Source organism: Chrysemys picta, chromosome 2, assembly GCF_011386835.1.
Source record: "Chrysemys picta bellii isolate R12L10 chromosome 2, ASM1138683v2, whole genome shotgun sequence".
NCBI classification, from domain to species: Eukaryota; Metazoa; Chordata; order Testudines; family Emydidae; genus Chrysemys; species Chrysemys picta.
The window spans coordinates 74,839,943-75,416,658 of NC_088792.1; the positions used below are offsets into that span (position 1 = coordinate 74,839,943).

At 42.5% G+C, this 576,716-nt stretch overlaps 3 protein-coding genes across 27 annotated transcripts; all 3 read right to left on the bottom strand.

Annotated features, from left to right (window-relative positions):
* Positions 1-47,800: 47,800 nt before the first annotated feature.
* On the bottom strand, positions 47,801-218,946 carry NEK10 (NIMA related kinase 10). Of its 3 annotated transcripts, XM_024107392.3 has the most exons (37): positions 218,237-218,946; positions 206,736-206,847; positions 206,300-206,360; positions 201,101-201,234; positions 198,012-198,110; positions 191,645-191,729; positions 190,395-190,436; positions 187,018-187,096; positions 186,327-186,394; positions 184,919-184,998; positions 181,440-181,526; positions 176,299-176,523; positions 175,267-175,406; positions 174,083-174,144; positions 170,025-170,102; positions 166,858-166,922; positions 165,587-165,689; positions 165,347-165,475; positions 164,712-164,849; positions 163,686-163,731; positions 162,878-162,999; positions 162,582-162,684; positions 142,482-142,557; positions 112,603-112,732; positions 111,956-112,026; positions 107,613-107,826; positions 95,098-95,281; positions 94,920-95,006; positions 82,713-82,761; positions 80,792-80,829; positions 80,536-80,676; positions 71,443-71,543; positions 66,921-67,031; positions 64,430-64,538; positions 62,438-62,490; positions 62,288-62,343; positions 47,801-51,903 (listed from the first exon to the last, which is right to left on the bottom strand). In XM_024107392.3, exons 2-37 carry the CDS (start codon positions 206,807-206,809, stop codon positions 51,855-51,857), a joined length of 3,489 nt encoding a protein of 1,162 aa, XP_023963160.1. In that variant the 5' UTR covers positions 206,810-206,847; positions 218,237-218,946; the 3' UTR covers positions 47,801-51,854. The 3 variants fall into 3 exon arrangements, with proteins under 3 accessions (XP_023963160.1, XP_042696253.1, XP_065439579.1); XM_042840319.2 differs by lacking the exons at positions 80,536-80,676; positions 206,300-206,360 and having other exon boundaries at positions 218,237-218,944; XM_065583507.1 differs by lacking the exons at positions 47,801-51,903; positions 62,288-62,343; positions 62,438-62,490; ... (1 more) ...; positions 66,921-67,031; positions 71,443-71,543 and having other exon boundaries at positions 79,139-80,676.
* A 796-nt stretch (positions 218,947-219,742) lies between these two features.
* SLC4A7 (solute carrier family 4 member 7) lies at positions 219,743-417,723 on the bottom strand. Of its 22 annotated transcripts, none has more exons than XR_006172224.2 (28): positions 382,531-382,755; positions 317,258-317,339; positions 289,417-289,560; positions 286,836-286,974; positions 284,245-284,405; positions 280,285-280,473; positions 275,522-275,878; positions 264,945-265,060; positions 264,108-264,167; positions 263,300-263,457; positions 261,525-261,612; positions 258,468-258,614; positions 257,000-257,103; positions 255,203-255,377; positions 252,280-252,413; positions 250,526-250,771; positions 248,529-248,634; positions 244,650-244,811; positions 243,020-243,133; positions 241,368-241,529; positions 240,777-241,028; positions 238,068-238,136; positions 237,330-237,503; positions 236,795-236,926; positions 234,946-235,046; positions 234,614-234,665; positions 232,425-232,532; positions 219,743-224,386 (listed from the first exon to the last, which is right to left on the bottom strand). XR_006172224.2 is itself a non-coding variant. In XM_042840343.2 (28 exons), the coding sequence occupies exons 2-28, from the start codon at positions 386,347-386,349 to the stop codon at positions 224,305-224,307; spliced, it is 3,777 nt and encodes a 1,258-aa protein (XP_042696277.2). In that variant the 5' UTR covers positions 386,350-386,392; positions 417,649-417,717; the 3' UTR covers positions 219,743-224,304. The 22 variants fall into 22 exon arrangements, 21 of the variants coding, with proteins under 21 accessions (XP_042696277.2, XP_065439582.1, XP_005297155.2 ...); XM_042840343.2 differs by lacking the exons at positions 234,614-234,665; positions 382,531-382,755 and adding exons at positions 386,335-386,392; positions 417,649-417,717; XM_065583510.1 differs by lacking the exons at positions 234,614-234,665; positions 264,108-264,167; positions 382,531-382,755 and adding exons at positions 386,335-386,392; positions 417,649-417,723 and having other exon boundaries at positions 280,324-280,473.
* Positions 417,724-479,625: 61,902 nt separating this feature from the next.
* On the bottom strand, positions 479,626-485,916 carry EOMES (eomesodermin). Of its 2 annotated transcripts, none has more exons than XM_065583515.1 (6): positions 485,036-485,916; positions 483,650-483,804; positions 482,950-483,071; positions 482,329-482,487; positions 482,159-482,220; positions 479,626-481,377 (listed from the first exon to the last, which is right to left on the bottom strand). In XM_065583515.1, exons 1-6 carry the CDS (start codon positions 485,755-485,757, stop codon positions 480,699-480,701), a joined length of 1,899 nt encoding a protein of 632 aa, XP_065439587.1. In that variant the 5' UTR covers positions 485,758-485,916; the 3' UTR covers positions 479,626-480,698. The 2 variants fall into 2 exon arrangements, with proteins under 2 accessions (XP_065439587.1, XP_005297165.2); XM_005297108.4 differs by having other exon boundaries at positions 479,626-481,434; positions 485,036-485,905.
* Positions 485,917-576,716: the final 90,800 nt, after the last annotated feature.

The window sequence follows — 576,716 nt, forward strand, 5'->3', positions numbered from 1 at the left end:
TCCTTTTTCCCAGTACTTCAAAACTTTCTAGCTCTTCACTGATTCTGTTGTAAGCCCCTTTCTCTTCCAGGACCATGGAATAACCCTCTTGTTCTCTCTTTATCTACAACCTGTCAGTCACGCACTGCAATACTATCCAGTCTGTTAGCTACTTCTTCCTTTGGAGCCTCTTACATCTTTCTTTCCTGATCCACAACCTCTGCCAACCTTGGGAAATTAAGCTCAGTAGAACAGGCAGTTTTTCCTCTCGCTTACATATGCTGCTGAATTCATGTGTTGCAAGTTCAGGAGCTATGAATTATGGAATATATGAAATTTTAATTTAATTAGGATGATGGTTAGAAAGGATAGTGCTGGCGTCTAGTGGGAGATCATGGGAAAGGAGCCATGAACAGGCATGAATTGGACAGATAAAACCTATTGAAGGATTTGAAAGGAGGGCGGGGTCAAAGGCCTATTGGAGGTTTGTGAAGAGGGAGCGCCTCAACCATTTTGGGAACCAAAGAAAGACAGGAGGCAGGGGGAGATCCTCACCTAAATTGATCTGAACATGAAAAGGTTTGGTGTTCATTTTAGGTGAACTGTGTAAAGGCCCAGAATGCTCCTTTTCCCTTCTGACCAGGTTCATCTTACACTCACCAAGCCACCACTTAACATTATAGCTAGAACACAATCTGATCTGAAAGAGGGCCTCAAAGATGTTGAAAAGCAGCATGTGCTTCTGATCACTGCTAATTTGAACACAGAATATTCCATTTGAATTCATTTATGCTGTGTATTCAAATGGAAAAAACATTTGAATGCCTGCATTGGTCATGACCCAGTAAACACCTTTGCTCACTGACTAGACAAATTACTTTCAGGCAGTTTGGCATCCCTCCAAATATGACTTTTTCTTGATTTATTGATGGCTCCCAAGTAGGAAACATTAATCTGGAAACTAGACAATCAAGTGGCTCCTGAGAGATATGAGAAAAACAACAAAACAAACTTATTGTGATTTCAAAGTCACTCTTTATTTAAGGTGCCAATGGCAATTGAAATATAACAAGGATTTTCTTTAAAAAACATCTCCTCCCACTATCCCCTGGGATCAGCCTCTACCCACCCTGGAACAACATGACCACAGGCTAATAGCAGAGACCTCAGTGTGGGACAGTCCCAGATAAACAACAGTGCAAGAAAATTTATACCAGGCAGACTCAGTAATGTTTGGCACAAATCACATTTGCTGTTACTTCAGCATTTCCAATTAAAATAATTGACAACAATAAATGTTAGAACACCAAGTGCATATGAGACAGAGGTAAAATGAAGAAGTAGCTTAGAGATGTAGAATATGCCTTATATACAGTAGAACCTCAAAGATACGAACACCAGCGTTCCGGACTTACCAGTCAACCAGACACCCTCTGGAACTGGAAGTAACCAGGCAGCAGCAGACACACACACACAAGCAAATACTTTACTGCCCTGGTGCTCAGTGCTTCGGGGGGTGGGGGGAGAGCTGCAGCCACAGGGTGACGAGGATCAGGGCTCCAGGCAGGGGGAGGGGGATCAGGGCTTCTGATCCTCCAGAGCACCAGGGCTCAGGGGGCTTTAGATCTGGGGGGAGTACCGGGGCTCAGGACTTCAGCCCCGTGGTTCCTTTCCCAGCTTCTGCCCCGCAGGGGGTGCTGGGGCTCGGGTCTTTAGCTACAAGGGGAGTGCTAGTTTCAGTCCCAGCATTCCCCGTGTAGCTAAAGCCCCGAGCCCTGGTGACCTCCCCCACCCCCCTGAAACCGGGAACAGAGCTGTGGAGCTGAAGCCCCAGTGCCCCCCCATCCCTGGGGCAGAAGCTGGGAACAGGGTCATGGGGCTGAAGCCCTGAGCCCCAGTGCTCCCCCCAGATCTAAAGCCCTGAGCCCTGGTTCTCCAGAGGGTCAGAAGCCCTGACACCCCCCACATCCAGAGTCCTGACACCCCTGCCCTGCGGCTGCAGCCCCAAATCCCCCGACCCCGTTCCCCCCAAGTGGCTGAAGTCTGTAACGTCTTGTTCAGCGGTACGGACATTTCAGATTTACGAATAACCTCCATTCCCGAGGTGTGTGTAACTTTGAGATTCTGCTGTAGTTTCATCACCAAATTGAGAGAGACCAGAGTAAGATCAGAATTTTAAAAATTGATTGTGAGCGTTTAGGACCTAGGAGTCCTAGCAGCCCAGGACCAGATAGTGACACCTCCGTGAAATGCTGGGTACAATCCAGGCTAATGCGTAGCTGTGTCTCTTTGGCCCTCTAACCTGGGGTCCCCTTTACACTGCTTTGCTACTGTAGCCTCCAGTCTGGACTGCTCACAAACAGACTCCAGCATGCAAGTCACGCTATGTCTGTGTGCTGCAGCCACACCTTGGCTCCCAGCCTTAAAGATTACCACAGAGTGACCCCTAACCAGTAGCGGATTTACCATGGAGCCGGGCCCACACTCCAGGGGGGCCCCGACCAGGCCCACTCTTCTCTGCCCCCCGCTCTCTCCTGCGGGGGGCAGAAGCTTGGTGCTCCTGGCAGTGAGGCTCCTGCTGCAGTAGGGCAGCCAAGCTCCCCCTCTCCTGCCTCCTCTCACAGCTTGCTCCCTTCCCGCCCTCCCCCTCCCTGCCGCCGATCAGCTGTTTGCCGGCAGGAGGGTGGGGGAGGAGCACAGCTGCAGCATGCTCACCTGGGGAGAGGAGGCAGAGAAGAGGTGGGAGTGGGGCTTTGGGGAGGGGGGTGGAACGAGCAGACCTACTCTGACTGCAGAGCTGCACAGCCAGGCTGAAAAAAGAAGGGGCTGCTCAGCTCCGCGGACTTTGCAGATGGACACCCACTTTGGGTCCTAGTGCTGGTTGAGCTCCCTTCTGTGTGCTGGGAGCCATCCTTCATCTTGTACAACAGTGAGTGCCTGTGGTGGAGCAGGCAGGGTAGGGGGACAGAGGCAGTGGGGAAGGAAGGGGGTGGGATGAGGAGGAGATGGAGTGGTGGGGAAGGGGCATGGGATGGGGAAGAGAAGGGGATAGGGCAGGGATCGTCAACCTTCAGCACGTGGCATGCCAGAGTAAGTCCTCTGGGGGGCTGGGCCAGTTTGTTTACCTGCCACGTCCGCAGGTTCAGCCAATCGCGGCTCCAGGCAAATGGGGGGCTGCAGGACGAGGAATGTGCTGGCCGCGGCTTCTCGCAGCCCCTATTGGCCTGGAGCAGCAAACCATGGCCAGTGGGAGCTGCAATCAGCCGAACCTGTGGACGCGGAAAGAAAACAAACCAGCCTAGCCCGCCAGGGGGCTTACCCTGGTGGGCCACGTGCCAAAGATTGCCGATCCCTGGGATAGGGGAAATGGGGGCCCAGCATGCGGATACCCTTGGCAGCAGCTGGGCTCCCCTGTTAAGCAGGCCCATCAAATCCTCACCCTGACAAGCCTCACCTTCCCTGCATCTGTACCACCCCGATGAGCCCCCACAGACCCCTCCCCACTGAGCCCCAACCACCTACACCTAGACCCCCACCCAAATGAACCCTGTAGATAAATCTCTGTATTAAGCATCTTCACATAACTTTCATATGACTTTGTATTATGCCTATCTATATAACCTTGTATTAAGCCTATCCATATATAACCTCTAACTTTCATATGACTTTCTATTATGCCTCTTCATATAACCCTGTATTAAGCTATTTTCATACAACTTTGTATCAAGTCCTTTGATATAAGAACTTTGTATCAGATCCCTATGTAGAAAAACTTATAGAAAACTTTGTGTTAAGCCTTGGTATAATGTTATAGACCCTAAGGATAGTTAAAGTAGAAGAAAAATGTCTTTTTGCTAGGAGTAGAATAAGATTCCCTCTCCCCACACTCCCTTAATCAATTGGCATGTTGAATGAATGAGGTGTGAATGAGCAAGGCGTGGAAGGCAAGCACCTCCAGACAGCTAGTTGGAGAGGGGATGGAAGCCAGACCCAAGGACAATCAAATTTGTCAAGTGGACTCACTAAAGAAGAGCAGACATATTGACAGCCTTAGTTTAGAATCAAGCACCTTCTTTTGGAAACACCCTCTTTGAACAGCACCTTCTTTTGGAAACAACCTCTTTGAACAGTATTGGGACAACACCCAGAAGGAAGCAGCACAAAGGACCAACGGACACAGATTTTGAATCTAGTATAGATTTGCATGAGAGGGAAGCTGCTATAAATGTGAGGTGTCTTGCAGAGGACCCTGGGTCTTGTCAACATCGGAGCATTGATCCAGATCGGCAGAAGCCCAGATCCACCCCTCCCCTAGCTATCTCACCTGGCCAGTGAAGTTAAGGGGAGCAACTAGTTGGTAACAACAACAAGACGGAGTGTGTTTGTGTGTGTGTGTATGTGAGTGCATGAGTGTAATATAGATCATATGCATATGATACAGTGTTGATTGATGCATGTATTTCCAATGAATGTAGCGTTTGCCTTATTCCCCCTAAAAAGATCCTGTGCAGTACTTTAAGTACAACAACCCCACCTCCCCTGCACCCAGACTCCCCCCGGCCGCTGAGCTCCAACCACTTTCACTTCGTCCCCCCTGCAGACTCCCATTGCCCCTGCACTTGGCACCTCTCTGTGCATCCAGATCCCCCACTGAGCTGCCTGAACCCAGACTTTCCCCCACAGAACCCTCTTACCCCCCCCCAGAACCCTCTTACCCCCATCTGGATACCCCCACACTAAGTCCCTTTGCACTTGGATCCTGCTGCTGGGCTGAGCCTCCCTGCCCACATCAGGTGTGCCTGGCACAAAAGGGGCAGGGCCCTAGGGTGTTTCTGTGGCAGGCCTGGCCCTTGTGCTGTGTCAGGGTCAGGTTCAGTCTCACTGCCAATTCCCTGTCCCAGGGGGGTGGGGGAGGCTGCAGGGTATTCTCCCACCTCCAGTGTGGAAGGGGCATGCTGGCAGCACAGGGCTGGGCGGGCCAGTGTGTGTCTAGCAGTTTGGGGTTTGTAAACAGTGCCCTTGTGCTGGGCTGAGTGGGGCCACTCCTGCTGCGCTGTGTCTCATTGCCCCCAACCGTCCCCTCGCTCTGCGGATGGCCCCCCATCACATTCCCTATTTCCCCAATGGGGGCCCACAAATATGTTTGGCGCCGGGCCCACAAAAAGTTAATCCGGCCCTGCCCCTAACTCACACCAAGTCTTCAGCCATGTCTACACTACAGAGTTAAGTCAACTTAAGTTACGTTGACAGTAATAAACTGCTGTAATTACATCACTTGTGCATGTTCGCACAACGCTTCTTGTGTCGGCAGAGTGCTCTAGCATTGACAGAGAGAGAGCAGTGCACCATGGGTAGCTATCCCCACTGTACAAATCTCCACCTTCTCTCGCTAGGAGTTGCAGGAATGGATCACAGTGCATCATTGGAGTGGGATCACCACCCCCCAAGATGCAGTTTTATCCATCCCATAATTCCAAAGGCTTCCGATTGCATTTTGCGCCATTTTTTTCAATTACCCCTATAACTTTGCACCCATCATCTTTGCCTGAAAGCTATTGCACTGCTCACCAGTCTTGTGAAAAGCATTATAAACACAACACAGCTGATCCTCCAGAAGTTCATGAGCTGCAAGTCCATGCTGCTTGCCCTGCTGTGTGCCATGGAAAGAAAAGACTCAAGATTGATGTTGGCATTCCCAGAGCAGCTGCACACAGTGGACCATCACTAGTGGGCTTGGGAAACAAGTGGGATCGGATTGTGATGCAGGTTAGGGATGATGAGTAGTAGCTGCAGAACTTTTGTATGCACAAAGCCATCTTCCTTGAACTGTGTGCAGAACTCGTCCGTGCCCTGCAGTGCAAGGACACCAAAATGAGAGCTGCCCTAATAGTGGAAAAGGAGTGGTGGTTGCTGTGTGGAAGCTGGCAACATCAGACTGAAACTGGTCAGTTGCGAATCAGTTTGGAATTGGAAAGTCCACCCTAGGGGTTGCGGTGATGCAAGTGTGCAGGGCCATTAAGTGCATCCTGCTATACAGGACTGTGACTCTGGGCCATGTGTGAGAAATAGTGGATGGCTTTGCGGCAATGGGATTCCCTAACTGCAGTGGGGTGATAGATGGCACACATATTCCAATTTTGGCACCAGACCGTCTTGTGATGGAGTACATCAACAGAAATGGCTACTTCTCTATGGTATTGTAGGTGCTGGTGGATCACCAGGGTTGTTTCACTGACATCAATGTGCTATGGTCAGGAGAGGTGCATGACGCATGCATCTTCAGGGACCCTAGCCTGTACAGAAAGTGGCACACTGGGACTTTCTTTCTAGACCAGAAGATTTCAATGGAAATGTGGAAATGCCCATAGTGATCCTGGGAGACCCAGCCTACCCTTTAATCTCATGGCTCATGAAACCATACACCAGAAATCTTGACAGCAGTAAGAAGTGCTTCAACAACAGGCTCAGTAGGTGCAGAATGACTGTAGAATGTGTGTCTGGCAGCTTAAAGGGTCACTGGCGCTGCCTTTTCCATGAGGAAAATATTCCCATGGTCATAGCAGCCTGCTGTGCGTTGCATAATATTTGTGAAGCCAAGGGGGAAACATTTCCCCGGGGTAGAGCATAGAGATGGCTCACCTGGTGGCTGATTTTGAGCAGCCAGACACCAGTGATATGAGAGGGGCTCAACAGGGGGGTTATTTGAATCAGGGAGGCTTTGAAGCAGCATTTTGACAATGAGCCCCAGTAATGTGTCTTTCTGTAAAGCAGTCAGCCAAGCATTGTTTACTTGCTACCTTGAATGACCCCGGTAATGATTCCTGCCTGAGTGTTAATTGTAGACTGAAAATGTGGTGATTGCCATTGTGTATGAATTTCTGTTGCAACCATCCTGTGTAGGTCACAAAGAATCACTGTATTTTTAAGTCTCAATTGTTATTAAACAACAACACAGAGATTAACATTTCTAACAAGGGACCCAACAGTGAGCAGTACTCTCTGAAGTGAGGATCTCACATCTGTATGTTAGTCTAGCTGTTGTTATGGAAAATGTCCTTAGGGATGGAGTGCAAGATGGGCCATGAACATGAGAGGAATGTGTGTGTGTGTGGGGGGGGGGAATTTGGGGAGGGCAAGGAAGGAAGTTCTATATGGGCTGCAGGGGGTGTTGAGCACATGTGTTCTGCCTGCAGCAAAATCAAGAACCTCAGCATCTCTGTTTGGTTCTTGTAACGGCGTGAACTCAAACCATGGCACCCCTTGCTGGTTGCTCCGGGAATTAGCTCGGCTCAGCTGTGGGTGGTGTCTTGCCCACTGTCTGCTCTACTCCGCTGTTTCGGACCCATGTTGCTCCCCTGCCCTCCACCAGTGCCCACTACTCCATTCTCACCCCCCTTCCAGGGGTCACGGCAGTCTTTTGGCTTGCACCTGCCACAGGGACCAACCACAACCCAAAGTCTAGCCCCTCAGTTCAGGGGCAAGTGGCAGTCTGTATTGGCCATGCTCCTCCATGACCAGGTGGAGTGCAAAGGGGAAGGGGGGACCCAGGCCCACCCACTACTCTGGGTCCCGACCCAAGGACCCTCTAGCAGCAGCCTCTCTGCCCTCCTTCTCTCCCCTTGTCTGCCTATCATCCCTGGGCCACTTCCCCTTAGCCCTTGCACCTTCTTGGTCCTTTATGGCAGAGGCCAGCAGCCTGGCAGGTAACAGGCCAGAGCTCACCCTCCGCTCCCCTGAGCCTGCCCAGCACTGCTCTATCTCAGGTGCTATCCCTAGGAGCCAGTCCTCCTCCCTTGCTTGTCAGGGAGAGACTCCCCTCTGCTCTGCTGGGCAGCCCCTTATATCTGGGCTGCCACAGCAGCTGCCTCCTGTCTGACTCCTAACAAGCCTCTCCCTAATTAGCTGCAGGTTTCCACAGCCTCCCTGGCTGCTTCTGCCCCACCCGCTACTGGAGTGGGCCACCTGAACCACTACAGTTCTCCATCAGCTTTATTATCTGCTCCTGGCCCTGTCTCCTCTCCTGGCTATTCATTTGTAGTTTCTCATTTATTGTTTCTCTCCATGCTCTGTGCTTACTATTGGCCTGATCTGACAATGCAGAAATTCCCAAAACATGTTCTCCTTATTCCACCGGTATGTAGGAGCTAGCCCTCAAGGGCACATCTGCAGAAGCAAAAGAAACAATACACAGAATCAGTACTGTGTGTGCATTCACATTCTTGAATCATAAAAGTTACATATACCTCTTTCTCAGGCCTGCCACAACCATTCACCCTTGTCATTGTCTGTTCCTGTTGCTGCCAGCACTTCCTTTAGCTACCAGGTCCTGGCAAGAGGCTTTCTACAATCCTTATACAATCATGATTGTATTAAGAGGGATAAACATATCCTTTTAGGGCCAAAACCTGACCATATTGAAGTCAATGGGAGTTTTGCCCATGTTGCCAAAAAATAAATGTAATTATGAACAAGACACAGCTACATAACTGACCTCACCCTGAGTTCTGCTAAGCATCTTCATATCTAAAGTCACTGACCATTCTTCAGATGTCCCAGTAGAAATTAGGCCACATGGTCATCCACAGAAGTTGAGGGTGCTCAAGACCTGGTCGGATATACTCAGCACTTTACAGGATTAGGTCTTTAGTTCCAACCCCAAAGGTTCAAGAATCCAAAATCATATCATGCCAAAAATCATAAGACCTTTTTAAAAAAGATGATATTGTCTTTTTTGTTCTGTCTTCTGAGTTTTAAATTCCACCTGACCACCCCCAGAGAGAGAGGATTAGTGTTGCCAATATTCTCAAATTCACTGGATATGGTGATTGTGGCTTCTGCTGAAGAAGCCCTCACCCCAACATCTGCCCATCCCCTGCCCAGTAATTAATTCTGTCCCTACATCTGCCTGGCCCCATCCCCACTCCCAGCTTCACCTCTGCTCCTTCTGCAGCTCCCTGGGGTTGTATCAAACCAAAGATGGTGCCATTAATACCTGGAAGTCCCCTAGATTTCCATGGAAACCTCACAGAAAAAATGTCATTAAAAAAGCAACTGCAATTTGAAATGTCTTACCCCACAACAACTGCAGATCAAGCACCGAGAGTACAGTGTATGCTGTTTGTCCATGCAGCAACCCCAGCAGCACTGCAGGTATCTGATGCTTTTACATGGGAGGAGGAGGCGGAAGAAGATAGAGTATTTGGCACAGCCTTATGGATACATCTGGGAGGTACTGTAAGAAAAATGTTTCCTATAAGAGAAAGTTCTTCTTAATCAGGTCACAATCCGCAATCGGTATCCTCTGCCTCTTATCAAGGAATTGCTAGATTGCATGTGAACTACCAGGAGAGCAAAGAACAAGTTCTGACCCACAATGCTGCCTCAAACCCAGTCATTTTTTCAATGTTGCAGTTCACCAAGATCTGATCTCCCTCATTTGGTCCATCTCAAAGGAGGACTCCCTTGACTGGGAACCATTTCTTGAGTGCTCCAGGACCTGGATTCACCTATACTAACACAATGGAGTAACGTATTTCAACAGATGCATGTATGTTTCTCCAGGATGCCCCCAGCTCAAGGTCTACATTTTTGTCATGACACCACACTGGCAGGACACTTCAGTCATAGTAAGACCTCCCACGCATCCTCCTGCTTCTTCTACATGAGGTCCAAAATTCTAGCCTACGTGGATTCATGAAAGCTGTGTGTCCATAGCAACATACTCTCTTTATTCACAGAAAAGCTACAATAGGGGCAGCGGCACTGGTAGCCTCCTTCTCTCCCCAGCTCCCTAATGCCCTTCAATTCTGACCTAGAAGGCCCTCTTCTAGAAAGGGATGGGAGGGCAATTCTGCCTTTATTTCTATTCAGTCCTTGGCCCACATCTGAGACTGCCCATAAAGTTATTACAAGGTAGGTGAGGTAATATCTTTTATTGGACTTTTGTTGATGGAAGGCACAAGTTTTCAAGCGTCACAAAGCTCTTCTTCAGGTCTGGGGAAGGAAACCAGGGTGTCTGACCTAAATACAAGTTGTGACAAATTGTTAAGCATCAGGGGTTAACACGTTTTGGGAGACCTCTAAAATGAAATGGACAATTGCAGGTTAGATTGTTAAGCATAAAAGATTCCTACATGCTGTAGGAGACTACTTAAAATGAAGTGGGCAATTAAGGGTTAGCATGCACTGGTGTGTGTTACGAATTGTTGTAATAAGTCATAAAATTAGGATCTCTGTTGATTCTGTATCTAGCAGAGTTATGCATTTAAATTCCCAGGCTTGCCTTTTGAAGGTGTTGTGCAGGTTTCCTTTGAGGATGAGTACTGAGAGATCAGATATGGAGTGATAGCTGTTCACCCACAGGTAATATGGTGGTTTTTGTCTTTTATCATTATTGCATGTGAATTTATTCATGAGCATAGTGATCATCTGGTATCACCCACATAGTTGTTGTGGGACATTTGATGCATTGGATGAGGAATACCACATGTTGCGGTAGATATATGTCGGTTGCATGGATCTTGAAAGGTGTATTGTGGGGAGTATTGATCATCATAGCAGTGGAGATATATCTGCAGGTTTTGCATCTGTTGTTCTGGTAGTATCTGGTGTTTCTTTGAGTTGGTGTGTACTGGTCTGAGGGGAGCTTGCTTCTGATGATGAGCTTGGCGAGGTTGGAGGGTTGTTCGAAGGCCATAGAGTCATAAAGCCATAGACTTTAAGGTCAGAAGGGACCATCATGATCGTCTAGTCTGACCTCCTGCACAACGCAGGCCTCAGAATCTCACCCACCCACTCCCGCAATAAACCCCTAACCTATGTCTGAGCCATTGAAGTCCTCAAATCATGGTTTAAAGACTTCAAGGTGCAGAGAATCCTCCAGCAAGTGACCCGTGCCCCACGCTGCAGAGGAAGGCGAAAAACCCCCAGGGCTGCTGCCAAACTGCCCTGGAGGAAAATTCATTCCCGACCCCAAATATGGCAATCAGCTAAACCCTGACCATGTGGGCAAGACTCACCAGCCAGACACCCAGGAAAGAATTGTCTGTAGTAACTCAGATCCCACCCCATCTAGCATCCCATCACAGGCCATTGGGCATATTTACCGCTAATAGTCAAAGATCAATTAATTGCCAAAATTAGGCTATCCCATCATACCATCCCTTCCATAAACTTATCAAGCTTAGTCTTGAAGCCAGATATGTCTTTTGCCCCCACTGTTCCCCTTGGAAGGCTGTTTCAGAACTTCGCTCCTCTGATGGTTAAAAACCTTTGTCTAATTTCAAGTCTAAATCTCCCGATGGCCAGTTTATATCCATTTGTTCTTGTGTCCACATTGGTACTGATCTTAAATAATTCCTCTCCCTCCCTGGTATTTATCTCTCTGATATATTTATAGAGAGCAATCATATCTCCCCTCAGCCTTCTTTTGATTAGGCTAAACAAGCCAAGCTCTTTGAGTCTCCTTTCATAAGACAGGTTTTCCATTCCTCAGATCATCCTAATAGCCCTTCTCTGTACCTGTTCCAGTTTGAATTCATCCTTCTTAAACATGGGAGACCAGAACTGCACACAGTATTCCAGATGAGGTCTCACCAGTGCAGGGCCGGCTCCAGGCACCAGCTGAGCAAGCTGGTGCTTGGGGCGGCAGATTGTTGGAGGTGGCATTCCGCCCAATCCTAGGGCGGCACGGCCACTTTTTTTTTTTTTTTTTTTTGGTTCTTGTTCCGCTCCGGCCGCCCTGCAGGGCAGTCCTCTTCCTTCCCTCCCCGCTGACCGGAGCAGAGCCCTCGCGGCAGGTGGCAGGAGGCGGCGCAATGGGAGGGGCCACGTGGCAGCGCCCCTGCTGTAGCCCTGGCCGCCCCCTTCTCTCTCTCTCCCGCCCGCTTCTCCTCTGTTACTTCTAACTGATGAGTCCCCAGGTTATAACAAAAATTCTTGCTATTAATTCCTAAATGCATGACCTTCCACTTTTCACTATAAAATTTCATCCTATTACTATTACTCCAGTTTACAAGGTCATCCAGATTTTCCTGTATGATATCCCGGTCCTTTTCTATATTGGCAATACCTCCCAGCTTTGTGTCATCCGCAAACTTTATTAGCACACTCCCACTTTTTGTGTCAAGGTCAGTAATAAAAAGCTTAAATAAGATTGGTCCCAAAACTGATACCTGAGGAACTCTACTAGTAACTTCCCTCCTGCCTGACAGTTCACCTTTCACTATGATCTGCTGTAGTCTCCCCTTAAACCAGTTCCTTACCCACCTTTCAATTTTCATATTGATCCCCATCTTTTCCAATTTAACTAATAATTCCCCATGTGGGACCATATCAAATGCCTTACTGAAACTGAGGTAAATTAGATCCACTGTGTTTCCTTTATCTAAAAAATCTGTTACCTTCTCAAAGAAGGAGATCAGGTTGGTTTGGCACGATCTACCTTTTGTAAAACCGTGTTGTATTTTGTTCCAATTACCATTGACCTCAATGTCCTTAACTACTTTCTCCTTCAAATTTTTTTCCAAGACCTTGCATACTACAGATGTCAAACTGACAGGCCTGTAGTTACCCGGATCACTTTTTTTTCCCTTTCTTAAATATAGGAACTATGTTAGCAATTCTCCAGTCATACAGTACAACCCCTGAGTTTACAGATTCATTAAAAATTCTTGCTAATGGGCTTGCAATTTCATATGCCAGTTCCTTTAATATTCTTGGATGAAGATTATCTGGGCCACCCGATTTAGTCCCATTAAGCGGTTCGAGTTTGACTTCTACCTCGGATGAAGTAATATCTACCTCCATATCCTCATTCCCATTTGTCATCCTACCATTATCCCTAAGCTCCTCGTTAGCCTCATTAAAGACTGAGGCAAAGTATTTGTTTATATATTGTGCCATGCCTAGATTATCCTTAACCTCCACTCCATCCTCTGTGTTTAGCGGTCCCACTTCTTCTTTCTTTGTTTTCTTCTTATTTATATGGCTATAGAACATTTTACTATTGGTTTTAATTCCCTTTGCAAGGTCCAACTCTACATGACTTTTGGCCTTTCTCACTTTATCGCTACATGTTCTGACCTCAATAAGGTAGCTTTCCTTGCTGATCCCTCCCATCTTCCATTCCTTGTAGGCTTTCTGCTTTTTTTTAATCACCTCTCTGAGATGTTTGCTCATCCAGCTTGGTCTACAACTCCCGCCTATGAATTTTTTCCCCTTTCTTGGGATGCAGGCTTCTGATAGCTTCTGAAACTTTGACATGAAGTAATTCCAGGCCTCCTCCGCCTTTAGATCCACAAGTTATTCAGTCCAATCCACTTCCCTAACTAATTTCCTTAATTTTTTAAAGTTAGACCTTTTGAAATCAAAAACCCTAGTCACAGATCTATTTTTGTTTATCCTTCCATTTAGTTTGAACTGAATTAGCTCATGATCACTCAAACCAAGGTTGTCCCCTACAACTATTTCTTCTATGAGTTCTTCACTACTCACAAAAACCAAATCTAAAATGGCAATCCCTCTTGTTGGTTCAGCAACTACTTGGTGAAGGAATCCATCAGCTATCGCATCCAGGAAAATCTGAGCCCTATTATTATTACTAGCACTTGTCCTCCAGTCTATATCTGGGAAGTTAAAGTCGCCCATGATCACACAATTCCCATTAGTGTTTATAAAAACATTAAAGAGGTCTCTATCCATATCCAAATCAGATCCCGGTGGTCTATAGCACACCCCAAGCACTATCCCAGGGGACACTCTAGTAGCTTTCTTTCCCAATGTGATTTTTGTCCAGACAGACTCTGTCTTATCCATTCCATCCCTTCTTATTTCTTTACATTCTACCTCATCATTGATATAGAATGCTACTCCACCACCTTTGCCTTTATTTCTGTCTTTCCTAAACAGCACATACCCTTCGATACCTGTACTCCAGTCATGACTACTACTCCACCATGTTTCTGTTATCCCTATAATATCTGGTTTCACTTCCTGCACCAGTAACTCTAGTTCCTCCATTCTGTTACCTAGGCTCCTCGCATCAGTGTACAAACATCTTAATTTTTGCTGTTCGGCTTTGCTCACATTCTTTACCCGATTAGGCACAGACATTCTACCGCCAGTATCACCTATTAGACTGGTATCTACATTACCCTTCCTCCTTATGTCCATTCTCCTACCCACGGCTGTATCCTTTCTTACTTCGTTTTCTTCCCTCTCAATGTTAAAATCCAGTGTGGAGATTACTTGGACAACTCCCAACCATCTCCCCCAAATTCCTAGTTTAAAGCTCTCTTAATCGGTTGTGCCAGCCTCCATTATAGAAGTCTATTTCCCTCCCTACTCAGGTGACGTCCTTCCCAAGAGAACAGTCCTCTCTCCATGAATGTCTCCTAGTGGCCATACATCTCAAAGCCCTCCTTATAGCACCACTGCCTGAGCCATCTGTTGATCATCATAATCTTGTCACACCTTTGTTGCCCTTCTCTAGGAACAGGCAGAATCCCACTGAAGATCACCTGAGCCTCGATTTCCTTGAGCGTCTTCCCCAGCCTGGCATAGTCTCCCTTGATATGTTCCAGGGAGAATCTAGCCTAGGCCAGAAGAGTAGGTTCAGGAAAGGTGTCTTTCAGGATGTGGTCCCCATCAAGTATGTGTTGTGATTGTTTGATGGTACCCCATATGGGTTCCAGTGTGGGGTGTCAGGTAACAAAGGGTATGAGGACCATGGGTTTTTTTTCCCATATTGGAGCAGGTTCTCCTGGGATATTGGAATGTCCCTTTGCATGATGTGATCTATTTCTGTGGTGGAGTATCGTTGTTTGGTGAAAGTGGTTTTGTGTGTGTTTAGGTGTGTATCCTGGACTTTCTGTTCAGAGCAAAGTCTGTGGTATCTGAGTGCCTGACTGTAGAGAACGTATTTCTTGCTATGTTTGGGGTGGTTGCTGGATCTGTGGAGGTAAGTGTGGGGATACATTGGTTTCTTGTATATAGTAATTGTATAAAGTAGTTAGTGCCAATTGTGGGGGTTGTAATGTAGACACCTGTAATGCGGACTCCTGGCCACTAGGAATTGCAATAAGACCATGTGAAAGGGGGTGGACTCACCACTAGTGCACCTCCTCATGGCCGGACATGGCTTAGTGGTTCTCTCCCTGTCTGGAGCCCTCTGTCGGCAGCCATTCTAGCTCTCTGGTGGTCTGCCTCTTCCCATTACTCAGCCCTCTTGACAGGTCTTCCCCTTCTGAGGTAACCTGTGGAGCCTGTGTGGGGTACACACCCCATTACAGACCCCCAAACTCATATCACACCAAGTATCCTGTAGGTAACTACTGCCCTGGATTTGATCTAGTGGCTTGAAGTCTCTGAATCCTGTTAACACTTCCTTGATCCATCCTGTCCCATTCACAGCTAGTTAATAAGATGACGCTACGTTTAGTTGTACTGGTAGTTCCTCATTACTTCTCATGAAAAATAAGGATTACCTATCTATAAGTCACTATCTCTGGGTCTTGACATATAGATGTTATGCAAACGTATCAAAGTTGACCATATTTATTATGTTACTTTATATTAATATTAATAACAACATGGCAGGTCTAGGAATAGAAACTGTTTCTCCTGATTCCCAGTCCAGTTCAAAAAGTATGTCTTTTAGGCAGGTTTTGATTATGCTCCTAAGTGAAAAAAGTCCTTTATGTATTGCAGAGCTGGTCTAGGCTTCCAGTCAGTGCATGGAGCCACAGCCATTAGCAAGATCTAGACTACATAGTTATCACAGCTCATTTAAGTGCTCCAACAGTTCAGGGCCTGTTAGGCCCAACACTTTTCCATTACACAGGAGCCAGACAGTCACCAGTTCCAAGAAAGAGCACACGTACTCAAATATCTTGGCAGGAGCATGTTCAATAAGGAGAAGTTCAATAAGCAGTTCACAGCAAAACAATCTGAAACCAAGTGTCAGAGCCGCTGACAAATGACAGGAACATTCTAAAAGCAGCCGACAGGATCACACTTGGACCCAGGCCTTTGTTTTGAACAAACATAAACCTGCTGTGGTGAAGGACTCTCAAAGGATGTAACTGCCAGGCTAAAGACCTAATATTAGCAGGACCAAAACAAAAATTCTTCTGTTGTTTTTTGCATTAAAATGTGCAAAGAAGAGAGAGGTTCAAGGTGCAAAATTAAGTCCCAGATCTGGATCCGAAGTTTGAATACTCTCCCCTTCTATCCTTAAATTTAGGTTTGTACAGGAGTTTGGGGTCAGGTTTATCTCTAATGCACAGGCTTGAAAGTGCTCATAGGAGGGGGAAAAAAACGCTTCCCTGAAAAATCTCTACATTAGTCACACATAAAAAGCCACATACTGCGTATCTGAGAGATTTCAACTGGCTGCACATTGATGCCTTCTGACCCAAAAAACCTGCTGGTTCAGAGGTTGTCTTCAAGTAAACAACAGTGAGCTGATTACAAACCTTTTTACTGTTCTGGAGCCCTTTGAGGCAGTGGCAGCAGGTGTGAGTCAATATAAACAAAGCACAAATATCCTGAATTACTTTGCTGGTTTTGCGAGAGATGAAAGATTTCTCTTTCCCAGACACACATTCAGAGCCTGACAGTTATGAAGGGAGATTATTTATGCCATTTGGCTAGATTCTCTCTCTCACGCTCTCTGAGTAAAAGCAATTGAAGCAGCAAACATGTAACCAAGGAAGCAAACCAAGTAAATAAAATCAGCAGTAATGTATGACAGCACCATTGCTGCTGGGTGCTACAATGTGCCAGCTGGTAATACGATCCTGCCTATGAGATTTATGTATGGAGTACCCTATATCCCAGGAAGTGTTATTGTGATGTTGATGTGGCACGCACATTGTGCATATCGGTAGGCTTATTTGGTATATGGGGTTAATGATAAGTAGATCTGAAGCATTTTGTAAACTACACTAGCAATGAAAGTTATCCTTGACCAACCTCTGAAATTTGGCCTAGTAACATTAGTCACATAGAATGGATGGAGAGGGCCTAGTGCTGCATACTAAATCATTTGCTGACGTATCATAAATTCAGAGCTGGAAGAGTAGGATAGGATACGGGACAAAGAACGAGGACTGGAAAGATGAAAAATGGAGCAGTATGTTGACCAAGGAGGGGTTACCTACCAGTCAGCATCAGGTGCAGATGATATAGGTGGCCAGCTAAAGTGCTGAATTTTAAGGGGTGACACTATCCCACCCATCTATACCTCTCAGACCAGCGGGGAGAAACAGCCACCATTAGCTACCACATCCATTCTTGGTGGATCTATCCCACCTGGCCACCACTCAGACCAACATAGCACCAGTGTCCCCTAATACCACACTGGGCCATTCCTTTGGTACTGATTCAGAAGGCAGACTGCTGTTTACTGAACTACCACCTACAGCCTTTGCCATCAAATACACACTAATCAAAGACCATTCACTGCTGATTTAATACTGAAGCTTGCTTCAGCCTTACAATACTCAAAATATATGCAGTTACAGGCTCATAACAAAATGATTACTGGCCTGTGGAGGAATTAATTCTATCTTAGCAGGTAAATAACTTAAGATATAATTTTCAGATGAGATTTTAACTCGTGTCCATCTCTTTCCACAACTAATATAATATATGGAGATATACCTATCTCATAGAACTGGAAGGGACCCTGAAAGGTCTTTGAGTCCAGCCCCCTGCCTTCACTAGCAGGACCAAGTACTGATTTTGCCCCAGATCCCCAAGTGGCCCCCTCAAGGGCTGAACTCACAACCCTGGGTTTAGCAGGCCAGTGCTCAAACCACTGAGCTATCCCTCCCCCCCTGCCTAACTGCTGGACAGTCCCATAGCCTGTGCATCAGGGTTCCTTTTTATTTGTTACAGCACCAACAAAAAACAGAAGCTGAGGCCTTTAGCTTGTGGTGTCCACTGTATTAACCTCTGTTGTTTCCACTGTATTAAAATTGCATCATTCCATTGCAGCACCCGTGAAGCATGTGGTATTTGGAAACATACAAGCTACAAGTCATTTCCCTTTCTGTACTTTTCAATGTCTGTTTCCTTATAAAAACTCAATAACAAAATTAATCTCACACACACAATGAATATTGGGCCTGGCATCCATTACATTTCTCTTCTATAAAGTAGTGAACCACTAAACCCAAAGCCTAGCTCGAAGGACCCCAGACTTTTGTTCAAAATCTGGATCTGAATTTTACAGCGGGAGCCTATGTGTGTTCTCATAACAACGTTATGATCATCCTGCAATCACAATGAATGTCATACCTCCTTACGATACAGCAAAACTGGAGTCTGCCGGTGGTGATATTATTCAGCTCTGGTGCAAGAGACAGCGGTCTCCTCTTTCCCAATGGCTCGGCTGAATGTGAAAAATAACTTTACGGTTCCATTCCCCCAAATGGGCTACAGTGCATTACACACATAACAAACCAACCAACCATATATAGGGGTCATTTCACCCACCTCGGAAATGCTGCAGTGAAACACAGCTGCTGTTTAATAACACACAGCAAGACACCACCGCGGTTTAAGACAAGAAGTAATGAAGAGCACTGTTGTGGTTTTGCTTGCTACACAACATTAATATCAGGAAACCACGTGAACACAACTGGGTTCAAAATAACAGTGTTTACTGATCATAGTCATACATACAAGCCCTAGCTACACATATGTGTTGCTGCTCTGTTCATTCTAGTGCCTTTTGCAATAGAATACCAGGAGGCCCACTAGAGGGCTCACAAACTATTTAAAGGTATAGTACCAATAAAAACCATACTCAATTTAAACTGCCTGGGGGAATTTGGGCAGTTCCCTGAAATAGAATTCAAACACCACCTCTAATTTGTACAAACATGCCAGAGGCTCTTCATTGGCTGTCGGGTCTTTGGTTTTATATCTTTCTGTGAAGCCAACATCTCCAACATAGCACCAGTGTCCCCTAATACCACACTGGGCCATTCCTTTGGTACTGATTCAGAGGGCAGATTGCTGTTTACTGAACTACCACCTACAGCCTTTGCCGTCAAATACACACCAGCTAAAATGCACTTCGTTTTTGGGAAGTGGCAAGGACCCACTGTCCTGGGTACCCCAGCTGCAGGAAATCCCAGGGTTTTACTGATGACCTTTGCCAGTTTTATCATGAATGTTGTGCTTTTGGACTCATTTGTACATGTAGCCCCTGCTAACACAAACAGCTGGCTGCTGTTAGGAGTTGCTTGTGTTTGTAAGGCAGGAAATAGATGACTGCTGTTTTCCCACCCGTCAGAGCGGGAAGGGCTTATGCAGGCAGCATGGCAGGAACTGGGAAGCTGGCTAGGCCCACCACACCCCAGGACCTTCTTATTGGGAGTGAGGTGATGCAGCCAGGAATCCAGGGGAATCCAGGAATGCAGCCCTCTCTCCATTTCCTCCTGTCACCACAACTAACAGAATGATGTCAGGGGACCACAGTAGCTTCCCTTGCAGGGTAGTGCTTGGAGGTAGGCTGCTCGAGCACTCTGAGTGCCTGGGGACTGCTGCTAAAGTCTGCCCTAGGAGGCCCAGGAGGTGAAGGAGGGGAAAGTGCTGGAGTTGGCCATGGTGGGAGGGAATTGGGGGAGGGGGGAGAGCAGCTGCTGCTGGACTCTGTCAGGTGTCAGGGAGAGCAGAGTCTGCCATGGGAGGAAGAGCAGGGATAGAGTCTGGCTAGGGGAGGAAGGACAAAAATGAGACTGTGACATGGAGCATACCAGGAGGAAGGGAAGCAGGACATGCAAAGCTGCATGTGAGGGGTGAAGGCTGTCACAGTAGGGGTTAAGGAAAGTCGGTACATATTCTGTTTGACTCAGGGTGACTTCTCATTTGGACACATGCACACACTCAACCGGGTGTTGAGTGAGAGCTCACAAATCACACGCCAAAACCACAGGATTCATGTTTTTAAACCCCATGGTTTGGGGGATGTCACATTGTTTTTGCAGGTCTTGGGGGTTGTTGACCCTGGGTCATACAGAAGCAAAACAGCCCAACCGCTGGCTTTTGCCTGGGGGCTACTCTTTTGTGTTCCAGCCCGTGGCTGAACCTCCTGCTTTAGGTTGGCTGCCAGGATGGGCAGAGCTAGTTGCTGAGATTCCCACTTGTACGTCCCTTGCCAGCCAATCAGACTGCCACCCTGCCCTCAACTCTTCTCCCTCATTCAATGAGCAAGCCAGAGGGAGGGAGGGGAGGAACCCAGAACAAGAGAGGCTACTGCAGCTGCTGAACAAGGAGCGCTGCCCAACCTGTGTGTGAGGAACTGGGAGGGGCAAGAACTAAGACTGGCATACGGGGGGCGGGGGGGGAGGAGAATAACTTGGGACAGCCTGAGAACTGTAGAGGGAGAAGGAGGATTGGATGACTTGACTAATGAATGGAGGTGTGGCGGAAGTATGAAGGGGGTGGATCAGTGAGAATTGATGGGGAGAGAATTTGATGGACTGAAGGGGAACTGATGGACTGGTGGGAAACTGCACAGTAGGGCGTCTACTCTGGGATATTAAAAGCTTCATACAGCTTGGATGTGTCCATTTTATGCTTTTGTTGTACTAATGTAGGTAGGTCTGGACAGAAGACTGAATTCAGAAGATTGAGCTGAAATGGTTACAATACCATATTGGCCATTAGTGAGAATATTGCCCAGAGGGCCAGACTTGGATTTTTTGAAAGCCTTTATGGTAAGGTATATTTAGTCTCTATGTCTCTATGCTACCATGCAATACTAGTATACTTCCTGCTCTATTCTCTTTATAGCAACACTAATTTTGATTTATGGTTTTTAATTTTTTTCTTTCTTGCTCTTTGGCCATAATCTCTTAGGGTATGTCTACACTACGAGAGTACTTCGATGTCACTTAAATCGAATATGTGGAATCGATATTACAAAGTCAAACGTGTGTTTCCACACTAAGGACAGTAATTCGACTGTGTGAGTCCACACTAACGGGGCAAGCGTCGACATTGGAAGCGGTGCACTGTGGGCAGCTATCCCACAGTTCCCGCAGTCCCCGCTGCCCATTGGAATTCTGGGTCGAGCCCCTAATGCCTGCTGGGGGAAAAAATGTGTCGAGGGTGGTTTTGGGTAACTGTCGTCATCCAACCCTCACTCCCGCCCTCCCTCCCTGAAAGCGCCGGCGGGCAATCAGTTCGCGCACTTTTCTGCTGAGTGACAGCGCGGACGCCACAGCACTGCGAGCATGGAGCCCGCTGCGACCATCGCTGCAGTTATGGCCATTGTCAACACCTCGCACCTTATCAGCCACCTTTTCCAGAGGCAGATGGTGAGAAACCGGGCGAGGAGGCTACGGCAGCGCGATGAGGACATGAAGTCTGAGAGTGGCACAGACCTGTCACAAAGCACGGGACCCCGCGCCGTGGACATCATGGTGGCAATGGGTCATGTTGATGCCGTGGAATGGCGATTCTGGGCACGTGAAACAAGCACTGACTGGTGGGACCGCATAGTGCTGCAGGTCTGGGATGAATCCCAGTGGCTGAGAAACTTTCGCATGCGGAAGGGAACTTTCCTTGAACTTTGTGAGTTGCTGTCCCCTGCCCTGAAGCGCAAGGACACCCGGATGCAAGCAGCCCTGACTGTCCAGAAGCGAGTGGCCATAGCCCTCTGGAAACTTGCCACGCCAGACAGCTACCGGTCAGTCGCGAACCACTTTGGCGTGGGCAAATCTACCGTGGGGGTTGTTGTGATGCAAGTAGCCAAGGCAATCGTTGATGTACTGCTGTCAAAGGTAGTGACCCTGGGAAACGTGGAGGTGATCATAGATGGCTTCGCAGCGATGGGATTCCCAAACTGCGGTGGGGCTATAGATGGAACTCACATCCCTATCCTGGGACCGGACCACCAGGCCAGCCAGTACATTAATCGAAAGGGCTACTTTTCCATGGTGCTGCAAGCACTGGTGGACCACAGGGGACGTTTTACCAACATCTACGTCGGATGGCCGGGCAAGGTTCATGACGCTCGTGTTTTCAGGAACTCTGGTCTGTTTAGACGGCTGCAGGAAGGTACTTACTTCCCGGACCAAAAAATAACTGTTGGGGATGTGAAGATGCCTGTAGTGATCCTCGGGGACCCAGCCTACCCGCTAATGCCATGGCTCATGAAGCCCTATACAGGCACCCTGGACAGTGAAAAGGAACTCTTCAACTACCGTCTGAGAAAGTGCAGAATGGTGGTGGAGTGTGCTTTTGGACGTCTCAAGGGGAGATGGAGAAGCTTATTGACTCGCTCCGATCTCAGCGAAACCAATATCCCCATTGTTATTGCAGCTTGCTGTGTGCTCCACAATCTGTGTGAGAGCAAGGGGGAGACCTTTATGGCGGGGTGGGAGGTTGAGGCAAATAGCCTGGCTGCTGATTACGCCCAGCCAGACAGCCGTGCGATTAGAAGAGCCCAGCGGGACGCGCTGTGCATCCGGGAGGCTTTGAAAGCTAGGTTCCTGAGTGAGCAGGGTAACCTGTGACAATTTTGTTGGTTTACAGAGAAGCTGAACCTGCCCCCGTTTCTTTACCCAGTGACTGTTCACTATCCTCTCCAGTTTCATACCCCGTTCACCCCCTTCCAACCCACGTTTAAAAATAAAATCACTGAAAATTTGTTAATGAACAACGTTTTCTTTATTACTGTTTTCGCGGTAAAGTGTTGAAACTGGGACGCAGACTGTGGTGGGGAGCGGGTGTAGTGTACTGATGCAAAGGACGCTTCTAAACTCGAGGAATGCCAGGCTCCTGCTTCTACAGTGGTCCGCACTGGCGGACTGATTGTTTGAACGGAGCCTGCCACCCCTCCTGTTCGGGACTCTGTGTGTGGGGGCTATGTGACTTTGTGGCAGGGGGAGGACGGTTACAGATTTCCTGCTGCGTGGCTCTGTGATCCAGGATAAGGACCGCTGCATAAGATCTGTAACCACCCTCCCCCGCCACAAAGTCACATAGCCGCCCCCCCCCCGCCCCCCGACAATGAAAACCACCTCACAGACTGACCAGGGTGCCTAGTGACTGCACTGTGTGTGTGACCTGCTGCTGAACCTGCCCCCGTGTCTGTACCAACCACCTTTCCCCCCCTTAAAACAGACTGTCCTCTAAAAAAACATGATGGAAACAGCAATTAACAGAAACGTATTTTTTATTAGCAAATGGACAGTTAGGGGATGAAACTGGGATGGGGGCTTGGGTGAGGCGGGAAGGAAAGGACTTATCAAATTTTGGGGAATGACAGCCTTCTGCCACTTGAGCAGTCTGCAGGGGTTGAGTGACAGTTTTCACAGGCTCTGCAGCCTCTCCTTCTTGGTACTTTCGGTGAGGGGGGTATGGGACTTTGTGGCGGGGGACAGTGGTTACAGATAGATTGCAGCGGGGCTCTGTCCTCCTGCCTCCGGTCCTGCAGAACATCTACAAGGCGCCGGAGCGTGTCTGTTTGCTCCCTCATTAGTCCAAGCAGCATTTGAGTCGCCTGCTGGTCTTCCTGCCGCCACCTCTCCTCCCGTTCGCTGTGTGCTCGCTGGTATTGGGACATGTTCTCCCTCCACTGACTCTGCAGGCTTGCCTCGGCTCAGGAGCAGCCCATAAGTTCTGAGAACATGTCGTCCCATGTCCTTTTCTTTCTACGCCTAATCTGCGACAGCCTCTGGGAGTCTGATGACAGGGTAGGTCGGGAGACAGCCAAAGCTGTGGGATGGGAAAAAGGGAGTGAATTCCTCAGAAAGATAAATTTTTGGGTGAACAAAGAAAATAGTCTTTCTCTGTGAAAAAGACCATTCACAGCACCTATCACATGCGCACTCAGGACAAGGTCGAATTTTCGGCCTTTGCATTCAGTCCCTGGGGTCTTGCAGTGCAGATCACAGAATCGGAACAGCACAGCGGAATTTGGGTAGCGGGCTGACATGGTAAGCCGTAGACTTGTGGCAGCTTAAAACTTTAATAATAGCACTGCCCTACTTTCACGTTCAAAGCAATGCTCCTAGCGTTGGCCAGTTCCTGCTGCCAGCAATCCGGCAAGCATGAACTCTGCCCCTGTCCCACCCCCTCGCGGCTGTCCCCGGGAAAGATCCCTCTATGCTGCCCCTCTCCCGCCTCCACCGCATGGCTGTAAACCGGCGGTTACAGTTCTGTAAAGGAACAGGGAAGCAGTCCCAATACTAACATTCCCCTAATTCAAAGCAGGTCACCATGAGCGACATCACTCTGATGCGTATTTCAGACAGCGACAAAGAACGCATGCTTCGGGAAAGCCTGCAAAGACCAGGGCCGTATGCCGCCATGCTGTGCAAGGCAATGATACCAGAGTACTTGATGGTAGCCTGGCGCGGAAACGTTTCATACTACGGAGGACACAACATGGCCGCTCTCCCAAGGAACCTCATGCAAAGGCTTTCCAATTACCTCCAGGAGAGCTTCATGGAGATGTCCCATGAGGATTTCTGCTCTATCCCCGGACATATTGACCGAATTTTACTGTAGCTGCACTGGCAAGGGCTAAACAGTAGAGCGCCTAGGGCAAACCAATCAAGATATACCGGACATTGTTAGATTTTTTTGCAGCAGTTGCACTGCCAAAGACTAGAACTTTAAGTGCCTAGGACAATCTAATCATGAAAAAGCCACAGTTAATATTAATATTCTTTTCAAAATAAATGTTTACATGTTTAAACCACTTACCGGCTGATCCTTCCCCTGATTCTGGGTCCGGGTTAACGCCTGGGGACGGTTGGTACGGGATCTTTGTGAGGGTGATGAAGAGATCCTGGCTGTCTGGGAAATCAGCGTTGTAAGCGCTGTCGACTGCCTCATCCTCCTCATCTCCTTCCTCATCTTCCCCGTCCACTACCATCTCAGAGGAAGCGGGCGTGGACAATATCCCATCCTCAGAGTCCACGGTCAGTGGTGGGGTAGTGGTGGCGGCCGCACCTAGGATGGAATGCAGTGCCTCGTAGAAACGGCATGTCTGCGGCTGGGATCCGGAGCGCCCGTTTGCCTCTTTGGTCTTCTGGTAGCCTTGTCTCAGCTCCTTGATTTTCACGCGGCACTGCGTTGCATCCCGGCTGTATCCTCTCTCTGTCATGGCTTTGGAGATCTTCTCATAGATCTTTGCATTCCGTCTTTTCGATAGCAGCTCCGAAAGCACGGACTCATCGCCCCACACAGCGATCAGATCCAAGACTTCCCGATCAGTCCATGCCGGGGCCCTCTTTCTATTCTGAGATTGCATGGCCATCTCTGCTGGAGAGCTCTACATCGTTGCCAGTGCTGCTGAGCTCGCCACGATGTCCAAACAGGAAATGAGATTCAAACTGCCCAGACAGGAAAAGGAATTCAAATTTTCCCGGGGCTTTTCCTGTGTGTCTGGTCAGAGAATCCGAGCTCGGACTGCTGTCCAGAGCGTCAACAGAGTGGTGCACTGTGGGATAGCTCCAGGAGCTATTAGCGTCGATTTCCATCCACACCTACCCTAATTCGACATGGCCATGTCGAATTTAGCGCTACTCCCCTCGTTGGGGAGGAGTACAGAAGTCGAATTTAGGAGACCTCTATGTCGAACTAAATAGCTTTGTTGTGTGGACGGGTGCAGAGTTAATTCGATTTAGTGCTGCTAAATTCGACATAACCTGCTAGTGTAGACCAGGCCTTAGACTCTTGGAAGTGAAAACTCTGCCCATACCAAGTTTGGCCTCTTTGATTGAGCAAACATTAATTTCTTATTTGAAAAAGACAATGGAAAGAGTGAAGAAAACCTTAAAATGATAAAAGTAGCACTTGACAGCATGTGTCTCTTTGGAGCTGACTAGGCAGTTTTCATAGGACTTGTGTTTATATGGTTTAAACATTGTGGGAAGTGTATGGCAGGACACAATGGAAAATAAAGCAGGCCAAGTGGTATCTATATTTTGCTGTGTTGTATACCTAGAAGCAGCAGTATCATCAATGGGGATAAGATTAAGGCTATTAAACATTTTTCTCTGACACCTCAGGATATAACATCTATCCTTCAAATAGTTTGAAACTATTGTGTGGGAGTGGGTTTTTATTATTATTATTATTATGTGTACTCTTCAAAGGACAGTGATGGTTATGGATCACAGGAAGAAAATGAATAGATGAGACACCAAGCAATCATTCGGGAATACCTAGTGACAAAAAGTGAAAAACTACAGTATTTATGGTTGGCTCCAGTTGAGTTTCAGTCTCACCTCCAAAATTCTGGGTGCAGTTTCCGCTGTGCCTTTTGGCATGCTCAGAAACGTAAACAGTGTCCACAACATTAGAAGCCAGTTCTGAAAACTTGGCACCTTAAGGCCTGTTCTCACCAGCAACAAACAATATCGCATATAAGGCCAATCCTCTCATTGAAGTCCATGAAAAAACTCTGAGGGATTTCAATGGCAGCAATATTGAGCCCCTAAGGTGAAAATACTAGGAAATACCTAGATGGAGCTACTACAAGGTGGGTGTATAACTGTTTGGAAAACCATCCCCAGTGGTTCACAGTCAAGCTGGAAGAGCATATCGAGTCGGGTCCGCCAGGGATCAGTTCTGGGTCCAGTTCTGTTCAGTATCTTCATCAATGATTTAGATAATAGCAACTTATAAAGTTTGCGGACAATACCAAGCCGGGAGGGGTTGCAAGCGTTGGAGGATAGGATTAAAATTCAAAATTATTTGGATAAAGTGGAGAAATGGTCTGAAGTAAATAGGATGAAATTCAATAAGGACTAATGCAAAGTACTCCACTTAGGAAGGAACAATCAGTTGCACACATACAAAATGGGAAATGACTGTCTAGGAAGGAATACTGCGGAAAGGGATCTGAGGGTCATAGTGGATCACAAGTTAACTATGCGTCAATGGTGTAACACTGTTGCAAAAAAAGCAAACATCATTCTGGGATGTATTAGCAGGAGTGTTGTAAGCAAGACAGGAGAAGTAATTATTCCACTCTACTCTGCGCTGATGATGTCTCACCTGGAATATTGTGTCCAGTTCTGGACACCACATTTCAGGAAAGATGTAGACAAATTGGAGAGAGTCCAGAGAAGAGCAACAAAAAATATTAAAGGTCTAGAAAACATGACCTATGAGGGAAGATTGAAAAAATTGGGTATGTTAGTCTGGAGAAGAGAAGACTGAGAGGGGACATGATAACAGTTTTCAAGCACATAAAATGTTGATATAAGAAGGAGGGAGAAATATTAACCTCTGAGAATAGAACAAGAAGCAATGGGCTTAAATTGCAGGCAGGGCGGTTTAGGTTGGACATTAGGAAAAATTTTCTAGCCATCAGGGTAGTTAAGCTCTGGAATAAATTGCCCAGAGAGGTTGTGGAATCTCTAGCGTTGGAGATTTTTAAGAGCAGGTTAGACAAACACATGTCAGATATGGTCTAGAATACTTGAGTGCAAGGTACTGGACTAGATGACCTCTCGAGGTCCCTTCCAGTCCTACAATTCTATGAATAAGCAGTCAAGTCTTAACTCCTCCAATGTGATCAGAAATTGAAGACATGGCCATAGATCATTGGAAAAATAGTTTCCCCTTGATTTGCAATTAGGTCTCAGCTAGTCCCTCTCCATTGCTAGGTATTAATGATCTTTATTCAGGTAACATAAAGGATGAGAAATATACAATTTTTTAATTAATTTGCTAGGATTATACTCATTTTTATTGATAAAATCATTTATGCCCAAAAGCTCATTCATGCCGAAAATAACACTGATTGATTTCAATGGCAGGAGGATGGGCCTCCTACACGCATAGTGCGCCTCAGAGTGAGAGTTCTAACAATAAATAAGAGGGAAAAATTAATTGCCAAATTCCTCTCAGTCATAAGTTTGGGGAGAGAGAAAAAAAAGGAGAAAAAAACATCACACCTCACTCATACCAGCATATGCACTAGAAGATTCTCTTAGACAAATATATATAGCATGAGGGCCCATCGAGCCAGCCTCAAAATAGGTGAGGGGAAAAATGGAATCAGTATTACACATTAACCCATAACCAAAGGAATGGCTGCATGCATTACAGCTGCCTCCATCCCACTTCTCCCATCAGAATTCATGTTTTCTATCCAGTGCTGCTCTTTTCAGCAACAGTCACTAAGAACATGTGGTGGCAAGATATAGAGCAAAAGTTTAGATATCCACAAACTAATGAAGAGTCAGAATGTAAAGCAGAAAATCATTCAGCACACGTCAACCCCTTTTATTATTAACAGAGGTAGAGACCTCCTAAGGCTTCCTGAAACTATAAAGGGGAACGAGGGAGGGAACAGCCAGGGGCTCAGTGCAGTCAGAGAAGGAACAGGAACACCTGCTGGGGAGGCTGTGGGAAGGATGTAAGTTCAAAAGATTTGAGAAACTTCTCAGTGCATCTCAATAGATTTGAAGAATGACCCCATTGCCAGTAACTGTCTTCTTGGGATCTCTCATGTGAACTGTCTTTATAAATGTGAATATCATCAGAATATCAAAGCAAAGATAGCCACCCCCTAAAATGACTTAATTATCTTTCTTGCAGCTCATCTTATCCAATAATTTGACTTTTCACGTCCTGAAATTTTGAAAAGGAATTAAATGGGATGCACTGTTGTTATTATTTAATAGTTCTATTGGTATTTCCAATGTCAAGTTCTTTTTTTCTTTTCAGCTTCTCAAGCGGTTTATCATGCGCAAAGGTTGATCCATTTGTAATCTCTCCTCTCAACGTGCAACAGGAAGTACGTCCCTTTTCTTCTGGATAAAGAAATTTGAGTCAGTGGCCAGAATGATGTTCACTTTCACTGTCATTTGAGACAGCTATTACTATTTGCCTTTCCAGTACTGTAACCTATCTCTCTTTTGGTAAGGAGCTGGAACACAACAACGCAAAGGCAATGTCTTCACTACAAAAAATAGGTGAGCTCTGCACCGCAAGTGGACCTCGACTAGCTACAGCAAGGTAAAAACTACAATGCCGTGTCTCCACTAGGATTGTGAACTGTGTAAGCTATCTCAGTGTGAAAACAACCTCTTTTACCTTCAGAGCATTGGTTGGGTTGATTTCTACGCTTACAGCAGAATAGGGTGACCAGATGTCCTGAGTTTATAGGGACCGTCCCGATTTTTGGGTCTTTTTCTTATATCGGTTCCTATTACCCCCCACCCCCGTCCTGATTTTTCACACTTGCTGTCTGGTCACCCTACAGCAGAATTTAAATCCCTTAAATCAGGGGTTCTCAAACGTCATTGCACTGAGACCTCCTTCTGATAACAAAAATTACTACATGACCCCAGGAGGGGGGGCCGAAGCCTGAGCCCCTCTGCTCCGGGCGGGGGGGCCAAAGCTGAAGCCCAAGGGCTTCAGCAGAAGGCAGGGGGCCTGTAACCTGAGCCCGGCCACCCAGGGCTGAAGCCCTCAGGCTTTGGCTTCAGCCCCAGGCGGTGGGGCTCGGGCTTCAGCCCTGGGCCACAGCAAGCCTAGGCCAGCCCTGGAGGTCCCATTAAAATGGGGTCATGACCCACTATGGGGTCCCGACCCACAGTTTGAGAACTGCTGCCTTAAATCATTAACATTAGCAAATCACTGTCAAACTTGTACTATTTCCAATAAGGGGAACAAACTGGAATTTCCAAGGTCGTTATCATACTAGGTTCAGCTGCAGCTTGAGGAGTCCAAGCAATTTAAAAACAACCCTTTTTCAAATTTTCCTTCGGTGTCTAATGTGTATTTCAGGTAACTATAGCCAACACTGTCTTCTAATTCCCTACTGGAGTTAATCTCACATAAAAAGCAACAGAGGGTCCTGTGGCACCTTTGAGACTAACAGAGGTACTGGGAGCATAAGCTTTCGTGGGTAAGAACCTCACTTCTTCAGATGCAAGTCTCACATAGGACACCAACAGAGGCTAATCTTGAAAAAAGTTATGAAGTCTAAACCAAATAATTGATGTTATTCCCCAGAACTCTTTTCTCCTTTTTTCCCAGGGATGCTGGCAGAGAAAGTACCACCTCTATGGACTTCCTGGTGCAGGAGAAAGGCCTATGAGCTGGTTATAGCTGGAGGGAACAGAAGGGCCAAGTGGGGATGATCAGGAGCAGCTCAAGGTGGTAGAAAGAGGAGGCACTCATGTACTCCATGCATTCTCCTGCTAACAGATCTCTGGTTCTCCAGCAGAGAGTCCTATTTTGCCCATGATAGGAGGTGCACTGCTGTGGGCTTCTCCTCATGCAGCTCCTTGGATTATTTTTAAGGCAGGCACTATTTCTGCACAGTTTTTGTGTGCAAACACTTGCAAATCCCTTTTGTATCACTTTCAAATCAAATATTTAGCTTCAGCGCATCAGTGGAATTTCTGCCCGGGATACAGCACATGCACAGCATAGTGATGTTCTCTTTGTGATTCACAGCCAGTAGTACGTATCCTGGCTGACAGGGCTGCACTCTGATAGGCAGCCATGATTTCTTTAGGTACTGTAAATAGAGGGGCTTTGTGAGATGTCAGGTGTCTTCCTAGAAAGTAGAGAGTGAAGCCAGAAGCAAAGATCAAAGGGAATACAAAGAAGAATGTCTATCAAGAGTAGAACTAATACTCTGATTTTCTGCCCCTGTCCAGTGCTGAAGACTTTCGTGTTATAGTGTCGGTAAAATGAAAGCTGCCTAGGCAGTGTACTGAAATCTAATTACCATCGTTGGCCTCTAGAAGGCTGAGTGTTTCATGTCTCTAGAGCTACGCAAAAGTTTGGATCAAAAAGCTATGGCCAGCTGTCTAGTATAATGTAAACAGTGTGAAACAGGCTCACCCTGTGTCACTGTAAAAGGGCGGGGGGAAGGATAAATGGGGCTGTGGCCAGTCGCACCATGTAAGGCTCTGAGCTCAACTCTGTCCTTCACTCCTGAGGTGGGGAGAGACTCCTCCCATTACAGAGGCTGTGGCCTCAGCCCCCGCTCCCCCCCCCCCCCCCCGGGGGAAGGATACACTCATGCCTTTGTTGAGTGGCCCTACCCCAGAGATGTCTGCAGCCTGCTTGCTTTTTCTGAAGCCGAAGGTCACTGCAACGGTCAGATTTGATGAGCTCCAGTGGGAAATGGGAAGAAAAAATGAGGGGAAACCCAAAAGAATCTCATAGAAAAGAAGGGGCAGTTTGGTGACCAGAGACCACATTCAAAAATAGAAATACTCAAGTACACCTCTACCTCGATATAACGCACCTGATATAACACGAATTCGGATATAATGCGATAAAGCAGTGCTCCGGGGGGGCGGGGCTGTGCACTCCGGTGGATCAAAGCAAGTTCAATATAAGTTTCACCTATAACACAGTAAGATTTTTTGGCTCCCGAGGACAGCGTTATATCAGGGTAGAGGTGTATTAGTGCCTGAATTACCTTGTGAATGAAATTCAGCATTCTAGCCATCTGCTGCTAATACTGGCCTAAAGGCTTGGGGCCTTCAGTGCTAAACAAGAACAGGCTAAACACATATTCCTTTAGCACAGGGGTAGGCAACCTATGGCACGTGTGCCAAAGGCGGCACACAAGCTGATTTTCAGTGGCACTCACACTGCCCAGGTCTTGGCCAGCGGTCCTGGGGGCTCTGCATTTTAATTTAATTTTAAATGAAGCTTCCTAAACATTTTAAAAACCTTATTTACTTTACATACAACAATAGTTTAGTTATATATTATAGACTTATACAAAGAGACCATCTAAAAACGTTAAAATGTATTACTGGCACGTGAAACCTGAAATTAGAGTGATTAAATGAAGACTCGGCACACCACTTCTGAAAGGCTGCCGACCCCTGAGTTAGCAGAATGTTAATGGTTATTTCAAAGCTTCTTAACTAGCCTTTCACCTCTCAATTACTCATATAAAATCAGTCTGTTATCAGTAGTGACTGGCATTTATCACCTGAAAAGTCTTAGGGGGCTTATTGTATGTGAAGTGTGTTTTGTGGTTTCAGTCCTATCCCCAATTCATAGATGTCAGCACCACAACTCACACTTAACCAGCCCCCATACTGGCAATCTCAACAGAGAGCTCGAGGACAGGAGGTACATGGAATTGTACTTGTATGGAAGATTAAATTACTATAGTGTCTCCTGACTGTGAGTAGTTTCTCTTGGACGGGGTTTGGGCCCATTGGCCAGACAAGCAAGGTAACATTTCAGTCTCACTCTCGTTGATCCAGAATCTTTCACCAGCACAACATTTGTTCTTTTGTTAGTGCATGTTTTCTGCTACTATTGGAGTTGGGCTCGTGGCCTGTGCAGGCAATTCTTCACAGGGCTGGGGAAAGGAGGCGAGACTTGCTTAGCAAAAATCATCTCAGGACAGAAGTCTAGAAACAATGGGATTTCTAGACAGTGATAAAGATGGAAAAAGAAGAAACCAATGAGCATCCCCTTCTGATTTGCAGTAAGCCCAGGCCCACGCAGCAAAGGTCACCGCTGGACATCAAACACCACGGAGCTGAAGGACGTTCAGCTCTGGGTACTTGATTTGGACTAGCGTAGTTATAAGTCAGCCTGGAAATAGAACATTTTTCTGTATAAAGAGAAGATAAACAGTGAGACTGAGCTGTCCTCTTGCCTCTACAGTGGCTTCTCTCAACCAGCTTTGACAGGTTTTTTTCATAGGTTCCAAGGCCAGAAGGGACCATTGTGGTCATCCAGTGACTGGGTCGAGAGGTGAACTTCTTGCTACTACCCATGCTGCACTTCTTCTGTGGATAGGAGTCATCTGTATCCAAGCCTGTCAATACAGCACATTTTGCAGCCAGTACCACTTAACAATGGTATTCCTGTAGTAATTGTCCTTTTGGTCATGTTGTAATATCCTTAATTGAATGAGACAGATGATGTCAGTTGCGGTATAAGAGAACTGAGTGAGGGGCCTCTGCATTCTTGGCTCAGCTTTTGGCAGACATATTGTTTGCAGAACACAATTTCTTTAATGTTCAAATGGTGTTCTCTTAATGCGCTTTGCCTTCAGTACATTGGATGTAATTTACAAGCTGTCAAACTGCAAAGCCTGTTTTTGACTCTTACTATAATATTACTGGACTATTAATGCCTGTTAGCCCTTGAAATCTAATAAAACTCATTTTCAATTCATTCTTTGGAATGTCTATGTCTCTGGCTAATGGCTATTTAAAATAGAAAGTCTTATCCCAATAAAGGTATAACTGTGGATGCAGTTACTCTGTCTGGAGGCCAAATGGAGCCACAAAAATCCAAATGGGTAAGACAAAATTAGTTCAGTTGTGCCTGAGATTCTGGGCTAGTAACTGATAGGAATTTTTATAAAGCCCAGACTTTGTAAAAGGCCTCATGCTGTGATTTAAAAGATGCTGCTTCAGTTCTGCTTAGGAAAAAAAATTGCTAGCATTTTGCAAAAAATCAGATTGGGGCTTACTATTTATATCTAGCAGGACTAGCTCAAAACAGCCATATGTGGCTTGTATTCAGCATTAAGTAATGCATATGGCTGCTCATATCTTAACAAGCAAGTTCTGATAGAGGGCTATATACTCATCCCATGTCACAAAGTTAGGAGACTCACATTTTAGCAAGCTGATCATTGGTGAGTGTGTGTGGTGGTGGGGTTCTCTTAAACAGACTGTGCCTGTTTGGAACACTGAGCTGGCTCTCTAGGTTGCCTATGATCAAACATCGGTATTCCCTCAAGTAGCAACATATTTACTGAAGATAAAAAAACAAACCAACCAATCTTTAGAAAGCAGAAAACAAAGGAAGAGTTTGACCGGCTACCTGAGAAAAAGCTGAACAGAAAGGAATGGGGTTACTAACAGATGGAGGGGGCAGCATCTAGCCAAAGTTGGGAGTTCCTGCAGTTCTACAAGGAGAGGTCATCCTGCAGGGATGATGAGCACCATCCTTAGGGTCAAGTAAAACAAGTGGCTTTTGGGGGGCACCAGAATTGAAAAGGACAGTGCTGATGTAAATTCTCCACTCTCTGATGCCAAGTATAGAGATCATAGGTGCCCACCCCATAGGTGCCCTGGACTCAAGCACCCATGGAAAAAAGATAGTGGGTGCTCAGCACCCATCGGCCACAGCTGTTTGGCAACCCCGCTGAACAGCTGATCTGTGGCACCACCAAACAGCTATTTGGCAGCCAGAGGAGGACGGAGAGCAGTGAGCAGCGGGTGGTTGGAGGCTAGGGTGGGAAGATGCAGAGAGGGGGTAGGGCCTCGGGAGAGGGGACAGAGCAGGGCGGGAAGAGGCAAAGCGAGGGCGGGGCCTTGGGGAGGGGGCGGAGCAGGGCAGAAAGAGGCAGAGCGAAGGTGGGGACTCAGGGCAAGAAAGTGGAGTGGAGCGGGCCTTGGGGCGGAGGAGGGGGAAGCACCGGGGAAAAATAAGTCTGCACCTATGATCAAATAATGGAGAATGCAGCAATAAGAGAAACATGCCCAGTAATAGAGCATCTTGTTTTCTGCTCAAGTCATATGATTAAGAAGGAAAAGTGGTATAAAAACCTGCACCCTGTCTACATGACCATGTCCACCCTTGGCAGCACTGCTGGAGCAACACCAGTGCTGAAAAATATTTACAAATGTTCCTAGCACAGGCAAAGCTCTAAAAAGGAAAAATAGGGTTTTTTCAAGAAAAAAGAGGCCATTAGGGCACTCTAGAAAGAAATTACATAAATATAGTGGGCAGATACTCTTACCTTGATACTTGCAATATTTTTTGTACTTCCCTGTACTTACTGCAAATGGATATGGTTGTCTAAGAGAACTGGCAGGCTTTCAAGTATGCTCAGTGTATTAGCAGTTTTTATGCAGGTCACTCATCTGACACACTGAAATAGTATCAATCTCCAGTACATCTATTTCAGGATTATTCTTGAAGAATGGTATACAAATTTAAGGTTAGCCACACTGTAGATATGTTCAACCAGATCTCGTCACTGAGTTCTTTTACTTTAACATGTGTCTTCATTCTTAAAGTCCTCTGTTGATTTGGAATGTCATCGTTTGCTGGCTCTTTTTCTTTCTACCCTATGTATTTATACAAAGAATTTGCTGGAATGCAACAAGCTGAAGAATTGGGCAAACAAGCACAAATGTTAAAAAACAATGCACCCTAGAGCCTAACTCAACATCACAAACATGTATTTATAACATGAACATATATATTACATCCTTGTAAATGTCAAAGTAACATTTTCCCCCACCAGTTTTGGATGATTAATAATGTATGTTATCAGACATCTAGCAATACTATTTAGAAAGATTTTAGATTGTTAAAATAAGCAGTGCACAATAGTTAATGTTTTCACAACTAAAACACACCTTCTAAATAGCCCTAAAGTTATCATGCATGGATTGCTGCTGTTCATTCACTTCTGTTATGCATAGATATATTTTGTGATTAGAACCTGGATACTTGATTGTCCACAGCAGTAATTAGAAAGGAGGCATTACAGACAAAAACTTATGCTGGACATTTCCCTCCCCTCAATCTTTGTACATTTTTGTCTTACTTGGTAGTGCCAGCACTGGAACGCATGTGACTCAACAGTGCCAATCATTGATCTTTGATTATTAGCAGGTAAATATGCCCAATGGTCTGTGATGGGATGTTAGATGGGGTGGGATCTGAGTTACAGCAGAGAATTCTTTCCTGGGTGCTGGCTGGTGAGTCTTGCCCACATGCTCAGGGTTTAACTGATCGCTATATTTGGGGTCGGGAAGGAATTTTCCTCCAGGGCAGATTGGCAGAGGTCCTTGGGGTTTTTCGCCTTCCTCTGCAGTGTGGGGCACGGGTCACTTGCTGGAGGATTCTCTGCACCTTGAAGTCTTTAAACCATGATTTGAGGACTCCAATAGCTTAGACATAGGTTAGGGGTTTGTTACAGGAGTGGGTGGGTGGGTGAGATTCTGTGGCCTGCGCTGTGCAGGAGGTCAGACTAGATGATCATAATGGTCCCTTCTGACCTTAAAGTCTATGAGTCTATGACCAGGAAAGATGATAAACCATAACATTGTTTCATTACATTTCTTCTTTCTGGCTGTGATTTTTAAAAGAAGTGAGTAACTGTGGTGCATGTGATGAGAACTGGAAGGCATAAAGTGAGTGAGTCAAATTCTTGGAAACTATTTCCTACAACATCTCCAGAAACACATTGAAAAGCTCCATTTCTGAAATAATGAAGAGTGCACTTGTGCCTTTTACAAGAGCAGGCAGTGACTGTCCCTTCTTGGGGAGGAGGAACGATGCAGTGGATGAAGCACAGAACTAGGAATTGGGCGACCTGGATTCTATGCCTTTGTCTACAACAAACTTGTGATGTTGAGCAAGTTACTAGAGATTCTGATACCTTTACTTATGGTAGGTATTGCCTTTCGCTACAGATATTGTCCTTGACATCATGAACGTAGGGTATCATGAGTAAGGCTATCAAAATACAGCCCTTAGTCTTTCTGAGTATCTTCAGCATCTGTAAGATCGGCGTATACGATTTACCTTTCAGAGGTGTTGTGAGGTTTAGTTCATTAAAGCTCTTGAGATCATCAGATGTAAGGCCTTCCTGAAGCACAAATTATGATGTTCTCCAGCATGTCACAAGTGAAAGATGGTTGCTTCTCTAACCTAAACCTAACAAAGTATTGTGAAGCCCTCAGATGTCAGAATGAAACATGAATTCACGACATTTAGAATGATCCCTAGCATTTTTCCCTTTCCCTTTCACCTGTCTGAGCCCAATGATACACACAGTAATAATTCTGAGCTCCTGTCACAATTGAAAGAATTTTTTCTTCCAGAAAATTTGTCCAAACTTGCAAGCAGAATATTAAATAGCTTAACAAACCCATGGGCCTGTGAGCAGCACAAGAATAAAGCAAAGACCCAGGGTGTTAGTTTCTCCCACAAGGAATATTTGAGCTTTAATATTTTCCTCAGTAATGAACTCAGCATGTACAGAACAATTATTGCCAAACCATTAACACATTTGAGTCATGACAAAATTTATCATTTGCTTAACAAAAAATCATATCAGATACAGTGATGTTTCGAGAAATGCATTTCAAAACAGCCCATGTTTTTTTTCTTATGGGCAGGCCAGATGATGATAAAATCTATTTCAGGCTGTACATCAAGGATTTATTTTTGTTGGAATGTTTACTTCTATCATTTGCCTGTCTCCCAAGCAGTAAACAGTGGCAGGGCCGGATTAACTTTTTGTGGGCCCGGCGCCACACATATTTGTGGGCCCCCATGGGGCAAGGTGCAGCGGGGCAGGATGGTTAGTCTCCAGAGTGAAGGGTGGGCTGGGGGCAATGAGGCACAGTGCGGCGGGAGCAGCCCTGCTACACACAGCCCAGCAGGAGGGCGCTGTTTACAAACCTGCAGCTGCCAGACGCACACTGGCCTGCCCAGCCCTGTGCTGCCAGCATGCCCCTTCCCCTTGCAGGTGGGCCCACATCACACTGCCCCCCTGCCCAGTGTCCCACCCTCATGCCCAGTGCACCCTCACCAAGAGACCTCCACCACAGATCTTTATGCCCAGCCCTCACCCCTCCCAGAGATCTCCCGCACTGGCCTCTCACCACAACTGCACAGCATCCTGCACACCACACTGCTCGCCCAGCACCCTCCCGCCCATAGACCTCCCCACTGCCCACCACCTTCCTCATAGTCCCACCACCACAGCTGCACAGCACCCCATATTCCTGAGGAGATTCTGAACCAAAAAAAAAAAAAAAAAAAATTATGCGCACAGTATTTAAAAATTCTGCAAATTTTGTCAATAAATAAATGTGGAGGCTCCAACATGGCAGTGGGGAGCATAGGCCACTGGTTGCATGGAGATGGGATATCATCCTGCAGCCTTCCCCAACCCCACCCCAGGACAGGGACTCAGCAGTGAGGCTGCACCCAACACTGACACAGTGCAAGGCCCAGGCCTGCCCCAAGAAACACCCTGGGCCCTGCCCCCCCGTGCCAGGCGCACCAGGTGTGGGTGAGCAGGCTTAGCCCGGCAGCAGGATCCAAGTGCAGAGTGACTTTGTGTGGGGGTAAGAGAGTTCTCTGTGGAGCAATCTGGATGTGGGTGGCTCAGTGGGAGATCTGGATGCACAGAAGCTCATTGTGGGGTTCCAGGTGCAGGGGCAATGGGTCTCTGCAGGGGAATCCAGGTGAAGGTGTTTGGGGCTCAGCGGGGGGGGTCTAGGTGCAGGGGAGGTGGAGTTCATTTGGATGGGGGTCCAGGTGCAGGTGGTTGGGGCTCAGTGGGGAGGGTGGCGGGGGGGGCTTATCAAGGTAATACAGATGCAGGGGAGGTGGAGCTTGTAAGGGTGAGGGTTCGATGGGCCCGCTTAACAGGGGAGCCCCAGCTTCTACCATGGGGATGCCACATGCTGGGCTCCAGCTTTCCCACTGCCCCCACCTCCCCCATCCCCTTCTCTTCCCCATCCCATGCCCCTTCCCAACTGCCCCATCTCCTCCCCACCCCACCCCTTCATCCCCACTGTCTCTTTCCCCTAGCCCCTGCTTCCCCCACCCGCTTCTCTTCCCCATCCCATACCCCTTCCCCACCACTCCATCTCCTCCCCAGGTTTGGTGGACAGGGGGGAAACCACCACCCAGCACCCAGCAGCGGAGCAAAGCAGGTTAGGGCCCGGTCGCTCCACTTCCTGCTGCCCGGTGATTGCAGGGTGGGCCTGACCCCGCACTCACAGGGTGGCGGGAAGTGGACTGACCCAGACCCAGCCCACTTCACTCTGCTTCCCTGGCTCCCGGACTTTGGGGGAAGGGAAACTGCACCCAAGCACTCAGTGGCGGCGCGGAGCGGGCTGGGACCAGGTCATTCCACTTCCTGCCGCCCGGTGAGTGCAGGGCGGGCCTGACCCCTGCTGCAGTCCCCTGGGATGTGTAGCTCAGGGGAGGGTGCTTGGGGGGGGAAGGGGTGGAGTGGGAGCGGGGCTGGGGTGGAGCGGGGGGGGGAAGAGGCAGGACGGGGCAGAGCAGGGGCGGGGGCTTTGGGGAAGAGGCGGGGCAGGGGCAGAGCAGGGGCAGCTTTCCTGGCCGGCTCAGCCAGCCGGAGGATCAGGCTGGCTGGGGCCCCTTCTGATTGTGGGCCTGGTGCCATGGTAAACTCAGTACTGAACAGTGGTGGACATTCATGGTGTGCAACGTTGACAAGTAAGAACTCGACTGGGTACAGTAAATCTCACAGAGATTTCTAAAGATGAGGTACCACTCTTCCTTCAATCAAAGTGCAAGGCTGCTGAGATCTCATTGAGGACCTGGGATGATTCCCAAAGTGGAGGAAGAAACTCACTCTCTCCCCTGGGATGTGCAGAATGATACTGCAACTGTGGAGAACTATTTAATCAAAGAAAGCCAGTGGAAACCAGCTGGAGGACATGCATCATCATAAAATGGCAGAAATAAATGAAATACCAGTGCCAAATGGAAGCTAGCTACCATGGTTAGTGCTTGGATACCACTATATTGGGCACAAGATAGGTCGATGAAGATGGTTACTCTCTCAATAAGGAACTCTCCTGTGAGTGCGCCTCGTAAGCAGAAGCTGCAGAAGCCACCAAAGTGACCTGTAAAAGGATCCACCCCTTCCAAATTCCTTCACGCTCCAGCGAGGAAGCAGCAGTTGCAGCAGAGTGAAGGAAGGAAGTTCAGAGCCTGCAGCTTCCCAAAGTACCCAGTGGGAGTCACCCACATCCCCACATCTCCACAAACAGCAGTCAGCACAGACGTGCTGCGGTGTGGTACCTCGGCTTTTACTGTACTTTTCAACAAACCTGTCATAATTCTGCTTTTCCCTGCTAAAACAGTCTGACCAGTGGTCGAATCCCATATGTAGGGATCAGTGAACTTGCCAAAGAAAGGAGAATGAAAACAAGGATCTTTTCTGCTGATTTCTGTTCTCCAAGACAGGTGTCATAGCCTTTTGAGGGTACGGATATGAGACTCATCTCAAAGTTGGTTCTACGATTCAGGAGCACATTGTGTTCCATGGTTTATTAGTCCTCCAGGCCAGGAAATGCCTGTCCCCATATAGACACACTACTAACCATAGACTCTTGGGAAGAGCTCCTTCTAGAGCAGTGGTTCCCAGACTTTAACAACCTGTGAACCCCTTTCACTAAAATGTCAAGTCTTGCAAACCCCCTCCTAAAAATGAATATTTCCAGGTATTTTCTCCTTTACCTGAGTATAAATTATAAAAGCAGTGATCTTGGAAATATAAAATTTGTTTTTATGACATGCTTATTACACTCTATTTACTATTAATTATTATTTATCATTACAGTATTTTTATTACATTATGAAACCAGCAACACTCTTCCAAGATCTCACTTTCGTAGCTTGTATCACTTTGAATAAGCCTGTTATAAGACAAGGCTCCTATGTTTCATCAAGGAGTATCAGATGTAAAACAGCATGAAGGTATTTAAGAAACCAATTCAAAGAGTTCCTCCTACACAAGCATTCAGGTCTTGAGCAGTCCAGGCATGTGGGGATGTATCATCCCTACACTAACCTAATGGAAAGTTCCATGAGGAGGTAAGGGTCACGATGGGACACTTGCCAGGTAAACAAATCATGGCCTTATGTAAGGCCCCCTGGTGGTCTAGGATTATATAAGATGATCATGGCCTTATGTAAGACCCCCTGGTGGTCTAGGATTATATAAAATGAGGTAAACAAATCATGGCCTTATGTAAGGAACGGTTGAACCAATCGGTGTGGGGCTATACATGTGATAAACACATGATTCTCCTTCTTGTCCAATCCGTAGATGTGTTATTATAGCCTAATTGTGTTATGTAATGTAGAGAAAAAACTATAAAAGAAAGCTTGCAATAAACAGAATTCGGATTCAGCCTGCAACCACAGTGGTCGTGTGCTTTATCCGCTCCGCATGGAACCCCACAAATGGTGACCCCGACGTGATTCGGCTTGGACATCAAGGCAGCCAGGACTTTGCCCAGAGTGAGCTAGCAGAGATCATACTAGACACAGCCGCCAGTGGAGCAGAGATCAATGTTCTCAGACAGTAGACCCAACAGGTGTTGTCTCAGAAGCTGAGCAAAGAAAAAGCAGATCCAACCAAAAAAAAGGATCTGAGTGGTCAGACTCTATGTCATCTCTCATGAAGAAACTGGAACAATTGAATTTAGATATTGAAGAGGCTCTCAGTGCTGGCTCTTCTCCTTCCAGCACTCCTTCTACCAAAAAGCGCAAACAGCCGTGCAAACAGAAGGTGGAAACAGGCCTTCTTCACAAAGATCATCAAAGAAAGGGAATCTGTGGGAATAAGAGGGCAGGCTACCAAGATTTAGATGGTTTGCCAAGCTCAGTGTCAACTGGAGCACGACCAAAAACTGAACATGGTTTGAGAAAAGGCGGAGGTGGCAGCCGCGGCAGGAGGTACCGGAGGATACCGGCTCCTGGTCGTCCGAGAGAGACGTTCGTGAGCTCACAGCCGACTGAAGCGTTCGGTGAGAAAAGGCGGAGGTGGTAGCCGCGGCAGGAGGTACCGGAGGATACCGGCTCCTGGTCGTCCGAGAGAGACATTCGTGAGTTCACAGCCGACTGAAGCGTTCGGTGAGAAAAGGCGGAGGTGGCAGCCGCGGCAGGAGGTACCGGAGGATACCGGCTCCTGGTCGTCCGAGAGAGACGTTCGTGAGCTCACAGGTGAGCGGCTGCATTTAATAAAATGGGCTCTGATTTGTCTGCAGAGGAGGAGATGGTGCATGATTTTTTATTACGCATCGCTAAAAAGCGGGGAGAGAAGCTTCCCTCTGACGCGTTGTCCCGTTTGTTGAAATGGGGGCAGAAACGCGGAAATGTACAAACAGGGCCTTCAGCTACAGGATGTGCTAAATCAGTTGTCCCATTTGGCCGGTGAGAGCGATCCCCCGCAGTCCCACACATTGCGAGCTCTGAACCAGCCCGGCTTTCCTGTCACCAATGATGTTTGTACCCCAAAGTTCCGGGCGGAGTTCCCGGGGCAGGGTGAGCAGTTGCAAAATAGGTTAAAAAGAATGGCGGAGCCAGGCTTATCTAACTTTGAAAGGACATATAGAAAAAAACCACCGGAAAAGATCCCTCCGGCAGTTGATATTGCTACCCGAACACCATGCCGCCACACAGAAGCCAAACAACGGCCCCGCAACACCGGACCTGCACTTGTTGTTTGTCACAGCCTAAACACCTAATAATGCTGTACTTCTATTTGTTCGGACTCCTTATTATAGGAGCAGGGGTCTTTGTATGTCCAAACTCTGTACCTTTTGTTAACCCACAACAAAATGTTTGGGTCACCTGGGCAAACCAGACTGGCCAAGAAGCCCTTTTTGCTTGTCCCTGGCCACCCCATCGGATCCCTTTAAAACATGTCTTATTGGCTATCCTTATTTACACCCCAATGGTTTTCGTGGGCATTTACGTAATATTACGTTTCTTAAAAAGTTCCTTATTTAAGAAAAAGGGGGGAGGTGTGGGGATGTATCATCCCTACACTAACCTAATGGAAAGTTCCATGAGGAGGTAAGGGTCACGATGGGACACTTGCCAGGTAAACAAATCATGGCCTTATGTAAGCCCCCCTGGTGGTCTAGGATTATATAAGATGATCATGGCCTTATGTAAGACCCCCTGGTGGTCTAGGATTATATAAGATGATCATGGCCTTATGTAAGGCCCCCTGGTGGTCTAGGATTATATAAGATGAGGTAAACAAATCATGGCCTTATGTAAGGAACGGTTGAACCAATCAGTGTGGGGCTATACATGTGATAAACACATGATTCTCCTTCTTGTCCAATCCGTAGATGTGTTATTATAGCCTAATTGTGTTATGTAATGTAGAGAAAAAACTATAAAAGAAAGCTTGCAATAAACAGAATTCGGATTCAGCCTGCAACCACAGTGGTCGTGTGCTTTATCTGCTCCGCATGGAACCCCACACAGGCAAACAACTTGTTCTTCATAATAATTTTTAAAACAATACTAGCTGCCTATTTAATTTTAAAAACAGCAAAAAATATCCACCTCCCTTTTCATTTCTTATAAGGAGTCTTGAAGTTTAAATCTCCTCAGTGTGATAGATATGCTTACTTTGATCTGCTTAGCTCTTGGAAGTCCAAGGGCTCTGGGCTTCTGGCCCCATGCTGCCCAGGGTCCCTAGGGACAGCTCTGTCCGCCATTAGGGAATATTTTCCCGAGAACCCCCTGTAACATTTCGTGAACCCCCAGGGTTCATAAACCCCAGTTTGGGAACCACTGTTCTAGAGGAAGTTAGTGGGCAGCACACCAGATACAAGGCTGTCCCCGACTGTCTAGCTTCCTCATTTGAATAATGAGAGGGGATCTAAACTTTGCACAAGGATCAATGGAAATGTCTGTCTCACAGAGGGAAATGGCAGATAGGAAAACATTTATTTAAGCCTGATATCACAAGGTATCTTTAAAAATTGCTGTCTGTGGCTACTCCCGTACCTCATTTATTTAATTCCTATTCTCTGCAATATAAACCTAATTATAGAGATGATCAATTCAGCCAGGTGTAAATTAAAAATAACAGATTGCACTGTGAAGTTTTAGGAATGTCCCCAATGCGTGTCATGGTGCCACTGACATTACCTGTGGATTTCAATTGGTTCAGTTTGTTTTTTTTAAATTATTAGTTTTCTTGTTGTGACCCTCACCATCTCCTATTGAGAACAGTAAAGTACAGAAAGCCTTGAATAATTCAGTTTCAATTAGGGCTGTTGATTAATCGCAGTTAACTCACGTGATTAGCTCAAAAAAATTAATAATAATTAAAAAATTAATTCTCCTTTCATTGGCAGCTTTAATCGCACTGTTAAACAATAGAATACCAATTGAAATTTATTAAATATTTTTGATTTTTTCAAATTTTCAAATATATTGATTTCAATTACAATACAGAAGACAAAGTGTACAGTGCTTATTTTATATTATTATTTTATTACAATTATTTGCACTGTAAAATGATAAAAAAAATAGTATTTTTCAATTCACCTCAGACAAGTACTGTAGTGCAATCTCTTTGTCATGAAAGTGAAGCTTACAAATGTAGATTTTTTTTGTTACATAACTGCACTAAAAACAAAACAATGTAAAACTTCAGAGCCTATACGTCCACTCAGTCCTACTTCTTGTTCAGCCAATCACTCAGACAAACAAATTTGTTTACATTTACAGGAGATAATGTTGCCCACTTCTTATTTACAGTGTCACCTGAAAGTGAGAACAGGCGTTTGCAAGGCAATTTTGTAACCAGCATTGCAAGGTATTTACGTGCCAGATATGCCCCTTCATGCTTCGGTCACCATTCCAGAGGACATGCTTCCATGCTGATGACGCTTGTTAAAAAAACAATGCGTTAATTAAATTTGTGATTGAACTCCTTGGGGAGCATTGTGTTTCTCCTGCTTTGTTTTAGTCGCATTCTGCCATATATTTCATGTTATAGCACTCTCCGATGATGACCCAACTCATGTTCCTTTTAAGAATACCTTCACTTTAGATTTGACAAAATACAAAGAAGGTTTTAATGTGAGATTTCTAAAGAAATCTACAGCACTTGATGCAAGATTTAAGAGTCTGAAGTGCCTTTAAAATCTGAGAAGGACGAGGTGTGTAGCATGCTTTCAGAAGTCTTAAAAGAGCAACACTCTGATGTGGAAACTGCAGAACCTGAACCACCAGTATTATTGTTTAACAGCAAGATTAATTGTGTGACTAATTGTGATTAATATTTTTAATCACTTGACAGTCCTAGTTTTAATTTACTGAAAGCCAATAGTCAAAATGGACTGAAAGATTTTTTTTTTCCTAATTGCTGCTGTCTATTTGGACAAATTGAATGATGGAACCTTCAAGTCAGACTTTGGTATCCAAAATCAACTGCCAGTTCATTCACTTGAAAATAAATAACATTTTAAAGTGATTTCCTATTTTGTCTCTACCTAAATGCATGCTCACTTGAAATTGCCAGTTCTTCCTGGAATCAGGCTAAAATTTCTTACACATCAACAACTTGAATAGGTTTGGGGTTGTAGCGGGGTGGTCACCTGCTCCTGCCCTGAAGGGCTTGAAATCAGCGCTGAAAGAGGGCTGCAGTGGTAAAAGCAGCCCTGGAGAGGGCTGCAGCTCTGAAAGCTGGGCTGATTGGGAAGCAGCCACAGCTGTAGCTGGCTTAATAAGGGCCCAGCTGGCCCTTATAAGAGGGCAGTGGGCCAGGAGCAAACAGTCTCCCTCTAGCTGAGGAGGGAGAGGGACCTAGCTGCCTGAGTGCTAAAGGGTACTGGAGTGGAGCAGGGCTGGGGAAAGGCCAGAGGAGCTGGGGAGCTCCAGGCCAGCAACTCCCCAGGCTGCAGGACCTTGTACAAGGCCCCTGGAGGTACTGGGTTGCAGGGAAAGGCAGCAGGTCAAAACCTCCCTTGCCTATTTGACAGTCGGCAGGGAACCCCTTAACAGCCAGCGGCCTTTATGGCAGCCAGCGGCCATTAGGGAAAACAGACACCTCATGTACACAGCAGCCTGAACTTTTGAACTGTCTTCCCTTCTCTGCCTTGAGGTAGTTGGAACTGGTCCCAAACCGGTTTTCACTGACCAGATAGCAGAAGTGCAGGGTCTGGTAACCACCAATCAAATGTGAACATGACCAAAGCCTGTGCCTGAGTGTGTATAAAAGATCTTTGATTTTTGTATAAGTTAGAGTTTTTGTACTAAGGTGCAAAGCTCTCCTTTCTTCTGCAGAATAAAGCAATCTCTTCCTTATCCCTGTCTGGCTGTTATTGGCTCTCAGCTAGGCGGACCTGATATTTCGATAACACCTATGATGACTGGCTTATACAGACTGCAGTCGGCCCCTGTGAAAGGGGGCTTGATGATGACTGGCAGTAGCCCAGACTGAAACAAGGTGGGGATTAGAGGGTTGGGGGTTTCCCAGAGAAGGGAGAGCCATAGAGACTGGTGGGGGTATTGCCAGGAGGCAGCCCCTGGGTAAAGGGGCACCGGGTCCGGGAGGGACATGGGGGCCACCGGCAGTGGGACACTGGCCTGCAGAGGGCGCTCTGAGGGCTGGAAAGCCAATTCCCTGGGACGACCAGCAGGAGGCGCCGCAGGGGTGAGTCCTCACGCTTACAGGGGTTTTTTGGAGTGCAGTGCTCTAAAAATTGCTCTTGAAATTCAAGAATGATCTTAAATTGGAGGGAAATGCAAGACATATGTTTGTCCAGGTCTCGTTACTTTATTAACAGCATCTTATAACCCCTTGTATTCATTGTCAAATCTCCTAACTGAAAACACAATTGAAATGAGGAGCCAGTGCACTTTTCCAAATTCCTCTTTCAAAAGTTAGTCATAACTGGACTATAAAAGGTAGAAGCACATGCCTTCCATGGGGAAATATAGAAATAAGATCTGTGAGTCCATCTAGTTCAGTATCCTGTCTCCAATAGTGGCCTGTACCAGACTTTTTAGCTTGATCTTTTTCATTATCTAACTGAAGTGGCTGGTCCTGATTTCAGATATATAATGGCAAATTCCTGCATAGTTTACAGGAACAGTTACCACACTCATGTGAACATTATCTTGAAAGATACTGAGTGATGCATATGCTCATATCTGAGATCAAGGTCAAATCCTACATTTGTTTCAGGCTATTGTTTTGCTCAGTTATCACCGTGCAGTCTAATGGGAAAGCTTTTAAAGTAACCATGTATTTTTCACATCCCATGTGTAATTTCTTTCTTTCATTTCTAAACATTTAAGGTTAATTTCTGATCTCTGTTACCCACATGTAAACCCAGAGTAACTCCACTGATTTTGGTGGTGGTCTTCTGGAAATATGCTGGGGTAACTGGAAGCAGATTCCAGCCACTAGTATAAACTGAAAAATATTCTTAAAAATAAACGTGAATTCATTTTCTATTAGTAGTGGACTCAAATAAAAACCAGACCCACGCATGCCTAAAACTTTGTGAAAGTAGTGATCAAAGATCTCAGATTTTCAGCTTCGGTTCATCTCTAACAACAGTTTTGCAATGCAGCATAGGCCAGTGGATAAAACTCTGGACTAGGACTCAGGAGATTTGGATTCTACTTCCAGCTCTGCTGCTGACCTGCTGTGTGATTTTGGGCAACTCACTTCACAGCTGTGTTTTCCTTCCTACCTTTTGTCTTGTCCATTTAGACAGTAAGTTCTCCAGGGCAGGGACTTTTTCTATTTGTTTGTACAATGCCAAGCACAATCGGGCTCTGATCTCAGCTGGGACCACTATGTACTAATATCATACGAATTAATAAAAATAACGGAGATAATGAGAATATTTTTCTTTAAAATGTGCATTGTTGTAGTTAATTGCATCTACATTTACAAATCTAAACACAGAAGCTACAGTATTACAAATGCATGGAAAAACTACAATTTATAATCTTATTGTATGTGTCCATGGTGTACTATTTGCAAGGCCTATAAACCATTTAGACATGGGAAGGATTTGGTTTCAAACATACTTGCAGCTCTCTGAAGGCAATATTGTAGTATACAACCAACTATAGCAATCATACCTACAGAATGTAATTTAACTCTAATGATCGACAGAACTTCTCTATCACAGAATGTTGCCTATGGGACATTTGCAAATTCCAACTCATGAAAAAGACTATAAAAGAATAGATATACTCTGTAACAGCAATTGATTTCAAAGACAAAATATACCTACAGTCAGTAATATGCATATTTACTTTCAACAAATTATTTATTTTTGCTTACAGAGATCTCCCTTTTAAAAAATACATTGCACTAACAATCCAGAAGAAAACAAATTATAACTTGCATGCAATTTTGTAAGAGCAGCCAAGTACAATATAAGATAGCTTTGAAAAAGTGTTTAGTGTTTTTTTTCCTGAAATCTCACAAACAAATGGTTCATGGGAGCAGTGGGACTGCCTTCCTATAGAGTGCACAAGAGGCAAAAAATTCCCACAGAAATTAGGTTAAAAAAAATCACGGACAAATAGTGTACAGCTCAGATCAGTGAACCAGTGATGATCTCTCACCAAAGACACAGACAAGCAATATACCGGCATTTAAAAAATAAAATACAAGGTGTAAGTCAATCAAACAGGATATAGTTGATTCATATTTAACAATGTTGAAAACAAAAAGAATTCTGTGTATGTGTTCAATATTGATGATTCGTGATGACATGGATGGCCCTCGTCATATATAGTCACATAGGGCCAGCATTTGGGAAACGGCGCACAAGCTAGGTGCCCTTGCAAAATGGTTATTTCCCTCACCACAGCATATAACAGGGATTTTATGGTACTGTCTGATCTTAGAATGGGCAACCCTACAGTGGGAAATGTCCAGTTTTTAATGTCGACTGTAAGTAGGACAAGTGCTTAAAGGTTTGGTGAGTGGGGGAAGGGCAGGGAAATTGTATCCTCAACTCTAATCTCCTATATCCAGCATGCTGGAGAGTTCCTGCTGTTTTTGCAGAACACAGGGAGAGTACCAGATCATGCCTGCTGGTTCCCTAGCATGGACTTTTAGCCTAGTGAAGCCATGCTGTACTCATGCATACTGCCAATGCCCCAGCCAGGCTCACTTCCCAACTCTGCATTCCACTGACAACTGTTGCAGAGTCCCCCTACGTCTGCTCTGCACTGCCTGCCACAACCAAGCTCAGTTGAAACACTATCTTCACATGCTTTGGGCCCATTATTGGGCCCACACAATATTTATCCTGTTATTGATAGCGCTACACATTTATTATGGATAAACACAAAGTCACTAACTATAGTCTGCTTTCCAATGAAAACTATGCCATCAACTATCAATAGACACTTAATAATATCACACAAACCCAGCCCAAACACAAATCTCATCGCTTTAATACATGCCTGAAAATAAGGTCCAATCCGTTGTTGATGCAGTGCCCCCTATTTCCATTTACTACAGTCTGACAATTAAATGTTAAAAAACACGTGGGGAGGAAGAACATTGTAAATAGACATTTTTGACTTATACCCACTATATTAGTAAGGATAATTTTATGCTATTTTGAAAAAAAATAATTGTGGAAATGTGTATTCAGTTTGAGTGGGGCCAATATATCAAGAGTTAGTTTAAATGAGGTCTTTTGTGTATGAAACGCACGCAAAAAGTAATTTAAATGTCATACAAATTCTGATTTTCTTGTTACATACAGTACAGGCTTACTTTATAACACCTCGGATATTAACCACACCTTGTTGCCTTCTCCTGTACTAAGAAAGATGTTCACTGTGACTATCAAAGCCACATTAATATTTAACCAGAAGCTGGGCTAACTTTTAGTGATTGCATTGTAAATAATACATCAGCCATTGCTAATTATGATGTATTTGCAAGGCAACTGCTCTAATATTCATATTATTTTGTAAACTGTAACCATTCAGTGGCACTCTTTGGAGGAACAGGTACCTTAGTTGGAGAAGCATTTTGATAGTCTTCTAATTGCAAAACATAACAGGGTTTGGTTTGGTTTTCAAATAATATGTACAGCGGGAGCCATTACCAACTCGACATTCTCCACTTTCCAGTGATTGTGGTATCTGCTATTCTACATATAGGGAGATACCATGCTTACTTCATGTTCCAGAGATGATGTGAATGCTCAGTGTAAACTCGTATTAATTCCAGGTCACCTGTATTTTCAAAAATGTGCATTTACATTTTAAGGAGGTACACATTTCATAGGGCATGACAGATTACACCTTTTAGTTCAGTGGTAACATATAGGGGGACTTATTCTCTGGCTTTAACGTACATGGTATTTGAGGAGTTGTGAGATGAAATTACATCCAGGAAGGTTATAAATCAGGGCAAGGATTGTGTATACAATAAGGTGCAACCAGCAGTGATGGTAACAAGGTTTTAGAGAATTGCACAGCAAGACAGTCAATTTTTAACAGGTGAGAGGGAAACAGATAGGTATGCCTCTCCTTGAAGTAGTAACAGATATATCTAAAAATGGAGTGATATTAGCGATAGCACTTAGGTACTAAGAAAGCAGAAAAACAGTAGACAGTAGATATTAGGGGGATATGCATAGGTGACCATTATGTGCGAAAATATGTTAGAAATCAAAATACAATATCTTTTCTAATCCTATCTTTCTAATGCAGATGTATTATTTTCCATAGGATGACATGTAAGAGCCTTGCTAGCTTTCTAAAGCACCTCCTCAATGGACCTTGGCTGCTATGAGTCTGTCATTATCCAGATGCCAAAATCACGTGTGGTGGCCTTCTGCGCTACATTTCGATTTTCTGGGGGAAATGCTTTATGTTAGATTGGGCTGTCACATGCTTGTTTCCTGGATGGGTCATCACATCATAAGGATAAACCCACGTTCTGCACAACATGCCTCCTTGTGATTTAAACGTGCCCTTTTTGGCTTTGTACTCCTCCCAATCACTCACTCCAATCTCTGAATTTCTATGCATTTTACACCACCTCAAACCTCTCCACTGAAGGTGTGTAGGAAGGGGGTGGATGCCTTCTGTACCCTTAGGTACTGACTTAGGCCCACTGCTGCCAACTTGCACCAGTTTAGAATCTGGGCTAGTGAAATCCCAAATGACAGGGGAAATAATATTCTGTACATTGTTAAGAAATAATATCTAGTTATTTACATATGTTTCAAGCAAACTATAGCAGAAATACTTGGCCAGTGTATACACAGTAAATATGACATACTTATGCATCCAATCAATCACAAGTAATTATATGATAAGCATGAAATAAACAAGTTTCAACAGTCTAAGTATATGTCGCCATACATATTCTGATTTTTACAGTAGTTAGATTAGATACAGTATAATCAGACTGTAGACAATGGCTCTCACACTTAGTCAAAACTCTAAAGATGAAAATAATAGCTTCAGTAATGTTGAATTGCCAGGCTTTGCATCTCTATTTAACATATAATGTACATATAGAGAGAGAGATCCTCAAAGTGCATTAAGTACTACAAATTTGATTAGCAGCAAAGCATTGGTTTCATTTACTTATTTATTTTCTGTTAAACAGTAAATGTGTGTGTATATTACACTGTATACATATGATACATATTTTACATATATGTATCTATACAATATATGCATGTCTATATATATGATATAGATATAGATATATACACACACATAAGCTGTGCAAGTTGTAAATACTGACTATTAATTAGTGCTATACCAGCATTAGAAATTGCTACTATCCAAATGGTTAACTTTAAATATTTTATAGTTGAATTGATTTCTAATTTCTAATTCCGGTGCAGTGAACCTAAAAATATTTTATTTCCTGCCCCATTCCCTTTTTGATTTATTTCTCTTGCTATAAAAGATAGCCTGATTATGAGCCTTAAATATAGTTCCAGCAAACCTGAGTATTCAACAATTCTTTAAAAAAATAAAATAAAAAAATAGAACATATGCATTCATTGTCAGGAATTATGTTTTTCTCCTAATGCACAAACTCTGAAGCATTTTCCCAAATAGTATGTACAGAACTCCCCTGATACAGTGCAAGAAGTTTATGCTGTAAACAGAGCTGCCACAAAAGTATCATACGAAGTTCATCAGTCGTGAGGTCTTTTGAAAGCTGTCTCCCATTTGTTTCAGCATTGGAATCCCTTCCCATCAATATATTTTGAGCAAAGCTTATTATCCCTTTGGTGATAATATTAGCTGAAGTAAGGGCAGTTTGACTTCAGAAAAAAACCCAGTCTGTTCAGATTTGCAGGTTCTCATCTTTTGGTTGGATGGTTCTTTGTTCCCCACGGATAGTAGTGGTACCTACAAAGATAAAGAGGTAGTAAGTGTTTGTTGGCCCTAGGAAATCTTTACAACTCATGTTCACCAACATCAGAATGGCTCTCTGTGCTATCAGCAGGCAAGTTACTATGATAGAAATGTGATATATAAGCAGGGTAAGAAAAGAAAGCTTGGATGCCTTTCTAACTGCTATGTTCTACTCAACCATAAATTACTGGGCTTGATGCAGGAATTAGCGGATGAAATTATATAGTCTGCTATTCAGAGGGCCAGACTAGATGTTTGTAATGAACCCTTCTGGACTTAAAATCTATGGGCTTCACTATACATTGCACAGAAACAGTGTGGTGGTAGGGTCTGAGAGGGAGTCACACCTCTCACACCTCTCTGATTCCCAGCTGCCAAGTCCTGGCATAAGTTAAAGCAGCAAGGGGACAGCGTTAGCTTATGCTGCTGGGATAAAAGGCCCTCAATGATTTCACGGCAGTGGAGAACCAGGCACAGCAAAGTCTTGCTCCTCTACACCCCTCTCTTCTCCCAATAAGCCCCATACATGCCAGGCATAAGAGATAGCATGGGAGATGGTGGAACTGCCTCTGTCAGCTTTATGCTAGTGGAGATTCCCCCATTAAATAATCAAACTAGTCTTGTATTATATTACACTGTCCTGTGGAAACATGCACCAAGGTTTTACTCTCATAAACTGTGCAGTTAGAAAGTAAAACAAGAAATGTTTTTTTTCTTTTTCCTTCACAAACCTCATCACCTTCTGCTTCAAGTGCAAGGAGCGCTTTACCTTGTTTTTTTTAAACACACACACATCAGCATGTACAGTAAAAACACACCTTAAAACAAAGTGCTAACAAAACAAATCACTAAACTGTGCACACAATTTTCCCCCTGTGAAGAGGATGAGTGAGAGAACAAACATGGTGTTAGTCACGCTGCTTAGTGCACTACTGGAAAGTACTCCAATATTACGATAGTGTGGGTGGTATAAGAACCTATCGGGGCGGCCTGTCCATATAGGCGAACTAGGCAGTCGCCTAGGGTGCCAAGTTAAATGTGGCGAGGAAAAAAATCAAATAAAAAAAAATGAAAAAGATGGGAAAAAAATACAAATACAATAACGAAGATGTCATTATTTCAATTCCTGTGCGCATACAGAGGGAATATGAATTATAATTCATTTCTCTACATTTCTGAGAATTTATTAATATGTCAAATATTTTATTTACTGCAAAAATAAATAATATTTTGGCAAAAAAAATTTCAATTTGCGACGTAGGGTCAAGATGACTCACTCCGCAATTTTGATAAGCAATAACTCAGCCACAATGAAACACATCCACCAGTGGCAAGAGCTGCAATGCTAGTGACATCTAACTCAAATATACATCAAGGTCGCACAGCTGGAAATTCAGGCAGAGCAGAGATATCGTGAGTTGATTCATATCAAACGGTCATTTGAACACAGGTCGCAGGTAGATGATTAAGAATCGAGCGTATACTGTGGAAAATTGTGTTTCTTGGTGCCAAAGGATAAAGAATAATGTCTTTCAGCATTATAAATCCAAAATGTGAGTATCTTTAAGCTTTATTAAACCTTAGCGTTATTATCGGGCTGTATAACTATGAACTTTTCTTTGTTATAACTGGTTCACAGGTAATAAATAAGGTCCATAGAAGAAAAGTAACAGCGTTAACGCTTAATAGACTACGAAAGTATGACACACTCCAAGCGGGTAACCGTGAGGAAGGGGATTACTTTCCAAACAACCGGTGTCGGGTTATAATGTCGAAAAAGGTCATTTTGCTTCCATGTAAACGCTGTAACTAACTGTTTTAATAGGTAAGTGAGTGTCTGTTACTAATCATTGAAAGCAGTGAAAAGCAGTGAAAAGACATGTTGGGATGGCTGCAATGTGGTTTAAATCGCCAACCATATGGTGGGTGTGTCAGCCATCCTTAACTCTATAATGCTTGCAGTCGGGAGCACAGTACATAACAATATTCAAATGCCCCATGGCAGAAAGAGGAAAAAGAAAATTCTCTTGCATCTGACTTGCATCTGAAGAAGTGAGGTTCTTACCCACGAAAGCGTATGCTCCCAATATTTCTGTTAATCTTAAAGGTGCCACAGGACCCTCTGTTGCTTTTTAAAGATGATGGAAACTTACTTCAGATGAAGGCAGCTCACAGCATCAGACTGATATGGAAGTGGAGAAAATTTATTCACCTTCAGAGAGACATGCAGAAATGGAAGTAAATGAAGTAGAAGGAAGAAAGGATGAGGAAGTTACAAACAAGTTACAGTATGGGGACCCAGCTTCATGGCCCAGATGTGATGACAGTGCGTGGCAAATTCTCGAGGAACATGGACCCGAACAAGTTCATTAATTTCCCTTCCCTAAGGATGGAAATAAAAGAAAATTCTCTGCTCAGCATTACAAGAGGAAACTCATTAATGGGGAAGAAATTCATCGAAACCGGTTACAATATTCAGTGTCAAAGGACTCTGTGTTTTGCTTTTGTTGCAAGTTGTTTAGAAATCAAGCAATCGGTAAATCACTTACTGAAAATGGTTTGAAGGACTGGAAAAATGTATCTTCAATTCTCTCTTCACATGAAAGAAGTACAGAACATTTGGAATGTTTTCAAAATTGGAAAGAACTTGAATTACGATTGGAAAAAACTATCAATGAAGAAAATTTACGTGTGATCAAGGAAAAAAAATATTGGCAACAAATATTAGAGTGTCTGATTGCTTTAGTGAGTTCTCGGTGGGCAAAGTTTAGCATTCCGCGGCCTCAGTAGAAATGAAAAATTACACACTTCAGGTAATGGAAACTTTTTAAAATTTGTTGAATACCTAGCTTTGTTTGATCCAGATTCTCTCAAGCTTGCTGAAGAAATAGACTTTCCAACAGACTTTGAATCAGAGCCAGTTCGCATTTGGCAAAAGAAAGAGCAGTTTTCGTATGAAGGATGAGCCACACCCATTCAGAACCCAAAACAGAAGTTCAAAGTGAATTTCTACTTTGCAGTCCTTGATACTGGTATTCACTTGGTTGATGAAAGATTTCAACAGATCCAGCAGCTAGAGTCAGTATTTGGCTTTCTATCTGATATCCACAGCTTGCAAAAGAAAACAGCAAAACAGATAAGAGAATTTTGTATAAAACTGGAGTCGGCATTGACTCATGAAAATTCAAGACACTGATGCTATAGATTTGTGTAGTGAGCTTCAGGCTTTTTCAAGACGACTTAAGAAACATTCCACTCCTGAAGAAGTACTGAAGTTTGTTTGTGAAAATAAACTCACAGTCTTCCAAACATTTTTATAGCTCTACGCATTCTTTTAACTTTGCCATAGCTAGTGGGGAATATAGCTTCTCAAAGTTAAAATTGATAAAAACATATCTGCGTTCAACAATGGTGCAAGAGAGACTTGTTGGACTTGCCACAATGTCAATAGAGCATGAAATAGCTGGAAAAGTGGATCTAAAAGAACTAGTGACTGAATTTTCAAAACTTAAAGCAAGAAAAGTCATGTTTTAAAAGCACAGATTGTTTTTTATTTGGAGTGTTTTGTAAATACAGGTTAACGTTCATCGAAGAGTTTTCTTATTTCTTTCTGTATTGGTTGTGGGGGTAATGGCAGTCAAAGAAGGATAGCATAATGGATGATGTTAGATTTGTAATAATAAAAATTATAATTAACATTTTAATGCATTTTTATTTGAAATCGGACTGAAATATTGTCTAGCTGTCGTGTACAAATCTATTCTGAAAATTTCATGTCTCTATTTTATCTGATCTCAGAAACATTGATTGGACAGATGGACGATGGACAAAACAAATAATTAAGCCTCTGTTTAAAAAAAAATCGCTTAAAAAACATTAAAAAACATTAAAAGTAAAAAAGGGGCAAAATGTTTCCCAGTTTACCAAAAACCTCAGCCTAGATCTGCCCTTGGGGCGCCGATTGTATGGTTCAGCTTCCTCCTCCACAGTGCCTGAGACAGCCTTCCTGCTTTCCGTTCCTCTGGTGCCTGAACCCAGACCCAGTACAGCCCAGAGCTGGAGCACAGGGTGGCAGTGCTGCTCAGGTTTGGTCTGACTGCCCCTCTGTCATGATGGGCAAAATTTGAATGAGTGGTGCTCTGACCAATGCGCCAGATTGCAACACCAGGTTGCAATGCCACTCACTGAAATTTGGCCCAGCCGTCCTCCCATCATGACCGATGGGAGGACAGGCCAATGCTGAGTGTCTCTGTGCCCATGCACCAGGTCGCAATGCCAGGAGGAGGGAACCAGTCCCAGTCCCGCAGGACAGGAGCTGCAAGAGCTGCTGTTGTGGGGTGACTACTTTTGTTTTATTTCAATTTATATGTTGTTTTTTTATTTCATATTTGCTAAAAACACAGTAATCTACCTATAACTATTTGACTGGACATTCACTATGTCTAAAATATTTACAGAAATGAAAAAATGCAGTGAATAAAAGCTGTGAAAAAGAATGATTAATGACAATACATATAGCAATGTATACTGTTGATTAGATGAGTGTTCTCTCACTTGATTATACTGGGGCTAGAAATGTTCTCTCAGTTACAGAGTACCACTCTTGAAACAGCATTTCTCTACCATAAGAGGACCTCTGATGGTACGTACAATATAATAATTCATTTGGAGTCTCGGTGAACTACAGCACTCAGCTGAAGACCACTAGAGTGTCTGACCTTCATTTCTGCAGGTCCTGTTCATTTGTAACACACCTATCCACCTTCATATAAACTAAGCTGCTCTTAGATTAAGCCCTTTAATACACTTTATGGAGCTTTACATGAAATAATGAGGTAACAGACGGCAAATATAAAGGAAATATAGTTATTTAAAATCAGATCTTTAAACTTGGATACTGTGTGACCACCTCAATGCACAGAAGCATGCTGAAAGTTTGCAAAAGGTATACATTGTCCTATCTGTAAATGATCTCACAAGTAAAAACAGTCACATACACATCCGACTTAGGTGGGTAAGCCATCACCATACGTGGTGTGACATTAAATCAGGAGAAAAGAAAGAGAGGGGAAGAGTCATTGGGATAAAACACATTTTGAAATATTCAGCTAATTTTTTATAAATTTCTGTACAAACAAGTGACACTAATCGAAGCACTGAGTATTTTATGGGGATTAATGATAGATGGGCAGGAATTGATTATTCAGGACACAGCTGAGGGTCATTATCCCCAGCTGGTCATTAATCCTCATGAAATGGCCTGCACTGAGACTGTAATTACTATTATAATGAAAATGAAAAACAATTACTATAATAAAAAAAAGTGTATGGACATCTTATGGGGTTCAGCTTCTCATTTTATAACAATTTAATACCCTACACATCACCCAGTCAGGTGTTGGAATCATTTCTCAGCACTCCACACAGTTTATAATTTCGCATATCTTTTTTCTGTCATTTCGCTATGTAACACTGAGTGACACCACTATTATTATTACAGATGTGGGAGGGGGGACATATAGTGGGGAGCATAAGAACGGCCACACTGGGTCAGACCAATGGCCCATCTAGCCCAGTATCCTGTCTTCTGACAGTGGCCAGTGGGAGTGAACAGAACAGGGCAATTCACTGAGTGATCCACTCCTTGTCATCAGTCCCAGCTTCTTGCGGACAGAAGGTTAGGGCAGAGGTGCCAAGGGAGCGGCAAATATACATAAAATAGAAAAATGCTGCATATACAAAAGAAAAGAATTTTCCAGAAGAAATGTGTTCCTGGAAGAACTGGGAACCTGTATTACTGTGCTGTATGAAGTCAAACTGTTGGTTTTGCATTTGTTATCGAATACAGGATATGTCCACACAGCAGCTGGAAGCATGCTTCCAAGCAAAGGTAGACAGACATGCACTAGCTCTGCTTGAGCAGTGTGATAAATAAAGGGGACGCCCTTTGATGGACGCCCAGCCAGACAGTTAGCTGCAAAATCCCTCTTGGTAGCTGTTCTTTACCTGTAAAGGGTTAAAAAGTCCCCCAGGTAAAGAACAAAAAGTGGGCACCTGACCAAACGAGCCAATGGGAAGCCTAGAATTTTTTAAAATGGGGAAAGAATTAATAACTTTTGTCAAAGCCTTATTATTTATGAACTATTGCCTAAGAAAAGGAGATAATTGAGGATTGCAAGGAGTCACGTGATATGCTGGATTACTGTTGGAAAGGTTGTAGTTATTCCTGAGACAGTCCACTGTGTATGTAGAAGTAGGAGGAGATCAAGGCTCCCTTACGCAAGGCAAGGCTGAGGGGATGCAGCTGTGAGGTCTTCAATCCCATTTATGGTTAGTGCAATAAGGCCAAATAATGGTGGACACTGACAAGCAGCACGATTTGCAGTTTGAGGGGGTGATTTGTCCTTTCAGTCAGCTTGAACTGTTTGGAGATTTAGAGATAAAACCTAATGATATATGTCTGCTGGCTACGTGAATCATCCTGTATGGGACAGCTATCAAAATTGTACTGTTTGGCTACCTAAACAGTGAGTGTGGAGAAAAAAAGTGCAGGATTTGGAGGGCTCAAATTGAATTGAGCAGAACATATTGTAGAAAACATGGTCATTTGTCAGGAAATGCAGATGGCAGACTTTGAAGTTAAACACATTTTCTGAAAGACAGGGAGACATATGTGGGCTACTTGATAGTAGTGAAGGGTGTAGCCTGATTTAGGATGTACTGATCATATTAATTTGGATAATATGGGAATTTAATTTATTTTTATTTGATTTTAATAGTAATTAAAAACAAAAGCTTTTCCAACCATTATAGATACATATGATAATATAGAATTACATGCAACAAAGCTTTGGTTAACATACTCACACCCTTCCTTGATAACCTGGTGGTAAGAGACACAGGACCAGCCTTGCAGTTCAGGTTTTTCAATTTTTGAGTGAGGGATGCAGGGTTAAAAAATGCTGAGCTATCAAAGCTGACTAGGGTTTACTTGACTAACTTAAACTTAAATCAAAACCTAATAAACAAACTAAGAATAAAACTTAGGGAAACCAAGCTTAGCCTAGTTCCCTTGAAACTTAAAGTTTAAGAAGAACAAACATAGCCTACAAATAGTAGCAGTCATCGTAGATAGAGTGGAGAAAGTAAATGAGAATAGAGTAAAGTGAGAACGGAGATAGTGAGAAATGGAGATGAAATAAAGTAAGAACAGAGAAATGGAGATAAAATGGAGATCCTTTATTGAGGTGGGTTACCTCTTTTATAGGGCAAATGCTGGACCTCCTTCCTCTTATGCCCAAATTTCATTCCTTACCCACAGAAATGTTAGGGTACACTTACCCCATAGGCTAGTATGTATGTGCGTATTGATGACAGGTATGTACGCACATCAGTCTCTTGTGGTGTACTTGTTATGTCTGTGGGAACCCCCCTCCCCATGCCATTTTCCATTGTCCATTGGTCTAGATAAAAGGTCATAGACATAGGCGTGGGTACTCATTTATTTAGGAAACAAGCTATAGGTCAACTTTGCTTTCTGAGTAAAAGGTCTTAATATAGATATGCTAACTTTGCCTTAGCTTAACATACAGGATATGGCCTGTTTCAGAGTAACAGCCGTGTTAGTCTGTATCCGCAAAAAGAAGAACAGGAGTACTTGTGGCACCTTAGAGACTAACAAATTTATTAGAGCATAAGCTTTCGTGGACTACAGCCCACTTCTTCGGATGCATATAGAATGGAACATATATTGAGGAGATATATATACACACATACAGAGAGCATAAACAGGTGGGAGTTGTCTTACCAACTCTGAGAGGCCAATTAATTAAGAGAAAAAAAACTTTTGAAGTGATAATCAAGCTAGGCCAGTACAGACAGTTTGATAATAGGTGTGAGAGTACTTACAAGGGGAGATAGAGTCGATGTTTGTAATGGCTCAGCCATTCCCAGTCCTTATTCAAACCGGAGTTGATTGTGTCTAGTTTGCATATCAATTCTAGCTCTGCAGTCTCAGCTAGAATTGATATGCAAACTAGACACAATCAACTCCGGTTTGAATAAGGACTGGGAATGGCTGAGCCATTACAAACATTGACTCTATCTCCCCTTGTAAGTACTCTCACACCTATTATCAAACTGTCTGTACTGGCCTAGCTTGATTATCACTTCAAAAGTTTTTTTTCTCTTAATTAATTGGCCTCTCAGAGTTGGTAAGACAACTCCCACCTGTTTATGCTCTCTGTATGTGTGTATATATATCTCCTCAATATATGTTCCATTCTATATGCATCCGAAGAAGTGGGCTGTAGTCCACGAAAGCTTATGCTCTAATAAATTTGTTAGTCTCTAAGGTGCCACAAGTACTCCTGTTCTTCTTTTTGAGGATATGGCCTGTAGGTCTTTTGCATTACAGCCAAACTTACTTTAATATAAATTTATAAACATATCACAATACATCAAATACTTAAACTATAAGAAAAGATATATATATACAAGCAAACGGGTTAGACTTACAGGCTACAAGGGGACAGCAGATAATAGGATGTATGTTGAAGAGTAAACCATGGAATAACAGCAAGAGAACGTACTGCAGGCAGTGACATTTTAAAATCTAATCATGTCTAAATACACATTCTCTGAGAGTAAGAAATAGTTAAACTTCAAATTCAAACAATACACTTCAAACAAATGAGTGTGCAGGGGTCCATTCCACACCCTCCCAAAAAAATTATTTAACTATGGGGGTCTGCACATGCTGCCCCAGGAACAGGCCAGGAAGCAGAGTCTGACTCAGACTTCCAGTCCCCCATTGCTCCAGGGGGACTTCCAGTTCCCCATTGCTCCAGGGGGACATACCCTGGGACAGCTGTTCCCCAGTGTGTGGAGGAGAGAGTGGAGCCAAGACTCCATGCATTCCCTGCCCAAATGCATGGTGGGGAGGGAGGAGAGGGAAATGACCCAGCAGTGGTTGCTCTTCCTCTGATGCTCCCACCCACAACATGAGCAGACAGCATAGGGAAGTAAGATAGTGATTTACACCCCATTGTTCCCCTGCATGGCTGTGCAGGAAAAGTCACAATCTCTCCCATAATGTGGGATTTCCAGAAATGTAGAAAAACGTTTTAAAATGTAGATACCAAAGAACAATGATACATTAGGGAATCCACAACACACATGGGACCAGAGCTGAGAAATAGATATTGGAACTAGAAGATTGAGAATATGAACAGTTTTGGAGCTGATCATGTAATGTGTATTAATACCCAATTCCTATGCTATATGCTGACATACACGCATACTTTGCAGCAATGCTAACATCTATTTATAGTTCCACTAAGCAACAGATTCTTTTTTAGACTAATGTGTGTAAAAGACTCCTGCCCACGTGCACCGAACACCTGCCTAGTTATATTTAGTCTTTGTAGATGTTTTGTGCCAGACAGTATGCATGAGGTAAATGTCTATAAAACTGTGGTACATTTATATAATAGCCTTGTTAGACCTATGCAAATACCGCTGAAGCATCAGGAGCTGCAGGTGCTTCTCACCTCTGAAAATGAGGCCACTTTTATTTAAGGACCTAAGTATGCATTTAGGAGCTTAATTTTAGGCTCCCATGTTTGAAAATGTTTGTCATTGGCAACAGGAGCAGACTGCTGGGGAAGATCTAGGAAAGAAGCAAAGATGAACCACTTCTTCAATAGGGGAAACATGAACTATTAAAAGTCTGCCGAAGGTGCTTTAGGACTAGACCGGTAAACAGAACTAGAAATACCAGGCTTGGGTTATTGTGTTATTCTATTTTCCATGTAGGATCTCCACCGATAACCCTCTTTATGTAACAGGTAGTGTGTGTGTGTGTGTGTGTGTGTGTGCGTGTGTGTGTATGTGTGTGTGTGAGAGACTGCTGCCTGCAGTTTCAAACATATCTTTATTTCACTTCCCTCTGCTCTTTTTTTGTTAGCACCTACATTTCTTCCTTTTTGTATTGCATCCAAACGTTATACTGACTCTGCTAGTTTCAGTCTTGTAGCAGTAGGGTTTTATGACAAAATAAACTCCCATTAAAATGAATGGGATAGAGATGCCTTTTGTTTCAACTGAGTTTTTACATGGAATAATGAGAGGAAATTGTTACCAAGCATACACCATTCATTCTGCTCTGTTAGTGAAGAATACAGCAGCTGTGGCTGATCTAGAAGATTGGCTAAAATGTCCTAAATCAGTTCTATCCAGTTCAGGCCTATATGCCATAACATTATGTGTTACAATAAAACTGAAAGAGAGCTACCATTAGGAAATAGAAGAAAATGTGTCATTGGCTTACCACATCACAATTTAACTTTTCCTTTTGAAACTGAATTTTGATACTCACCTGTTAGAAGTGAAATTGTAATAACCACTTTCCTCCAGAACCTCTTCAATCACAGACTACAGATTAAAGGAAATTCAGGTTAGTAAAAAATGTATATCTTGGTTAAAAGTAAGAAAACAAAATTGTTCATGAAGAATGTGAAACGCTGACCTGCATCTGTTCATATGTCATTCCTTCCTCCATGTCAAAACTGCCAGAAAAGCCTATAAAGCAAATATCAGGCAATGTTAAATCACTGAAATTTTGGCATACATGTGCCTCATCAGAGTTTTTTTAGCAATCACAGCATAGCCAGAATGATAACAGAACAGTTTGTTAACAAGAGAAATGGCTAACCTTGATCTTCATCTGTTTTTGCTGCATTGACCACAGTGATCATGTAAACAGGTGGGAGGAGGAAATTCTTACAGTATGATGTGATCTTCTAGATGTTGGTATGTGGTTGTGATCATAGAGTCATAGAAATGTATGGCTGGAAGGGACCTCGACGGTTATCAGGCCAGCGCCCTGCTCTGAGGCAGGACCAAGTAAACCTAGACCATCCCTCAGAGGTGTTTATCCAACCTGTTCTTCAAAACCTCCAGTGATGGGGATTCCACAACCTCCCTTGGAAGCCTATTCCAGAGCTTAACAGGAATGGTCTAGATAATTATTCCTGCCATGAGTACAGGGGACTGGACTAGATGACTTCTCAAGTCCCTTCCAGTTCTATTATTCTATCCTTACAGTAGAAAGTTTTTCCTAATATCTAATCTAAATCTCCCTTGCTGCAGATTAAGATCATTACTTCTTGTTCTATCTTCAGTGGACATGGAGAACAATTGATCCCCATCCTCTTTATAACAGCCCTTAACATATTTGAAGACTGTTATCAGGTTCCCCCTCAATCTTTTGTCCCAAGACTAAATATGCCCAGTTTTTTAACCTTTCCTCATAGGTCAGTTTTTCTAAACCTTTTATCGTTTTTGTTGCTCTCTTCTTGACTCTTTCCAATTTGTCCACATCTTTCCTAAAGTGTGCCATCCAGAATTGGACACAGTACTCCAGCTGAGGCCTCACTAGTGCTGAGTAGAGTAGGACAGTTATCTCCTATGGGTTATACACTACCCTCTTGTTAATACACCCCAGAATATTAGCCTTTTTTGCAACTGCATCACATTGTTGACTCATTCAATTTGTGATCCACTATAACCCCAGGTCCTGTTTAGCAGTACCACTGCCCAGCTAGTTAATCCCCATTTTGTACTTGTGAATTTGATTTTTCCTTCCTACGTGTAGTACTTGGCACTTGTGTTTATTTCATTTCATCTTGCTGATTTCAAACCAATTCTCCAATTTGTCAAGGTCATTTTGAATTCTAATAATGGCCTCCAAAGTGCTTGCAGCCCCTCCCAGCCGTGTAGATGATGTGATCATATTGTAAAAACAGTCATGTCTGATTACAAGAAGAACACTGTATAAACGCAAAAAGAAATGCATAAAAAATGGGGAATCACAAGTGGCTCCTTTGTGGTTCCCCAATTTAGCTGCACCCAGTGCATATTGAGTGTTGCTGAGGATGGAGCACATTGTTTGCAAGAGTGTTCAACTTAGGTGCAAACCATATTTGATGATAACTACGTATGAAAAGTATACATGTTTACAAGCCCTTGTATGGAGAGTGCTGTAGCAGATGAACTATGTTTTACTGTTTCCTCTCCAACTCTCTGAAGCCCCATCCAGATAGGCAATTAAGTCATATTAGTGCAACCGCTATAAAACATGGTATAAGAAGAGCTCTTTCTTGCACAGTGTTTAAATATGGCTTTGCTTAAGGCCCAAGTGGAAGATTTTCAAAGACACGAATAAGAGGCACCAAATTCCCACTGACTTTCAATGGCAGTTAGGCACCTAACTGTAATTTGAAAAAATCCACACATGCCCCAAACTCAAGAACATTCTTTTAAATGGTTATGTCTGGTCCACAATCACAAAATATACTGTCTTTTAAAGCAGTTCCGCAAATATGACCTAATTGTCAGTAAAGACAGTAACTGACAACGAAGAGTTAATTTCTCTTTACTGAAAACTTCTAATCTCAATACCATGTACCCGACTTGAAAAGTCTATTTCAGATCATGAGTGTTTGTTTGCTTTCCTTACCTGTTCTAGCATCTGGGGCCAATATATTTCCCCCAGTGGAGTGAAGTAATAAATGGCAATCTGCTGTAAAAATGTTGGGCTCAATCAGTTCAGGAGAACCCTGGAGCAGCTGGAAAAAAGCAAAAGCCATATTAAAACTAAATTTTTTAAACCAAAAACTTCCATCGCAGAACATAAGTAGTTTTTCACTCTCCTAAAATCCAGAGTTAGAGGAGAAAGGGGCTTTCAATACATTTGAAATGAATAAAGAACTAGTCAAATCAGTCATGAATGCGCTACCTTCTTCCCTTCAGAGGTGTTTATCAAACACTGAAGGCAGCCAAACTGCACTCAGCATAAACATCACAGCTATGTGGTACATGTGAAAGAAATATCAAAGTGCAAATTTGTATGAAAACAAAAAAGAAAAAATGTGTTTTCTCAAAAGTAGGAGAGAAACAGTCAATAGTTTGAGATTTTCAAAGTTTGGTACGTAAAGTTAGGTTCCTAAACTCATATTTAAATTGCCTGATTTTCTATCAGTGGGATCTCATCACTTTTGATTTCAACTGACTGCTGTGAACATATGAAAACTGAGAATCAAATCATTTTTGGGTGTCTATGTCAGGATGTAGGATCCACTATGATTTTGACATTACAATGTTATTTTTGTAGATAAATAAGAAAGAAATGTCTGTTCCCATACTCTACAGTATCTCCAGCATAATCAACACTCTTCTCATTCACCAGCTTTTAATGCTGTAGAATCACACTGGTTAGACACAGACAAGACCAATTATGGGAGGTCCTTTACTCCACCCCCATCTCTGGCAACGCAGGAATCTTTCTAACAGTCTGTTATTCTTATCTAGTCACCTGCTCACTCTAATTTTAAATGTTTCAGGCAATAGGCCTTCCATCATTTCCCACTGAAAATGATTGTACAATATAACAAATATCATTGTCCTGGAGGGTCTTCCAGGGCTCATCCTAAACTTTTCTCTACTTAATTTCATCCCATTAACTCCTTGTTTTACTATGAACTACCCTTCACATTGGTGGTCCTGGGCTGAGATTCTGAAATTTGCCACCCGACTCCCACTGATTTTCAGATATTTAGCTTTTACTTCTTCCTCATCCATCAATCCTCCCAGCCCCCTGAACATTTTTTATTGTTCTATTAACTGCTTCCAACTTGCCTACATTTTTCTGGGAGGGAGATACTCAGAACTGAATTCAGTCTTCCAAATACTGTCACCCCACAGAAAGGGATTATCACCTTCTTGTACCTCAATGCTTCTGTGTACGTGGCTCAGAATCACAAAGGCTGAATCTATATCTGACCAGAAAAAATATCCTTTATTGCTTGCAAGTCTTCAGTAATTTTCAAGTGATGACACTGAATTATTGCTAACAGACTATTCAACAATCAGGAAGGATAATTTGGCTTCAAGAGCATTGGGCAGTTTCAGTGCTTTCTAAGTGTTCATGCTTTGAGTAGAAAGATGTTGTTCCAAAATACCAAAATGTTGGCAGGCTAATGATAATGTAACAGGAGTTGACATAATCCAGCTCGATTAGCCTTTAACACAAAAAGTTAGCCTTTTTTTTTTTTTTAAACACAAACAGTTGCAATTTGATCCTAGGACAAGAAAAGGGAAGGTTAAATGATAAAAAAAAAATGCAACCGTTTGTTCTGTATTGTGAAACATTTCTTGGTAGATAATTAATAAAATATTTATGCTAACAGAGGCCCATTTTTGAGACTATTGAGCGGGGGAAGCATTTGCATTTTAAAAAAATTAAACAAGCATTAATTTTCCTCTAAGCATTATGCCTGGAACTGAAAAAAAATCTATTTCATATTTATAAAAGATATGAGAATCATCATATTATGTTATAAAATAAATTTCAGAAAACTTCTATGTGACTGTTTTGATCTCCTGCTGTTTTATTTTAAATCCCTCCCTGCTACTATCCTGATCTGATCCATGAAAGGAAAAACAAGTTCTCTGATCTCTGAGGAGGTGGATTTTATGTTTGTTTATTAGCAGCTGGCTGGATCTTTCCATTTTCAATGTGTGTGCCTTTGATCAAAGACAAAATCTAAAACTATTCTGTATCGCTACTTATCTAGGAGACCTTCAGACCATAAACTAAAAGGTGGATAAAGCATTTGCCTAAACATTTTCCGTAAAAATTGGAAACAATTTCAAATTAATCAAAGTTTTTGTGATACTAACTAAAAATAATTTACTGGAACCAGAGTGTGGGGATAATGCCAAAGATTTAATTATATGAAAACATTATTAATTTTCTCAAGTTTTTGTTGAATCAGATACTTATTTTTCATGACTAAAATAGAAGATGAATATGAAGAACACATACAATTCAGAGCATCGTAATTAACCTTTATAAAGTTCTTCTCCCCCTCCCCTTGATTAATTCATGTAGCCTAATTCAAATAGAAATAGAAAAGAGATGAACACCACAACAACTCACAATACTGCACCTTTTTAACTTCCAGTTTCAAGTTACAAGGATTGCTCTGTTGGCTGAAGAGAGATTTCTTGAATCTCTCAATAACTCTTCTTTTCAAGTTGCAGTGCAAAGCTGGAGGAAGCTATGGGGGATAGAGAAACGGCTGTTATCACCGCTCAATTTTGACTCCTCTATAGGCCACATTTCCTACAGTGTTAATTTTTAAAACTGGTTGTTACACTGTATATGTAGACACTGATATTAAATAGCCCAAGCAATAAACTACTGTATAGAATCTGAAACAATGCATATTGTAATAATGTTCTTTTGTTCACCCACCCTGTTAGAAGGTGTTGGAACCTGAAGAGATGGTAACTGGGCTCACTGTGACAGGTGTAGCTTGTTATATTGATCATGGATATAGAGGGGATAGGACTGGCCCCTCTGGTCAAAATAATCTAACATCTGGGACTAGGTAGTCTTAAGGGAGGAACCCTAGGAAGAACAGATCCTGAGGAAAAGGCTTGGGCTGAATTTTGTGTTGGTTATCTTGAGTTACCAGGATTGAAATCAGTGGAACTATATATGAGGATAAGGGCTTGATGCAATGCAAAATAAAGTGAATGGGAATCTTCCCCTTGATTTCAAAATGGGCTTTGCTTAAGGCACCAATGTACTACTCAATACAACAAAGTGTGGCTGAATCTGGCCCTTCTATTGTAAGCTTTCCAGGACAGGAACTTTATATTTTACTTGTCTGTAAAGTATACAGAAAGGTTTTGACTTTATACCAATACAGGAAAATTTTCCATCTATGTTCTTGTGCATCAAAATGCATTCCCCTCTTTTTCTCTGTTTAACAAAGAAAAACATGCAGCATATTTCAGGTGTAAACAGGTCTCTTATAGGAGGATCCTCTGAACTCTCTTCTTTATGAAAGATGAAATCTTTTTGTGTTTGAATTTTTAAATTACCTTTCTGCTCTAAAAATAAATGTAAAGTCCCAATGGTAAGTCAGGCCCTATTGTCAGGGCAGCTTTTTACTTATATCTGTAATCATTCCAATGTGGAGGATAGAGTCATCCTATAACACATATTACACTTTGGGCTTAATTCTCCACTGCCTGGTACTTTGCATAATCATTTATCCCTGTGCACAGAGGGTGTAAAACTACCATTCTGATTTGGTAGCACTTGACACAATCACAGGCCCCGGTGCAAATAGCTATACAGGGTATAATTCAGTGATGAATCAGGATCCTTATGTTCAAAGTGTCTGGACCAGGATTATATGTCATAGATGTGATTTAACCCATGTTACATTTCGTAAATGTATACGAACAAATGCCATTTATAACTAAATGGAAACTTTTTGACACATGAAAGGTTTGACCATTATTCAGGCCATCCCCACATATCTAGCTATAAGTCTACTTGGTTTTTTTTTTTGAATTTTTCTGGGAATAACTGTGGTTATTACACTGGTATAAATCCAGAACAATTAAACTGACTTTAATGGAGTTATTCCTGATTTACACACGCAAAATTGAGATCAGGATATGATTCTGAGTATAATGGGCTTCATCAAAACCAGTTACATCCAGACATATGCTGCTTTCTTTTCAGGTAGGCAATGTCTTTCATACGTTGTGTTGTAAACCCTTAAGAACTTTCAGCCAATCAGATGATGAATGTTTCTAATCCTATAAGTAAGCAGAAGCCTGTGATACTGTGTGAATTAATACCAAATACCTGCACATGTTGGGGGCATTGTGAGGTACACGGGCTTAGGGAACAGTCAGCTGCAAGTGAAAATAACCAGAGTTGTCTCAGCTGCTGCTGTCTGATTCCAGATTCTGTTTCCATGAAATCAGATGTTAGATCAGTGAAAATAAGGCCAAGGTTTTACATAATGGTTTTTTAAAAACTTGTTCTTACATTATTTTTCAGAGACCAGAGCAAAACCTGTTTCCATGGAAACTGGATTGGAAAGACTGCTGGCAGCCAAGAACCAGCAATAAGAACTCTCCCTTGTAAACTTCAGCTTCTAGTTGTCAGCTGAGATCTGCAATTGAGCATTTTAAAAGCCAGCTACATATTTAAAGTCTGTTCTTCCTCAGATCTGTAAAAAATAAACAAATAATGAGGAGGATTGGAACTCTCAAGGGATCTGGTTACAAGGCATGGAGCCTTTCATCTATAGGTCACCATTTCAAATCTAGCCCAAATTGAAAGCATTGTTACTGCTGAGAGATACAAGGGACTGCTTGGATTACAAAGCATTTTGAGATTGGGTGTGAATGTACCCTTCACTTCAGATAGCTATAACAAACACTTAGGGGGGCACACCTAAAACAAGACCTGTCTGGCCAGAAACTAGCACTATGTGGGTGGGAGGGTTTCATGGGGTATTGTGACCACAGCGGGTGGGTGTGTCAGGGGGAGGCAGAACAAATAAAAACGGGGAGTGACTGAGGCTTTGTCCACACCAGACTTTTGTCAGTAAAACTTTTGTCGGTCAGGGGTATGAAAAAACACCCCTGACCAACTGAAGTTTCACAGACAAAAGCACCAGTGTGGACAGCGCTATGTCGGGGGGAGACACTCCCACCCCAACATAGCTACCGCTGCTGGTTGGGGGTGGTTCAATTATACCGGCAGGAAAGCTCTCTCCCACCAGCATAGTGTGGCTACACGGGATACCTTACAGCGGCGCAGCGGTGTAGTGTAGACAAAGCTTGAGGCTATGTTTATACTACCATTATGTTAGCAAAACTTATGTCGCTCAGGGCTGTGAATATTCCACCCCCCTGAGCACCATAAATTACGCCGGCATAAGCACTAGTGTGTACAGCGTTATGTCAGTGAGAGAGTTTCTCCCGCCAACATAAGTACTGCCGCTCGTTTGGAGTAAATTAATTATGTCGATGGGAGAGCTGCATTGGTACAGTTGCGCCACTGTAAGCTCTCTAGAGTAGACATAGCCTGAGAAACAGACAGACAGCCAGAAAGAGCATTTGAAAGCATGGTGTCTGATTCTGGCAGAAACCTGGGGAGTGGTTTTTGGGTCAGGGATGCAGATTGAAAAAAGTGTTCTTGGCCCTGTGAGCAAAAGAAGCTGTTTCCTACTCTTTGGTGCCTTCTGTGCTCACAGACACAGGATGTTTATACATTTTCTATAAATAAACAAAACTGCATCAAAGAAATACCTATCACCAAGTTGTACCTCCAACTAGAATATCCCCAGAGCCCCAAACTCTGACTACCACGTGGGTCGAAAAGAGGCAACAGTATCAACATTTTTACTATCTGTTCAGTGGACTGTCTGAAGTGAGCCTGGTGAGTGCTGCCCATTCTTAGTTATCAGGTGTCCATACTATGATAACCACATATGGTTTTAATTAATGTCTCTGAGGGCCCTCTGAGAAGAAAGGCTGGTATTTAATGGGTATGGAGCCTGAAATACTTGCTTATCTCTCCAGGTGGGCCCTCCAACACACAATTAAGGCACATTGACAGGGCAGGATAGAGAAGATTGCACTGCTCCTTATCTCTTCTTTAACAGACAGAGGACTTGCCACACTGTCAAGCTGGCATTAAATTCAATCAGTTCATTTTTTAAAAATTAAAGAGAAGTTTCTTTTCTTTGGCCGAGGGGATTCAGTTTTTCAGGCATTTCTCACCTTTGACAGGAATAATAATTTCAAGGATGTAAAATAGGTTAATGAGTCCTATTATGTGAGATACACATAAATTCAGTTTGGCTGTTCTATTTTAAAAGAAAATGGAACCAACTTTGCTCAGCAATCTGAAAGCTCCAGCGGTGATAAGCACGTCTTGCCAAGTATAAACTGTGAATTTTGGAGGGTAAGTTGGCATTTATTTAAAATTAGTAATTGTGACCTTTACTACTGGGCTGTAGCCATGCTGCTGGAGAGTGAAATCATTTGTTATACTAGCAGTTTGAGAGTACAATCTAAGAGATTTATACTAGTTACAGTTTTGCTTTAGTAGCAGTTTGAAATCAGAGCTTCTACTCTCTTTAGATATTAAACACTGAATTTCTTCAATTAGCATTAAGTCAGAATAGAAACTGTATTTAAATTCAAAATATTTAAGCCAACTAATGCATTCAGCATTTGAAGTACTGTGTTAGAAATAATAGGAAACTCTTAAAAATGACTATAAGAATAAAAGCATTTCATGAAATCTCTGTGCCAGTGTTTTATATTAAGTCATTTGAAATACAACACTCATATTACTGGCATGACAGAATGTTATTAAAATAAGTTTCTGTATAAAATCCATTTTAATGAGGTGAGCCAGTGGCATTTCTTACTATGACTCAATTATTACCATCCTCCACATACTAATAGTCAAGGTTAGTTTTATTTAAATAAAGTATTTTTTTTAAATCATGCCATCTGTAAAAATGTCAAGTTCTGTTGTTTTTAAAGAAGAGCAACTAAAATAGCAACACTGTAGTACAATCATTTTGGCATCAACAAGCAAACAAAGGCACTGGAGTGTTCTGAAGCAGCAGAAACGCATACCTGAGTGATGTAGATTAGTTTGTGCAGCTGAATTAGCATCTGCTGAATAGGGTCACTGATCTGGCGCACCTTCCTTTGTGACACAGCAATTCCTGCAGATGCTGCAGATGATAATGCTACAATCAGGAGGAGAGCCCATTTTGTTGTTTTTCCAGGACATATCACTAGTGTGTATAGATTATTTTTTAAATTATTGTTTCTATATGGAATCTAGACAAAAATAGTCTTTTGCCTTTTAATCTCTGACTTTTTCCCAATAATGTCCAAGTCTGAGATCAGTTCTAACATTACAAAAGGATAAAAGGGTTAAATTAAAACCTTACAAGTTTGACAGCCTTATTCATCATAAATTCAAAAGGTAGAATCACTTTCTCTGCTTAATTCAAACTAAAATAGATTATTTGGGAGTGAAGAGGCGTAAATATATTTTGCTACTCATAAAAGCCTTTTCAGTTTTATGTGTAGGGTTACCTAACAATATAATAAACACAATCCTCTGATTTTAATTGTGGCAAACTATCAGTTATTTTGCACACAGATTAACACATGCTCCTTTGCTTTCAAATATTTTATTACTATTAACAAGCATCTCTTTTACCTTAGAAATTATAATATGTCTTATGTAGATAGTATGGAAGTATTCTTTTCATAAAATAGTTTTATTCCCACTTATTGTGCCATATGTTCCTTGGAACAGTGAACTTTTCTTTCCAATAACTAGCCGCAGCAGCTTTTGAGAACACCTCAATGAGACTGTGAGACAATGGATTTCCTCATGTTTTCTGTTCATTGCCTAACTCAATGAAAACGGTAGTTATTTGTCAGAATTCCCTGTTCCTGCCAGATACCATTTTGGCTGACAGACAAAAAATAATAATTATAATAATTCAGGACAGGTTATGGAGGAACCTGTTAAAGGCCCTCTAGATATCATCATCACAGTAAGTATATTACTAAATAATTGGCATATATCATGCATAATGTAAAAGACCATAGATGCTAACCAAAATGGAATGCTGTAAATGAAGCCCATCATTTCACTCCCCTATCCTCTGCCCAGAGAAGTGTTAATGCAATGTTATAATTGAGATTTCAAATCTATAGTCCCCATGGCAAGTGTATCTCAGCGTGCTAGCACATAAGCAGAATTATGTATTATATGGTGTTAGTGTAGTTGCTCTACATATTCTGTATGTATACATAATACACACATACAATTTATGTCTCTATGTACACAGATGATAGTTATGCATATAAAATATATACACACATGTATGAATGCACACACACAGGGCAGCAGCTGTGTGCCAGAAACCAGAGAGGGGAACTCCTGAAGCCAGCTAAACGGACTCCCTTCCTTGGCACCCTTGTAGAAAAGGAGGTTTTGAAACGGGCTAGACAACGTCACAGGAATCAAGGCCTCGAAAGCACAGCCAAAAAATAAAATAAAAAATCTCAAAAATAATCGCTGTAAAAATTAATTATTGTTGAATTTTACATCTGAGTATTTTAAATTCTGAGCCAGATTTGTGTGTGTTTGCGTGGTGCCAAGGGATCGATATTTCTTGCTTTGCGAAGACTGATGTTGTGTGAAATTCCAGTTGTTGACATAAAATTGGTTCTATTAGTGCCATGGAGTACACATGGCACTGATAATAATGACTTGCACCAGCAGATAACTGAGTCCTTTGTGTGGTGGTGCTAGGGAGATGGAACTTACTTCCCTTGACATCCACCTCAGACAATCCCTGCCCCACTTTTTAAAAAACTACTGAAGACACAGCAGGTGTTTCCACCTGAAATCCCTGTCAGCTCCGGTGTATGACTCCTGCTTAATGACATCATTATATCTTTTTAGTGTTTTATTTGTGGGTTTTTTTGTATTATCTGTTAATTGTTGTTTTGTTATATATTTTAACTGTGCAGCATCTTGAGCACCTTGCCATGGGGCACTTTATCAATAAAATTTACATTTTCTGTAGATTTAGTGGCATGAATTTACTCTGTTTCATAGTCCATCACGCTACATATACATGAGTGGAGATTCATACAAGCAGAGCTACCTTCATCTATGAATATGCAGAGAAAATTGGCTTTAAAACCTCAAACTTTCTGTTGTCAGATTAATTGAATATTGATAAAAAAGTGAGTATGGGTTATAGAAAACACCAAATGCAAATAGAAATTTAATCCCCACGTATACATGTGTGTGATGTACTCATAAAAGTCATTGGGTTTTTTACACACACACACACACACACACACACACCCTTTGCCGTTGGTCACAGAAGTAAGCTTGTTTCGGGATACTGAGTACAGACTTTACAAATTTAGAAATTATTGTTTTATCTGGTTTGTAAAGTATTTCTCTCTTAATAAAATTTCAGAAAATCATGCCCCTATGCATTGTCTCCAGTTTCTCACCTTCACTGAGAACAGAGGCACCAACAATCTTTTTTTTTAAAATTTAGTCAGAGTTATAACATAAGCACACATTATGGGTCAATTTTTCAAATATAGGAGGTAATAGGCATGCATAAAAAAACTACACACATCTGGTGCATGCACCAGTAACTGCTTCCCTGTGTTTGCAAAGGTGGATTTTTACTGATGCACTTGTTGACTCTCTGTTTGATAATCCAGAACTGTGTCTGACAGAAAAATTGGAGGAATTGGGACAAAAAAAAATTCAAAGTAATTTTCTTTAACAAAAGCAATCATTCATAGTTTTAGAATTAAGAACACAACACTTTTTTAAAGGCTTTTACTTATTATGAATAATGTATTCAATTAGTTATTGCTGATTTTATTTAGGCAAGAAAGAAATGTAAAACCGATTGTTTTAAGAGAAAGAGAAGCTGAATTTTCCAATTTTATTGCATGAACATATTAATTGATTTGCATGCTTTCCTTTTAAGCTAGATCATCACTATTCTGTTATTCTACTCAATCTGTAGTATCAATTCATTCATGAAATACAGCTAGAGGAAGTTATGCATTCATAGGTGCTATGTTTTTGCCTGGGCAAAATACAGTAGAACTTCAGGGATAGGAATGCCTTGGGAATGATGGCTGTTTGTAACTCTGAAATGTTTGCAATTATGAACAAAATGTTATGGTTGTTCTTTCAAAAGTTTACAACTGAACATTGACTTACTACAGCTTTGACACTTTACTATGCAGAAGAAAAATGCTGCTTTAACCATCTTAATTTAAATGAAACAACCACAGAAACAGTTTCCTTACCTTGTCAAATATTTTTTTAAACTTTCCCTTTTTTTTTCCAGTAGTTTACATTTAACACAATACTGTAGTGTATTTACTTATTTATTTATTTATTTATTTTTGTCGCTGCTGTTGCTTGATTGTGTACTTCTGGTTCCAAATGAGGTGTGTGGTTAAGCAGCCAGTTTGTAACTCTGAGGTTCTACTGTACATTTATTTATATTACAACTGTATTGTAAATTTTTTTATTTACAGCATTGTGAAACCATCCAATAAGAGGATGTGTATAGATTATACTGAAGTATATGGCTTTCAGCATAAATAGGTTACATACATGAAATTGGAGTTTATAAACATATCTCCTTCCAAAGCTATTGCCTTGGATTTCTGAGCTATGTCACGAATACTCACTAAATCACTTATGGATAGGTATGTACGGTCAGTTTTGCCCCCCTATTCATAGAATCATAGAATATCAGGGTTGGAAGGGACCTCAAGAGGTCATCTAATCCAACCCCCTGCTCAAAGCAGGACCAATTCCCAACTAAATTATCCCAGCCAGGGCTTTGTCAAGCCGGGCCTTAAAACCGTCCAAGGAAGGAGACTCCACCACCTCCCTAGGTAACCCATTCCAGTGCTTCACCACCCTCCTAGTGAAATAGTGTTTCCTAATATCCAACTTGGACCTCCCCCACTGCAACTTGAGACCATTGCTCCTTGTTCTGTCATCTGCCACCACTGAGAACAGCCGAGCTCCATCCTCTTTGGAACCCCCCTTCAGGTAGTTGAAGGCTGCTATCAAATCCCCCCTCATTCTTCTCTTCTGGAGACTAAACAATCCCAGTTCCCTCAGCCTCTCCTCATAAGTCATGTGCTCCAGACCCCTAATCATTTTTGTTGCCCTCCGCTGGACTCTCTCCAATTTTTCCACATCCTTCTTGTAGTGTGGGGCCCAAAACTGGACACAGTATTCCAGATGAGGCCTCACCAATGTCGAATAAAGGGGAACGATCATGTTCCTCGATCTGTTGGCAATGCCCCTACTTATACAGCCCAAAATGCCGTTAGCCTTCTTGGCCACAAGAGCACACTGTTGACTCATATCCAGCTTCTCGTCCACTGTGACCCCTAGGTCCTTTTCTGCAGAGCTGCTACCTAGCCATTCAGTCCCTAGTCTGTAGCAGTGCATGGGATTCTTCCATCCTAAGTGCAGGACTCTGCACTTGTCCTTGTTGAACCTCATCAGGTTTTTTTTGGCCCAATCCTCTAATTTGTCTAGGTCCCTCTGTATCCGATCCCTACCCTCTAGCGTATCTACCACGCCTTCTAGTTTAGTGTCATCTGCAAACTTGCTGAGAGTGCAGTCCACACCATCCTCCAGATCATTAATAAAGATATTAAACAAAACCGGCCCCAGGACCGACCCTTGGGGCACTCCGCTTGAAACCGGCTGCCAACTAGACATGGAGGCATTGATCACTACCCGTTGAGCCCGACGATCTAGCCAGCTTTCTATCCACCTTACAGTCCATTCATCCAGCCCATACTTCTTTAACTTGGCGGCAAGAATACTGTGGGAGACCGTATCAAAAGCTTTGCTAAAGTCAAGGAATAACACATCCACTGCTTTCCCCTCATCCACAGAGCCAGTTATCTCATCATAGAAGGCAATTAGGTTAGTCAGGCACGACTTTCTCTTGGTGAATCCATGCTGACTGTTCCTGATCACTTTCCTCTCCTCTAAGTGTTTCATAATTGATTCCTTGAGGATCTGCTCCATGATTTTTCCAGGGACTGAGGTGAGGCTGACTGGCCTGTAGTTCTCCGGATCCTCCTTCTTCCCTTTTTTAAAGATGGGCACTACATTAGCCTTTTTCCAGTCATCTGGGACCTCCCCTGATCGCCATGAGTTTTCAAAAATAATGGCTAATGGCTCTGCAATCTCATCCGCCAACTCCTTTAGCACCCTCGGATGCAGCGCATCCGGCCCCCTGGACTTGTGCACGTCCAGTTTTTCCAAATAGTCCCGAACCACTTCTTTCTCCACAGAGGGCTGGTCACCTTCTCCCCATATTGTGCTGCCCAGTGCAGCAGTCTGGGAGCTGACCTTGTTCGTGAAGACAGAGGCAAAAAAAGCATTGAGTACATTAGCTTTTTCCACATCCTCGGTCACTAGGTTGCCTCCCTCATTCAGTAAGGGGCCCACACTTTCCTTGACTTTCTTCTTGTTGCTAACATACCTGAAGAAACCCTTCTTATTACTCTTAACATCTCTTGCTAGCTGCAACTCCAAGTGTGATTTGGCCTTCCTGATTTCACTCTTGCATGCCTGAGCAATATTTTTATACTCCTCCCTGGTCATTTGTCCAATCTTCCACTTCTTGTAAGCTTCTTTTTTGCGTTTAAGATCAGCAAGGATTTCACTGTTTAGCCAAGCTGGTCGCCTGCCATATTTACTATTCTTTCTACACATCAGGATGGTTTGTTCCTGCAACCTCAATAAGGATTCTTTAAAATACAGCCAGCTCTCCTGGACCCCTTTGCCCTTCATGTTATTCTCCCAGGGGATCCTGCCCATCTGTTCTCTGAGGGAGTCAAAGTCTGCTTTTCGGAAGTCCAGGGTCCGTATTCTGCTGCTCTCCTTTCTTCCTTGTGTCAGGACCCTGAACTCGACCATCTCATGGTCACTGCCTCCCAGGTTCCCATCCACTTTTGCTTCCCCTACTAATTCTTCCCTGTTTGTGAGCAGCAGGTCAAGAAAAGCTCTGCCCCTAGTTGGTTCTTCCAGCACTTGCACCAGGAAATTGTCCCCTACACTTTCCAAAAACTTCCTGGATTGTCTGTGCACCGCTTTATTGCTCTCCCAGCAGATATCAGGGTGATTAAAGTCTCCCATGAAACCAGGGCCTGCGATTTAGCAACTTCTGCTAGTTGCCAGAAGAAAGCCTCGTCCACCTCATCCCCCTGGTCTGGTGGTCTATAGCAGACTCCAACCACGACATCCCCCTTGTTGCTCACACTTCTCAACTTTATCCAGAGACTCTCATGTACCCAAAGATGACAAGAGGGCATTTCAAGACACTGCTTGGTAAGAACCTGAAGACAAGCTGGGAGGAGGAGAGTTTGGAATTGTGGAAAAGACCAATGGAGAGAAAGAACCCCACTCTTGGAAATCAGGAAATAGCATTCACCCTGAGATAAGACTGCGGAAGAACTGGAATTTGACAGAGGCAGGTGAGATGATAGAGTAAGAATAGCTTAACCAAATTAGAAAAATTAATAATAGTAATGCAAAAAGGCCTAGAGATATCCTAAAACAGACATGATAGCCAAAGGGTAAACAGTGTTATGCCTTCTGCTCAAAAATAATCATTACAGCATAGACACCTCCAACATTGTGATGGTCTATAGGCTGTAATATATTATATATCTATGTCATAGGAATTAGATATAGTAGCCAAAATTGCCTGGTGCAGTGATACGTTTTCTTTCTGTTGGTACCCATATGTAAGTAACTAAATGTTCTTAATATTTTTCCCTTAAGAACAACAGTTAAAAGGCTGTTTACTTGTTTTGAAGCAAAAATGTTCATTTGCTAACCAGCAAGTAATCTCAAACTCCTATGTGATTTGTTCCCTCCCTTCCTCAATGAGATATCAGATATAGATTAGCCACAGGCAGCTTGATAGGAAACAAATTTACTAGCCTTCTTAAATGAACTAGTATTGCTGAGCTATTTACTAAGCAGAGTATACTAAACCCCGATTTATGGACTACACAATGAAAAGGTAACTATGCTTCATTAATTAAAGAGCACTATGCATCTACCTTTTGAACCATAGTGGCATAATAATGATTTATTTGTGTTCCATGGAAAAATATTAATTCAAACTTTAAGGATCATTAGAAAAAATATTGCTGACCAAGCTTTAGACCATTTTAAAGACTAAAGCATATAACTATGTATTATGTCTTCTGCAAACAAAAATTGATTCACAGAAAGTCAGAAGATGCAATTGATTTAACACTGGCACGATTTTTATTTCCACATCGGCCCTCTCTACACTGTTCTGCCTGCCAGAATAACGTAAAGGGGTTTTAATATACATCAGATTTAAAGTGCAATAATTCCGACATGATAAATCAATTGCAACTTATGACTTTCTAATGTTGCACATTTACAAGTCATATACATTATCACTTCTGGATCTTAAATAAAGAGCTTAGTCATCAGCAGATTGTCAGTATGGATCCATACTCTCAGGGGATTAGATAGTAGTACAGGGGTGGGCAAACTTTTTGGCCCAAGAGCCACATCTGAGTGAGGAAATTGCATGCAGGACCATGAATGTAGGGCTGAGGCAGGGGGTTGGGGTGCGGGAGGGAGTGCGGAGTGTGAGAGGGGGCTCAGGGCAGGGGGTTCGGGTGCAGGAGGGGTGCGACGGGGGCTCAGGGCAGGGGTTGGGGTGCAGGAAGGGGTGTGGAGTGCGGGAAGGGGCTCAGGGCAGGGGGTTGGGGTGCAGGAGGGGTCGGCAGCGGGTTGGGGTGCAGGGTACAAGAAAGGTTTAGGGTGCGGACTCCGCCGCTTACCTGGAGCTGCTCCAGGGTGGCAGCGGCACATAGCGGAGCTAAGACAGGCTCCCTGGCCCTGCACCACTCCCGGAAGCAGCCGGCACCACGTCCCCGCGGCCGCTTCCGGGAGCGGGGGCAGAGAGCTCCGTGCGCTGCCCTCACCTGTGAGTACCTCTCTCAAAGCTCCCATTGGGTTCCCCATTCCCGGCCAATGTGAGCTGCGAGGGGTGGTGCCTAAAGGCGAGGACAGCGCGTGGAGCCCTCGCCCCCCCCCCCCCCCCAGGGGCCGCAGGGACATGATGCCGGCCACTTCCAGCAGCAGCGCGGGGCCCACGGCACCATGGGGGTGGCAATCCCACAGGCTGGATCCAAACAGATCCAGCCCACAGGACATAGTTTGCCCACCCCTGTAGTAGTAGCAAAATTCAGAGGAAAACTTATTAAACAAGATTGTACAACTGCTCTCCCAGATTGTGCATCTGATCTGGAAACCAACTCAAGAGCATAAATGCATGAATTGAAATCCAGGGAGCAGACATACATCTCTGCAATGGAGGTATTTCTAAGACATGCTTTAGAGTCTACTTTAGATCTAGGCCCTAAAACCTTCTAATGGGAGATATCAACATTCTCTTTAATTTACCCTAAGGGCAGTTATGTTGTCTCACAGACCATTATGATTTTGAGACATTCTAGCTGGATACCCCAGGGTGCATTCACAGAGTTTGTATATCTCTAATTACAACACTTTTGAGAAAACAATAGCCACTGTTATAATTGGGCAATAATTTGTGTTTTGTATTGTATAATTAAAATTCCCAAAACAGACTTAATAACCAAAAAGCTGTGAAACAACAGTTACTATATGTACATGGAAGAGTCTCTATGAAGAGCAATATTTCAATTGCTCAAAATCTTTTTCTTTCAAATACAACTGAATCCAGGTGACAGTGTAGATTATGAAGTAACAGCATAGAGTTTTTAAATCATATCAGTGAGAATAAAAAGCATCTGAAACTACAAGACTGCTTCACCAATGATGATATATGTGCAAACATATTGTAACTTACAAAGACTCTATACAGCACTACCTACTCAGGAGAAATTCCAACTGCATTAAATGGAAATTTGCGCTGGGTAAGGCATGCTAAAATAGAGCCCCGAAGAATTTTCTTGGAATTCATATTTTTAAAATGTTTCCTTAAGGATCACTCACATACTGTGTTTCTATCTCATACATAATGTTGTGCTCTCCTATCATTTGTTTCACTTCAAAATGTTACTGTTGAGTACTACCATGATCTTTTAGGTTGCGAAGAACCACAGCTGGAAGGCTATAAGACTGCCACCCTGTCACTAACGATGTCTCTATTTTCTTAACGTTGGCCCTGAACATGAGCGTAGGTACTCTCAGAAGCAGATCAAGAGGCAGCAAAGCTGAAGAAATAAAAGAGGGAGATACTGTATATGCAACTAAAACAAAATTTAAAAGAACTTGGAAATGGTAAGATTAATTTCAGTGCAAGTCTGGTTGTCATAAACATGCAATTACCTGGTCTTGGTCTGGATCCTAGGCCTCCAATATAATCTCTATAAAACAGAAGTAGGTTTGATATTGTCTTGTTTCAAATCATATAAATTTGTTTCAAATAAAATAAAATATAAAATCATAGAGGAAATACAAAAAAAAATATCCCTTGCTCCCTTCACATGCCTCCTCTCGATCTCCTACCTCCCATCCCTTTCTCCCCAATATTTGGCACAGTCCAGCAGCTTCAGCTACATGACCAGGAATCAACATTTTAAAATAATTTTGAACACTGCACCGTATACATATGAAAATATCTCTCTGCAAGTGATCCTGGCCATAGTCACAGGTAAAGAAAATTAGGATTGTGAGGGGAACAAGATTAAACAATGTTAAAAGAAACAACATATTGTGCCTGCCTCTGTAAGGAGCATGTACCACTTTGCAGAGCTTTTCTCTGATCTGGTCCAAAACAAAACAAAGAAGACCCACAAACAGAGGTCGACTTGCTTCAGCAGTGTGAAAAAACAATGATCCTTAATTTACGAAGTTTCTGGCAAGCAGTAGACAGGACTGACAACCACAGGTTTCCAAAATTATAAGTCAAGTTCCAAAAATAAATCATGAGACTGGTTTAAAAAGCATGAGTTTTTTTATACAATAATATATTGAAGGTTCTGTTTATTTGCCTTCTGGTTTTTGAGCCTTTAACGTGCAGCAAAAGAGTGTCAGATCCAGATCTTCAGTGTATAAAACCTTCACTAATCCGCTCAGCTATCTAAACCTTTTTCCTCAGTATAGCTCAACACACTTTATATAGGCGGGTAAGTATTATTAGCCCCACTTTACCTATGGTGACTATAAGGAACAGAAAGTTTGCATTGATGGCATTCTTGTCTAGTGGATAAAAGGTATTAGTTGATCAGAGTCTACTCCAGGTTCTAACAAGACTTTGTATGTGATCTTATAATAATAATATAATAATATATGGAGATATACCTATCTCATAAAACTGGAAGGGACCCTGAAAGGTCCTTGAATCCAGCCCCCTGCCTTCACTAGCAGGACCAAGTACTGATTTTGCCCCAGACCCCTAAATTGCCCCCTCAAGGACTGAACTCACAACCCTGGGTTTAGCAGGCCAATGCTCAAACCACTGAGCTATCCCTCCCCGAATTGCATAACTGAGCTATCCCTCCTCAAATTGCATAACTTTTGCATAACCTCAGTTATTCCATTGTAAAAGGGTGGTAACAATGTTGGCCCATCTCAGAGGAGTGGTGTGATGCCTCACTAAAAAGGATTGTGAAGGTCTACATACTATTAAGGTCAGTTAACAAAGATGTGGGAATAGTATTCAAGACCTCTTGGTACCCTTCCTGGTGCTCATTCCTCCGTAGACCAAGAAGGCATTTATATGTTAACAGCAACAGGAGAACCTACTTTATCAGATCATGGATTTCCCAAAACATTCATCTAATTTTGTAAAGAAGCACTAGCTGGTTTAGAGTACTTCAAAGGACAAGACACTTGTGTGCACAGTTAAATACACACACATGCATATTTTTTCCCACCAAAAATATGCTTTGTTCAAAATATGTTGCAGAAATAAAAAATTTTATTTTTCTACCAGCTCTAGTTGGAACTGACATAAAGGTGTCCAGTCATAAAACTGCACTGGTTTAACTAAATGAATTTAATGTCATACCTTTTGTTAAACCAGTGCAACTTCTGTGCATAGACAATCTATAACAGTATGTTGACAGTAGAGTTTTTACCTCAAGTTAATTGATTGCCAGTTAGCTTGAGGTAATTAACACGTTTGCAGACACTCCACAAAAGTTTTATCCAGGACAACTGTAAAAAATTCTTTGTGGAATATCCAAACTGGAATTCAAAATAACGATGATCAAATCTGATTTTTGAAACCTAAAATTGTACATACCTTGTCTGAGGTGGTCTTTCAGAAGCACTGAAACTTCGTTTAATTATACCTGAAACAAATGCACAAAGGTTATATTCTCTGTATTGAAAGAATAGTATAGAAATAAAATATAGTCAATTTCCCAGCAGATATACTGTGCCAAAATCTTAACACCCCCCCCCCCCCCACACACACACACACATACACACAGGACTAAATCTAAACTTCAAAATTCAAATAACACATTTAAGAACTGAGTCCCCTTGTGATGCACCAAGGATCTGCCTGCATCATAACCAATATCTCACTACCACAAAGACTGATGTATATGTTGGATCACTCACTTGCTTAAAAGTTAAGCATGTATGGAAGTCTTTGCAAGGCTGGGGCCTTAAGGTGTATCTTTTTCCCTGCAGAAAGAGTACTATTTTTCAGAGAGAAAATTTTCAGTTTTCATGGCACAATTTAAACTATCATAAACATGTATTTAATGCCGTATGTAATGCTAGAAATGTCTTAGTACACAACAGCAGGAAATAAATACAAAACTTAAAATTGCCACTAATTTTTAGCTTTTTTTACTTTGGGCCAAATTCTGTCACTCTTGTGTACATGAGCAGTACCTTACTTCTCAAATAGTCCCACTGATTTAAAGACACAAAAGCTAACGTGCATTGAGGTTAACTGACTTGCTCACAATTATGCAGTGAATCAGTAGGACAGCTAGAACAGAACCCAGTGTGTCTGTTCTGTTCTCTAACCACTGGACTGAGCAGTCTCCTAATCAATGCTAGGATATTCATTCACATAGTTCCCCAATGCAGCAAGAGGAGGGAAAATCCTCCATAATCTTTACTATTTATTCACTTACAAGCCATGACAGAAAAGATTTCTTCTGTACAACTGTTCCATTGATGATAACTTATCTACTGCTCCACAAACCATTTTAATTCTAACTGTTTAGACCACTGCCTCTTGCCCCCATTTTCTGTGGGAAGGCAGAATGTATCTGTACATTCAGAACAAAGAAATATTTCATCCTATCAAAGGTTATCTTAATAACAGAAACTAGGCAGGTCTTCACCATTTTTCCTTTCCATATTCATAGTATATTCTACCCTTGGCTAAGGTACTTATCTTTCCACTATTGGTAGTAACAATGGAAGTATTATTGTCGACTGGGAACAGCAGTGTTTAATCACTCCGAATCGGACAACATCGTACTAAAAAAATTTGTGCCAGATCTTATACTAGTTTTCCTACCATTGCTAGTGCTGGTGGAGCTGCATCAGTACTACAGCAAAAGTAGGAGATTTCAGAAAAGGCCCAGCCTTCAAAACTGAATAAACTTCCAAGTGACTTGAATCCTTTTCCATGAGGCTCAAGCACATGTCAAGATGTGAGGCCATCGCTACATTGGCAATTTACAGTGCTGAAACTTTCTCACTCAGGGGTGTGAAAAAACACCCCTCTGAGCGATGCAAGTTTCAGCACTGTAAAGTGGCAGTGTAGACAGTGCACCAGCACTGGAAGCCATGCTCCCAGCACTGGTAGCTACTCCCCTCACGGGGGTGGTTTTTTTATAATTTGTCTTAAACTGAGCTCCACATGCGACCACACAGCCACGTTAAAGCGCTGCTGCGGCAGTGCTTTAATGTTGGTAGTGAAGACATACCCTTAAAATGTACTGCATTATAGTCTCTACAGTTTTCTTCCCTTTTCAAGATTCCCTGGCAATAATGAAAAGATCGTGAAGGAGATTGTCGTCTATCATGTGGAGCTCGGTTTAAGACAAATTATAAAAGAAACCATTCATCTTTTATTTAGGTCAGAGCTGACAATAAAAAAGTCATGCCTCTCTCTTGTTTTCCCTGTTACTATTGTACACAGCAGAACAGGTACACCTACTGCATGGCACTTGGCTCAAAGAATAGGTAAATGATGCAACTACGAATGGGCTAGATTCTCTTCGATGAGTCAAGAAATAAAATATGGAATATTTTGGCTGCAAATTGATTTAATAGTGAAATTTAAGACAGAGAAGAGAGTTTCCACAGAACAAATCAACATCCATTGGGCCCTGATTTTGATTTAGGCCTTTGGGCACTACTGATGTACAAATAACATCAACAGGAGAGCCACAAAACTCAGTATCATGTGATGTTAACAGGACATTTTGACAATCATTATATCATTCCCTGATTAGGGAGTTTAGAGTGCTTACTGTCTCAAACACATCCTTGTGAAATGTAAAAACTTTGAATGGGGCTCTTTGGAGTAGCAAATGGCTCCTTTTTTGTTTATGGAAGCAAACACAATAACACCAATACAAGGGTGATAGTGTAGTTTTGATTGACACTGGAGTCACATAGCTTGGGTAGGGATTTTGGATAATAGCCTCAAGGACATGGTTGTAACAGAGTATAATGGATTTGGGGAATATATAAGAACAAATAGGCTCCTAGAGCAGTAACAGACACCATTTGGCTAGAGACCTCGTTTTGAACACAGAGTTGCTTGATGGAGTTCTGAAAAAGCAGTGTTAACTCAGAGAGGAGCGAGCTTCCCCTTCTCAAGAACATACGTACTTCTTAATTATACTAGATATACAGAATCCTGTCCCTGTGTCAAAGACATTGTCTCCCAATCAGGAAATAGCTTCCTTCCATAGTCCAACCAGAAGCTGACTCATCATATTTGACCTGCCAATCTTGTGACTTATGGATATATTGGTGCATGATATTTCACACCAAAGAGCCTGTCTCTATACACTCATAAGTACCTGGCATACATGTAATAGAGACAGTTCCTGAATCACATGCCAAGATTGGGGAAATAATTTTTAGTACCAAAGAAACAGAAGTAGTGATGCAGGTCACTAAACAATAGCTATTGCCCAATGGCCTTGTTGTGGTTAATAATAATAATTTGAATTAGAGTACCACATAAAGTCCTCAGCCGAGACTGGGGTCCCTTTGTGATAGACACTGTACAAACACACAGTAAGTGTTTATACAGTGATTAGCACAAGGTGGCACCTCATATTTAGGCACTACAATAATACAAATAAATAAATACTACCAATAATAATACTAGCAGTAGTAGACTGTAAGTGCTCCAGAGGAGGGACTGTCTAAATAGACAAGACAAAGGATGAGAGAGGAAACAGAAGCATAGACGGGTGAAGGACTTGCTCAAGGTCACATAGCAGGAATGGAACTCAGGTTGCCTGATAAGGCCATACTTTCTCCTTCCCATAGAAGTCTCCTTGGATTTTGTAGCCCATGGGGTTAGCTCGGCTTCATTATATTTACTTCCTTGCCTTCATTATATTCAGCAATAATGCAAGGAATCTACAGGCCTGTATCCTGTAACACATTGGCTTCAGCAGCTAGCATAAGGCTTGAGACCTATAAACTATGACACAGGTAAATGACCTAATGGTCACCCCTAAGTTTTGGGGAACAGAGTGTGAGGGGGAATTTTGTCCATCATGACATCAGCCAACCACAGGAACATGAGCTAACACCAGCTTTTGGATAGAATGCCCGCAGATGTCTGAACACAGGAGTGCCGTAGCAACAAGTTGAAGTACTTGATAATAAATTGACATCATTAATATGCTAATCTATAGGAGAATGACCCCCAACATTAGTAGCATGAGGAATAAGGAAGAGGGCAGAACCCCCTACTGAATATGTATTAGACACAGTGGTATCAGTGTAACATTTTATAAAAGCTGTATCCCAGCTGGTGGGAGTGGGGGGAGAGATGTAGCCCTTGGGAGGTGCCAGAATGATGGCAACTGCTGATGAGGAGAAAGGTGATGAGGAAGATAATGGCTAACAATTCAAGTTCATCTGCAAGGGATGATGTGAGTATATGAATGTTCAGATGTACATTCTGTATTATCTCTGTCCACTTTACTGGGTTCGAGTGTTTGTGACTTTGCTAAATGTATTAATAAATTATTGTAAGTATAAAAGAGTTCCTATAGTGTGAGTGTTGCAACTGTGCATATCGGAGTTCCCAACTATACTGTAATTTTAATAATACTGGGCCTGATCTTGGATGAAGAACCTGTCAAACCTCAAAATGATAACTGGGACTTCTTAAGTAATCAAAATAATTTATACATAATTTATAGATCAGGCTACAATTTGAATGGGGAAAATGGTGTTGTGGGGGGAAATATGGTTTAGTCCAAATGGCTTGTAAATTGAGGGCATGTCTACACAGGGATGCTCAGAGAAGTTAAGGAGAATCAACTAAAAATGAAAAGTCAATGGGCATAAATTAAAGTGTGTTAACCCCACCTCCACCCACGTTGAAGCTCTCAATCACAAGTAAAGTGGTCTTACTTGTTTCCTGTATATTAATCCTTCTTGGAGGAAGATTAAGGCACAGGTAACTAAGGCTACTTTACTCCTGAAACAGAACATCTATCTGGATGGGAGTAATGTACTTTAATGCACATTGACTTCTCACCTTTAGTTGATTTGTCTTAACTTCCCTAGTATCCACAGGTAGACAAGCCGTGAGTGTTGAGACACATTTCTTAGGACCTGTCCACATTTGAAATACTACAGCAGCACAGCTGCAGCTGCTGTAACTCTTCAGTGTAGACCCTATCTATACCAACGGAAGGGGTTATCTTGTCAATGTAGGTAATCCACCTTCCCAAGAGGCAGTAGCTAGAGTAATGGAAGAATTCTTCCATCAACCTACACTGCCTACACCAGGGGTTAGTTCAGTATAGCTACATCTTTCACGGGTACGGATTTGCCGACAGTGTAGACAAGCCCTTAGTTTATGGTAGTCTGAAGGTAAAGGAAATATATATCATCCAGAGTCTAGATTCACAAAATAATGTAGGTACCTAACTACCACTTTAGAGGCCTAAATCCCAGAATCAGGCCCCACTGGGATTCACAAAAGTCCCGTAAGTGTGCCCCTGAACCTGCAGGTGCCTAAACTCATTTGGCATCTAAATTTTTGCAGTAAATGTTCCCTAGGCACCTATGTATCTGCTTCTGGGTATCTGCACTGGGTTTCTGCTGCTGCCTCAACCCAGTCCCAGAGTGATTCATGAACCATGGAAAATAGGAGTTGCTCTGCCAAACTCGCCTGCAGGACCCCATCTAGAAAGTGTACTCAGAGTTCACCTACTGGATTGGGCCCCTATAAATGAACTTGCACAAAATGGTTGGCGCTGGGAAGAGGACACCCTCATAACTTTTAGGGGAAGCGTCTAGGCCAGATCCTTTGATCTTTACCAGTCCCTCTAATATGAAAATTTCGATTAATTCTGTGAGGTCTTTTAAGAAAATCAAGGGGCATCAAGAAAGTTGCTATGATTGCCATCTTTAATTGGAGACTTATTCAAAGGAATATTTAAGAGTTTAGCTTCAGGACTAACATGAACATCAGTAAAAGTCATACAAATATATTCTAGTGCATAGTTTTAAAAATTTTCCCCTAGCAGTAGTCTGACCATCTTCTTGCCTCTGCTTACAACATGTAATATCAAGAGAAGATATTATGACAAGGAGAGAAGACTAAAAAAATAGGAAGAGAGAATATTTTGCTTTGCTTTGCTTTTCTGTCCGGTAGTCTCTTGAAAAAAATGCCTCCAAAAACTAATTGGAATGAAAGAAAAATTAAATCAGCACTCATAAGAATCATTGGTCTGCCTGAGGGAGGGGAAAACAATAATAGTATTTGGTTTTTTAATGATTTTTCTAAGATCTTCTCAGTTTTAAGGTCAAATTAGCCTAATTATATATAATAGTTTTTATAAGCTTTTTAAAAGTTATTTTAGTTGATCCTGGGCGATAGCTGCACATTCAGAAACTGCATCCTGCATAGGCACTGACTCCGTGGGTGCTGAATGTGCCCACTCCCAGCCTCTGGCAAACAGAGCCTAGGGACACCATCCCTGCCCATTGCGGCTAATAGCGATTGATGGACCTATCCTCCATGAATTTATCTAGTTCTTTTTTGAACCCTGTTCTAGTCTTGGCCTATACTGAATCAACTGCATACATATTATTGTACTATGAAAAACAAATTTCTTGTAAGGTATCATACGTAAACTGGTGACATGCTGGTCAGGAACACCAAGATGTGCGTATGGGCTGTGTATAAAGAGTTATGTATATGTGCCAGATATAGATGCTTAAAATGTGTTTTGGAGGCAGTGCATAAATCAAGCCTGACACACAGATAAAGGAATGTGGATTGACCATGAAAGTATATTCACATATAAGGTAAAAAATCAAGCTACAAGTGGTGGAAGAAACAGTGTACTAAGCATATTGGAGGACAGAGTCTGTACCCTAGGGAATCTACCTGGCTCTTGAGGCAAAGACAATGGATTTGGGGAAATATAAGGGGAGTAAAAAGGCATTCTAATTATCCATCACTTTTGGTAACAAAAGGGACAACACCCTCTGATTCTCTGAACATTGGAGCCTCGTACCAGGAAGGGCTAGGGATGCTGTAAGTGAGAAAGCTGTTTAAGAAGACACAATTTGCTAGAATTACATTTTAGGCCTATGAAGCATGTTATTTTGTTTGCCTGTAACCATTTTCTGTTTCTGTTATCTTTGCTTAGTATCACATAAAGCTCTATTCTTTATTAATAAACTTAAGACAATTAAAAGGATTCGTTCCTATATGAACTGTGACCATAAGACACAATTTCCCCACTGCATTAGACACACAGGAAAGATCATAAATAAACAATTACTAAATTTTTGTCTAACCTACAAAATATCTTTCAAGGAAAATATTTTTAAATGATTTTAACAACAATTTCATATAGCACTATTTTGTCTGCAGTGTTGATGACATGATTTGGTAAAAAAAAAAGGGGGGGTTTGAAAAAATATTCCAGACAGTGAGCTACACTGTTGCACAGAGAATCGGGGGTGGGCTGGGGAAGTAGAGACACCTGGACGATGGTTTGTTTTCTCTTCATGCAAATTTTACTAAATTTGCCTAATTTTCCCAGTGGCTGAAATTCTGCTTTTTTTCCCTTCTGCACAGTTCTAATTTTCAGACATAGCCACCTAAGCTGTGCATCATACTTCATCTGGGTGTTCAAATCAGCATTTATCTGTACCCAGTTTTGCCAGATACCTAGGTTAGATGTCTAAATACTGATTTGAAAACTCAGTATAATTATTTTGGTCATGTAATTTGGGGATTCAGTCCTTAAAAAACAGGTCTCTGAACATCTGACAAGAACACACAGACACCAAACAACAACAGCAAAAAAAACAGAAATGTTGATATTTTTGCCCCATGTTCATGTTTTAAATACAAATGCTTGCAAAGACCACCTCTGTGCTTCTACAAAGATCTAGATTTTCATTATCTATAAGAACCATAATTCCCTTCATCATCCTACTTAGACATCTGGTGTTGCCAGTAGGATGCTCTGGCTGAAAACATCTGGTCTGAGAAACGAGTTGTGCTCAAATTATCTCCCATCCATTCAAGTCCCAGAGACAGCAGACAAAGTTGTGCTACCTATCATGTTTTAAAATCTAGCTTAAGGGTGGCAACCTTTTTAAGTGTAAACAGTCAAGAGTTTGTCATTCTCAACCCAAGTAATATTTTATATTCTGTTTCCAAGTATCTGTATAGTATGACTGATGAACCTGAGTAATGTTCTTAATGTTTAAAATCTTGGAATTTTGTTATATAGCTTTCATTGAAACTAAAATCTAATTCCTAAGTGTACTTGACTGTCCTAATGTAGCATTTTTGGGCAGACAAATGATGACTGTCCCCAAGACAGCATGATCTCTAGCCTCTTCAAAAAAGCAGCCAAAGTCAAGTGAAGGAAATACCCATATTTACTGATCAGATTTGGGACCAAGTGTCCAATTTCAGTGGTGACTGATTAGTTATTACTCAAGCTAACCATGGTGCACTGAGTAAAATGTCATAAGATAAAAGGACCAACATCACAGAGAACATAAGAGGAGAGGAATCTGTAAAAACATCAAATACTATTTTATCCTATCAGCATCAAACAGTTGAAGTAAAAGCAGACCTATTTAGGAGTACCCAAATAACAATTAGGTTAGAGATTTTCCCATTTGTCTTGTTTCATTTTTCTATTTGCTCATTTCTTCAGCATTGTCTACAAATTAAGTGCATTTACACTTAAAAATAAGCACCTACAAATGACTAAGTTAAAGGGTAATTGGGGACAGAGTTTATATTATAATGATTAAAAAACTCACAATAAAACTAACAAAATGTGTACCTAGCATCACCCTGGTTTCTTTCTGGCTGTATGTTTCCCTCACCATTTGCATCTCTTTTAGCCGTTCAGACTGTAAACTCTTCAACAATATGTCACTGGCACCCAGCACATTTTGGATGTTGCCATCACACAAATAATAATCATATACAGCCTATTTGATTTTTAGGACTGTTATAGGGTGATCCCTTGAGAGTCTTTTGCAGCCTCAGTAACTGATCACAACAACTCCAGGTGTTGTTTACCTCCACTGTGCTTTATTATATTCCTTCAGCAGGCCACAGCCTGGAGTGTTATTTACACACTGTTTAGTCAGTAACCAGCATCCCCAATCTCCTTCTGGGGACCAGTACACTACAGTACTAGCAGCAGCCAGTCCTGCCTACACCTACTTTCCTTTAGGCTACCTCTTCTCCTCCTTAGCATTTCCTTCCTGTCTGATTATAGCATTCCAGCTGCTGGGGATACTTCCACCCAATTATCCCCTCCACTATATCTCTACTGAGTTAATTGGCACCCTCAATCAATTAATCAGGTCCAAATTAATGTATACTGGTGGGGATTTGAGTGACAGGGTACTAAGTCAACTCCTGACTCAGCCCACCCAGTTATATGGTAAGATCAGATACAAGGCATCGCCAAGAAGCATGAACAATTACTACAGCATATAAGTTTGCATAGGGCAAACTTGAAGTTGTTAAGGGAATCTGTCTTGTAAGGTTAAAATGACTGCACTACAAGCTCAGTCCCCTTTTTCTTATAACTGTTGAATACAGTTCTATCTTTATGGATATATTTTTTAAAGGGCATAAAGTATATAATTAAATATATCACGGTATCTCCAGGCCCATAATTGGGCCAAATACTTTTGTATTATACCTTATCCTGCACATCCGTTTCTGTCCCATAGAACATTGTGGCATGGAATGCCGTTTTGCAAAAGAGCCATAAGTTTCAAGTAGGGAGGAGAGGGGGAATCCTATAGAGAAAGAGACTGAGTGATGTCTAGAATTCCTGGGTATTGTTATTCTCTTGTTAAGTAGGGGTGCATGCTGAAAAACCATATTCATAGGAATGATACACCATATCACAATCATTAGAGCTGGATGGGAAAGAGTTTTACCTGTTGTGTGAAAAATTCCCCTTTCCAAATCAGGACAAAAAGTCAAAATGTTCACAAAAACAAAATTCTGGGGGGAAAAAAATGGTTCAGATCAATTTAAATATTTTGTTTCAATTTTGACCATGTCCTATTTTTAAATAAATAGGATATATATATATATAGAGAGAGAGAGAGAGAGAGAGAGAGAGAGAGAGAGAGAGAGAGAGAGAGAAACACAAAGTTATTTTGATCCAGAGAAAACAAAAAAGAGTTTTTCATTTAAAAAATGTCAGAACAAAATGTTTCAACAATTTCAAAACTGTTTTGAAAACTTTTTCAAGTTGAAAAATTCATCAAAACCAACCCTTTTCCAAGAAAAGTTTCAGTTTAGATGTTACATTTTCTGTTGAAAAATATGTTGTCAAAAATTCCTTACAGCTGTAATAAAGATGCTACAAATATCAGGGAACTTTAAAAGTTAAAAATATATATATATTTTCATAAAGTTGCCTTTTATTTTTTCCTAGAAGAAAAGAAAACTTTTGACAACCTTTTATACCCAACACTGATAATATTCAGCATTAAGTAGAAACCATAGCCAGGTGATCTAAAATGTGTGATTTATGTAATTATTTCTCTTAAACGTAACCCAGCAGTGGTTTTGTACCAGTTACAAACTTTCTTGGTGGGGAAATGTGTGACAAATTCTGGAATTTCTGACTAAAATTAATGGGTGTAAGAGGAACTGATGGATTCTTTCCCCATTAGGTACTTCAGTGGATGAGCTGAAACTTGGCAAAGAGCTATTTAGCCATTAGCAAATGAAGATGTTTTGTTGGTGTGCAAATCACAGCCCAAGAAAAATGAATGACAAGCAATTTATTTATTATACAACATGACATTTTTGGTGTACCAAAATGGGACACCACTTATAGGCCAGAACTGATAATAAATTATGAGTCATTTGAAAGAGCTGCACAAATGACAACTTCAAATGTAGGCTGCTAACTTCTCCAAAAATTATTAAGGGATTTTAAAGAGCATTATCCAGTTATTTTGTGTTTCCCCCTCTACTGGCTAGACAGTTAAATCAACAAGAAGACATATCAGTCAGTACGTGTGAGAGAAGAAGGAAAACAATCTAGTAATTAGCACTGCATTGCAACAACCCTACCAAAACAGCAACATTCTGAATGGTTCTTGAAGCCTGGAATAAAACCCTACAAAAAATCTTCAGTCAACTGCATTTCCTCCACCTTCCAAAGTTCTTAAACAGGTAGTCAGAAATTTTCCATCTGAATGATATTTTGATGGTACATGCAGTTTCCACAAAATTGAAATATTCTGCAGGAAAATTGAGATTTTTACCCAAATATTTTGATTTTCTGTTGGGAAAACCAAAACAAAATATGTCATTTGGGGAAGATTTGACCAAAACTGAAATATTTTGGTTTGCTGAACAAACCTGAAATGTTTAATTCTGAGTCAGTTTAACACAAAACTGCATTTCCCTATGGTGGGAAATTGTCTCATGGGAACGGTAGTTTGGATGACTCATGGCCTCATTCTCTCCTATGGACTGTTGCCTGGCCAGACTGCATCTCCCAGTGTAACACAGTCTCCCCCCTGACTGAGCTGAATGGTATAGGGGAATCATTTGTCTGCAGGTGCATCATGGAAGATGTAGTCCAGCAAGTGAGCCTAGCCCATAGGGGAGAATAGGGTTATCAGCTGTAACTCCTATAAGGCAATGCGCTGCCATAGGGAAACACAGTTTAATGTTGAATTGAACGGAAACGAAATAATTTGAGTCAGTTCAACAAACCAAAATGAAAAAATATTGAAATATTTTGTTTAGATCAGAAATGAGAAAACAAAATAGTTTGACATTTCTGAAGCAAAACTTTTTGAAACTTTTCACTCCATGAAAAAAAAAATTGTTTCAATTTTTCATCCTGATTCAGGATAAAAACAAATATTGAAATATTGGAATTTCCTGTGAGATGGAATTTCTGATTTTGGCACAGTGGTGTTATTAAGCTTTTCAATACCATGACTCCCTTTTCCACACCAGGATGCCTGTAGGATCTCTTCTCATTTAGCCAGGGCAAGGGGGTGGCAACCTCCTGATACCTGCTTCTGACCCAAAGATTAAGAGCCCAATTAGTAATACAATTGCTAAAAATCCAGGAAATCACCAATAAGCCAGCATTTACACGCACACCAAATTAAACTCCACCTGTCTTTCAACCATAATAACCAAGCATGCACATAGACGACTACACTCTGTAGTACACTCCCTTTTGATTCTAACATCTAACTACACTGCATAATCCAATTCCATACAATCACACTCAAAAGCATACCCAGACTGCATCTCTCTCCACTCCCTCTGTTTATCTAACATAGGTCTCCGTTTTATTCTTTCACATAATCTCACCATTGTTGATGCAAGAGCCTCCTCCTCTGCAGCTCCATAAGAAGCAGCCTTCTTCTATCTCTCTATCTCATCAGCACTCTTATTTTTCAAATCTAAAAACTTATCTTTTCTCCTTTGCCTCCTTTGAGCATCTCAATTTCTCTATCCATCAGCTTTTTAAAAGAGTGGTTAGTATATTGGGATATATCTCATAAGAAAGATGCTATACAAAATAAAACAGCATTATATTGCAGTGAAAGAATGGCACCACTAGGGAACGTTTCTCTTAGTCTTCTTTTACTGGGGGCCTTTGCTCTCACAACAGATGGTGAGCTTGCAATTAATCAGAAAATACCCAAATATTTCAGAACAACTCAGATGTCTTACTGTTAGAAATCAGTGTATTGCTTCATGCTTAAAGAAACTCACCAAATGCAGATTCTTTCAAAGGACTTGAACTGGAGCTGCTGGAATTATCTGATATGTCCAGCTCATCATCTAATTCAGAGAAGATATCTGTGCATAAAAATAAAAGCAGAAAGGAAGCTTTTAACCAAGCTCTAAGCAGAATGCTAACATTCCTGGTGTTTCTTCTGCTATTGACTACCTTTCTCAGAGTTTTCTAAAGTGTAGTTGTCATCTGATACGATTTCATCACATGTTCTATCTTCATCTTTTCCACATGTTGGATGAAAGTTTTCGGTTGGAATGTCAGTTGTTTCTGAAAATTCGCTTTTAAAACTGGCTGCTCCACTGCTGCTGCTGCTGAGGCTTGACTTCTCCGAATGCTCCTAACAATGAAGAACAAAGAAGAGAACAAGTGAAGGAAATATTACCAATTTTCCTTTTTACAACGATGTCCAAGGCTCATTATAAAATCTGACAATAAAAAGTCATAATTCATAAAAACGTACTATAGTTCTTGCTCGGCTGCTTGTCCTGCTCTCTGATCCTACCAGTGATTCTGCATTTATGGTAGAGTCCTTTTACTTATCTGAAATGATTTTTACTTTTTATATAAAAGATGTCCTAGAAATTGTATTTCAACTCCAAAAATAGGTTGCAAAGAGTACCAACAAAGCTCTTTTTCACCATATGTGTTCTCTACAAACTAAAAGGGGAACAATATGAAAATATGAACAAATATTTAATTTAAAAATAGAAATATTGAACAAAGACAGACAGGTCCCAGAGACAACCAAGATGAGAGATTTAACCTCTTTCAGCTTGGACAATTAAAAGCAGACAGGTTTCTTGACATAACAAAGTGTGTAAGGCAATCAAGTTTAGTAAAAAAAATAATAATAATAAAGTAAGCTTGATGTATATGCCTCAGAGACCTCATGAAGTGGAACCAACCTGATTCTGATTATTATTGCTGACATAAAGCTAAGAAAATAAAAAACTGGCATACAACTTATACTGCTGTTGTAAGTGTCTCCTGTATGTGCTGAATCTGTCCATAACAAGGAGGTCTTTAATGAATATCAAATGCTCCAACCACCACTCTGATTGTTTATAGCTTTTCAGGACACAGTAGAGCTCTCTGATCCCTCTTATGCCTCTATTTTAATGAGACGTGTTTTGAAGGCAGACCAGTTTATATTATTTATCTCCTATTCCTTTTTATCATGCAACACTCCAACAGGATAATGTAAAACAAAGGATGAATTTACTTACAGACAATAGCTATTACATGTAAAGATAGGAACAATATATAAAAAGAACATAAAACAAATCATTAACTTTATTATTATTAATTATTTGTATTATTGTACTTTAATATTCAGTAATTTCAGGGGACAATAAAGTTTCTCCCAAACATTCTGCATTTACGAAAGGTGCTGTCTTAGGTACTTGCCCTTCTGGATATTAACTGATTCTCAGACCTTCTCCATACACCTTCCCTAAGGTGACTGTCATCTCACCATGGCTGTACAAAATGAATGTGATCCCAACTCCACCGCTCCTTTGAAGGTCACTTAGTGAAACTCCTGAATACTGACTGTAGTGCTAACTGCTCAATAGTTTAAGCCAATTATTCCCTCCATTCTCTCCCACATTCCCAATTCTACAACTCAATCCAGAAGGCTAAATAAATAAATCCTCAGGAATTTCCATTGCAACACCTAACAGGAAGGATAACCTTATGGCTCAGTACTGGACTAGGATTTAGGAAACTCTGCCAAAGGCTTCACAAGGAATCTTATGTACTTCACAATTTTCTGTTCCTCAATTTTTCCGTCTGTAAAATGGCAATAGCAATACTTCCCTGCCTCAACGTGTGTAGAAGATAAATTTATTAATGCAGATGAGGTACTCATATACCAGACTGATGACTACAATAGTAAAACTTATTATTATATAAACAGGTACTATTTAGGACTGTAGATTCCAGCGTTATCACATTACAATAGGGTAGTAACATGGAAAACTTAATTTTCAATGTGCACCTGAAGATAAATTGTAGCAATTTAAAATCTTAAAAGCAACATAATTTTTAAGAATAAAACAAATTTCTCTCAGACAGTATGAGTGAAGTAAGACGCTTTAATGCTTCAGGAACAGGGAAAAAAGGATATCTAAAATTTTAGGGGTGCTGCCTGCATGTGGAATTTCTAGAAGCCTCAATCTAAAGAGCATTCTGATACCACATGTTGTTGATGATGTGACCCAAAAGTGGAGATCTACCCAGTGACTTTTGATGCATTTATCTTCAATTAGGTAAGATGTAGTCCCAGCTGCTGAACTCCTGATGGAAATACAATAAATTTCAATTAGGAATTGGCTGGCATGGGAGGGGAGTTCTCTCACTGTTGCTGTCTTCTCCAGAATTCCGTCTCTTCGTGAGGTTCTTTTCTATCTTTCTTTTCTTGCTTTAACAGATTTCTCCCAAGGTCATCATTGGAATTAGTGAATGGATGGTAGATACATGAAATCTCTTTTGCCCATAATCATTTCAGCCCATAGGAGATTGTCCAATAAAGAGAAAATGGTGATGCACTGAAGTATGGATGGCATGTTCCTCCCAATATAGAATCAAATGTATGTTTTTTTCTTCCTTCTGTTTAGAATTTCAAAGTTTTGTCCTACCTAGCGCTCATGTGCTGATTGGATAAATATGTAACTTAAATGTTTAATCACAAAAAAGTGTACACAGTCTAATGGATGGAAAACTAGACAAAAGGAAGTTTCAAATAAAGACGTTAACATATACCCTGTCCTCTTTTTCTGACATTGGTGGGTAATCATTCGTATATTTATAAATATATTTTTCTAGCATTTCTGTCAAATACATTTTCACTACCAAACTCCAAAAATTATATTATTTTTCCCAGACGTAGAAACAGCCTTTTCAGAAACTTTCCACTTTATCACATAATTACAATATTATGGAGTTTTTTTTAAAAAAAAGCTCCTTGTGACCAATAGACTAAAATGACTCCAACTGAACAAATCAGGTCTATTGGATAATTACCATTCTTCATTTAGGCATTTTTAAATGCATTAGTGGATTTACAGTAACAATCCCAATAACAGTTTTTTGTGATGAATGAAATATACATATCCAGTGCAGAAATAATTAAACTGTTTTATGAAATACCCAAAGCAATATCAAATCATATTGTGGGGCTGTTTGCCAAACTTCAGATTTAATCAAAACAATTTGCTAGTTTTACTAGCATGAGAGATACAGAGGAGAGAACCTGAAAAGGTTATGACTGGTTCCCAGGAGTAAATACTCAAAAAAGAAAATGTACTTGCCAAGTAACTGAGTAAATTATCAGTGTTGTTGGGATAAACATGTGCCTCTGGAAACTAGTGCCTAAGCACTTGGGGCATGAGCATTCTCTTTTGAGGAACTGAACATTTAGCACAAGGTTTACAGGAGTCATATCCCTAGTTCTTTTCCATTTAATCAAAAACTAACAAAAGACTTGAAGAAATGGGAGTGAAGGTTGGGCAGTATAGTATTGTACTGATAATCTATTTGAAGAATTACAAATCGTTTGAGTATTGTTAATATTGAACCCTACCCTGGAGAGATTAACTGGTAATAAACAGCCCTCAAAGGAAGTGGGTCACAGGAAAAGCTAGTTAAATAAAAAGATTGCAAGATTACTCTCCCAAACTGGCATCAGATCTAGACACCAAATCAAGAAAGTAATGCTGCCTAAAATGTGTGAATTGAGTCTTACAGATCTCCGTGTTAGAAACATTCTTCAGACATGCTCTGGAGGCTGCGCTGGAACTGGCTAAATGTGTCCTGCAGCCTTGAAGCAGTGTGACACCTGCAAGATTATAAAAGATCCATAGACAAAGTCTGTTTAGTTAATCTCTGAACAAAAGAGGACTCTCCATCTCCGGCTATCAATCTGCCAGAGCTGAGTATAAATTTAGTCCTAGCTATCTACCAACACCATAGAGCATATGGAAGCAGCAGCAAGTGATAGAGAGGAATAGAATATGTTGGTTTTCACCCCCACCCCCAGAGGCGCAGGAAGGATGTTAAATAAATAAATCTAGTCCCAGCTAGAAAAGAGCTAATAATTTTTAATATTTAGATTATTCTTCCCTCTGTAGGGAGAGATTCTTGGAGGATGCTGGAAAATTTTAGAAGGAAACCAGATAGCTGTAGGGAGGAGCTTGGGGTATAGGTGTTGGAAAACTTTATCCTTATGGAATGTCACATTCAGAGGGCCAGCAATCAGGACCCGGCTCTCACTTACTCTATCTATTGTTGCGGCCACAGAGAATGCCATTTTGAGATCTGGATGGTAAAGATGACACTCCTCCACTAGCATAAAAGGTAGCTCCATCAAGTTTGGCAACCTCAGGTTCAGTTCCCATGAGCTTTGTGGTTCTCATACAGGTAGAAAGACCTATGTCCTTGAAGAAATATGTTAACGGTGGGATACCCAAAGACTTAGAAACCTTTAAACAGGGTGTGGCTGGATGATATTATTATTTATGTTATCTTAGCCTGTAGGAGCCCCAGTCATGGATTGGAACCCCATTGTGCTAGGTGCTATACAAACACAGAACAAAAGACTGTGTGATTAACTTTAACCATGCTTACAGAAATTCTTGATTTCCTGACTACAATATTCTCAAAAAAGAGGAGGATCTAAGAAGTGTATTCTTGGTGGAGCCACCCAGCAGGGAGAGACATGCTACACCATGCCCCAAGGAGGTGCCAGTGGTGAGTCAACCCCTTCACAGCGGTTGGAGAATGCAGGCATCCTTCCCACCCCTGAAGAGCAGGGGGACTGACTGATCCAGACAGACAAATACCCTAAACTTAAAGGTGTGGCTTGATAGGACGGACAACATGAATATAGAGTATCTTCTCAAACGGATGACTGAAAACCAGCAGCAGCAACTCCTGCAGCAAATAGCTGCCCAGCAGCATCAGCTGGTCTGGGTCTTATGGGCAGAACAGCAGGAACAGCATCAAAGGCTGTTCCAATAAGTATTGGCCCTGATGGAGGCTTTGGGTCTCCACACGGTTTCCCCTCCAGCGACTGTAGCTCAGGCCAAGTGGCCCCACCCATGGCAGTAAAACTCACAAAGACGGGCCCTGGGGACAACCCAGAGGCTTTCTTGGTAATGTCTGAGTAAGGTGGAGATGGCAACCCAGTGCCACCTGACCAGTGGGCCACCCTGTTGTCACCTTACCTGACAGGAGCTGGTATGCCATAAGGCCAATACCTGCATACCAGGGATTGGACACAGTCTCTGCCCAAGACTATGTCCGGGTAAAAGTAGCTATACTTGACTACCTTGACATCTGACACAAGTTCTCTGGGTAGAAATACTTCCAGGGAGCCTGGCCCCACATGGTCACTCAGAAATTAAGAGACCACCCCCCCCCCCAGAAAGGCCACAAGGAAGCAATGTTGCCCCTCCTGCCTTACAGGCACCAGTGGTTAGTCAACCCCTTCACACCCCTCATGAGGGTCTAGGTGAATTGTGTCCCTTTTTCTCAGGAGTTCACCCCTCCTTATACTGAGCTCCTGTCTTTGCCCAACTCGTCTCAAAACTTCCTGCCAGGGTTCTAATTCCGGCTTCTTCCTCAAACCCTTTCCCCTTGGAAGGATCAGAGCTCCTACCCCTTCCTGGTCTCCTCCATGCCAGAGAGACTCACAACTGGTCCTACTATTTACATGATTTCTCTGAGAATGAGGAAAGCAGACCTATATATAACCAGCATGCTGTATCAGCAGCCCACTGTTTTCATAGTTGTTGAACTGCAAGTCTCAGAATCCTTCTATTTTCTATTGTAAAGCATAAGTCTTAACTGTGCAGGACAAATGACTTCTGTGCAAGATTTGATGCATTTCTTAAGAGCAGCTGAAGTCTGTATTTTAGCAAAATGCTATAATCCCAGCCACCAAGTGCAGTGATTTCAGATTTGGGTGTAGGATCTGTCTGAGACAGACAATCTGGGAGAATTAGAAGTTGATATGTAGATTTTTTTCATTGTGCTCCGATAGCCCAAGAATCAGATTTTCAATGTCCTGCCTTGCCTCAACTTTCTGATGGCCCTTGATAGGATGAGGGAAGGCATAATGGAAAATCTTGCTCCAATCTTGCCCCATCTTGAACAAAAGCCCTTTCTTATTTTTAAGTATATAAGTTAATAAATTGTCTCTCACCTCTTACTGATCTTTAAAAAACTATTGCTATACATGAACCACACTTCTGCTTCCTTTCCAAGTGCTCTGTGGCGTTAAGCTGTCTAGAGCACTCCCTACTCCTATTCCTCTCTATAATCACCATCTTCCCGACATTGGTGTATCAGTGCAATATCTGACACACACACTCTCTCTCCTCATCCATGTACTTATATGGCCCTCGTCACCAAGGATATGAGCACTATCAGAAGACTGTATCTTCCACTTTCAAAGGGGTGACCTCTGTATATAATCTCTTCCATTTCTAACTTCTAGGAACCTATGATTATGAAAAACAAAAAAACTTATACCATTAAGTTTCTTTCTGACCTGTTTGCAACACAAACATTCAGAAATGATTGAATGTTTTTAAAAATGTAATAAAAAGAAAGTTATTGCTCTTTGGCTTGGGTCTTTTTTGCCACATTTCAGCCCAAAGCATTTTCATACTAGAAATATAAAATCCTAAAATAAAAGGCTGGTGGGGTGGGCGTAGAGGGTTATAATTATCACTCTTAATTGCAGAGCAGTGGTGATACCACGATAATAAATGGCATAAAAACACTTGAACACATTAATGAACTGCAACTAAATGAAATTAATGAATATGCTTGTCCTTGTCTTTCTAATGTCCTTGATATATTGATCACACATTTTCACAGCTGACAATTTAGAAAATAAATCATACAAGAAATGGCTAATTTACCACATTCAGCAACTCTTGGGAAAAAAATACCACCAAAACATTTTTCACAATGGATGTATCTTATTTTCCCAAATACTGTAGAAGTTTACTGATAATACTATACTATACTATGTTTAAGCAAGCAACCTCTTCCAGGTTTCTTTTAACCATACAAAAAATAGCTTCCAGTTCTTAAACTGTAGTTCAAATATGTGCTACTTAAATGCCAAAATGGAGCAGCATCAGGATGAGATCAATAGAGCAAAAGGAGGAAGAAGATAACAGTTCATGGAGGGTTAGATTTTCAAGACAAATAATGGTCCTTGTTGATTTAAAAAAAAAAATTGTGTACATCAGTGCAGATGTAAGCTGCCTCCATGAAACTGTAATCACAACAAGTACAAGGTTTGCATATTTTAAATTAAAGTCAAGATTATATTATGCTCACTGTAACATTAATAACCTGTTGCATTCTGCATGATTTGAAAACAAACATATTATTTGCTTTAACTAATAAGAGACCAGCCTATGCATACATACACAATTGTTTTAAAAGAAAAATACATTTAGGAATGAACTGGTATCTGACTGGCTGAAGTTGTATTTAATTTAACCCTCATCAATGAATAATACTCAAATCCATCAAGTAAAAGATACATCTAGGCACAGATGAAGAGGAAAATAAAAATAAACATTAAACTAATCCAATTCTTATTTATGTTCCGGAGCTGACAAGAGTAAAAACAACAAACTGTTTTGCTAACTACATTTTTACCTTGTAATGCAGATGATACTTGGAAACAAATGCAAGGTTATCAGAAGCAGGGCCACCATCCTTACCTGTGGCTAGGGAGTGCAGAGCTCAGTTTAGAGATGGCAGAGGATTGCAAGGCAAAGTGGAATTAGGTCACTTTGAACTCCCCTGATTGTGAGCTGGTTATGTGACTGTCCAGTTTTATTGTGTAAGTTACAGCTGCTCTTCATGACACTAGCTGCCAATAGCCTGGGGGGGGAGGGCAGTCACAGCAACCAGGGATTACTTGGGCACCAAAAAGCCCAGGCCATGCTTCCCACTGGCCATGCCACTTGCCATTCATTAGGAGGGAAAGTGTAGCAACTGCTTTTATATTACTGCAGGATTCCAGCCACTGCACTGACCGTAGAGCTGCTTTGTGTTGGTGGAACAGTGCAAAGAGATCCCAATGCATTTCAGGAACGGAGGTCTAATATTCAGGTAACGCAGAGATTTTTGAACCTATCCAAAAGGGCATAATATTTGAACTTGTCAAGTTAAAAATAGTTTATTCATGTACAAATAAACTGAAGTTCAGCTCCCAATGGAATAGTGATATAAAAGATAAGCACCAAAATGACCAAATCACAATTGCAGAATGGGACAAAAGTGACAATCCTTCCAAGAAGGCACTGAAAATTGGGAAGGCTGAAAGAATATCTACTTATTCAGGTTATTGGGAAATACAAAAAGCATCCAGTCTGTATTTTTTTCAACTGCCTATGACGACAAAGGGGGCCTCACTAAGATGAAAAGGGCACACCAGACTCCTGGCCCCCAATCAAAGCATGTAAAAGACCTCACTTAGTACTTATCTCTCTACTTAATTTTTTGAGAGCAATTGAAGTAGAACTGGTCAAAAAATTTTGAGAGAAGTTATCCATCAGAAAATGCCTTTGAAATGTTTTCAAGAATGTGTCACTTTTGATGAAATTTTCTATGGGAAAAAGTCATTTTCATTTTTTGCTTAATAAAAACATTTAATTTCAGTGTCAATGTTTCATTTCAATAAGGTAAAAATGTTTCATTTTGACTATTGTTTTATTTCATTTTGATCTTTATAATTTAATTTTAATATTATAGTTTATCTTTATATTTTACTTCTGTGTATAATATGTAATATTTTGTATTATGTTTTGATATTTTCAAAATGAAACAATTTTACCTACTCAAAACAAAATGTTTTGACATTAGCAAAATAAAAGGTTTGGACTGCTTCGAAATCAATTTTTTGGGGAATTTCCACTCAGAGAAATTCTGAAATTTCAACTTTTCATTCTGATTTAGTATGTAAAGAAATTTTGAAATGTTGGAATTTCCTGCAGAATATAAGAACATAAGAACAGCCATACTGGGTCAGACCAAAGGTCCATCTAGCCCAGAATCCTGTCTACCAACAGTGGTCAATGCCAGGTGCCCCAGAAGGAGTGAACCTAACAGGTAATGATCAAGTGATCTCTCTCCTGCCATCCACCTCCACCTCTGACAAACAGAGGCTAGGAACACCATTTCTTACCCATCCTGGCTAATAGCCATTAATGGACTTAACCTCCATGAATTTATCCAGTTCTCTTTTAAACACTATTATAGTCCTAGCCTTCACAACCTCCTCAGGCAAGGAGTTCCACAAGTTGACTGTGTGCTGTGTGAGGAACTTCTTTCTTTTATTTGTTTTAAACTTGCTGCCCATTAATTTCATTTGGTGGCCCCTAGTTCTTGTATTATGGGAATAAGTAAATAACTTTTCCTTATCTACTTTCTCCACATCACTCATAATTTTATATACCTCTATCATATCCCCCCTTAGTCTCCTCTTTTCCAAGCTGAAAAGTCCTAGCCTCTTTAATCTCTCCTCATATGGAACCCGTTCCAAACCCCTAAACTTTTTAGTTGCCCTTCTCTGAACCTTTTCTAGTGCCAATATATCTTTTTTGAGATGAGGAGACCACATCTGTACACAGTATTCAAGATATGGGCGTACCATCGATTTATACAAGGGCAATAATATATTCTCCAAACTTTCAGCCAAATGTCAAATTTAGCCTCAATTGGTTTTTTAATTTTGATATTTTAAGTGGAAAAAGCTGGCAGTTATAGAAGTTACATCCCAGGATACGTGAATATGTTTGCTTCCTCAGAGCTTCTAAACATTACAGCTAAGGTAGCCAACTCCTGAGATCATGTGTAATCATGAAATGATAATGGAAGGTGACTATGTAATCCAACAGGTATTTCTACAGTAATTAAATAAAAGTAACTTACTTTACATTTATTGTACTGATTCTATTAAATGTTAGATGCCTGACATACAAAGGCCAAGTTTTTAAAACATGGGTGTCCAAAGTTAAGCTTCCCAGTACCAAAGGAAATGCACAAGTCTCTTGACACCTACATTCTCATCTTAAATGACTTACAGATGGAGCACCTTTCCATAATGTGCCCTTCTCTTCTAGGTACAATAAACTACGAGTGTGTGTGTGTGGGGGGGGGGGGGCAGTAATAAGGATAGCTACCTTACACAATGGGCAGTGTTTAAAACCTGGCAAGGGCGGCCCACCAGACTAAATCCTACTTATCTACAAACTACCTAAAACTTAAGGGTACTGCTATAGCTAACAATAAATACAATATATACACTATATACAACAAAATCATAGAAACACTGATAGAAAAGTATGAGGTGAGACACAACATAGAATGTTCTGACTCAAGCTGCGGATGGTAAGAAGGAAGTGAGGGAATTGGCATGGCACTGCCTTTAAATAGCCTCAGGCGGGGCTATATGACCAGAGGGCATAAGCATTGTTCCTATGGGTACTTCTAGGCAACATTTTCTGGCTTCAGTGTGCTGGGAATGCACAAACCTGAGTGGAATACATGTCTGCAACCATTCAAAGAGGCGGCTCAGATTCTGAAGCACAATTCTATGGCAATGGGGTGAATTACTCTACACATTATGCATGTTGCTACGGTCACATACTTCACAATGGAACTTTCAGCCCAGGGCAGTATTTAAGGGCCAAAATGTCAAAGAACCCCACATGCCACAAGACAATTGAAGGGCAGTGAGATTACAACCTCTCCCATACAACCGCTACAAAGTATAAATTTTCTAAAATGAAAATGGCAACAAATTCCTCTTTTGAGCTTCTCCCTAGCCGAGACAGGAAATCCATGCAGTAGCTTCTGCATCCTGTGTGTTGAACACAAATAGGATCAGGATCCTCAGGAAGATGGGGAAATCATTTGGAGGAGCTTCTTACTAAGCAGCGTTATAGACCCTGGCCATGGACTGAGGCCTGAAGATCCTCCAGATTGCTCATCTGGGTAAAAGGCAAACATACATGACAGTAAGGCTCCTAGGTGCCCCTTAATATCACAGAACCAGAACCAGGATTTAAAACTAAGAATATTTGTATTTTATATGCTAGTTTTATTAAAGTAAAGCACAGCAAACTCAAGTTATTACAGTTGTTAGGAGAATGTTTAAATATAAATTGCTTGGTTTCATACTGTTGTATAATGTATGTGTATAAAAATAAATACATTTTTAGTTTTTAACCTACAGTAAGATTTTTATTTTTTTAATTGCCTATTTATACACCATTTTCCAAAACCTGGCAAGCACTCTCATGAGCTCTTCCACAGCTGTGCATGATGACAGTTTTGTTATCATTTTAGTGCATGAGACAGGAAATGAAACTGACCATCCAAAGATACTGAAAATGACTATAAACAAAGTGAGCTTTCATATGTGGAAAGTAAGCAAACTGGCAGCAGGGGGGGACACGGGAGAGGAGGGAAAATATTTTCCCCAATACATTTCTTTCATGATTACCTTACCTTCATGATTGACTTGTAACCATAGCACAAAAATTTCACACCAGTGTGATGTGTGTTGGTGTCCCTTTAAATTGAAAAAAAAAATCTGAATTGAAATAATTTAATAAAGATTGTTTTATTGGAGTGGGAGATTTGGAAAATTAAGGCAAAACTATACAATGCAACAATAAGTTACTTGTTCCATGAAATGTTATACTGAGCTAGTGATGAAGACAAGGAAGCATCTTTAAGAAATCCTCTGGTTGGGGACTGGGAGCTACTCTCAATCTTTTTCTAGGAGATTTTCAGTGAGAGCTATAAGGGTGAGCCCAAATAACAGAAGAGTAAAAAAGTGCCCTCCTCAGAGAGATGTGATTACTGAATCTACCAGTATAGCTGCATAAATTATCATACCTTTACTTTTTTCTTGAGTTTATAATAATTTATAATGTGAGTTTTTACTGTGGAAAACTTTTTTCTGTCATTTTTTCAGTAAATTCTCCAAGAATACATATGAGCTGACCTTCATTAAGTAAAACACTGAAACCCTTGACTAAGCTCACAAAACACAAGCTCACAAAACAAAGCCTGAAGCAAAATGAAAGAACTGCAAAAGATGCTTCTAAATAACTACATCAGATAGCAAGACAAGCTTAGCAAATACACTATCAGCTCACTATTCTTTATCTACCAACATGTAATTAAAAATTAAATATGTGAAGGTGCCACTTTCTAGGTGCCATCGTTTGTGAATCATGCACAGAATTATTCCATTGCGGCCAAGTGTACATTTTGCTATTCACTAACCATTTAAAAATGTGCATACATAATTAAATGTTAGCAGATTCTATTTAAAACGCAAGAGCCAGTATATTTCAGTCTGATTGATGCCATTTTCAATATTGGATGAAGGTAGGTTGTAAGATATTGTAACTGTTACTGTATTTGTGTGCACATGGGAAAATTAATAAATATCAAGTTTAAAATAAATTTTAAAATCTGCATGGATTTCAACTTTATTTTTTATAAAACAATAAGCCCTTTAATTGAGAAATGCATATATTTTATTAGTCCCCAAAATGTACAGGCATAGCACAGTATGATAATAATAAAAGAAAAAACAAAACCCTAAGTCATTTACTTACATGAGATAAGATGGCAAGCTGCTGGTGACATGTCACTGCATTCTTATTAGCCTCCATGAAATATCTCTGGGTGCGTCTCCTCTCGCGCTCCAGCTTCTTCTCCAAAGCAAATTGGGAGGTGGACAATCCATCTAAATACTTCATCATCACATCAGATATCAATGAACTGACTTCTACTATGTCTGGACGAGTCTCTGCATCAGGAGTCAAGCACCTATTGAAAGACCCATTACCTAATGAAAAATCTATGCATAACAACATAGTTTTATTTACCTATTTCTGGATATCGGCTTAATATCACTAACACATATTCACTGGTAATTATCAGTGGTCATATTGGGCAGCAGCTGGGATAAAACTGAAATCTAGTAGGTCAGCAGCTTGAAATTCCAAAAATGAATAAAAACCAACCAAACAAATGCATACAGTGTTCAACTGGTACAGAGCACTTCAGTACAAAGTGAGAACATCTGCTAACTAGTTTATAAAAATATTATTGCAAAAGTCTTCATAGTGGTAAATTTTAAGCAGTGTTCTCACATTCAGTACTGTCTCATATACTGCAGTTAACTGTAGGGCAGCATTATATGTTAATAATATATGACAAGGTCTACATCTGATACTGAAAGAAGAGTGGCAGAGCAAAGGACAGTTGACAGCAGCTGAGGATCTACCCCCAAAGTACTTTCAACCAGCTGAGTTCAGGTATGTGTATACATGAATCAAACACACTTCTTGAAGGGAAAATTTCAGAAAATGATTTTGTTTTTCCTAAAAGAGTGCTATTTTAATAAACATATCCTACATTTATAGTAATACCTTATCAGATGTTTTATACAGTATTTGAGAAAACAAGTCCATTTAAATCTCTCTCTGTGTCAATTGTTCAAGATCATTATGGTGCATAATGTTCCTTCCTGGTTTTATTCAAACTTTTGCATTCTTTTCCTTTTAACAGATGCAGGCTTATTTGCTGTTTTAAAAAATGGCAATCAAAGGGAAGTTTATTTTCTTCACTTCAATCCAGTGAAATTTGTGAGAATTTCCAAGAATCACGTGAGCTGGAAAGGACCTCTAGTGGGTCATTAATCCATTTCCCCTGCATCATGGCAGAACTGGTTTATTTACTACTAACATCTAAAAGATGGATATTTAACTATGAATATAATCATGACTGTGATTTCACAACTTCCTCTGGCAACAAGTTCTTATATTTACAAATTTTACCTGAAATACTGAACATAAATTACTAATTGCAACATAAAGCCATTGTTTCTTTGCTCCTCATTGGCTGAAAAACTGATACCTGGCTTATTTATAGCATCCCTATTATGGACAGAGATCACATCTCAATCATCTGGAGTGAACATGTCCAGCCCTCTTAACTTTTACTCATAGATCTTATTTTCCACATCTCTTATTTTTGCTGTTTTCCTTGAACTCTTTTCATTTTGTCTAAATCTCTTTGAAAGTATGAAGCAAAAACTGAACAAAATACTTCAGTTGACCAATATTAAAGAATGCAGAATATTTATCTGGTTTATTTTATGCTTGCCACAACTGTTAATATCACCCAGAGTATTTGTGCTAGTGACACCTTATTCCCAGCTTCTTTCATATAATTATGTTATATGAAATTATATTTCATATAATTATCTATTACAACTTATTAGAATGTGGATAAAGTGATGAAAAGTTCAGTTATATTGATAATTATATGGGATTATCAGTGAACAGGTTACAGTAGTCACTGTGTGTATAGTTATAAAGGGTAACTGAATAGTGGGCCCTCAACCAATCAGATACTTCCTTTTACAAATTTTGAAGTATTATTATGTATTTATGAATAAGAGTGAGGAAGAAAGACATAAAAGGACAGATCCTCAGCACTGTGAAAAGGGATAGTTCCCTTGAAGTCACCATGAGGATCTGATCCAGTCAGAAAGAGACAGAATGAATACATGATTATGGCACGATGAGGCATGAAGGTATTATCAGGATACATTTGGGATGACTGCATAATTGTTAAGTGGTGAGCAGTAAGTGAGTAATGCAAATCATTCCAAATGAGTGCCAGAATGTGCCACATATGCTACAAAACCCCATACCTATTTTAGAAATGTTATTGTTTTTTATCTTCTTTCACTTGTATAGCCAGGCTCCCCCTTAGTTACCATGAAACTAACTGTTCAGGGATCAGGAGGGTGCCATAACACCCTTTGAAAACAACCAAAAATATGTTTTTATGCCTTAAAAATGGCATGACTTGAAAGTAATTTATGTCAGGACCGTTTCAAGCTAGAGTTTGAATCCTACTGGAAAGCTGGGATTCTAACTTTTCCAATACATCAATAGGCTTGGAAAGTTTAGATTTTTACTGGTAAATGTTGGTAAATATCAATTTCACCATACATACAAAAACTGACCAAAAGAAAAATACTTCCATTGATAATAATCTAAATGTACAGACAGGCAAAGTAAGAAAAGTGCTGCTTGAGAACTCAGAGTTTGATTTAAGGCTATTTACTATCTATGTTCTGACATGTGATGTTGACAATTTGTGTTTTAACAGTTCTAAATCTTTAGCTCTTTGAATGTCAACATCTCCTGTCATTATATAATTATTGTCTAACCCCTATTGCTTGACTCCCCTGATAATTTTCCACAACTGTGAAAATGTAAATCAATAAAAATCTAAAAAACCATTTAACAATAATATCTGTCAAAATTATAAAAAAAATAAAAATTGAATTCTGCTAAGCCTAGACATAAAGCTAGAATTTCTCACCGTTCACGGCCATGAGAGAACAGGAACTCTATGTATAGAAATGATACTGATATAGGACCCAAGTCTTCCTTTTGTGGGGTCAGTTTGACTTTTTTTGAGGCAGAATCCCACATTTGAGGGAGAAAGCAGAAGCATTTTTGTTCCTTTGATTTTTTTTTAAAGGGAGGTAAGGTGAGCTGAAGTTGCTCAGAAGTGCACAAACTCAAACTGTGTACTTCTTGCCTTGCCCATTATCACCAGTCATAGTGGGCCACAAGCTAAATACTGTATGAGTCAACAGTGTAATACTGTTGCAAAAAAAGTAAACATAATTCTGAGATGTATTAGCATGAGTGTTGTAAGCAACAAGAACTAATTCTTCTGCTCTATTCTGCAATGATTAGACCTCAACTGGAATATTGTGTCCAGTTCTGGGTGTCACATTTTGGGAAAGATGTGGACGAACTGGAGAGAGTCCAGAGAAGAGCAACAACAATTATTAAATATCTAGAAAACATGGCCTATGAGGGAAGATTGAAAAAAAAATTGGTTTGTTTAGTCTGAAGAAGAGAGACTGAGAGGGGACATGATAACAGTTTTCAAGGTTGTTACAAGGAGGAGGGGAAAAAATTGTTCTATTTAACCTTTGAGACCAGGACAAGAAGCAATGGGCTTAAATTGCAGCAAGGGAGGTTTAGGTTGGACATTAGGAAAAACTTCCTAACTGCCAGGGTGGTTAAGCACTGGAATAAATTGCCTAGGGAGGTTGTGGAATCTTCATCACTGGAGATTTTTTAAGAGCAGGTTAGACAAACACCCGTTACGGATGATCTAAGTACTTAGCCCTGTCTTGAGTGCAGGCGACTGAACTAGAACAGTGGTTCTCAAAGCCGGTCCGCCGCATGTTCAGGGAAAGCCCCTGGCAGGCTGAGCCGGTTTGTTTACCTGCCGCCAACGGGGGCTGCAGGAAGGGTGGCCAGCTCATCCCTCAGCCCGCGCCGCTTCCTGCAGCCCCCATTGGCTGAGAAAAAGAAAAACAAGGGATACAACAGAGGTAACTCTGATCTATAGATATATGTTTAGAAACTGTACATTCATAAATGCTTCTCATTACATGAAGATAAATACAAGAGAAACATCCTGAATTTAAAACATTTCTAAAGAAACTCCTGTATCAGTAGAAACAAATGAACATTCCATTATAATTTGCAGAATGTGGAAATATGCAATATCTTAAAAAGAGGCACTGGGAGACTAATTTTATTACATGGCTCAACCTATCAGGCACTTTTTAATTATAAAAAAGGAAACATGCAACCAATAAACCATTTACAAGAGGAACCAATATTACAGGGCTAGACATGCTGATGATAGTGGCACGTCTTATATGTCTTATTAGCAGTGTGAGCACATCTCTCTTTCTTCCTTTAACCCTGAAGCCCTTTTACATTCAGAGACAAAAACTGAAGATTATTAAAGTCAGTAAGTTGTTACATTGCCATCTGTATTAATGAAAATGTACAACACAAAGCACCTTTCTGGTAAGATTGAGAAATAAAACTACATGAGTAATTACCTTTTAATAGTAACTGACAATTTTTCAGAGTAAACTCCTTCTGGCACTGGTTCATACTTAGCCTCTACTATCTGCAAAATAAATAGGTGAAAGTGAAGAAAATAAAGATATTCCATTATACACATGGAAGTCTGTGTGATTAATGTTTTTCCTTGGAATAACATGACAGACATTACATCACCAGTATAAGTACATAAAGAAACTTTGTAGCATTTCTTCTAATGCAGAACTTGTTATCAGATAAACAGATTAATATAATATTAAGTAACTGTGGGCTAAAGAACAACAGGGTGAGTCAGGGTGAAATTTACACAAAAAATGAAATATCTTTTATCTATGATAATGTTCTAGACTGTTAGTAGTGCACGCCCTATTGTAAATCCAACCCTATAGTACCATCAGAAACCTTTAGAATCTAAAGATCCTACCATCAAATGATAGGGTAAAAATGTATTGGTAATTAAACTGTAAGATGCTACTGTGTACAGAGTGTAACCTCTAGTGGTCCACACCCGGATTTTACTTCTATTCATTCACATTTTTGTACTGTAAAGTAGCTTGTCTTCTACAATCGTATATTTGAATCCTGGGTGACCCAGTAGGTGCATACAAAAATAACTCCAGTTTGATCTAGCAAACCTGCGTACTTTAGTTGCCAAGGAGAGCATATTGGTGCTGTAAAAAGGTGGCTTCAGAGTTGCCATCTGATAAAGAATGCACCCCGCAGCCCAGACATCAGCCTTCTCGCCATATGGTTCACTCTTTACAACTTCAGGACTAAATAAAAATAAATACAATTTAATACTCACTGAAGGGAGGAGAAAAGATCAGGTGTAGAAAATACGGAGTTATTGATATCAATATGTAAACACAGAAAACAAAAGTGATACCAATATGTAAACACAGAAAACAAAAGCAATCAGTTACCATTTCTTAAAAAGCATAATACCATTTTAAGTTTGTGATGCATTACTACTTGTGCATCAAGAAATGTCATCACTTTATCTAATGATACCTGGTTATAATTCCACAATCTTACAGAAATACAACATACTATAGATCACTGAATAATGCAAAATTAATTAAAATAAAATCAAAATCTATTAGTTTGAATTTTAAATACATTTGATTTACTAAGTTCTTACTCCTCTAAGGTGGTCACTTTTCACAATCAATTTTTATTGGCAAACATGTTTCAAAAAGCAAATTTCAGGTTACACGTGGGAGTATTTGTGGAAACAGGATTTATATTTTGCACAAGTATTTATTCATTCCAGGAGTGCTTGCTTTCTCGTCCAGTTGTGAATCAATACCACACAACTCAACTGACTAATTATATTTAAGCAACACAGTTCAAATTTGGAATATTAACAATAATTAAAAAAAATAAAAGATATTTATTAATAAATTTGAATAATGAATGCATTTGGAGAAATCCTTGTTTGTTGCTATTAATCAAGCAAAAATAGGCTACATTTGAATAAATTATTTGTTGCTAGTTATTCACTGTGGTCTACAATGAATTTTGATAGATCAGATAATTGCTTGCAAATGAAAGCATTTACTTTCTCATTGCTTAAATACTGTAGGTACAAGTGTAACTGATAGCTATTTCATTTCTGTAACATTTGTGCTCAAGACACTAGTGGTGTAAAGGTTTGTTTCTCTGCTTCCACAGTTTGTTCAGTTGTCCCTTCATAATATCTGTTGGTTTAATGGATTAAACTAAACTACTGCTCTCAGATTTTGCTTGTGTGATATATGATGTACCAATGTTATTAACACCTGCATTGTCAAATGCTGTGCTGTTCCAATATTTGAATTGCAGGTCTACTGTGACAAAAATACTATAGCAGAACTTCTGAGTTACAAACACAGTTATGAACTGACCAGTCAACCAGACACCTCATTTGGAACCGGAAGTGTGCAATCAGGCAGCAGCAGAAACCAAAAAAAGCAAATAAAGTACAGTATTGTGTTAAACATAAAGTACTAAAAAAAAGGGGGGGGGATTTAATAAAAGATTTGACAAGGTAAGGAAACTGTTTCTGTGCTTGTTTCATTTAAATTAAGATGGTTAATGCAGCATTTTTCTTCTGCATAGTAAAGTTTCAAAGCTGTATTAAGTCAATGTTCAGTTGTAAACTTGTGAAATAATAATATTTTGTTCAGAGTTATGAACATTTCAGAGTTATGAACAACCTCCATTCCTGAGATGTTTGTAACTCTGAGGTTCAACTGTACTACATTAGGAACATTACAGGATGTAATTTTGCTACTCTTGTGATAAAACAATACCTTTTGTTCTCTCTTGTTTAGACTTCAGTAATGCACTATTTCTGATATTGCTGATAAAAAAATAGTTCTGCTACTAGGATCCTATTTAGAGTAGATGGAGGAAGTAAATAATTTCAGTTTTGGCTCATTTAAACTGGTTGCTAATGCGATGCCAGGTGCTGTCTCAGTTAACAAAGCCATTCAGAATTTTGGACTATGCTCTTGCTGTGATGTGGTCACAATTTATGACAATCAAGGTAACCTGATTCTGGGTTTCATATCTCATCATTAAGTAAATGTCAAATTACATGGTAGTTTCTTTCATTTAGCACCTTTTCTCTGCAAACCAGAGATGTCAAGGATGCAGCCATTCTTTCACTCTTAAAATCAGCCTGACCTCACTTGTTTTTGCCTTTGTTTTCAGCTAATAACGTAGAACTTGGAACTACCGACTGTATGATTAAGTTACTGACATCTTTAGTAAAATGCCTTGAGATGTTTTGGCATGAAAAGGCACTGTGTAAATTGAAGTTACTGTTGCAAGTCAAGATGAAGTTAAATGCTAGAAGGCATGCTGGTATGTATAAAATAAAAGAAACAAGATTGGTTTTCAAATGAAGTGAAAAGGGATACCTTAACAACGTAACTACAACAACAGGAAACTGGACTTGTGGGCATGCTGTCGGGAAGTGAGTAGGATTGATTGGTTATTAGTTTTCTGATCAAATTGATTAGCAAAGATACAAATTTGTGGGTGAGGGTTAGCTGGCAACTTTCTTTCAACTGTTGCCATCTCTGCATAATCACGGAGAAAAAAAACAGTGTTAGAACATAACACTCTTTTTATAAATGGTTTTTAGTTATTCCTCACAGTGACTTTCAATTCATTATGAGGCTTTTGGTGAATGGTCATTCTGTACATTAACCTGGATCTGTTCACAGAGACAAACATGAATCTGGCAACATAACTGGACAGTGAGCTTCTTGAGGGGAAAACCTTGCCTTACTCTGCTTGTGCAATGGTAAGCACATTGTTGGTGCCCAATAAAAATAAACAATCTTCCATTCTAGTCATCACTTTAATTGGAAAATACTAGGTTATAAATTATTTTTTTAAATGCCTAACTTATATTAGAAAAAACAGAGTTTCTCACATTTTTATCATAAGTATCACCAGATTTAGTGTTTTATTTTAAAGCCCCAGCTCCTGGAATCACAGGAGTACATGAGAATTTCAGCTTTCATTAAAAAAAAAAACCAAAAACCAAAACAAAAACAAAAAACAGTTTCTAGCTTTTCCTAAAAACACAAATCAGAAGGAAAATAAAAAGAACAGCCAAACTATTTTAGATCTAATGATTTTAAGTCAAACTTATGATTTTTGCAGGCCTGACTCATGATTTTTAAAAAGCTGCTCAAACTGAATTTTAAACATCTGATTTACTTTGCACAGTTTACATTGTTTATATTTTGTATATCACCTTGTTGCTCAGACAACTTCCTGTGCCTCCTTCTGGCTTAAATAACGTGGTTGGATCAATTGGTGGAGCCAGATGCTCCTCGGATCAGGGTGGTGCCTTGGCTGACACTGTAGTCCTACTAGCTCCTCAGCCCACCAGATTTTATCAGACACTGGGTGGAGGCTAGGATGCAGCGGCTGTGTGGGAACTTACAGTGCTGGGTTAGAGACCCGGGACATCACAAATACAATTATTGAAGCAACTGGCTGCAAGCTCCAGTCCTGCAGCCCCATGGGTTGAAGCTGAAAATGTCATGGATGTCCCTGGAAGTCACGGATTCCGTGACATAAATGTAGCCTTACTCATGACTAGTAGACAGATCGTTTGGAAGTCTTGAAGGCTGCTGAAGGTTCTACCAATGTCAACATTGACCAAAGACACACTAGAATTTGAAAAGTGAAACCAAGTGACCTTCTACAACAGCTACGCTCCACTGAACAATGGAACCATCAACATCAAGCATTAACCTCATGTGGAAGATGGAGCTTTCTCAATAACTGCCCTACCAATCCAAAACTCACTCCCAAAAAATATTAGGATGACCAGAACATCAGCATTTTCAGAGTAAACTGCCAAACTCACTTCTTAGACTTAAGTCTTCCCACAAAAAAACAAAAGAAAAACTCCACCCAAACTTTAGGTTCTGCTGATTGGAGGAATGAGAGAGATGTATGTGCAAAATTCACGATTAACTCAAGGTGAAATTCATTCTTGTGCAAATTATCCACATAGGACTATGCATCACTTAAATCCCACTTAATCCCTCAAAATAAGGCATAAAAGGCATAAATTTAAGTGTTGCATAGGCCTTATGCTGTCTGTATACTGTGGTGAATTTCACTGTCAGACACCACAGTGATGCATGTTATATAAGAACCTAGACAGCTATATTAGAAATCTTACTATAGGTTTCTTTCTTGTTTTAGGCAAAATTTCAGATTGGTTCCAGTAATCTGGCAAGCTATGAGTTTAGTAAACCAAAGTCCTGGGCAATGGAAAATAAGGAGCAGCATCTAGTGAACAAAAAAAAGAGAAAAAGGTGGACACGATTTTTCTTAAAATGATTAAATTTTTATTTCTGTTTGAGCTCTGTACTCAGCTATGAACCACTGTCATTGTTCTGTGATCACTTGGACACTGCTCAATCTATTGCTGTGCATATTTGAATTTTTGCCTGTTTTCTAAATCCTGATCCAGCACCATAGGCAGTCCACAGGGACAGTGGGACCAATTTCATTTCTTGTTCTCAGGAGAAGCTGGCTGGAGACAAAGGGGGCAACCCTTTCAGTCTTGAACCATATATACAGAGTTAATTCATCTCCCAGTTGACTCTTTTTCAATGTAGAGATGAGTAGAAGTCATGAAGTTCATTTCTGGACACAAGCATTCTCAAAGCCTGAGGGGATTCTGATGTGCTGTTCCAGTTTGGGCTCCATCTCTAATTTTATATGAGCCAGATGGCCCCTTTTATACTCAAATGATAAATCCCTGAACTTACTAAGCAGTTATGATGTTTATTGAGTGGATGGAGAGCAATATTAAAAGAAACAGCTAGTTTATATTCAGTTTTCTGTTTGAACCTCAGAAGGAAAACACACATGAAACTTAATGAAAATACATCTTTTTGCCATCAGCACCATTCCACAGAAGGAAAAGGAAAAACAGAAAAGCAGTTGCCGCATCATATTTTTCTTGATATAGTATACTGCAAACTACAAATACCCAGATGGAATTACAGCTTCATAATTACTATTAAAAGCAATGAAAGAGAAGGAACAGGACCCACAAAACTGACAGATTAAATAAAGAGGCACGGTGAAGATTGGTGACAGCCCTTTGCATTTCGCACCCCACAAGCTTTTGGGGGATACTCTCTTTACCCCTAAAGTGCTGGAGCTGAAATAGGGTTTTCAATTAAGAATTGGAAACTTTGCTCTTACAGTTTTTTATTTTAAAATTTATCACTAAGAAATTCAATACTTTAATTCATTTCAAACTTCTCATTTGATTGTGGTTTTTTGGTAAATTGTGTGTGTGTGTGTGTGTGTGTTCTTCTTATTGCTTCTTAAAACAGAACACTTACAGACACACTATACCTCAAGAGTCTATAAAAAATTAATCACCTCACTTCCAAGAGATTTTACACACCATATGTGGGACAGGCGGGGGAGAGCACTTCTATTACTTTTAGTTTGCAACTTTACAATGTAATAAATCCTTTGCCACCATGAGGGGAGTGTACTGAGTCCAGGGGCATATATGGGTGTCAGCCTGGAAGTGCTGTTCGACCCAGCCTGCTCAGGCTTACTCTGTTCCGGTGCGGTACCTTTGGCACATAAGGGAGGCAGCTTGAAAGTGCTGCTTGGCCCAGCCTATTGAGCCCAGGGGCATACAAGGGTGACAGCTTGAAAGTGCTGCTTGACCCATCCCACTGAGTCCAGGGACAAATAAGGGGTCAGCTTGAAAGTCATGATTGACCCAATCCACTCAGACTTGCTCTGTTAATGTGTGTGTGTGTGTGTGTGTGTGTGTTCATCTGGCTCTGGGGCTGGAGGAACCCAGCCCTGGGGAACCTAGGTCCTGCAGGATAGCTCCATTGGACAGGGACTTGCAGAAGTGAGAAGTAGAGCTCCATATGAAAACACAAGTGACACAAGCAGTACATTAATAGAATTACAGAACCTCCCCTCCCAAGAAGAATAACCCTAATTAATGAGCATACCCCAAAGTAACAGGCAAATCTGGTAACAGTTGCCTCTTCAAGATTACCAAAGCTTTCCATTAAGAAAGAAATTATTCCTCATCAGCTCTGAAAAACAGGAGAGGTTGGAATTGCAGCTCCAGTGCCAAAGTGGTCCCCTTCTTTTAATTTATATCGAGCTAGGGATTTTGCACTAGCATGGTGTAACCACAGATATTCGTTGAAGGTTTCTGGACATATAACAAGGGTGAACACAGAACAGACATGGGCTTGGATACCTCTATACTTTGAGCTGGGGGTGTAATTTCCAGCTTGAGGAGACATACTTGCACTAGCTCCTATCGAGCTAGTGCACTAAAAATAGAGTGCAGCCATGGCAACACAAATGGGAGGGGCTAGCTGGCTTGAATTTCTACCTAACGTGTCTGCTGGGTACACTTGGGGCAGGTAGCCCCTCCTGCTGTTTGCACTGCTGTGGCTATATGCTATTTTTAGTGCGTTAGCTAGATCGGAACTAGCGCAGATATGTCTCCTCAAGCTGGAATTCATACTCGCAGTTTGAAGTGTGGACATACCCTGAGAGAAATCTGACAGTCAGCCAAGTTTGAAAATGGGGCACATCTGGGCTCAACAAACAAAAGATTAAAGTCTGTATTTGAGGCCTTTTTTAGTATTTTCTTTTTTTTTTAAATGGGAGAGAGGGGGCAAAACTTTTCAATTACTTAAGAAAAATTAAACTCACAGGCCATAAAGGATAACTGTCAATAAAAGTGAATAACGGAAGAAGATACTCTCTTTATAGAATAGGACATTAGATTAGTAAAGATTTCTGAAACTGTAAAAGTTGTTTTTAAAAAGAAAGGCAACAATCACATGCTTGGGAACTAAGAAAATATTGAGATAACGTTGGGACACATTTTAAGACTATGGTTTTCTTTTCCCAAAGAAATCTGCAAAACCATCAAATGATTTATTTGAAGAGACCTATGAAACTATGCCCCATATTCTTCATAGAGATATTGTTATGATATGATTATGGCATAACTATGATGTATTTTATACAAGATAGGTCATGTGAGATATCATTGAAAAGGTCCTATTTGTATGTGTGTATCATTCTTGTATCTGAAGCTAGGAATATTGACTATAAATCTGTATTACAAATATGTTTACACCTGGGGAATGCCCACTAGGCAGAATGCAATCAGGCTAGACGGCTGGCTGGGAAGGGTTTTTAGGGAGAACAATAGGTCTTAGAAGAAGCTAATCGCCCACTGGCGAGCCTTCTTGAGGACACTACAAACAGCCTCTGAGTTATGGCTGCTCTGACCCTACAGGGGCATGTGACCAGATCACCTGGTACTGGACTCCATCTTGGAATACCAGTGTTTTTCCACTGACTGGGCATAGGAACCAAGAGGGGAGACAAAGGGTTCCCGCCATATGCAAAGCTCTTTAAGGCAGGGGAGTGACATCATCGTGGTTCTTCACTGACTCCCCACCCAAGAAGATTGCTGGAAACACCTGAGGAACAAAGACTGGACTAGGGGAGAAGGGCTGGACCCAGGCTAGAAGGATTTCTACCCTGTGAAAGGAATACCTGGGGTTTTTAATAATAATAATATTATTAAAAACCCCAGATATTCCTTTCACAGGGTAGAAATCCTTCTATTATTATATTATTATTAATTATTATTATATTATTATTATTGTCACTTAAAATCTATCTTTTGTAGTTTATAAACTTGTTTTTGTTTTGTCTAAAACCATTGTGTGGAAATCATAATTGGGGGCAGAAAGCTGTTGCATATCTTCCTCCACATTGAGGGATGGGGCAAATTTAATGAGCTTATGCTGTACAGTTCCCTGTGCAGCGCAAGACGGTATAATTTTGGGTTTACCCTCCAAAGGGGGGTGCATGCTTATGGAACTGTGAGGTGCCTTAGCTGAGCCTTACCATGCAGGGCTGATTTCAGCATCTGTGTGCAGCTGCAGCTGGGTATGTCCCTACCTCTATGTGTGCTGAAGGGGGCTTGAGTGCCTGTCACAGCAGTACAGTGTAAAGGGAGCCCAGGCTGGTGTGTCAGGCGGGCTCAGTGGCCCCCTGTGGCCCCCAGTCCCAGATGGCCCACTGTGGGTAGCCTGTCACAATACCCGTTTTAGATGAATGGTAGTGCTAATCATAACTATTAGGATGTCAGCCATTTATGTACAAAGGCAGTTTCCACTGAAGCAAAATGACTTACAATTTTACTCTTACTTCATAATGCCGAATTGTATCTTTTCTTGTCTTTTTGTGAGTGGGCAACTACAACTAGGTCAATCACAGTTTTATTAAATTAAAGAAGGTAACAAAAAGTTTCAGATTAACTTTTGCCAGTGTCTTTTCGTAATACAAAAGTCACATGGGAAATGTTTAGCATTTCAAATGCCACCATTATCTACAGATCTTTTGGAAAAACTGCAGATGATCATTTTACTATGAGAGGAATTTTGCATTTACAGGACTAGGACAATACATGCTGGTGAGAACACTATCATATTTTCACTTCCATATTTGTCCACTGTATTCTTATTCTATTTGTGTATATCTCTGGTAGTTGTTAGAGCAAGGGTGGGCAAACTTTATGGCCCGAGGTCCACATTGGGGTTGCAAAACTGTATGGAGGGCTGAGTAGGAAAGGCTGTGCCTCCCCAAACAGCCTGGCCCCCACCCCCTATCCAACCCCTCCCACTACCCACACTGACTGCTCCCCTCAGAACACCTGACCCATACAACCCATCCTGCTCCTTGTCCCCTAACCGCCTCCTCCTGGGACCCCCTGCCCCTAACTGCCCCTGGGACCTCACCCCCATCCAACCCCCGTGCTCCCAGTCCCTTGACTGCTCTGACCCCTATCCACACCCCCGCCCCTTGACAGCCCCCCCCAGGACTCCATGCCTATCCAGACCCCCCTGTTCCCCATCCCCTGACCCCTATCCATGCCCCCACACCCTGACAGGCCCCCCTGGGACTCCCACGCTTATCCAACACCCCCCCCCCGGTCCCCTGACCACCCCCCAGAACCTCCGCCCCATCCAACCGCCCCCTCCCCTGACTGCCCCCTGGGACCTCCTGCCCCTTATCCAACCCCCCGGCCCCAGCTCCCTTACCATGCCGCTCAGAGCAGCATATCTGGCAGCCACGCCACCCGGCCGGAGCCAGATATGCTGCCACGCTACTCGGGAGAAGTGCGCAACCCCGCCGCCCAGAGTGCTGCCCATGCAGCAGCATGGCTGTGGGGGGGGAACAACTGCGGGGGAGGGCCGGGGTCCAGCCTCGAGTTCACGGGCTGGGCAGGACGGTCCCGCGGGCCGGATGTGGCCTGCGGGCCGTAGTTTGCCCACCTCTGTGTTAGAGAATACGAATGTATTGTACCTTACACATCTACAGCTTTACTGCCGCATATTTATCTAAATTACTTTTACCGCCAGGGAGCTGGAAGTGTTAGGGAAAGCGTCAGTAAAGTGAATCTTATTTATTCTTTATGAAGGCTCATGGAACAGTTGTAAATAAGTGTTTCACTGAATATGTAATTTTTTTAAAGAGCACTTTTTAAAACTAATGGATAAAGTTTTAATTTGTAATCGATGTTCACCAAAAGTGCTATCCAATATAAACCATATCCAAAGGGTCTAATGTCGCTGATAAATGAAAAGGGGAATGTGCTCTAAAAATTTCCAGAAATATCTTAGCAAATGCACCAATGCTATCCCAGAATGCTATATCGACCTTTTCAGAATCCGATGTTCCAAGCACCAACTGTGGAGGGCACTATGGGATAGCTGCCAAGAATTCCCAAAATGCAAAAAGGGTCATATGGAGTTGGAAGCATGGAAGATATGAATAGGCCAACTAATTTCAAGACGGCTATGCCATAAACAGTGTTCCTAGGTGGCAGGAGCACCGCCAGCTTTTCTGCCGCCCTAGGCGGCGGAAGGTCCCGCCCCGAAATGCCGCCCCCCATAGAGGTGGCAGAAGGTCCCACCGCCGAAATAACACCGCGGTCGCCACCTCCCAAATTGTAGTGCCCTAGGCGACCGCCTAGGTCGCATAATGGGTTGCGCCGGCCCTGCTAGGTGGATGTACCAACCTGTGCTTGTTTCCATCATGTTAGAACACAGTTTTAATGTAATTTAATGGATACCTGAGAAATAAGGTGTTGGAAAGAATATGCTTCTGGCACAATTATGTATACTGTATTAAGTTCAAAAGCTGGAGTTTAGATAGATCCTAAATGGACCCTAGAGTCTTAGAGCTTACAGAGCTTTTTATTACATTAATTAAAATGAGTGTAAAATGTCGACTGAAATGAATGTCTGAAAATTATTGGGGGAAAATATGTACAGTATAAAGAGACTTAAAAACTACATAAAATTATCCCCTGAAAAAACATTTATAAAACCAGTCATCATACTGGTTGATTTTTTAACAATTCAGCTAATTCCTTCATCACAGGAATATCACATTCAACAGAAAGTGTATGTTGTGTGATATCTGCCTCTTATTAGGCACCTAAAGTGGACTAGTCTCCCAGGAAATATGTACATAGTGGTTGTTTAAATACATATATCCCAATTCAAAGATCTGTTCAGGGTCTCTTGAATTCTGCAGTCAGAAAAGGACTTTAAGAATCTTTAATTCTAGTAACACAGCTATCTTGTGGCACCTACAGTATAAAAATTTGCAGCAGAACTCACTCATTTTTGCCATAGAAATTGGCACTAACACTCTGCAGAATGCCCCGGGCTTTGGCTATAACTACTCGTTTGTCATTTATAAGTGGACTGCAATTATTAGAGCTTCACAGATTATTAGAAGCCGTAACTCTCAATTGATGGGTTATATAAATTGTAAAAATAAATGTTAGATCATAGTCACAATTTTCTTTCCCCCACTCAGCAGGATACAATTACAAACATTACATTGTGTAATCACATTGAGAGCATTTCATGTAAAGATATAATGCAATTAGGATTTGTTCTTTTTATGCATCTTTTTATGCTGATTAGGAAAAAACTTGCTGTGAGTAAAGCCTATTGTACATTTTGGGGCATACCAAATGCTTTATGAATTGCACTGAATTATTTTTTATTTTTTACTTTTTTCAGTAGATGCGACTTATAGACTCTAATGCAAGAGCTGATTTTTCTAGCAAGCTTCTCCCTGCTTCACTGTCTCATTATTCCTGAAGAATGTCATCAAGTACCACTTTTCACATTATAAAGAAAACGTTACAATTATCTAATTAAGCTCAAGTTCTCATGTGCATAGTTGTTTGAACTGGTTTCCTGCCTCTGGATTTTCAGAATTATCATCTGCAGTTCTGACTAATTATAAGCACAAATGCAAGCATCAACACAAGAGCTCCAATATCACATAAAGAGCCTTTGGGAGACAAGAAACAGAAAATGTGCATTAAAATTCTAATTTACACTTATTATTCCTTCAGACACATCTTAGAATACATCTAAGACAACCACAACAGACAATATACACCAAATTCTAAAATTTGAAGTGGAAAACTTAATTTCAATGTGACTTCTGCTTAAATATTATATAAAACAAGAGTTGCTATTTAGTTCAACAATCGGAAGTATGTTTCTTCTTATGCAACACCAAATCTTGCAAACTGTCAAGCTGTCAGTTTAAAATGAAATATTAAAGATAAATTATATTTGTAATTTGTGGCAAAGTGCTACCCAAGCTTTTAAAAATATTCTAAAGGTGCTCCTAGCATGTATTTGAAAGGCACATTTAAGAATTGATTCGTTTTTACCATAAATGTTTTGCAGTGAATCAACTGCAATTTTTCATAAAATACTTTGTAAACAAGCCTTAGATCTATAATCTTATGAATGGGTCAAAAAAGGAAATAGGCTTTTCTTCTTTTATGGAACAAGATCCCTCTCCCTTCAAAAGTACAGAAAGTTTTCACTTGTTGAGCCGCATATCTTTCAAAATGAATTTCATACAGACTCTCTGTGCAAATAATGCACCTGTTGAGCCAGTCCACTAAATAACAGATGCTTATATAAAATGGAAACAGAAGCTGGGGAAATAGCAATATGGTGGAGGAGGAACATCAACAACAGCAAATCTGGTTATTTATAATTTTATAGTCAATTTGTCTTCTATTTTAGCACACATGATACGTTTAAATAAGTTAAAGATAAGAGGATAAGAGGCCACAAAGTTAACTTTGTTCCCATGATGAATAATTCTTTCCTTAATTGTAAGAAAAATAGGCTGCCTTGCTTTTTCTTTCATGGATTCAAATGATCAAAATCCAAAATGGGGGGGGGGAGGGATAGCGCAGTGGTTTGAGCATTGGCCCGCTAAACCCAGGGTTGTGAGTTCAATCCTTGAGGGGGCCATTTAGGGATCTGAGGCAAAAAAATTGGTCCTGCTAGTGAAGGCAGGGAACTGGACTTGACTTGACTTGATGTCCCTTTCAGTTCTATGAGATATATATATATATATGGAGATATACCTATTAGTACAATACTTACAATATAGACTCACATGTTTCATGCCATGCCTAAATATGGGAAAAGCAGACAAGTATGTATGACAAGTGGGTTTAAGTTGGGACTGAGGGTGGTGTGGATAAGGTTTAGGAGCACAGTATCAGCTTTGTAACCCACAATCTGACCTCTGAACACAGTAAATGTCAAACTTCAGAGTAGGAAGAAATTGTTTTAAACATCCTATCTGGCAAGGGACAAAACTGGATAAATGCCCAAATTGGATTTCATGTGACCTTATGATGAAGATGGCATTTTTTTTATCTCTTAGTAGAATTCTTCCTTCTCCAGGGGAATAAATTAGTGACACCATCAACTTTTCATCAGACATGAAGGGGAGAGACTCTACTCTGCATGCATATTTATATACAGTAATCAGCCAAAGCATATTTTTAATATTTTATATTAAATAATTTTAATATTTCACTTTTGCCATACAATTCTACATCCAACAGTTCAATGACTGGGCACCTAGATTTGTATGAAAATATATTTGTTTCATGCATATGCTTGACTTTAAATTTAGTAAGATCATTTCAACACAAGTTTTAAATTTCTGATTTTTCAAATTCCAGTGGGTATAATTTATATTTTAGATGCAAATATGCATTCTGGTTTTGAGATAGGCTCTGTTGCTCAAACATTATACTCCACATGATAAGTTTATAATCCAACAAAGCTTCACATCAACCAGAATTACTTAGCAACCTACACTACATGTACCCAGGTAAACCAGATCTTTGAAATATTTGCCCTCTAAATAACCAGCAGTTGACTTGAAAATTTTCATGGTAGAGCCTAATAATGCATCCTGTAATGTTAAACATAACTTAAGCATAAAAACTTTGAAAATCCTTATACCACTTCTACTATTAAAATAAAATATGGAGAATATGCCTATCTTATATCTCCTTAGTATGTATCTGGACCCCCTGGGAAAGAAAAAGTTACTTTCCATTCTAACTATGGTTCGTCAAGAGTTGGGATGTGCCCCCTTCCACATCCTCACTACATCCATTGACCTTATTTGGCACCAATTTTTTCCAGTACTGAAGTCATCCTTGGTGCCCATCTTTAGAAATTAAGGTGGCTCTGTATATTCACAGGGTTAGATAGCTAATCTGATGTTGGTCTAGACATATAAGGACTCTTTGGTGATGAAGACAAGAAGCCTCTGCAGCCTATTGGTGCAGGTTCAGGTTGTGAAGGCCCCACACACTGAGCAGCAATCACAGGAAGGAGCTTCCCCCAAGCAGAGCAAATCGTAGATACACACATACATCTGAGAACATGGAGCAAGACTAGACACCACTTGATTCTCCCCTTCTTATCTGAGACTTGGAGGCATGGTTGGCCAGCACCAAAAGGTCTGCTGACTTTAGGTCCAGAAAAAAACAAACCCAACAACACAAATTACCTGCCAGTTACTATCCAACTAACTAACTAACAGTTTAGCTGTAGAAATTAAGGGACTTTTGTATCAAACACCCCAGAAGTAGCTCCAGACATGAACAGATGGTCTCTATATCTCTGGTTGGCTGGTTAGGGTCATATGGCTCTTTTATAACATTGCCAGAGAGGGTACTTGTGTGGCTCCAACAGGCACTGTTTTCCCTGAAGCTCAGTGGGACCAGAGGACAAAACAAACAAACAAAATTTTAAGTACAGGAGAAGCAGGAAGCCTGCCAAACAGTCAGTGGGTCCACTGGATGGTTGAGGTGCTAAAGGAGCACTCAAGAAAGACAAGACAGTTGCAGAGAAGCTACATGAATTCTTTGCATCAGTCCTTCACTGCAGAGGTTGTGAGGGAGATTCCCATGCATGAACCATTCTTTTTAGGTGACAAATCTGAGGAACTGTCCCACACTGAGGTATTGATAGAGGGTGTTTTGGAACAAATTAATAAATTAAACAGTAATAGAAGGTTACTCACCTTGTGCAGTAACTGAGGTTCTTCGAGATGTGGGTCCCTGGAGGTATTCCCCCAAGAAGGAACTCAAATATTAAATTGGAGAACTACTAACTGTATTATGTAACTTATCATGTAAATCAGCCCCTGTACCAGATGACTGGAAGATAGCTGATGTAATGCTGATTTTAAAAAAGGCTCCGGGGTGATCCTGGCAATTGCATGCTGGTAAGCCTAACTTCAGAACCAGGCAAATTGGTTGAAACTATAGTAAAGAACAGAATTATCAGACACATAAATGAGCACATTTTGTTGGGGAAGAGTCAACACTGCTATTGTGAAGAAAAATCATGCCTCACCAATCTATTAGAATTTTTTGAGGAGGTCAACAAACATGGATAAGGGTGATCCAGTACATATAGTGTACTTGGACTTTCAGAAAGTATTTGAAAATGCCCCGCATCAAAGGGTCTTAAGTAAAGTAAGCAGTAATGGGATAAGAGAGAAGATCCTCTCATGGATCAGTAACTGGTTAAAAAACAGGAAACAAAATGTAGGAATAAATGGTCAATTTTCAGAATAGAGGTAAATAGCAGACTCTCCCAAGGATCTGTATTGGGACCAGTGCTGTTCAACGTATTCATAAATGAACTGGAAAAAGGGATAAACAGTGAGGTGACAAAGTTTGCAGATGATACAAAATTACTCAAGATAGTTAAGTCCAAAGATGATTCAGAAGAGTTACATAGGGATCTCACAAAACCGGGTGACTGGGCAACAAAACGGCAGATGAAATTCAATGTTGAGAAATGCAAAGTAATACACAATTCCAACATACATACAAAATGATGGGGTCTAAATTAGCTGTTACCACTCAAGAAAGAGATCTTGGAGTCATTGCGGATAGTCCCTGAAAACATCCACTCAATGTGAAGCGGCAGTAAAAAAAAGCTAACAATGTATCATAATGAACCATTAGGAAAGGGATAGATAATAAGGTACTAAATATCATAATGCTGCTATATAAATCCTTGGTATGCCCACACATTGAATATTGGGTGCAGTTTTGGTCACCCCAACTAAAAAAAAGATATATTAGAATTCAAAAAGATACAGAGAAAGGCAACAAAAATGATTAGGTTTTGGAACAGTTTCCATAGGATAAGAAATTAAAAAGAGTGGGACTGTTTAGCTTGGAAAAGAGATGACTAAAGGGCAAAATGATAGAAGTCTATGAAATCATGAATGGTTTGGAGAAAGTGAACAAGGAAGTGTCATTTACCCCTGCACATAACACAAGAACCAGGGGTCATCCAATGTAATTAATAGGCAGCAGGTTTAAAACAAACAAAAGGAAGCACTTGTGCACACAATGAACAGTCAGCCTGTGGAACTCATTTCCAGGGAAGTTGTGAGGCCAAAACTATAAGTGGGTTGAAAAAGAACTAGATATGTTCATGGAGGATAGGCCCATCAATGGCTATTAGCCAGAGAGGGTCAGGGATGCAACCCCATGCTCTGGATATCCCTAAGCATCTGAATGCCAAAAGCTGGGACTGGATGACGGGGGTGGATCACTCAATAATTGCCCTGATCTATGCATTCCCTCCTGGACGCCCCATCATCTCAAGCATTGGCACCTTAACAGCAGGATTGTTTGTCTATGTGGACTCTCTCCTCAGCCCCTACGCTACCAGCACTCCCAGCTATCTTCGAGACACCACTGACTTCCTGAGGAAACTACAATCCATTGGTGATCTTCCAGAAAACACCATCCTGGCCACTATGGATGTAGAATCCCTCTACACCAACATTCCACACAAAGATGGACTACAAGCCATCAGGAATAGTATCCCCAATAATATCCTGGCTAACCTGGTGGCTGAACTTTGTGACTTTGTCCTCACCCACAACTAGTTCACATTTGGGGACAATATATACCTTCAAGTCAGCGGCACTGCTGTGGGTACCCGCATGGCCCCACAGTATGCCAACATCTTTATGGCTGACTTAGAACAACGCTTCCTTAGCTCTCGTCCCCTAGCACCCCTACTCTACTTGCGCTACATTGATGACATCTTCATCATCTGGACCCATGGAAAAGAAGCCCTCGAGGAATTCCACCATGATTTTAACAATTTCCATCCCACCATCAACCTCAGCCTAGACCAATCCACACAAGTGGTCCATTTCCTGGACACTACTGTACTTATAAGCGATGGTCACATAAACACTACCCTAATACCGGAAACCCACTGACCACTATACTTACCTACATGCCTCCAGCTTCCATCCAGGACACACCACGCGATCCATTGTCTACAGCCAAGCTCTAAGATACAACCAGATTTGCTCCAATCCCTCAGACAGAGATAAACACCTACAAGATCTCTATCAAGCATTCTTAAAACTACAATACCCACCTGCTGAAGTGAAAAAACAGATTGACAGAGCCAGAAGAGTACCCAGAAGCCACCTACTACAGGACAGGCCCAACAAAGAAAATAACAGAACGCCACTAGCCATCACCTTCAGCCCCCAACTAAAACCTATCCAGCGCATCATCAAAGATCTACAACCTATCCTGAAAGATGATCCCTCACTCTCACAGATCGTGGGAGACAGACCAGTCCTCGCTTACAGACAGCCTCCCAACCTGAAGCAAATACTCACCAGCAACCGCATACCATACAACATAAACACTAACCCAGGAACCTATCCTTGCAACAAAGCCCGATGCCAGCTCTGTCCACATATCTATTCAAGTGACACCATCATAGGACCTAACCACATCAGCCACACCATCAGTGGCTCGTTCACCTGCACATCTACCAACGTGATATATGCCATCATGTGCCAGCAATGCCCCTCTGCCATGTACATTGGCCAAACCGGACAGTCTCTACGCAAAAGAATAAATGGACACAAATCTGACATCAGGAATCATAACATTCAAAAACCAGTGGGAGAACACTTCAACCTCTCTAACCACTCAGTGACACACTTGAAGGTGACAATTTTGCAACAAAAAAACTTTAAAAACAGACTCCAAAGAGAGACTGCTGAACTCGAATTAATATGCAAATTAGATACAATTAACTTAGGTTTAAACAGAGACTGGGAATGGTTGGCTCATTACACTAATTGAATCTTTTTCCCCCACGTTAAGCTCTCCTCACACCTTCTATGGGTCATCTCGATTATCACTTCAAAGGTTTTTTTTCTTCTGCTGCTGATAGCTCATCTCAATTGATTGGCCTCTTACAGTTGGTATGCGTACTTCCATCTTTTCATGTTCTCTGTATGTATAAATATCTTCTGTCTGTGTGTGCCATTCTATGCATCCGAAGAAGTGAGCTGTAGCCCACGAAAGCTTATGCTGAAATAATATTTGTTAGTCTCTAAGGTGCCACAAGTACTCCTGTTCTTTTTGCGAATACAGACTAACACGGCTGCTACTCTGAAACCTGTAGGCAGATAGGATACTGGACTAAATGGATCATTGGTCTGACCCAGTATGGCCGTTCTAATGGTTTTATTCCATAGAAGAGAATATACTGAGGCCACCTCAAAGAAGCAACATTCTTCTTATCTTTTTCAATTAACTCTTTTGGAGCTGACAAGTCCAGAATTCTACTGCAAAATGCATTTGCAACCATATTGGAAAATTGAAGAACTAAGACCTATATTTTCTGCAAAGTTCCACAGCAGGGAAAAAATACTTGAAAAATTCCATGTGTTGGAGATAATGAAAAATGAGCTACTCTCTTTTCTCAGATGTGTAGATTTAGTAGTCAAGGAAAAGAGGCAAGGAGGTGTGTGGACTGACACACACAGAATATAATGGGAATATAATGGCCCAATCCCACAGATCTTGGTCATATTGACTTAGTAGCAATCCCTCTGCATGCCTTGCGTCCTTCCCCTGCCAAGAACTGTAAGGCTGCCATTAGCTCCCAGCAGTTTGCCATATAAATTAAGATACATGGCTATGAAAGAGAACCTCTGTCCCATTCTGGCCAACTAGACTCCTTCCATAATGTAGATTTGTAAAACAAATATTGTAGCCATGTAGGAGGTGATGGCGGAAGCATCCCAAGCAGCAGATGGCATCACTCCTAGAAGGGGTGAGGAGAAGGCTGCTAGCAACTCTGCAAGCAGACGATGAACAGGGAATTCGGTGCTCAAAGCTGGTTTAAACACAACTATCTGGCTGAGCTCCTCAGCAGTGCTCCCAACGCTCACCTCCTCCTCCTTCTCCCAACTCTCTGCCCCAGATTGGCCCCTCCGCATTCCCCAGCTGCCCCAGATTCATGCAGGAGAGAGCAAAGGTGCTCTTATCAACCCCTCCCCCACAACTGCCTATGTCATCACTAGCGGGGAAGATTCATGTTTCTCTTTTGATTCTCCCAGGCTGCCTCCTATTTCTCTTGGGGAGCACGGGAGTTCCTTTTCTGGTGGTGATTATCCTCCATCCAAAATTCTTTTGGGGGAGAAGCCACAAACATTGAGGGGGGGGGGGAGAGAGAGAGAGGCTGAAGAGAGAAGAAGAGCAGGGCCACTAAAAATCCAAAATTTATGGTTTTTAATACATGATTGGCCATTTACGACGACTTTTGGCTAGTAGTAGTGAGTGTTTGGAAGGCACTGGTTTACTGGTAAACAGTTACAGATCTTTAAGTACAATTAACACTCAGTGTGCTGGATTCCGCTGAAAAGAGAGACAGAGAGAGAGGAGAAGGGAAGGAAGATCCTATGCCCAAACCAACAACAGACTGTGGCAGGTGAGCACAGCCTGTATTATTCTGTTGCAAAGCTCAGAAATCTGGCCATAGTGAAAAAGGAAGCAATTCATCAAAAGCCACACTCCAAACTGAACTACAATATTTGTGTGAAAGCACAAACTGATCACTAATGACACAGAAAAACACCAAACACAACATTGGGGAGACATCAAAAAAGAAAGCAACATGAGGTTGCTTATTCACGTACACAGGCACTGGAGACTGGGATGGCACAGCATGTGCTGGGCAACAGAGCACAGAGGAAAGGAACAGAATAGAAAAACTGCCAGGATACCAGATGGATGACCTCAATGACAGGAAAGAGGAGAGAGTGAAAGAAAAGGAACTACAGATCAGATGTCACAGTAACATGTAGCTCATCTGAATGTTGATTCTCTGCCATTAGCAGGAGGGAAAAATGAGAATTAATGGCATTAAACAAATATCAGTAAAATCAGCAGTAGGAGAAAGACGACATTTACAAGCTCAGAAAATATTTGGATGAAATTACTTTCTATCTGGTCGAAAGGTGCTCATTCATATCATATTTATTCTCTGTCACAAAAGGATCACAAATTTAAAATCTCACATCAGAGATTAAATTAAATGACAATTCTGTCACCACTAACATTACTGATATGCAATGCACATACAAAGATAAAAGCAATCATGTACTTCTCAGAGACCCAAAACTCTGTTGGATTGGTAGATTAGTAAACTTCCTTTTCAAACTAGTGGATTAAACTCACCATCTGTTCAGCAAAATTATTGTGCTCTACTTGTTTCATATTTTAAATAAGTTAAAGCAAATCTTTAGAATCTGGAGGGATATGGATGAGCAGGATGGGGGTAGGGGTGGGGTGTGAGAGAGAGAGAACTGACCTTAAATGTAACTTCTCTTTCATCAACGAAGCTTAGGGTACGTCTATACTTATCTCCGGGTTCGGCAGTAAGCAATCGATCTTCTGGGATCGATTTATCGAGTCTTGTCTAGACGCAATAAATCGATCCCGGAAGTGCTCGCCGTCGACACCGGTACTCCTGCTCCGCGAGAGGAGTACGTAGAGTCGACGGGGGAGCCTGCCTGCTGCGTGTGGACACGCGGTAAGTACCTTGTAGTTCGAACTAAGATACTTCGACTTCAGCTACGTTATTCACGTAGCTGAAGTTGCGTATCTTAGTTCGAACTGGGGGGGTTAGTGTGGACCAGCCCTAAGACTATGACTTTGTAAAACTCATACATTGAGTTACATTGACTAAAAGAACTCTGCTGGAATCCAGAGTTGGAAGACACCTACTAGGCCATCTAGTCCATTTCCCTAACAGTGCAGGATGGTTCCCTATCAGATGTTTTCCCCTGGGTGGGGAAGCCAAAATCCAAAGGCTTCAGCCCCAGCTGGGGGGCCTGTAACCTGAGCCCTGCCACCCAGGGCTGAAGCCCCATGGCTTTGGCTTTGGCCCCAGGTGGTGGGGCTTGGGCTTCACCTTCAGCCCCAGGCCCCAGCAAGTCTAACGCCAGCCCAGGTGACCCCATTAAAACGGGGTCATGACCCACTTTGGGGGTCCCAACCCACAGTTTGAGAACCCCTGATCTAAATAATACTTTTCTATGTTTGATATTTGCATCCTTCAAATATTGTCAGACTATTATTCTCCCACCTTATTATTATTATTAAGACAAGCTGTATATATTTAACTCATTTAATCTTTTCTCATAAATCAGTCCCTCTGGTTACTTGATTTTAATACTCTTCTCTGAACTTCGTCAATTTGTCAGTATCTTTCTGGTAATGTCATGTCCATAATGAAAGACAAAGTTCCAGGTGTGGTTGCATCAGAGCTGTAAAGAGAAAGACTATTACCTCCCTATTTTGAGATATGCTGGCTTTGTTTATTCTACCTCAAGCTGCATTGGCCTTTTTGCTGCCATATCACACTGCTTACTCATGATGAAGTTACCATTCACTTTCACTATTACATTTCATTTGGTATCACAACTTTGAAGGTTTCTCCCTCCAAGGGAATGGCTGTATTTTCAATTATTTTCCCCCAGTATAAATGTTTCTTAGTTTAAGTTGAATCTTATTTTATTGTACTCTACCCATGTGAAAGGAAGGATACTAGTACAGGACTTATGAGAATTGGGTTCGATTCCCTGCTCCACTACAACATCCTGTGTGATCTTGAGCAAGTCACATTGTATCTCTGTGCCTCTATTCCACACTTGTAAAATGGGAATAAATAGCACTTCCCTACTTTAGAGGGATGTCATCAGGCTAAATACATTCAAGAGTGGAAGGCACTGAGATGCTACACTGCTGGGGGCCAGATAAGTACCTTGGATAGACTTACTTGTATTATTCCTTTACCCTCATTGGTGTTTATGACTCTTGTCAGTTTAGTTTTACTTGAAAGTATTAATGTGCAGTTTACTCTACCATCTGAATCATTACTGAACATATTTAAAAAAAAAAAACAGGATAGGATGTCACACAGGGCCCAGTACCACCCTTTTAAGCACATCCCCAAAACTGAATGTTTGTCATTTACTGTATCATAGTCTGATCTTTCAGACAACAGGTTTCAATCCAGGTGATAGTGTTCATAGCAAAGATTATCTGAATTAATTTTGATTGCACTGTTTCCTTAGATACTGCATCTAAGGCTTCACTAACATCCAATTATGTTTCATTTACCACTTTTCTTCATCCACTTATTTTGCAATTACATTCAAAATAAGAATGAAATCCAATTGGTTTAGTAAGATCTAATATTCATGCTGATTGTTGATGGCTCCCTTTTCTTTCAGCTGTTTAGTGATTTTTTTCTATCTACATTTATTCTGTTGTTTCACTGGGGTTAGAGGTTACATTTAAAAGAGAGTAATTGCCAGGATCACTTTTCTTCTTCTTTCACAAGATTAAATACATGTGTTTTTCCATCAATCTTCCATTAACTTTGTAGTATTATTCTAACAAAAGGATTATCTAAAAACAAAAACAAACAACAACAAACTGCTGCTCATAAGACACAAATGGAAAATTACAGTATAAAGTAAAAGAAGAATTTGCATTTGCAAAGAGCTTCTTCCTCCATAAGTTTCAAAGTGCTTCATAAAGACAGGTAAAACACTATTATATTTATTTTACAGAGGGGGTAACAGCAAAGTTAAATAATGTACCCTAAGTCACAGCAAAACATTTTTAGCTTGATTTTTTTCTTTTGTGTGTGTGTGTGTGTGTGTGTTCAGTTCTGTTTTTCTGACAGCACTCACACAAAACTTCTTCTTTTGTTAATCAACATACAGAAACAATTATTAAATTTTTGGTGCCATTTCAGTCAAACTAGATCAAAAATTAAATCCAAATGGAAATATGATCTACTCCTCTTTATTATTACTCCCTCAGCTAAACAACTGTAGACCTCTGATCAATGGAACAAACTTTCCCTTCCCAGGAGAAAGGTACTTTCTGCGTCATGGTCCAAAATGTGAGGGAGAGCGAGAAAGGCATTTCCTCGAATCATCAGGAATCATAAAAGATGTCTCATCAAAAGCTGATAAGGAAAAAATGTTTGTTGCTGGCTAAAAGGAAGGAGATGACAGAGTGTATCAACTTGCCAACAGACCAGGAATAGACAGTAATGACAAATGGACATAGGGTTAAAACCCCAAAGATGGAGTGTGGCCTTATCAGAGGCAGACCTTATCTACCTTTGACAGGTATCTGAGAGGCCTATCTCTTTGTCAGTTTGGCAACATTTATACAGATTGCCATACCAATAAAGCCTCACTGAAAGGTACAGGATCTCTACATTCAATCATAACATCAGAACCTATTTCAATTTCTGCCCAGATGTCATCTTGTCTTTTCATATGCAGATCTGGTGGTCAAAAGTAGCTATCAAATCCATGATTAAGACATACGTGTTATGTCTTATGTTGAGGCCTACTGGTCTATACTTGATTTGCCGCCATCATAAGATGTGTGTGTGTGTGTGTGTGTGTGTGTGTGTGTGTGTGTGTGTGTGTGTGTGTGTGTGTGAAAAAGAGAGATGGCAAGCATATAGGAAAGGAAAGATCATTTTCCATACCCATTCAGTTTTTATCACCTCTTCTAGGAATGCCTTCAAGAGATACAGATAAAATGGATTCTGTCAGTACTAACTTGGGCCAGATTGTTTCTGGTAACTTAGTCTCGTGAAAAGCTCCATAGCTCATTTTCAGTCCTCAAAGGCATCCAGTTCCTCAATTTTTAATACATTAAATACAAGCACGTTAGTTTAATATATTTTGTATTCAAAACATACATATGGCTGGAGATTTGAATTCAAGCACATAACCAATTTAAAGGAATTTAATTAGCATGATTGTTCAAAGAACCAGAATAGAAAAACATAACAATTACAGAACATAATTATATAAGCCTCACTCTCTACACATAGGGTCACGTATAAAACAATGTCTGCTGTTGTTTCATGATGCTAAAAAAAGTGCTTTTACAATTCCCCGAGCAAACTGATCCAGTACTTCCTCTCGCAGGTCAGACCTGAATACAAACATGCATACATATAGCAGTATGTTTTTCATATCACCTCAGCTGCTACATATAAACCATATTTAACAAATTTGCATCAGATACAACTTATTTTGACATTTATTAATTTGTTTCTGTACTGTATTTGTCCTAGAAGTGCCTTGTATTTTAAACTACCCAAAACTATTTTCCTACCAATTCAGAAGAAAGCAATTTCTGCCACTCAAATGACACTGCTGTATTTCTCTTCCCTCTTTCTCTTTTTCTGTGGGGACTATACTGATGCTGCTGCTGCTATATGCATTGCCAGCATTCTTATTATATTATAGCCTTTCACCTTTCTTATAAGTCATTAAAAACAATCCAGTCCTAGTACTGATAGAGTCTTTAGGATAGGAGTATTGTTTAATGACTTATGTGAAATAACTTGAGGAGTTCATCTAGTTCCTCATGGATAGGTTTCCTTACAAAAAAAACCCACTGTACATTCATACGTAACCCCAGCATTGTAAAGAGTTCAATGCCCTTTTAAACGGGATTTTTATATAACTCCACTACACTGCTTCAGTATGAAGATAGCGGTCACCAGTTCCTGCCTTCTCTTCCTGATTGAAGACACGGCAAAGACCATTGCAGCAATGATTTCTGGTGAAGAGCAGAAGAGGAGCTGACAAGTGGTGTCACAGAAGACCACATGCTGGGACACTGCAATAGGGAAGTATCAGAGGGGTAGCCGTGTTAGTCTGAATCTGTAAAAAGCAACAGAGGGTCCTGTGGCACCTTTGAGACTAACAGAAGTACTGGGAGCATAAGCTTTCGTGGGTAAGAACCTCACTTCTTCAGATGCAAGAAGAAGTGCATCTGAAGAAGTGAGGTTCTTACCCACGAAAGCTTATGCTCCCAGTACTTCTGTTAGTCTCAAAGGTGCCACAGGACCCTCTGTTGCTTTTTGCAATAGGGAAGTGGATGTTCACCCTGCTGCCTCTTTCTAAGATCCAGATGGGAGAGGACCACCAGCGTCTAAACACTGATTTGTGTTTGGGGGTATCAAGGTGAGGAGGGACAGGCATAAAAATATAGGTACAATCAGTATTTTAAAACTAAATGCAATATCTTTAAACCTTCAAATGATTAAACAGAAACTCACAGAGGATGCTCAAATAGGAATTTAAGATGAATTGTTAAAGGCCCAATTGACAGATCTAACTCAGCTATGTTTGGGAGAGGAGAGGAAAGGAAAGGCTGAAGGCAGCTGTACACCATTATACCTCAATGATCCTGGAGACACCCGGGGGTTTGGTCCCAGGTACAAATTAGAGCAGCCTAAGAACTGCTCTAACTTGTGACTGGCTGCAACTGCCCCAAACAGGCTGTTCCAGAAACTGGATTGCTGGAGCCCTGTAGCTCTTCAGCAACACCTCGTTTGTCCAGCCATGACCCTACATGCCTTCTACAAGAGATGGAAAGAACTGGTGTAGAGCCAGCTATACCAGCCCAACATCAATCATAGATTCTTCCATTCTTAGGGAATTTTGGGGTAACCAGCTAAGCAAGTTTTCCAGTTGCTCATCCACGACACACACACACACACACACACACACACACACACACACACACACACACCAGCTGTATTGGAGTTGTATTGGAGTTCAGGATATGGACCTGAATGTTTAATGATGTTTAAAATCAGTCACAGGGACTCACTCCTGGATGCCATTTTAAATTTGGGGGTTTCTGAAGAATGAATCTCAACTACCATTACTGCTGCAAAAAGATTCACAAGTCAAAGTGGTAACAAGGACTGAAGTCAACAGCAGCCAACAAGCCTCCCAGGGCATAGGCGGCGAGTTATATGTGCCCGTGGTGCCCATGCTCCACTAATATTCCTGAAGATGGGCCAAGCTCCACCAATGTTTGGGCCCCTGACCCCGTGCTTTGGGGGTCCTCGCGCCATGGGTCGGCAATGTGGGGCACACACACCTCAGGGGCAGCTCCCCTGTCCCCGGAGCCCCTGCGTGCTGCGGAGAGGCCCCAGCGCTGACCCAGCTCACAGCCCATTGGCCAGGAACCCCAGCCAATGGGAGCTGCAGGGGTGGTGCCAGAGCTGCCTGGCCACGCCTCCACAGCAGGGAGGGGGAGGGAGCCACAGGCAGTGACTCTCAGCCCTGGGCAAAGAGCAAGCAGCAGGAGTCTGTCCCTGTCAGACAGAGACACACAGCCACAGCCGGTGAGCCGGGGGGTTGTGGGGACAGACAGACACACAGACACAGCCGGGGGGTTGTGGGGGCAGACAGACACAAGGACACAGCTGGGGATTGTGGGGGCAGACAGATGGAGCCGTGGGCGGGGGAAAGGAGCAGCGATGGGCACCCCGGGGCTGACATAAAATACACAGGTCAGAGGGGGCTTCCTGAAGGGACTATAGAAGACCCGGGCTGCAGCTGGCTCCATCCATCCCTCCCCCCAGCCCCACAGAGATCCACACAGCCCTCTGCCCCCCTGAGAGACCCCAATGACCCCTGTGCCCCGTCACCCCTCTCCAGAGAGCCTCCCCTTTGTGCCAGACAACTCCCTTCCCCCACTGCCTCCCCTGCTCCAAAGCTCCCTACAATCTCCCCATTTGCCTTCCGCCCAGCCCAGCCCAGCCCATTCCATTGGCCGGGAGGCTCCCAGTCTATTGACCAGCACGGCCAATAGGAGCTGCACCTGAGGCAGGGGGCCTGCTTGCAGATGCAGACCTGCCTGGCCGTGCCTCCACAGCACGGGGAGTGGGAGCCACAGGTGAGCAAGCCCCAGTCATCATCATCACAGGCCCAGCAATTCTCTGGATATTTAATTTCACTGAGGCAAGTAATTCAGTCTACTCTTCCTTTCCAGACAGTTTGTGGCTTTTCCTGTAAGAAAACTTACAATTTCTTTGCCAAGAAGTCCATTTATAGTTTTTTCACTTGAGAAGTACAGTATATTTTCTGGTTGTTCATAAGCTCATTTATTTTGTTAACTCAGTTTCATAGGCAATTTTAAAAGTCACTTGAATTGTACCTATTTTTTTCCATTGGTCCAAAAACACATGGAAGATGTGCAGATTTTTATTTCTGTGGGCCAAACCACCCTGTATAGAAATGTAAATGTTGGAGCCAGAAAAGCTCTGCAAGGGGAAGGGTCCCTTCAGGAAATTGTCCTCAAGTCATTCATTCTTCTGGGCATTCCATTCTATTGTTCCCTCCTATAGTGATAGTGATCAGTGTTTTCACCCACAGGGGAGAGGCAGAAGACTGGATCAACCCTGCAGTGACTCTGCCTCTACCATTGTTCTCTGTCTGCTCCCTCTACCAGCCCCTTTGGTCTCCCTAGGATTACCCCTACCATTACTCCCTCTGCGTCTTCTTTCTCTGGAGCTTCTCATGAAGTAAAGTCCGTCATTAGAGGTTCTTATCTCTGTAATGTATTTAATTCTGAGGTATTTATTAAGTGTTAATTAATGCACTACAGGAGTCCCCTTCAGCCCTCTGTATAAACTGATCCTCTTCTTTCCATATGTATTGCCCATATGGTTTTCTGCAGCCCTAGGGCAGCCAGCAATAACCTCTGTGCCTTTGCAATGGGGTGAGGGAAGGGGACCATGGGTTCCCTATTTATGTGATTTGCAAGAAGTGTTATCATTACTCAAGGTACCAAATGTGTTTAAATGATATAAGTGCCTTGTAAAATTCCAAAGCAAGCTCATTTTCATTTCTCATATAATCTCATATACAGTATACACACATTTTTCATTAATTATATGAGTTGAATTTATGATTATTGTTGTTGTTATTATTATTAGCTAGGTTACTGTTTGTTTGTTTTTCAGTGTGGCAAAATGTGTGCTATTTTATGGGTTGAATGACTGAATGACATAATACCCACCTGCCCCCATTGTCCGTCACTAAGTCCAGTAATTTTGTCAAGTGTTCGTCACACAACATGGTGGTGCCTACCCCTACCTTGTGCTTCAGGGGGTCACAGGGTCCAGGGCAGCCTGGGGAGTTAGCTGGAAGCCTGGCGCTGGCACCAGTGAGTGACCTGGCCCCAGTCCACCTTGCCGGCTCCCGGCATTGCTCAGGGACAGGGGCTTCGGGGAAGAGGTAGGTGGGGGAGGGGTGGGAAGAGGCGGGGTGGAGCAGGGTTGCTCACTGGTGTCAGCGCCAGGCACCCCGCTAATCCCCCAGGCCACCCTGGACCCTACGTCTCCCTGAAGATCAGGGCCCCCCAAAGCACAGGGCCTGGGGCAGTTGCTCCAGTCCGTCCTATGGATGGGACGGATCCACTTGGGCACCACCAAAAATTATACAAACCAGCCGCCCATGTCCCAGGGTGCCAGAGCCCAGGCTCCAGCCCAAGCCCAAATGTTTACACTGCAATTTTAAAGCCCCACAATCCGAGCCCTAGTCAGCTGACACAGGCCAGCTGCGGATGTTTTATTGCAATGTAAACATACCTGAAAAGGTCTGATAGAGGTAGCTAAGAGTATCACAGTGTTAGACTTCAGAACTTACAGTGTGCAGTATTTATATCCTGCTTATTTGTCATTTACCCCCCGTTTTCTTTTGTTTATTTCCTGTGTCAAATAAACTTTGCTTTATTTACACTAGTTGTAATTAGATTTGCTGGAAGTTCCCAAGGGAAGGAAACCAATTTCTGACATTAAGGAAGTTGGCTGCATGAGCCTCGGGTCACAAGTGAGGGAATAGCGGGGTCTACACCAAAAGGGTATTGCAACAAAGCTAAAATAGGTCAGTCTGGGAATACGGAATGTTTGGAAAGTGCAAAGTTTCCACTCCAGTTACTATAAACATATTTCATTAATAAAAAATATAAGGAAATGAGCTAGACAAATCTTAATAGAGTTTTGCTCAGAAGTCAGACTGCAAAACACAATTTATGGAATCTCCAACCCAGAAATGAAATACCAATACTAGGAAGATGAACAATTCTTTAACTAATTCTTGATGCTCGCTTTTCTAGCAATATCAGCAACAATTCCTAACTTAATTGGCAGCCTTGGGAATCAGTCCACAGCACGTCAACTACTACTAGCTGAAAACTGGGTCTGTGCTTTCTGTAATATCTTCTGTAACATAGAATGACACTGAAACCTGCTCACTTTTGTTCAAAATACAACAGCTTTTGAGAATGGGTATATTTGTGATTTGTGATGTAAATCATGAAACAGAAAAATCTTTTAATACTCTGCATTGCAAGCATTTACTTCTGTTAGGAAGTATTTGACATGCATCTAATCATCTCAGTTACATGTACTCTTCACATTTTGAGTTGAACCTTTTGGACAGGATCCACTCACCATTCCATTAGCTGGAGATATTAAAATGCTAGTCAGTAAGGCAACATAATCTTGTTGAAATTTCGGTAATCTGATTGGTGTTATAATGTAACATAAAATGTTTCCTCATTTTGATTTGTCCTCAAATAGAGATGCCAAAAGAAACAGCAGCTCATTTGTCAGAGAGAATGCATTGACTAAGGCAACAAACTTTTAGAGTTGTCATTCACACATTTATAGCAAAACTGTGAAATTACTGATAATCATACAGCTAAGAAAACATGAAGAAAAGAATTTTCAATTGGCTTCTTAATCTCTAAATGTCAAGATATCCTAGTGTGAAATACAATAGAATCCCACTATAGAGACTGACAAGGGTAATCCATGTTTTGATCATAACCAAAGGGGGATCACTACAACCAGTCTATCAAACACTGAAGTTCCCAAATGCACACATGCAGTGAAGCAAAAATTTCCATCCTGCAATGAGAGACCAAGTTCTACTAATTATTTTAATGCCAATCAAGGTAATTAGCTCAAAGTGGTACTCCCACATGCTAGGCCACTATTTACATGCATCTGAGTGGCCAACTAAAAGGTGTGTCATTCTTGCCTATCTTTGAAAGGATCAAAAAACATTTACAACAACTTCCAAGCTGATCTTACAACCAAATGCTGATTTATCAGCACAAATCAAATCCATCAGCACCAACTGGAAATGCCTTTTGGAACATAACTTTTGTATCTGTATAATGTAACTGATCACTACACGTCACAATCACTAAAACCAAATTCCATTGTGCGAGCACACATTGTTCCATTCAAAAACTTCTTTCATATTTCAGTCAAAGAAAAATAACCATGGAGACAGAAGTCATTGTACTTGAAGGTTCTATAAATATTTTATTCTTACCAGGAGTAGAGAATAGTTCCCACAACTGATGTGAGTTTGCTGTTTTCTTGCTTCTGCTTTGCAAGACCAAAGTCAGCTACAATACAGGGAAAAAAAAAAAAAGATTTACAGTAATTAAAATTTTCCTGGGACAGGCATAGCTCCTTAAATTTTGCGTGTTAGGTTGACAATTAATGTACCTTCAAACAGCTGGAAAGTTTTTTCTCTTTTACACTTTGCTGCAATGTACCGTACCATACCATCTGCTGATCTTCCACACCTATCTCTCCACTAATTAATGACACACATTTTAATCAGATATACCGGATTAAAAAAAATCAGAAAAATATTTCTGGTGACTGCTGATGCAAAATGTAATACCGATTCCCATTTTTCAGATTTCCATCAGTGTCCCATTCAGTTGCTATGAACATGAAATATATATTAAAAATAATCTAATAAAGTATGTGAAAAAGCACCAGTAGATAAATGCCTAGAAAAATAAATTAACAATGGAGGCAATTATTTAGCAACTCTTGCTTTATTCTAAACCATAATAAATGATTCAGCAGCAGCTGAAGCACAAAATTTTTCAGAAGCCAATGATGAAGAAACTTTAGTCTTATCACATGACAAAAATTGTTGATTTAATGTTGTCATATAGTTATGCAAATACCCATAGCCACTGTGAAATTATCAAGTGTATGTCGTTCATACAATCAAGACACATACATCATTAAGAATCCCTACTTTCTCACCGAAGTTCCACATCATAAACTTACAATCTCATTAGTCAAAAGCTATAGAACTATTGTGATACAACAGCATTTATAAGACTTAACTGCTCTTCGCTAAACTAAATCACAGAAAGCATCAATACACCTCCATTAACAGTGGTCTACTAACCAAAGTTCAGAATTTTCTATTATTTTAATAATTTGCAAGACTTAAAATGGTAAATAATCTTAATATTGTTTAAACTATTTGTATATATTGAGGCCCGTATCCTACAAAGACTTTTTGCACGTGCTTAGCTTTAAGCAGGTGAGGAGTCCCAAAGAGCATTAAAGTTAAGCATGTGCTTAAATCTAAGCAGGATCAGGGCCAAAGTAAGGTTGGCTTACATTTTAGTTCCTGTTCCAGCATTTTGCCCTTCATTGTTCCCCATTATTTACATATTTAATTTTTGGCTATTCTAATAAAAAATGGTTACTTACCATATCTATTCCAGTTAGGTGTGTGTGCGCGCCGCGTGCATGGATGTCGGAAACTTTTACCCTAGCAGCTACCCGTCGGGCCGGCTGTGGAGCCCCCTGGAGTGGCGCCGAAATGGCGATCTATATGAGCCCCTGCCAGCCCGACTCCCCTTCAGTTCCTTCTTGCTGGCTACTCCGACAGAGGGGAAGGGGGGAGGGTGGAATGGAATAGATATGAGCAACACATCTTGAAGAACAACAGTTACAGAAAGGTAAGTAAACGTTTTTTCTTCTTCGAGTGATTGCTCATATCAATTCCAGTTAGGTGACTCCCAAGCCTTACCTCAGAGGTGAGGTCGGAGTCCAGGAACAGCAGATTGAAGGATCGCTCTGCCAAAGGCTGCATCATCCCGAGAGTGCTGGACGATGGCATAGTGGGACGTGAAGGCATGAACCGAGGCCCACGTGGCAGCCCTGCAGATTTCCTGGAGAGGAATGTGTGCCAGAAAGGCAGCTGATGACACCTGAGCTCTCGTGGAGTGAGCCATAACAGCAGGCGGAGGGACGTTTGCCAGGTTGTAGCAAGCACGAATGCACGACGATATTCGTGATCTGTGGCCTAAAGGGCTTCCTCTGGGTAACCGGGGTATGCATACCCAAGGACTTAATGGTATTTCTGGTGTCCTTTAAAGTATGCAGGCGGGAGTCAGTTTGATCTGCAAACGAGCCCTGGCGATTGAAAGGGAGGTCCTGTATGGTATGCTGGACTTCAGGCGGGAGGCGGAGGACTGAAGCCAGGCATTCCGCTGCATAGCGATTCCTGACACCAGGATACGCGCAGCCGCGTCCGTCGCATCGAGGGAACCCTGGAGGAAAGTCCTAGCAACCAGCTTACCCTCCTCAGCAATGGCCCCCAGTTCCGTACGAGCCTCTGCTGGGAGATCATCTTGGAACTTAAGACCAAGAATTAAAATTGTACCTGCTGAGGATCGCCAGCTGGTTAGCGATACGCAGCGAGAGACCCCCAGTGGAATAAACCTTTCTCCCAAAAAGGTCCAGCCGTTTCACTTCTTTTGATTTAGGAGCACACCCCTGCTGGCCCTGTCTCTCCCTGGCATTTACCGCATCGACCACCAGCAAAACATGGGGCAGGGTGGGTAAACAGGTATTCATAACCCCTTGTGGGACCAAAGTACTTCCATTCCACTCCCTTAGCTATGGAGGTAATGGAGGCCACGGTCTGCCAGAGGGTCTTCGCATTGTTTTGTATAGTTTTGTTCATGGGAAGAGCCACCCTGGAGGGCCCTTCTGGGCCTAGAATGTCCACCATGGGGTCCTCATCCTCCACAACCTCCTCAATTTGGAGGTTCATATTAAGGGCCACTAGCCTCAACAGCTCCTGGAGGACCCTAAAATCCATAGGGGGTGGGTCCAGAGGTGGATGTGCCAGCCATAGCCTCGACAGGGGAGGATGAAGATGACTCCACCGGCAGAATAGGTGTGGATGGAACATCCTGATCAGACATGGGTGGCTCCTCCTGGGGAGCTGGAGTAGCCTCTGTCGGAGGCGCTGGATCTACAATTTGATCCGTGTCAGGAGGAGGGTTGCGTCAGGAGGCCTGTTGCTCGAGCGAGACGGTGGCCGGGCAACTGGGGGAGTGCCCTGGGCTTGATGATATGCCCAGGGTGTCCAAAACTGCCACTGGGGTTGCCAGTGGGTCGCTGGAGGGACTTGACCTAGGCTTCCTGGGCCAGAGTGAGGAATGTCCGAGACACCAGATGCCCTCTCTGACCTGCCCGAAGGAGAACTAGAGCGCGATGGCCAAGGAGGGGCGGTGCGGGAGTGGATCAACACAGGCACCGAGTCTCTTGGCAGATGCGGGTCACGCGGTGATCAGCGCCGTGAGGCTGAGCGTGACCACGAGCGGTGCCACGATGGCGAGCACTGCTGAGCTGGCGAGCGGTGCCGCAACGTTGAACGGTGCCGGCGTGGAGAGCAGTGCCGCGATATGGAGCGGTGCCATGACTGGGAGCGGTGTCAATCCGGAGAGCGGTGCCGCCGTGGCGATTGCTGACCAGGGGATCGGGAACCCGCAGCACGTTGGACCGAGCGGTGCCACGAGGTCACAGATCGAGATCTGGACCTCGAGCGGGACCATGAATGCGCAGTTGAAAATGACCTCGAGCGTGAGCGGCTCCGAGGTTCGAGACCGCGAGACCAGCGCTGCAAGACAGACCGGTGCCGTGAGTCAGACCGAGACCTGTGGCGGTGCCAGGACTCAGAACGGCGCCGGGACTCCGAGCGGTACTGAGATCCTGGTCCAGAGGCTGACAGCCGGAACATCACTGGTTTGCGCTTGGATGGCACCGGGACCCAAATTGGGGCTGCTGTCGGGGCCGGAGGCACCGGAGCCATCATCTCTATGAGGCCTCTCGCCACCTTTAAGGTGTCAGGTGTGGAAGGAAGAATGATCTCTTCCACTTGCACCATCTCGTGTGGAGGGGTGGTCTGAAGAGATCGAGGCATGGTGACTTGATCAGCAGTCTGTCCAGGGTCTTGCACCGTTGGGCCCGTGACAACTGTCTTGATTCTTGACCTCCCACAGCTTGCTTCTTGGCAGCAACCAGGGAATGGGAGCGGTGCCGAGGCAGGCGTTTTTGTAGCCTGGGAGAACGCCGGTCCCAAGACGAGTGTGGGATCTTCTGTGGTGCCGGAGTCGGTACCGCCGGAGGGGCACTCCACACCGAGGCTCTCTGGCCCGCGTCTTGAGAGGGCCGCAGGGCCGCCTCCATGAGGAGTTGCCTAAGACGGAACTCCCTCTTCTTACGTGTTCAAGGTTTGAACGCTTTACAAATCTTGAACTTATCTGCTTGATGGCCCTCCCCCAGATTCTGAGACAGGAATCGTGGAGGTTGCCCATGGGCATGGGCCTGCTGCAAGACTTGCAAGGCTTGAAGCCCTGAGACGGCATGCCCCAGGTTCCTGCAGGGCAGTCTTTCATAGGACCGGCCCTTTAACAGCTAACTACACTTAACACTATAAAGGAAAGATTAACAGCTACTAACTATTTACAATGAAGATAAGAGAGAACGCTAGGGATAAGTGGAACTCTTGACAAGACAAGAGACCACTGTTCCAACAACCGTCACAGGCAGTAAGAAGGAACTGAAGGGGGGTCAGGCCAGCAGAGGCTTATATATAGCACCATATCAGCTCCACTCCAGTGGGCTCCCCAGCCGGTCCGACGGGTAGCTGCTAGGATAAAAGTTTCCGACATCCGTGCACGCAGCGCGCGCGCACACCTAACTGGAATTGATATGAGCAATCACTCGAAGAAGAACAATAAAATGCACAAATAACATAAAATTAAAATCCATGTTACTTAAACTTTTCTCGCCCTAGTTTGGTATTTTGCACTCTGGAAAGATTCCTCCCATCCTCATGAAGGCTTTTGTTTTCCATTTTTCTCCTTCCAACTGTGACAATAAATATCATTTTTTGTTTTGGTTTGTTTTCGAAAAGTTGAATCATGAGTTGTATCATCCTTGATTCATCGGTTCTGGTGGGAAACTTGAAGCAGGATTGGACCCTGCCATGTGTAAAGCTGTTAAACTTTAGTGTTATGCTTTGCTCTTTTTTCCCCTCTTCTGCAAAAGTGGACCCTGTATGGCAATAACAGCTGTTCTTCCTCATCTCTAGGGCCCTACCAAATTCATGTCCATGAAAAACATGGCATGGACCATAAAATCTGGTCTTCCCCTGTGAAATCTGGTCTTTTGGGTGCTTTTACCCTATGGTATACAGATTTCACGGGGGTAGACCAACGTTTCTCAAAGTGGGGGTCCTGACCCAAAAGGTTGTTGCAGGAGGGTCGCAATGTTATTTTAGGGGGATTACGGTATTGCCACCTTTACTTCTGTGCTGCCTTCAGAGCTAGGCGGCCGGAGAGCGACGGCTGTTGGCCGGGCACCCAGCTCTGAAGGCAGCACCCCACCAGCAGTAGTGCAGTAGTAAGGGTGGCAATGGCATCCTTACTTCTGCGCTGCTGCTGGCGGTAGCTCTGCCTTCAGAGCTGGGCACCTGGCCAGCAGCTGCCGCTCTCCAGCCGCCTAGCTCTGAATGCAGTGCCGCCGCCAGCGGCAGCGCAAAAGTATGGGTAGCAGTACCACAACCCCCTCTACAATAACTTTGCAATTCCCCTCACAACTCCTTTTCGGGTCAGGACCCCTACAATTACAACACCATGAACTTTCACATTTAAATAGCTGAAATCATGAAAATTATAAATTTTAAAATCCAATGACCGTGAAATTGACCAAAATGGACCATAAATTTGGGCCCTACTCATCTCCAAGAAGATGGATCATCCCCACTGGCTGGAGTTTTGGAACCAAAACCACAACTCTTAGTGTGAGCATGTAAGTAATTGGGGTTTCTCTGTATTAATCTCTGAATGCTACATATTGTATATGATTATCCAGTTGTTGTAAGGGACAGGTACTGGGTAGCTATATTGGGTTATTGGGAGTTAAATGCATAGCTTGGCTCAATTTACTAGCTGGCTGTTGGTAAAAAAAAACATAAGGCCAGACAATGGGTGCACGTAAGCCACTGCCTGACAAACACAGCAGAAGGCTGAGCAATTAACTACCTAGATCCCACTTGCACCCAAGAGTTACACAGCTGTCATGCCTGGAACCTAAAGACCAAAAGGACACAGGTTCTCCAAAGTGATGTTCTATACAGGGAAGATCAGTTGTCAGGGGCTGCTGCCCTGTAGAAGACAGAAAGAGAAACAGACCCTGCAAGACTGTGTGACTAAGTCAGGTTCAGTCTCCTCAGGGAAACAGTAAGCTAAGACATGCATATGGGCTGTTTAGTAAGCTCAAATTATCTTGCTCTCTTCTGTGCCGCTCTGTTCCTACTGTTAAAATAAGCAATATTTTGTTTTGGAAACAGCTGTCTGGTCACTGTGCACTAACCTCTGGTCACAGCCCTGAACACAGGCAGGCCTGCTGAAAAATCAAGGAATGTAGCCAGGGGACCTAGTCCTAGAGTGGGAGAATCATGAGATTCCACCTCAAGAGGCGAAGACTGGAAAGCTGTCACCTGGGGGAGAGGGTGCACTGGGAACCATGAGAGAGGGGTCTCAGGTACAGCTAGCCTAGTAACCATGTGAGAGCTCACCCACCAACATTCTTGTGTCAACTCTGTTTATGCTACAAGGAGTCCAGTGACACCTTAAAGACTAACCGATTTATTTGGGCATAAGCTTTCATGGGTAAAACACCTTACTTTTTCAGATGCATCTGTTTATGCTATTATGGAAACAAAAATATGTATGATAGTTAGAAATGGTTGGCTTGGATCAGGTGTCCCATAACAGGAGAGGCACTCACATAAATGCATTTATAGGTTAGACAAATTTCTGATGACTTTTACCCAGTCTGATACTCAGGGCTCCGCCTAGCAGTAGCTTTCGCACCCCAGAAGGTCCTTTGATGAGAAATCCAAGGTTTAGGTACTCTTGGATTACTGAGCTGAGAACAGAATGTCCAAAGCAGCAATGACACTGACTCGGTAGTGTGTGAAAAAGATATGTAGCAAATGTGCCAGGTAGCTGTCTGGCAGATCTCTAAGGTAAGTGACAAATCCCTTTTTTGCCTATAAGGTGGATACTCCTCAAGTAGTTAACCCCAAGGCTGATTAATCCCCATGAGGCAGGAGACTTCTGCAGTGTTGACAGCTATTTGAATTAGTTTCAATGAAGTCTAGCAAGATGCCCTTTCCCTCCTCTTGATCCCTTCAAAGAAGATAGATTCCATGGAGAAATAATTTTAAGCCCTTACAACATCCAGTGAATTCAGTGCCCTTTGCTTGAAAGAAGGACAGAAGGAAGTGAGATAGATAGCCTGGTTCTAAAATAATTAATCTATTTTAGCTTTACAGGATGGTACACATTAGGGTTAGGGCAGCTATTTTTCTTGCTTTGTGGATTGAAGTCACAAGAATTTGGGGACAAAAGTCTGCATCACAGACATAATGATCTGTTCCAAATGCTGCTGAGTAACCCCTACACCAGCAAGCTGTAGACAAGTCTCCAATTGTTTCTGCCAAAGCCAAGGAGCCAGAGGCAGGATAGAACAGCTAGGCCAGCAAGTGGGAGGCTCTCTGTAGACCACAGGTGACAAGCTTCTCCCCAAGCTTCATGGCTAAGAGAGGGAGGTCTTGGCAGGAACTGGACTCCACCTCACTCACAAGAGGTCATCCTGCAAGGCATCTTGGAAAGAACAGGCTGTAACATGGTCTGGAAGTTCTGCTTTCTACCTTAGCTTCACACAAGGGCCCTATCAGGGAAGGGAGAAAGGGTGGTCCACAAAGCCTCCCTTCATTTACTTGGGCACTACTCAAGACCAACTGGATGAGAGAGCAGGGCTGCTGGTTAGTCTGGCCACCTGTGTCTCACTCACCACAAAGCCCTGCAGGTCCCATACAGGGAGTGGTGATGCTGGCTCATCTGGATGTATCCACATTCTTGAAGTCCTGTGCATCCTGCTAGTCCTAAAGATAGCAATGGAGAAGCTCACGGATGGAAAGACCTTGTGGTTGGTCAGAACTTCCTCCCATCAGACCTCATGAACTATTTTCCAGTGTCTAATCTCAATTTTCTAAGCGCAGAAATCTAGACTCTAGCAAAAACAGACTTGGAAGCCACCTGTTAGCTGACAGTATCCTGGTTATCTCTCAGTCTGACTTCAGGCCAGAGCATGGTACTGAGAAACCATTTGTTACTGTTGGACAACCTCCTACTGCCTGTAGACAACAAGAAAAGTACATCCATACTGATCCTTCTGGGCCTCTCTGTACACTTGATAATGTTGATAATCAAATACTCCTATTCCACTTCCCAGAAGCTATAACGGCTAAAAATAAACACCCTGAAATGGCACCAATTCTTATTCACATACCAAACCCAGAAGGTTATTATGAGCAACTGTTCCTCCCACCTTGAGAACCCTCACCTGCATAATCTCACAAGCCTTATCCTTTTCTATTAAGAAAGCTAATTAGACCATATGGCCTGAAATGCAAGCAGATAACAACCATCTTACATCAACTAAACACTACTTCAGAGCTTTCTCAAACCAAAATAGGTACCTGGATGAAGAGCAATTGGTGAAAACTGAACCCAGGCAATACTGAAAAACTTCAAGGAACTTGCCTCCCCAGTAATACATACAACTATCAGGGGCATTTGCTCTCTGATTGTTAAATTGGTCTGCAGCCTTTGGATTCCTGAACTGGTATTGAATGCCAAAATAGCTATGGCAACAAAAAATGCCCACTTCTATCTGTAACTGGCTAGAAAATTGTTCCCATCCTATTGGGTACAGATCCAGCCACAAAGGTCAGCAGACCATTGTTAACCGAAGTAGACCTTCAGTCATGATTCTGGTAATTCATATCTAGGAATGACGCTACATTCCTTAAAAAACTCCACACTGCAGCAGCCCCTCTGCTTAGCATAGGACCGGTGTTACATCAGCTCAATAATCCAGTCTCTGCACTGGTTCTCCAATTAATACAGAGTCGACTTCAAAATCTCCTGATATTAAAAGCCCCAAGAAAAAACCTGAGAAATTGCTCTTCCTAAACAACCAGGCCATCCAACAGCTACATTCTGCCAGAACAATGGCATTGTCAACCAATAAAGGGAGGCTCATGAGTGCAGAGACTGAGACAGAACTTTAACAGGAGCTAGACCTAGACTGTACAACTCACTCCTGCAAGAGATGCGAGTGAGCACAAACCGCACCACTTTCCGAATGAAATATACAACTTGTATTTCCAACTTAGCTTTCCGCAATAAATTTTCTATCCACCCACAACACCTGCTGACACAAACACAGAAAAACATTCTATAAACCAACCAAGGTATTGCTCCTTCTGACTGGGAAGAAGTACAGGCAAGTCTCATCTTACGCGGGGGTTCCATTCTGCGGTTAGCGCGTATAGCGAAAACCGCGTATAGTCAAAATTACATTGAGTTGAATGGCGGGCGGAATCACCCGCACTACAGGTACAGTATTAAAATTGTTATTTTTATCTTTTTTTTTGTTTTTGCCGACCGCATAAAGCTGAAATCGCACATGTTAAATGCGCATAAGATGCGACAGACCTGTAAAGAAGTATTCAGATAAAACAACGACAGAGGCCATGTAGATAAGGGAAAATAAAGATGACAAGAGGAGATGGGTAAGGGAAGGCCCCAGAGAATCATACTGTACATCTCTACTTCAAATGGAATTCCTTTGAGGAAGTTCTACGGCCTGTGCAATACAAGAGTCAGGCCAGATGATCAGTGGTCCCTTCTGGCCTTAGAATCTATAAATCTCAGTGAAAGACTCTGTAACCACTAGGCCAGGTGGACCAAAGAAGAGGGGAGGCAAGATTGGAGACTGGAAAGAATCCTTTAAAGGAGGCAGAGGAGAGCAGAAATGCCTGGACACTGTAGCACTCATAATCCTTTTTGTTTTGCTCTGAGTCGGGAGGTCCATGGTCCCGGTAATCTTGCCATCCAGATAGGCCATGCATGATTGGATTCAAATGAAGTCTGGTCCCAGTTCTGATGGTGCAGGCCCATGATCTCAGAGCTGACTTGAAGCACTAGGTAAGAGGAATCTAGGTGGCCCTTCTGGTATACCATGCAGGGAAGGAGATTGATAATACAAGTGGCAAAATAGCTCAGTCTGACTAGGACAGCCCAGTGCCAACATCTCACCATTTTCTTACCTCTCCTCCTTCCTGGGAAAGAGAAATTACCCTTTTTTTGATCAGCAGCAAGAGAAACAATGTTTAGTTTGCTATGAGGTTGAAAGTAAAATAAAGTGCTGGTGAATTGATTATTCCCACAAGAAGGGGCTTGCAAGCCAATCCATAACATCCAAGCAATGTCTACACAGCTATTTTTAGAGCGCTAGCATAAGCACCGCTAGCCCAAGCCTGTAGACCAGGGTTGGGAGGCTCGCTCCCAGATGCAGTGTAGACAGGCCCAAGGGAAGACACGACCCTGCAGCAATCCCCATAGAATCCGTTCTCTTAGAGGCAGCAAATCTGAAGGGCTTTGTAGTGGCTCTGTCACAGGGGCATAAAATAAAAGAAACAGGTCCAGTGTCCCTGTGCCAGAGCAATGCTCCCATTGGCCAATTAAGAGGGTGGGCAACACTTGGAGGCTATAAAGGATCAGGAAGTTCTGGTGAGTGTCAGTCTGAAAACTGAAGGAGGTCTCTGGGGAAAGCTCTACTTAGAAAGAGGGAGGAATTATCAGGAAGCCTGAGTCAATGCCAATGCTGAGAGGTTGAAAAGGAACGAGGGCTAGGAACCACTGGAGGGGCTAGCTGGCTGACCTTTTTGAACTGAAGAGCCAGTGGCAGGAGGCTGAAAGGGGCAGACAGCTAGGAACCAGGAGAGGGACTAGCTTTCTGACCTTCCTGAGTCAAAGCCAGCCAGTGCTGACAGAATGAAAAGGGCTGAGGGCTAGGGAACCCGTGGAGGGGCAAGCTGGTTGTCCTTCCTGAGCCATGGAGAGCCAAAGCCAGAGAAGACTGGAGAGGGGTGAAGTCTGAGAACAGCAGAGGATGGTGCCTGCTGGCTGTGCTGGAGAGCTGGGGCGTGGTGCAGGATGCCCAGGACATGGTGCAGGATGCAAGGGCTGTATTGATGTATTGCATGGATTACAGTGCTGGGACTTGTTATGTGCACAGGGCTTTCTTTTTTAATAAATTAATCCCACAAGTGCCATTTGCACTAAGGACTATTTGGACTATTTCTCAGGACTCTGAAGGAGACTGGTGCATGTGTCATGCTGCAGCCTGCTACTGAAGGGTGCTCCAGGCAAGCTGGCCCTTGCAGGCTGTCTTGACTCTCAAAGGTCTTTGCATCACTGAACCAGGGCAGGTTGGGAAAGAAGTCCACTGAGAACACAACAGATAAATGGATTTTCATATTCCATGTTAAATATATTGTGCTACTGCTGCTGCATGGAATCGTACATTTTATCATGTAAGTCAGGGGTGGGGAACCTTTTTTTCTATCACCGGCCATTGACACACAGAAAAAATAAATCGCAGGACACACACAATTAAAAATCGTGGGACAAATCCAACACTCCCAGCTCCGCCTCTTATGCCTCCCGCACAGCCACCGGCCCCGACCCCCGACCCAGAGTAGCCCCCCCCAGCCCCAGAGGAGTGCCAGGAGGACGGGCCACGCACGGCCCCAGCCCCCCCAGCCTCGGAGTGCTGGGAAGGTGTGTGGTGTGTGGCCGCAGCCTCCCCAGCCCCGGCTGGGGCACAGGGAGGAGCCACATGCTACGCGGCGGTAAACAGGGGGGAGAGCCCTGGGCAGGATGGAGCGTGGGCAGGTCCATACCTGGCTGTTTGGGGAGGCACAGCCTCCCCCAGCCTATGGGACCCACCACCCATGCGCGGGCCGGATCAAATTAAGCAACAGGCTGGATCCAGCCCATGGGCCATAGGTTTCCCACTCCTGATATAAGCAGAACAACCTATGTGGATTTATATAGAAATAAGCACCCCAAGCTACAAAATGTAGCTACAATGAAAAAAGCATACTCATTTTAAATTCAGAAAACCATTAGCTCTCACTATCTATATATCATACAAAAAAACCTAAGCAGATGAAAACTAGCCAGGGACAATAGCGGTCCAAGGTATGGCTAAAACAGCATACCGAATAATTATTATTATTAGAGTGGGGGTGCCATGCTGTGCCTGCAATTTTAATGTAAACTCTGTTTATTAGAAATTTATAACTCAGACACTCTCACTGATCAGGAGTGTATCATTTCAGTGACAGTTTTCCCCCATTTAAAATAAAAAGTTTAACCATTTAAAAATTACTTTTTTGTAACATTTATATCATGGTAGCACCTAGAGGCCAACCGGGCTGGTTCCTATTGTGATGTTTGCTCCTTTGGACATTTGGAGAACTTTCCACAGTTTTGTCTGGACTCTTGGTCCTGTGCTGATTGGCTGCTTGCTCCAACACTCCTGCTCCCCCTCACCGTCTCTTCACCGTGACTTCACTCCACACCTGCTCCTGCCCTTTTCCTCTCACCCCAACTCCCTTCCCTTTCCTTTCTATTTAGCTGATCCCCTATTAAGAAAACCAACCTCCCTTGCGCCCTCAAAAAAATTGTGTAACTAATAGGACATTTGCTGCCATCTCATTATTCACCGTGCTTGTGCGTAACACACTTTCTCACACCCTGTGCCTGTTTTGTCTATTTGGATTGTTAGCTGTTTGGCCCAGGGACTGTCTACTACTTTGTTTGTATACTGCCTAGCTCAGTGGGGCCCTGTGATAAATGAAGGGAGGGGAGGTAGTTCTCTTTTATGGACACCCAGCCAGCCAGTTAGCTATAAAATCCCTCTTAGTAGCTGTTCTCTACTTGCTTTACCTGTAAAGGGTTAAAAAGTCCATAGGTAAAAGGGAGGGAGTAGGCACCTGACCAAAATAGCCAATGGGAAGGCTAGAACTTTTTAAAATTGGGGAAAAACTTCCCCTTTGGCTGTCTGTGTTGTTCTCCCGGAGAGCAGGGACAGGGCTGGAGCCAGGGCCGGCTCCAGGCACCAGCTTACCAAGCAGGTGCTTGGGGCGGCCACTTCGGAGAGGGGCGGCACATCCAGCTGTTCGGCGGCAATTCGGCGGACGGTCCCTCACTCCTGCTGGAGCGAAGGACCTCCCGACGAATTGCCGCCGCAGATTGCGATCACGATCGCCGCTTTTTGTTTGTTTGTTTGTTTGTTTAGCTGCTTAGGGCGGCCAAAACCCTGGAGCCGGCCTGGCTGGAGCTATGCTGTAAAACCTTGGGCCAAGTATGAAAATCATCAGATCATACCTAGAAACTACTCATTTGAAACCCCAGATATGTAAGTAGATCAGGAAATGTTTAGGAAGATGCAATTAGGTTTATCTCTTTTATTTCTTTATGGCTTGTGGACTCCTCTATGCTAATCCCAGGTGCTTTTGTTTTGCTTGTAACCTTTAAGATGGACCTCAATAAAGCTATCTTGATGTTTAATCCTTGTATTTTTTTTTAATCTAGCAAAAAGCCTAAATTCCAGATGTATTTTCTTTCTTTTTCTTTTTAATATAATTTACCTTTTTTAAGAAAAGGACTGGATTTTTGTGTCCTTAAGAGGTTTGTGCATATGTTGTTTAATTAGCTGATGGCAACAGCTGATTTCTTTTGTTTTCTTTCTCAGCTCTTCCCCGGAGGGGGTGGGGTGAAAGAGCTTGAGGGTACCACACAGGAAGGAATTCCCAAGTGCACCTTCCTGGGTTCTCAAAGGGGTTTTTGCACTTGGGTGGTGGCAGCATCTACCCACCCAAGGTCAGAGAAAAGCTGTAACCTTGGAAGTTTAATATAAGCCTGGAGTGTCCAGTATTAATTTTTAGAATCCTTGCGCCCCCTCTCCCCCACCACCACCTTCTGCACTCGAAGTGCCAGAGTGGGGAATCAGCCTTGACAGGCCCCACTCTTGGTTAGCCCTTATACACTTCCATAATAAACATATTAAATAATAAAAAATAACAAACATCTAGTAAATGACAGTTCCTTCCCAAAGAGCTGATAGTCTGAAAGACAATACATGGATGAGACCAACAAGTGGGCCAGGGCAGAAGGTAGAAGAGACAGTGTAACAAAAATAACTGGATATATACACTTAGCCAATCAGGAGTAGTGATCACACCTCACTATCTCCCTAGCCATGATCAGATTGCAGTTTTCAGTATGCATTTCAGAAGAGACAATTTTTGAGGAGCGACTTGTAAGAGGATACGATGGTGCCTTTGCAGTTTTTGATGGGGGGCTGTTTTCTCACATGTAAGGGACAGCATGGGAGAAAGTACAAGAAGGCATTTAAGGAAGAATATTTAAAATGCAGAGGTTCACTGGGTATAGAATGTTTATTTTTATTTCCATCAATTGCAGAAAACTACTGGGCAAGGGGTCAGACAATGATATGGTATAATCATTCTTGGAATTTAAAAAATAATAATAAATTGTGGATATACAGATTGAAAAATTGTACCTATTCATGCCCCAGTATCACCTACTACAGTAAACCACATGGGAGGGACATGAGGGACATTTACAGGAGATCATCACTGCAGGAATCTCCTCACCCTCACAGAGATTCTCCCACCTGCAGCCAGTGTCATCATAGAGAGGTTCTCTATGTCTGCCCTAGTTGTGGCTCTCAGCTGGCCATCTCCTTGGCTCACTGAGAACACATGTCCACTGGAATTGCACTACATGAGACTTCCCCTTGCTGCAGCTGTCCCCAGGACTCCTGGGAGGGTTCTGTGGAAAAGATAATACATCAGGCTGTATGATCTTTTCTGGGTAAATTCTGCACAGTTGGGGTAGCAGGAACAATGAGGTCCCCCTCCCAAAACATGTCCAATATTTGCCTTCTCCTCCAGCACAAAATTCTGGTCTTCACGGGTGGCCTCCATGGGGTCTGGAGGCAGGGAGATGTTACTACTGAGGTAACCAAGCCCCCTTCCATTTGTGTGTCAGATGAATACCAGAACTGTTTAACAGTAGTTTATTGCTGAGGTTGCTGGAAAACTGCACCCCAATGCAGAACTAGGTTTTAAATCTATTGGATCTCATGGCCCCAACGATCCTTCAGCTTCATACTTTTTCATTGCTCAAAACCTAATACAAGATTTAAAAAACAGAAGGACAGAGCAAAGGTCACTGTAGTTCACAATGGCAATATATTGGAGAACACCAGTTACAGGTGAGTAAGCTTTCTCCATTATGCTATTGCCACACAGATTCTCATTGCAGGAAAGCTATTTGGGGAGGTGAGCACTACAAGTAAAAACATGTTATTTTTAAAGTGTAAGGGGACTGCTGTCCCCTTACTAAAACTCAGTGGGGGTGTTTTGGTTGGCTAGTTCCTAGAATCAAAAGAAAGGGGAAGGGTCGATGGGAAATCAGGACCCTGAGTCTGACAGTCCCCGGAACATTGGGGAGAGGCCAATGCTTCAGGTCAGCCTGATTGACAGAGTGGGCAGGCTAATCAGGGAGGCCAGGGGGATCAGACAGAGTGGGGCCGAGCTAAGGAAAAAGCAGGAGCCCAAGCTGAGCTGGGGAGCAGAGTTGTGCCAGCCAGAGGGGCCAGAAAAGCAGCCCAGGAAGCAGGTCAGTGCTGGGAGCAGAGTCACAGCAGCAGCCCACAGAGCAGACCAGTGCTGGGAGCAGAGCTGTAGCAACCAGAGGGGCCACAGAAGCAGCCCAGGGAGCTGGAGGCAGAGCAGCAGCAGCAGTGCTGAGGCAGAGTGGAGCTGGAGCTGGAGCTGGAGCAGTCTGGAGGCGGGTCCGGTGAGCAGCTGGGGAGAGTGAGGGGGACCCTGGGAAGCGGGCCCAGCGCAGGGAGACGCCCCCAGCCAAGACACCTGGCAGGCCAGACTTGGAGGGGGACTGTAACCCCAATGGGGCGGGGGCGATGCTGGGAAGAAAGGTCCTACCACCTAGAGTCTGAGAGCATGTGGCCAACAACCCGCAGCATCCCTGCAGCACAGCCAGGGCCTGAGAAAAGGCCTGGGACTTGTGAGGAACAGACTGAACTGCCCTTACATTCCAGAGACGCTGGTTGTGATCAGGGCCGGCTCTAGGCACCAGCAAAACAAGCTGGTGCTTGGGGCGGCACATTTTTAGGGGGCGGCATTCTGGCGCAGGCCATGCCACCCCTAAAAATGTGCCCCGGCTGTCCTAACTCACCTCCGCTGCTTCACTCGCGCGCCGCTGCTCGCCCTCCCTCCCAGGCTCTCAAACCCAGGAGGGCGGGGGAGGTCCCGAGTGGCCGTGGCGTGCGAAACAGCTGATTCGCGCGCTGCAGCTGCTCGGGATCTCCTCCTCCCTCCCGGGTTTGACAGCCTGGGAGGGAGGGGGAGACCCTGAGTGGCCGCGGCGCATGCGCTGCTTCTCCCTCTCCCTCCATCCCTCCTAGGCTTGAGAGCCTGGGGGGGGGAGGAGGCAGGGCTGGGGATTTGGGAAAGGGGTGGAGTTGAGATGGGGCCGGGGGTGGGGTATGAAAAAAACTGGGGGGGCAGCCAAAATTGTTTTTGCTTGGGGCGGCAAAAATCCTAGAGCCGGCCCTGGTTGTGATGTCCCTGTGCCACAGAGCGGGATTACATGTTTTCCTTTAACCTTTCCCATTTTTCCCTTATTTTTTTAAATCAATTGCTGTTTAAATAAATTGTATTTGCTTTGAACTGTGTATAATGATCAGTGGGTCAGGAAAGCATCCAGTGCAGAGAGAGCACCCCAGAGTGGGGACACCCTAGCCCCGGCCCTAAGTGAGCATGACAAGGTTGGAGGTCGAGCCCCCCAGGAATCCTGGGCCCAGTCTTGTTGGGGTTATGAGGACTCTGCCACACAGGAGAGTGGAAGGGGAGCTCTCGGGGTCAGGCAGGCCTCTGGGTAAAGAAAGTGGGCGTTAGGACTCAGATCCTTTCACTAGGCCATTTCACTGGAGTAGTGTATAAGCTAGGGTTACCATAAGTCCGGTTTTTCCCGGACATGTCCGGCTTTTCGGCAATCAAACCCCCGTCCGGGGGGAATTGCCAAAAAGCCGAACATGTCCGGGAAAAATACTGGCCGGGCACTTCCTCTCCCGCGGCTGCTCTGCTCCTCCCCGGACTCAGACTTTGGCTCTGTTTAAGAGCCAAGCTGCCCGAGCCAGCGCTACCGGCTTCGGGCAACCCCCGTGCCTCCGGACCCTGCGCCGCCGGAGCAGAGCAGCTGGAGCCGGGGAGGAGAAGTGCCCAGCCGGTGGCTCGGGGTCCGGAGGCAAGGGGGGCTGCCCGAAGCCGGTAGCACTGGCTCGGGCAGCTTGGCTCTTAAACAGAGCCGAAGTCTGAGTCCGGGGAGGAGCAGAGCAGCTGGAGCCAGGGAGAAGTGCCCGGCCGGGGGCGCAGGGTCCGGAGGCATAGGGGCTGCCCGAAGCCCGAGTGCTACTGGCTTCATGGTTTGCCGGGCAGCCTCCTGACCCTGCGCTCCCAGCTGGGCGCTTCCCCTCTTGGGCTCCAGCTGTGCTGGGGAAGCGCCGGCCGGGGGCACAGGGTCTGGAGGCTGCCCGGCAAACCGTAAAGCCGGTAGCGCTCGGGCAGCCCTTTTCGCGTGGCTGGGAGGGAGGAGGGGGAGTTAGGGCGGGGACTTTGGGGAAGGGGCGGGGAAAGGGCGGGGCTAGGGCCCGTGGAGTGTCCTCTTTTTTTATTTTTTAAACATGGTAACCCTAGTATAAGCCAGGAAAGTTCCGCACAGTAGCGGGACCATTCCCCTGCTTACAAAAGGGAAAACAATCCTAACAACTAGAGGATGTACCCTTATTACTCATTAATCTAACCATCACCTCCCTGGCAGCCCCATGGAAGAGTTACTCCAGCTTTAGACAGGGATAACTTTCACTTACCTCCGCAGGTTGAAGGTTTGAAAGTCAAAAGAACATGGAACTATTCTCCTCTGGTGTTATTCTGCAACTTGTTGCCATTGAGCTGTGGTTGAGTTTTGGTTAAATTCATGGAGCAGAACCTTTTTGTTTTATTTATGTTTACATTTATAAAATCTAAATATTTCAAACCTGCTGAAGAGCCAGGATTTATGACTTTCCAGGACTTGTGAATGTATTTTCAACATATACTTGGTCAGATAAATAATATACCTCCTCCACAAATACCTATTATGCTGTAGAATATAATTACCAAAACTATAAATAATCCAATCCTTGGTTTGTATGGATTGTATGAGTTACTACAGGATTCTATGTCAATTCACAGATAGAGAATGTTTTAACTATTGCTAGGAGGAAAGGAATGGAACTCTATTACCATTAAGATTATGAGACAACAATTTCAGTGATATTCAAAAATAATAGAGAAAAGGCCATCATGTCCCCTCCCCCCACTGCATATATGTAGTGCAACATATTATTTTATACACTAGGTAAAATAACATGGGGTTCAAATATGCAATAACCAATCACAATAGAGAGGGTTAAGGACAGAGTTTCAGACAATTTTCCTGTCAGAATTCTAATGTTCCTCAGGTACAATTTTGGGCATATGTTTTAAAGTTGCACTGCATTTTTCTATATAAACATGTAGGTAGGCAGAAAGACAATGCAGTAAACTCAAGGCAAGACTGCCTCTCAGTGGTAGTATGCTTTTATACAGTATGACTACATATTTTTTAAATATTCTGAATGTATATTTTCATAATTCAGAGGTAAAGCACCATTAAATCATCTTCATTTAAAATGACACAATTATTAGGAATCAATACTTTTTAGTACATTAGATTTAATACCACTCAAGGAACTCTCCTCTGCATATTATTTGACATAACTGACTCCTGCTAGAAAATTACAGTATTCGAATATTACTACGTTTTTATCTATTACAGTAGAATGGTCAGTCGGGGGGTGTGTGTGTGTGTGTATGTGTTTTAAACAAGGGAGGTTGACTTTTGTAGCCAGGCTTACTGTTGCTATTCTCTGTTACTCAGAATGTATATTTGGTTTTGCATCTTAAGCAATAAAAATAATGTAGCAGTCCATTTGCTATTATGAACCTGTATTTAAAAAAAAAATAAAGAGAGGACTCTGAAGTGCCTGGTAGGCCAGCTGAATGTTCCACGCTGCATTTCCATTCAGTCACAGAGGACACTGCATTAAAACCCTGCAGTTCTTTGGAATATTTTTCATGCTCAGAGGCTGCTTTCAAATCCAATCATAAAACCCTACCTGTGACTGGTTTCCGTCTGACCACTTTGGGGAGACTGGAGAGATGCATGCCAGCCATATACCGCACTACAGGACTAGACACATGAGCATTATTCAAGCATGCACAGCATCCCTAACACTGTAATTGAGTACTGATAGGGGACAAGTGAGCTCCTGGTGCAAGAAGAGCCTAAAACATTTGTTTAAGATGATCATGGAGAGGTTAGTATCTCCCAGTCATAAGAGAGATAGGTGTTTCTGGACTAAGCTGCAGCGGTGTGCTGACCGGAGAATGTATTTGGCCCTCTCCTCATCTGACCCATCTTTTCTGGCAACCAGTCTCTTATTTGTACCTCTTGCACTTTGTCACTGTTTCCTGTTTCACAATGTGCACTGTGAAGCTGGTACTTTTACACAGGCTGGAGCAGCACTTCAAAGGAGGCACTGTAGCATGTAGTGCAAAGGATTTTAGGCTTTGTCATGCTGGAAGACTGTCTGCCACACAGACCTGCAATGGGAGGCCCTCCCCTTGTGTGTACCCACAACAAGTGGAGAGAGAGAGACTATAGTCTGAAGCAGGCTTGTTGTTCACTTACAACCAAATGAAACCCACAGAAGAGATGGCCACTTCAACTTTGTACCTTCACTGGCATAGGGTGACCAGCTAACAACTGTGAAAAAATGGGATGGGGTGGGGGGTAAAAGGTGCCTATATAAGAAAAAGTTCCAAAAAACGGGACTGTCCCTTTAAAAACGGGACATCTGGTCCTCATTAGATGTGGTACCTAAAGTATCTGTATATCTTGCTTTTCCAATTGACTTTAACAGTTGCAGTCTCTCTTACATCATCATAGATCTAATTGTACTTTTTTTAAAAGGTGACATTGTATGCTCTGCAATATTAGGTGCACACGGTATACTTATGATTGGTAAAACCTGATAGTTGTGTTCAGGGAGTTTACATTAGCAACTGTTTTACACAACTGTGTGATTCCAAATTAATTCACTAGAATCCCCCATTCTTGACGTTTGGTGAACAAGGCTGGTGAACAAGGTGAACTGGGCTGAAACCCACTGTGGCCACAGAAATTCCACTTACTAACTGTTACTTTGTCTTTATCCCCCAGCATGATATTGTTTGGAGTGATGTCTCTATGGACAATCCTCTTCTCCTTGTGCAAGTAACGGAGAGCTAGACACAGCTTCAAAACAAAAAGACATATAAAGAATTTTAACTGCAACCCAAATAAAAATCACATAAAATTATGTTAACATTTTATGACATGAGTGCTTCGGCACTACAAGTATTATTTTATAAATTTATTAGTCCAACATATACAAACGGCTCTACACATTTTATAAAGAAAGGTCACAAATTAAAATGCATGTCCTTACTTGTATAAATATATTCCATATTCTATCTTCTGTAAACTGTTGTTGCCTTTCCTTCAAAGAATTAAAGTGTTCTCCCAGCGGTGCCCCTTCTATGAGCTCCATTACTATGTAGAGCCTGTCATCTATGCACAACAAAAGGAAATGGCAATCCCAAAAGAATATTACATTCATATATCCAGCATATCCACAGAAAACATGATCTTGGTCAAAATGTACATATATGATTGTTATTTTATTACTCTGCTTAAATTATTTGTATGTGCAAATATATTTTAATGACTACTCTTGTTCTTGTCATTCAAATTCGTTCTTCAGAGTCACATCTGCTGCAACACCTACAAGAAATTAGATAGCTAATAACAACAGCCAGGGAGGACAGCTGCCTATAGTTCATGCATACAAAAAGGGACTGGGGGGAGAAATGGAATGAATAATTCATGTATCAGTCACCACCCTGTATTATGATCTCTTTCCCATCCTCAGCATCTCAATTTTGTTTTTCAGACTGTAAATTCTTTAGAGCAGGGTGTGTCTTATATGTTTGGACAGAGCCTAGCACATTACGGGTGCTACTGCAACGTAAATCAATGTAAATAATAGCTATTGTTATTTACAGGCTGCTATAGCCAATTTTTAAACCAACACTTAGGTCTAAATCTGTCTGAGCTGTAGTGCTATTCTTAAGAGAAAATTAACTCCTACTGTTCAAGTTGGATAGGATCTTTCCTGGAACTACTAAGTACTTTTATTATGCTATTATTTCTTCAAGACAAACAACATGGTTTTTGGTCACTAAGTTTTTACTCACTTTCCAGGAAGGTTCTGTAATATCGTACAACATTGGGATGATAAAGCTACAATAAGAACAAAAATTAGACAGTTGGAATTAATGTTAGATTGAGGGCACAATTTTGATAACATCAATCTATAAAATGAACGGAATAGCAATAGTTTTAAGACAAATATTATAAAAGTTTCCGAAATTTGTATTCCAAAAAATTTCTGGATTTCAGAGGGTTGTAACTAATTCTATCTGATAAATGTGCTTTGCCTTATGGGGGCATATCAGACAGGATTTCCTCTCCCCATTTGCCCAGATGGCATAAGGACTCCCTAATCACAGTCACTCTAGGAGTTGACATTGTTCACCTTTCTCCCAGTTTCAGACTTGGAGGGAAGGTATATTACAAAAAGGGGTGTTGAAGATTACTCTCCTTCCCCAGCAAAACCAGGAAGTTCGGAGAACAAACAAGATGATTCTGACTTAGCCCCTAACAGTGGAAGGAATGGAGCAAAGAAATACTGGGGCAAAGTCATTAAGCCTGCACAAAGTCCCCTTTGCTTCAACAGACAACCCTAAATCTGATTTGCATTCAATATTGTTTTTAATTTAAAAATCACATTTAGGTTGAAGAGGAGAACTTGTAAGTCACAACAGTGACTTTTTCTGAATAAAATCTGACAATTTCAAAGCCAAGAAAACTTAATATGGAATAGAAACACTGGCCAACTTTTCATTGGGCTGTTGCTAACAGATTATGCTTTATTAAAGGAATTCTTTTAAATTGTTGAATACATCAGTTAACAAGCTCAGAATTTCCAAATAACAATAAGGGTTTGTTTACACTGCAGCTAATACTGAATTGTTTGTAATGTTTGGAGTCATGTAGATGGGCCACTGGCATTTTTTACATGGTGTTGATCAGACCAAAAACACCAGCAGCAGCTGGCAGCCTATATACACTAGGGCTCCCCAAAACACACTTGAGCTGCTGTTAGTGATGGTGAGAAATTTTTAGAAAATGTCCCCTAGTGAAGGGTTTATGACACTTACCTGTTCTTTGATGATTGTTAATTCAGAGACAATGTTCTTTACACTGCTGTCTCTGTCTTTTTTGTCCTTTCCAAATGCTGGATTATGTAAATTGACTTCTTTCATTGCTAGTAGATTTTGGCCACTATGTTTTCTAACCTACAGGGGGGGAAATGTGTAAAAAATTAACAAAAAAGGATTGTGTCAAAAAGGACATTAATCATATATATGTGGTGAGTTAACTGAGTCTAAATCTCTCTCTCAAATTCTAAAGTCATTATTCTTTCTGTAGTTAGTGTGATATCAGCTTAAAAAGTGTTGGAGACCAATGATGCAGTTAGCAGTGTCCTGCAGGGTTTGCTTAGATGTTTTAAATAACTTCATAGATGCTCTGTGTGGGGCTTTGCAGAAACAGTGGTGTGAATCCCTGCAGATTACACAGATTTGTCACACTTTCTAGCAGACAGAACTGCTGTCTGTGAAAAGTAGTACAAAGAAAAAGAGTAATAATAAAGATCACTGTTGTTCTGAGAAACATATTGGCCATTTTTCTACAAATGGTGTCAAACAGATTCACAATAAACCTAAAAAGTGGTGGAAAATACCACAGAAATGTCAACAGAAAATTGTTAGTTAATATCAAAAAGCAAGTTTACCTTATAAACACTTCCAAAAGCTCCACTGCCAAGATGATCTAAAATCGCATAATTGCTTATGTATTTTGATGGTGCTTTATTTTGATTAATGCTTTCAATATTTTCAGCAATTTGCTTCAGTTCATCCTCCTAATTATAAAAAAAATTTAAAAATGTAATTTTGATGATTTATATGTGCAGCAATCTGAAAAGAATAGTTATTTATTAACCTTATGAAAAAATTAGAAATGTTGTGCTTACCAGTAATGAATTTAGCTTTGATACCAGCTCTTCATAAGCACTGATATTACGAACATAATGTCCAATATCAATGAAGATCTCAAACAAATCAGTCGGGAAGAGTCTAAAAATGTTTAACATTTTTATAAATTTAGAGAGTGTTCATAACAGATTACACACCGTGAAGACTTTTTTAACTAATGTATTGCTACTCCTTATTTTATAACCTTCTAAATAATTATTATTTTTGACCAGCCATTCAAATGTTCCTAATCTCAAATAGCCACCATCTGGGACTACAAGGAACTTCCAAAGGTCCCAGCTGAGATTAGGACATCATTTTGCGGGATACTGCATAAACATAGATCCTACTCCAGACAAAGGTGGAGATTCACTGAAGTCAATGGAGCTCCATGTGGATGCAATGGTGTATCTATGCAATTCTGTACAGGTTCTCATATTGCCCCATCGCTGTATTATCTCAGCAACTTCCAGTAGAGCATTAAATGATATGACTAATACCTGTTTATGTGCAGGATTGGGGCTATAATCCTTATCCCAGATTTACAATCAAAAAGACACAAAACAGACAAAGGGTAGGAAATGGATTTTCAACACACAAGCCAATAAAATAGTGAAGAATTGGCAAAGCCTTGTTAGTTACACGTTTGGTTAGTGTTTTTTTGTTTCTTTTTTTCAACAGGAGCTATAGGGAGGGTGAGGAATGGCAGGAATGGAAATCAGGAAGTAAAGGAATTGCAAAGCAAAGGATGAGGAAATGGCTCAGTTATATTTCCCAGCACCCAGCCCACGTAAACAGGCTTGATGTAGGATCAGTTCTCAAAAGGGATGGGTAAAGAAAGAATCCACTCCTCCCCAACTGCTCCATATCTGGTACTGTAGTTCTGAGGTTCCATGTTGCTTCTCATGCAACTACGCTAATCTTCTGGGAAAAGGCTGATGGACCTACACAGTGGCAGATCCAACAGTCCTAATTTCACTCCACCTCCAGCTTGCTCCAAAGCTTGCTATCTGGAAACACAAGAGCAGCCTCTATAGGGCTGGGTTCTGTAGAGTTCCTACGATGCAGGCCCCCTCCACTAACTCTCTAAATCCTGCCTTATACAGCAGTACTGCAATGGTTCAATTGCAGGCACAGCCAGCCATTTGCGGCTGTAGAGAAGAGTGGAGGATATGCACGCTCAGATTTTGTTTGTTTGTTTTTTTCTTGTTCTCTGGAAATCAGTTACTACATTTGAAAACTGAGCATGACATTAATTGAGAAACCATACCTTTTAAAGAGATGTCTATTTCTTTCCATACTGAAGAGAAACCTCAAGGCTCTGAAAGCATAACACTGGGGTGGAAGAAATGTTTAAATTAATAACAAATTATGTACAAATTAAAACGCTGCTCATAAAACAGCAAGGGCCCTAAACATATTTTTTTAACCTTAATTTTTAAGTAACTAAGTAGGCCAGGCTATCAGCATAGTAATCATCCTCAATAAACCAAAAATAAACAGCTCTATACTTTAGTCACAAGCCATCTGGTCAGTGCATGCTGTATTTCCAATGTGGGCAGGCTCTCTTGAAAAAAAACTATGGATCAGCATAGCTACACTAGATTCCGAATAATTTTATTTCTGCACTGCTGAATTTTTGAGCCACATTCTGCTTGATGACTCCGGTGCAGCCCAATGGGGTTACACTTACGTAACAGGGAGCAGAATTTGGCCCTTTTTTCTGGAAACTGAAGTGTAGAGCCCTAAAAATGTCAACAGGAGACAAAAACAAAAACAAACAAACAAAAAGCCCTAAGTCTACAAGAATCTGAAGATCAGCCACAAGAATACACTTGATCTAGTTTACAAAATTGATGCACATAGTTCAGTTTCTATATAATCACTATTAGAGAAAATAAGCATAAAAAAATCATGACAGGCATGGGTGAAATTAGAGTCTCTTAGTTAATATAGAGATTTTTAGGTAACTCTACTTGAGTTCTCCCCATCTAAGCCAATGCAAAAACTAGCTAACTAAACAAAGATGACTGCAATGTGTAAGTCAAAGGAAAATGAGTTACCAAGACTCTGAAATAGTGGAAACAATAATATAGATCTAAATAATATTCAAACTGTTAGATTACATTCGTGACTAAAAACCCTATTATGGGTCCAATCCAGTCATCCTTACTCAGACGGTAGGAGTTTTGCCTGAGTAATGACTGCAAAACAATGAAGGAGATAGAAGCTAACCACTATTTTTGAGGGAAGCAGGGCATGAAGCACCAATACTGCAAGCAAACACTCTTATTTAAAGAGCACTGTTTTTTCTTAATCTAAAATAATTGCCCTTTGAACACAGGAGAAACATCCATCTTGTAGTTCCAATATTCTTCTGAGACTCACACAGTCAGAGGGGTCTGTCAGTGTGGAGTAACTTGCAGGATTGGAGCCATAGTTATTACTTTGAAGGTTCTCCTTTTTAGTGACTGTGCATAGACCCTAATGTAGGAAGGAAGCAGGGTTATATGACTGAAGCACAGGACTGAAAATCAAGAGATCTGTCCTCCATTCACAGCTCTACCACAGACCTTCCTGTGTGACAGTCAGTTACCTCCCTATTCATTTATTTCCTACCTGTAAAATGAGAATACTACTACTTTCCTTCCTCACAGCAGTATTCTGAGCTTAACACTTTAATGTCTGTAAAAAGCTTCAGATTTAAGGCAGCATATTCTTTACATACTGAATGAATGGGTAAAGAATGATTGTGAGATCATAACTACTCCCCAAGTAATGAATTGTGATTCCTAAAGAAGTAGAAAGAATGAAGAGACTGATTAACAAGACAAAGGTCTTGGGTCAAATTGTAAGAAAAAGCCCATGAAATTAATAAAATTCACAAATATCCTGGAAATCAATAATTATGGGAAAGGAACTATAGAAAAGCAGCATGAGATGTTAAACATGGTTTGGATTAAAGATAGATTTCTTATCATTTGCCTGGATGTGGTGGGATTTCTGTTTAGTATATCAGCACTGTCATAATAAAACCCTTGTTACTAAATTAACTGATGTCACTTTATATTTAAACCATACTACATTCACTCATGATCTATTGTAAAATATGATCTCTTGTAACTTTATGCTGAAGTACTAAATTGGAGTTAACAACACACTTGGTAAATTAATCTAATTAAAAATATGTATATATTTGAAGCTATTGTTAAACAGATGCCTAACTGCATTAAATTAGTTTCATAAAAAGATTATATAAATTTACTCCCTCTTTAATTTCCTTCAAAGGATAATGTTACAAAAAGTTTTAAATTAATTTAGGTATTATTAAAAAAAACTTTAGTGCAGATGATAGGCACTAGTTAACGTTTGAGATTGCAGTCTCATCTGTTAATCCATAAAGAGTATATGCAGCATACATCAGCAGTGTAAGATCCCCAAACCACTTCTCCAGTGTGTCTCAAGCCTGATCTGGAAGGACTACTGTGGGAAAAGGCAATAAGAACGGCCATCTTTCCCTCTCTACTAAGATTTGAGTGACATGGACAACTACTCACTAGAAATCAGAAAGACACCAAACTCAGTTCTCAGAGGCCACAGAATAGCAGTCAGATAGTTAAAAACTATTGATCACTACCAACCTGGGTTGACTCTAACCAATGAATTTACATAAAATTACATAACGAACACAGAAGCCATCTGATCTTTAGCAAACAAAGATTGATCATCCTGCATTTTAATTTACATTACTTTATGTTGTGTTTTGCTATACTATATTTAATAATCACAGCAAGGTGCTCCCACTCAAAAGAACTGAAGTCAGTAGCATTGTGTCGAGCGTTTATCGGCTTTCAGTGAAAGACATAGGCTTGACAAAGGGAGAATGTACATTGGGCTGTCTGGAAAGTGGGATTTCATCACATCTAAGGCTATGTCTACACTACGCAGCTTTTAGTGACATGGCTGTGCCGCTACAGCCGTGCCACTAAAAGGCACGCAGTGTAGCCGCTGTTTGTCGGCTCTCCTGCCAACAAAAAACTTCCACCCCCAAGGAGCGGCTGTAGTGTTATCGGCAGGAGAGCGCTCCTGCTGACAAAACACTGTTCACACTGGCATTTATCATCGACAAAACTTTTGTCTTTCAGGGATGGAGGTTTTAACACCTCTGAACGACAAAAGTTTTGTCTTTCACTTGTCAGGGTAGACATAGCCTAAATATCCACTTTCTTCAATGTTACATAGGATACAAGAAGCATAAAGTGTTTTATAGCAGAATAAAAACACATAAGGTCATGATTTAACTTTTACTTTCCTGTGGTATAGCCATCTGCCATTTGTTTCATGGTTAATAAAGTTGCTACTGTATATTAAAATACCAAAAATCATAAGATAAATTTCCAAAATCTGTGTAAAGCTTTCAACGTGAAAGAGAATTACCTGTAATAAATTAGCTTTTACTGCATTCCTTTGTTTGTTTGGTAAAATCAGTTTCGCTATTGTATATACCCCATTTTCCTGGAAAAGAAACATAAAGGAAAGTCATCAATGTTAGTGCTGCTTTAGGACAGAAAGTGCAAACAAAATTAAATGTTACTTCATGTAAACAATTCAGAAGTTAATGTAAATTTGAAAAGTTCTTAGCCATCTATTATACACTAAGTTTTAAGGTAGGATCAGTGAAAAGCTCATAAGAGCAAAACCATCATTACATTCACTGTAAACTGATCCTGCACTTGAACCCTTGCAGATGGACCCTGAAGCCATGTTGAGCTGCAATGAAGTCAAAGGGATTGCACCACTAGAGCTCCCATCATCCACTGTGCATTTTGGAATGTCATGATCAGAGATTTATGCACCAAAAAAGCCCTGAACTGGAATAAAACCCTATGTGATAGTTTTGGAAATATATCTATGTCCCCGGTCTGATTCTGTGAAAATCATGTCGTAGATCAGACAAAAACAACAACAAAAAGAGATGTACTATTTTTAACATTTAATCTGACTTAAATATAAAAACAAAAAAATGGATTCCACTTAAGATAACATGTGTGACTCAGATAAAAATGGTTCCCTAAACCTATATGGTTTCTATAATTCTAGTGTTTACAGTGGCAGATTAATTTACGGGCCCAGAGAGCCTGTACTCAGGGTCCCTGGCCAATTTTGGGGCCCACTGCAGGAGCGCTGGAACCTGGGTAGAAGTGGGTGGGCCACCAATGCCAGAACTGTGACCCCATATCCTGCTCCTATTCTTCCCCTGCGGCCCTGACCCTCACTCCTCCTCTTCCCTGGGGTCCCACCAGAAGCCAGAGCCGGGCCATAGTAAGAGCCACCACGTGAGCCCCAGTTGCTGTGAGGAGCCCCAAACCCTCCAGCTGCCCGGGGCACACCGCCCAGGGCAGGTGGAGAGTCCGGGGCTCATCACAGAGGCCTGGGTTCCGTGGGCAGCCGTGGCTCTTACCACGGCCTGGCTCTGGCTTCTAGCCTGGCCAAGGGCCGGACTTGCGGGGGAGAGGAAGAGCAGGGTGTGGGGCCAATAGCAAGGGGTTGTGGTAAGCCTAAAACCATTTTGTGCCCAGGGCCCCGATAAATCTTCATCTGCCTCTGAGTGCTTAAGCTATACAAGGAGTTAATTTTTTTCAGACTCTTTTCTATTCCTCCTACTGCCCAGTAGGCACCGAAAGTATTCCAACACCCTGTGCCTGCTCTATCTAAGCACTCTCCTTCCCTTAACTCCAGTGGTTCTCAAATTGTGGGTCAGGACCCCAAAGTGGGTTGCAACCCCGTTTTAACGGGCTTGCAATGGTTGGCGTTAGACTGGCTGGGGCCTGGGCCCGAAGCTAAAGCCTGAGCCCCACCACCTGGGCCCAAAGTTGAAGCCCGAGCCCTTCTGCCTGGGCCTGAAGCCCGAGCCGCACCTCCTGGGGCCGAAGCTGAATCCTGAGCCCACCACCCGGGCCCAAAGCCTAAGTCCCACCGCCCGGGGCCCAAAGCCAAAGCCCGACCCCCACTACCTGGGCCCAAAGCCCAAGCCCCACCGCCCAAAGCCCAAGCCCGAGCCCCTCCACCTGGGCCCAAAGCCAAAGCCCAAACCCCATCACCTGGGCCCAAAGCCCAAGCCCCACCACCCAGGCCCAAAGCTGAAGCCTGAGCCCCTTTGCCCGGGCCCACTGCCCGGGCCCAAAGTCAAAGCCCGAGCCCTTCTGCCTGGGCCTGAAGCCCGAGGTACACTGCCAGGGGCCGAAGCTGAAGCCTAAGGCACACCACCCAGGCCCAAAGCCCAAGCTGCACCACCCGGGGCCGAAGCTGAAGCCTGAGGCCCACCGCCCAGGGCTCAGGCTTTGGCTTCAGCGTGGGGCGACAGGGCTCAGGTTACAAGCCCCATGCTTTGGGATGAAGCCCTTAGGCTTTGGCCCCCACATCTGGGGCGGTGAGGCTTGGGCAGGCTCATGCTTTGGTCCCCCATCCTGGGGTTGTGTAATAATTTTTGTTGTCAGAAGGGGATTTCAATTCAATGAAGTTTGAGAACCCCTGATCTACTCCCTTTAGGTACGTCTCTGGGTTTAAAGTGAATGTATTGATGGTTTCACACATGTATCATTCATGGTCTTGACTTAAAATTTAGTATATAATAGATGTCTATGATTTTTTTATTTGGCGTTAATTACTGAGATCTAGCATCTTGGGGTGTGCATGGGATCCATACAAGAGTCCACTAATTAAAACCATTTTTAGAACCATAAATTCTAGTCAATTAAAATGATGTCACTTGTTAAAATACCCAAGTCCAGAGATGAAATGCCAGAGTGTTCATGAGCCTTAGAATTTATGTTTGTCAGTCAATTCTAAGACAATTTTTTTCTACCCTGAATATGTCAAAAAGAAGGAAATAGATTTATGAGTTGACAGTTGTTAACCAAAAGAAACTCTCATCTGAGCAATCCTACTTATACACTAAAATATAGCAATATTGGCCATATTGCCCAGCCAGTTTTTAATGAGTTCTGCCTAAAAATTAATTATAGGATAGTGACTAATAAGAGTTAATAAGCCAAATGTCTACAAATAGGCATTTTGCATCCTTGTTCAATACTGGTAACCACACTAGCAGCAGAGTAGGGTCCTTTCATAAGGTATTATCCTGCTCCTGAGAGTTTTGCACTTGACTTCAGCAGAAGCAGACCCATAGTATTTAAGTGGGTGGCATGCCCATCAGTGTACCCTGTCCAGCACTTTGAGATCTATGGATGAAAAGCACTATATAACATCTAGGCATTATTATCTCCCAAGGAGGTGTAGCCTTCCAGTTATGGACACGTCCACGCTAGTATGTATCCTGCAGTCAGCAACACACACTTGCTGGGGCCATATATTTAGGGTGACCATACGTCCCGTTTTGTCCGGGAAAGTCCCTTTTTTAAGCCCTGTCCAGGCTGTCCTGACTTTTTTTTTCCCAAAAGGAGGGATTTGTCCCGTTTGCCTTTGCTGACTTGATCAGTTGGCAAGAGCAAACAGGACAAATGCCCATTTTTGTCAAAAAAGGGGTTGCAGTATGGAGGGGACCAGTGGAGATGCCAGCCCCCCACAGGGGGACTTGGCAACAACCTCCTGAGGGGACCCCCACAGGTTTCCAGTGACCAGGCAACAGCCTCACGTGGGGAGGGTGTGCCTCAGGTGAGCGGCTGGGGGTGTCCCATTTTCTCTTTGGGAAATATGGTCACCCTACATGTACTGTACTCCCTTCATAAGGGCAATAAGCTGGACATTGTGGCTGCATGCCTTTGGCTGTCTTCCCCAGCAACTGCAGGCCAGGATGACTTCTAAGCTGGATGTACAGCTGGAAATGCTTTATTCCCACCTCCATATAATTCCCCTGGACAAAATCAAGAATTTGCAAAAGGTGTATGTAACAAAGTGGCTTGCCCTGTGGGCTGGAGAGCCTGGGGCTAAGCCAACCCTGGTAATGGAATGAGCCTCACCTGAAGAGACTCAGGCAATTCCCTATACAGTGTAGAAGGTGGCTGCATTAAAAAGGGGAAGCCCAGGGAGCTGTGCTGTGGACACTTCTGGGCCAAAAAGGAAAAGGCTCCTGCAGGACCAGTAAGCTTAGTGAATAAAGCCCAGTGTGACTAGGAGGCTGCTGTAGGGGTGGGAAACCTTGCCTGTGTTTGGGACTGGACGTCAGAGCCCCAGTGAAGGAGAGCTTGGAGGACTGGCTGGGAGATCAGATCAGGATGGAAGAAGAGCCCTAGGGGTGAAAGACAATGCCAGAGGTTATGGGCCTATTACTGTGAGATTCTGGGGCCTGTGATGTACAAGAGGTCAGACTAGATGATCATGATGGTCCAGTCTGGCTTTAATGTCTATGAGTTTATGAGAGTTATAAACAACCAGTAAAAATGCACAAGGAGACACAAGTAAATAAATAAGAGATATGAAAGTGATACCAGTGATACACTTAAACACCTTACCTTAACTGAATAAAGTCTTCCTACCTGTACTACTTGGTGAGCATTAGTGTCATTGAGCACCAGTTCAGTAATTGCAGCACAACAAGCTAGAATGAAAAATCATATATAAATATTCAGGATCTGATTCACAAAGGTACTTAGGTGCCTAAAGATGCAGATAGGTGCTTAACAGGATTTACAAAAGTACCTAAGCAAGTTAGGTGCCTACCTCCCATTGACTTACACTAGGAATATCAAGGAAGCAGTCATAAAAAGTACACCAGCAATATGTCCCAGACAGACTCTGATGTTAGGTGCATGCTATTTCTTTGAGAGGACCGTGATACTGAGACCTACTAAGCAATGTCACCTGAGCGCTACTGGGTCCTGAGAGGCGAAACTGAAAGTCTGAACGAGTTCTAATATATTATCCCCAGGATAAGCACATTATGAGTAGGCTTGGCAGAACTTAATTTGTATTTAATAATTTTGACAGCTATTATTGTTTATTTTAAGCATTTTTAAAATTTTTATCAATTTAAATTGTCACAGTTATGTAAAATTATAGATTTTAAGCATTTTTTCAGTTTTTAGCTATTTACATTTTCATAGCTGCAAGAAATCATGGGGGAAGGGTCACAAATGTGGGGGGGAGTCAGACAATTATTTAATGTCAGTAGACATTGAGATTTTAAAAGTTAAACCTTTATAACAGTTAAAACACAAATTGTCAACATGACATCAAAATATACAACATATATATTCTTAAATCAAATTCTAATAAGTTCTCAAGCAGCATTTTTCTTACTTTGGTTATCTGTAAATTTTGATTATTATTGATGTGTTGTCAGTTTGTGTATGTATGGTGGAATTGTGTTTACCAACATTTACTGATAAAATCTAATTCTTTCAAGGCTATTTATGAGTACACTAAAGTTGGATATGAAGTAAAACTTCAATAATTGAATTTAAATTTTCCTTGAGTTAAAGCAGGAGTTTAAAACAGAAACACCAGTTGAGCTCTTGAATACTACTTCCTTCATTTTGTGATGACAAATACATTGATATTACACATCTCAAAAACCTCACAGCTGACCTGATTCTCCTCCTCTGCAGAGTGAATGTACAATGATACCATTCTGATCTGATAACATTGCACCCCACTTTGCCCAAGTATAAATGACTATAAAAAATGTAAAGCTGTGGAAGATCAGGCCCAATATACATACCTGCTTGAAGGGAGAAAGTATTTTCTTGTATTTCTTGAGGACTTAAATCTTCTGACAAATGAAGCTGTTCGAGTCTCCCTGCTGCATTTGCACTAGATAAACTCCCAATAGAAGAACGATCAGAAACTAGATTTCTATCTCTGGAAAAACAAATCACAGCGTAAAATAAATATTTAATAAATATCTTTGTTAGTCATTTCTGAAATTTGCCTGGATTCCTATTTCTGTCTCTATTCTCTATATCTACATATATTCCACAATGAAAAATGTAAAAAGCACTTATGCATTTCAAATTAACATCAAAAGCATCAGATATAAACCACACAGTGAATGGGTAAACAGTTTAGCCCCCTTTATAGTTTCAAATAAGACATTGTGGGGAAGAGTTTGAACTGTAACCTAAATTTACTAAAGCAAGTACTGATTTAGGGTGCTCAACTACAAATATTTTAATGGGGCCTAATTTTTAGAGGATTTTCTGAAAATTAGGCCCATTGAAAATAGCTTAAGTTGGGCATCCAAAAACTCAGGTATCCAAAATCATTAGTCACTGTTGAAAATTTAGGCCCATGGTCTTATCACTAGATTGAAAATTTAACATACTATAAAAAAATTCATAAATCCAAATAATGAAATAGATGTCCCTTTCTACCTGCCTAATCAACATGGAAATTGTATGCACACTAACTATATATTTTATCTCTATTTAACTGATTTAACACAGCAAAGCCATGTTATACTTTTGAAAAGCATAGTATATTTGAAAAAAATACACTTCATAGTCATTAATGTTTGAATTATCCATCTGATTTCTTTTAATTTCTGCAGTATGCAAGGTCTGCAAATACCATCAGAAGCAGAGGATGAAAGCATTTTTTTATACAATGCCCTGGCTGGGATAATTCAGTTGGTGTTGGTCCTGCTTTGAGCAGGGGGTTGGACTAGATGACCTCCTGAGGTCAAATGGTTGTGTGATGACCTTAAAATATGAGTCATTGACAATTATACTGATCTTGAAGACTGAAGACCTACCCCTGTAATATATGAAGGAGTTGCTTGATACCGCCCCAAATACGGATTTCCACACTAGTCTCACAATCTTCACAAATCTGTACCAGAATCCAAACTACACTCCACAAAAGCTTGAGATGATCTGAATGGAGCAAACTGAGCAGGATAGGAACTCCTTCATACAGTTTCACTTGCTCTTTGACTTGTGACTCAGCACAGAGGAGGCGTAGCAGCTCTGCAGTCAGCCTAGAAAGAAATCAGCAACAAATTATAACCACACCATATAGGTCACCTGTGTTAAATCACCCAGACAGTTAATTATTATTGAAATTCCTATTACATGCTTGTTACTTAGTGCTACTGTATATACAAAGATGCCCAAGTAATCTATAATACATTTTCTGTTAAGTTACATTCAATAAAGTGTCATATTTTATTCACCCGTTAAAAAGGCCCTAAACTTTATTAAATGAAGCCTGTCACATTTTTGGTGTGCAGTAATTTATAACACTAATAAGTTTGTATCACTTTCCTGCACGTTTATTATCTGTGTCTGTTCAGACATGTCTGTAAGCCTCTCTAAATTCACTTCAGATGGGGCTCTGAAATCAGAGATGGTGCCATAGGGCACTTAGTCAGCATGAAGACAGGTTTCAGAGTAGCAGCCATGTTAGTCTGTATCCGCAAAAAGAACAGGAGTACTTGTGGCACCTTAGAGACTAACAAATTTATTTGAGCATAAGCTTTCATGGGCTACAGCCCACTTCTTCGGACGCATAGAATGGAACATATATTGAGGAGATATATATACACATACAGAGAGCATGAAAAGGTGGGAGTTGTCTTACCAACTCTGAGAGGCCAATTAAGTAAGAGGAAAAAAACTTTTCAAGTGATAATCAAGATAGCCCAGTACAGACAGTTTGATAAGAAGTGTGAGAGTACTTACATGGGGAGATAGATTCAATGTTTGTAATGGCTCAGCCATTCCCAGTCTCTATTTAAGCCTAAGCTGATTGTATCTAATTTGCATATCAATTCAAGCTCAGCAGTTTCTCGTTGGAGTCTGTTTTTGAAGCTTTTTTGTTGCAAAATTGCCAGCCACAGGTCTCTTCATTGAATGACCAGACAGGTTAAAGTGTTCTCCTACTGGTTTTTGAATGTTATGATTCCTGATGTCAGATTTGTGTCCATTAATCCTTTTGCAATTCATACTCCAGACCCTGTGACACTGCAGCTAATACAGTATACACAGCCCTTGAACAGGTAGAGACCCATGTCTTGCAGGTTCCTGCAGTTGCAGGGCTGGCAGCACCAGCCCTTTGCATTACTGTGTTAATATTCAGTGAAGCTGGATTCTGGTTCCATCGATAATGCTTTCCAGGTGAACTCGTCAGCCATTGCTGTCGTTTTTCTGAATTCCTTCTTTCTTTTTAATGGATTACAAGTAGTGGTGGATGAACTTCAGAAGGTTCATAGGTTATGGTAGAATAACCTATGGTAGAATATGGATCTTTCTCCACACTTGTGTTCACAGAATAGGCTGGAAATGTCACAAGAAAAAGTTCTCACAAGATTTCTATTACTTCCTTCCTCCACAATATGGCTAGAGAGACCATAAGAAAAGGATATTTCACTGTGTTTTGGCTCTTCTACTTCTATCTGGAATCACAAAGCGCTGAAGTTTACAAAAATTAAAACTCAGATTTTGAACCTTCAAACTTAGCTAATTTTTCAACTTCAATTACTTCTTCCTTGAATTTGAAACATAAGACTACTGTAGTCACAGAGCAATATTCAGCAGAGAATCTTTTCTGTCATGGTCACTCCTCTTTTTTTTTTTTTCTCTCATAATGAAGTAGTATTTTTTTTAAGTTAACCAGAACTTTTTTCAAATATGCCAGAAGATTCAGTTTGTTCCTGTTATGTGGTTTCCCTGTCCCTAATTATAAGTTAAATATGCAATAAAACCTCTGTTTTAAAATGTCTGATATCACTGGTCTACAATTTTTGAGAAGTCGTCTGCTTCAGAGATAAAATGTGCTATTTATTATGTATTTTGATGTGCTGAATTCAAATATGACAATTAAAACAACTGATTGGCTACTGTTTCTAAGATATTTAAGTTTTTACATTTTATGTCTATGTATATTGTGTAGATAGTAGAGTTTTAATCATAAATTGTAAACCTAGGTCTTTTCATGTGTTTATGGTTGCTTTACATGATAATATTTCACCTGTCCTGTTTATGTAACACTTTTTAAAAATCAGCAAAAGGGTTATCTAAATAAAATTTATTATGAAACAAAAGGCAAAAAACAATTATGTACATAGTTTAGTCCTATTCAGTGACTACTCAGCGCTTCTTGGCTTGTCTCTTGTATTCATTAAATGGAGCATCTCTTGTCACTGTTCAGCAATAGTCTGCAAGCATTGATGGGCTCCATTTGCCCTGATAGCATTTCTCCATTGTTGCAATGTCCTGGTGAAATCGCTCGCCGTGCTCGTCGCTCACTGCTCCGCAGTTCGGTGGAAAAAAATCTAGATGAGAGTGCAAAAAATGTATCTTTAGTGACATGTTGCAACCAAAGCATTTGTATGCCTTGAGGAGGTTTTCCACCAACAACCTGTAGTTGTCTGCCTTGTTGTTTCCGAGAAAATTTATTGCCACTAACTGGAAGGCTTTCCATGCCGTCTTTTCCTTGCCACGCAGTGCATGGTCAAATGCATCATCTCGAAGAAGTTCACGAATCTGAGGACCAACAAAGACACCTTCCTTTATCTTAGCTTCACTTAACCTTGGAAATTTTCCACGGAGGTACTTGAAAGATGCTTGTGTTTTGTCAATGGCCTTGACAAAGTTCTTCATCAGACCCAGCTTGATGTGTAAGGGTGGTAACAATATCTTCCTTGAGTCAACAAGTGGTGGATGCTGAACACTTTTCCTCCCAGGCTCCAATGACTGTCGGAGTGGCCAATCTTTCTTGATGTAGTGGGAATCTCTTGCATGACTATCCCATTTGCAGAGAAAACAGCAGTACTTTGTGTATCCAGTCTGCAGACCAAGCAAGAGAGCAACAACCTTCAAATCGCCACAAAGCTGCCACTGATGTTGGTCATAGTTTATGCACCTCAAAAGTTGTTTTGTGTTGTCATAGGTTTCCTTCATATGGACTGCATGACCAACTGGAATTGATGGCAAAACATTGCCATTATGCAGTAAAACAGCTTTAAGACTCGTCTTCGATGAATCAATGAACAGTCTCCACTCATCTGGATCGTGAACGATGTTGAGGGCTGCCATCACACCATCGATGTGTTGCAGGCTACAAGATCACCTTCCATGAAGAAGAATGGGACAAGATCCTTTTGACGGTCACGGAACATGGAAACCCTAACATCACCTGCCAGGAGATTCCACTGCTGTAGTCTGGAGCCCAACAGCTCTGCCTTACTCTTGGGTAGTTCCAAATCCCTGACAAGGTCATTCAGTTCACCTTGTGTTCTGAGGTGTGGTTCAGAGGAGGAGGATAGGAGAAAATGTGGGTCCTGTGACATTGATGGTTCAGGACCAGAAGTTTCATCCTCTTCCTCGTCTGACTCAAGTGAGAATGATTCTGGTGCATCAGGAACCGGCAGTCCTTCTCCGTGGGGTACTGGGCGTATAGCTGATGGAATGTTTGGATAATGCACAGTCCACTTTTTCTTCTTTGACACACCTTTCCCAACTGGAGGCACCATGCAGAAGTAACAGTTGCTGGTATGATCTGTTGGCTCTCTTCAAATCATTGGCACTGCAAAAGGCATAGATTTCCTTTTCCTGTTCAACCACTGGTGAAGATTTGTTGCACAAGTGTTGCAGCATATGTGTGGGGCCCACCTCTTGTACTGATCTCCAATTTTGCAGCCCAAATAAAGGTGATAGGCTTTCTTAACCATAGTGGTTATACTGCGCTTTTGTGATGCAAAAGTCACTTCACCACAAACATAGCAGAAGTTATCTGCACTGTTCACACAAGTACGAGACATCTCTGCTCACTTTGGCTAAACAGAAATGTGTCTCTTTGCAAAATCAAACACTGACAAATAAGAGAGCACGACACTGTATGATTTCTAGAGCTGATATAGGGCAATTTGTTCAACAGAGTGATGTAAGCTTCGTTATGATTGCATCATCCATGACTTCTAGGAATAACATGATGCAATTCATATCATGTATGATGCAATACCAGCTTCAGATTGCATCATTCATTGTTTTGCCTAAAAAGCAAGTACTGTCCAAACCCAGTCATAGATTTATTCATAGATCCAGTCAAAGATGTATTTTAGTCATTTCTGGTTTAAATTGAGATCCCTTCCCTTTATAACTCACTGATCCTCTGCCATTCCCAAGTCAAGGGTCGTATATACTGACCCAATAGCATATCTTGAAAACTAGAGCCAATCAACAATTTTAAGCATCATTTTCGTTCTCAGTGACCCAGAATTAGTAAAGTTTGACTATATTTATTTCAGAAGCATTTTGGCTGTAGAGCAGTGTATTCTTTGGTGACTGGAATGCAATCATGTTTGAGAGAGTGTTTTTGATTTCTTGATGTTTTGTACTTAATAGCCAGTGATCACTTTACCACCAGTTTCTTTCAAATATGGACTTATCAGCTCCAATCATCAAGTCCAACTGAGCTGTGATGACTTTAAAGTAGGTGGAAATATCTTTGTACACCTCTGATCCACAAGAATATTGGGATCTGAACCAGTCCCAGATATAAACTAGAGCAGTCTCAGGGCTGCTCAAACTTATGCCGTGTTATAATGGCCCCCAAGTGAAATACCACAGTCCAACATGCTCTTTGGCCATGCCTCCAGCTCCCACAGGTGGCAGTGGTCTAGTGCCCAGGGAATTCTCAGTTATCCTTTAGGGCAGCTTTACAGTCCATTTATGCTGAATTGTAGGCTAGGATGTAACCCATCAATGGGAAGAAAGATAATAACATGTACTAGATAACTACCAAAGAACGTTTTACTGCATCAATATCTGATTTTAAATGCCACAGCTTTGAAACTTTACCACTCTAATTAAATAAATGCAATATGTCTGTAAATCAAAATAAAATTTAAAACAGAAAAGTATTTAACATAATTAGTCTATAAATAAGTCCTACCTTTTAGATAGCAAGTCATATTCATGTAATATCACCAGCAAGTTTTCTACAATGGTGAGCTCACTGATCTTCTCCCTACATTCTGGGCTACAAATGGAAATTTTTTGGATATTTATATAAAATAAAATTATATGAAAAACAAGTGTTATTTTTACTTAACTTCTGCCCACTTATACTTCATCATCCATTGCTTTGGCTCACTGTATTGCCTTATGGCTCAAGTAATGATGTCACATATGCAGGTTTAAAGATACAAAAATAAGTTGGTTCCACACTGACACTGCATAGGTTTACTCTTATTTTTTTTTATAATACAGATTGTTTTAGTGAAACATCAACATGGTAAATGAGGAAAAAAGGTTAAATATTTAATATGCTTAGAAAACTAACTTTGAAAAAATTAACATCAAAAGCTGAGGTTTAATTTTTTATTATGCCAATATAATGTCTTCATATTTTTATTATATTCTACTACTATTTTGCTTATCCCGTGTAAGTGTAAATAAAAGTAGTTTATGTGAGGAATATTCAATGGAAGCTGCAATTTACAAGTGAATAACTGAATTTACAGGGCATCATAATCACCAAATTCTTTAACTCTAGAAGATTATAATAATCTAGGCCCTGATTCAAGAAAGCATCCAGAATAACACTTAAATATGTGCTTAAGTCCCACTGACTTCATTACTTAAAGTTAAGGACTTACTTCTCTCCTGACTCAGAGTCCTAATTTGAAATAACTGCTTACCCATTATATAGGATGTTCTTTTCAGATAAAATTAAGAATCTTTAAAAATAATTTAAAAGAGTATTAAAGAGTACTCAAGTGAGGGAAAATCAGTTTTAAATTACTACAAGGAAAAGCAAAACATACAAATGTACTAAAAGAAGCAGAGTTAACTGAAAGTGGCCTAATTATTCTGACAAAGGTAACAGCATTTTTGGAAAGCTGCTGAAGACAATAATGGATTTAAGAAAAGCATAGATTACAAATTCAGTCCTTATCTTCACTAGTAGTGATTTGGAATAAGCATTCTTCTGAAGTGCAAGTGGATTTTACATGTAGATGATGTCTACACTAGCACTTATGTTGGCAAAACTTTTGTTGCTCAGGGTTGCGAAAAAACACACCCCTGAGGGACATAAGTTTTGCCAGCATAAGCACTCATATGCACAGCGCTTTGTCAGTGGGAGAAGCTCTCCCACCAACATAACTACTGCCACTCGTTGAGCTGGTTTTATTATGTCGACAGGAGAGCTCTCTTCCTGACAGCCTAACATGGCTACACAAATGCTCTTACAGCAGCACAGTTGTATTGGTACAGCTGTGCCACGGTAAGCTTGTAAGTGTAGACATGGCCTAAGTAAACCGGAGAACTTGTGTGTTCTTTTGGGGGTGACAAATTCTGGTTTTTGCAGGTGTGATTTGTGCAATGGTATTTGAAAATGAACAACCTTTCAACATCAGGTTAAAGATATTCAGGCAAGATAAATGTATTTCACTCCTAGTGTAAAATTAAATGGAAGACCAAAATATCTATATATTATTATTCTGATTATCTCGGGAGGGGAGGGGGGGTTAATAGAGAATACAAACCAAAATATGTTTCAAATGCCTTCTGTTTTGACAGAAGAGAAGAGAGATTCTGGAGAAGTCTCAATGAGGACTTCTCACAGCCGATTGTATCAACTTTCTACTCTTTTCACTTTTCTCTCTCTCTGTGTAAAATCTCTAAAGCATAAAGTTGTTCTCCAAGTTTGGAAGTCAATAGAATAATAATGGACAACATCAACTCCAAGGCCTGCATAGGGACTGCGGGATGGGACTGTATGGCCCCAATCTTGCAAAGTGGTCCAACATGGGTATAGGGTCTGTCTTGAAGGATCAGGGACTATGTGTATTTAAACAACTGGAAAGAGTAAGGCCCTGATCCTGCAAAGGCTTATACATGTACTTTTCAAACTGTGAGCAGTCCCACTGGCTTCAATGTAAAGTTAAACTGTAATGCTGGTAAACCAAGTGCCAGCTCTGATCAATGCTGTAGGCATTAGCTAAGAACTGACAAACTCATAGCAGCAGAGCAGACCAGTTCACTTATATGTTAGTGTTGCTCAAAATAGGTATTAGTCTTATAAGAAAAAAGAAGAACAGGAGGACTTGTGGCACCTTAGAGACTAACAAATTTATTAGAGCATAAGCTTTCGTGGACTACAGCCCACTTCTTCGGATGCATATAGAATGGAACATATATTGAGGAGATATATATACACACATACAGAGAGCATAAACAGGTGGGTCTATATGCATCCGAAGAAGTGGGTTGTAGTCCACGAAAGCTTATGCTCTAATAAATTTGTTAGTCTCTAAGGTGCCACAAGTCCTCCTGTTCTTCTTTTTGCGGATACAGACTAACACGGCTGCTACTCTGAAGTCTTATAAGACTATTTAGTGTTTAGACTCTACGGAATATTTGTAAATTGCTGCATGCATTTATCTTATTTGTAATTTCTGTATTCAGTGCTATAAGGAAATATATAAGTTTTGCTTTAGGACTTTGAAAATGTTTGCTCTAAACATATGAAATCAGATGGGAAGAGTGTTTCTCCCACCCATCCAGAAGAACAATCAAAATGAGATGGGCCATCAAAGAATACACAGGATTGGTAAATGGCCCTATCAAACCTTGGAAATGCTACATGCAAGGAAGCTAATCCTATGGACTTGGAGGCTTATAAAGTAAATAAAACAAAGGTATAGAAAAATTTGTCATCTCTTTGCTGTTTGCACTCTCACAGGGCCAGGAATACTCAAGTGAATCTAGAGATTCCCGGGGGTTACCCCTGGGTCTGTCCTGAAAGACATTTTGAATTGACAGATCACTACAACTCTGTCACTCTTAGAATTTAGATTGTAACTCATTTGTGCAAATACGTTTGCTTACTTTAACCTGTAAATAACTCATTTCTTTTTCCTAGTTAGTAAACCTTTAGATAGTTTATTATGGGATAGGCTACAAGTGTTGTCTTTAGTGTAAACTCTAGACCAATTGATCTGGGGTAAGTGACTGGAAGCAACCTGAATATTTCGTGATTTTTTGGTGTAAGTGACCATTCATCACTAAGTCCACCTTGCTTAGGTGGCAAGATAGACTGGAGAGTCTAAAGGCACTGTCTGTGACTCCATGGTAAGACTTGTTACAATGATCTAGGAGTTCATATTTGTCATTGGCTTGGTGAAATCTAATTATAGAATTTACCACCCATTTTGGGTGTATGCCCTGTTTTTGACAGTCTACCCTGAGGTAGGCACTCACAGTTGTGAGCCACTCCAGACAGACTAACATAAGCATATGCCTATATCTCTTCAGGACAGAGACTTTAGCTTGTACAGTAACACTTATCCCCCAGTAAATGTCAGCTTCAATATTTTGGCAAGAGCTAAGATTAATTGCAAACAACAGCTATTAAAATGAACTTACCTTTCTGCTAAGCTAGTAAGAGCAAGGAGTGCACCCAACAGCACATTACTGTCTCTGGCTCCTAGCAAATTTACTAAAGTCTGGAAAATTAGAGATTTAAAAAGATAAATCTATATACATGATATGTTTTTCAATTAGGACCCTAAACATGCATATTTGTTCAGTAAAATTTAAATGCCATTAAAATAAATAAATGTACATATCTAGCAAAGACACTAAATCATGACTGAATGCATGACTAGCCTTAGAGATTTCAAATAAATATATCAGAAAAGCATTTTGCTCTTTTCCATACTTGCCAAGTCTTAAGGTCAGGAAAGTGTGTTTCTCCTCCAATAGTCAACACAGTATCTGAAACAACTCAAGCAGGGTAAAGCATCTGCCCTACTTAAAGTACTAAGGGTGGCATCTGCTGCTGCAAGACACTGAAAACCCTGAACTTAGGTCCGACCAAGTAAAAAGCTTTTTACTTTATATTTAAAATAATTATGTTTGTAATTTTAAGGCCTCACATGTACTCTGTTAATAACTCAGATCTTAAAGTGATTTATATATTTAACATTTTCATAAATGCAGTTGTGGTTTTCTAAAATAAACCAGTTTTCCATTTTTACTTATTGTAAGCCTGCGCTACTTCATGGTCTGCTTTTTTCTCTCCTGAACCATCTGATGTAAATAAAATTGCCTTCATTTTGCATCAGCAAACTTATACCATGAAACACTAGTTGCACTAGTACTGATCTCAACTGTTTCTAATTTTGGCCCCAAATCTACAAACAAATGGCACTAAGTGAACACCCCTGCCATCATGATGAGCCCCAATGAGGTCAAAAGTGTTCCCCACACGTCTGTGGGAGGGTATGTCTATACTGCAATTAAAAACCCGCAAGTTGCCTGTGCCAGCTGACTCAGGCTTGTGGGGCTTGGGCTAAGGGTCTGCTTAATTGCAGTATAGATGTTTGGGCTCTGTGACACGGGAGGGTCCCAGAGTTTGTGCTGCAACCTGAGACATACCCTTAGAGACCCAATTTTAGGATCAAGGCTTTTGTTTATAGCAGATATTTCAAGACTATTTATACCTTAATAATATATAGTTTAACAAAGTAAATTTGATGTTACCTTTATAGGAACAAGCTTTACCAAAATGTTTAAAGGGTTAAATTAACTCAATGAAATGATCCACAATTTGTGCATAAGGCCAACAGAAACATCTCAGCAGCTGACGTAAAAAGAGACAATTCAGATGATCTTAGCCCAGACTGACAAGTCAAAGAACTGATGTTAGCTTATGTTACAATCATTTGGAAAATGGAGGGAGTTTGATCCCAGCTTGATCAAATATGGGAAGCATAAATCATTCACACAGGTAGTTGATTGGTTATAATTAGCAGTTCTTTAAACCACTTACTTTATGTGCTCCACTGGCTATAACCCATTCTCTTTGATCTTTAACAGCAGAGAGTTTTTGAAAAATATCTGTGAAATGAAGGAAATCACATAAACTGAGTGTCTCAAATTTAAGATTTTCCATTTTATTAATAGAGTAATAAAATAACAGGTCTAAAACATTGACTTACACTCTGAAATTGGGTATATTCTTGACATGATATAATTTATAACAGAGAGTCCTGTGCACCTTTAAGACTAACAGATGTATTGGAGCATAAGCTTTCCTGGGCGAATGCCCACTTTGTTGGATACATCCGACGAAGTGGGTATTCACCCACGAAAGCTTATGCTCCAATACATCTGTTAGTCTTAAAGGTGCCACAGGACTCTCTGTTGCTTTTTACAGATCCAGACTAACACGGCTACCCCTCTGATACTTGATATAATTTATGTTATTCAATATTTTAATGTACAAGAAGTGTCAATTTCTTCAGACGCAATATTACAGATGTACAAGAGTGAAATCTGCTATTGCGCTGTGCTTTCGTCTACTTCGTACTGATCTCGTTTGCATGATTGGAAAAGTGTCTAGCAACACCACAATTGCTAAACCATTTGCAAATATTTTAAGCATCCCTCAGTCTGTCTTATAAACTTTGCTCCTCATCCATATTAAGGTTATAAGTGCATATGTCAGTTACAACACTCACATGTCATGTTGACCAATTTGTCTACATTATGCTGCTCTTCTCCATATCCAAGATATCCATTTGCTACTGTTTCCATATACTGTAAGTGGGACAAAATACAATGTTAACATATATACAGTAGAACCTCTATTTTACAAACTAATTGGGGATTGACGAGTTCATATATGGAAAAGTTTATAAAATTTAACATCTCAAAATTACAGTAGGTAGGGTGCATCTGTCACAGTATGCTGCAATCTATCACTTTTTCTTGTCCTTCAAACTACTGCAAAGTGATTTGCAATGCACTGAAGGCATCTAAACGTGAAAGGATGCCGACTTGTTCTTCTCAATATTACTTTCATTTTGTGATTTTTATTTTTCCATAGAGAAAAATGTTTGTTGTTGTTGTGGTTTTTTTGTTTGTTTTTTGTTTTTTTTTATAACTGGTCAGTTGTAAGATTGGTGTATGTAAAATGGAGGTTTCACTGTATAGATTTGAAAGTGCTATGCACAAGCATTGCCTGTAGGTGGTGGACCAACTTCACAATAGACTATAAATTGCTATGGCTGAAGGACACTAAACCAGTGGTTCTCATCTAGGGGTACATGTATCACTGGTCCTGGGGGTAAACACAGATCTTCCAGGGAAAAACACTAGCAAAGTCAGTACAAACTAAAATTTCATACAGACAATTACTTGTTTATACTGTTCTATATACTTATACACTGAAATATAAGTATAGTATTTATATTCCAATTGGTTTATTTTATAATTATATGGTAAAAGTGAGACAGTACGCAATTTTTCAGTAATAGTGTGCTGTGACACTTTTTTATTTTTATGTCTGATTTTGTAAGCAAGTAGTTTTTAAGTGAGGTGAAACCTGGGGGTACACAAGACAAATCAGACTCCTGAAAGGGGTACAGAAGCCTGGAAAGGTTGAGAGCCACCGCACTACAGCATTAGGAAGAGATATTACACTCTCCACAGTTATGGTAGAAACTAGCTTTTTCCATTACAAATCTGATTATAATAGTCATTGCTAATTAACAACATCTACCTGAGTTAATTGCCCTCTTCCTGTTTACTACTTTATGATGAAAGAGAGAGCTCAGTCAATGCTCTGGAGGTTCTGGACTAGTTTTTAAAATATTCTCGTAAATAAACAGACCCATCAATTACTGAGTTAACTGTTCAAATAACCCAGCAATAACCTAACAGGAATTAATTAACCTCTTCTCCAGAATCCCACACCATCACTACCCAGCCCTACCCATCACCCATCTCCTTAGGTGCAAAGGACAAAAGATGGACTGTATAGCAGGGACATCAGAACAGTCCACTTTTTGCCCCCTGCCTCTCCTCTTCTCCCCAAGGCTGGCAAGGCTAGAAGCTGGATCCTGGCCTGGGTAAGAGAGCCATGTATCAGATGTGGATACAAATTGTGTGTCCATGCAGGGCTTTATAAATGTACTAAAGCCCATTTGGGTCATCTCCAGCAACTGAACTGGGCAACCTCTGGATCTAACAACATGAACCACACCACCTGAGCTAACACACAGGACACCATAGCACAGAAGACACATCAGAATCATAAATTTCTGCATGTGGTCTAGCTAGCCACTGGAGAGTGACACAAAGCCTATAGAATATTGATGAGGCAGCACATAGTAATGATTTCAGAATCCAAAGTTTTAGACAGGTCTCTGCATGACTTTTATGAAAGCTATTGGGAGGAAATATGGGGCTACAAACATAACAGCATATAGTCCAAAACAGCGTATCCTAGGGTGTCAGTCTTTCATAGTCTGTGCTGGAAGTGCACAATCACTTATGATTCCTTCTCTCTAGAAGCAAAATTAACATAGAGTGGACCCTCACTAATATCAGTTTACTAATCTGCACACCCATACTTTATACACAAAACCTATGAGCCTCTACTAACCTCTCAGCAACAACTTAGTAACGGAGTGCGTAGTGAGATATCATACTGCTAAGATTTCATTTCTAAAAATAATTCACCTTCAGGCAGAGACCAAGCCTGAAAAATTCAGCACAGAAGGTGAAAGTTTCAGAAAGCTATGAGCAAGTGAAAACAGGGGCTAGAATGAAAACTATTATGTAATTTTAACTGCTGCACCTATAATACAATACACAGTACATAGCCGCACTATTGCCACAGTTGCCATTAGACTAATGGATTTAATGGTGTAAAAAAATAGCCATAACGGCTAACATTTGGAGATATTTGTATGTGGGCGATTTGATGTGACAGTAAACACTTGAGGAAACTTCACTGTGAACCTTAAGAGCTGAATATTTTTAACTCTGAGCATAAAGGGAGTCTAATAGAGAGGAAGGATTCAATACCAACACCAAGATAGCACAAGTGGGATGCACAAGTGTACTCTCAAGTGAGAGCTTTATTCTTTGAAACTGAATTTGTTTAGATTTGGAGAACCAATGTGAGCACAGTGGGAGCCACAGACATGCACCCATGACCTACTGTCTGGTTATTTAAAAACAATTTTAGCATTTTTACCAGGATTCCATCTTTACAAAATGGAACCTAATGAACATGAAAACTTTTAACATAAGATGCATTCCAAAGGCTTTTTGGCTTCCCTGGATCATCAGAGTAAATTAATCAATGCTGTATTCCAGAATGCTAGCTTCTGTGTTCCAAACAGTTGTATTATCACATAATATGTGCTACCCTTTTTGTCTGCAAGAATTAAACCTGGACAAATAAAAACTATTTTGTGCAGAACAAAAAATAATGTTATGCATTTTGATTTTTTTCAAAATTATATTTCTATTTATTTTGTCCTTTTCACAACTGCCCAGAGACTTTTCTTTTAATTTGCCATTACCAAAGTCACATCCAGCAACGTGGAATGCTATGCACGGGAAGCAACGATATAAAAAAAACCCTAACAGACCTCATTAATTAAAGCACAGCAATCTGTGAAAAACAGTCATTTCAGTCTGCTTTTATTTCAAACTAATAGTGTTTCTGTCACTTTTGTTATTCCTTCAGAGAAGTCAGTCAGGGACTTTACACACCCTTCCCTCAAAATCCTAGAACTTATTCTCATGATTGAGCCAAACGTGTGTTGAACTTTAATAGTTTTTTTCACTTCAGCAAACTAGCTACTGTCTAATCCAATTATCTGGAAGAAAATGTCATTGGCGCATGCTACTAAATTACATGTACAGTTGCTTTGGGCATAATTGGTAACCACACCTACTTATCCATGTGCTAATCGGAGAACAAATTTATTTCTCTCCATGTGCCAACAGAATAACACTTTTACAATACATTTCATTCTTGCCTTTGCAAAAACAAACTATGGTGTAAGATAAGAGACAAAAACAATAAAGAATATTTTACCTGGGCTAGATTTTCAATCCCACCCAGGTTATGGAGCACTTCCTGACAAAAATAAAGAAGAAAACTAATTAAGTCTGTCATAACACAGAAACATTGAGACAAATGGGTACTTTAATATAAATGGCCTGTTTTTGGCAGTGCTGAGCTCTCCCAAAGTACAATGAAGTTAATGGAATTTGTGGGTGCTTGGCACCTTCAAAAATCAAGATACTTACATTTAATTTTGAACATCTGAAAATTGAGACAATAATGTATGATTAAGCTACAGAATGCATGGAACTGCAGTATGCTGAGGCAAATAGTTTAAGTTTCTAAAGAGGATTAGAGATATGGAACCATAAAAATGTAGGACTGGAAGGGACCTCAAGAAGTCATCAAGTCCAGCCACCTGCACTATGGCAGGACCAAGTAAACCTAGACTACCCCTCACCAGTGTTTGTCCAGCCTGTTTTTAAAAACCTCCAGTGATGGGGATTTCCTAACCTCCCTTGGAAGCCTGTTCCAGAGTTTAACAACCCTTAGAGTAAATTTTTCCTAATAGTTAATCTGAATCTCCCTTGCTGCAGATAAGCCCATTACTTCTTGTCCTACCTGCAGTGGACATGAAGAACAATTGATCATAGTCCTCTTTATATCAGTCCTTAACGTATTTGAAGACTGTTATCAGGTCCATCCTCAGTCTTCTTTTTTCAAGACTAAACATGCCCAGTTTTTTTAAACCTTTTTAACCTATATGAATAACAATCTATAATCATAACAGCTAGGATAATATTAATGGCACTCAGTCATTATATTTCAGAATACCAGATGAACACCAGTGGGAACAGTGGGATGGTATTTCCCTCAATTTTATAGTTTTCTACAATTAATGCATTTGCATTGTGAGGGTTTTATATGTCTCTCTACAGAGTTGGCCAGTATCAGGAACAGGATTCTTAGACTCAACTGTTCATCTGTTCTGCTATAGTAATTCCTATGTTCTTATTAAGACTTAATGACTATATATACCATACAGGAAACATCAGAAGTTGAATAAATGTATTCTGCAAAAGGCACATGTATACAGCAAAATGTTTGTATCAACTGCAACGGTTTTGCAGTTTCAGTACTCTTACTTGGTTAAACTTTCACTACTGGAGTTTTGTTTAATGTTTTTAGTTTACTGTTATATTTTCATATTACATATACAATACATATAAGTTTATATGTGTTCTGTCTTTCAATAAGAAACAATATTTTGGCAAACCAACCTGATAGCATGGATCCCTCATTAATAATCGAAGACAGATTAGTACTCTCAGGAAATGGATGGATGGGGCTCGATTAACCCACTCCCTGTAGCAGAAACATCAAAAACATCCAGTTATAAACCCGAGGCAATAACAAATGCATAACAACGAACATACATAACACCATTTTTCAATTTGGGGCATGAGTCATGAGATTAAGCATGAAAACCAACAAAACAGCATATTTTAATACTACTTGTATTCAAGCACTATAAATACAATATCAGCTGACACAATATGAATTCCCTATGAACACATTAGATTTCATTAAACTGCACATTACTAACCAGCACTTGTTACACCTAATAGACACAATATTCACTCAGGCCCTAATCCAGAAAAGCATATGCTGATCTTTAAGCACAAGTAGTCCCCCTGATTTCAATGGTACTGCTCGTGTGCTTAAAGTGAAGCACCTAGATACAACAGTACTACCAAGTTCCAGGAATGAGTATCACTGATCTATAACTTTTCAAGATACGATACAAACAAATAGTTTACCATTGTCTATGAAAGTTATATATTCTATATTATTATAAAAATATAGACACCTATATATGCACACACACACTTTTTATAGATACATACATATAAATAAAAGGGGTGAGTATCTAGCTATAAAGGGGTGTGTATCTGTATTTATCTGGACAAGTTATCCAGAAACAGAAGTCTATGTGCTGTGGCAGTTCTCTTCCCTTGTTATCATTTGCTGTTGGGAATTAAGCCAATGGCTAAAAATATTTTGATAAAAATAAAGGCTGTGCCGTAATAGATGCAAATAGAACTCCAGCATCAACTTATTTGGCAGAGCCTCTTTGCACCCAAGCCCTGTTAAGAGTAGTGACTCTATCCTAGGTTCTCACACTTGCCTCCCCAGAAAAGTAGTGCTTTGCTTTCAAGGAGAATTGATGGCTTGCATAGAATGCTTTTGCAAGGGGGGTGGGGGTTGTGCTTTGTAAATAAAAAATATTATTACATACTGTGAAATGACCTCTATTCTCTGTTTGGAATAGATGGGGAGTGCTCTTCAGCATGCCTTAAGAAGTGATTCCTTAAAATCTCAGGTTTTCAGGAGGCCCAGATCCCTGACAGAATCCATAGGCTTTAACAGGGCAATCTGTCTTTCATGTTCCCCTGCAGGGGTAGTAGTTATCCAATGCAGCCTCTAGAGCACATGTGTCAAACTCAAGGCCCGCGGGCCACATCCGGCCCGCCATACAATTATATCCGGCCCGCGAAATCGTTTTATATATCTGTTTTTAATGGCCCTGTGATATGACGCCCCAATAACACACACTACAAATCCCATGATGCAGTGCAATTGCCGCCAACGGCAAGCCGCGGTTCAAGTTCGCGGTCTGTTGATGTATACAACGCTAATCTCAAATCAAAGCTAGACCCCAACAATGGCCAAGAGAAAATTTGATTCTGAAAACCGAGGCTTTCAAAGCCGGTGGGAGAATGAGTATATGTTTACTGAAATTGCAGGTAAACCAGTGGTCTCCTTTGCGGGAGTAATATCGCTGTAATGAAGGAGTATAACCTAAGACGGCACTACGAGACGAAACATGAGAACAAATTCAAAAACCTGAGCGCAGGACAGAAGCTACAAAAGGTAGAGGAGTTGAAGAAGAATTTGACATCCCAGCAGATGTTTTTCACCAAAGCAAAATCACAAAGTGAAGCTGCTGTGAAAGCAAGTTTCATTGTGGCCGAAGAGATCGCCAAATCAGGACGGCCGTTTACCGAGGGGGAATTCGTAAAGAATTGTATGATGAAAGTGTGCGACGTCCTTTGTCCAGATAAAACGCGAGCGTTTGCAAATGTAAGCCTCAGCAGAAACACTGTTGCTAATCGGGTTTGTGAGATGGCGACTGATTTGAAAACACAGTTGATTGAAAGAGCAAAAGATTTTGTTGCATACTCCCTTGCCGTGGATGAAACTACTGACGCGACTGACACTGCACAGCTGGCGATATTTATCCGTGGTGTGGATTCCAATTTGTGCGTAACAGAGGAAATACTGGACATTAAATCGATGCACGGGACAACGAAAGGAGAAGACATCTTTGGAAATGTATTTCAAAGTGTAACCGACATGAAACTGCCGTGGGAAAAACTCGTTGGACTTACAACAGATGGCGCACCTGCTATGTGTGGTGAAAAAAATGGACTGGTGGGAAGGATGCGCTCAAAGATGCGGGAGGAGAACTGTGCCGGTGAGTTGACAGTGTATCACTGCATCATACACCAGGAATCGCTGAGTGCTAAAGTCCTAAAAATGGATCATGTGATGAACACTGTAACACAAACCGTCAACTTTATCAGAGCCCACGGTTTAAATCACCGCCAATTCCAGTCTTTTCTGCGGGAAATAGATAGCGAGTTTGGCGATATGCCATATCATACGGAGGTCCGGTGGCTAAGTCGGGGAAAAGTTCTCAAAAGACACTTTGAGCTGCGAGAGGAAATCTGCCAGTTCATGGACAGTAAGGGGAAAGACTGCACAGTTCTGCGGGATGAAAAGTGGAAATGTGAGTTGGCGTTCCTGGCTGACATAACGTCGCATCTTAGCGCTTTAAACCTTCAACTCCAGGGACGGGAGCACATAATAACCGATATACATGATGCAGTGAAGGCATTTCAAGTGAAGCTGCGCTTATGGGAGACACAAATGCACCAATGCAACTTGTCTCACTTTCCCTGTTGCCAAGTAATACGGAACCAAGAAAGTGCCACAGTTTTCCCAAATGCCACCTTTGCTGAAAAACTCAGCGCGCTGCGCACTGAGTTCGCACGGCGCTTCAGTGACTTTGAGGCACAGAAAAGTAACTTCGAGCTGCTTCGCAACCCATTTGCAGTCGATGTGGAAACCGCACCTGTAGAAATGCAGATGGAGCTGATAGAACTGCAATGTAACGGGACACTGAAGGCAAAGTACGACACTGCGGGGCCAGCACAGTTCACTCGCTTCATTCCTGAAGCGATGCCGCAGCTCCGCCAACATGCGGCTCGAATCCTGTCCATGTTTGGCAGCACATATCTGTGCGAGCAGCTGTTCTCTGTGATGAAAATTAACAAAACGTCACACAGGAGTCGCCTCACTGATGAACACCTGCAATCGATCCTGAGAATCTTCACAACACAGAACCTAACCCCAAACATAAACGAACTTGTTGCAAAGAAAAGACTCCAAGTATCAGGCTCTGACTAAATAGGACAAGAAAATGGAATGTTATGATTTGTTATGATTATACTTTTGCTTTAAATTCAATTTTTTATTTATATTTTCAGATTTTTTAATATTCCAGCATGTACAGATTTTGAATGTATTGTATTGACAGGATATTTTTTTATGAAGAGCAAAATATTTTAAGTTGAAATGTATTTATTTTGGAATGATATCCTGTATTTTGGTTCATATTAATGGTTAAAAAACATAAATATTTAGTCTGTTAAATAAATGGTTATACTGTTCGGCCCGCGAGTTTTGAGTTTTGGCCCCCTGTGCAATTGAGTTTGACACCCCTGCTCTAGAGGCTTTGACCTTCTGCAATGGCAGTTGTTCTAAAGAGAGGCTAGCAACATACTAGTAGCAATGTGCTTATAAAAGAGCATGTAATCCCCTTGTGACTGCACTTGTGTTACTGGTTTCACAGGGCTATTAATATATGCTAGCATTATTAACCTCATCCAGGTCTTTCATTTTCAATACAAGGTACTAACTTCATTATAGCATCATCAAAGGGATGGAAAACAAAAAAGTCAGAAATAATTAGGTTTGTCACAATCATAAAGTGTTTGGAAAGAGATAACGTACAGTTTCCTTGAATTATCAGCAAATGAAGTTGTCTCATTACAGTTCCTCTACAGGAGTACAATGACACATTGCACTGTACCCAAAAGAGAAGTGGGCTAAAATTTTCAAAAGTGCCTAAGTGAATTAAGAGTCTAAGTCCCATTTTCAAAAGTGACTTAAGCACATAGGAACCTACGCCTATGTCTACACTAGGAGAGCTTTTACCAGTATAGCTATACCTCTGTACTCTACCAGCAAAGTGCTCCTCGCGTGGATGCAGCTATACCAGCAAAGCTGCATTTTACTGCCATAGTTTATTCCACTCACTGCCCTGAGCAAAATAAGATATAGTGGCAAAAGTGTAGTTTTGCCAACATAACTGCCTCAGCACTAGGGGGTTCTGTCAATACAGCTATGTTGGTCAGGAATGATTCCTGGAAGAGCTATGTCAGCCCAGAAGTCTGTGGTGCAGACGTGGCCAAAGTCCCATTGCAAGGAGACTTAGGCTCCTAAGTGCATAAAACACTGTTGAAAATTAAAAGTAGGACCAGACTTACAAAGATATTTACGTGTCTAAAGATGCAGATAGGCATCTAGTGGAATTTACAAAAGGGTCTAAGCAAGTTAGGTGCCTAATTCCCACTGACTTTCATGATTTTTAATGGGAGGTGGGTGACTAACTTGGTTAGGTTCTTTGAAAATCCCCCTAGACATCTAACTGGATCTTTAGGTGCCTAAATACCTTTATAAAGCTGGCCTTAAACTCCTAAATCACTTGAGTGTTTTTTGAAAATTTTACCTGGGATTTAAATAGAAAATTTTATTTAAATATAAAATAAACATTTCTTTCAAAAAATAAATTTCAGTGCCCATATTTTCTTGAATGCCTTTCACTTATTTCTGTAAAGATCTGTGAGACTAGAACCCAGGTCTGCGGAGCCTGGGAGGGCTGACATTCCCATATTGCCACTGGAGAGGATGCAGGGGATACGCAGAGCTACATCCATGTAACACAGTGACAGTTAGGCATTGCAGGAAGCACTGCCCAAAGGGTCTAGAGCAGACGTGGGCAAACTATGGCCCACAGGCCACATCCGGCCTGCAGGACCGTCCTGCCCAGCCCCTGAGCTCCCGGGCGGGGAGCTTAGTCCCCGGCCCCTCCCTCACTGTTCTCCCTCTCCCGCAGCCACGCCGTCACGCAGGCAGCACTCTGGCCCACCGCTCCCGCTGGGCAGCATGTGGAGCGCAACTGGCTCTGGCTGGGTGTCGTGGCTGTGAGCTCCTGCTGCTGGTAAAAGGGCGGGGAGTGGGGGGGTTGGGTAAGGGAGAGGGGGTTCCTGGGGGGCAGTCAGGGAGGAGGGGGCGGTTGGATGGGGCAGAGGTTCTGGGGGGGGGATGTCAGGGGATGGGAAACAGGGGGGGTTGGGAGTGGGAATCCCGGGGGGCCTGTCAGGGGGTGGGGATGTGGATAGGGGTCAAGAGGGCAGTCAGGGAGCAGGGGGGGTTGGATGGGTTGGAGGTTCTGAGGGGGGCAGTCAGCGGGCGGGAAGTGGGAGAGGGCAGTTAGGGGGCGGGGGCCAGGCTGTTTGGGGAAGCACAGCCTTCCCTACCCGGCCCTCCATACAGTTGCGCAACCCCAATATGGCCCTCGGGCCAAAAAGTGTGCCCACCACTGGTCTAGAGTGACAGCACCCTGCAGCCTTCTGATTGGCCAAATGCAATACTTAATCCTGGAGGGCACTCCAGGAAGTTTCCTGGACAAACCACACAGACTTCTGGCCTTTGGCAACTCCAGACTGCATCTTGCTTCTGATCTCAAATCTCTAACTCCAGCCTGACTCTGACCCTGACTCTTGTCTCCTGATTCCAGCCTGGTAATTAACTCTAATCTCCAGTCTCGGACCCCAGCCTGACTCACTCTTGCTTATTGATCACGGCTCTAGCAATTACTCTGATCCCTACCATCTAGTGGACTTCCTTACCTGTGGTCACCAGCCCAGCTGTGACTGTTAGGCCAGTCCTTACAATTTCATGTGAAGTTTCAATCTAATTCTATGAGAAATGGTATGAAAAGGGTTTCCTCTCTATAAGCCTTCAATGGTCAAGTAAATATGAGTAGCAAGCTAGTTTTACAGTGCTGATGCAATTGAGATGAGCGAAATGAGCGAAATGGAGCCTGGTTTTTCTGTAGATGGGCATGCCATCAGCAACAGGGAAATCAAAGAATTGACTTCCAACAAAAAATTTACAGAATTTTAAGACAACAGGTTCGCAGTGTGTAAATGAACTCAGGAAGCAGAGAAATATTGTTACCATCTGCCCAGATTTAGATTGGGAGACCCAATTTTTTCCCAGTTTTTTTATATTAAAGATCTCCCAGCCCCATATTGTGAAACCAGTTTCCATACCACAGGAACTGTTGCTGACATGTACAAGCCACTCCTTACTCATGCTTCTTGGATCCCTGCCTAATCCAAGTAAATGAGTAGTCTCCTCTATTCCAGACATACATGTATCACATGTTCTTACCTGCAAGTAAGTCTGTTCTTAACCAAAGCTGTAAAGATCTCTTGAAACTGTTTGTGTTGAGCATGCTTGCTAAAATTTCTCTCATTCCTGTAGTTCACACTGCGTCGGCGGGGTGGGGAGGGGGAGAAAAAATGCAGTATTGTTAATTACATTGTAGTAAGATAAGTTTAGATTACTGAAAGTTAATGAGGAGAAAAACGTTATTAGCAGACAGTTAATTGTTGAGATTATTATATGATAACAAATTGTTTGACTAACATGACTACTACTTTTATTTAAATTAGCATTTAGCAGATCTCAACAGCCTACGCAGCAGCAAGTGGGAGCAGCCATTCGGTAACTGCCTTCATACACTGTCACTTCTGGTACTGTGGCTCCAGCTCTGCCTCTCTTTTTTTACTCACTGAATGATATCACTTTCGGATGTATTAACAGTATTAAAAAATACTCATAAGGTAAAACCAAATTACTTAAACACCAACCGCAAAATGCATACAGAAAAAGCTAAACCTCTGATTCTGAACTGCTGACTTAATGCATGATCCTAAGGTGCATGGTCCCAACCTTACTCCAGTGCCTACCCTATTGTCTACCATCACTTTTTGTTATGTAATGTTCAATGTATGGTGTAAGCTTTTTGGGGCAGCAACAGTGCCTTCTGTCTGGAAAGCATGATGCATGCTTTAAGTGTTATATAAATAACAATGACAAATGAGAGTGAAGTGGCATGGAACCATTTTGGGCTAGTGCCAGGGACCAGACAGTCATGAAGAAAAGGTCTTGAAGGACAATAATTCATAATAATAAAACGCACCTGCTATTAACCTAAATGTTTGGAAAGATGTAGCACTTTTGAACAGAAACAGAATTAGTCTGACATAACAGGGGTTTCTGAAGGTTAAAAATAACTATATTTAATCTTTCTGCTATTTCCTAATGATGTCAGATTTAGAGAAGATTTAATATGTTATAGGATGTTTTAAAAATTAATTAAAATGAAAACAGTGAGATCTCAATTATCCAACTCTCATTTAGCTAAGCGGTCAGATGTGTCTCCCAAGTTTCGAACAAAGCTTCTAAACTCTGAAAGACTGGTGCTTCTGTCCTCCAAATCTTAGGAGCTGCACACGTCTTCTATCCTTTGAAGAGGAAGCCCAACAGGCTTTGAGGAATGTGCTCATGATCCCCTGATTATCCAACCTCCTGATTCTCCTGATGTGGTGTGTGCTTGTTCTCTCTCACAGCCAAGACACTTGTACACAGTACAACCCTGATGATATAACAAAGCATTTCAACCAATTAAATGTGATATGTTCAACTTTTCAGCTAGAATGGCTGGCAGAACTTTCTTAACCAAATACATTTAAATAATGGGTGCACCTAAGAACACACAACATCAGAAGAACAAAACAGATTCTACCTTAGGCATCTTATGATTCCTTCCTGTGTTTATAACAATGCAAATAAAAAAGTGCTTAATGGAACAGCAATCTGAACTGCCTAACTGCCCTTGGGAAACCTTTAATCTGATAATTTGTTGCATTTTGCAAACCACACATCTCTTCTTTCCTTTAGAAGTGAATATGTATAATTTAATATGTCCTTCAAACATTTACCAGTTAAAAAGTGTGAGATTCTGGGGTTCCAAGTCTTCAACAATTTCCACCCCACCATCAACCTCAGCCTGGACCAGTCCACACAAGAGATCCACTTCCTGGACACTACAGTACAAATAAGTGATGGTCACATAAACACCACCCTATACCGGAAACCTACTGACCGCTATATGTACCTACATGCCTCCAGCTTCCATCCAAGACACATCACACGATCCATTGTCTACAGCCAAGCCCTAAGATACAACCGAATTTGCTCCAACCCCTCAGACAGAGACAAACACCTACAAGATCTTTATCAAGCATTCGTAAAACTACAGTACCCACCTGGGGAAGTGAGGAAACAGATTGACAGAGCAAGACGGGTACCCAGAAATCACCTACTACAGGTCAGGCCCAACAAGGACAATAACAGAACACCACTGGCCATCACATACAGCCCCCAGCTAAAACCTCTCCAGCGCATTATCCACGATCTACAACTTATCCTGGAAAATGATCCCTCACTCTCACAGACCTTGGGAGGCAGGCCAGTCCTCGCTTACAGACAACCCCCCAACCTGAAGCAAATACTCACCAGCAACTACACACCACACCACAGAAACCTATCCCTGTAGCAAAACTAATTGCCTACTCTGTCCCCATATCTACTCTGGCAACAGCATCAGAGGACCCAACCACATCAGCCACACCATCAAGGGCTCATTCACCTGCACATCCACTAATGTTATATATGCCATCATGTGCCAGCAATGCCCCTCTGCCATGTACATTGGCCAAACCGGACAGTCCCTCCGCAAAAGAATAAATGGACACAAATCGGACATCAGGAATGGTAACATACATAAGCCAGTAAGTGAACACTTCAATCTCCCTGGTCATTCTATTACAGATTTAAAAGTCACTATCATTGAACAAAAAACTTCAGAAACCGACTTCAAAGAGAAACAGCAGAACTAAAATTCATTTGCAAATTCAACACCATTAATCTGGGCTTGAATAGGGACTGGGAGTGGCTGGCTCATTACAGAAGCAGCTTTTCCTCTCCTGGAATTGACACCTCCTCATCTATTATTGGGAGTGGACTACATCCACCCTGATTGAATTGGCCCTGTCAACACTGGTTCTCCACTTGCGAAGTAACTCCCTGCTCTCCATGTGTCAGTATATAATGCCTGCATCTGTAACTTTCACTCTATGCATCCGAAGAAGTGAGGTTTTTACTCACGAAAGCTTATGCCTAAATAAATCTGTTAGTCTTTAAGATGCCACCAGACTCCTTGTTACCTTTAGCACTGTTAACCTCTCCTTTGCTATTTTTAAAAAATTCATCATTGATAAGGTAAGAAGAAAAACTGTTGTAAATTTAAAGGTCTGATTTAAACCCACAGAAGCAGAGTTAGGATTAGAAGTCCAAATTCATGCTCCATCCATACTTTGCATATTTGATTAAAAGAAAGGTACAATCTTTACCTAAAGTTTTCAAGTTCAACAGCTTCAGTTGATTCTTTCCATTGACCTCGGCTTCTTTGTCCATTAGTCTTGTTAGTGTATTGTTCTGACTTGGTCATACTATTTTGAGCAGTTTCAAAGTTAATGGCTGGGAGCTGAAAATACAAGGAAGGGTATGCATAAGGCAAACAGTATATAGAAAGTAACCAAGCAGAGAAAAGATTAGCTTTTGTCTTCTCAAATTCTTATTGGGATTTCAGATACTATCTAACTTAAGATCCAACAGTTGCCATTATAAAGGTAAATCTTGCCGCAACTTCTTTGGAATAATTTTCTTCCTACTCTAGAGCCTTCTAGTAGAGGTGGAAAGAATACCCAAGATTGCGGAAGAAGCATCCGATGGAAGACTGACTCATTCTATTCCTTTAGCAGATATTAACCGGGAAGTGGAGAAGAAGTCTAAATTTCTCCTCTTCACTCACACCCTGCACCATCAAGCGCAGATGTGTACTGAAGTAAAAAGAAAAGGTAGCTGCTCCATTAGCTCAGCATAGCAAGTTTTAAAGAAAATTCTATTTGAAGTTGGCATAAATAACAGGGAAAACTTGAAATCTGTTAGACTAATATGAAATTACATCCCACAATGCAAACAAAGCTATATTAATACTCTGATCCAACGCAGTGCTGGATCAAACTGGTAGATGAAGAAATGTGACAAATTTTGAGATCAGTGACCCTCCAGGCCAGCCTGCTACAGGTTGTATTAAACCATTGATATTATACACTGTTTCAGAAATGTTACTGTCAATCCCACTCACACAGCTGCACTTTAGAGGTCTATCTGTATTAGGTGTCTCAGCCATTTCCACTTTAAATGCTAAGTGTTTCTACCACCCTTAGTTACTGTAAGGATGTCCACACCTACTAGCTTGATTTGTGTAAACAGGTGCAGTGCATCCACACACAACACTCCCTCCAACCACTGCTATCCATTGTGATAGCATCCTGGAGGATAATTTTTCACATTTAGCTGCCTCGTAGCTTGCAAACTTCAGCCTCAGTGAAGCAAATACATAGCCCTGTATGTTACAAAGAATCCTCTGGATCAATTCTCCACACCTTTGTACAGCATCAGCAATGGATTTACAAGTAGTAAGGATGCTCCTTCCTATGTCACATATCTAGCTACATTGGGCTTTGGATGGATTTCTCAGGACTGTCTCCAAAATGTCAGGACGTTCAACCATGCCACAGCAGTCAATCCCATGAAAATCATCTTGAATAGCATGTAGAAGAACAAGAGAAATAGGCCATCCAGCTAGACCACCGAGTAACACTCACAATTATGTGGATTCACATGAAATAGGGATGGTAGAGAAAAGTCCCAACAGGGAGTGGGGGGAAAAGAGGACTTTGCTACAAACACTAGAAAAAAGACAGTTACTTTTTCCGTAACTGGTGTTCTTTGAGATGTGTTGCTCATGTCTGTTCCACAATAGGTGTGCGTGCTCTCCACGTGCACCAGTGTCGGAAGATTTTTCCCTAGCAGTACCCATAGGGAGCGCTCCTACCGACCCCTGGAGACCCCGAGACCCGCCTAGCCGACGTAATCGCCACCAGGAAGGCTACCTTCCACTAGAGGTGGGACCAGGAGCACATAGCTAGTGGCTCAAACGGGGGACCCATGAGGCGGGCCAGCACCACGTTCAGGTCCCACTGTGGGACTGGGGGCCTGTCGTACAGGAAGAGACAATCCAATCCCTTAAGGTATCAGCCAGTCATAGCATGGAAGAATATCGTGTGACCCTGCCCCGGCAGGTGGAAGGCCGATATGGCTGCTAAGTGCACCCTGATGGTCGAGGGCGCCAGGGCCTGGGCTCTAAGGTGAAGGAGGTAAACCAAAATGAGCTGGATTGGGGCAGCCACGGGGCAAGCACCCCGCTCATCCGCCCATTGGGAGAACCGAGACCACTTTGCCAAGTAGGCTTGGTGCGTGGAGGATCGCCTGCTTTCCAAGAGGACGCGCTAAACCCCTTCCGAGCACGTCCTCTCCTCTCAGCCTAACCATTGAGCAGCCACGCTGTGAGGTGGAGTGCTGCTAGGTTGGGGTGGAGGAGGCAGTCCTGGTCCTGGGAAAGTAGGTCCGGGCAGGACGGCAATGGCCACAGCGGGTCGACTGCCAGGTCCGTGAGGGTCCCGAACCAATGCAGCATGGGCCACACCAGGGCAATCAGAAGGACCCAGGCCATGTCTGTCTATCTTTTCCAGGACTTTGCCAATCAACAAGAATGGGGGAAAGGCACAGAGAAACTGGCCTGACCAGGAAAGGAGGAAGGCATTGGAGATAGCGTCCCATGCCAGCCCGCCCCCCGGAGCAGAACCAGGGACAGCGACAGTTCTGCCGAGTCGCGAACAGGTCCACCTGGGGAGTTCACCACACTTGGTGCACCACCTCTGGGTGGAGAGATCACTCGTGCTGAGAGGAGAAGTCCCTGCTCAAGTGATCTGCCCGCGCGTTCCAGGCCCCCGGAAGATGGAAGGCCTTTAAGACAGATGTCATGGGCTATACAAAAGTCCCACAGCCTGAGGGCTTCGTGGCAGAGGGCAGAGGATCAGGCACCGCCTTGCCTGTTAATGTAAAATATTGAGGTCGTATTGTCCATAAGAACCCTGACCACCCAGCCCTCCAGTTGCGAGTGGAAGGCATGCACGCCAGTCGTACCGCCCTGAGCTCCTTAACGTTTATGTGGAGGATCAGATCCTGAGCCAACCGCAGACCTTGGGTCTGAACATTCCCCACATGGGCCCCCATCCCAGGTCAACGTGTCTGACACCAGTTCCAGCAACGGGGCCCTGCTACTGATCGGGACCCCTTGGAGCATGTTTCTCGGGGAGGGCCACCACCGTAGGGAGGTGATCACTGGCTCGGGCACCGTGAGGACTTTGTCCATCCTGTCCCTGGCCTGGGAGAACTCTGAGGTCAACCAGAGCTGAAGGGGCCTTATCCTGAGTCTGGCGTGATGGACCACATACGTGCACACCAACATTTGATCCAAGAGCTGGAGGCATGCTCTGGCTGTTGTCACCGGAAACCTTGTGACCATATCAATGAGCCCCTTCAGGGTCTCGAACCTGTCCGGTGGGAGGGAGGCTCTGGCTGACCAGGCGTCCAGGACCGCCCCGAGAGTCCCGGTACAACGCACAGAGTTTAACATGGACTTGGTGTTGTTTACCAACAGGCCCGAAGTGGAGCACGTGGACAGAAGGAGTGCCACGTGATCCCGCACCTATGACCGGGAGCTGCCCTTGACCAACCAGTCATCCAGATAGGGGAAGATCTGGACCCCGCGGCGCCTGAGGTAGGCTGCTACCACTGACATACATTTCATGAATACCCTGGGGGCAGTGGACAGGCCAAATGGGAGGACCGTAAATTGCTAGTGTTCCTGCCCTACCATGAAACAGAGGAAGCATCTGTGCCCCTCGAATATATGAATGTGGAAGTACGCGTCCTGCAGACTGAGGGCGGTGTACCAGTCCCCGGGATCCAGGGAGGGGATGACAGAGGCCAGGGAGACCATGCGGAACTTGAGCTTCACCATGTACTGGTTCAGACCTCGCAGGTCCACAATGGGCCTGAGCCCCAATTTGGCCTTCGGGATAAGGAAATAGCGGGAGTAGCACCCCTTGCCTTTGAACTCCCCCGGCACCGCTTCCCCTGCTCCTAGGCCCAAGAGCCGCCCCACCTCCTGCTCGAGCAGAGCCTCGTGAAAGGGGTCCCCCAGGAGGGACGGGGGCAGAGGGTGGTTGGGTGGGATGGAAATATACTGGAGGTTGTAGCCCCAGGAGATGGTGTTGAGGACCCATCGGTCCAAATTCAGCCGCGACCACTCCGGGAGGAAAGCACACAACCAATTGGAGAAGGGAAGCTTTATTGAGGGTGGATCCCTGAGGAGGATTGGCAGGGTGCTCCCGGGCATCCCGTCAAAACTGCCTTTTCCCCACCTGCTTGCCCTTGGAGGAGGCTGGGGGGGCAGGCCTCTGTGGGTGCCTCTTATTGTCCCACGACTTTTTAATAAGCAGTCTCATATTTTGAATGGGTGGCCTGGGCAGGAGTCTGCTGCGGTTTGAACCTTCTTGTCAACTGTTTGAAAGAGGCCATCCTGATTATCACTACAAATGTTTTTTTCTCCTGCTAATAGCCCATCTTATTTGATTAGTCTCATTAGAGTTGGTATGGCAACACCCATTTTTTCATGTTCTCTGTGTGTGTGTATATCTATCTATCTATCTTCTTACTGTATTTTCCACTGCATGCATCTGATGAAGTAGGCTTTAGCCTACGAAAGCTTATGCTCAAATAAATTTGTTAGTTCCTTTAACTAACTACAGGTACCATACACTGAACGAACAAGCAGTTCTGGGGACGAGCTACAGCAAAGCTGGAGCAGAGCAGTTCTGAAGCACCTTCACTGCCGGCAAGAAGGAACTGAGGGTGTGGGGAGCACACACCGCCCCTTATACCGCACCGTGGTTGCTAGGGGCACTGCTACGGGTACTGCTAGGGGAAAAACTTCCGACACTGGTGCATGTGGCGAGCACGCACACTTATTGTGGAATACACATGAGTAATCACTCGAAGAAGACCTTATAAGCAGATAGATAACTACCAGTGTAATCAATTTTCTTGACATAGTTTTGACCTCAAGTTGTCTTTCTCTAAAGACTATTTATACATGGTGGAATTGTTTACCTGTGGTTCAGCATCCTTCACTTCCTTTCATCATGTTATAATTAACCTGCGTCTTGCTGAAAATGGGGACTACTTCCTCATGACATTATCAAAGGGTGTGGAAAAAGACAAAGTTGTTAAGCTGTTTAGCGATAAATAACTGTGAAAGCATAAACTTTGCTAGATATGTTGACATAGCAAAACAAATGAAGATAATTTTGCTGTTATTTTAAAAATGAAGATGACATATCAGCATAAAAAGCTGATTGATTTCATTCCTTTACACTGTGTAAATGGGATTTTTCCTAGAGAGAAACTCTGCTATTGCCAACAAAATCAAAGTTTCTAGTGAATTGAACTGCACATGAGCTCACTAAAAACTTTGACAATTTCTGACAATGCACAAAATTCACACTGACTACCACAATCATTATTTTGCATGATCATACAACTGTTCAGCATGTTGAATAATGACTACTAAAAAATACCTGCTGTTTGCTTGACTGGACATTTAAAAGAGACCGAAGTCTTTTAAGATCAGAGTAATCCCTAGGATAAAACATAATAATGTATCTATTAATAACTCATTAGACAAAGTTATTTATAACCATGTCAACTAGTAGTCTGCTCAATATAAATAAGGTCAATTTGTGTGATCGACATTGGTGAGAGAAAAAGCAATTCTCTGGCATTGCCTTAGTAGACTATTGTTTTATTTTTGCATACAGAAGTTTCATAACCATTGATTTGTTTCTCCAGAATGCCTGAAATCACCAATGGTCTAAATAAACTCTGTGACCAGAGTAACAATTGCCATATGTATAGAGCATTTCACGTTAAAGCATTTAACTTTGGCAGATGATTCAAATTCCAGAAAGTCACTGTTGAGGTTCAAACAAACTAAACCATTATCAGATACTATACCTTGCAGTGATCTCTTGAGGTTTTTTGTCTGTTCCCTTTTCTGTGCTCTTCACCTTTTTGTCTTGATCAGGCATTGTAAAACATCAACACTGCAGAATTAACATCTCATTCCCTTAAAAATAAAGTGGACGACAGAATACGATTGTGCTATAATGGCAGCAAGTAATAGCACACAGTAGAACCAATTTGAGAAACTTTAGGACTCAAGATGTGAAAAAGAATAGATGTACTGTATGCCCAACCTGAGACACTAGGTATTAAACAGAGGACATCCCTTAAAATACAGGACATAAAGACAAGATAAGTAAGTCCTGGTCCTAAACACCTGTTTTTTGGGAAGAGAATAGAGAGGACAAAGAGGGATCCCAAGTAACTTGCTACCACCATCCATTTTTACTAGCTTGTTCCTCCTCCAGCATATTATTATTTCTTGCTGTGGATTTGGCTATTTACATTATGGTAGTCCCAGGAGGCCCCCACTGAGATCAGGACCCTGTTGTGCTAAGTGATGCTGGGGGAGGTGGATGAAAGCAGTTGGAAACCAAGTTCACCCTGCAGTGGTGGCACCTGTCCTGCAGGATTGGGATTGGCTTTCCAACTCCTGGTATTACGACCGGGCACTAAGGGTTGCAGCACCACTGTGGGTTAGACCAGCTGCTCCTCAGCATGATGATGGGGTGGTTGGGCCAAACCTGAGTGGCACTGTGACCCCATGTGCCAGGTAACAACTCCAGGAAAAGGGAGCTGAGACCAGCCTCACAGGACAGCACTCACTGCTGAAGGATGAGCTCATTCTCCAACCCCCTTTCCACTGGGCCACCCCCCTCCCACTGGGCTGGGATTAGGGTTGCGGTGCTGGGGCAGGAGGAGTATATATGTAATGATGGGTCACAAAAAAAGACAAAATGCAGTTGGTCGTTGGCCTTATTAAAAGTTTGGAAACCACTGTGCTATGCCATAATGACATAGTCAAGACTAGAAAAAATATCAACTTGCCCATGAAAGTAGGAAGCTTTCCAAATCTAGTGCCATCAGTTTCTACAGATTCTAAACTCTCATTAAAAAAAAAAATCTAGGGGTGAAATCCTGGCCCAACTGAAGTCAATGGCAAAACTCTCATTGGGGCCAGGATTTCACCCTCAGTTTTAGCCTTCATGGTTGATAGGAAAACCTTACAAATGAGAGGGAGGCTATGACAGCTACAGAGACAGCAGTGGTAGTGGCCCAAGAATGAAAAAAACAATGAAAATGACTCGATACGGAAGCTGCGCATGTACATTATCTTGGAGTAATCATGAATTAATTCAGTTTAAACTAAATGGAAGGGAACAAAAACATGTCTGCAACAAGGGTCCTTGATTTCAAAAGCACAATCTTTAAAAAATTAAGGGAATTAGCTTAGGTAGTGGATTGGACTGAAGAACTCAAGTGTCTGAATGTGGAGGAGGCTTAGAACTACTTTCAGGCAAAGTTGCAGAAGCTATCTGAAGCCTGGATCCCAAGGGGAAAAGATTCTCAGAGAAGGGTTGCACACCAAAGTGGACAAACAAACATCTCAAACAGGTTATTAAGAGAAGCAGAAAGCCTACAAGAAATTGAAGGTTGGAAGAATCAGCAAGGAAAGCTACCTCCTGGAGGTCAGAAAGCGCAGGGGAAAAGTGAGAACTGCCAAAAGCCAAGCAGAGTTGGACCTTGCAAAGGAAATTAAAAACAACAGTAAAAGATTATATAACCATATAAATAAACAAACACACAAACAAGGAAGAAGTGGGACTGCTAAGCACTGAGAATGGGGTGGAGATTAACGACAATCTAGCCATGGCCCAACACCTAAACGAATACTTTGCCTCAGTTTTTGATAAGGGTAATGAGGAGCTTAGGGGTAGTGGCAGGGTGGCTAATGGACATGAGGATACAGAAGTAGAAATAACCACATTTGAGGTGGAAGTCAAACTCAAACAGTTTAATGGACCAAACGGGGGCGGGGGTGTGTTGGATAATCCCCATCCAAGAATATTAAAGGAACTGGCACATGAAATTGCAAGCTCTATAGCAAGGATTTTTAACGAATCTGTAAACTCAGGGGTTGTACCCTATGACTGGAGAATTGCTAATTAGTACCTATTTTTGAGAAATGGAAAAAAAGTGATCCAAGAAACTACAGGCCCATTAGTTTGACCTCAGTTGTATTCAGGGTCTTTGAATAAATTTTGAAAGAGAACGTTGCTAAGGACATAGGGCTAAACAGTAATTGGGATAAAATACAACATGGCTTTTAAAAAGGTAGATTGTACCAGACAAACCTGATCTCTTTCAGAAGAACTGATTTTTTTAGACAAAAGAAATGCAGTAGATCTAATCTACCTGGATTTCAGTAAGGCACTTAATAATTTCCCATGTGGAAGAGCATCGGTTAAATTGGAGAAGATGCAGATTAATATGAGAATTTAAAGGTGGATAAGGAACTGGTTAAAGGGGAGACTACTACAGGTCATTCTGAAATTTATGAACTGTCAGGTTGGCAGGAGGTTTCTAGTGGAGTTCCTCAAGGATCAGTCATAGGACCAACCTTATTTAACACTAATGACATTGGTGTGACGGTATCTCCCATAAGGCTTTATGGAAATATGCTTAGAATGTGTTTTATGCTACATATGCCACGTAACGTATCTCAAAGGTTACGATCTATTGAATGTATTAATCCTATTTGTATGCATGTATCATTTTTGTATTCGAAGTTATGAATGTTATGAATATTGGCTGTGTACTGGCTTGATTTCTAAATAACCTTAGTAGAGCATTTGGTCAGTTTCTGGAGAAAGGAATGTTGAAATTAAGTACCTAATCAAGAAACACTTAAAGGACAATGGATCTTGGAATGCTCCAATCCACATAAGAAGTCTACTTGAGGACGTTCAAGGTAGCATGTAAACAATGGATGCTACCTGTAAAAACTGTGAGTCATGCATGGACATGTGACTTGCCCAGGTGACTCCTAAACTCCATCTGGAAGCTGGACTTTGCATAGGAGTGAGGAGGGGGTCTCCACCCACAAGAGAAAGTCTATTTAAACCCCTGGGAGGCCCCTCCTTTTTGTCTGCGGCTGGCTAAAGAGAGAGCATCTCCACCCCCCAGGATACTTGAAAGAAACTAGAACAAAGGGCAGTGACTGCAAGGGATGTGAATGATTGCTGGACCCAGGCTAAAAGGAGATTAGTCTGTAAAAGGGAGCATTCTGGAACTGATGATCTTATCTGTATTCAGTTTGATTAGACATAGATTTGCGCATTTTATTTGATTTTGCTTGGTGACTTACTTTGTTCTGTCTGTTACTACTTAAATCCTACTTTCTGTATTTAATAAAATCACTGTTTACTTATTAATTAACTCAGAGTATGTATTAATATCTGGGGGAGCAAACAACTGTGCATCTCTCTCTAATCAGTGTTATAGAGGGCGAACAATTTATGAGTTTACCCTGTATAAGCTTTATACAGGGTAAAATGGATTTATTTGGGTTTAGACCCCATTGGGAGTTGGGCATCTGAGTGTTAAAGACGGGAACACTTCTGTTAGCTGCTTTCAGGTAAACCTGCAGCTTTGGGGCAAGTAATTCAGACCCTGGGTCTTTGTTGGAGCAGACGGGTGTGTCTGGCTCAGCAAGACGGGGTGCTGGAGTCCTGAGCTGGCAGGGAAGGCAGAGGTAAGAAGTAGTCTTGGCACATCAAGTGGCAGCTCCCAGGGAGTTTCTGTGATCCAACCCATCACAATTGGCACAAAAGGTGCGAATGTGCTAATAAAATTTGAAGATGACACAAAGTTGGGAGATATTGCCAATATGGAGGAGGTGCGGAATATCAAACAAAAAGATCTGGAGGACCTTGAAAATTGGAGTAATAGAAATGGGATGAAATTTAATAGTCCCTAAGTGCATCACTTTGTACTAACAACAATAATTTTTGCTATAAGCTGGGGACTTATCAGTTGGAAGTGACAGAAGAAGCAAAGGACCTGGGTGTATTGGCTGATCACAGGATGACTATGAGCAACCAATGAGATGCAGCTGTGAAAAAGGCTAATGCAATCCTAGGATGCATCAGGTGAGGTATTTCCAGTAGAGATAGGGAAGTGTTATTGCCATTATGCAAGCCACCGGTGAAACCTCATCTGGAATAGTGTGTGCAGTTCTGGTCTCCCATGTTTAAGAAAGATGAATTCAAACTGGAACAGATGCAGAGAATGGCTACTAGGATGATCAGGGGAATGGTAAACGTACCTTATAAGAGGAGACACAAGGAGCTTGGCTTGTTTAGCCTAGCCAAACGAAGGCTGAGAGAAGATATGACTGCTCTCTAGACTAGGGTTACCATATTTTGTGCCTCCTAATGGAGGACACTCCCGGGGGCCCCGGCCCCGCCCCAACTCCGCCCCCTCCCAAAGTCTCCGCCCCCTCCCCTGCTTCCCGCGAACATTTAATTCGCGGGAAGCCTGAAGCAGGTAAGGGGTGTGTGTGTGGGGGGGGAGGAGGTACGGCCCCGGCCGACCACCCCCGGCTCCCAGCTCCCAGCCCCGCGGGCCCGGCCCGGCTCCCAGCCCCGCGGGCCCGGCTCCCCGGCCCCGCGGGCCCAGACCGGCCCCGCGCCCCCGGCCCCTCACTGCAACCCTGGCCCGGCCTGGCCCCCGGCCCGGCACCGCACGCCCAGCCCAGCTCCCGGCTCGGCACCATGCCCCCGGCCCCGCGACCCCAGCCCCGCACAAAGAGATCCCGGCCGAGCCTCCCGATTTTCCCGGATTTCTCCCCGGACGGGGATTTGAGCCCCCAAAAGCCGGACATGTCCGGGAAAATCCGGACGTATGGTAACCCTACTCTAGACATACATCAAATGGATAAATACCAGGGTCAGAGAATAATTATTTAAGTTATGCACCAATGTTACCACAAGAATAAATGGATATAAACTGTCCATCAACAAGTGAATGTTGAAATTAAGTGAATGTTTCTTACCATCAGAGGACTGAAGTCCTGGAATAGTCTCCCAAGGGGACCAGTGGGGGCAAAAAACCTAACTGGCTTCAAGACTGAGCCTTGTAAGTTTATGGAGAGGGTGGTATGATGAGATTGCCTATAATGGCATACGGCCCATCTTCGACTACTAGTAGCAAATATCCCCAATGGATGGAGATGGGGCACTAGATAGGGAGGGCTCTGAGTTACTAGAGAGAATTATTTCCCAGCTGTCTGGCTGATGGGCTTTGCATCATGCTCAGGGTCTAACTGATCACCATATTTTGGGTTGGGAAGGAATTTTCCCCCAGGTCAGATTGGGGGAGAGGTTGTTTTCCTCTGCAGCATGGGGCACAGGTCACGTGCTGGTTTAAACTAGAGTAAATGGCAGATTCTCTGTAATTTTAAGTGTTTAAATCATAATATGAGGACTTCAGTAATTCAGTCAGAGGTTATAGGTCTATTACAGGAGGAGGTGGTTGAGGTTCTGGAAAAAGAATCCAAGATGTTTTTAGTAACATACGTATAGAAATGTGTTCATTGCAACATATACATTTTTAAGTTGAGAGTGTCAAAGTCAGGGACTACAAAAAAGGTAGATCTCATTAAGGGAATGCCCAATTCAGCTCTGAATCAAAGTCCAGCTTTCTGCCCAGTTCACAGAGATATGAATCAGGTCCACTCCTACTAGATGAGGTTGGTCAGCGCATCTCAGGAGGTTGTCAGTACTTTATAGGATTGGGCCCAAGGATAGGAAGGAGTGGAAATTAGAAGAGAACCAAACAGCTGATTTGAGAAAGTCCTGAGAGTCGCTTATTTATTTCCCTTAGTTATTTCATTGCTTTTATTTTTCTTTTGTGGTCATGGGTGCCTGTCAGTAAGTCACTATTTCAAAATATACAGGACAGATTATTTTTTATGCCACCTCATATAGCTAATATTTATCATGAAAGGATTTATTTTTCTTCCTTGACAACCTGATACATGTACATATTTTCCTTTTCTATTAACAAATGGCATGCACCACGGGATAGGCGTCACAGAGCTTTGACAATATGAATTATCACAGTGACAAGCTAGTAAACATAAGAACCTTAACTTTGAATTAGTTATTAAATGCAAACAAAAAGACAAAGTGATGGTAGGGTTGGCATTTTAAATGTATAGCAATCAGTATACCTTTTTTTAAAAAGTAACAAACTAGCTATATACAAATATAATGCCCATAGTTAAAAAAAAGGATGAACCCTGACATGGGAAGCATCAAAAATACTGCTCTGCACTCTGAGCTCACTGCCCCTTTGCCAGTTAGAATGAAGAGTGGTTCTATAATACCCAGAGAAAGGAAGTTAAACTTGGGGCCCTGTGGACAATGTTTGCCAAAAGATTCCAAGCTCATGTATCCATTTAGGCATTCTTAAAGAGGAACTCATCTATTTTCAATGACTTTTGCAAACTGTATCAATCTAAAAGTCTTCACATTTATCTATGTTAAGTATTTTTACAGATCTGCAGGTGTAATTTTATTAATATTTAACTTGGATTAATCATTTATTTAGAGGAGTTTTGATACTGTATATTAGAGCAAACCTGATACTAACAAACAACACTTTGCACTTCTTCGGTCCCAAGCCTCCAAAGTGTTTTACAAACATTGCTGAAGTCTCACAACACTCCTGTGAGATATGGAAGTATTAACATAAGAACATAAGAGCAGTCATACTGGGTCAGACCATCTAGCCCGGTATCCTGTCTTCCAACACTGGCCAATGCCAGGTGCCCCAGGGGAAATGAACAGAACAGGTAATCATCAAGTGATCCATCCCCCGTCGCCCATTCCCAGCTTCTGGCAAACAGAGGCTAGGGACACCATCCCTTCCCATGCTGGCTAATAGCCATTGATGGACCTATTCTCCATGAATTTACTAGTTCTTTTTTGAACCCTGTTATAGACTTGGCCTCCACAACATCGTCTGGCAAAGAGCTCCACAGGTTGACTGTACGTTGTGTGAAAAAAGACTTCCTTTTGTTTGTTTTAAACCTGCTGCCCATTAATTTCATTTGGTGACCCCCTAGTTCTTGTGTTATGAGGAGTAAATAACACTTCCTTATTTACTTTCTCTGCACCAGTCATGATTTTATAGACTTCAATCATATCTCCCCTTAGTCGTCTCTTTTCCAAGCTGAAAAGTCTCAGTCTTATTAATCTCTCCTCATAGAGAAGCTATTCCATACCCCTAATAATTTTTGTTGCCATTTTCTGAACCTTTTCCAATTCCAATATATCTTTTTTGAGATGGGGCAACCACATCTGCATGCAGTATTCAAGATGTGGGTGTACCATGGGTTTGTATAGAGGCAATATATTTTCTGTCTTATTATCTATCCCTTTCTTAATGATTCCCAACATTCTGTTCGCTTTTTTGACTGCCGCTGCACATTGAGTGGATGTTTTCAAAGAACTATCCACAATGACTCCAAGATCTCTTTCTTGAGTGGTAACAGCTAATTTAGACCCCATCATTTTATATGTATAGTTGGGATTATGTTTTCCAGTGTACATTACTTTGTATTTATCAACACTGAATTTCACCTGCCATTTTGTTGCCCAGTCACCCAGTTTTGAGAGATCCTTTTGTAGCTCTTCGCAGTCTGCCTGGGACTTAACTATCTTGAGTAGTTTTGTATCATCTGCAAATTTTGCCACCTCATTGTTTACCCCTTTTTCCATTTATGAATATGTTGAATAGGACTGGTCCCAGTACAGACCTCCGGGGGACACCACTATTTACCTCTCTCCATTCTGAAAACTGACCATTTATTCCTACCCTTTGTTTTCTTTTAACCAGTTACCAATCCATGAGAGGACCTTCCCTCTTATCCCATGACAGCTTACTTTGCTTAAGAGCCTTTGGTGAGGGACCTTGTCAAAGTACACTCTATCCACTGGATCCCCCTTGTCCACATTCTTGTTGACCCCTCAAAGAATTCTAGTTGATTGGTGAGGCATGATTTCCCTTTAGAAAAACCATGTTGACTCTTCCCCAACAAATTATGTTCATATATGTGTCTGACAATTCTCTTCTTTACTATAGTTTCAACCAGTTTGCCTGGTACTGAAGTCAGGCTTACCAGTCTGTAATTGCCGGGATCACATCTGGAGCCCTTTTTTTAAAATTGGCGTCAGATTAGCTATCCCCCAGTCATTTGGTACAGAAGCTGATTTAAATGATAGGTTACACACTACAGTTGTACAATTTCACATTTTAATTCCTTCAGAACTCTTGGGTGAATACCGTCTGGTCCTGGTGATTTATTCCTGTTTAGCTTATCAATTTGTTCCAAAACCTCCTCTAATGACACCTCAATCTGGGACAGTTCCTCAGATTTGTCAGCTAAAAAGAATGGCTCAGGTTTGGGAATCTACCTCACATCCTCAGCAGTGAAGACCGATGCAAAGAATTAATTTAGTTTCTCCGCAATGGCCTTATCGTCTTTGAGTGCTCCTTTAGCACCTCGAACGTCCAGTGGCCCCACTGGTTGTTTAGCAGGCTTCCTGCTTCTGATGTACTTAACAATTTTTTTGCTATTACTTCTTGAGTCTTTGGCTAGCTGTTCTTCAAATTCTTTTGTGGCCTTCCAATTTTTACACTTTTTACACTATTTTTACACTTCATTTGCCAGAATTTATGTTCCTTTCTATTTTCCTCTCTAGGATTTAACTTCCACTTTTTAAAGGCTGCCTTTTTGCCTCTCACTGCTTTTTTTACTTTGTTGTTTCGCCACAGTGGCACCTTTTTGGTTCTCTTACTATGTTTTTAAATTTGGGGTATAGATTTAGGTTAAGCCTCTATTATGGTGTCTTTAAGAAGTTTCCATGCAGCTTGCAGGGATCTTACTTTTTGCACTGTACCTTTTAATTTCTGTTTAATTAACTTCCTCATTTTTGTGTAGTCCCCCTTTCTGAAATTAAATGCTACCATGTTGGGCTGCTGTGGTGTTTTCCCCACCACAGGGATGTTAAATTTAATTATATTATGGTCACTATTACCAACCGGTCCAGCTATATTCACCTTTTGGACCAGATCTTGTGCTCCACTTAGGACTAAATCAAGAATTGCCTCTCCTCTGGTGGGTTTCAGGATCAGCTGCTCCAAGAAGCAGTCATTTAAGGTATCAAGAAACTTTATCTCTGCATCCCTTCCTGAGGTGACATGTACCCAGTCAATATGGGGATAGTTGAAATCCCCCATTATTATGGAGTTTTTTATTTTAATAACCTCTCATCTCCCTGAGCATTTCACAGTCACTATCGCCATCCTGGTCAGGTGGTCGGTAATATATCTCTACTGCTATATTTTTATTATTAGAGCATGGAATTACAATCCATAGAGATTCTATGGTACAGTTTGGTTCGTTTAATACTTTTACTTCATTTGATTCTACATTTTCTTTCACATATAGTGACACTCCTGCACCAGAATGACCTGTTTGGTCCTTCCGATATATTTTGTACCTTGGTATCACTGTGTCCCATTGATTATCCTCATTCCACCAAGTTTCTGTGATGCCTATTATATCAATATCTTCATTTAATACAAGGTACTCTAGTTCACACATCTTATTATTTAGACTTTAGCATTTGTATATAAGCACTCTAAAAACTTGTCATTTTTTAGCTGTCTGCCATTATATGATGTAACTGAATGGGACTTTTTTCATTTGACTGTTTCTCGTCAGATCCTACCTGTATTTTATCATCTTCCATCCTCTCCTCACTAGGACATAGAGAATCTCCATTAATAGATACCCTAAGGGATACCTCTGTCTGAACCACGTGCTCCTCCGCACCTGTCGTCTTTCCCTCAGCCCTTAGTTCAAAAACTGCTCTACAACTTTTTAATTTTAAGTCCAGCAAAGGACTAAGCCTAAACAGGCCTAGATTTCCCATAATAAATCAATATGCTCATGGCACTGCTGGCTCTTTGTTCTTCCAAAGCAATCTCCCTAGTTCCTATGGTGGAATCCAACATTCTCCCTCCATACAAATAATTCAATCCGAGCACTGTGGGTTCATGTGCACATTTATCCCGCTCAAGACCCAGATCCTGCCTGAGTCTATCCTGGTAAATCACTGTTTACAGATGTGGCAACAGAGGTTAAGCAGTTGCAGAGAGTTATACAGCAAGTCTGTGACAGAGCAGGGATAACAATCCAACTCTCTTAAATCCATTTTCTGTGCTTTAACCACTAGACAGACCTTTTTGGGAATGCTGTTGGTGACTGGGAGGTTTGGAAATTATTATTATAGATTAAAGCATCAATGATTTGGTCCCTTTTCAATTTCCACAACTGGGATTTCGGGTCAGATGGGGGCAGAACTATGTGACTAGACTGTGTTTAGCAGGTAAAAATATTATAGACTCTCTATTTTAGCAGTGTTCTCTTCTATTAGCTGGTCCGACTCACCTCAGATATCTTCCCTTGAGTTTGCTGATGTTACTTTATTTTTTTTAGACTGTTCAGACTGAGTTTGTACATATTCTCAAGGGATTACATCTCTACCCCGATATAACATGACCTGATATAACACGAATTCGGATATAACGCAGTAAAGCAGCGCTCCGGGCGGGGGGTGGGAGGGTGGAGCTGCGCGCTCCAGCAGATCAAAGCAAGTTCGATATAACGCAGTTTCAAATATAACACGGTAAGATTTTTTGGCTCCCGAGGACAGCATTATATCGGGGTAGAGGTGTACTTGCAAAAAGTTATCAGATTGCTTTTTTTCCTGCTGCTTTTTCAAACCCAGTTTGAAATGCTATGCAGAAACTGTGTGTATTTAACCTTAAACTCTCCAAGTCCCTCTCATTCCGCCAAACTTGTTAACACATCTCCGGTGAGGTAGAGCTCAGAACTAAAGGGAATCCCTCGGGTGGCCCCTCCCCCGATCGGCAGGGACAGGGGCATCCCTTATCCAATCAGACCTCTGAGCAGAGTTCCTCTGGGCAGTGTCCAGACACCTCAGAGACCTGGGAGAAGCAGCTGGTGCTGTCAGGGGTTCTCTGCTGGGTGTCCCCCTCCGGATCCCTGATTTTCAGCCTTTGATCTCACTGCCGTCCCTGTTGTTTCATATGTTGTCCCTGTTGTTCAGTTGTGGCCTGGGTCTGATGGCTCTTCCCCCAGCCCAATTTGAGGGGGCCTCGATCCCCGTCCCAGGACTCGCAAACAGAAGGGATAGGGGCAGCGACCTCCCTGTTTTCGGACCCGCCACCTTCCCTGCTGCGATCCAAGACACACCGGCCTCCTGCTGACCAGCCCCTCGGGTCAGTCCCGCTGGCGGCGGCCGCTTTGTCCAGCGTCCCGCTGGCCAGTTATTTCCCGGCCTCTCTCGGGGGAGGGGCGCGCGCCCCGCGGGGAGGGTCCCGTTACCCGCCTATGGCCGGGCCCCGGCGCCCCTCACCCTACCCAACCCGGCAGCGGGCTCCCTCCTACTCACTGCGCGGCGGCGGGAGGTGGCGAGGGGCTAATCCTCGGAGAAGTCTCTGCTCGCTACGCTCCGGCGCCCCCCGGGCCCCGCTCCTCTTGCCGCAGCCCCCGAGTTTGTTTGTTTTTTTAAATCAACTGACAGCATCGCAGCCAATCAGATCACTCCTTCTTCGGAGAGACCGAGTTCCCCATCCAATCGCTGTCCTCCTTGCTACAAGGTGGCGGGCACCATAGAGACAGCTAAACGCCGCCGCTGTTGCCATGGCCACAGCAACGCTCTGGGGTCAAGCTCGGCCAAGGAACTCGGTGGGATCGGGTCACCGTACTGGGGCTAGGGGTCCCGAGCGGGTGCAGGGCAGCGGCTTCCCACAAGTGGGGCCCAGGAGCGAAGCGGCCCTGGCACTGGGCGAGCTCGGAAAGAGGCGTGAGGCAACCCGGCCTGCTCCGGCCGCCTCAGCGCCCCGGGGGCGGCATGCACGGGGGCGGGAGGGTGCTGGGAGCAGCGCTCTCGCCCCGACGCGCGGTCCCCGCCGCTGGAAGCGCTCCGACCCCGATCCCGCTGAACCAAGGCACAAAAATCCCATTCAGAGCGGGACTACGCCCCAAAGGGGTCCGCTCTAAAACACTCTAATAGCTATGCTTAGTCGCAACTTATTGCCTTTAAATACAGCCAGGCTCCGGGCCCACCAGCAGTTACCGTCTTTAAAATTTCCATAGAGTTAGTTCAAGCGGTTACAGGACCTGCAACTCAACCACTACAAGGTCCCCCCCCCCCCCCCAAAAAAACCCCAATTTGGCGAAATATTATCTACATAGCATCTACACAGCTTTTCAATCCACACCAGTTATCCAACTCATAAAGAGTATGTATTTATTAAATTAAATAAGTATTTATAATGGAAGGTGGAGGTACATGGTGGCATGCTTTTAATTACTGTATTGAAATTTACTGTACACAGTAAATCAGAAGAAACCTGTCTTCCCTGGAAGCCATAGTCTTTTTGGTTATTTGGTTGGAAATTTTGATTATTTCATTTTAACACACCTAATCCAATTTTGATTGAGTACTCATAATTTGGGCAATTTCTAAATCTGGTTAGAAAGTCATAAATTTAACACTTACAGAATCATTCTGTCAGAATGTCATAAAATACAGACTAATTCTGGCACATTTACAGCACAACAGATATAGATTATTTGCTCAGATATTTAGTCTCTGTCTACACATGGAGTTATTCTATAATAGCTATTCAGGAACAGCTATTCCATAATGTGTGCACACATCGAGTTATTCCAGAATAACTTTCATGTGTAGACAAATAGAGCACACACATCACTCCATAAATCAGAAAAGTCTGCAAATGTCAGCAGATGCAACACATTCTTTTTTAAGGCTGTCTGTCCCTTACCAAAGAGAGAGAGAGAGAGAGAGACTGGAACAGCTTTATAATCAGTGCCATTAATCCTGTACTCGACATTTACATATTTGCATGGAAGTAGAAATTATAACATTTAATTCAGTTCAGTAGATTTTTATTGCTTTTGCCAACTTTTTGAAACATTACAAAAAATAACTTTCTTCTAATCACAATTAAATTACAAAGGCTGGATCTTTTACATTAGAGACGTCAGAGAATTTTGTGTACTTCATATAAACTTAAAACATTGTTTCTCCATTTGGAATAATGTTTAACTTGCTTCGGGTTTTATTATAAAAGTAAAAGCATTTTTTTTTATTTAGAAAAGCAGTCATAAAAAGTTGGAACTGTATTGTATGTAATTACATCACAAGTGACCAAATATAATGAATACTAAAATTAAAAATGTTGTTCAGTTAAATGTGCTGAACATTGGAAGACATAAAAAACAATGTGAATCACAAATCAACAACAGAAGGGAAAAAAAGGTTATAAATGCCATGTCGTCTTTTACCAATAAGTCACTATTTAGAAAAACCCTGGATGTCTGACACATTACTCCAAGAACTCCAAATAAATGTCAATATGTACTAAATTCAATATGAAAAAGTCTTTAGGTTAATATCAATTCCAACTAAAAGTTTTTCCTACAGTTGACAATTTTACTAAAAAAAGTTACAAAATAAAATTCATTTTTAATTAAAATCACTAGGCAAATTTGTTTTGCATTTATAACACTACTTTTTCATAGACTCAAAACTGTGTGCCTGTAGTCTTAAATTTATTTTCTATAAAATAAATTACTGTTGATATAAACAAGCCACCCTTCACACACTCACACTATGCTAGATAATGGATGTGACCTAGAGGAGTAATTTTAAAACACTGAATTACTAATCATATGAAACAAAAGCAAATTAGAATCAACATGTGGTGTTAATGCCCTACAAATTCTACATTTGTGAATTTAAAACAGTATGAACCAATTAAGTTACTTTGCATTTACAGAATTTATGTACAATATATAACCCTTTATTATGCTACAGGCTCTGTTACATTACATCTATTTATTACAGTGATATTTGATAGCACTTTGAATCTGCCTTTGCAAAGGGAAAAGTTTAGAAAACTACTGTTTACACAGATAAATGCATTTGAAATGAAAGATACTGGGAGAGGTTTTGTTAAACGTAAGAGAAATAGTTAATACGTTTGGCTGAAAAAAACCCAAAACACTAGTGGCTCTGAGTTTTGTCCTACAAGTTTTGTGATGATAAACTTGGCAACCTGGAACATTTTGCATTTTTTACTTAAAAAACCATATACATTAAAACAAAGAGGAAAGTATAATTAACTTGGGCACATCTAAAACAGAATTAGAAATGTGTTTCTTGTAATACATAAGAAAATACTAAAAATGAGTTTTTCTAAAGTTAATGTTTAAAAATGACTGCTTTGTAAATGAGACCTTTTAGGGGATATTTGAATTGAGTGGTCAAAATTAAGACCTATACTTATGTAAACATACATCTTTATAAATAAATTAAAAAGGATCAAAAGGAATTTCCTGAGGTGGCTCTGCAGCCAGATACACAGTAGCATTAAGCTCCATCCCTGGCAAACAAGGCATCTAAAAAGTGCAGGGCTGTTTATTTTATTCCATTGTTAGAATGGAAAAATATTGGCTTAATTTTAAGTTTTACCCCAAGGTAACTCAGTGTACAGTAATTATCACTGCTCATTTACACCTACTAAGGGAACATTTATATAAATATAAGTACAGGAAACTATGTCCTTCACTATTTTACTTTAACTGTATACATGATTTTTTTTTTTTGAATGCAGAGAAGGAAACAACATTTATACAAAGTAAAAAATAAGCAGTAAATTACTTAAACATAAGTTACCACTGGGTTTTTATGCATGTAATACCATGTCTGATTCTGATGTCCAGTGGTTAAAGAGAAGTGAGAATATAACACATTATTAACCAAGAACATTGGAACAAAATGTAAACAACTTTGCAAGTCATGGTATTTCTGGCACTGATTAATTATTTACATTATTCAACAGAATCAAAGGAATACTGTGATTCTAAGAAAATTTCAAATTTTTACTTTAAATAGAAAAATACCCACTTCCTGTAAAGTAGCCAAAACTTATTAACCCTTTGGCAATGGAAACCAGATGCAAAATGTTCAGTGTCATGAAACCCTGAACTCTGGCATTAAAGGGTTAAAAATCTCAAGACCTGTGATGTCGGTTTGGGTCTTTGGAAACTGTTGTGCAGCTGTGGACATGGAAAAATAAAATGCTAAAGGAAGACCAGTAAGTAAAAAAGCACTGTGGATAATGCTATGTACACTGGCAGAGGAGTTTTTATTCTCCTTCTTGAGTATATCAGAAAGAAGATACTTAACGGTCAAGAGTTGACTTGCAGACATGGACTTCATTCTTTGTGAGGTTTGAGGAGAATTTGGGAGAGCCATAATTCTACTATACATCTTATTTCAACCAGAGGAAAAACATGTTCCTTGAAGGAGCATATGTTCAGGCTAAGAAACAGGCCATATAAACACCCAGGAATGAAGAAACACCTATACTGTTCCTGACTCAATATTAGTCAAATTGATAGTGCAGACCTTATTTGATTTTGCTGAGACTTTAGCCATTATTGTGATGTCAGTTTGCATAGCATTACTCATACTGCTTTGTATTGTTGTTTGTGTCAAAAAACTTATTTTTTTCCCCTGGAATTCAGCCTAAAATCAGCAGCACCATTTTACTATATCATGATTACAATTAAAGGGGATGGTAATCTATGTAAAGTTTAACTTTTTAGTGTAACTTTAATGCCACTAGCAATATTTCCACCATACCCAATTACTGTTTTTAGTTTTATTGTAAAATTATCCTCACCCCAAATTGCCAGCACCCAGCTCCACGTTAAGTAGTATTTTGAAAAACATTGCCTTGGCTTAATTCTGCTCCCTTTGACGTTAATGAGAGCTGAAGCATAAAATCAAAGGTAAAACTCTCATTAACTTCAATAGGAGCAGTAGATTTAAGCCAAAGGTGGGTGCTTTTGAAAATAGTGCCCTCTATTTTTAATATATGTAGTTTGTACTTAAAACTATTATGGGCCTAGCAAATGCTGTTAGCAGCTCAAAATTTAGATAAATCATTTGAGAAAATAAAGTAACACCAAAAAAACCCCAAGAATAAGGCAAAAAACATCAACAGTGAAAACAGGTAAGTGATCAAGATTTTGATCTTTACATAAAATTATAACATTTCCTCAAATACAAATGCTCACACTAAACATTGCAGGGGTTAGAGATACCAATACAATAACTTAGTTCACTGAGAATGCAGTTGATGTGTTCCATCTAAATGTCTGAGGGCCCTAATAAATCAAATTTACTTTAGTATACAAATATTAACTTTTTCAAATTTGGTTTACACAGCATTAAGATTCATACCAATTAAAATAAATAAAACATTTTTTAAAAAATTGAGGTTAATATGCTACCAAATATGCCCTTTAAAATGGAAAGAATCAGAACCGTAAACACAAAACCCAAGGTAATTTGTAATCCATAAAATACTGGTCATAAAGCTATCTCAGAATTATAACCAACTGGTGATAAATTAGTCAAACACTTTATAAATTAAAAAAGAATAAAGCCTAATTCAAGAAAAAGACATTCTGATGAGGACAAGAGATGCTGGAAAGGCTCCAGTCTCCTCTCTGAGAACATGGGTCTTCCATTATTGACAACAGAAGTTATGCATGCACAGGGAGAAGAGAACATATCTCTAAGAGTTCAAGACTATAATATAATGTGCTATAATAAATAGTTATCAACCAAACCAAATACATACTAAATTATTTCTGTTAGAGATCCATTTTACATTACTTAAACATTGAGCTTCCAGAAATATCAAATACTGATTTGAGATTAAAACTACATTTAAAGAGGACCCGTATTGCTATTGAGTAATATAATAGGATTTGAAGAATAGATTTTTTAAAAAAAAGGGGATGGAACAGCATTATATATATTTTAAGGACTACATCACGTATCAGTTTATGGTTGAAAGACCAATGCCAGGAAATATGAATCACAGAATCCAGTGAGATCATCATCATATAGTGGAGAAAAGTCAAATATGCAGTTTATGTAATGGCACATTAACATTTGTTCTATGGAAACTGACATAATCTGTGCTTTCCCTGCAAAAAATCTCAAATGTAATTGCCTGCACTGAAAACAAAATTCTGTAGCAGAAGAAGTTACAACAGAGACATATTACAACATACTAAGTAATGTGGACCAATAATTACCAGCAAAAGCTGATTTGACATTTATGCACATATTGATTACCAAAAAGAATATGCATTCGTTTCAATCTTCCTATTTAAAAAATGAAAATAAAATTTCCAATAAAATAAATATTTGAGGAGTGATCACCACCCATCTTACTTGTATGAACATCTCATTATACACGTATAGTATCTACAGTGCTAATAACTGCAGAGTCAAACATGTGATACTTCTTAAAGAAACATGGAAATCACCATTCAATGGTATGATATCCTACAGTGATATATACATATACAAACACACAGACATACATAATTCCCCTTGATTTCGTTCTATAATGATGTTTCAGCATCCACATACTTCATTATAGGTGAATCTTCCATGCTTATTTTCACACTTTCTGGTTTCTCAGGGCTGTTGAAAGTAAAGACAAAGGTTTATGGTCTCCAAAAAAACTGACAAAAAGATTAAGCCAAGCACTTCCAAACTTTAGCATGCAAGCATCCAAAGTTTGAGAGATTTTTATAGATGGATGCATTTATAATAAAAATCTCATACACACAGTACTAGTTTGAAAAGGCTGCGAACAACCCTAAAAGTAAAATCTTGCATGCCATTCTGCTATTGCATTCCAACCCTGATAGTAAGATTCTTGTGAACTGTGATTTGCCCTATCAGAAAATGATGCATTTTGCCATTTAAATGTATCGACACTAAAATGTGTACCAAACAATAGTATTTACATCCTTTAATTATTTTCAGGGAAATTTAATTTTGTTAATTATATGAAAGTGGGGAAAGTGTTTTGGTTTTTCGGAGGTGTGGGGGTTGAGGGAGAAACATTTGTCATAAATTCAATTTATATCACAGACATTTTTGATGGATTAGAATAGGTCTGAATTTATCCATAACAATCTGCAAACTCCATTTTGTTTTGTGAACACCATCTTGATTGTAAAACTGTACTGTGCCTAATCTTTTGCCTTTTAACCTCCATATTGGATTGGGATTCCAGGAGATGTCTGGAGAAATACTTATGCCTAGTGGAGGGTTAACAAAGGAGAACCATCAGGAGTTGTTCACCTAAACTCTTTTATTCAAATAAAAGACCCCATGAACAATGAGCTGGCTGCCACCCAAAGTAGTCTGGATGACTACTGGATGATTTAGTTGGTGTTGGTCCTGCTCTGAGCAGGGGATTGGACTAGATGACCTCTTGAGGTCTCTTCCAACCCTAATATTCTATGATTCTAGTCCTTTCTCAGGTAGGCCCTAACTAAGCAACAGATTACCTGACAAGAAACTTCAAGCAGCTCAGAGCAGTCATTTAGCAGGGGAAACTGGAACTTTATAAAAGGGTCATTTCAATGGCCTTTTTATAAGCAACAAGAACTAGAAGGCAAACTGTGCAGGAAGAGAAGGAAGGATCTTGGGTTCCCTATGAGACACTGACCAAAGCCCAAAGGGCTCTCAGAGTGATAAGGAAACTGAGGCAGGGATTTGAATGCAGGTATTTTTATTTTTTCTTAAATCAGTATCTGTCTTGTGCTTGGTCTGTGAGTGAAATGTGACTGGTTTGGAAGTTACTTTGCAAAGTCTCTGTTACTTGCTTTCACTGTCACATTGTGCCTGAGGAAGGAAACAGTAAACTGTATGGTCCTCAGCTTCAGTGGAACTCAGAGTATGCAAGCCTACTGAGTAAGCTTGGGAGGGCTAGCACTAGTTTCTGTGCCTATGCAGTTGGATTGTGAAGTCCCATTTCTAAGGAGGGGTGTCAGACAAAGGATCTGTACCCCAATAGTGTGCCCACGGACAAAGGGACAAACAATGCCTAATCTCTAATCAGACCCAGCAAGCCTTGAGCATGTGGGATCCAGCAGTTGGGTCCAAACAACATCTACCGGTGGTGTCGAGGGAGGATGCAATGGGCTCAGATGGTTGTAACATTTATTTACTAAAAACGTATTCTAAACTTTAGAATACCCAATGGGAAAATTATCCCTTTTAAATGGAAAGGAGAAATCTAGGATTTGATGAAACAGGGAAAGAGGGCATGATTACCACCTATACTGCTCCAAATATCAGGTAATTGAAAAGGGAGGGTCACTGAAGAGCAATACAAGGTACATTCTCAACCTCCCTCATCTTATTTCTTTCGGGGGGAACAGTTGACCTTGGGTATGCAAGATCAAAGACCTGAACTCTAATGACAGGTTTCAGAGTAGCAGCCGTGTTAGTCTGTATCCGCAAAAGGAAGAACAGGAGTACTTGTGGCACCTTAGAGACTAACAAATTTATTAGAGCATAAGCTTTCGTGGACTACAGCCCACTTCTTCGGATGCATATAGAATGGAACATATATTGAGGAGATATATATACACACATACAGAGAGCATAAACAGGTGGGAGTTGTCTTACCAACTCTGAGAGGCCAATTAATTAAGAGAAAAAAAAACGTTTGAAGTGATAATCAAGATAGCCCAGTACAGACAGTTTGATAAGAAGTGTGAGCATACTTACAAGGGGAGATTTTGATTCCTGATGTCAGATTTGTGTCCATTAATTCTTTTGCGTAGAGACAGTCTCTACGCAAAAGAATTAATGGACACAAATCTGACATCAGGAATCAAAATACTCAAAAACCAGTGGGAGAACACTTTAACCTGTCTGGTCATTCAGTGACAGACCTGCGGGTGGCTATATTACAACAGAAAAACTTCAAAAACAGACTCCAACGAGAGACTGCTGAGCTAGAATTGATATGCAAACTAGACACAATCAACTCCGGTTTGAATAAGGACTGGGAATGGCTGAGCCATTACAAACATTGATTCTATCTCCCCTTGTAAGTATGCTCACACTTCTTATCAAACTGTCTGTACTAGGCTATCTTGATTATCACTTCAAAAGTTTTTTTTTTTCTCTTAATTAATTGGCCTCTCAGAGTTGGTAAGACAACTCCCAACTGTTTATACTCTCTGTATGTGTGTATATATATCTCCTCAATATATGTTCCATTCTATATGCATCCGAAGAAGTGGGCTGTAGTCCACGAAAGCTTATGCTCTAATAAATTTGTTAGTCTCTAAGGTGCCACAAGTACTCCTGTTCTTCTTTTTGCTGAACTCTAATGTTCGGTCTTTTGACCAGTCCTTCCAAGCTGACTAAAGCAGTTCTTAAAATGTTACTGTGCTATTGTTGTTGCATGCTATTGCAGCCTAATTGTAATAGATATTGGGCTTTTTAGCAATTAGACTAAACTTCTTGGAAATATTTTAACTTGGGTTGGAAAGGGATTGTATTTAGAGATACCTATATGCAGCAGGAAAAGGGAGTTACTGCTGATTTCAGATTAATTCAGGAAGAGCAAGAAGAGTAAACTAAAATTAGCAAAAGCGTTCTCAATTTTATGGGTAAGAATGTGGCCAGAGCATTCTCAGGACACCTAACGCTTCTGCTCCTCTATTGCAGACACAGACTGGCTGGTGCAGAGATTTTTGGATTAAAAATATGAGATGTATGCTTGATAGTCGTCTGAATCAGGAAACCAGGCATGCACAGAGATGATTTTGGAAGGGAACACCTCATTTACACTATTGGACTTCACAGATTTGGCATGAGCACAGTGCAAAGTTGCAATGCACTTGCTGAATTTTAGGCTAGCCTCTTTTCTTATTCTACTATTAATTAATTAATTACGGCTGTTCGTTTGAGCCTGTCCTTATTTGGATTGATATCTGACTCATTTATTGTTATGTATGGTACACAGAATTGGTCTTTAATCTTAGCTTCATATTTGATTTGTTGTGCTACATTTTAAAGGGCTTTTTAAAATACTTTATACGTTTTGCATGTAATAAGATATTAAATCATAAAAACTATTTTATTTTGATTTCCTGGTTATTCAGTATCTTCAGGCACTAACTTTATGTACATGTCTCCCCCAAGAGCAACAGCCACTCTACCTGATCACTAGTTGAGGTAATAAGAAAAACTATAGATGGCGGCCTGTGCCATTCTACAGTGACTGGATTTTCACACTAACACACACAGAACAGAGAGGATACAGCGAGAGGGGTGATATGGTCAAAGCAATGAACTAGGAAAAAGGATATTTGCAGCAGCATTCTGAATGGATGAGAGACTGGGCAAGAATGCATTTGTCAAAGCCAAAGAAAAGGATGTTGCAGTAACATGTACCATAAAAATTAATCTATATATTTTTGAAATTTAAGTGTAACAACATCCCAAGGGATGCATGAAGAATGTAACTATCAAAAGGAGAAACCCATAACATCAAGAACAGAACCATCAAACTCTAAGGTAAACAAGTGATGAGTGACAATTCCATGAGATCTTTGATGCAGAAGATTTTCCTTCTTTAAAGACACCATCTGCACAAGATATTCATTCTTGGACATCAAGTGTTATCTCACAATAGAAAAACATTACAATGGACAGTACCAAAAAAAGGGCCAATGACACTTTTATAATTATTGCTTAATGGAGCCATATAGCTTGGAGAATCAAAGAACAGAAACAAACTAATTTAAATGGAAACTGATTGGAGGGTCAGAGATGAAAGGAAGAAATCACTCATCCAAAAAGTAGAGCTGTTTGTCAAGCAAAAGGGGATAGAGAATAAGACGGAGAATATATTATTGCCCTTTTATAAATCGATGGTATGCCCCCGTCTTGAATACTGCATACAGATGTGATCTCCTCATCTCAAAAAAGATATACTGGCACTAGAAAAGGTTCAGAGAAGGGCAACTAAAATGATTAGGGGTTTGGAGAGGGTCCCATATGAGGAGAGATTAAAGAGACTAGGACTTTTCAGCTTGGAAAAGAGGAGACTAAGGGGGGATATGATAGAAGGATATAAAATTATGAGTGATGTGGAGAAAGTAGATAAGGAAAAGTTATTTACTTATTCCCATAATACAAGAACTAGGGGTCACCAAATGAAATTAATAGGCAGCAGGTTTAAAACAAATAAAAGGAAGTTCTTCACACAGCACACAGTCAACTTGTGGAACTCCTTACCTGAGGAGGTTGTGAAGGCTAGGACTATAACAGTGTTTAAAAGAGAACTAGATAAATTCATGGAGGTTAAGTCCATTAATGGCTATTAGCCACAATGGGAAAGGAATGGTGTCCCTAGACTCTGTCACGGGTGGAGATGGATGACAGGAGAGAGATCACTTGATCATTACCTGTTAGGTTCACTCCGTCTGGGGCATCTGGCATTGACCACTATCGGTAGACAAGATACTGGACTAGATGGACCTTTGGTCTGACCCAGTACGGCCGTTCTTATGTTATGTTCTTATGTCTAAGATGGTGAAAAGGCAAACAGAATTGTTGCTGTGGGGATGAATTAAGTTGGAGAATTAGAGTTGTTTAGTTAAGAAGATGAGATAACTGAAGAAGGAGAGAATGAATGTGTAGTGGAAGAAGTCAGTCTCCTCACGGGATTTCTGCCAGGGACACTCTACAGCATGAAGTTTATCATCTGCTCTCCTCCTCTAATCCCTCCCCTTGCCCAGTGATCTCATCTCTTTCCTGATATCACTCACACTTACTCATCTCCTCCCTTACTCTTCTCCTTAACCTCTCACTCGCCTCTGGCTCTTTCCCCTCCATACAAGCATGCTTCAGTCCTTCCCATCTTTAAAAACCCACCTTTGGGCCCCAACTTGCCTCTCCCACCACTTCCCCATCTCCCTTTCATCTCTAAATTCTGTTTGCAATTACTGTCTGGAGTTTCACTCTTCCAAGTCCATTATAGACCCTCTCCCAATCCAGCTTCCACCTCCTGCGCTCCACTGAAACCATTCTGATCAAAGTCTCTAAAGACCTCCTTCTAGCCAAATGCCAGAACCAGTACTCCATCTTCATCCTCCTTGACCTCGCAGCCACCTTTAAAAGTAGCCCATGCTCTTCTTTAAATCTTGTCCTCACCTGGCTTCTGAGGCTGTCCTCTCCTGGTTCTCCTCCTACCTCTCTAATCACTCCTCCAGAGGATTTCCTCATCCCCCATTTAACTTCCTGTGGGAGTTTCACAGGGCTCTATCCTTGGTCCCTTTTCTTCTCCCTCTACATCATATCTCTGGGTAATCTCATCCACAAACACATATTCAACTACCATCTGTAGGCTGATGACTCAGATCTGTCTCCTTCTACCCAAACTAAAATTGCAGCCTGTATGATGTCTTCTCAAGTATATCTAGCTGTCAGATCAAACTCAACGTGGCTAAAACAGAGCTCAATCTTCTCCCCCAAATCCTTCCCATTATATCCTTCTCAATCACTGTGGACATCATCATCATACTACCAGTCACTCACGCCAGTAACTTGGGCATCATCTTCAACTGACCTCCATCTAGGTCTTCACATCCAGGCTACATCTAAATCTTGCAGATTCTTTTGCATGACTTCTCTAAGATGTGGCATTTCCTATCCATGCACACAGCTAAACTCTCATAATCTCAGTTACTACATCATCATTTTCTCTGGCCTTGAAAAATGCAATCTTAACCCATTCATATCCATTTAAAATGCTGTTAGCCCATCACTTTGACCACATCACCCCTCTCTTTGCAACTCTCCATTGGCTCCCCTGCTTCTCTACTGCATCAAACATAAGCTACTTGTCTTCAGTTTTAAAGCCTTTCGTGGTCAACATGTCAGCCTGTCAATACTGAATGAGAGGACATCAGCAAAAGACAACCTCTATCACCCACTTGTTAAATTTTCAAACAAGCACCTGCGTTCTTTTTCCCCAGATGGCCCCTCACATCTGGGAGGAGCTCTCTACAAACACCTGCAAAGCTACCTCATTACTCTCCTTCAAATCTCTCCTTCAAACTCTCCTTTGAAGCAATGTCTACAATAAACTTGACAGTAGTTAGACTGCTGGTATACTGAGCCTACTGCCTGTCACACTGACCAATATTGGTCTCATTGTTTCCTTATACTCCCCTCTTCTATCAGTCTGTCAGTCCCCATGTTTTGTCTCTTGTCTACTTGGATTGCATCTTTTTATTCTGTGTGTTTGTATAGCACCTAGCACAATGGAGTCCTAGCTGATATGATAATGGTGGTGGTAAACAACAACAAAATATATTTTAGCTGTTTGTCTGGGAACTGCAGAAAAGACTGGAGAGGGAAAAGAGGAGGAGAGTTTTTGTATAAGTAATCTCCTCTCCCCGAAGAGATGGTCAACTATTAATTCTCAGGAGTCATCCTTTTACAGAGCATGAAACTTGAAGACTTCTCCCTAGAGAGGGATAACTCCCTTACAGAGTTCCTGACAAGGGCAGAGGCAGAACAACATAAAAGAATTTAAAAATGCCTCCCACTAGCAATCTAAATGGAGTGTGCTGTGTTATCTCCCATTTTTCCTATAAGCAGTCTCTGGGTTTTTATCTCTCTTTGGCTCAACTGAGATTCAGCCAACCAAGGAAGAACCTGCAATAGGATACTGGGAGGAATCACTCAGAATGTAAGTTTGTATTAGGCACTTGCTTCTAGGGATGAAAACAAACTCCATATGACAAAGAGGCTGTTGGCCATCATGGAGCGTGCAAGTCCAGTCACAGAGAATTCATGGCTGCATAGGGCCCTAACATTCCAGTATATCATTTCAATGGTTTTATCTCCATTGAAATAAACAAACTTTTTTTTCCACTGAAACTTTAAAATTAGACACAAGTTTTGGTTATTGAAGACAGGGAGTAATTAAAAAAACCAGAAAGCAAAAAAAAGGACCAGGTCCTAGGGCAGCACAAAGCAGTCAGAAAGCCAGTGGATTCATCCTCCAGAGGATCTCTCCACCCCTTCCATCTCCACAATGGGCAAATCCATAGGAAGTATACTGATGATGCAACAGCTCACCCATCAATTCCTCATTCTATCCTTTCTGAGTGCAGGAGATAGGGCCAAAGAAAAGGGACACCTATGAAGATAGGACTGCACGAACCATGCAGAGGCTGTTTTTACTTATGCTGGGGACTAGACACCAGCTTTAGGGTCTGATTTTCAGATGTACTGAGCACCTGCAGCTGCCAGGCCCTTCTGATACTCAGATCCTTTATGAACACATGCCAATAAAACTTGTATTAATCTAAATCCTTTTCAGATTAGCATACATATGTCAAGCAAACTGGAAACATCTTCTAATTACGAGACAATACTTTTTACATTTTAATTAAAAGGGTTCATAGCAGGTATGACACTAGTTACTGTATAACCTCTTGGTAAAGATCACCACAAAAAGGTTTTCAGAATCTCAAGTGTCCCTTGAAAGTAAGATGACAATATAAATTCTGCCATATATTTTCAAGGTATAGAAAATACATTTTTAAAACGAACTATTTTCACAGCCAACAGCTGCTAAACACAAACAAAACTGCAGTTAGAAAATGTGTAAGTGGGTAATTATAGCTACCTCAGGTTAGCTCTGGTTACTTTGGCATTCTCAGTACTCATGGCAAGAGCCTTCCATTGTGCAGTTTTGGCCATTTCATCTGATATGTTTACAATTGAGGGATCAATGCTGAAGAACAAACATACTTTTTGGTTAGTACTCAATACCTTGCAAAAGCATTAACTTTGTCACCCATACCGTTCACATCAGTAGTGCCTTCTGTTATCACTTACATAGCCACAAGTGACATTTTAAGTAAAAATCATCCTAACAAAGTTAAACAGAAATTTAGAACACCAAATCCTGGGTGGTTTCCCACGTCGTAGCAGCTTAGAACTGTTTGTATGTAACATAGTAACTTTTGAACATAGCATCCCATCAATTCCAAAATTTCAGGGAATGTTCTAGGCATCAATGGCCAGAACCCTACTGATTTGGGAGAAGAATCAGAAAACCAAAAAGGGGGGGGGAAAGACATGGGACACATGGAGCCCCGGCATCTGATTAACTCACCCATAGCTTCATGCAGCTCTGCAATTATCTATAGATCAAACAACTGCACCATCATTAATGCCCTTCCAGCATAACAATCCCATATCTCATCTCTGCCTAGCCTCCCAATGGAGTTTGACATGATGACACCCTGACACTTATCTCCCAGACTAATGTGGGGGGGGAGAGTTGGGGGGAGAGGAGATATGGGGCACAAGGGTGAGCACACAGCCCCTGGCTTGGGGCAGAATGAGGGACCATGGTATGGGTAGGGAAGCACATAGCCCCTAGCATGGGGGAAGGAGAGGCAGACAGGGCCCCTGGCATTGGGAAAAGGGGTGCAGAACCCCTGGCATGGGGGGTGGGGGACCCTGGTAAGAGAAGAGGGGGGTATGGAGAGCACACAGAACCCCTGGCATGGGGGAGATTGGGAAGAGTTGCAGGGGGTCCTTGCAACAGAGGGGGATGGCAGTGTGGCACACAGAGAGAGGTTGTGGGGTAGAATGCAGAAATGCAAAGAACCCCTGCTATATACAAGGAGTTTGGCCTACAGTAGCTCTGAAGTGTGTGACCTCCCTCCCACTGTAATATGAATTAGATACTTAATTTTCTCAAATATCTTTTCCTTTAATCTTTCAAAAATCCATGGTGGGTTGTTTAGGAATTAAAAGAAGAAGTTTACTTTTTTATTTTTTATTGTTTTTAAATAAAGGCAGACATCTTTCAGAGATCAGAATTGTTCTGACCTGTCCCCAGGAAATAATCAGGGAAGAAAGAATAAGGCACTATTATTCTGAATTTGATAAAAGAACTGAGGTTGATGTGGACCTATATCATGAAGTATGAAGACCTAAACTGTCAACTTTTTCTGCTGATCCAGCATTTGAAATCAGGTGATATTTGCTAGATTGCCGATAAGTTAGATGTTGCAGAAATCTACTTTTTACCTCCCACTCCACCCCATCCTACCCCACCCCCAGACAAGTATTTATACAGACAGCACATAGTGTGTCAGTCAAGTCATTTTTGCCACTTTCCCCCCTATTCAATCCCCCCCACAAATGCAGTCCCTTTACAGGAATGATTAGACACACTGCCTGATTCTCCACTAGCATGCACTTTATGGATCTAGTATAAGAGGGGTAGCCGTGTTAGTCTGAATCTGTAAAAAGCAACAGAGGGTCCTGTGGCACCTTTGAGACTAACAGAAGTATTGGGAGCATAAGCTTTCGTGGGTAAGCTTATGCTCCCAATACTTATGTTAGTCTCAAAGGTGCCACAGGACCCTCTGTTGCTTCTTATGGATCTATTCATACTGATGCAAAGTAGGCTTGAAACACCATCTTATCAGGACAGTAGTATTTCAAACCCATTTTCTTCAGATATGACTCCACAACATGTAAGACTGTGGAGAATAAGGCTCATTCTTAGCAAGGGAAAAACTGAGATAATTTATCCAAATAGTGAGCACGTTATTTTTAATTGCTCTGGTTCCAGTTTAATAATCAGAAAACTATTTGATATATGCACACTTATTAAAAAGGTGTAAAAATTATGATCTGTAAAAGACAGTTTTAGACCTCAACTTTATAAATCAAAGCAGTTGGTAAATATATGGCTCAACTAATGCCATTAATTAACTATATGTAAATGACACCTAACATTTCATATCATTAGCCATGCATAGTAACACACAAATTCTATAGACAAGAACTGACCAAAACAGCTTCTTCACCCTGTGAACAGCTGGTCGAAACTGAGTCATCTGATCTGTTCAAGATGGTTATGTAAATGAATTATTAAAATGCAATTTAAAAAAAAAAGAGAGGAGACATCCCCTATATCATAAAAGGCAAGATTTGCTTCAATTCTTTCCTATTCCCCAACCCTTCCCCAGCTACCTAGCCGAGTCACAAGCTTAAATGTAAATTTGTTCATTCAAATATGTCAATTACGTTTATTTAATTAAAGCAAAAAATATAAATACTGCATGCAATACAAAGCTATTTAAAAAACCCAAATTTCAAAAAAGCAGCAAGTTGGATCATACCTGTATTTTAGGGCTTTTACAGGAATCTGTAAGACATTTCCTCCTTCATATGGAAGATGTACAGTTTCACTGTCCACTGTTTGAAGCATTCGCTCTGCTTCCTGCAGATCACATGCATGACATAAAATTACTCAAGAAGCAGAAATAGCAATTAGCCCAAGCCAAGGAGATTGAGTATTACACATTTTGATCAATTCAGTAGGAAAAATTACCCATTTACCTTTGAATATTGTGGTGGCAGGGGGAACTTCCCTGAGATATTTTTCTCTCCCTCCCCTCGGCTAAATAATGTTTAAGGTAAATAAGAACCTCTAACAATATATTTGAAAGGTTTGTTAGGGAACTGGCGATGAGAGGGTTAGTTTAGCTGAAATTTTAATGGGGAAAATTATACAGGCAAAATTATTGGTAAATAAGTATCTATTGTTCAGTTTTAACTACAGCCAGTGGGTGAAATCCTAGCCCAATGGAGTTCAGTCATTAACTTCATTGGGGCCAGGGTGTCACCTTGTGTGTCTAGAGAATGATGAAAATACCAACACAACCAGTATATCATGGTAGACCAGGGGTCGGCAACCTGCGGCACGCGAGCCGATTTTTACTGGCATGCTACTGCCAGCCGGGGTCCCGGCCCCCGGGCCCGCTCAGCCCCCTGCCTGCCTGGGTGAACGGAATCCTACGCCGACAGCGGGCTGAGTGGGGCCGATGGCCATAACCCTGGCTCGCAGGAGCCCGCAGCCAGAACTCCAGACTGTCAGCTGGCTGAGCCGCTCAGCCCGCCGCTGGTCTGGAGTTCCGGCCGCTTGCCAGCCAGGGTCCAGGCTGCCAGCCCCGCTCAGCCCGCTGCTGGCCTCGGTGAACAGAACCTCAGCCGGCAGCAGGCTGAGTGGGGCCGGGACCCCGGCTGGCAGGAGCCGGCGGGCAGAACCCCAGACCGGTGGCGGTCTGAACCGCTCAGCCCGCTGCCGGTCTGGGGTTCCGGCTGCCGGTCCCGGGTTCTGGCCACTGGCCCATTGCCAGCCGGGGTCTTGGCCCCGTTCAGCCCGCTGCTGGCCTGGATGAACAGAACCCCGGGGCCGGCAGCGAGCTGAGCGGGGCCAGCAGAGGCCGGCAGACAGAACCCCAAACTGGCAGCGGGCTGAGCGGCTCAGCACGCTGACGGTCTGGGGTTCAGTCTGCCACCTGCACTGCCGGTCTGGGGTCCCGGCTGTCGGCCCCGCTCAGCCCCCTGCCTGCCTGGGTGAACAGAATCCAAGGCCGGCAGCAGGCTGAGCGGGGCCGACAGCCAGCACCCCGGCTGGAAGGAGCCCCCGGCCGGAACTCCAGACTGTCAGTTGCCTGAGCCGCTCAGCCCGCTGTTGGTCTGGGGTTCCTGCCGCCGGCCCCTTGCCAGCTGGAGTCCAGGCTGCCGGCCCCGCTCAGCCCGCTGCCAGTCTGGGGTTCTGTTGGGGGCCCCTGTAAAAGTAAAATTTATTACTGGCATGCGAAATTACTGAAGACTTGGCTCGCCACTTCTCAAAGGTTGCCGACCCCTGTGCTTCTGATGCTAAATTTGAAAAATCCACTGAACCACAATTAGGTATCAAATCCCATACCATTAGTATTTTTATAACTATCCTATTCATTCCTTGAATCCTAACAACAGATATTCTGGCAGTAACTCCTAAGGCAGAGAATTCCAAATCTTGATTACTTTATGTGTATTTAATGTAAACTACTTTTTTTTTTTTTTTTTTTAAATCCTTCCAATTAAATTGCTAACTTCTAAATACTAGGGTATTTGCTTAGGTTTTCCGTAGCAGTTTCCTCTAGCAATTTTCAACTCACTTTTGGCCTTCTGTACACTTACCTCTTTTGCCTTTTTCTTTTTATCATCTTCTTTCTTCTTCTTACTTTCGGGCATAAGGTCATCCAGCCAACTAAGCTCTCGTTTGGTGAAACATAAGTCCATGAGCTTACGAATGAACACCAATGCTAGAACCTTTCAGAAAATAAGAATATATTTATATGAATGTTAGAAAAATAAAAATATGTATACACTAATATGTTATCAGCTTCTTAAACCAAGGACAGAATATTTTTTCTACTCATACAAAGGTTATCACATCATAACTTTAAAAAAATAGATCTGATTCACTACTAAAAGAACAGATGGACCATTGAGATAACTACCACAAACCATAATTTTTTACCAAGTCTACAGCTTTTCAATTAAATCTGATGCTTATTTTAAACAAAAGAAAGAAATCGTAATTGGCTTCCAAAAAGGAGGATTTTTACTAGAACCTTTTTTTAGTCAGAAAATAAACCCTGAAGAGATGTATTAATCCACAGACCCTTTTGGAAAATGAATAAATTCCCAAAGATGCTAGGAAAGAACTTACCATCATAGGGAAAACAACAGCAGCTGCAGAGGCTTTAATCACCCACAAAAGAACTAGACAGGTGAGCTGAACAACTGTGAAGACGTGGACCTTCCAGAGTGGCACATAACGCAGGTAGATCAAATCGGGTTGATGTTTTGCAGGCATTCCAAACAATTTTATACGGTCAAAAAACTATATTGAGAAGGAAGTCATCCTCAGTTAATAATTTTATCCACGTAGAAATGGACAGGATAATTAAAGACACTGGGAATATTGAAAACAAGATTCCTTCATTTTACAGCCTATACATGAAATGCATTAATGTAGTGTATATTTGATTTAAGTCACTACTTGTTTAGGATTTTAGAAAATGGGCGTCAATATTTAAGGATTTCATATTGTTCATCAAGTGCCCAGTGAAAGAACACATGCTAGAATTTAAGTGTCCCAGAAATAAGAGCAATTATCCAGACATAATGCTCAGTACGTTTCTACATCCTAATCTGACAACACATTGTACCTTTACTTACACTTCAATAAAATGACATTTTAAAGTTTCCTTTTCATTTGATGCAAAGCAACTGATTTCAGATCATATTTGCAATTTTACTATGAGCACCTGGTATGTTTTCTACTCATAGAGAGGATATTCCAGGCAAAGACAACTTACATTTAGTGGGTTTTTTTAGTAGCCTTATCAAGTAGAAAATGTTTTCTAAAAAAGCGACCAGCTTGTTTAATAAAAATAGAACTTGCCTGGATGCCCCTTAGTGAAGATGCTCCCATGTAAAGAAAGACACCATACAAAACTGGCATAGGAATAAACTAGAGGGGGGAAAACCAAGTTAAAAGTTAGCATTTATAGAATTACATAGTAAAATAGGCAGTCTGGGTTAATGGAAGGTACTTAAGGGAAGGGATCTAATTTTTTCTTTCTCTCTCTTTTTTTTTAAGTGCTAGGTTGACATAAATAGAGTCTAAAGTCCTTTATTTATCCAGAGAATAAATACAGAACATAGCAGCAACAAGGAAGAGGGCAGGTTTGCCACCGTGCTTCAACCACGTTCTAAAGGGACTGCCTCTAGGATTAAGAAAGTTTGCATGTCCAGTCAATCCTTGGCCTCTCTGACACTGTAACCTGAGTGCCAGTTAGTACCAGATAAGTTGGTTTATGTAATACAGACAGCCATCTGCTAAGAAATGGATTGAGGTCACCAGTTTATTTCACATAATATACTATCATATGATATTTACTTTTGAGTCACTAATCCAGCTAACACAAGTGAAATGAAAGGTCTCTAAAAATCTCCGGAACTATCCATTTCCTCAAATTATGCAACGCCAAATTTTGCTCTGATAAAGGATTGCTTTAAAGCTTACAAAAGTCAATGGGAATCTTTCCATTGACTTAACTGGCCTTGGATCAGGCCTTTATATTCCATATATTCCAATGAAGAGTATTTCATAGGATATAGGTCAAGGTTGACTTTGCCTTCCAGTTGACTATACTGAAAACTTCTAAATGCTTTGAAGACTACCAGGATATAGATGTGCACCTTAAAAGGTGAACTGCTGCAACTAATCTTGAACACAGGCCTTTAATGAAACTTTCCAGACAGCACAGAATCATGAATGGTACCCAAGCCATGCTCATTATATATGGTGGGGTGGCTCACAGTGAGGACATTTGCTATTAAACAGACCCACTAAGGCCTGGTCCACACTAACCACCCACTTTGAACTAAGTTAGGCAACTTCAGCTATGTTATTAATGTAGCTGAAGTCGAAGTACCTTAGTTCGAACTTACCGCGGGTCCAGACGCGGCAGGCAGGCTCCCCCGTCGACTCCGCGTACTCCTCTCGCGGAGCAGGAGTACCGGCGTCGACGGCGAGCACTTCCGGGATCGATCCCAGAAGATCGATTGCTTACCGCCGGACCCGGAGGTAAGTATAGACGTACCCTAAGAAATTTCATTGGGGTTGAACTACTACTACATTTAATCAAGTATGAAGAAATAAATACGTGCTTTTCATCAATACATTGAACAACAGCACAATAGCCTACAGCCAAGGGTAAGGGGGAGAGGGGGTAATTGGAAGCAAAAGGGAAAGGCAATAGCCATTTTAAATTAAAAAGAAAATTAGATGGAGTATTGCACAAGGAGTAGATCTGCAATACACCTGCCTTTGGCTCCATGGAAACTGAACAATTGAGTTTCATAAAAATCAGGCATTAATTGTTTAGGATTTGTGAAATGTGAAAGGAACAATATAGGTCAGATACCAATCTTCTGCATCTTTACTTCTCTACAATACTCTGTTAAGAGTATTAGAGGATCAGTTTTTGAATGTTTCCATTGATAGTGCCTTAGTGACCTCTTGGTGGCTTTTCCATTGTTAGATTGCTCAGTTTGGATATTTTCATATAATCTAATCAAAACTTGATCTTTAAGACCATTATTTATTGCAACACACATGGTCAACCTCTAATACTTTAAAGCCATATGAATAGGGTTGGCCAAAAAACAAGAATTCTGTTTCATGAAAAATGTTGAGGTTTTGACATGTTCAAAAAATTTTGTGGAAAAAAAACAGAAAGACACCCCCCCACACACCAGTAGTTAGGGAACTCACCTGGAATGTGGGAGACTCAGGTTCAAGTCGCTGCTCTGCCTGATTCAGGGTCTCCCATATTCCAAGCAAGTTTCCTATACACCAGGCTATTACCTATTCTGTGGGGAAGTCTCTTTCTCGCTGATAGATTTCAGTGAAAAGTTTTGGGTTAACTGAAACATTCCTGGCCATCTCTATCACTGTACGCAGTGAAAGAATAATTTAGAGACAACGCAGATGTAAACTGAGACCCTAATATGACCTGCAGAACTTTTATGATGTATGGAGATGATAGTAGAGAAAGGATTGCGCTTGATGCTCCAATACCAAAGTGAGTTTGCAAGACTGGTAGATAGACAAAACACAATATTGTGTGAATAGTGAGAACACAGACTATGTAAATAACTGAGACAAACATGAAATCCCACAATGCCATTTTTATAGAATCATTTTCCTGAGAAGTGTACTTTCAATCTTTCTCCCATTTTATATTATTGCCACTCAAGCAGGTGAACAGAGCTATCGTATCTTTCCCCTTCCTTCACTCCCTTAGCTGCATTAGGGGCACAGACTAGCCAGAAGTTAACCTAAGTCTGGAAAACTGAAAAATAACTAGTCAGAAAAGAGTCTTAAGTAATCAAGCATTTGAGATAGGGGTCAGATGTCTTTTACTCTCATCTGCTCCATCAGTTCTATTAAACTATTTCAAACATCTGTTTACATAAAGACAACTCTAAAATGAAAGTGGATTTCTTTTAAGTAGTATATCAAACTTGCTTACATTATCAAATAGTAAGTAATGATATTAAAATATAAAGCATGCTATGTTTTGGAACAACCATTATCTCTTACCTTCAAAACAGAGGTCATAAACACAGAAAGGCCCATCAGAACAAATATCATTAACCCCGTCACTCGCTGCTCCCGGATTCCCAAGAACTTAGGTTGCTCCCCTGGGGCAGAGCATTCAGATTCTACTTTTAGGCTATTGACGTGACTTATAGACAGGACAGTTGCAGCCACAAACCAAGGCAAGCCCATTATGGAACATATCCCCAGCATAACACCAACCATGAGCAGATCAAGATGATAGCCACAGCCTTTCTGTAAAGTCAAGTAAAGAAATGAGTTCCCTGCAAAAATGAAGATTTGCAGCACATAAAAGATTTATACACACACAGTTCTGCACTAAATGAGTAAAAACAATTCTCTAGATAGATTTCTAGAGTGCCACCACTCTAGCATCCATGTGTTTTGTTACTAGATATGAATAGGTCATTTAAGTAGCTGCAATTTAGTTTTATGTTTCAAAGCCTACACTATTTACTCTTATGTAGCCTATTTAGAGAACACTGAACAAGTTTATTTTGCAATAAATTGACTTATATGCTCACAAATGAGTTCAGAATATATTTGAAAAAATGGAGAAAAGCTAACTATTACCTTCAACTTATGCTCCTTTCTGTTTATGATTACTGCTGTGATTTGCTGGTCCATGAAAATGAGAATGGTACACAGTAATGCAGGAAAAGCAGCTACCAGTAGTGTCCACCAAGGATTACCTCCAAGAGGATCTATGAGCCATCCCCTGTCTTTTTGAGTGGGCTGGAAAACAAATCCAAATTATAGGAATGAAAGTCAATAACTGTAAATACCTGCTATAATAACTAAGTCTAACTCAGTTTAGATTAAAGAGTTTTCTTTTAAAAGGCATTTAAAAAAATCATATTCAAGTTTTTAAACTAATGAAAATGGCTTGGACTGAAGGTAGGTTATGTTATGTTTGTTCTCATGCTGTCACTTGGACAACAGAGGCCACCAAATGCATTATGTGCCTCCATCATGTTCTGTCTTGAGCCTAGGTGTTACAGGATAGGATGCACGTGAGGGACAGGCGTCTGTTGATGCCAACCAGCCATGTTTTAGGTCTTCTGGGGACCTTTTTGATCCTGCTTTATTGATGGAAAGTCTAAGATTTTTCCCATAGGGAAGCTGGTATGCTTCAGAGCACATGACCATACCACTTTAGAGTGTTGGGCGACACTTTGAGGTAGTGGGACACATTTAGTTAGAAAAAGCGATCTCTTCATTCGACTTGAATTCGTCCATTTGATAGTTTCAATCTTTTGGACATGCTTCATCTGAATGATATCCAACTTATGTTCAATCTTGACACTGAGAGGCCCTGTTTCAATCCCATAGGTCAAAATTCTGGCCACCAAAGCATTATAAATCCTCAGTTTGTCTCTCTACTTATCAGCATATTGAGTTTATGAAGGACATCCTTGACGAGGTGCCCCTTTACTGACTATGCTTTCGCAGTTTGAGCATCAAGTTGTTTCTTGATGCCTCCAATGTTATCAACAACAGAGCAAACCTAGGTGAAATCATCATCAATCTCAATTGGGGTGATCACCCACTAAGATGCTAAAGCCTGCAGGAAGATCAAAACTGCCAATTGTAAGAAGTTTGGTTTTACCCCAATTAATTTTCAGACCAACTTTTGCTGCTGAGCTTTCATGGATTTAGGTGCCACAAGTAGCTCATCCATTGATTTGATAACTAGTGCTACATCCTCAGCAAAACTGGTGTAGGTGAGGATCTTACCCAGGCTTATGCCTAAAATGCATTTAGTTAGTGGACTGAAGGAGTGGTGCAATTAGCTGGTAGGTGTGCATTAGTATAGCATTAAGTCATGAGGGTGTGGCTTATGTGAAAAAAATGTAGCATGACAAAACAAACAATCCTTTCCATTTTCCTTGGCTTCTACACGACTTTCCTGAAAAAGGGTTCATGTTACCCTGTGAGATAGAACACCACACAGTAACAAGGATCTCCAGTAACTTCCTTTATCAGATGAGAATTAGACCCAGAGCAGAAAATGCAAAGAAATTAAAAATGCATATCAATCCAGGAAAAAAAATTAGTATGGAAAAAACCAGACATATTACAGTGTATTTCTTTCCAAACACAAAAAAAAGTTAATTTCTTTCTCCACATTTAACAACAATTTTTTCATTTTTCCACTGTTCAACTATCCATGAAATTGCAGATCATTTAAACCTTTTTAAATGGACAAGATTTTTGTTTCTTACTTCAAATTTCTCAGGAACATGTAGTTTAGCAGAAGGAACGCCAACAAGCCAGTCAATCAGAACCATGATCACTATGGTCAGAAATACAGCAAAGTCACTGATCGTAGAGCGCACCTAGAAGGAAAAAAAATATCTTAAAATACAAGCTATTTTCACTGCTATATTTAATGCCTGTGAAAATGGATAATTTTTGCAACTCTAAATTAGTTCAATTTTTTAAATGATCAAACAGATCAGATTTGGCCCAAAATTCCCATCACTGGCACCCCATCTATCTTCTCTCATAATTTATCTGTAAATTAAAGTGACCTGTGACCATAACCCTATTGTCTTATTGCCCACCCTATTAATGGAGGATAAAATATCATCTTAAATCCTAGCCTCAAAGAAATGATCTGTTGGAAGAAACAAATTCCTTTAAAGGCCTTTGGAAGTGATTGGGTTCCATTAGCCTTAAAAGAAGGACCAGACCATCAAAACAGATCCCTCAGCCCAACAAGATGCATGTGCCTCCACCTCAAAATATAAAATATAATGGCCATTCCATAGCAAGAGTCTAATTTCTTGCTTAATTTCCAATCCCATCCTAAACACTACATACCTAGTATAGCTGCATTCCACATGTGATAAGGTCTGATTTCACTATGAAACAATAGCCATGATGCTTTTCTGCAAGATACCTGCACAAATAGTGATGACTTTTTCAGCTTGCAAAACATTGTAGAGGCTGCCCCACAGGATGCCTCCCCATATAATAGAGCAGTAGTACCAGCCAGCCAACAGTGCTATTGGCTAATCTCACTCGGGAGTTGGCTGGCTGCTCAACCCTTCCTTCTTAGTCTTGTTTCTGCATTGTCACTCTTATTTCCAAGAACACACTTTAGAATTTACAGTTTTACTGAAATCTGCATGTGTATACTTCAGCTAATTTGGGTTATACTATAGGACAGTTTCAAGCTGTGGAAGATGGACTGGTAAAAGTTAATGTGCATGATACATGGGTATGGGTTTAAATTTCACAAGCATCTTCCACACTTTCTTTTGGCTAAATGGAATTACCTTCTGGCACTTGATCGAAGCATCAAGGATTAGATCAGCCCCCTAACAGAGGTTGAGTGAAGGGATGTTGCTCCCAACACTCGTGTGTTTGGGAATGTACTTTTCCCCACAGGTTAGGTATCAACCCATCATTCTGTGCCAATGGATCTGACAAACCATGTGGATGTCTTATCCCTTTGTGAGCTCCGACTATATCCCAATGTGGATTTGGGGGCCTGCTAAGGTCTGTGAATGTTTAGGTTACTCACCGCTATGAATACAGTAAAGAATTTAAGAAAATGGCCGTTCAGTTATCATATTTTCAATAACTTTTAACCATTTCCAGCACCTTCTGTCTCAGTGTCTATATTTTTACTTTTAACTCCTAAATTTACAGCATGATCAGCCAATTATCAATCACTTATTTCTGTTCTCACCTGGAGAATGATCTCAGCAAACTAATATGCTAGGTACGATGTTCTGAAACTTTGGAAACACAGTAAGTAAAAGCAAAACTGTAGTGAATTACATCATTGTATGCAAGAAGGAAAGACTGTCATTTCAAAGCAAAATGGTAGCGAACCCTAATTACCTTAGTAGGGAAATAACGTTTGGTCTTAAACTGCTTGAGAAAAGAGGAGAGGAAAAATGTTGTAAAGAATAATATCACGGACCAAAACAGAACATCTGGAATATATGGACCATCATGACCACAAGCTGATCCAAGAAAAACACCATGAAACTTTTTGCATTCCTACAAACAAAACAAACAAAAAAAACCAAGTTACACTCTTTAAAGTAAAGGTCATTCAAAGGAGCACTGTAACTTGTGGTCTCCCCCTTAAATTCACCAAAACAAAAAATTTGCACTCAAAAAGGCAATCCCAAGTTGAAATTTCAAATAACTCATTTGTGTGTGTGTGTTCCAAAATAGTCTCAGGATCTAAACCTGAACTTTCAACACTCCAAGGGCCTTTTCAGCACAAGGAGGGGAAGGTGCCTCACAATGAAATATTCCACAGTACATAGTCACCTTGTTTCTGGCTTATTTCTCAAAACACCATCTAGATAATGACTGCTGCAAGGGGAGGGTTGAGTGCCCAAGATCAATAAAACATCATGCAATGTCAACTTTCAAGTTGATTATGACAGGAATGAACTCCCTCGTTTTAATGGCACCTCTGTTCTCCCCATCTCTTTATTCCATAGCTTGTGTTTGTCCTGTTTACTAGCCTCTCCTCCACTTAAGTTCTACTTTTAAAACTTTAAGAGGCTGTAATATGAAATATTTTAAAGCTGAACTGTATTTTTATTAGAAGAAAGAATGTTGCTGTTTAATTCCATAAATTAAAGCCATCATCCACTAGTCTAATTGTTGTGAAAATGTGTTTGATTCTTGAGAAGAGATTATTTCCCCAGCTGAGTTGTAAAGGAAAAAAATCAATTTGCAAGAGAAATAGAAACAAGCTGTATAGAGCAGCCAAATAATTAATTTATGAGTGGCAACTTGAAAGTTGAATTGTTATTTTTCAGTAGTAGTATTGCAGTAGTATGTATAGTAGCCCGGGTCATGGAATAGGGTTCAATTGTGCTAGCTGCTATACAAACAAAAAATCAATTACAAAATGAGTATCTGCTCCAAAGAGCTTACACTCTAAGTATCAGAAAAGAGGCAACAGGTGGATACTGACAGGGAAAACACAAGGGAGAAATGAGACAATAGTCACATTGTTGACAGAAATATGTCCACAGTGCAAGACGAGGACCCTGTGAATCAACGTCACAGATGGGAATGCATAACTCATTGCCCCCGACCATGCAATGAGAAAGACATCTTATAGGGAGCCCCTGTCCACCCCCCGGATCGAAAAGAGCACGTGGCTCGTTCTGTTCTGTCTGGATGCCAACAGGTACACCTGGGGAGTCCCCCACTTCTGGGGGATTATGTTGACTGCCTCCGGGTGGAGCGACCAATCGTGGCGAGATGAGAAGGTCCTGCTGAGGTGATCTGCTAAGACGTTCCTGGTTCGGGCAGGTGTGTGGCTACCAGATGAATGGCATGCTGCACACAAAAATCCCAAAGGCGGAGAACTTCCTGACAAAGGGCCAAAGACGTGGCACTGCCCTACCTGTTGATGTAATACATTAAGGCAGTATTGTCCATCAGGATCTGCACCACCTTGCCCTTTAGGTGGGGCAAACCAGGCAAACTGCTCTGAACTCTCTGACATTAATATGGAGGACCACATTGTCCTGCAACCAGCGGCCCTGGATGCTTAGCTCACCCAGGTGGGCTCCCCAGTCCAGGTCTGAGGCATCGGATACCAGAGTCAATGACAGGAACAGGGTTGCAAGGGAACTCCCTCTAACACCGACCTGGGGTTCAATCACCAATCCAGGAACGACCTGGGAATGCAGACCAACACCAGGGGCCGGAGATGGAGCCAAGCATGGCTGACCATGTAAGTACACACAGCCATGTGGCCCAACAACTGCAGGCAGGTGAGAGATGTGGTGAGCGGGTAATTCTTGACATGGGAGATCCGGTCTGACACGGTCAGAAAACGTGCTTCTGGAAGGAAGGCTCTGGCGGAGTTGAGAACCGCCCCAATGAACTCTATTCGCTGGACTGGCATTAAGGTGGATTTTTTCTCATTTATCAACAGGCCCAGGTGGCGGAAGGTGGAACACACCAGATCAAGGCTTCTTTGCACTTGTTCCCAAGATCTGGCCTTGATGAGCCAGTTGTAGAGATACGGGAAGACCTGGACCCCTCGACGTCTCAGGTAAGCAGCCACTGGCGCCATACACTTTGTGAACACCCTTGGGGCTGATGAGAGGCCAAAGGGCAGCGCCATGAATTGAAAATGACGTCAGCCCACTATTAAAAAGGAGGATGCGTCTGTTACATGGAAATATGGAAATAAGCGTCCTTTAAGTCGAGGGTTGAGTACCAGTCTGCTGGATCCAGGGAGGGGATGATGGAGGCCAGGGACACCATGCGAAACTTCAATTTCTTGAGAGACTTGTTGAGGCAACGCAGGTCCAGGATGGGTCTGAGGCCTCCTTTTGTCTTTGGGATTAGGAAGTAGTGGGAATAGAAACCCTTTCCTTTCATGTCCCCAGGGACCTCCTCCACCACTCCCAATCACAGAAGGTTCTCGACCTCTTGAATGAAGAGTTGCTCATGAGAACGGTCCCTGAAGAGGGATGGGGAAGGGGTGGGAGGGAGGGATAGGTGGCCAAAAATTGGAGAGTATAGCCCCGAAATACTATATCCAGCACCCAACAGTCCAAGGTGAACTGCAACCAGGCCAAACGGTAGGGCGAAGACAATAGAGGAAAGAACAAGGTAGAGCCAAGAAATTGACTGGGGCATTGTTCTTGAACGCACCTTCAAAAAGAGGGCGTAGAGCCAGTGGTATACCTGATATACCGACGCATGAGCGCAGCACTCAAGGAGATACCATAGCTGGCCCTACAGATACCACTAAGGCAAAAATCTCTGGTGACCATGCACTTAGGCGTGCGCACACCTAGAATGGAATCGATGTGAGCAAACACTCAAAGAAGAATTTAAGTTTTTATTTTTTAAAGCATGAAGTCTATATTGAAGCTTTCTATATAGACTAGTTACCCCAAGACTTAAGGGAGACAGGGACCACACACCAAATGCTCTCAGCATATGCTCCTAAAGTTGGAGAAGTTTGGAAGCAAATCTTAAATTGTTAATTTTGTCTCTATCCTAGACCAAAGGTGTCTGGGGAGGATCAGGGGGGAAATTTCAGAGTTGGTTGCTTATGTAATAGAAAACCAGACAAACATTCTGATACTACCTTTTAGGACTTTGGATAGTTCCTACATTTTTTTTTAAACTTGTATTGACTTTTGATCGTAGCACAGAGTATTACAATTGAAGACTTATCTTTACATCTCCCTCACTCCTGAACCAAAAAATGATCCTCAAATGTACTGTATACAATTTTCAGGCCCTAATTTAGCAAAGCACTTAAGTACATGCTGAACTTTACACAGGTACTTAAGTCTACTGAAGTCAATGAATCTTAAGCACATACACAAATCTTTTGCTGAATCGAGGCCTCATATCTTATTAAAAATGAATGTTTCTAAGATACTATATTAATACAGCAAAACAATTACCAATACCAAAATAATCACCAAGCCTCTGAAAAAACTTGGCCCTGCCTGCCAAATACAGAGGCATGCATGGATAAATATTTAAGATTTAGATCAAGCCCTTATTGTGAACTTGAAAATTATTGGCATGGCTCATAACACAAAAAGAAGGCATTCACCTACTCAAAGGGAGAAAATATTATTTCATCTTTTCAATTCTCCCCTAGTGTTCTAAAAGTGTTCTGCATATATACAATTGTAAAGAAGCTGATCCAGGTTCAAATGGGGGATGAAACAAGTCACAGTGTTTTGTTTTGTTTTTTGAGTTACTCACAGAAACTGTGAGGTTAGTCCATGTTATAGTATCCACGGATGTATTGGTCTTCAGCCACATCTGTAAAGTTTCATTGCTAGGGTTCTGAGGCTCAGAACACACACATCTGAAAAGTAAAATTAAGTATCATTGAAGAGCTACCCCTCTGATAATTGAAGAGCTTTTCATTCTTGTTTCAGTTTGCTTTTGAACTTTTAAACTCATAACACAATGTTGCAATTTTAAGCTATTTACATTTGCAAAAAGTTAAAAGTGGCTACAATAACTTCTATCCCAAACTATTACATAAAGATGACAGAGTACGAGGCGCCTCATTATGTGCAGTGAAATACATGAGATAAGAAAGTGGCTTTATTAAAAAGAACTATTAGAAATATTTTCTGAAGAGTTCCAGGAAAAAGTGTTCCATATATTTTCCTCTCAAATTCTAACACATTAAATTCCTTCAAAACTGCATAAAACAGAGGTCTCTCCAGAAACAGGTAGCAGGTGTCAGTCAAAAACTTTCCTATAACAGGGACACCATAAACTTGAGAGGAAGAAACCACATTTATTTCTAGAACTTGGTGCCTACTATAATGAATATAACTGAATATAAATGAATATAGTTGACAACAAACAACCGTTTTTCCTAGCTGGTTTACATTGGACAGACTTTAGGTAGAGTCAGTTTCACTTTTTAACCTGTTCAGTCATTACATTTCGCCTTTGTTGTAAAGACCCTTATAAAAATCAAGCAGGGAGCAGAAAAACCCCAAAACAATTTTTAAAGAAGTAGGACATCATAGAGCACTCAATCTGAAAAGAAAATGATCTTAAAACGTTCAGGTTGACAGCATCCCTTTAACAGAATTAAAAAATCTGAGGCCATGAACCTGAATTTTATGCTTGAATTGCACTTTACATTAGCATATTTATTTGCAAGTGAAATGCATTTTGGGATACTGGCACTCCATAAAAGAACCTGTTCATGTAGCTATTGTGGGTTTTAATGGGTTGGGCAGAAACAGGCAATAACCAGAGACGGGCAAGAAAATAGTTGAACTATTTGACAGGCTTAGAGGAATAGTTTTCCAGTGAACCCAAGCCTGAAAATCAAACATAACAAGTAAAAATAAAAAACATATACATCTTGTGACTGCATCTAAAGATAGACAGTGAATAAAAAAATATCAGAAGGTACAAAAGTTCCATCCTTATTGTATACATTTAGTCTATATCATTATTTGCATTATTGAAAACTTTTTACAGTACAAAATATTTCAGTTGACAAAATATAGTTCTCATAAATGTACATATATTATTTTAAGGTTTTAAGATTTACTACACCATATTAGGTGTACAGCAAAACAAATTGATTTTACATAGCAAAACAAATAGATCCTCCGTTAGTGGAGATTTACGTCAGCATAACTATTCAGACTGGTATAACAGAGTAGGACTTGGCCCGACTTGTTCAAACATTTAGTAGAGATTAGAGGGGGGAGGGATAGCTCAGTGGGGGGGGAGGGATAGCTCAGTGGTTTGAGCATTGGCCTGCTAAACCCAGGGTTGTGAGTTCAACCCTTGAGGGGGCCACTTGGGGATCTGGGGCAAAATCAGTACTTGGTCCTGCTAGTGAAGGCAGGGGGCTGGACTCTATGACCTTTCAAGGTCCCTTCCAGTTCTAGGAGATGGGATATCTCCATTAATTAATTTATTTATTTATTTTATTTATATGTAATTTATACCATACCTACCATGCTTTCTCTTATATGTACCCAAGATTGGGCTATCTATATGAAAAGCTGCAGTTTTATGACTGTAAAAACATTCAAGATGCAAAAATTCAAGCATTCAAATTATTAGGCTTTTTTTAAAAAAAATTCTTGAAAGCATATTAAAATATACGTTCGTTTACACTTACATTTATACATTCAGAAATTTTACTAATGGACAGCAAGGTGTTCCATTAGTATTATCCTGGTGTAAGAAAAGTAAAAAAACCGGACACTTACGAATATAAAGTCAATTTATCCAGGTCATTGTGCATATTGAAGGCATACAGTTCTCCCAAATGAAAAAGCTTTTCCAATGCTTCATAGATAAATATGATGCAAATGAGTGCTGCAAAAGCCTCCTCAGTAAATCGAGTGATGTAACACACAAGGCTGCTTGCATCAGTTGCTACTAATACTATGCATAAAAATGAAGTCCATAGACCAATGCTGGTTCGCAGGGAAAGATAAGAAAGCCCATAATCCCTGTTTGAAAAAAAAAAATACAGGTGTTCAGTAAAACTTTAAGGCTACCTGAAATGGTAAACCATTCCATCTTGAAAAAAAAGGTAAGACAAATTTTTGTCCCTGCACTTGTACTCTCTTGATGCTTCCTTATCCTGACCTGAATGCAACCTTTGTTTGAGGCAGACGCAGAACTGGGACTCTACTTCTTTCTTCATCCTGCGGGCTGGATCTGCTACTATGGAGAGGGGGTGCTGGGATCCAACAAGCAGTTATGTAGATTGGGGGCATATGAACCACCTCTCCACCCTGAAGGGTGTGGGGTATACTTTAAGGCTGTCCACCTTTTCAGCCTCAGGGTTCCTGTCAGCGTCAAAGTCACTACTGCAATTTAGGCAGAAAGGTCTGGTAATTCTTTGCTGAGTTAGAATCTGACTTTTTCTGGCACAGGACTAGAATCCGGGTTTCCTTGCTGGAATCAACAGTGCCTCACATCAAAATGGCACAGAGCTTCTTTAAATCCTCCAACTCCTGTTTTCTCCTCTAGCAGCAGCATGCTTGGGCCAGTGGAATCTAACAGCTAAAGGTCAAGACTAAGATCTAAAGTCTTAAGTGTTCTTTTTTAATTTGCTGATTGGGAGGAACCACAATCGACATATCTGAACTGTTCTAGAAGATCGAAGAAAAAACTAATGCTGTGAAACACTATGGTTGAAAGTGAACAATAACTTATACTGATACATATACACCATCAAGGAAATATAAAAACAACGCAACATAAGACTTCCACAAGGAAATGGTGATCCTCCTCTTTTCTTTCATCTAAGTAAGATTGTTGTAATTTTAAAACATACAAGTAGTTTTAAAACACTATATTTACAAGTCTGATATAGACTACGTATCAAATTATTTGTAATTCCAAAAGTAAGGTTTAATCTAAATTTATATTTATACTAGAGATGGGATAGAAACAGTATCTGGACCTAGATAAAATTCAAGGCAAGGTTCAAGGTTTAGATTTTTGGCCAAATCAAGACTAGAGTTCAGATTGACATCTGACATTGATAAGATCTTGCCGGCTATTATTGCAAAATTATGGTCACCAGAACTAAAGGCAGTTCTCTTCTGGCTTTTGATCCAACCCAACGCAAAGTCACAAAACCAGGTTCGCATCTGAGAATTAAAATGCAGCCCAACTAAAATGTAAAGTCTGGTTTCAGTCCATGCCTTCTTGCAGATTTCCACTTTCAACTACACCTCTACCCAGATATAACATGGCCCGATATAACATGAAATCGGATATAACGCGGTAAAGCAGCGCTCCAGGGGGAAGTTGGGGGGAGGGGGCTGCGCGCTCCGGCGGATCAAAGCAAGTTCAATATAAGACGGTTTCACCTATAAAGTGGTAAGATTTTTTGACTCCCGAGGACAGCGTTATATCGGGGTAGAGGTGTACTACAAATCTATCTGGAAGTCTGAGTTACCCTTAAGTTCAGAAAATGTATCAAGTCAATGTAAATATTACTTACTTGCAGAATTTAAATAATATTTTTTCAAATACTAGAACTGGTCCGGTGCTCCCCAGTATTGTAAGAGGTTGCCCAGCAAACAGAGAATAGGCAATCCCAGTTAATGAGGCTCCAAAAAGAGACTCTATTGCACTCTGTTTGGAGGGAAAAAAATTGCTATGACACATTGCATTTATGGTTAACATCTGTCACCATGTTTTCACACTTTTGATTTTATAAATCAACTTCGAAATAAAGTTAGGAATGAAAACAGTATAATCAATATTGATATTGATGCTTTATACACATAAGTAACTTAACACAGCACTGAAATAACAGTATCATGGTCAAAAGATTTGGAATGCTTCACTCTTGAACAACTGTAAAGCTATCCATACCCCTAAGAACAAGTTTTTCATTCTGAAGGCTAAGGAGGAAAGCACACACCAACAATTTTAACAAACACAAGGTCTATCAAAATGTGGGTAAAGAAAAAGAGAAAAACGGTCTCTCTGTAAGAAAAAAAGATATTGCAGCATATCTTTATGAAAACTTGATACAGTGTATCAAACCTGCACCAGTCTACCAAGCATTACAAAAGAAAAACTGTGATTGGGTGTTACTGAACAATAATGGTTTACGTATACATGACAATGAAAAGATGGAGTAGTAAGCCAACATCCCACCTGGTAATGCATTTCTCTTTATTAGGGTAAATTACACCTCTATCCCGATATAATGCGGGTTTCCATATAGCGCGGTAACCCTGGGGCTCCGGCAGTGGGGCTCGGGTGGCGCTTTAAAGGGCCCCGGGCTCCGGCTGCTGCAGGGAGCCCCGGGGCCTATAAATCACCGCTGGAGCCCAGCTGCTGCTACCCCGAAACTGCGGCAGCGGAGCTTGGCCAGCGATTTAAAGGGCCCGGGCTCCCCGCAGTGGCCGGAGCATGGGACTCTTTAAATCATTGCTGGAGCCCTGCTGCCGCTAACCCGCTATAACAGGGTTTCACCTATAATCCAGTAGGGATTTTTGGCTCCCGAGGACCGCATTATATCAGGGTAGAGGTACATTTATTTGTTTTTGTCCTGGAATTACATGCTTTACTAAAATGCTTTTCTCTTAAAATAAATAAAGAACAAGTTATAAAACACTACATGAGAGAAAAAGTGGAGCTTTGGACCTAAAACATTAAGTTTTAAAAAATTACCTAAGCCAGTCAAAAAATAAACTATGAAAAGACTTGAGTTTGACAATAACGTTCTTGACTTGCACTTTTAAAAAAATTGCTATTCTGTAATTATTCATGCCTGAGAAAGCTAAAACTAAGCAAACATGATTTAAGCCCTAATTCAACAAACCACTTAAACCTGGGCTGTGAATTGCTGAATTGGGGCAATAAAAGGAATTTCACATGCTACACATAAAAAGAAGATATCAATTTGGCCTATTGTTCAAGTGTTAGCCTCAAACTAGTATTTTAGTTCAGTCAATGCATTAACTTTGGGCTCTAATCAGGATGGTGGCAGGGACAGGGAGTACTGTGAAGGTGACATTCTCTGGGAATGTGAGGGAGGGGTTTGAACACAAACTTTGTACCTTACAAAGTCAGCTACTGTGCTTCAACATACGTGTGCAGTAACTAATTTATTATATTCATTGATGCACACCAAAGTATCTGAAGGCAGGAACAAGCCCGCAAATAATCCCAGACAGCTAAAAAAAAGAAGGTATTTAAAATCAAATCTTAAAAAGGAGCACATTTTCTAAGTTATGCATACGAGGTACATATACAAACCATGTTAATGTTTTTATGCCAACTGCCTGAAAATGTACTTCCTAAATCTGGAGTAATAAAATTATGGTACAGTACAAGAATATAATTTATTTCTGGAAGCAGATTTTGTACCAGCAAACAGCTTGTTAAAACTCTCATGTTAATAAGGAAATATTCAAGTCACAGGCCTCCTTTGCAAAAAATAAAGTCCAGTTAAATAAGTACTAGTGTAAACAAGTACTACAATTCAAGTTTAAAGGTATGCTCTGAAAAGCAGTTCTTTTGTATTTTCAATACAAGTATAATCAAAATCCTAAGATGTTTTAAGGAAAAATTTGAATACATCCTTGTATTTTTCCTAAAAGAAAGAAGTCATTTTCACAACAAATTTAAAAATAGAAAATACACTTCATAAATGATTTTAATTAACAGTCATTGGCTAATTCACATTGAAACACTGACTTTATACAATAGTGGATGTGACCATTTCCCCCTTTATGAAAATTTCAAAGCCCTAGTAAGTAATTTAGTTAAAATGTCTATAGTCTGCATACTATCCAATATGGTATCACCAAGATTAAAAAGATATTTCTCTATAGCCAAATTTGTTAAGGTGTAAAATGAAGAGTATTTTCTGTTTATAAACCTTGGTTATCTCCTCTTATTAAGAATATAAAGTAGTACACAATTAATGAAAAAACATTTATATTTTGTCCATGGTTTAAATATACAATTCCGCTTCCTCTGCCAATGCATCATCAGCATTATCATCCACACAGGCCTACTACTCAAGGCCATTAAGCTTGGTTAGCTATCCACCTTGAGCCTCTGACTTATCCTAAGTAGGCCTACTGGGATGGTGCAGCTTTAGCGCTTACATTTTTTGTGCCAATTCTATTGTCCCTTTCCAAAAAGGCAATGAAAGCTCTTTTTCAATTCATGAAGCCATTCACCCAGTAAGGCAGGATAAACATTTTTACCTGAACTGTGCATCCTCTCCTGTTCACATTTTCCACAGCAATTACCTTTTGGGGAATGTCTGCTTTGGGGCAGGCTAATCAAGTGCTGCGGATAAACTCTTCAAATAAAAGTATGAATAAATGAGACAAATGCACACAGTCACTTGCCTCTGAAGATCTAAAAGCCTGGCCACTACCATTCTTTGTACTCACTATTCTGCCTTCTGTAGCTTCTCCCAGGAGCCCTCCAAAAGTGATTACAGGAGACATACAGGCACAGTATAGGAAAAGAATCGAGGCCAGGCACTGCAGGCTTAATGCATCCTTGAAGTCACTCAAGAAAAAAGGTGCTTTCCTTTTGATGTCAAGTATCAAACCACCAAAAAGCCTAAATAGGTGAGATGAAACTCGTCAAACTGTACACTAAAGGATTCTAGCTAGTTTAAAACTATGGGCTACACAAGACTGCCAATGCCGATTGCCAGCACAAAGTTAACAATTTCATAATCCAATTTAAAATACAACACAGATTAAAACGTAAACTAATTTAGTCAATTCCAATTCAGTTAATTGTATAAAAAAATTACGTGGTTTATATTTAACCATATATTTTAAAATGCTGGCTAGCTATTTTGCATATAATGGGCTAGACACTGAAAAGATCTCGACAAATCATTCTGCCCAAACAATATTTTGGGAAGCCCACATCTGAATGAAGTGGTCATCAAAACACATAATAAGCATAAAAAGAATATTTAAAATCCAGCTTCTAGGACAGGGGTAGGCAAACTTTTTGGCCCGAGGGCCACATCTGGGAATAGAAATTGTATGGTGGGTCACGAATGCTCACAAAATTGGGGTTGGGGTGTGGGAGGGGGTGAGGGCTCTGGTTGGGGGCCAAAATGAGGAGTGCAGGCTCCCAGCGGCACTTACCTCAAGTGGCTCCCAGAAGCAGCGGCATGTAGCTTCTCCTGCTCCTATGTGGAGGCGCGGCCAGGCGGCTCTGCACCCATTGGAGTCGGAGTGGGGCCATGCCACGGCCCCCGGGAGCCACATGCTGCGGCCCCCGACCCTGCTTCCCAGCAGGAGCGCCGAAGCACGGCAAGCCCCAGACCCCACTTCCCAGCGGGAGCTCGCGGGCTGGCTTAAAACAGCCCGCAGGCCGTAGTTTGCCCATCCCTGGCATAGGGCATAATACTGGAGCTGAAAACATAGTCAGTTCATATGGTGACAGGTTCTCTCTGGAAAAGTATCACTAAATTCATGCTGTTGAATATTTATTTGCCTGTGGGATATTAACTCTTGAACCTCTATAGTTTTTTTGCAGCTGATCCAAACCTGCAATAAAATTTTAGTGAAAATTAAGATTAGTTAAGTCTTGTCAGTTGTTTTTCTAATTTGTAGGCAATCCAAATGTTTAGCCAAGGATTTGAGTTTACTAAAATTTCCAGACAAGAAATGCAACTCATCTACAAGAATTTTCTTTGAATTTTTTGAAGGTCTAAAAATCACTACTTTGCCCATATTCCATTGGTCTTTGGATGCTATGATTCTTGTTATATGATGCTGCATATAAAGATTGACCTCCTCTTTTAAATATTCTTCTGTGGGCTCTAGAAAATAGTTTAGACATTGATTTGTACCTATGCAATATTTTGAATATCCAGCCCAATATAGACAATTTCCAAATTGCTGCTACACTCATGATAAATGCATGCTTTATAATAGTTTAAAAATTAAAAATATATTTTGAAAATTTAGTCAGTTAAAGGAGGCATCCTCATACTATGAAATCCTTCACAAGTGTGTTGAGGAATATTGCCATAGGGTTGATAATGCTTTAAGCAGGACAACAATCATAGGCAAGAACCAATCACTTGAAAAGGAAAAAGGATGTTTTACCATGAATTTAAAAGATTTAAACATATCATTCTACAAAATGGTAATCATATTAATGATTTATTGCTTGTATTTTTTTGTGATGACTAGTATTTAGGTAAGCAAACCCACCTTCCAGTCCTCCGTAGCTCAGGTCCAGCATGATGGCTCTCCTGTTTGAGAATTTCTCCTGTAGAAGTAGATCCATTTGGAAATTTAGGTATCTTTCTTTTCTCCTATGTAAGGAAAGTACATAAAAACATTTTACTTTAGGGTTACCTTTTATTAAAAAGCCTCTGGTCAGGAAAAGTTTGCAAAGGCCCAATACTTCCAAAATAAAATATTTTAATACAAGGCATTTTATAAATATTTACAATACAAATGTACAACATGATATGGATTATACTTGTAAATAAAGCTCCCAAAAGGCAATAGTATCTCTGAATACACTTTCCTGTATCACATGGCCTCTGAGGAGTGAATTCATAGCTCAATTAACAATACATTTTAATGGCAAGATATACACGATTCAGATATAATAGTTATATCTAAAAATTATGTATGTATTATATACTAATTACACATATGCTATATCATGTGTGCATACACATGGTAATGTAAACACAAATGCACACACCCCACCTCATTATGCAGACAGTTTTGCTTTTTATATGGAAATGTAAAAACTTAGCTCCTTATACTCAGCAAGGTCCACCGACAGCACACAAATACCACAGGCTTCCTTTGTCTAACTCATACCGCACAACATCAACTCACCTCCTTTCTTTGGAAACCAAAACCCAGCTGCAAGGAGCCCAAGGTTTTAACTTCACATTTCTTGATAAATAAGCTACATTTCCCCCCTTTTAAATTTCTCCTTCTCTTTAAACCTCTCCAAGATTGTTACCACTTGACAGAGTATACGACGAGCCCTCCAAAAGTGGAGCCTCCGTCCCTCACTGTGCCAGGCCCTGGCTACAGCAATTTCCCTCAACTATGAGAACTAATCAGGTTTTCTTTAGAGCACAATTTCCCACCCTAAGATGCCTGTGTGGTGCAGCATAATAGCAGCATAAAACACTCTTTAGAACAACAAGCAGAAGACCGTGTTTGGGATTGAAATTCTCATTCCAAACACAGCGTAATGCATTAATATCCATTTTTATTTTTCACATATAATTTACAGAGTTTTCATTTTCTAACCCAGATTTCCCCTACCTAAATTTGTATTTAATTTTTGTTTCCATTTCCTTTGGAAAAACTTCAATAGTCTAGTTTATAAACATTAGTTTCACATAACAGAACTTTTTATTGCAAAAATACCAAAATACAATTTCAGAGTAACACTCAAAAGTCACTCTTAAAGTCAAAAGTGCGTATCAAGATTAGAGAAATTAATAAAATTGATTTCAAGCAAAAACAGAGGAGAAGAGATAAACAAGTTAAGGTAATACAGCTAGTGTTATTTTACAGAGGGTCTAATCTTTCTCCCAAATTGAAAGGGGAGGAGGGTACTGCTGCTCTAATAAATATTCATATATTATTATAAGTTTTGGATTGCATTTGGAAATGTATTTTAGAAACAAATCACAGCTCTTACCTGGGAAGGAACACTTTTTGGTGGCTCAATGCGTATAGACGGATCCCACTCTCCTGGAGGCAGGACAGTCACTTGGTCTAAAAATTCATCAATTCCTGATAACAGATCATTACGGTCTTTAGCTTTATAAGCAACATCATGGAAAACCTTTATTGGGGGAAAAATACACACACAAATGAATGCTGGGTAAGAGCAACCTCTTAGAGGGACACTTGAGTAAAAAAGTCATAGGCAAATTTTCCATGGGTCTCAACTAGGCTTTTACTTGTGCACTTGCAATTTTGCATGTAAATAGGTTTGTACAAGCCTTTTTCAAAGATTAACAACTGTGTATGTAGTTGGCGGGTTTTGCACATGCAAATTCTTTCACGTGTGTGCATGAGTGCTTGCATACATAACCTTGTGCATATATATATATAAAAATGTGGTTCCAAATATTTTTGAAGTGTTCTTGGCTATGTTATAACAAGACTGTAGTTTATTTAATCAAAACATCCAAAAATCCATCTTTTCTTTACAATAGTTGTGCTGATTACTTTTTGCATTACTCTCAGCATTTTACTGCAGTCAGATGTCTCAATTCATATTTTACAAAATGATGGCAAACAAATAATAGAGATGCAGAGAGGATTAGAGAAACAAGAACATACTCCTGAGGGAATTCTGTACCAAAAAATTAAATATTCTGCTCCAAAAAATTAAAAATTCTGTGCACAATATTTTAAAATTCTGCAAAGTTCTGTGTATTTTATATGTCAAAATAACACAATATAAACACACCATTTTCAATTATTTACCGACAAGTATTTTGAAATGTTACCAAAATGAAAATGGTGTGATTATTTTGTTGTTGTGTTTCTGTGTTATTTTGACAATTAAAATATACAGAACTTTGCAGAATTTTAATTTTTTTGGTGCAGAACTCCCTCAAGAGTTCTGTGTGGCACAATCTGGATACGAGCAGCTCGGTGGGGGGTTTGGGTGCAGGGGCGAATCTGGATGTACAGGGGCTTGGTGCGGCATTCTGGGTGCAGGGGGAAAGGGACTCTGCAGGGAGTCCAGGGGAAGGTAGTTAGGGCTTAGTGGGGGGGGGGGGGGAGGGACTGGGACTTAGTGGGGGGGGTCAGGGTGTAGCTGGTTGGGGCTCAGTGGGGTGGAGGGCTCTTGATGCAGTGGGGGACGCTCGGCAGGGATGGGAATTTGGGGGACTCAGTGGAGGGGGGAGTTCTGGGTGCAGCAGGCTCCTGATGTGGAGGGGGCTCAGTGCGGGGGGGGGTTCTGGGTGTGCAGGTGTGGGGAGGGGTCACTATACAGGTTGCTACTCCCCCTGTCCGCCCAACCCCCATGCATCCAGATGCCCCTACACCCAAACCCCTCCTCACCCCCGCTGAGACTCACCCCCCTCACCCGCACCTGGGAAGCCTCCCCCCCCCCCCCGCCCCCCCGAGCTTCCCCTTTCAAACACAGTTTCCCTATGTACAAAATAGGGATTATACATTTTAGACGTCACAGGGATAGTGTGAGGATTAATTCAGTAAATGTTTGTAAATATTAAATACCTCATCCTCACAACATTCAATAAATCAAATTAGATTTACAACTACTGAACTCTGATTCAGTAACAGTTCGATGCACCACAGTCAGTTGTGTATGCCACCCCTGAATTAATATGTTCAAGCTATTTAAAACTAATTCAATGTCAAAATATGCATACTGCTTAAATCAGGAACTTCATATTCATCCACTACGTGTCCTTAAATTTCATGTATTCTGGGTGGCGATTTACAAACGTAGAAAATACAGAGCCAAATCACACTCTCTTTAAAGGTAATGGAACTTCTGCTTTTGAAAAGAATCTCAGACAATATTCAGTTTCACAAACCAATGAGTGACCGTCTTAACTTGGGGTTTCTGGTTTCAAGTTAAACAGATAAGGCTTAATTTAAAAAAAAAAAAAACGAATCACACTTTTCCTTTGGTGGAGTTTTACCCATTAAAAGTGATAAGTTTAGTTTGTATTAGAAACTGTTTGCAGAGGCAGACAAAAAGAGCTGCTATATGTACTGGAAGTTAATCTCCAGAAATGCAGGTCTTCAGAAGGAGAAAAAAATTATATAATTCTGGAATTTTTAAATATTCTATATTAAATGTTTTATAAAATTCATTTGCTAAACACTGATCAAGTCCATTTTTATTCCCAGTAAACTATTAAGTTCCTAAAAATACACGCGCGCTTCAGTCACTCCACGTCTTCGGCGGTGGGGGATCCTTCAGTGCTGCCGAAGACACGGAGCGACTGAAGGGCCCCCTGCCACCGAAATGCCACCAAAGACCCGGACCGCCGCCGGGTGAGTACAAGCTCCACAGTTCCCCCGCTTTGCCCCAGGCCCCCTGAATCCTCTGGGCGGCCTGAACATTTCAGTTAACTTACTCTAATAGTAGTGAGAATTCAGTATTGAAACAATATCCAAATATGCTGTGGGAGGTGTCTTCTTTTGAATGAAAAATAAATTAGATCCTGATCCCCAGTTCTCTTTAAAGACCTCACAGCACTTCACAGAAGACTAGAAGTATTAATTCAAGTGTCTGGCAAAATTTCAAATTTGGCCATTACATTCTGCCCATCTAAAAATACCCATTCAGTGTTTGAGTTTTATGCAACATTCTTAATTTTCTGTCCTGAACTGCTGTGTACCATTATGATGTATTGTTTAATAGCTGCCATCATTCACAGAACAAGTGGCCACATTTAAGTGGTAGGTTAAAGATATATATAGCTTGTATATCTTTCTGTAAGTACTTTTGGGATCGTTCTACAAGAAAGGCAAGTAATAAAATTGAATTGCTATTATACATCCATCCTCGTTTCTGTGGTTTGTGTCTTCATTGTTCTTTATATAAAGTTAATTTGATTGTGCCAGGTATCTGTGAATTATAGGTTGTAAAGAGATTTCATTAAGCATAGTCTGTGAGAACATGATTTCAGACTTCTGCGATGCAAATTTTTATTCAGCACACAGGTTTGCTTTCAATGGATTGTAAATATATACTACTTGCATCATCAGTCATAAGCGTTGCTATTGATCTTCCGATTTCATGATACTGTGGTGCCTTGCCAGCTGGACCCAGTAACAGAAACAAGAACCTGTAGGAAAAATTAGATAGGAGAGGAAACCAGGAGAGCGGAGTTATTTCACCTTAAGCCTTTTGTAAAAAGCCAACTGTTCAAATCAAATCTGAGGCGGCTACTTCAAATCAAATATTGGAATTCATAATTTGTAGGCTCATCATTTTGGTATTGATAAAATGGATGATGTTTTAGCTACACAAATAGAACACACAGATTTAAATTGCTGTAATTTTGGAACTATTTCCTGTGAAAAATTAAAGCAGTGTTGCCGTTTTTTAAAAAGAATTTTCAAAACCAGGTAATTCAGTTAGAAGAATATTGTAAAGATTAGTAGTATGTAATATTTATACTGAAAGCCATTAAGTTCAATTTTCCACACTGTCCTTGTAAGAAAATCTCCAGACAAGTTCTTTGACGAAACTGCAATTGCATTTTAGATATAAAACCAAACCAAACATTCACAGGTTTTACCCTTCTCCAACAATAACCCAATGCACATATTTTTTCTCTGATGGCAGCTCTAAATGAATTTGGTGAAAACATGCATCAAATGATTTAGCCCTACTGTGTCTGGAGCAGTGTGCTGTATAAATTAGTTCATAAAAAATTATCTTGAAAATCATTTCACATAATCCCACATCAGATTAGTCACATTTTTGTCTACCAAATGTATTTAATTTTCAATTTATCAAACTGCTTTCAACATTAAGTCCCAGCAGACACATTCAATTACAAACAAAAATATTAACCTGCCCTCCCCTGGGGGGGCCTCAGAATACTAGTGCAGGCAGATCCAACATACACTTCCTGTGCCAGTGAAGGTGAATTTCATCCTCAGTGATAAACACCAAAGTATTGAAAATGTTTCCCTTAAAGCCATACCATTGGTAGGGACTGGAGAAGAGAAGGATTATACCCAACCTTCATTTTGCACTTCCTAGCCATTAGAAAAAGAAAGGTGTAAATGTATTTCACTTTGGTATCAGATTTGCAAACTAACATCTGTATTCACATGTAAATACATATTAGAATGTGCACTCTAGATATCACATGATCAAATAATTTTCCCACACTCTAGGTGTGTTTTCACAATAGAGCACTCTACACAGAGTACACATACACCTCTATCCCGATATAACGCGACCCGATATAACATGAATTTGGATATAACGTGGTAAAGCAGCGCTCCGGGGGGGCGGGGCTGCGCACTCCAGAGGATCAAAGCAAGTTCAATATAACGCGGTTTCACCTATAACACGGTAAGATTTTTTGGCTCCCTAGGACAGCATTATATCGGGGTAGAGGTGTACTTCAAGACTCAATGGACTATGTCCATTGTCATGTTAACAGGGGGGGGAAAGGAGAGGAGAGAACGTAAGTCTTCTTAGTCACACAGTTAAAACGGTGTAAGAAGAGGACCAGCAGCTCTGAGATCCATCCTTCCCCCTCACCCACCTGGATTGTCAGTTTCAAACTTTGTAAATAGTTCTAAAGATATTATTTTTTAAAGTTTTGGGAGGAGGTTTAGATGGCCCTCATTACACAAATTTGCAACAATTGCTTGCCATGCAAGACAGAGATTTAAGACAGTTACTGTCCCAATGAGTTCACAATCTAAACTCTGATATCTGCTCTGCTTGAACACTGAAGTGCTGTTACTTTATTGTGTGAGTAAATGCATATTAGTCAAGGATTTCTTTACCGTGTAGGAACAGGAACCTCTGTGAGACCTGAAAGAAGCACAGCAGGAGACAGTCTCACAAAAGCAATGATTGGTCTTTCCAAAAAATCTACTTCTCCCACCAACACATTTGATGCTTCTGCTCCTGTGGGAATTTTCCTCATGAAGTTCATATCAACCTATTATATAGAGATGAAACAATTGCTTATTTCTTTACAATTCTTATTGATAATTCTACAAAGAATTTTTAAAAACTAAGAAGAGTATTGACTGTTCAACTCTTGTTTTGATTACAACAATATAAATGCAAAAGAATTTTTTCACATGTACAGGAACAGAAAAGACAAGCATATGATGTGTATAAAATATGTCTGTCAGTAGTATTTTATTAGTACATTTCTTTTATTGTTACAAGTTAGAACTACTATTATTTATTATATTCTAAAAAGTTTCAGCTACATAATCACTTTTCCACAGTAACTTCTCAGGACAGAAATATTTTCTCTATGGTAGGTGATATTACTTGACAGCAAATCGACAAAATAACAACTAAGGAGAGTTCCTGTAATTATATGCGGTTTCCAGAATTTAGTTATTTTACATTTTATAAATGGTATTTTAAATATTTTTAAAGGAATGAATAGCTTTAATATAATTTTCATTCACAAAAAATAAACAGCTGAATTAGAATAAAGAAACTTACATTTCTGCATATAATTACAGAGGAACATTACAAAACTGTACAGCACATGAACTCTTTGGTTTACAAACAGTTACACAAAAGGCACAAGAAACTAACACTAGTTACGTTGTTATCTAGAAAACTTACAGCTGGCCTCTTGAGTCCCACACCAAGTGTGCCACAACTACAGTGCCAGGAGGCTGACTCCTGCCCAACAGGAGACAAGGCAGGTGTACAGAAGGACAGGCCAAGCAAAAATATAAAAACTGTGACAGAGTAGGAATAAATGGCACCTGCCATGATCAGATGAGAACTACTATGTAAAATTAGCTTTGCTTCAACACAGTTATAAAATTTAATTAGACAAACTGTTTATTACAATCTTTTACTGTACAGATTACACTGAACAGGTGAATTTCGTAGTAAGAACCATAGTGATTCTTATAACCCAAAACATTTAAGTTACAGAAGATGGGAGAGGTTAACAGTAGTACACAAGGTTTGCTTCCAGAAGTAACACAACTGATGCTCTTTATCTTTAAGATTTCCATGGCTTTTACAGAACAATGCATAAAAGCCCTTTTTCTGAAAAGGGGTCTTAAGTCTCTAAAGTAAAAAAAACACAGAAATTCATAAAACTTAAGCTACTTTATATGCAAAAACACCCCTGTTTTGTAAAAACTTTCGCAGTGTATCTGACCTGAAAATATTATGTATTGCTCAATCAGCAAGTACAGTGGCTTTTTATGTCAAGTTACATGAAATACTGCACATGTGAAGTGGCAAAATTATCTAACAATAGTAAATCCAGATGTACTGCAAAAGTAGCCAAAACATTTAATGGCTAATTAATTTTAATCTCTACTGCATTCTGATAATTTGGGTTAACTACAGCAGTAAGGTCAAAATAGCAACCAGTTTGGCTACCATACTGTTACATAGCCCTACTTACTAATCATTGAGAAAATATGTAATGTCATTTACCTTACTGAAATCAACAGTGCTGTTTTCTCTGCTTCCTCCTGTTCCATTACCTTTAACATCTCCACTTTTTCCAGCATCCAAGTTTCCAGGTGCTGACTGTGGAGATGCTAGAAGCCCTAGATTTAAAGAAAATACACATTTTCAAAATGGAGTTCACAGAAAATGGACCAACCAAGACACACGCTATGCAAAAACTCAATGTGGCAGCTTGCTAAAAGCGAATGTGCAAGTTAATAAACAAAAGTGCCCCATATTAGTACCACAAATTCAACATAAACAAGTTATTTTATTCTGGAAAACAATTAAAGTTTGTTTAAAATAGTTAAAATCAGATGTTGCCTAAATGGTGGCCATTTGCAAAACAGTCAAGAAAAGAAAACTAGAGTGACTTTTGGGGAAGAGGACAAGTGTAAAAATTTTAATCTTCACCACCAATGGTCTGTGTACAGAACCTACCTGATAGAGGTTCCACACTCATAAATTTGAAAGCCCTAGAATTAAAACAAAACAAAAAACAAAACCACACCCACCACACAATTTAATGCATTATCTGAAGTTGATATTTGATTAAAAAAAACTGAGACTCAGGTTTTGACCATATCAGGGTTAAGACACTAGTGGTCAACCAAACTAGTGCAACTCTCTGGGTAAACTTATGTAAATGATCATAAACATCAGTAAAGCTTAACCTGGTTTGAAGCAGTTTACCTTATCTATGCTACGGCCTGGCTAGACTACAATTTAGGCATTCTGTTTGAAATAATCTAGTATAGACACAGCAACAAATATTTTATAGGGCTGTCAATTATTCGCAGTTAACTCAAAAAAATTAATCGCAACTTAAAAAATTAATCACGATCAATTGCACTTTTTTTATTACAAATATATGCACTGTAAAAATGATAAAATAAATAGTATTTTTCAATTCACCTCATACAAGTACTGAAATGCAATCTCTATCTTGAAATTGTAACTTACAAATGCAGATTTTTTTTTTTTTGGTTACCATAACTGCACTCAAAAACAAAACAATGTAAAACTTTAGAGCATACAAGTCCACTCAGTTTTACATCTTATTCTGCCAATCGCTAACACTAGGTCTACACTGGGGGGGTGGGCGGGGGGGTCGATCTAAGATACGCAACTTCAGCTACGCGAATAGCGTAGCTGAAGTCGGCATATCTTAGGTTGATTTACCTAGCCATGAGGACGGCGGCGAGTTGACGGCTGCCACTCCCCCGTCGACTCCGCTTCCGCCTCTTGCCGCAGTGGAGTTCCGGAGTTGACGGCAGAGCGATCGGGGATCGATTTTATCCCGTCTACACTAGACACAATAAATCGATCCCCAATAGATCGATCACTACCCACCGATCCGGCGGGTAGTGTAGACGTACCCTAAGACAAACAAGTTTGTTTACATTGACGGGAGATACTGCTGCCTGCTTCTAATTTACAGTCTTGCCTGAAGGTGAGAACAGGGATTCGCATGGCACTTTTGTAGCCAGCGTTGTAAGGTATTTACATGCCAGATATGCTAAACATTCATATGCCCCTTCATGCTTCAGCCATCATTCCAGATGACATGCTTCCGCACTGATGATACTCATTAAAAAAAAAATAGTGTGGCAATTAAATTTGTGACTGTACTCCTTGGGGGGAGCAGTGTGTCTCTCCTGCTCTGTTTTACCCGCATTCTGCATATATTTCATGTTATAGCAGTCTTGGATGATGACCCAGCACATGTTCGTTTTAAGAACACTTTAACAGCAGATTTAACAAAACGCAAAGAAGGTACCAATGTGAGATTTCTAAAAATAGCTACAGCAATCGACCCAAAGCTTAAGAATCTGAAGTGCCATCCAAAATCTGAGAGGGACGAGGTGTGGAGCATGCTTTTAGAAGTCTTAAAAGAGCAACACTCTGATGCGGAAACTACAGAGCCCAAACCACCAAAAAAGAAAATCAATCTTCTGCTGATGGCATCCAACTCAGATGATGAACATGAACATGCACTGCTTTGGATCATTATCAAGCAGAACCCATCATCAGCATGGAAGCATGTCCTCTGGAACTGTGGTTGAAGCATGAAGTGACATATCAATCTCTAGCGCATCTGGCACGTAAATATCTTGCAACGCCAGCTACAACAGTGCCAGGCAGCTTTATCTCCTGCAAATTGTAACCAACCTTGTTTGTCTGAGTGATTGGCTGACCAAGAAGTAGGACTGAGTGGACTTGTAGGCTCTAAAGTTATACATTGTTTTATTTTTGAATGCCTTTTTTGTACATAATTCTACATTTATAAGTTCAACTTTCATGATAAAGAGATTGCACTACAGTACTTGTAAGAGGTGAATTGAAAAATATTTTTTTTGTTTACAGTGCAAATATTTGTAATCAAAAATAAATATTAAATGAGCACTGTATACTTTGTATTGTTGTAATTGAAATTAATATATTTGAAAATGTAGTAAACATCCAAAACTATTTAAATAAATGGTATTCTATTGTTGTTTAATCGTGCACTTAATCGTGCTTAATTTTTTTAATCGCTTGACAGCCCTAATATTTTAACATACGCTAAACTGAATGAGTTAAAGCTGAGCCTTCCCTCTAGGCTTTAACTCAACCATCTTAAGCCACACATTAAAGTATACATTGCCCTGCCTATACAAGAAACACATTAGAATGCATTAGCTAGTATGTTCTAACATCACACCTTTAAGTCTCAGTCTAGACAAGGCCTAAGACTTTGACTAAACTAGAAAAAGCTTTGGAGTATAAATAGTTCATGTTAGCTAAGCCTGATCTAAACACAACCATTTGCCTATTCAAGACAGGCCTAAACTCCTTATAAGTTTATCATTTGGCATTTTTACCTGTTTCACTTTTTTTCGGACAGCTGAATTCTAACAATCTGATCCTATATAGCTATTCCAAAGAAGAGTCAGAACCAAAAGTTCTATCACCATTTAGAGATAAGACTGCAATTCTCATTCTTCCATTTTATAAGCATTTAACATATTCTAATAAAATAAAAACAATGATATTAAATAGGCTTTAATTTTCTTAAACCTATACTGTGCTAGGAATTAACTACTACTATAAATGCCAATCTCAGCCAACTAAAATGGCAAAATCACATTCCTCCCTTTTGCTCTGCAATATATATTATTCACCAAAAAGGAGATAACCCATAAACCCATCAATCCAATCCATGAATCAGCTACACCACATTTAGTAGAATAAAACTCTCCGTTTTTTAGGGAGGGTTTATAAAACTGAAACAGGGATGCAATATATCTGCTATGTGGAGTAAATAGGAGTCTACATCTTAGTACATAACAGAAAAAAACAAAACATGTTCAGATAAATACAGAAAGGCCAAATTCATGCCCTCTTCACTTTTTACTCCTAGCACAATAATGTAAAATAATGTAAGAAATGTAAGTTGTGAAAGATGTGCTATTATGTGTCATTTTACATCTGTATTGCAACCATTTCAACAATGCCCCAATAAGAGATTATTCATGGCAAGAGATCAATTAATCCCTAAATCTGAGGATGCATAGCAGAGTAGGAAGAAGGTGGGGGAATAATCTCACAGGCCACACTCCCTTGTCCTATCCAGAGTATTTGTAATACGTACATTCTGTGTGTGTTCAGGGTGAGAGCAAGGGACAAAAGTTACTTGGCTGCACCTTTCCCAAGTTCACAGAACTGGTACCCTGAATTTGATCCACTCAGGTCCATACATAAACAGTAACTGTAAATTGCCATTTTGCCCATTTCTCAGTTTTGGCATTAGGATAATATTGATTTTTTTATGACTGAAGCCAGAATTTCTCCAACTGTTTACAGCCCAGGTTCAAAAACTCTTAGTGCTAATACAGAAATCCTTATCCCATTCAAATCCAAAGGATTAGCAGCTTTTGCTTTTTCACAATCTTACTAAAATTACAGGTGCAAACTAAATTTTAAAATACTGTCAGAAAGATTCCAACATTCTAAAGTTGCAACAAAAATGGAAGCATTTCCATAACATTTTTCATAGTTTTTCCTGCTGTTTTTAAATCAACCAGTGCTAGAAAATACATAATAAAAATAAATTGGCTTCTTGTGGCTTAAGCAACATAATGAAATTATGCTGCATTCACAAATGATATCACAAGCTCAACTCTGAAGAGTCCATCAGCACGTCTACAAAGATTTTCCTATATTTAAAAAATATTAGTTTGGGCTCAAATGTCTCAAATTATTTGCCGAGGACCAAGTGTCTCTTAAATTTAATTTATATTTCGTGTACAGTAGAACCTCAGCGTTACTAATACCTCAGGAATGGATTAATATTTGTAAGCGTGACATCTGTTGTATTTCATTGGTTATCTTCCAAGTTCTGGATCCTATTTCTCAGACTTTTGATGAGATGAGATGAATTCAACTACCCTCCCTAATGGATCAGGTTTTCCTTCCAGCAACCCATCTTCATTCTCTTTATTTAAATAGTTTAACTCAAAGCTGAAACTTAATTCCTCACATATGTTTAATTTTGAATTATTTGTTTCATGGTTTAAATTGCTCACTTAGGAGTTAGTCTGCACTCCTTACTCAGGCAAGATTTCTTATAGTGGTTTTGTTTTAATGTCAGATTGTAAAAGTACTTTGTAAAAGTAAATCAAAGGTAAAGTAAATGACAATGAGTCTAAGTTCTTAATGGGTCTGTGAAGAGGTAGAGCTATGATGCAGCTCAACTATACTTTGACACACTGAACACTCTATACGCTCTCTATCTATCTATATACACACACACACACACACTCTTATCCAGCCTACGAGACCATCTGGTATTCTGGGGCACACAGACAATCAAAAAAACTGAACAAAAAGCCCTTTTTATATGGCTTCTCAAAAACTGCATCAGACTGTTGAACCAGGTCACTGTCCTGCCTTAAATTGTTTTCCAGCCCCCCTCCATCACCAGAATGAGGACTTTCTCCCATGCAATCTCCATTTGTGAGGAAACAATTCCTGTCTCTCTTTCCCCCAATCTATTACTCTAGCCCAATAACAGCTCTCCCACATAGAAAACACTTGTCCTTTGTTTTCCAGGCTGTCAGACAGAAAAATTCATTTATCCCCATGCTGGAATATTGAGGGACTTCCAATGGGGAAGAATCCCACAAAATATGGAGCAGCTTCTATAGAGGTTCCACAGGCTCTGTGACAGAGGCAATTTGAGGTTGGATAAAGCCCTAAATAGTCATTCTTCTCTGTCTTCTTACAAAATCCATCTAAAAGAAATATCAAATTATAGTATTTTTTAAAACATTTTCCTTATTCAGACTTCATTCATTATTGGACTTAATTCAGTACTACTCATGGACTGCTGTTGGAAAAAGGAGGTCCCATTTGTTAAAAGAAGAAATCAAGAACCAGATCCGATCTCTGCCTCAGTGAGTGAGAAGAGATCATCTGCCTCAGTGAGTGAGAAGAGATCATCATCAAGTTAAGAAAAGACATACATTGATATCACAGTGTAAACTGGAGCTGCTTTAGGCACTGAGTTGGACTCATCTAAATCTTCCATGCTAACTATCCTACGATAAGTGCATGCACGTATATCAAATCCTACATGGTGACTTATTTATTTTTAAAGAGAGTTTAATTCTAGACTTCCTAAAGAAATTAAACATTCAAGATGTCTATAACATTCAAGATGTGTTTTCCTGGCATTACGTAGCCTGTTAAAGAAGCAAAGAATTGGGATGAGTTTTTCCAGAAGAAATACTTGTAGGTTTGCAATTATTAAAATTATTTTAGTAAATTATCGGATGCTATGGAATAGCAGGGCAAAGCTATTCTAAATTAGCAAAGTGTTACAATTTATGTTTTTATCAATTAATTAAATTTAAAATAAAATGAATATAGAGCAAAAAACCTTCAAAGCCTCAGAAACAAGGAAATACAAATATTTGCCTGTTCACTTATTTTTGTTGTCCACAGCCATTCATAAGAAGTTTGCATTCCTCTCTCATTTAACAGCAGAGCCAAAGATGATGATTTTGGTATTTATTTTGACTATTTCTGCCCCCATTCTGTGGAATTCAGTATTCAGTAGTTCCAAAGCATGAATATTTCTGAAACACTGGTTCTCAATTGCCTTTCCATAGGAGAAACACTGATCGTACAAGAAAACTTGAAAAGCTAAACATCAAACTTAAGAAATTAACTGTAATATTTAATCTGTGAAAGTGAATGCTTTGATGCGTGATTGAGTTGTTAGGAGCTAGTGTCTGGACTCCAAAGAACAAATTGAAATGGAAAAAGTCATATTTCTCCACCTTATACACCAACTCACAATGTTGGGGTTATTTCCAACAATTCCATATATATTAAGCTTCTGAATACCCTAGAACAAGGGACATAAAAACAAAATATCGAATACTAGAAACTACCTCAGGGAACATCTTCTAAAGACTGGCCCACAGAAGGTATATCTAGCTAGTCCATAGAGCTTAGAATGGACATGTAACAGCCAACAAGGTTGTAGCCTTTCATGTCTGTAGAGGGAAAATCTGCACTGCCATGCCCTTTCATAGTGGAATGGGCTCCAATTCCCTTTGGACAATGGAACCCAAAGACAAGAATAGGTTTTCCATTTTTCATTCCATGAACCTCCAATCAAAGTAGTTTTGGAACAAACTGATGAATTAAAAACAGTAACAGTCACCAGGATCAGATGGTATTCATCCAAGAGTTCTGAAGGAATTCAAATATGAAACTGCAGAACTACTAACGGTGGTGTGTAACTTATCACTTGAATCAGCCTCTGTACCAGATGACTTGAGGATAGCTAAATTTTTTTTAAAAGCCTCCAGAGGCAACCCTGGCAATTATAGGCCAGGAAGCATAACATCAGTACAAGGCAATCTGGCTGAAACTATAGTAAAGAACAGAATTCAGACACATAAATGAACACGACTTGTTGGGGAAGTTGGCACAGCTTTTGTAAAGGGAAAACATGTCTCATCTATCTACCAGAATTCTTTAAGGGGGTCAACAAACATTGGACAAGGGTGATCCAGTGCATATAGTGTAGTTGGTCTTTCAGAAAACCTTTGACAAGGTCCCTCACCAAAGGCTCTTAAGCAAAGTGAGCAGTCATGTGATAAGAGGGATGGTCCTCTCATGGATCAGTAACTGGTTAAAAAACAGGAAACAAAGGGTAGGAATAAATGACCGGTTTTCACAATGGACAGAGGTAAATAGTGGGGTCACCCAAGGATCTGTACTGGGAACAATGCTATTCAATATAGCCATGAATGATCTGGAAAAAGGGATAAACAGTGAGGTGGCAAAGTTTGCAGATGATTCAAGTTTATTCAAGATAGTTAAGTCCAAAGCTGACTGCAAAGAGTTACAACAGGATCTTACAAAAACTGGGTGACAAGGCAACAAAATGGCAGATGAAATTCAATGTTGATAAATGCAAAATAATGCACATTGGAAAAAATCCTAACTATACATATGAAGTGATGAGGTCTAAATTAGCTGTCACCACTCAAGGAAGATCTTGGGGTTATTGAGGATAGTTCTCTGAAGACATCCACTCAATGTGAAACAGCAGTTAAAAAAGCTAGCAGAACGTTAGGAACCATTAGGAAAGGGATAGATAAGAAGACAAACAAATAACACACCACTATATAAATCCATGGTATGCCCACACCTTGAATACTACCTAGTTCTAGTTGCCCAACCTAAAAACATTAGAACTGAAAAGAAGTGCAGAGAATGACAAGAAAAATGATTAGGGGCATGGAACAGCTTCCATATGAGGAGAGGTTAAAAACTGGACTGTTCTGCATGGAAAAGAGACGATTGTGGGGGGAGGGGAGATATGATAGGGGTCTATAAAATCATGAATGGTGTGGAGAAAGTGAACAAAGTGTCATAACACACGAACCGGGGTCACCCAATGAAATTAATAGGCAGCAGGTTTAAAACAAACAGAAGGAAGTACACGCACAACGTACAGTCAACCTTTGGAACTCATTGCCAAGGGATGTTGGGAAGGCCAAAACTATAACTGGGTTCAAAAAAGAATCAGATAAATTGATGGAGGATAGGTGCATGGTTATTAGCCAAGATGGTCAGGGACACAACCCCATGCCCTGGGTGTCCCTAAGTCTCTCACTGCCAGATGCTGGGACTGGACAGCAGGAGATGAATCGCTCAATAATTGCCCTGTTCTGTTCATTCCCTCTGAAGCATCTAGCATTGACCATTGTCAGAAGACGGGATACAGGACTAGACTGACCATTGGTCTGACCCAGAACGGCCATTCTCATGTTCTTAAGAAAGGCTCCAAACCAGTGGTAGCCCATGGAACAGAGTTTGAGAGACTCTTCTTGAGGGCATCTCTATGTTAATATTGGATTTTTGGGGGTCCAGAAAACCAAAGATCCACTTCTAAACAATGGCTCAGACAAAAAGAGGTCAGAATATATACAGCCAGAGGAACTGGGAGACCATCCTCTTCAGATTTCTCCTTTATAAATATGGGGCTATATCTCCTTGAAGCTTAGAATCAATTTAAGATTGACTTGGATTCAGCTGGAGAGCTTTATCTTCACTTGTCTCTCTCTCAGGTTCTACAGTACTGTGTATGGTATTTTGTCTCTCTCGTTAGAGAAGAGATACCAACGTGAAGGCTGTGGTCTTTAGTGCAGAGCCATTAACCATATCCAGTTTAATGCGGGCAGTCCTCCTCCTCCATGAAAAATATAAGATCATCCTTGGATTTGAGGGGGAGAATGATCTTTATATGACCATTCTGCTCATTAAGAGTGTTTTTATATATTAAGGAGGCAGGGGACAAGATTTCTTTTCATTTATGAAGGGAGGAAAGGCCTTGTTCAGTGACTCAGAGCACTGGTGTTAGGACAGATTTAGCTCTACTTACTCTCTGAAGCTTAATATAATTACTACCCTTAGGTGGAAAAATAAGAAAAGCAGAAAACCAGGGCACTTGACACTGATTACTCCCTCCACCAAATGCCTCTTAAACTTCCTGCTCCTTGTTACCCTGAACCTGGGCCTGTATTAGAGATGGATGGATAGGGTTGGCTGGGCCAGGATCACTCACCGGAGACAAAGGGCTTGTGCTAGATAGCCAGTCTGGTTGGAGGGTCATATCTGTCTCCCAATTTCTCTTACCGGATAATAAGAACGAACACCAAGGAGATTGTGCCTGGTCAAATATTTTGAGTTACAGCAGTCCAAATCCACACAAATGGAGATCAGTTTCAGAATGGTGAGAATGAGCAGTTTCATATTTTGAACATTTTCTGTTCTTCCTGTTAAGGTGTTCAGTCATTTTCAAAGAAATAAAAATGGAAGGCACTTGGAGGCAAAGAGAAAAGTGACCTCTACAAACAGTTACAAGTTAACTAGAAGAACTGCCAGAATCTTCAGCTTCCAATTGGCTCTAATGCTAAGAAATGACTGAAAAACTCAAATGTTATTAATCGATTTCTGGGATAAAAAAACAAACGTTTACTCAACATATTAATGAGGCATTTTCAGAGGAATATTTTTCTCTTATATCCAGTATTTTTATATGCGTTATGCTTTTTACACGAGCTAAATAGCCTCAAAGTGTTTCACAGACCAACATAACAGGATCTGCAGCTAACTCTTACTAAGTTTCCTTTAGCTAATTTACAATACTCAGCAAATTAAAAAAAAAAAAAAAAAAACACTCTGCCTGTTCCCCCCAACAGTAATTAAGCATCTGACGCTGTGATAATGCACCACTGGAAAATTCACTGGCACCAATTATGGAAATGCTGGATATGCCAGTTTTAAGGTACACTACTTTTGTTCATAACAGTTCTGAGATTTTTATCATATAAACTTAAACTAACACCTAAAAGAAAGTATTTAAAACCCAAATCCATCATGGCACAAAAACACAACTGACTAAATTACTACCCTAACTCTAACTGTAACCCTTGTTCCTTCCTATCCCTACCTTCTCTCATTTCTATCCACATGTTGTAACATGTCTGATTTAGACTATAAATACTTCAGAGCATGTCCCATGTGTTTAAACCACATACCACATTTAAGGACTAAATTAATATCTTCATTTACATGGATTCAAGGTGAGTGAAAGGAAAAGGCCACCATTTTTGACATCTTGCCTATTTAAAAGAATTTTATTTAAAAATTGCTTATTTTTAAAACAAAAACACAAACATTCCTTTTTAATCACACAAATAAAGGTTAAGTATGAAAAATTCTATTTTTCATTGCTTCAAGGAGTTAAAATGCAATTATAAATAGGTGAGCTTCAACAATGTTTGTGTTAATTTTTTTTAAGAGTAAAAATCTTTGGAATAGATCTATTATGCTAAATAAGAAACAATCACACTTCAGAAGAAATAAAACATGCAGACAGAGGTAACAGTTATAAATAATACTCATTTATGCCCAAGCTATGTGGTCAACATTGCAATGCAAGTGATCCAGATTCAGAGAGCATCACACATGGACAGTTAAGTTTGAATAATTGCCTGGTATGTCAATATTATCCTCTGTCTTCTTTTCCTGAACTTCTAAGTCCTCCTCAGGTGGATGGATTATTACTGTGGGAATATCATCACTGGCAGGTGACACCAGCAGTTCCTTGCCCTGAAGCTGACTCGGCTGGGAACTTGTGGTTGCCAGGCGGCCGCTGCTAGGACTGGAGGGTGGTGTGTTTTGAGGGGTAGGTAGTGGGGTTGTACACCTTGAATCTGCCGGGGTTCCAGCTCTTGAAGAAGGAAGAAGGTAATGGAGAAGAAGGGACAAACGTTTTTCTCCTTTCAGGGAAATATTTGAAGCAGAGAGACCTGTTCGCAAAGAGTGGTGGGAGGCTGAAAGGCCTTCCCCTGAGGTAAAACAAATAAATGAAACACAATGAAGTTTACAGCAGGGAAACGGGCTTTTTTAAAAAAGACAAATTATGCATGTACATCACATTCATGCAGGTGAGATAAGAGTTAAGCAAGATGCAAGAGTGAATCAGATTTTTAGATATTAGAAAAGTCAGCAAGTACCTTACTGACAAGTAACCAATTAGCACATAATGGGGATTTAGGAGGAAAGGATATGGTCAGTAACTGCTTAAAAAAGGTCCAATAAGAATTTAGCATATGATCATATTGACATCTAAAATAATTTTTTCCACTAAATGTTAAAAAGGAAAAAAATCAAGTTCGGATATTACTACATATCATTTGTACTGGAAGCTTTTTACTAAGCTAAGACATAATGCTACTGTGACAATGTCAGGTCAGGAGATTTTGAAGCATTTGTACCACAAATTAAATATAATTACTTGGCCCGCTGTGAAAGATTGTGCAAATCATCTTACTTCTCTATGGCTCAGTCTCCTCATCTGTGAAATGTGGATAATAAAACTCTTTGTAAACCACTACATAAAAGCTTGTAAAGGGAAGGAAGGAAGGAAATAGTTAATATTTGATATTTCAGTAAAACTTATTGTTGAGGACAAAGGCAGGCGTCAGGTTTCCAAGTTAAAAATAACCTACTAAATCTAACCTGAAGGAGAATATCTGAAATCATTGGCACTCACTAACATTTGGTCAGGGACCAAATTTCAATCTAGCAGCACTAAAGGGTGTAGTCCAACTGACACCACTCCTGTCAGTTATTTGTTCATAGCATAAGATGCTATCATATTTAGAGCTGGCCAAAACTTAACATTGACATTTTACAATTCATTTTCATTACATATCAGAATGAAAACACATTTTCAGAATTTTCCATGAAATAGAAGTTCCCCAAAGTTTTATTTGGGGGAAAAAATTCAAAATCTTAATTTAAAAACAAAAAAATGTTGCAAAAATATTTTTACTTTTATAATTTTTGCATTATTTCATTACAGTTTTGTAACAGTGGTGGTGCATGATATGACACCATGTCAAGTCATATCACATCATAATATAACAATATAATATCTGAAATACTCAATTAAAAAAAAAAAATTAAGGGCAGCTGCTACTGAATACAGACTGCAGCAGCCTATTTTATGTTACTCCTTGAGGAATTCTGTGCCAAAAAATTGAAAATTCTGCAAAATTCTGCATATTTGATTTGTCAAAATAACACTATATAATCATGCCAGTTTCAATTATTGTGGTAATTTATTTCAAAATACCTGTCAGAAACTGTGTCTGTAACAATATAGAGACACAAAAAATTTGCCCAGGAGTAGAGAATTAAAGAAACCGCTACAACAAGCCAGTTCCTGTTTCTCTGCCGCCTTTCTCTCCCTCCTCCCCCCTCCCCTCCGAGCTCAGCTGCAGGGTGCCCCCTCTCAGCCCAGATACCCACACCCGTTTCCCCACTCCACCCAGAGCCCAGCCATGGGTCACCACCCAGCTCAGACACTCGACCCCCCCGCCCCCCCATTCCAAACACTCGCATCCCCTACCCTCCCAGAGCCCAGGAATCCAGCAGGAGAAACAGCCTGATGCTGGGTCCCAAGTTTGTATGGAGTTTCCTGCAGGACGCCTCCTTCCTTCAGGGTGTGCCATGAACTGCAGCTGCCAGGAAACCTTCAGCTACCTCCCCCTGGCGGTGTCTTCTATTTGCAAGCTAGGGAGCTGGGCTCTGCTGGGTCCAGCAGCCCCTAGTGGCAACCAGCAGCTCTGCAGCCCATTTCAGTAGAGGAGAAAAGGAAATTCTGCACAGAACATTAATTCTGCACAAATTCTGCGTTGCGCAGGTGTACAGAACTCCCCCAGGAGTATTATGTTCTAGATCAAAGTGTCTCCTGCTTGTGCTGTAGTGAAATATACAAGTGTCAAATTATACTCCTCTTCGGTCTCTTATTACAATCTCATTCATCTAGTTAACCTCAGATTTCTCCAAATCTCTCTCAGTCTCTCACCCTTGCCACACAATGCAGTCTCTCTTTATCTTCTTGTTTCCCCACTATTCTAAGATAGAGAATAGAGTCACCATCCTTCCCTCAGAGACAAGTTTCTAATGGGTGCCTGTTCTTCCCTACCAGGGAAAACTATTCTAAACAGTTCTCTATCTTCACCCCACCATTTCCCTCAGGAAAGGGGGGCAAGGGAAGAGCATGTCTAGAGAAGACTGACTGCAACTCCCCAATCGTACATGAGTTCATGCATAATGACTGGTGTTCCATCTCAGACAGAGCAAGAGTATGATGAATTTTGCTAAAGACCTGGAGGTGAACGCATCTCTTCATATATATTATACCATCAGGCAGGTACCAAAAAACAGATGCATTCAGTATTATCACATGCATATACAATGTATAAGGAGGACCAACATACTGAACAATCCTAAAATTCTTTTGGGGGGATGGAGAGGTAGTGTCCACAAGTATACAGGAAAAACTCAAATTTAGAGGATTTACCTGAAGAGTGCATTCTACAGATTGAATTTTATTTAAAATTTCATTTTCAGTATTAAAGATTTGAAATTAGTCTCTAGTGCACTGCTGCTTCGGTAGCAAATTAGACAGATAAAGCCCAATGTTCTATTTCGCATGTTGTAATTAAGAATCCAATGTAGTCCATAATGTGAAAAGCAACTTAATTTGTTTTCAAGACCAGGAAGATATCTTACATGGGTATTAAATTCTCTGAATACTATTTTCTAGGGATGCAGATGTATAGATTGGGCATGTGTTACTTAGACTTGGCAAGTTTCAACACACATACTGAACAAAGCATCAGTTATTCATTGCAACTGAAGTCTGCACAATCAGTTCAAAGTTTAGGACCATTTTCTTCCTTTTAGAAACCAAGACATCTGAAACATCCTGGCAAAAAAACTGTTTTTAGTATGTGCTGACATCAAATACTGTCCAGTTTTTCTAATCCTAGTGTACATTAGGAAACTAGCTAAAAGATCTCTATGGCACAGATCAAACTCAGCACGTACTAGCACTAGAACAACCCAAGTAAGTACATGTTCCAAGGCAGCAGACATATCACATTTTGCACCAGAATGGTCAAGAACCCAAGTACTTTATTTTAAGGAGGAGAGACATTAATTAGGCTCTGTGATGGGCCCAATACTTCAGTCCTTACTAGGCCAAAGTTCTCAAGTCAACCAGCAGATGTCGAGGCTGATGTGACTGGAAATCCAAAACAGAAGATGGAGAACTCTGGGAGGAAGGCAGAGGCCATAAAGGAAGAATAAAAGGTAAGACAGGCTGTCCTGGAGTGGTAATGTTTGAACTTAGGAACTGAGTACCTGGAAGAAATGCATCAGGATGTCAGAGTGGTCAGAAATTAGTTATCAGCAGGAGACATGGTACATCTTGTGGAGATGTTTTTTACCTACGTTCTACTATACTAAACAAACCTTAACCCGAGGTAGTTTATTATTTTTAATTAAAAAAAAAATAAACTCCCTTTTTGGACAACTATATGAAAGCAAAACTCAAGTAAGATGAACACAATTAATACAAAATAAAAATTAAAAGTTTCACTGATCATTAAGACCATGATTAAGTCTCTAAAACAATAAATAAAGGAGACTGAATCAGAAGCTATAATCCGGTAGTCAGACTTCTGGATGCACATGAAGCTTTGCCTGGCTGAGGTAACAGGATGACTTTAAACCTTCCAAAAATATAGAATTAATTGAAGCATAGCCTGTGAAAGTGTTATAACCAACAGAAAATATTGCTGGGGTAGAGAAAATGCTGTTTATATACCTCCTAACTAGGGCTCTATGTCTGTCCTGGAGGTCGCAGAAGTCACAGATTACGTGACTTTCCGTGACCTTCATGACTTCCGTAGTGGCTAGTGTGGCTGGCCCAGGGACAGCTCCTCCTCCTCTCCTCCCCCCCCCCCCCCCCCCCCCCGCAGCAGCAGCCCCTCAGCAGTGATTCCCCCAAGATTTAGTCAAGTGTATTTATAGTATAAGTCATGGACAAGTCATAGGTCATGAATTTTTGTTGATTGCCGTGACCTGTCCATGACTTACTAAAAATACACATGACTAAATCATAACCTTATTCATAACAGACAACTAAACCATACTATAGCATAAATGAAAACAGTAAGTCAAGACATCATAGTGGTTACAAGGAGCAAAACAAGATTTTACGCATGCAAAATATAGGTAAATGTCCAAACACCACAAAAGAACCACCACACAACTTTTACATACCAAGGACTCAGAAAATGTATCCACTATTATCTTCTGACTGCTCCCTCCTCTCCCGTGTTAATATATTATTTGTATCAGGTTAGAATAAATTAGATGCTACAACTTATCTCACCATTTCGTTCAAGCAAGTGAGGGTCAGAATGTTTCTTGCCTATATCTGCAAAGGACCGAACCAGGGGGATCCGACTGCTGAATTTCTTCTCGTTCTGGTGATGGTGTCTCTTGAGGAGAGCTTCTCTGACATGCTCTCTTATGGACTCATCCAGCTGACCAGAAGCAATCATGTTGTCCAACACCATATCTATCATGAGAAAAATATTAAAATCAAATCTAAGTTAAATATATGCATTCCCAATACCACCACGTTAACTCATCTGAAAAATCAGTAAAACTAATTCATGAAGAATCTTCAAGTTTATTTTCTTTGGCAAACTGTGCATCTAGATCCACTGAAAAGAAATAGCCAAGAATATTGCGGGCCAACAGTTCCAATCTATGCACTTTGAACAAACGTTTCTTTGAGTCACTAAACAGTATTCTTTCCAAAATACAAAGCATTTTAAAATACAAGGCCTATAGGAATAAATAGATTGTTAACCACTTAACAAAATATTTATCTTTATTTCAACTTAATACCACCTTCATTACAAAAAGCAGGTGTGTATTCAACGACATGTCAAATGAATACCACTCTTCACTGGAAAGCAGTGCAGTAGCAAAAACTACCACAAGCAAGGGCTTGATGTACGAACTGGATAGAAATCTCTGTATAGCAACATTAATTCTGGAGTTTCCTAATGTCTGAATGCTTGATTTTGAAACTTCAGTGTTCTTCCAACATAGTTTACTATGACTAGCCTAATCCTTCAAATGTCTAACCTTTCTTTTTTTAAGTTGCCCTAAACTTCAAGATTCCTTACTGGGCTTTCCATTTCACATTCTTACAAACAGTGAGGATGACATATAAAGTGTGGCAAAACTGGTCAATTTGCAAAATTTGTGTGGGTTTTTCGATATTTTTAATCACATGAAAATGTATGATCAGCCATGTTTCCAAAATACCTTAGATATAAACTGAGGAATGAAAATCTGCCTATATGGCTGTGTAAAACAGGAACCAGCATTTTCTTTTACTGATTAGTTTAAAGAATCTTGAAAGATTTCTCGGCCAACATCTTAAGTTGCACAAACTCAGTAACACAAGACTTACCTGGAAGAAATTTGTATGCATCTGTTTATATAAAGACCTTTTTGTTACATTTTACCATTTCTAATAATTATATTGAGATCCTAGTAAGGTTAAGAACTTACATTTATATAGTACCTGTTGTATTAAAAGAGGATATAATGCTTTACAAACAAAATAAACTATGCAGGGATCACTTTATCTACCACAGCAATCCAGTCTCCTCTGAAGATAAACACAATTACAGCTTTACAGCACATAACACTACACACAGCAATCTATACTGGTTAAGACAGAAAGTCAAGCATATGTATCTAATTGAAAATGAAAAAGAATTGAGGTAGGCCAAATATAATTACAGAAGACACTTGGGTTAACATTGTAGCTTTTATAAGAAAGTTCCCTGGGATCTTTAAAATGCCCACAATGTCTGAAATTTTAGTAATATTGTGACGCTTTGATACTCAGATGAAATGAGTCCTGTAATGTTGTTAAAAAAAATTGTCTTTAGGATATTCTATATATGCATCTGTTCCTCTTTCAGAGGAAACAAAGATTAACTAATATATTATTCCTACAGGAAAATCCACTGCCATAGAATATTGCCCTGAAGATCCTATTAAATAAGTCTGTTTTAGCAAATCTAGATTAGACAAGTAGTTCATCTTAAATTTTATTTATTTATACATCTAAACTGTGGAACTCATTGCCACAGGATGTCACTAAGGTCAAAAAATAGCAAGGTTCAAAAAGGGATTGGACATTTATATGAACAACAAGAATATCCAGCCAGCATTATAATAGATAATGATGATAAAAAATTGGAAGAGATTAAACCTCATGATTCAAAGTTTAAACCAATCTCTAACTACTAGGGATTAATAGGTTTTTTGAACCTTTCTCCAAAGCATCTGGTGCTGACCACTGTCAGAGACAAGAAACTGGACTAGATGGACCACAGGTCTGATCCAGTATGGCAATTCTTGTGAACCTATTTGTGATCTGATATTTCTTGGTCTTCGTTTTATTCATCTAAATCTGCCCAACCAGAATGCCCCTAACACAGGAAATGTTAGGTTTTGTGTGCACGTGTGGGATAGAGTGAGAGTGGCACGGCCAATTTTAAAGGTACATCAAACTTAGATGAAGGATATGAAAGAATGAGCAATGGTCTGAACTGCATTGCAATTACAGCTCTGTAAACAGGAACAACCCTCACTCTGTTGTACATACAGTACACACACCACATGCACACAAAATACTTTATAAGCCAAAGTTATCCCCCATCCTTTGTCTTTATTCTTAATGTATGTAAAGAAGTCCTGAGACAGGACTGTATTTAGAAACAAACTTTAGTCTGAGGTGGTTGTTGCTAGGGTTTCTCTTGGCAAGATGTCCTGCCCCTCCTTATAGCTCTGCAGCCTCAGAGAGATACTCAGCCTTTTATACTTTTGAATAGGAACCACTGAGACCCATTAAATCTGGCTGCAAGATGAGAAAACAGAACAGCTTTATGCCTCCACAAGAAGTCAAAGACTGATATCCAGTCACTGAGACCCTGCACTGGAATTGGAAAATAGACCTGTGTCTCCAAATATTGATAATATTATGCATATCTTTCAATATCTTCTAGCTTAGCTTCTTTTAGTATTTACCAACTTTTTAAAAACATGACAAATACTTAAGATGACTTGGAAAGTAACTACAGTTCTTTTGCACTAACATCACTGACAAATATAATCAGAGAAGGAAAAATCTGTAGGTTTTATTTACTTCAAAAGTGTGTACTAAATGCTCCCACTAAATAAGCTAAGAAAAGAACTCAATACAAAGAGCTAAAGAGTAAAATTTTCAAAAGTTCCTAAGTCACTTAGGAGATTTTGAGAATTCTTCTGAAAACCCTTTGTCTCTCCCTCTTTTGGTACCCCATGATCCTGCTGGTCAGCAATAAGTCCACTATGAGTCACAAAAATGCATCACTCAGTGAAATCACAGATACCAAGAAAAAGGAATTAAGCTAGCCCAAAGGATCTTAAAATAAAAGCCACTTGCTACTCTAAGAGTGTGTATATATATATATATATATATATATACACACATACATACATACACACACACACACACACACACACACGTTTTCAAAGCTGCTTTTACATACCCAAAATTAATTCGAGACTATGGAGGACATTTTCAACATGCTAAGTTAAATAACATACGTTTTATTTCAGCTCATCCCTTACCATTTATAAAGTGAAAGTTTAAATCAAGCTGTGCAACAATGAACTGTGCTAATAGCAATAGCTAACATCAGCTGAATAGTGCTTAATAGTTTACAGCACAGTACTGTACAAATTATCCCTCAAGTATCCTGATCCATATTTACATTTCACCTGTAGAGACTAGAAGATGCATTTGTTGTCCAATCAAAGATTAGAATAAAGACAACTTAAGGTATGTCTACACAGAAAGAAAAACCCACAGCTGGCCCGTGCCAGCTGACTTGGACTCGTGGGGCTCAGCCTGCAGAGCTGTTTCACTGTTGTGTAGACTTCCAGGCTTGGGCTGGAACCTGGGCTCTAGGACCCTGTGAGGTGACAGAGGGCTTCAGCCTGGAAGTCTACACAGCAATGAAACAGCCCCACAGTCCAAACCCCAGGTGCCCGACTCAGCTGGCATGGGCCAGCCACAGGTGTCTAGTTACTGTGCAGACATAAACAGTATGTCCCAATGGGACTCCTCATGCAAGTGAAGTTTGCAGAATAAAATCTTAAAGACAAAGAAAACTGTAATGAATATACAGACTAAATGTAAACTGCTTTTGTGTTTTTAAGTCACAAACTAGTGTAAACTAGCAAAAATTAAATCTTTCAAAAACTTCAAAACAACCTGCTATCTCATCTAGTGTGTTTGCTCTCATGTCCAACATGACTGTCCCATTTAGAATACAGCTTCTCAGTTCAAAGAGACTGTGTAGAGACAGAGTTGCCACATAAGGTTTGCTCCATCGATCACCGCCATCTTCAACATCTTCTTCAAATTTTAGCCACCTGAAATATAAATATATATTATGGAATATGTACAGATTACTACTGAACACACTTTTTTTCTGTCCTTTCAATAGACTGCAAAACAAAAGCTATATCCACCTGCATATATCATCTTTCATTTCTGCCTATACCCCCCTTTCAGCCCCTGTGCTCCGTACTCAATCCTTCTACCTTAATGCATCCTTGACCCATTCCCATACTTGACTCTGCTTTTTTTCATGACACTCCTTATGTGTGAAACAGCCCAGAGCCACAAAAGGATGTAGTTGTCATAACACTGAATGCCCCAATGCCTAACTTCTAGGCGTGTAGAAAATCACTGGAACAACAATGGGATTCACACAGCCTGAGTTTGGTGCCTAGTTTCCCCAAACAATGCTTGAAGAGAAAAAGGGGCCTAAGATTGCAAGCCACAAAAGCCAACCTGCTAGGCAGGAAACTGCCTAAGCTAGCCAATGGGAAGTAGTTAGAGCACTCACCTGGGACGTGGGAGACCAAGGGAAGAAAGGATTTGACCAGGAGTCTCCCATCTCTCAGTACATTAACCACAGAGCTGTGCAGTATTCTCATGTGGGGCCCCCCTCTATCTCTCCTGCTGAAACTTTTCCATTTTGGATAAGTAGTCATGGAGCAGGTGGACTGGACCCTGGGTCTTCCAGTCACCAGATGGGTGCCCTGATCATCACAATAGTCACTCATTCTCATATCTCTCTCTCTCTCTCTCTCTCTCTCATCTTTTTCTAAAAAGTGCAACTGCTTCAATAGGAGAGACTGGGGGAGACCCACATCGGAATTCCCCATAGCCCTGTGATTAGGGTCTTCCACATCCCAGTGCTCTAACCACTGGGCTAACAGTTATAAAGGAGGCACTACCACCAGCTGAATTCAGAATGGGGCACAATGTGGTAGGCAAACTCAGAGCACACTACTGGATCAGGTCCCATAGTAAAGAGAGATGGGGGAATGAATATTTATGTATTCTGCTTTATTGATCATGCTGGGGTTTAGGTGTGAGACAGTCACCTGGGCACCTAGAGTGAAGCACTAGTATGTATGCCCAGAGGTGGAAACTTAGGTGCCTATGGGCTGGTCTTCACTACCCGTCCGGATCAGCAGTAGAAAATCGATCTCTCAGGAATCGATTTATCGCGTCTCGTCAGGACGCGATAATCGATCCCCGAATCGACGCGCTTACTCCACCAGCCCAGGTAGGAGTAAGCGCTGTCGACGGGGTAGCCGCGGCGGTCGATTTGCTGCCGTCCTCACAGCAGGGTAAGTCGGACCAGATACGTCGAATTCAGCTACGCTATTTGCGTAGCTGAATTTGCGTATCTGAAATCAATTTCCCCCACCCCCGTAGTGTAGATGTAGCCTTAGGAAATTTCACCCTGAAAATTTAAGTGCCAAGTGAGTTTAGATACTTATAGGGTTAAGCCGCAGCAGAGCAGGAGTTTTGTGGATTGCAGAAGCACCTAAATCCAGGTGCCTAAGTACCTCTGTGAATCTGGCCCAACATCCCTCTGCCCAGATACCAAGCATGATCAACCAAGACTAAGCATTCCCACACTCAGTTAATCTTTTAACTATATGATTTGTATCCATCAAACATAGACTGTAGGCTTTTGGAGTCAGAAACATGTCGAAAATATTTAGTTTATAAATCACTATGCATATCTATGGTACTATACTAATAAATGATACATAAACTGTTAAAGTTACTTAAACTGCAAAGTCAAGCACTCAAAAGTTAGGAAATGCCAGATTTACAGATGCCCATGCAATCTTAGTTCTGCCTCTTGGGTGTCCAAACTGTGCATTGTGGAAAAGATAGTATGTGATCATGTAATTAAAGATATCAGATACAGAAGACTATCACAATGCATATGCACAAGGAGGGGACAATTAAGGTTGCACAGGGCAACCATAAATCTGGCATATGCTAACTTTCAAGTACTTGACTTTGCAACCTAATTCACATTCTTTTAATGTAGTTTAGTATGTGTTATTACCTAGTTTGTGGTTGTTTTGTTTCTTGAAGGAAAAATACAATAAATTAGTATCAATGACTTCCCTTCCTTCCATTTTTGTTAACTTTCTGTCACAGCAAAAATAATACTACATAACTAGAACATCTGTACTCACTGTCAGTTACACCTATACTGTTTGCAATGCTACATTTAATCAACTTTAGGAAATAAAGTCAGCACAGCAACAATAAAGACCTTCAAAAAATTTTCTCCAGCAGTCTGAGTATATTTTCAATGACGGGCTCAGAGAATCAGACTTTCAGTTTTCATTAGTGTTAGTGTTAATTGGGAGGTAAATTTCCTCCTCCTTGACTTGAAAATTCTAACCTAAAATTGATTTCTGAGGACAAGTAAACAAGATCAGTGGAAAAGATTACATGAAACAGATCTATGTTTGGTTCACCTGGCAGTTTCTTTCCATTCATATTCTTCCCCATCCTTGAAGTACAGTTCATCCATTTCAGTGAAGAGATCATGAGGAATGTGTTCTTCGTCATCATCCTCAGTACCCAGGATAAACTGCACTCGTTGGGATGGGGTGTCTTGTTGGGGGGAAAAAAAATAGTTTAGAAGGTAATACTGCTATTGAAATGTTAACACCTTGCAATAATTAAAACGTTATCCTCCCTCTCACAGCTGGAAACATGGAGTGTTGAAAATCTCTCATCAGAAGAAGATGGGAATAGTTTAAAAGCCAAATACAGTTTTCCTATAATGGGTTTCTGAAAACAAAAGGAGGAGGAGGAGGAAAATAAAGCTACTTCTATACTCTAGTTAACATACTTGCTTAAATATTTTTAAGCTTTTTGCCATAATTTCACACCTCGAAACAAACCTCAACAACAAAATTGATAACATGAAAAAAGTCAAACACAAACTCAAAGGGAAAGACATCTTAGTCTCATACTTGAAAGCGAAACAGATCATATCTACTCTTTTCTCTTCAAAGCAAAACACAATTAGACAATGGACATTAAAATGGAAAATAAGCCCCAGACAATAAATCATGGAATTATTATAATGGTTGTCCATTTCAACAGACAGAGGTAAGGTTGCACGTGGGAGAATCTGGGTTGCTTACATGAAAATTTTCCCTTCTTTGAAGGGATAGGTCCACAGATACTCAATGTAGGTCATCACCAGTCTGCAGCTCTAGGGGGCAAAATCAAAGCTGACTGGAAAGCTGGGACTAGTCCCCACCTTCTGGAGACGCCCTTAGTTTATAATGTTGATAACATCACACTCATTGATTGATATAACCATTAAAATCTGCTGATTTACAACTAAATAGAGCCATTATAATAGATTTGGTGTATCTTTTTGCTACCTAGGATGATACACTATACCTATATAGATTTATTTAAGCAATTATATAGCTTAATATTTTTATTAATTTTACATTTTAGTACATTAGAAAATGGTGAAAGATATATGGCTTATTTATCAGATAGTTAACTTATTGCTCATGACTTGTGTCAAGCTGCATTAGGATGTTAATGGGAATTTAATTAAATACACTGAAGTTAGATGTTTTTCCCTTGATTCATTCTTTACATAGAAAAGCAGCTTTTAACTCAAAGTTTTTGAGAGAGTCATGGATTCAGCATATTTATTTATTATTTAAATATTTTAAGAAATTATAATAAATTTAATACAAAATATGCTAAGGCCTAAATTCAGAGTTCAATTTTAACAAGTTTATTTTTAAAAAGAAAAAAACAATAAAATAAAAAAATCAAATTTAAATAAAAAATATAGTGTTTTTAAACAAACAAACAAACAAACAAACAATTCCCCCACCGCCACCCCCCAATCTTGGTTTGGTGCCCTCCATCTGCAACCCACAACGAAGCGGAAGAGAAGGAGGTGAGAATTCCACAGTCACAGGAGTGGCTGCTGGTGCGGATTTTAGGGACACAGGCATGATCCTCCATCTGGCGCTCTACCCTTCTGGCTTCACTCCACACATGGAGATGAGGAGGAAACTGCTTGTGCCATACTCAGTTCTTTTCAAGTCCTGCCTGCCTCTTCCTGCTGAAGCAACCCCATCCAGCCTGGGCTGCACCTTGCACAGCAGAGCTGGCCTATTCAATCTTGCTTGGCTCCCTTTCCTGCCCAGATTGGGCTACAACGTTCTACCTACAGAGCTGGCTGAGCTCTCTAACAGGGCATTCAATATGATTGGGGGAAACAAGGAAAAGCTGGAGACACAGGCCTTTCCTTTTGGCTCTGATGTTTCCTCGTCCTAGCTCTCTCTTAGAAGCCTGAAGTGGCAAACTCTTCAGAAGAGGGGTGGAGCAGAAGGGACAATCTCCCCCAAAGACAAATTTGGCCCTGAATTGGGGATTAGAGAAATTGGGCCAAACTGTTAGTCTAACATTTTTAAATTAAGTTTGGAATTTCCCTCAGAAAAACTCTGCAGCAAGAAATTTGGACTGAGCCATTGGCCACTCTGGGGGCAGAAAAAACCCGAGGGAACTTCAGGAGATGGGACATTTGCTTGCTTTTGGTCACTGTCAGGTCTGGTTCTGCCCCCAAGCTGCAGACAAGATGAAGTACTCACTGTAATAGATCTGTGGACCTCAGCACAATGTGGCTGCCAGCACACTACAGGTGGCGTTGATTGATGCAACAAGGAAGAGCAACACAAGATCACAAAACCTAAAGAGGACTCTTGACATGTAAACAATCTATAGATTTTTATGTCAAAAAAGACCATTATAATCATATAGTCTGACTTCCTGTATACCAGAGGAAATAGATCTTCACCCAGAGATACCTGCACAGAGCCAAATAACTTGTCATTTAAATAGAGTACAGCCACAAAACCTCTGCCCGCTATTAACAGTAATCACCCTTAAATTGATTCCAGATATTTTCATAGTAAAGAAAACACAGCCAGGTTTAATAATCTAGATTAGCTATTGTTTGGGGTTTTTTCTTTAAACAACATGAAAAAGCCCCATAAGGCAGAATTTTCTTACCATATGATGGAGATTCTCTCCCATCTTCTCTATCAGTTTCTTTCTCTTTTCTTCTTCTGTGATGCCTATGTCCACGATGCCTATGACGTCGACGGCCCTCTTTTCCAAATGGGACATGTACACCAATGTACACAGCTCTGTGGCCTATCAAGTATAAAAGGAAGCAATAAAAATGTATGAAGAACGATGCTATCCAGACTTACAATACTATGTCAAAAACCCAAGAAACATACAAATACATAGCATCTTTACATCACTAAAACCACTCTTCATTTTCCTTCTGTCTGTTGCAGGGCTCAAAGAATTGGTGACTGAGAATCTTCCCCAGAATGGGTCACCTAGAGCAATCTCTCCTCTTTCTTGCCATAATACAGAAGATCCAGTTACAGAACATATCAGCCTTTCATGTCAGAAAATTAAATCTTGATTCTCAACGTTGGGATGCAGTGCTTTACACAGCTGAGATCACTGTGCAAAATGCCAATGGTGGGGCACAAAAGTCAGAGAACGTCATGGTGCCCTCATTTTCCCAGGTGGGATGCACCACACCAGAATCCTGGCCACAACACTCCTGAGACAGGGCTAGTGCAAGGACTGTTGGCAATGTTCCTAAACAGGCATACTGAGAGCACTTCACCAGGTACCTATTTTCCCCACTCAGGGTACACTGTACAAAAGGTGGTTCCATCCATCACTCAGATTTTGTAGTTAATTTTCTCTGATTATGTCAATTCCCTGGAATGCCAAGCCCCATTTACAGTACAGCATTGGTGGCCTTACTTTCAGAGGACTCATTTAAATTAGTTACCTAAATATGGATTTGGGAGACTAACTTTAGGCAACCAGGTTTGACGACATCCTGTAATATCAAACAGTCAATACAAAAACTATTTTTTCTTATTCCAAAAACGTGTCTAATGAAATTTAAATAAAGTATCCTCAAATCAAAGCATATTTGTCTTAAACGGAATGAGGAAGCAAAGGAGGGAAAAAATAAATGCACTGCTGTAGCATTTATTACCAATAGCAAGTTATTTTCAAACAATTGGAAATTTTTTTTACTCTTTTCGTTTTTTCCTGACTCAAAGCCCTACATATCAAGACAATACAGGCAGCTTTGACGAAAGATGGAACTCTGCAAAATGTTATGAATACACTCTTGATATGAAACTTATAATGGAATATTAACCATATGTAATCATCTTTTCAACTCCTTTTGAAACAATCTAATAAAAAGAGTAAAATGTAGCTAAATGCATTGGTGTTCACACAACGTTTCAGGTCTTACTATAAAAGAAGATTGCCTTTACAACAAACAGGAAGTGATTCTTCTGTTGTTGAAGTATGTAAACTCAGCAGATTAGTAGGAGTCAAAAAAACGCTATAAATATCAAATCCATTGTAAAAAAAAAAAAAACACACTAAAGAAACATTTTTAATCTTTTCTTTTTCCAGTACTGAATCAACATGTTCTTATTTTACAGGAACACACCACCTTTGAGCTACAAAAACTAGGGACTGAGAGCCATTCATAGAGATTTTCACTGTGCTGTAGCAGTGTCCATACAGTGAGTTACCACATGGCAAGGTGATGCACTGTAGATTCACATCTTAGCTTGCCATGCAGTAACTCATTGTGTAGACAAGCTGGAAGTCTAGAAACTATGAAACAGGTGTTTGTCTGCCATTAAACCCTGGAGCATATAGACTATTTAGCAGATTATTGTATGGGTGCACACTATTAAGATCCTCCACTATTTTTCTACATCTAGTAGGATTTATCTTCTATGTTCTATAGCCACTGCAGCCTTCTAAACTGCAGTCACAATCACTGAGCACAGGCATCAAAGTGTGCAAATATCCATTTGTACACACAAATGCAGGGATTTGAACATGCAAACAAGAATCTACAATATATGGAGAAAATGAAATTCTAAATACATGAAGTTTATTCAGAATGACAAGTGGCAACTGGCTCTGATGGAGAAAATAACTAGTGGCAACAATGAAGAAACAAATTTGCTTTCATATGGATACATTAATGCAGCTTGATGCAACATGGCTCATTTGTAATGTCATTACGAAAACTTTTAGTTTACAATTTTAAACAGTATATACTGGTCCTATGATTGTGCTCTGGCCTTCTCCTGTGTCAAAGTTAAAAAGACGACAGAGCTAATAAACTAAAATTTATTATTGCTTTATGCTTTTAGTTCAGTTGTCTTTTTAAAAAAAAATAAAATAAAATAAAAAAACACTCTGGCCAGCACACAATCATAGGATTAGTGTATACTATTTAAAAACGTAAACTACAAGTTTTCATAATGATATTACGTATGAGCCATATTAATGCATTCATGTAAAAGCAAATTTGTTGCCTCAGCTAGTGGCTTTTTATATATACAAAAAAAATCATTTGTTCTGATGCTAGTAATAATGATTGTATTAATTTAAAATATCTTCTTCATTTCATTGAAGAGGTTTGTGTGCATTTGCACTTTCCTTGGAAGAATTAAAAAAAAAAAGGTTTAAAAATATTTAAAGACATATAGTAAAAGGCTTTAAAATGTGTGGCTCCCAAATATTGCCAGTCACAATAAGAAACAAAATATTTAACTATCAACCAGTCCCATTTTTTTAAAGATTTTTTTCCCACCCAAACAAATTCTTTCAGTACTGTGATATCCAATATTTGTAGCAGCATGATAACTTTAATGATAGTATAATGTGTTGCCATAGAACTTATAGGCAGAGCTGGTTGGAAAGTGAGCTTTAGAGAAAATTTAAACTTTTGGATGTAAAGTATTTGGGGGTTGGGGGGGGTTATATGAAAAAATTTGAGGAGAGCGGATACTTTCTACTATCATTTTCATTTAGATGAAAAAAACAATTTTCCATCAAAAAAGTTTCTATGGAAAATTTTCAAACAGCCCTAGTTACAGGGTAGGCTGTGTCATTTAGCCATTGCCTTCTGAAGAGAGCAGTGCTGGGCTACCCATGAGCTCTCTGGTGCTGGAGGAAATGCTCAGGCTATACTACACTACACTTGGAGTAGGGGTGCAATTCCCAGCTCGCATGGACATATTCACCCTAGCTTTCATTTAGCTAGCATGCTAAAAGTAATAGTCTAGCTATGGTAGCATGGGCAGTGGCGGCACAGGTTAGCCACCCCAAGTAATTACTCACAGGGCCAAGGCAGGTCTGTAGTCTGGACAGCTAACCCATCCCACCGCTCACCGCTGTCTGTGCCACTACAGCTGCACTACTATTTTTAAAGTGCTAGCTCAATGAGAGCTTGCAAGAGTATGATTACATAAGATGGAAATGACACCCTAGCTCCAAGTATAGATGCAGCCTTTGTGTGCAAGCTACTAACAGTATGCACTGTCTATTCTGGATGCTGGTACAGAAACGGGGCTGGTCAATGGCCACCTTCTCCCATACCCTTTGGGAAGATGCACACAGAGCAAGCAGTCCTTATGTTCCACTGATAGCAGTTCTCCCTGGCTCTTTTGGGATAGACACAAAGAGGAGAAACCAAAAAGCAGCAGTGTTGGCTAAACACAATGTCCAAAGGGATGCGGTTATGAGGGTTTTACAAGACTGAGTTGTATGGCCAATAACCGTCCTGCACCTTTAAGCAAGGGGGTGTTTGGCTGGCTGGCCGAATGAAGGCAACAGTACTCTATGGCTGGGAGGGGATGGAGGGAAGAGAAAGATGAGTTGCTGACTCATCCCCTTGGAATGCAGGGTTTAAAAGCGGCAGTCCTGGACCTGAAACCTACCTTTTACACAGAGCAGTCTGAAGCAGGACCCAAGCTCCCTCCCCTTCATGTAGTAAACTACCAGGTTTGGTCAAGACCTGCTGTGGGCATTACGCTAGCCGCCCCTTTTTAGGGGATCTGGGAAGGAATTTTTCCCTTACCTCCATATTGGCTTGGGTGCAGTTGGTGTTTTTTCACCTTCCCCACAGTGGGTTCAGGAAGGGCTCTGTTCACGTATGGCATGAAGAACAATAGGCTAGATGTCGCAACTCATTATTTAAGTATAGAGCGTCTGTCCAGGGCAGGTACTCCATAGGGAAGGAATACAGTGACCGGATAAATGGCTTGGAAAGGGACTTAAAAAGAGGTGTTCATTAAAGGAACAAATGGGGGGTGGTTGGGGACTCCTATGATTGGTACGGCAGGGAGCCAACCCCCCATTCCAATAGCCCATCTTAACCCTCCTACGAGAGGGGTGGATGGTAAGGTCCTGGCAATGGATTTGCTGGAGGGACCTGGATGGAAAAAGAGAGGGAGCTGGTAAAAGCCCCCCATGTAATTACGGAAAAAACATGGGATTACCTGCACTGTACAATTTTATCTGTCGGATAGTCCCAGACATCTAATAATAATGTTGCGGCCTGATTAAACCCATGTCAAATGTCTCCTGGCCTCCTTTCGGTATAGCCAGACAAAAGAGCTCCTTCATGTCATAATCATAATTAAATTGATTGTTGCAACCAGCAACCCAAAATCTTTAGAAAGACTGTTTCCCAAAATCTTTAGAAAGACTGTTTCATGAATGAAGTGACTTCTCCTTAGCAAAAAAAAAAAAAGTCAATTACATATACAGAAGGCACTCTTCTATTTTTTACAAAGATTTTCTAGTAAATAAAATAAGCAACATATTTTCTAAAAACCTGTTGCAAGTATGTTCAAACCCAAAAGTGTGTTAAAGCCTCAAAGTAAAGCAAAGTGATGCAGTGAGTTCAATTCTAGGTAGAAAATAGCACTGAGAAAACTGTTTTAAAAATGTAGACAGCTGATTATATCAAGTAGCATCCTACTCCCCGCTTCTTCCCTACCCAAAGATAAATGGAGAATGATTAAAGATGAAAAGGTAAAGTTTCAATGCATGTGATAAACTCAGTTTCCAACAAGAAAAAAAAACTGGTTGCTCAGTATTATCTCCTCCAACCAATTGAATAAGGAGGGACACACTTATTTGTATCTCCTGAAAGAGATGTTGGAAAGTAATTTATTACAATAGCTAAGAAGGGGGAGAAATAGGAGTAACTATGAAGAATTTAAGAGTCTGAAGTTAAATTACTTGCATCAATACATTCACCTATAGGCAATTACAAATTTAAAACCAACAGTTCAGGTAGGAGTACAAAGATATAATTGAATTATTATATGACCTTCAAACCTCTACTCATACATACACCTGTACACAGTATTGCTGATCCCATCCAAGCTTGTTACAGAATTAGCTTAAACCAATAATCAACAGAATTAGTATAGGGCAGGACACTAAATTTAGTATACAAAACTCCAGAGATAATTGTTCATTTTAATCTAACATGACTTTATCCAAGCTTAGTTGCTGAAATCCTCCAAGGGTACTTAGTACTTACAGTCATTATTAGTATGAATCAATTCAAATATATTTTAGAAGTTTGCTAAATGTTATCACATGCTTCTCATTAGGCTAAAAAAATCAGTTTGCATAAAATAAATCTCACAGTTCAATTACTAATACATAACACAAAAGTCATTGCAAAAAAATAAATAAATAAACTAATCTATTTGTGGTGTTGTCCAAAACCACTAGCAGGAAAAAGCTTAAAGTTGTAATAGAAAACGTGCTTTCCTCTAGCAATTAGTTTGGTAACTAAGAGCTTTACACATCGCATATTAGGCCCATATACTCTGATACTAAAATAGCACGGTATGGTTAAAAAAAACAGGTAGCTTTACACTGAAGTTGATATATATACAAAAAGGAATATTACCATTAAAAGCACTTAGCAGTATGAAAGAATAATATTACAAGGCTGATTTTGAACTAATGTAGTATTTTATATGATGTACATTTATTTAAGAAACAAGATGAATATTCATGTACAACTCTATGTTCCCCTAACATAGTGCTTCCTAAAATAGCCGATGGATCCCCTGGGGAGGTACTAAACTTGTTAGAAAGGCAGAGTAGCCACAAGTTGGAGTCAGGGTAAGGAAAGCTGCAGGCCCTCGGATGCACTCCATCTCACCACTACAAATATGCTGTCATGGGAAGTTTTTGAAACCTACCTTTCACTTCCTGCTCTTTCACTGCTGGTCCCCAGTACATTTAATCACAGGAGACGCTCATACATGCAGAACTACAGGCTCACCAACCTAAGCTTTGGGGCACTTCTATCACAATACAACTTTGAGCAGCTAGAAGGAACAGACCCTGGGAGGCAGTGACCATGAGATGGTCGAGTTCAGGATCCTGACACAAGGAAGAAAAGGAGAGCAGAAGAATACAGACCCTGGACTTCAGAAAAGCAGACTTTGACTCCCTCAGGGAACAAATGGGCAGGATCCCCTGGGAGAACAACATGAAGGGGAAAGGGGTCAAGGAGAGCTGGCTGTATTTTAAAGAATCCTTATTGCGGTTGCAGGAACAAACCATCCCGATGTGTAGAAAGAATAGTAAATATGGCCGGCGACCAGCTTGGCTAAACAGTGAAATCCTTGCTGATCTTAAACGCAAAAAAGCAGCTTACAAGAAGTGGAAGATTGGACAAATGACCAGGGAGGAGTATAAAAATATTGCTCAGGCATGCAGGAGTGAAATCAAGAAGGCCAAATCACACTTGGAGTTGCAGTTAGCAAGAGATGTCAAGAGTAACAAGAAGGGTTTCTTCAGGTATGTTAGCAACAAGAAGAAAATCAAGGAAAGTGTGGGCCCCTTACTGAATGAGGGAGGCAACCTAGTGACCAAGGATGTGGAAAAAGCTAATGTACTCAATGATTTTTTTGCCTCTGTCTTCACGAACAAGGTCAGCTCCCAGATTGCTGCACTGGGCAGTACAGCATGGGGAGAAGGTGACCAACCCTCTGTGGAGAAAGAAGTGGTTCGGGACTATTTAGAAAAACTGGACATGCACAAGTCCATGGGGCCGGATGCGCTGCATCCGAGGGTGCTAAAGGAGTTGGCGGGTGAGATTGCAGAGCCATTAGCCATTATTTTTGAAAACTCATGGCGATCGGGGGAGGTCCCGGATGACTGGAAAAAGGCTAATGTAGTGCCCATCTTTAAAAAAGGGAAGGAGGAGGATCCGGGGAACTACAAGCCAGTCAGCCTCACCTCAGTCCCTGGAAAAATCATGGAGCAGGTCCTCAAGGAATCAATTATGAAACACTTAGAGGAGAGGAAAGTGATCAGGAACAGTCAGCATGGATTCACGAAGGGGAAGTCGTGCCTGACTAACCTAATTGCCTTCTATGATGAGATAACTGGCTCTGTGGATGAGGGGAAAGCAGTGGATGTGTTATTCCTTGACTTTAGCAAAGCTTTTGATACGGTCTCCCACAGTATTCTTGCCGCCAAGTTAAAGAAGTATGGGCTGGATGAATGGACTGTAAGGTGGATAGAAAGCTGGCTAGATCGTCGGGCTCAACGGGTAGTGATCAATGGCTCCATGTCTAGTTGGCAGACGGTTTCAAGCAGAGTGCCCCAACGGTCGGTCCTGGGGCCGGTTTTGTTTAATTAATTATTATTTTTATTAATGATCTGGAGGATGGTGTGGACTGCACTCTCAGCAAGTTTGCAGATGACACTAAACTAGGAGGCGTGGTAGATACACTAGAGGGTAGGGATCAGATACAGAGGGACCTAGACAAATTAGAGGATTGGGCCAAAAAAAAAAACCTGATGAGGTTCAACAAGGACAAGTGCAGAGTCCTGCACTTAGGACGGAAGAATCCCATGCACTGCTACAGACTAGGGACCGAATGGCTAGGTAGCAGTTCTGCAGAAAAAGACCTAGGGGTCACAGTGGATGAGAAGCTGGATATGAATCAACAGTGTGCTCTTGTTGCCAAGAAGGCTAACGGCATTTTGGGCTGTATAAGTAGGGGCATTGCCAGCAGATCGAGAGACGTGATCGTTCCCCTTTATTCAACATTGGTGAGGCCTCATCTGGAATACTGTGTCCAGTTTTGGGCCCCACACTACAAGAAGGATGTGGAAAAATTGGAAAGAGTCCAACGGAGGGCAACAAAAATGATTAGGGGTCTGGAGCACATGACTTATGAGGAGAGGCTGAGGGAACTGGGATTGTTTAGTATCCAGAAGAGAAGAATGAGGGGGGATTTGATAGCAGCCTTCAACTACCTGAAGGGGGGTTCCAAAGAGGATGGAGCTCGGCTGTTCTCAGTGGTGGCAGATGACAGAACAAGGAGCAATGGTCTCAAGTTGCAGTGGGGGAGGTCCAGGTTGGATAGTAGGAAAAACTATTTCACTAGGAGGGTGGTGAAACACTGGAATGCATTACCTAGGGAGGTGGTGGAGTCTCCTTCCTTGGAGGTTTTTAAGGCCCGGCTTGACAAAGCCCTGGCTGGGATGATTTAGTTGGGAATTGGTCCTGCTTTGAGCAGGGGGTTGGACTAGATGACCTCTTGAGGTCCCTTCCAACCCTGATATTCTATGATTCTATGAGACAGGGGATGCAGACAGGGGAGTGCAGCAAAAAACTACAACAAAATTGAATAAAAACAGGCAGGGGGAGGAGAGTCAAAAACAAGGAGATAAAGGAAACTAGACTGAGACAGAAAAAGAAGATAGGCAAAAAAGTGGACAGAAAAGTAGACACTGAGCTCCAAGTGCTCCCCTTCAACCTTCACTCTAAAAAGCATTGGAGTCCCACATTTTCTTCAAACTCCCACTTTGCACTACCAGGTGGAACTCAGGAATAATCTGAAGAGTTCCCATTTCTTGTTCATTTCTTTGTCCCAATTAGACTTAATAGAGTGTCCACCAAGCCACGCAGACTATATTAAAAATGCAGTCTAATATTTTAATTAACCTTTGCCCAAGATTTCAGTAGTATTCACTTATATGTAAAATTTGAAGTTTACAGTAAAGCTTTTTTCTTTCTTTCTAAGTGAGAGGGACACAAAAAAGTCACTTAAGCAACTATATCACAGGTGATTTCACCAATTTCCTTCAAAAATCAAGTGCCCTTAAAGTAGTCACAAATACTTTTCGTCTTCAAACTTATAATAAGGCTTTTAATAGAACTCTGGTGGTAACTTCAAGCATGGAGTTTCTATGAAATGGCTCCCCTTTCAGGGTAATTTTTAATGGCCTGTAACAAAAAAGCCTTGACCAAATTTTTTCAGGCTCTGCAGAATAGTTCTCCTTTACCTTCAGAGAAAACTTTGCCATATTCAGGTCAAACCAACTTTTCTAACAACATTTAGAGGGGACTAAAAATAAGGTTTTATAATGGAATATAATTGCAAACCTTCACTAGGGAGAGTCAGTAGTCTCTCTACAATGCCACTCATTCTATATCTCCCCCAGACTGCCACCCCCTAATTCTGTAATTTCTTGTTGTACCTGATCATTTTTCAGTATGGTAGAAATAAGTGAACTTTACACAAAAGTAATTTGATTGGCTAGGCTTGGATTCAACTGCACAATCCAATAAGCATTAATTTTACATATATTACACTATCATTGCTTTTCCAGTTCAGTTGGAAAACTTGCTCTCTTTTTCACTACCTAATGCCCTCAACTTTGTGGGCCTGCAGTAATCATGAGGTAACCAGCAGACACACCCAAAACCAGAGCACTTACAGTAGTAAGATAAAACAGATTTCTAGAGTTAATCAGAAAAAAAGAAAGTTATTACCAGAGATTCTGTAAGAGAAAGCTACTTAAAACACTAATAAATATGACTGATGGTCAACAACACACAAGGAGGCAATACGCTATGTTGGATGTAAGTACTGACAGTCATGGATAAGGCTACGATTTAGTCGGGTATTTTTAGTGAAAGTCATGGACAGGTCACAGGCAATAAAAAAAAATTCACGGCCCATGACCTGTCAGTGACTTATATTAAAAATACCTGTGATTAAATCTGGGGGGAGGCACTGGGACCGCTGCTGGCGGGACATCTGGGTGGAGGGAGTGCTGCTGAGGGGGGCGCCCGGGACCAGTGGCACCAGCTGCCTCGGACTGCCACCGCCCCATGGCTGCTCCAGCTGGCCAGGGACCACCACTCCGGACCACCAGAGCAGTGGCTGGTGTGGCTGTACCGGGGACCACCTGAGCAGCTGGCCCCTGAGCCAACTGCTTAGGCATCCCTGGGGTCAGCCACACTAGCCCCTGAAGAAGTATGGAGGTTGTAGAAAGTCACAGAATCCGTGACTTCTGCAGCCTCAGTGACACACACGAAGCCCTAGTCATGGATAGTAAGAAGAGGCTGGTGCCAGCCAATGTAACACACAAGGGCTCTAGCCCTGTGGCTGCCTCCCTCTCAGGCCTTTGTGAAATAGATCCAGCACCAACGTCTTTTGCCTGGGAGAGGAGCCAGCACTTGCCATCTGCTGGCTCTTTTGTCTTCCATGATAGACAAAAGATGGCTGGGCCCAATCCTGCTGCTGAAGAACAGATTATAGCGTGCAGTCTGCCTTTCTCTCCTGAAAGCTGCTAGGGGGAAAAAAAGTACCAGAGCTTGTTTCTGCTGCTGTGGGGGAACGGAACAAACATTAGAAACAGTCAGTTCAGTGAGAGACTCAGATTAATAATAATTTAAACTTTTTGTTCTTAAATTAAGAAAAATTCTGGAGACTGAGAAGGGGAAGAGTTTTGAACACTAGCACAGGATGCATTAACTGTGTTGAAATTGGAGGGTGGATTCACCCTCTTCACAACATTGTAATTGTAAAGCAAACCAATAAAATCTCCTCCTCCTCTCCCCGAAAAATATCAAGTTATTCAGTTCACCCAGCGATTATTATTAGCTAAGCCCAGCAATGCAGCACTAAGAATACAGAGGATGCCAACACATATACATCTCTTAGGCGCGCGCACACACACACACACACACACACTCTCTCTCTCTCTCTCTCTCACAATTCCTGTATCTGATTTGTCCATTCAAAAATAAATGGCTCCTGTTGAGCATATTGGATGCAGGGGCTTGAGCCAGGGTTAAGGCTTTATAAAGGGACACCATCCTGAACAGGAGAGTTACCTTTTCTGCAAAGGCACCCAACTCTCCCCCATTATTTTTTGTTTTCTATATTTTAGTTTTGTAAATTAATGAAGATTGAGCATGTTTTAAAAATGCAAGTATTTTTGTGCCTAAGGTTCTGTCTCACAAATTCTGAAAGCTGAGGATTATGTTAGCATAATTCCATTTAGAAATTTTATTCAATGCATTACTTATAGGGATTTTCTTTTTTTTAAAGTCACAAACACAAGCAGGAATCCTGACCAGTTGAGCTACCAAAGGGCTTTTTAAATCACCAGTTCTAAAGCTGAAGTACAAGGTTGAAATAATAAGGTAATTTTTAGGGGAAGCCATCATACAAGTGGGCTATAGAATCATGTCCAATTTTTTCCTGCAACAGTAGCAGTGGGAAAGGTGATCTCATGCCATGAAACTCTAGTCATAAAACTGAGTTTTAAGTCTTACATAAGAACAGCCATACTGGGTCAGAGCAGATCTTCTGACAGCAGCCAATGGCAGGTGTTTCACAGGGAATCAACAGAACAGGCAATCATTGCATGATCCATCCCGTCATCCACTCCCAGCCTGTGGCAATCAGAGACTAGGGACACTCAGACCATGCGGTTGCATCCCTTACCATCTTGGCTAATAGCCATTGTTGGACCTATCCTTCACAAACTTATCTAATTTCTTTTTGGAACCGTGTTATACTTTTGGCCTTCACATCAACCCCTGGCAAAGACTTCCACAGGTCGACTGTGTGTTGTGTGAAGAAGTACTTCCTCTTTTGTTTGGTTTTAAACCATCTGCCTATTAATTGCATTGGGTTTTGGCTGGGATCTTACAGGTCAGCATTTTCAACCTCAGTTTGTGGCCAAATAACTTGAGTAACTGTTAAAGGTATGTTTTGGTGTATTAAGTTGCAGCCAGTTGTCTTTCACAATAGGTATGACTTGTATTTATTGGCCAAAGCTTTCAATATTATAGAAAGCCAAGTATATCAGCCACTTTAGCCAAAAAAAGCTTTCCAAGCTTCTCATGTCTCGATTACTGCAACATCCTTCTGTTTGGCCTTGACAAATGTAATCTTGTCCCAAACAAATCCATTCAGAATGCTGCTAAGATCATTTTCCTAGCCAATCGCTTTAGCCATTCCATCTCTCTCTTTGTATCCTTCCACTGGCTCCTCTTCTATTATCTGTGTCTGTATCCACTTTCAAGGCCTTTCACAGTCAATCCTCAACCTCACCTATCCTTTCTCATTCACTATTGAGCTGTTGATACTTGCCTCTGATCATCCACTTTAAAAAATGTTCAAACAAGCACCTTCATACTTTCTCCCATGCTGCCCCACAGGCTTGGGAGGACCTCCCTGTAAATATCTGCAAACCTACCTCATTATTCACCTTCAAATCCTTATTTAAAACTCTCCTTTGCAGGGATGCCTACAAAGAACTTGACAAGTTAGGCAGATAGTGTGCTAGGACTACTGCCTATCATGCTTACCACTACTATCTCATAGTTTCCTGTACGCCCGCTGGTCTCTCGCTATCCATCTATTGCCTCTTGTCTTGTACATAGACTGTAAACTCCTTGGGGCAGGGACCTTCTTTTCTTTCTGTGTTTGTACAGTGCCCAGTACAATGTGCTATGGCTTGCCCATGACTAGGACTCCTAGACAATATGTTAATAGCAATAACTTACCTTAAAACAACTCTGAAAAATTTTCATCTCTCTCAAGCATAGCTTCTGCCTCATAGCTTTATTTTGCATTAAATCTTTGGGCTTTAATCTGCAGTACTTAAAGGAGTTGTTTATTTGTTTTTAAGTTTTAAAATCAATTTTGCCTTAAGAATTACTAAGAGCCACTGACTGTGAAATTGCTGGCATGGAAATTTCCACAAATGGATTTTTGGTGACTGGCCTAAGTATAAACAAAGTTGTCATCTGCCACAGATGTTCTCATGCAATGATTCTAATAGGAGTTCAACATCTCAACTAGTTTGTTTTCTTATTTTTTCTCCATGCCTACACTATACTGAGTCAGGCTTTGTTTCTTGTAATAGTAGAATAAACTTCCTTGCTCTTAAAACATCTTAACTCAAACAAGCTGGTGTTCAGTTCAGCATAGGTTTGATTTCTAGCTCTATACAAACAGTAGTGACAGACATTAAGGAAATGTTTATTCTGTCTCTATTCATCTCCTGTCCTGTTAAAAGAACCTTCTGCTTGGAAAGAGATTGTTTATGAGCAGGCCTCCTATCTTAAAATTAATTAGAGAAAGGAAAGGAAGAACTACTCCTAAGTTCGTGTTTGCAGGTCAAACTCACTGAAATATAAAACTAACAACTACAACCCAGAAACAGAATGTAATTTTATGTGAACTGAAACAATTGCAACAAGTCCCTTCTGTCCACTTTAGAAGTGTGTTTTCCTCCCCAAACAAGGGACTTTTTTATTAACTAGAATGAAGTATCACATGAATTCCTGTATATTATGCAGGAATGGTTTTTACAAATGAAAGTATGTTTATACATTTTTATCTAGCCAAGGATTCCATTTTCAAACTGTTTGTAGCATTTATAGCCTCAATCTGTATACCAGTTCTTTAGGCTATGTCTACACTACAAGCTAGGGGTGCAATTCCCAGCAATAGACATAAGTGGTCTGCCATTATCTAGAATGTTACACCAGTCACCAGCTATTGATACAGTTAGTCACAGTTGGGATATTCTAAAACTGTTCCTCAGTTGCTGAGCTCTTTCCTTGAACAACAGGGTTCTCAAGGTCGGGAAGAGCACTTTTTACTCTCCCTTATAGAGTGCTGCAAGGATTTATTCTGAAAATCAGGAAACACAAAATGTACAAAAGATTTCTAGGGCTTATAAAAAAGGGCATGAGCTGACACAACCAGAATACTGACATTTGCCTTGATGGCTACGTTACTTTTGATCCTCTCCAGACTTCTCCTAATTATCTATCTGGAAAACTTATTTTTCTTAATTTTAAAGAGGAAGAGTTTGCTTAAGCTCACTTCTAATAAGGCTACACTTGCTAGAAGTTCAAGACATGGAATTTTAGCCAATTTGTGAGTAGTATAAAAATGTTTTTTTCAAGAGCTGAGGTCACCTCTCATGAGATACCTCTGAAATTTAGGAGTAACTATGGATAACTCTCTGAAATATGGAGTTCCAATATTACACTGATGTGACTATCATATCTGGAAAATCCATCCTTTAGCATTAATCCCGTTAGTCATTTATATCTTAGTAAATTTACTATCCGCATTCAGGTTCTGTCTAGCTAGCTCTCGCTGACTCCTGGGGCTTCCTTGGATATTGTAGTTAAGGTTGGCTAACACTTCCCATTATAAGACCGTGTATTGCAGCTACTTATAAAACATTGCCAAAATGTAGCCATTTAGGATGAAGTTTTCCATGCAGGATGTGAGCCTCACCCTGAATTTTTAAATTCTTACAACTATGTAGTTAGAAGCTCTAGCATCTCCATGCTTTGGAGCAAGGACTTGAAATTTGGCAGGGGGCCAGCTTACTGTCAGATGTGCTTTGACATTCCCATGTAAAAAATTCCATATTTGGTCAAGTTATAAACCTTTCTTAAAAAACAACTCAGTTCACATGTGACATTCCCCTGGGTGCAACCTGAACTGCTGTGTCCCCTAACCGTCTAGCCTGAGGTGCCTTTTACAATGCTTTCAGAAAAGCCACTCCTGGCCTGCTAATGCACAGCCACTAGCACATAAAATCACTCCCAGATGTTTACATGAACACTGTCCCAGCCATTCATGAATAGGGCGACACCCACATATCCCTCAGTCCCAGGCTTGCCCCACAGAAATGTGCGTCTTGTACTGTTCAGTAGCCCACTGGACTGCACAAGCTCATAATTAGATCATTTCAACAAGGGAAATGAATATGCACCAGACATTGTCTCAAGTGGAGGCTTCCCAAACACTTCAATCAAACACACTGGCTTAGATAAAACAGTAAAACAAGTTTATTAACTAGAGAAAGTGATTAGGCATACAAGTCAGAGTGGTTACAAAAGAAAAAATATATAAACATGCAAGTTAATTCCTACACTTTACCAAGGTTAATAAGCAAAAAGAGGCTTCTCTCATCCAAAGGCAGTCCCGGACCCCTCCCTGGTTCCAAAAGCTTCCTTTGTTCTTTCTAACTTGAGCAGAGATGGGGGCTGGGGAAAAGTGGTGATGAGTAGATCACTGTCCCTCCTTTTTATACGCTGACCATTTGTACCGGAAAAGTCTTTACTGGGTCATGGGGTCAGGAAATTCTATGGCATACGTGAGCTATCAACTGTCCTTCAGATGAATTTTAAATTTCTTTTTTACAACCCTGCTGTTGGTGAATCGCCAATTAAGCAGGTAATTGCCTGTTAGCACCTAACTCACATGCCAGTGTGCCTTTGTCTTTGAGAAAATGGTGTGAGGGCATTACTGAAATATGCTGTAGCTCTGGACAATAATCATATAGTAAATCTCATAGCTCCATATACAATGGAGATACACACGTTTTAACAGGACAATGATGTTCAGTAGATTGTGAGTTTCAAATGAAACCTCAAGGCATACACTATACAAAATATAACCATACAAAAGTGGTGAATATGGGGTACAGGTGGTCACATGGGGTACCATGTGTTACAATATATACTCAGACTTCAAGTTTGGCTGCTAAATTCTTTGAAAATACCATCTGTCCTGGGCATATCCAGCACAGCGCTACAGGTTTGAGCAGGACTCTTCCTGCAATCGCTGCTGCCCAGAGGCATTGTGGTGCTGGGAACTGGAGCTGAGAGTGGGGAGACTGAGAACACATGAGACACAAAGCTACTCTAGCACCCTGGAGGAAGCCACCTAATTCAAATGCTTAGAGCTGAGGAACTAGGAGGTGGGGCAGGCAGGAGGAGTAGACTAAGACAAGAAGCCGTTGAAGGAAGAGACTGGAGAAGGATAACACTTGTACTGGCTGGACAAGCCAGGGGAGGAAATGGGATGGGGGGGTGGAGAAGCCAGATTAGAGAAGGAATTTGGGGGAGGGAGATTAAAAGATTGGAACTAGGTGAGCAAGGAGACAGTGTCATGGAGTGAATGGGACAAGGAATCTCAGTAAACAGACTGGGACTTGATAAGGAGCCTGGAGAGAAAGAAAGTGGCTGGGCAAGGAGAGCAGAACTGGGATGAGGAGGGGGCGGGGGGGGAAAAACACATATGGAGACTTCGACAAGGAGCCAGAGAGATGAGGGTATGGGACTGGAAAGAGACAGGACTAGCACATGGACAATCCAGAGAGGACACAGGCAGAAGGGGTCAAGCTTTGAGGGAACAGTGGTAAATGACTCTGGACACCCTTACATCATACGTTCTCAAGAACATGGAACAGAACCCAAGATTCCTGACCCACAACTTTCCTCCACTCTCAGCAAGCATTTGTGAAACTGACAGGCAAATTGTCTCATTTCCCCTCTTGTGGCAGGTCCACATAGCAGTTTATCCTCTACCAAGATCACTATTATCTTAGGCCTTGGCTACACTTGGCAATTCACAGCGCTGCCGCGGCAGCACTGTGAAGCGCGAGTGTAGTCGCGCCGCCAGCGCTGCGAGAGCTCTCTGGCAGCGCTGTAAGTACTCCACCTCTCCGAGGGGTGTAGCTTGCAGTGCTGCGAGCGAGCGTGCAGCGCTGCAGGCGCTGATTACATTGGCGCTTTACAGCGCCGCACTTGGGGGGGGGGGTGTTTTCACACCCCTGAGCGCAGCAAGTTGCAGCACTGTGCCTTAGGCCTTGGCTACACTTGCGAGTTACAGCGCTGTAAAGCCTCCCCCGTAACTCAGTCCCCGTCCACACTGGCAGGGCACTTACAGCGCTGTATCTCCCTGGGTACACCACTGCAGGTACTCCACCTCCCCGAGAGGAATAACAGCTGCAGCGGAGTGGCTACAACTCACGGGTGTGAGGGTAAATGCTTGCAGCGCTGTACTAATCACCTTGTCAAGTGGCCAATCCTCTCCATTGTTGGGGACGGGTGCAGGAATGCGGAAGTGCCGGTTTCAAAGCTCTTACCACAGAGAAAAGCAAACAGTTTGCAGCTTGCTTTGAGTGAGTAAATGAATGAGCAGGGGGTCGGGAGTTCAGAACTTGCAAAATAGAGTGCTGACACGCTCCAAAAAGCGCTCTCTCTCTCCCCCCAAACTCCCTGTCACAATCCACCCCAACCCCCCATTTTGAAAAGCACGTTGCAGCCACATGAATGCTGGGATAGCTGCCCATAATGCACTGCTCCCAACACAGCTGCAAATGTTGCAAGCGTGGCCACGCCACTGCGCTGGCAGCTGTCACTGTGGACAGACTGCAGCGCTTTTCCCTACTCAGCTGTACGAAGACAGGTTTACCTCACAGCACTGTACAGCTACAAGTGTAGCCAAGACCTTAGGTGAAATAGCAGAGGTGGTATAGCGGATCTAAAGATTCCAACCTTGCCGATGACCCACGTAAGGGACAGCATGATTCCATATGCCATCATATTTTTTTCAGTATGCTTTTTTTTTTATTTAAGGTTAGGAAGTTATACACATACAAAAAAGAAAACTACACTGAAAAGAAGGTAAGTTGTAAAGTGAAGCACTAAAAGGAAATGCCAAAACTAAGGCGGCCTGTGCAATCTTAATTCAGCCCAAATTGTATGTATTGTGATACAGTCTTTAATGACATGATCACATACTATTTTTTCCATGGAAATATGTGCACGGGGTTAATCAGGGCTGTGTAATGAAGGAGGCTGTTGTCTGCAGTACCCGACTCATTTGATGGAGAAGTTTGAAGGTGTATAATGAACAAGGCAGGGGACTGCGGGAAGAGAAAGGATGGTCTCATGGTTAAAGCAGCTGAGCGCTGCCCTGGAGACTTGATTTCTATCCTTGAAAGAGTTCCTATGTGAGTCTAAGGAAGTCCCTTAAAACAAACTTTTCACAGGTGGCGACTACCTGGTCCTGAGCATTCAGAGCTCCAACTGAAGTCAATGGGAGTTGTGCTTTGAACATATGAAGTGTTAAGTACTCTGAAAAATGACCCTAGGTGTCTCAAATTGGGCATCCAAAGTTAGTGGATACTTTTAACCTTACTCTGTGCCTTAGTTCATCTGTAACACTGGAGTTAGTGCCACCCCTAATTTCCCATGGGTGTTGTGAAAATAAAGTTGATAATGTTGATGAAGCACTCAGCTGCAACAAGTGCCATAGAAAGCCCATGAGGAAAGTTATTAATTCTGACTTCAGAGCAGAGTTTGAATAGGAGGATATGAAGATAAAATATCCAATAGCTGCTCATTAAGTGAGCACTGGCCGTTCTGTACACTAAATGAGGCAGGCTCAAGTGGGGGAAAATAGTGTGCAATCATCAGGGGGTAGCCGTGTTAGTCTGTATCTACAAAAACAACAAGGAGTCTGGTGGCACCTTAAAGACTAACAGATTTATTTGGGCATAAGCTTTCGTAAGTAAAAACCTCACTTCTTCGGATGCATAGAGTGAAAGTTACAGATGCAGGCATTATATACTGACACATGGAGAGCAGGGAGTTACTTCGCAAGTGGAGAACCAGTGTTGACAGGGCCAATTCAATCAGGGTGGATGCAGTCCACTCCCAATAATAGATGAGGAGGTGTCAATTCCAGGAGAGGAAAAGCTGCTTCTGTAATGAGCCAGCCACTCCCAGTCCCTATTCAAGCCCAGATTAATGGTGTTGAATTTGCAAATGAATTTTAGTTCTGCTGTTTCTCTTTGAAGTCTGTTTCTGAAGTTTTTTTGTTCAATGATAGTGACTTTTAAATCTGTAATAGAATGACCAGGGAGATTGAAGTGTTCACTTACTGGCTTATGTATGTTACCATTCCTGATGTCCGATTTGTGTCCATTTATTCTTTTGCGGAGGGACTGTCCGGTTTGGCCAATGTACATGGCAGAGGGGCATTGCTGGCACATGATGGCATATATGACATTAGTGGATGTGCAGGTGAATGAGCCCTTGATGGTGTGGCTGACTTTGTCTTCACCCACAACCACTTCAGAATTGGGGACAACTTATACCTTCAAGTCAGTGGCACTGCTATGGGTACCCGCATGGCCCCACAGTATGCCAACATTTTTATGGCTGACTTAGAACAACGCTTCCTCAGCTCTCGTCCCCTAGTGCCCCTTCTCTACTTGCACTACATTGATGACATCTTCATCATATGGACCCACGGAAAGGAGGCCCTTGAAGAATTCCACCTGGACTTCAACAATTTCCACCCCACCATCAACCTCAGCCTGGACCAGTCCACACAAGAGATCCACTTCCTGGACACTACAGTACAAATAAGTGATGGTCACATAAACACCACCCTCTACCGGAAACGTACTGACCGCTATACGTACCTACATGCCTCCAGCTTCCATCCAAGACACATCACACGATCCATTGTCTACAGCCAAGCCCTAAGATACAACCGAATTTGCTCCAACCCCTCAGACAGAGACAAACACCTACAAGATCTTTATCAAGCATTCGTAAAACTACAATACCCACCTGGGGAAGTGAGGAAACAGATTGACAGAGCAAGACGGGTACCCAGAAATCACCTACTACAGGACAGGCCCAACAAGGACAATAACAGAACACCACTGGCCATCACATACAGCCCCCAGCTAAAACCTCTCCAGCGCATTATCCACGATCTACAACCTATCCTGGAAAATGATCACTCACTCTCACAGACCTTGGGAGGCAGGCCAGTCCTCGCTTACAGACAACCCCCCAACCTGAAGCAAATACTCACCAGCAACTACACACCACACCACAGAAACACCAACCCAGGAACCTAAACCTCGTTGCCTACTCTGTCCCCATATCTACTCTGGCAACAGCATCAGAGGACCCAACCACATCAGCCACACCATCAAGGGCTCATTCACCTGCACATCCACTAATGTCATGTATGCCATCATGTGCCAGCAATGCCCCTCTGCCATGTACATTGGCCAAACCGGACAGTCCCTCCGCAAAAGAATAAATGGACACAAATCGGACATCAGGAATGGTAACATACATAAGCCAGTAAGTGAACACTTCAATCTCCCTGGTCATTCTATTACAGATTTAAAAGTCACTATCATTGAACAAAAAAACTTCAGAAACAGACTTCAAAGAGAAACAGCAGAACTAAAATTCATTTGCAAATTCAACACCATTAATCTGGGCTTGAATAGGGACTGGGAGTGGCTGGCTCATTACAGAAGCAGCTTTTCCTCTCCTGGAATTGACACCTCCTCATCTATTATTGGGAGTGGACTACATCCACCCTGATTGAATTGGCCCTGTCAACACTGGTTCTCCACTTGCGAAGTAACTCCCTGCTCTCCATGTGTCAGTATATAATGCCTGCATCTGTAACTTTCACTCTATGCATCCGAAGAAGTGAGGTTTTTACTCACGAAAGCTTATGCCCAAATAAATCTGTTAGTCTTTAAGGTGCCACCAGACTCCTTGTTGTTTGAGTGTGCAATCATGTAATTCAAGACTATCATAATGCATACATACAAGCGTGCCTTATTTCTAACTTTCATTAACTTTTCAGTCCTTGGCTTTGCAACCTTACAAGTTAAACTAGTTTTTATCTGTAATTTAGAGAGAAGCTAAAAAGGTTGCTGAGCATTGCTATCAGGCCCATGTTCTTTAAGTGTGAAGAATTCCAATTTGCACAGGTTGTTAGTTTGATGACAGATACAAATCAATGTTTTGCTGAAGTTATACAAAACTCTTAATCTAGGCCCAAGACACCTGAGTGATCATAGTGCATCCAAGCAAGTCAAGCTCAGCTACATTGTTCTTGTTCTCTATTTCATGGGAATTGGGCCTGTGGCCAGGCCTTCTCAGTTCAGAGATCTTCATGTATAGAGCCTCCTCTTAGAGATGTCTGCCAGAGTTCCTCAGGAGTCATCCTCAAGAATTACTGTAAGATATTTGTATTCATGTAATTGTTTTATCATTATGCCTTTGTGTCTAACAGCCCTTCCTTATAGTGTTATGTTCTTTCTACTCAGTTTTGTTTGTTAAGAGAGGGTAACTATTGGGCTCTGGGCTACTATAATGGGCTGTTTAGAGAACAAAGAAAGTTTCAGAGTGCAAAGTAAAACTCCACTCACATCGCTGGTTGAAACCAGCACTGTAATATTTACATTTTGTGTCTTATAATAAATTAAAGTACCTTACAAAAATCATGCAGCAATTATAATCAGTTCTGTTGCATTTCTTTTGTTTACATTGTCCTGTACATCTTGTTCTTTGGGGAAGTAGTTATGGCAATTTATGAAATACTATTTAGATATTAAACAGTTGCCATTTAAATGCATCTAAAGAGAATGAAAACTTGTAAATTTCGCGACCAAGATGCTTAAATTAGCAATGGATTCTATTACAAGTTAAAATATCTGCCTTACCTATTTCAACAAGTCAGTATTTAAGATGCAATTTTTATTCTAACTGCTAACAAACTACATTACTGAAATTGCCAAATTGTCCTACAATTGTTTAACAAATGTTCATCAAGCCATATTAACATTACTTTTGGGCAAAAAGTGAGACTGGAATACAATTAGTTGGCAAGAACAGGTATGCAGATAACGAAAAAAAAGTCTGCCTTTTAAGAAAGTTAGTTATATAAAAAATAAGGGTTTAAATTATAATGTTGCAGAGAATAGAGTCACAAACGTAAACACTTCTTACACCTGGAGCAAGAAAATCTGAGAATATGGTAACCACTAAAGCCTTAACAGCTGAAAACTGCTCCCTGGATTCGTGCCATGTAAAAGTAGACTGCAGAGAAACTCTTTACCAAGGTCTTCTCTGGGGCCAGGATTTTGTTATGTGAATAGTATCAAAGGGGTAGCCACGTTAGTCTGCATCCACACAAAAAATGAGGAGTCCGGTGGCACCTTAAAGACTAACAGATTTATTTGGGCACAAGCTTTTGTGGGTAAAAAAACCCCACTTCTTCAGTTGCAGCTTTTTTTCCTCTGTGGGATGCTAGTTATTCTGAGAATGCCACTGAATATTTGCACCTTCATCTGGAGGTAGTAGTTCCTGTTTTGATGATGTATATTGAAAATATTGTCATCCTCGAAATAATCCAAGTAAGAAGGCAAAGAAGATATGGGATTTACTTTCACATAACAACGAGGAGTCTGGTGGCACCTTAAAGACTAACAGATTTATTTGGGCATAAGCTTTCGTGGGTAAAAAACCCACTTCATAGTTGCACATTGTTCTGGTAGTCATATTTGGCCAATACGGCCTGGTAATTAGTCAACCAGAACTGAAAAGTGGCTGATTAATACACTTTTCTGCCAAAGAGGTCCAAGCATTTCTCGTCATATGGGGTGGATTTAAACTGGTATTGGCAGTCCCTAGAATTAACTGCATCCACAACGATAGAATTTGGAGACAGGTGGGAAATGAAAAATTCTGCGCCCTTCACCTGCACAAAATGCTTTTTTGTCTGCTCACTTGCATGTCGGTGGGATGGACGCAGGAGTCTGCCATATAACTCTGGCAAGATCCAGTACTGCCTCATTAACTGGGACAATGTCCACCAGTTTGTGGTAAGGCTCAGTCATTTCATGCAGCTGTATTTGCAGGGCAGCTGCCACTCTCTGAGCTAAGTCCTGGAATTATTTAAAATCATCCACCATGGTTGGTGGAGAGGGCATCACCGCCTCAACAGGTTAGGACAATGAGTGATGAGCTTGAGTGCCTTCCCTTTCTGCCTCAGCTTCAACTTCCTTCCCCAGTTGCTCAGGAGGTTCCAAACTCTTTGATGCCGCAGCTGAAGGACGGTGCCTCCTTGCCTGTTGGTATGCCATACTAGGGACCTGGGAGGCTTGTTACCTTTGAGCCTGCCTGGGGCCCCAGTACGGCCATTGAGGGTATGTGGCTGGTGCTGGAGATTGAGGGGCAGGCTGGCAATATGCCTGGTATCCATGATGAAATTGGGACCTATAGGTGGGTAGGATGAGCGATGGGAACTCATGTCCTCTCACTCACTATCTGACTCTGGTCTGATGAGAAGAAAGGTGGTGCATGGCATGGAGATGTCAGAGTCCAATGCTCTGGGAGAACTCAGCATCGGAACCCTGGTACTGAGTAGTGGCGAGTCCAGCATGTTGAACACAGAGAGGTTTCCAGTGCGCAATGGAAACTTGATGGTGCAGACGTTAGTGCCACTGGTTGTTGGTGGCAAGAGGCCTGTATTGACTGAGTCAGAGATGCAGACCTAGTCATATGGCCCATTGGTGCCATGCACATTTGGGCTGGTGCCAGTGACAGCATCAATGTAGCCTTCCCCAGGGCAGATCTTCCATGCATTTAATGCCCCTGCAGTACTGGTACTTCTTTGCCAATGCCCATCGGGTCTTTGGACAGACTGATTTGCTCTGTTGGCTCAGTACTGCGCCTGCCCTGGGTACCATCTCGAGATGGCTTCAGTGCTGTCGGTACCGATGGAGCCGGAGATCATTTCTGGCTCGATCAGGGCTCACTACGAGGACTCAGACATTTTCTTAGCGGTCTTGAGTGAGTGACTCATCTCCTTGGGATCTCCTGCCTTCGACCTAGAAGGTTGCGGTGATAGCTCTCGTCAGGACTCCGGGGGTTGAAGGGCCGATTCCACGAGCAGGAGTTTAAGCCTTAACTCTCTGTCCTTCCTGGATCTGCTTTTAACTGCTGTCACCAACCACATTTTTTTTGGATTGTGCTTTTTCCCCCCAGGCAGCGAACGCACTGCTAATGTCCATCCATCACTGGGATGGATTCTTTTCAGCTACGACACTTTTTGAAGCCTGAAAAGCCAAGCATATCCTTGTCCAGTGGGGTCGCTCCCCCCTCAACCCCTGCACCGGGGTTGGTGGGAGGCAACCCTTTTCTACTAATTTTTTTTTTCCCCTTTTCTTAGCACGGGCAACTAAAAACAAACAAGGTACTAAAAGAAAAGGGTTCCAAGGGAAGCTAAAATTTGCAAAACTATAGGGAGTTAATGATCTGTGAACAGACAGCTCTTAGCTCAATCTCTAATCAGGGGTGGTTGTGAAGGAACTGAGGACGAAATGCCCAGGCACACTGGCTAGCCTCATGGCAGGCAAGAGGCATGCATTCGTGGGAGGGACAGACTGATACTGAAATTCTCCAATCAGCAGTGTGGGGGCGCACACACACCTACAGTGGAGCACCCATAGGGTCACTACTCAAAAAAAAAAAATCTGTTATTTTATTGAGGTAGTGAACAACAGCACCAGTCAGTAGCAGGGCGTTATTGTGCTAGGTATATAAGTAGATATTGCATCGGTCTCAAAAATCTTGTAAAGATAGACTTGGCTTTTGTTTTTGCCATTATGTGGTTCAACCCCCGTCTGAGCAGATCTAGAGGACACTATGGTAAAATGTTTGTGCCCTGTGTGAGCACTGGGGTTCACACAATTGCTACCACTGGTGAATTGTACCAGTGGAGATTCTTTAAAATATTAGTATAGAAAACGTGTTAGAATGCATAAAACTTTCTACCCTGAATACTGCGATCACTTAAAAGATGGCAATGTGGTTTACTCAGCCAGCGTATACAAGCCATTCCTATCTGCTTCCCCACTCCACCCAAGACTTCATTTTCTATTGCTTTTTCTCTCCATGAGCATCTTGTCACAGAATAACAAAACTAATATCAAGTTGCAAATCTGTGGTACCAAGAGTACTGAGTAACCTACAGTGTAGAAGACACTGTGCTGACACCACAGAATAAGTATCAGCCCCACAGACCTCAGTTTGTTTAGGCCTCCTTCAGTGCTTAAATATCAAGATGAAAGGGGTCTTAGATGGCACTAGCAGTAACCTGTGTACACACGAGCACTTGATGCTTGTCAAGGGGGGGGGGGGGGGGGAGAGGAAGGAGGCTACAATACAGCAAGTGAATTAACACTTTACTGGAGATGTTCCAAATTCCTAGAACTCCATACTTGGCCCCTCAGTAAGCAGGAAAAATAGTTGGCATAGGAAGAACACAAAAATAGTTACAGATTTTAAAACATTTATTTATGGGATGTTCTGTACTTGCATTAAGGATAGTACTACTTATGGCTACAGAAAAAAAATTTCTCCAGCAAGACAAAGTAATGAAAAAGATTTAATACCCAATATTTTCTAAGGGTGTTGCCCATATACCACTGACAATTCCACTGACGCCCATTTAATATTTTACCACATTAAACTATAGGAATTTACTCATCCCCCTACTCCACTGTAGTTGATCAATGTCTGCAGGTTCAGCTGAGTTTAAAGTAAAAACAGCTGGCATCCAAAGAAACTCTTGCTGCTGAGTTTTTACACTTGCAGAAAGCAGGCCTTCTGTAAATTATGCACTGAATAGGTCATATTAGTAGCTATTTACAGATATTTTCTCCTCTCCCACATTAAGGAAACTGCTTGTCAGAAGAAAATCCTCTTGAAAATTTTTCAATGTCAAAGTAAAACACATGTAGCTTCTCTCCCCATTCCACCTTTTAAAATAAATATCTAAAAGCAAATAAATTAAGTAGTCTGAAAAAAAAAAAAGTCATTTATAGAGATTCAGCATATATCATCTAGATGTGAAGATTTAGTCAGCTGCCATTTACTTACACCTGACAATATGTTTAGAGCTTTTTTTAAAAAAAAGGTAATCCCTGTGATTGTGCAGTTTCCAAACTTTGCTTCACTCTCGTCTCCACCCCCACAAAGAAGGAAAATCTGCTCCGAGAGATAGGACTATACTCAGTGTTGTGAGGGGGACTGCTCTATCCCTGCTCAGCCCTTTTGTCTTTGGCCTCCCACAGCATTGCTGTGGTCACTGAGCATTACTATCCCTATTGAAGGATAGAAGTCTTGCTCCACATTGGCCTTAACTCTGCCCCCATTTAATTTTTTTGCCAACTAAGCCCATCACAGAGGAAAGGGGAAGAGCAAGTTGAAATCTGTTTCCTCCACGAAGGGTGGTGGCAAGTCAGCTACTGTAGCAGTTCTGCATGAGGCAGTGAAGTAGTAACAAGAGGTGACCGACTACTACTTTCACTTCCATAAGGATCTCAAAGCACCTTGCAAACATTTATTAAGCCTCATAATGCCTTATGAGATGGGCAAGTATTATTCCCATCTCATAAGGCATGAAGAAAGAGTCAGATGTTGAACAATTTTCTAAAGGTCACATAGGCAGAAAGTCTGTGGCATAGGTGAAAACAGAACCCAGTCACCCAAGCCCTCTACCTTAGTCGCTCATCTTTCCTCATCTCTGGTAGATGGTGGAGATAGGGAAACTCCCAGAATGGGAGTGTAGCAGGGTGCTGTTGCAGAAGCACCAAATTAGCTCCTGACCGGTCATCTCCAATCAAGGGAAGCAGATTGGGGTTGAGGGAAAAGGCCTGATGCTGGCCTGAGGATTGGCAACACCCGGTGGCCTGACAAACCAAGGTTGGAAGGGAGCCAGAAGGCAGGGGGCAGCAAGGTGGAAGTCAGTCAGGGAGGGAGCTGGAGGCCTCCTAGCTGAAGGCTGACTCTGCCTTTAAAGCTTGTATATAGATGGACACTGGTGGTGGGACAATCTTAAGTAAATAAAGATATGGGTGTTGCACAACCCTGAAGCCTCTCTGAGCCTTACTGGGGAGAGCAAGCAGGCCCTAGGAAGAGAGAGACGGCTCCGCGAACCCCGTTACAGGGAAGATAAAAAGGAAGAGTGATCTTGTATCCAGATCTAAATTAAAATGACCTCTTTAGCTGCCACATCACATTGCAAACGTGTGTTTGCATTTTCATCCCCAAGTCTCCTTCAGTATTACTGTTTTCCAGTCTTCCCTCATTATTGAATATCTGTGTTTGATTACCTTCCTCTAAACTAAATCATGATATTTTCTGTCTGTTTGTAGTTTGTCTAGTGTTCACATTTTTTTTAAACCTGATTTGTATTGGCAGCACCTGCAATTTTTATCATGCTATTTACTCCCTTTTTCAGACCATTAAGATATTAAACCCCAGATCCAACCACATCCTCCTCCAATACTGCTCATAGCTTTTTCAAGCAACAGCATGAAACTGACCCAAACCTTGTTGGTTTTGCTTCTGCACACAGGATTCTGAAGCACAGGGGAAACTAACAAGATTCCATGCAGTTTTTGTTCTGCCACAAATGAAATGTATGAGCAGCAGCAATGGCACTGAAATAGTCTGAAGTCTTGAGAAGACAGTACTCCATCAGTTTATACCCTATTTATATGTTGAATGGTATATTTACAAACCACAAGGGATAAAAGCTCGCTTTTTCAAAAAGAAAAAAAGCTTAGAATCAGCAGGCAGTCGTCAGCACTCACCCAGGGAGGCTTCCTACTTATCCATTATAATCAGATTTTTTTTCCCCCAACCCCTTGTCCCTGGCCTACAGGACTCAATCTAATTAAGAAAACCGCTTTATTGTTGAAATAATTAAACAAAAACGGTGCAATTTCCAGAAATGTTTTCAATATATATTATGGCAGTTGTAAAGAGAGATTTCTTTTTAAAAAATTGCTTACTGCTAATGTTCTGAATGAAGAAAAAGGATATAAAAGTTAAGCTTAATGGCATGGTTCTTAGAATTTTATAGTGTAGTCCATCATTACTCTCCATATGCATGCATGTTAATCAGAGCAATGTAGTGCACTGAAGGGAAATAGACCGCTCATGCTGTAAAGTTATATTAAGATTTTAAAAACCACTTACTCTCTAGTTCTTCTTTCTCAAAGTTTGTGTTGACAGTAGAGCTAGTTTTGCCCATATCCACAACAGCTTCTTCATCATGACCCTAAAGAAACAAACACAATATGGATTTGTTTCACTTTCAATAACCCAACCAGAAATCCAAACTCATTTCTACCAGAACACATTTAAGAATGGGTTATACAATACACTCAGACATACAATTTATAAAGACAGCAGAGTTCAAATTCCTGCTTCAGAAGTTGTTTTATATCCATTTTCTGATACAATAATAAAATAAAGAGTCCAACTTGTGGAGGAGGAAGAAGAGGAAGTGGAGTTATATGTAGAAATATATTTTTATTTTCTATGAAAAAAATCCTTTTACTACTGAAGGAAAATATTCTGCTTGTAGGAAATATCACTATGATGAAATATCACTATGATCCTGTGCATCATTAAAACAATTGACATTACCTAATAGTAAAGGAGAACTTACAAAATATTTCACTTAGACTGAGAAGACACTACAGAATACCTTTTGTACATATGCATTTATCTTTTGACTGCGTGCGCTTCTCGTGACAAAACAAAATTGGATCCAGCTGTCTTGACAATGGCACACACAAAAACTTTAGAGCCCTGTTTTGGCTAATGCCAAATTAAATTAAATGGGATAGATTAGGGATGCAGCACAAGTGATGTATTTGTATTATAGTAGCTCCACTCAGTGACCAGAAGGCCGTTGCGCTAGATGCTGTACAAACACAAAACAAGAAGAAAGTCATTAGCACAAAGAACTTACCATCTAAGTATAAGACAAGAAGAACTAGATAGAGAAAGATGGGGGGGTACAAGGAAACAACGAGATAGTGATCAATATGCTAGGCAGTGGTCTCAGCACCAGCAGCCTATCCGTTCTAGTTTTCTGTAGGCATCATAACCAAGGAGAGTTTTAAGGAGGGATTTGAAGGTAGATAATGAGGTACCTTTTGCAGATGTTTATGGGGAGCTTCTTGCAAGCATGAAGGGCAGGCATCCAGGGAGAATATATAAAGGTGTTTGTTTGAAATTTTAACGAATGATGGTGGCTGACATCTGGCTAATCAAGAGGCAGCCTTTTGATGTTGAACAAGAGACAGGTAGAGGCCTTAAAGGCCTTAAAATTGAAGGCAAATAGCTTATGCTTCCAGGTCACAGTGCCTCTAAATAAAAGCACTGCACTACAGAAATATCAGACTGTCTTCATAAAATGCTAGGCCAAAAAATTTCAGTGTTCAGATTCACAGAATAACTGGATTTTTCCAAGCTTCTAGATTGCTCCTCCTCAAGAAATAAACAAAGTTTAAGGATAAAAGATACTGACAAGAAGCAGTTTATGTTCAACAGTGGAAGAAGTTCACTTAAATAAGATAACCCATGCTGGTTTATTAAATGACTTAGAACTAAAACTCAATCCAAAGACTGTAGAAAAATATGCTGAACAGCATACTTTTGTAGAGACCGTCTATGTAAGCTTCGCCAGCATGAACAAATAGTATGAGAGTCAAAGTCGCTCTGCAACTATCTGTACAACTTAAAATTGCCCTGAAGAGGGCCTTGATGTAGCATAGTAACCTTGTTGTGGTGAAGAGGCTTGCATATTCCAATGATCCTTAGAGCTATGTTTTTGGGAGCTTCATGCTCCTGGTAGGGTCTCCCAACGTGAACAGGTCTGAGGGGAGGTCCCAGACAAAGCACAGTCCAATCCCCTAAGTCCTCAACTGCGGATCAGGCGGAAGAGGTTCTTTGGATCTCAGCAGCTATGAAAGCGGATGAAGGCTGCAGCAAGTTGGAGATCTCTAGTCTTCTTGGACTTTCCCTGCCACTGGGCCCCAGACCTCCAGCTTGTCATGATCGTGTCGTCTTTGTAGGCACACCAGCTTCCCCACATTAAAAGAAATCAAGCGCAAGCTTCTACCATGGAAAATAACATCTTTCCAACCTTCCAAATCCTGTGGAGACAGGCCAGTGGTGACAGAGACAGGATTAGTGAATCTGGCAGTCCCTATCCACAAATCTGCACATAGGCGGCAGTAGTTAGATGGTCATCTGGCACCTGGACTGAGACGGGGTGTAATTCAGCAGCTACTATCATGACTGAGCAGTCCTCTTTAGGATCCCCTCTGCTCACCCTGCATGGGGAGAGGGCTAGAAAAGGTGCCCTAAACCTAGGCTGTCTCACCCACTCCTGAGTGGATTACCTGGTCCAGTGGGATCACTCTGCCTGCAGTCAAAGCTATAAGACAGTGACTTTTGCTACATGGAATGTTTGCATCCTGATGGACAAAGATGATGTACAACCGGAAAGAAGAACTGCTATCATCGCCAGGGAACTAAACCTCAACGTTGCTGCCCTGAGTGAGACAACGTGCCCATATGAAGGTCAACTGAGAGAAGAAAATGGAAGCCACACCTTTTTCTGTAAAGGAAAATCTGCAGAGGACAGGCACATTCATGGTACCGGTTTTGCAAGTAGGAATAAGTTTGTCAGTCAGCTTACAGAATTTCCTGTGGGAATCAAAGAATGTCTTATGACTCTTCGTATTAAGCTCAGAAACAACCAGTCTGCTGCTGTCATCAGTGCATATGCCCCAACAGTTGATGCTGTCAAGGAACAATTCTATACGGATCTTGACAGAGTCCTGACCAACACTCCCAAGGAGGACAAGATCATTCTCCTCGGAGATTTTAACACTAGAGTCAGGCATGAGTCAGATCTCTGGAATAGCACTATTGGAAAAGGAGTAGGAGGAAAGGCCAATTCCAATGGCATCCTCCTCCTGAGCAAATGTGTAGAACACGGCCTGGTCGTCACAAACACCCTCTTTGGACAAAGTAAAACGTACAAGACCACCTGGAGAGAACTCGCTCCAGGCATTAGCGCCTTGACTATGCTATTGTTAGGCTCGAGATCAGAAGGAGGTCCGCATCAAAGGTGCCATGCCTGGAACCGATGACTGTTGGACAGACCATCACCTTATTAGATCTACCATGAATTTCTAGACCACTTCAAGACAGGCAAAATCTGTACAAAAGAAATTCAGTGTCAAGTCCCTTGAAGATATAGTGACTCGGGAAACTTCAGTAGTGTCTCCAAGAAAGGTTCGCCACTATGCCTATAGCTGACGACGATAATGAAAATTTCTGGAAGGGATTAAAGACTGCCATTCTTTCAGCATATGCTGAGTCCATTGGCTGTGTCACCCACCATCACCAAGATTGGTTTGATGAAAATGATGCTAAGATTCAGGGCCTGCTCAACCAGAAAAGAAAAGCTCATTGCATATGGCAAAATGACATATTACATGAGCAGGGGGGAACGGGGGGGGGGGGGGGGGGAAGCCATACAAGCAACTCAAGGCTGAAGCCCAAAGGAAAATCCATGACATTAAAAATAAGTGGTGGTGAGAAAAGGCCAAGGAGATTGAGATTTATGCTGATAAACATGACATAAGGAACTTTTTTCAGACAATAAGAGCCATTTATGGTCCATGGTCCCACATCACTCCGAGCCCAAAGAGGGGTCGACGTATTTTAAGGACAGCAAAGCCATCAAAGCCAGGTGGAAGGAGCATTTTGAGTTACTCCTGAACCATGAGTCAATTCTCTTTATCTATGGGTAGGTCTACACTACCCGGTAGTTTGGCAGCAAGCAAATCGAACTTCTGGGTTCGACTTATCGCGTCTTGTCTGGACGAGATAAGTCGAACCCGGAAGTGCTCGCTATCGACTGCGGTACTCCAGCTCGGCGAGAGGAGTACCACGAAGTCGACGGGGGAGCCTGCCTGCCGCGTCTGGACCGAGGTAGGTTCGAACTAAGGTACTTCGAACTTCAGCTACGTTATTCATGTAGCTGAAGTTGCGTACCTTAGTTCGAATTGGGGGGTTAGTGTAGACCTGCCTATACCTCAACAACATGAAAGAATCTCTTGCCGACCCCCCCACCACCACCACATACGCAAACCAAGGACAACAAGGCAGCAGGGCCAGATGGCATACCACCTGAAGTCTACAAGTTTGGAGGTGAAGAACTGCTAAGGAAGCCCCACAAACTTTCTTCATATCTGGTATAATGAGAAGATTCCAGAAGACCGAGAAACGCTAACACTGTTACAATCTTTAAGAAAGGAGATAACTTCCACATTCCAACTTAGCAAGGCATTGCCTTGCTATCTACAGCAGAGAAAATTCTTGCTCATATCCTCTTAAACTGATTACTTCCCCTTGCTGAGGAAATATTGCCAGAATCTCAGTGTGGTTTTAGACCATCCCGCGGGACAACCGACAGGATCTTCATTGCCTGCCAAATCCAGAAAAAGTCTTGGGAGCAAAATAAGGACCTGTACATGGCCTTCAAATCGATTTGACAAAGGCCTTCAACTCCATGAATCACGAATCCCTGTGGAAGGTGCTGGCCAGATTTGGCTGCCCTCCCAAATGTATTAAGGTCCTAAGGCTTCTCCATGATGGTGGAGTGCGCCCCTTCGCCAGGTTGTAGCACTCCAGGATGCAGGATGTGATCAATGACGAAATTCACTGAGAAAAGACAGGAAGACCTTTCATTCTGTCCGCCATGAATAACTGGATCGACTCTCAGAACAGCTTCATTCTCTCAATGTAGAAGGCTAGCGCTTGGTGGACAGCCAATGAGCGCTTGCATTTTATCTGTCGGGTGGGGCGGGGGGGGTCAGCTGCCTTGGCTGACTCCCCCCATGCATGCATGTTTGATTAATCAATAAAGGAGCCTCAAGCTCTCTGATCAAAATCAATCATGTGGTCGATTTTCCACAACAGGATAGACAACTTCAAATAGTCCCTAGTTCTCAGAGTATACAACTTGTGTTTTGGATCCTGTAACCTTGACTTCCTTCTGACCAGTCTTTTAAAGCTATGTGTGTTGTGCACTACCATCCTAAGAGAACAGTAGTCTCTACTTTTGCCACATGTTTTGACTTTCAATGTATTAATGTGTTTCCTAGACATTTAGTGCAAACCAAGCCCTCTTTTTAGCAGCCAAGTAATCTGAGCATTCATTTTTGGAACATTATGAGGAACAGAAGTGAGTGAAAATGGTATATTCACCTTCTTTTACAGAAATAAGTTTTCATCCACTTTTTAAACCTATGTGGTAAGTCCCCTGTTAGACATACCCAAGAAACTAAGATAAGTGAATTCTCCCTCCCCCTAATCCCACCAGCCCTCTCGTCCGGTCTGGAATTAGGGTTGCTGTGCCAGGGCAGTGGGTGCTATTGTGGGTGGCCAGTGTCCCCTCTGCAGTTTAGTATAGTGCATCCATTGACTCAGGAAGCTACCTCTGCCCCTGACATAAGTGCACAACCTGTTTGGTTGCAGATTTAGTTAGAGAATACAGTCAGATTCAGAGGCAAGTTAGTTCTAGTTTTTGGGTTGTATCTGATTTATTTCAGGATCTTATTCTGATTCTTTAGAATCAGAATTGTTTCCATCCTACAAGTTTACCCAAATCAGATTTCATTTTGCAACCACTGTTCAACGTCAAATTCCTTTCCTGTAAATAAGAGCCAAGCTAGTCACCCCAAATTTCCATAGCTGCACACCGACTGTAGCATTTACAATAACTTGAATTTCTTGTTAAACACTATCTATATCTATATCTATCTCAGTTAGTCTACAGGAAAAGTATGTGTATTAACAATGGTTAGATTGTATAAAGGGGAAAAGAGGTAGTGCTAGTCAGGGGCGAAAGTAACTCAGGACACTTACTGGTATGGGGCCGGCTCCAGCCCCCGGAAGGAGCGGGGCCTCAGGCAGAAGGGGCAGGACTGGGGGGTCAGCATCCCCCAGCCAGCCCTTCCAGCCCACCTGGTCCACGCCACCCAGGGCTCCCGTGGCAATTTAAAGGGCCCAGGGCAGCTGCTCCTTTTGCCACGTCAGCGGCCAAGGGAGAGCAAAAGGGGAAGGGACATTAAAGCGCTGCAGTGTCCTTTGCCGCAGCAACGCTTTAACGTTGCTGCCCCCCCCCCCTCGTTGGCGGCTCTGCCGGTAAGGACCCTACCAGCAGGGCCGCCAATGGGGAGGCAAAAGGGGCAGGGACATTAATGTGGGCTGGGTTCATGCCGGTGCGGGTTCTTATCGGTACACCGTACCGGCCCGTACCAGCTCACTTTCACTCCTGGTGCTAGTTATGCAACGAGAAAAGTAGAAGGAGAAAGAACTGCAAGACAGGCTGGTGCAAATGCATGATGGGTTTATAAACAAAAGGCAATTCAGAATAGGATCCTGAAGAATGTGGTATTCAATGGGCATTTCTGGATGTACAGTATTCTGTACACACTAGTCTGGACAGCATAGTCTTGGGGAGGATAGAGAGAAAAGGAATTATAACTACAAAGTCATAGATTAAGATTTCAGGAGGTTGAGGCAAAGTAGCATCTAATGAGCAAAGTTATGGAAATGACAACAGCCATTTATTAACATAAGAGATGTGGTAGAAGTTCAGAGTCAAGGAAATGCCCTAGTTAAAGAGATTCAACTTAGAAAAAAGATTAAATAACTTGTTCCATCCAAGTTCTCATACTGCTCGCATCCATATGATGGCTAAGCACATTCCAGAAGTACATTTAACAAATGTGCTTGCTATCTGTCATGTGTTCGCTCTCCCCTTCCTCCCTTACTTCCCAGGGGAAATTTCGGGGGGGGGGGGGGAGGGGGGGGCTTTTTTGTTTTTATTTCATTTCATTTTGTGATGTACCATGCACTGTTAGTGAATGTAATGTCAAAAAGTGCACCCTGGTAATATATCTAGGGAAAAAACAATGTAATGCATTGATCCAACAGGAAGGAAAAGTCTGGAAAGAGTAGTGTTGAAAAAGACCTACAGGGTCATGTGGAGATATGTCTGCTATTCAATAAGGCTGCAAATTAGCCCAATGTAATATTGAGCTAAATAGACAACGGTATAACATCACAAAAGCATGGAGACAAGTATAGTAATTATCTATGCACATCATCATACAAACTCATTGAAGTCAATGGCAAAGTTCCCACTGACTTTCATGATGCAGGATCAGGGTTTACATGACTCTGGTGCATGACATCAGATTAATTAAATCCTGGGCAACCCATTATCAGAAAGACAGACAAGTTGAAAGAAAAATTATTAGAAGGAAGGAATAACTAAGTATTACAAATGAATAAAAAATTAAATTATGCCTCTTGAGTATGCTTAAGGACACAACAGTCCAGTATGTGACATTGTGCTATCAAAACACACATATTAAACTGAAAATAAATCTCGCCCCATTACCTTCTTTCAGTTACAGTATTTGAGCGGTTACTTTTAACTATATTGGGTATAAGATTTTCAGAGAGAAAAAAAAGTGTGATTTTCAAATCACCTACATTGCTTTAAATATGGAAAAGAAAAAAAGAAAAATATTTAAAAGGAAAAGTTTTAGAGCATCAAATGAAGACAGTTTTGCCCAGACCATTGTGAAAGTCCACAGTGTAATGGCAGATAGAACAAGCGAACATTTAAAAAAAAAAAAAAAGCTACAAGTGGAATAAGTTTCTCAACACCACATTTTGGAAACTGTATTTTGCAGTATCACTTAAGCTGACATCACTATTTACCATCCGTTGTTCTTAATGACACAAATGAAAGAGATACGTTGCCAATTTTGCACATACAGAAGTGGCCTTCAAATCTCCATCACATGAAAGCGGCACATCTATTGAGATTAGATTACCAAAGGCATGCATGCCCTTGTAAACCGTCCTGTTACACTGCTATCTCAGTGTATCCAATTTATGCAGAGACTCTTCCAAGAATAAACTACTAGGAACCACAAACATTTTACATCCAGAAAGCATATCATTCATAACCTTCATTCTTTGGAAAGACAATACTACATTAGGGGCATCATATTTGTAAAATCAGTTAGAACCAAAAAACAAATATTTTAAACCTAGGTCAGACATAAGTAATTAACTGTTCAGTTAAACTATAATACTAACTTCAAGACATAGCGTCTCTCTTGCTAAAGATAGATATATAGGGTATAGACTTCCAATAATCATATAAAATCTGCCAGGCCAGTTTTAGCTAATAAAACTAAAGAGGCAGCTGTTATAGCTTCACATTTAAAAAAAAAAAAAAAAAGTCAGGAGGCATAAGCCTGCATTCTAGTTTCTGGATAAAGAGTAAACTAACTAGGACTGTGTGAACCTATTTAGTTGCCCTTCTCTGGCAATTCCATGTGAACAGCGCAGAATAAACTGATTAGCGTTACCAACTGTCCCTTTGCAGTCTTCAGTGGTTTCCATGTGTGAAATATTACTTGTGCTGATCCTACAGACACAAAAAGAAAGACGGAAGAGAGCAGTGGGGGTAGAAAACAAAAGCAAAAGTTAAAACTCATTCTGGACAAATTCAATAGATTGAAATTTCAGTTTCGCTCTTTTTTGTTAAGGAATAGGAATTAAATGCTTTGGGGATTTTTTCCTTCCTTTATTTTTTATTAGACCTTTTACTCTTCTTGAATATATATTTTTTTATAAGCAATGACTATGCTGTCCCAAAAAAAGTGGGGAGGGGAGAAGGGGCAGGGTGATTTAGTGCTTTTCTGACATGCCTCTTACTGGCTGTTTCTAAAAGGGGAGCAGCATGTTTTTCATCTGTGGATACTTTGACCTAGGACAGACCCTAGGATGAATTCCTGTAGTTGTGGGAAGATTCTGCTGGTGAGCTGTAGAAAACTGAAAGAATGCTCACCTGCTTCCCCAGACTGCTGAGCACCCATACGAGTATTGTAGGAGGGACTTTGGTACCCCTTAGAGCTGTACTCATTAAAGACAGATGGCATTTAAGTACACCCAGCAAGACTTAATCTCTCCTTCCCCAAAATATGCTCTAATGATTTGACTGTATGAGAAACTGAGTCCTATCTCTATGTTCTGGACAGTATGGACTTCCCAGTGCTGTTTGCTCTCAATGGTGAAATCGAGGCTGTGAGGAGTAGGATTGAGACCCCTTCCTGCCTTTAAGATACAGAGCTCTTTTCTCCGGCAAACTGGATGAGAATAGGCAAGGTACAAGTCCCATTTCTGCTACCCATTACAACAGACATCCACAAACTGTGCATACCTTAAATTCGGAGCACTTATTTGCCCGCTCAACAATACTCCCACTTAGAGGAGGAATGGAAAGTCTCAGAGTGCACACAAGAAAGGTGTCTGCACAGACCAAATGCACCAAACATACTTCCTTCCCCAAGGCGGAAAGCTTAGAAGAAAGGGGTTTTAACCCTTACAAGCTCACTACTTGCTAACTAATGCTAGGAAAATTGTCTTTTAGAAAGGAAGCCAGGGCCATCTGGTATTTCTGCTGTAGGCAGGACATCTAGGCAGCTTGAGAAAGAGGGAGCACCAAGATTATGGATTTTAAGACACAGCTTGCAATGACCCCAGAAGTACTGCAGCGAGGAGACAACCCAGTACTGCAGGCTAGTAGAAGCATTCTGCAGCAGAATGAGTGGCCTATAGCAGCATAATGGGATCTTGGTCCATGACTGGGTCTCCTAGGCACTGTATCACAACACAAGTAAATAAAAATTAAAAAGGTTAGAATACCCACCCACTTTGAGTGCTGAGACGGTATGTCCTCTCCTGGTTTTCCTACCTCCCTAATCACTCGTTCAGCATGCCCTTTGGAGGGCCCTCCTTATTCCCACTTCAACTTTCTGCAGGGGTTCCACAGGGCTCTGTCCTTGGGCCCCATTCTTTTCTCCATCTACACCTTCTCTGGGTAATCTTATCTACAAACACAAATTCAACTACCATATACACCTCTACCCAGATATAACACAACCCGATAGAACACGAATTCAGATATAATGCGGTAAAGCAGTGCTCTGGGGGGCGGGGCTGCACACGCTGGTGAATCAAAGCAAGTTTGATATAATGCGGTTTCACCTATAACGCGGTAAGATTTTTTGGCTCCTGAGGACAGCGTTATATTGAGGTAGAGGTGTATGTCAAAGCAGGAATTTTCTGTAATATTTTTATGACCCTTATGTGTGCCCCTGTTTCTCTCTGCACTTTGCATTGTTAAAAGGTTTTTTTTAATCTGCTCCTAGAACAGCACAGAAGGCATGAGGTATGCATGTGAGTTAGCTATCTGGGAGAAACAAATAAGGTCATTCAAGAACTGGTTGAAACTAACCCCATCATCAACAGAGGATCTAGCAAGACAAAGATGCCCCAATGACTGAACAACAAACACCTAACAGCAGGAAACCCCAGCATGCACAACGTTTGAACTGAGCTGGAGAATACAAAAACGTCTGGAGACTGGAAGATGATGGGCACTTTTGGAGGGACTAGGAAGCTCTGACCTGTGGAGACAAAGAGGGACAAAGAAGATAGCCAGGAATGGAGTCCATCACAGTTTGGCTGATGGCACTGGGTAGGCCAGGATGAACTTTGACTTAACTTCCACCTCTCTGTGCTAACCTATGCACCTTTAGATTCTGTATGCCAGGTGATTAATAGTTACCTTGTTTTGAAAAAAAAAAGCAGCCTCGTGTCACTGCAAATACTCAGTGAGAGCCCTGAGCCCTTAGAGGACACAGTACACGCCTCCCACAGGACTCTGGCTTGGCTGGATTCACTGCAGGGAGCCATGGAGAGAGATAGATCATTGGTGCCGAAGGCCCCAATCTTAAGAGTCTTGGAGGCCACAGGCCTGCCCCTTGTAGAACTGAATTGGTCTCTGGGGCCCGGCACACTATCCAAGTCACCCCAGGAGACTGGTTACAGGCTGGAGCCTAGACAAGACCCTGTGACACCATCTCTATGCTGATGACTCTCAGATCTACCTTTGTACATCTACCTGTCTCCTGTCAAAACTAAAATCTTGGCCTGTCTCTTCTGCCATCTCCTTGCGGATGTTTAACCATCAGCTCAAGATAAACATGGTTAAACAGAGCTCCTAATCTTCCCTCCTCCCTCCCCATGTCCCCCTCACTTTCACCTCCTTTCTCAACTGCTGTGGACAACGCCACCATCCTGCCTGTCACTCAAGCCAGTAACCTGGGCATCATTTTTGACTCATAACTCTTAGTTCTCACATTCAGGTCATAGCTAAATCTTGCCAATTATTTCTATATAACGTCTCCAAGAAAAGGCCTTTCCTATCCATCCATACAGCTAAAACTCTCACCAAAGCTCTCAACATCTCAATTACTGCAACATCCTTCTCTCTGGTCCTGACAAATGCAATTTGACCAGCTCATATCCATTCAGAATTTTGCTAATCAGATCATTTTCCTAACCTGTCACTTTGGCCATGTTATCCCGCTCTGATTCCCTCTACTGGCTCCCTCCTCCTCTTTTGCATCAACCATAAGCTGCTTGTATTCACTTTCAAGGCCCTTTATGGCCTACCCACCCCACCTATCATTTCTCATTCACTATCGAGCTGTTTATGTTCGCCTCCAATTGGCCTATGACGCCAGCTGTTGAAATTCATATTAATATGGGAAATCAAGAGACACTATATTTAACCAGAATTCCTTTATTTAGTCCAAAAAACAAATGGTATTTTATACAATTACTCTAAACATGCCTGACAGCCTAAAAATAAGCAGTCACTATATTGACTACAGTAACAAAGTATTTATAAGTAGGTGGTCAGTATACTCACAAATAGGCCACACTTAGGGAAAGTAGTCTCATGCTAGGATGTTATAGCATTATCAGGTAGGGTCTGAAAAAGAACACTCAAATTCATAACTTTTTATACCCTTCAACAAATGAGGTCATTGCTAATTATTAACTTCAGCTGAAAACCAATGAGACACAATTCATGCTTAGGATTTACAACCTTTCTTCCCAAGGCCTTTCCTCCCTACCTCTTCCTCCTCTTCTTGCTGACCAATAGTTTTTCCTTTGTACCTGGGTTCACATAGGCCCTAATTTTTGAAGTAACACTTGTGTGCTGCGTGGAAAGGAACAGGTTGGCTTGTTTGAAGTCAGATTCTCCGTCTTATTTAAAACTCGTCAACGCTATCAGTCAGAGCGGCCTTCTTTTTAGAAACTTCCCCTTATTTCATTAGTTATTCTTTGAACCAGACATCCAATATATAACTCATTTTCAAGGCCTTTCTTCCATTTGCTAGTTAGGGCCTCTCTTTACAACACATACATAATTCCTTAGCCAAACTTAAACTAAGCCTAATTCTTTAATTTCAGATTTATTTTACACCAGCACTGATTCCCCACTTGTTAGATTTTCAAACACACATTTGTGCTTTCTTTCAAGCTGCCTCATGCTTGGGAGATGCTCCCTATATATACATATATCTCCACAAAGCTACCTCATTATCCACCTTCAAATCCCTCCTCAAAAAAAAAAAAAAACCCACACACCACTTCACAACTATTATTTGCAGAGACCAAAGTCTATTTTGCTAACTAATGCCAATTCACTGTTCACTTGTACTCCCCCATCTGTCTACACACATCTCGTCTTATACTTAGACTGTAAGCTTCTTAGGGCAGGGACTGTCTTGTTGTTCTGTTTGTACAGTGCCTAGCAAAATAATGGGGTCCTGGTCCGTAATTAGGGCTCCTAGGTACTATGGGAATAATGATTTATTGTTTGAGTGTACTCTTTGAATCTCTTCTCACACTTAATGTTTAGACTATAACCAGAATTTTTTTTGATTCTTCAGTGTACTATTCTTCTTAAAACTAGACACTTAATGAAGTAGTCACTAAACCAAGATTAATATTTAGGTAGAATTATACACTTTTCTGTCTAAAGAATATTTCAGATATGGTGTTTGTACATGTTATATTTATAAGGTGATTAAAAATAACTAATCCAGAGTAGCATGCATCTTGGCAGACTTTAGCCATTTCCTAAACAAGCTCAGCTGGCCACAGCCAATATGTATTAATACATACCCTGGCTCAACAGACAATAATGACGCACAAAAAATTAAATCTGAAGTGAGCTTTTCCACTCTGTCATCTGTGCAATCTCTTCTCACTGTGTAACTGGTCTAATGTTATGCAGTCTCATACTCAGGACCAATTTCAAATGGGCTTATTGCCCAAACTACATTGCAGAGTAGCAACTTGCCAGCAATAATACACCTTGCCAGCAATGCACAAAAAAGTATTATTCCAACAGACTTACAATCTAATGAAATATAATAAATCAATCTCATTCTGGTGGACAATGATCACCAGCTACTTTTGAAACCATTACCCTTGAGTTATTCTTTATACAACAACTGTGGACCCTGGTAGGGCCAAACTCAGTTGCTTGAGCAACTTTCCCCCCCAATTTTAAATTTGAGCCAATGCTCATCTGCCCCATATATAGTTCCACAAAGCCAAAAGGGGCTTTGTTTGGGCTGCAGTGTTTTCAGTATTTGCATGACACAGATTTATGTCTACATTTTAAATTAGGCACAGAATGTGTGTTTGACTTCCTTTTCCTACAGCACAGATTCAGGGCCTGTATAAGAGATGGGCAACTGAGGCTCAAAGCAAGCAAAAGGTAATATTAGTATGGTTAAGGAGGACAAACCCAGACAGAATGACAGACCATCCCCTCCTAGAGAGGGACTTTGCTTGCCTTTAGTCAATTCAGGTTCACAGCTTTCTGGGCTCACTGGATCCTGAGCTGCCTGCATATATTCAGGCAGCAGCAGTTACCATCTACACTTGTGAGGAGTTTATAACCTTTCCTTTTGGATATAGGGACCTCGCGACAATAGTCCATGCCTTTATCACCTCTAGACTGGACTAATGTCATGCTCTATATTTGGGATCTCTCACAGACCAATCTGACAATTCAGCTGGTGCAGAATGCAGCTCTTTGGTTCCTACAGAGAATACTGTTCTTGTGTCCTGTACTCTATGCTATTTTCTCATAAGTTATTCAGTATAATTCAAGATGTTGGCTTGGACCTAAAAGAATTTTTTTTAGATGAATTCTAACAAAAACGGGTTTTTGACTACATGAAAATTTTTGCTATTAAAAAAAAAAAAAAACCACTACTTTAGTTGATAAAATGTTGAAAACCTGTCCCCACCCCACCCTCCTCCCAACAAAATACACATTCTGTTAAAAAACTAATTTTTAAAAAAATTTCATGGAAATTAATTTTTTTCAGCCAGCTAAATAGCCATAAAAGATCTGCATCCTTGTTACCTTACAGGGAAGAAGGTGGTAGGTGGCAAGATTTTTTTCAATGGAAAGTCCTTAACTCTGGAATTTGTCTCCTGACCATCACTCTGATAGAACTCAAATATGTTCCTGACCTTTAGGGTATGCTATAAGACTTTATTTTCATCATTCTTTTTTAAGTGTGAGTTGAGTGAAATTTATCTGTTCCTCATCTTCTACATCATGATTTTTTTATAATGTTTTTATGATGTTGACACTGATCTTTAATGATTTGAAACACACCCAGAACAGCTCAGAAGTGCATATTTAATATATAAAAATATATGAGTTTAGGACCTCCTCCTCATTAATTATTCCTTGTAAGTGTAAATCATTCATAGTTTCAGGCTGTTTGAACTGATATGCGGTCACTGAGTAGAACAGTCAGTTCACGTTTCCTAAATAGTGTATTTCATACCTCAAACAGAAATACGTAATTAATTCAGTCACCCTGTTTATTATCTGTGTTTGTAGAGTGTTGATAATGTACTTGGTACTATAAAGAACAGAGAAAATGGCCTTTTAGGCATCTCTCTAAAACCTTTTTGTTTTAATCAATACAGTTTGGTAGCAGAATACAAAAGGGGAAAGAATCCACCAGACAGCTGAACATTACATACAATATCCCCTATTTTGAAAAAAAAAAAAATCAAAGTTTTGACATTATCTGAACTTTCATTTTGACTGCACAATTCACATGAATAAAAACCATAAAAGGAAGTCAAGAAAACTGAACTCACAACTAAGCTGTTTTCAGCTTTTTTAAATGTCTCATTTGCTTTGTGTGCTCTTCAGATAGCTACTAGTTTTTTTAAATATTAGTAGCATCACTTACAATGCACTTTCCCTCCATTTCCTAAAAACTTTAACTTTCAGAAAGCTAGATTTCTGAATCACACACACCCATCAATGTACACATCATATCCTGCATATGCAGAGATGCCTGTAAGTCAAAAAATGATACCAGTTACTGTAATAAGCGCTCGAGCTTTTTTGGGGGGGAATAATGCAGTTTAAGAAACTAGTCTCCCAGAACTGTCGTCTAGGTACAAACATCAGATATTATCCTAGGCCTGGTCTATCCCAAGACTTTTTCCTCCATAATTTCCTAACTTACTATTGGTACTGTTCCACCAGTGGTGGCATCCGTGGGAGCTCTAGCATAGATTAGGGTCCAGCAGCCACTGGTGGTTTGCGGTTTTTTTGTTTTATTAATTATAGGGTCCTAATTACAGGACTGCTTGAAGCAGGGTTTGATGACATGGCAGTTATATCACTGGCAGCCATCAGCACTAAAGTCTACATTAGAACTCTATGATTACCACCAGTTGAGTTTTGCCAGTAAGAAATTTTACATAAGAAAATCTAAAGTAGACATAGCCTTTAGTTAAGGTTCTATTCTCAGAGTGACTAGGTAATAATGGCATTGTGGGGTTCCACATTTATTAACTCATTTAAATATTAATGCTGCTCAGTTTATAAGTAGGAAGATTTTTCTGGAACCAGCCCTGTAGAACTAAGCCTGGGACCGGAAAAGCAAAAGTAAGTTATTTCTGGCAAGTGTACTGTGATGAGTATGTTTTGCTGTCCTCACACCTGTAAAACCCTTTCAGCTTAAATGGGAGTGCAAAGGAGGTCCTGCAAGAAGAATTTACTTAACTAGTTTGTTGATGCATAAGTCAGGTGCATCAACTTTGACCGAAAGAGTCCAGTGCTACTACACTGAATGAACTGTTTCTGCAGGATTAGCAGTAGTAAAAACACTAAACACTTTGTTTATACTAAAGTGAGCAGATGTAACTAAATACACAAATGGATAACTGAAGAGTAATAAAGTGCTTATTTTACTCTATCATTTTTCAGCAAAGACCTTCATTTTCAACCTTTAGAACTCTAGTAAGCACACCTGTTGAGAATAAAACACACTACAATTCCACAGACCTGCATACTAATTTTCCATTTTCAAATTATCAAAACAATATACTTCAGACCTCCTCTCCTCTCCATCCCACTTGCTACTTCCAAACACACAGAAGACAACAGCCATTTTCCAGACTTCAACCACTAACACTGCAATAGGCAATATTCTAAGAGTTAGATTTTTCTCTAAGGTATACCAGATTTATTTATTTATTTATTTAAGGAATTCTACCTGTGGGTATAAAAGAATCCTGTGATCACATAACTATCTTTGTATTTAGAAACTTCTTGCTAATCACAACCACCTTAAGAGTATCATGGGAGAGACTGGAAGGAAGACTTGAGTTTTAAGGCTCATCCCCATTAATTTGACTCCAGGTACACAAAAGACATTAGGAATATTTAAGAGATTTTGCTGACCAGCCAGCCCCTTAATTCTGACTCTGTTTGTCCCAGCAAAATCCAGCAGCTCAAACAACTATCTTGCTCCAACAGGATTCACGCTTTAAAATCCTTCACTTAGGCCTGGTCTACATCAGGGAGAAAATCGATCCAAGATATGCAACTTCAGCTATGAGAATAGTGTAGCTGAAGTCAACGCATCTTAGATCGACTTAGATTGACTTACTTCGCATCCTCGCGGCGCAGGATCGACGGCCGCCGCTCCCCCATCGACTCCGCTTCCGTCTCTCACCCTGGTGGAGTTCTGGAGTCGACAGTGAGCGCGTTCGGGGATTGATGTATCGCGTCTAGACGAGACGCGATACATCGATCCCCGATACATCGATCGCTACCCGCCGATCCGGCAGGTAGTATACACATACCCTTAGTTTAGAACAACTGCAGCAGTACTTCAATGAAGCCTCCAAAGCAGCATTTTAGATCATTAATTTTTACAGATGCAGAGTAAGGAACACTAAAAGATAAAAATATATACTTGTTTTTATAAAAAGATGTATAATCCTTTTTAGGAAAAAAGGTTTAAAAACAGGTTATTTTCACATATATATATACACACACACACACACACACACACACACACTCTAACACGTTCAGGATATATACTACTTTTAAGTAACGTATTACTACTACTTTGGTAGCACCTCTGGATCCCAATCAGGGTGATATCATAGTAGGCACTATACAAACAAAATAACAGCCCACATTTTAGAGAGATTACAAACTAGAATTTAGACAATATGCAACAGGTGGGTAAGCCATAAAACAATCTGAAGAGAAGTGAGGGAGGAAAGGAGGAGGACAAGGTAACATGAGAGACAGGTGTATTAGCATAAACTGGCACACAGAGAATTGGACACAGATGGTCACTGGCCCTAACCAACACCAAATGATTTGTAGGCCATCAGGGCAAACAGCCCTCAATATTTTAACTTATGGGCTCATCCTTGACCTTTTCAATGCTAGTTATTAGACAGTACTGTGGGTGTTGAACTACAAGATCTTTTAGAGATATCTTCAGCTAGAGAGGTAAATCTAGATTACAGTTAAAAATACAGGAAACGAATCTATGCCTGGACATTTAAAGCTAAAGCAGATTACCTTCAAACATCAAATCAGCTTTAACCTATACCTAATTAAACAAAAGTAACAGTCCCTAATGATATACGCCTGACAGATAATTAATGCTGATACAAGTTCTGCATCCAGAGTTAAAGGCAACTGCATAATGGCATAAAAAAAAATCACTCTACTATAGAGCCCCCATAGCAAATAAGACCATTGCAACTAGATGCATTTTACAACATCTGAGTGGGTTTTTTTTTTTAAAAAAAAGATTTAAACTGTATTGTAGTGTCAGTAGTAATGGATTAATGCAATTAAAAATCAAAATGTCCACTAAACCTGCTAAATGCTCCAGTGGGCTTTTAACTTAAATCTCAGGGAAATTTCACCCATCATCTTTTGTTTCCTTTGTGTTCTAATTAAACTGTAATCCCTGTTGAACACTTCACTGAGATAAATGCCTGTGATAAAAGCTGCCCCTCTACAGACAAAAAGTCAGAGCCCATAATGGCATAAGTTCGTTACTTCAGTGTAGAGACTCCAAACAAAGGGAATTTATAAACATACTATTAAAGACTTAAAGGACAAATTTTTAAAAACAAACCCAAAGGAACAAGTTACAAAGACACTGAACTTTCTATGCTAATCACAATATAGGCAGAACACTGCTGAAAAACAGTTTGATTGGTAGGATATAATCAAGCTCCTGAGATTCCTCACCAGAAACTGCCTGCCACACAGTTACACAGAATTACTTATTTTTCCCCATAGTCAAACAGCCTTCAGTGAAGAAAAAACTGAGTGGTAAACTATTGATTAAAAATCTTACTCAAAATTTGATAACAGATTATCTCAAGCCAAAGGACTTACTTTTATTAGATTAGGCTGACCAACAATTCAATCAAAAAAATTCCAGTTACACAGAAACTTCTAAACAGATATCTATGCTACAAAAATTATTTCCAGCTGTGGTTCTTTCAAACGAAATTACTGGCACAACCAAGGCCACAAGGATGTGATACTGTTCTAAGACAGTGCTGATAAATACAGCTTTCCCTTAGCCTGTTATCAAAATACATTAAAAAAAGTGTTTTTAAAAAGTTATACCATAGCTTTTTACATACAGATAGCAGCTTCTCTGGATGAGCTCTTTCCATACTGATGTGCAGAAGCAGTGAACGTCCTTGTGCAAGACACTGTAATGTAATGAGTCTCTTGAGCTATCAGACTATGTACACATGACTGATTTAGAACACTAGGCTTTACACAGATGTACTCCAGCAAATTGTTCTCTATCCTACAGCCAATCACTATCATGAAAGACTACTTAAACTCCCAAGCCAATAACTGCAACTAACAGGGTCACAGACTACCAGAATTAGGGAACAGAGCATGCCTTCAATTCCAACCGAGAGAACACCAAAAAAGGAACTGAAACTATGCAATTTGAGACCTAACGTTTTCTGCAAAAGCAACTACTAAAAACAGCTCTCAAACTGCAAAGTTGTTATTTTTGCTCAGATTCAAGGTTTCATTAACATTATAAAATGAAAGCTAAGGAACTCAAAAATTAAACATCTGCTAAGTGTGTTTATACTCCTCTTATAGACCTTTTCAATGCATATTCATTCTGAAGACTGTTCCTTTCTCCACATACACACACTTGAGAAATCAAACATTCCTATTAGGGAACATAAACCAAGGATTTCTAAAATAATTATCTTTATATTTTGTTCCTTAGTGGAGGTGGGTTTAAAAGTAACTTACGTTGTTTAGTTGGGGTAAAAAAAAAAAAAAAAAAAAAATTAGTAGTAACTAATTTGGTCTTAAAAAATAAGCTTTTATGGACTACAGCCACTTCTTTGATATGCATCCGAAGAAATGGGCTGTAGTCCACGAAAGCTTATGCTCTAATAAATTTGTTAGTCTCTAAGGTGCCACAAGTACTCCTGTTCTTTTTTGCAGATAGACTAACATGGCTGCTACTCTGAAACCTGTAATTTGGTCTTGTTTACAGACTATAAATTAATAGCCAGACAAAGCCTTAAGCAAGATAACTATCTAGAACTATAAATAATTCATTCATATTACTGAAACAAAAATATCTGAAAGTGAGAAAATTTGTTCTTAGATTTCCCTCCCCAACTTAATCATATAAATCCAAACCCCCACAACACCTTCCCACCTTGCCACATTTCCCACTAATCGACCACAAGCTTCATGATTCATCACCCACCTATCACTAGGGCCATAATTTTATCACAGAGGTCATGGAAATCATGAATTTTAAAAAACTATGTTAAATCTTAGAAGTAGCCATAAAAATACATTTGATTAGACCCCCAAACTGAGTGGGGCATTGCAACCTGACATGCTCACAGAGCCACTCAGGTTTGGCCTGTTACTCCATCTCCACCTACAGAGGAGCAGATGGACCAAATCTGAGTGGCTTTGTGACCTAGCACAGGGATTGCAATGCCACTCATGTTTGGTCCATCCACCCCCCTCCAATTACATTTTCAGTGTCTGGGGGAGGGATAGCTCCGTGGTTTGAGCATTGGCCTGCTAAACCCAGAGTTGTGATTTCAATCCTTGAGGGGGCCATTTAGAAATCTGAGGCAAAAATCTGTCTGGGGATTGGTCCTGCTTTGAGCAGGGGGTTGGACTAGATGACCTCCTGAGGTCCCTTCCAACCCTGGTATTCTATGATTCTAACTAACTTTGGATGCCCAATTTGAGAAGTCTAGGGCCTGATTCTTCAAAGTACTTGGCATTTTAGAGGACTTTATATGTTCAGAACAGTGGTTAGTGCTGAGGTGTCAAGCAAGCACCCAGAAAATGAGGAACAAAATGGCCACCTGTGAAAGGTTTGCTTTATGTGACTTGCCAGGCATCACATAAATAAATAAATAAATAAATAAAACCTGTGGTAGAGGCAAGAATAGATTCCAAATTCTCAAAGAGGGAATTCACTTGCCTGTACTATCTTGTCTTCCCACATCATTCACTATATACATCTTCCAACTTCTGCAACAAATGAGGGAAGGATCTTACAGACCTCTCTCACTACACATCCTTGATTCAATCCCAGAGCACAGTCCATTCTGTGCACTGAGTGAGGCAGTGGTCCATGGAAAAAAATAGTATGTAGTCATGTAATTAATACGATCATAAATACTTAAAGAGGCTGAATTAAGGTTGCCCGTACAATCTTAATTCTGTAAATTCCTAAATTTGCAAACTCAAGCACTCAAAAGTTAACATAGGAAGTTACATTTTTAAAACTATGTTTTTAAACAGCTTTAATGTTAAAAAAAATTATCCTGTGGAACCATATTGACACACACACAGACACACACCAGTAGAGCTCGGATCATTAGATCCGCCACTTGAGCTAACAGTGTAACTGGCAGCAATACAAGGCTAAATCCGGGTGTATTTTCATGGGTATGGCAAAAGATACTTCACTGTAAACAAAGGCAATACCCTGCAAAATTTCATGTCCCTCCTCCAAAAAATAGAAACACTAGAGCTTTATATATGTAGGTGGCACTAACACTTTCCATTTATATATATATATATATACATATATATATACACACACACATACATATATATACATACATACACACACACACACACACACACACACACAAAACAATGAATGCATTTTTCCCCTAACTTCATTCTGAGAAATGTCGGACCTGTGTCCCCCAAAAAATTTCAGCCCAAGGGAGACACCCAACATGGAAAATTTTAGCCTGAAACAGTTTAATAAGTAACTAACAACAGGATCTTATAATGGAAAGTGTTAGTGCCACCTACAGTTAAGGTTGCCCATCTACCTATAATTATACACTATACTACATATAACCAATGTGTCCCAGAAAGTCAGAAGCTTTTATCACCTGTCCAAGCATCCTGGTAGGTTTTATATAAATTAACATTTTGTCTGTTTTGGTAAACCCATGCAAACTCTCATGACTTGAAGGAACTGCTGGCCAGCTGAGCTAGAGAAGTCAACAGCAGGCTGGTTATGACCAGATTTTCAATAGGAGTTGTTTGGCTCTTCTAGTTTATAAAGTTCATCTGACATGTTTGCAATGGTAAGTCCCTGCATTAGACTTTTTGATCCTGCTGACATTTTAGCCTCTGAACAAACAGTTTATGGATTTTTATAAGCTTCAAAAGCTACGCTTGCTGAGTTTGTAAACTCCAAGCTCTCAACAACTCAAAGATTTCAGCAGAGCCTGCCAAGGTTGAAATATTCATAGGGAATATTCACTGGATTTCAGGACAGAACAAAAACAAACTGAGTGAATTTTTGAAACTATGCCAAACTTGAGACCCCATGTTGCAAAGAACACAAAACATTTCAAACAGTAAAAGAAATTCCAGTTTTTCAGACATCATAAAATGGCTTGTCCGATTAAAAAATTAACCTCAAACTTTCCCCAAAAGTCTATTCTTGCCTAAGGTAGGCATGACAAATGTCAGAGAAAAAAGGTTTTTCAATAAAAAGTTATATGGAGATTAAGTATCAGGCTCAAAATGGCAACCGATTCACCCTTAAATATTGAGGTCACCACCCTTGACTCTGTAAAACAAAGTCCAGCAAGTATCTTCAAAAAACCTTCAGAAAAATTTTGATTTGTGTGACAACACTGAGAACTCAGAACAAAACAAAAAGTCTACTACATCTTGTGCAGTAGCAACATTTTAACCACATGTAGTAATACCAGCCAGCATTCTCACAAAAAACTGTGTGTTTTATTTTTGAAAAATAAAAAAATGCACTACAGGAATTAGTTTCCACATAACACATGCATTTCAGTCTAGACAATCTTTCTTCTTCCTCCTCCTCCTCGCCCCACCAAAAAAAAAAAAAACATCATTCACTTCAACTAATCCCTAGTCATAGAAGTGGCATTTTCTTAGAAAGCATGTTCAAGGGAGGATAATAATCCAAAAAAGAAATTTTAACTGCAGCAAAACTTTTGGCAAATGGAAGAGACAGACACATATTTGGCTTTCAGTACTTCACATGTAACTAAATACTTGGTAAGTAATACATCATCCATGACCTTCGTGCATGCAGTACTAGCTTTCACAGAGAAGGTTCTCCAAGAGTCAGCTGAGAAACCAGTACTTCCATTTCATTTGGTTCATAGTATAGCAGCAATCCCTTTCTCTTCACTAACAAATATCAGGATATAGAGGGGCTCTATGCTGATCCAATCCATTAGAAAAAAAAAAATAGCTTTCGTGTTAATTTTTATGACTAAACTACTAAAGAGATAAAAAGTTGATTATACTTCAGCCTACAGAAACATACATCACTGTCAATACATCAACCAACTGTATACTCGCAACTTGCAAACTAGTAATATAGTACATGCATTGTCTCAGATTGGCTATAACTCCCAAGTTAAAGCTATTTTTCCTTTTCAGGAACACAAAAAAAGAGCCAACCTCAATGCTACTTTTCTTCCTGAGTAGATAATGCAGCAACATTTGTTTTCAAACATAATATTAATTACTTGCAGCATGGTAATGTTTTTGTTGGCAAAGCATCTATCCAGAGTAGATAAAAGTACTCAAAATAGTAAAAATTCTTCAAAACAGGGCCTCCAATATTTTTTATCTTTTCCCACCAAAAACACCATCAAGATAAGAGGAGGAGCAGAAGCAGATTAGAATATAGATTCTTAACTGGTACCATATACACCTCTACCCCAATATAACACGGTCCTCGGGAGACAAAAAAAATCTCACCACATTATAGGTGAGACTGCGTTATATCAAACTTGCTTTGGCCCCCCGTTCCTTGTTCCCTGACTGCCCCCTCCAGAACCCCTGTCCCTAATCACCCCCAGGATCCTACCCCCTACCCAACCCCCAGTCCCCTGACTGCTCTGACACCTATCTACACCCCTGCCCGGCACTCACCGGCAGCGGCGGGAAGCGGAGCAGCCCGGCCCCAGCACACTCCACTCCGCCACCTCCCAGCCACGGCACTCCACTCCCTACCGCTGGTGAGTGCGGGGAGGTTGGGGATAGGACGCCCCCCCCATCGCTTCCTGCCGCAGGTGAATATGGGGGGTGTCCTATCCCCAACCTCCCCGCACTCACCAGCGGCAGGAAGCGGAGCGCCGCAGCTGGGAGCTGGCAGAGTAGAGCGGGCTGGGGCCGGGCTGCTCCGCTTCCCGCTGCCGGTGAGTGCAGGGAGGTTGGGGAAAAGACGCTCTGCTTTCCTTGCCCCAGCCCCAGCCGTGTCACTGGGGGGTGGGGCTGGGAAAAGGTCCTGCACTCACCTGTAGTGGGAAGCGGAACGCCACAGCTAGGAGCTGGTGGAGTGGAGCTGGCTGGGGCCGGGCTGCTCCACTTCCGCCGCTACTGGTGAGTGCGGGGAAGGGGGGAATCCCCTCCCCCAAACCCCCTCCCCCGAGCGACATGGCTAGGGCCAGGGCAAGGGAAGCAGAGCAGGCTACTCCCGGCCCCCCGCTAATCCCCCGGGCCACTCTAGGACTGTGGGGCCCCCAAAAGTGCCCTCCCACAGCTCCTGCCTCCCAGACCCGGGGTGGGGGAGGAGCCCCTGACACACACACACACACCCCTGAGACCCTCTGTCCCTTATCCAACCCCTCAGCCCCAGCCTGGCCCGGCACCCTTAACACGCTGCTCAAAGCAGCGTGTCAGAGCTTTACCGTGTTGTATGCGAACCCATGTTATATCGGGTCAAGTTATATCGCGGTAGAGGTGTATCAAGTAAGGAAGCATTTGTGTTGTGTTTCTATTGAATTGGGAGCTGTAGACACATGCTAAAACAGGAGGCTATTCTTTCCCAGATACAGTAACTCCTCACTTTAAGTTGTCCCAGTTAACGTTGTTTCATTGCTGATCAATTAGGGAACATGCTCATTTAAAGTTTTGCAATGCTCCACTCTTACGTTGTTTGGCTGCCTGCTTTCTCCACAGCTGGCAGCCAAACAACGCGCGCCCCCTCCCCCCCCAGTGTCTCCCACCTGCCGGCAGACCCCATGGATCAGCGCCTTCCCCTTCCTCCCCTGCCTCCTGCCCGCGGCAATCAGCTGGCTTGCGGCTTTGAGAGGCAGGAGGGAGGGGGGAGGAGCAAGGACTCTGTGCACAGGCTCCCCCTCCCTCCCTGTCTCCCTAACGCCGCAAGCCAGCTGATTGCCCCAGGTAGGAGGCAGGGGAGGAGGGGAAGCCTGCACGCCGTGTCCTCGCTCCTCCCCCGCTCCCTCCTGCCCCCTAAACACTGCAAGCCAGCTGATTGCCCCGGCAGGAGGGAGGAGCGAGGACTCAGCCGATTAAATCAAGTAGCTTCTTCTGGATGAACTTTTCCAGAGCAGCTTCACTTGAAGCACCATTTCTGGGCATGGGAAGCTAGCATGGACTCTCAGGAAAGGATATCGCAGACAGGGATGGCCGGTAGTGGCAGCAAAATTTCAGGATTACAAAGGCTGCTCTCCCAGAGATCTGCAGAGTGCTAACCCTGGAGAAGCAGCAGCAGACCATCAACATGAGAGTTCTCTTCAGCATAGAGAAATGTGGGCCACTGCCATCTGGAATCTCACCAACTGCTACTCGCCAATAGCTAACCAGTTTGGTATAAGTAAATCAACTGGTGGGGCTATTAGCAGTACACACCTCCCCAGTAGGAGGGTGGGAGCATAAACCCTGGCAATGCACAGGTTATTGATGGATATGCTTGGTAGGGGTTCCCAAATTGTACTGGATCCACTGACCGGTCCCATATACCTATTCTTTCCTCACCCTATCACACACACACAGCAAGCCTCAGCGGTCAACAGACACAGGGTATTGCTCCATGGTTCTCCAAGGCCTGGCTTATCACCGTGGAAGGTTCATCAATATTTGTGTGGGATGATCTGGAAAGACCCATGATTCTAGGATCTTTAGAAACTAAGACTCACCATTTTCTACACTGAAAAGGGAGATTTCTCTCTCCCAGGACTACTATGGACATCGATGGCACTGTGATTTCCTCTGTCATTTCAGGAGACCCATCTTACCCTCAGCTCCCCTGAGTTATGAAGCCTTTTACTGGACACGTGAAGAGGAGAAAGGAGCTGTTTAATTATATCCCAAACAGCTGCAGAATGGCATTGGCGTGCATATCGGAAGGCTAAAAAGAAAGATGCAGATGCCTAATGTAGAGGCTGCTGAGCAATATCTGCAAAATCAAATGAGAGCACCTCACTAATGGGTGGAAAGGAGAAGTATAAAGAGTTTCTTAATATTATGAACAGCCAGAGAAGCAGACTTCACAAACTGCAGCAAATCATTAGGGCCACAGTCAGGGATGCCTTGTGATCCCAGGCTGAGGCTACAAACTAAAATTGAAATGAAATTTCATTAAATTAAGTTTTATTATTTTTTTTGCAACAATGTTATAAGAACATATTTCATTATGCTCCTCGCACATGTAATTTTATGAAAGGGTATTTCATCTTTGTCAATATAAGCTCTAGTGAAGATAAAAGTGCAAATAAAAAAATCTTTTATTGAACACAAACCACAACAAAAGACAGTGCAATCTTTAGGGGTCATAACAGTGCATACTTGGTTATGCTATTCTGGTCACAGATGTGTGTAGGTGGGGGGGTTTCTGACTGTTGCTCTTTCCTCAGGCACAGATGGATGAGGGAAGAAGCCATCACTTTTAGTTGTAGGAGTGCAAGTGGAGTCCTGGTGTCCCCTATTCACATAATCTTGTGGGGTGGGAGAGGCAAGTGACAGTAGCAAAAATGTGGGGAAAATGTAGTGCTGCTCTCAATATGCATTGTTTTCCAGGGGCTGCAAGACATGGCTGGGCGAAGATGCTGGGAGGGAACATTGCACCAAAGTGTTCTTCAGCAAGACTGTTTGCTTCTGCATCAATTCCTGCAGTCATTTCTGCACGTCCCTATCTTTCTCCACTCTCCCCTGTCAATTCTCTGTCCTCCGCGGTCTCTCCATAAAGAGATTTCCCTCCACTCGTCTGTCTTCTTCTCTTCTTGGATGCAGAACCAAAGATTCTCTTAATTCACCCACAGATTTGTCAGGCATTCAGGGGGAAACATTCCTTCTGTGGGGGCCACAGCACGTGAAATGTAGGAGCCGGGGGAGATGACAAACAGAACAAGTAGTTATTGTGCTAATCCTAGTCTCCATGGCAACAACAATAAACCATTGCTCTTTCCTCAGTTTTGGAATGCCATTCCTGTAGTATCTTCCAAGTCTGGGATGAGCTTGCAATGGGGTAAGACATTTTCCATCACACTTTCCTTTTGCATAGAGCCCTTCTGTCAATCCTGGAATGGAGGCTGGACCCGTGTACCAATCCTGGGGAGTGATGGGGGTGGTAACTGCACATGTACCACCACAGACCAAAGACTGAGAATGGTCTTGTTCAAAAGTAAATGGGCAAACCAACAAGACATTATGCAGCAATGTTATCTCCCAGAGCTGCTGCACGTGTGAAAGGACAACATTACATATACAAGCAGCCTCAAGAGAGCTGCAGTGCCTTTAGTGTGCATGCCAAAATAAAGCACTATATGCATTTTGAAATGTTTCACTTTGGGAAACATTCCTCAAAATGCTCAACTCTGAAGCATTTAGCTACCTTAGCAATGCTCTAAGCTAAGTACTTTTAAATATTTTTTCCTCTTTCTATGCCTGCCATTTCAATAAAAATTTTATTTTAATTCCTGCAGACTGCCAGTTTAAGCATGTGGGGAGCGGAGTTAAGGGGAGTGGACAGCAGCCAACCAGAAGGGAGGGGGGGGTTGGGGAGTGCCATTTTGGTTGGTGGGATTTGATACATCAGAGAAAAATACTAAATAGAGCTTAAATTCTTCAGCATGAATGCTGTTTTGGGCATGTGGGGGAGAGATAAAATTCAAAGTAGGCTTGGAAAGGCTAAGTTCACACCTGCTCAAGATAGTAGCCAATTTAGAGTAGTCCGAACAACAAGTTGTTCAAACCCTCTACACACAGTTATATACTCCTAAGGGAATTCTGCGTCACTGTGCATGCGCAGAATTCAAGTCCCCTGCAAATTTCTTTGCTTCCCCACAGAAAAATTACTTCTGACGAGGGAGCAAAGGGAAGCCACAAGAGAAGTCACGCATCCCTCCCTGGCAGCACAGGCAAGTCGGTTGAGGCGCCTGGAGCAGCCAATAGAGACGTAAATCACCACCGGGGGTGTGTGAAGGGGTGGGCAGTCATGAGAGACAGACACTCCGTCCCTCTCGCTCACTATTGTGGCACACTCGGCATGGAGGTCTTCTGGGTGTTTCTGAGGAGATAGGCGTGGCGCAGGCTGTCCCCTCAGGCAGAGCAGAATGTAACAGCCTGCACGCTTAGTGAATTGTTCCCATGGTCTTTGTGAATTCCCCCAGCTGTATAAAACAATTGTAAACGTTTTAAGGCTCCTTTACATGACCAGAGTGGTGTAAAGGACAGTATGGCCTTATAAATGCTTATGGTGATTTAGTGATTAGAACTGAATCTATATTTTTTGACTGAAAAAAGTTCTTAATCAAAATGTGCTCCATGAACTGTTTGCTACTGACCTTTCTGGAGATGGTCAGTAGCCAATATAAATTGTGAGTGTGATTCCCCAGCCCTCATTTGCTCTTCAGTTGCCTATGATGTAACAGTGATCATATGGTTGCATATATTTGTTGACTAATAACTAGAAATAAAGGGTCAAACCTAGCTATATTATTAGGCAAGGGAGCATGGGGATTTCCGCCAATGCGCCCCACTCCCATTCTCCATCCACTGTATTATAATTTAAATAAGTTACCTAAATAATTGAAACCCGTGTGATTATATTGTGCTATTTTGACAAATAAAATATGCAGAATTTTGCAGACATTAAAAATATTGTGCACAGAATTAATTTTTTGGTGCAGAATTCCCCCAGGAGTAAACAGTTATAATATAATACAGCACATAATACTTACTGGAAGGACTCCAGTACTGTCGTGCTGGGCATCAGGAACCATCTCCAACACAGAGTCTGCCTTAGGCTCGTGCATGGGGAAAGAGATCCTGATTTTCTGGTGAAATCTCTTCCTCATTGGAGTCCAAGTTAGGACATCCAAGAAAGCACTGACCCTCAAAGCTGTCCCTAAAATACTGGCATTCCATGGTGGCCTCCTTGGCAAAACGTCCTTGTAGATTTCACTGAGGCCAGGATCCTTAACATCCTAGGCTTTCTAGCCTTTATGCCTCATATCTCTGCTTTTGGCAGAGAAGTAAAATGAGAAGTATGTCATACAACTTCTCATTCAAGTTATGCCAAATCACTCCAATGCATTAAAAATGCATCTGGAACTAATATGCCATTTTTAGTTAACACCACTCAGAGCTAGAAATTCTCTATTACTATCCTGATTGAGATGCTCCAATATACACCATCAGGAGAAGCCTACCTTTCATTTGCCAATAGTGTCCTTGTGTTTTAATCCTGAGAGAGACCTTTTTGTTTCCTTGTTTCACTTAATTTGCTTTTTCAATAAAATAGATGGAAGATAAGTGGGAAGATACTTGCTGTAGCTGGTATCTTCAAAGAAGCAGATACACAAGATAATTTGTCTTCTTCCAAAAAACACACAAAATACCTAAATTTTTGCAAGAGTCTCTTTTAGAAAGTAGCTCAAGAGATATATTAAAGAAGATTCATACATTTCCCCATATCAAACAATAAGGAAAAATCTAGATGCCTCCTCAAAAGCAACCAAGAAGTCATCCCGGGGAGGGGGGTTAAAAGTTATAAAAGGAGGAACTAGGTGCTTCCAAGACACATTGAGGAGTAAAAACACAACTTCAAGAATTCTCCACCACAAGAGATTTTCAAGTTTGACCAAATCAGTGAATGAACATCCTACAGCTTTTTCCCCCCTCATTAGGAAGTGGGATAATTTGAAGTAACCTGAAGGACATGTAAACTACTTACCACTTGCAACAAGTGAATCATTCCTTAGGTTCTCAGTAGAAGCTACTCTACCTTGGGTAACAAGTAACCTACTAAATATGGGTTATCTAGATTACATTACTAAGAAATGGAGATGGACAGCTTTTAGGAATGGCCCTCTTAACTGCAACGCCAAGTGAATTGGTCTCAGAGAAACGAAGTTGGATAGAGCTTCAATGGCTTTAAACTGCTGGGGGGCAGGGAGAGACCACATGACACGCTTGATGAGAAGAATCTCACCAAGAAAAGAACATAACCACAACAAGGTTGTATCATCAAGCTTGAATCCTAGAACAATGAAGATCAGCCAGTAAAGTCTCAAGACTGCTCATTGAGCAACTTACAACTATGTTACCAGGAAATAACTTTCTATAAAATAGGTTAAATACATTGGAACAGAGTTTCAAGTACAATAGAACCTTGTTTATCTAAGCCTCCATTATCCAGCTCTCCATATTAACCGAACTACCAGTGCGCACACAGGAATATGGGAAATTGATGGTTCCACCCTGTTACCTGGGGCTGAGAAGTTGGAGTCCCGCCTCCTAGAAGTTTGTATATTCTGTTAAGTGGATAAGTAAATAAGAAGGGGGGTATGTTTTAATGTTTTTCCAGGAGGGGTCACCTAGTATAAAAGCAACTCCACATCTTAAAACAAGGGATAGAAAGTTCTTTGCTCATTCTCCTGATTATCTGATCTAATTGGATTGGATAAAAAGGGTTCCACTGTACTTCATCTAGATAGCTTTAAAACCTCAAAGAGCAAGGGAACCAAGAGGAAGTTTAAAAATGGAAAGAAAAAACCCACAAATGAATTCAATGACTAGGGTAACAGCAACACTGGTTCCTCTTTTCCATGTAAATTTAGATGGACCAAGACAGTACTCAGTGACCAACAGATTTAATTTCTACAAACATCATAGTCAGAAAGAGGGGGGAAAAAAGACAATTAGAGGACCTTGTATGTGGTGAGAGTCCTTAAAAACCAAAGACCTTGAGGCACCACAAAGTAAGCATTTCCCACTTTCACTATTAATCTTTTGCTGAAGGCTCCTGCTGGAGAGGCCAAGATCTGACAAGCTTGCTCAAGGACAGTGCTCCTAAGCAAGGATGAAGTGAACAACTGTAACTTGGACTCCCTATAAAAGTCAGTCTGAGTCACAAACTCATTCCTACGAACCACGGCATAAGACACCTTAAGCAAAATCTAACACACAATTTCTGTCTTTGCCAGCATTCCTATAAACCATATCAAAGACTTGAAAAAGTACAGTTCTTAGTTATTCTCAATTTTAAGGCCCCAATTATGGGTGGGTCAGCTTTTGTGGCCCGCATCATGCGGGAGGTCAGACTAGACCTTAGAGTCTATGAGTCTATGTCCTCCAATATATAGGATTAAGCACTGGTGATAAAGTCACACAGCTATCACACTTACAGACTTTCCAAGCAACACAATGGTACATTTCAGAGAATAAAAATGAGCCAAAGTCTCAAGTGCAGTTGTTTCAAGTTTTTAAATTGCAGTTCCTATTATAGCCAAATAGTCACTGTCTCCTCTGCCAGTTCATCTTCCTGTCTATAAGTGACAAAAGAAACTGCTACCAATGAAAAACCAATAAAGTAGCAAGAGCAGAAGCATCTCAAGTAACAAGATTAATAAAAAGTTGAAACACTAAGCTTCCTTAGCACACTATCTGAAGATACACCTTGGTACTACATCAAAAAGTTCAGTATGGATGGCTACAACTCACTCATCCAGTGAGTGAGCCTTCTATAATTAGACTTGGGAGGATTTGATTTTTATTGGCAAATGGCAGTAAAACTTGATTTCATCATACACACGCAAACCAACTCAACAGTATTTCCACTGATAACTGAAATGTATAGATAAACAGCATTTTTCTTGTTTTACCTAGGAACTTAGAGTCTGATTTAAGGATATTTATTTTGTATATCTTGACATAATGATGAAAATTTGTATTTTAACTAATATGAAGCTTTAACTTTTTGATCTCAATGTCTATTGTCATTAAAAAAATTGTCTGACCCCCAGATTGCCTGACCCCCACCCCCATAATTTCCCACAACTGAAAATTTAAATAAAAATCTAATAAATGCTTTAAAATAATATCTGTCAAAATAATATGAAAAAAATCAAATTCTGTCAAGCCTATCTGTAATCATACACAGACAATATACAACAACCCCATTAAAGCATATAAACCTGAAGTATTGTTGCTATATTCATGAGTCTTCTAGGTAGGAGTGAAGGAGTCCCCATTAGAAGTGTGCAGCTTTCTAAAAGAGAAGAGCAGTCCATGGCCCAGTAGATTCACTGCTCTTCCAAGCAAGAACCTTTTATTTCATCAGGAGCTCACCAAAAGGTCAACACACTCATGATTATTCCAATTAAAAGCCTTTACAGTCAATTCACTGTCCTTTCCCAGAATGATAGGAAGTATAAAAACCCAGGACGGGGGGGGGGGGGCGAGAGTGGGGGAGGACTAGCAGGATTCTTGGAACCACAATGAAGGTCAAGGACAACAGCCACTCCTCACAAGACCTGGAAAAACTGCAGTATAAGATGCGTCTATTAACACCTGATTAAAACAAGATTTTTTTCCCCCTCCAGAGGCAATACATATAACGGTACACTACTGGAGTATTCTGATTAAGAGGCACATGAAACAAGCAGGTGGAGTAACTAACACTAATTCAGATATACACACCTGTAAATCCAGATCCCAAAAGTAAAATCAATCAGTTGCGGCAAACGGAAATGGAGTAAAAGCTAAAGCCTACAATAAATCTGTTTGTATGCACAAGAGCACACTATTTACTTAATAGGAAAAAACATGGCATTCAACAAGCTCGGGGGGGTGGGAGGGGCAAGTACACAGTACTCAGAACATGTTAGTATACACTACAGCCAACATGTCCAGTATTCCTGGATCCCTTTACTTTTCTTTTCAATAAAAAAGGCTGAATGGCTAGGCTATTAATTGGAGGAAGAGTTCAAATCAAAGCTTTTTACTGTACAACAAAGTTTAATATTTGGAGACCAGTCCAAGCACAGTTACATTTAAATTATTTAAAAATTAAATGTTGAGATAGTCCAGGGGTGAGCAACATTTCAGAAGTGGTGTGCCAAGTCTTCATTTATTCACTCTAATTTAAGGTTTCGCGTTCCAGTAATACATTTTAACGTTCTTAAAAGGTCTCTTTCTATAAGTCTAAAATATATAACTAAACTATTGTTGTATATAAAGTAAATAAGGTTTTTAAAATGTTTAAGAAGCTTCATTTAAAATTACATTAAAATGCCGAGCCCCCTGGACTGATGGCCAGTGTGAGTGCCACTGAAAATCAGCTCGCGTGCCGCCTTTGGCACGCATGCCATAGGTTGCCTACCCCTGCTCTAGATAATCCCCTTCTTCACACACATTGAAAGATGATCTCTTAAGTGCTGGAAGGAAAAAAAAATACTTGGGATGTCTACAAAGAAGTATATTACAAATATGCCAAAGATGACCTTCTGGCTCCAAAGAGCTCTTGAGATAATTGATCTACAAACACACACGTTATCAGATGGTAAAGCAAATTATAACTAGCCACTAAAAGCATCACTAACTCACATGATTTCCTGACATTTCAGTACATTATTGAGGCAGCATATGTTTCTTTTGGGGTTCACATCATAGTTCAGTCTATTTTCCTTGTAAACTCTGGATGGTGATGCACCGGGGGGGGGAGGGGGGGGCAAAAAAACAAAATATAATGGCAGGTTCTGTCCTTTGAAAATGGAAACATCTTTCCTAGGCTATTTGCTAGAAACTTGTTGCAATGGTTCTGCAGGTTTCCCCCTCTGGTAAATACATGATTGTGTGGTACAGTATGGTATATTTTTTCTGGATAAAGAATATATAAAAAACCCTCTACATTTAGACTGACAAGAAATGATTAAGAGGTTTATTCTCTCCTTGACGCATACATGCATATCAAAAGTGGATAAAGCCTCTCAACATTTAGATTTTGGGGGCAGAGAGGAGGGAAGTGAGGGGGAAGAGGAGAGGAAAACAAAACAAAACCACAAGTCTGAATGGCTCAGAAGAGAGAGTGGTAATAAGGTATGTACATTTTAAATACTTGGTCATTGATTCAAATCTGGCCCAAGTTAGTCGGGACTAAAATATCGAACAGCTGTTCAGTGAGTTATGTGAAGTGAATTGCTAGTCTAAGTCCAGTCCATAGTAGGCAAATTATCCATATAAATGCAACTGGTACCTTTGCTGGCACTTTCAAAGTGGCCAAGGATGAATGGCCCATAGAAATGACCTATTTTGTCACTCCCAGAGACACATTCATAAGGAATGGAAGTATGCACAGCTGCTGTGTTAACATTAAGCATTTATATAGTACTTTACATTTTCAAATTGCTATATAAATATTAAATTTATCTGTATTGCACCCGAGAGGGAGGTAAATTTGATCACTCTACCTGTTCTTTCTAAAAACAGAGGATTTCAGTGTCCAGAATCATCAGTTGGGCATTGTTCAGAAGTTCTAAATCCTTTTTATGTTTTTAGTAAAGATTATAATTTTAAGTGGACAAGATTTTGTTTTTACATTTCTGAAATCCCTGTGTTTTTCCCATTTCACCTCACTTTCTTAGGCTTTCCAGTTATGATGAGAAGTTACTAGGAAGAGTTAATCTTTACATCTTTCTGAATACCAAATATTCTCTGTGATGGATGAGGAGAAATATGTAATAGTGAAATAGGCAGAGGTGGGGAAATGATTTGTGAAGAAGAGGTTTTTTGTGTCTACCTCAGGCTAAATTTTCAAAAATGTGCCCATAAGATGCATGAATCCTTTACATAGTGTTCGTTGCCTGAAGAATGGCCATGGTAATAGCACATATAGTTGTAAGCAGAACATTAGGAAAATATAAAATTGTACCCATAATTGGCTATTTTACATCCAACTTCATGTTTTCTTGCACAACTTAAGCCTGCAATTTTGAAAATTTTGCCACAATTGTTAAAAAATAGGCAATTACAATAGTGGATAGTACTGTATATATCGGGGTCGGCAACCTTTCAGAAGTGGTGTGCCAAGTCTTCATTTATTCACTCTAATTTAAGGTTTCACATGCCAGTAATACATTTTAACGTTTTTAGAAGGTCTCTTTAAGTCTGTAATATATAACTAAACTATTGTTGTATGTAAAGCAAGTAAGGTTTTTAAAATGTTTAAGAAGCTTCATTTGAAATTAAATTAAAATGCAGAGCCCCCTGGACTGGTGGCCAGGACCTGAGCAGTGTGAGTGCCACTGAAAATCAGCTCGCATGCCATCTTCGGCACACGTGTCATAGGTTGCCTACCCCTGAGATAGTCATAACTGTTTTCTATTTTTGCAAAACCAGAAAAAAGTGAAAGTGGGCCAAGAACAAAAAACCTATGCAGTAAACAAAAATGGTGTAAACCGAAGAGAATTTGAACTATCCCCCCCTTAACAAAACTAGAACAAAATGCAATTTATAACAAATTGCTACAATTAGAAACTTTAAAAAAGGGGGTCTTTGCAAAGCAATGAAGTTAACGTCTTCATATAGAAAAGGTGCAGTATCAAAATACCAGACTTTTCTTGTTATTTGGGACAGCAGGCTTCACACTATGTTAGGTCTTACTCAGAACCTACTAAGCCCATATGGCTGAAAGCTCTAGAAGAATTAAGTGGCATTAAAAGACAAAGATAGACTGATGTGCAGATTTAGAAAAATGCCATAGCAGCTCATACCTGCCAAGCAGTTTTATAATAGTGGTGAGAGGAATCCAAATATGTCAGAGTACTTTGCCGAAAACTCCCCTCTGGAAGCAAACTTTAAATACCATATTTATATTTATTCACATTTTAAGTGAATGACAGATGGTATTAATTTCATTACTGATCTTTTTGAATCAGAGACTTACGTTTCTGGAAGGATTTAAAGTCCTAACTCTCTTCTCTGTAATGTAATTTATCAATACCTGCAAAACAGTGATTTCCACATCTAAAAAAAAATCAAAAACATCACTCCTCACCTAACACTAAAAAATACCCCAAGCTAAATGCACTTCACATGTGACCTTCTTGCTCAAGCTTAATATAGTTGTCAAATCTAACGAAGAAAATTGACGGCACCAAAAAAGTGTATAGGAAGTGTATCTGTGATCACACCATAATATTAAAATGAATGGAAGTGTGTATAAACGGATACACATATAGATACACATACATATATATATATATATATATATATATATATATATATATATATATATATAGATAGATAGATAGATAGATACACATATATATATATATATATATATATATATATATAGATAGATAGATAGATACACATATATATATATATATATATATATATATATAGATAGATAGATAGATACACATATATATATATATATATATATATATAGATAGATAGATAGATACACATATATATATATATATATATATATATAGATAGATAGATAGATACACATATATATATATATATATATATAGATAGATAGATAGATACACATATATATATATATATATATATATATAGATAGATAGATAGATACACATATATATATATATATATATATATAGATAGATACACATATATATATATATATATATATATAGATAGATACACATATATATATATATATATATATATAGATACACACATATATATATATATATATATAGATAGATACACACATATATATATATATATATATAGATAGATACACATATATATATATATATATAGATAGATAGATACACACACACACACACAAAGTACAATTACTGACTCATGAACTGGCCCGAACTAAAAAAAGCCCTGAGAAAGATAGAGAAGCAATATAGTAAAATATTGACAAGTTTTCTACATAAACGAGAAAATATGATAGTAAGTGAAATGTGAAGTCAGGTTAAACACAGTGAGAGGGGCTAATATTCCAAAATACTCCTCTAGAAGATTCTATATGGTCTCAAAACAGAAACGTCTGCACATTTTCTTTTAAAATTTTATTTGTATTACTTTTAATCGCACAGCAATGGAAATTAGAAAGTGTCACAACATTCAGAAGTCTCAAATAGAACCTTTTTATAGATGGAGAAAAAAGATAAGGGGGCAGAGGTTTAAAGTGTTGAGCCCTTTGCTAGTAGATACAATAGAAAAGAGTCCATTAATTAAAACATTATTGACCACCTCTTAAGTTCATGTATTGAGAAGACCATCTTTTACAAATTATATATATGCACAGATCCGTTAGATGCCCAATCCGGTAATCCTTAGAAGAATTCTCATTGGCTTCAATGGGTGCTTTGCCTAAATAAAGACTGCAGAATCAGGTGCTTTTGTATTTAGATTAAAGGGCTTAACTGCTCAGTGACAGATATTTGCAACCTTGATGTAGCCAGGCCGGTCTCAGGATGACACACACAAGGCAAGTGAGGTACTCTTACTGGTGGAAGGGACAAGCTTTTGAGGGTGTCAGAGCCCTTCTTCAAGTCTGGGAAAGGTAACCAGTGTCTCCAGACCTGACGAGCTCTGATAAACTCAAAACCTTGTCCTTTCCACCAGAAGAAGTTGGTCCCAAAAAAGCGCTATTGCCTCACCTACCTTGTCTGAGTGAGAGATCACCTGTGAGGAGTTATAACCAGACAATTCACAAGCCTTCAGCTATTTGTTCCCCTTTTGTAAATGAATACTAGTCTTAAATGCCTAATTCCATGCTCTTCTGTGTTACTATGTCAATCTACCAGGTGGAATTTTCCCAACCACATCCAGTGACTCAATTTAAAAATCAAAATATCCTGGCAGTGTTTTTTTTTTAAATCTAACACACACACACACACACACACACACACCACGAGGAGTCCTTTTGGCACCTTACAGACTAACAAATTTATTTGGGCATAAGCTTTCATGGCCTATAACCCATTTCATCAGACGCATGGAGTGAAAAATACAGTAGGCAGGTATAAATATACAGCACAAGAAAAGATGGGAGTTGCCTTACCAAATGGGGAGTCAGTGCTAAGGAGGCCAAGTCAATATGGGTGGATGTGGCCCATTCCCAGTATTTGACAAGAAAGTGAGAGTATCAGAGGGAAAATTACTTTTTGTAGTGACCCAGTCTTTATTCAGGACTAATTAATTAATTCCAATTCTGCATTTTCTCATTGAAGTCTGTTTTTGAAGGTTTTTTTTGTTGAAGAAGAATGGCCACTTTTAAGTCTATTATTATTAATTATTATTATTATTGAGTGTCCAGGGAGACCGAAGTGCTCTCCTACTAGTTTTTGAATGTTATAATTCTTGAGGTCTGATTTGTGTCCATTTATTCTTTTGCATAGACTGTCCGGTTTGGCCAATGTACATGACAGAGGGGCATTGCTAGCACATGACGGCATACCTCACATTGGCAGATGCGCAGGTGAACGAGCCCCTGATGGTGTGGCTGATGTGGTTAGGTCCTATGATGATCTCCCTTGAATGGATATGCGGACAGAGTTGGCAACAGGGTTTGTTGCAGGGATTGGTTCCTGGGTTAGTGTTTCTGTTGTGTGGTGTGTAGTTGCTGGTGAATAAGTTGTTTGCTTCAGGTTGGGGGGGGGGGGGGGGGGCTGCCTGTAAGCGAGGACTGGCCTGTCTCCCAAGGTCTGTGAGAGTGAAGGATCGTCCTCCAGGATAGGTTGTAGATCCTGGATGATGCACTGGAGAGGTTTTAGTTGGGGGCTGTAGGTGATGGCTAGTGGCATTCTGTTACTTTCTTTGTTGGGCCTGTCCTGTAGTAGGTGACTTCTGGGTACCCTGCTGGCTCTGTCAATCTGTTTCTTCACTTCACCAGGTAGGTTTTATAGTTTTAAGAACACTTGATAGAGATCTTGTAGGTTTGTGTCTCTGTCTGAGGGATTGGAGCAATGTGGTTGTATCTTAGGGCTTGGCTGTAGACAACGGATCGTGTGATGTGGTCTGGATGAAAGCTGGAGGCATGTAGGTAAGTACAGCAGTCAGTAGGTTTCTGGTATAGGGTGGTGTTTATGTGACCATCGCTTATTTGCACTATAGTGTCCAGGAAGTGGATCTCTTGTGTGGACCGGTCCAGGCTGAAGTTGATGTGGGGTGGATATTGTTGAAATCCTGGTGGAATTCCTCAAAGGCCTCCTTCCCATGGGTCCAGATGATGAAGAGGTCATTAATGTAGCACAAGTAGAGTAGGGGCGCTAGGAGACGACCGCTGAGGAAGCGTTGTCCTAAGTCAGCCATAAAAATGTTGGCATACTGTGGGACCATGCGGGTACCCATAGGAGTGCCGCTGACTTGAAGGTATAAATCAACCCTAAATCTGAAATAGTTGCAGGTGAGGACAAAGTCACAAAGATCAGCCACCAGGTCTGCCATGACATTATCGGGAACTGTTCCTGACGGCTTGTAGTCCATCTTTGTGTGGAATGTTGGTGTAGAGAGCTTCTACACATTCTTCAACAAAAAACCTTCAAAAACAGACTTCAATGAGAAACTGCAGAACTGGAATTAATTTGCAAACTTGACACCATCAAATTAGGCCTGAATAAAGACTGGGAGTGGCTGGGTCACTACAAAAAGTAATTTTCCCTCTGTTGATACTCACACCTTGTCAACTGTTGGGAATGGGCCACATCCACCCATATTGAATTGGACTCGTTAGCACTGACTCCCCATTTAGTAAGGCAACTCCCATCTTTTCATGTGCTGTATATTTATACCTGCCTACTGTATTTTTCACTCCATGCATCTGATGAAGTGGGTTATAGCCCACGAAAGCTTATGCCCAAATAAATGTTAGTTTCTAAGGTGCCACAAGGACTCCTTGTTATTTTTGCTGATACAGACTAACATGGCTACCCCTCTGAAATTTTTTTATCTAGTCTCTGAACAACTTTGACGTAAACCATTTCTTCCCTTTAAGGCTTCTGCCAAAGTACTTGTTTCTAATGAGATTAAGTTACATAATCAGCTGATGAAGCTAACAAAGAACAGCTTTCCCTTCTTTTATGAAGAAATTAATAATCAACAGCACTGAACACTGGCAGTAACTTAGGCTTATTACAAAAGTTTTGCTGCTTTTCACCATAACAACTCCGGTCTTCCCTGTTTCTTCCGGCTTAAATTGTTGCTTTCAAGGCCCATCACAAGACCAGCCTTTATTAATATTTTTGTGACTGTTCTTTAATGGAAATGGTTCAACTTCAATTTATTCCAGAACATTATGATGAAACATTTTAAAGCTACTGAAGTAAAGCATACAACTAACTCACCCTGCTCATGGTTTCACATTACAGTTATGAACAAAACATCTAAATATCAAAAAACAGAATTCTGAACTTATGAATATTTGTAAGTATCAAATTACTGTGGTCAGGAACAAAGTAGTTTAAGAGAACTATGAAGAGGATACAATGTATACATGTTCTTCAGTTGTGAGCTTTTCTCCAACAAAGGATTTCTTCTTTGAAGCTAATGGGTCTAAAAGGAGCCACTTTCCTCAAGAAGAGGTATTGGATGGGTCAGGGATAGCTGGATAAGAAACCTTTCACTCTAGGACACCACTTCAAGTCTGGTTTTGATTAATAGTGACCAAAAATCATTACCTGTCAAAGCTGTTTGGTGGCCTGTGACAAACTGGAGATCATGGTCTAATTCTTAATGAGAACCACACCACCTTCATACTCAAAGAGACGGATGACTGAACTCACTGCAAGAGGTGATTCTTTCATTCAATGGTTAACACACTTTAATACAGTAGCGTGGAGAAGGTCATATTTATACATATGTTGATAAAAGACTGTTGTTCAGAGTTGTAAATCCAAACACTTTTCATGATCACTGTATATCAATGGAGTACAGTTTAGATATGGTAGTCATACTCTGCATGCCTTGTGTGTATGTATCAGGAAGGATTCTTGAAGAAAGATTAATATAAATGAAAAGTATGGAAAACTTTTATAAATCAAAAATGACAGCCACAGGTTGCAACAAATAGCAACATTTCTACATCCCAAAACTGCTTGTGTACATGTTAAAGATTTAGGCAGACTTTCATTCCTGCATCTATCTGATCAGGCCAATACCCCTAAATCCTGTGCTCCCAGTTCAGAGGCATTAGCATGGAGACCATACAGGGCACTATCAGGCTAAAGAATCACCCATTCACCTATTGGGAATATTGGGGTGGTTAAAATAACTTTTTAAACAACATTTTTAGTTATTCAAGTACAAAAACATTAAGTATTTGTTTTGAAACACGAGCACGGATTTTGTTTTATTTAGATTTTTAAAGTGCTTTAATAACCCAGAGTTTTCGTGAAACTTGATATTCCTCCTTTGGCCAAAGTCAGGCGAGTGATATCAGTTACACACACACACCCCAAGTGTAACTACACTAGTGTTAGCATTTCTCAGTTCAAGTGGCCCATTACTTCTAACTTATGGTTAAGAATTAATCTTCATACTAAAATTTCCAACAATATTTTTAAAGTTATTTGTGTTCTACCAGGGTGACAAGAAAGGCATTACTAGCAGGATGGCAGAAGTCCACTTGTCCAAAACACCAAATAAATTATAAATGTGTACATACTAATCAAGGGTATCCATGTTGTAACCTTTTTTGTTGTTGTTCTATAATTGTTTTGGCCCATCCACATTCTGAATTATTTTTAGTTAGCCGCACAAACGAACACTTTAGAAAACAGATATTCCTATCTTACTAGACACCTGAGCACTGACAGGATTAGAATTAGTGCAAACAGGCCATGAATTTGCATTTAACTCCCACCCCCCTATTCCCAGCATATTGCTTTTTCATCTTCAAAGGGCTTTATAAACATTAATTAGGCTTGGCAGAATTCAATTTTTTTTATAATGTTTATTTAAGCGTTTTTATTTTTAGCAATTTAATTTTTCACAATTGTCGAAAATCATGAGGTGCTCAGAATTAACGACAGTGGACACAGATTCAAAAAGTTAAGCTTTAAAGCCATTAAATTGTTAAGATAACATGTCAAAATATACAAAGTAAATACCATTAAATTAATAAGTATTTCCTTACTGTGCCTATTTGTAAATTTCAGTCAATGAAAATATTTTCTCATTGCTTGTGTGTAAATACAGTGATATCAACACTACCAAACTTTATTGATAAAAATCTAATTCTTCCATGCCTAACATTATGTATTAGGATTAGTTTCATACACAACAGGTGCATTATTCCCATTATGCTAGTGACAAAAAGACAGAAATTGTGACTTGCCCATGGAAAAAAAAAAATCATCATAATCATCATCACTGGGAAAGCCAAGATTAGAACTCAGGAGTTCTAGGCCCAAAGCAGTTGTAAAATTATAGATTATATCCTCTCTCTGATGTCCTGAACACTGGATTTGAAGCCAGGAATCCTCAAATTCTAGTTCTCATTCTGACACTGACTTCCTCTGTGCCCTTGAGATTTTTTTTAAATTACCATTTATATATTCCTTTGTAAAAAAGAAGCAGCTTGTCTGAAATTCAGAAGCAATAAAGCCCTGCAGCTAGTCAGCTTTATCCTCACCCAGTAGTTACAAGAAGAGGACAGCAATGAGCCACGCTTTAAGACCCCACAGACTAGCCTTCAGGCACTCTTTTCTTATAGACGTGATCGATAACAACTGAAACAGATCCAATACTTTATATTGTCAGCCATTTGCTTCTAAATATATTTAATCCTGTCAAAAAACAATTAAGAAATGCTCAATGAACAGCTGCAAGTAGTTTTAAATGCTCTTACAAAGACACACCAAACCAATAGGATGAAATGGGGGAGAGGGGTTGGAAGGGGTGTTTGTTTCTGGGGGTGGGAGGTAAATCAGAGAGCATTTCAGTAAATCAATGAAAATAATCCAGGTAGCATTTCTGAAACACTCAAGCCTACAGAACCTGTTTCAAAGTAAAGGGTATATGAATTTTTAAGAGGCATATTAATATTGTAAAACCATTATGGTTGCATATAAAAGCTAGTAACAAAATAATAAAGAAATAGGTTAGCACAGGAAAACACCATAATAGCTAAACTTTAAATCTGACAGATAAACATATTTTTCATTTAATGTTGCAAGACATAAAAAGGGGTAACTTTTAAACTATAGCTTTAAAAAAAAATGACACTCCTATGAAGTCGAAAAAGTGGCTTCTAAGCACTACTGCAGCATTTAATAATCAAAAGCCATTTTTTACAAATAGGGAAACCGAGAAAGCGACTTGCCCAAAGCCACATGGGAGGGTACCAAAAAAAAAAAAAAAGAAGCCAAGCACAAAACGTAGATCTCCTAAGTCCCATCTTAGAATTCATAGGCTGCTGAAAAATTGAAATTAGGGAAGAGGCTTGAGGATCAGAAGAACTCTACACTAAAGAAAAATGAAGGCCAGACTCTCATCCCAGATTTATAGTATATATTTTATATCTTGCGAGTTTTATTAAAATAGTATCTGATAATTTCATGCAGGATTTGAAAATTAAATCTGCCTACTTACTAGTGGGGCATATGCAGCTTTCTTGGATGAGAGGGAAAACCAACACCATTAAATTTGAAAAAGCTTTTATTATTGCACTTCCATCCTTTATGGTTGCAAAAATAAACTTCTGAATGTGAAATGAACGTAAGCTGATGTATAGTGCTGTTTTTCTACATGTGTAGATGAACCCAGTGACTTTCTTCTAAGACATTTTCTAGTCTGCAACAGTGTGGAAACTGAATAGATTTCTCGGGGTATGTCTACACTACGGGATTAATCCGAATTTACAGAATTCAAATTTTGGAAACAGATTGTATAAAGTCGAATGTATGCGGCCACACTAAGCACATTAATTCGGCAGTGTGCGTCCATGTACCGGGGCTAGCGTCGATTTCCGGAGCATTGCACTGTGGGTAGCTATCCCATAGCTATCCCATAGTTCCCGCAGTCTCCTCCGCCCATTGGAATTCTGGGTTGAGATCCCAATGCCTGATGGGGCCAAAAACATTGTCGCGGGTGGTACTGGGTACATCCTGCCCAGGAAAGCAACGGCAGACAACCGTTTTGCGCCTTTTTCTTGGGTGAACAGTGCAGACGCCATACCACGGCAAGCATGGAGCCCGCTCAGCTCAAGACAGCAGTCATGAACATTGTAAACACCTCATGCGTTATTGTGCAGTTTATGCTGAACCAGAACCTGCAAAACCAGGCAGCGAGGAGTAGGCTACAGCAGCGCGGCGGCAAGAGTGATGAGGACATGGACATGAAATTCTATCAAACCATGGGCCCTGGTGCTTTGGAGATCATTCTGTTAATGGGGAGGTTGTAGCCATGGAACGCCGATTCTGGGCCCGGGAAACAAGCACAGACTGGTGGGACCTCATAGTGTTGCGGGTGTGGGACGATTCCCAGTGGCTGCGAAACTTTCACATGCGTAAGGGCACTTTCATGGAACTTTGTGACTTGCTTTCCCCTGCCCTGAAGCGCCAGAATACCAAGATGAGAGCATCCCTCACAGTTGAGAAGCGAGTGGCGATAGCCCTGTGGAAGCTTGCAACGCCAGACAGCTACCGGTCAGTAGGGAATCAATTTGGAGTGGGCAAATCTACTGTGGGGGCTGCTGTCATGCAAGTAGCCAAAGCAATCACTGAGCTGCTGCTACGAAAGGTAGTGACTCTGGGAAATGTGCAGGTCATAGGGAATCCCATTGCAGCAAAGCCATCCACTAACTGTGGTGGGACAATAGATGGAACCCATATCCCTATCTTGGCACCGGAGCACCAGGGTACCCAGTACATAAACCACCAGGGGCTGCAAGCACTTGTGGATCACAAGGGACGTTTCACCAACATCAACGTGGGCTGGCCGAGAAGGGTTCATGACGCTCGCGTCGTCAGGAACACTACTCTGTTTAAACGGCTGCAGCAAGGGACTTACTTCCCGGACCAGAAAATAACCGTTGGGGATGTTGAAATGCCTATAGTTATCCTTGGGGACCCAGCCTACCCTTTAATGCCATGGCTCATGAAGCCATACACAGGCAGCCTGGACAGGAGTCAGGAGCTGTTCAACTACAGGCTGAGCAAGTGCAGAATGGTGGTAGAATGTGCATTTGGACGTTTAAAAGGTCGCTGGCGCTCATTACTGATTCGCTCAGACCTCAGCCAAACCAATATCCCCATTGTTATTGCTGCTTCCTGTGTGCTCCACAATCTCTGTGAGACTAAGGGGGAGACCTTTATGGCAGGATGGGAGGCTGAGGCAAATCGCCTGGCTGCTGATTATGCGCAGCCAGACACCAGGGCGATTAGAAGATCACACCAGGAAGCGCTGCGCATCAGAGAAGCTTTGAAAACCAGTTTCATGACTGGCCAGGCTACGGTGTGAAAGTTCTGTTTATTGAAAACCTGCCCCCTTTATTGACTCATTCCCTGTAAGCAAGCCACCCTCCCCACTTAAAATCACACCTTGTTTTTAAAGGAAATAAAGTCACTATCGTTTAAAAATCATGTATTCTTTATTAATTGATTATAAATATAGGGAGAGAACCAACAAGGTAACCCAGGTGGGGTTTGGGAGGAGGATAGGAGGGAAGTAAAAGGCCACTGAAAAATTTCAATATAATGACAGCCTTTTGGTTGGGCTGTCCACTGGGGTGGAGTGGGAGGGTGCACGGAGCCTCCCCCCGCGTTCTTACACATCTGGGTGAGGAGACGGCTATGGAACATGGTGAGGGAGGTTATACAGCGGCTGCAGCGGCACACTTATCCTGCTGCCATTCCTGAAGCTCCACCAGACACTGGAGCATGTCCCTTTGATCACGCAGCAGCCCCAGCATTGCAGCCTGCCACCGCTCATCTCGAGCGTCCCTCATGACCTCACGTCCACTGGCATCTTTACTGTACTTAGATACAGTGTCCTTCCACTCATTCAAATGAGCTCTTTCATTGCGGGTGCATTCCATTATTTCCGAGAACATCTTGTCTCGCGTCTTCTTTTTCCGACGCCTTATCTGAGAGAGCCTTCGGGACGGAGAAGGGAGGCTTGAAAAATTTGCAGCTGCTCGAGGGATGGAAAAAAGGAGAGAAGTTTTTAAAAAGATACATTTTACAGAACAATGCTTATACTCTTTCACGGTGAACAACACTATTCACATTACATAGCACATGTGATTTCAGTACAAGGTCGCATTTTCCATCTTAATATTGAGTGCCTGTGGCTTTGGTGTTAGAGATCACAGATGCAGGTCCGAACAACAGAATTCAGCTTGCATGCGGCCATGGTAAGCCATTGTCTTTTGGCTTCTGCACCCTCCTTTCCCACATACCAAGCAAAGCCCATTGACTGCTGCGGTTTTCCTGTTAACCTTCAGCAGCAGAAAACAAACTAACCCTCGCCCCCCGCCCCATCCAAGTCTCTGGGATGATCGCTTTATCCCTCCCCCCACTGCATGGCTGGTATCAGGGAAGATCCCTGCTAGCCAAAGGCGAAAAGCTCAGCGCCAATTCTCCTCCCCCCCACGCTTGGCTAACTGCAGGGAAGGATTTCTTTTCAGCCACAGGCAAACAGCCCAGTAGGAACGGCCACCTCTGTCCCCTTAATTAAATTCCCATATTTCAACCAGGTTACCATGAGCAAGATCACTCTCCTGAGGATTACACAGCGAGATAAAGAACGGATGTTGCTTGAATGCCGGCAAACACCGGGACCATACGCTGCCAGGCTTTGTCATGCAATGATACCAGATTACTTGCTACTAGCATAGCGTGGTCAAGTTTCCTACCATGGAGGACAAAATAAGGCTGCACTGCCCAGAAACCTTCTGCAAAGGCTTTTGGAGTACCTCCAGGAGAGCTTCATGGAGATGTCCCTGGAGCATTTCCGCTCCATCCCCAGACACGTTAACAGACTTTTCCAGTAGCTGTACTGGCCGCGAATGCATCCCAAACCCTCAGGGCAAATCATTAAAAAACGCTTACTTTTAAACCATGTCTTATATTTTAAAAGGTAAACTCACCTGAGGTCCCTTCCATGGGGTCGTGGTCTTGGATACTGGGTTGGGAGGGTACTTCAGTCAGGCTGAGAAAAAGATCCCGGCTGTTGGGGAGAACGGAGTGCTGTGTGCTCTCCGCAAGCTCATCCTCCTCCTCCTACTCTTCCCCATCCGCAGAATCCTCAGGTGTGGCTGATGAGATTACCCCCGCCTCGGAATCCACGGTCAGAGGTGGAGTAGTGGTGGCGGCCCCCCCCTAGAATTGCATGCAACTCAGCGTAGAAGCGGCATGTCTGTGGCTCTGACCCAGAGCGACCGTTTGCCTCCTTTGTTTTCTGATAGGCTTGTCTGAGCTCCTTGACTTTCACGCGGCACTGCTCTGACCTGTGACCTATTGTGGCCTCTCTCCATCATGCCCTTGGAGATTTTTTCAAAAGTTTTGGCATTTTGTCTTTTCGAACGAAGTTCTGCTAGCATTGAATCCTCTCCCCATATAGCGATCAGATCCAGTACCTCCCGTACGGTCCATGCTGGTGCTCTTTTTCAATTATCGGCCTGCATGGTTACCTGTGCTGATGAGCTCTCTGTGGTCACCTGTGCTCTCCTGTGCTGGGCAAACAGGAAATGAAATTCAAATGTTCGCGGGGCTTTTCCTGTCTACCTGGCCAGTGCATCAGAGTTCAGATTGCTGTCCAGAGCGGTCACAATGGTGCACTGTGGGATAGCTCCCGGAGGCCAATACCATCAAATTGCGGCCACCCTAACCCTAATTCGAAATGACAATATCGATTTTGGCACTACTCCACTCGTCGGGGAGGAGTACAGAAATCGATTTTAAGAGCCCTTTATTTCGAAAGAAATGGTTTCGTTGTGTGGAGAGGTGCAGGGTTAATTCGATTTAACGCTGCTAAATTCGAATTAAACTCAGTGTAGACCAGGCCTCAGTTTCATGGCTACTATTCAGAACTTTGTGAGCAGCAGTGAAACCGACAAAGAATGGCATTAATTTCATTCTGATACAACTTCTGAAGGGTATAAACAACAACAACAAAGGAATCCAATTCATTAGAGAGAATGATCAAAAGAAGCTTGGAATAAAGGACAGAGTAAAAAACCACATCAGCAGCAAACTGGGAGAGGGGATAATAGGAAGAATTTGTTTTCCCTCCCAGGATACACTCTCTGGTAGAGACTGAAGGGATGCACATGCACTACAGATTGCGAAAAACAAATAGAAAATTCCCTCTAGCACCTAGAAGGGGGAAACTACTATAGATAGGGGTTCCATCATCTTAACATTAGCCTGACCACAGTCCAAAGATAGCATACCCATGCAACAATCTCAGTACATTCCTAACTCCCAGGAACTGGGGCAGAGGGGTTGGGCTTTTCACAAGAACATTTCCCCCTCCAGAGCAGCCCCCCTCCCCGACCTGTACTAGAGCATCTGACTAGTAGATATCTGGTGCAATATTTCATAGAATCATAGAATATCAGGGTTGGAAAGTACCTCAGGAGGTCATCTAGTTCAACCCCCTGCTCAAAGCAGGACCAATTCTCAACTAAATCATCCCAGCCAGGGCTTTATCAAGCCTGACCTTAAAAACCTCTAAGGAAGATTCCACCACCTCCCTAGGTAACCCATTCCAGTGCTTCACCACCCTCCTAGTGAAAAAGTTTTTCCCTAATATCCAACCTAAACCTCCCCCGCTGCAACTTGAGACCATTGCTCCTTGTTCTGTCATCAGGTACCACTGAGAACAGTCTAGATGTATCCTCTTTGGAACCCCCTTTCAGGTAGCTGAAAGCAGCAATCAAATCCCCCCTCATTCTTCTCTTCTGCAGACTAAACAATCCCAGTTCCCTCAGCCTCTCCTCATAAGTCATGTGCTCCAGACCCCTAATCATTTTTGTTGCCCTCCGCTGGACTCTTTCCAATTTTTCCACATCCTTCTTGTAGTGTGGGGCCCAAAACTGGACACACTACTCCAGATGAGGCCTCACCAATGTCAATTAGAGGGGAATGATCACGTCCCTTGATCTGCTGGCAATGCCCCTACTTATACAGCCCAAAATGCTGTTAGCCTTCTTGGCAACAAGGGCACACTGTTGACTCATATCCAGCTTCTCGTCCATGGTAACCCTAGGTCCTTTTCTGCAGAACTGCTTCCTAGCCATTCGGTCCCTAGTCTGTAACAGTGCATGGGATTCTTCCGTCCTAAGTGCAGGACTCTGCACTTGTCCTTGTTGAACCTCATCAGGTTTCTTTTGGCCCAATCCTCTAATTTGTCTAGGTCCCTCTGTATCCTATCCCTACCCTCTAGCATATCTACCACTCCTCCCAGTTTAGTGTCATCTGCAAACTTGCTGAGAGTGCAGTCCACACCATCCTCCAGATCATTAATGAAGATATTGAACAAAACCGGCCCCAGGACCGACTCTTGGGGCACTCCACTTGAAACCGTCTGCCAACTAGACATGGAGCCGTTGATCACTACCTGTTGAGCCCGACAATCTAGCCAGCTTTCTATCCACCTTACAGTCCATTCATCCAGCCCATACTACTTTAACTTGCTGTCAAGAATACTCTGGGACACTATCAAAAGCTTTGCTAAAGTCAAGGAATAACACATTCACTGCTTTCCCCTCATCCACAGAGCCAGTTATCTCCTCATAGAAGGCAATTAGGTTAGTCAGGCATGACTTGCCCTTGGTGAATCCATGCTGACTCTTCCTGATCATTTTCCTCTCCTCTAATGCTTCAGAATTGATTCCTTTAAGACCTTTCAGAATTGATTCCTTTAAGCCCTGAAGAAAGACACTTTATTATATACTTCATTATGGACGCCGCCTTCTTCCCAAAACACGGAACCTGAATTGTGCTATATTTGGTATATAGAATCAGAGTATCAGGGTTGGAAGGGACCTCAGGAGGTCATCTAGTCCAATCCCCTGCTCAAAGCAGGACCAATCCCCAGACAGATTTTTGCCCCAGATCCCTAAATGGCCCCCGTCAAGGACTGAACTCACAACCCTGGGTTTAGCAGGCCAATGCTCAAACCACTGAGCTATCCCTCCTGCCCAGGGGTTCTCAAACTGGGGGTCAGGACCCCTCAGGGGGCTGTGAGGTTATTATATGGGGGTAGCCAGCTGTCAGCCTGCACCCCAACCCCACTTTGCATCCAGCATTTATAATGGTGTTAAATATATAAAAAAAAGTGTTTTTAATTTATAAGGGGAGAGTTGGACTCAGAGGCTTGCTATGTGAAAGGGGTCACCAGTAAAAAAGTTTGAGAACCACTGCTGCTCCTGATGTTGATACACCAGCAAGTTATAGCCAGTAATGTATCAACAGACTCATATGGACAGTATCAGTCATCACGGTATTTGCTACTGTCTTTGTGCAGACATTTGTATGTCCAAATGTAACATTTGGAAACATGATATGCAAGGCAAAAAGGAAATAAAGTTATTTTTGTAGAACAGAATATTTACATATCTGCAGGTTTTTAGTGTAGATTATGGAGGAAAAAAAACACACCTAGATGTTAAAGAGTTAACTGACTAGGATTTAGACTGACAAGGACCAACATCCAGTCTTTGGTTACACATGACAAAATTTAGATCAGATTTTTCATTTGTGCACTTCATAAAACAGTCACTTAATCTGAGACCATTTAGTGTAATTCTTCATTTCGCCACAAAATAAAACAGGGATTTGAATAGCAAGAATATCAGATGTCAGGAATAACTATCTGTATGGACAAGAAAGTTGTATGGTGCTCATTTAACTAGTACCTGCCATTATTGACTTTGATTTTTCATCATTATAAATTCAGGGTTTATTAGTCTTAAATTTCACATGCTTTTCCTTCCAAACAGGAGGATTATTCATAGTTTTAGACCATCAATTCTGAGTTTATGTAGAAGAAAATGAAATACAGGACTAGCTCAAGCTAAGGTGACCTGAAGTCAGGCAACAGAATTAGTTAAGCTTTAAATCAGGGGGTGGGCAAACTATGGCCCGTTTTAAGCAGGCCCGCAAGCTCCCATTGGGGAGCGGTGTCTGGGGCTTGCCCTGCTCTGGCGCTCCAGCTGGGGCGCTGGGTCAGGGGCCGCAAAACACAGCTCCTGGAAGCCGCGGCATGGTTCCGCTCCAGCCGGGGGCCATTCCACGTGGCACGGCCCCGCTCCTATACACTCCAATGGGAACTGCAGGGGCGGTGCCTGTGGATGGGGCAGCATGCAGAGCCACCTGGTTGCACCTCTGCATAGAAGCCGGAGAAGGAACATACCTCAAGTGGCTCCCAGAAGCAGTGGCAAGCGCTGCTCAGAGCCTGCACCCTGAGCTTCTCCCCACACCCAAACCCCTGCCCCAACCCTGATCCCCCTCCTGCTCTCCAAACACCTCAATCCCAGCCCAGAGCACCCTCCTACACCCCAAGCTCACCCCCAGAGCCCGCACCCCCAACCCTAATTTTGTGAGCATTCATGGCCCGCCATACATTTTCTATTCCCCGATGGGGCCCGCAGGCCAAAAAGTTTGCCCACCCCTGCTTTAAATGAAGAGTTCAGGAATTAGCAACTCTGGCTCTGTAACTTGGTTCAGAATCATCCCCTCCCATGGTAAAACCTACCAGAGACAGCTCTAGGGAAAGGAAATCTCAACCATACACACACCTATTCAGCAGCATAGTTAGTTTCTACATCCCTGTTGAATCAGCCACAAGGCCTGTTCTCATACCCATCAAATTCCCAGGGATTCATCAGCAAAGCACTACAGAAGCCATGCTCCCAAGGCCTTAACCTAGCAGTGGCTGCCTCTGGGACCAAGAGATAAACGTTTGGTGGAGAGAGAAAAAGAAAAACTGATCAAACCCGGGGCTGTATTAATTTCTCTGGGAATTTCCACAGGGTCAGGAGAGGACAGTAGTACTCTGCAGCAGCACTGTTCCTTCTCCTGCTTGAATCATGGTAAGAAGTGCACAGTCCAAATCATGGATTTTGGCAAATTATTCTTTGCCTTTACATTACCTTGTGTGACTGTGTACAAATACGAAATGTTTGTGTGAAGTGCCCATTTGAGATCACAGAACAAATCAGATCAAGGCAGAGTCCTTATCCATATTAAAAATAAGCTAAGTCAACAGTGACTTTTCAGTATCTTATTTGAGGAAGGGGAAGGGCTGCCTTTTTTAAAAAAAAGTTCATGTTTTAAGTTGTCTATTTTAAATTTACATATTAAAGTTGAAAAATAGTACTTGTGTACTGAAAGGGGCTATCAATGTTAACCTCTGCTTTCTTTTACAACTGTAAGAACAAACTGCTTTCTGGGATTTGGCTCTCACCAAGTAATTCATATCAGTGAAAAGACATCTGATGCAGGTATTGTTACATGAAGCTGAATTTATACCAGACTGAGAGACTGCTTGATAGATGACTTTTTCCACTGACAGAAGTTATAATAGATCAACCAGAAATAAGTTTAATTCATATAGCTGTATTTTTATGCATGATCAGGTCTGAGCAGATGAAGCAGACCCTAATTTTATTTCTAGCAATTGTTTTGCCACTCATTATAGTACACTGGTTCAATCTCTAGGATCAGGGAGAAACCATCACTACTGAAATGGACATCAAGTGAGATCTGGTTGTTATATTACAACGATTTAAACAAACATGTTAAATTGTTGAAGTACAGGAAGTATCAAAACTCATGTGACAGTTTGAGAAAGAGCTGTTGATCCAAGGTTTTCAAAGCTTCTGCAGAGGTTTTCAAGATTGTGATGTGTTGATGTAACACTCATCTTAAGATCAGCTGCTTTGATTAGGCGCTTTTGTTGAGGCAAAGTCAGCACCCCCTTCTCAGCATTTTTTTTTTCTGGAAAGTGGTTGGCAGCTTGACAAAGTTTTGGACAACACCAACCTTCCCACACTGACCAATATCCTCACGCCTCAATCCCAGGGGTTCAACTACCACACAATCTTATTTTTGATCAGCCCAATCACCTCTCCAGGGGGAAGGGCTCCTCCACCCCACACCACACCACCCAGCTGCCTTCCCATTGGCTCCCAGCTCCCACAGCCAATCTGAATGTGGCCAGCACCACTACTTTCTCCCTGTCCCCTGGGTAGGTGTGTGAACCTCTGCCATTCGGCAGTCAGTAACCAGAGCTGGCTGGCATAACATTGCAGTCTCTTCCCTGCTGGAAAGATGGAGGGGCAGCTGGGTCAAATCTGTGTAGCAATGTAACCTGGCGCAGGGGGTCCTGCTGCTCCTGGGCTCTACCTCTGCTCCTCCATGGACACAGGCTCTAACATGTGTTGAGTCCCTGTGCCAGGCTCTACATCAACACAGGCTTTGACTCCTTCTGCACCACCCAGCTCTGATTACTCCTACTCCATTGGTGGAAGTGTGCCCAGCCCCCAGGCACTGTTCAGAAAATGTCATCTCAGTAATCAGGTTATTGCTGAGAGCCAATCAGCCAATAGGGAGGCAGTAACTGGAGCTGGAGGCTGCAGGGTGGAGTTAGAGCCTGTGTTAATGGGGAAATGGAGATGAGTGGTATGAGGCAGTGGCAGCTTTACTGAAAGACTGCACCCCTTAGGGACCCAGCTCAAATCTTTAAAAACAACTTTTTCTGTATGACCCACCAAAGGATTTTAGTGGATTTTTTTTTGTCCCTCTACTACCTTAAAATTGCCCATCCCTGATGCAGACGCTCAAACATGTCTAGTCATAGTCAACAGTAGGGCTCAGTTGAGGGAGAATCACGGTTAGGAAAAACAATTTACTTTAAGGTAATGTGGTATCCACACATTTCCATAGACCACCCTCCTTCTCCAATACGAATGTGCCCTATTCTAGATGGGCACCACATCAATAAATATGGTTCTTAGAGATGTGTCCATATAGATTCCACTCATGGTACACCTGCAAAGCAACTCGGAATAATTTTAGCCTGGAGTGTCCATTGGGGCCAGACCTATGTCCTACATGTCCTCATGCCCCCCCAACTACACACACACCCTCTCTAGGGCTAAAGGGAGCACACCCAGTTGTCACTTAGCTCTTTCATCAACAAAGAATCCTAGAGAAGTAGGACTCCCTAGTATTAGGCCATGGAATCCATGTGGACACCACATCTTGAAAAACCACTTCCTTGAATGATTTCAGTCTAGCTGAGACTTTCTTGCCATGGAGCAAAATGTTCTGAACTTCAGCTGAATGGCTTCTATCCATAGAGATCAGCCAGCCACCGTCCAGGCTGTCAGATGTAACAATACTGGGTCTGGCTGTAGGATGCAACTGTATTCTGTGACACTATGTGGGGCAGGGTAGGCAAAAGTAATCCAGGGCTGTGTTCAGTGGGTCACCAGATCCAAATGCCAGAACGGTCTAGTCCACACTAGTACTATCACGATCAATCTAACATCTCACCTCAGTTTTATCAGGATCCTCAGCATTATGGGAATTGGGGGGGAAGGAGAAGAGGCATACATCAGTCCCGATGTCCAGGGGATAAACCACATCTGACAAGGAACGCTAGACTGGCATCCCCTCTAGAACAGAGCACTTGGCATTTCTTCTTCTAGGCTGTGGCAAACAGAGCTAATGGATATCCCCACTTGCATAAGATGCTTTACAATACTGCATGCTTGATCTACCACTCATGGTTGTCTGAGATTATCTGCTAGCAAGTTCTGAAAGCTTGGAAGATGCAGAACCAGCTGTGTGCTCCAGTGACAAATACACAAAACCCAGAGCCAAATGGCTTCCTGACAGAGTTGGGATGACCTGGCTCCTTGTCTGTTGACATAATACATAGCTGTGGGGGTGCCTGTCAGAATTTGGATTATGGAGCCCAGGAGTAGAGGCAGGAATCCTTTTGCATGCCAAATAGATGGCTCCTTGTTTCAAGATATTTATGTGCCCATGAATTTCTTGAGGTGACCATTAGCCCTGTGTCTGAAGGTGAACTAGATGACACATGCACACACAATCCCTTAGTGGAGGCATCTGTTACCAGAGTTTGGTAGGTAAAGCTGCAGAGAAGGGTACCCATAAAGGGGTGAGTTTTCCACCAGTTTAATGGTGAGAGGACTTCTTGCAGGACCATGGCCAAACAGGGTTTGCAGACACTGATTTCAACCACCCTTGCAATAAGGGTAAGCAAAGTCTGACAAACTGAATCAACAGTGGATGAGAACATATGTCAGAGGTGTCTGAAGTATGCTCTTTATATCTCTGGATGAGCCAGAAGCTGGTTGATGAAATCCACTATAGTTTGGAATCTTTCTTGTGGAAGATAAGCAATCGCTGACCTGGAAACTAATACAGCTACTATGAACTTTCTGCTAGGAGTTGGAATAAGTGCGAATTTCTCTGTGTCTTTGAGGTCCTCTGCAGCAATTAGTAAAAATATTCTCTTATAAAATCAACTGGCAACCTAAAAATTAACTAGTCACTAACATTAACTGCAGAGTTGTACAGAAGCAGGCAGACATTCGCAAGGGTTTTGTCCCACTGCCACCAGATAGTAAGAAAGAACTGAGGCACAGCTGGGATCATTGCACCCTTTACACCCTCATAGGACCTCTAAGGTGCAGGCACAGCCTCAATGGACACAAGAATCAGATTTCAAACGCATAGGACACATTCCCATCAAAAGTGCAATCCACATGAACAATCCTCAAGAGCAAAGATTTGAACGCCTGCATTAACATTTACAATTGTGTTCGTTAACTTGATTTCCGTAAAATATAGCCAAAAATCATATTCTAGACAAACATTCTAACTTTTTTGAAGAAACTACTATACTATAAGATCTGGCTGTAAAAATATAAGAGACTTGGAAAGAGCTTTAACCCAGACCATCCCAGGCTACCATTGCATACTGGCTGAAAGGAGCGGGGGGGGAAGTACTACCACCCCAGGGGTGGGGAGGCAGGTGGGATGTGGACCCACCCAACTCCACCGCATCCCAGCCCAGGGCCCTAACAGTGGCGAAGTGGTCCACAACTGGGTCAGCAGGGATCCACCCACAACATGCTGACCTTGTATCAGGCCAGCTTCCAACCAGACTGTTGCCTGGTTTCCCTGGGCTGCTTCCTAATCTCCTCCTCGGGTGTAGCTGTGTCTGTCATCTCGGGGAGCTCTGGCCAGTCCGCAGGCAGCAGCTCCTCAGCATCTCAGCAAGCTGGCAGTCCGCACAGATCCGTCTAGTCCTCAGGTGGCAGTCCCAGCAACTCCTCAGCATCTTAGTCGGCCAGCGGTCCTGGGAGGCAGTACTGGCAGCACCTCTGCAGGCTCCAGCAGCAGGCAGCATGCATCTGTTGTCTCCTGTGGTGTCTGCATCACCACTGAGCTTCAGGGCCTGCCTTTTGTACTTCCCCTTCTTGTCCCGCCCTTCCGCTTCCAGTGGGTCAGACACGGCTCTCCTGGTTCAGCCCACCGGGGACGTGTTGTGGTCCCTCTCTGAGGGAGGCATGTAACTCTCCTCGCTACAGCATGCTAGCGCATATACACTGGACCCTCACTAGAACGCATGTCTATATAGCGCGAATTTCCATTTAACGCGGTCACGGCCATGGATCCCAAATTTTATTATTATTAATTATTATTATTATTATTAAATGCAATTCATTTTAACGCGGTCCCCACATGGATCCCAAATCCCATGTTCTAGCGAGGGTCCAGTGTATCTCTACCTAAACTGGAAATTACACCTCCAGCTGCAGTGTAGACATATCCACTGTGGAATGGAATTTTAAATTCCTTCTTCATAGAAGAGATTGCAGTTCTAGAAAGAATCCAAAGTTAGTATACTAATTAACAGTAGAAGCAGCATGTTTGAATCCTAACATTTATTATTTCTGTAGCATACACCAGTAGGTGCTCATAATATGAAGGCTCTTTTGGGCAGTAAACTTGCTTGCCTGACACAGTTTTCCCACAGTACAACCCTAAGTATATCTACGCTGCTATGGAGTTTATAGGACACTTCATCTTCTCCTTACCTATGGAAGAGACTAAATAGTGATGGAGTTCAACAACGTTTTTTTCCCCTTTGGGGTGAACTAAAAGGAAAAACATTTTTAAAAAGCCCATTACACAAGTAAGCATTGTCAAAAGTACCAAAATGGCTCCATCTATCGGATAGGATACATGATTGCATATTTACACAATAATTTGAGACATCTGAATAGAGAGATTATAAATTCCATAACTGACTTTTTAAATCTGAATATTTGCTGTTGTTCATAATACTTCCAATACACTCTCACAAGTATATGAGAGACATTTGATAGGTTGTGTAATGTTTTAGGAGAGTTGTTGCACCTGCACCGAAGATAACTTTTTTTAAAACCTCAGCAATAATGATGCTACAACTGTAACGACAGCACAGGAATAATATTAACTGCAGTAATTTTATACGTTGCTTTTGTAGGAAGATTTTTAGCACTACAGAAGCACTCAGCAATTAAATGAAGCCAAACATGATAAGTCAGAAGCTTCAAGAAAGGTAATGCATTCTCTTTACATGCCATCTTAAAATGAGGCAAGGTACTAAACAGGCATAGAGAGCAAAGTAATTCAGCTGTACACATTCTCAAATCTACTCTGCCAATCGTTCACTGCCGCAGCTCATCTCTTCTCTTCCGTAGATTAATACACAACTCCATCCCAGAGGCTGAAGCCTACATCTAAAAAACTTAGATCAACATAGCTACGTCATTCAGGGCTATGAAAAAATTTCATGCCATGTGCTATGTACCATGTACATAGGTCAAACTAACCCCCACAGTAGAGACCGCTAGCACATCTCAAGGCAGTGGCTTTACTACAACTTGGGGGGGGGGGGGGGGGGGGGGAGGGAAAAAACACCTTCTGTCACTATATCAAGTGTCTAACTGCAACGCTGCAGCTCTGCCACAGAAGTACTTATAGTGTAGACATACGCTAAAAATCTGAATTTTGCAAGCACTGAATTTGCATTTAAGAAAAGTTTTAAGATTTTCCTTAGTCTCTAGGTAGAGAAGCCCCAGACTTTCTAAATTCTGCCAAATTAGGCAGAGGTAATATAGAGAGGTGTAAAGTTAAGTATAAAATATACCACAGTAATAAAGTAGCTCTTTTTCAATGGGACTTATTCACTTATGAACAAACGATATTCTCACTTTTCCATCTAAATCCCTGGATGGACAGTAACTCAAAGCAAGAGGTGGGTCAGCACATAGGCAGTTTGCAAACTCAGTTATTAAAGGTCCTATGCACTCCAAAGCTCCAAGTTAGCCACCAGTTATGCAATTCAGATGTTCACCCTACCAAGCTATATGGATCAGCAACTTTGCCTATTTGCAGTGCTTTTATAAATCAAGAGATTAATAGGAGCTTCATATGGATCAAGCTGTTTTTAACAGTTGAGCTCATATTGCTATCTCAAAACATTAGCCTGAGTCCTAGCTTATTTTGAAGAAGCAGATTAAGAATTATTTCCAAACTTGCATAATTATACAATAGGATACTTGTGTATTGCTGATGTATTTTTGAAAGACCTATTCAAAACATACCCTAACACTGAAAAAAGCTATACATCTAGACTGTACCAATCACTTATTGTGCATAGTAACTCAGTATTTTACAACAACACACACAGATTATGTTGAAACCAAGCTAGAACTTGGTAACAAAAAAAACCTTCGTTAACACAGAGTTAAACCTCCCAGCCTGGGTAGACAGATTCATGATAGATGGGCTTGAGGTAGCACACTAAAAATAGTTGAGTGGACATTGCATCTCTGGCAGAGACTTAGGCAAGTCACCCAAGCTAAAGTCTGGGTGGCTAGCCCAAATCACCAGAGCAGCAACATCCACACCGCTACACTTATCATACTAGCTCAAGCTCCGCTGGCATGAATGTGTCTACTCAGGCTGGGGGAGACACTCCCAGCTGCAGTGTAGACATACAGTTGGAGTTAATCAAGACTTATGTCATGCAATACCTTTTAAGGAGAAAATGACACTATATGCTTAAGAATACCTAACTAATAAAAATTATCAGGTAATAAGCCAAGACAGTGTAGTTAGTCCATGAGGTAGTTTGGGACAAATTCCACAGAAGTATAAGTAAATTACAGTAAATCAAGTCCAGAAGAGACCAAAGAATCCTTATTCTGCCATACAGTGGACAAGTCAAGCACAAATATTAGGAAAGTGTTAATTAGGGGGAATTTGAAAGTATTGATGTGTTTCTCAAGAGGTAGCATGGAGTAATTTTTGATCCAGAGGCCTCTCATTTGAGTTGCCATTATCACAATCCAATTCAAACCAAGCAAGATTAAAAATCAGCAAAAACAAGCTGAGTTCCCTCTAAGATGCACAGCCACCTATTAAGCGCCACACAGGCGCTCAGGGCTGCGGCGGGGAGCGATACCTCTCCCCAGGATGGATAAAAATAAGAGATTTTTTTTTAATCGGATTTTTTTATTTAAATTGGATTTTTTTGATAAAAGGCTTTGTGGAAAAAAACTGTCTAAAGATAGCTTTAATTAAGATACATTATAGCTCAAAGATAGCTCATCATGGAATAGGGATTATAAATTCTAATTCTATAGTATGAGACAATATATTCATTAATGTTTTTAAGAAAAGTTTTGTAAATGAGTTCCAATAGTTCATGGATTAGGGACCCAATTTTACGGGGTTCCAGGGACTTCTGTAGAGATTATTTAGGTTAATCTTTCTATCTACCCAATGGGACTCAGTGCTCAGTCTAGAAGATATCATGAGGGATGCTTAGTTTTGCAGTTCTCAAACTGCGGATTTGTGTCTCCACAGAGAACATGCTTGTTAACAGCAAAAATGTTTTTAAATAAATAAAATAAATATTTAGAGGTGAGAAATAACAGACCTCAACCCTATTGTCCCTCTGCACGGCCACCTGGAAAGATGCACTAAGAACACTGCACGCATCACCGAGGAAACAGGAAGGGGACTTTTAAATTTGCAAAGGAATGTACGGGGTGGGGCTGACGGTTGGTCACCCGAGGGCAGGACAGTAGAGTTCAAACCAATGGCCAAAGAGGTACGAACAGGAGGCCAATCACAGTGCTGTAATCACCACTGTGTCTACACTAGCACTGCAGCCCCAGCGCAGAAAGCTCTATGCCTCTCGTCGAGGTGGGTTTTTTAGAGCGCTGCATCTGTGCAGTTCCTGCACACTAAGTGGCTTGGCAGTGTCAAAGCTGCTTTACTGCGCACAAACTTGTCAGTATAGATGGGGCCTATATCAAGAACTGGCCTAATCTGATGACACTTTGTTAACAAAATAGATGGCACTGTCACAGCCAAAGTTTTCAACATTGGTTTTAAGAGAAATGTTGAACACATGCTGAGTACCCTGAAGCCTATTTCTGTAGTCTTGAACAAAATGCAGGGAAATTGCTGTTTTATTGCTGATGCTGTTGAAATTTTGACAGAACTGAGTGAGATCTTAAAAAGAGAAATATGCAATGACCGAGTTAAATTACAAGCTTTAAAAAAAAATGAATGGGACAAGCACTGTCTCCAGCTCATTTTCTTGCAAATATCTCAATACTCGGTACCAGGGTCAAACCTTAACTTCTGAAGAAGAGGAGCTGGCTAGGACATGGACATCCAGCAATCATCCCTCCATAATGCAAACTATAATGAACTTCAGAGCGAAGATTGAACCATTCAAGAAATATATGTTTGCTGATGTTTTAAAGAAAGTCACACCAGTGAACTGGTGGAAGTCACTTAAGCACTTGGATTCAGAGACTGTTGAAGTGATAATCTCACTTTTAACAGCAGTAGCTTCTACTGCCAGTGTAGAAAGAATATTTTCTTCCTTTGGACTAATTCATTCCAAATTGAGAAATTGTTTGGGACTTGAAAAAGTAAGAAAGCTTGTTTTTCTTTTCCAGATTATGAACAAAAGGAAAATGAAAGTGAAGACAACTGAGTTAGCTGCAGAAGCCAATATTTAAGTTTCTCATGTTGGCCTGGCTGACAGTCAATTTAATTTTTGTTTTTTTAAAAGATATTTCATTTAATTATTTTAGTTAAAAACAATTTTAACAAAAACAAACCTGATTTTAAAAAAACTTGGATATTTAACTACATTCAAAAATTAATATAATATTTTAACAAAACAAGCATATGTTTGCTGTTAAAGAAAAAATATCCACAATACATTGTTGTTGTAGTTAAATACAACAACTTAAATGTTTGTCTGGTGATGTTCTCCTCCTAATACAGCATGGCATGAAAAACCTACAAATATTAATGATTAACCTGTTGAATTGGAGATATTTATGAAGTCATTGGGACCCGGTGAACTATCTGCTTCAATTCCCTTTGGTAAATGAAATAACCAAACAATCATTCATTTTCTGATATAGCTGTAAAACTGATCTGAAAAGTTTTCAAAATAAATCACTTTTAAAATGTATAGTGTATACCTTCTAAAAAATGAAACCTACATCTATCTCTGAGTTTTGAAGAATATGTATTAAGGTTATAACAATCAACAAGAATGCACTTTTCTGTAGAAATCCATGATTAAATCGGGTCAGGAAGCTGACTAGTGATTTAAATCAAATCCACCCTGCTCAGGGCTAGGAGTGTGTGGAGTTGCCCCCAGAATTGGCCTGCTTTGGCACTGCAGTGGGAGGGTGGAGGGGAAAACCAGTGCTCGGGGGTTCAGCCCCACAAAGAGGGACACTGAGGCTCAGGATTTCAGCCCCACGGCAGTGGATGTCTGGGTTCAGGCTCTGGGTTTCAGCTCCGGGGTCCTGCGTCCCCCCTGAAAGGGCTTGCAGACTCCTACGGGGCCATGGACCTCAAGTTGAGAACCACTGCACTACAGTATATACAAAAGAGGAGCCCTCCCCCCCGCCCCCCCCAAAAAAAAAACCACCCTGATTTTTTGACATCTGCATAGAACTCAAAAATTGCCAAAACCAAATCCCAATAAATGAAACTAACCCCCCACCCCAGCCATAAATTATTTTAAAAGGTAACTGTTTCAGTAACTAAATACTATAAATCAAGATTATACATCAAAAGCAGTGATACAAAATTGCCAGAACCGCTTCAAAATGAGATAATCCAGCTGAAATCTTGAGTTTGAGCTCATATATTCCAATAAACTTAATATCAGAGTCACTTTCCAAGAACAATCAAGATATGCAGTTAGACATACCAATAGAAGTTACTTTCTAGAATAGAGACTGATGAAGATGATTGGGGAAGGAAGAACAACCAAAGAAAGTACATTTGATTAGTTAAGACAATGATATTAAATAGTTATGTCATTTCTAGCAAGGTACTGACCTTTAGTAGCATTTTTGTCACATGTATAATTATATTGGTCAACTACCCCAATTTTCGTTATTGTGTGACCCTCCCAAGCCCTTAAAATCTTTGTCACAGGCTTCAAGATTTATAATCCCAATGATTTCTTTTTCATCAAAAATATGTAAATAAAAATAAAAAACTAAAAGGAAGTCTTGAAAAATGTCAGTCCATATTACAGAGGTTCAGTGAAATAATCTATAAGCCTGTGTCCAATGTAAACATAGCCTTCAGAAATCTGGAGTTGTTCTAGCAACAGGATCCAACACTGGAAAAGGAAAAGGACTAACCCACCCCCCATGTCACCTTCAAAGCTATTGTTCAAAGAGTAGTAACCAACCATGCACCCACTACAGAAGATCTGCAGACACGTACTCCAATAAAATCAGGTGAGGCATATTACTGCAGTATTTTAAATCAAGTAAACCAGAGAATCCTCAATCTCACTCTCTGTCCCCCAACAAGAACACTTTCAATCCCAACATCTTCCACAGCAGGGTATGGGAAGGGAACAGATTCATCAAAAACAAATATAAGTTCAATAGCTTACAGAGCGTGGAAGAGGAAACAAAGCCATTGGACTCTATGCTCCCTACATTCTTAGGCTTAAAAGACCAGAAGGGCACCCCCTTAGAACACCAAAGGGCACCCCCTAACTAATGCAGAAGATCTTCAAACTCAAGTAGCCACCATAATGAAGCCACACTGCTCAGTCCTAGGAGATGTGGTTAAGATATCACCTAAATAACTGCAAGCAGCTTTAAGTAGAATGTTACTGAGTTCATTTTCCCCAGAATTGACATAAGCATCAAGGCACATGAGACTCTTGTGAGGAGCCCACAGAGACTGCTAGTAGCTGGCCAGCTATGGGCCATGATCAAAAGTTATTGATATAGAAAAATAACCCACCCCAACACAAAATGAGATAGTGAATGGGTGTGAAGAAGAGCTTTTGTTAGTTTAAATCAGCAAGATGCACATGGTCTCAGCCCTCAAATGCTGAGAGACTATATAGATGAACTTTGGCCTCAAGTTGGTCCAGCCACCAAAGGAATGCTTACTGGTAACTACTGCCGCCAAAAAAAAAAATGGGAAAATGCACACGCATATCTGAGTTCCGTGATATTTGTTTGACTACCCAGAGAATCTAAAACTGTCCTCAACAAGGAGGGATTTGCTCTTTCCATATACAAGAGTACATCAGACAGCATGTACAACAAAACCAGAATATTGATCAGACCCAGTATGGCAATTCTTGCACTCATAGGAGTGTCCCTCTCAAGCACCTTAAGATAAAATAGAGACAGCTCTTTAGAAGGCAGTTGCATTCTTGCCTCTTTATTTATATATAAGACAAGTATTTTCCTCCCTTCCACAAATTCTCTGAGTAGACACTCCCTGCCACTCTGGCCTCAAACATAACCAGACCTCACCTCCTATCTCACTAACAGATTCTCCAATAACAGTAGATCTTCAGAGCCGTAAAGCTTCTCAATCCACCTGGTTTAGCACTAACCTGTGCCACTGTAGAACTTGTAGTGTAGACATACGCTTAAGAAAAAGTTGTGTTCTTAACTCCTGTTAAGTCACTGCATGTTAGCTAACAGGAGTTAAGAACACCTTTTTTTCTTAATTGAAGACGACAAGGCCATATAAAAAGAGATGCACATTTCTTTATGCTGGACTCTTATTGGGGAGATATTATACCAATTTCTTAAACCAAAGTTGACCTGCAACACAAATGACAGGAATCCAGGGAAAATACAACATTCATACACCTCTGAACCATATAAAGTTATTGATATTGTTGTAATACCATGAGAAATAGGTAAGTATATTGACAGCAAATTAGCACTTCACTTATTCCAGTATTTATCAAAAGAGACTAGAGTTATTTCTTAAGTGGTAAGAAAGAATACCTGAATAGAATAAAGATGTCCAAGTTTCTTTCAGGGATCAGAACATTACATCGGTTGGAAACCACATATCTCTCCTCTTTTGATACTAAGAGAATATTGCTATGCAATACCTACTTGGAAAAGGCATTAAAAGAGGAATAAGGACAAAGAGGCTTATTAATAAAACCCTGAAATTGAGTCATCTAAAGGGGAGGGGGGGTAGAGAGATGGGAAATTGCAACTATGAAGCCACATGTATTTTTCAGTAGCACAGGAAGTAAGGGAACACATGTCTGCCTCACTTCACCACCAACCACGAAAGGAAATGAACCAAATCAATTTAGTTTTATCCTTCCCTCACAGACACTGGCGACACACACCTGACTGGGAATCATACCCATCACCTGACCCGAGTATAAGGCTGAGCAACATGAGAACAAGAGGAAAAATAAAATAATCTTTAGTTACCATGTGTGCACACTTCTCTTCCCTCCTCTCCCCCCGCCCCCCCGACTCGGCAGAAGGGCAGCAGCCGCCTTAAGAAAAGGGAAAGGCGGATCACCCCTTGCCCTCCCAGCGGGTGCATTAGCCCTACCATGGTTTCACCACACTGAGGGATGGGAGACACTGAGCCTGTCCCTTACCCTCTCTCTTATACAAGAACATGGGCTGCAGGGGCCTGAAACGGGTATCACAGAGACAAAGCTGGAACAAAGGAACCAGCTCGCCCCACTCTACCACAGCCTCCCCCGTCCCACACCGCCGGCTACACAAAAGCCAGCGGGGGGCACGGGGGAGGGAGCAGCCTGCCACACACGGCGCAGGCAGGGCTACGGGAGGGGGGAGATCGGCTGCTCGCCCAGAGCCCCCAGCGCGCGCACACGCACCAGACGCGCCGGCAGCGGGGCTGGGGCCGCGGCGGGTGAGGCCAGGAGGGCACCTCAGGAGCGCGCAGCCCGGGGGAGGGGGGGGGGGCACTTGTGCGCGAAGAGCCCTCACATCACAGCCGTTACCGGGCGGGGGGGAGCGGTTCTGCCGCCGCCTCAGCCACTCGGGTACCCGGCGCCGCTTCCGTGTTCCTGCCCGGCGGAGGGGGGGCAATATCCTCCCCGCCCGGCCGCCGTGACAAAGGGCCGGGCCCGCGCCCGCGCCCCCTCCCCGGCCAGGCCGGCTGCTCCGCTCACACAAAGCGGGCAGGGCTCGGTGCGTTACCGTGGTGAGTAGCGGTCTCATCTGCTCGCCCGCCCGCTCCTCCTCCATGGCGCCCCGGCGGCGGCGCCCGCCCGTCTGCCGGCAGAGAGGCGCGCGTGGAAAGGGGGTCGCCGCTGGCTCCGCGCTGTGGGCGACCGAGCGAGACGAAGGAAGCGCCGCTGCCGAGCCGAGGACGAGGCTACATTAACTCTCCGCCACACACTCCCCCGCCCCCACCTCCTTTCTCTAGCAAAGCCCCGCCCCCGCAACCCGATTGGCAGCGTCTCCCGCTAATCGGAGCGAGAAGGCAGCTCCGCCCCTGTCCCAAAGCAACAAGAGGGAGCGATACGAGGCGGCAGGGGGCGCCGGGGGCGGAGGAAACCCAGGGCACGAGCTGGCAGGGACCTGTCTACCTCTCCTTAGGAGAGACCTCAGCACGCGGGTCAGGCCCCCTTCTCCCCTCCCCTGGTGAAAGCCATTCACCTCAGAGAAGCAGCAGCACAAAGCTGGGATGGGACTGGGAGAAGAAGCAGTTTGCACTAAAGCATTTGACATTTCCTGCCCATTGTCCCCCCCATAGTGAGACAGTGTCAGGGTTGGCAGCACATGCCCATTTGGGCCGCAGCAGGTTGCGAGGGACGCAAAGGAGGCACAAGTTCAGAGTCAGCGCTAAGCATAACCAGACTTAAGCAATTGCTTAGGGCCCCAAGCAGCTCAAGGAGGGCCCCTCTTTGCTTTTTTAGTATGTGTTGTGTGGGAGGCTGGAGGACCCCAAAAATATTCCAGGTTCAGGCCCTCCATGGGCTCGCACTGCCTCTGCACACATTGTCAGGAAGGGTATATGCAAAAGGGAGGTAAAGGGTTAAGCACATGTGATAGCATCAAGATGGACCCATTACATGATGCTGGAATGTAAGATTTCTGCAGGCCATGGCTCCCTTCTAAGAGCAATCAGATACTGGGTGGCAGAACTGCATAAGCTATATTTTTTGTTTTAACTTATAGCCTGGAGCCCTAGGCTGGAGAGTTTGGCTGATGTAGTAACCCTACAGAAAAAAAAAAAAAACAAGTATGTTATTTTGATAAGCAATGTGTCTAGTTAATTATCCAGGGTGGGTGTGATGTTGTAAAGTAGTAGCAAGATATGTCAATGCAAGCTTTTTGACTCCATGTCCAAACAGCCTTTTGTGTGAGTGAAAAGAGCACAAAAATTGTACTTAAATTGTCAATACACATTTGAAAGAAAAAAATACTAATAAAGTGGTATTTAAACAATTTTAAAAGATAAAAGCAAATTTTAGTCAGGCAAAAGGTTTAACAGTGTCATCAATTTATTTCAAGAGAAAAATAAATTTTACTCATACAAATAATTTGTTTGACACAAATTACTAGTAAGGCTCATTACTTAAGAATGTTGGCCTTATGTTTTGTATTGATAGAGGTCAGGTATACTGTTGCATGGTAATAGCAAAACACTAATAGCCAATGGACTCTCTCTCAGCTATGGGAAATATGACAGTGTACGTGTGTCTAGTCTTTTTCAATAGATTTGTTATATGCTACATGTCTAAATGGGAATCATCTGTAGTCTCACACTCATCTAGATCCACATGAGCAACCATATGATGAGAAGAGTACTCACCACCATTGCACAAGCAAGGCTGCGTACATGCCCTGCTCTGTCTTGAACAACTGCAGTTGAGCTCACTCTTGCCTTTTTACACCCACATGTAATAAGTTCCAGCAGGGCTTCAAGGGCAAGTGCCTGTGTCATTAGTGTTGGAGAAATGTGTCCATCCTTGTCGTGATGCCTGCCATTTCCAACTAGGGAAGGGATGTCAGGCTGAGCTATGGCATGGTTCAAGATACGGGTGGTTGGATGGGGCAGGGGTCCCAGGGAGGCCGTCAGGAATGAGACGAGGGGATGGATGGGGCAGCAGGGGTCCGGGGGCAGAGGTCCCAGAGGGGGCAGCTAGGAGGTGGGGGCCGGGCCATGACACCCTCCACTAACCAGCCCTCCATACAATTTATGAAACCTGATGCGGCCCTGTAAGTTTATGTGGACTCACCCCTGCGGCGCCTCCTGCTGGTTGTCTCGGGAATTAGCTCTCCAACCATCGGCGCGCCCTCTGCAGGCCGGTGATCCACCTTACCGCTGGCCCCTTGTCCCTCCCAGGATCCTGGTGCCCATTTCTCTGGGGTGCTGCCCCTCTGGCAGTACCTTCAGTCTCAGGGTCTCCCTGCCTAGGGGAAGCCCACCCTCTATCCCCACCTTGCCTCAGTGTAAGGCTATTGCCAGTCACCAACTAGGCCCCCGTTCCCTGGGGCAGACTGCAGTGTATGCCACTCATCACTGGCAAGGGAGGGAGGGGGTTGACCTACTGCCTTCTTCTAGCCCCAGTACCATTATAGGCCTGGGGAGTCACCAGCCTGGAACTCCCCTGCTCCTCTGGCTTTTCCCCAGCCCTGCCTCACTCCCAGGTACCTCTCAACCTTCCAGCAGCCAGGCCTATCTCCCGCCACAGCTAGAGGAGAGACTGCTAAGCTTCTGGCTGCCCTGGCCGCCTTATAAGGCCCGGTTAGTCTGTTTGGGGCGTGGCTCCAGCTGCAGCCACTTCCCCCAATCAGCCAGGATTTTGCTCCCTTCCCCAGCCCCAGCCCTCTGCAGGGCTTTTCCAACCTTTCCAGCTGGAGCGGGTGCTCACTCCGCTACAGGCCCTAAGGCCGGTCCTCTGTCCGTTCACGTATCCAGGCGGAGTTCCTCTGGGCGGCATCCACTGGCTCCCATGACACCTTTGAGGAGCAGTGGGTGCTGTCCAGGGTTCTCTGCTCGGTGTCCCCGTCAGGTTCCCTTCTTTTGACCCTTTGACTGCTCTCCTGTCCCTGTTTTTCCATTAGTTGTCCCTGTACTTATTTGAGTTTCAGGCCCTGTGGATCCTCCCCTTAGGCTGGGGGGGGACCCTTTAGCAGTGGGCGGACATAAGCCCGCCCACTTCCTGAACCGCAATATGTACAGGCCCTCAGGCCAAAAAGTTTGCCCACCCCAATCTAGAATGTACATGCATCATTGCTGCTGACTGATCATGGACAAATTCTGAAAAGATAGGCTAGCCTCTTTAATAAGGTTCTGAACTGCCCATCCACCACATCAGCATCAACGCCTAATAATTCTGAACAACTTCCAAATCTCATTTCTGAAGAATGGAAAGCTGTCAAGCCAATGTGAAACAGCAAAGCAGCAAATCCTTATGGCATTCCTGCAGAGGTCTTCTAATGTGAGGGCCATGAGCTAAGCAGGAAGCTCACTGACCGCTATATGAGGTTTTGGGAACAGGAGGAACTTAAAGATGCCAAAATTATTCACCTTTAAAAAAGGAAAGGCAGTCCCACTTCTAGTGGGAACCACCAGGGCATCTTGCTCCTCGCCATTGCTAACCAATCAACTTGCAGAGAAGATATTGCCTGAAAGCCACTGTGGCTTCTGTTTTAGGAGTGGTACTTCAGACATGATCTTTGTACTCCAGTAAATTCAGGAGAAATGTGAGCAAAATCAAAATCTATATGTAGTTGTTATCAATCTTACTAAGGCCTTTGACTCTGTAAATTGAGATGGCCCGTAGACAGTCATCCACAAGTTCAGTTGCCCCAATAAGTTTGTCAACATTATTCAATCTTTTCATGCAGGAATGCAAGTTCATGTCCTGCATTCTTAGCTTCCTTTGTTGTCACCAGTGAAGTAAAACTAGGTTATGTTCTTGCGCCAACATGATCAAGCATCATGTTTGTAGCTGTTCTAGTAGATGCACTCTGAAGTGACTCACGTACCTTTGAGTATGGCATTTAAATGCAGTACCATGTGCATGAGGTCCTTCCTCTGCATCACCTGCATGCAAAAACAAAAGTTAAGACAATTATTTGCAAATTATTGTTCACTGATGCTTGTGCTTTATAGCAGTGGTTCTCAAACTTTTTTACTGGTGACCCCTTTTACACAGCAAGCCTCTGAGTGCGACCCCCCCTTACAAATTAAAAACACTTTTTAATATATTTAATGCCATTATAAATGCTGGGGGCAAAGCAGGGTTTGAGGTGGAGGCTGACAGCTTGCAACCCCCCACGTAATAATCTCACAACGCCCTGAAGGCCAAGGGAATGCTGGGAAATGTAGTTCTTTCCCTGCTCCAGGGCTGGCTCTATAGGCAGGGAGCTAGCCAAGGAACTACAGCTCCCAGGGCCCCCTGTTGGTTCTCAGCTCCCATGCTGGATCCCTGCCGCCCCTGCAAATGGGCTGCCCCAAGCACGTGCTTGCTTTGCTGGTGCCTAGAGCCGCCCCTGGTTGCATCACTGTTTGATACTGCATTTGGACATTCCTGGAGCTTGCTGTTGGAGAGGTCTACATCAGTGTCAATCTCCTTGTCTTGTACCCATTTACAAAATGCCTGCCACCATAATATGGACAGACCCTCCATTACAAGCTTGTGAGCCCACAGTTGTATGAGTTGCCTTTAAGTAGATTGCTTGATGTGTTACTACCATACACCTGCAATTCTCTGAAGAGGTCTACCAGACCACTCTCTTCATACTTCTTTCCAATTACAGCCAAAAATGTCTGTTCTATGTGGAAACCACCCATTCTCAGGACTGTTTTCTGAAATTCACCTGGGCATCTCCACTGAATCTCTTTGTCCCTACAATAGATAGTCTCATCAAATGTCAAGATGCTGTAATCTTGGCCAAGTGTCTTGGATATCTTGCTGACATTCTTCATTACAGTCAAATCTATACTCCATTCAGTATGTGATGCTGGCAGCATTAGACAATACCCAATAGATGTTACTGTTAGTATGGTAGACAAAATCATCACATTAAAAACTGTCCATCCTGGTACTTGCCTAGCATTCACCATTTCAAATTCAACCTCAAATAGCTTGGTTGGGCAGCATCCTAGAATTATGCACTGCAGACCAAGGTTGGTGGCTTGTTGACAAGCCTCAACATCGAGCTAAAATGAAAACATGTTTTGTCCATGTTTTATAGCTTATTTTAACCTCATATTTTACAGCTTTTTTTTATAAATTATATCATAAGCAAATAATAAATTACACATATAAACAAAACAAGTCGATAACATATTTAAAGTAAATTTGCCATAATTAAATCAATAAACAATGAAATCTATAATTATACACAGGTTAGAGGAGAGTCATTACCTTTGACTTTTTCAAGATAGTTGTGAAGGCAAATTTGACATGATTTACAAAAGCATCCATAATTCTCGAATTTACCACTGCATAATATCCTCCCTCCCAACAAAAAAAAAAATCACTCTTGGTGGTAAATCCCTTCATTAAAATGCATTAAGCCTTTTCTGTAGGAAGGTTGCTACAAATTTCAAATTTAGGCAGGGTTTTCCATTTGGGCCCACAGACTATTAACCAGCTTCACAACAAGGATTCTAATGTTCCCTACCTTTGTGATCCAATATCTATTAGATGGTCTGTGTGTGCACTGTACTTCAAATTTTGAAAAGTTCCTTCAAATATGGTCCCTCTCAGAGCCACTATAATTTGTGGCATTAGTGTTCCTTTAACAAGGGTGATAAAAGGCTCTAGAGGAATGCAAATGAGATAAGTGAACATTCACACCAGCATGCATTAAAGCACTGAAAGGAGATTATTTTAGGTGGGCTGGTAATTCTATCAATTATTAAGGTTGCTTGACCCCCTCCATTATAATAAACTATTTTCAGTTGCTTATAATTTTTCCAACATTAAACAATTTGAGCTGAAATTTTCTGTATCAGGTATCTGCTTCAGCCTGAAATTTTTTGGAGAAGATTTCCACCAAATGATTCAGCCATTTCCGAGAAAAGGGCTGACAGGAAAAAATATTTTCTTTTGCCCATGTTAAAAAATTCTGACAATCTTTTGTCTGAACAGCTTCAGTGCTCCCATTGTTTGGAACAGAGACTTGAAATTTGACAAGGGGGTGATGTTTGTGTCAAGGATGTGTCTTTTGCCATTCTTATGAAAATTTGCCCAAATGTGACCAATTTACAAGCATTTGAAAAGTCAAGGTTTGCACATGATCAGTAGAGATTTATTTCTAACTGTAACAGTGCTTCAATATAAACAATCATTTCTTTTTTTCTCCACTTGCTGTCTGGAATACCTAAAGTAAGACAGCTAAGCCTCAATCCACCAAAGAATTTAAGTCTATGATTAACTTTAAGCATATGCTTAAGTGCTTTGCTGGATCACCATTGACCACCAACTCACCATAAGACCCTCAAGTTTCACCTTCATGTTGCTGAGTTATTCACTCTTACCCCAACCACCTAACCTCTCTGCTCCCTGTTGATTATATACATCTGCCATCCAATTAACATTTTAACCACACACTTCCAGTGGGTGGCTCCCTGTTGATTATATACATCTGCCATCCAATTAACATTTTAACCACATACTTCCAGTGGGTGGCTTCCACCTTCGGCTCTCTGCACTTAAGTCATTAACTCTCTACATTATAGCCCTATCATAAAATTCAGGGCAAATAATGTAACCCCTTTATGCCTCAATATCGTCATCTGTAAAATAAGAATAATAAAGCTTTGCTCCATTTGTAAAGTGTCTACAGATCCATAAAGGAAAGATATAGGGTTTCTGAAAGGAATTGTGCAACTTGAGACTCTAATCCTTTCCAATAAGGCTGTTTTGGCAGATCATATTCTTCCCACGCAATCTCCTTCCCCTACCCCAGGGAGTTAGATCACACCTCAATGTGGCAAAGCCAGCCTCAATGTGTTTGGTCACCCTCTGGACTCATTGCCAAACTCCCAATTAAGTGTGTGTCAATTTTCTAAATATTAAGAAAATGCCTTCAGAGTTAGTATTTCCATGGTGAGTTAACCTCTGAAGGTTTCCAGTACACAACTAGAACTCATAACTCTGTAACAGTCATTATAATCTCATTTTCATTTATTTCACTCTCAGTTGTTCAGTATTCATGTAAATGCTTGAGATACTGCCATGAACTTTACATCAGATGAATAATTCCTTCATTTGCAATAAATGATTCATAATTTAATTATTTTTTCTGTGTTATATACCTAGTAAAAATAAGTAAAAAAACATTTAAGGTAGTCATTCTACTTGTGCAACCACCAAGTTTCCAAATGAAGTATCTTTTTTAAGATAACAAAGGCACCAGTTTTCAGTAGGTACTAAAACCTAAGTTCCCTTTAAGCTGCATGGCTGCGCAGCAGCCTATTAAGCACCATGCAGGCACTCAAGGCTGTGGCAGGGAGAGATGCCCAGCCCCAGCCCGGACCTGCCGCAGCCATGGGTGAGGTGCCTATCCCACAGCCCCAGCCCCGGACCTGCCGTGGCTGGGAGAGGCGCCTCTCCCCCGCAACCCAGGTGTGTGACACATCACCTCCATATTGGTACACATAACAAAATTCATTCTGCACATGCATGGGAAAAATTGGAGGGAACACTGACTAAAACCAACATTTTAAATACCCTATGTGGGAGCTTTGGCCACTAAAGTCAATGAGTGACACAAGGCTAAAAACCACATGCTTCATTTCCAAAAATCTATTCTTAAGTGTTTGTGACATTTCAGTCTTTGGAAAATGTGTGTGTGTGTTGGGTAGGAGATCTGTATTAAAAATACCTTGATTATATTCTTTTAACCATGCAAGACTTAAATTGACCATTAATCCTAAATTATTATTTAGTGACAGTTTAAAATATATTGTTTTTCTTATGGCTTACCAAGTCCATTATACATTGCCTTCTCTCTCTCTCTCTTTTGTGTTTGAGGAACAAACTGTACATTGGCATTCTGTGTTTGAAAGAATTAGGAAAACTTTACTGCTAAAGGGAGATTTAGAAAAGAGGGTGAAAGGGGAACTGACACATGTATCAGTAAACCAGGAAGGTGGCTCCTTAGCTTGAGGCCAGTTCATAGGGAACTGATTTGAATGTTGTTTCTTGATGAGCACAGAATGAATAATTAAAAACTTGTCTGCAAATGAAGAACATGACTGATACACATGAGGTTACATGCACCATCAGGCTCTTCTTTATCTGATATTTTGGGGGAGAATGCTGGCTGGCAGCTTGCCTTCCTCCCACATCTCCCATGGAAATATCTGCTGTGTATGCTACCTCCCACAGAACCTGAGGTTTTGCTAAAATACCTCTTATTGCGGCATCCAAGAATGTCATGTGCACCCACCTTCTATGGCCGCCTCCCCAAAAAACATAGTCCCACCATGCTGTCATTCCCAGTTCTGTTCTTCTCCACTCATACAGAAGAAGATTCTTCTCTAAGTATAAACACATCACACACTCTCTTGTAAGGAAAAGCAAGACTGAAAGAAGGAACATTCAGAATCAATTCCCTCACCCACACCAAAGTGCACACACAGAAGGAGAGACCTCAGTCAGCTTAATCCTTCTCCCATACTGAAGGCCTAGAGTGGCATTCTGCCCCTTTCCCTTTGCAGGCATTAAAATCCCCAAGGACAGTGGAAATTGTGTGGCTGTAGTGGGTGGGAATAAAATGATGGAAATGCTGTGCAGATGGACTTTATATCCCCCGCACTCCACAGAATGTTACTCCCTGTTTTCCCCCTGCAAGAGGCATTGTGGGGCACTGGCCGGTGAATTGCACCATTATACAGATCATGAGGCCTAACCCTCAACTTAATAGCTCCTACTATGGCTAATGGACAGGAGATTGATGCGAAGCGTATCTATGTTGAGTCCCTGTGCCTCTGCACAGGCTTTGGAGTCCTGATGTAATATTCCTGGCTGCAATTGCTCTGGTACTCTTCCTTAAAGGGACTTTCTCCACCGCAAAGGGAGCTCTACGGGAAAGTAATACAACCTCAAGCTGTAATACCTTTCTAAAATAATCTTCACAGGGTTGATCGGCCTCCACCCAACATTGCCCCATCCACCCACACAACCCTCTTTTCACCCCCTCCGCAACAACCATTCTCCACAGAGTCTGGAAAAAGGGATGGGTTACTTGAAGGGTTTGTCTACATTGAAACACTAGAGCAGCACAGCTGCAGCGCTCAAGTGTAGACACTCCCTTTGCTGATTGGAGGGGTTCTTCTCTCTGTGTAGGTAATCCACCAGATTTCTTCTGTTGACCTAGCGCTGTCTACACGGGGATTTAGGTCGGCTTACCTACAGAGCACAGGACTGTGGATTTTTGACACCCCTGAACGATGCAGTTAAGCCAACCTAATTTACTAGTGTAGGCCAAGCCTAACTTAAGTTAGGGACTTGACCAGTCCCTGGGCAGCCCCAGAGTGCTGGGTCTGTAAAGGTGGCTTAGAGTCACCCTTGCCACTACTCCTGAGCTGAACCTCAGACTCAGTTCAGAGCCAGGATCTAATTTCCTTTTATGATCACTGAATGCCACAAGGTATAGTAGAGCATTAATGGAAATCATAACAACAATTCCACTTTGTGTATCTCAGAGCCAACAAGAAATATAAGGTAGAAGATAGCTTTTGGATGTCTTTAATTATTCGTGATAACATACCTTAAATATTGCCAATAACCACCTGCTTACCATAACCTATAGGGGACTAAGTACCCAAATTATGGCTTCATACAAGTGGCATTTATCAAACTCCATAGGCCATCAGAGCTGATAAACAAAGATTCTCATTAATTACTGTCAGTTTTCATGATAACAACCAGAGGTTGTATTTTCAGAGTTGCATAAATTATCCTATTGAATTGGGTTTGAATGCACCTATGTGAATGCTCTCACTTCTTATTAGACAGGTAGCCCATGTTCTCAGAAGCATGCCATAAGGATAGGTGTCCAAGAAGGAATGTAAGTGGCAGGGAATATATAATGCAGACATCCCTGGGAGGGTCAGCAGCAGCAGAAATCAAACCGTTAACCTCTGGATTTTAATGCATGAGCCTCTACTGGCTGAGCTAAAAGACCTCTGTCTCTTAGTCAAGGCTGTAGCAGATTCATCAATCCCTAGTGGGTCGAGCCACCACTAGAGGGGGACAAAGTACCATACCGAGTAGGCATAGCATGCAAATAAATTCACAATTTTATCCAAACTGTGAGGAAATTGTACACTAATACACACTTAAAACATAGGAACAAAAACTTTTGTACATTAAAAATGAGTTTGAAGGAGAGTTCGTTTTAGTCTCTTCCTTAAGGGCAACATGGAGATTGTCCAGGATGTAAATGTGCCTTTGTTCTAGAGGTAAGATTAAAAGATAATTCCACCGATTTACATTAAATACCAAAGAGAGGACCAGTAGCGAGGCTAACTGAGAAAACAGCATTGGCAGGAAAGCATGGGTGTGAGGATCACTTATTTAAAACTCACAGATGATTACCCCAAGTTTTGTCGTATTATAATTAAACTTAAGAAGATAGCACCTCTAATGAGCAACCTGTATTCCCTGAAGGATATCAGGCTACGAATTATTGACGCTATCACCTCCTCACAAGAGGATTGTTGTCAAAATCCCTTATGTGAGTTTAACTTCTAGAAAGTTCAAGACTTCCATTTGAGACTTGTAATGAGCAGAGCAAATACCACAAGGTGATAGAAGTGCAATGCTAAGATAACATGTGGAAGGGAGAGGGAACTGTTTCTGAATCAGCTTAGTGCCTGAAGTATTATTTTTGGTTCAAGCTTTGATTCTTTCCTAACATACTCAATGAAAACCTAAGCAGATGAAGTGTTTATGTGAGTATGTCTCCTACCTACTTGCTGTGGGGTCCTTATCATAAAGATGCAAAAATAGGGCACAGACCCAATTTTATTTTTATTTTTCAGGTTACCATTAATGCACGTATTGGTAGTAGACTCTTCTTAGTACTCTGTTCTTGTGAGTTTCTATTAAGTTTGTGCACTAACAATAGTGATCAGGGCCTGAAATAATTTTTTAAAAGGCAATGAATGAAGAATTTATTAACATGTTTCTTCTAAGAAGTCAGGAGGTCTCCCAAATATCAAGAGAACCAGATCTCAGTTAAGAAAAACTTCCCCAATCCATTATCAAAATGTGCACTTGCATGTATCCTTATCAGTAAGAACACACCCACCTATACTTCTTCATTCCAGTGGTGGCTCTCTACCTCCCAGCCCTCCAAATATGGAACTAACCCTTCCTATTTAGAAATTACGATGGACAAAGGTGTATACGGGGGGGGAACAACCAGAAATGGAAATGGCTAGCTAAAAAGTGGAAAGGTAAGGTACAGTGTGCACTCTCTACCTGGTTTCCTAAGCCACCCACGTTCCTTATTCATGGGAGTTACAGGTTCAGCTGGCAGTCTGCTTACTCCATCGTAGTGAAAATTAAAACTGTTATCTACACTTTATCTTTAAGGATTATAATTCTTTTAATATTTTTGAAGAATAAGTTGCTAACCCAGAATTAAATGCTACCAAAAACAAACTTTCTATCAACAAATTGAACATGCACGGTGTTGTTTCTGTAGCACACGTGTCTAGCGTGGAATCAGATTACATCCTGACAGCCGAATGAGGAGCTACATTTTCCCTTGTGACTGCACAACCAACCAAGTTGTTTGTGAGGGCTTTGAGGAGATACAAATAGCTGTGTCCCCGATAGACAGCTGTGCACCACCACATGCACTGCACTTCAGTTATGGAGGAATTACCTTTAAGAGTTTAAAATTTGATTTATGAACTATAGGTTAAAACAAACAGACTTTATTACACAGCCGTTTACCCATGAAATGACAGACTAATCAGGGAGTAAAAATGCTGACAAAATTGCAGCAAAAGTTAGATGTTGTACTCCCACTTGTTTAATGAAGGGTTTAATGCTACAGTCAGAATACACGGATCTTATTTTAAAAGATAGGACAACTTCTTAGTTATGTAGCACAAACTTAGCTTGTCTACACTACCGCTTAAGTCAATGTAAGTTATGTCACTCAGGGGTGTAAAAAAGCCACCCCCCGAGCAATGTAAGTTACATTGACTTAAAGCTGTGTCCACAGCGCTTTATGTCGTCAGCAGATACCCTCCCGCTGACATAGCTTCCACCTCTCGTTGAGGTGGAGTAATTATGCCGATGGGAGAGTGCTGTCCTGTCGGCATAGTGCATCTTCACCAGATGCACTGCAGCTACACTGACACAGCACGGTAGTGTCGACTAGTAATTTAGTGTAGACTGGTAATTTTTGTATTCTTTCTCTAATGGTTGTTCAAGCTTGGTTACACAGAAAATTTACAAGCTTGAGCTCTGTATAAAAATTTAGCCAACAGAGACAGCCACAACACAAATAAGCCACTTGAATTTCCTTTAGTCTTTTAATTGTGAGGGGGGTGGTTAAAATTTCACCAAGTCTCACTCTCATAAAATATTATCTGGCATCTCAAAATCTGCAGGTTATATTCACATCATCCCGTTCGCCTCTGAAGGTAGGTGCATCTTGGGTTTCTGTCTAACTAGGTATAAATCAGCCATTCCTCATCCCCAAAAATTGTCTTCATAGGGATACACTAGATAGGCTGTTCTATCCTTCATCTGCCTACATGATCTTTCACATCCCAAATAAGATTATTTCCTTAATACTGCCTATTTTGAGGTTGCATGTGGATGGAAGAGGTTCTAAATTTGGGTTTGATATTGGAGAGGTCACAGATTCTTAAAAGGTTTGTTCTTTAAGTATTACCACAAAACATTTATAGTCATGTTCATGTTGCATCTGGGCAATACCAGAAAATCTCATCTGTTATATTAATTCAGTAATTCATCCAGTGTGGATTCAGTGAAATCAATTTATTAGAAAGGTACTTTATAGAATATTTTAGGAAATAATTACCACTTACTGAGTATGCTCCACACAATACATATGTAAAAAGTCCAATATACTGGTGTGTTTCCTTCCTTTATAAAACTTAACACAGAAGCAATAGAAAGAGGATAGCAGGAAGAAAAGAAATAGGTGGGAAGGGAAGGAGGGAGAGAGCAAAAAGGGTAGGATTCAGGAGAGTAGATGACTCAGAAAACACATGTACTATATACAGAGTACATCATTTTCAAACTTGGATACCTAAAGTTACACTGTCTAAAGGTGCATTATCTAAATCCATAATTAGATACCTAGGGTTACCATATCTTGTGCCTCCTAATGGAGGACACTCCCGGGGGCCCCGCTCCCGCCCCCGCCCCAACTCCGCCCCCTCCCAAAGTCTCCGCCCCCTCCCCTGCTTCCCGCGAACATTTAATTCGCGGGAAGCCTGAAGCAGGTAAAGGGGAGGGTGTGGGGGGGAGGAGGCGCGGCCCCGGCCGACCACCCCCGGCTCCGCGGGCCCGGCTCCCAGCCCCGCGGGCCCGGCCCGGCTCCCCGAGCCCGGCTCCCCGAGCCCGGCCCAGCCCCGCGGGCCCGGCTCCCAGCCCCGCGGGCCCGGCTCCCCGGCCCCGGACCGGCCCCGCGCCCCCGGCCCCGCGGGACCGGCCCGGCACTGCGACCCTGGCCCGGCCTGGCCCCCGGCCCGGCACCGCGCGCCCGGCCCGGCTCCCGGCCCGGCACCATGCCCCCGGCCCCGCGACCCCGGCCCCGCACAAAGAGGCCCCGGCCGAGCCTCCCGATTTTCCCGGACATGCCCGGCTTTTGGGGATTTCCCCCCAGACGGGGATTTGAGCCCCCAAAAGCCGGACATGTCCGGGAAAATCCGGACGTATGGTAACCCTAAGATACCTATTTAAATAACCTGACTTTCAAATGTGTTGAATAGGAGCTGTGGGTAATCAGCACCTCTGAAAACCCATTTTGGTCAATTTCACCGTCATAGGATTTTAAAAATAATAAATTTCATGATTTCAGCTATTTAAATCTGAAGTTGCCTGGTGTTGTAATTGTAGGGTTCCTGACTCAAAAAGGAGTTGTGGGGTGGTCACAAAGTTATTGTAGAGGGGGTTGTGGTACTGTTACCCTTACTTCTGCACTGCTGCTGACGGGGCACTGCCTTCAGAGCTGGGTGCCTGGCCAACAGCTGTCGCTCTCCGGCCGCCCAGCCGGCATTGTTAGATTTCCCAGTGATTTAGAATGAATGTTTATAGTTATAATCATGTACACACACAGTAAATAACTAATTATTTACAAGTTGTGACTATCTTGCAACCCACATATTCAGTTTTCTGAAATTGAAAAGGAACTTAAACACTGACTGTTTTGATTTATATTCATAGATTCAAAGCCAGCAGGGTTCATCTAGTCTGACCTCCTGTATATCACAGGCCCTTAAATTTCACCTAGTTACCCGTTTACTGAGTTCTCTGTTCCTTGTTCTGGCCTCTCTCATGTATTATTTTCCTAGTTCTGGCACTTATACACACTTGAAATTAAAGGTCCACATTTAGGATCTGACAGAGAAAAACATTTTGGCCCAGATATGTAAAGGGGACAGAAAGATGAAGGAGGCCTTTCCTCTTTCCTTGCACCTCTCCTCTGAGCTAGACACCATCTCTGAGCACAAGGACTGTGCAGTCTGGATTTTCAGCTGGTGTAAATATGCATAGCTCCTTTGACTTCAATGGTCTGTTCTGTGCATATCTAGCGTAGCAGCACTTGATTAGCCAAAGTGTGCAGGGAGTCAAAGGAAGCTTAAGCACAATGACTACAGGTGCAACCACTGTGGAGGCAGTGAAGAGCTGCATCATCAACAGAGGTGTACAGCCATAATCTGACCCTTATTTTGTTTCTTCCTAATTTTCTGAATCTGTTCAGAAAGTAATTCCATAAATATATTCAACTCAAGTTTGAGAGAACCTTTCCAATTAAACTCTGTTAAGCACCTGGTGAGTGTTGTTATTTTTGGAAATTGATTGTGGCAATAGTCGCTTGCCATGGCTTGATGTCCACATTATCTCCTTCTCTACATTGAAACGTTTACCTTAAACCTTTATTTGTATTACTTTGGAAAAACTAAAACAAAAATACATAGACAGTACTTCCCTACCTGGAAAGAGTGTTGTGCGGTTAATGGATGGGATTTTCAGAAACACTCAGTACTGACCCAGCTTTGCTCCCATTGAAATCAGTGGTAGAACTCCCATTGATTTCCTTGGAAGCAAAGTTAGGCCAACACTGTCCACTTTTGAAAATCCCACCCTAATTCACTAATGTTCGTAAAGTGCTTTTGGATCTTTACTTGGAAGGCACTACAGGAGTGCAAAGTATTACTGTAATTCACTACACCAGCTTATTACCTCATCTTTGTAGGATAAAACCATTGGTATAGCAACAGAGAAAGCTAGCATTCTGAAGCAAAAAACTGCCTATTACAAAACAAATATTGCTGGAGTCTTTTTAAAGAAAAAAAATCTACAATAATGAAAGAACTAAGCATTGATAGTCTATAGCAGTTGTTCCATAAGCCCCTCCCTACCATAGTTTCATTTAAAACAAAAAAAACCTCAATAAAAGTTTTCATTTGTCACTAAAAATCAGCCCACCACAGAGTCTCACAAACCTTTAATAGACGATATGGGGTTTTTTTTAATCTTATAAATTAGGTTATATAGAAACTTGTTAAAATTTATAGCACCCACTCTAAGCCCTGTATAAACTTTAAACTCTGTAAAGCTTAATACAGAACAAAGATAGAAGACTGTAGATAGAAATAAGACCCAAAGCTAAGCTTCATAATTTGCTAAGAAACTGTAGTTAAAAATGAAGCTTAAAGATTAACCCTATTACTTAACTATAGAAAGCCTAGTTTGCTATGGACTCGATCTTAGAAAAGGTCGGTAAAGAACTCTAGCACTAACACGATTCCAAAGAATTTTGTGTTATTTTCTTCTGCCATAACTAGAATGCTTAGTTTTTAAGGGTAAATCCTGCTCTGCCACTTCCCCACCTTTAGATGCAGAGGTCCTCAAATGAAGTGGAAATCATGTGATTCAGCTGCACAAGATGGGACCAGCAATACATTTGAGGAGCTGATGCAGAATGGGTATGGAGGTGTCAGAGGTGGGGTGAAGATGATAAATCCACCAGTCATTTTCTCCCACAGAATGGATTCAAAAGGAGCCATGATAGTTACAAAAGTCTCAGGGCTGCATTAGCAGCTTTGGAGCAGCTCCATCACTACTCTATGCCCTGAGGGAAAGGATTCCTTCCCCCAAGTAAGCCGCTATACCTGAGAGCACAAGTCACATACTTGGACTGTGTGCTTAGGGAAGGATTTGCTTCCTACTGCTTTTATTTTTTGAGAATTTGATCTTTTCCTTAAAAGCTATCATTGGTGATTTTTGCTTTGCCATATTACTGCCATCTCAAAATGGCTAAGCCAGTGGCAAGTTGTGATCTGCTTGATTACTGAAGTGCTACTGACAGGCTATGAATTGTGCACACCAGTAGTCTTTGTTGAAACATCTTGGCTGAAGAATTCTGGACTCTTCAAAGTATCCAGCAGAAGATTTAAAAAATTGCCTTTTTGATGGCCACAGATCCTATTGACTGAACAAGTGAGACCCTGGAGAAAGGTAAAAACTGGGTGAAAACCTGACCCCATTGAACTCAATGGAAGTTTGGCCCTTGATTTAAGTGGGCCAGGCTTTCACCATTTAAATCTATCATATGATCTCTGGGCCTCTATCAGCTCACCTGTATGAGGAGGTGGTCACTTGCTGGTTTGAACTAGAGTGGTGGATTCTCTGTAACTTAAACTCTTTTACTGAAGTCCTCAAATCTTGATTTATTCAGCCAGAGGTTATGTGGGTGAGGTTTCCTGGCCTGCAACGTGCAGAAGGTTGATGATCATGATGGTCTTTTCTGGCCTTAAAGTCGATGAGTCTATATGGAGGGTACCATTCAGATTCCAACACCAGGGAGCTCATCCTCCAGACTGCTTCACTGTTAACTGCATTTTCTATATGTTTGTACAGTGTCTAGCACAATGGGGCCCTGACTTGGTTGAGCCTCTAGGTGCTATTACAATATAAATGATAAATAAATAATAATAAATGATATGATAAAGTATATGGTACAAGAAATTGTAAACTGTGTGAACTGCACTGGCAGATGTGACTGCTCAGTTTCAGTTGACTTTTGTAACATGGTTCTTCAGTATAATAGCAACATAGTTTTGGTCCTAACCACTCCATATCACAACATCAGATTCTGTTCTGACACACTCTGGGTAGTATCATCATGGCCTCAGTGGGGAGTTACGAATTTACACCAGCTGAGGATCAGGCCCAATGGCAACGTGCATCACATTTTTTCAGGGCATATGCACATACTTTAATAAATACCAAAATCAACTGACTAATGTTGGCTACAACTAAAAGAACAACAACAACAACAAAAACCCAAAGAATGGGCAAACCCCCTCCATAAAGGGAACAGCTCCCATTCTCACCATGCTCCTTAAGCTCCAACCAACCATTTCTGTTTTATCTTGATTATGTTTCAACAAACTTGTTCTCACCCTGGTTCCAATTTCAAGCAGGCACTGAAAAAGCAAATGTCGCACTTCCAAGCTTTGGTGAAAGAGTGCTGCATGTCATCTGCATACTGATGGCACCACAGCCAAAACTGCTTCCGTCTCCTCCCCATTAGCTTCACATACATGTTGAACAGGATAGATGACAAAATAGATCCCTACAGAACACTGCACAAGAGAGTTTATCAGGATAGATAAGAGAGGACACAACAATACTCTCTGGAATCTTTCCAAGTAACAGGAGTGGAAGCACCCAAATGCAGTCCTGTCCACCCTGCCAGGCTCATAGTCAATAATCAAGGTGACAAAACTTCATGATTAGTGGTATCCAAAACTGCCAACAAATCTAAAAGAATCAATATAAATAGCTGATCTTTTCCATTGCTTTGAGGATTAGCAAAGCTATTGTAGCCCCTCACTTTGGTTCTCCTATCAGAGTTTGATTTGCATTTGCTATTTAATTATGTTTTGCATTGTACCAAAGTCCATGTCACTTGGTGTAATGCTGACAGCATAAACCTGTGGGACAACATCCATTGTTGCTAGGTTCAATCCAATCTTCATGTTGCTCTAGCAAAAGATATTATTTGTGAAACACAAATCTGACTCACAATGGATGTCGTGTTTGTTTCTTTGTTCCTACACCCATGAAAGTCTCTACAATTGATTTCTATAAGTTTAATGATTTCCTAACTGAGCCACCGTATAACTAGAATATATTCCCTCCTATCCCATGATTAAATGCCAGCATTATTAGTATTTGTAAAGAATATGATTTTATATAGCACCTTCACACTTAAAGTATCCCAATACACTTTAAAAATTAAACACCTTGCGTACTGCTAGAGCAAGCAAGCGTAGCAGACCTACGTGCTCTGCAATCACACTATAACATTTAGATTCTCATAACAAAAATGTTTCTAATATGTGACAGAGAGAGAATATTGTCCATGAATCTGTGATTACGACCTTTCTAAAAATATATTTGGCAGTGCTGTGTTTACCTATGAGACACATGGGTGAAGGCCCACGGCAACAGTAAATGAGGAGCAAAATCTGGCAGTCACAATAGCAAGAAGGAAGCAACACAAATGATTTTACATAAAATATTTCTGCGTAAATTTTCATTTGGTTCAGCAGTGTATTCAGTTATTGCCTGAGGATAGCTCCATGATCAAATGCATTGTGTCCTTTGCTGGATACAGTGGGTCCAGTGCTCTTGCATATATTTGAAATGTTGTCTTTTTGCCAATTCTTGCACCAGTATCCTACAGGGATTGGGAGGAGCAAGTTTTTACCCCCTGCTTTAAACGGAGAAAGCAAAGACAATATTTTTAGTCCTGGACTGGGAAGAGAGAAAAGGTTAGTCTTTCAGTACCTTGGGCTCTCTAACTTAGACTTATGCAACAATCAGAGATGATTTGAACGGTTCTTAATTTAAGACTATTAAATAAGACAGAAGGAGTGATAGAGGGCTTATTCCTTCACCCTCTCACTTCCCTGGTCCTTCTTGCATGAACAGAGAGCAACAATACCCGAAGTCTGAAGGTGCAAACAATTCGATGTTTACTGGGGTGAACTTCCAGCAAGCTTAAATCCAAGTCCCTTTTTCCTTATTTTCGAATCCCAACTTACTTCCTTTTTACCCTTAATTTATATAGTAATATTCTCAGCTATACCTTAACCAATCATTTTACTGAAATTTACCTAACCATGATTATCTAACCAATTATATCCCACCACCTTCATTAGTTTACACCCAGCAAAATTAATTATACAGCAAAGAGAAACAATCACAGAACCAGACAAGACCATGCAAATAAACAATAGCAAAGTGGGAACTATAATGACAAAACAATACAGAAGTGAGGATTTCACAACTACATCTATAAAGACATAACGGTTTCCCAACTATGTCTATTAATAAGTCAGTTCTTACCAAACAGAAAACTATCAAACTAAATTTCCTTTTACATCTTCTAGGCTCTTCCCTTTATCTGGAGGTGATAGATCAGATCACCTTTCTAACAGCCCCAGATGGCCTTATTTCAATATGACTAGTTGGGAATGTGAGGATGTGACCGCACGCTTTCCAGCTTATGGCTGCTCCCACAGCTTAGCCAAAGGCCTTAGCTTAGGGTGACCAGACGTCCTGACAAAATCAGGACCGTCCTGACCGATCTTTGGTCGGGACGCATTTTGTCCCGATATCCACCGGCAGCACTCTTTTGTTTTGGTTGGTTGGGTTTTTTTTGCTCAGCCGGCAGGACTCCGGGTTTTTTTGGGTTTATTTTTGCTCAGCCGGCGGGCACCCCCTGATATTTTCTTCCCCTCATGTGGTCACCCTACCTTAGCTTAAAAATAGGGCCTCAGACTGTCACAGTGAGAGAAGGCCCTTACACAGGCAAACAGTAATTTTGATTCTTTCTTTTATACCTCTATAACTAGCTAAATGATAAACATATACCTAAATTCTTAAAGTATAGGCCTTTACAGACAGGCCTAAATATCCTAACAAGGATGCTAACTTGATATTAACTAGAGAAAAAAACATTAGCTAACAGTGGAATTTGCAAATGTGCCTAAGTACCTCAGAAGCATGAGTCTCATTGAATTTCAATGGAATGGCTCTTTGAAATTTTCATCCTACAGATATATAGATATAGTTAATATTTTCTATATTTTATACTAGCTAAAACATTTAAATGTGGTACATTTACAATTTACTAATTTATAATAATGAACTTCAACTATCTATGACAGTTTGAGTGGCTTTGTGGGACATATTTTACAATCTGGGCCAAATTCTGCACTCACACCAAAATAACTCTAATGACATCAATGGAGTTACTCCAAATTTACACAGGTATAAACTGAAAGTAGAATTTGTCCCTCTGTTTTTACATCAAATTCTCATAGCTACCAGTCAGAGTTCTACCTACAGAACAGAAGCATTATTTGGCTCTTACATTTCAATTTCATCCATATACCTTTTTTGTTGGGCTTTACTGACTTTTTAAGTCCTTGTAGTGTCGAAAGGAGATGGGAATAATCAAGTAATCCCTAGTTTGCAATCTTAAAATTCTGGCTCAGAATCTAATGACTGGCATTAAGAAAAGATGCCTCTGGCTGGTGTTACTTTGATAGAAATCATGGCATGCCCTCAATTACCTTCCTAACATACATTGCAAAACTACCATTCCCTCACCATGTCATGTAATAGTAATCCCACAGACAGAAAATGAGCAGAGCCAAGTACAGTAATATTTTTAGTGCAAGAGACAGCAGATGAAAGGATACACCTCTTATAAAAAGAGAAAACACTACATTCAAATACCACTGACCAAGACAAACAGGTGTCACTGTTTCCACCCTCCCAATGAATTTCTGCTGTAAGCCAATTATCAGACACCAAGGTCAAATTTTTCAAGAGTCCCTAAATAATTTAGAAGCCTAAGTCCCATTTTTAAAAGCACCTAGGTCACTTGGGCTCAGATCCTCAAAGGTATTTATGCATCTAACTCCCATTTAAATCAATGAGAGTTAGGCACCTAAATACCTCTGGCCTTGAGAGCCTAAGTTCCATTGAAAGTCAAGTGACTTAGCCTAAGTGACAATGGGACTTAGAGACTTTTGAAAAGTATCCCTCTAGAGAACAACATTCTGACTGCAGCCCCTCCTGGGCTGTAACTGACACCCAAATTCACTCCTGGTTTACTCTGGCTTCTGCTGGAGTAAAGGAGAACAAAGGACGGAGCTCTTGATAGCATAAAGTGGGGGAGGCTGTTGGCAGTGTAAAGTGGATGCAACCAGCATGGCTCGATCTGGAGTAGAGCTGCCAGTGCTTCTCTGAAAGGAGTTTATAGCATATGATGGGAACCTGCAAGAATTTAGGCTGATTTGTTAACATCAGTTCTCATAGGTGTTTCTCTGTGGGTTTCTCAGGAGATGCTGTGTAGAGTGGACACTGAATGGTAAAGCCTCCTGCTCATGGAATTCCAAGTACACAATGCTCTTCACATGGTCTTCTGAGGGATGAAAATGGGAAAGATGAGACAACATTGGCTTCCTTCCCCTCACCATATTTTGCACCATTTTAGTAGGTTTTCTGCTTTTTTTTCCACCCCCACTGTATTCCCAAAGTAGAGGGGATAAGAGAGCTTGTTGCTTCTAATTATCAATGGTTAAGACACCTAGTGTATGTCTACACTACAATTAAAAAACCATGGCTGGTCCATGCCAACTGACTTGGGCCCATGGCGCTTAGGCTAAGGTTCTGTTTAATTGTTTGGGTTAGAGCTGGAGCCTGGGTTCTAGGACACTGTGAGGTAGGAGGGGCCTGCAGGCCAAGCCTGAGCATCTATACCGCAATTAAACAGCCCCTTAACCCAAGCCGCACAAGCCTGAATCAACAGGCATGGGCCAGCTGCAGTTGTCTAATTGCAGTGCAGATGTACCCTTAGGCTATGTCATCACTACACATCACTGGCAGCAGTATATAGTGTACAATGAAATGCCGATTGCATCTACACTGTGGTATGTAGCTACATGTCTCAATGAAAGACTCTGGCACCAGGGATAGGCTCCAGCAGCTCCCCACTGCTGGAGCCTTTCACTGTGGGGAGGAAACCTCCCAGCCAAAGCCTCTCCCCAGGACACTGCACTGCTAAAAATAGCAGCATAAACGGGGATGCACAGCTTGGGCGAGTAGAGAGACATGTAGGATATGTACTTGTGTACATACCCACACCCTTCAGGTGGGTCTTTACCCTACCTGTCTAAGCCATGCCTCACCAGCTACGCTGCTATTTATACCTGTGTTTGGGGGAGTGGAGGGGAATATCTACCTATGGATGCTACATGCCACTGAGATAAGTGTGCAGTCCTTCCTTTAGATACCTTGGGCATTGGATGCAGAAAATTAAAAAAGTTTATCTAGTAACTACTTAAATATTCCTCACCACTAGAGATTAAAATATTCCACAGGCCTATCCAAATACTCTCTTTAACCTTGGCTAGCTGTTACAGTCTAGGAAGATCTTCACTAGAAAACCAATTAGCTGCCAGATGTCTTTCAGCTGCTGCAGATTTAATCTTAAACCTTCCATTCTTTTTTGGGAGCCTGAGAACAACAATTAGTGACCTCTCTGATTAATCCAATATACTGAGCATACAGGAGAATCTCTCTCAATGAGGTCAGTGACACTAGTTTGAGAATATAATTTAGTCCGATCATTCTGGGCACCAAAGCATAATAGAATGTACCCCTTTAAAAACTATTAATGCTGAGAAAACATTCTTTTTAACTCTGTCAATATCTGTAATATTTTCTCTTAGCAGGAAATCTTTTGTGTAGGTTACACTTTGCCTTTGTCTGAACAACAGTAAACTGTGTGCCTACTTCCCAACACCTGCCACCTTAAACCGCTTTATAAAAAATTAACAAATGTCCACACCCCAGACAGCTGAAACCTGGTACAGAAAGAACAATATGTTATTCATCTTAAAAATTACCTATGCAAAAGTACTAGAATTTACTCATTAGCCCAGGCCCTCAAAAGACAAAGCCACATTGACAGTTTCACACAATTCAGCCCAACTGGCAGTATTTCCTGGACAAGAGAGAACCCATAATGGAACAGAAAGATTTTATATTTCTGTGTACTGCTCATTAGAATTGGGGTGCACTGTCAAATCAGCATGTGCAGAATCTTGCACAATGCCTACATGCACTTGGTTTTAATCTTATACTATGAATCCCTCATTAACAAGAGCATTAAAACAGTCTTACAAATTTAACACAAATCCAAAATGATATTCATGCAGGAAAAATTAAAGAGAATTCAGACTTTAGGGAATGATTTTCAGAATTGTGCACATGCGTTCATATGCCAAGGGCCAGATCCTGGCTCTCATTCTATCTGTGTCTTCTCCAAAGTGCAAAGTAGGTATAAAACCAGTTTAACCAGCTGATTGGGGATTCCCCAGACATAGTGGGCATGGCCAGGGAATAGGGGGCAGGCATGGGCAGAGCACAGCTGTATTTCAGCTGTCCCTGACTGCTGAAATAGTCCTATGAGGCTGTGGCTTGTTGGGGACACTTTAAACAGCCTTGTGGCTGCTCTAAGTTGTGCCAGGGACCAAATCAGCTCCTGATCAGCCTGAAGGATGGCATGCTCTTTGCCTCACCCCTGCCAACTCTATACTGAGCACTTCCCAGCCAGACCTGACAACTGGGCTGCTACTTTGCACATTACCAATAGAGCAAAAGCTATTATGATAACTGACCATATAAATAACCAGGGTTTTTTTGCACAATTATTGCAATTGTGAGCTAAAGTACTTTGAGATGAAAAAAGCTACGTAAGTGCAAAGCATGGTTATTATTAATAAAACACTAGTCATACTCTACTCCCAGTCACACTGGTGCAACTCCACTGACTTCACCTGTAACTGAGAGTTGAATTTGTCTCACTGTAGACAAAGCCTAATACAAGAGATGTTCTTGTAAGCAACCCAACTTTTCCCATAGCATGAAGTTTACCTTAGGCAAAATCATAACTGGGACAGCTAAATTAATAAAGACGGGAAAAAGTCCCACTCAGAGGTATATAAAGTTATTTTTCTTTTCACAAATACCCATATCATTATTTCCTGAATGCTTCCAATATCTGGTGTTTTGATTAGATAACTCACCAAGCTGAAACTACACCTGCTCCATCAAAAAAAATACTGATAAACCATTGATATAACTGAAGTGAAAAGCTACCTCTGTACTGAAGGGGGAAAAAAAAGGAGAAAATTATTTCAGCTATTAATTACTCAGCATCAGTCACCTCTGATTTTGCAATAATAAAAATGAATTTCAAAGGTGTGTCTGCCTTCCAAAGCACGCTGCAAATTACTCAGTACATGTAACATTCAGAGGCATGCAGTTTAACAGTATTAAATTGCTCAATGGCCCTTACAATGGCCAGTATAATGTAACATGCAAAGGCAGTGCATATTAGAGTAAATCAGAATAAATTATGGCACTGGCTATACAAAGCAATCTGGCAACAAGGCAAGAAAAAAAACCTCCTGCACATATAAAGCTCTTTGTCTAAAGACAGAAGAATCAGTTTCATTGTCTTCAGTAATATGATCATGCACTGTAATTAAGTGCTAAAAAACTAGACCTCTAAATAATCCAAGGTTTATAATCAAGACTCTAGTTTGCTGAAACCAGCACATTTATTCTGAATATATTTGGGTTATAGGGTGTTAGACAACTTGGAAAGCTGTGATCATTCTTTCTGAAGAGAACAAGTTTAAAGCTGAATTTATTCTTGTCAGTGGGTTAGATATAGACCTCTTCATTAATCTGTAACTGTATCCCTTTACTAAGGCAATCAGCAACTAGAGAAACAGAAAAAAGAATGAGGAGTACTTGTGGCACCTTAGAGACTAACAAATTTATTTGGGCATAAGCTTTAGTGGATCTTACTTGAAAATAATTTTACGTCATGTAAAATTATATTAGGCAAAAAGATAATCTGGATAAATAATGCTTCGTACAGCTAAACTGGTTAAACACATAATAATAAAATTTATAATAAATTTTAAAAAAAAATCCTGAAAGCTGGAAGCCTGATCCTTCAAATCCTTCTCCACAGGAGAAATCTCTTTCATTTCCACTTATGTGAGTAAGGACTATTCATAATGAGGCAGAATTTGCAGGTCTGAACCACAGGTTTCTTAACTTTTTTTTTTCCTATGCTGGACAGAAGAAAATATGTGGGAAGAATAATTCCATGCCTAATAGCATGTGCATTTATATAGCGCTCTTTGTACCAATCCTTCCCTCTTCCCCCATTCTGAATCACCACTGTTAACACCACTGTCAGCTCAGGCTATGTCTAAACTGGGAAAACAGGTCATGTATATAATGTGTTAGCTAACGTGTTTTAACACAATTTTATCATTAGTGTAGACATGACTTAACTACTCTACAAACATGTTTACTGGTCATGGTCAATCGCTGGCTCTTATCTAGGGTATATGAGACTCATATTTCTACGCAAGACATGGCCCCAATCTTTCAGCCTTTAACATGGGCATCATTTTTTGATGCAACTGTCTCTATGAACCTTCATGCTGGGCCATATCCAAATCTTGCCACTGTTTTAATAACCTCTCCCAGATACTGCCTTTCCTCTCTGTATAGATGGCCAAAACTTTCATCATTTCAATTACAAGTGCCTTCTACTCTTCTTTGGCCTTCATGCCTTCAGTTCCATTCAAAACATGGCTGGCCAAATAATCTTCTGAGCTTGTCACTTTGATCATGACAACCCTATAACAGAGTCCCTCCAATGGTTCCCCTTTCCCTACCTCATCACATAGTATCTTCATTGTTCCTTGTCCTTACTCCTAAGGCCCTTCACAACTTTTCCGTGCCCTATCCATCAGATTTACTAGTTTCTTATGTCACTGATTGCTGCCTTTACGCTCCCAACATGGTCAGGGTTTACTGCTCGTTAGTCCACTTTGTCAATGAGCACTTCTGTGCTTCCTTCCATGCAACCACTTATGCATAGCACCAAGTTCACTATCTTCTCCTTCTTCAGATCCTGCCTTAAGATTCACTTTTGCTAGGCCACTTAGTAGGCACTGCCAACAGATAAACAGATCATAAGACTTATAGACTTTAAGGGCATGATCATCTAGTCTGACCTAGGGCACGTTGCAGGCCACAGAACTTCACCCACCCAATCCCGTAATAGACCCATAACCTCTGGCTGAATTACTGAAGTCCTCAAATCATGATTTAAAGACTTCAAGTTACAGAGAAGCCACCATTTACGCTAGTTTAAATCTGTAAGTCACCTGTGTCCCGTAATGAAAAGGAAGGCGAAAAACCCCAGGGTCTCTGATAATCTGACCTGGGAGAAAATTCCTTCCTGACTCCAAATATGGCAATCAGTTAGACCCTAAGCATGTGGGCAAGACCCACCAGCCAGACACCTGGGATGGGATTCTCTGAAGTAACTCAGAGCCTTCCTCAACTAGTGTCCCATCACTGGCCATTGGAGATATTTGCTACTAGCAATTGCAGATTGGCTACATGCCATTCTAGGCAGTATCATCATGTCATCCCCTCCATAAACTTATCCAGCTCAGTCTTGAAGACAGTTAGGTTTTTTTGCCCCCACTGCTCCCCTTGGCAGGCTGTTCTACCTTCATTATGCTCCGATCAGCCCTACCTCTTCCTCCCCCAAACTCCCACGTTTGTCTCAGCCAGCAGTTGCACCTTGTCATTAACCTATATTGTAAATTCTCTGGGGCAGGGACTGTCTTTTTACCTCAAGTTTGTACATCACCTAATGCAATAGGGCCCCAATCCCTGGTTGGGGTCTATAGGTGCTATTGTATTACAAACTAACAACAGTAACAACCAGCAGGTCTCTCCTGTTAGGCACAGGCCAAGCAGAAGACAGGGTTATTCAGGGTTAAAATGTGCTGAACACTTTTGACCATAATGTATAGGATCTAGATTTCATGAGGGTTTTTTAGCTTGATTCATTTTTTATTTTTATTTTTTAAGAAAAGTTGATTTGGTGCAGTACCTAACAAATATGTGATCAATAGCATAGGCGCCGACTTCCTCTCTACCTGGGGGGTGCTCAACCCCCCCCCCCCGCCCCAGGCCCCGCCCCCACACCCCTCTTTCCCACCAAACCCCCATCCTGCCTCTTCCCACCCCACACCACCACTGCCCCCATCCACCTAAAGCCCCACCCCCACTCTTCCCCACCTCTTTCCACCCCCTCCATCGAGCATGCCCCATCCCCTCTCCTCTACCTCCCTCCCAGTGCCTCCTGCATGCCACGGAACAACTGATCCGCAGGAGGCACTCGGACGGAGGGGGAGGAGTTGATCAGCAAGGCCGCCGATGGGCAGGAGGCGTGGGGAAGCTTGGCTGCCAGTGGGTGCTAAGTACCAGCTAAATTTTTTTCCAGCCCTGGAGCACCCATGGAATCAGCGCCTCTGGTGAATAGTGTTACTGTAGTACAAATACTACAGCCCAAAACTTGGGAAATGGAGCAAAGCCCACATAAAATAGATTTATTCCACACAAAAACATTGTGGAACTAAGGGACAGAATTCTCAGCCCTCAATGACACAGCAGCCAGGCTGCAGCCACTCATTCTGCAAACACTTCTGCATATGCTTAGCTTTTTTACCATGAGTAATCTCTTTGTTTTCAATGAGATTATTCACAGTAGTAGAGTTAAGCATGTGCATGCATGTTTGCAGGGCTGGGGCCTAATACTGGGCACTGGATGAAGTAAAGGATGTAGCAGATGTCCCCCCCTATCTAAAGCGGGTTTTAGTCCAATAGGTCTGTGAAATACATGCGCTCACTGGCTTTGCATGGAATCTTCCACTCTGTAACACCCACTTTAGAAATCTTCATAGCACAGGTGGGGCAGAGTTCCACTGTGTCAGAGTCTCTGTTGTTGCTGCCCCACTACCTGTGCAGCCAGCACATCATTTTTAAGCTGCTTTTAGGCCTCCCCTGGGTGTGTGTAGCACTCTTGCATTTGGTGCTCCTCATAAATCTATTAGCTTTTTGAAAGTCATTTGCTCAGTTCAGAGACACTAAATATTATGTGTGAAAACACACATGCTGAGAATAAAATCACAGAGGCTTTAACTGACCATTTAACCCTTACAATACTGCTATTTGCCAGCCTTCCAGCCAAATTAATAGATAGGTCTGCAGTCTCCGAAGGTCTAGACTCCAAATTGTGGGGCCTCTCCCATTCACAGGCTCCTTGTCACAATTTATTAAGATCAGCTGTTGGTTTTATTTATGATTTTATAACATGAAGTGACTCATCAACTTCTAAAGGTGATTGAACCATATAGTCCAAAACAGATTTCAGACTGGGAAATTCAAAATAAATCTGACTGAATGCATGTTCTGCTCTTTAATTTGCTGGACCTGAGGAGGGGTGAGCTAGTGGTTATAGAGCAGGACTGGTACTTATTGACTCTGCTGCAAATATGCTGTGAAACCTTGACCAATTAATTTGGCCTAAATGTGCAATAGTGATTGTGACAAGCTGCTGGGGAGACCTAGAGCTGTGAGACACTGTGCTACCCTATCAGCCTCAGCAAATGGGAGCTTTGCTCCTGCTAAGCTGTGTGATAACTCCCTGACCCACCAGCTTGTCTGCCTTGCCAGCAAACTCCTCAGGGCTCTCCCAGCCCAAACCTGGCCTAGCAGGTAACAATCAGTGAACTCCAGTCCCTGAGTTCCTCAGAGATGTCTCTCTGCAATGCACAGCCCCCTGGTTGTGCATTCACAGCAGATAAGAAGTTTGCTGCTCCTTTCAAGAGACAGAAACCGCACCTAGTTATCTTGACTGGAGTTAACAATCACTTCAATTCAATCAAACCACTGGGTTGGTTTAGATAAAAAGTAAAAAGGTTATTGAATCAAAAAGAGAGAGGTTTTAAATGAGTTCAAGTACAAGGAATAAAGCTAGACAGGGTTACAAACAAAGCAAAGTAAGAATACGCTTTCTAATGGCTAAGGCCTAACTTAACAAGCTACAGTCTTTGTTCCAGGTAGTTACCTCACCAATCTTCCCTTTCCAGCAGTGGCTGACTAGCTCTTAGTCAGGAGCCCCCAGAGTCCAAGGTGCTGGTTTTCCTTGTCTCCTCAGGTGAAGGAGAATTTAGGGGTTCTCTGCCCTCTCTTTACAGACCAGTAAATCTTCAAAACGTCTCTCTCTCTCTCTCGCTCTCTCAAAGTTCATTGACCCCGCTTCAAGCAGCAGGAGGGCTTCCTGGGGTTGCAGACTCCATCCCCCGTTGAGATTGTTAAATGATCACTTTCTCCCCTCTTGCGCTCCTGATGACTTTGTTTGCCTGACATGCAAATGTGCTTTTCTGTGTCTTTGGTCACACTTTGCTCAGTTTACATGGGAAAAACATTCAAGCAGGCAGAATCACATTCCTTTGTTTGGACAAAAAACTTTATCAACTCCTCCTGTCATGCCTGGTTTAAAACACATTTTAGTTGTAATTCCAGCATATCTGTATAATCTTTTGTGGGTTGACCATACATGTCACACCAGAATATTAATGATCAATGAGTTATTAGTTTTCCAATGACATATTATGACACCTTTTAAATACAGATTATAAAAATAGTGAGTTGGGGTACACTGAGCTGGCCAGGACAGCTGAAACTAGGGTTGCAAATTTTGGTTGGATGTATTCCTGGAGGTTTCATCACATGGCATAATCTTTAATTCCTGGAGACTCCAGGACAACCCTGGAGGGTTGGCAACCCTAGTTGAAACTCACTGCTAGATACCTGGAAGCCCACTGCCTTTCTGGCCTGGGAATGCTCTTAGGGTCACAGTGACTCGTGATTTTGGGTGCCTAATTTATAACACCCTAAAAGGGACTGGTTTTCAGAAAGGTCTTTTAATTGCATCTCTAGTGGGCAACCAACATGTGAGGCACTAAAAAAAAAAAAAAAAAATCACACGTAGACCTCACCTTCTACATTTTTAAATCTGGGACACCAATAAGTACTGCTTTATCTACACACGCATAATTAAAGTGGTACAATTTAATGTTTAGACAAAACTATTGCTGTTATTGGATGGTATGATTCTCCTTTCTTTCTGCCCTCTCCTCCTAAGGAACTTCAAAGAGATTAATCAAAGGATCAGTGCTCAGATAATATACTTGTAAAGGCTTTTCTACACAACGTTAAACTGGTTTAGTTAAATTGGTACTAAAACTGGGTGAAGACAAATCCTGTCAACCTCTAAGCAATCACAATTATAAGGATAGACTCTTTGTGCTGACAGGCATGTACATAATGTACCAGCTCAGTGCATTGTTAGGTAAGATTACACTGTCATATGATAACTTATTTGTATCACAGGCGTCATTTCAGAATAGAGAACTTATTTCAGCCATCAGGACTTCAAGCTATTTGCTGGTGGGAGCTTTACAGGAAAAAGAAACTGGGAGGCCTGTTTAAATGAATTATCATTGAATAATGCTGAGGTGTGACATACACCAACAAAAGCCTGCCATTCTGTGAAAAAGAAAGACACAAGGGCCTATTTTTAAGGCCTAGTCTTTAGTGCACAACTCACTTGAGTGACCAATGCTCAAGTGTGACCCCTTGAGTTGGTCTGGCCTGCATATACCACTCTTCAAAGCCATAATTACAGTGTTCACACTGGTGCTGCACTCAATAGTGTGAGGCGACAGGACATCTGGGGGTACATCTTATGATTCTTAGCGCTGTATTGTCGGAGAAACTGACTTTTTTCTGGGCACACGTGCCAAAGTGGTCTTAGAACACCATTTCAATAAAGCAACTCTTTCTGGCATGGCACCTTCCTGATTGCTGTCCGTGGCCTTTTTTTCACTTGCCTGAATCCACCTCAGAATAACGAGCTGTTCCAGCTGTTGGCATTAATGCAATTCTCGTTTCAGGAATGGGAGGGAGAGGGCACAAGACAAGGCATAGGATCATTTTGGCAGTGACTTGTTGCCCTGAGAACGTGACAAGTGCAGCTTGGTGAACAGATTATTGCAGGCTGCATGCACACATGTAACAATGAAGACAGCTGATGCAGGTTGTAATAGTTGTGGATTCCCCTTATCCTGACCAGTGGCCCTGGAGCAGGACCACAAGCACATACTGGTGGGACTACTTTGTCATGCAGACTTGGGCTGGCCAGCAATGGGCCCAGAGCTTCCACATGAGGAAAGCCAAATTCCTGTGGGAGGAGCTTGGCCCACCCCATCAGCACAGATGAGAAGTGCCATACTCAAGTAGGAAACTGACTTAACTTTGCAGTGAAGATAACCCTAAGATGGTGAACCAGCTTTAACACAAAATTTCCAGGCATTTATGTAGGGTACCCTAATGTTTTTTCCACACTAATCTAATAAATGTGATAATAGTGCTAACTCCTCTAAGGGCTTGTCTACACTGCAACGTTGTCAACAAAACTTTTGTCTTTCACGGCTACTTAAAAAAGCCCCCCCTGCGAAAGACAAAAGTTTTGCCGACGCAAGTGGCAGTGTGAACGCAGCTTTGTTGGCAGGAGTGTTCTCCTGCTGACAAAGCTAACGTTGCTCGCAGGGCTGGAAGTATTTTGCCGGCAAAAGTGCCGACAAAATACCGACAGAGTGTTCACACAAGCTGACTTTTAGCGACAAAGTTGTGTCAACACAGCCTTGTCGCTAAAAGCTGCGTAGTGTAGACAAGCTCTAAGTGTTTAAACATTCTGGCTAAGGCAGCAGTAAGCTCTAGTAGCCACAAAAGACTTGTTTACCCATATGGCAATGTTAACCTTAAATTGTCGCCCCTGTAGTGGTAGAATTTCCCTTTAGGGTCCAGATCAAAGGGTAGAGAAAATAAGACAGGGAAAGAGAGGGAAATAAGCAGAAAGTATAGAGAGAACTGAAAGAAGCGGGAATTGGAAAATAAAAAGATACAAAGAAAAGTGAGCAAGCTTCAATGACACATCAGCAGAATAGCCTCATCTGTAAGAATGGAAGAGTATAGTAGGTGATTATATTAATTATATGAAAATAAAGACAACAAAGTAATTCACCGAGGAGTATAATTATTGCTAATTTATGGTCTTTGATTTGACCATAAATGAGCAAAACTAGCAATGGGGGATTTTAATTCTTCTGGGCCTGATTCTCCATTGCCCCGTACCTTGTGTGGTCACTTACATCTGTGTAGAGTTCGTCTGGAATTTTTCATCAGAATGATTTTCTGACAAAAAAATATGCTTTTCACAAAAATTGTGGGCAAATTTCATTTTCGCTGAAATTTTTTGATTTTCTTATAGTATTTTTGATTTGTGATTACTTTTTTCCCTCCCCCAAAAATGCAACATTATCCGTAGGAAGATATTTCCATCTCTGCAAACTGAACACAGAAAGAGTATAAAATACTAGCAGATGAGAATAGCAGCTTTTCACATGCACAGGTGGGAATGATTATACAAGATGCAAGAGAGTGGAGACTCTGTGTTCAAATTAAAGCAAACTTTGGGAAATATAAATCTGTAACATACATTCAGTGTACTATAGAAGAGACAATTGGCTGTCATACAGCAAGATCTATGTATACAGGAGAGATGGTTTAAATTATATTTTAAGCCCGAAATACAGACTAACCAGGAGATGCTCTGACTTGTCTAAAGCACAGGAACGGAAGTCAGGAGATGGGAGTTCTATTCCTGATTCTGAGTTGACTTGCTCTGTGGCCTTAAACAAGCTTTTTAATATCTCTGTGTCTCCGTTTCCACACCTGTAAACACTGTCAGTAGCAGCCGTGCAGATTAATTCATTAATGCTTACTGTTTATACTGCAGCAGCGTCCAAAGGCTCCAATGGCAGTCCTATTGTCCTGTGAGCTGTACAAACACGGATAATAAGACAGTCCCAGATCCTCAGATGAGGATCTGTAGAAAGGCAAAGTATGATTGTGGTTATAATATACTGATAAACACAGAATCCATAGCGATGTAGTGTACTAGAAAGCTTTATCAGCCTCTCTCTTATGAAGAGAGACTGAAAAGATAAAGATTATTTGCTTTGGAGGAGATAAGTGAGGAGACATGATAAAAGTAAAATAATTAATGGTATAGAGAAGGTAGATCAAGAACTTCTGTACTCCCTGACTCATAACACAAGAGCAAGGGGACATTCAATGAAACTGAAAGGTGGCAAATTTGAAGCTGATAAGAGGAAATTCTTCTTCACACAATACATAATCACTCTTTGAATATCATTGCCATAGGATGTATGTAGTGTAGCTGTAGCCGCGTCAGTCCCAGGATATTAGAGGGACAAGAGGGGTGAGGTAATACCTTTTTTGGACCAACTTCTGTTGGGGAGAGAGACAGGCTTTCGAGCCACACAGAGATTTTGATTTGATCTGAAGAAGAGCTCTGTGTGACTCGAAAGCTTGTCTCTCCCTCCAGCAGAAGTTGGTCCAATAAAAGATATTACCTAACCCACCTTGTGTCTCTAATTGCCATAGGATATCATTGAACACAAAAACTTAGCAAGATTCAGAGAGGGACTGGACATTTATATGGCTATCACGAATATTCAGAAGCATCATAATAAATACTTGTAAACAGGGCTGGCTCTAGGTTTTTTGCTGCCCCAAGCAAAAAAAAAATTTGGCTGCCCCCCGCCCCAGCCCTGGACTCTCCCCCACCACCCGCACCCCCCTGCCGCCCCAGCCCTGGGCTCTCACCCCCCCAACCGCATCCCCCTGCTGCCCCAGCCCTGGGCTCTCCCCCACACACACACACCCTGCTGCCCCAGCTCTGGGTTTCCCCTACCCCCCCACACACACCTCCTGCTGCCCCAGCTCTGGGTTTCCCCTACCCCCCCACACACACCTCCTGCTGCCCCAGCCCTGGGCTCAGCCCGCACCCCCCGAACCCTCCTTCCGCCGCAGCCCTGGGTCACTGGTAACTCGCTCCCAGGGCAGGTCATTCAGCAGGAATTTTAGATGTGCACAGAACACAGACAGGATTGGTTCCCATATGGTTACAGAACTGCAGTAAAGTGAAACAATTTTCAGCTTGTGTGATTGGAGGATATCTGGATGCATATTATAAGACTGTCCTACATAAATGAGGAAAAGTTGAGGTGCATTTATTATTCTTTTGTTCCACTCTTTCTTTCTATGGGGAATTTCACAATGCAATATCACGGTCTTCCTTTTAAACAAACAAACAAACAAACAAAAGGCAATGGCTGTTGAAAATAGCAATTCCAGTCCTAATAACCACTGGGAAGCATTTCTTGCTCAATTTTATCCTACTTTTTCTACGGCAAGTTACAGTGGATCAGTATATTTGATTTGGGAGAAATGAAGTAACAGCTGCCCATACTGAGCTTGAGCACTCCTGAATTTTGAGGTGTTCAAATCTGGAAGGCAGGTGCTGGGGGGGGCGGGGGACCTGTGGCTCTGCAGGGGAGCACGGCAGCATGTATGCAGCAGCATGTCTGGCGGTGCGCGAAGCCAGACACGCTGGTCTGAGTGGCACGGTAAGGGGGCTGGGGGGCTGGAGAAGGGGTAGGGGGTTCCGGGGGGGGGCAGTCAAGGGACAGGGAGCAGGGGGGGTTGCATGGGGTGGAGGTTCAGGGGGGACAGTCAGGGGCAGGGAGAAGGGGGGGTTAGATGGGTCAGGGGTGGGGGGGCAGTCAGAGGACAGGCAGCGGTTGGATAGGCATGGGAGTCCCAGGGGTTTGTCAGGGGACCGGTAGGGGGTGGGGTCCTAGGGGGGCAGTTGGGTGGGGTCTCAGGAGGGGGCAGTTGGGGACAAGGATCAGTGGGGCTTAGATAGGGGGTGGGGTCCTGGGGGGCTGTTGGGGCAGGGGTCCCAGGAAGGGGTGATCAGGGGACAGGGAGCAGGGGGATTGGATGGGTTGGGATTTCTGTGGGGGGTTTGATGGGTTGGGGTTTCTGGGGGGGGCAGTCGGAGGGAGTGGATGGTGGCAGGGTGGGGCTACCCTCCCTCCCCATGGAGTGTCCTATTTTTTGAATGTTAAAATATGGAATCCCTACTCACAGTGCAGCTCTCCATTCATAGCAGGCTACAGCATGAGGTCTCAGCTTCCTCACTCCCTCCCCGTCTTTCCTGTTGGTAGTGGCCAAGGGAATGCTGGGAAATGTAGTTCTTTCCCTGTTCCAGGGCTGGCTCTATAGGCAGGGAGCTAACCAAGGAACTACAGCTCCCAGGGCCCCCTGTTGGTTCTCAGCTCCCAGGCTGGATCCCCGCCGCCCCTGCAAATGGGCTGCTCCAAGCACATGCTTGCTTTGCTGGTGCCTGGAGCCCCCCCCCCCCCCCCCCCCCGCCGCTTGTAAAAGAGGAGGGATATAACACCACATGCTTTAGAGTTTAAGCTAATCTCTAACTCTTAGGGGTAAAGTGGAGACTCTGTTGGGGAGCAGATTATCCATATGTATCTATTGCAGGGTTTCTTGCATCTTCCTCGGAAGCATCTGGCACAGATAGATGGCCCGCAGATCTGATCCAGTCTGGCAAGTCCTATGTTTCTCTGAGTGGGGGATGATTTGCATTATTCACAAGTGATTCAATCATGATTGATTCATCTGGGTCCTCCCAAATGAATGTCAACAAAATATTTAAACCACATAGCGCACAGGTCTGGGACTTGGGTTTATTCCATACACATGGTGCTTGCTGGCAAAATTGATGATATCCCTTTAGCCTATGTCGACACTACAGCTTATGTCAGCATAATTTATGTTGCTCGGGGGGTGGGAGAAATAAATCACCCCCCTGAGTGACATAAGTTACACTGACGTAAGTGCTGGTGTGGACAGCGCTATGTCGGCGGGAGAGGTTCTACTGCCGCTCACGGGAGCTGGAGTAGTTAAGCCAACAGGAGAGCGCTCTCCTGTCAGCATAGAATGGCTATAAAGACAGCTTACAGCAGTGCAGCTGTGCCACTGTAAACTCTCTAGTGTAGCTGGACTCTTACTAAGGTTTCCTGCGTGACGTGTATTTTAAGGAGAAATTTGAAGGGAGCCAGGGATGTCACTGATGTGATGAGAATTCACAGACAGTTCCAGCTGGAGATGAGACATAAAAGACAACATGAAACAGAGTGAGGAGAGAAGGGGCCTGATCCAGCTCCCATAAAGGTCAATGGGAGTTGGATCAAGCCCAAAGGGGACAGTTAGGAGGAAGGCATTGACTCATTATGCTGGCTTCTGGTTATAGCCCTTCCACAAATACAAGTAAATGTTATTGTTTCCCCTATAGGGAGAACAGCCTTCCACCTAGAAGCCTTTTCTCCCTGCTACCTCTTCTTTCTCCTCCCTCTTTCTCACCAAAAGGAGGCTTTTTAAAGGTCACCGGCAGCCCTTAATTGGACTCAAGTGTTTCTAGTTAACCTGAGGTAACCTGTTTTCAGTTCATAGGGAAAAAGGCCTTCACCATTCTAGGACTGATATACCTACCTTCCCCTCTCTCCCCTACATAGGCACCAACTCCGTGGGTGCTCTGGGGCTGGCGCACCCCCGGAAAAAAAAATAGTGAGTGCTCAGCACCCACTGGCAGCCCCAATCAGCTCCTCTCCCTCCCTCCCAATGCCTTCCGCCCACTGGTGATCAGCTGTTCAGCGGCATGCAGGAGGCGCTGGGAAGGAGGGGAAGGATCAGGGGCAGGAAGAGCTGGGGGGGGGAGGGGTTGGTCCTGGGGTGGAGTGGTGGTGAAGCGCCCCCTGGGAGCTCAGAAAGTCAGCGCCTCTGCTCTTCTAGCTGCCAGGTCTGATTGCCACAGTAGGAAGCAAAGTGGAGGGTGATGGACATGGGAGAAAATGAGAGCACTGTGCAGGCAGGGATGGATTTGTTCAGGGTCTTGAAATAACACAAAACAGGCTGAGGAGCTTGAACTTCATGCAGAAAAAGAAAGAGAGCAAGTGAATGGATTTCAGGAGGGGGAGAAGTTAAACATCTTCTCATTTTGCTGTGACAAGTTGTTTTCTTTTAGCTCCCCTTCATTCCAAGCCCTGGCCACTGCAACATGGTAGAGAGTTTTGCACACTTCAAAGGCCCCGATTTCCAGAGGTGCCAAGGACCTGCAGTGCCTATTGGCTTCCAATAGGATTTTGAAAGTCAAGCCGTAGGGCCTCATTTACCTTGTGTTGGAACTTTGTTTAAACTGAGCTGGATCATGTCCTCTAACCTGGGTAAGGATCCCATGTACAAGCAGACACGTCCCTCTACACTGTGGTAGCCAGAATCTACCATTTCCACAAGAAACAAAAACAAGCAGAAGCTTTCAATCCTATGTCAAGATTTTTTGCCAACATGAGGACAAAATATACATAGTCACTGCGTAGGATTTAGAGTTGGTGTGGGAATTGCTGAAATCTAATTGCCAGACTTCTACATACAGACATTTCCCACTGTGATAATTTTACTGAACTAAGGTAGCACACAACAATCTAAAAGACAAAGGAAAAAATTCCAAGACACCCAAAGGCAAACCTTTTAATTTAATCAACGCAGAAGCAGGAATGTTCAGGGCAAAATAGAACGATGAAGAGCCAAATATTGCAGTCTTTACTCAGGCAGAGCTCTGACCAAGATCAATGGGGGTTTTGCTTAAGGCAGGCAGTACGTTACCTTTTTCCTATTTATTTCCTTTGGAAAAAAGAGAGCCATAAGCCATCACTCAAGAAAAGACCCATAAAACACTCCAAATTTAAAATAGCACTTGAAAATGAGGCAAAAATCGAGGGCTGCATTTTCAAACATGAATGCAACAGGTGTAGTTGCAGTCCATAAAACACACTCATTACTACGTCAGTCACACTGTGTTGGGTACATCTATACAGGGATCAAAACCCTCCCGCATGGCCACGGCTGGCCCAAGTCATCTGACTCAGGCTTCCGAGACTCAGGCTGCAGGGCTAAACATTGCTGTGTAGATGTTCGGGCTCCGGTTGCAGCCTGAGCTCTGGGGCTTTGTGAGGGTACAGTCCCAGAACTCGGGCTCTAGCCTGAGCCCTAATGCCTACACAACAATTTTTCAGCCTCAGAGAGCAAGCCCTGTGAGCCCAAGTAGGCTGACCTGTGCCAGCTGTGGGTTTTTTCTCCCTGTGTAGCCATACCCATAGATAAGATTTATTTGAATTGGGTCTAAAGTTTGCTTTGTGTGTGTTAATAATAACTGATCTAATCTAGCCAAACTTCTTTTGATTAATTAACCTTTACATCAGCTATGTTTAGAGTGACCATTACTGGCCCCACGTAGAGCTGGATTCTCCACATAGTGGCGCAAAGTGAACCAATAGTGGTTGGAGATTTGTAGTAAAGTCCCCTGGTGTTGGGGAAACTCTATTGGCACAATGCTGGCAGAGGTGGCTCTGCCTTTTCCTGCACCAGCTCTGCTACCCACTACCAGCCCCTGGAACTGGCCACCTGGCACAAGAACAGGCAGCAAGAGAGCACTGCAGGGAAAGTGTCATGGGGGAGAGTGATTCTACTCTGCCAGATTAGCCTTTGGTTCCTCACACCAGCACCACAAGTCAAAGTTGTCCCTCTGTAACTTTAGGTCATGCCAGGGCCAGGTGGCTGAGAATCAAGGAGCTGTGATCCCTGTTAGCGCCCCCTCTCCACTACACATGAGCTCTGCTCGAACACAGCAGAGAATCAAGCTCATAGTATTTATCGTTGTTCTCCTATCATCCCTCTTTTCTTCCTTTTGCATGGACCATCTCTAGTCATTTTATGTGTTTGAATTTATGAAAATGTTTATTAAAATGTAACTAAAACATAATTTGTTCAGCACCCCAAGCACCTAGGCTGAGGAATAGACTGGGGGAGTGTTTTTATCAATGTAGTTATAATGTTATTATATTATCCTTAAAATATTAGTGCACCTCTTTTCTCAGAAAAATTAATTATAGGTATGTTCTGAAGTTAACAGTATTAGCATTAAGTTTATTAACGATTTTACCATTAAGTAGTAATGGTTATTTCTGTATGCTCAGAACAACATTTTTAAATAAAAATAGGCCATGTAATTTGCACTTACAAAATATTCTCATGTAATGCAATGCATACACAAGTACTCATTTTGCAGATGCAAATACACTTTTGCTCCTCTAAGTGTATATTTAGAACACTTTCAACTTAAAAAAAAAAAATTCTTCAGCTTTTTCCAGGAATGTATTTTCCAACATTCCTCTTACTTTCTCTTCATGGCAGCCAAGAATCTGGCACGTGGGAGAGAAAAAGACCCCAACCCTAAAGCTCTGGATTTAGGCATGCTGTGGTTCAGTGGTCTCAGTGTGTGCTTTTTAAAAAAAAGCCACACTAAATAACTGGCTTGTATGTATTTGACGGTTCCCTCTAGTGGTTGAGTTAATGGAATTGCTCTTTTAGGTCACCTGATAGAAAATATGATTCTCAATTCAGAAGCACAAAGTTACAATTACATCCTTAAGATATAAATATGTGCTGTAAGCACAGAGTATTCCAAAACAAAAACACATCTTCTGTGGTTGGTGGGGCACCACACTACTCCTGTGATCTATTGCACCGCAAGTCTCTGATCCTACTAGAAGACACACACAGCCCTACAGAAAAACACTGAAGTCAAGGCAGACTCTGTGGTGTATTATGGGGTGTTCAGGAATCCAGGATTAAGACTAAATAGGGAACATTTTGCTGAACTTTTTTTATATATGATCATGGAGTAATATCTGTTCATTGCATTTTTAGCAATACTGTCTATTGGCTGAAACGCTGAATTCAGGACCAATCTCTTTTAGCATGTCCAAGTCAGAGTCTAAAATATCTTCTACCTTCACCAAAGTCTAGAAGTTAAATATGGCATGTTTTCTAACTAACTGTTATGCTCCCACTACCAACAATCAGTTCTCAAGTCTAAGGCTGTGTGTGTTATTTTGAAATGCATAATGGCATCCACAAACTCTCTGCACTATCAGTGCCTATGAAATGTGGTTTTAATATACTTTGAGGCTGAAAACTGCGATGGCTATTAGCCAGGATGGGCAGGGATGGTGTCCCTAGCCTCTGTTTGTTAGAGGCTGGGAATGGGTGACAGGGGATGGATCACTTGATGATTTCCTGTTCTGTTCATTCCCTCAGGGACACCTGGCATTGGTGGCAGACAGGATACTGGGCTAGATGGACCTTTGGTCTGACCCAGTATGGTTGTTCTTATGACTAGATACACAAAGGGATTTAGGTGCATAACTGCCAATTGAGGCACCTAAATCCACCCATTTACGCACTATTGTGATCCTCAGAATCTTCGCTCAGCTGCCGCCGAACCCTTCAGGCATCTCAGTTTCTGCTTATAGGCATCTATATTTCCACCAGTGCGCATGTGCAATACCACTTAAATCCTGATACTACCAAGCTGCTCGGCACCTGAGCTGATGCCTAAGCCCCTGGCAAGATTTTCCAACTACCTCACCTGCAGGGCCTGACTTGCCAGGCACGTTCTGAGCATGCTTACCTTGCGCAACAGACAGCCGTGGGTGGCCACTCCCTGGGATGTGGGAGACCCAACTTCAAGTCCCTGCTCCAAATCAAGCAGAGCAGGAATTTGAAAACAGGTCTCCTGTATCCTGGGTGAGGGCCCCAATCACTGGGCTATGAAACGGTGGGGGTGTCTGGGTTTTTATTGTGAAATAGGGCTGACTTGGCTCAGGTGCCTAACTCCAGGAGAGGGTTCACAACTGTGAATCCTGAGCAGAGTTAGGTGCCTACCTACCTTTAAGGGGTGGGGCTTAGGCCCCTCTCCACAGCATTTCCTACTGGCTAGTTTAGCTGCTCAGCTTGGTGGCTTCTAAGCGCTGTCTTAGGCTCCTAGCTCTCCCCAGGCACTGTACGGGGAGCTTGAGCACCTAACTCAGGGCTGAGGATGCCACTGGGTGACAGGGTGCCCAAAAGTTAGGTGCTGCAATGTTGAAGGCCCTTTGTGGGTCTTGTCCCTAATCTATAAATAGGCTTCAGATGCCAGGGCAAACCTGGAATACTCTCCTAGGAAAGTGTCACAAAACACAGCATCAACATATGGCCTCAGTCTTCAGGAGGTTTTCAAGAACACATTAGACAAACACCTGTCAGGAATGGTCTAGCCCTGCCTTGAGTGCAGGGGACTGGACTAGATGACCTCTCAAGGTCCCCTCCAGTCCTGCATTCTAGGATTATCACATGATACCTGACCTCTCTCCACCTTCTACATTCTCAGATGATGGTGGCCTGCAGAGCATTGGTTGGTGGCCTGTGTAGAGCTGCTTGGTCACTTGCTGCAGGATCTCCTCCTTGTTGCCAGCTGCAACAACCGTGTTGTGTTTCTACAGCATAACTGAGCGGATTCTTATGCTTTTTGCATTCATTTCTTAAGATGTTGCATTTTGCTAGTAAAGACTTAGCCACCAAGTACTGTCCCTGCAACAGAGCTGCCGTTCCAAAGTAACATCAAACTTGGATGGATGGATGGATGGATGGAAAGAGACTTTCTGAATACTATTTACTCATGTAAGCAGTTGCTGCAGCTGACCACAAGGATGTGATGTGATCATGAAAGGGAGGAGAAGTGGGCCATTCGGTTGTAAATGGAAGGGAGGATAGCCTGTGAGACAGTCTCTCTAGTGAGGTGTGGTCCAGGCTATGAGAAAGTTCAAGAACCCCTGAGCCAGCCTTAGGGAAAATGTCACGCTGGGTGAACTTGTATTTTGGCATCCCTGCCCCCCATGAGCATGGCGCCCGCCCCCCATGGGCACGACCCAGGTGGGCTCCCCACTCTCCCCTTCACCCCCAACCCCTTCACCTCCCTCTTGGACCCCCAACCCCTGCACTGTACCCCCTTCACCACTGCACCTCCCTTCTGCATCCCCAACCCCTGCATCTCCCTCCTGCACCCCAACCCATGTGCCCCTGACCCTGCCCCTCTCCTGCACCCCAACCCCTGCACTGTGCCCCTTTTACCCCTGCACCCCTTCCTACACCCATGTGGGGAAACCGTCCTGGATGCATGGGGCAGCTGGCATTGCTGCTCGCTCCCCACCTTGACTGCTGCTCCTCCGTGCACACCTAGGGGGCTGTGTATGTGGAAGGGGAAGCGAGGAGCAACATCAGAGCTTCCTGTAGCCAGGGCACTTTCACTGGGCTGTGAAAGGGGAGGGCAGAGAGCAGCAATTCCTCATGCCTTACAGCACAGCCCAGATGGGGAAAGTGACCTAGATACAGGGAACCCTGATGTTGCTCCTCGCTCCCCATTCACAGCCCCCTAGGGGGGTGTGGAAGAACGTTGGGGTGTGTGTGAGCAGTATCTTTGTGTGGCCACTCGCACCCCCGCCCCATGTTCCTCCGCCAGGAGGAAGCAGGGAGAAAGCTGGGTGCGCTCCCAAACGGTGCTCCACAGGGCGCAGTTTCTGACACTAGCATTTCTGTGCTGCCGCATGGTGCTCCCTTGACCACCGGTGCCCTGGGTGTCCACCCGCATGGCCCATCCCTAAGGCTTAGCCCTGTGTTCAAGCTTTCCCTGCCATAGAGTTACACGTAATGGAAAACACTAATTCAACCGATAACTCAGTGTTAAATATTTTCTGCCATAAACGCCCCATGCTAATAAATAACTACATACGGTACAAAACATGTAACAGAAAAAACAAGGATGTTACTAACATTTATATAACTAAGGAAATGCATCTCCTTCCTTTCTTTTTGCTCCTTTTCCTACCTCCCACCCCTTTGGGCTTTTTAAATTCCCCCTTCCTTCCGATTTACAGCACTTCCCTTCTTCTCTGTGTATTTCTCTCTTGTTTGGTGAGGTGTTTTTATTTCTCTTCCCCACATCCTCTGTGTGAAGGAACAAAGCACTCATGCAGAATTCATCACAGGAAAACAAACATATCCCACCTCTACATCGTTGGGAAGAGACTAATTGAAATTACCAGTCCTCTGGAAATTGGCATAGAGAAAGCAAGAGAAATTACTATAGTCAATTTGTCAAGGGAACTGTTGGCACTCTGACAGTTCAGGAAAACTACTATTTGATATAGGGGGAGGTGCAGTGCCTGAAGGCACGATTGCCATCGAAAGAAATAATGCCTTGCAGATGTAGCAGAAAAGTACAGGGCGTAGTGGACCTCGCTACACCTTTAGCACAGACCTATGGTGCACAGAGGAGCAAGACTTACCTCACCCTTGGAGAAAAGTCTGATAGAAGCAACTAGAGAATGAAAACCTGATTTAAAAATTGCCTAGCAAGGTTTTCATTCCGTAGGCACTTCTATAGGTTTTTCAGTCCTATTAAATTCTTCAGATACTCAGGGGCTGGACAGTGCCATAGACAGTACTAGTCATCCCCCTTTCTTGCCATGCTTGCAGGCAGATTAAATTTACCCCCTACATTAGAACACGGAGGGGCCAGGGTTTCTTGTAGCCTCTCCTGGGGAAGTTGCACACATAATTTAGCTCCATGACTGATTCCAAGCGCATCTTATTACTGTTACTATAATTATCAGCACTCACATAGCACTTTTCATCTTCAAGCCCCAAGACCTATTCAAGCAAAGCTGGCAATCCCTGCAAAGCCATGCAGATGGGCCACAGGGTTGCAATGTCCCAAGTTCAGTGTGTGACCTGCTCTACTGCTGCTATCTGAACAGTAGTCCAGAAACTGACAGAAGTGCCAATTTTAGTCAGAAGCTACTGGGACTCCCAGAGTCTGCAGCTTCTGGGCATCGCCATCACGTGAAAGGCCCCAGGGCCAGGAACTTCCGGACTCACAGGCCGGCTGGTTCCTGAGGCTGCCCACTCAGGAGTCTCAGAGCCTGGAAGCTCTGGCTTGCCCCTTAGCCACAGACCCTGCAAGCTCTGGGATTCCCCCAGGCAACCTGCCCGGCAGAGAGGGTGACATCAAAACTCTGCCTGAGATTGAACAAAAATTCATTGAACCTGATCTCTTTGCACTAAGTATTTTGAGTTCAACATATCAGCATTTTCCAACAAAACTGGAAGCGCTCTGATCACCTCTATTCACAAAGTAATGCTAACAGTTATTCAGTGACTAAAACAGGCTGCAGGGACCCAGAAACCTTTCCCTTCAAGTAAGCCAGGAGCAAACGGTTTTCCTGTAGCTTTTTTCCCCCTACAACCGAGCCCTTTATAGAATCACCTGATCTCTTCCCAGCTGGGACTGATAATCAACTAGATGGGTTGGCTCCAGGCCACCTGGCCCTTAAAAGGGACAGACAACCCTGTTACAATTATCAAAAGCACCTTGCTGAAAGATACTTGAACCTGTAAGCTAAGAAACTATTCCTTTTGTGTCTGGGTCCTCCTGCATTCAGACAAGCAGCACTTTGTACGTTCCTTGTAAATAAACAAGACTGCATCAAAGAAGATACCAGACTCCATCATCAATTTCTACTCCCAGCTGAAACAACCTGCACTTTGACTAACCACTGGGATCGAAAAAGGGGAAACATTAATTACTAATTTTACCGTTTGCTTCCTTGCACAAGAGTTCTGCCGACATCAGGGATTGATTCAGGAGTGCATGCTTCCAGACATTTCTCCTCTGCAAGAAGTTACTCCCAGCCCCAGTTTCTTTCATCTGATCGCGTGTAGACATGCATGCATCCATACCTGGCATGTTAAGAGGTTAAAAGGGTAAATTAGTGCTGGGAGCATTTTTTTTAAATAACTAGGTTCTCAGCTTGACCAGGGGAAGAAAGGCCAAAGCATTGTACATGTCAGAATTTGCAAAGACTTATTCCTCCCAGGTGTCTGAACTGCGCTTGGCCTCCAGACTTCTAGCAAAAGCCGCAAGACTTGAATTCACCATGTTAACAGCTAAGCTATCTGTATTAAGCACCCTGGCGCGCACCGCTGGTACAGACATCTCCCTGAGCCCTAGCGGTCAAATGCATTTAGCCATGTGCATTCTTCCATTCTACGTTGCTCCTCTTATATTACCAAACTCTCCTCACAAGGGGCAATCATTATAGGAGGCTCATTCATTACACCAACCCTAGCCTTCTAACACAGCATCAGAGGCCGGCTGTTTGCCTTCCTTGGCCATGAGGCAAGTGCCTAGTGAAGCTGCAAGCTTCCAAACACACATTGGACAGGAAATAAGTGAAAAAACAAACTTGCCGCCCTGAAGGAGAAGAAACCCTGTGAATCTGTCTGCACTACCTACAAATGCCAACTCTCCACAGCTGTGCTGTATCCTCCACGGCTTCCGTTCCTTCCTCCTCTAAGGAAAGAGAGCTGGAGTGTGTCAGTGCCAGCTGCTGGGGCTTGGGTGAACAGGCTGCAGAATTGCAGCAGGATGTGCAGCCCACCCATATCGAACACTGCGTAAATATTCTTATCATCGACAGTGATAGAAAAGAAGTATGGTCTCATGTTAAACCCCAGGACTGGGACTCAGGAGATTTGGGTTCAATTTGCATCTCTGCCATAGATTTCACTGTGTCTCTGTGCTTCAGTTCCCCATCTGTAAAATGGGGATAAAGATATTTCCTCTCTCATGAGTCCCACCCTTTGCCTGTCCTGTACATATGGGCCTGGTCTACACTATGAGTTTAAATCGAATTTAGCAGCGTCAAATCGAATTAACCCTGCACCCGTCCACACAACGAAGCCATTTCTTTTGAAATAAAGGGCTCTTAAAATCGATTTCTGTACTCCTCCCCGATGGGCGGAGTAGCGCCGAAATCGATATTGTCATTTCGAATTAGGGTTAGTGTGGCCGCAATTCGATGGTATTGGCCTCCGGGAGCTATCCCACAGTGCACCATTGTGACCGCTCTGGACAGCAATCTGAACTTGGATGCACTGGCCAGGTAGACAGGAAAAGCCCCGCAAACATTTGAATTTCATTTCCTGTTTGCCCAGCACAGGAGAGCACAGGTGACCACAGAGAGCTCATCAGCACAGGTAACCATGCAGGCTGATAATCGAAAAAGAGCACCAGCCTGGACCGTACGGGAGGTATTGGATCTGATCGCTATATGGGGAGAGGATTCAGTGCTAGCAGAATTTCGTTCGAAAAGACAAAATGCCAAAACTTTTGAAAAAATCTCCAAGGGCATGATGGAGAGAGGCCACAATAGGGACTCAGATCAGTGCCGTGTGAAAGTCAAGGAGCTCAGTCAAGCCTATCAGAAAACAGAGGCAAACGGTCGCTCCGGATCAGAGCCACAGACATGCCGCTTCTACGCTGAGCTGGATGCAATTCTAGGGGGGGCCACCACCACTACCCCACTCTGACCGTGGATTCCGAGGCGGGGGTAATCTCATCAGCCACACCTGAGGATTCTGTGGACGGGGAAGAGGAGAAGGAGGAGGAGGACGAGCTTGCGGAGAGCACACAGCACTCCGTTCTCCCCAACAGCCAGGATCTTTTTCTCAGCCTAACTGAAGTACCCTCCCAACCCAGTATCCAAGACCACGACCCCATGGAAGGGACCTCAGGTGAGTTTACCTTTTAAAATATAAAACTTGTTTTAAAACCAAGCGTTTTTTAATGATTACTTTGCCCTGAGGACTTGGGATGCATTCACGGCCAGTACAGCTACTGGAAAAGTCTGTTAACGTGTCTGGGGACGGAGCGGAAATCCTCCAAGGACATCTCCATGAAGCTCTCCTGGAGGTACTCCAAAAGCCTTTGCAGAAAATTTCTGGGCAGTGCAGCCTTATTCCGTCCTCCATGGTAGGACACTTGACCACGCCATGCTAGTAGCAAGTAATCTGGTATTGTTGCATGACAAAGCCTGGCAGCATATGGTCCCGGTGTTTGCCGGAATTCAAGCAACATCCGTTCTTTATCTCGCTGTGTAATCCTCAGGAGAGTGATATTGCTCATGGTAACCTGGTTGAAATATGGGAATTTAATTAAGGGGACAGAGGTGGCCCTTCCTACTGGGCTGTTTGCCTGTGGCTGAAAAGAAATCCTTCCCTGCAGTTAGCCAAGCGGGGGTGGGGGGAATTGGCGCTGAGCTTTTCACGTGTGGCTAGCAGGGATCTTCCCTGATACCAGCCACGCGGTGGGGGGAGGGATAAAGCGATCATCCCAGAGAATTGGATGGGGGGGTTAGTTTGTTTTCTGCTGCTGAAAGTTAACAGGAAAACTGCAGCACTCAACGAGCTTTGCTTGGTATGTGGGAAAGGAGGGCGCAGAAGCCGAAAGACAATGGCTTACCATGGCCGCATGCAAGCCGAATTCTGTTGCCCGGACCTGCATCTGTGATCTCTAGCAGCAAAGCCTCAGGCACTCAATATTAAGAGGGAAAATGCGACCTTGCACAGAAATCACATGTGCTAGGTAACATGCGAATAGTGTTGTTCACCGTGAAAAAGTATTAGCATTGTTCTGTAAAATGTATCTTTTTAAAAAATTCTCTCCTTTTTTCCCTCCCTCCAGCAGCTTCAAATTTTTCAAGCCTCCCTCCTCCTCCCCGAAGGCTATCTCGGATAAGGCGTCGGAAAAAGAGGACGCGAGACGAGATGTTCGCGGAAATCATGGAATCCACACGCAATGAAAGAGCTCATCTGAATGAGTGGAAGGACACGGTTTCAAAGTATAGGAAAGATGCCAGTGAACGTGAGGACAGGAGGGACCAACGTGAGGACAGAAGGGACCAACGTGAGGAGAGGAGAGACGCTCGAGATGAGAGGTGGTGGCAGGAAGATCAGAGGAGGCAGGATGCAACGCTGGGGCTGCTGCATGAGCAAACAGACATGCTCCGGCATCTGGTGGAGCTTCAGGAACAGCAGCAGGATCACAGACTGCCGCTGCAGCCCCTGTATAACCACCCTCCCCCCTCACCATGTTCCATAGCCTCCTCACCCAGACATGTAAGAATGCGGGGGTGGGGGAGCGAGGCTCCGTGCACCCTCCCATTCCACCTCACTGGACAGTCCCAGCAAAAGGCTGTCATTATTTTAACCTTTTTTTAGTGGCCTTTTCCTTCCCTCCAATCCTCCTCCCAAACCCCAACTGGGCTACCTTCTCAGTTCTCTCCCTCTTTTTATAATCAATTAATAAAGAATACATGATTTTTAAATGATAGTGACTTTATTTCCTTTGAAAGCAAGCTGTGATCGAAGGGGGAGGGTGGGTTGCCTACAGAGAATGAGTCAATAAAGGGGACGGGTTTTCATCAAGGAGAAACAAACAGAACTTTCACACGGTAGCCTGGCCAGTCATGAAACTGGTTTTCAAAGCTTCTCTGATGCGCCGCGCTTCTTGGTGTGCTCTTCTAATTGCCCTGGTGTCTGGCTGCGTGTAATAAGCAGCCAAGCGATTTGCCTCAGCCTCCCACCTCTCCATAAAGGTCTCCCCCTTACTCTCACAGAGATTGTGGAGCACACAGCAAGCAGCAATAACAATGGGGATATTGGTTTGGCTGAGGTCTGAGCGAGTCAGTAAAGTGTGCCAGCGGCCTTTTAAATGGCCAAATGCACATTCTACCACCATTCTGCACTTGCTCAGCCTGTAGTTGAACAGCTCCTGACTCCTGTCCAGGCTGCCTGTGTATGGCTTCATGAGCCATGGCATTAAGGGGTAGGCTGGGTCCCCAAGTATACCTATAGGCATTTCAACATCCTCAATGGTTATTTTCTGGTCCGGGAAGTAAGTCCCTTGCTGCAGCCGTTTAAACAGAGTAGTGTTCCTGAAGACGCGAGCGTCATGAACCCTTCCTGGCCAGCCCACGTTGATGTTGGTGAAACATCCCTTGTGATCGACAAGTGCTTGCAGCACCATTGAAAAGTACCCCTTGCGGTTTATGTACTGGGTATCCTGGTGCTCCGGTGCCAAGATAGGGATATGGGTTCCATCTATCGCCCCACCACAGTTAGGGAATCCCATTGCAGCAAAGCCATCTACTATGGCCTGCACATTTCCCAGAGTCACTACCTTTCGTAGCAGCAGCTCAAGGATTGCTTTGGCTACTTGCATGACAGCAGCCCCCACAGTAGATTTGCCCACTCCAAATTGATTCCCGACTGACCGGTAGCTGTCTGGCGTTGCAAGCTTCCACAGGGCTATCGCCACTTGCTTCTCAACTGTGAAGGCTGCTCTCATCTTGGTATTCTGGCGCTTCAGGGCAGGGGAAAGCAAGTCACAAAGTTCCATGAAAGTGCCCTTACGCATGCAAAAGTTTCGCAGCCACTGGGAATCGTCCCACACCTGCAACACTATGTGGTCCCACCAGTCTGTGCTTGTTTCCCGGGCCCAGAATCGGCATTCCATGGATAGAGTTTGGAGAACAACATGATCTCCAAAGCGCCGGGACCCATGGTTTGAGAGAAGTCTGTGTCCATGTCCTCATCACTCTCGTCGCCGCGCTGCCGTCGCCGCCTCCTCCTTGCCTCGTTTTTCTGGTCCTGGTTCAGCATAAACTGCACGATAATGCGCGAGGTGTTTACAATGTTCATGACTGCTGTCTTGAGCTGAGCAGGCTCCATGCTTGCCGTGGTATGGCGTCTGCTGTGTTCACCCAGGAAAAAAGGCACGAAACTGTTGTGTGCCATTGCTTTCATGGAGGGAGGGGTGAGGCTGTACCCAGAACAACCTGCGACAATGTTTTTGGCCCCATCAGGCATTGGGATCTCAACCCAGAATTCAAATGGGCAGGGGAGACTGCGGGAACTATGGGATAGCTATGGGATAACTACCCACAGTGCAACGCTCCGGAAATCGATGCTAGCCCCGGTACATGGACGTACACCACCGAATTAATGTGCTTAGTGTGACCGCATACATTCGACTTTATACAATCTGTTTCCAAAATTCGAATTCTGTAAATTCGGATTAATCCCGTAGTGTAGACATACCCTTAGATTAGAAGCTCTTTGGTGAGGGACAGTCTCTGAGTACACCTCTGTACAGTGTCCAGCACAATGGGGCTTTGATCTTGGCTGGGGCCTATAGGCACTAATATACACAGTACTGATTAATATTTTTATATAGTGCCATAGGTCCTCATGTTGCTTTGCCTCTCTTGGCCAGCAGAGACACATTGGGTACAGAGGGATTTGACACTGCACCCCACAGAGCTCTGAGAAACACTGAACCTCTTTCAGGGACACAGTCTTCTGGAGTTGCAAGCTCCAATGCTCACCCACATCTTAGTGATGGCAATGGAGTTCCAAGCATGTTTTGCTTTCTCTGTAGGTCCATTTTTGGTACAGATTACCACATACTGCAGGCTACAGCTGGCATCGGGCACCATCCTACTCACTCCAAATAGTTTTGCAAGAAATGGGTAAGGTTTTGGCACTGAAAGTCAGTTTAGTACATACTAAACTTCGAAGTAAAACAGATCATAGGCATTAGTCTCTAATAAATCCATTAGTCAGCTGCAAAGCGTTCAAGGTTGTTCGTGTCCCCAGATGATAAATGACGCCTGAATGAGACATTATCCTTATCTGACTCTTTAGAAACAGTTACTTTAATGGGATCAAAAGTTTAACCTTCCTGTTTTACTTTTGCTAATTACTTCGATACTGCAACTGAAAGCACATTTTTATGGCACAATAAAAGGGTAGTGGTTAATCTGACCTCCACAGGCATATTTACTTTTACAAAAATTCTAATGTACATAGTGATTCAGGACAGCATGTCGTCATGGGTCAATACCACATGGACAGCATGGGCAAGCAGACCCAAATGATTATTTTTGAAAGCTATGTCTCTACTACAGACACTGCTGGCATAGCTCTGTGGGTCAGGGCTATGAAGAGATGTAATTCCTGACCTACACAGTGTATCGGCAGAAGTCCCTAGAGTAGATGAAGTTATGCCAGAAAAGCTGCACTTTTATTGATATAGCTTGTTTCATTCATGGATGGAGGGGGAGTTTTCTATACCAGTACAAAGCACTGTTTTGCTGGTGTAGCTGCGATCACACTAGAAGTGCTTTGCCAATATATATATATATATATAGTGGTAAAGCTCACCTAGCGTAGCCTAAGAATTATGTGATGAACATTAGAAAAAAATCAAATACTGCTGCCTAAAGTAAAAGAGCTGGAAGTGAATAGCTCTCATGTATAGGTCAGGAGATTTGACCTTGGTTCATGTTATCAATGGATAGTTGCATGAGCTCAATGTTGTTGTTTTTTAACGTTTCACCAATTATATAAGTTTTATAGTAAATAAAAAGGGATTGGACAGTGGAATAGTACCTGAACACAGCTCCTTTCACATCTAAATCACCAGTTCAACTCCAACTCAGAGAAGTAGTAAAAGTCACTGCCATGAGGTGGTTATTCTATGATCTATGTGGAAATGTGTTTATATCATTTTTTTTAAATGCACCCTTAACTTATAGATGCATGTGCAAAAACAAACACACACAAATCCCTGATCCATGAACCCCCTGTCAAATCATCCTCTTGGTAAAAACCTAAATAAACAGATTGATTGGGGGCGGGGAGGGGAACGTGGTGTGGAAGGAAAAACTAAAAACAAAGGGCTGGAGGAGAGTGGAAAATAATATTTTTCATTTGGGGGGTTTGTCAAAAAATGTAATTTAAAAAAAACGAAAAGTTGTTATAATGAAGTTTTCTGATTTTAAAAAAGGCCAATTTTGGTGGGAAAAAAATGTTCAGAAAGTTTCAATCAACTCTACCTAACGCTAGAAGGAAAGGGATCGAGGAATGCTGAGGATTCCAGGTATTTCTTGGCCCCTATCCAGAGTTAATGGTCCTCGTCTAGTTTTGCATAGTCCCAGTACCAAGAAGAGTCCACTTTAATAGTCAATCTTAACAATTCTGAGTGAGCAGCAGCCATCTTAAGTAGGTCTTTCTGTAGAAAAACAATAAAGGAGGAGTATTTGGGTATGTCTACACTATGAAATTAGGTCGATTTTATAGAAGTCAATTTTTAGAAATCGATTTTATACAGTCGATTGCGTATGTCCACGCTTAGTGCATTAAGTTGGCGGAGTGCATCCTCACTACTGTGGCTAGCATCGACTTACGGAGCAGTGCACTGTAGTAGCTATCCCACAGTTCTCGCAGTCTCCGCCACCCATTGGAATTCTGGGTTAAGCTCCCAATGCCTGATGGGGCAAAAATATTGTTGCAGGTGGTTTTGGGTATATGTTGTCAGTTGCCCCTCCCTCTGTGAAAGCAACGGCAGACAATTGTTTCGCGCCAGACACCAGGGCAATTAGAAGAGCACAGCAAGGCGCGCTGTGCATCAGAGAGGCTTTAAAAACCAGTTTTATGACTGGCCAGGCTTCGGTGTAACAGTTGTGTGTGTTTCTCCTTGATGCAAACTCGCCCCCTTTGTTGATTTTAATTCCCTGTAAGCCAGCCACCCTCCCCCCTTCGAAATAAAGTAATTTGTTTTGAAACCATGCATTCTTTCTTTATTAATTAAAAAAAAAGGAGATAAGGGACAAGGTAGCCCTGGTGGGGTGGGGGAGGAGGGAAGGACAAGGCCACATTGCTTATTGTAGCCACACTAAAAATCAAACTGTTTGAATGACAGTCGTCTGTTGCTTGGGCCATCCTCTGCAGTGGAGTGGCTGGGTGCCCGGAGCCTTCCCTCAACCCAGGGCTGGAGCTCCAGGCCCTTTAAATTGCCACGAGAGCCCTACTGATGGAGCCCTGGGGCAGGGCTGTGGGGCTATGGGGGCTATTTAAAAAGTCCAGGGCTCCCACTGCCTCTACCACCCTGGCCCTTTAGATAGCCACTGGAGCCTCGCCACTTCCCCAGGGCTCCCTCGGCTATTTAAAGGGACAGGGCGGCAGAAGCAGGGGAGCCCTGGGCCCTTTAAATAGCCACCAGAGCCCTGGGATAGCGTGGGGCTCGGGGGCTATTTAAAGGGCTGGGGATCCAGCTGCCTCTGCTGCACCCCCTGCCCACACCAGCCCCGCACCCCCTGCCCTCCTCGCAGCCAGCCCCTATCTCCAGCCAGCCCTGCACCCCCTGCCCGCAGCCAGCTCCTACTGCACTCCCTGTCCTGCCGCACCAACCCCGCCCCCCCTGCCCTGCCTGCAGTCAACCCTGCACCCCCTGCCCACAGCCAGCCCCGCTGCACCCCTTGCCCACAGCCAACCCCTGCCGCACCCTCTGCCCTGTCTCTAGCCAACCCCTGCTGCACCCCCTGCGGCCCTGCCCGAAGCCAGCCAGACCCACCCACCCCCATACCCGCACCCCCTGCCCTGCCTACAGCCAGCCCCGCACCCCCTGCCCTGTCTCCAGCCAACCCCTGCCACACCCCCCTGCCTGAAGCCAGCCAGTCCCGCACTCCTCCGTCTCCAGCCCTGCCAATCCCTGCCTCACCCCCGTGAGGCCCTGCCTGAAGCCAGCCAGCCTGCCCCACACACCCTTGTCTCCAACCAGCCCGCACCTCTTGCCCTGCCTGCAGCCAGACCCTACCTCCAGTCAGCCCCTGCCCTGCCTCCAGCCAGCCCCATGTCCACTGCTGCCCTGCAGTTCCCAGGGCAGTAACCCTGCAAACCTGCTTCAATGAGGGGGGCAGGGAGCAGCTGGGACCCACACATGTGCACACCACTAGGGTGACCAGACAGCAAGTGTGAAAAATCGGGACAGGGGGTGGGGGGTAATAGGAGCCTATATAAGAAAAAGACCCAAAGATCGGGACTGTCCCTATAAAATTGGGACATCTGGTCACCGTAGCACATCCCCAGGGAGTGGCGGGGACCCACACATGTGAAATGGAGCTCATTAATAACTGATCAACAGCATATATGACGCAATGTACATAATATATAATTTTATTATTTATATAGTTATGGAAAGTAAATAATACATGGAAGAAATGCAAGGCTTTTTTTTGCATGTTTTTTTTTTTTGTTAGTCATCCCTGCCAGGGCCCCGCCAAAAATGTTCGAATTGGGCCCCGCACTTCCTAAAGCCGGCCCTGCCCCCACCGTATTCTTGGGCATGTGGGTGAGGAGGCTATGGAACATGGGAAGGAGGGTAGGCAGTTATATAGGGAATGCAGCGGGGGTCTGTGCTCTTATTGGCTTTCCTGCAGCTCCAACAGACTCTTCATCATGTCCGTTTGCTCCCCCGACAGATGCTTCGTCACATCCGTTTGCTCCCCCATTAGCCTCAGCATCATGTCCTGCCTCTGCTCTTTGCGCTCACTTAATGCTTTCCTGGCCTCTGCCACTGAATGCCTCCATGCATTAAGCTGTGCCCTATCTGTGCGGAAGGACTGTATAAGCTTGGAAAACATGACATCGAAAGTGCGTTTTTTTCGCCTTCTAATCTGCAATAACCTCAGGGACGGAGATGATAGGGGGAGCGTAGAAACATTCTACACTCTACAATTCTGGGGGACTGCATGGTCACCTGAACTGCTGAGTTTGCCAAGCTGACCAAACAGGAAATTAAATTAATAAGTACCCAGGGCTTATCCTGTGAACCTGGCTAGTGCATCGGAATTCAAAGTGCTGTCCAGAGCAGTCACAATGGAGCACTCTGGGATAGCTCCCAGAAGCTAATACCATCAGTTTGCATCCGCGCTACCCCAAATTCGACCCAGCAAAGTCGATTTTAGCGCTACTCCCCTCACAAGGGAGGAGTAGAGAAGTCAATTTTAAGAGCCTTTTAGGTCGACGGAACGGGGTTGGTTGTGTGGACACATTCATTTTTAAATCGACCTAATGCAGCTAAATTCGATCTAACACTGTAGTGTAGACCATGCCTTTGTTACTGACCTGCATCTGGCCATGTGCTCTTTATATGTGTAAGTCTGTTTAAGATCCACAATTTACATTTACTGCTCCAGAGTCTGAGATTAAAACAACACAAGAGCATCTCCGTATTCCTGCTGTAGCCACCTCCAATTGTTCATTCTTGTAAACAAAAAAAAACCCCAAACCAAAACAAATAAACAAACAAACAAAAATCCTGATGATTACTGCCAAGAAGGTTTAAACAGCTGGCTATGAAGAATGTGGAATGTGCAAAATTGCTTGAAATAGAAAGGTTAGAGCAATTAGTAAACAAGTGGTTATTACGAATGGAAAAACTGATTCAGATAAATCTTCCCAGCTCCCAGACGTTCACCCAAAATAGAGTATCTGAATCTGAAATGAACTCTTTTTGAAGTTCAAACATGTTTTCTTAATTCATTTTCCCCCAGTTCTGCATATGCACTTCTGAACTTTTGAGTTCCTGCTTGAATTGGAAGTGAAAGTGCCAACATATGTTATGGCGGAAAACGCTAACGGTTGCACATTGCACGTCACTGATGCATAAGCACCCAGAGTTAAACTCTCTACAGAAAGAGTAGGAGAAGCCATATGCAGTAATCATCCTCAGAGTGTCATTTAAAGTATTATGTGGGTTAAAGCCTTTTTATTTGAGCCATTAGACCTTAATGAGACTCCTTTGTGATGCAAAATTTGGATAAAAAGGAGATTTGGAGAACAAGAGGGGGGATGAGGTAATATCTTTTATTGGACCAACTTCTGTTGGTGGGAGAGACAAGCTTTTGAGCTAACACAAAGCTCTTCCTCAGGTCAAGATGACACCTTGTTACTGAGACCTGTCATTCATAAATGGGACGTACCCATTTACTGTTGTACACATCCCCTTTGGGTCTTCCATTGCTTTCAATGGTGGGCAAGTCAAAAGTTGAGATTTTTCTTCTCCAGTGGAGATTCCTGAACCTGTTCAAATTGCTGAAAAGGAAAGCAGGGTAAAGAAACATTGGTTTGATTTTTCAATGGTTTAAATGTTTTTGGATGATGATAAAATGTAGCCTTTCAATGGGTGGCACCCCGGCCCTATATATGCCTCCCCTGCTGTATGCCTTTATCCAAAGCCCATTGAAATCAGTGAGTCCTTCCATTGCCCTCAATGGGCTTTGAATCAGGTCCTTAACCCTAATAGCTGTGATATGTGACCGACTGCTTTAAGTATTTTCTTGTTTACTGGCTGTTGCTTTGTTACTGTCATGTACATACGTACTGGAGCGCCTTTCTCTGCACTTCAAGAGATTATTTCTCCAAGTAATTGGACATTTTTGCCTCAAAATTGTGGATTCTTGCTGTTAATTCCTGGGTGGTCTCCTAAAAGTACAAAATAGCAACATGCCTTGTGTAAGCTGCATTCTTCATGAAGGCCACAATGTATTGCTGGAAGTCATATCCCATCCACAATAGCTCATATCAAACAGCATTCACATCAAATCTCCAGGCTATGTGAAAAGTTCTCTCTTAAGTATAAATTAGATACAGAATTCTCAAGTCACTTTTGATTACTTTGGTGAAAGCTGATGAATGTTCCACATGTATGCAAATACTTAGTAGAGCTGGCAGCTTTAAGCAGATGTTTCTAGTTTGTTGTAACATGCTGTATCTCTCGGGACCCAATCCAAAGCCTATGGAAATCAGTGAGAGCCTTCTCTGTTGATTTCAATGACCCATGTATAAAAGCCCCACAGATCAGACATCAGTCTTGGATGTCTCCCTCTTCTTGCCACTTAAGTTGTCTTAGGTAACAAAAAGCCCGTTGAGTTTTTATCTTTAAAACAGACTTAAAAATCCTTTCTGTCTCTCTAGTCTATTGACAAATGCCAGGAGAGAGGTAATTGACTCCGTCAACTCCAAGATCACACTGGAGACAGACTGCAGGAACTGATGCTACTTACTGTTGCCAGCTTGGCTACTTCTGTCTTCAATGCACCCAACTCACAGGATGCAATAGAAGATGTTGTAGTTACCAAAACCAATTACAGCTGCAGTTACCAAACCAAGCCATTGGTGACACTTCAGCTAAAACATAGTGGACCTGATTCTCCTCACACCAGTTTTTACACAGGTCAAACGCCATTGACTTCACTGATTAGATCACACTGATTTTACACAAGTAATTTACCGGGGTGTGAATTTAAGCATGGGCTAAATTTTAAAGCAGATTAACAGGATTTTAGTTGTGCTCCTCTCAATAAAAGCAAATGTTTTGAACACTTTGGAATTATATTCCTTTGTTGTACCCAAGTCAGCTTCTTTATCATTATAAATTATGATAAATCCCCTATTTGGGCAAGGCAGCAGCAAAGTGCCCACAGCATCTGAAAACCTGGATTCACATGTGATTTAAAAGCAAAAATAAGATGGATTTAATGACCTTAGTTGAGGCACTGGTAAATTTTTGTCCACATTACAAAATTATTACTGAGCAAAGTTTGACTGTAGCCTTTGATGTGGTCATAACAGAGACTGCTCTGACTTGAACTATAATTATATATTAATTGTGTCTGACAGAGAAATTCTCTACCTACTAATCACTTCATACCTGGGACCATGTAATTTTTCTTGAACAATGAATTCATATTGCCTCTACATAAATCCACAGTACTCCCACATCTTGAATACTGTCCCCCATCTCAAAAAAGATATATTGGAATTGGAAAAGGTTCAGAAAAGGGCAACAAAAAGGATTAGGGGTCTGGAACGGCTGCCCCATGAGGAGAGGTCAGCTTGGAAAAAAGACGACTAAGAGGGGATATGATAGAGGTCTATAAAATCAGACTGGTGTGGAGAAAGTAAATAAGGAAGTGTTATTTATTCCTTCTCATAACGCAAGAACTAGGGGTCACGAAATGAAATTAATAGGCAGCAGGTGTAAAAACAAACAAAAGGAAGTATTTTTTCACACAACGCACAGTCAACCTATGGAACTCTTTGCCAGAGGATGTTGTGAAGGCCAAGACTATAACAGGGTTCAAAAAGAACTAGATAAATTGGTAGGTCCATCAATGGCTATTAGCCAGGATGGGCAGGTATGGAGTCCCTAGCCTCTGTTTGCCAGAAGCTGGGACTGTGTGACAGGGGATGGATCACTTGATGATTACCTGTTCTGTTCATTCCCTCTGGGGCACCTGGCATTGGCCACTGTCAGAAGACAGGATACTGGGCTAGATGGACCTTCGGTGTGACACAGTATGGCCGTTCTTATATTCTTACAGTGGGTCAAACCATTCAATATTGTTCTGGTTAGGCATTAGTCCCCAAGTCAACATTTTCCACTAAGTTAGATTCCTAAGTCCATATTTGGGTAGCTATATAAAAGTAGCCTGATTTACAGAGCTACTGAGCACCCACAGCTCCTACTGGCCTTAGTGTATTACTCTAGTCAAAGCCATACTAGCTGTGTGCGGCAAATTATGCCTCAGGTCCTGATCCCTGAATTATGTGGCACTGCCTTCTCCCCAAACCCTCTCACTCCCATTCCCTTACCCTCAGCCCAGCCAAATCAATAGTATCCTTAATATATAAATAAAAATCTGTTTATTTTGCCTGCAAATGGTTGTTTCACTGATTTTTTTATTGGCAAATGACAACACATACTAGCACCACAGAGGGTGCTGGAAGAAAGCTTGAAGCTTTAACAGCTGGGTAGGGAGCTAGGGCATTTCAAACCCAGGAAGGACTCAGTTTTGGGGGAGTTGGCAAAGAGGAGGCAGTTGAGGCTTTGGAGAGTGGGGAAAGGACATATCTCTTCTTCACCACTCACTTTAGAGCAGGAGTGGAACTTACTTTATATTTGGAGTGGAGTACTGAATTCCTCATTCCCCACCCCAGCAAAACTTTGACGGCAACTGTCTCCCCTTATCCGTGCCACAACAGTGAGGGAGAAGGACATGGCCAACACTGTCCAGTGAGGAAATATTTACACTGAGCTGTCCACAACGACACCCAGGCCTTTTTTCCCCTAGTGTCATTAGAGTTACTTTAAAATTCAGTAAAAGAAACCTGTAGTGAGTAGTTCTAATTGTTCCTGCCATAGTTCATTCCCTTGTATTTGGAATCATGATTTCATCGGCCATTGTGTTGCCCATTTACCTAGACTTGTTATATTCTTCCTCAGTAGCCTAAATAATTATGTATCATCAACAATTTTTCCTTTCTTTCTGATAATGAGCATATACACCTCTGCCCCGATATAACGCGACCCGATTATAACATGAATTCGGATATAACGCGGTAAAGCAGCACTCCGGGGAGGCAGGGCTGCGCACTCCGGCGGATCAAAGCAAATTTGATATAACGCGGTTTCACCTATAACGCAGTAAGATTTTTTTGGCTCCCGAGGACAGCATTATATCGGGGTAAAGGTGTATATAATAAATAAAAATCATGACCTGCTCTAGTACAGAGCCTAAGGTACTTCGCTATGGACCTTTAACCATTTCTATACTTTGTTTTCCATTTCTTAATCAGTTTCTGATTTCATGGCAGCACTTCATCTCTCACCCTATGACTACAAATAGCCTCCTCGGAGGGACATCTTCAAAAGTTTTTGAAATACAAACCTTAAATAAAAGCTACTGTAAGGATATAAACTGTACCAAAATTAAATAGAACAGGGGTCAGGGGACCAGCTGTGTGCATGACTCATTTTCTGTCGTGCATGTAAGCTACACCCTGAGAAAAAGGCAAAAATACAGTTGAGAAGTCTTTGGTAAAATAATGCATTCATTCTATAGCCTGTGCTTTGGGAGGATCAAGCAACAACCTGACTTGACTGTAAATAGGAAGTTCATGTGAATGAGATGCTGGCTCCCAGCAGACCCTCCTTTGTCTAACTATGTATATAGAGCTCTATTCTGCCACTATTACTCACATTGAGTATTAGTGTTATTCACTATTACTCATACTTTACTCTGTGAGTAATCCCATTAATTTCAATGTGACTACTGCAGTGTAGGTAGGGTTACCATATTTAACAAATAGAAAAAGAGGACCCTCCATGGGGCCCTGGCCCCGCCCATTTCCACCCCAACTCCGCCCCTTCCCTGCCCCAACTCCGCCCCCTCCTCCCTCCCACTCCCAGCCACGCGAAAAGGGCTGCCCGAGCGCTACTGGCTTCACGGTTTGCCGGGCAGCCCCCAGACCCTGCGCCCCCGGCCGACGCTTCCCCAGCGCAGCTGGAGCCCGGGAGGGGAAGCGCCCAGCCGGGGGCGCCGGGTCTGGAGGCTGCCCAGCAAACCGTGAAGCCGGTAGCGCTTGGGCTTCGGGCAGCCCCTATGCCTCCGGACCCTGTGTCCCCGGCCGGGCACTTCTCCTCCCGGGCTCCGGCGGCGCAGGGTCCGGAGGCATGGGAGCTGCCCAAAGCCCGTAGCGCTCGGCTCTTAAACAGAGCCGAAGAGTCAGGGGAGGAGCAGAGCAACCGCGGGAGGGGAAGTGCCCGGCCAGCATTTCCCGGACATGTTCAGCTTTTTGGCAATTCCCCTCGGACGGGAAAAACCGGACGTATGGTAACCCTAGTGTAGGGTAAGTGTTATATGGAATAGTGACAGAATCTGGTCCTTAATTAAAAGTACATAATCCAACCAGAAGCCTGACTTGTCTTGCTGATGAAGTTGATTCCAAAAGCTCTGGGATGAGGGATCAGATTATTAGTGGGGTACTGTTATAGACAGAGTGGATACAATTTTCAAAATCATTTCCGAAGAAGTGGGCTGTAGCCCACGAAAGCTTATGCTCAAATAAATTTGTTAGTCTCTAAGGTGCCACAAGTACTCCTGTTCTTTTTGTGATTTGTGTGTTTTTGAAAATGGCACTTAGCTTCCAAGTGATTTAGGTGCCTTTGAAAATGTTGCCCACTGTAACTATTCACGCATTTGAACAACTCTTGCAATTGCTTTCCACAGCAATATACCAGGACAGCCACCCTCCAAACACTATGGGTTGTGAAGTATGTTATGGCTGAAAAATGAAAGCGAGACAGAGAGGAACTCACAAAGAGTCTGTGCCCAAGCCATTCCTCCTAACACTTAGGTCTGCCATCAACATCACTCAACAGCTTTGAGAAATCAGTGAAAAGCCATATGATGGGTTTAGCTTCTCTTTCTTGATATACATGCAAATCTAAACTGCTATTTGTGAAATTAACACCAGTTTAGTCCTTTGTAGTACAGCATTTGAGTAACACGTAATTTTTAATTTAAAAAATATGAGGGTGAAATCTTTGACCCATTGCAATCATTGGCAAGACTCTCTGTAACTGATTTATGAAAAGCTCCTCATGATGACATGCTGTACCTCTCTGTAGCTACAAGATGCATAAAATTAACAGAGGACAACTACGTCTGTTTTTAACTAGCAGCAAATTTGTCTTCCCCTTTTCAGATCAATCCATTTCTGTGGTCACAGCTCTGCACCTTTAACGAGGATCCCACAAGTTGACACCCGCTGCAGAATTGCCAGGAAAAAGATGAATGAACTGTGGGTGCAAAATTATGGGCACAGTCCACTCCAGGTGCAAAACTGTCCACAGAAAATGGAAGCACTCTTTGGGGGGGAGGGGGAACGACATTTTTACCTACTATAAAACACCAAAATAAACAAAGAGACAGATTGTGCCTTTTAGTCATTAGCCCAAATTGCAGGCAGTCTGGGCAATGCCCCCCCCCCCGAGAGGAAGATCCAGAGGGGGGCTGTGTCTCAGAAGGCACAGTATCTCCCCAAGCCCCATGAAGCACAGGGTAACAACATGCACTGCACTATCATCCTCCCAGATAATACAGCTTGATTCCTTCCCCTCCTCATGGGGTTAGCTAGCATCTCTGGTCAGTACGAAGGACCAGAGCCATCCTCTGGGGTGCTTTTTGTCCCTGGGAGTGCTAGGAGGGAGCCGCCCCTGTACTTCCTGAAGTGCAAAGACTTGTTCTGCCTGATTCTTGTGCAGGAGCAAAAAGAGAAGAGGGAACGGCTCATTATGTCTTCCCCCACCATGCACCCATGTTAGGGACTGACACACCGTGGCTGAAAGCAAAGAGTAAACAGGTGCTATCATCATTAGTCATGCGTGTTAACTTTCATATAGTTCATTGTATCCAGATAGGTTTGTCCCGGAACACAGGAGGAGGCGTGGTGTTCTTTTCAGATTTGTATATCTTATCCAACATTTTGATTGCTAAGGTGTGTTTCTAGACAGGGGCCAACATGTATTGCAGTTGCAGACAGAATTTCCCTCACCCTGAGGGCTCCATTATAATCCCAGATTAGATTGGTGAAGAAAACTGTCATATACCTTTGCTTTAAAAATTCTGCTGCTGAGCATGTGTAAACAAGTAGCATAGGGCCAGAGTTTGTCAGGTTCAGGAATTCCCACAGCTCGCAAAAAGCCAGGCCACTTGTTTTAGGAGCTTACATATCGATGGATTTAGGAGCATTACACTAGCCATCCAAGTCAGAAAATGTTATCTCAAATCTCTGTTTCTCTGTAAAATGGGGGAATAGTTCTTTACCTACCTCATGGGAGTGTGGTGAAGATAAATCAGCCAATGTTTGTGCACTGAAGATGTAAAGCATGGCATAAGTGCTAAACTATATTATGATCCAAAAGCCTTTCAAGACAACCAATGATATAACCCATCCTCCAAGTACTACATTTGCTGTGTTTTACCCTATATGGTATGTAAGGTGAGCTAAATTTTTTATTTCTTCATTAAAAATGTTTTTTCAACCATGTGGTCATCTCATTTTTGATGAACTGTCATGGGCAATTCAGGCCCAATCCTGCTCCCATTAAAATAAATAGCAAAAACTCCCATTGATTTCAGTGGGAGAATGACAGCCCCCCCCCCCCAAGGCAGCATGTTTTAAGTTATTGATATTCACAGGCACTTCCTCCAGGAGTACAAATGTCATCCAGTATCCGCCAGGCAAAAATAAAAGGATAACATTGCTACTAGTGCTGAATAATGGTTCATAACCTTTGCACTACGCCCTATGGTGCAAATGTCACTATAGTTGTCAGGATATTTATTTTTCACTGTGTTTAAGGGGATATATCACAGTTGGATTTTTTTTTAAAACTCTTATAGTGACCTTTGCAAAGCTTGCACTGCAAGATTATGTAGTAATAATGGGACAATCCAAAGGTCACAAAACATTATTCTGCCCTAGTAACTATCATAAATGTGATGGTAATTAGAAAAGGTATTTTTCTTTGGGGGCAGGTTTTCTAGTGGATTCATATGCTAGTCCTTCACTTCTGGAGACCAGGGTTCAAAACTGGCCAACTCAGTTATGGGCCAGAGCAAGGCCACTTCTAGGAGCGGGCAAACAGGGCTAGGTGCCAGCTTCCAGGAGACACTGAACAACCATGCCACTCAGCTTCCCTTCTCCCCACCCCCACAACCCCCGCCCCGCTTCAGCTGCTTGGAGAGGGGTAGGGGCCACTGAAAACATTTTCTGCCCTGGCTGGGAAAATGGCTAGGGACACTCTTGTGCCAAAGGCACGCAGGGGTCCTTGTTGAAATTTGACCACCAAACTGAAGGACACATAAGGCAAGCTCCCTGATGTTTCATGAAGTTCAGGCTCTCTCTGGATACTACATCACATCACCCTGGACAGTGATGACTTATTAACTGTTATTATTTAGATAGGGGTAGTGCCCAAAATGTGCTAGATGTTTTTCAAGTACAGAGGGGGAGACAGTCCCTGCTCAGAAAAGTGCATGATCTAAACAGACAAAGACAGACCCAAATGTGAGGGGAAGGCGGGGGAAGGTCAAAGGGTGACTCGTCCTTTTTTGAGGGGGGGGGCAGCCACATTTGTGGCATAATTAATTAGTGGCTTCCCAGCCCAAGGGGAAAGGACTAAGGAGGGCCAGGTGACAGATTAAGGGGTACCTGGGCCTTATAAAAGTGAAATGGGGGGGGGGGGGAGTGCAAACTACAGGGAGTAGGCAGGCTGTCTCTCCTCTGGAAGGCCCTGAGCCTGGGTGTACAAGGAAAAGGTTACTCCAGGGAACCCAGGGTTCTATACTAGAGCTGGGAAGAACATGAGGCACAAAGCCCAGAATGGAGCTGGGAACAGAGCCCAGGAGCTGGGCTGAAGCGAAGCCCTGAAGGGCAGGGGAATCTTTTTGATTGTTTGGGACTCTTTAGTTTACACCTTGGTACCCTGGGAAAAGGTTGTGTTTGTTGTGACTTTGCTGAAGGATTAAGCCACATCTCTAGCACAGACCAATCTCTGGGAAGCCAAGGACACCAGCCTTCAGGAGGGAAACTGAGGCAGGGAATACCAGTTGTGCCATGCTTGGGCAACAGAGGGTATTAAGTGGCAGCCACACACCCCTGACAAATGACATGCAATATACTCGTCCATGAAAAATGTCTCTCATGGAGTCACGGAGCAGTGCTAAAATTGTCAGCTCCACACTATACTCAGTGTATTTCTCTGTAATTATTAGAATGTTAGACTATACTCTAGCTATTAGCGCACAGTAACACTGCACTTGTATTATCTGCAATGCCATGTAATAGTTTACAAAACATTTACTGTTCAAACAAAGGCAGGGTGGAAAAAGGAATATGGAGAAAAAGCCAAGCAAGCCTAGAACAGCAAGAACATGTTGGGCACACATATGAGAGAACAGCAACAACTGCTAATGTGTGTGTAGATGCCTATAAAATGAGAGTATTTACATTAATAATCTAATTTTGGCCAGAGGATGGGATGCGACAACTGAGAAATCAGACTCAACGCACAGAGGAGCTGAAGGAAGCAGTAAAGACACTAAAGCAGTAAGTATATGCATAAACTTGATGCCTGTTGGTTCCCATACCATGACTGCTATATGAAATAGCCGTAAGGGAAAAGAGGATTCTGGGCAATGACATGCAAATTAGCAAAGCATGCATCTTTGCTTCAGAATTCCCCCAGCCAGCACTGCCACAACACGTTGCTTTGGAACTAAGGGAGCATTTAAGCATTCAGATGACTTATACAAACATGGGCATGCCGCTCACCGTGTCAGTGCTTGCCACCATGATACAACAGCCCGAGCTTTTTTTAGAGTGTTTTGCATGACAGAACCATATCAGGAATTCCCCCACTTTTAGCCTCCGGGCCTTAATTATGTTTGGGTTTCACTAGTATAACTTTTTTTAAATGCTACCTATTTCATGTCTCTGCAACAGGAGCAATGTCATTTGATTATCATCAGCTGACATGAGTGTGGAAAATGTTTTGAATACTGCATTCTAATGCATGGGGTAAATGTGCAAACAATCACCAGGAGAAACAATCCAATGGAGATTTTAGGAATCAGATGAAAGAATTTGCATTTCCTCTGCGCACAGCAGGCTAACCAAATCCTTTAACAAGATGAGAAGTTGCTACTGGGATTTTGTTTGTTTGTTTGTTTTACTGTTAGGGTCTGATCTTCTCTCTAATGTACTTTGCAAGGAAAATTACCAAACGAAGAGACTGATGTTCTAATGATGCTTGAACAGACAGATGTACTTTAGAATTCAATTCTGATAGAATGAACATATGGAAGGTTTATGACACAGATCTGCCCTCTACTGGAAATAAAAGGGAATATTTAAAAGGCACCGGAATCCGAATATAGCTTTTTTTTTTTTTAAACAAACACAGGGGATTTTAAGTTATTTTTGTCATTAACATACATGAAAAGAAGATTTAATCATTTATGTTATATTAGTGGTTCTCAAACTTTTATACTGGTGTCCTCTTTTACACAGCAAGCCTATGTGTGTGACTCCCCTTATAAATTAAACACTCTTTTTTTATATTTAACGCTATTGTAAATGCTGGAGGCAAAGCAGGGTTTGGGGTGGAGCATGACAGCTCGTAACCCCCCACATAATAACCTCATGATCCCAAAGGGTCACGACCCCCAGTTTGAGAACCCCTGCGTTATATAGATGTTTATCCTTCTTAACATTAACTTAATGAATTAACATTTCCACATAGTAATAAATCTCATCCATAACTAGGGTGACCAAATGTCCTAATTTTATAGGGACAGTCCTGATTTTTGGGTCTTTTTCTTATATAGGCTCCTTTTGCGCCCCTTCCTCCCCCACTCCCGTCCCGATTTTTCACATTTGCTGTCTGATCACCCTATCCATAACTACTGTATAAAAACTATTTCCATATCTCTCCTACTAATATCTTATTTAACCTTCAAAGAATCAGATTTCTAAACAGCAACCACAGAAAAATATAAGAACACCCATACTGGGTCAGACCAATGGCCAATCTAGCCCAGTATCCTGACTTCTGACGGTGGCCAATACCAGGTGCCCCAGAGGGAATGAACAGAACAGGCAATCATCAAGTGATCCATCCCCTGTCACCCATTCCCAGGTTCTGGGAATATGAGTTTAGAAGGCCTTTCTAGTTCATAAATACTGGTTTAGAAGGTCTGGTCAATAGGCAGCAGCACTCCTTGTCAAAACGTAAATAGCTACTCCATCTCATCTTCATGGTATTATACCCATGTATCAAGTCTTCCAGAAGTTTTCCTCTTCCTCAGTTGTTTTTCCCCTTCTCTCTAAATCATGTAAGTAATAATCAGCTGCTCCACAGCTCCCTTCTTATGGAAATCATCCACCCAATTCCACTCCTGCCTATTCCCCTGTACTTATCACTTTTAAGAAACACTTTTGTATTTGCTCAGCCTCATAGTGTTATCTGTATATTTATTTTGGCCAAAGCCCAGAAATGGTAACCTTACACTATAAAATCTGCTAGCTCCTTGTATAAGACTATCATTGTTTTCATCTCAATTGTCTAAAAAACAAGTTATTTTTTTTACAAGTAAAGGTGTGAAGGCTCATCAGATAAAATACATACAATCTATTGCTACTTTTGTGGGGCATGGGTCTGCCACTCCGCTGAAGTCAATGGGAGCTGAAGTTGCTCAGCATTTTTGCAAGACTGAGCCCATACTGTTCTCATCATTATAGTAACTAGATACCACATACTTATAAGAAAAGCAGATTTGTCCAGAAGTAGCCCACTCTCCACCTTAACATTAGTTTATGGCCCATTCTTAAAATCAGATCCTCCAGTTTATTACCATAGAATTGCCAAACAAATCTGCCATTGTTGTGATATTTTAGTAGTGCACAATACAAGTATCCTATTTACTGGTAGGGACAGGGAGAGTGGGGAAAAGCTGGGCAAAGAGAGGAGCTCAGGGCTCATCTGCACTATGGCCCCAGTCCTCCAACTGTCTCTGCACAGGCAGACCCCTGCACCCATGCAGAAACCCACTGCAATCAGAGGTTTCTTACACACAGGCAGGGATCTGCCTGAATAGGGCCAGTTTCAGGCTCATAGCCTATAACTGCAACTGAGTCACTGAGCACGGTTCAACATGTTTTGATCCCAGACACTACAAGACAACTTGTAACTGTATCGGGAGACTACTATGCTGTAACCTGGTGCCCTGTAACCAAGAGTCTCCTCTTGGGCACCCTGCGGTGGCCTCAGGGCAGACCTGCAAGTGGCCCCTCACCTCTGTTTCCCTCTTGGATCCCCAATAACTTCAGAGAATCTTGTCCTCTAGTCCAACAACAGCATATGGACAAGCATTGTGCCAGCAATCCATAACAAAAGTCCCAAAACATGGTCCATATTATCCCACTGCCCACAGTCCTTAAAAATCACATATCCTCGTGGGCACTAACATAACACTTACCCCATTCTGGCTTCTTCTGCCACACCCAGACTCTGCCAGCCCTCTTTGTCCTTCTGCCAGGAAAGCCACCCCAACCCTTCCTTTGGGGGTGCAACCCCACCCTTCTCAGCAGGAATTCCCACCGCTGGGAGTATCCTTGCCAGCATAGCATCCCTCGCTCCCCTTGGCCCTTTCATGGGTCCTCTGGGGCCCAGCTCTTCAGCAAGGAGACACCATCAGGTAAGCCCCTCTGCTGCTCCCTCTTTCTTCAGCCCTTTCTGGCCCTGGGCTCCAGCTCTCTGACCTAGAGCCAGCTGGCAACTCTCTCTGGCTTGGGGACACCAGCCAGCAAACCCCACTTGCTGCTCTCCTGCCTTCAGCCCTCTCCCGAGGAACCACCTTCTCTCTGGCAGATCTCTCTCCCATCCTTCTCCTGGCTGGCTCTGTTCTGAGACTGGTTTCCACCAGGCCTCAGCAAGCTCCGCTGGTGGTGCCCCACCTTCTTCATTGGTCCAACTAAGAGCACCTGGGTTGGAACAGGAGTTCTGAGACCAGTTTCACTGAATGGGCCAGCTACCCTGTTACATTCCCTAATATGACAGTTTTACTGTGTAGCTGGGACTTTAAACATCAGTGGATCTAGGAGCTGGAAAATCACAGAAGCTTCTCTTTATCCCCCATCGCTGCACAACACACACACGGTCTAGATTTTCAAATTATTGTAACCATAAATTAGCAATCTGAAAACTTGCTAAACAAGAGATGCCTCAGGAATAATTAGCACTTTGAGAAATCTTAATTTACAAGTTTATCAGCATCTACTGGAGTAAGAACATTCTGAAACTGGAAACACTTCAACCTATTTCCTTTATTTGAAGAAGAAAATATTCTTATCACACAGACAGCTTTTTGGGAGGCAACATGTCAGCACCTCAAATGCTCACTAGGAAAGGATATCAAATCAAACCAGGTTTTATTACTGCATTTGAAGTTGAAATAAGGAAAGTTCCTGTGCTTATGTCTAGAAAAGCTGCATCCTGTATGTGCTTGCATAGTGAATGGGGTGCAGTGTTCACTTTTACCAGCATGTCCTTATGACCCCTTCTTGGTTTCCTCTCTCTTTCAGCATAAATTCTATCTCCCCATCCTCATCTGCAAGGCCCTACATAGATTCTGCTTCCATTCCAGCTCTCACTTTCTTATGTGCGCCTAAGGATTTGTTTTCCAGTCAGGCCTCTCTCTTCAGTCTCCTCCTACGCTTCATTTCATTCCTATTTTCATGTTGCCTCCTACATTTGGAACAGCCTCTCTTCCTGCGTGCCGAGTGAGCTATCTTCTCCTTTAATTCTCACTCTCTCTTCCACTGCTGATCTCCTCACCAGGGCTGTCTACTCCCATCTGACCTTCAGGGAGTCTACACAGCAATAAAACCCCTGGCTGGACCCTGCCAGCTGACTCAGCCTTGTGGGGCTTGGGCTGCAGGACTCTACTGCAGTGTAGACACTTGGGTTAGGGCTGGAGTCCAAGCACTGAGACCCTCCCCGCATCCCAAAAACCAGGCTCAGCATCTACACTGCAATTTTATAGCCCCACAAGCCCGAGTCACTGACACAGGCTGGCCACAGGTGTTTTATCACAGTGTAGACATACCCTAATTTGGGCTCTGAACCTGCAAACAGCTCAGTGGGACTACTCATATACTCAAAGTTAAGCAGCAGTATAGGTTTTGGGAAGATCAGGGACTTGCACTGGATCTATCTTGACAGTTTTAAAGGGGGTCTCTCCTTTGAAAAGTGACCCTGTGAAAACAGTACTGAAGGGTTCCACGTTTGTTTTGCACTGATTCCATATCATATTCCAAATCACAATGTTTTTTTGCTTGTTCCCTCCTCCCACACTCCCCATAGCCAGTCTTGGACATAAAATAGGAGTTGCACAGGGGAAACAGAGGCCATAATTTTGCCTGCAGAATCTTTAGTACTGGTGATGATGCAGAAGAAGAAAAGAAACCAGCTTGGATCTCAGATCCTAGGCAGCATTTGCAATTAAAGGAAAAAATATCTTTATGGCCTGAGCCCTGCAATCAGATCCCTGCATCTGCATGGAATGCCATTGACTTTAATTGCAGCCTGTATTTGTAAACTGAACACATCTCCTGTGGAATAAAAGAGATACAATACACATGGAATACTATCATGTCTTTTTTTACACATTCACTTGTTAAGTAATATTTTTAAGCACTGCGAGGTCCTCAGGTGAAAGATATGAGAAAAGGGCAAATTAATGAAATTTAAAATATAAGTAGTTATTTTGGTTTATATGTCTAAATTATTTCACATCATTTTTCCCCACGGGTAGCGTGGCAGGGCGCCTCCTTCACCTCACCAGGCAGAGTGGTTCCCCCTGTGGTCGGGGGGGGGGGGGGGGAAATCAGTCCCACTGTGGAGAGTTTTTATTCCTCACTTGGGTTTTTTATTCCTCCATATTTACAAGGCTGGCCTCAAGGATACTTGTTAGCCAAACAAAACAAGCTCATAACACAAAAGGGGGAATAACTTTCCCTGCCCCCAATCTGGGGCCTTGCCTCATTATGCTGGCCTCTGGGCCAAACAGTCTATTAGCAATAGTTGCTTCATAGGAAGGAGAACAGCCTTCCAGAGCTTATCTCCCATCTCTCCCCTCTCCTCTCTCACCAAAGCTGGGTTTTTTAAAAGGTCACTGGCAGCCCATAACTGGCCTCAGGTGTGTCTAGTTAACCAGCTCACAGGGAACAGGCTCTTCACCATTCTAGAGCAGATATATCTGCCCTCCCCCATTCTCTATATCTGTCAGGATTGACTGTCACAGGGGGTATTACATCTTTCTTCATTAAGGCATAACTAGTGAATGAGCTAGGTTTATGACACACTCATTCACATCAAGGGCACTATTCTAAGTGAACTGTCTGTCTCAATATGTGAGAGGACAGTGAGTATTATCAGAAATCCATTTCAATCTCTTATTGCCCTAGCATAAGGGCAGGTGGTGGTATTTACAGGTACAATCTGTGTGTCCAACTGCACAACAGATGGGAGAATGAATGGGACAAGCAAGAGAAACTGAAGATGGGAGCAGTTGGGCAGCTATATAATGGCCAAATTCTTCTTCCAGTTACATCCAGGCAGTCCCTTTGTATTCTCTAGTTCAGTGGTTCCCAACCAGGGATAAGTGTACCCCTGGGGGTACGCAGAAGTCTTCCAACGGGTACATCAACTCATCTTAATATTTGCCTAGTTTTACAACAGGCTACATAAAAAGCACTAATGAAGTCAATACAAACTAAAATTTCATACAATGACTTGTTTATACTGCTCTATATGGGATACACTGAAATGTAAGTATAGCACAGTGTGGTTTATTCACTTGATGCTATTTGATCTCCTGTTAAGAGTTTACTGTACAGTTACTGACTTGATTTTATTTTTGATGTGTTGAAGTTTGATACTCTCCAGAGTTTCACATACTTTGGGACTATAAGTTCTACTAATATAATTGTCATCTTCCTTGGTCAACTTTTACCACCCCTCAACAATTTTAATCACAAATTATATTCTCTGAAAGACTGATATAATTTCTGACGTGTGATGAAAAGTCTGTTAAAAACTAGGAAAATAGTTCCTGATTTTCGTTTGTCACTGTTAAACATATGTTGCTCAAGCATGGTATTTTTCTTGCCTTGCAATAATCTTCAAACAGGATGATCACAGCAGATTTATCTACTTTGCCATTTTCTAAAGGTAACATGTCAAAAACCTCCTCGGTCTGTCCTGCTCACTTAGTTTGGATCCCTCTCTCCTTTGGAATTTTCCTCTTTCATCAAGATTTATTCATTCAGCTTCTGTAGTTTCTGAGGTGGATGAAGTGTAGTTGACAAGAGTCTTAGGGCAAAGCCATTTTCTTAGTCCTGCCCAGAGGTGACCAGCTTTGCTTTTCTGCTCTTCTTCTTGGTAAGGCATAAGGTCCTCAGTACAGCAGGAGCAATATCGAGGGGTTGTACAGCACCTAGCACAATGGGGCCCTAGTCTGTATTGGGGCTTCTGGGTACTATCATAACAGAAATATTCTCCCAGTTGAGATCAGAATGACTAGCAGGATATTGAATACCAGACCAGTTTTAGATTGAAAGAGCCCCAAAGCAAAAACTGTCTCTAAATTTGCATCTTACAGAAAACCAGGCACATTGCTGGTGATTAAAAATGAGTTCAAAACAACAACACTGCAACAAACATTTTTCCCTTAGTTTCATTTCTGACTCTCAGGACATGTCTACACTATAGCCTGCTACAATGGCACAGCTATGGCACTGCAGCTGTGCCACGATAGCACCACAGTGTAGACACTCCCTCCCAACACAGCTGGAAGAGGTTTTTTCACTGCTCGAGTTACTCCATCCCCACAAGAGGCAGCAGCTAGGTCAGCAGACGAATCCCATTGGTGGGTTAGGTTGACCTAACTACATCGCACAGGGCGCAACATTTTTCACAGCCCTGAGCAATGTAGTTAGAACTATCTAATTTTTAAGTTGTGACCAGGCCTCAGCACTACTTACAACACTTCTGAGTCAGCCATCTTTATTCAGCTCTCTTTTGCACAAGGTGGCAGTATAGCAACATATATCACTGCAGTTTGCATTAGAGCCCAGCAAGATGCTCACTACAGAAGCGAACTCTGCAGAACAATTTCCTTTTAGTGTGAGGCCTTGTCCACGCAGACTAGTAGCTGACAGAGTAGCCATGATGATATAGCTGCATTGGTACCCCTAGTGTAGATGTGCTGCTCTGCTGCAGAGTGACCAGAGCCGTTTACCCCAGTTCCAAGCTGCACAGATGCAAGTCACAGCTTACAGTTTTACAGTGTGTCTGCACGGGGGCTTACACTGACAAAGCTGCACCAATAGCACCTCCACCCCCAGGGTAAATGATACCCTGGCTCCTAGGCGGAGGCGCACAAGCAGCTCCGCGCGATTCGCGCCCGCAGGCACCCTCCCTTCCCCCCCCAGTTCCCATTGGCCGGTTGCTGGCCAATGGGAGTGTGAAGCCGTTGCTCGGGGCAGGGGCAGCACAGGGAGCCCCGTGACCCCTCTGCCTAGGAGCCGGACCCGCTGCTGGCCGCTTCTGGGGCACAGCGCGGTGTCAGAAAAGGTAGGCACTAGCCTGCCTTAGCTGCGCAGCACCGCCGATGGGACTTTTAAAGTCCCGGTCAGCGGTGCTGACCAGAGCAAGGTGACCCAGCGCCTTACATGCCACAACACAGTAGTGGGTCGCAACCCACAATTTGAAAAACACTGCTCTTACCCACGTCAACCAGCTCAGAGCTTGTGATGGGCTGTTCACCCCATCACACCAGCTATCATAGCAAGTTTACTGAAAAAAACCCAAACCGTTTTTCTTTTATTAATATAAAGCTACATTGATGAAAGCACTGCTGGCATTAAATAATGAAATGATTCCGTACTCTGTGAACTGTAGCAAACACTGCATGCAGGTCTGGCAATACTGCTTGTATGTAGTCAGTTCTAATATTTTGTCATCGACAGAGGTAAAACAACTATGGTAAATTAATTTTACCAAGACATTTTTTTCATTAACCTCAGGAACATTACAGGTGCATTTGTAAAGCCAAAGGGCATAGCACTAGAATGGAATAATCCCTTGTGATGTACAAAAGCAGTGTCTGATTTGCTTCTATCATCCAAAGACACTTGCTTGTAGCCATGCACTACCTAAATCTAAGGTGTTAATGTACTAGCTTGACTTCAGAAATCTCAGGAGTTGTTAACCCCAGGCAACAGAAATGTATCTTTTGGGGGGCTGCTATTGAATATAACACACAAAAAGCTCTAGCTGTTAGAGGACTTGGGCAGTACCTCAGACTATGTCTAAGGGAGCAAATTCTAATTTTATCCACCTCTAAACTGATTATTTTCGTATTAGCACTGTAAGAAAACTGGGCAAAAATACTGTCAGTGCCAGTGTGGCATTAGCCTGAGCCTCTCATTTCACATCCATTTTAAAAGGCTAGATTTTTAGGTCACTAACCTACGGCCAAATTCAGCATCTTCTGCTCCTATTGACTTCAGTAAGATGCATGAATTAGTACTACTCAATGAAACCACTTGCATGTGCAAAGGTTACAACATCTGGCCCTTGTCACTCTCATATCTTGTCAACATGAACCCTGGCTTTCTGTAGATTTGTAAAGCCCCTTTGATTTTCTGCTTTGACAGCAGGAGTTCTTTAGCCCATGACCACAAAACACCCAAGTTTTTCTCCTATGATAACCTAACGCAGACTCCTTTAATCTCCTAGCTCAGATTTTATATATAAGTACACTGTGTCAGTTATTTCATACTTAAATTCCCTTTAATTTTGTGTAATTAGTAATGTGCTAGATATTCCATAACCTCTATTACTTCAACAATTTATATTCTAAGTATTATGTTTGCAACCAGAGCTGCTAGAGAAAGTGTTGCCAGGGCCGGCTCCAGGCACCAGCTTAACAAGCGGGTGCTTGGGGCTGCCAAAGGAGAGGGGCGGCACGTGCAGCAATTCGGGGGGGCAGGTCCCTCACTCCCTCTAGGAGTGAAGGACCTGCCGCCGAACTGCTGCCGCCGATCGCGGCTTCCCCCTCCCCCCCCCCCCCCCCCCACCGAATTGCCGCCACCGGTCGCAATTGCAATCGTGGCTTTTTTTTTTTTTGGCTTGGGGCGGCAGAAATGCTGGAGTCAGCCCTGAGTGTTGCAACCCCAGAAAACAGATTTGCAAACCACCATAGGTTGCAACACTGAAGCTGAGAACTGATGCTCCCTGACAGAACTAAAGCATAGTATCTAAGGACTAGATTGGGGAACCTTCATTTGCCCTGGGGAGAACTTAACATAGGACTAGCCATGTTAGTAAGGGCACGTCTACACTGACAAAGTTACAGCGCCGGCAGTTACAGCGCCACTCAGAAAGCGCAGAAGAAAAACCACTGTTGTATATTCAGACTCTCAGCTGCCTGAGCAATAACATGTTCACATTTGCGGCACTTGCAGCACTATTCGGAGCAGTGCACTCTGGGCAGCTATTCCACGAGCACCTCTTTCTCTTTTGCCATGAAGACTTGTCGGAAGGCAAAGGGGGTCACGGGGCATCCTGGGTCCTGTCCAAATGCCCCGTTATGCATTGCTTCGCATCCCAGCAATCCCTGTGCTTCCATCCACATTTGGCGCCATCTTTCAACGGTTTGTGTACTGTGTGCCCTGCCCTTCCTCTTCGGGCTGCAGGAATGGATCCCGAACTGCTGACCAGAATGCTGCTTGCTCTGACCAATGCGTCACGAGTGGCAGTGGAGTTATTCCTTAACTACAAAGACAAGAGGAGTGCAACATTGACCTCACCATGTGTAGTAGCTATGACACAAGATTGCTTGTGGCATTCACGGAGATGCTGACCACAGTGGAACGCTGCTTATGGGCTTGGGAAACAAGCATGGAATGGTGGGATCACATCGTGTTGCATGTCTGGGATGACAAGCAGTGGCTGCAGGACTTTTGCATGAGGAAAGCCACATTTTGATGGAACTGTGTGATAAGCTTGCCCCAGCCTTGCACCGCAAGGACACGAGAAGGAGAGCTGCCCTGTCGCTGGAAAAGCTCGTGGTGATTGCACTGTGGAAGCTGGCTACTGCAGACTGCTACTGATCGGTCGCTAACCAGTTCGGCGTGGGAAAGTCGATCATGGGACTTGTGTTGATGGAAGTGTGCAGGGCCATTAATTGCATCCTGCTCTGAAGGCCGTGACTCTGGGCAACGTGTGTGACATTGTGGCTGGCTGTGCACAAATGGGTTTCCCTAACTGCGGAGGGGTGACAGATGGCACACACATTCCAATTCTGGCACCAGACCACCTACCCATCGAGTACATTAATTGCAAGGGGTATTTCTCAGTGGTTCTCCAGACACTTGTGAATCACCGTGGGCATTTCACAGACATTAATGCAGGCTGGTCCGGAAAGGTGGATGACGCATGCATCTTTTGGAACACTGGCCTGTTCAAGAAGCTGCAAGAAGGGACTTTCTTCCCGGACCAGAAGATCACCGTAGGGGAAGTCGAAATGCCCATTGTGATCCTGGGAGACCCTGCCTACCCCTTAATGCCGTAACTTATGAAGTCATACACAGGGCAACTTGACAGCAGCAAGGAGCGGTTCAACAACAGGCTAAGCAAGTACAGAATGACTGTGGAGTGTGCATTTGGCTGTTTAAAAGCCCGCTGGCGATGCCTGTATGGGAAGCTGGACCTGGCCAATGACAATATTCCTATGCTTATAGCTGCATGTTGTATGCTCCATAATATTTGTGAAGGGAAGGGTGAAAGCTTCACTCAGGGCTGGACCACAGAGGCTCAGCGCCTGGAGGCTGAGTTTGAACAGCCAGAAACCAGGGCTATTAGAGGGGCACAGCGCAGGGCCATAAGGATCAGGGGTGCCTTGAGGCAGCAATTTCAAGCTGAAAGCCACTAATATTTGTTGCTATGCTCGGGATTGCAGTGCTTGTAATGCTAGGAGGTGATTGGTGCACATGATGCAAGAAAGGGGCTTAACATAATTGTATGTTGCTTTGCAGTGCTCTTTTTGCTTTCACTTAATAGAATAAAGATTGCTTTCAAACCAACACAATTATTTTATTAAAAGAAAACAACTGGAGGAGAGTGTCAAACAAAAAAATTCATCAGCAGGGAGGGGGATGGGGGAATGGTCTCAAGAGGAGGAGGGATCCCGGGATGGCTACAGATTTGTCTCTGTCCAGGGATCATACCCAACCTTCTCCTTTGGAGTACAATGCAGTGGGTGCTGTACTTCAGCAGGGCCAAACAGCAGAGGGATGGGTGTTGAGTGCCGTGCGTAGTGGGAGCCCACTCTGCTGGACTGTGAGGAGTGGAATGCTGTGGGTAGAGAGTGGATCCAGGAGGTTGCTAACTGTGTGTTGGCAGTGTGGGGGAGGTGCATGGGAAAGAGTTTTGCAACAGCAGCTGCAGGGGAGGGCGGGCACGGAAATTATCAGTTTGAAGTATCACCTAAAGCATGTCCACTTGGCGCTCCATAACGTTTAAGTGCCGCTCTGTGGCTTCTTTCTGGTGCGCTGCATTCTCCTTTCGGTCCCTCTTCTTGCCGTCCCACCACTCCTTCAATTCCTGCTTCTCGGCAGTGGAGTGCATCATAAGCTCACAGAGAAAGTCCTCCTTAGTTCTTCTTTGCCGCTTTCTAATTCTGTGCAGCCGTTCTGCCGCCAATAACAAAGAGGGAGATTGGGCTCCAAAAGTCATCTCTGTGAAGTTTAAATGCAACATTTTACAGAAGCAGTATTGTTTGCAACACAGATAACACTGATTCAGTGCTTTAAAACACAGCCAGTACTCAAACACCTGTCACTAACTGGCTGACCCCAGGCAAGCACACATGAGCCACAAGACCCCCAAAATGGTGAGTAGCCGCAGGGGCAGGGTAAATCACTCTTCCAGGACCCTGCTGTCCACTGGGCACGAGGCTCTTGGGGAGAGCCAGCACTGTAGGTGGGGCCTGATAATCATTCCTGTCCCCACACTTTCCACAGGATGTGTTCATTATGGAAGATTATCTCACTGCTGAGGGTAAGCAGGGAATCAAGGAAGGGTCTTCTCCAAGACTGCAGCTTCCACCCTGGCCCTTATGTGGCTCGCGTGTGTGCAGCAATGGTCCCATCTGTGTCTCTCTCCCTCCCTTCCCCCTTCCCCCCATGATGGGAAAGTTACCATTAATGGGGCAAGAAACAAAGCAGCACTGCCGAGGAACCTGCGGCAGCGGATTGCCCAGTATCTCCACGAGAGTTTCCTGGAGATCTCTGATGAAGATTCCCGTGAAGTGAGGGAGTGTATCAACAGCCTGTTCCTCAGCTCAGACTAGGCATGTGGTGGGAGACAAGCCTGCTTTCTGCAACCCTCATTCAACTCGCTTCAGCAATTCACAAAATCAGATCCACTTACCAGGGGCCTCCTCTCCTATTTGCGCTTTGCCAAGATCCAACTGCTGTGACTGGCTAGGCTCCTCTGGGGTAGAAAAGAGCTCCTGACTGCATGCATCACTGGCCTCCGAGTCATCTTCTGCCTCTGGGTTGCCCTCCCCCTCTTCATCCAAGATTTCCTCCTCCTGGCTCAGTCCAACCTCGACTGGCACGTGAACTAACAAAGTATCCACAGGGGCCTTTGCAGTGGAGATGGGGTCGCCACCAAGTATCGCGTCCAGCTCTTTGTAGAACCGGCAGCTCGTGGGCGCAGCACCGGAGAGGCGGTTTGCCTCCCGCACCTTGTGGTAGGCGTTCTGCAGCTCCTTCACTTTGACCCTGCACTGCAGTGTGTCCCGGTCATGGCCCTTTTCCATCATGCATTGTGAAATCTGTCCGTAGGTATCATAATTCCTACAGCTGGAGAACAGCTGGAACTGCACTGCCTCCTCTCCCCAAATGCTGATGAGGTCCAGCAGCTCCACATTGCTCCAAGAAGGGGATCGCCTGATGCATGGAGCAGGTATGGTCACCTGGAAAGATGTGCTGAGACCACTGCACGCATCACAAAGAAAACAGGAAGGAGACTTTCAAATTTCAAAGGAATGTATGGGGTGGGGATGACGGTTGGTCATCTGAGGGCAGAGCAGTAGAGTTCAAACCGATGGTCAGAGAGGCAAGAACAGGCATTGTGGGACACCTCCCCGAGGCCAATCGCAGTGCTATAATTGACCAGAGTGTCTACACTGGCATGGCAGCGCTGTAGCCCCGGTGCAGAAAACTGTACGCCTCTCGTCGGGGTGGTTTTTTTACAGCACTGCAACTGCACAGTTTCAGCGCACTAAGTGGCTTGGCACTGTGTACACCTCGGGAGTTACAGCACAGAAAGCTGCTTTCCTGCGCAGAAACTTGCCAGTGTAGACAAGGTCTAAGTGCTCACCAATATGGGTAAGGGCTCTACAGTCTGGCCCTAAGTGTGCAGTCAGGAACTGCTAACTCTAAACAGTTCATTAAGTATATAAAATTTGTCTCTTTTGGGAAAATCATAAAAGGGTTTTAAAGTTCAGTTGCTAAATAATTTGATTTAAAGCTGAGGAGAGCAGAGGACTTCAGGGATCGTGCTAAACTTTTAAACAGGACAGAATTTCCCATCCAAGGGGCTGTAGTACTGAGCAAAGAGTGCAGCGAGAACTACACATTCTCTTCACTGCACAAAAATATAACTACAAGGCCCAGTTCCTGCTCTCACTCAAGTCATTGGGAGCTTTGGGATTAATGATAGTGTGGCTGTGAATAGTTGTGCTGTTAGTGAGAACAGGACTGAACCCATAAGGCACATTGCTTATTTGCACAGCCATGAGCCAATGACAAGCTAAATATGCTCTGAAATGGAGCATTCACGAAGTTAAGCATTTAGAAGGCTGAACATTTTGCAATGAAACTAGACACTAGTCGAAATCCTCCCATTTGAAATGTTTCCTACCCTTCTAGAAAAGTTAGAATAATTTACTAGAGAATGAAAACATTTCCACAGAATTTTAATCCAACCTACAGAATTCTGGAAGTGGGGCTATTCTGTCTATATAATTCATTTCTATTGAAAGGATATCATGCACTATGAATTACATTGTATGGCATTTTAGAGGGATTGCTCTAGAATTCTGTTAAATTTCTATAGAAACCTATTAAACTTAATGGGATTTTTCAATAAGGGTAATATAATATAGCAATACGTTCATTTGTTCAATATAATGGCACCTTTTCAAGTTTAAATATTATTGCACAAAAAGACATTTGTTTCCCAACATTACTGCACATTGATTTGCCTTTAAAATTATGCATGCTTATTAACCCTTAATTTTCAAAAAGCATTTCAGACAGTGGCTTATAAGAAACAACAAACCCCAGAGTGCCATGTGGTGTTTCCCATCACACAGACACTGCACATTATAGCTGAAAAATAACAAATGGCTGGTGCACCTTGGTTTTTACAAATGATAATGGCTTTCAAATTTCACAGCACAGTAAAGAAACTTGCTGATTGTGAACTTGATAAGCCAGTGACTGAGGATAATGAAAGGTTTCATATAAATTAACACCATTTGTGCCTAAAAATTGGGTATCTAAGGCTCCATTGCGCTGTCCCCTGGGTATGTGATTGAGGAGGAAAATAGAGAGCAAGGAGACCAGGCCCTCGTCCATTCAGGTGCTACAGACTCCATGTGGTAAGGTACTCAGCAGCGCTCTGGGCCTAATTTAGCAACACTCTTAAACTGTGCTTAATTATAAACACAAGAGTAGCCCTTCTATGGGGCGATCCATGTTCCTAAAGTGAGGCACATACTTAAATGCTTTGTTGGACTGGGGCCATGGTGCTCACCATCTTGCAGGATCAAGACCTAACAGAGCTGAATAATAGGGTCCACTGGCTATGCTTTTCCAAAAGCAGAGCAAGAACCACGTCCAGTCCACCTCCCCCAGTGCCATAGGAAGCTTTATGCCTTTCAAAGACTACTACTTCCAGACCCCATCACTCAGGCTTTTCACATTCTCCCTCTTCCCCAGCACACCACTGCCTATTGGAAGGTAGAATTTTGCCTCTAACTGCTGATGGTGCTTGATTTGCTGATACCCTTATCTGAAACTTCTCCGTGTACGGGCTGCAGTTGTGAATACGCACCTGTGAATCAGGTTTTCCTTTCTCCCATAGTGATCCCAGTGTCAAGTTGTTCGTAGTGGTCAAAATCTCGTCTCCCCCTCTTGGGAAGAACGAACTTCTTGTTAAGTGTCAGCAACTGAGTCGCTGCAGACTGTGCAGCAGAGATGCCAGTACGGTTTGAGTGAAACCCTGCCATTCTATAGGAGCTGGAAATGTGTGTGGATGTTGCAGGTTCCAGACCTCTCTTCGCAAAGAACAAAAATAGTTTCAGAGTTTTTGCCTTGTGTACTTGTCACATTCTGCCTCAACAATGTGCAGAACCCAGCAAAGAACAAGGAAATGATACTGCTTTTCAAAATTAGTGAGGGCAACATCCTCAGCCTGTGACTGTTTTGATCATCTCATCTTTGCAACAAGAAAAATAACTTGTTTGTAAACTTCCAATTATTTCTACAGGCTATACAACTGCTGCATAGCACTTTTTTTTTCTTTTCTAAAAACAGTTCTCCCATCTCATCCAAGCACTTTTCTTAGCCTTGTATTGCAGCAGCGATGACGTTTTGTTATTCAAAGAGCATGGATTCAGACTTCGGTTTAATTTCCATCCATAGCTAGTGGCAGTACTTGTGTTCATTTGTCTTTTGCCACCAGCAATACCTTGACACATAAAGGCTAATGTACTGTCTGGAATGGTGCGTTTGCACATGGCTATCTCATCTTTATTGAAGCCAAGTTAGGGTTCATATTCTTCCATGAGATGACAGAGAAATCCATGCTATTGCTCAAGCTGTATGTTCATCAGTCTTTTTTTTTTTTTTTTAACATATTGCTTAGATGGCACGTTAGGATCTCAATCTCTCACCAGCCTACCTTAACTGCTGTGAAATCTGAAAACCCTAAGTCACATAACAGCTGTTTAGCTTTCTCCATAAACAGAAGTCCTGTGACAGGCAGGACAGCCTTCATAGATCTATAGTATATATGTGTTCTGTCTATATTATAGACCTCGGATCCTGCAAATGACAATGGAAAGACTGCCATGGAAAACATTAAAAAGATCAACCTAAAATCTTTAAAATAACCATTTTAGAAACATTTTCTAGCCCCTTGCAGGCTACAGTTCAGTAAAAGCCAATAATAATTAATAATAATCCCACCTAGCTCTTATATAGCACTATTCATTGTTAGGTCTGAAAGCACTTTACAAAGGAATTCAATATCTTTAGCCCCATTAAAAGCTTATTTGAAAAAACTGGTAATACCATAGGGCCATAGTCAGTGATCTTTACTTAAGCAAAACTCCCAGTGAAGCCCATGGAAGTTTTATTCAGCTAAGGATCATGATATTTGGCTGATGATTTAATACCTTCTAAATAAATAGGTCCAACCATATCAATTAGTCAGTAAGTGTATTTCATAGTGCAGATTGACCTAATGTTTGTTTGGTTTGGGGAGGGAGGGAGGAGTGATTTCAAGTGCCTTCACTGCAGCTGTATCGTTTGCTTAGAGTTTATCTGACTGCTTAACACACACAATGTGTCTCAGGGGAAGATCCATACATAGTGAATATTTTTAATACCTTAGAAAATGCCTCTCTCCTCCTGTAGTAACAAGCAAGTTGAGTATCGGGGGTAGCCATGTTAGTCTGTATCCACAAAACAACAAGGAGTCCGGTAGTACCTTAAAGACTAACAGATTTATTTGGGCATAAGCTTTCGTGGGTAAAAAACCCACGTGCAGCTGAAGAAGTGAGGTTTTTTACCCATGAAAGCTTATGCCCAAATAAATCTGTTAGTCTTTAAGGTGCCACCGGACTCCTTGTTGTTTAAGCAAGTTGAGATCAGCTAACCTAGGAAACACCTCCCTCTATTTAGGTCTTCACTACAGAGTTAACTTGAGTGATCGGTCAACACTAGGGCTCGCCTACCACAACAGTGAGCAGCCAGTCTGCAAAGCCATGCCTGAGTCATCATGTCCTCACTGGTGCTGTGTTCCCCCATTCGTGTCACTAGGACTTCTGGGGGCATATCCCATGGTTCTTTGTACTGCTGTAAACTGAGCCACTCTATCATTCTTTCCCAGCTGCACACATGGGGGGAATTGTGGGTAGGCAACGGCACTGGAGGATAATCGCAATCAAGTGATTTAGCCTGTGTTCTCACTCCAAAGGGGAAGGTTACCAGCCCAAGTGGAACCCAGTCTCTAACCCCATGCTGTGGCAGCTAGCCTGGGTTGAAAGCACCACTAAACTTGGGTAAGAGGGTTTTGTGGGTGGTCAGGAGACAAGTTAGGGTAGGGGCAACATGAGCAAGAGCCCAAGTTAAGTCTGCAGCGAAGACATACTGTAACTGCTCATGCCCAAGGAGACTGCCTCAACTGCCAGTGCCCTGGCCACCTTCCTCTCTTTGGACAGCTGTGCTAAAAAAAGAAGCCTGAAAGCTTTCAAGGTTAGACAAAAGAAAGTAAATTTGTCCACACTGTTCTGCTCACCCACCCACCTTGTCTCTCATACTAAAGAAAGTGAGTCTCTCACTCTCTGGGTGCGGTTGTAACATACCATCTTTAACTGTTTCTATACATCAATGACCCCTAATGACCAGCCATTAGCAGCTCTCAGCATAACAATATTAATGCTCCTTGAGGAGAAGGGGCTGGAGGGGGATGCAGTTCAAAACTCATTGAGGTGAACAGAGTGGGGGAAGGTCAAGTGCCCATCTTAGTCTCTGCTATCGCCCGAATGCCCCCCTGAGATTCATACGTGCAAGAGACCTTCCTTGTACTGCTCCCCGCTCCTATGCAGAAGGGGGCTCAGCTGCCTCTGTGACCCACAGCTACAGAGTGCTAGCAGCAGCAACCTGATCACTGACATTGCTGCAGCCTGCAGAGGGTTGCAGGCTCAGCTGTGAGCAATTGAAGACTTTCTGTTGGGGGATTATGAGCACCTGGATGGTAACCACTGGGCTAATCACGGCCATCCCTAGCTATTCTGGGGACCTATGCAGCCCCACCCCCCCATGGGGGAGGCAGGCCTCTGCGGGGGGGAAGACCTCTGCGAGGGGGGGGGGGCTGGCTTGGGGGGCAAGGAGGAACCACCGCCCAACACTCACTGGCGGTACAGCTGGGGCCGGGTCCCTGCACTTCCCACTGCCGGTGAGTGCAGGCCCGGCCCTGCTGCAGTCCTCGGGGCAGGAAGAGGTGGGGCTGGGGCAGAGCAGGGGCGGGGCTGGGGTGGAGCAAGGCAGAACAGGGTGGAGGCTTTGGGGAAGGGGTGGAGTGGGGGCGGGGCTGGGGCAGAGCAAGGTGGGAAGAGGTGGGGCAGGGGCTGGAGCAGTGCAGCTGCACAGGGCACCAGGAAATGTGGTGCCCCGAGTTTCCTGGTGCCCTATGCAGCTGCGTACTTTGCGTATGGGTAAGGATGGCCCTGGGGCTGATGATGTAATGGGGAGGAGAGAAGCAGAAGGAGCAGGAAGCAAGGGGAAGCTTAGTGACAAGTGAGCTGTGCGGTGGAGGGAGGCTGTGTGGAAAGCTTCTGCTACAAGATGCCTGGGTTCTGTCATGTATGTAAAAGAGCAGAGAAATAAAAAATACATGTGGTGGAAGGAAAACAGCCCAGGTGTGTTTATGAATGTGAGGTGATGAAACAGGCCAGGCAGTGCAATGCACTGAGATAGCGATGGAGGTACCCTGGGACACTCACCCTGCCCTCTACCCACACATTCTGGAATCCTCTTGGAGGATAGGCCATGGGCCTAGGGTCCAGACATGCTGCCCCACCTCCGGCCCTGTGTGGGTTAAGACCATAACAGCCATACTGTATTAGACCAATGGTCTATCTAGCCCAGTCTTCTGACTGTGGCCCATGCCAGGTGCTTCAGAGGGAATGAACAGAACAGGTAATCATTGAGTGATCCATCCCCTGTCATCCACTCCCAGGTTATGGCAGTCAGACAATAGGGACACCCAGTACATGGGGTCACATCCTGACCATCTTGGTTAACAGCCATTGATGGACCTATCCTCTGCGAACTCTAATTTTCTGAACCCTATTATGATGTTAGCCTTCACAACATCCCCTGGCAACAAGTTCTACAGGTTGACTGGGCGTTATGTGAAGTAGTACTTCCTTTTGCTTGTTTTAAACCTGCTGCCTATTAATTTCATTGGGTGACTCCTGGCTCTTGTGTTATTTGAAGGAGTAAATAAGTAGAAAAGTTGTACTTCCCTGCCATCTTCTGCCCTCCTCACACTCACTCCCAAGGAATCTATTGCAGCCCCATGCAGGGTGAATAAAAATCAATGATTTTTTTTTAAATAAAACAAATTGGATTTTTTTAATTTAAATAGGATTTTTTTGATAAAATGTTTTTTTGAGGAAAAAACCTATCTAAAGATAGTTTTAATTAAGATACATTATAGCTCAAAGATATCTCATCATGGAATAGGGATTATAAATTCTAATTCTATAGTATGAGACAATATATTCATGTAATGTTTAAGAAAAGTTTTGTAAATGAGTTCCAGTAGTTCATGGATTAGGGACCCAATTTTAGGAACCCAATCAGAGCTAATCCCCTCATGGAGGTGGATTACCAGGAGCGCTGGGAGAGCTCTCTCCCAGCGCCCGCGTGTGACCACACTCCCGCGGCTGCGCTTTGAAGTTTCCAGTGTAGACATACCCTAAAAGTGCAAAGTTTCAAAAAGTTCAATGAATAGAAGATTGTTGGGGGCCGAATAGATCTGGACAAGGAGAAGAAGTCTGGAGATATATGTGAGAAGGGAGGGACAGGCAGTAGAAACAAAAGTGAAACTGTTTGACCAGCATATTCCAGAAGTCTTGAGGTCTTTCTGAGTGTAGCCTTCATTGATTTGAGATCTGCTGTACCACTCTCTCACTAGAAGGGAAAACCTATAATGGCAGCAGGCCGTAAAAGAGACCCAGTTTGGGAATAAGAACCATTCAAGAAAGATATGTTTGCTGCTGATGTTTTAAAGAAAGTCACACCAGTGAACTGGTGGAAGTCACTTAAGCACTTGGATTCAGAGACTGCTGAAGTGATAATCTCACTTTTAACAGCAGTAGCTTCTTCTGCCGGTGTAGAAAGAATAATTTCTTCCTTTGGACTAATTCATTCCAAATTGAGAAATCGTTTGGGACCTGAAAAAGCAGGAAAACTTGTTTTTCTTTTCCAGATTATGAACAAACAGGAAAATGAAGGTGAAGACAACTGAGTTAGCTGCAGAAGCCAATATTTAAATTTCTCATGTTGACCTGGCTGAACAGTCAGTTGAATTTTTGTTTTTTTAATATATTTCATTTAACTATTTTAGTTAAAAACAATGTTAACAAAAACAAATCTGATTTTAAAAAACTTGAATGTTTAACTAAATTCAAAAATTCATATGCTTGTTTTGTTAAAATATTATGTTTGCTGTTGAAGAAAACAATCCAGAATACATAACGTTGTTGTTTTAGTTAAATACAACAATTTAAATGTCTGTCTGGTGATGTTCTCCTCCTAATACAGTATGGCAAGAAAATCCTCCAAATATTAATGATTAACCTGTTGAATTAGAGATCGTTCACCTCCCAATGACTTCATAAATATCTGCTTCAATTACCTTTGGTAAATGAAATAACCGATCATTCATTTTCTGATATAGCTGTAAAACTAATCTGAAAAGTTTTCAAAATAAATCACTTTAAAATTGTATAGTGTGTACTTTCTAAAAATGAAACCTACATCTAGCTCTGAGTTGTGAAGAATATGTATTAAGGTTAGAACAACCAACAAGAATGCACTTTTATGTAGAAATCTATGATTAAATTGAGTCTTCCTGACTAGTGACTTAAATCATGATTAAAATCAAATCCACCCTGGCTCCATGCAGGGGTCATCTCTGGTAATGCAACTCCATTGGCCACTTAAAAAAAAAATTTCAGAAACATTTTCTAGCCATTGTCATCTTCCAGTTCAATAAACCAGCATAGAATGGTTTTTAAAAGCTGCGGTATTCTCTAGTGCGGGGCGGGCAAACTTTTTGGCCTGAGGGCCGCATCGGGTTTCGTAAATTGTTTGGAGGGCTGGTTAGGAGAGGGGGTCGTGGCCCAGCCCCCACCTCCTATCTGCCCCCCTGAGACTCCTGCCCCATCCAACCCACCCCCATTCCCTGACAGCCCCTCTGGGACCCCTGCCCCATCCACACACTCCTGCTCCCTGTCCCCTGACTGCCCTCAGACCCCCACCGCCCCATCCAACTCCTCCTCTCATTCCTGACGGCCCTCCTGAGACCCCTGCCCCATTCAACCACCCTTTCTCCCTGTCCCCTGACTGCTCCCAGAATCCCTGCCCCTGACTGCCCCCCTGCTGCCCCATCCAGCCCTCCCTCCTTCCTGACTGCCCCCCGGGACCCCTGCTCCCATTCAACCCCCTGTTCACCCCGACTCCATCCACACCCCCACCCCCTGACCACAACCCCGAACTCCCCTGCCCTCTATCCAATGCCCCCTGCTCCCTGCCCCCTTACCACGCTGCCTGGAGCACTGGTGGCTGGCAGCGCTACAGCCGCTCCACCGCCACTATCCACCAGGCAGCCCCTGTGCCCCACTGCCCAAAGCGTTGCGCTGGTGGCGGGGGGAGCTGAGGCTGCGGGGGAGGGGCGACAGCAGGGGAGGGGCTGGGAGCTAGCCTCCTGGGCCAGGAGCTCGGGGGCCGGGCAGGACGGTCCCGCGGGCTGGACATGGCCTGCGGGCCGTAGTTTGCCCACCTCTGCTCTAGTGAAATGCCCCAAGAGTAATCTTTCTTTGAGTGTGGACTGTTGTGTAGGAACGGTAAAGCAACCCCCACAAAACAATGCTTTTTCTAACACTAAGTGGGGCACCCTTCATTAACAGGAATCCCACTCTGACTGTGGAGTGGGGAAATGTCTGTTGCCGAGTACCCATGATATTCTCTGGGATCAAAGACCCTACACACTGGAGTTCTGAATATTTAAGTCCCATTCTGAGGAATCATAATTCCCTAAGCATTCTTACAATCATCTACAATATCAGAAACTGTAGCAGAATACCATGCTGGAACCAAACTGTTTTTGTGCTAAAATCGGATTCAGGCTATTGCACAAACTCTCTTAAATGACCCTACTGATTAATTTTTTGTAAATTTCTCTGAGGGAGATCCATACATAATGCACATTTTTAAATACCCTAGAAAATGCCTCTCTCTTCATGTGGTAATATGCATGTTGAGATTAGCCAAGCACTTGAGCTAACAGTCTCTTGAAATAAATAGCAAAGGGTTGCCATATCTATTGAGTATATGAGTGCAAGGGAAGCATTAGCCTCTCATTATACAGATAAGGAACTGAAGTATAGAGAGACTAAAGCCCAGATCCACAAAGGTAATTAGGCTCCTTCCATTAATTTAAATGGACAGTAGGAGCCTAAAGACCTTCATGGATGTCGGTCCAGGTGACTTGCCCAAGACCACATAGGAAGTTGGTAGAACAAGGAATTGGACCAAGTGCCAACTACTGCCCTAACTACTGGACAATCCTTCCACTCCTGCCAGGTGAGGATTTTCACTGGTGCACTAGAAACACACAGTTGTATGAGGTAAAACAGATGAATAGAAAAGTTCAGATTTGGATGTGAGCTTCGTGGCTCAGATCTATCTGTTGAATTCAGAGGAACTGGGGAAAATTTTAAAATAGTTCCTGCTGTACTTGAAAATGGATCCATTCAACTGTCACAGGTTTTCCATGACCTTTCTAGCCATTTTTGTATCAAGGACATTCTAGTTAAACAGGATTTTGCCGTATTTTTTCTCTCATTTGATCCTGCCATTAAGTCAAAATGCTAACGATGCAGTGACATCAGAGCAGAATTTGGACTCACTGCAGGATGAAGCAGCTGGAAAGTTAAGAGCACGAAATCTCTTGTTGAACAATAATCTTCAAGGCACAAAACAGAAAGCTACTGGCAAAGTAAGCTGCTTTGTGTATAAATGTTCCACCAGAGGCTCCTTAGGTTAGGCAGGAGAGACTTTGGCTACTGTGTATGCAGTCAGATAAAGCATAAAATATTCCTGTAAGGAGGTTTTGGATGTGCCTGTGAGTCAGTATGACCTACCCATGTTCGGAAGTCATTAGCCTCCTTTGCAAAGCTCTCTTTAGCTATGTTGTTTGCCAGAGTAGGAATGTCCTCTTCAGCTTCTTAAATCCTTACTGAGCATAGGAGAGGAGAGGTTTAGTTTTGCATAGTTTCCAAACAGATCAAATTACAACCAAAGGGTGTTGGACACTCGTGGAAACTCAAACAAAACAAACCTTCTTTTCCCCTTCTGTGAGTAATCAACTTTTACTTCCTATCTACACTATTAAAAACCAACAATATTGAGGCTTCCAGTTATCATGTGTCCCCCCGCCCAATAGACACATGCACACAGACGCACACAGTTAAAACATGCATATAGATAGCGTTCAAACATGATTTGATCCTGTGAGACAACTTCACTTTATACAGATCCCACAACATGATTAATTTTAGTAATATAGATGAGACATGAAGGGCTAAGGCCCACATCCTGAAAGGTATTTAGGTTCCTAGCTCCCATTGAAATCAATAGAAGTTAGGAGCCTAAAGGGAATTGGACTCCTAAATACACTTGAGGATTATGGCTTACATCTGCTTTGCAATTGCAAGCATATCAGTGGATCTGATAACTTACTAAACTCTGTAATAAAATAACTGTTTTGTGGACTTTAACAACTGAAGTCCTGTCTACACTGCAAAATCAAACCATGCTGTAAGTAGGTCAGGGAATAGCCAGCTTATACGTGGGTCCCCTGACCTCATGATAATGTGGTAATAATTATAGCATAGATGAGCCGTAAGTGTAGTTCTATTCTGGAAATTGGCACCTTCTTACACAATCATTCTGTTCTGAAGATCTGCCCACATTTGTGATAAAAATTAATGTTTTACTTTTTTCAAAATTTAGTCCTGCCGAGCCCATATATCTGTGGCAGACAACTCATTGGTTTTTATTCTTGCTCATATATAAACAGAATTATGAGCTAATTTCCAATAGCAGGGACACGTTCTTCCCTCATTGACACCTGTGCAATCCCACTGAAAGTGTAAGGAGGTGAAATTAGGGCAGAATTTATCCTTCAGGATCTTTATTACTGGTGAGGATACACTAGCTGGAATCAACCCAACTTGGCTGTCAAACCCCAGGCTAGGGGTAGGTCCACACTACCCGCCCGATTCGGCGGGTAGAGATCGATCTTCTGGGATCGATTTATCGCGTCTCATCTGGACGCGATAAATCGATCCCAGAAGCGCTCCCCCGTCGACTGCGGAACTCCCGCTTGCCGAGAGGAGGAAGCGCTGTCGACGGGGGAGCTTGCCTGCGCCGCGTGGACCCACAGTAAGTAAACTTAGTTCCATCTCGGAAACGTCGACTTCAGCTACGTTATTCTCGTAGCTGAAGTTGTGTTTCCTAGATCGATCCCCCGCCCCAGTATGGACCAGCCCTTAGTTTGGTTTGGCAATTAGAAAGAGCGGCTGTGTATTTTCAAAAGTGACTTGATTTGGGGAACTTTAGTTTTTGGATGCCCAGCCGAGACACCTTAAAGATGGCTGATTGAAGAAAATGCTGAGCATCCAGCCTCTGACAATCAAGCCACCTCAAAGTGTCTCAGGTTGGGAATCCAAAACCTAAAGCACCCAGAAGCAAGTTACTCCTGAAAATAAAGGCCATACTTGTAAACTGAGCACACATGATGTGGTCACTGAGCAACCATAGTGACATTTGCATGAAGTCATTTGAAACAGGATCGCTTTTCAGAGAGGAACTGTGCTGTAAATCTTTGCCATAGGTCAGACACTAATATGGTGTATATATTTTGTGGCATAAGGCTTTATTTGCATGAGAAAAAGGCCTCTTAACAATAATCAAAAATGGGTCCCACCTGGCCCTGTTCGACTGGTCTTCTTCTTAGCATATGCGCAATGTGCCTCAGGTGACACATGACCAGGATTAATCACGGAATTTGGTCCACTGTTTGGATCATTAGCTTCCCTGACTTGGGCCAGGTATTGACAGGGAGTGCGAAGTGAACGCTGATCCATGCCCCCTCCCACCTCAACTGGTGATGAGAAAGACACAATTAACTAGGTCAATAGGTCACAACAGTTTTCAGCACCATTAGCGAAGGCATAAGCAAGGTCATGTTCTATCAGATATGGATCACACTTCCTGTAACTACGTTGAAAATGGGTTGCCCCATCTACAGTAGCAGCTAAGCCATTTTCAACACCATTTGAAGTGGGCTGGGAAAAGACAGAGGAGAACTAAGGGATGGCAGTTAACACTCGGTAATGCACTACTAGAAGGCAGTTAGATGTTATGGTGACAAGTACTGTATAAGAGCCTACAAAGAATAAAGGAAATCCATTGCTGATAACTGTTACAAGCAACAAATCATTTTCCTATTGCCAACAGAACCTACAGGGCATTTAATGGTGACTCTTGTTCACAAGGTTAGGGTTAAATTGTCTGCCAGTTCAGGGTCCTATAGGGCCCAACCCTTGAACACGTGGGCACATACTTTTACTGATGTGAGGAGTCCCATTTAAATCAGTAGGATTATTCTCATGAGTAAAGTTAGGCACGGGTGTAATATTTGCAGGATCAGGTCCATAGATGTTATTCCCCTTCCTCCACAGCACCCAGTGGGATCATCCATTAGTTTCAGGTGGGCAAATCACCCAGGCTCAATTTCCTTTGATGAGAGGGAGGCAAATACTGCTCCTTCTAGTTTTCTTCTATCTCTTTTTTTTTTGTGGGGGGGGGGGGGGGGGAAGCCAGGTGGTGTCTTTAGAGGATTTCCCCTCCCCAGATTAGGATTTAATTGTATTCCTGGTGAGTCTCTTCTGGTTGCACTCCATCTTTCAGATGAATGTTTCATCAATATGATTAGGATCACAGCCCTCAGTCTAGTTTATTTACACAATCTGTTGTGACAGCTCAGAGTCTAGTACTCCCCAAAGGAAATATTAGATACCACCCTATCACTTTATTCAAATCATATTTTGCACTCCACACTTTCAGTCTAATGTCATTCTTCTCTGGATTATATTTTTGTGATATCCAGCAGGCACTAAAAATCCTTCCAGGCAAGAGGAGATGAATATTTATATTAGCCATCAAGTACTGTGGCTATTTTGTTGGGGGTAGGGTGACCAGACAGCAAGTGTGAAAAATCGGGACGGGGATGGGGGGTAATAGTAGCCTATATAAGAAAAAAACCCAAATATCAGGACAGTCCCTATAAAATCGGGACATCTGGTCACCCTAGTTGGGGGAAAGGAGGCTGAAGGGGGCTGCACGTAGGGAATGTTGAAAACGGTTCAAAACGGGGGTGGGAGGTGAATAAAACACATCAAAAGAAACCCAAGCTGGAAAAGAGGAGCGGTGTGTAAACTCAATGCTTGGCTCTCTCGCCTTGAGCGGAGCTCGGGCCCATGAAAGCTATTGCCTCATTCACCTCGTCTCTCAAAGTACGAGCCAGACTGCGCAGCAAGGCGAGGAGGACTTGGCAGGGCTGAATTCCCCGGGGAGATGAACCACTCCGGCACCGCGCCTGCAGGGCGGGACAGTGAGGTCGCCTATGTGCAGCAGTTACAGGCCGGGGGGCTAATGGTAGCCCCAGCCCGCGAGGGAGGGGTCAGGCGGCTGGGAGCAGCGCGCAGGTCTGGCTTGCACCAGGCAGGCTGCAGCCCGCCGCTAGATGGAGCAGAGTCCCCACCGCAGCCCCGGGGTGAGTGGCCGGACCGGCAGCTCAGGGAGCGGTCAGCCCGCCGGCGCCTCCTCCCTAGGGCAGGGCCGGCCACCCGGGCTGCTGCTTCGTGGGGAGGCTGGAGTGTTACCTTCTGTCTCCTGAGCGAGGGGGCTCAGTTTGGGAAGGAAGCAGTTCAGCTAAACTAGATTGCAGCGCGGGCAGGAATATTAGGGAGAGGCCCCCCTTTGATCCCCCAGGCCAATCCCCCCCCGCCCCTTTCCTCCCCCGGGCCAATCCCCCCCCCCGCCCCTTTCCTCCCCCGGGCCAATCCCCGCAGCCCCTTTCCTCCCCCGGGCCAATCCCCGCAGCGCCCCAGCGGCAGGGGAAAGGTGGGCAGAGATCTCCAGGCTATTCCCAACTTCCCTAAAGACACAAGGGAACCCATCGCTTCCCAGCTGAGCGGCTGTAATGCGGGGGGTGCTGTTGTATCCACCTGGCAGACCCAGGCAATGCAGACAAAAGTTAAGGAAAACCACCAGTGCCTCGGAAGGCTCCCTTGAACGCGGAGGGAGAGATGCTGCAGAAGCAGCCCACGACGTGTTGGGCACGTCCTTGCTAATTATCAAGGCAATTTAAAGCTAGACAGAGAAGGACGTGTAGCAGCTCTGAACCTAGCAGAAAATTTGTAACTCTTTGATTTGCTTCTGTAAGGGAAGGAAATGGGTCAAGCGGCAAAAGGGTTAAAAAAAACCATGATGCCTCCGTGCTTGTGCATTATTATCGAAGCAGATCTATAACAAGTAAAATATGAGCTTCCTCATTCTGTCAGTTGCCTGGGCTGGGTTTGCTCCATTTGTAAGGGGTATTGTGGGGGACAGGACGCAGTCCTGCCTTTATTTACGCCGGTGTAGCATCGAAATAAACAAGGATACCCCGTTGCAACAAGCAACCTTTGCCCAGGAAGTTCATTAAATCAGGAGCAAGGCTCGCTTGACACATAACACACGTGTGCACCCCTCAGGGGGGCAGAAAAATCACAACACAATCGAGTGACAAAAACAAAACCCTAGCTCAAGCGGCGTTTGGCATAATTGGTATTGGCTTCGCTTGAGGAATAAACGAAATGGAGAAATTAAGAGTGAAAGTAAAACCCTTCGATACACCTGCAGATTGGAAATAAGACCTTCTGATTCAATATTTAAAACTCGCTACCCTTGAGCATTAACGTCTTTGTTATAGCGCCTTTCTACAGCGTTTTAAAATCTCGATGTTTTCAGAGGAGTTTAGCATGGAGCACGTATTATCTCATTTGCAAAGAAATATATAGTAAGAATCATATTCCTGAAATGTGCTGCTTTTAAACTGAAAAGAATGCATCCTGTTCACACGTGCGGTAGATTTATCTTTGTCCTATTCAGACTGAGGAGGCGGAAAGCGTGTCAAGCAGAGGAAGGCTTCATTCAGGACAGTAGCTGACAAAGAATACTAGCGACAGAGCGTAAATTCAGCGCCCAAAAATAAATCGTTTCGTTTTGTTGCCAAAAGTCATCCCGAGCTACGCTCGCAGAACCTCGCCGGCTGCTAGCAGAAAAGGGAAGGGCGAGCAATTAGGAGGAATCGGGTAACAAATATAAGAAGCACGCCCCTCCTCGGCGTCTCTGGGCTGCATGGGACCGAGCCCACACCCTGCGGGCTGGTCACCGCAGCTGGGATCTCTGCACTCATCCCCTCGCAGCGCTGGCTAGCTGGGACGCTGTGATGTCTTTTAAAAGTGATGCCCCTAGGGCTGACGGCGGCCAGCGACCCTCTCCTCCCCTGACAGGTGGCGGGAGAGGAGGGGGAACACAGTTAAATATTGATGTGGCCCTACAGCAGAATTAGAAGGTGGTTTCAAAAGGCCACACAAACTGGTTACTCTCTCGCTCTCCGGGGGGAGCTTTTCTTTGACGAATGGCCGCGTTAAAGCGACAATCGCTCGCCATCGCTTGGGTGGGAAAGGGAAATGTCCCAATAATTGACAACAGACCGGCTCATTTCTTTCTTAACTCAGCAGCCTATAGGAAGCGAAAGGAAATGCCAGCAAACGAATTCAAACACTGAGGCACTAAAGTCTGTTTAACCTGAATTCCCATTCGGTGATCTCACTACGCGCGCCCCTTTCATTAATTCACTATTCAGTTAAGAAGGGTTTTTTAAACCCCTCTCCCCACATCTTAGTAGCATCTTGCCCGCAAAAGCGATTGAAACGAATTAGGGACGGGCTGAAGGTGTATTAAAGCCATGGCTTCCCAAACCCCAGAAAGACCGCGAGGAGGAAAAAAATAGCTGTTTGTAAATCAAACCTTGGATTGCGGATTCAGCATAGCGGGCTTTCTGGTTAGGACTAATTCGGCATGGATCGCAGCAGCCCTACGCCACGGTCTCCCTGTGGCGGTTTTGATAGTCACATGAAAGGGAAAATAATCGTTAGATTTAAAAAAAAAATAGGGAACACATATTAAATAATCGGCAGTGAAACTGTGGAGGACTGAATTCCTTTACCCATTTATTGTGTTTGTCTCTGTAAATCACATTACGAAGCAAACGCTGGAGTAGTTAACTTTATCTACTGCTAATGTAAACAAATAAGCAGCATCTAGCCCCTTGATCTTTATTTAAATATAGACTTGTTTATCAGTGTCAGCCTATGAAGATTAATTAGATACATTTATTCACAATTTGGTGTCTGACACCCCATTTTAGGAATGCCTTATAATCACAAGGTGTTAATTGGGGCCAGCCAGGCACTTATGTTTCTATTAAACAGTGTGAGGACTTTTCACAAGTTTTTTTTTTTTACTGTGCAGTGCAAAAATATACAGATTTTAAACACACTGCAATAGAATCGGACTCCTAAAGTCAGTTGCTTTGGCATTTTGCAACAGTGAGAAGGCAGGTTAGGGAAGCGATTTCGTTAAAATTCCATTGCAGAGGCAGTCAATAAATAGAGGCAGAAATACAGGCAGTTTGATGGTGTTCATAACGCACCGAATAATTGAAAACAAAAAAATCAGATCACCAGTCCCCCCACTCCGTATGGATCATTTCTTCCAGATCTGCTACAGCGTCACGAATCTCTAACCTCCCGCCCTGCCCCCCGGATCGGATCACTCTAGATTCATGCTGGGTGAAGTTCAAACTCCCTTGAGACCGTTCGGGAGAACGATGGACGGAGAAAAAACTCAGCACCGCGGCTGGGTTTGGCGTGGAACGATTCATTGTGACGCCTGGACTCCCACTGAAAACTCCCAACTAACGAATCTCTCTTCAATACTTTTTGATCCTATTTTCTAGCCTGAAAGAAACTCAGGCTCGAGGTTTGATGACAGCTATTGGCCCCGTTTCAGAAGCTTTACGAGAAGCGTTAAAGCTTTTTACATGCTAACATTTGCAAGGTCCATGTAAAAGGCTTGATGCAAATGATCCTTTGATTGCGTTAATTCAGTCGGGGCGGTTCCAGTTTCTGAAGGTTTGTTTTATTTTGTTTGCACGGGGGCATTGCTAACAGGTTAATCCTATTACTAACTGCATTTCCTAAGGAGAGGGATCGTCCCTTTTCAAAGTTTCTCTCATGCAAAACGTGCTGCCTTGGGAGTGTGGGCTAAATTGCCTTGTTCCGAGCGCTTCCCACCCACGAATGATTGCAAGAGAGGATTTTCTACTAACAACATCATGGAAGGAGGCTTCTAGCTTTTCCCTCAAAAGAAACAGTTGAAAAGTGGTCTCTAGGGTCGCTGGGAACTTGGCTGGTGCTGGATATCATACCACAAACTACTGCCGCCCCCAGCTAGAGAATACCCCCCTGCAGTCACCACTTTGGCGTATAGGGCCGATCTGAGCAGGGGAACTCCTGCCTCATCTCTCACCCCACCTCGCTGCTAAAGCGCCTCTTCGTTGAGAAGCTCACAAGAGGTGATAAGTGAAATTCACAAGTCTCCCCGCAGTTGGGACCTGGCCTGAGCTACTGGCTCTCCGCCCCCTCAGCCGCCCGGCGCTGTGGGTAGGGCATGACATTTGATCCGAAGAGAGGGCTTTGAAGGCAGCACGCACAGTGCTCGGGCTAGTGGGCCAGCCCCACCCCGCAGGGACCCCGGGCGGCTGAGTGCGTGTAACTTTGCAAGGAGAACGTACAACCGCAAAGGGGGGGCGCTACTCAGCCCCGGCCTGCAGCTGAGCGTGCTGGTTTGCACCTAGCTCACAGAGACAGGGGGATGGCTCTGGAGTGGCAGGGGGCACTTTTAGCCGCAGCAGCACAGACTCAGGGGTTAGGAGGAAATGTAACAGACATCCACCCCACTTCATTTACAGGGAGATGGGGCCGGCTCCTGCCTGCAGCTGTTCATTTCAAAGGTGACAGCAGAATCCTCTCTCTCTGTCTCTATCCCGCCCCCCCCCCCCCCCAAACGCACAGGAAGGGCTCCTTGATTGCAGTTAGGTTTCACAGGCTGCAACCTTGACGAGGTTGCCGAGGACAAGTGCTAATGGCCGCAGGAGAAGATTTGAGCTGCCAGTCCACGTCTCAGCATTGTGTCAGTGAAACACTAAAATTCCCCTGCCCCATGAAGGGGAGGGGGATCCGGCCTCTACAGAATCAGCACCTGTTTAGTTGCAAGAAACACACACACACACACACACACACCCCTTGACAGATCTGCATCAACTGTATGCTTTGCGGTATCCAGCTATTTGTTCACCTATTTCGACCTCTCCGACTGTCATTGTCTGGGTTTGGAAGAGACAGAACGTGTCCCCTCCAGGCTACCCTCCCCTCAATTCTTCAGCGAGCAGACAACACGAAATTACCCCCGCCCCGGTATTAAGACCTTTGGTAAGTCGGTCTGACTGACCCATACCCTTAGGAGACTGAGAACTCCCCCAAAAAGCATCCCATGCGAGGGTCCGCCCTAGCTGCTAGAAAGACCAACTAACTGTACGCTGCATTTTTCAAGAGGCGTCCTCCATCCACAATAACTTTGGAGAGTGGGTGCGGGGCGGAAAAACAAAAAGAAAGACCCATTCTTGCCCCAGCACACATCACATTTATTAAAAATAACTACTATGTACATAGAAAAAATCCAGGAGAAAAACGTTGAGAAGTTTGTGTGCCAGCGCTTTAGGGTTTGCATTATTTTGAAACATCTGAAACTAGTTGCAAGAAGAGTGGATAAATTACATCACTTTCAAGTTAAGACAGGGCAGCTGAAAAAATCACTTTACCTACAAGTCAATATAGATACCTTTTGATATACTTTCAGCAATGCATTTTTTAATGCTCCAATATGCTAAATTCGCTAGAATAATCGAAAATGCTTTTAGAACTCCCAAAGCACCAACTTCATATGATCCCAACCAGACTTTTATATGTAGACTATTTATACAAGGTATTCCACAGTACTCTACAGTGTACCTAGATAAATACAGCTGTACACTTGGTCATTTTTTTGGCCACCTCAGTAAAGTTCACTCATGAACCTCCTCCCCTCCAGAATTAAGTCGTTTTATCCCACCCAAGATAAGGAAAGCCAGATTTGGTCATCAAACCCAGGGCCTGGGCAGCGGAAAGTTTTGACTTGAACATTTTTTTTTTTTTTTAAGTATTCCTCCCTTCTTGTGTTATCTTCTGTCCAAGCAGAAGAGTTAGACCTTCTGCTTGGGCAGCTGATAGTGTTGAGGAGGCCTACTCTATCTGAAGCACAGTGTAGCAATTCTAGACACTTCTTTCTCAGAGACCTAGACGCAAAAAGGAGTTTAGGATACAACCCTATACCTCCTATTTGGTAGTGCATAGCACTTACCCTAGGCCACTGAGCCAGCCAAACTGTCCACTTTAGTGTCTCCCATAAATAAGCCAATTGTAAAAGCCAGGATCTTGCTAACAACCCCCTTACTGTTCCTTCCAAAAGTTAAGATCAAATTATAATACAGTTCCTTCCCCACCCAGTTACCTCCAGCAGTCAAAAAGCTTTGGCACCTTCTATAGAATTGCACAAAACAATTCAAGGTGGAAGGCAAGAGCCTTTTTGGCAACTTTTATGCAAAACAAAACCAAAAAGCCACCCTGAAAATTTAGCCAATCAGGATGAAATAATGCTCTAAGTAGTAGTATAGAAAGCATAGTAGCCCATGCCTTTTGAAGTGTCTTTGCTATAGTCCTCAGCATTCATGTCTTCACATTTCATTGTTGGAGAATTTTCATTGCTGGAAGTGCTAGGAGAGAGTCGTCTTCTCTTACAAGCACTAGTGTAGACGCCAGAATCGTTTGAATCTAGAGATTTTATGGAAGGTGGGGTCTCTATCCAGGATGAGCCGATTTCTTCTTTCACCTTCTCCTTGGGAAGATGGTCTTCAGAGAAACCCGGGGGACTTGTTCGGGAGGTCCAAGGTAACCCAGTCGCCATTTTTCTCTGATAAGAACCTCTGCTTCCCCACCCTGCCATGGAAGGGAATGTTGGATCAGGATAATATCCCAAAGCATGGGATGTCTGCAAGGGAAGGGATTTAATGCCATAGGGGAGCAAGGTGCTAGGAGAATATTCTGTTTCATAGGAGTTCATGTCCAGTTTGTTGGTACCAGGCTGCTGCACAGGAGTAACAAACCATCTCTGGGGAGGATTGGCCACCTCTTCATTCTGCTGAGGAGAGAGAAGGCCATTTGTCTGAGGTACAGTTCTCTCACCATTGTAAAATCTGGCTGGTGGCAAGTTGTTGACAAACTGTTCCTGGAAGAATGGTTGTACGCTGTACCGGGCTCCTGGGACAATCTGGTGGGATCTAGGAGAATCCGTGGGAGATGGAGTTAATCTGTCATTTTCTGAAGCTGTGTACATGCTACAATATAAAAAGAGAAACGCTAAGTCTTGGTCTTTACAATTCCATGTACTATTAAAAACAGACAGGGACTGAACTGCGTGCCAAGGATAAAAATCTGGGATTTAGGACACTTGATACATTCTGCAATCAAAGTCCAGGTCCTCAACTCAGGATACACTTCCAGGCCTAAAATTCTAAGTACAGCTCCTTTTAAATATAGCTTACACATATGCTTTGAAAAAAAAAAAAAACCACCCCAACTTCTCTTTCACAAATTGTAATTCTTAACATACCAAAAATGTGACCAGCACCTTTTCAAGAGGTATCTATAGATTAAAAAAAAAAATTAGACAAGAAGTAAACAATGAACCTCTCCCTTGTGCCAAGATAGGTGAAATGAGTTCCACACACACAACCACCCTGGATCTTTTGGGTGAGACTTTAACACTAAGACATCCTATCTACTCCGTGTAGGGTTTTGTCAACTCCTTTAGACAAAAATTTAAGGTCACCCAACCAAAGACAGACAGACCACTTGGTACGCACACAAAAGGCATTTAAAAATCTAATTAAAGCTAGGAAAGAGTTGCACCATCTATTGAAGGCATGGATATAGCTTATCCCTGAAATAAAGACGGTTCTAAGTTGTTTGTAGAAAGATTTCCATTTTTTAAAAACAGGCCAGAACTATGCCTCCCAATGGAGGCAGATTAGATTGAAGTAGGAATAAAATTATACTTACGAATCATAGTTGTCCCTGAAGCCTTTTGCAAAAGGATTATGGTCAATTTTAAGCTGAGTGATCTGGGGAGGGGGAGAAAAAAAAAAGATGGAATTGAGTTAAATTTCTAAATTGCATCAAGCACCTTCCACCATATATTTTTTCCAAGTTTAAACCCCCTTATGACTTACATCAGTGTTTTGATATGCAGTAACTGCTATGAACTGGGTTTCCGGGAAAACAAACGTCTGCGTCTTTGAAGAGTCATTCAGATCTTCAACCCCATCTTCAGTCACTTCCACAATATGAAGTCGAGGTTGGTATTTGTGTAGAGACTGAAGTACTATCATCTAGAAGAAACAATGCATATAGTCTATGCATATATATTGTTCAGATAAAAGGCACCTAAAACTAGTGCTAACCATAGGGGAGAAAAATCAGATGTTTGGAAGCTGATCATTTAGCCTTCAGACTCTCACAAGGAGTTTGCAAGGTGTGAGCCTCAATTTAACTAGACTGTGGATAATAGCTTTAGGAGTACAGTGGCACAAAATTCACTGCTCTAAGAGAACTACAGAGTACATATAGACCACATTATGCACTGACTAAACAGAAGAAAGGGGAAGTTTTTCCATCCCATGTCTGTTAAGTGAAGACCATTGAACTTAAACAGATCAAAATGATTTTACAATTTTCTGGGGCTATATAGCTCTGCAAGGTAAGCTCATGAAGCCCTGAAAACCTAATTAATCACTGTCTGATGCTACTTTCTTGATTTAGAGGCACTACCATGCTATTTATCAGTTATTTACCTGAGTATTATTATTGTTAGCACCTTTGTTATTGGTCAGTTTTAGTTTTCCAAAAGAGATCTCCTGCCTCATCCAGTGAGCCCCAGTGTTCGGGGACTCAGGGTGAACATACACTTTGTTGCCTAGGTGAGAGAGAAGAAAGAGGCAAATGTAAGGATTACAAGAACAATCCCGCACACACAATTCAGGAAACAGATACTGGAGTGACAGGGATCATCTCTAGCACCAGCCATGGGACAAAGCGAGGGGAGGCAGATGCACTGTAAGCTAGTCCCTGGGTGCTGCTGGATTCCGGAAGGACAAGCTTACACCTTTGTATATTAAATTCTGTGAAATTTCATTTAGTGCCCAGCTCCGCTTGGGGACAGCACATGGCCACGCCTGCAGAGGGGCAGGGAGGCCATCACAACGCCATCTTCCAGCCCAGGGGTTTCTCGCGCACATTAACACCCTCACCACCTTTGAAAGGTGGTGTGTGTGTGTGTGGGGGGGGGGGGATTTGAGCATTTTGCCGTTTGCCCTGCAGATGTCCGATGGGACGCACCTCCGGGCCTGGCCATTGCTCACCGGTCATAGAGAAGAGCTGGCTGGGAGGGTGGAGCACGCCCCGTGGCCGGACTGGCTTGGGAACGGGAAGGACCGGGGCGGATCGGGGGCTGGTTTCCCAGAGCCTGGCTGGAGGGGTCCGGCCGCAAGGTACCTTGCATGTTGTTGTCCGCTTTCCCGCACGTCACCCACTTGCCCCCCTGGAAGCGCCAGTGGTTGGGATCGGCCAGCACCACCTCCACGAACACGTTGTAATGCGCCGTGGGGTTGAGGCCGGTGATGTTGAAGCTCAGGAAGGGAAACATCCGCCTAGAAGGGGAAAACGCGGAGACCGAGCAAGTTAGCGGCGCGCCAAGGAAGGGCTCTGAGCCCGAGCTCAGGGGCCGGCTCCGGCTCTGCCGCTGGAGCGCCGGGCACTGTGCGCGGGGCTTGGCTCGGGGGTGGTCTGTGAGTCACTGGGAAAAGGGGCAGTGCAGGGACGCGTGGAGCCCAAGCAGTCTGCGGGGGGAAACTGAGGCAGAGACTGGCTTCCCTAGCCGGCTCCGATCGCGTCCTGCCAGGGGTCTCTCAGCGGCGCTTGGGGCTCAAATCGGCCTCGACTTTGAGGGAAGCAGCCCCGCCACGGCCCGGCCATTTCCACTTGGGATTCGTTATCAGGGCCGCTACATTTCAACCCCCACCCCGCTCCCCCTGCTCCCTTCCCCTCAGTCTCCCACCGAAATCAGGCTGGCTAATCACAAGACCCAGCACGAAGAAAACCTCCGCAAGAGCCACATTTCTGGCTCCTTCCCACCAGAAGGGAACCGTCCACCTCCCAACCATCGCCCCTCGGACAGGGAGTTTTCCCGCTAAGAGATTGCCCTACACCCCTTCCCCCCCTCCATTTACACGTACTGAATCGCTCGCTCCCCCCAAACGCCAAGCCCGATTCGCTTCCCCGGGAGCCTTGAGTGCTGCTGTCCCGCCCCGACCCCGCTAACCACCTGCACTAAACTCACGGGACGGGCTCAGGGAGGAGCGGGAGGCCGGTCCTCGAGGTCTGCAGCTTAGAAAATAAAACCGGCCCCGCACCAAACCCGCGGCGCTTTGACACACTCGGGGTTGCTCAGCCTCGTCCAAGCCCCGCGCACCCCCGAATTAGCGCGAATCCTCCCCGTGGCCGGCCAGCCCAGGCCGGGGGAGGCACCGTTTAAATGGCCATTCTCCGGCTCCCGTCGAGTTTCACTGGCGACAAAGGAGCGTCGGTTTGGTTTGATTTTTAACGTGGCAATTAATTAATCCCCCCCCCCCGCGGTTCCAGGGCAGCGAGAGGCAGCTCGGGGCTCCAGATCGCCCTCGAGAAATGAGATTTGTCAAACGAAGCCACCCAGGCGAGCCCCCCGTATAGGCCGCTTTAGTGGGAGGCGAACCCGGAGCCCCCTTGACGCCCAGGGTTGGCACCAGGGTCACAGAAGGAACCGGGGGGGGGGTTATAGCAGGCGCCTTCCACCCCGTATGGCGCTTGGGGCTCCCCGCACCCCCCGCCCGCGCCCCTCCGTACCTGCCCTGCTTGGTGATGATCATCTCCGTCTGGTGCCGGTGGAACTTGAGCCAGAGCGGGCGGTTGCAGAGGAAGACCTGCGCCCGGAGCCCTGGCCCCGAGCCGGGCACGGCTAAGGCGCCCAGCCCGCCGCAGGAGCCCGCCGCCGGGTAGGGGCTGTACAGGGGCCCCGCCGCCCCTTGGCCATACTGGTATCCGCCGCCGCCCCCGAACTGCGCCCGGCCGCCCGGGGAGCACACGGCGGCCGAGAAGCCCCCCGGGGACAGCATGGAGCCGTAGGGGTAGCGCGCCCCGCCGGGCGATTGGTAGACGGAGCCGTGCTGCGCCGCCGGGTAGGGGAAGAGCGAGCAGGGCGCGCCCAGCTCAGCCCCCTGCGGCCCGGGGGACTGCAGGTAGTAGCGCTCCGGGCTCAGGCTGTCCAGTGGGTAGCGGGCGGCGGCGGCCGGGGGCAGCTCGGCCTCTCCGCAAGGGGCCGCCTTGCGGCCGTCCGGGGCGCCCTGCTTGGAGCCCGCGACGGGGAAGGGCTCGCCAGCCTCCGCCTCGCTCAGCATGCCCGGCCCGGCGCCGCCGCACTTCTTCGGCCCCTTGTCCAAGTCCAGGCGCTGCGGGGATCCCGAGCTGGGCTGGCTGCGGTGGCCGCGGGCGCTGCTGCTCTCCGGCGGGTAGAAGGGGGGCCCAGCCAGGCTAGCGGCGCTGGCCAAGAGCTGCTCCCCTAACTGCATCCTCTCCAGCGCCAGCCGAGGGGAGCCTGGGCTGCGTGCGAGCGGGGAGCCGGGCTCCTCCCAGGGAGGTGAAGTGCCGAGCCGCACGGGCCCCCTGCCGGAAAGTTCCCCTGCAACTTTCCCACCCCCGCCTGTCCTCCCCGGGCTGCAGCCCCCCACAACCCCCCCTCTCCAGCTTCCGCCTTCCTCACTGAAAACAGCCACCTCTGCTGCTGAATTAAGCGGAGACTATTTATATAGGCACGCTGGGCTCCTCAGGCCGCCGGGGAGGGGCTTGGGGAGGTCTAGTTCGTGGCAGCCCCCTTCATCCTGGCTGGCCCATTGGCTGGTTTATGTGACACTAATTTAATTAGACAGCTACTAATTGGAACAAGTCACCTGTGACTCCATGCCCCCTCTCCCCCTTTAACTGGCTCCTGATGGGAGATCAAAACCGCTTCGTGTCCTGCCTTGGTTAAGGGAGAGAGGAAGCAGGAACTTGAACTGGATTTCTTGGTGGCTAGGGTGATGTACTTTGGATTTCACCCCTCCGCCAAGCTTTAGCAAAATGCTGATCTCTTAAAGATGATGCAGGTCTCTTAGATAATAGCTGCTTGGGTATAAAGAAAAGGATCCTGCATGCGGAAGACTTTAACGGGAAGAAAGCAACTTTCAGAGGGAAAGAGAGAAGATCTGGACAAAATTTCAGTGATGCAACCTGAAATCCAAGTAGTTATATAGCCCTAAAGATGCAGCGGGTTTTGCTCCCCAGTGCTTTCCTAGATGGTGTTTAAACATTTAGCAAGCGAGACATCTGCGATTGTCAGTGCCAGCTAAGAAACGAGATCCACATTTCATTTAAATTTGATGGGCGAGATTAAAGGCTCTCAACAGCAGCCTCGCCCCTGAAACAATTCAGCCTGTTCTGCAGCCAAGGGTAGAAACCCCTCTTTATACGAAAGATCAGAGCATCATTTACAGCAGGATGACCCAGAGCTCTTTACACTTATCAGGGGCTTCTCTTTCAAGCAACTGTAAGGGCTGTTTTGCTATTTCACTTCTACCCTTCCTCCAATAAATAAATAAAACGTATTTGCTTCAATAATCCGGTGTTGCAAAACGGAATTATATTTTAATTGTTTGATAGATGCCTTGTTTTAACAGTTCCAGCTGGAGAATTGTATACGTCTCCCCATCATTTATACAGCGGGTGGTTTTGTTTTAACCCAGACCGATAAAGAGCTAGAATTTAAGAAGAGTTAGATTTATTTCTGATTTTTAGAAGTCAGAGCATAGACTGATGACTGAACTGGAGAGAGGTTGGTAGCCCCTTCGACCTCTTTTCGTGCAGATGCCTAAATCTGCCATGAGTTCAACAGAATGAATATTCCTAACATCCAATTTTTAAAGCAGATTATATAAAAACAAATTCGTTGCTGAGAAAAAGCGAACGAAGCATATTTACTATGAATAACAGTTACTAATACATAATAATCCAAACTTCAGAATGCCTTGAGCAACTCCTTTCTGATATATATATATATATATATATATAAAAAAACAGGCTGACAAGGTCACATTAAGCCAAGATAACGCGCTCACAATTAACCAAACCCGCGCATCCCCGTGGAATAGAATACATTTTTCCAGCTTTACAAAACTTTTACAGTTACAGGAACTCCGATGCTATTTCGTGCCGGGCTTGTTTGTAAATACTGTACTAGCCAAACGTTTGGTTAAAAGACGGTAGGCAAAGAGACGAGCTGATCAGTTTAAAGGGCAGCTGATGTTCACTTAATATATAATGATCAGAAGCGGAAGAAAGAAGCGAAACGCCCGCAAATGCTTAAGCACTAAATTTAAACTGCAGCGCAACAAAATGCACTGGGAGATGGTAAAGCGGCAGCTAGTGCTGCAGAACAGGTCGGATCGCAGCCTGCAGTTACAACTGTTATCTTTCATCCCGATTCGTTCAGTCTCGCTCTTGGAAAGTTTTGCCTCACTTTTTTTTGTTCATACGAAAAAGGCAAACTATTTGCAAAGTCAGAAGCCCGGGCATTCAGCAAAGATCTGCCTGCGCTGTGTTCCTGAGCGCTTTGATCGCGGGTATTTCTCTCGGCAAGGTGATGGTTTTGTTCTGGGGGGAGAAGAATGGGAGCAGATACAAGCCATTTAGCTGGATCTTTACTAGTAATGGACTGCAAAGGAGTTTGCAGACCTGACATCATTTACTATTCAAAAGCAAAACGACCACCGCTCATGAAAGGGGGGCGTTAATTGATCAAAATTCCTTCCGCATGTGGAACATACAGCACACCGAACAGATTTTGAAAAACATCTAGCTATCAGAGGTTTTTATATAGAGCCTATAAGCCGAAGCGCTGCACAGACATTTACATTTCATATTATGTTAAACCTAGGTGGACCGATTTTAGTTCTAAAAAGTATTTAAAATGCTAAATCATTAAAAGACTATAAACTTCCACAACAAGTACACATTGTCATCGAAATATTCGCAGAATGTGTCCTCCTTTACCTATCTACCAAGACCTTAGTTCTACAAACTCTGAGAACATCCCACCTGGACAGGCTTAGCTCCTTGTACTGCTTTAGGAACTAGTTGCAGTTCCCACTGATTTCATTTGGAGCCTCCAATTAGTTTCAATCGGATCCTGAAAGGGCTTGTCTACACATGGAGTTGTTCCTGATTAATTGTATCTGATTAACTCACTTCGAAAATTAAACTAAAAGCAAGAACAAAGGCACTGTTATTCCAGAATATAGCGTGTCCACACCACACTGGAGTTAATCAGGATCAGCTAATTAGGAACAACTCCAACTCCATATCCCCTTAGGGATTTTTCTGTAGAGAAGGCACAAACCCATGAGAGAGAAAGCTTTTCAGTTTATTTTCAAATATATTTGTAATGAAGATTACACATGGATTCTGCTAATGATTTAAGATTTTAATCTTTACATTTTCAGTATTCTTTTAAGATTTCAGATTTCAGATCACCTTTAGAGAAAGGACTCCTACAGGAATCCCAAGAGGTTGTATATACACCTAAGGACAGCATATGACTTTTAGGGAAATAAGAAACAGAGAGCTAGGGACTTCCTTATACATTATGGGCCAAATTCTGTGCTAACTCAGGCAAAATTTCCATTGCAATCTATGCATCCGAAGAAGTGGGCTGTAGTCCATGAAAGCTTATGCTCTAATAAATTTGTTAGTCTCTAAGGTGCCACAAGTACTCCTGTTCTTATTGCAATCTATGTGATTTTGGACAGAGTAAGAGCCGCAGGATTTGACTCTGTTTGCATAAAGGATATACTAACATTTTATTTCCCTCCCCACAAAACACACTGATGAATTCTGGCCATATGATGGTTTGAGCACACACACATATTTTTACACTTGTCTGTTCTTTACACAGGAAATCAACAGGCAGTCCCTATGGTTGAAAAAATAATTTGCCGCACTCTAAATTAAGAGTTATCTATTCTGTAACTCTTTACTAACACAAACCAATTTGGATCTAGACTGTCTAATCCCAACTAGACTATAAACAAATCTATTTTACAGGGGAATCCAGTTACAAGACTGTAATTCTCAGATATAGTAAAAACAAAGTTAAGCCTTCTGTTGCACACTGGAATGAACCATGTTCTTGAAAGATGGATTTAGGACTATAGCAGTTCAGTCCTAGCTACACTGCAAGATTGAGCCATGTTTTAGTCATGTATTGGATAACACGTATGGGTTTGTAACTGGATCACTGATAAGGTTACAATAAGTGCAGACTTTCCAGAAAGAAAAAGAAGAGTGTCAAATTAGTACAACTACTAAAATAATCCCTAAACCACAAAATAAATGTGGGGGAGGAGGAAATCTGAGGTTTCAGAGAGTTTCATAGAATGATGAATTGTTCAGCTTAATTAAAATACCTGTGTCACTGAATCAAAAGCGATATTTATTCAAGGAGACCCTGTTTATGTGGTTTTATTTACAGTAAGGTATCAATGTACATTACACTTGTTGTCTTCTGAATAAAATTAAATGTAATAATAACTGTTACCTCTTTCAGATGAGATCTGTATATCAAAATAGGAGCCCCAGTTCAGCAAAGCCCTTTAGCACATACTTAAGGGTTTTGCTGAACTGGGTCTCCTAAAGACAAGACTTTATGATCCAGTAGGTCTTTTCCATATCTAGCTTCCACGATTCTCTCTCATGTATGCCCCAATGGATCCTAATAGTCTAAGAAAACTTTTATTTTCATCCATACTAACAGAATGTTATCCAATCACTTTCTATGTTGGTCAGACACTTTGTTCATTTTCTGAAGACCTGCTGAAACATCTCAAGATTTACAGGTCATCATGGCTTCTCTTGGACCCTAGATAAATATGAATAGCCAAATACACACAAATTATCTGTCTCTTTGACTAATTATCTTTGGTTTTATTTTTATTAAAATGTATTTTGGGCTCTCCCTGTTAGACTCTTGTTGCCTGGTTGGCATAAATGCCATCTCAAAGACTGGGAGGCTTTTATATATACTACATATTTGAAATGAGAAGTTGTAGGTGATCTATTCACCCAGTTTGTCCTTTTTACTACATACAAATAAAAATAACCTGGTCAAACAAAGGAGGTAGGGATGCTCTTGTGGTTCATGCATGGGACTTCACATCAGGAGTTCTAGGTCCTATTTTTTTTTCTATATTTAAACTTTCTGTGTGACATTTTCCAAGTGACTAAGCCCAGGATTTTCAAAAGTGGCTACTGATTTTGAATGTTCCCATTTACATATGCCCACCTTGAGATAGCTTGGTCCTCATTTTCAAAATTAATGAGCACCTACAGCTTGCGCTGTGCTGCAGTTAAGGAAGCTGTGGGCTCTCAGCACCTCTGAAAATTAGGCCCAGCTGTTTCTGGTTGGGCACTGAAATTCAATGGCTATTTTTGAAAGTTTGCTGCATACCTCTCTATGCTTTCATTTTCTCATCTGTCAAATGGGGATGAGAATATTCACCTACTTCCTCTGGGTGTTGGTAAAGTGCTTTGAGATTCCCAGAGAGAAAGAAGTACAAAGTGGTGTTATATGGTAATCAAGACTGCCAATCTGTCAGATTAAACAATGATATATTCAATGGGCATTTGAAAGGTACAGTTTTTAAAAGCTGCCATATGTAGCACTTTAAAATCTGCATTCCTATAGGGCTAAAAGGTGAAGCTGGACTTCATCAGAACTAGGGTATACTTATTTTTAAAGAGAAGCAAACAATACTCCTAAAAACTGAAGTAATTTTGTCTTTAACATTCACTAGGCTATCATCAGATTTACCCTTTTATAATAATTACTGAAAGATAAAATTGGACCCAGAGCTATGGAAAATGTGAATGGGATGAATAGGCCATTTAGTCCTTTAAATCAGAGGTTAGAACATGAACATTTTAAATGGCGGAAGCCAGGGCATAAACATTAAACTAAACCATACACTAAAAAGAAAGATGCTTACCTGAAAATTCAGCAACAGATGGGAAAAATCAGCCGCCACCAGGAATAACTCAAATGAAAAGAACAAACGGGCAAAAATTAAGGAATCAAGAGCCGGAATCTATTATAGAGTAGTGCTCAATGTCTGAAAATAAAATAATTTTCGCAACAACTTTAAAACAATTGCAACCATTCACTTTTCCTTCTCCCATCACCTATAAAGTTACAGGGAAAACAGCAACTAGAACTATGGATTTCTTTGCTAATCAGAGTTTGATCCCACTCTGGGCAGTTCTGGGTGAAAGCATGGAGAAGGACAAACTATGCTCGGCATGAGTGACGGTTAGCTAGAGAGAAAACTAGGTTCAGCTGAATCTACTGCATTATCAGCAATGGGTACTTTGGTTAATGTAGATAAAACTGTAGTTTGGTTCCATCTGTACAGGCAAGGCCAAAATTTAATTAGCACACCTTAGGCTATAAAAACAGACAAGAAGCATTGTACTGGCAGAAGACATAAGGTTTTGCAAGTTGGACGCCAGTATATTTTCAACGAGCATCTAGGGAGGTTCAGAGAGGATTGGGACAGGGATAACAACAGAATTAAGTTGAATTAGCAGTTTGGTGGCTCTCTTTTCTCCAAAAGGAATATTAGAAGTTGAAAGGAAGGGTGCAGAAAGACTAAAGCAAGAACTGAATAACCACAGAACAAACCTGAACCACAAATAATATAACATCTTATATTTTATATTATACACCTATTGGGAGTTCCCAAAATAGTACTCCATCAAGTACTAGCTTTTTTCTGCCAATACCTGTAATTAAGAGAGCCTAGACAACTTGGAGAACCTTTTTTAAGGCAAACTTAACTACTACACAGATTTTTCAAAATTCTCAGTCTCATTATAAAAGGAAATATTGTTCTATAAAATAATCACTGATAGCTAAAACAAATCCCTGTTGTGAATACAGTACCATTAGAAGGATAAACTTTGAAGTACTCTGTTTGATTTCAAGAGAATTTTGACAAGCTCACTGTAATATGCTTGGATTGTGATAACAGAAATAGCTCTGCTGTTCTGTCTTTCTATCATTGACTTTATTCCATCTGCTTACTGCAGTTGTCAGTTTAAATTCTGTAAATGTTTTGTTTTTTCCCCTAGCACTTTAAAAAGTAAACTTTCATTGTGATGGCCCTGATAAAACCCACACTGAGCTGCTTGCATAACTGGAGTTCATGTCAGAGCTATCAAATATTTCCTGCTGACAACATGTTAGCAGAGAAATACAACATTTTTGATATTTTTGCTCCAGGTGGACTCAAGCTGAGGTTTATAGTGGGAAAACAATTAACTCTGTGGGTTGAAAAAAATAATTAACAGTGGGATACAGTAATATCAGAAGCAGTATCTGTTCACCCAGTACCACTTATGACAACCATCAGACAAGAAGGTTTAGTGAGTACCCAGCTGTAAGTGGGGATCAATTTACTGACTTCAGTACCAGGCAAACTGGTTGAAACTATAGTAAAGAACAGAATTGTCAGACACATAGATGAACACTATTTGTTGGGGGAAGAGTCAACATGGTTTTTGTAAAGGGAAATCATGCCTCATCAATCTACTAGAATTCTTTGAGGGGGGTCAACAAGCATGTGACCAAGGGGGATGGAGTGGATAGAGAATACTTAGATTTTCAGAAAGCCTTTGACAAGATCCCTCACCAAAAGCTCTTAAGCAAAGTAAGCTGTCATAGGATAAGAGGGAAGGTCCTCTCATGGATCGGTAACTGGTTAAAATATAGGAAACAAAGGGTAGGAACAAATGGTCAGTTTTCAGAATGGAGAGAGGTAAATAGTGGTGTCCCCCAGGGGTCTGTACTAGGACCAGTCCTATTCAACCTATTCATAAATGCTCTGGAAAAGGGGGTAAACAGTGAGGTGGCAAAATTTGCAGATGATACAAAACTACTCAAGATAGTTAAGTCCCAGGCAGACTGTGAAAAGCTACAAAAGGATCTCTCAAAACTAGGTGACTGGGCAACAAAATGGCAGATGAAATTCAATGTTGAGGAATGCAAAATAATGCAAATTGGAAAAGATAACCCAACTATACATATAAAATGATGGGGTCTAAAATAGCTACCACTCAAGAAAGAGATCTTGGAGTCATTGTGGATAGTTCTGTGAAAACATCCATTCAATGTGCAGCGGCAGTCAAAAAAGCGAACAGAATGTTGGGAATCATCAAGAAAGGAATAGATATTAAGACAGAAAATATCATATTGCCGCTATATAAATCCATGGTACATCCACATCTTGAATACTGTATGCAGATGTGGTCACCTCATTTCAAAAAAGATCTATTGGAAAAGGTTCAGAAAAGGGCAACAAAATGCTTAGGGTATGGAACGGTTTCCATATGAGGATAGATTTATAAGACTGGGACTTTTCAACTTGGAAAAGAGACGACTAAGGGGGGATATGATAGAAGTCTGTAAAATCATGGCTGGTGTGGAGAAAGTAAATAAGAAAGTGTTATTTACTCCTCATAACACAAGAACTAGGGGTAACCAAATGAAATTAATAGGCAGCAAGTTTAAAACAAACAAAAGGAAGTATTTCTTCACACAATGCACAGTCAACTCATGGAACTCTTTGCCAGAGGATGTTGTGAAGGCCAAGACTATAACAGGGTTCAAAAAAGAACTAGATAAGTTCATGGAGGATAGGTCCATCAGTGGCTATTAGCCAAGATGGGCAGGGATGGTGTCCCTAGCCTCTGTTTGCCAGAAGCTGGTAATGGGCGACAGAGGATGGATCACATAATTATGTTCAGTTCGTTCCCTCTGGGGCACTGGCATTGGCCACTGTCAGAAGACAGGATACTGGGCTAGATGGACTTTTGGTCTGACCCAGTATGACCGTTCTTATGTACAAATTCTGATGGAGGTTAATCTTAGAGGGCCTGATCCAAAGTCCATTGAAGTTAATGGAAAGCTTCTCTAAACACACTAGCATTGATTTCTCATCAGGTCAATAGGAATCTTTCCAGTAATGGTTTTATGCTTTTAACAAGTATCAATAAACATTGTAAATAGATTTTAAAGGTTCATTTGTTTGGCTCTCTCATTTTCTTCCACATGATCGCTTTCAGTAGCTAATAAGCATTTTTATTAATTTGCATAATATCTCATTTAAAAGACAGAGAACAAACACACTATTCAGCTGCTATGAACTACACATTCCTGATCTGTGCCCAGTCCATTTAGTCTGCAGACTGGAAATATTCTGAGTGCATCTACTGGATTGTAAACAATGAGGAAACCTACATAAGAGGAACCACCTGCCTCCCCAATGTGTCATACAGATCAGAAATTTCCATCCTTCGATGTGAAACCCACTCAGATCTCTGAAGTTTAGCAGAGCTCCCGATTATCAGCTGATTTACAAGAAATGCACTTGCCTGAGGCTAACATAAACGCCTCACTACAGCTCCCCCTTCTCCTTAACACTGATCACGATACAGCAGCCCGAGGTAAAGTAATGGTCCCTAATCCATGTCATCCCTGAGAAATAAATATGTGTCTCTGAGTAAATCTTGCAGATCATGAACCAGCTTCCGATATTTAACTATTTAAATCCTTACAAGCATATTGTTTCTCACTGATACACACTGCCTGGGAATAAGACGCTTTAAAGAGGGTCCCTGCATGATCTGAAATTGGCAGCAGATTATTGTCAGTCTTCCAGAGTGAATATTATATAGTCTTCTAGAGTGAATATATAACATTATGCACGCACAGGGAGATAAAGTATATGTCTGAGTACGTCTTGAACAATATATAAAATGTTCTCTCTACATTCTTTCTATATGGCCGCTACATACATACCTTGATATAGATATGCTCTGTAAATAAAGGTGTGCGATAAAGAGGTCCATAATATATATGATGTGTGCAGCACACCCACTATATATAGCTGCGGACACCTATGCCAATGCGTGTGCAAGGGATGTGGGGCGGAACGTGGACGCACACACCTAGTGCCTATGGCCAGTGTGTAGGTAGGCGGCGGTTGTGGACGCAGCCCTCCCCTCCGCTCTCCCTGTTAAGATTCCTATTCAAGTCCGTGGGGATTTTGCCGGAAGAAGCAGGACAGGATCGGGCCCTTACGCCAGAGACTTGGACACGTGCGTGGCTCAAATGAATGCAGCCAAGGGGCTTGTCAATACAAGGGGGGCGGCCCCGGCGCGCACAGCGAGCGAAGCTCCAGCAGGGCCGGGGGTTGACGCTCCCAGGGGAGAGCTGAGTCTCTGCGCTCCGGGGAGGAGAACGGAAGAGCCCCAGGCAGCCCTGGACAGAGGCAGCCCCAGGGGCGTTCCCTGGCAGCGGGCGGAGCGGGGTGGCGGCTCCTGTTCTCACGCCGCAGGGCTGCGCGGGGAGCATGAGGCAGCCGGCAACCCTCCCGCGCGCCGCCGCGATGACACGCTCCTGAGCCGTTCCCCATAGGCCGCGCTGCGTGGCTCGAGCACCAATCCAGCCGCGGGCCCCTGGATCGGACGCCCGTGCCCAGCCCATTGGAGCCGCGAATCCGGAGCCGCTGGGTCTGTGCGGGGTCGGGCTCGTTCCCCTCCCTCCCGCCTCCTGGCTGGCTCCCCAGCTCACCTTGTAGGGCTGGTCAGCTTGTGGGGCAGCAGGGTTGTGTTTGGTTCTCGTTTCCCATGGCCCTGCTCCAGGTTCCCACTCCCTGCCTTCCACTGGACAGTCATTGCTGCTAAGGGATTCCACAGGCCACCAGCCCCTCCAGCTAGCTAACTGCTTTGTGGGTAGCCAGACAGGGTCAGACCAAAGGTCCATCTAACCCAGTGTCAGTGATTTCCTTACAACCCCCCCCCCCCAGCCCCCCAGTTTTATGAACTAGTTACATGCCAATTTACTGTTTGGAATTTGAATTGAAATTGAAACATTAATATACATTTTAAAAGCATATATAAGTTTACTAAAATATATGTATCTGAAAAAGTATAATATTGAATAATTGAAAAGTATGAACATAGACTAGTTTCCTTATACAGCTGTTGTTTTTATGACAATGTCAGTGCATTCAGTTCGGTGATGTTGGCCAACCTAATAATTTCAAATGATGATTTGTAAGCAAAGTCTAAATGAGCTCTCCCTGGCAGCTACTGATGAGCTGGGGCTGGGGGGAAAGGCTTCAGGACCAGATTGTATTTACATTCACACCTAATCTACCTAGGTATCCAGTAAACAGAGCTGTGTTGCCCAAGTGATAGATTTTGGCTGGGGTTGGGTTACAAATCACTTGAATGTGGGGCGGGGAAGTGGGGTGGAATGAAAAGTTGTTGTTCTTATTGTATGAGTAAAGGACAGTAGAACTGTACTTAGCTTGTGCTGATTGAGGGCATCAAGTGAGAGGGTGGGGACCTGTCCCTCTCCACTGTTTAAAGACAGAGCTGATTAGGCTCCATAGATAGTCTTTTGTTCTGTTAAGTGACCACTGCAGCTGAAATCACTGATAACCCTGCTCTACAGCCAAAATGCTTCTGAAATAAATGTAGTCAAACTTCACTAATTCTGGGTCACTGAGAACGAAAATGATACTTAAAATTGTTGATTGGCTCTAGTTTTCAAGATATGCTATTGGGTCAGTATATACGACCCTTGACTTGGGAATGGCGGAGGATAAGTGAGTTATAAAGGAAAGGGATCTCAATTTAAACCAGAAATGACTAAAATACATCTTTGACTGGATCTATGAATAAATCTATGACTGGGTTTGGACAGTACTTGCTTTTTAGGCAAAACAATGAATGATGCAATCTGAAGCTGGTATTGCGTCATACATGATATGAATTGCATCATGTTATTCCTAGAAGTCATGGATGATGCAATCATAACGAAGCTTACATCACTCTGCTGAACAAATTGCCCTATATCAGCTCTAGAAATCATACAGTGTCGTGCTCTCTTATTTGTCAGTGTTTGATTTTGCAAAGGGACACATTTCTGTTTAGCCAAAGTGAGCAGAGATGCCTCGTACTTGTGTGAACAGTGCAGATAACTTCTGCTATGTTTGTGGTGAAGTGACTTTTGCATCACAAAAGCGCAATATAACCACTATGGTTAAGAAAGCCTATCACCTTTATCTGGGCTGCAAAATTGGAGATCAGGACAAGAGGTGGGCCCCACACATATGCTGCAACACTTGTGCAACAAATCTTCACCAGTGGTTGAACAGGAAAAGGAAATCTATGCCTTTTGCAGTGCCAATGATTTGGAGAGAGCCAACAGATCATACCAGCAATTGTTACTTCTGCATGGTGCCTCCAGTTGGGAAAGGTGTGTCAAAGAAGAAAAAGTGGACTGTGCATTATCCAAACATTCCATCAGCTATACGCCCAGTACCCCACGGAGAAGGACTGCTGGTTCCTGATGCACCAGAATCATTCTCACTTGAGTCAGACGAGGAAGAGGAAGAGGATGAAACTTCTGGTCCTGAACCATCAATGTCACAGGACCCACATTTTCTCCCATCCTCCTCCTCTGAACCACACCTCATAACACAAGGTGAACTGAATGACCTTGTCAGGGATTTGGAACTACCCAAGAGTAAGGCAGAGCTGTTGGGCTCCAGACTACAGCAGTGGAATCTCCTGGTAGGTGATGTTAGGGTTTCCATGTTCCGTGACCGTCAAAAGGATCTTGTCCCATTCTTCTTCATGGAAGGTGATCTTGTAGCCTGCAACAACATTGATGGTGTGATGGCAGCCCTCAACATCGTTCACGATCCAGATGAGTGGAGACTGTTCATTGATTCATCAAATACAAGTCTTAAAGCTGTTTTACTGCATAATGGCAATGTTTTGCCATCAATTCCAGTTGGTCATGCAGTCCATATGAAGGAAACCTATGACAACTTGAAACAACTTTTGAGGTGCATGAACTATGACCAATATCAGTGGCAGCTTTGTGGGGATTTGAAGGTTGTTGCTCTCTTGCTTGGTCTGCAGATTGGATACACAAAGTACTGCTGTTTTCTCTGCGAATGGGATAGTCCTTCAAGAGATTCCCACTACATCAAGAAAGATCGGCCACTCTGACAGTCATTGGAGCCTGGGAGGAAAAGTGTTCAGCATCCACCACTTGTTGAATCAAGGAAGATTTTGTTACCACCCTTACACATCAAGCTGGGTCTGATGAAGAACTTTGTCAAGGCCATTGACAAAACGCAAGCAGCTTTCAAGTACCTCTGTGGAAAATTTCCAAGGTTAAGTGAAGCTAAGATAAAGGAAGGTGTCTTTGTTGGTCCTCAGATTCATGAACTTCTTCAAGATGATGCATTTGACCATGCACTGCGTGGCAAGGAAAAGACTGCATGGATAGCCTTCCAGTTAGTGGCAATAAATTTTCTCGGAAACAACAAGGCAGACAACTACAGGTTGTTGGTGGAAAACCTCCTCAAGGCATACGGAAGCCTTGGTTGCAACATGTCACTAAAGATACATTTTTTGCACTCTCATCTAGATTTTTTTCCACCGAACTGCAGAGCAGTGAGCGACGAGCACGGCGAGCGATTTCACCAGGACATTGCAACAATGGAGAAACGCTATCAGGGCAAATGAAGCCCATCAATGCTTGCAGCCTATTGCTGGACAGTGACAAGAGATGCTTCATTTAATGAATACAAGAGACAAGCCAAGAAGCGCCGAGTAGACACTGAATAGGACCAAACTATGTACATAATAGTTTTTTGCCTTTTGTTTCATAATCAATTTTATTTATAGACCCCTTTTGCTGATTTTTAAAGTGTTACATAAACAGGACAGGTGAAATATTATCATGTAAAGCAACCATAAACACATGAAAAGACCTAGGTTTACAATTTATGATTAAAACTCTACTATCTACACAATATACATAGACATAAAATGTAAAAACTTAAATATCTTAGAAACAGTAGCCAATCAGTTGTTTTAATTGTCATATTTGAATTCAGCACATCAAAATACATAATAAATAGCACATTTTATCTCTGAAGCAGACGACTTCTCAAAAATTGTAGACCAGTGTAATCAGATCTATGTGTGGGGACAGTGTTTCTGTGGAAGAGACAGCCCAGACTGCACTAGCAGTGAGGTTCCCCCACTGAGAGCTCAGCTGAAATCACTGAGAGCTTGGTGGAACCCCAAGAGTCCAACTCGCAGAGGTCACAGTGGTAGGTGGCAGCAGAAGGTGACTGCGCAGGGCCACTGGCAACAGAGTGGAGTGAATGGTGGCACAACAAACAGCAGTGGCCAGAGCGAACAGTGAGCAGCTGGAGGAACGAGCAAGGTGCCTTCTTGCCTCCCACCTGGGAGGTGTACTCACGTGAAAGCACCTCTGAACTCTGAGTCTCCACTGACCAAGGACAACACCGGTGAGTGGGGTGCGGTGGAGGGAAAAGTAAGGGGCACATTAAATAAACATTTGTTTGTTGAACTATATTTTAGTGACTTTGCTCCAGAATGCTAGATTTGTGACTGGGAATGGAAACTTATATAAATATATTTCCTAGTAGGCCAAGATTTTTAAAATGCATTATTTGCCAAGGTTGTCATCTCACATCGTTGCTATCTTGAGAGGTCATTATGTTGGGGAGTTTCTGTACTAAACATTTTTAGTATTATAATTAATTTTTACATAAGAATGGTCATACTGGGTCAGACCAATGGTCTATATAGCCCAGTATTCTGTCTTCCGACAGTGGTCAAGGCCAGGTGCTTCAGAGGGAATGAACAGAACAGGGAATCATCAAGTGATCCATCCCCTGTTGCCCATTCCCAGCTTCTGGCAAACAGGCTAGGGACACTCAGAGCATGGTGTTGCATCCCTCCCCATCCTGGCTAATAGCCACTGATGGACCTATTCTCCAGGAATTTATCTAGTTCTTTTTTTAATCCTGTTATAGTTTTGGTCTTCACAGCATCCCCTGGCAAAGAGTTCCACTGGTTGACTTTATGTTGTGTGAAGAAGTACTTCCTTTTGCTTTTTTAAAACCTGCTGCCTATTAATTTCATTGGATGACTGCTAGTTCTTGTGTTATGTGAAGGATTTAATAACATTTCCTTATTCACTTTCTTCACACCAGTCAAGACTTTATAGACTTCTATCATATCCCCCCTTAGTCGTCTCTTTTCTAAGCTGAAAATTCCCAGTCATTTAAATCTTTCCTCCTGTTTCATACCCCTAATCATTTTAGTTGCCCATCTCTGTACCTTTTCCAATTCCAATATATCTTTTTTGGGATGGGGTGACCAGATCTGCACACAGTATTCAAGGTGTGCACGTACCATGGATTTATATAGAGGCAATATGATATTTTATGTCTTATTATCTATCCCTTTCTTAATGATTCCCAACATTCTGTTTGCTTTTTTGACTGCCGCTGCACATTGAGTGGATGTTTTCAGAGAACTATCCACAATGACTCCAAGATCTCTTTCTTGAGTGTTAACCGCTAATTCAGACTCCATCATTTTGTGGAGGAGCTTGGTTTGTCATACCGATCAGCAAAGCCAATGCTGACAAACTACGTGAAAAGGCTGCAAAACACCAGGCCTCTGGGGTGCATCAACATGCAGAAAGCCTTATAAGCCCACTTTCAAAGCCAATTTTAGAAGTACTTAATGAGGCTGCTAAGAATGCTGGAGACACAACACAGTTCATGCAAACAAACTTTCTATTTAAGCAAGAGATATCACACACTACAAACTGGAGGCCAATGTTAAGTGCATTGTCACTTGTTCATCCTGAAGTTGAACACTGGTTCCGAACAAGACCAGCAAATGCTTACCATCTTTCTGCAAGAAACTCAACTGACTGGCTAGAAGCATGCTGTGCAACAGTGAAAGACTCAACAGTTGAAAAAGTGAAGAACTCTCCACGACATTCAAAAAATTTGCATACATGGCTGATGAATGCACTGATGCAAATAGGCATCAAGTATTAAGTCACTGTGTACGTTATCTTGATGTCAGGGGTAGGCCAGTAGATGCATTTCTAGATGTTCAAGTTAGAGAAGACACATCGGCTGCATCTGTGACAACCCACATCTTAGAAGAGTTTAATGCTTGTCAGTTGGACCCCAAACAGATGGCTGCTTGTGCATTTGATGGGGCTGCAAACTTCTCTGGAAGTTTGTACTCTGTGGAGTACAAGCTTTGCTCAGAGAAAAGTATAACCCTAATCTCTCCCCTATACACACTGCAGAGGCCATCTACTCCAACTAGCACTAGTACGAGCTGCAGAATCTTCAAAAGACATTAAAAAAAACTATAAATGTAATGTCTTCATTTATATTCTTTTTTCAGCAAGAGTTCAAAAAGACTGAATATCTTGGAAAATATAGAAGATACACTGGGACTGAAGTTCAAATTAGTCCAACCTGGGGAAACCCGCTGGCTTTCTCATGAGCGATCCTTGGCTGTTGTCTTAAAATTACTCCAGCCGTTATTACTGGCTTTGGAAAGTATCTACCAAGATGGGATGGATCTAAGTAATGAGGCTGGTGGATTACTTTTGCTACTACGTTCAGAGAAGACTATTGCCATTCTCTTTCTCGTAGGTCTACTGTTGAAACCATTTGGGTCATTAAACAATGCCATCCAGGCATCTGCTACAACAGTAGTAGATCTTTGTCCACCAATAGAAGCTACATTTAGATCAATCAGAGAGCTATCCATTGAAAAAGTACTGGAAGAAGCAAAGACTTCAGTCCAGAAGTTGACTAATGAAGGCAATTATATTGAATCCTTAAGTGAAGAGGACAAGAAGTGTTTGTTAAGACAACTGAAAAAGTACACAGACTTGATTCTTAAAAATCTACAACAGCGAGTTCTAGATTCTACTCAACCTCTATGTAGCTTTTACAGATGCCTGTCCTATAAAACACCAACAGTTGAGTGGAGTGAGGTACTACCAGCAATGGGGCTGCCATGTGATCAGGACAGAATAGAGAATTTGAACACAGAGTGGAATATCATACGATGAATGAATGAAGATTTGACTTCAACTTCTTTTTTTATCATCACTAGTGGCTCGACCCGATCTTTGTGTTCTGTTTCCTGGGATGATGTGTTCTGTTTCCTGGGATGAAAGAAGTAGGAATTAATCTCTTGCTACTCCCAGTCTCAATAGCTACAGTTGAGCATTCTTTTTCACATTGAATAGAATTTTGTGTTCTGAAAGAAGTCGCCTTCTGCCTGATCATGTGAATGAACTAATGAGCATATCAATTGAAGGCATGGAAGTACCGGACACACAAGAAGCCATTTCATCTGCCATTTTGTTGCCCAGTCACCCAGTTTTGTGAGATCCCTGTGTAGCTCTTTGCAGTCTGCTTTGGACTTAACTATTTTGAGTAGTTTTATATCAACTGCACATTTTGCCACCTTACTGTCTATCCCTTTTTCCACAGCATTTATGAATATGTTGAATAAGACTGGTCCCAGTACAGACCCTTGGGGACACCACTATTTACCTCTCTCCATTCTGAAAACTGACCATTTAGGAGCCAATGGGTAGAAATATCTTTTAACTATGAGAGGACTATTCCGCTTATCCCATGACAGCTTACTTTGCTTAAGAGCCTTTGGTGAGAGCTGCTCAAAGGCTTTCTGAAAATCTAAGTACACTCTATCCACTGGATCCCCCTTGTCCACATGCTTGTTGACCCCCTTAAAGAATTCTAACAGATTGTGAGGCATGATTTCCCTTTACAAAAACCATGTTGACTCTTCCCCAACAAATTGTGTTCATCTATGTCTCTGACAATTCTGTTCTTTACTATAGTTTCAACCAGTTTGCTGTGTACTGAAGTTAGGCTTACTGGCTTGTAATTGCTGGGATCACCTCTGGAACTCTTTTAAAAAGTTGGCATCACATTAGCTATACTCCAGTCATTTGGCACAGACGCTGATTTAAATGATAGGTTACAAACCACAGTTAGTAGTTCTGCAATTTCACATTTGAGTTCCTTCAGAACTCTTGGGTGAATACCATCTGGTCCTGATGACTTATTACTGTTTATTTTATCAATTTGTTCCAAAACCTCCCCTCCAATGACACCTCAATCTGGGACAGTTCCTCGGATTTGTCATGTAAAAAGAATGGCTCAGGTTTGGGAATCTCCCTCACATCCTCAGCCGTGAATACCGATGCAAAGAATTCATTTATTGTCCTTGAGTGCTGCTTCAGCATCTCGATTGTCCAGTGGCCCCACTGGTTGTTTAGCAGGCTTCCTGCTTCTGATGTACTTAAAAATTTTTTTGCTATTACTTTTTGAGTCTTTGGCTAGCTGTTCTTCAAATTATTTTTTGGCCTTCCTAATTATGTTTTTACACTTCACTTGCCAAAGTTTATGCTCCTTTCTATTTTCCTTAGTAGGATTTAACTTCCACTTTTTAAAGGTTGCCTATTTGCCTTTCACTGCTTCATTTACATTGTTGTTTAGCCACGGTGGCTCTTTTTTTGGTTCTCTTACTATGTTTTTTAATTTGGGATATACATTTAAGTTGAGCCTCTATTATGGTATCTTTAAAAAGTTTCCATGCAGCTTGCAGGGTTTTCACTTTTTGCGCTGTACCTTTTAATTTCTGGTTTCAGAGTAGCAGCCGTGTTAGTCTGTATCCGCAAAAAGAACACTTCTTCGGATGGCTGTAGTCCACGAAAGCTTATGCTCTAATAAATTTGTTAGTCTCTAAGGTGCCACAAGTACTCCTGTTCTTTTAATTTCTGTTTCACTAGCTTCTTCATTTTTGTGTAGTCCCCCTTTCTGAAATTTAATGCTACCGTGTTTGGCTGCTGTGGTGTTTTCCTCGCCACAGAGATATTAAATTTAGTTATATTATGGTCACTATTACCAAGCGGCCCAGCTATATTCACCTCTTGGACCAGATTCTATGCTCCACTTAGGACTAAATCAAGAATTGCCTCTCCTCTTGTGGGTTCCAGGACTAGCTGCTCCAAGAAGCAGTCATTTAAGGTGTCAAGAAACTTTAGCTCTGCATCCCGTCCTGAGGGCACATGTACCCATCAATATGGGGATATTTGAAATCCCTCATTATTATTGTTTTTTATTTTTATAGCCGCTCTAATCTCCCTGAACATTTCACAGTCACTATCACCATCCTCGTCAGGTGGTCGGTAATATATCCCTACTGCTATATTCTTATTATTAGAACATGGGATTACTATCTATAGAGATTCTATGGTATACTTTGGTTCATTTAAGATTTGTACTTCATTTGATTCTACGCTTCCCTTCACATATAGTGCCTTTCCCCCACTCTCATGACCTGTTCGGTCCTTCCGATATACTTTGTATCCTGGTATTACTGTGTCCCTTTGACTATCATCATTCCACCAAGTTTCTGTGATGCTTATTGTATCAATATTCTCATTTAATACAAGGCACTCTAGTTCACCCATCTTATTATTTAGACCTAGCATTTGGATATAAGCACTTAAAAAATTGCCATTTTTTAGTTGTCTGCCATTATATGATGTTATTGAATGGGACTCTTTTTCATTTGACTGTTTCTCATCAGAGCCTACCAATACTTTATCATCTTCATCCTCTCCTCCTTACTAGGACATAGAGAATCTCCATTAATAACTATATTCAATTGCTGTACTACGTAAGGATATTAATTATTCTATATACTTCACTCCTGTTTTATACATTCCTAAATAGTTCAATCATGTAAAAAATAAACAAATACAAACTTTTAACAAGATCACAGAGGAGACTGTTATAAAAAAGCACCTTGAAATGGTCATACAATTTGAAATGACTGCTTGCAGACAGCTGGGATGGTTAAACATGAGACTTTGAAGTTACTGTATTGTATATGATCATGTCAGTGCACTTTCCTGGTGCCATTTATTTGTTAATTAAAACAATGCATTTTTAAGTACCCAATCCCTCAGACACTTGCACACCAGAGTAGTTTTATGTACATAAATAGCTCCAAAGTTACTCATGTGAGTATTTGCAAGATGAAGGCAAAAGAGGACAGCGTGGGGAAAAACACAAGGGCCTATTTTTTAAAACACCTGGTTACATAAAGTTAAGCTTCTAAATTCATATGTAGGCACCTAAGTATAAGAGGCCTGAAGTGTGCGCAGAATCTGCAGCACCCATTTACTTTACTGGCATTTGTGGGTGCTCAGAATCAAGTCAGCTTGTAGTAGGTCCTAGCCGGGGCTCGACCCTTCCGGGCAGGAGGGGAGCCACACCGACTCACTACTATGGGAACAAGCAGTCGGTTAGTCCCGAATCTCCGGCTCTTTTGTGCAGAGTCGGAGTAACCACAGTTAAAGCTCAGGCCCTTGACTGCAGGGGCTGAGTGAGCAAGCAGTTCAGAACCCAGGCCCTGGGTCAGGGCGGGGCAAACACAGTTAGCTCAGGCCCTTGGTTGCAGGGGCTGAGCAGGCAGACAGTTCAGAGCCCAGGCCCTGGATCAGGGCGGGGCAAACACAGTTAGCTCAGGCCCTTGGTTGCAGGGGCTGAGCAGCAAGCAGTTTAAAGCCCAGACCCTGGATCAGGGCGGGGCAAACACAGTTAGCTCAGGCCCTTGTTTGCAGGGAGCTGAGTGGCAAGCAGTTCAAAGCCCAGGCCCTGGATCAGGGCGGGGCAAACACAGTTAGCTCAGGCCCTTGTTGCAGGGCTGAGCGAGCAAGCAGTTCAGAGCCCAGGCCCTGGATCAGGGCGGGGCAAACACAGTTGGCTCAGGCCCTTGTTGCAGGGCTGAGCGAGCAAATAGTTCAGAGCCCAGGCCCTGGATCAGGGCGGGGCAATCACAGTAGGCTCAGGCCCTTGTTGCAGGGCTGAGCGAGCAAATAGTTCAAAGCCCAGGCCCTGGCTCAGGGCGGGGCAAACACAGTAGGCTCAGGCCCTTGTTGCAGGGCTGAGCGAGCAAATAGTTCAGATAAGGTCCGCCTAGGCCTTCTGTAGCCGAGCGTTGGGTGAGGGGGAAGCCTGCCACCCGTGAGCGGAGGGTGGCAGGGGGGAACGCAGGCCCACCCACTCCACTGCGTTCCAGCCCGGGGCCCTAACAGCGGTTGCTGCCGCTGCTGGTCAGTGGGGTATCCAGACCGCAACACACTGACATAGGCTCACACTCAGTTGCAGCCGGACCGGGGTCGGCTACCCCCGGGCTACTTCCGTGATCCCCCTCAAAGCCTACCTCGTTCGTAGCGCCGGGATCGGGCCAGTCCACCTGCATGGGCTCCTCTCTGCCCGGGCTCGGCGGCAAGTCTGGTAGCTCTGCTGGGAAGTCCGGCCAGTGGTCCTCAGGCGGCTCCTCTGGATAACAGCAGGGGCGAAGGGGTTCGGGTCCAGTCTCACCCTCAGGGTTAGTGGGGTGCGGTTCCCAGGGATTCTCCCAGTAGCAGGCGTGAACGGGCTCCGGCGGCTCCTCCTCGTAGCGGGCCCGGGGTAGCTCGGGCCAGCTAGGGTCCAGGCCTTGGTCTTCTACGGTCTCCTGGCCGGGAGCTCCCGGCCGCACGTCTGCTCCCTGTGGTGGCTGGCCGCCGACTGAGCTCTGGCGGCCGGCCTTTATACTTCCTGTCCCGCCCCTTGACTTCCGGGGGGCGGGGACAGGCGGTGGTGGTCCCGCCCACTCTGGTGCCCGCACGTGGGCTCCCTCTTCTGGGCAGGAGGGGAGCCACACCGACTCACTACACAGCTCTATATATGTGCCCAGACAAGGATTTAAGAATCCAACTTTAGGCTCTCGGGTTTGAAAATATTTGTCAAGAGCCTTGTCTACTCTACTGTGCTACCACCAGAGGGGCTGCATTAGTAGAGAATTAGGGGTCCTAATCTTCCTAGTGTAGACAAGGCGGGTGTGTTTATACTGGCAAAAATCAGACACGTCATTCACTTGGAGGAAACTCTACTGCCAAGAGGACTCAGATATTAGGCAACACAGTGATAAAACACCTGAGCCCTGTTAATACTAGATTTTCTCTCATTGCAAGCGCAATGAAGAAATACACATCTGATTTTTGCCCATGTAGATGCAATATATAGGTTACAATATCCTAGTACAATGAAGTGAACTACATTATGAAGAAAGTGGTCGCTTTAAATGTGACCTACAAAGGAACAATTGTTATGCTGGTGCCATTTTTTGCTCCTCTGACATGGAAAGAATGTCTGAAAGGGTCCCTCTGCTCCCCACACGGTAAGTTTATTTCTGCTTGTTTTCTAACTTGGAAATATTAAGTTTTTTCTTCCTTTATGTTACTGGATAACTTCAAAGGGCTAGAGAACTGGAGTGGGAACTCTGACTCCCTGAAGGAGTCTGAATTATATATAAGAAACAAAACCCACTATAAAATGGTTGTAAACATAGGCACCAACTCCATGGGTGCTCCGGGGCCGGAGCACCCATGGGGAAAAATTGCAGGCGTCCCTAAGTAAAACAGCCCAGTAGGTCTAAAAATGCTTCTTTAAAGGAAAGAGCAAAAGAAACCAATTCAAAATCTGGACAGATATCCTGAAATAATTCAGTTAAAGAAGACTGAGGGGTGGGAGAGACTGGCAGGTCTGTCCCATCGTTTAACAACTCAGAAAGGGATATGTTTTTCCTTGGAGGATTTGGACCTTGTATGTTAAATTTCATGAAAATGTATGCCAAACGTCATGCAAGTATTTACAGCTGAGTGACAAAGCCTGGGAAATACGGGAGGCTAATGGAAAGTTGAATCCCTAGGTCTGAGGAGATGCTAGTGGGTGCCACTATAATAATCGCCCCAGATTTATACACACTGCACAATTCCCTATGGCTTTCCTGCTTCTAAGCTCAAAGAAAATGGCCAATTATTTTTCTGTCTGAAAGAATCTGTGATGTGGCCAAGAATGACAGCTGAGAGAGAGGAAACACCTCTTCATTAAAGACGAGCTAGTAAGCACACTGCATATCCACATCTCCGCACCCAATTGCACAAGGGTTAGGGGAAGAGCCAAGAATAGTATGTATGTTCATGGACAAAATATATTCATTCATACATATTGTATCTCCTTCAATACAATATGGGCAAAATCTTTTAGCCTTTACACCTATTGTAAGGTCCTGGTCCATAGCCCACTGATTTCAATGTGCTTTAGATCAGATCCTAAATAAGAACTGCTTGATTTCATTATTCAATCCATAGACAAACAATCTAAAGAAAAAAATATTTGTAAATAATGTTTAGGGATTAAACTGAAAAGAGAAAGGAAATGTCTTTTTTTAATTAAATAGCCTGTCCGTAATTCATCTCTTTTTGAAAACCATACAGTGAGGGGAGAGATGGACAGTTCTTTTTATTAGTTCAATTTGAGTTCATTGTGTTTTTAATTAACAATACAATTTCAAAAAAGTTACAAAATAGACAGGACTCGTGAGAAAGCAGACGAGTGTCCCTTGACAGAGAACACAATCGGTGCCCTGAAGAGTTACTCTACAGCTGTTAGTCAACTGATGTCAAAGAATGCTTAAAAAAGAAGCTATGTTCCTTGGTGTGATCTTTTAAAAATAACTTCATTTCCATTTTCCAGTGGCATCACTGAAAAGCTAGGAGAAGGAAAAAAAGCAAGTGTTAGAGGAGGAAGGGAAGGAACTGTAAGAAAAACAGTACAGACTGGGGTTGCAGTGAGTGGGCATGGTCCAAATCACTGTCCCTGCACTTCCTTAGTGGTCACCTCAATTTCTGTAAAAATTTAAGCATTGATTAGAAAATAAGTTTTGTGGCCGTATTGACATTAGGAAATTTGGGTTAAAGTTTTCCACTGTTGCTATCGATGGATGAGCTCCAGTGGAAGAAGCAACAGTGGGCACGCTGTTGTAGACAGTGCTCCACGAAGCCACCAGCGCTTTAAAGCACTGTGTGATTTAGCCCTGCTCAAAGTGGGTTTACCTAAAATGCAAGTGCTACTGGGCCCTGTCTCTACCCATGCTCCTATTAGGAGTAGTGATGGTGGGAAACGTAGATACAAATGTCCTAGGTCCTACTGGAGACAAGGTCTCTGATTGCAAATAGACAAGAACCAGTGCAGTGCAATTAGAGCCCGAGTCAGTCTATTGCAGTTAAAACGAGTCTTCAGGCCCTTCAGGGCATGTCTATATTGCAGCTGGGAGCACACCTCCCAGCTTGGGTAGTGAGATTCGCATTAGGTTAGCTGGAGCTAATGCGCTACAAATAGCAGTGTGGTCATTGCGGTATGGGAGGCAGCTTGGGGCTAGTGTGGACTCAGTGGGTCAGATGTGCTTGGACTTGGTCAACTAGCCTGAACCGCTGCCCATGCTGCAATGTCCACACTGCTATTGTTGGAGCACTAGCTCAAGCGAAGCTAGTGCAAGTCTGTCTGCCTGGGCTGGGAGGCACACTCCCAGCTGCAGTGTAGATGTAACCTAAAGGGCTTGATCCAATGACCATGGCAGTATCTCCATTGACTTCAATGGGCACTGGATCAGGTCTTTACTTATTTTGTAAATAGACAACCAGCCTGGAAATAATAGTGCTCAGAGAGGTGAACTTCACCACTTATCTCACTGGTGAGTTAATCCTGATAGATAATTTAAATATCCATGTTGATATCTCTTTCACTGCAGATCATTTTAGCAGAAATGGGTTTATCCCATGTGGCTGGATATAACGAAGTTATAGTTGGCAGAGGCCTTCTAGTCCCTCTCCAGCCAGTGCAGGATTGTCACTATAGTACAATAGTTTTTAACCTTTTCTAAGCACAGATTCTCCCTTCTATCTAGCCAGAATTAAGCTCAGACCCACTTCCAATTTAGTAATATGGGAAGGACACCATTGTTGCCACTTCTTGACAGCTGTTTGTGACCCCCATGTTGAGAACCTGGCTACAGTATATTTGTTCAGTCTGGTTCAAATGGCTTAGCTGGTTTTTCATCAGTTCCTTTGAGACAATATTCCAGCTGACTGGATCTCAGCAGGATGACAATTTCCTGACTTTTCCTACATTTTTATTTTGAATTCACCCCAACCCTCCTATCAAACCTAGTTTTGTGTCTGGGCACCTCCCATCCTCCTAACCAGGGAATATGAGACCAGTTTTAAAATACAGACAAGCTATAATTGATTATTTTCAATGGCATTTAAAAACCCCGCTGCCTCCCATTTTTGTTCTCTTATCTCTTGTTATGATATAACATGATATAACATCTCTTAAATGTTACAAACTTATAATACTTGTATTTGATTTTTTTTTCTTTTTTTAAACACACTCTAACTTAACTCCAAATGATAAACCACTTTTTCCATGCTTAGCATATTCATCACACTGTCTCTTTCTCAGCCTCTGGATTTGCATGCAAGAAATCTGTGTGCGTGTTAATGCAATTTCTCACTGAAGCCAATAAAATCCTTTCCCATAGGAGAAAGGAGCGAGAGATACACAGTGATCCTTCTGTATATATTTCTTAAAATGTGTAAGATGCTCATATACCCCAGCGATATGCATGGAAATAAATACCTATCTGGATTACATAGAGAGGTTTGTCTTCATGAGGACTGCAGGATCAGGTGTTTTTTGAGCACTGCCATGCTTGATATGATATCTGTTTTCTCAGGGCTTGACTAAAATGAGATTTGCAGTTGCTTGCTTATCACCCTTGAGAATCAGGCCGATTATGTTTTAAATGTATATGGTGCTGTCAGTGTCAATAGAGGTCAAACATGGTACTCTATTTGAACTCTATTCAAATTTCCAGGCTTGCTGGATATTTCTGCTAAAATGATCAACAGTAACATAGTTAATAAAGTTTGATTGCCAGTTGTCACTATTAGGTTTCAGAGTGAACAGTGGGGCAATTCAACTCTTAGAGTTTCTGGGCCTGATTCTCTACTGCCTTGCACCTTGCGCAATCATTATGGCAAATCAAGCCTAATGCAGCTGTCTGACTAATTAAAGACTCAGACAGACAGCACAGTATAAGTTTAAATTTGTTTCATATACTAAAGCCTTTCTTTGCAAACATGAAACCTAAACATTCTTTATTTTTAAAGAGCATTATAATTCTACAGAAATTGCTGTGTACGCCGTAAAAGTATTGATCAAGTGTTTCACTGCATATGGGTTCAGTCCATCGTCTGACCAGGGCCACGTCTCTGTACTGAAAGCCTGAATTGACCTGTCTTCATTAGGGAAAATGTGAATTGGTGTAATTAATATAGACAGTCCCTCAAAGGTACAAGTGAAAAACAGCAAAAGGCGAGAGAGAACAGGGTTATGGCCACTGAAGTGTGAATATTTCACAGAATACCTGCGTTTTTAATAGTTTTCTTTTGTGAAATATAACTATATAGGTTTTGCAAATACACATAAGATATGGATAAAAGAAAGTTTGTGCCAACAAGCTTGGAGACTGTCTCATTAATATAATATTCTTAAAAAAAATCAAGTTAGAGGAAGATTAAATACATACCCTAAATTATAAACAAAGTGTTATAGAGAATTAAGGCTGTTAACGTAATTTTGTACAGAACATAAATGCAAAGGGCATTTGACTGTGACAGCTGAAAAAAATAGTTCACAATCACATCAGCTTTTGCAGACTGAACTGTTACTATAATTCACAGGAAAATAAACCAATGACTAAACTTTTTTTTTTTTTTTGGTGGCTTTTATAACAAGTTTTTATAAACCTAGTAATATGGTCAATAACAGTGAGCCAAATTAATCCCTGGTCTAACGCCAATGAAGTCAATGGAGTCACACCAAAAATGGAGCTTGGCCCACGTATTCTAGAAATAAGGGGTCACACATTTTATTGCTTCTGTAGTCCAAGCATGTTGCCCACACCAGGGGCTCCCTGCATCTTTCCATTCTCTCTGCCCTCCAAACCAGGCCTCGCTGTAACTCTGCAAGTTAGTGATTGGCACACTCAACCCCTCTGCTCTGAGAGTCTCCATGGAGTGTCCAGCCCTTGGTCAACTAGACACTCACAGTATTCATAGATCCGTTGCTTCCAAAGAAACAGTATGCCCCAGCTGACCAGTTCCACCTCAGATCACTGCTCCACTTAACCCACAGCACTTAGGTATTTTTATAGAGAAAACAAGTATAAATGTATTTAACAAAGAATAGAAATTTAAGTGATAGCAAGTCAAAGTATTGGAAACAAATGGTAACATATAAAATAAAATCATAGCACGCATTCTAGAACCTAGACTTACTTAGATACTTTCTTGTCTTAGGCTATGTCTACACTGCGCACCTTACAGTGGCACAGCTGTGCCGCTACAGCCTTGCCACTGTAAGGTACGCAGTGTAGCTGCTCTTTGTCAGCAGGAGAGAGCTGTCCTGCTGACAAAATAAAACCACCCACAATGAGCGGCAGTAGCTTTGTTGGCGGGAGACCGTCTCCCACCATCAAAGCGCTGTCCACACCAGTGCTTTCCATCAGTAAAACTTTGTTGGTCAGGGGTATGTTTTTCCACACCCCTGAGTGACGAAAGTTTTACAATGAAAGTGCAGTGTAGTCATAGCCTTACAGAGCAGTGCTCACCCAAAGTTCTTCCCATGTTTTACAGCCACGCTTGGCTGTGATCTTCCGTATGCTTCATGCAGTCAACTTGTCTCCTTGATGAAAGATCCCAGGTGTCTACACTCCCAGGTATCTCAGAACAATCCATTGTCTGTATTCAGAAGCAGGATGCCCCCTTGCTGGTGGTTTTTTCCTGTATATTCCTTCCTTGTAGATTTCTCTATCTGTGAATCAGCATCTGTCTGAGTGTGCAAATAGGCATAAATTGTGAGGCACACAATATACAATGCCCAGACAGGGAGATAAGTGTCTGTGCCCCCTCCACCCCCAGTGTGAAAAGAACCTGTCTAAGATATGTCACCTCCTGGTCACCTGTGTTATGAGCATAATTTTCAGTACAGACACCCAACTCCTTAAATGTGTGTTATGATCTGTACGTACAATTCACAATGAGTATGATGACCAGTGGGCTACTGGCTCTCGGTAGAGACCTCACATGCCACCCTGTAATGAATCATTATGCACATATCTATCCCAGGGGATCCCTGTAAAATCTTATGCGCTCCCTGTGCCCTCTGCCAACTGGTATCATGAAGTTCCTGGGTCACACAGGGTTCTGTGTACCCCTCCCCATTTGCCCCTCTATCACATGCTAAGGGCTCTGTGTCCCTCATTTCCATTGTGACTGCTCCTGGCTTAGGCAATACCTATACTACGGGGACTACAGTGCCATAGCTAACCCCTACTTGTGACAGCCTGTACTGATGGAAGGGGTTTTTCTGTTGCTATAGATATATCACTCCCTGAGTGATAGTAGCTCGGTCAATGGGAACATTTCTTCTGTCAACCTCACTGTGTCTAAACTAGGGGTGAAGTCAGCATAGCTGTGTTGCTCAGAAGTGCGGGATTTTCCCACTCCTGAGTGCTGTAGCTATGTCAGTTTAAGGCTACGTCTACACTCCAGCAGCTGAAGCGGTGCAGCTGCGCCACTGGAGCGCTTCTGATGAAGACATTCTAAGCCGATGGTAGAGAGCTCTCCTGGTGGCTTAATAACTCCTGTCTCCATGAGAGGCGATAGCTGTGTTGTCAGGAGAAGCTCTCCCACCGACATAGCACTGTCCACACCGGTGCTTAGGTCGGTATAACTTACACTATTCACACCCCTGAGCGATGTAAGTTATACCGAAGTAATTAGTAATGTAGTCATAATGTAGCCTGAGTTTTAAATGTAGACTGGGCTTTAGCTTACCTATTTTTCAAAAGCCCTTTTTATTTCCTTTCTTTCTGTCTGGAAGTTAAGTCGTTTTGAGTGTCAACATTTTAAGCTCCACTGGGAGGATGGGCAGAGCTGAGATGGGAGATGTTCTGCTAGCAGGTGTTAATGGCTGTCATCAACCAATTCTTTGATTTATAGAAAATTACAGACCTGGCTGAAGCTGATGGATCTGGTAGCCAGATGCCATAATGAGTTCTGTATGGCTACCATTTCCCCATTCTGTTTTTCCAATTTTCACTGAAATTAATAGGATTCTGCCCTTTGATGGCTAGAATATTCTCTGAAATTTTGGAATTGACTGGATGTGGTGTGCAAAAGTTAGCCCATTACAACCAGTCAGCCGAGAAATGCCATCAAGTTGAGTCTAGAGGCTCTCACTGTACTCAGCCAAAAGAAAGTCTTATCATTGTCATTATGTACCAATCTTATTAAAATGTAGTTTATGAAAAAATACTTGTTTCAAAGGTGATAATGAAATTGATCACTCTTGAAAGCTTGATTGTGGAATTTGCTTGGGTAATGCAGGTTTAATGTCCCTCCCGCCTCTCGAACTCCTATGGGCTGCAATATTGTATATGTAAATTTAAATCATCACTTTCCCCATATCCATTTCTGTACCTTTAAAATAGGGGTTTGAAATCATGTTGGTCCTATTGTCCTACATGAAATGTGTTTTAGAAACTCAAAGTTGTGTCTGAATATGGAAACGAAGGGTATGTTCTTCACTATAAAACTTTAATGGAGTTTGTGACCAGTTCCTGACATTGTTGAGTCTAAGGCTGTATCTATATTACCACTTTCAGCACTAAAACGTTAGTCATTCAGGGGTGTGAAAAAAACACACCCCTGCGTGACAAAAGTTTTAGTGCTGAAAAGCGCCAGTATAGACAGCGCTTAATCGCTGGGAGCTGGACTCCCAGCGATAAAGCTACCACTGCTCATTCCGGGTGGGTTTTTTATTGCCGGGAGAGCTGTCCTCCGGCAATAAAGCGTGACTATACTGCCCATGTCACAGCGCGGCCGCAGCAGCACTGCCACGGCTATGCTGTAACATGGGGCAGTGTAAACATACCCTTAATTTAGTTTGTGTCAGCCATATTGTGTGTAAATACTTTGTTAGTAAGTGTGGCAGGTAACTATATGTCACCTTTGCAGGCAGCTGTAACCAGGTTGAAACCCTATTTTTTGTATAGAAATGATCCTATGGTCAGAGTTACGCAGAAGGTCAGAAAAGATGCTGAGGCTAATGGGGGAGCAAATGGATATGATAAAGCGTCTGTTGGAGCTGCAGGAAAGCCAACAAGAGCACAGACCCCCACCACATCCACTGTATAACCGCCTACCCTCCTCCCCATATTCCATAGCCTCTTCACCCAGATGCCCAAGAACACGTGGGGGGGGGGGCTCCAGGCACCCGCCACTCCACTCCAGAGGCTGGCCGAGCAACAGAAGGCTGTCATTCAAACAGTTTGATTTTTAGTGTGGCTACAATAAGCAATGTGGCCGTGTCCTTCCCTCCTTCCCCATCCCACCTGGGCTACCTTGTCCATTATAGCATTTAAAAAAAAATTAATAAAGATGGTTTCAAAAAAATGGTTACTTTATTTCGAAGGGGGGAGGCTGGTTGCCTTACAGGGAATTAAAATCAACAAAGGGGGTGGGTTTTCATCAAGGAGAAACACACACAACTGTCACACCGAAGCCTGTCCAGTCATGAAACTGGTATTCAAAGCCTCTCTGATGCGCAGCGCATCTTGCTGTGCTCTTCTAATTGCTCTGGTGTCTGGCTGCTCAAAATCAGACGCCAGGTGATTTGCCTCAACCTCCCACCCCGCCATAAATGTCTCCCCCTTACTATCACAGATATTATGGAGCACAGAGCAAGCAGCAATAAGAATGGGATTGTTGGTTGCGCTGAGGTCTGACCAACAGCGCCAGCGAGCTTTTAAACGTCCAAAGTCCCATTCTACCAGCATTCTGCACTTACTCAGCCTATAGTTGAACTTCTCCTTACTACTGTCCAGGCTTCATGAGCCATGGGAACAAGGGATAGGCTGGGGTAGATGCAACCGCGTGGTGCTGCGGGCTGGGAGAGCAGCCTGAGGCAGAAGCCTCCAGCTTGCAACAGCAGCGGTGACGGTGAGCTGAGCAGGCTCCATGATTGACGTGCTATGGTGTTTCCATGGGTAACCCAGGAAAAAAAGGTGTGAAACAATTGTCTGCCGTTGCTTTCACGGGGGCAGGGAGCGACTGATGACATGTACCCAAAACCACCCCCGACAATGTTTTTGCTCCATCAGGCATTGGGAGCTTAACCCAGAATTCCAATGGGCAGCGGAGACTGCGGGAACTGTGGGATAGCTACCCACAGTGCACTGCTCTGTAAGTCAATGCTAGCCATGGTAGTGAGGACGCACTCTGCCGACTTAATGCGCTTAAGGTGGACGTATGCAATCGACTGTATAAAATCGATTTCTAAAAATCAACTTCTATAAAATCGACCTAATATCATAATGTAGACATACCCTAAGTGTCAGTAGATAGAGCCACCTTGATCTCTTGGCCCTACCTTCTCCACTGGATTCTCTCTACGCTGTTTGCATTCCCCATCCCCCTGCAACAGGACAGAAGGTGTAGAGGAAATTCTGCTCTACAAGTTGCATTAACTCCCACACAGATTTCCTGTCAGAAATCCACCAGGGAAGCCAGCCACAGACAGCAGCTGTTCTCCAGCTTTGCCTCCTTTCCACATCTGCAAACATACCAGAGTCTCCATCCTGCTTTGGAGAAGCTTTTCAGGCTCAGGAAAGCAGGGAGAGGTCGCAAGCATGCCATGGAGTTTACTGTTCCCCCTTCTCCATGCTCCTTTTCATTCTTGCTCTCTTCTGTCAGCACAAGCAGAAGGAAGCATCCAGCACTTGGAAATATCTAATGCATTTCGTTTTATATTGTTCGGTTGAAGACAAGTCACAGGAGTAAATTGGAACAGCTTGAAAGAAAACTCCCAACAGCCCTCAAGACAAGAATGCATGTTCCCCATACTGAACAAGTCTTGCAGTATTAATTTACGACTGTTTCTTTTAAACTTCATCTGGCCATAAGCTGCAATAGAGTCTCAGGCCTCACTGCATGGGTGGCGGGTGAACTGTGGGCTTGGGGATGCTAGTCCCCATCCCATCCCTTCTGCCCAAGGCCCCACCCCTCCAACTCCCCTACCCCTGTGGCTGCCAGCCTCCCCTCCCCAGCCCCAGAGCACCGGGTGGGTGGGCAGTGTGGCCCCAAGCCCCAGTGTGCCAGGTTGGTGGGTGGGTGGCGTGCTCCCCTCCCATAGCTCCAGAGTGCCGGGCAGGAGGCGTGGGCCCCCCTCAGCCACAGAGTGCTGGGTGGGCGGGCAGCACAGCCCCTCTCCAGCCCCAGAGTGCTGGGTGGACGGGCGGCCCCCAGCCTTGGAGCACCGTGTGGGATGGTGGGGTGAGCACCAGCTCCAGCTACCTGGAGTCCCTGGCTGCTGGCTGGCCCACACTAGCCCCAGTCCCGGCCATGGGAGAAGAGCTGAAGCAGAGCGTGGTGGGAAGCAGGAGGGGACCTGAGGGCAGAGCACGAGTGGGGCCACGCAGGGCTGTTTGCCTTTTTCCAATCGTCCAGGACCTCCCCCAATCCCCACAAGTTTTCAAAGATAATGACCAATGGCTCTGCAATCTCATCAGCCAATTCCCTCAGCACGCTCGGCTGTAGGAACTTCAATATCTATGATCAGATTTCTCATGGCTTGTTGGATAAGGGCTACGAATGGGACACACAGCAGTGCCATGTGTGAGGCAGGTGTACCAGAAGGCAAGGGAATCAAACCATTGCTCTGGTGCTGTGTTGAAGACCTGCCACTTCTATAAGAAGCTGGACACCATCCTTGGAGGCAACCCACCTCCACCACTGCAGCCTCAGTAGGGGCTGGAGATGTTGGACAGTGGACTCAACAATGAGGATGAAGTCGTGTATGAGGAGGTCAAGTTGGAGGACCATGTGCAGCACATGGGATATGGGCGGCGGATATAATGGTCCAGGGGAGGCTAAGCCTCTCCTTGCGCAGCTGCTGCCGACCCGCTGCTGGACATCTGGGCGTGGTGGCCCCACCTGCAGTCCACCTCTTCCCCTTCCTGCTCCACCCCTTCCGAAAGGCCCACATGGCCTGCCACTGCCTGGTGAGAGTAGGGTGACCAGACAGCAAGTGTGAAAAATCGGGACAGGGGATGTGGGGGCAATAGGTGCCTATATAAGAAAAAGCCTCAAAAACCGGGACTGTCCCTATAAAATCGGGACATCTGGTCACCCTAGGTGAGAGTCCCTCCTCTCCTCCACTCCACCCTCCCTCTCTGGAGGTTCCCACTACTCGCCATAGATGAAATGCAGAGTTGGCTGCCTATTTTGTATCCCTTTTACATCTCTTTTCTATGCAGCGGTTCTGAGCTCTTAATTTTAATGTTTTACTTTTATAATATCTTGACTTCCACTACAGTTGTTCCTGTCTCTCCAAAGCAGGTCCCAAATTTGCTCTGGTGCAGGGCAATGGCATTACATCAACAGAGAATTTGGCCCTAGGTTTGCAATGCCAAACAAAACAAAGCAGACATTGAATCCACAGACTGCTGCAGTTCCCCTCATTCTTATCCAGACACACCTGGCATATCTCTTGTCCCTCAGTACAAAGAACGTCACTCCGAATTACCTCTCACAAACCAGTGTTTTCTCAGACATAAAACCTGTCACTAACACAATGAGTATAATGTATAGGAAAAGGGTAGTATTACTTTAAATAGTTTGGGAGTCCTCTAATGGTGCTCACCCTGTGCTTGTTTTAGAAGCTGCCAGAAACCAATCAGAGCAGAAGTACTGTCTATAGCTAGGCCTTGCAGGCTTGTGTATAGTTAGCACAATGGTTTAGGAAGGATCAGTGGGCAAAAGGGATGTGGGAATGGCACATGTAAAAAATGGCATTACCTGTTTCTCAGTTAATAAGAAGAAAATGATCTTGTATGCTTATGGATCAATGTTCTAACAGATAAAGTGCATGGTGGGGTATTAGTTGGTGTCTGCTACGGACCATCAAATCACACTAGGGAACAGGATGACTGGCTCCTTATGTATCTATCTACAATGTGAAGGGAAAAAAGCTGTGTGATCATTGGGGAGTTCAATTTGTGTGTCATATGTTGGAGGTCCCATGCTGCCAGTACTAAAACATCCTTGGCATTTCTATATTTTATAGATGACTATTTCCTAACTCAAAAAGTATTGCATCCTCCACAATGGAATGCTATATTAGACCTCATCTTGACTGATAAAGAGGAACTCATCACAGAACTAAAAATTAATGGTAGCTTAGGTACAAGTGATCATGAGTTGATTATATTTATAATGCGCAAACAGAAGAAAGAAAGCTTTAAAAGGGCCAGTTTCATAAAGCTGAAAGCAATCTGACAATAGAAAAAAGGAATACCAAGACTAAATAAAACAATAAAGAATAAATGTAGATTAGCAAAGACTGCATAGTTGAATGAGAAACCCAAAGAAACTGGATATTGGAATTGGAAATTTTAAAGTCAAGACTGGATGTTTTTCTAAAAGATTTGTTGCAGGAATTATTTTGGGGAAGTTCTAAGGCCTGTGTTATGCAGGAGGTCAGACTGGATTCTCACAATGATCCCTCTGACCTTGGAATCTATGGAATCCCCTACTTGTGTACACATATTTGTGCTAGTTCTCATTGAACTAGCGCAGGTTTAAACAGCAGTGTAGCCATGGTAGTGGCTGTGGAGGCACGGCTGAGCCATGTTGCGTCCACCCCTACCTAAAACCAGTGGGTATATACTCAGCATGTGCCTCTGCAGTCACTACCCATGCTACCATGTCTACACGAGCAGGGGATCACACCCTTACCTCAAAGTGTAGATACAGCCTATGGATTGAACATGATTATTTGGGACCTATCTGTGCCCATGTGGTTTCTCATCTTATCACTGTTGGGTAAAAAGCGAAAACACAAAAGTGAATTGGTATACATTGTTTTTATATTAAATTGGAACTCTCTGGGCTTGAGTCTCTACCTTCTCACACTTGGTGTAGTCATGTTAAACTGTGAAAAATGACTACACAATATGCAAGGCAGTGGAGAACCAGGTTTGCAATGGATTCCAAACAATTCCCTTATCCTGACAGCTTCCATAATTGCATGTTTATGACTGGTTTCCATGTATGTGCGGAGGGAATGAAGCTAAAAACATTCACATAATATTGGTGTTTGAAGGAACCTGCTAAGTAAAAATAGGGTTCATGCTCTTTTTTATTTCTTTATGATGGATACAGAAGTAAAGAAGTCTTGATATGTGTGTAGGTATCCCCCACCCCTCTATGGGGGAAGGCTATTTTGGGGGGGAAATGTTTTTCTGGGTGCTTTTTGACATTAGAATATCAGCTAACCTAAGGATGTGATGGATTCTTTGTCACCTGAAATCTTTAAATCCAGGCTGGATGTCTTTCTAAGAAATATTTTCTAGATCGGCCAAAAATTATGGGTTTGAGGAGGAACTTCTGAGTGATATTCTAGAGCCTGCGTTGTGCTGCCAGTCAGACTAGATGGGCTAAATGGGTATTAACGAACAGTATAGTCAATGGGACTTACACATGTGTTTAAGTCCTTTTTTGAATCAAGGCCTCTCTAAATTGCATGCACCTCTACTTATTAACTTGATTGCTGGTTATAAAAACACTTGTGGTTTGTTTGGATTCATTGATTTCTGTGACAACTCATATTATCGGTTTCTCTCTAACTAAGTGGGGGCATTTCATGTTTCTTAAAGTATTCAGCAGTATTATCACTGCAGCTTGTCAATATGTTGTCTCTGCCAACAGCACATCCCCCAAGTTCCTGTCTCTGATCTAATTTTCCATTTATGGCAAAGGAAATTGAGATGCCAAGTATTGTACATTGGAATTACTGTTTATTATATGTTAATTGCCATCACTGCACTCATGTTTTGCACCAGTGTGGAGCCCTTGAGTTAGATACAATCAGATGTATCCATTTAAAAAATATATATCTTATATGATCACTAATGTGCTAAAGCTTGATTCAAGTTCTGCACAACAGTGAAATTATTAAAGTTTACTAAGTGTTGCTATTTTGGCCCAATTCATTGTCAGCTCAAGTCAATGAAAAGATCTGCATCCACTTCTCTGGGCTTTGGATCAGCCCCTGTAAGACTCATGAATTGTGTGATGGGGCAGTGGGGGAGGCGAGGGGAAGTATGTTGGATAGGAGTGAATTAAAGTAAGAAATAGAGTTTTTCTTCTTAGTATTGTTATTTTAAATAGTCCCAAGGATGAACCTCCGAATCAAAATTCTAATACACTGGAATGTCTGGAGTCAGAGCTGATGATACCAGGGCAGTGAATACAGCATTGTATTTTATTTTAGGTGAATTCCTCTACCACCACTGGGAAAAGAATGGAACAAGTTGGAAAACAAAGTGGAGAGGCGGGAAGGATCAAATTCATAGCATAAGCAAATACTCTACAAATCGTCAGGAGACTGACTAGATGGCCACAAAGAGATTTTGTCGAGGGTTTTATACAACTAAAATCAATTCATCCACTTTATCTGTTTTGAACATCCTGGAGATGCAACTAAAGATGTCACAAATGGTTACAGTTGCCTGGAAATCTTCAAGGTGTCAATTGACCATATTTTTAGGTGCAGGAATGTTACATGGACACACCACAGTTTTGCCAGTGATTTTTTTAAAAAACAAATGGACTCAGAAATCTACAAGGGAATAAAAATATCATGAGAGTGAAGCTGAGTTGAAGCAGGGTAACTCAAAATCAATATTTTGCTTTTAAACTCTTAAGAGGAGGCCCAGGAGGGCTGCACTCATTTTGTCCTCCTTACTTATTATCCTCAGAGGATTGGCTGAAAAGTGACAAGACTACTCCATACTTACAGCTAGGACATTCCTCACTAACAAGCCACTTGTTAGAATACTCAGCTCCTGCTTTATCTCCTAACAGGGGCTTTCACTAACTGTATCAGAGGATGGTAAAGTCAAAGTTTAAAAAAAATGTCATTTTGGAACTCAGCTGCCGCACGCAGGGCCGGCTCCAGGCACCAGCTTAACAAGCAGGTGCTTGGGGCGGCCAAGGGAGAGGGGCGGCACGTGTAGCAATTCGGGGCGGCAGGTCCCTCACTCTAGGAGCGAAGGACCTGCCTCCGCTGATCGCAGCTTTTTTTTTTTTTTTCAAATTGCCGCCGCCGGTCGCGATTGCGATCGCGGTTTGTTTGTTTTTTTTGCTTGGGGCGGCAGAAATGCTGGAGCCGGCCTTGGCTGCATGGGTATCATTGACTAATGTTTTACTTTAAACATAGAGAGGCTTGTTTTCCTGTTGGTGCACTACTGCACATGCATGTTGAATACACCATAGCCACATACATATTAGGACATGACAGTGCTGAAAGGGAACAGACCTTCAGCACCAGCCCTACAATTTGAGCTCAAGGAGTAAGTTGTAAGTAGCAAATTGTAATAGTGGATAGGGCCAGCCCATAAGAGGAAAGATAACCACATAACCACAGTAAGACAGTGTATTCCATACTGTGCTATTAAAAAAATGTATTTAGATTGCATGCTTTTTGTCTATTACTTTGTGTTTGTACAGTGCCTAGCACAATGGGGCCCCAATTTTGGTTGGGACTTGTAGGCACTATTGTAATATAAGTTAAATGAACAAAGCTAGTGCTGAGTTCACGTCCCATCTGGGGTGCCATTTTGTAATTCATGATGGCATAGACATGCACAGGGGAAAGAGGGTATCGCTGGGATATGTCCACAGTGATTTCAGGCTGTTAGAATGGTTCTTTGGGGCTTTATGCAGCTGGACCTAAATTGTAGCAGCCCAGTAACTGGATGTTCCCAGGCCCAGGGGGATACAAAGTGTAGCTTTCGACCATCTTTACCTTCCTGTAGCTAGTGTGTCTCGGTCACACTAGGGTTACCATATTTTGTGCCTCCAAATGGAGGACACTCCACGGCCCCCGGCCCTGCCCCCAGCCCCGCCCACACCCCCGCCCCAACCCCATCCCCTCCCCAAAGTCTCTGCCCCCTCCCCTGCTTCCCGCGAATATTTGATTCGCGGGAAGCCTGAAGCCTGAAGCAGGTAAGGAGGGTGTGGGGGGAGGAGGCGCGGCCCAGGCTGGCCCCCCGGCGTTTCCAGCCTGGGTCAGCTCGGGCCCTGGGGTGCCGGCCCCGGCCGACCACCCCCGGCCCGCCCAGCACTGCCGGCCCCCGGCGGCCCAGCGCACCCCCCGGCTCCCGGCCCCGGCTCCTCGGCTCCCCGCCCCGTGGGCCTGGCTCCCTGGCTCCCCAGCTCCCCGCGGGCCCGGCTCCCCGCCGGCCCGGCTGACTGGCTCCCCGCGGGCCCGGCTGACCGGCTCCCCGCGGGCCCGGCTCCCCGTGGGCCCGGCTGACCGGCTCCCCGGCCCCGCGGGCCCGGCTCTCCGTCCAGCCCCGCGCCCGGCCCAGCACTGTGACCCTGGCCCGGCACTGCGCCCCTGGTTCCCGGCCCGGCACCATGCCCCCGGCCCCGCACTGGCCCCGTCCCCGCACCGCCGGCCCCGGCCGAGCACCACCGAGCCCTCCCGATTTTCCCGGACATGCCCGGCTTTTGGGGATTTCCCCCCGGACGGGGATTTGAGCCCCCAAAAGCCGGACATGTCCGGGAAAATCCGGACGTATGGTAACCCTAGGTCACACCATCCCATCTGACCTGAGGGCTACAGGACCAAAGCATTTCATTGTGATTTTACAAACTAAATAAAAACATTTCAGTGCACAACCATGGTCTGAAAGGAGAGACAATCCCTAAAAAGTGGGGTGTGGGTATGATCCCCTTATTACTGCACCAGGGGGAATGCAGCAAATGGAGATTTGAAAAATAAGAGTCTTGTGTAGACAAAGCCTATGAAAATAAAAGAGTTTAACAGGCCTCGTCTCTCCCTAAAACTTCCCACCACTGCTTCTGCCGGCTTAATCCTGCCACCCAACAAAAAAATGACAATGTGGGAAGGATGCCTGGGAAAGGGTTAGCTGATCATCTCCTTAAGGCATTGGGGGGGAGTATGCAGAAGACAGCAGTAAAATTTTCAAAAGTGCCTCAGTGGGTGGTTCCTGTTGGGAGGAGGAATATTAGGGAAGGGAGAGGAAAATAAACTTGCAGTTTCAATTTTGGGTATTCTGTGGAGACAGCCAAAAATCCAGAATCACCATAAACATAGACTGAAAGAGCCATTTCATTTTAATCCCCTATTTTCATTCCCTCATTACTTTCTCTGATTTCTTCCTTGTTTAGTATTTTTGGCTAATTAAAAAAAACCCAAAACCCCGCATAAGGGATTTTTAGCTGATGTGAGGATGGATCAAATGTGAGTCCTTTAAAAATCTTAAGATACCTTTTTGCATGTGGATAACTCAAAAATGGTTTCATGTTTGATTTTGAAACCTATGGAATTAGCCCTCAGAAAGGACAAGTGCCTTTGACATAGATTAATGGAAAAAAAGACATTACTGATTGAAAATGGGCATGGGCATGTACACCACTTCATTTACATTAGTATTTCCAAACAGCTGATGAAATCCTCTCCTTATTGAAGTCAATGGGAGTTTTGCCATTGACTTCAATGGGTCCAGAATTTCATCTTCTGAGTGCACGTCCCCAAAGAGATCTGTGTTAGAGTGAGCAAATCTTTGGACATCCTTCCATATCTGCATGGAGATCAACACAAAAGCCTGTGTAGGAGGGCTGGTGTGTCTTGGGAATGACTGAATCCCCTTTTGTCATGGTAGTGGAGTTGCTCTGTGATTCCTAATGCGGTCTCAGGACTTAAGGACCTACAGATGTTCAGCCCCCACGCAGGATGGAGAGCTACTGGCATAGTTGGATTTGCATGGTTATGGATTCACCATGATCCTTGTTGGCCCTCCTTCCCCATCAAAACACCTTTGTATTGTTTTCACATATAACTCCCCTCATCTCTATACAACTGTGTTGCATAATACATATCGGCCAGTGTGGGTGGCCTGCAAGGGCATCCTTCATCAGCGAGTACAGAGGAATCACATAGTTCAGATGCTTTCAGAGCCTTCCATATCAAGGGGATGGGTGTGTGTGTGTGTTTAGGATCTGACCCTTGTTTGTATTCAAAAATCAGTAAAAAACATGAAGCTTTGCACATTTTCAGAATGCACTATTCTCCCAGTGGTGTTGCACACTGTAGATTTTCAGCATATTGGATCAGGTAGTTCCTCCTGTTGTTACTCAAACCATTAGCTTCTGTGTGGTGTCAGAAACCTGGATATCCAGAAAGCTGCACCAAAACTCTACTTTCGGCAGCACAAAAGAGCTGTTGTTTTTCCCTTCAGCTTTGTTCTTTCTTCTGCACATTTCCAGTATTACAACTGTAATTGACATCCTTTTTCTTGCTGGTAAAGACAGCTCATACAATATAGTATTTCATCTGTCTATATGGACAACATATAGGTCCTGATTTTGAATTGTACTCCTGTTTTATGCAAGTGTAACTCCATTGAAATCAATAATGTTTCACTGGCATAAAATAGGAGTAATGCATTACACAAGAAAATAAGAGCTGCCATACTGGATCAGACCAATGGTCCACCTAGCTCACTATCCTGTCTTTGACAGTGGCCATGCCAGAGCTTCAGGAAGTGTGTGCAGAACAGGGCAATTTTGGAATGATCCACCCTGGCTTCTGTCAGTCAGAGGTTAAGATGCTCCAAGCCTGGGGTTGGACCCCTGACCATCTTGGCTAATAGCCACTGATGGACCTACCCTCCATGAACTTATCTAGTTCTCTTTTGAACCCAGTTATACTTTTGGCCATTACAACATTCTAAGACAATGAGTTCTACAGGTTAATTGTGCGTTGTGTGAAAAAGTACTTTCTCTTGTTTGTATTACACCTGCTGCCTATTAATTTCATCAGGTGACCCCCATTTGTGTGTGTGTGTGTGTGTGTGTGTGTGTGTGTGTGTGAGAGAGAGAGAGAGAGAGAGAGAGGGTAAATAACACTTCTCTATTCACTTTTTTCAGACCATTCATGATTTTATTGACCTTTATCATATTCCCATTTAGTCATCTCTTTTCTAAACTGAACAGTCCTAATCTTTTAAGATTACATAGTGGGATTATGATATTTTCTGTTTTGTTTTCTATCCCTTTCCTAATAGTTCCTAACATTCTGGTAGCCTTTTTGACCATTGCTATGCACTGAATGGAAGTTTTCAGAGAACTATCCACAGTGACCCCAAGATCTTTTTCATTGGGTAATCCAGATCCCTATCTTCCAAAAAGGATGAGGTAGGCCTTTCTGTGTGTCAGTGCCTGAATTTAATTTGTTTTAAAAAAATTCTACTTGAATATACCTGGGGTGAAATATTGGACTCGTTGATTTCAATTGGGACAGGATTTCAACCCGGGTGAATGTGTTGGCCACCTCAGCAAAACACTTCAGTCTCTTCATTATCCTAATCAAAGTTGAACCATTTTCAGATGATCCAAAGTTTATAGAGCTAGTTTTTAATTGGAAAGAACTTGCCTTTAGACCCCATAGTTGTTCTTGATTAGGCTATGAAAAATAAAGAAACATTAACTGTCACTTATTAAGAGTTAGCTGGTGAATTATCCGGCAGTCTGCAATTTTTAAATGGAAGATGTTATCATAGGAACGAACAACCCTAGACCAACCATCTTTTTAGAGAAAATTTTGAGAAATAAATTTTGTGGCTCAATCTGTGAATAATCCCATGTGCAAAAACAAGATGTTCATAAAGCTGCACCATTGCTCTCTTAACGATGGCAGTACGACAACTCTGATTTTGGAAATCATTTTTGCAGAGATAGAAAAAAAATCTATAAACATTTGTTGATACTGCAAATAGAAGATGTTTGTTTCTGCTGACAGGGAAAAAAGTGTGTGTGTCGGGGGCGGACATACTCTGCTTTCACTTGCACTGGTGAAAAGTCAAAGAAAATCCATTGAAGGCGGTAGAGCTACACCTGTGTAAAACTGATGTAAACTGGAGGAGAATTAGGCTCAGTAACTGACAACAATAGAGAAAAATACTGATGCTAACACATTTCATTTCAAATAAAAAATTCTGTTCAATTGGCCATGCATCCCTTATGGAAAAAGCAGGTGGTAACGAAACAGCATATGTACTCTTGAGTAACCACAGAAAGGAGGAATTATGGTATCTGTTTATAGGCCTGATTTAATGTCCTTTGAAGTTAATGGACCAGACTCACCGCTGCCCAGAATCTTGTGTAGTCATGTACACCAGCGGAAAGTGAGCACAAAGTGTGTTTAAACTCCACTATTCTAATTTGGCAATGATTTCCACCCACTTTGCACTGTTGTAAATGTCTGCACAAAGTGCAAGTCAGTGGGGAATAGAGCCCAAAGGGAGTTTTCCCATGGACTACAAGGGGAGTTGAATCTGGCCCTATAATCAAACCTATCAGTCTTTTGGGAAATTTCACATACAAAATCTGAGCTACACTCAAATTTTCCTGAGAATTCATTAGTTTGGTTCAAAACAAAATGTCACAATTTCTAGAAAGGAAAACTACTTCTCCAGGGTGGAAAACAGCCAAAGAGTCGAACAAATGGCTTATTTTCATAAAAGAGTTTTTTTCCATTGTAAATGGTAATTTTGTGGAAATCAGTAAAAACAATTCCAGGCAAAACTAGAAAATGTTACTTTGGTGAAATCAGGACACATGATTTTTTGAGTTTGCCTTGCAAGTTTTTATGCCAAAGCTTTTTCCCTTACAAGAAAAAAAGCAAACACATTTACTATGTACACTATCTTTTGGTGAATTGTACTAATGATTAGATCACAGAAACACTGGGCATTTTCCATGCACTTTGTTTATAACACAAAATGTTCTCAGAAATCTGTATAAAATGCCTCTAATGAAAATGTCTACTATCCCCAAAGTATGATTTCTTTTTCTTTTACAATGAGATGGGCATCAGAATTAATAGGGTAGAGGAGACATGGAGATGGCGATTCATTAAAAAAAGTAAAAGATGGCTTTTCTTGTGCAATAAAACGTCTTGTATTTCTAGTAACACTGCCACTGACTTTCAACGCACGATCCTAGAGTCACTGAAATGAAATTCAAACTATTGAAGAGCTTTTTGTTTACCATATTGGTCATGAAGGTTGTGCGTGCTTAGGGGATGTGGGGTGGGGAGGGAGGGAGGAATCAAAGCTTTAAAGTGCACAGACTGGCAACTACAATTGAGACCTTGACCTGTCACATCACACAGCTCCAGTCAGACGAGATGTGACAATGAAATTACATAGCATCCTGCTGAGCACCTACACCCAGGAACTTATCGGTAGGGCGATGGCTGGGGCAGCAACTCAAACCACCAAATCCTTAAATCTCACTCTCTCAAATACCCAGAAGAGCTGCATTTTGGCAATTAAGCTGAGTTTCAAACACACACACACACTTCTTATGGCACATAACTATATAACCAGAAGGACTTTAAAAAAAAAAAAAAAAAAAGGCTATGATTTCCATCTGAAAGTAAAATTGGAAAAACCTCTTAAAGGCTCATATTATGATACTCTCACTCACAAGTAATATTTTACTCCACAACTAATCCCATTGATTTAAATTTGTCCCAAAGTTCTCGTTATAGGTCACTTTTTGTGCCCTAACCTTACATCACACAGCTCCACAATGCAAGCTTCTGGGGCGTGTATTGTAAACAAAGGTAGGGGTGTGTGCCTGTGTATGTATGTGTGTGTGTGTGTTGGTTATAAGTTGTCTTTTTCATCCTGTTTGTCTTTCTGAGACATTTTCTTTTAGTCCCACAGTTGGTGAATAAAAAGGATCTTGTGGAGTCGGATGCTTTTCCATGTTGTCACATTATAGAATAGTTTGGGGTTAATTTTTAAGTGGGGGCACTTATTTCTTAACACTGATTGAATTTTAGAGATTTTTATAGCTAATAGCTACAGAAGATAATACTTGGCTTTTCCATCCCCCTATCAGCTGAGGACCCCAAACAATAATCCTTATTATAGGTAGGGAATTCGCACTATCTTCATTTTGCAGATGGGAAAACTGAGGCACGGGGTCTAAAGTCACATAGCAAGTCAGTGCTGAGCCAGGAACAGAACACAGAAATCTGTCCTGACTTTCAGTCCTGTGTTCTAGCCACTAGACTATATTCCTTCCTTGGAATAGATATCAATTAATTTTTAAACTCAGCATAGCATCTGTTTCCTATTTATTTATTTTTATTACACAACAGCACATAAAAGACCTGTGATTTCATTAGCAGCTTGCATAGTGCAGCTTCTATTGCAATGGTATGGAGAACCTTCTAACCAAAAGTGATATCAAGAGAAATGTCTCATACTAGGAAATGAACTGAAAAACATCTTGAAATTAATCAGGCCCAAAGAAACCTCTCAAACTGTGAAATTAAAGTCTCATCAAAAGCCCAATGAAGTCTATGGAACAATTCTCATTGACTGCCATGGGCTGTGAATCAGGTTCTTAATATAAAAATCAAAGGCACTATCTCCTGCCAATTCAAGTAACTTTCAGACGGGGTTTTGCAATTCCTTTGGAATGCTTTACTCCACCCCCCCAAAGGCTATTGTTGGGGGAGAGAAAAAAAAAGAAACTAAACAAAACAGCTTGTTAACCTACAACTTAAAAGACCTGATTAGGAGTGATGAAAGAATAGCTATTCCAAATGATTTTGCACCCATTAAGTCAATGTCAAGATGCCAGTTCAGCCAAATTTTCCTCTCAGTTACACTGGTGCAAGCCTTTGGAGTTCAATGGGGTTGCACTGGTATAACTGATAAGAGAATGTTGTCCATTGACTTCACTGGAATTGGGAGAAGGCCCTAAGACTTCCAAATCTATCCTTAATTCATCCTTGTTCTACCTACATGTCACAGCACATTCATTATTAATGCCACTTGTAAAATCTCCCACTGCTTGAAGACTTGTCCAGTGACCTGGCTGCAATGGAGTTATATATGGATGGAATGGCAGCCTTAACTTGGAATTCTCTTGCTACTGCTGGTTCGTCTGCCAGATTCATAGTGTTATTTCAATATAATCTTTTCTACTGGATGCAAATGTGGAAAAAAGCAAGTCAGCACAAACAAGTAGAGTATATGGGCTATTAAGTAGGTTAAAAAGAATGTGAATTCAAGCGCCTATTAAAAAAGATCCTGAACCACAATATAAGAAACATTAAAATAGCTAAAAATGAGTCTTTTATTCCAATCTGATTTCTATCCCAATTATATATTAGTCAGATAATGGTATGGTGTCACCTGTTTGGATAAGAGTTCTAAAGGCAAGACTTTAGTTTCCACATTTGTGTGCATACTTGTTGGCAGTGAAATATCTAACAACCTCGTATGCAGATGCAAAGAGGTAGTTAGGCATCCATGCACTAATATCTGTACCCACAAATCAGTGCTGATGAAAAAATGACAACATTTATTTGTGAGTGCTAAATTACACTCATAAAAATGGAAGACATTGCTGAAAACTTGGCTCTCTATTTTTATAAAGTAATTGGTAACTCATTCCTTTTCATTAATCATCATTAACAGACAGAAGAATGACTAGTCAGAATATGCAAAAAGAACAAGAGTACTTGTGGCACCTTAGAGACTAACAAATTTATTTGAGCATAAGCTTTCATGGGCTACAGCCCACTTCTTTGGATGCAACTGTAACTGTAGCCCACGAAAGCTTATGCTCAAATAAATTTGTTAGTTTCTAAGGTGCCACAAGTACTCCTGTTCTTTTTGCGGATACAGACTAACACGGCTGCTACTCTGAAACTAGTCAGAATATAACATGTCCATTTCTTTCTCCTAACACAAGAATAAGGAGCCTTTCAATGTAATCCAAAGACTACACATTTAAAACTTCTAAAATAATTATCTTTTTTTTAAAAAACTCAATGTGTAATTAACCTGTGGAACTCATTGCCACAAGATACCATTATGGTCAAGGATTTACGATAAAAAAAAAGATTAGACATTCATGCATGATTAATGAGAGCAGTCAGCGTTATATTTTATAGGAAGAAAAGTAGGGATATAAACACTCAGGCTTTAAGGCAAAAGAAACCTGTAACTGATGGAAGCTAAGAAGAAAGCCCCCCTATGATCTGTCTATTTTACAACAGTCCACCATAAAGTTTGTTGCACCCTCTTCTGATGCCATTGGCAGAGACAGCAGACTGGGCTAGATGGACTATGTGCCTGATCCTGCAAGGCAACTCCTGTGATCCTTTCCCTTTTTGTGGTTAGGAATTGGAGGGGAGGGGGGAAACAGAATAATTCATTAAGATGGAAGTTAGATTTGGTGGTTCACTTCCATATTTGAACTCAATGCTTGCCTATGAAAAATACAATTCAGTCATCAAAATAGAAATTGCTTGTCTACAGTTATACTAAATATGTGCAACTGCAATATGGCTTTGGTTCAGCTAGCACTTAAACATGTGCCTAACTTTAAATGTGTGGCCTAAGTTACATAAATGTTTAGGCGCTTTGCTAAATCAGGGGCTATATTCACTATTCTCATGGATAAAGACAGGCATATGCCATGTACTCCTAGTACACAATGTTTAATTTCCCTGGGGGAAAATATACCTTGTGGAAATTTCTCTTATCAGACCTTTTATTAGACCCTGCTAGATCTGTGTCCCTTGTGATAGTGATCATATTGGCTGTACTCCAGAAATACTGTGGATGGAGGCAGTGAATAAGCCAGTGCAAGGACCAATTTCAAATGGCTACCTAAGAGCTATCCCCCTGTTTGCATGTTTACTAATGAGTGACTGTGAATAAAATAAAATGGATATTTAAAAATTCAGAATTGCCTATTTTTCACTGTGCTGCTGCATCATATACAATAACTTATCTACCTGGAGATCTTTGTAGTCAGACCCCAATGCTGACACCTTTCCTTCCCACGTTTAATCCTCACCCCACACCACCCACTGTAAGACACAAGCAGAATTAAAATCTCACCCTGCATGTATTTTTCACAGCAACCATTACTTTACTATACGAGAATGCTCACAGTTCATATACTGGGACAGGACAGGCTCTGGACACACCTCACACAAGCAGTCATTCTCCAAGTTGCTTCAGATTTAGTAGCTCCAGCCAACATGTTGTCACAAATTTGCCTATACGTGTACGGGAGTTATTGCTCCTTTATTGTACAGACTAATCAGAACAATCAGGCTAATGTTTATATCCTTTCTGGAGGACGAAACACTAATTCTGACCTTTCATCACTTATTCTGACTACTCATAAAACTCTCAGTGTGTTGAGGGTGACCTAGCATGGCCCTGAGCCAAAGGAAGGGAAGTCTCTCCATATTGTTGTCAGGGTAGATAAGCAGCAGAGCACATGAAAGGGAAGTGCTCCAGGTTTTATGGGCCAGGCAGGCTCAAAAGGGCTCTGCTACTGAGTGAGTTAACATGTACTAATGGAAGGAATAATAACGCGGTCTCATTAGTGAATCTGTGCACCCTAGCACCCTGGAGGGAGGGCTGCTGGGAAACAAACCAACTGCAGCAGCTTCTACTTCCTTTTTTACTGATTTGCCCCGCTCTCTCCTCTGTCTAGTTTGGATCTGTCAGATAGGTCTTAAATGGTTTGGCATTTGATAGAAATTGAAAGCAAATTAATTTGTTCCTTGTGACTGTGATTGACATGGCAATATTTTCCTAAAAATCCACCCTTCTCATTTAATTTCCACCAGTGGCACAGTCTCCTCCTACTCTTGTGCCTCATCATTATTTAAAAAAAGAAAAGAAAAGAAAATCCTAAACAAAACAAACAAAAACATCTACAATTAGCATTCCCTGAAAAGCAATGCTCTCCCATTGGTTTACCATTGGTTAATATTAAGTCACCCCCATCCAAATAGTGCCTGTATATGAACCTGGACAGAATAGAGTTCTATAGTATAAGCTTCCCATATCTTTCCATTGTCTGTTGGCTTCTCAACTCACCCCCATTCTTTTCACTACATATTGGTGACTGAAAGATTCTTTGGCTGGGACCTTTTCTTCTTGTCTAGTATATTCATAGATTTTCTAAGGCCAGAAGGGACCACTGTGACAATCTAGTCTGACCTCTTGCATGACACAGGCCATAGGACTTCTCCAAAATCATCCCTGTTTGAACCAGAGCATAAATGTTTAGAAAAACATTGCCAGCGATGGAGAAATATGTAAAAGGTCATGCCACCAGTGGTGACATTTTGGGCCTGATTTCTGAGCTCACCTGAGTTGGTTCACTAACTGCCCAGGATTGTAAGTAAAGACTTCACAACTTGTCCCTATTTAATTAATCAGAGCGAACGAAAACTGAGTTAATCCCTGGTGCTTTATTTCTTGCGCTATGTCCACAAATCATAATTTTATTTTCATATCATTCATTTAATTTCCTGGAATGTCCTTGGGTCCCAAAGTCTGGGATGGAAAACATGTATTTACTGCTGCTGCACTGTCAGACACTATCCTCAAGTCTGGAACTGACTGGAGCCAGGTCTCCATTACAGACCTATATTGGTATAACTATGTCATTCAGGGGTGTGAAAAATCCATGACCATCCCTGAGCGACATAGTTGTACTGACCTAACCCAACCATGTAGACAGCACTGTGTTGATGGGAGTGCTTCTCCCATAGACATAGCTACCCCACCTCTCAAGGAATGTCTTCACTTCAGCACTGTAGCGGTGCAGCTGCACAGCGTTTTAAGTGTAGACCTGCCCTACTTCAGTGGCGTGCACTGATTCAACGATGATTTTTCAACCTAGAACACCTCCGCCCCATAGGGTTGCCAACTTTCTGTGCCCCTGCTCCGCCTCTTCTCTCAAAGCCCCACTGCCTACTCCGCCTCTTCCCCTGCCTGCTCCTGCTTCACCTGTTACCCAATGCGCTACCCACGCTCACCCCTCTCCCCTCCATCCTGCTGCTTTTCCCCTCCTCCTTCCTTGTTGCTAGATCGTTTACACCTCCCTCCCAGGCTCCCTCTACCCTGGGGTTGGGATAGGAGCTGCAGCCTGACTCGGAGTCTGCTGCCTGCCTGCAGATAGGAGGCGGCCCTGGCTGAGCAGAGGCTGGTGCAGGTTGATGACCTGGCACCTTACCACCACCACCCCCGCCACAGTAACCAGACTTTTAGTGTCCAGGCAGTACATCTGACCAGACACTGCTGGGTCCCCTTTTCGACTGGACTTTCCAGTTGAAAACTGGGCACCTGGCAACCCTACTGCCCCATGGTAATTAAGCAACAACCTAAAAAAATCTGTCCAACTATTTACATCATCTAGGAGATATTGGCCTCTTTCTCTAGTAGCCAAATGTACTCACTAGTGCACAGCCTTCATGTGTGTTTTAATCCATCTGCACTCATTTAAAAAGAGAGACAGTGCTTAACTTGTGGCACCTTAGAGACTAACAAATTTATTTGGGCATAAGCTTTCAGTATTTTTCACTCCATGCATCTGATGAAGTGGGTTTTAGTCCACGAAAACTTATGCCCAAATAAATGTGTTAGTCTCTAAGGTGCAACAAGAACTCCTCATTGTTTTTGCTGACACAGACTAACACCACTATCACTCTAAAACCAGTGCTTAACTTGTTTCTCACTACACTAGATTAGGTCTGAGTTCAGGACCAGATATGGGCTTGAGTGTACATGAAAACCAGCCTCTAAGTTATTTGGATCTCTGATCTAGAGTAGTATATATCAGTGGTTCTCAACTAGGGTCTGGGACCCCCTGGGGGGGGACACAAGAAGGTTTTGGGGATCCACCAAGCAGGGCCAGTGTTAGACTTGCTGGAGCCCAGGACAGAAAGCCAAAACCCTACCTCATGGGGCTGAAGCCAAAGCCTGAGCAACTTAGCTTCATGGGGCCCCCTGTGCTGTGGGGCCCTGGGTACTTGCCCTGCTTGCTACCCGCTAATACAAGCCCTGGCTTTTATATGCAGGAAACCAGTTATTGTGGCACAGATGGGCATGGAGTTTTTATAGCATGTTGGAGGGGCCTCAGAAAGAAAAAAAGTTGAGAACCTCTGGTATACATGAGGTTGAAGCCTTAAAGTCCTGATTTGGAGCTCACACCACTTTTACAGCCACTTAACTCCATTGGAATGCCTCTTTATCTATAGGAGTGATAGTGAGATCACAATCAGACTGCCAGGGACTGATAGTGTGAGGTCATAGATGCCAGTGGTGCTCAATGGGAGTCTAGAACTTGTTGAGAATTTTTTAATGTTGAGTTTCAGAGGAAAATTTAAAATTAAATTTTAAAATTTGAAAACTCTCAATCCTTCCCTCCCCTCCCCCCCCAAAAAGGGAAAACATTTCAAGAAAAGTGTTTTTCTGTGACTCCTTCCCAACTCTGCTCAGTACTACAGGTTGGGCTCAGACCTTCCCCACAGGCTCAGAACCTAGGACTTGTTCATGAGATACCTACAGTCATTTCTAGAAGTGGAAAGGACTGAGATGCATGGGGTGAGAAGGCAGAAAACTGGAATTAAGACCCCCACCCCAAAAAAACCCCAAAAAACAATGGGGGAAAGCAATAGCTTCTCCTGGTCCTACCATTTCTACAGTTCTAAGCATAGGTACCCTACACACCACAAGCTACTTCATTTCCACAAGAGCAGTGGTCTTCAAAGCTACCCAATGCAACATTTTGAAAAAGAGTGAGAGAAATTAAATTTCTATACATTATAAGAATGTGCAGATATGTGACAGTGGGGGAGAAGAATAAGATAGGCAAGCAATAGCACCGTGTAATATACTGTGGTGATAGAATTGTTCTCTTCTTTGGGCTGTAGTCCACGAAAGCTTATGCTCTAATAAATTTGTTAGTCTCTAAGGTGCCACAAGTCCTCCTGTTCTTCTTTTTGCGGATACAGACTAACACGGCTGCTACTCTGAAACATCTCTTCTTTGGGTTCTTTTATAAATAAAATAAATATAAAAAGACAAGTAATTTTCTCACCTAATTTGCTTGTAGAACTGATAATTAAGTGTTGTTGGCTGCAGCACCAACGCACATTTGTGATACTTGATGTAGTGTCTCTGCATATTTAGAGGTTAAAATCTTCTCTTTTGCTGAGTAAAAATATCAATTTCACAGACTTCCCCCCCAGGTAATATCTAGCTCATGTTTTATAACTTTCCTTTAATGAAAAGTCTATCATATGGCTTACATTTTCCATATAGGCAAGACACTTTGGTAAGTCATCATTGCTCATGCTGCATATTTAAAATATATCTAAATATTTAAATGACCATCGTTGTTGTATTTTATTGTGTGTATTTTAAAAGGAATCCATGCAGTACATTAGCTCTAATCTACAGCTGTGGTCTCATGGACTGAATGTCCAGCTGGGATCAGGAGACCTGGATTTGATGCCTGACTAACACTGAGTCCAGATCTAAACTATAAACTTCTATTGGTATAACTACGGCACGCAGGGATGTAAAAACGTCGCACCTCTGAGCAACACAGTTATATTGAGCTATCTCCTGGTGTAGACAGCACTATATCAATGGACAGGCTTCTCCATCAATGTCGCTACCACCTCTCACGGAGGTGGATTAACTTCACTGACAGGAGCAGCTCTCCCATCAGCGTAGTAGCATCTTCACTGAAGTGCTCCAGCGGCGCAGTTGCACCACTGCAGTGTTTTAAGTATAGACTTGCCATCTGGCTATGTCTACATTTAAAATGCTACAGCGGCGTAGCACTGCATTGTAGCACTTCAGTTCTCTTGAGAGCATAGGTAATCCACCTCCCTGAGAGGCGGTAGCTAGGTTGATGGAAGAATTCCTTTGTTGACTTAACACTGTCTACACTACGGGTTAGGACAGTTTAACTATGCCACTCAAGGGGACTCAGACCCCTGAGAGACATAGCCATGCTGACAAATTCCTAGTGTAGACCAGGACTGGGTGAAATTTCTGGGAAGAAATTGTTTTATCAAAAAAAAAAAAAAAAAAAAAAATACAGATTTGGGTCAACCAAAACATTCAGTGAACATGTGTCAAATTTTCTGAAGTGTTTTGATCAGGACCAAAAAGAGGAAACTTTTTGTTTTGACTTTTTTGAAACAGAACATTTTGATTTTTCAATTAAAAATGGACTTTACACTTTGAATTTTATTTTAAAAAGGTAAAAAAACCTAAAAACCAAAACGCAATATTTATTTTCAGGTCAAACAAAATGTTTCATTGAACCCGCAACAATTTTTATTTATAACTTTTTTGGTTCACAGATAAAACAAAGGTTTTCATTTCAGGTTGACCCCAAATGATTTTTTCCCCAATTTTTGGTTTGGCCAATAAACTGAAAAATCAGTTATTTGTGCAGCTCAATGTGTGATCTCTAGCAAGTCAATTCACTCATCTATGTATCAGTTACTTGCCTTCGTAAAGTGGAGATACTGGTCCTTGCTCACCTCTGTAAAGTAGTTTTAGACCTTCTGATAAAGGGAGTTACGTAAATGCAAAGAGAATATTATACTCTCTTTCTATATATGTTTTATATTTATAACTATGTGAGAGTGTTGTACCTTTTCCCATGAGAGATAAGGTGGGGTAGTTGATATCTTTTATTGGATCAATTTCTGTCAGTGAAAGAGAAGCTTTGGAGCTACACAGAGTACTTATTCAGGTCTGGGAAAGGTACTCAGTATCACAGCTAAATACAAGGTGGAACCGATTGTTTAGCATAAGTAGTTAGCACATATTTCAAGGGACCATTTAGAGAGTGATTGCTTTGAAAAAAAGTGTTTCCCCACAGGTGCTATAATCTTTTTGTCTTTTATCATTCCCTGCCCCCTCCCTGTGTCAGTCCATTCAAGAGCATAGTGATTGGCTGGTTTTACCCACATAGTTGTTGTTGGGAGCATTTAATGCACTAAATGAGGTACACCACATGTGATAGGTTTCAGAGTAGCAGCCGTGTTAGTCTGTATCCGCAAAAAGAACAGGAGTACTTGTGGCACCTTAGAGACTAACAGATTTATTAGAGCATAAGCTTTCGTGGACTACAGCCCACTTCTTCAGATGCATATAGAATGGAACGGATGCATATAGAATGGATGCATATAGAAGGGATGCATATAGAATGGAACATATATTGAGGAGATATATATATGCATCCGAAGAAGTGGGCTGTAGTCCACGAAATCTTATGCTCTAATAAATCTGTTAGTCTCTAAGGTGCCACAAGTACTCCTGTTCTTTTTGCACATGTGATAGGCATGTGTTGGACCCATGAATTTTGAAAGCTGTGTTACGGGGGGTATTGAGTATCAGAGGGGTAGCCGTGTTAGTCTTGATCTGTAAAAAGCGACAAAGAGTCCTGTGGCACCTTATAGACTAACGGACGTATTGGAGCATGAGCTTTCGTGGGTGAATACCCACTTCATCGGATGCATGCATGGGGGTATTGATCATCAAAACAGTGGAGATGTGTCTACAGGTTTTGCATCTGTTGTTATGGCAGAGTCTGGCTGTGCTTTGAATGGGTGTGCTTCTGATGAGCCTGGCTTGGTTGGGGGTAGTTTGTAGGCCAGAAAGGGGGACTATGGGTTGTAATTGTTAAGAATCCACATATAGGTTCAAATGTGGCGTGGTAGGTGACAACTAGGGTGTGCAGTCAGAGGTGAGGTGCTTTCTGTATTGGAGAAGTTTCTCTTGGGGTATTTGGGTGATCCATTCAATGATGCAATCTACTTTTCTGGTGAGTGTGTTTAGGTGTGTATCCTGGATTTGCTCCTCAGACCATATTCTCTGGTATCTGAGTGCCTGGCTGTAGATAACAGATTTCTTGGTGTGTTTGGAGTGGTTATTGGATCTATGAAGGTAAGTGTGGGGATCTGGGGATCAGATTTCAGAGTAGCAGCCGTGTTAGTCTGTATCCGCAAAAAGAAGAACAGGAGTACTTGTGGCACCTTAGAGACTAACAAATTTATTAGAGCATAAGCTTTCGTGGACTACAGCCCACTTGTGGGCTGTAGTCCACGAAAGCTTATGCTCTAATAAATTTGTTAGTCTCTAAGGTGCCACAAGTACTCCTGTTCTTCTTTTTTTGGGATCTGGGGAGTATCTTGTACATAGTTTCCCATACAGTCCCATTGTTAAAGCTTATCATGGTGTCAAGGAAGTTGATACTGGGGCTAGAATATTCTAGTGAGAATTTAATGGATGAATGGTGGTTGTTGAAGTTGTGGTGAAAATATATGAGGGAGTTTAGATCATTTGTACAGAGGATGGAAATATCTTTGATGTATCTCAGGTATATCATTAGTTTCATGGTGCATTTGTCCACAAATTCTTCCTCAAGGTGGCCCATGTGGGGGGAGGGCTAGATCAGTGGTTTGAGCATTGGCCTGCTAAACCCAGGGTTATAAATTCAATCCTTGAGAGGGCCATTTAGGGATCTAGGGCAAAAATTGGGGATTGGCCCTGCTTTCAGCAGGGGTTTGGACTAGATGACCTCCTGAAGTCCCTTCCAACCCTGGTATTCTATGAAGAGGTTGGCATATTGAGGAGCCATCCTAGTTCCCATGGTTTGGACAAAGCATTTTTTGTGGAATGTAAAAATGTTATGGGCAAGGAGGAAATGGTTTGGCAATGTCTATTGGGGTGGATACCTGATTATTGTCCATTGTCTTGTAGATATTTGAGACTGTCATTGTGAGGGATACTGGTGTATAGGGAGGCACTACATACAACTCCAAATATGCTGAACAGCTTTGGAGAAGGAATTCAGAGAAACAGAGGAACTATTTTCTGCACCTCAAATATTCCAAGAAGGGACCACCTCAAACAAGAAATTATCACATATCTCGCACCCACTGGAAGGAAAAAATCCTTCTGCCCCAACAACAACTATGCGGATGAAACTAGACAACCCCTACGCTCAAGTGAACTTGCACAGAAAAATGATAAAAGACAAAAAACCAGTGTACCTGTGGTGAATACTTTTCACAAAGCAGTCACTCTATATCTGACCTCTCATTCTTTGTCCTAACAGGAAACCTGCACAACATCTTCAAAAGACAAGCCTTGGAGCTTAAATTCATAACTTTGTTAGGCAATAAAAATCATGGACTTAATAAAGATACTGGGTTTATGGCTTATTACAGCAATCTAACCCTCTAACCCCCCTTTTTTGTCCTATGACTCCAGAGGTGTTAATTGGTCATTTCACCTTGAATGGTCCCTTGAAATATGTGTTAACTACTTATGCTAAACAATCTGTTCCACCTTGTATTTAGCTGTGACACTCTGAGGTCTGCTCTACACTAGAAAATTAAGTTAGCTAAACTACATTGCTCTGGGATGTGAAAAATCCACACCCCTGAGCAGTATAGTTAAGCCAACCTAAGGCCTTGGCTACACTGGCAATTCACAGCGCTGCACTTGCTGCGCTCAGGGGTGTGAAAAAACACACACACCCCCGAGCGCAGCGCTGTAAAGCGCCAGTGTAATCAGCGCTTGCAGCGCTGCACACTATTCCCCTCGGAGAGGTGGAGTACTTGCAGCGCTATGAGAGAGCTCTCGCAGCGCTGGCAGCGTGACTACACTTGCGCTTCACAGCGCTGCCGTGGCAGCGCTGTGAATTCGCAAGTGTAGCCAAGGCCTAACCCTCCAGCGTAGACAGCACTAGGTCAACCGGAGAATGCTTCCACTGATCTATGTACCACCTCTCGGAGAGGTGGATTACCTATGCTGACAAGAGAAGCCCTCCCATTGGTATAGGTAGTAACTTCGCTGAAGTGCTACAGCTACCATTGCAGTACACAGGATAGCCACAGCTACATGGGCAGCAACAGAGCTAGTCACCTGAGTATAATCCCACCTTACCCCATGCAAATGTGCTCTGGTGGTTAGCCTGTGCCAACTCCTATGTAGCCGCAGCTAGGCTGCTATTGTAGGCCTGGTCTACACTACAACATTAGTTTGACATAAGCTGCCTTGCATCGACCTAGCTGTGAATGTGTCTACACGTAAATTGTCCAGCTTGGTGAATACACCTAGTAGGTCTTCACTGTTGTGTGCCCATGCTGGTTATGCACTCCAGTGATGCTTCGGCTTGGAGTTGACAGGAGATACTGGATCACCTGGGCCTGTGGGGAGAACAGGCTGTGCAAGCACACCTATGTACCAGCCATAGAAATGATGACATCTACAAGCAGATTGCAGAGGGGACGCAAGAGAAGGGGCATGACAGGGACCAGCAGCAGTTCTGCCTGAAAGCGAAGGAACTGCGGCAGGCACGTCAGAAGGCCAGAGAAGACAACAGTTGATCTGGTGCTGAGCCATAGACCTGATACTTGCCGGAGACCCCACTATCACCCGACAAACCACTGTGTATACCTCCGAGAAGCCTGAGTCATAGGCCCCTGGTGTGAACAGTGAGCATGAGAAGGAGGTGGAGAAGGAAGAAGAGGAGGATGGGGAACATGTAACCAGAGGGTCCAGATACACTGCAAGCCAGGATCTGTTTGAGACTCCACTGCGATCCAATCAGTCCTGGCAGTTGAACACAGGTGAGCCTGATGCAGGGGAAGGAACCTCGGGTAAGTGTATAATTGTATTTTCCATTACAATGTTGTATTGATGGAGCCCCCAGCTTAACAGGGCACAGCTATTGACTTTTATTAATTTACACATGCTAGAATAGGTAGTGGTACAACAAAGAGAGGTAGCGTTGTTATCTGCTTTTCATGCCCCTTGTTGTGGGGTTGATACACCACATCACTTTGTGGGGGCAGGGGAGTAGTGCATCACAGCCCCATGATCAAATGAAGGGGTGCCCCTGGTCTCGGGGCTGCACAGATCAGAGGCCTCAGTCCTTAATGCCCTTGATAGCAGGGCAGTGCGACCTATCGGCCAAAATCAATACCACAGCTCTTGATGTCAGGGCAATGCGGCCCAATGGCCAGAGTCAGTATTACTGATGATTGGGCCACCACCCTGGTGTGGGTGGTGTCCAGGCTAGGGGGACCTGGGCTCACCCTCTTCACTGGGTCCCGACCCAGGGCCCTGTCAGTGGTGGGTTTGCTCGCTACCAGCTCGGCGGGGGTCCAACTGAAACACGCTGAGCCTTGGTCCACTTCTGTCACCATTTCCCCGCAAAAACCTCCCTGGATCACTTCCTACCCGAGTCTCCGGTCTCTCTCCTCTCCGCGACGTCTCATGCTGGTGTGTCAGGGTCTGTCTCCGACTGGCTGGCCTCCATGTCTTGGAGTGCAGGCGGTCCTCCCTCAGGAGCTGGCGACACACCTCCTTCCTGGCTGGCGGTCAGCCCAGACTGAGCTACTCTGCTGGCTTTTATATCCTGCTTCCAGCTGGCGCATGCCCTGCAGAGCTGGGGGTGTGTGGCCTCCTTCGCTAAGAGACAAGGGTTAACCCCACCTGTACCAATGCAGGGCTGATACACTCTGTCACACACCTCTAGAATTAGGGTGGGTGTGGCAGGTGGAGCAGTTTGTTTGGATAAACAGGGATGTTCCTTGAATCTTCCTGAGAGATCTCAATGAAACTTTCATGCAGGTACTCAGCAATCCTCTCCCAAAGGTTTTTAGAGATGGCAGCCTTATTTCTTCTGCTGCTGCAGAACATTTTCCCACACCAGTCAGAGATAAACTTCAGCAGTAGACAGGCTAGCAGCATATGGGCCCAGGTGGCTTAGGGACGCCAGCAGCAGCTGTGTTCTCTCTGCCTTGTTATCCTCAGGGGTGAGATATTAGTTAAATCACCACCATCTCAAGATTGCTATCAACATTTCAATGTGCCAATGGTAATATGCCAGTTGGGAAAGAAAGACCTTGCTTGTAGCTTTCTGAACAGTCCTGTGTTCTTAAAGATGTGAGCATCATGCACCTTCCTTGTCTGTGAAGTGTCCCTGGGGTGATCCACCAACACTTGCATAACCATAGAAAAGCAGCCTTTCTGCTGATGTACTCTGTGGCAAGGTGGTCTGGTGCCAAAATAGGGATAAATGTGATGTCTGTTGCTCCACTGCAGTTCAGGATCTTCACTGCTGAAAATCTATCCACTATGGCCTGCACATTGCAGAGAGTCAGTCCTGTGTAGCAGAAGATGATTAATGGCCCTGCACACTTGCATGAGAATAGCTCCCACGGTGGATTTTCCAACTCCAAAATTATTTCCCACTGACCAATAGCAATCCGGCGTTGCGAGTTTCCACAAAGCGATCGCCACTCGCTTCTCCACTGTCAGCAGTTCTCATTCAGGTGTCCGTGAACTAGAGGGTGGGACGAGCTCGGCACACAGATCCAGGAATGTGGCCTTGCGCATCTGAAAGTTCTGCAGCCACAGCTCAGCACCCCAAGCTTGCATTATGATGTGATCCCACCAGTGCTCATTTCTTATGTCCAGAAGCAGCGCTCAACCTGCTCTGTGAATACCACCAACAACCCTGAATTGGGTCTCGCTATGTGCCTAAGCAATCCGTCCTCCAAGCAATTGTCACATTTCCTGTTAATTCGGTTCCTCTTACAGCTCTGCAAATACTGGAGGATCATGCATCACATGCCTGCGATGCTTGTGACAATAGTCACATCTTCTGTCAAAGACGGCAGGCAGCAAGGAGGGCGACACCAGTTTGTGGGATTTTTTTTTTAAAAAAAGGCATGAAAATTTTGGCATATAGATGACATTATGGGATGGAAACCATTTCAGGCTGAGAAGTTGACCCCTTGCTCCCAGTCACCCCGCCTGACTCATTTCTGTCTTACAGTGCATTGCCAAAACTTCCCAAAAGACAGTGCCTTGGACAGTGGTGAATTGTACACTGGGATGCCTACCCATGTTGCATCACACCATGCATAGACACAAGCACTCATGGTGAGTATATGCAGCACCAAGTATGCACATGCACAAGCGATATACTAACAGCAGTGGCTTTATGCTGACGTAACTTGCGTCAGCCAAAATTGGTAGGGAAGACATGGCCATAGTGTGCTAGCTCAATCAAAGCTAGTGTGCGTATGTCTACCTGAGCCAGAAATCACACCAACAGCTGCAGTGTGGATGTACCCAAAAGGTCACGATTAGCCACAATATCTCCCAGCGCGGATGACAACCTGTCAAAGGCCAGCTAAAGAATTCACAAACTCCTTAACATCACTGCTCCTGAATGTTCCTCAAGACCCATATGTAGATGGGCCTCTACAAACACACCTGGATCTCCTTCTTTGGCTGGTAGAGGAAGAAGTCAGACACTTCCACAGTGTTGTTCTTCCAGGCCCTGGACCTTGTGGAAAGCACTCCCCAAGGCTGTGGAGATAGGCTGGCAAGATGTGCTACAGTTCCCACAAATGCACAACAAAGTTAATGCTGAATTAGTTTTTCCACAACAGCATCTCATCCACATCATTGATTCTCCCATGGGGATGTTGGCAGAAGTCCAAGAACAGCCACCAGCACAGGAAGCTTTATCAGCTCCAAAGAAGCTGCACTTCTCAGTAGATGGCATGAGGGGATAGGAAGAAGTGTAGAGAAACAGGGCTTCAACATGGATAGCTTTGGGTTCTGGAGTGGAAGCCATCTCCCATCCCATCTCCAAGTTAATTGCACATTGGGGAGGCAAAAATTGTATCTGCCTCTTGATGACACGATCTTTGCTGAGATTTCTTATGTGCAGAGCCCTTCCCACAATGGGACATGTGGAGACAGTGTAGGAAAGAACCATTAAATCATTTGAGGGCTGGAGATATGCCTTTTTGCAAGAGATTTAAAGAGATCGGTATCAAAAAGAAGATAGAGAAGTGACTGGATTACAGAGTAGAAGTAGCTTCACAGGGAGAAAATACCAGGTACTAAAGGACTCTTTAATCTAATGGAGAAAGACATAACAAGAACCAGTAGCTGGAAGTTAAAGCCAGAGAAATTCAATTATAAATCAATCAGCGGGGGCACAGAACTCCTCTGGAGCCAGGGTGGGGAGAGCGAGCTCCTCCAGCCCCAGGGCTGATCCTCCAGCCAGGGGAGGCAGCTCCTCTGGCCACAGGGGTTGGGAGTTAGGGAGTTCCTTCAGCCGTGTGCCCCTCCAAAAGCGGCCAAATATTTATTCCTTCACACATCCCTGATGGCCTATGATGTACAGAAGGTCAGACTAGATGATCTGATGATCCCTTATGGCCTTAACTCAATGTATGAATTCGTAGCCTAGTGGGGAGAGTTGCAGATGTTGCCGATGGAGCTGCACGTTCTTATGTCTTTTCTAGTTTTTGCCCACGGAGGGCTGATTCCCTTCTCCTACGCTACAAGTGCACAGTGAGTACTCCATGGATGTATAAAGGAGAGGACTCGGTAGTATACCATTTTACACAGCCATGCAGAACCAGGCCCTGAGACTTCATTTGTATTACCCACAGGAAAAATCTCCAAGTAATCAGTTGCCTTGAGAACTAGAAATAAATATGGGGTCATATTGGCTATATGGGGCCAAATTAATCCCTGGTGTAATTCCCCTCACTTTAATTAAATCATGACAGAAATGTTTCTTGTGGTGGGGATGGAATCAAGTTTTAAATGACTATGCATGAGGATGCATTATGAGCAGAGAGTGAAGTTTGCTGCTGCTTATTCTGTGGCTATCTGATCCTTAAGACACTTCCCAACTCTGTTTTTAAAGGATGTGCATACCTGTAAAATAAATAAATAAGAGGATGACTTTTGAAATGACACCATTTTCAATTCACTTTTTCTTGTAGTCCCATTCAAAAAGACAAGAAAAACCATAGATTTTCATGCTCTTTGCCTGCATCTTGCCTGAGGATGTCAGTTGCTAAAAGAAATTAAATTATTTTAATGTATTTTGGTTTTGGGGTGGGTGCTCTTTACTTTGAGTCTGATTTGCCATAGGGACTGAAAATGAAAAATACTGTAGCGGTTCTCTCCATGTGTCTTGCCAAAAGGGTGTTAAGAAATCTTTCTGGTTGTTCTATATGTGTGAGTTGCAAAAAGGTGCTAAATTGCTGAAGGAAATTAAAATGGTGGAGGGAAAAAAGTTTCATACACTTCTGATTTGGGGCAATCGCTAAGTGCCATGTGCCCAGTTGTGCTGAAAATAAAAATGTTAGTTGCTCTCTGTGACTTACCCAGGAGTGCTGCAAAAATAAATAAAAATAACCCAGCCTCTGGTCCTCTCTGCATTGGGTCTGAGCAGGTGCTGGTGTAAGGAGCTACAGTGCACTAGAGAGCAGAACTTGATGCAGTAGAAACAATATTTTGGACAACCAGTCACTTCCAGTTGTGGAGATTACAGTGGAACATGTCTTTTACGGTTTACATCTTGGAGTGGTTAATCAGATATATGGCTCATATCTGGTTTGCAAAAATTCATTCCCATTGTCACTTACACAAGTGCCTGCATCACTAATCAATATATCAACTTGGAAACGATTTCTTTGATTTTCCTGGATATCTTTTAAAGCAATTAACACCTTCTCTGAGTGACACTCAGCTGCATGTAAAGAATGTAATGATTGTGGGAGTGCCAATTAGAGCTTGATTGGCTTATTCTGGCATTTAAATGCCTAGAACTGGCTCGCTCCTCCTAAAATGAAGATTATTTTTTTCAATCTATGCACACATCTGATTTTGGAAGCTCATGGTTTCATGGATCTACATAAACCTACATTAGTAATTTTTGCCCAAAATGTTTAGCTGTTACCATGCTTTCAGCTTCACCAGTGGGAACAGCTGCCTACTTGGTCCTTATATAGAACTTTCAATCTATGCACTTAAAAGCACTTCACCAAGGAAGGTAAGCCTTATTATACCCATTTTACAGATGGGGAAAACTAAGGCATGGGGCTGGGATGTGGTGCATTCAATGTAACACAGCAGGTCAGCAACAGAACCAAGGTCCTCCTGATTCTTAGGCTATGTCTGTACTACACAGCTTTTAGCGACATGTCTGTGTCGCCACAGCTGTGCTGCTAAAAGTTGCACAGTGTAGCCGCTGTTTGCCAGCTCTCCTGCCAACAAAAAACTTCTTCCCCCAATGAGCGGCGTTTATGTTGTCGGCAGGAGCGACAAAACTTGTCTTTCAGGGCTGCTTTTTTTGTTTGTTTGTTTTAAAACACCTCTCAAAGACAAAAATTTCGTCCTTCAGTTGCCAGTGTAGACACAGCTTTAGTCCCCTGGACCATGCTGCCTCCTACTAGTGCAGACAATATGCTGTGAGCTGCTTCCCTTCCTTAGGGTACGTCCAGACTACCAGCTGTATCAGCGGGTAGCAATCGATTTATCCGGGATTGATATATCGCGTCTCGTTAAGACGCGATATATCGATCCGCAAACGCGCTCCCCGTAGAGTTGGACCTTGCGAGGGGAATTAAAACCAACAGTAAGAGGTTTTATAGCCATATAAATAGGAAGAAAACAAAGAAAGAAGAAGTGGGACCGCTGAAGACTGTAGCTGGAGTGGAGATTAAGGATAATCTAGGCATGGCACAATATCTAAACGAATATTTTGCATCGGTCTTTAATGAGGCAAATAAAGGGCTTAGGAATAGTAGCAGCGTGACAGAGGGGAATAAAGGAGGGGGGATTACCATATCCGAGGTAGAAGCCAAACTTGAACACCTTAACGGGACTAAGTCGGGCGGACCGGATGATCTTCATCCAAGAATATTGAAGGAACTGGCGCGAGAAATAGCAGGCCCCTTAGCAATAATTTTTAATTAATCTTTAAACTCGGGAGTGGTACCGTTGGACTGGAGAATAGCTAATGTAGTTCCTATTCTCAAGAAAGGGGAAAAAAGTGACCAGGGTAACTACAGGCCTGTCAGTTTAACATCTGTAGTATGCAAAGTCCTGGAGAAAATTTTGAAGGAGAAAGTAATTAAGGACCTTGAGGTCAATGGCAATTGCGACAAGTTACAACATGGTTTTACCAAAGGCAGATCGTGCCAAACCAATCTGATCTCCTTCTTTGAGAAAGTAACAGACTTATTAGATAAGGGAAATGCGGTGGACCTAATATACCTCGATTTCAGTAAAGCGTTTGATACGGTACTGCACGAGCAATAATTGGTTAAATTGGAAAAGATGGGGATCGATATGAAAATCCAGAGGTGGATAAGGAACTGGTTAATGGGGAGACTGCAGCAGGTCATACTGAAAGGTGAACTGTCAGGTTGGAGGGAGGTCACCAGTGGAGTTCCTCAAGGTTCGGTTTTGGGTCCCATTTTATTTAATCTATTTATTACTGACCTCGGAACCAAATGTAGGAGTGGGCTGATAAAGTTTGCGGATGACACAAAGTTGGGAGGTATTGCCAATTTGGAGAAGGATCGGGATATTCTGCAGGGAGACTTGAATGACCTTGTAAATTGGAGTAACAGAAATAGATGAAATTTAATAGTGAAAAGTGTAAGGTGATGCATTTAGGGATGACTAACAAGAATTTTAGTTACAAACTGGGGACGCATCGGTTGGAAGTAACGGAGGAGGAGAAAGACCTCGGAGTCCTGGTAGACTGCAGGATGACTATGAGTCGGCAATGTGACGTAGCAGTGAAAAAAGCCAATGCGGTCTTGGGATGCATTAGGCGAGGTATATCTAGTAGGGATAAGGAGGTGCTGCTTCCGTTGTACAAGGCACTGGTGAGACCTCATTTGGAGTAGTGTGTGCAGTTCTGGTCTCCCATGTTTAAAAAGGATGAACTCAAACTGGAACGGGTACAGAGAAGGGCCACTAGGATGATCAGAGGAATGGAAAACCTGTCGTATGAAAGGAGACTCGAGGAGCTCAGTTTGTTTAGCCTAACCAAAAGAAGGCTGAGGGGGGATATGATGGCTCTCTTTAAATATATCAGAGGGATAAATACCAGGGAGGGAGAGGAATTATTTCAGCTCAGTACTAATGTGGACACGAGAACGAATGGATATAAACTGGCCGTGGGGAAGTTTACTCTTGAAATTAGACAAAGGTTTCTAACCATCAGAGGGGTGAAATATTGGAACAGCCTTCCGAGGGAAACGGTGGGGGCGAAGGACCTGTCTGGTTTTAAGATTAAGCTAGATAAGTTTATGGAGGGAATGGTTTAATGGGATAACGTGATTTTAGTCAAATTAACAGCGTGCCATTGCTGGTAAATAGTATCAATGGTCAATGAGGGTCTGGCTGGAGAATCTTGCCTACATGCTCGGGGTTCTACTGATCGCCATATTTGGGGTCGGGAAGGAATTTTCCTCCAGGGTAGATTGGCAGAGGCCCTGGAGGTTTTTCGCCTTCCTCCGCAGCATGGGGCGGGGGTCGCTAGCTGGAGGATTCTCTGCGACTTGAAGTCTTTAAATCACAGAATTTGGGGACTTCAACAACAGAGTCAAGGGAAAGGGGTTGGGTCAACTTTTGTGGCCTGCATCATGCGGGAGGTCAGACTAGATGATCATAATGATCCCTTCTGTCCTTAAAGTCTATGAGTCTATGACTCCAAAACTCCACTGGAGCGAGTGGCGGTAGCGGAGTCGATGGGGGGGAGCCGCAGCCGTCGATCCTGCGCCGTGAGGATCCAAGGTAAATCAAACCAAGATACTTTGACTTCAGCTACGCTATTCACGTAGCGGAAGTTGTGTATCTTAGATCGATTCCCCCACTTAGACTGAGCCCTTAGACTGAGCTATTTAAATCTGCTCCAAGCAGAGTTAGACAACATGCTGCCAAAAATGCCAGCAGCTACCTGAAGTCCAGTCTATGCTGTTGCTTCCCCCGTAGTTATCACTGGTGGCACTGAACCAGTGGTAGTAACAGAAGAAAAATATTTTTTTTGTCCAGGGGAGGTGGGGGAAGGCTGTTGTAGATACACCTAACATGATCAGTTGAATTTAGTGATCCAAAAGAACAGGGTATTGCCCAAGTTGATCCTCACATGGGAATACCAGGGTACTTATTTCCCTAGTCTGCCACATTTATGAGCCCATCACAGCTTAAAGTGGTGATGAGCCATCATCTCATACTTTCTATTAAATTACAAGGCTGTGAAAAAATACACACACACAGGAATGCCTGGATAAAGCTGAGGTGAGATGTTAACATTCACCTTCCTGCTGATGTGTGTGGATTGCTGCAACTGCAGGCTAATGCCTCTGCTTTGTACAGATAACCAGCGTGCAGTCTGACACTGAACAACAACAACTCTCTGACCCGGTGTCCTAGTCAAAATGTAATGAGGCTGTCATGCGGCAGGTTGCGGCTGCATGCTGCAATGCTAGAGAAGGAGTATACGATACAACTGCTAGGGGAAAATGATGGGCAGAGTCCATCCATATTTCTGTTGTTGTATGTCAAGATCCCCTAGACCACCACCACAATCTGTTTCTGATCTCAAAACCCAGCGGGGAGAAAATGTAGGGTGAAAATTTTGTGCTACAAATAATGACGTCCAGCAAGTTGGTCATAAATATTTCAGAGCTTAGATACCAAGTCAATGCTAAGCATATTACATACACTTTAAAGAGACAGGAATTATGAGATAAGAGCCTTTGCTGAAATAGACACAATTATATGGCTGAGCTTAGCATGCAGGTATGGCAACATAACAAATGCACAATAAGCAGTAACTTTAGCCTTGGCTACACTTGCGAGTTGCAGCGCTGTAAAGCCGCCCCCAGCGCTGTAACTCACTCCCTGTCCACACTGGCAAGGCATTTGCAGCGCTGTATCTCTGTGGTCGCGGCGCTGCATGTACTCCACGTCCCCGAGAGGAATAGCGTGTATTGCGCTGCCGCTGCAGTGCTGCGGCGCCAGTGTGGCCGCCCAATGCGCTGTGACTGGCCTCCAGATCTATTCGGCAGTATCCCACAATGCCTGTTCTAGCCACTCTGGTCATCAGTTCAAACTCTAACCAACCATGTGAGCCACCCTTTACATTCCCTGGGAATTTAAAAATCCCCTTCCTGTTTGCTCAGCCCGGCGTGGTGTAGAGTGCTATCAGCGAATCTTTCCAGGTGACCATGCCTCCACGCGCCAAGCGAGCCCCAGCATGGAGCAATGGCGAGTTGCTGGACCTCATCAGTGTTTGGGGGGAGGAAGCTGTACAGTCCCAGCTGCGCTCCAGCCGTAGGAATTACGATACCTTCGGGAAGGTATCAAAGGACATGATGGAAAGGGGCCATTACCGGGATACCCTGCAGTGAAGGAGCTGCAGAGTGCCTACCACAAAGCCCGCAACGCAAACGGCCACTCGGGTGCTCCCCCTGCAACCTGCCAATTCTACAAAGAGCTGGATGCAATACTTGGGGTTAACCCCACCTCCACTCCGAGCACCACCATGGACACTTCAGAGCTGGGGGTGGAGGGGGGTGAAGGAGGAGGAGGAGAAAAATGGGAGTGAGGGTGGTGGGCCGGATGGAGACACCCCAGAATCCCTGGAGCCATGCAGCCAGGAGCTCTTCTTGAGCCAGGAGGAAGGTAGCCAGTCGCAGCGGCCGGTACTTGGTGGAGGACAAACAGAAAAGCAGGTTCCCGGGAAGCGTTTTCTTTTTCGGGAAGGAATTTTTTTGGTGAGGGCTCTTTGGGAGAGGAGGGTTAGGCATGCATGCCTAGATGCGGAATAGTGCATTGATGTGGTTTATCACATCGCGGTAATTGGCCTCGGTAATCTCCTCGAATGTCTCATCCGGAACGTGTGCAATGCACTTGCGCAGGTTTATCGGGAGAGCCCCCGTGGTCTTTGTCCCTTTGTCCCAGCCAGGCTAATGTGTCCGCACCACTGTGCCGTGAGGGGACCATTGCTGCACACAGGTAAGCTGCATAGGGGCCAGGGCGGAAGCCGCATTGCAGTTGAAGACCCTCCCTTGCTTCCCAGGTCACCCTCAGCAGCGAGATATCATCCAGGATGACCTCCTGTGGAAAATGTTGGGACAGTGTTCAGTGTAGGTGCCCCCTGAAGCTGCTGGCTCTCCCCAAGGCACAGAAACCCAGAGGACAGTGCAGCTCTGAAACCATCAGTCCCCCCTACTCACCATTTTGAGGCTCCCGTGCAGGGCCGGCTTTAGGCCGATTCAGCCGATTTGGCTGAATTGGGCCCCCCGCCAAGAGGGCCCCGCGCTGCAGCTGTCCGCCCCGCCCCCAGCTCACTTCCCCCTCCTTCCCTCCCCTGCACGCCCCGCCCCCTCCCCTGCTTCCCGCGAATCAGAGATTCGCGGGAAGTCTGAGACGAAGCAGGGGCGGGCCAGCAGCACGAGGTAAGCTGGGGTGGGGGCGGGAGAAGGGCTCCGGGGAGGGGCGGGAGAAGGGCTCCGGGGAGGGGCGGCCCGTTCCCGCAGGCCCCAGCGGCTCTGGCCTGGCTTGGCTCCAGCCCGGCCCCCGGGGCCCCGGCCCGGTCCCTGCAGCTCGGGTCCCCCCCCCGGCGCGGCTTCCGCGGCGCGGGTTCCCCCCCCTGCGGTGGGGCTCGGCTCCCCCCGCCCCCCGTTTCCCCCCCGCGGCTCGGGTCCCCCTGCCTCCCCCCCGCGGCGCAGCTCGGGTCCCTGCCGTCCCCCCCCCCCCCCCCCCCCCGCAGCTCGGGTCCTGGGGGTGGGGCTTGCAGCAAGCCCCGCCCCCAGGAATCGGGCCCCGCTCTTGCTAAAGCCGGCCCTGCTCCCGTGGGATATGTGCGCTCTGTTTCGGACAGGAAAATTATGCTATTGTGTAGACGCTGTGTGTTTTCTACTCCTTAAGTGCAGAGAGAATCATTACTCTGTCTGCTTTAAACAATGCTGCCTCTGTTAAATGTTGCATTTTGCCTATACAGCTGCATCAACCTTGAGACCTCAGCCGGCCCTCTTATCGCCTGCTCAGAGACTGCAAAGACTCAGGAAGAGATAGCGAAAAAGCACAGAAGACATGTTGCAAGTAGTGATGCGGCAATCTATTAAAGAGAATGAGAAAGCACAGAACTGGAGGGAGAGAGAAAGCAGGATCCGCCAGGAAAACGCAGCGCACCAGCAGCAAAGCACGGATCGGCTCATAAGCATCCTGGAGTACCAAGCAGATGTTATCCAGGAGCTTATAGCCATGCAGAAGGAGCAGTACCGCAAACGCAAACGCCACCCCCTCCTACAGCCCTTGTCCCAAAACTCTTTCCGTTGTGCCCCACTGTCACCTCCAACCCACTTTCCCCAACTTCCGTGTTCTTCACACCACCAGCTGCCTCAAACCCCAGTATCTTCACCACCCAGCCCTGAAAACCATGACCCTTACCCTCTGCACTCAACCCCCATCAGCATACAGTATAGCTATCCTGAAGTGCAGCACTCACTGCACAGCACACCAGACAGGACATACGCAAATCTATGATTGTACCGTTCCCCACTCCACCCTTGTTTCTTTTCAATAAATGGATTTTTTGGGCTTTGAAAACATTCTTTATTTCCTGGGCTAAGGAGTCTTTTACTTTATACAATAATAAACAGGCACTGCAAGTCTGCTTAGCAAAACACTGATTCCTAAAGATTGGAACTACTGCACTTCACTCCCGTGCAGGGCACCAGATATCACTGCTGGTTTTCAGCCTCAAATTGCTCCCTCAAGGCATCCCTAATCCTTGCAGCCCTGGGCTGGGCCCCTGTAATAGCCCTGCTCTCTGGCTGTACAAATTCAGCCTCCAGGTGTTGAACCTCGGAGGTCCATGCTTGAGTGAAGCTTTCACCCTTCCCTTCACAAATATTATGGAGGGCACAGCACGCGGATATAACCGCGGGGATGCTGTTTTCGGCCAAGTCCAGCTTCCCATACAGAGGTCTCCAGCGGCCCTTTAAACGGCCAAAGGGCCACTCCACAGTCATTCGGCACCGGCTCAGTCTGTAGTTGAACCATTCCTTGCTGCTGTCAAGGCTCCCTGTGTAGGGTTTCATGAGCAACGGCATTAACGGGTAAGCGGGATCTCCAAGGATCACAATGGGCATTTCAACTTCCCCTACTGTGATCTTCCGCTTTGGGAAAAAAGTCCCAGCCTGCATCTTCCTGAACAGCCAAGTGTTCCGAAAGATGCGTGCATCATGCACCTTTCCGGGCCAGCCTGTGTTAATGTCAATGAAACGTCCAAGGTGATCCACAAACGCCTGGAGAACCATAGAGAAATACCCCTTCTGATTAACGTACTCGGATCCTAGGTGGGGTGGTGCCAGAATAGGAATATGCGTCCCATCTATCGCCCCTCCACAGTTAGGGAACCCCATTTGTGCAAAGCCATCCACTATGTCCTGCACGTTACCCAGAGTCACGGTTCTTCTGAGCAGGATGCGATTAATGGCCCTGCAAACTTGCATCAACACAATTCCAACGGTTGACTTTCCCTCTCCAAACTGGTTTGCGACTGACCGGTAGCTGTCTGGAGTTGCCAGCTCCCAGATTGCAATAGCCACCTGCTTCTCCACTGGCAGGGCAGCTCTCAATCTCGTGTCCTTGTGCCGCAGGGTGGGGGCGAGCTCCTCACACAGTCCCATGAAGGTGGCTTTTCTCATCCGAAAGTTCTGCAGCCACTGCTCATCATCCCAGACTTCCATGACAATGTGATCCCACCACTCGGTGCTTGTTTCCTCGAGCCCAAAAGCGGCGTTCCACGTTGCTGAGCATGTCCGTGAATGCCACAAGCAATTTCGTGTCGTACGCGTTACGCGGCTCGATAGCCTCGTCGGACTCCTCACTCTCACTTTGGATCTTAAGAAATAGTTCGACAGCCAAACGGGACGTGCTGGCAAGATAAGTCAGCATACGCTTCAGCAGTTCAGGCTCCATTTCCCGCAGGACAACAGATCGCACTGCACAGAAACCATTGAAAGATGGCACCAAAGGTGGACGGAAACAAAGGGATTTCTGGGATGTCAAGTGATGCATCACGGGGCATTGGGACAGGACCCAGAATGCCCCGCACCCATGCCCCCTTCCCACAACCCACGGTGCCAGAATGCGAAGAGGTGCTCTGTGGGATAGCTGCCCATAATGCACTGCTCCCAATGGCACAGCAAATGCTGCAAATGTGGCCACGACCAGGGCTGGTTCCAGGCACCAGCCCACCAAGCATGTGCTTGGGGCGGCGCCTGGAGGGGGCAGCGCAGCGGGGTGCTCCTGCCCGAGATCAGGGCCGCGACTGGGCTCGCCGCCCTCCCCGCGGCGCTCCGGCCACTGGGGGCTTTCCGCCCTCCCCTGGCGCTCTGGCCGCCGGGGAGAGCGGGGAGCCCCGGCTGGGCTCTCCTCCCGGCGCTCTGGCCTCCAGGGGCTCTCCGCCTTCCCCCCGGCGCTCTGGCTGCCGGGGAGAGCGGAGAGCCCCGGCCGGGCTCCCTGCCTTGCTCCCGGTGCTCTGGCCGCCGGGGAGAGCAGAGCCGTGGAGGGCTCACCGCCCTCCCCCCGGCGCTCTGGCCAGTCGGGGATTGCTCGGCGCCCTCCCCTGCCGCGCTGGGGGGGGGCGGGTGGCTTTTCTGTCTAGGGCGGCAAAAAAGCCAGAGCCGGCCCTGGCCACAACAGTGCGCTGGGCAGCTGTAAGTGTGGACAGACTGCAGCGCTTTCCCTACTCAACTATATGAAGTCAGGTTTAACTCACAGCGCTGTACATCTGCAAGTGTAGCCAAGGCCTTAAAAGCATTTGTACTGAAGGTAGCAGCGTGCTAGAGTGGGGGTCAATGTTACTTGCTAACCACTTTAGAACCATGGGCAGCAGTGAAATCTTCCGGATTCACAAGTACAATGGCAGATAAAAATCATCTCAAAAGTTTGATAGAACTAAAAGCAGTGCTTAATTTGTGCCAAGGACTTTTCAGGGCTGAGCCCTGGCACCTCTGACTTGGTAGTTCATAACCCCAGCACCTCTGGGCTTGTCCCATCAGTTATGAAAGTAAAAAAAATTGCTTGAGCCCTAGCACCTAATTGCTTGAACCCTGGCACCTCTTTCGTTACAACTTAAGCACTGACAAAAGATAATTTTGTCAGTGCAAAGTCGCTGGAAATACATAGATCATTAATTTTTCCAAACCTAGCTTGAAAAAAAGATGAAAAATAGAGGCCAGGGAAAAAAGTAATCATAAATATACATGACAGTGTGCTTTGCTTGTGTCTTCAGCCTCTTATTTACAGACATTCCAGTGAGCATGTTGTGTGCTTGGGAAGCCCAATTACAATGAATATGTATTCATATGTGAATTGGCACCAGACAAGTTCACATGCCCTTCATAAAAGCTCTTTCTGGACTCATCCAATCATAGAGCAGAAATAATACCATGTGACTTACACTTGTCTACATTGGCAAGTACAGTGGTCTACATTGGCAAGTTTCTGCACAGTAAAGCAGGTTTCTGCACTGTAACTCCTGAGGTGTACACACTGCCAGGCCACTTAGTGTGCAGAAACTGTGCAGTTGCAGTGCTGTAAAAAAAAAAAAAAAAAAAAAAAAAAAAAAAAAAAAAACCCACACACCCCGACGAGAGGCGTACAGCTTTCTGTGCCGGAGCTACAGCACTGCGGTGCCAGTGTAGACACTCTGGTCGATTACAACGCTGCGATTGGCCTCCAATAGATGTTCCACCATGCCTGTTCTTGTCTCTCTGGTTATCGGTTTGAGCTCTACTGCCCTGCCCTCAGGTGACCAATCATCCCCACCCCGTAAATTCCTTTGAGTGAAGCTTTCACCCTTCCCTTCACAAATATTATGGCGCGTACAGCACGCAGCTATAAGCCTAGGAATATTGTCATTGGCCAGATTCAGCCTCCCACATAGGCAGCGCCAGCAGGCCTTTAAACATCCAAAAGCAAACTCAACAGTCATTCCGCACTTGCTTAGCCTGTTGAACCGCTCCTTGCTGCTGTCAAGATGCCCCGTGTATGGCTTCATAAGCCACGGTATTAAGGGGTAGGCAGGGTCTCCCAGGATCACAATGGGCATTTCGACTTCCCCTACGGTGATCTTCTGGTCCTGGAAGAAAGTGCCTGCTTGCAGCTTCCTGAGCAGGCCAGTGTTCCAAAAGATGCGTGCGTCATGCACCTTTCAGGCCAGCCTGCATTAGTGTCCGTGAAATGCCCACGGTGATCCACAATGCCTGAGGAATCATTGAGAAATACCCCTTCAGATTAATGTACTCGGTGGCTATGTGGTCTGGTGTCAGAATTGGAATATGCGTGCCACCTATCACCCCTCCGCAGTTAGGGAAGCCCATTTGTAAAAAGCCATCCACAACGTCACGCACGTTGCCCAGTCATGGTCTTTCGGAGCAGGATGTGATTAATGGCCCTGAACACTTCCGTCAACACGAATCCAACGGTCGACTTTCCCATTCCAAACTGGTTAGCAACTGATCGGAAGCAGTCTGGAATAGCCAGCTTCCACAGTGCAATTGCCACGTGCTTCTCCAATGACAGGAGAGATTTCATTTTTGTGTCCTTGCACCACAAGGCTGGGGCGAGCTCATCACACAGTCCCATGAATGTGGCTTTCCTCATGTGAAAGTTCTGCAGCCACTGCTTGTCATCCCAGACGTGCATGACGATGTGATCCCACCATTCCATGCTTGTTTCCTGAGCCCAAAAGCAGCGTTCCACTGTGGTCAGCATCTCCATGAATGCCACAAGCAATCTTGTGTTGTAGCTACTATGCGTGGTGAGATCAATGTCGAACTGCTCTTGCCTTTCTAGTTTAAGAAATAACTCCACAGCCACTTGTGATGTGTTAGTGAGAGTGAGCCGCATATTGGTCAATAGTGTGGATCCATTCCTGCACACCGAAGGGGCAGAGCGCGCAGTACACAAACCGTTGAAAAATGGCACCAAATGTGGACGGAAGCACAGGGATTGCTGGGATGCAAAATAATGCATCACAGGGCATTGGGACAGGTCCCAGGATGCCCCATGAACCCCTCCTCCTTCCCACAACTCTTAGCAGCAGAAGAGGAAGAGATGCTCGTGGAATAGCTGCCCAGAGTGCACCACTCCGAATAGCGCCACAAGTGCCGCAAGTGTGAACACGCTATTGTGCAGGCAGCTGACAGTCTGAACACACAACAGTGGTTTCCCTTCAGCGCTCTGAGCGGCGCTGTAACCGCCAGTGCTGTAACTCTGCCAGTGTACCCATAGGTGAGCAATCACACAACATGAATTGTGAATGCTTGCAGTAAGCAGTTCACAGAGACAACCCCTGGGTTAAATTTTGCTCACACAAACTATTTGACTAACAATTGCCAACAGCAAACAACTTAGTTTAAAAAAAAAAAAAAAAAAAAAGGGGTGTGATTTGCCTAATAAAGTATTCATTGCAAATAGTCATCCAGCTATAGCAAATGCATCAGGCAAAATTCAATGCAGGGTAAGTGGGTGCAGTTCAACTAAAGTAAATGGAAATTCAGTTACGCCAGAGATGAATTTGGCCCCATGTGTGTTCACTTCAGTTTCAAATCTGTGCTTGAAATCTTTTGGTTTTACTGGACCCATCATTCCATCCTGAAGTACATTGTAGGGACTTTTCACTTTACGTTAATCCTAAATGAGTTCACTGTGATTAATGTTGCTATTAAAAATAATTAGGCCACTATTTGTGTTACCAAAACAGCTTATATGGAGATTCAAGGATGATTTACTGACAGATCATCCTTGACACATGACACAGAGAACATGCTTCAATCAACATTCCACATCCTCAGGCAGTGCAGTATTACAGCCATCTGAGGAGGATTTTGCTGACTGTGACGCTGTTTCTATTGCAACTAGTGGTGATAACAGTGCTGGTGGGATTGAATCGATGGTGCAGAGAGCTTGGGAATAAAGTTTAACATTTTAAATCAGGCAAATTCAAACATGGAATGTTTTCTACATGGTTAAAATGAGGCTAGGTTGTTAATTATCTGTATACATCTATAAACAAGCCAGCACCGGATTTCTTTTTGTTTGTGGAATTATGATCTTAAATATCAGGGAGTAATAGTTACTCTAGATCCAGGCATAGTGTGGGAGACATGCACTATAAAAGCCTGTGCCAGTTCACCTTAATTCTGTTCTAAACCACCCCAGTTATTCTAATCTTGGGCCTCTCTTGACTGGAGAGTGCAATCTTGCTGGATTGTATCAAATACACGTGGTGGTTATTAGCAATGGACAAACATCAGTAGGGGATTATGTTATGAGCAGAAAAATCATTTCACATGCAACTAAACACAGACTTTTAGACAAGAGGTCTGATTCTGTTCTCAGTCACAGCAGTAAAAATTCAAAGTAATTCCACTTCAGTCAATGTGGATGCCCTGGATTTACACTATAACTAAAAACAGAATTTGATCCATGATTTCTACAGGTGAAAGAGTGGCACACTGAATCACTGCTCAATCTAACCCCAGACTTGGTCTTTAATTTCTAGAATGAGAAGTTGATGGAGCCTTCATGTTAACAAATGTCCATTCAGTAACATTTCAGCCAAAACTACCACAGTGTTCTTCCAGATGCATCCTCACACAGATTATTCTTAAAATCCAAAGTTCTTTTCATTCTGGTGAGAGGAGAAGTAACGTTACTGGGTTAAATACAGTTAGCTAGCAGTTTCAGCGTTGACTTTTGGCAGTACCAATAGAAACAAAGGGTTACAGAAAGACTGAAACTAAATAACACAAACATAAATACCAGGCCTCAGGTCCAGCCACAGGGGATTTATAATTGTCAAGTGAATGGATCAAACCTGTTATGATAAATGTCATGTGTTTTGTGGACTCTTACAGGATGGTGACAAAAAAAAGAGAAGTGAGGTGAGAGATACCAGTTCAGTCAAAGAATTCTGGGCCAGAATTGCCCCTCCCACCTGGTAAAACAAGCCCTTCACTTACAAATGTGAATTTTTAAAAAGTGTTACATAGAACTTGTATTCAGGCATGTTTGATGCTGAAAACAATGTGAGAGATTTGATGTATGCAGTCTTGACTACCAGTTTGTTTATCATGGCTTTGCATTCGCAAACTGCATATGAATACTTTGTCAGATTTAGATTATGAGAGCAACAAAGGAAGAAAGAACACAAGTGAAGTCTCTGTGAAAGAGAGGTCTGCCTGTCCCTGAACTCAAGACAAAAATTGCTTCTTAAGAGCACGTTGCTCTGGTTTAGAACACGCCTACACTTAAAACACTGCAATGGTACAGCTGCACCAATGCAGCTGCACCACTGTAGCACTTTAATGAAAATGCACTACACCAGCAAGAGAGAGCTCTTCTGTTGGTGTAGTTCATCCATCTTCCCGAGAGGTGGTAGTTATGTTGGTAGGAGAAGGTCTCCTGCTGACATAGTGCTGTCTACACAGTGGTTAGATCCCTATAACTACATTGCTCAAGGGTCTGGGTTTTTCACAGCCCGAGTGATGTATTTATACCAATATAGGTCTGTAGGAAGACCAGACCTTAGTCTAATCCATTGAGATTAAATAGGACTCATTGAGTAATAAGTGCCCACACATGGAGTCATTCCAGACTAGCTATTGTCCCTTAAATTCAGATCCTACTTTAATCCAAATAAATTTTGAGGCGACAAGCCCTTAATTAAGCCAAAGTAAAACATGATGCAGGTACTTATTTTGGTTTCAGTGCAGTTTATTTCAATTTTGTTTAAACCGTGTTTTATTGGATTAAATTAAACCAAAAAGCATCTACACACAAACTTGCTTTAATTAAATCAGTTTAAAAACACACCTTTTAGTTAAACCAGTGCAAATTTGTGTGTAGACAAGGTCTGAAGAGAATCCTTCTGAGATCTCTATAGTTCCACATTAGTGCAAGTCATCTTTCCCATGAGGCAATAATTCCAGTTGAACAAAGTAAGTAATGATGGTAAGTATTATTGTTTCCTCAGACAGGTCAAGCCAGATTTCTATGGAGATAAGGGTTTGCAGCCTTGCTTTGCTGACTCACAATGATGTGAGATAATGTGACATGAGAGTAGGTAATAACGGCAGGATTGACACATACCCCCATTGTAAGACCACTTCTCTTAAAACTGCAGGAGGACAGACACCCCAGAACACCCCTTTTTGTCTGTCTGTTTCTTTTTGGAAATGTTTAAGTTTCTGAGATGTTACATGAGAAGTCTTGTTTCGGTGGAGTGGAATTTCTCAGACTTGTTTTATGGCATTCCTCTCCTACAGCATGGAAAAAAAATAGGCCTGTGACAAAAGGCATGGGAGCAACGTTCTGGTTGCTATTCAGGACTCTTGATTCTCTTCCTGGTCTGCTACTGACTCAGTGTGTGACTATTTGTGCTTAATTTGCACAAGTGCTGGTCACCCACAACTCCAGTTAAAGAGCTAGATTCTGATACCTTTACTCACATTGAGCAGTACCTCACTCCATGTATAGTCCCATTGGTACTCAGGACCCCTTGTGAAGTACAGCTTTTCAAAACAAGAGTAAGGTAATTGCAATCTGACCCAAGGTCTGTAGGAGCTGTAGGTCATCACTGCTATTGACAACCAAGGCCCTTACCGTTTTGTGTCCCATTCTACCCATTTGTAAAATAAGTAATATTTATGTCCCGGGGTGCTGCGAGGCTTAACCAATCAATGTTCATAAACAGCTTTGGGCTCTTCAGATGAAAAGAGCTCTGACAAGGCAAGGTAGTATCATTTTATTTATCTAGCACTATAAACCTACATGATACTTTACAACGGGTAAAATATACTAAAGAAAGTGATGAGAATAGGTTTGAACTGTAGGCAATATAAGAGGAGATTCAGGAAGGAGGGTACACAGAATGGTGGGGGAAGATGATCTTGGCACCAATGTTTTGAACAATCTGAAGGTGGGAAAGAGGGAGATCATAATAGCTGAGGTGAAAAATTACCAGAGGATGAATTGGAGTTTTCACCGTATAGATAAAAAGAAAGGACAAACTTCATTTTTTATCTTAGAGAGAAAAGTGTCAGAGAGACTCCTATTGATTTCAATGGATTTTGGTCCCAATTCTTAGTCTGAATCTGGAGAAGGAGAGAAAGAAGTCAAAGATGGTACCAAGGTTGTGAGTCCAAGGTACAAGGAGGATGGTACAACTGTCAGTGACAGAGAGGCAGGCAGAGAAGAGGGAAGAGGGAAGAGGAAATAAACTCCGTTTCAGATATGATGAGTTTGATCTGGTGATAAAACCTTCATGAAGAGAGACAGGCAGAGATTTATGATTGAAGAGAAGGTGAAAGGTCAAAAGTGAAAAGGGATATGTGGGAGTCATGCAGTCAGTAGAAATTGCTGAACCCAAGTAATTGAAAGGTCACTCAGCAAGAGAGCAGAGAGGGAAGAGTGAAATCCTGGAGGACTCCAGCCAAGAGGGAGAGGGCAAGAGGAGGAGCTGACCAAAGCAATGGTGAAGACACAGTCAGTAAAGAAAGAGGAGAACCACAAGAGAGAGAGCCAGTCTGACAACTTTTCTGACTACGAGCGAGAACAGCCTTGGGACACTCATTTTTCGGGGAAGCAACCAGTAAACAGTTTATTACAGGCATGAAGTTGCAAGAGGGATGCCCTAAGTGACTGTATGTGTTACACAAGCCTGAGACCAGCTATGAGGAAAACACAGAGTCATGGGAGCCCACTTTGGAGAAGGTATGGTGGATCAAGGAATTTAAAGTGTTATTTTTAACCATAAAGACCTGCGGCGGTAGTGTCATGGACACTTACAGTAACACACAGTCAAAGAATTGCTTAGTGACCATTTGGTATGCAGCGGTCCTGCTTTTTGCTGAAATTTAACATTCAATAAACATTCAATAAAAGCATTAGGTAGACAGATATACGAAGTAGCTGTGGAAGGGATGGGACAATCTTTAACGGTACAGCATCCTGCAAACTGTACATCAAAAACTCCTGACAAGAATGCAGTTAAAAGATACAGACAAGCAATGCATAACTTATCTAGGACAATGAAAAAACAACCTGGTCATAATTCTGGCAGGAGCAATTTAAATAACTGAGATAGCAATGTGACTGCATCTAAAATTGGTTGAAGAAACATTTCATGTGAAATGTTCAAACTCGCCCCCCCATTTTGAAAAATGTAGATATTTTTGATTGAATTTTTTTTACCAATTCTATAATTTGCAAAAAAAACAACTACTTCTACAATTATTTCCATTAAAAAATGCCCCACTAGGAAAAAAAAAATCAAATTTGACAAAAAATAATTGACAACTCAAAATTGTGATATTTTTGACCCACTCTAGTTGCGATTTTTGTGGCTAGGACGGCATATGTACATACTACATGAAACTACTTTGTGTGAATATGCTGAAAGAAAAGTAATTTGAATTCTAATTATGATCCAAGCCTATGCTATTATAAAAGCCTAATTTTTCGAGCAATGATAGCCTGATTGAAGTGATCCAGAAAGGAAAAGTTTTAAAATATCAAAAAATAATTCCCTACATCTACCAGTCTAGTTCATCATTACTCCATAAACTGCTCCTAACCTCTCAATTAGAGAATCAAATGCTATGAGACTGGATCATTCTCCTATTTATTATTACAGTTACACTGATCCAGTCAGAGAACAGAAACGATTAACCATGCAGTGATAATGACTAAAGAGTTACAAACAAACATAATGAACACAGTTTGCAAGTCCTCAATAGGCTGAAATGTTTGCACATGGTGCCCATCAAACGTTTATGAATAAAAAAAAGCATTCACAAAAATCAAAGCCTATTTATGAAGAGGAAAAAAGCTGGAATCTGTGTAATAAGTGGTTACACCCCTGACTGACATTATTATACCAGCAAAAGTTTCTAGTGATCAAAGGCACAAGTGCAAGCAGCGGGTGTGGCTGGGGGGGGGGGGGGGAGGAGGCTGAATGAGGGCGGGGCTTCAGGGTGGAGTGTGGGCAGGGCATCAGGGCAGACCAGGGGACGGGGCCCACAAAAGATTAATCCAGCCCTGATTAGCAAGGAAATACAGAAACAAAAGAAGCATGCCACAAAGTTTCCCTGTAGTAGAGGAACTGATCAGCTCTAGTAACCAACTCCGCTGTTTTTAAACCTAAAGTAGATCCTTTACATTACACCAAAAGGAGAACAAACATCATCTCACTCAAAGTTATACTCTTTAGTTGAAGCCAGGAAGTGGGAGCTAGCCAGCCTATCAAAGAATCTATGGTTGAAACAGGAAGTAACAACCTAAGCCATTGTGTTAACATCATCTCTGATGATAGCACAATGAGGTCCCTCCTCGGTGGGCAAACATAAAATTAGATTAGATCAGATCTAATCTGATTAGATCAGAATTAATTCAAGAAGGGTGATTTATTATCTCTCAACAGGGCTGTTTCTTTATGATGAGATTTTAGGAAGCATGAAACATCTTGCAGTGGTGTAAAACAAATATATTTGTATTCTGCACACAATTTGCAGTTTTGTTATGGTTAGAAATTTAAGAGGTGACTGAGGTGTGAATCCAAATCATCTCCCTGGTCATGACAGATATACTGTATAACCAACACTGTTGGAAATGCTAAATGACAGCGTCACATGGACAATTTTTAGCAGGGGATAACAGATGCACTATCAGCTCAAAAGATAAACAAACATTGCATGTTTTAGGATTCTCACTGTGACAAAATACCTGAACACAATGATCCCTCTTCCATACACAGTTATTTGTTTATACCATGCAGGACCCTCACAGCACAATGTTCTCAATCCACAAAAGCTGTTACATTTTGGTTCTGAAGGTTGTTAGATGTGATTTTTGCATAACTAATGTTCACTGATGTGCTCAAACTTTTAGGTTAACAACTTTGCACATTGATAAATGTAGGCTGACTAAATGTTGGGTTGTTACATATTAGATCATGGGGGTCCTCAAGCTTTCCTCCCTCTCTCATTTTTCTGCTTAATGAACCAAACTGCTGAGGTTTGAGTCCAGACACCTTGGACTTGATCCTGCTGATCTGCAACTTTTGCACTCACCTCCACCACAGCAAAGTGAGTGCAAGGTGGGTGCAACACTGCCATTCTGCTTTGGAAATGAGTACACAAGGCACAGGGCAATGGCTTTCACTTGCCTACAACATGAACACTGACCCCCCAGCTCAAAATGAGCCATTCTAAACACGCATGCAGATTGAAAGCTAGAATACAGGGTCTTAAGGACCCTCAGAGCTTCTTGGGTTGTCTCAGCTCGACCCAATCAAGAGGGACCTGAAAAACGAACAGTGGCCAAAATGTGAAAGGCAAAATCAAAACAAAACTTCCTGAAAACATCAGTGAAATGCAAAGACCGAACCATTCAGTGAAGACACTGCAGCCTCAGGTTTATCCTGTAGGTAGATCAGACTGATCAGCTTTCTAAGTAATATTTCCTTTACATCTCTCTCACAAGAATCAGCAGAATTAGGACATGCTGGAGCTGAGATATCATCTTGACTTTTTGGGTACCATTCTCTTCTACTACATGAAAATCCAACTACCTGATCTCACTATGTAATGTTTCTAGGTTTCTTTAAATTCTTTGTCTAAATAGAGACTAAATGCAGAATGTCATTATCAGCTGGTTCAAGACCAGAGAGGAAAAAATAAAACCTGGGCCTATTCCAAAATGGAGGTGTCATGACCAAGGCATGGGTGGTTAAGCCTAATGGCTAGAGCAGGAATCATGCCTAGTGGTTGGCACAGCAGTCAGGCGCAAGAGTCAAGGGTCATGGCCAGAGTCAGGACCCAAGCCAGAGGTTAGAGCTGAAATCAGGAGCCAAGAGTCAAGCTCAGGGTTGGAGCCAGAGTGAGGCTCAGACTGGAGTGGACTGGGCAGGATAGAAACAAGGCAGGATAGAAACAGTTGCAAGCATAAGCATTGAGCATCCTACTCTGCTGCGGAGCTTAAAAGCAGGACTGCTGGCCCCTTTCAGCCAATCAGGCAGATTGATCATTCAGGTGATCCTACCACAACCCAGCTGAGCTCATTAATCTGCCTGGAGGCTGGGGTACTAGTCCTAAAGCTCAGTTGAAGGACTCACCCTTGATAGAAGTCTGTTTTTTTCCGCCAACCAACTCCTTCATACGATATATTATTAAACTGTGGAACTCACTGCCACAGGAAGTCACTGTGGCCAAGAACTTAACAAAATTCAAAGTGGGATTGTACATTTATGTGGCCATGGGAAATATCCATTATAATTTATGACAGCAAAATTTTTGGAAGGGATATTAAATATATGACATAGCTCCATCTTAAGACTAGTTAAGTTGTTTGTCCCCATTACTCCTATTGGAAGGCTGTTCCAAAGCCTCACTTCCCTAGTTAGAAACGTTCTTGGGTTGTTAAGTTCAGGGCCGGCTCCAGGCACCAGCTTAACAAGCAGGTGCTTGGGGTGGCCAAGGGAGAGGGGCAGCACCTGCGGCAATTCGGGGGCGGCAGGTCCCTCACTCCCTCTAGGAGCGAAGGACCGAACTGCTGCCACCAATCACGGCTTTTTTTTTTTTTTTTTTGCTTGGTGCGGCAGAAATGCTGGAGCCGGCCCTGGTTAAGTTCCACCTTAAAGTTACTCATGCTTAATTTATATCCCTTTATTCTTTTGTCAACACTGCCAACTTTGTAGAGTAAATAGCTCTTCTCCATCCCTGGTGTTTACTCTCAAGATATATTTATAGACCAATCATATCCCCTCTCAGTCTTCAATGCTAGGCTAACCAAGTCAAGGTCATTTAGTCCCCTCTTGTATGATAAGTTCTCCATTCCCTTGATCAACCTAGCAGCCCTTCTGTGCACCTGTTCCAGCTGTGCCTCACTTTGTGTCTCAGAGTTAAAGCCAATCTCAATCACTATTAGAGAACAGGTGGAGACTTACGTGAGGAGCACATCTGCCTTCTGAGGGGTTCTTCCTCTAAGCATCTGATACTGGCCACTATCAGACAGAGGATACTAGACCTTGGGTCTGATCCGTTATGGTAAGTCCTATATTCCTTGCTACACAGTTTTCTTTATTTTTATTACTCATAGGACTATTTCATTGTTTGTTGGTTTTATCCCTACATTACAAGGTAACCCTGTCCTTTTATAGCCTAGACCAGACTAGGTAGCTGCATATCACCATTCAACTGTATTTGAGAAGAGATGGTACCAGTGCACTTGCAGACATCCCTTTGCAGGCTGTGGCATCAAATCCACTATAGAAGCACAAGTATGTTTTCCTGCCATTTGTTTTTTATTTGTTCCCACATGCATAAAGGATGGAACATTTATGTGAAGGCTACTAGTAATCAGGATATTAACTGTATTGGTCTTATTGATGGCATGAAGACGCTTCCTCATGTTTATCTGAGAAATTCCAGTTCTGCATGATCCCCAGTTTAGTTCACATGCATCAGATGCAGTAGGCATACAGCACTGGCATTTGTCTTGCTTAATCTCTGACATAGGTTGTTAAGTTTTACAGCTAAGTGGTGATTTCCCAACATGGATTATGTTCATCTATAGAATCTTATTGTTTCCAATAAATGGCTATTCTTCTTTGCTTCTTTAAAAGTATTTAGCTGGCTTTCTAAATTCTGGCCTTGTAAACTCTGAAGCTGTTAGGCTCTCCACTCCAGGACTTTTACATACAGACCTAGACGTGCTCAGATATGGCACTGACAATGATAGTACAAATGTACAGATTCAGAGTCAGTTCCTCAAAGTTTGGTTTGAGAATTTTGTTGGGTATGATGAAGTAGAAAAGACTGAGGCATACAGATGCTTCAGTAATGGGAGTCCTATGAGTACCATAGATGATAGATTATGGGGACAACTTGTAGAAATGTGTTTTAACCATGTTTCCTGACTCTGTTAGAGCTGTGGCATGCATAGGTAAGGCCTTAAATTTGTAATACAAGAGTCTCTGCAGCATAAGTGGCTGGCCCAAGGCAAGGGCCATTGCCATGGAAGGTAAGCTAATCACTGATCTTCACTGGCAGGTTGGAATAAGAACATAGCAGAGCTGATCTGTGGATAAATGGTGCTATTTCAAGTGGTTTCCACCAAACCACAGATAAAATACATGGCTGAAACTGATTCTGTGCTATCATGTTCTCATACACTTCTTGACAGGTGCTGTTTCACTGCTTTCTAAAGCCATGTTTCCATAATCAGGAGCTGGGGGGGGAGGAGGGGAGGGAAAAAAAAAAAAAAAAAGACAGTCAAGAGTGTCATGTTAATATCTAGATCAGCAGGTAACTAGTGCAATCTACTAGTTGGCCACATCTGCCACCACTTCCTCTGAGGCCTGGTCTACTCTTGAAAGTGGTACTGGGTATAACTATTTTGATTAAGGGTGTGATTTTTTTTGTTTTTACTGAGATACCTACATCCCTAAAAGTCCGTGTGTGCATACAGTTATACCAGTATAAAGGTACCTTATACCAGTGTAGTGGGTGCCATATACCAGTATAGTTATTCCCCTTCCTGTATGGGAATAGTAATACCTGTATACATTAACATTATACTGGTATAACTGCATTCAAACAATGGGGGAAGAGTTTACTGCTTTAACTATACTGGTATAATTTACTATACTTAAACTCTGGCATTTTAAGCACTTTGTCATGTAGAAGATTTTCCTTGGCTGGGAAGAGGATTTCCAATAGTAGAGGCTCTGTAATTTAGGAGAGAAAGTCATAACAGGATGCAGTGGCTGGAAGCAGAAGCTAGCTATGTTCAGGCTAGAAGTATTGCACAGGTTTTTAACACTGATTGTAATTAAAAATTGGCACAATTTAGCTAGGGACGTGGGGAATTCCCCATCCTTTAAGTCTTTTGGATGTGTTTCTAAAATATATGCTCTGTATAGCTCAAACAGAAGTTATGGGCTTGATGCAGGAATTACAGGGTGAAATTCTGTGGTCTGTGTTATGCAGGAGGGCAGATTAGATGATCAAAATGGTCCCTTCTGGCATTAAAATCTTTTGATCTACTTTGAGTTAGCAGCTGCCTGCAATTCTTGTACTCTAGAGTTGGGCCAGTCATAGGAAAGGTGAAATTTTTTTTTGCAAAGAAGTATAACTGCCAATTAATCGCAGTTAATTATTTTGAGTTAATCGCATGAGTTAATTGCAATTAAAAAAATCATGATTCATCACATTTTTAATTGCACTGTTAAACAATAGAATACCAATTGAAAAATATTAAATATTTTTGGATTTTTTCTACATTTTCATTTACAACACAGAATACAAAGTGTACACTGCTCACTGTGTTATTATTTTTGATCATCATTTTTACAATACAAATATTATAAACAAAAGAAACTGTATTTTTCAATTCATCTCATACAAGTACTGTGGTGCAAAGTGAAAGTGCAACTTACAAATGTAGGTTTTTTTGTTACATAACTGCACTCAAAAACAAATCAATGCAAAACTTTAGAGCAGGGGTGGGCAAACTACGGACTGCGGGCCACATCCGGCCCATCAGATCATTTAATCTGGCCCTCAACTCCTGCTGGGAGTTTGCCCCACTCCAGCTGGGGAGTGGGGTTTGGGGCTTGCCCCACTCTCCGTGGCTCCCAAGAAGCAGCCAGCATGACCCCCATCCCCCTTCAGCTTCTACGTAGTATGTGGAGGTGTGGCCAGGTGGCTCTGCGTGCTGCCCGTCCGCAGGCGCCGACCCCGCAGCTCCCATTGGCCGCGGTTCCCAGCCCATGGGAGCTGCAGGGGTGGTGCCTGTGGACAGGGCATCATTCAGAGCCACCTGGCTGCGCCTCGGAGCTGGAGGGGGGACATGCTTCCGGGAGCTGCCTGCACCCCTGAGCCCCCCTACACCCCAATCCCCTGCCACAGCCCTGATCCCCTCCCGCCCTCCAAACACCTCGATCCCAGCCCAGAGCCCCCTCTTGTACCCCAAGCCCCTCATCCCCACCCCAGAGCCCGCATTCCCACCCAGAGCCCTCACCTCCCTGGTGCCCCAACAGCCTGCCCCATCCCTGATCCCCCTCCTGCCCTCTGAACCCATTGGTCCCAGCCTGGAGCACCCTCCTGCACCCCAGAGCCCTCACCCCCAATTTCATGAGCATTCATGGCCTGCCACACAATTTCCATACCCCGATGTGGCTCTCAGGCCAAAAAGTTTGCCCACCCCTGCTTTAGAGCCTACAAGTCCACTCAGTCCTACTTCTCATTCAGCCAATCGCTAAGACAAAAAAGTTTGTTTACATTTATGGGAGATTATGCTGCCCACTTTTTATTTACAATGTCATCAGAAAGTGAGAACTGGCATTTGCATGGGACTTTTATAACCGGCATTGCAAGGTAGTTACGTGCCAAATATACTGAACATTCATATACCCCTTCATGCTTCAGCCACCATTCCAGAGGACATGCTTCCATGCTGATTATGCTCGTTAAAAAAAAAAAAATGTGTTAATTAAATTTGTGACTGAACTCTTTGGGGGAGAATTGTATGTCTCCAGCTCTATTTTACCTGCATTCTGCCATATATATCATGTTATAGTAGTCTCGGATGATGACTCAGCACGTTGTTCATTTTAAGAACACTTTTGCTGCAGGTCTGACAAAATGCAAAGAAGGTACCAATGTGAGATTTCTAAAGATAGTTAGAACACTTGACCCAAGAATCTGAAGTGCCTTCCAAAATCGGAGAGGGATGAGGTGTGGAACTTGCTTTCAGAAGTCTTAAAAGACCAACACTCCGGCCTTGGCTACACTCACGGATTCACAGCGCTGCCGCGGCAGCGCTGTGAAGCATGAGTGTAGTCGCGCCGCCAGGGCTGCGAGAGCGCTCTCGCAGCGCTGCAAGTACTCCACCTCTCCGAGGGGAATAGCTTGCAGCGCTGCGAGCGAGCAGGCGCCGATGACACTGGCGCTTTACAGCGCTGCACTCACTGCGCTCGGGGTGGGGTGGGGTGTTTTTTCACAACCCTGAGCGCAGCAAGTGCAGCGCTGTGAATTGCCAGTGTAGCCAAGGTCTCCAATGCGGAAATTACAGACCCCAAACCACCAAAAAAAAAAAAAAAAAAAAAATCAACCTTCTGTTGGTGGCATCTGACTCAGAGGATTAAAATGAACATGCATCGATCCACACTGCTTTGGATTGTTATCGAGCAGAACCCGTCATCAGCATGGACGCATGTCCTCTGGAATGGTGGTTGAAGCATGAAGGGACATATGAATCTTTAGCACATGAAGCGGGCAATATGATCTCTTGCAAATGAAAACAAACTTGTTTGTCTGAGTGATTGGCTGAACAAGAAATAGGACAAAATGGACTTGTAGGCTCTAAAGTTTTACATGGTTTTATTTTTGAATGCAGGTTCCCCCCCCCCCCCCCACACGTTTGTAAATTCAACTTTCATGATAAAGAGATTGCACTACAGTACTTGTATTAGGTGAATTGAAAAATGCTATTTCTTTTGTTTTTTACAGTGCAAATATTTGTAATAAAAATTAAAATAAAGTGAGCACTGTACACTTTATATTCTGTGTTGTAACTGAAATCAATATATTTGAAAATGTAGAAAACATTCGAAAACATTTAAATAAATGGTATTCAATTATTGTTTAACAGCGCGATTAATCATGATTAATATTTTTAATGACGCAATTCATCGCGATTAATTCTTTTAATCGCTTGACAGCCCTACAAAGAAGCCTAGAACAGGTATCTCCACATTGCTCAAATTCACAGATTATGTGTAAGGAGGTCTAGGTTGCATATCAATATGTGGGTGTGAAGTCTAACACATCTAAGGTGGTTTAACTTGCACTCTTTGAGGGAGCTGAAAGAAGGTGTAAATTTCACCACTTACAATTCTCTTAAATTCACCTAGACTCTTTTGAATTTGACTTTTGATTCAGAACTTGACACAAAGCCAAAATGTGATGGGAAACCAAATGAAATACTCCGTATGAAGTTGAGAAACAATGCTAGTGAGGGAGCCTGTGTGGGTTGGTTGGTGGGAGTTTCAAACAACTGGATTTTTAACAGGTTATCTTGCTGGTGCAATCAAAAGGTTACGAGCAGGTGAAATACTGAGATCAAATATTATGAAAATTAACCAGGCTGACAATGACCTGAAGAAATATGCTGTATTTTATATAAAATGAAAAAAAAAAAATCACATTATTGTCTGGAAAAAACAATGGAGAAAGGCACAAGATGGTAGCAGAGGTAAGATGGAGCAAAGAAATATGGCTCTTCTCTGAACTCTAGTTTTTTTTAACATCCTTCTTAGAATGTGGATGCCAGAATTGGACAAAGTATTCCAGCAGCAGTTCCACCAGTGCCAAACACACAGACATAATATGACCTCTCTACTCCTAACTTGAAATTGCCCTGTTTATGTGCTGTAACTTGGTGTAACGGTGTTGGGACTCACCACCCGGCACCTCCTACTGGTTACCTCCGGGAATTAGCTCAGTCCAGTTGAGCGCCCTCTCTCGGTGGTGTCCCGTCCGTTGTCTTGCCCTTCGTTGGCGTCTGAGCCCGCATTGCTCACCAGCTCGTGGCGTCCTCTTCTGGACCACTGCCCTCCAGCAGTGCCCCTTAGTCCATCCACACCCCCTTCCGGGGGGAGGGGGGGGAAGGGCAGGTTTGATCAGAAGTCTCTCTGCACCCCAGCCACCATGTACAACCACACACCCCAAAGTCTAATCCCTCAGCAGGGATCTGGCATAGTCTATGATGGCCGCTCCCTACGGCCGATGGCTGGGTGTACTGCAAGGGGGAAGGGGGACCCAGGCCCACCCTCTACTCTGGATCCCAACCCAGGAACCCTCTGGCAGCAGCCTCGCTATCCCCCTTCTCTCCCCTCGTCTGTACGCTTCCCTAGGCCGCTTCCCTTACGGCCCCTTGCACCCACTAGGCCCTTCCCTTCAGGGCCTGCAGCCTGACAGGCCTCAGGCTAGAGCTCCCTTTTGCTCCTCAAGCCTGGCCAGCACTGCGCTGTCCACGGTGCTAGTCTTCCACCTCCAGAGACTGACCTTCCCCTCTCAAAGGCCTGAGACAGACTGAGTGTTCTCTCTCTGAGCAGCCTTTTATAGGGCTGAGCCTGGCCCTAATTGGCTGCCTCCAATCTGGGCCCTGATTGGCTCACAATAAGCCCTTTTCTGATTGGCTGCCCGTCTGTGCAGGCTCACTGGTCTGCTGCAGCCTAAATTCTCAGGGAGTGGGGTGGTCTGCCCCACTAAACCTGGCTAGGCTAGTCTAACCGTGAGGAGAGACAGAGGAAAACCAAGATAAAAGGGATAATTTTAAACTTTTAGAACTTTATAAGGGAAAACCCAAAAATTGTACCTGGAGCATAAATAGAACATTACCAAGAACTTACTACTTACAATAATCAACTATAGGTTAACAACACATTAACCCTTGAAAGCTTGTACCTTCCTCACCCTGGGCAGTTAATACCAAAATAATTGTTATTAACAGGAATGAAAGAGATTACTCAACAATATACTGTGTCACTTCAGAGGAGAATCAACTTTTCCTTTCCTTGGCTGTAAGTCCAGGTCCACTTGTGCTGTCCAGTTCTTTGCTTCTCTTCAGCTTGAAGTGCTCCTTAGATTTGATGTTCCTGTGGCTGTACCTCTTTTCACCAAGTTTATCCACGATCAGGGTTTCTTCACCGGGTGGGCCCTCACTTGTCCATTAGGCACCTTTGAACTGTACTCCTCCAAAAATTGTTCACACAGTCATTCTCTCTGTTCGTATACTTTAGATCCTTTGTCAGTGGGCTTCCCATTTACGGTTTTGAGGATCTGTTTTCGTCTAACAGCTTTTTGATCAATTCCTTTTTTCACCAGTTATAGTTCCTTTCAGTTTTTTCCCTTGATTCTCTCTCTCTCTGGAACATCTGCAGATTTCATTTTCTTCTACTTTACTTCTCTAAGGCCTTGGCTACACTTACCGGCAAGTTCGACGGCTGGAAATCGAACTTCTGGGTTCGACTTATCGCGTCTAGTCTGGACGCGATAAGTCGAACCCGGAAGTGCTCGCCGTCGACTGCGGTACTCCAGCTCGCCGAGAGGAGTACCGCGGAGTCGACGGGGGAGCCTGCCTGCCGAGTGTGGACCAAGGTAAGTTTGAACTAATTCGAAATAAGGTACTTCGAACTTCAGCTACGTTATTCACGTAGCTGAAGTTGCGTACCTTAGTTCGAATTAGGGGGGGTAGTGTAGACCAAGCCTAATAGTATCTGTTTACATACCCTCAGATCTATTTTCCCCCCTAGTTTTTCTTGATCTGGAACCTTTTGTATTTTCCTTCTTTCCTCCTTCTCACTTCCCAGTCCCCTACTTTTATTCTCCTGTTCTTTTGTTTTACCCCCTCACCTCCTACGCCAGCTCCTGTTCATGTGCTAGCTCAGCATCTAGCTCCTTCTCCTTCCTTCCTTCTTCTCTAATAGCTTTTTCCAGCTGCCCACTTATTGAGGATTCTGAGCCCCCTCCCCAGCTCGAGCTGCCCTCTCATTGGCTCTCTCCCTCAACCCCCCAGGACAGCATCCTACACTGGTGGTGGTAGTGCCAGGGCCAGGGTTACTACATATGCATAAAGTTCGCATAAACCCTTTTGGCCACAGCATCACACTGGGAGCTCATTTAGTTTCTAAATGTTTCTAAATAATTCTAAGGTTTCTAAACCAATTCAGTTAAACCAGTAAAATTTTTTCATAGAGAAAATGCCTGAAATTCAAAGATGTTCAAACTCAAGATTCCAGTGTTGTTCTCTGTCTTGTTAATAATAATATAAAAAAGCCGGTGACTACTCTTTTTGATAATGAATTTAGCAACTTCCTAAAAAAAATGCCACAAAATTTTAAAGCAATTTTAAAGTAATTGTTTTCGCTTCCACACGTCTAGAAGGCAAAATAAATCTGTAAAGTTGATCATATGTGATTCTTTTTTAAAAGTACCGGATTCACCATTGCATTATTCCAGTTTTATATTGCTGTAATGCCATTAAAGTCACATTGTTTTTATATAGGATTTGTAAATAAGATACAAATAATAAGTGTGTACTGAACTCTACATTTCTTTTGTACTTTTTAAAAAAAATTCTGGGAATCTGTAAGGGGAAAATTTCCTAACCACATTATTTGGAATAAGGCAAGTGGAGAAGCTACTAACAATCCCTAAAATATGTACAATATAAATTCTGAATTACTGATTTTGTAATTACACTTATTGTGTAATGAGTCACTGATACATACATGCACTGTATTTACATAATGTTCTCATTTAGAAGTAACAAAATAGCCCTTGAAACTGTAGTGGAGGTCAACAGCTTTAAAATAATCAATATAGACTATTGTGTCAAAACAATACCTGAATTTAAAGAGCCTCGAATTATGCATCAATACAGTAGACTAATAGCCCACATATATGCGAATCATCTGTTTCAAGAAGCCCTTAATTACATGTACAGTGATTTATATATTTTCATAGACTCTCTTTTTTACCTTTCTTTGGATTCTAACAAAAAAAACCCAAATCAAATCACAAAGCTAAGTTTAAAGGGTGATCAGCCAATGAACAAAAATAGCTTGCGACCATTTTTACTTCTATTTATTGATAAAGAGGGCCTGGAAGAATTTATTTATTTTTTCCAAAAAAGGAGAAGGGGAGGGTTCTGAATGTTTTCTGCCTTCTGCAAGACTAAGTAATTCAGAGGGAAGGAATTTTAATGCCTATTTAACTTCAGTGGTTAATTAGCATTTTGGAGAAAGGATATCTTTCTTAAAGCTACAGCACTCTCAACACTTCAATTAACAGGAGAGAGTTCACATATCCATGCTCTGAAACATCTGGGTAAGAGCAGATTTGATATTGTGAATATTTATAACATGAAAAAGACAACAAGGAAAGAATGAAAAAAAACCTAAAAACCTTTCAGATCTTCTTTGCATCTCATAAAACAAGAAAAGGCACAAAGACAAATGCTTAAAAAAATCTTTGCAGGTAACCCAAGGACTAAGTTTAACCAACCAAAGAAAACATTTAAGTGTTAAGGCTGGAAAGTAAGATAAAAAACAACTAAGATATCCAATGGGTGTCAAACCTGTTGCTTCCTGTTCGCCTTCAACTAGAGTTGAACCAAGTTCAACACCATTTTTTAACCCAAAGGCAGTTGACCTATGTTTGGAGATAAGTTGGTTTGCAAGTCAGTCTCTCTATTAAGAAGTGGTTCACACTAAGATAAAATCTGAGAACCCCTTCTATTTGGAACAGTAAGTATAGAATACATTTAGTGGCTTTATTTCTTTAGCGAGCATATTGTAAAAAAAACAAATGACACTAGCTGGGAGAGAGCATTATGCTGTTGATTTTATGTAAAACGGTAAAAAACAAATGAACAAACAAAAATCCTAACCCCAAAACCAATTTAAAAAAAAAATCCCTACATTAAAAAGAGCAGAGGGCTGAGAAAAGTCACACCTTTTAAATTGGCAGCTTATCAAAAACATTTTTAAAAATAATTGAAGAGGTGCAAACCACTGAAGGAATTGTGC

Bases quoted from the DNA above. Each gene is read 5' to 3' on its own strand.
- NEK10 (XM_024107392.3), bottom strand. From the start codon at position 206,809: ATGCCTGATCAAGACAAAAAGGTGAAGAGCACAGAAAAGGGAACAGAC. The intron at 198,111-201,100 runs GTAAAGATTGTA...CCGCCGACGCAG, and splicing joins GTTGAACTTGAAAACTTTAG to TGTGAACTACAGGAATGAGA. The intron at 163,732-164,711 runs GTAAGTGTCATA...TTCTTATTGTAG, and splicing joins TAACAATCATCAAAGAACAG to CTTTATCATCCCAATGTTGT.
- SLC4A7 (XM_005297096.5), bottom strand. From the start codon at position 382,578: ATGGAGGAGGAGCGGGCGGGCGAGCAGATGAGACCGCTACTCACCACG. The intron at 257,104-258,467 runs GTAAGAGCTGTG...TTCCTTACATAG, and splicing joins CAAAAAGTGTTCCTTCCCAG to GAGAAAAGAAAGATACCTAA. The intron at 255,378-256,999 runs GTGGGTTTGCTT...TCACCTATTTAG, and splicing joins GAGCTACGGAGGACTGGAAG to GCTTTTTGGTGGTTTGATAC.
- EOMES (XM_005297108.4), bottom strand. From the start codon at position 485,757: ATGCAGTTAGGGGAGCAGCTCTTGGCCAGCGCCGCTAGCCTGGCTGGG. The intron at 482,488-482,949 runs GTAAATAACTGA...TGTTTCTTCTAG, and splicing joins CTAACAATAATAATACTCAG to ATGATAGTACTTCAGTCTCT. The intron at 481,435-482,158 runs GTAAGTATAATT...TTTATATTGTAG, and splicing joins TTCAGGGACAACTATGATTC to CATGTACACAGCTTCAGAAA.